Source organism: Schistocerca nitens, chromosome 2 (genome assembly GCF_023898315.1).
Source record: "Schistocerca nitens isolate TAMUIC-IGC-003100 chromosome 2, iqSchNite1.1, whole genome shotgun sequence".
NCBI lineage: Eukaryota > Metazoa > Arthropoda > Insecta > Orthoptera > Acrididae > Schistocerca > Schistocerca nitens.
In genome coordinates this window covers 60,417,522-60,994,237 of record NC_064615.1, presented here as the reverse complement: position 1 = coordinate 60,994,237, position 576,716 = coordinate 60,417,522, and positions in this window count along the sequence as shown.

Below are 576,716 nucleotides of genomic sequence, written 5' to 3'. Positions count from 1 at the left end.
TTTATTAAGCATCTGGAGTCTGTGGATCCCCACAAATACAAAAAAAAAAAAAAAATTATATCGAAAGGCTTTAATAAGAAGTAGTGATATACGATATTTTGGACATAATTTAGTGGAAATATGGCAATGTGATCGTCTCAAATCAGCAGGGTCTAAAAAACTAAAGAAATTAAATCATTTACCTGAAGCTCAGTATAAATGTTCAGCAGTGCTGCCGGTATAGCTGTCCGTAATTGAGAAAGTGTTGTCAGTTCTAGGTTTTGTGCACGAACATAACTCTCTATTGCGTACAGTACATGTTCGTTACGTCGGTAAACAGTTCGCACAAATAATCAAGAGTGTTTTTCAAACCAATCATTAACAATTTAAGTGCATTTTCATCCATTAAATTTCCATCATAGTTTAGGAACGTGAAATCCATGAAAGACAGCATTTGATCTCCAAGCAGCTGAACTTATCCATTTCCACTCAATTATGGATTCAATTGGACCAGACGACCCAATCCGTTTCATGTAAACCCAGCCTACACCATTATGCAGCCACCACCTGCTTGCATAGTGCCCTGTTGACAACTTGGGCTAATGGCTTCTTGGGGTCTGCACTGCACTTGAACCCCAGCATCAGCTCTTAGCAACTGAAATCAGTATTCATCTGAACAGGCGACGGTTTTCCAGTCGTGTAGCGTCCTGCCAATATTGTCATGTGCCCAGTAGAGGCGCTGCAAAACATAGCCCACTGACACCAGATTTGCGCGCATTGTTCTGATACGTTCATCGTATGCCCCACATTGATTTCTGGGGTTACCTCACGCAGTATTGCTTTGTCTGTTAGCACTGACAACGCTACGTAAACGAAGGCCGTCGACCACTGCGTTGTCTGTGCTGAGAGATAATGCCTGAAATTTGATATTCTCTGCACACTCTTGACACTTTGAATTTCGGAATATCGTAATCCTTAACGATTTCAGAAACGGAATGTCCCATGAGTCTAGGTCTAACTACCATTCCACATTAAAAGTCTGTTAATTCCCGTCTTGCGGCCACAATCACGTCGAAACTCTTTCACATGAATCACTTGAATACAAATGACAGCTGAAGTTGTTAAGCAGAGCTATGCTGCATGCTATGTGTTATTGGACTCATTTGTGAAGGTAGAAGTGGGTGTCGATTGGATTTGTAGAGCATAAAATATACACTCCTGGAAATGGAAAAAAGAACACATTGACACCGGTGTGTCAGACCCACCATACTTGCTCCGGACACTGCGAGAGGGCTGTACAAGCAATGATCACACGCACGGCACAGCGGACACACCAGGAACCGCGGTGTTGGCCGTCGAATGGCGCTAGCTGCGCAGCATTTGTGCACCGCCGCCGTCAGTGTTAGCCAGTTTGCCGTGGCATACGGAGCTCCATCGCAGTCTTTAACACTGGTAGCATGCCGCGACAGCGTGGACGTGCACCGTATGTGCAGTTGACGGACTTTGAGCGAGGGCGTATAGTGGGCATGCGGGAGGCCGGGTGCACGTACCGCCGAATTGCTCAACACGTGGGGCGTGAGGTCTCCACAGTACATCGATGTTGTCGCCAGTGGTCGGCGGAAGGTGCACGTGCCCGTCTACCTGGGACCGGACCGCAGCGACGCACGGATGCACGCCAAGACTGTAGGATCCTACGCAATGCCGTAGGGGACCGCACCGCCACTTCCCAGCAAATTAGGGACACTGTTGCTCCTGGGGTATCGGCGAGGACCATTCGCAACCGTCTCCATGAAGCTGGGCTACGGTTCCGCACACCGTTAGGCCGTCTTCCGCTCACGCCCCAACATCGTGCAGCCCGCCTCCAGTGGTGTCGCGACAGGCGTGAATGGAGGGACGAATGGAGACGTGTCGTCTTCAGCGATGAGAGTCGCTTCTGCCTTGGTGCCAATGATGGTCGTATGCGTGTTTGGCGCCGTGCAGGTGAGCGCCACAATCAGGACTGCATACGACCGAGGCACACAGGGCCAACACCCGGCATCATGGTGTGGGGAGCGATCTCCTACACTGGCCGTACACCACTGGTGATCGTCGAGGGGACACTGAATAGTGCACGGTACATCCAAACCGTCATCGAACCCATCGTTCTACCATTCCTAGACCGGCAAGGGAACTTGCTGTTCCAACAGGACAATGCACGTCCGCATGTATCCCGTGCCACCCAACGTGCTCTAGAAGGTGTAAGTCAACTACCCTGGCCAGCAAGATCTCCGGATCTGTCCCCCATTGAGCATGTTTGGGACTGGATGAAGCGTCGTCTCACGCGGTCTGCACGTCCAGCACGAACGCTGGTCCAACTGAGGCGCCAGGTGGAAATGGCATGGCAAGCCGTTCCACAGGACTACATCCAGCATCTCTACGATCGTCTCCATGGGAGAATAGCAGCCTGCATTGCTGCGAAAGGTGGATATACACTGTACTAGTGCCGACATTGTGCATACTCTGTTGCCTGTGTCTATGTGCCTGTGGTTCTGTCAGTGTGATCATGTGATGTATCTGACCCCAGGAATATGTCAATAAAGTTTCCCCTTCCTGGGACAATGAATTCACGGTGTTCTTATTTCAATTTCCAGGAGTGTATCTCGGGCCGCTTGTTTTCACAGGTCGCGGAATGCTCATGCACATTCACGACAGGTAAATAATTTCCATTGCACTTAAGAAGGAAAACACTCTGAAAAAAAAAGAAACCTGGATTAGTTTTGCAGGTATCAACCTAAAAATCTGAATTACAGAGAAAACAAGCATTACAGTTGAGGGAACCTATTCTACAGAAATTTTAATAGACCCCAGTGTGACATAGGTTTTGGCTAATGGTTAAGACTCAAAAACGTAACTTTTATATTTACGTTAAATATTGACCATGCCTTGTTATCAATATTCTACTTCGGAACAGATTACAGTTCATAGATCCGTTTCATTGTCAAATAATTGTTATTTGTCACTGAAAATTCAATAAATTGTCCGCCTGATATTAACGGTGCTACAATGGTATTCAGCACAATACCAAAGATTGTTTACTGTAACGTTTGTACCCTTCACGCACTACGCAGCTATTTTGTGGTAGTGTTCCACTGAAAGCCATGGAAGTAGCACGGTTATTTTTTGTTGCTCACGTCGGAAATGTTGGACTACGAGTTTCTGTAACACATTTTGAAGTGGTTGCACTTCAACCCCCGGCGGTAGGTACGGCACGTTGTTTTATCCTCTTCATGCAGCATCCACTTCAAATACTGAAACACTGGTTTGGTCGCTGATCCGACGAAGCTTGCACAAGGTCACACGCACGTCGCCAGTAAAGTAAAGAAAAATCCGAAATAGTGATGCACCAGTAGTGCAGTCATTTTGTTCTCCTGGTAAGCTACAGGTTCATGTTCAGAGCAGAGTTTTGAGCTGCTGGCTATGTAACAAGCAACAGATTTCGGGAAGCCCATCGTACGAAACACAAAGAATAGAAGTTGAAACAGACCAAAAAATTGCAGCAGCTTTTGTTTCAGATGTGAAGTAGAATATTTTCTTTTGGAACTTAGTGGTACTTTTAACTCTGTTACTGTATCTCTTTACAATAGAAATGCTGGTTTCTTATAATGCGTTAGATGAATTTCTACTGTTATTTCACTCTCAAATGCTGTGTTCGAGAATTTATTGATTTTAAATAATAATTAATAACATAGGATAATGACGTAATTGCCATTTTCTTCTGCTTCCAAATCGGTTCCCTCCATACATAGTTGAGGTGCAGTGACGTATATATTCTCTGACTTAGGAAATAAGTCATCGAACCAAGGTTAACATATCCCAACAGAAAGTTGTGCATTTGATTCTAAATTATATCTTTCCAAATCGTCCCATTTTACTGTTTCCTTTCAAGAGGAATTGTGTGTCTGATATTTTTGACATAGGTCGTTTAAGACAGCAGGTGTCGACCAGTAGTGCAGCAGTTAGTGTAGAACTAGAGCCATATTGTCGCTTCAGCTACTGATAGTAACGCACGTCATGGCGATAAAATTATGTATATGTGCCAGTCGCTTATTAACTGAAGTGACAAAAGTCGTGGAATAGGCACATGCACATATACAGATGAAGGTAGTATCGCGTACACAAAAATAAAAGGTCATTGCATTAAAGATATGCCATTTGTACTCGTCCTCATCGTCTATCTGTGCATGTCTTACTATCCCTCTATCTGTTCGCCTTCTCCACCCCCATAATGTCGCCCATCTTCTCCCGCTCCTCCCTCTCTTTCTCTTCTCCTCCTACCCTGGTGTTGAGGAATCTGTTGATATTAATTTGGGAGAGCTAACGTTATGAATAGAGATGATGGTTTTTGTTGAAATTCTGCATGGAATCCACCTCTCTCTCTCTTGTCAAAAAACGGAGGGCAGATTTTATGCTACCACACCCATTGATTATTAATCCCACTATCGATGAATTCTGAAGTCGCTCATTTTTGGTTTGTGATGGCGCTAGTGCTTACAGTGTGTGTGAGTGTTATCTTTCAGCAGTTTCTCTGACAATCGAGGTTTTAAATTCCCTTAGTGCTTACTTGCTGCAGTTTTGCCATGAAAATAACAAAGTTTGATCATGTCGAAATATCGGGATGTCACCTAGCTTCATTGCCGTAAGTTATTTGAACATTCTATACGCCAGGAGAAACTTAGGTGTCACATTTCAGAGTGTACATACATCACAACCAAAAGATTAAAGTTTTAATAGAATAAGACATATAAAAATACACTCTCAGTTACGCAACATCACTTAGTAGAAAATCTGTGTGATGTACTGAACCGAACACCAAGTGTTAGAAGTATTCGTTTTTATGTGATATTGTATATTTCGTGGTGAGAACGAGTGTACGAACTCGCTGTCATTTCGGTTGAAATACAAACATTGGCTATCGCTACTCATTTTGTTGGAGCTTTTAGCTTCCCACATTCGAAAATTCAGGGTGAAAAAGCCTGCTTTAACTGAATTTCAAAGCAACAATTTCGACAAATAGTTCATTTTATTTCTATTGTACACGAGAAATTACCGTGTGAGCTTTTTTCTAAAGTTTGTTTGTTCAATTACGTTCATAAATGAAGTGATTAAACAAAGAAGTCGGGCACTGTAATTGACTGTCGACCGAAACCAAACTGAAACACAATAAGCACCACGTGCCGGCAATTAGTTGTTTATATATGGAGGCAAGCAATGCTGTTCACGTGATAAATTCTGGGTATTTGTAACAAAATAAAACGCTTCAGTGCTGCAGGCATTTTCAGGGGACTAACAGACTCAGGAACACATCGAATGCTTTAACTTTTATGTAATTCTGTAAAAAGGCTTATGTTCTTGGTCTTTTCTGTGCACAATACTGTTATAGATTTGCTAATGTCCACCTATAGCACGCTGACATCCCTAATGAGTTTTGAAATCAAATGAAGAAGAAAATGGCGCATTGCTTTGTCGAAACAAACCACCTGACATTAATATGTTCTGAAATATATCGCTGAGACAAAATGAGAGATATCTTAATTAATATCTGAAGTTATCTATTCGCAGCGATAGAGGTAGGCATTATCTCTCAAAATGTTTCTTAAATCTATACAGTAACTCAGTGACTACAAGATTCCTTACATGTTGACTAGTCAATCTATTTTCATTCATTGTTTCCCATAATTGCGGTAAAATTTCGCTATAGAGAGAGATCATCAAACAGCAATGTACTGTTACCCAATAAGGTTGGTGAGGATGGTTACTGAAACAGAATATTTCAGTACACTTGTTTTGAGCTATTTATACACAAACAACTGTACAGTGTGTTAGACTGGACTCTACCATAGATCCTAAACTACCGCAGCCAGTGACATACTGGCTGAGTTATAACAGATTAATAGCCACATAGTCCACACCGGTTTCATGAGAGTATTTTCTTCTTGATATTCGGCTACTTGCAGAAACATTTCTCTATAGCTGAAGAGCTGTTCGCAGGAAATATAAACATCATCAACGATAACATTCCCTAATCGGCGATTATAATCTCCGTTGCTACTTGGCGGAAAACAGATTAAAATTTTAAATACACATTATTTATGTTCCTCAGTCACATTTACTTTATAATTCAATTCGAAACGGTTGTCAGCTTTATAGACCATCATCACGCAACTGAAGACTAAGCAGATAGCCCTCAAAACATAAACACTCCCGTCCGAACAGGCTTTGGAAGGCCCAACGGTACCGAACGACTGCCGTCTCATCCTCAGCCCACAGGCGTCACTGGATGTTGATATGAAGGGACATGTGGTCTGCACACCGCTCTCTCGGCCGTATGTTAGTTTAGGAGATGGGAGCCGCTACTTCTCAATAGAGTAGCTCCTCAGTTTGCCTCACAAGGGCTGGTTGGTCACCCATCCAAGTGCTACCCCAGTTCCCCAGACCGACACAGAACATAATCCAAAGCTTTTCTTTCTTTTGTCATCACTCTTCTGACTGGTTTGAGACGGCCCGCCACCAATTCATCTCCTGTACTAACCTCTTCATCTCAGAGTAGAATTTAGGACCTACACCCTCAATTATTTGCTGGCTGTATTCCAATCTCGGTCTACCTGTACAGTTTTTGCCTTCTACAGCTCCCTCTAATACTATGGAAGTCTGTTTGATAGGTTCCCCGGAATTACGCCGGATAATATTGTAGAAACCGCACAATATTTCAGCGAGACAACTGCCCGCCATGTTCAGGTGCTACTGTCGCGTCGCTGAGAAGCTCGCCAATTTATATGCTGGCTTTCTAGAACAGCGTAGGCGCCAGCGGGGCATAACGTCATCGAAGACCAATCGTAGACAGCGTCAAATACCAGAGCCCTCTGCTGGAGAAACGGGTCGCGGTCTGCGGAAGCGCGCCGCGGCGCGGGAAAATGCGGCCGGGAGCGACGGACCCCGTTCGAACGCATGAGCAGTTGGCACGCGATTTAAGCACCTGCGCTGAGGCTTACCATCTGCGTTGACTCGGTGCGTTTGCTAATCTGTGGCTTACGATTCCTTAATGCCGCCAAGGCTGGCTCCCAGGCTTTGCTCAGGTGAAACCCCGTGTCTCTGTTTCTTAGGTCACTGCTTATACGTATCTCGACCGCCTCTTTGATGATGGAGTCCCAGTATGTGGATGCATGCGAGAGGATCTTGGTTTCTTCATAATTCATGCCGTGTCTCGTGTCAAGGCAGTGTTCAGCAACTGCAGATTTCTCTGGCTGACCCAACCTCGTGTTACGTTTATGTTCGTCGCATCTGTCTTTGACCGTACGACACGTCTGGCCGATATAAGACTTCCCACATTGGCACGAGACTTTACAAATTCCTGGTCTCCTCAGGCCGAGGTTGTCTTTAACAGAGCCCAGCATTGATTGCACTCGTGCTGGAGGCCGGAAAACACATTTAATCCGGTATTTCTTGAAAATTCTGCCCATCTTAAAAGACACGCCACCGACGTACGGTAGAAAAACCAATCCCGTGGTGTTCTCTGCTTCTTCAGGCTGTTCTCGAGGTTTGGAGCGTGCTGGTCGAAATGCGTTCCGGATCTGCTTCTCGGAATACCCGTTCTGGGCAAACACAGGGCGGAGATGGCTAAGCTCTGCCGATAAGCTGTCCTGATCTGAGATGGCTCTAGCCCTATGCACTAGCGTCCGTAATACACCGCTGCGCTGTGAGGGATGATGACAGCTCGTAGCTTGTAAATACACTCCTGGAAATTGAAATAAGAACACCGTGAATTCATTGTCCCAGGAAGGGGAAACTTTATTGACACATTCCTGGGGTCAGATACATCACATGATCACACTGACAGAACCACAGGCACATAGACACAGGCAACAGAGCATGCACAATGTCGGCACTAGTACAGTGTATATCCACCTTTCGTAGCAATGCAGGCTGCTATTCTCCCATGGAGACGATCGTAGAGATGCTGGATGTAGTCCTGTGGAACGGCTTGCCATGCCATTTCCACCTGGCGCCTCAGTTGGACCAGCGTTCGTGCTGGACGTGCAGACCGCGTGAGACGACGCTTCATCCAGTCCCAAACATGCTCAATGGGGGACAGATCCGGAGATCTTGCTGGTCAGAGTAGTTGACTACACCTTCTAGAGCACGTTGGGTGGCACGGGATACATGCGGACGTGCATTGTCCTGTTGGAACAGCAAGTTCCCTTGCCGGTCTAGGAATGGTAGAACGATGGGTTCGATGACGGTTTGGATGTACCGTGCACTATTCAGTGTCCCCTCGACGATCACCAGTGGTGTACGGCCAGTGTAGGAGATCGCTCCCCACACCATGATGCCGGGTGTTGGCCCTGTGTGCCTCGGTCGTATGCAGTCCTGATTGTGGCGCTCACCTGCACGGCGCCAAACACGCATACGACCATCATTGGCACCAAGGCAGAAGCGACTCTCATCGCTGAAGACGACACGTCTCCATTCGTCCCTCCATTCACGCCTGTCGCGACACCACTGGAGGCGGGCTGCACGATGTTGGGGCGTGAGCGGAAGACGGCCTAACGGTGTGCGGGACCGTAGCCCAGCTTCATGGAGACGGTTGCGAATGGTCCTCGCCGATACCCCAGGAGCAACAGTGTCCCTAATTTGCTGGGAAGTGGCGGTGCGCTCCCCTACGGCACTGCGTAGGATCCTACGGTCTTGGCGTGCATCCGTGCGTCGCTGCGGTCCGGTCCCAGGTCGACGGGCACGTGCACCTTCCGCCGACCACTGGCGACAACATCGATGTACTGTGGAGACCTCACGCCCCACGTGTTGAGCAATTCGGCGGTACGTCCATGGCCCTCCCGCATGCCCACTATACGCCCTCGCTCAAAGTCCGTCAACTTCACTTACGGTTCACGCCCACGCTGTCGCGGCATGCTACCAGTGTTAAAGACTGCGATGGAGCTCCGTATGCCACGGCAAACTGGCTGACACTGACGGCGGCGGTGCACAAATGCTGCGCAGCTAGCGCCATTCGACGGCCAACACCGCGGTTCCTGGTGTGTCCACTGTGCCGTGCGTGTGATCATTGCTTGTACAGCCCTCTCGCAGTGTCCGGAGCAAGTATGGTGGGTCTGACACACCGGTGTCAATGTGTTCTTTTTTCCATTTCCAGGAGTGTACAAGTCTGAGTGCGTAGGCTTCCGGAACACACTGTGACCCAAAGAGCCGGCTCCTTTTCTACGAACCAAAACATCCAGAAACGGGAGCTCACCATCTTTTTCTATCTCCATGGTGAAACAGATGCTTGGATGGAGGGAGTTCAGATGTTCCAGGAAAGAAGGAAGCGTTGCTGTCCCATGCGGCCATACCACAAACGTATCATCTACATATCTCCAAAAACATTTGGGTTTCAAAACCGCCGTCTGAAGTGCTTTATCCTCGATATCTTCCATAAAAAGATTTGCTACTATGGGAGACAGAGGGCTACCCATAGCAACAGTCAGTCTGCTCAAAATACTGGTCGTTAAATAAAAAGTAAGTCGAGGTAAGCACGTGTTTGAAAAGGTGTAAGACGTCCTCTTCTAGCTTAGCTCCTATGAGTTGTAATGAGTCCATCAGAGGCACCCGTGTGAACAAAGAAACCACATCGAAACTCACTAGTAAGTCGGTAGATTCAAGGCGCAGTTTCTTCAGTCGCCGTATAAAATCTTCTGAGTTTCGAATATGGTATTCACATTTCTCCACCATGGGACAGAAGATAAGCCAGATGTTAAGCTAGGTGGTATGTTGGGGCACCTATATTACTGACGATAGGGCGAAGCGGAACATTCTCCTTATGTATCTTTGGCAGGCCATAAAGTCGTGGCGGAACTGGTGCTCGTTCTTTTAAACTCTTCTTCAGATGGTCAGGAAGTTGGCTGGATTTGAGGAGAGCGGATGTCTTCCGTTCTACGGCATCCGTCGGATCTTTCTGTAGACGACGATACGCTGTATCCTGTAGTAGGTCCATCATCTTGCCACAATAAGATGTAGCAGGCAAAAGAACAGTGGCGTTACCCTTGTCAGCTGGTAAAATTATTATATCATTGTCTTCTTTTAAGGAACGGAGCGCTCTTCTTTCTTCTATGGTGACTTCTGCTTGGGTGCAGTTATCCTGGTTATTGATCTGCAAACCCTCTCGCCGTATTTCTTCAGTAGCATCATTCGGAAGTCTTAAAACCCCTTGTTCAACGGCACTGATGAACTCCATGATGGGCAAGGTCTTGGGAGTAGGCGCAAAATTAAGTCCCTTTTCTAACACTGACATTGCAGCGTCACTCAGTGGTTTATCTGTGAGATTAAACACAGTCCGTCTGCTGAATTTCTCTTCTTGCAATGACCGGTGTGTAAGGCGTTGGAACTTAGAAGTTTGACGCGCCGTGATTTGCTGCCGCGCCCAGTCCGAAAGCGCCCACGTAGAGCTGTCCACCCACTCCCAGGAATCCGCTGACAGACACGACGAGATCTTCAGGTGAAGTGAGAGCAGGCTTCTGGAGACTTGGTCTAATACTCGTCTAGTATAACGGATTCTTTCTCTCACCAGTGCCCTGCTTGCTCGTTGTTTAATTCTCCTGGCCGCCGCAGAGTCCACATAATTGGTAAACTTGGCGAAAGTCGGTGTAGTTTGCTGGTCCCGACATCTCAGTAAGAACGCGAGAGAGCACAACAGTCTCTCCCTTTTGTTGCGGAGTTTATCGAACTCACGTACTGTGTTGACCATCTTCTCCCCGTAGAGGTACCAGGTGTGCTGTTTGAGGCTTTCCCAGTGCTGCATCTGCTTGATAGGTTCTCGGGAATTACGCCGGATAATATTGTAGAAACCGCACAATATTTCAGCGAGACAACTGCCCGCCATCTTCAGGTGCTACGGTCGCGTCGCTGAGAAGCTCGCCAATTTATATGCTGGCTTTCTGGAACAGTGCAGGCGTCAGCGGGGTATAACGTCATCGAATACCAATCGTAGACAGCGTCTAGGAAGCCAACATATAAATTGGCGAGCTTCTCAGCGACGTGACAGTAGCACCTGAAGATGGCGGGCAGTTGTCTCGCTGAAATATTGTGCGGTTTCTACAATATTGTCCGGCGTAATTCCTGGGAACCTATCAAGCAGATGCAGGGCCGGGAAATCCTCAAACAGGACACTATGGAAGTCATTCCCTCATGCCAACAGATGTCCTATCATCCGGCCCCTTCTCCTTATCAGCATATTCCACATAATCCTTTCCTGTCCAATTCTGTGCAGTATCACTTCATTCCTTACCTCATCATTCCACCCGATTTTCAACATTCGTCTATAGCACCACATCTCAAATGCTTCGATTTTGTTTTGTTCCGGTTTTCCCACAGTCCATGTTTCACTGCCATACAATACTGTGCTCCAAACGTATATTCTCAGAAATTTCTTTCTCAAATTATGACCTATGTTTGATATTTGTAAGCTTCTCATGCCCAGGAATGCCCTTTTTTCCAGTGCTAGTCTGCTTTTGTTGTCCTCCTTGCTCTGTCCTTCATTGGTTATTTTGCTGCCTAGGTAGTAGAGTTCCTTAACTTCATCTACTTCGTGACCATCAATGCAGATGTTCAGTTTCTCACTGTTCTCATTTCTCAAACTTCCCATTACTGTCGCCTTTCTTCGATTTATTCTCAATTATTTACGCATTAGACCGTTCATTCCATTCAGCAGAATATGTAACTCTTACTCACTCTTACTCAGGATAGCAAAGACATCAGCGAAGCGCATCGTTGTTATCCTTTCACTTATCTTTTATTTCGATCATTGCTTCTTCGGTGGACGGATTAAATAGCACGGACGAAAGAATACATTTCTGTCTTACACTCCTTTTTAATCCGAGCTCTTCATTCTTGGTCATCCATTCTTACTTTACCTCTTGGCTCTCGAACATATAGTGTATCACCTGTCTCTTCCAATAGGTTATCCCTCTTTTTCTCAGAATGCCGTACATCTTGCAAAATTTTACATTGTCGGACACTTTTTCCGTTCCGATAAATGATACGGACGTGTCCTGATTTTACTTTAGTCTTGCTTCCATGATCAACTGCCACGTGAGAATTGCCTCTCCGGTGCCCTTACCTTTACTAAAGCCAAACTGGTCGTCATCTAACACATCCTCAATTTTCTCTTCCACTCTTCTGTATGTTATTCCTCTAAGCAACTTGGATGCTGCGAGGTCTGGGCCGTCTTGTCAAGGTTCGCATGGCGCATAGCCTTCCGACCCCCCCCCCTCCCCAGTCACCGGACGGAGGTTTGAGTCCTCCCTCGGCCTCGGGCATAGGTGTGTGTGTGTGTCGTCCTTAGCATAAGTTAGGTTAAGTTAGATTAATTAGTGAGTAAGTCCAGGGACCGATGACCTCAGCAGTTTGTGCTCACAGTCCTTACCACGAATTGCCAATTTCCAACTTTGGTGCATGAGCTGTTAAGCTGATTGTGCAATAATTCTCGCACTTATAAGCTCTTTCCATCTTTGCAATTGTGTGGATAATGCTTTTCCGAAAGTCAGATGGTATGTCACCAGACTCATACGTTCTCCACCCTAACGTAAATAGTCGTTTAGTTGCCACTTCCCCCCAATGATTTTCGCAACTCTGATGGAATGTTATCTATCTCTTTTGCCTTATTTGATCTTAAGTCCTGTAATGCTCTTTTAAATTCTGATCTAATACTGTATCTCCTACCTCTTTGAAATCTACTCCTTTTTCTTCCTCTATCACATCAGACACATCTTCCCCCTCATAAAGGCTTTCAATGTATTCTTTCCACCTATCTGCTCTCTTCTCTGCATTTAACAGTGTAATTCCCGTTCCACTCTTAATGCTATCGCCCTTGCTTTTAATGTCACCGAAGGTTGTTTTGACTTTCCTGTATGCTTAGTCTGTCCTTCCGACAATCATTTCTTTTTCGATTTCTTCACATTTTTCCTGCAGCCATATCGTGTTATCTCCCCTGCACTTGCTATTTATTTCATTTCCCGGAGACTTGATTTTGATATTCCCTAGTTTCCTGGAACATTTTTGTATTGCCTACTTTCATCGATCAGTTGAAATATTTCTTCTGTTACCCATGGTTTCTTCGCAGTTACTTTCTTTCCACGTATGTTTTGCTTCTCAATTTCTCTGCTGGCCCTTGTTTAGAGATGTCCATTTCTATTCAACTGTATTGCGAGCTGAGCTACTCCTTATTGATGTATCTATAGCCTTTGAGAACTTCTATCGTATCTCGTCATTCCTCCGTATCCCACTTCTTTGCGCATTGATTTTTCCTGACTAATGTCTTAAACTTCAGCCTACTGTTCATCGCTACTATATTGTGAACTGAGTCTATATCTACTCCTGGGTACGCCTTACAATATAGTATCTGATTTCGGAATCTCTGTCTGACCATGATGTAATCTAACTTAAATCTTCCCGTATCACCCTGCCTTTTCCAAGTATACTTTCTCCTCTTGTGATTCTCGAACAGAGTATTTGATACTACTATGTGAAACTTGTTACAGAACTCAATTAGTTTTTCTCCTCTCTCATTCCATGTCCCAAGACCATATTCTCCTGTAAACTTTTCTTCTACTCCTTCCCCTACAACTGCACTCCAGTCTCCCTTGACTATTAGATTAACATATCATTTTACTTACTGTAATGCCATTTCAATATTCTCATACACTTTCTCTATCTCTTCATCTTCAGCTTGAGCCGTCGGAATGTATACTTGAACCATTACTGTCAGTGTTGCTTTGCTGTCGATTCTGATAACAACAACCCGGTCACTAAAATGTTCACAGTAACACACTCTTTGCCCTACCGTACTATTCATAACGAGACCTACTCCCGTTATAGCATTTTCTGTCGCTGTTGGTATTATCCTGTACTCATCTGACCAGTAATCTTTGTCTTCTTTCCACTACACTTCACCGACCGCTATTATATCTAAATTGAGCCTTTGCATTTCCCTTTTAAGATTTTCTAGTTCCCTACCACGTTCCAGCTTCTGGCATTCCACGCCCCAACTCGTAGAACGTTATCCTTCCGTTGATTGTTCAATCTTTTTCTCATGGTAACCTCCCCCTTGGCAGTCCCCTCCAGGGGATCCGAATGGGGGACTATTCCGGAAATATTTGCCAATGGAGAGCATTAGGACACTTCTTCAATTACAGGCCATATGTCCTGTGGATACACCGTACATGTCTTTAATGGAGTGTTTTCCATTGACTTCTGCCGGAGGATCGATTCCTCCGTCGGACTTGGGTGTGTGTGTTGTTCTTAGCATAGGTTAGTTTAAGTAGTGTGTAGTTCTTGGGACAGATGATCTCACCAGATTGGTCCTTTAGGAATTCACACACATTTGAACATTTTTTATACTTAAACATTAAAAGTATAAGAATGTATAAGCCAGAGCAGTGTACAAGTAGCTACGTCATTATATGGACCAAAAATTGTGAATGTGTTGAAATCCAAATTTTATATAAGGGAATAGGATATTCTCTAATACGCAATATTTCCGAAAAATAACTAGACATACTGAAAATGGATCTTGCAGTAGAAGAACTAAAAACTGCAAATAAACATATGTCCTATGGTAGTTGAAGTGAGTAACGATTTTCAACCGTATTAAAGAAAAAATGTCTTATCAAGATGCGATTGCCATCGAAGCTGACAATGGAATCAGTTTGGCCTTACTTATCAAATAAGAGTATACCTTAAAAGCATTGTCATTCCTCAGAGCTGTAGAATTACCCCTGAGGATTTCATAGTGAAATATGCTACGGAAACCTGCCTGTCCACATTTACTGTTAGTGACTAAATACGTCACAGACATGAGTGTAATAGAACCCAGAGTGTATGGGGTACCTAAGCTTCATGACGAATGTATTCCAATAAGACCTATAATGTATTCACTTTCAGAACATTACCATAAATTAGCCGGAGAGTAGTCACTAATTAAACAAACAATAAATTTCAAACAAAATATTGATTTCGTAATTTGCTTATGGTCTTGAAAACCTAAAAGCTGTACTCATTGCACCTTATTTTAATGTAGTCTCATGTGATGCCAGCGGCCAATTTACGAATATTCCTGTTGTAGAGGACATGCAAATCTTAGCATAATTACATAAAAGCATGACAAATGCAGTGGAGGCACAGGAGAAAAATATAAACCATGCGTAAGCGTAATTATTTCAAGTTTCCCGAGATTGTACTGTATGTCAGATGAATTAGCAGTGATATCAAATGGTTCAAATGGCTCTGAGCACTATGCGACTTAACTTCTGAGGTCATAAGTCTCCTATAACTTAGAACTAATTAAACCTAGCTAACCTAAGGACATCACACACATCCATGCCCGAGGCAGGATTCGAACCTGCGACCGAAGCAGTCGCTCGGCTCCAGACTGTAGCGCCCAGAACCGCACGGCCACCCAGGCCGGCAGCAGTGATATCGTCTGAGGCCTTTATTAGATGAAATATTTATAGATGCTTTTGAAGCCGGAAAACGAAAGATGTCTTTTTATTTTATTTTTTGTTTACATTCATATCACAGTAAATTAAGTTTAAACTAGTGTGTGAAGGAGACTCAACCATCGTTTTTGATCTTATCATTGGCATTAGCCAGCAAAAGCGTTTGTTTGACACATACAGAAAAATAACTTTTACAGACTGTACTACCTCCCGTACTGTATGATGTTATTGTCATTTATTCATGGTGTGTAGAATACGAGTCGAAGTACAACCAGCTACCAGCCCCTAACCGAACGGTCGCGGTCGCAAAACATTATTTAAAATTCTTACAAGTTCCCGAGATGGGATTCTATGTAACTTTGGAATGGTATCACGTAATCCACATTGGTAACAGGTTCCCCCCTGTGGTGCATGCCATATTTATTCACCCAAGGTGGATTTATTCACACTTACATTCAAGATATATTTACAAAGAACATAAAACAGTAATTGCAAAAAAAAAAAAACTCCTTAACTGAAATTGCAAAATATAAAGAAATAAATTTGACCTTCAAATGATGTTAGGTTCTTTTTCATCAAATATCTTAACTATATTTACCAGAGACTTCCTTCTTTTCATTATCAGTTAACTCTAACTCCATGAAAGTATTTCTTCCAGAATCAATTCTTTGACTTTGTAGTCAATGACATATACAAGTATGTACATTATGTACATCTTATGCTATCACTTGCATATATTTTCACATATATACAGTAACTATAAAAACACGAATGAGGTACACAGTAATTGTAAAAAAAAACACAAATCAAATACATTTCAATTCTATAAACACCAATGAAATTTTCATCCTTAATTACTCCGGCCAAGTAGCTCCCCCAGCACATCAAGCTGGTTCTCTACATTTCTTATAAATTGTTTTAAATCCTTGAGGACAGACTACTTTTATGTTTTTGGTTGTCGTTTGTTCCTAATAGATAACTTTCATGGTGTGATGTATCAACAACCTGTAACACTCCGTATTGATGTATCCCGCTCGATCGGGATCTGATAGCAGCCCAAATAATAATTAATTAATGTGACCGTGTACCTAATGGGGCTGGCAATCGGAATGGACTGCTACGGAGTTGTTACATTCCATTTTGTCCTTCTCAAATGCTGTAATAATGAAATGTCTGGTGACAAGAAGAACGCCAACACAGCTTCAGTAATCAAGACCTATATTCGTCTCAAAAGCACAAGGAAATGGAGACAGCCACTGCCTTTGTCATACATGTTTAACTACGGCTAATCTCAGCACAGGCTTCTTCGTTATTCATAATCGTCACACGCAAATTCAATCACTGTAATCCAACACTGCAATCCAACACTGCAATCCAAATGATGCCGGAGCGGTAGACGCGAAACCACAAATATCGACACAGAAATATCACTGATCACTCTCGTAATTATACTTTTTCACTTTCCCGTATTATTCTAACACAAAGGGGTTAACCCGCGGCGATGGCCACTCCCTTTGTCGGTAAGCCTTGTATCACAGCAACCGGCTCGGCTCGAAATCTAGGAACTGAACTGACTCAACTCTCACTCGCTCTCGCAACCCGACACTATCGATTGTTTGCCCTATCGACCTGTGCCGAGTGCAAACTTACAGTAAGGGCCTATGGACCCCTTACATCCCCACCCTCGAAAACTTCTTTGGAGCCACAGGCGTAAAAGAATCGGCAAGGGAATTAAACATTGCTACATTTGAACAAAACACACAGTGTAAATAATTAATGAAATTACAATTCACCAAAATAATGCCTTGACTCCGGTAGTGGGCTGCCTCCACAATAATTTCTACAAAAGGTTATTACATCTCATAAACATGGCATTGTCCAAATTACAATTTTTATATCAACCAGCAAAGTCCTCTATAGTCCAATATTGAATGAAACACACAACATACAATCAAAAATTACTACTTGAACACATGACATATGAATTACTATACTACAAATTAGTTGTTACAGGTTCTTACACCCATTCTCAGGTAATCGTCGATATGAAATATGAAGTTCTAATTATAATACATCAGAAAACACAATGTAAATAAACATTTCCGTTTTTCAAATGTCCGTTTTACAACTAAATGTCCTAAATATATCTTAGCAGGTTTATTCAGGTCCTTGTAGCCCTCACTTTCGACTGGACCTCACCTGGAGTGTCATTCAGTTTTCCGGTCCCTCCACCTCTTCCTCTATAATCAGACAAATGATTAAAATGATTCCTTGGGTCATTACCTCCCCCTCGGTTTTGATCATTAGCTTGATTGTGTTCCTGTGATCGAACAGATTCCAACTGTTCCAGCGTTTCCATCAAGGCCTCCCTATCTTTAATCAGGCTCCCGGATACAGTTTCTTGCATTCTCCGGCTCATTCTTCTTTTTATCGCTGATATCATTACGTCATCACTCAGGGGTTGTTCCAAGGTCTCGTTCAATTCCCACAAATGTTCGGCAAACTCTCTCAACGTTCCTCTCCATGTACTAAGTGACTTGCGGTGGAGTAGGTCCTCAATTGCTGCACACTGATGACTTTTGGACCAGTATTTCTTCAAGACTTCCTCTTCAAACTGATCATAACTAGTAGTCCCTTCCTTCTTCCTGACTCCCCAAGTGAAGGCCTCACCTTCCATTCTATCTATTGCAAATTGAATCTTGTCTGAGTCTTTAAGATGTGCTCGGAAAACTCCTTTTAACCATTTCATAAATATCATTGGATGCAACCCTCCTTTCGGTCTAAATTTCTGCCCTGTATTATTTTGGACGTACCGATTATCACTGCTCATCAAGGTAACGACTCTACCTTCCTCAACGGTTAAAGTGGCATTGCTAATTCGTTTATCAATTTCTTCTGTCTTGCTCTCCAATTGCTGCACTCCCTGTTGTAATTGCCTGACCTCCATTGCAACCCTCTTGTTATCCTCTTCTCGTTGCACGGCTATATTATTTCTCAAATTGACAGCCAGTTGGTTTTGCCTATCTCCTATCCCCTTAACTGCATCATTGCATTGTTTCTGCATCTGCGTCACCTTGGCGATCCTTTCTCTCAATTCGGCCTTAGTTTCTTCAACATTGTCTTCTATCTTTTTTGTCAACTTTCCTTCCATCTTCTCCACGTCTCCCTGGTCTTGGTCTATGCTCTTCTGTAGCTTCCACTCTCTCTCGTCGATGTCCATCTTCAGTCGTTCTTGCAACTCTTTCATTTCCTTCTTCAGATTACACTCCATCTTCATTTGCGATGTTTTGATCTCTTGTAAAACTTTCTCTAATGATGCATTAGTTTCTTGTAAACTCTTTAGTGATTCTCTTGTTTCTTGTGAACCCTTCTCTAATGATGTGTTACTTTCTTGTAAACCCTTTAGTGATTCGTTAGTCTTCTTTATCAAGTCTACCAACATCGACCACCTATCGGCATTCTCTGAAACTGGCCTAGCTCTCGTCGTTTGTCCCGGTGTCTCGGGATAACTAGTTGAATGTGCTGATGGGCTTCCTAATGACAATCCATAATCACTGATTCCCGAATCATCTCTGTCCTCCTGTCCTATCCCTTTCCTTTCATCTACTGCCTCACAAACCTGCTTATCTTCAGTAGACATGTTTGGTTTATTTTTAATGCACAGACAAGTAATACAGAATAACCTCTAGCAACCCAAAACACTCCTAATTACCATGAAACTAATCAAACAGTACCTGCAGTATTTTCAGCTAATCCCAAAATTGATACAATACGTATGAATACCGAACATAACAACTCTCAAAACCTAATAACTTCAAATGTCAATTCTCACATACACAGCTTATGTAAAATGTTCTAAACAAGATAAATCACACCACTCATAAAATCTATAAATGTAAAATCCCCAAAAACAATGATCATATCTGTATAATTAACATTAGGCAACTCAGTATGCATAAATAAGTATGCTATATTTCAGAGTATGTCTCGCAAACTTTTCGGAAATTACTGTAATTGGGCACTTTTCCTAATGTGAAATTCCGTTTACAAATGTTTATTTACTGCGAAGACTGCACACTACAATTAAATGTTATGTCAGCCAGTCGTCTTCACTCACCAACTGACGTTACCACGAGTCGCGATGTTTTGACGTTTGAAGTGGGCGTGGCGCTGTACTGCCGCCGAAGCCACGTGAAGTCGCACTGAAGATCTGCGGCGGCCGCTCCGTGGCGTTGCAGGCGGGCGTAGTTTGTAGTTCGGCCGCTAGATGCCAGGTCGGCGCTCGGTGTCTCGAAGTCGTGCTGAAGACTGTCGGTGTAGTGCGTCTGTGCTTGAACTACTCCTTGCACAGGTAGTTAGGATGACGTGTGAAACCACCTCGCAGATCGAAGGTCTTTGGCGCAGCCGCTACACGGGTCTGCGTGACGTCACTCAATAATTGCGTCGTCACAATACATTGTCGTCCGCATAACAGTTTATGGGTGCACATGAACCTGTCCGATTTTCACTATTTAAAAAGCAATTTCAGTCAAAATATTACTATTAAACACTTCTGTGCAGCTTTCGTGACGAATTCTTAGTTCGTTTTGCTATGTTAATGCTCACACGTGTCTTTCTTTAGTGTTCACTTTTCACAGTTTTTCGCGCGGATTTACGCATTTGCACATTATAACACAGCTTCAGTAATCAAGACCTATATTCGTCTCAAAAGCACAAGAAAAAGGAGACAGCCACTGCCTTTGTCATACATGTTTAATTACGGCTAATCTCAGCACAGGCTTCTTCATTATTCATAATCGTCACACGCAAATTCAATCACTGTAATCCAACACTGCAATCCAACACTGCAATCCAAATGATGCCGGAGCGGTAGACGCGAAACCACAAATATCGGCACAGAAATATCACTGATCACTCTCGTAATTATACTTTTTCACTTTCCCGTATTATTCTAACACAAAGGGGTTAAACCGCGGCGATGGCCACTCCCTTTGCCGGTAAGTCTTGTATCACAGCAACCGGCCTCCGCACAGCTCGGCTCGCAACCTGGGAACTGAACTGACTCAACTCTCACTCGCTCTCGCAACCCGACACTATCGATTGTTTGCCCTATCGACCTGTGCCGAGTGAAAACTTACAGTAAGGGCCTACGGACCCTTTACAAACCTTAAAGGGCCCTGTGTACAACAGTTGCCACTTTTTGTTCTCCTTTCTCAGAATTCACGACTTCGGGTGATGCCGTAATAGTACTAGATAGCCGACATTGTATTTTTGCGCATCGCAAAGTTTCTTCCTATGACGTTTTTTTTCTAAACTCTGCCGGTCTTTGCAGTTTGGTATGAGCTTCTATCAACCTATCTTCCCGATATAGTTGGTCATTAATTTTAGGCAAACGCCGTGCCCCTCATTTTCTTCTTCTTCGTCAAACGTTAGTTCAAAAGGAGTTGTTCCCGTGGAATCATGAGGGAAATTGTTATAGATATCCTAGAATACGTGGGCCAGGCACATTAATGTGACCACCACCTTTTTTCGATGTCAACGTGCAGTAAGTCCACATACAGCAGACGGCAGCAATAACAGTGGACAGTATATAAAGCATGTCGGAAAGACATGGAAAATAGTGCAGTTTCCAGAATGAGATTTTCACTCTGCAGCGGAGTGTGCGCTGATATGAAACTTCCTGGCAGATTAAAACTGTGTGCCCGACCGAGACTCGAACTCGAACTCGAGGTCCCGAGTTCGAGTCTCGGTCGGGCACACAGTTTTAATCTGCCAGGAAGTTTCATATCAGCGCACACTCCGCTGCAGAGTGAAAATCTCATTCTGGAAACATCCCCCAGGCTGTGGCTAAGCCATGTCTCCGCAATATCCTTTCTTTCAGGAGTGCTAGTTCTGCAAGGTTCGCAGGAGAGCTTCTGTAAAGTTTGGAAGGTAGGAGACGAGGTACTGGCAGAAGTAATGCTGTGGGTACCGGGCGTGAGTCGTGCTTCGGTAGCTCAGTTGGTAGAGAACTTGCCCGCGGAAGGCAAAGGTCCCGAGTTCGAGTCTCGGTCGGGCACACAGTTTTAATCTGCCAGGAAGTTTCAATAGTGCAGTTGTTTTCGTAATGCCCAATCAGAGCGATTTATCTGACGTCCAAAAGGGCATGATGCAAGGCCTGTTAGAAAAGTAAGGACCGATCACTGAAGACACAGAAACCAATATAAAAAAATACGTTTTATTTGCAAGAGGTAGCTACACCTCCCAGCTATATCTCAACATGGTTGCAGCTCCGACTTAGACATTTGTCGTAGCGTTCTACCAAATTTCCAACACCCTCGTCATAGAAGGCAACCACCTGTGCTTTCCGATAATTCTCTACGCTGGTCTATAGTGCGTTGTCAGTGTCCAAGTGTTGTCTACATATCCAGCGTTGCATGTGAGCAGAGGTGATAGAATGAGCCAATTAGGGCTGTGTTGTGGGTGACCGAACACTTCCCATTGAAAAGGCTGCAGGAGTGTCTTCACTGCCCTACAGAGTGTGGCTGAGAATTGCCATGAAGCAGGAAGTGCGTGGCAGTTGTGTTACATGGGTTGCATACATTTAGGCGAAACCTCTCAGTAGGCCTTCATATTTGGCGGGAGACACCTTTACTCGCTCACAGTGCGCTCAGAACTGAAAAGAGCGACTTGAAGCGATCGACGGGCATACTAGAGACACTGCCTAAAACTTCTATGCAAATCTTTGCTGGATTTTCACAGTGGTTTCAATTAAGCACGAGATTGGTCCTTAAGTTCAGAATAGCCCTCGTAATTTGCCTCTAGAAAGAGTGCTAGCATTTCTGAAACGGCTGAGTTTGTTAACAATTCACTGTTGTAAAAACTGACTGTGTGTTGCAAACTGGCGCTATCCAAAGGCAGAGACGAGGCAACTGTGGTGTACCACTGGGGCCAGCTGGGGTGGCCGAGCAGTTCCAGGCACTGCAGTATGGACCGCGCGACCACTATGGTCGCAGGTTCGAATCCTGCCCCGGACATGGATGTGTGTGATGTCCTTAGGTTAGTTAGGTTTAAGTAGATCTAAGTTCTAGGGTACTGATGACTTCATCAGTTAAGTCCCAAAGTGCTCAGAGCCATTTGAACCATTTTTTGTACCTCTGGGCATATACGACAGTGATGCAACTATTGAGCAACTGACGATCCACGTGACTACCAACAATGTTTATTCAGCTACCGTTCTTCGAACATTGCAGCGGATGGCCCTCGGCAGCAGGTACCTGGTTCGTGCACCCATGCTGACCGCTGTTCACCGGCGATGAAGACTGGAATTCGCACGTCAGTACCGCAACTGGAAGTCCACTGTGCGGCAAGAGGTGGCCTTTTCAGATGAATCACGTGTTATCATTCATCGAGCAGATGGCCGTTGGCGCGTACAGCGTGAAACGTCTGAAAGCAAACAAGGGGCAGCGTTGTGGTCTAGCGAATGTTTCCGTGGCATTTCGTTGGAAATCTAAGCATCACTAAAACACAGCAACTTACCATGGACCTTTGTTGCTCATTGTCCCAATTGAATTACCAAGCAATGTCCCTTCCTTTTCCGAAATGAACCCGAATGTCGTTGAAATTCAAACGCCCGCATTAAAGTAATATCATTCCATTTCATTGCTTTAATTTCAAAGTTCAGTTAAAGTATTCATAGCTGGCTACAGTAAGCAAACAGGACTACATTTAGATTACACACGCACAACTCATGGGTGCGAGTTTTGTTGCCATATTTTAGCTTACCTGTGACTGCAGCTCAGCAAGGTACATACTAAATTTTACTATTGTTAATTGTTCAAAATAATTTAATTCGATTTCAGAGTTAAATCTCTTATGTATAAATTGCGTAGATTCAAGTTGCTTTTGAGATGATTGTTGAGGTAGCCCAAGACTAACCTTATTTTATTTAATTTCTTAGTGCTTCAGAAACAAACTTCACTGTTAATTTCAGTCAATGAATTAACTTTCAATTTTCCGGTTTTATTAATTCTTTTGCTAAATTAAGTCAGAGTGTAGCGAAATTTATTACTTCTGACAAACATTCAGTTTTCACACAACACGTGTCAACCTTCAGTTGCCACGCTTTTAGTGCTAATTATATGTGCACTAACCTTTCTTTTTCAGATATTATAGTAGCTGTCCATAGGACTGGCGACTGTAATTTTCCCCAAATCTGAAATATCTAATTAACGCCAGTTAATTGATAACGTACCGAACGCACATTTACTTTCTTTATTATCTTTCCCCTTTTTGAAAATAGGTGGCTAGCATGTAAGACGCGACCGCTGAAACGCAACAAAGACCAGAAATGGAATTCCAGAGTTTAGAAAATATTTCGGAATCAGAAGTGAAAATCAAATCTGAACCCCTTGGTGGCGAATACGGGGGGACAATTAAAGAGGAACCCATTACGGAAGTAAAACCGGTAATTTCTGCGAATTTAACTGATTTATTGAATGTTTTGAGTAACGAAATCAAGGCTCAGTCGAGCAAAATTGAGGCTCAGTCTAGCAAGATAGAAACTCAATCGGCAGAAATTAAAGCTCAGGCTGCCAAGCAAGAAGCTCAGTCTGCCAAGCAAGAAGCTCAGTCTGAAAAAATTGACAGGAAGCTTGACAATCAGCACAAAGCTATTAATGTTGTTAACAACAATGTTGGAGTTGTTAATACAAAAGTTGATAAAATCAAAGAAGATATTGTGAATAATACCGAAATCGGGAATCTTAAACAGGAATCGATAGGAGTTCCGGCGGAAATTGCGACCATAAATACTCGTTTTGACTCTGTAATCAGCAGAATCTAGAAAAGTGTAGGAGAAGCAGTTGCTCCGATCATCGGTAATAAGGTGACGGAACAAATTCAATTAGTGAAAAAAGAGGATCAACAGAAGAGGGAAACTTTAAAGGTTTTAGTGTCTGAGGTAGACACTAATGTGAGGAAGCAGGCAAATACCTGTGAAGAGAAAAAGATGGAAGTGGAAACGCTTGCGACAACCACTTGCCAAGTAATTACGAGAGTGTCGGAATTAGAAAGGAAACTTGACGAAAAACAGAGCTATGTGCCAATCTGTTTACATAGTTCGGAACTGTTGACGAAATAGGAGCGGTTCGACCCCTTGAAATAAGGCGGTATACACGCGACAGATTTCATTAAAAATTGTGAAGGAGTTTTACCCAGATCATGGACTAATGAGAGAAAAATTAATGCGGTTATTGACGTGTTTGCTGGTGATGCCAAGCGTTGGGGCTTAAACCTCAACATCATAAACCTGACTTTGACGAGTTTAAAAATTTGTGTCTGGCTGAATACTTGTCAGAGCAAAAACAACAAAGTTTCTTGCTCGAATTTGGTCAGAGCAAATACTGGTCAGAGCAAAAACAACAAAGTTTCTTGCTCGAATTTGTCGTATCGAGGCCTTTCGATGCGAATTCGAGCAGCTCGAGGGCTGGATCCGCAAGTTGGAATATTTGCGTGCTCGCGCACGGAATCCGAAATAGTCTGGGAACTCTACAAGAAGCTTCCAGATGATACAAAACACTACGTAGGAAGCAATTACAGGACAATCAATGATTTCCTGGAAAGAGTTGAGGACGAGGACAATTGGCGCAATAATCGCGACAATGGTGGAAGCCGTGGTAACAACAACGGGTACCACAACAACCAGAACAACAATAACCAAGGGAATAATGCATACCGCAACCATGGCAGTAATAACTACACTCCTGGAAATTGAAATAAGAACACCGTGAATTCATTGTCCCAGGAAGGGGAAACTTTATTGACACATTCCTGGGGTCAGATACATCACATGATCACACTGACAGAACCACAGGCACATAGACACAGGCAACAGAGCATGCACAATGTCGGCACTAGTACAGTGTATATCCACCTTTCGCAGCAATGCAGGCTGCTATTCTCCCATGGAGACGATCGTAGAGATGCTGGATGTAGTCCTGTGAAACGGCTTGCCATGCCATTTCCACCTGGCACCTCAGTTGGACCAGCGTTCGTGCTGGACGTGCAGACCGCGTGAGACGACGCTTCATCCAGTCCCAAACATGCTCAATGGGGGACAGATCCGGAGATCTTGCTGGCCAGGGTAGTTGACTTACACCTTCTAGAGCTCGTTGGGTGGCACGGTATACATGCGGACGTGCATTGTCCTGTTGGAACAGCAAGTTCCCTTGCCGGTCTAGGAATGGTAGAACGATGGGTTCGATGACGGTTTGGATGTACCGTGCACTATTCAGTGTCCCCTCGACGATCACCAGTGGTGTACGGCCAGTGTAGGAGATCGCTCCCCACACCATGATGCCGGGTGTTGGCCCTGTGTGCCTCGGTCGTATGCAGTCCTGATTGTGGCGCTCACCTGCACGGCGCCAAACACGCATACGACCATCATTGGCACCAAGGCAGAAGCGACTCTCATCGCTGAAGACGACACGTCTCCATTCGTCCCTCCATTCACGCCTGTCGCGACACCACTGGAGGCGGGCTGCACGATGTTGGGGCGTGAGCGGAAGACGGCCTAACGGTGTGCGGGACCGTAGCCCAGCTTCATGGAGACGGTTGCGAATGGTCCTCGCCGATACCCCAGGAGCAACAGTGTCCCTAATTTGCTGGGAAGTGGCGGTGCGGTCCCCTACGGCACTGCGTAGGATCCTACGGTCTTGGCGTGCATCCGTGCGTCGCTGCGGTCCGGTCCCAGGTCGACGGGCACGTGCACCTTCCGCCGACCACTGGCGACAACATCGATGTACTGTGGAGACCTCACGCCCCACGTGTTGAGCAATTCGGCGGTACGTCCATGGCCCTCCCGCATGCCCACTATACGCCCTCGCTCAAAGTCCGTCAACTTCACTTACGGTTCACGCCCACGCTGTCGCGGCATGCTACCAGTGTTAAAGACTGCGATGGAGCTCCGTATGCCACGGCAAACTGGCTGACACTGACGGCGGCGGTGCACAAATGCTGCGCAGCTAGCGCCATTCGACGGCCAACACCGCGGTTCCTGGTGTGTCCACTGTGCCGTGCGTGTGATCATTGCTTGTACAGCCCTCTCGCAGTGTCCGGAGCAAGTATGGTGGGTCTGACACACCGGTGTCAATGTGTTCTTTTTTCCATTTCCAGGAGTGTATAATGGTTCGGACCGTAATGACAATCGGTACAGTGCAAATAATAACAGGAATGACGGAAACCAGTATCATACTGACGTGATACGGGCTTCTCAGAATAGTAAGAACGCCAGAGTGTCTGATCAGCCGCCTCAGCAGCATCCGGGGAGCGTATCTGCTGGGACGAGACAGGGAAACTATTAGCCGCACCGGTGAGGGGCCGACCGGGCGTGGAGAAATATTGGCGGCCCAATAACAGGAGAAAACCCAGGTGTCGTCGTTATGAAAATTCCGTATGTAATTATCAACGGCGGGAGAGTGTGCCAGTGTTAGGAGAAAGGGGTGCGCCCACAAGTAGTAGATCAGCTGTGGACACGGCAGTAGAAAATACATTCACTGTCAGTGAGAACAATTTTAGTGTTCCGGAAATCGATTATAAAGTGGTAGCTGTAACACCCACAGCGGAACCGGAGATTGAGTTTAATAATGATTCGCAATTGTGTTGAGAGCAGATTAGATGCAGAGAGGGATGAGCTGTGGTTAAGGCAGTTCGGTCGCTTATACGACGAACTAAGAGATTATAGGGGCCTGTATGGGACAAGTGTTTATGGGGAGCGCGGGCAGGATTTGCGCGTCTCGTGCCGCAGGAAGATGGTGTTTGTGAAGCGATAGAAAGTTCTGGCCCTAACCGGCAGACTTTGGGAGAAGTAGCCGACCCATCCGACGCAAAACTCCAGTTTAAACATTGCGAAAGTATTAAGGAAAAAGATTACGAGAATATTAGTGATAGCCAGACACGACTGATAGAAAAGCACGTAGATTACAGAGTGTATGAGGTTAGAGCTGACGTTATACGGTCGGACGGTAGCAGTGTAGGTTGCGCAGATCCAGAGGAAGTAATTGCAGATACTGCTGGGCACATTTCTCCAGGTAGATTGGCAGATGAGAGTAGATTGGCAGATGAGATCAATCTGGCCAAAGAGGAATCAAGGAAGGTGACAATTAGTGAAGTGATAGCAAAGCAACACTCACTAGTTGACGAGTTACAGGAAAAGATTTCGGTATTGGAGGCGAAGCTACAGACTACGCCTCAGGACAAACGTGTTGAAATCAAAACTGTATGTGAACAGAGGCTGAAAAAGCCGACAAATAAGCCGGATTTAGGATAAAAGCCGGATGGTTTTTTCTGGAATGACCTGGATATATACTAAGATTTATTGTGGGAAAATAAAGAAACAGTCGAGGACAAGTGTAGACAGATAGTAGTGTCTGTTAATATGCACGACCTACAACTAAACGTGTTGATTGACACCGGTGCAGAATTGAGTGCTGTATCTGGGAAAATATACCGAGTTACTGAAAGACAGACCTGGTATCGTAGTTATGCCAGTAACAGGAGTGAAAATTATCGGTGCTACTGAAAAGGCCAGTAAACCCGTTACAAAACAGATTTTTGCCAACTTCGAGATATGTGGGGCACGATATGAACAAGAGTTTGTCGTCGTGCCAAACTTAACTGCGGAAGTAATTATCGGGTTAGATTGGCTATTAATGTACCGTGCAGCGATTAATTGCGAAAGCAAACTTTGACATGTACGTCACAAGATAAAACAATAGTTGTTAGTTTTGACGAGGCAGGAGACTGTGTGGATAGTCATTACCAGCATATACACATTGTTAACTGGCTGGATGCCATTGACGTAGACATGAATTTGAACTACTGTGACGTGAGGAAATCCTGTTAGATGACACAAGTAAAAGGTTAGTGGAAGAGATAATCAATTCCCTCCACGGATTGACATTAGTATTGGTGTGAAAAAAGATCGTTTGCGAGAAATAATGAAGCTAAAAGCCGATGCTCGCATACGTCGTTATGACGCCAAAGCGCATTTTGCTAAGTTTGCAATCGGAGACTTAGTACTTGTAAAAGCTCATGAGAAATCGAGCGAGATAGACAATGAAATCTCTAAATTTTGGTTTGTTTATAATGGACCTTAGAAAGTCATTGGTATACCTCACACAAATGACTATTGCTTAGAGCATCCAATCTCTGGAAAACTATAAGGTATACGGAACATTGTAAACATGAAATTGTACCAACCAAGGATTGATTTATACCACAGAATGGGTAATTTGTACAGTATGTAAATATAACGAGTAAAATTTAAGGATTTGCCATGTTGCCATGCTTTTGTCTGACCAAGAGGTCATTAAAGAAGTTGTACTTAATAAGTAATTAACTTTGGTTAAATGATTTAAGAGTAGAATGAGATTTTCACTCTGCAGCGGAGTGTGCGATGATATGAAACTGTGTGCCCGACCGAGACTCGAACTCGGGTTCGCAGGAGAGCTTCTGTAAAGTTGGGAAGGTAGGAGACGAGGTACTGGCAGAAGTAAAGCTGTGAGTACCGGGCGTGAGTCGTGCTTCGGTAGCTCAGTTGGTAGAGCACTTGCCTGCGAAAGGCTAAGGTCCCGAGTTCGAGTCTCGGTCGGGCACACAGTTTTAATCTGCCAGGAAGTTTCGATTTATGAGTAACTGGTTACTAATCAATTGAAAAATCCAAGTTGTCAATATTTATGTTTTTTTTCGATCTGCTATATATTATTTTCTTGTTTGGCGTTAAGTGAACTCTCACGGCGAGAATATTAATTATGAAAAGGTTTTATAAAAATGTGTAGTCTATGTAATTAATTATTCATTTGCGTATTTTGATCTAGCTGTTTTTATGACCATGCAGTATGAGTAATATTGTAAATAGTATTCCATTTCTTGAGACTGTTAGGAATTTTCCTGATTTTAGAATAGCTAAAACATTTTCTACGTTTTCTATGAATTTTAATACGTTGTCAACCTGTTTTCTTTTGTGCAAGATGACAGAGTGGAATAAGATTAGGAATGTCTCCACTCAATTACTCTGGTATAAAAATTGATTTATGGTTAATTATCCTAATGCAAAATTTTGTTGTTGTTTTGAGCATATGCATTTCCGCCGGTTTTTTTTTTTTGGGGGGGGGGCATTTTCTGAGTTTGTTTAGGTTTCACGAACATCCTCAGACAACGTGGGACACGTGTAACGCCGGAAATGCATGTCCTCCTATTTCCATCTATTGTACCATTCATATTTTCCTTATTTTGTTACCTGAAGGAATGACATTTCTGTGATCTCTGTGTATTTATATATTGTAATTGTTTTACAATATATCGATGTATAATTGGAAGGGAAAACTATGCTATCGAACGAATACATTGATAAGTGGTGTGGAGAACCAAAGTGTTAAGGATCTTTGGCAGTGTTAACTGTACCGCGTGGAGCGCGGGCAGAGCAGATTCTGGCGGGAGTAGGGCTGTGGAAGACGTGTGTTGTGTGACGCTCCCGCGACTTGCCACGCTTTCGGGGTTTGGCAGCATGTAATTGCGCTCGACTTCCTATGATAGTTTTTGGCACGGTGTCGCGGGCCGGAAGAATTAGCTGGTGCACATCAAGAGCCCGTTTCGCATGGTGACGGTGTCGAGAAGAAGGCGCGCCAACATCCAGCTTCTGCAACAACGACGGCCGACAGCTTCACAAACTGTTCCATTTACATCACTAAAATACAGCAACTTACCATGAACCTTTGTTGCTCCTTGTCCCAATTGCATTACCAAGCTGGGTCCCTTTCTTTTCCGAAATGAACCCGAGTGTCGTTGAAATTAAAACGCCCATATTAAAGTAATATCATTTCATTTCACTGCTTTAATTTCAAAGGTCAGTTAATGTATTCATAGCTGGCTACAATAACTAAACAGAACTATACTTAGATTATACAAACACAAATCAAGAGTGCGAGTTTTGTTACCATATTTTAGCCATATTTTAGCTTACCTGTGACTGCAGATCAGCTTGGTACATACTAAATGTTACTATTGTTAATTGTTCAAAATCATTTAATTCAAGTTCAAAGTTAAATCTCTTATTTATAAATTGCGTGGATTCAAGATGCTTTTGAGATGATTGTTGAGGTAGCCCAAGACAAACCTTATTTTATTTTATTTCTTTGTGTTAATTTCAGTCACTAAATTAACTTTCATTTTTCCAGTTTTATTATTTCTTTTGCTAAATTAAGTCAGAGTGTAGCGAAATTTATTACTTCTGACAAATATTCAGTTTTCACACAACACGTGTCAACGTTCAGTTGCCACGCTTTTAGTGCTAATTATATGTGCATTGACCTTTCTTTCTCAGTTATTACAGTAGCTGTCCATAGGACTGGTGACTGTAATTTTCCCCAAATCTGAAATATCTAATTAACGCCAGTTAATTGTTAACGTAACGACCGCACATTTAGTTTCTTTATTAACTTCACCCTTTTTCAAAATTAATGTCCACCAATTTCATTTGCATTTTTCCTTTCATTGAGATGTAACTGTTCCTCCCTCTTTACCGAAAGATTAACTTCGGTGACGATTACTTCTCCCATATTTCCATTTGGTACACACGGTTTAATTTTTCACTGTCATTAAGGTCGATAAGTGACGAGGGCAGGTTACAACTCGATAAGCAGAGGTGTGAAAAGGCAACAAATACTACTGAAATACAACACAAAATACTGGCTATAATAATACTAACCTCGAAATCCATTGATCACTTTCAAAATTATCCTTACGAAACGCTTATGTTTCATCTGGTAAGTTAAAATGCCCTTACATTTTGAGACCAGGTTGTGCATTTCCGTTCTGCCAACGTTCTTATTTTGGAAGGTGGCTGTTTTCCTCACTTTCTGGCTGCATTTTCCGTGTTTCTTTACCTCAGAATCGGCAGGGCTTACACTTTAAGTGTCCGACACTGACAACAGTACCTTCTTCTTAGACTTGTCATAGTCCATCAATCCCTGAGTAGTTAGTTTGAAAGGCTTCTTAGATCATAGTGCTTTTAGTGCACTTGACTTCAGATTCTTTGCTTCCCAATCTTGGTTTAGTATCTTGACGATGCCATGTTGTCGCAGCCCGTTGTGGTATTCAATCTTCCTTTTTTTCAGTAGTCTTCATCCATCCAATCAAACACTCTGTCAGGATTATGATTGTGATCAGAAATAGGGGAATTATGCTTTCTTCCATGATGGCCGTTAGTGTACACATAACTGCTGTATTTTTATTGTGACTGGCGTAGGACCATTTTCTGCCAATGGAGTAGGGGCTACTTCTTAGCATCCTTTCGGTTCTATGAGAAGCAATTCTCTCCTTTACGCGTGTTCAGGAAGCAATAATGAAACACAAACTGTACAGCCAAACCTCTCTTGGATACAATACTTCATCTACAGAGAGCCATGCAATTCGCTGAATCTATTGCATATCGAAAGATACTTAACAGACATTTGGATCTTTCTCCTTCGTTATTGCTTGTGACATTTTAGCATCCTGTGGTTCGTTATTAATTGATTCTTTTTCTCCAGATCTGGTTCCTTTTCAGAGTTTGTCTGATGTTTGAGAATCTGAGGCAGGTACAGGTACTGTTTGGCCACCTGTTTCCTTATCCTTTCCTTATCTAAACATTATTCTTCCTTTTTACTTTTATCTTGATGTTGCTTCTCCCTGAAAACGTTGGCTCAAACCGAGCAATAATCAAAAGTAACATTGTTGTATAAACCATTAATTTACTTGTATTGTAGATTCCGACGTCAAGTACTGGTTGACAGTTTATGTTCTTTTTTCTGCCGAAAGTCCTCGCCCCTTATCACTGTCAATGAAGTCCGACATTGTTATTATCCCTTCAGGTCTCTCAGAAGCAAATCGCAGTTAGCATTTATAGCCTTTTACTTTAACTGGCTGAGAGCGAATACCGAGTTCTGCAAAACCTACTAGTTTTCAACGCCCTGTAACAAAATATCAGATACCGGATTTCGGCAAAACCGTGCAACATGTTACGCATGTCAACTAACTTAATTTGTAACTACAAAATTCTAAATTTTCAAAAACTGAGCATTTATAGAGTTTTGAAAAAAACGCTCTTCAAATTGGTCCCCATGCTATATGTAGGCAGGACTTCACTGGTAATTGCCAGCAAACGAAAATCCACGGTATACTACATATCTTTATGTCATAACACTACTGCACACAATCTGTTCAAAAGTAAGAACAAGATTCCATTTGCTAAACATACTTCGGATGAATATCATTCTTATGATATTAAATGTGATGTTCCCCATAGCAGAAGTAAAGTTACAAAGGTAACGCCACTCGATATTCTTGCTATCAATAAACACAGACCAAAGGATCTTGATCTAATGTTTAACGACAAACATGATGGAATTATTCACGCTTACTAAAGCAGGAGTGTCAGTTAATATTTTTCTCACAATTAGGTAATAGGCTATAAATAGTATTTCTGTTGACCTTCCGCATTCCACCGACTCCTTTCTCCCCTCTGCCTTACCTCTTTTGTGGTCTGTTCATCACATTAATCAGCTTTGGCCCATATAACTTTGTACCCTGTACAGCTTTTGTGCCGTTTTAGCTGATACTACTTTTACATTTAACTTTCATAAGGTAATAAAAGATGTTGTTCTTATGTTGTTTCTAAATTTCAGTATTTATGTGTTTTTGTATAGATATATAGTTGTAAATGGTCATGTATCTTGGAAAAGACAATATTTGTATAGATACAAACTGTCGGTGAATTTGTGCAGATTGTCTGTTTAGTCTTGAGTTATGTGAGGATGTGCTAGGAAGCCAAAAACCTGTTTATAACTAAATACTAGGTAAATATTACTGTGCAACAACAGTGATGTGTACAGTAAGTTCTTAACACTGAAGTAATGAGGATGTGCGTTCGAAGATCTCTGAGGTACTGGCTTTAATGAATACCATAGTAGATGTTTCAGTGGAGGGCTAACTGCGAAGAAATCCCAACAGAAGAAACTGTGCCACGAAGGAATGGTATACAGAAATGGCCACGAAAGATAGCCAATACGGAAATATTCGTTATGGACGGAACTGTATCAGAAAACTTGTGAAGTAATGGAACGCAGTATTGTCACCGAGATGGTACATCCGCCTCTACAGGCAATGTCGCCAAAGCAGGCGTGCGCTGAGGCACTCGAAGATAGCCGGTTCAAATTCAGTGGCGAGAGACGTTTTCACCACCATTATTCGACCAGTATTATAGGCCTACTCCTTGATGTAATAAACGACCACAGATCTGTGTAATTTGTTTACAAGAAAATAGCTTCGTCTGAAGTAATTGATGGTTTGCCTGTACAGATGTCGTGCAGATTCGATCTATGTATTTTTTACTCCAATCAGTTCATTATTTTCTACCTTAATTCTTTACTCATTTAAGTATTTTCTTACAAAACTTGACAATATCATTACGCCTGTATTGTGCTGTAGTAAATGTCGCATGATTGTAATTTATTTTTAATGAAATGGTTTGGTCTGACGTAATGAATAGTATGCCCACATAAAGGGATTGAATCTTCGGATATGACACAATGACAGGCTGTTGCAGTCTTGTAAGCAACCGTTTCCAGTTTCCTATATGACTTCGACCACATTGATTCCACTAGATGTATCTATTCTCATTATTGGTGCATCTATTTTTTACGCCAACTGTGGTCTACATTCGCTTGAACTTCATGTCAAAATGACCACATCAGGCGCTTTATGATACCTTGCCTCTTACATATATTTTGTATGGTTGTGTGACACTGGTTTCAAGCACAGTTACTTTACTTACTTTTTGTCCTTGTAATATTTTTGGCGCAGGTGATGACTATTCTATAGCTGAAATGAATTTGCAATAAAAATACGGTTGTTCTCGAGTGATCTCTCTTCTTCCTTCCTGTAGTTGACTGTGCTTAAGCGCTTGTTTTTATAGGCTCCTTAATTTTAAGTCTTTTGTTCTTCGTATGTGTGAGACGTTAACTGCAGATTCTGTATTATTCCTGTAGTCACGGCCTCAGTGCTTCGCAGCGGCTGCAGTCTGAGAGATATGTTGTTACGTGGAATGCGCACTGCAGCACTTGGTTTCCGAGCCGTCGCAGTTTCTCGATTTGAATTCGAAGTTGTGTCTCATATTCCATCACGTCTACAGACGTTAAAGTAACCTCTGGCGTGCCACAGGGGAGTGTTATGGAACCACTGCTTTACACAATATATATAAATGACCTAGTAAATAGTGTCGGAAGTTCCATGCGGCTTTTCGCGGATGATGCTGTAGTATATAGAGAAGTTACAGCATTAGAAAATTGCAGCGAAATGCAGGAAGATCTGCAGCGGATAGGCACTTGGTGTAGGGAGTGGCAACTGAGCCTTAACATAGACAAATGTAATGTACTGCGAATACATAGAAAGAAGGATCCTTTATTTTATGATTATATGATAGCGGAACAAACACTGGTAGCAGTTATTTCTGTAAAATATCTGGGAGTATACGTACCGATCGATGTGATGTGGAATGATCATATAAAATTAATTGTTGGTGAGGCAGGCGCCAGGTTGAGATTCATTGGGAGAGTCCTTAGAAAATGTAGTCCATCAACAAAGGAGTGGCTTACAAAACACTCCTTCGACCTATACTTGAGTATTGCTCATCAGTGTGGGATCTGTACCAGGTCGGGTTGACAGAGGAGATAGAGAAGATCCAAAGAAGAGCGGCGCGTTTCGTCACAGGGTTATTTGGTAAGAGTGATAGTGTTACGGATATGTTTAGCCAACTCAAGTGGCAGACTCTGCAAGAGAGGCGCTGTGCATCGCGGTGTAGCTTGCTGTCCAGGTTTCGAGAGGGTTCGTTCCTGGATGAGGTATCGAATATATTGCTTCCCTCTACTTTTACCTCCCGAGGAGATCACGAATGTAAAATTAGAGGGATTCGAGCGCGCACAGAGGCTTTCCGGCAGTCGTTCTTCCCGTGAGCAGGAACATGAAAGGGATGTAATGACAGTGACACGTAAAGTGCCCTCCGTCACACACCGTTGGGTGGCTTGCGAAGTATAAATGTAGATGTAGATGTAGATGCACCAACGATTTAGGGGATTTTCTTCCTCCTACATGCTGTTTCCACGTCAGCCACGGATCACGTTGCACTCCGAGGTACTCGAACGTTATAGTAAGATAGAATTACGGTGTTAAATTGAAGATTTTTGGAGGTCATATATTGGCAAGCAAGAGCAGCTTCGCTTGAGTCACTGATTCTCCGTCTTCAGATCGTCGTCTTCGCCAGATTCTCGAAGTGTATTGTAAAGTAAGCGTTTAATATCTTGTGAGCGTCTCGTAACAGAACTTCTCGTATAGGTAACAGCGCAGCTCATAAGCTTCCGATTCAGTGAGAGGAGCTAGGCCTGGATGGAACTGATGACCACTGGCTACTCCAGCCACTATGAGTGTGGTTTCTAGGGTGATAGATGTAGGGTGTACGCAAATTAACGTGATCGCCGCCTGATCAGACGGCTGCACGCACAGAACATCCTCCACTACCACCGTCTACCATGCCAACACGCCGTCCGGCAGGTGGAACTGAGAAGATGCAGCCCACTGACAAGCAGCTGGAGAGTCTGAAAAGGATTGTACAGGCATGTTACGCCGGTACCAGTAGTAATTAGATAATTCAGTTATCTGCTACTAAAGTGCCGAATAAGAAAATCAGCGCATAAGCAACTGAAACGGGTGCTTCTAACGGATGATGCGTACTGTAACGGAACCTATTAAAGGCTTTACTTTACCGAAGTATGCGATACCCTCCAAATTCAACCAGCTTAGCGAGTATTTATGATTATAGAAAAGTTATTGTGTAAGTTAACAATGATTGCATGACATGTCTCCATAAGCAGTCAACCCATTAAATTATACTGAATAACTGACCCACACAAAAGTTATTATCACTTGATCACTGATACAGCAAATGTCATCATGGAAAAACACTAAGTTCATCTTAAATAATTAATATGAAGTACGAAAAATAGTGGCCAACTTACGTATTTTGGATCTCCTTAAATGAAAATCACCCAGTAAAACCTGTTTGTTCACTATGATCGTTTTCACTCAGTATTCACGTAAACACTCCTATTTTAGACGAGAACCAATGTAATTCTTAATAATTCATGTTATTTACTTACTTATGCAAATTAGAGAAGTCAACTGACAAACTTCTAAAAAACGGCCTTTTTGTAACAGAGAATTATTCCGTCAAGTCAACAAATCTGTCTGTCATTTTAATAACCTGTTAAATTATGGCACTCGATATAAATTAATAACTTTTCCGCACAAATTACGATAACAGATGTACATGTGACTTATAAACTATATCTCTTTTTAGTAGTTCTTTGACAAGGTTATAAATACAAGCAGCAAGAAGGGTCGGGAGCGGAGTCTGAATGTCACTTTGGCAAAGTGTATGTGTGTTATTGTTCGAGGTGGATAAACATTGCAAAGAACATGTAAAACAAGTGCTACTTTGTGTTGTGTCATTGTCTTTGCGGACAGTGGAATTAAGATGGCCACCAGAGTAATAAATATTTGAAGTTTAAATATTTGTTGGTTTCACTCATTATTTATCATCAAAAGCACATCAAAAACACGGGACCTCATCTTTATACCCCTAGACAACCAGATTTAGAGCCAGCATTAGCATCGAGACACAGCAGCGATCCAGCAAGCAGCAGCGATTACCACAATGCATTTTAATGGCGCCAACCTAACATCAGGCGCTAACAAGCTCCGTAAATGGGAGTGAAATAGTGCGATTATAGGAATATCTACGACTAGGCGACCATTATAGTACGGGTCATCAGGCGACAGCTAACCAAGGCGGCCGCACTTCGAAACAACAGTCGATAATGTTATACTGTTGTTGATGTGGAGAACACGGTGTAATCAGATACTATCTTGTGAAGCGTTCAAAGAGGATACAAACGCTACAATACATGGAAGGCACAGAGTGCCCTGACAGGTGAAATGGCGCGTATGTTTCGCAAATCTACTACAACCAATGACGTAAAGTGTATAGTGCGGTTCTCTACGGCAGCTCCCCAGCGTTGCTGCAGCTCTTTACACTGTTGCTTTCAATCACGAAGCTTCGGTATCACCACCAGCCTACGTAACATCGTCGTTGACAATTGCAACAACTATGCCATCTGCTGGAACTCTTATTTCGTAGAACGATTAACTGATCACCGTTGCTGTTCACAATATACATAAATGACCTTTTGGATAACATGGGAAGTTCACTGAGGCTTTTTGCGGACGATGCTGTGGTATATCGAGAGGTTGTAACAATGGAAAATTGTACTGAAATGCAGGAGGATCTGCAACGAATTGACGCATGGTGCATGGAATGGCAATTGGATCTCAGTGTAGAAAAGTGTAATGTGCTGCGGATACATAGAAAGAAAGATCCTTTATCATTTAGCTACAATATAGCAGGTCAGCAACTGGAAGCAGTTAGTTCCATAAATTAGCTGGGAGTGGGCATTAGCAGTGATTTAAAATGGAATGACCATATAAAATTAATCGTCGGCAAAGCAGATGCCAAACTGAGATTCATTGGAAGAATCCTAAGGAAATGCAATCCCGAAACAAAGGAAGTAGGTTACAGTACACTGCTTGCATATTGCTCACCAGTGTGGGATCCGTACCAGATAGGGTTGATAGAAGAGATAGAGAAGATCCAACGGAGAGCAGCGCGCTTCGTTACAGGATCATTTAGTAATCGCGGAAGCGTTACGGAGATGATAGATGGACTCCATTCGAAGACTCTGCAAGAGAGATGCTCAGTAGCTCGGTAAGGGCTTTTGTTAAAGTTTGGAGGACATACCTTCACCGTGGAGTCAAGCAGTATATTACTCCATCCTACGTATATCTCGCGAAGAGTCCATGAGGATAAAATTAGAGAGATTAGAGCCCACACAGAGGCATACCGACAATCTTTCTTTCCACGAACAATAAGAGACTGGAATAGAAGGGATAACCAATAGAGGTACTAAAAGTACCCTCCGCCACCCACCGTCAGGTGGCTCGCGGAGTATGGATGTAGATGTGGATGTAGATCTGCCTGCTCCAGACCTAGTGAATAATAAAAACAAGTTGCTACAGTTATCCTACCTACCAATACTTTGGAGTATCTCGTGATACGGCTTATACCAGGGGCGTATAGATTTCACCTCCCCTGTTAATGGCGGCGACCGCCCCATCCACCATGTTTTGAGGGCGCCGCGCGCATTCGCCGGGCGCCTTTCAGAGGTTCCGGCGGCTGCACCCGCATCGCTTCTGAAAGCGTAGGGGGTCTGCGGCTGAAAGAGGCGGCAGAGAATTCTCACCGGTCCACTGGGCCGCTAATGAACGCCACTCGCCCCGCGGATTTCCGCGGCCGTTGCGCGCGATTCAGTCGCTCGCTCTGACGCACGTGAACGCTACATACGACCAGTGACTGTGGTGGGCAGACGAATAGCGAAGAGCGCTCGCGGCTAATACGGGTACAGCATAAACAGACGCTATGACTTCAGATCTTCTCATTCTGCTCGCTGTTCACATTTACACTGCACCAATAGCGTTAAATGGGTGAGTGAAATGAACTTTTCTCTTCAAACTACGTAACAAAACGAAAGGGTCGCATACACGAGCTATATATCGCTAGCAATTTCACCTGAAATCAGTCTCTCACATTCAAATCGAAACACAGGACTGATTTGATAAAGCGATTTCAACCTGTATATTGAACGTCGCTACACCTGGTTCTGCCATGGAGCATAAAAAGGTATTGTATTGTATTGTATGTTAACCGGGGACCTAGAAGGGACGGAGAGGCACCGTCCCCGCCGCAGCCGCAGTTGTCCACAACCCCACGACGACTACCGTAGTCCACTTCACTCCTCCACCATCCCACACTGAACCCAGGGTTATTGTGCGGTTCGGTCCCCGGTGGACCCCCCCAGGGAACGTCTCACACCAGACGAGTGTAACCACTATGTTTGCGTGGTAGAGTAATGGAGGTGCACGCTTCCGTGGAGAACTAGTTTGCGCAGCAATCGCCGACATAGTGTAACTGAGGCGAAATAAGGGTAATCAGACCGCATTCGCCGAGACAGATGAAAAACCGCCCAAAAACCATCCACAGACTGGCCGGTTCACCGGACCTCGACACAAGTCCGCCGGGCGGATTCGTGCGTTAGACCGCACGGCCAACCGTCGGGCCGCATAAAAAGGTACTAGTAGCAGCAATAGAAGCAACTAATTTCCGTATGCCATGTAACAATGCCGAGTGATAATTGGAAAAATATTCATTAAAGGAGCACCTCCCAGGGGACTGTACCAAGATACAAAAAATAATAATAATTTGCAATTTTCATAGAGCTACATCTTTCGTGTAAACCTTCCCAGTTTCTTTTTCAGAACTGTATCTTTAAATCTTTAGTCCCTATTTCATTGCTTTACAGTCACGATGAATCTATCGAATTACTGACAACAACAACGAAACTGGTTTCGATAACTTGCTAAAAAACATGGGAGAGATATCAAGGTAAATTACAATGTCCTCTTAATATTGCCTCATTCTGTTTTGAAGTTAAAAAGTGTAATAATGAGTCTAGTTGATTCATAAATAATTCAAAAGCACCTGATGGAGCCCAGCATATTAAAATCGCCGCTATAAACTCCTGCAGCAGAAGCCACAATATCTAGGAGTGTGAATGTATTTAGATTTGCATTGCTAATCATTAAAGAAATTGCCAACCAAACGGCTATTCAGGTTGCTGTGTGGATTCTATAAGACTGGAGATAGACAATAAGACTTTACGAAAAAAATCATCGATACTAACCTGTTGACAGCAATGACAGATGTGCGAGAACTACCGCAGTTTCGATCTAAAAGGTTCTGCATCCAGGGGAATGGAAAAGAGAACTGAAGATGTGTTGGTTGACGATCAGTGGGGATTTCAAAAATGGTAGAAACACCACAGAGGCAATTATGTGGTCGAGCTTGAAACTGGAATCAAGACTCAAGGAAAACTGGGAAACATTAATAGTACACTCCTGGAAATGGAAAAAAGAACACATTGACACCGGTGTGTCAGACCCACCATACTTGCTCCGGACACTGCGAGAGGGCTGTACAAGCAATGATCACACGCACGGCACAGCGGACACACCAGGAACCGCGGTGTTGGCCGTCGAATGGCTCTAGCTGCGCAGCATTTGTGCACCGCCGCCGTCAGTGTCAGCCAGTTTGCCGTGGCATACGGAGCTCCATCGCAGTCTTTAACACTGGTAGCATGCCGCGACAGCGTGGACGTGAACCGTATGTGCAGTTGACGGACTTTGAGCGAGGGCGTATAGTGGGCATGCGGGAGGCCGGGTGGACGTACCGCCGAATTGCTCAACACGTGGGGCGTGAGGTCTCCACAGTACATCGATGTTGTCGCCAGTGGTCGGCGGAAGGTGCACGTGCCCGTCGACCTGGGACCGGACCGCAGCGACGCACGGATGCACGCCAAGACCGTAGGATCCTACGCAGTGCCGTAGGGGACCGCACCGCCACTTCCCAGCAAATTAGGGACACTGTTTCTCCTGGGGTATCGGCGAGGACCATTCGCAACCGTCTCCATGAAGCTGGGCTACGGTCCCGCACACCGTTAGGCCGTCTTCCGCTCACGCCCCAACATCGTGCAGCCCGCCTCCAGTGGTGTCGCGACAGGCGTGAATGGAGGGACGAATGGAGACGTGTCGTCTTCAGCGATGAGAGTCGCTTTTGCCTTGGTGCCAATGATGGTCGTATGCGTGTTTGGCGCCGTGCAGGTGAGCGCCACAATCAGGACTGCATACGACCGAGGCACACAGGGCCAACACCCGGCATCATTGTGTGGGGAGCGATCTCCTACACTGGCCGTACACCACTGGTGATCGTCGAGGGGACACTGAATAGTGCACGGTACCGTCATCGAACTCATCATTCTACCATTCCTAGACCGGCAGGGGAACTTGCTGTTCCAACAGGACAATGCACGTCCGCATGTATCCCGTGCCACCCAACGTGCTCTAGAAGGTGTAAGTCAACTACCCTGGCCAGCAAGATCTCCGGATCTGTCCCCCATTGAGCATGTTTGGGACTGGATGAAGCGTCGTCTCACGCGGTCTGCACGTCCAGCACGAACGCTGGTCCAACTGAGGCGCCAGGTGGAAATGGCATGGCAAGCCGTTCCACAGGACTACATCCAGCATCTCTACGATCGTCTCCATGGGATAATAGCAGCCTGCATTGCTGCGAAAGGTGGATATACACTGTACTAGTGCCGACATTTTGCATGCTCTGTTGCCTGTGTCTATGTGCCTGTGATTCTGTCAGTGTGATCATGTGATGTATCTGACCCCAGGAATGTGTCAATAAAGTTTCCCCTTCCTGGGACAATGAATTCACGGTGTTCTTATTTCAATTTCCAGGAGTGTATTTTTGACAAACAAAAATCGTTCGACAACATAGGATTGTGCAGGATGTTTCAATTTATAAGAAAAATTTGGAATGAACTATAAGAAAAGACGGATAACAAGTAATTCGTACAAAAAGAGAGAACAATAAGAAAGGAAGTGCTCAGAGTGAAAAGAGTGTAACACATGATGAAACTATGTGAATGATAATTTTCGTTGACTGTAACAGTTATATCGATTAGTAGCAGGTTTATATTATGTAACTGTGTATGTACAATTATGAAGTGTTTATTGTTTGTTAGTTAAGGTCATTGATTTGTGACAGGAAATTTAATGTATTGTAATGTACTTATGGAAAAAGATAAATAATTGTTAAAATAATGCAATTTTACGATATATGTATGTTCATAAAGAAAACTGTTATTGGAAACTGGATCATGCGTAGGGCACTTGTACTGTAAAATGTAAAAGATGTAGGGTAGTCCCTCAGCAACTTAAGTGGCTTGACGTGATGTAAAAGGTGGTTTTGGCGGTCGAACTGGGCTGCTCCTTGGTGTCAACGGTACGCAGTTAGTGGCTAGTCGTTGCACGGTACACATCGACGGTGCCAAGGGAGGCAGTTGTGAGCCGCTCTGCAAGGAAGTTAGCCTCGGATTCGACTTGGCTGTTGCTTGGTACTCTCGGGAATATGGAATAGCTCTAACACATTAAAAATCCGTCGCCAAGATGAAATTTTGTAGAGCTTTCAAACATCAAGAGCCTTGAGTATAGTTAACCGCCATGTCGCTTGCCACCACAACTTCGCCACTGCTCCACGAACTTCATGCACACAGATATCTATCAGAGCATGGACCAGTTAATTTGTGTGAGTGATTTCAATAATAATCCAAATCTATACATCTGTGTTTGGAATCATATCTTCTATACTGGTCATGAACCTAAGCAGGGACCTCTCTTAAGTGTTCAGAAAACGGAATGTCCTGTCTAAAATGAACTAGTGATTTATTTGCGTTTGTCAAATGGACAACGATTAGCAACAGTTGAAGTTAGTTAGAATGTTGCTCAAGTGCCCTCAGTTTAATGCAAAGTATCGTTTTGCAGAAATTCAGTGCAAGACTGTGTAAATGTTGCTGTCTAAAACACCTGCTTCACAGGAGATGAGAAAGGCACATAAGTTAAACTTATTTCAAACATAATGTAGCTTTAACACTATCATGAACGATTTTTCTGAAGTTAATTGAGCTGTGTGTTAAACAATTTGCCTTGAAAAATAAAAACATAAACTATTTCAAGTGAAGCTAACAATTACCTTTAGTGGAATTAAATTTTGGTGCTGAAATAATCATAGGGTTTGATAAGTGATACTATACCAGTTTATGGGTCCCCATCATATACTTCTCATATTAGAAAGATAATTGGAATATTATTGCTATCAAAGAAATCTGATATATTTCTTTTAATAGGAGTATAAGCAGTGTACCTGGGATATTGTTTTTTTTTATTAGTGGTTGTTACATGTTAGTTAAGTCAGAGGCCCCTGCTGTCCAATTTTAGTTCTTCATTTCTTGCAGTAACTTTTCGGTACTGATCCAAGTAGTGATCTTGAGTGTAGCTATTATTATTATGTGTTTGGTACATTTTTGCTTTGTATGATTACTAGTTTCTGCATTATTGGTAATTACTGTTCCCCACAGTTTAGAGTGCCCTGTGTCAATTTTTATCCTACGTTCTATTCAAAGGGAAATCTTAATGAAACTCCCTTAAATAACTAATATTCAATTTAACATATATTTCTAAATTAATGTGCCTAATTGCGCTGGCAACAGTTCATTTTTTTTATCTATACATGAACTTTTCTACAATACTTTCATTAAATCCCAAAGTTAAAGCCTGTTTAGTGTTTTCTGTTACTTGCAATATATTCAAATTTATAGTCCGATACCTTCCTCCATTAGATACACGCATGGTAAAATTTCTCATATCTTCTTGGAGCGTAACGTTAGCTCGTGTGACGGCAGGCTAGTGTCATTTGATGGCTTTCATATCGTCAATCAAAGTGAAGAAAAATTACTCAGTCTTCAGTAAGGCAAATTCGAAAGTGATACGTGAACAACTACGACGAAAAAATATTAACTGCTGATGAATCTACAAGTGCATCAGGAGGGAGAAAGAAAAAGAGTGTCCGGGATGTGCAGAGCATCCTTTTATGGGATGTATATACCACACTTCACCAAACAGATGACATCGATATTCCAGAAGAGTTTAAAACAACTAACTTCCATTATGAAGACCAAATGAAAACTGGCATGCCTTAGTGATAACAAAAGATTGCACCATCAAGATGAAGATCGAAGGCGAATTCCTTAGGAGTCTCAAACGTTGTAAGTAGGCTGTTTATGTTTTCTTATTGGCAACGTTACGTAGCGCTCTGTATGAAAATCACTGGCTGTGCTGTGTGTAGTCTGTGGCTAGTTTGCATTGTTGTCTGCCATTGTAGTGTTGGGCAGCTGGATGTTAACATCGCGTAGCGTTGCACAAATGGAGGTGAGCCGCCAGCAGTGGTGGATGTGGGGAGAGAGATGGCGGAGTTTTGAAATTTGTAAGACTGGATGTCATGAACTGCTATATATATTATGACTATTAAGGTAAATACATTGTTTGTTCTCTATTAAAACCTTTCATTTGCTAACTATGCCTATCAGTAGTTAGTGCCTTTGGCAGTTTGAATCTTTTATTTAGCTGGCAGTAGTGGCGCTCGCTGTATTGCAGTAGTTTGAGTAAACAAGATTTTTGTGAGGTAAGTGATTTGTGAAACGTATAGGTTAATGTTAGTCAGGGCCATTTTTTTGTAGGGATTTTTGAAAGTCAGATAGCGTTGCGCTAAAAATATTGTGTGTCAGTTTAAGCACAGTCTTGTATACTTTTTCGAAATGGGACTTTCATATGGCGACCCTGCCAGGATACCTCACTGGAATCTTCTTATTTTTTTCTTGTAGTTTGTGTAATTAGTGTAGATTTTGTTTATTGCTAGTGCGTAATTGTAGAGAGAATCGCCTTTGTTGTTGCAGACTTTCATTGTTGTACAGTAAAACAGGTGTGCCACGCATGAAAATTTGCACCAAGTATTTCGCAGCTTGCAATTAACTAGATATTATTTTCAGCGCTATGTTAATGTGTTCTCTTATTTTCTGTGTTATCATGTGAAATATTGTGACAATAATGGCGTGTGAAAGACGTAACACTAGGCTCCAAAGTAAACAGAGAAATAATAGTGACGATGAGCGTAGCTTACAAGCACCGCTGTCTAATGAATTAACGGACATTCAAAGTAGTAATTTGGTAACTGTGCATTGGGAAATGGAGTGGGCGTCAAATAATGGTGTAGACAGTGAAACAGGTAGTGAACAGGGAAGCATTATCGATCGATCGGTCGGCAACAGCTCGCCTCAGGAATCGGGAATGACAGAACACAATATTGCAAATACTGTAGACTCAGGTTTTGGGTTCTCACCGTTTCCTCAAATGAGTCAAGACACATTTTCCACTTATCAAAATGTGAATGTTGCCGGTGCAAATTCACTGCCAAAAAGCACTGAGGAACATGTTTCAGACACCAGTGCATTGTTATTACAATTAATGCAACAAATGGGACAAAAGCTTCAAAAGTTAGACACAATGGAACAAAATCAGAGACAAACACAGCAAAAGCTTCAAAAGTTAGACACAATGGAACTAAATCTTCAAAAGTTAGACACAATGGAACAACACAGAGACAAACACAGCAACAGTTAGACGCAATGGAACAAAATCTTCACACCACGCTTGAACAAACACGTGAAGATTTAACTACTGAGTTACATAAAATCGAATCGAAATGTCAAAATGTCTGTAACGACGTAAAAACACAAATTTGTGAGCATTTTCAACCTATTTTTTCGCGGCATGAAAATGCATCACAGAATCACGAAGCAGCCATAAAAGAACTGCAAATTATTGTTCATGAAAATCATAAAACCTTGCAAGCTAAAATTGACTCAGTTCCATCTACCGATTCGGTTACGCAACTTGCAAAATCTCAGGAAAACTTAAAGGACACAGTAGAAAGACACATGGAGGAAATTAGTTCATTATCAGAGAAAGTAGTTGAACTTTCGGATCAGCTAAATAATTTATCTACGAAGGTAGATGATAATCTGAATAACACAAAACCGTTAGTCTTTATTGACACAGAAGAGTGCGAACAAATTAGGAAATTCAAACAAAATCAGAATCAAATTAATACGCAACACCAAAGAGAAATCCGGGAAGTACAAGATCAGCTGACACAAGTAATACAAAAATTACATATTTCAGAGGACACTCGCGCTCCAACACGGGAAGAGGGACTTAGAAATACGGAACAACCACAAAATAATAACACAGGACACTTCGGAAATTATGAAAGAAATTGGCAAGGTGCACCGAATTTTGAGATGGAACCGCCGAAACGACGTAACAATGACCGACATGTGACTCGCCGACATGATGATTTTGACTATAAGCTGTTCATTACTACACGTAAATTCAAACATTTAAGAATTCTGGCAACGACATTCATCCACAAGCGTGGCTCCATCAATTCTCTCATTGTTTTCCTCCCAACTGGTCATTAGAGCACAGATTAGAATTTATGTGTAGCTACTTAGAGAATGAACCAGCTGAAAGAATGCGATCGGTCATTCACGATTGTCACAGTAAAGGATAATTTTATCATTCCTGCCTCTCAGTATATTGGTCTCAAGCTACACAAGACTAAGTAAAACATAGCATCATAATGATGAATCATTTCGAACAATCTGAATTTTCCAGTCTTGTGAAATATTTTGAAGACATGTTGCACAAGAATCAGTACCTGTCAAACCCATACAGCCCCTCAGAACTCATCCGCATTTGCTTAATCAAATTACCTGAACATTTACGACATATTATTTTGGCAGGACGTTGCAAAGACGACATTGAAGCTTTTCAGGGACTCTTACAAGAATTAGAAATTGAGTCAGACAGTTGCGGGATGCGAAAACAGGAAAACAATCACTACAGGTCACATCCGTCACAATTCCGTGACGACAGAAACAGTAGCTGGACACGACAAGTCTATTCTTACAACGCAAATCGTGACCAAAACAGGCAGCACCCATATGACAACTACTGGCAGAGTAACAATAGTTACAGAGAAAGATCGCATTTCCGTAGTAATGAATATGACAGAGACACCATAGAAACAGACAATATGGGAACAAAAACAATTATTATCAAGAGAGACAGAATAACTTAAGACGCAACAGTTCAGAGCGCAGTTACGATTCTGGGAGAAATTCCCCACCACATGACCGACAAACAAGAAACTATGTAAACTACCGACAAAACGACAGACCTGAATTCCATCAGAACTGGCGGGATTCAAACAGAGCAGGGCACTCTCGACAAGGTGAATTTGTAGAAGTTAGGTCTCCAAATCCCAATAACGACGCGCGCCAACAAAGAGACAATAGGCAATAACTCATACCGCTGGCAGCCACGAAACGTACGTATGAAACTGACGACGCAGCTGCCGTAGCTAGTAATTACATAAAAATGGGAGACATTAGGGATATCTTACTCCAGGAACACGACGTAAAACGTAACAACATTGCATATCCTGTGATTCACATTACAGTAAATGACGTAAAATTTAAAGCAGTACTTGACTCTGGCAGTCCCATTTCAGTAATTAGTGAAACAGCCTTTAGCAAATGTAACAAATAGAACGATTGCCCCACACTTCTGTTACGTAAGATTAAATTGCAAGGTGCAATCTGTGTAAAAAGTGTAGATGTACGCCAACAAACCAACTTAGAATTCTTTTGTCAAAGCCACAGCTTCTCTATGAACTTTCTCATTGTTCCATTATTGTCGACGGAAATTATATTGGGAGTAGACTTTTTGAATGAATACAAAGCAATCTTAAACTTTCACGATGCTGAAATAAGTTTAGAGAAAGAAGGTAGGTCAATAGCTTTGAAATTTGAAGATTGACTCTCAAACCATGACGAGGAAATTAATCGGCTTTACCTTCTGTTAGACAACAGTTCGGAATGTTCTGCGGAACTAGACACTAACAATCACTCTGCAGGTACTGACAAAGATGATATCGACGACATATTTGATACTAATGAGTTAATTCAGAATAAAATTCGAACAATTGAGAATTGTAATGACACTGATAGGCAAGACCTTTTTGAGATATTACAAGCACATTCCACAGTTGTTACTCACAAAACAGGAACAATCAAGGGATTTCAATACCAATTTGGTGTTCGTGAGCATACTAAATTTTGTAGTAGACCATATGTAATTCTAGCACATTATAGGGACCGTGTTAGAACAGAAATACAATCTATGCTCAATGAGGGCATTATTGAGCCTGCAGTAAGCTCATACAACAATCCATTACATGTTGTTGAGAAGAAAAATGGATCGATCAGACTTGTCTTAGATTCGAGACAAATCAATACTATCATCATTCCTGAAACAGACAGGCCGCAAACGACGGAAGAACTTCTCCAAAATTTTAATGGCGTAAAAGTGTTGTCTTCTATTGATCTCAGATCCAGCTTTTATCAGATCGAACTTCATCCGGAATGTAGAAAATACACAGCTTTCCTTTGTTTCGGCGTTTGTTATCAGTTTCGGAAACTTCCTTTTGATTTGAACATTTCTTCGGCAGCATTCATTCGCGGGCTAAATTCCATATTACCTGAATTCTTAAAACGTCACATCACCTTATATGTGGACGATATTCTAATAGCAGAAGCTTCATGGGAACAACATAATCGCATCCTCAACAGTTTGTTACGTATTTTGGCAGAATCTGGAATTACAGTTAACTTGGAAAAGTCTGAGTTCGGTAGGTCAAAGGTGAGGTTTTTGGGACATATTATTTCTTCTGAAGGCATTCAGCCGGATCCTGAATAGTTAGAAGCAATCAGAGCCATTCCAGTTCCATCCACAAAAAAACAAGTCCACAGTTTTCTAGGTCTCGTAAATTTTTACCGTCGTTTTCAGAATATGCAAATTCTTGTTACACCAAAACTTTGTTCTCTCACTGGAAAAAATACATTTTGGAACTGTGACGAACAAGCACAGTTGGAATCCAATTCTTTGAAAGAAGCGTTACTTAACGTGCCAATACTAGCTCATCCAGATCTGTCACAAGATTTCTGCCTTAGCACGGATTTTTTTAAAGTCGGTCTTGGTGCCCATTTATTTCAAGAAGCCATAAAAATGACACTACTGTTCTGAAAACCATTGCTTTTGCTAGCCGAGTGCTAACAAAATCTGAAAAAAATTATTCCGTTACTGAATTAGAAGCTTTAGCTATTTTGGGCATTTAACAAATTCCGTTTCTTTCTTTCTGGTAAGCACGTAAAAGTATACAGTGATCATCGTGCATTACAATTTCTTATGTCTTAAAAATTAAATCATGACTGGTTAAAACGTTGGGCATTGTTTCTGCAAGAATTCCGCTTCACATTAGTCTACATTCCCGGCAAGGAGCACATTGTTGCGGACGCACTGTCACGCGCACCGGCTGGGCTTGAGAAAAGTAACACAGAAGGCAACCTCGAGAAAAATTTCAGTATTCTTTACATTCAGAAAGTCGCCTTTGAAAACTTCATCACCACATCTTTAAAGGACATTGCTCATGAACAAGATAAAGATCCGATTTGGAAAGACATCAAGAGCAACTGGCATGAAAAGACACACACACAGATTTGGCAGTATTACCTGATTAGAAACAACATACTCTTCAAACGCTGCACTGTTGATGACAAACTATGGGTACTTTGCGTTCCAGACGATTTTGTTAATAAGCTTATTTGGTACATTCATTTCAGCTACGCACATTTTAGTCCACGAAAATGTTATCATATTCTTCGAACGACTTGTTATTTTAACAATATGGAGAAAAGAATTCGAAGAGTCTTGCCTATTTGTAAACTTTGTCAAAAGGCGAAACCATCTACTGTCTGAAATCGTGCTCCGTTGTTTCCTATTATTCCTTCTAAATGAAAAGAATTTGCTACTGTTGATCTCTTGGGACCGCTTGTCAGAACATCTAATGGATTTTCGTACGTTCTAGTCGCTATTGAACTTACTTCAAAATTTGTTTCTTTCACTCCGTTACGTAAAGCTACTCGACGGTCTGTATCCAACGCCTTTGTTAAAAATTTCTTACGTGAAGTTTGACACGTTAGTAAAGTCATTTCAAATAAAGGACCGCAATTCAGATCTGCTGTTTGGTCACGCATGCTTCGGAATCATAAAATCAAACCTGTTTTTATTTCATTGTACTCACCACATTGTAACCCGTCTGAACGGATTATGAAAGAAATCAATAAGCTTTGCAGACTTTATTGTCACAGAAAGCATCAGCATTGGGACAGATATTTAACTTATTTCAAAACGTGCTGAATGAAATGCCTCATAACTCCACTGCTTTACCTCCTACCCTTGTACTAAAGAATGAAGAACCACCGAACAGAATCAGAGAGCTTGTACCTTTCCCGAATACACGTAAACTTCGACACAAATACATAATTGATTTGGCTATTATAAATATAAAATCTGCAGCAGACAAAAGGAGAAAACTACACGGTACAGCAAATGCAAAGAAATTATATATTGGTCAGAAAGTTCTCATTAAAGCTCATTCATTGTCACATAAGAAGAAACACTTGAGTCACAAATTCTTTCTAGTTTACAATGGACCTTACAGAATCCGGCGTATACCACATGATAATTGCGTTGAAGTTGAAACTCTGCGTACTAGGAAGAGTAAAGGTTTACACCACATTTCACATGTAAAACCGTTTATTGAAAGATAATATGCTTTTTAACTTTGTCTTTGCCATAAAACTTTCCACTTCACATTTCTAGTATGCTTTGTCAGACTTAAGAAACTGTTAACATGCAACAATGTTTGAAGTTAAATATCCAGTCTAGAACCTATGGAACATTTTTAAACAGAAATTACGAATGCATTGTTATAGTGAACAGACGACACAGTGTTGTATGTGTACATTCTTGCTTGTTAGTTGCACGATTACGTAACGACTATAAGGTTCACATACAAAGAACATTTACCAGTACTGCTAATGAGATTTTAATGCAACATTTTGGTTTACTTGAAAATACATTCTGGATTTAAAGTACTTTCAGTGAGATACCAGATGACACAGTGGTTAGTTTATGTGACAGCTACACGATTTTATCACGACGCTACTAATGAGTGTTAATTTACAATGTTGCTTTTGCAGTGTTTCTCTTTTATATCTGCACAGTTTTTCTGTATTATTCTGGAAAGTAAAACATGTTTTAGTAGTAACTTTTGTGGTATAGCTACAATGAGACTGCCTTTTCCGTAGCACAACAATACGTTACAGCACAGTACTTTCTTCATCACGGCAATAAGCGTAATAACTGAGATATCTATACGCAAAGCATTTCACTTTTGTTTATCATGAGGTAAGTACATTGACTTCTGCAGAACTTAGCTTTCGGAGGACGATAACTACGAGACTTCCACAGAGATTATCTTACAACATGACGCACAGTTTAGCGCTACAGTACACATATTTGAGTGATTAATTTTGTACTTAAAACATTTATTTTTAAAGATATTTGAAGTACAATGATACAAAGGTTTTCCGTGATACATTTCATTCCATTGCTGTAATCTGTAACACCTGAGGGTATAATTACATTAATCCTCAGGGGGGTACACGCCTACTTTGTGTACCATGTGTTTGGCAAGCACAAGGAGCCCTAGCTAATATGGTATTTGCTTATACAACTTTCACATCAGTACCATATTTCTCTAACACATAATTACACAGCTATCTGATCATTTAACTGAGAGAGACAAACATTTTTTTTTACTACATCAGATGTTTATGTAATTACACAGTTGGATAACTTCACACTTATGAAATTGTATTTTGTATGTACTTTGTGAACTCTTCATATTTTTTCAGAACCATTGTGATTCTATGAGAACTTTTAATGATGTATTTGGTATGACATTATGATTTTTAAGGTACGTTTGAGGTTGATAACACTATTGAAATGAGCAGAGAATATTTTTTAGGGTTTGAAATTATTACAGAAAGCTACGACGTTTTTGAGATTTGACTGAGGTGTTATGATGTTATTATTACAACGACGATGTGTATTATGTTGTTGAGGAATGTTTATTATGATATGTATTTATTATGATGAAATATTGAAGAAGTGTCGACGAATATGTATATGTGTAATAAGGTAATGAATAATGAGTAGTGGTTAGGGACTCTGACTTGTGAAAAAGGATGTTGGAAACCAAGAATCGTACTTTAAGAGTTATCAAATGTGTGTACATGCGTGAATGTACCACAATGCCGACGAAAATTTCCTGGACACTGTTATATTTACAGGATTTTGTTTATACAGGTTTGTAACGCAAATTCTTGACCTGTGAAATATTTTTATATGAGACTGTCACTGTAGCGGAAACTGCTGTCGTAAATAGTTCCGTAAGAAAGTTAAGTGACCACCTGCACGTAATGCGTCATGGGCACCCAGCTGTGTCAGACGCCTGGAGAAAAAGCCATTAGTGTGTGCCTTTTCAGTGGCACAGGTAGAAAAAAAAGGGGGGCCATTATCCTCGCTATTGACATTCCTTTGTAGAAAGCATCTCAAATACGACACGCTCAAACTTGAAAACATATGATTATACTGTGGAGTTCTTAATTTATGATATTTACTAAAATGCCTAATGAAACGATGAGAAACATTTCACGGCTATTGTCTTGCTAGTTGAGAGAAATGCCATATTGCTTGGTTTATGTATTTATTTACTCATTTTGTTTAATATCTAGTTTCTAGCTGCACTGAAGCATTGGTTAAAATAAAATTTAATAGATGTACTAATAAAAATATTTTATGCCTACAGATCCAGTAAATAATTGTATGATCTATTCAAAAAAAACGAAGGAGCATAAAAAGACATTTCCCTTCACAGGAATTGCATACAGAATTTTCTTTTCAGCTACTTGGTAATTTTTTTGGTAGAATAACTTCTTGTGGTGCACCACTTTAATTATATAGACATTAAGATGTGAATATACATTTCTCTTGTCTGCATTGTTGTCTTTAATGTAATATTTTTCCTGCTTGAGCTATGTCATGTTCAGATATAAGTTACTGCCTTTACTGCTGCTGTTTGCCAGGCATAGTGCTACTAAATTTCACTTTGTATTACTCTCTTAAGCTAGTTTTACTACTGATTTATTTTTCTTGTTGCTGCACATTGGCTCATATTAATTGTAATGTTGCATTGCTTGGTAATTTAGATTTACTGTAGCTTGCTTTGGAATTTCCCATTTTTTGTCATTGATGTTTGTGTTAATTGTTTTGTGCTGCTGCATTGCCTCGTCCCTTAGTTTAGCATCTGAGTTCAGTAGATTTAAGTTAGCATAAGATGGGGTAGGCCATAAAAGAAAACAAGTTGTGATGAATTAGAAGAAATGCATTGAGAAGCTATAAGAAAATGGTTTGGCCAAAAAAGTATTTTGAAAGAGGATATGAACCAAAAAAATAGGGTTTAGGGACAACAGGTTTAGGTAGGATTTTCTTGGAAATAAATGATGAGGTAAGATAATTGAAAATAAATAATGAGGTAAGAAATACGTGAACATATAAATACAGAAAGCACGCTTGGATAGGATTTTTTTGGTGGAAACAAATGTTGAAATAAGACGAAAGATCTATCGAATGAAGTTTTGGGTTGGACTGCAGTACCAAATGTTACACTGAAAACAAACCCTGCACTTTCCTCTTGTGTTATTCTGCTATATGTTTGTGTACCCTTGTTTATTTGTGTTTTTCCTGTCTTTATGTGTTTAGCTGATGAGAGTTATGTTGTAGAATTTTTCTAATCCTATGTTATTTACTTTTTAAAGATGTTTAGACATTATTTATCTGTTCTGTTTTGTTGCTCATGTGTGAAGTTGATGTTTCAAAAGTTATTCTGATCTTTTATGTATGTACTTATGTCATAATTCCTGTAGCACTGATGTATATGTTATTTCGATTCTTTTGTAAAGCCTGTACTACAAATGTCATCTGTATTGTTATGTTCTTTAATGATGTATTTTGTACCTTTGTAATTGTATTCTTACGTTACAAAATTGTAATTGACACCAGTTCATCATATTATTAACTTGTAAGTTCCATTTCACTGCACACATTTCTGTTGGTCCTGGTATATGGACGATATGTGAGAAGTAGGGATTCATAGTGTTTGCACGTGTGTTAATAATTCAGCAAGGGACTGGATAACAGCATTGCTGGTTCTAAGGACAATTAAAAAAAATTGTGAGTGCACAAGTGGTGGTTTATGGACTTCCTATATTGTCCGCAAGACTCTTCAATGGTGATTGTGCACCTGCACAGTAACAACAGATGGCTGCTGGCCATTTCTACAAAGACAACATTGGGTCTACACATTTGCTGACTCACCAGTACCATTATTTCTACAAGGACTGCAGTGGGTCTGCACCTCTGGTGGCCCACCAATACTGTAATCTCTACCAGGACTACAGTGGGTCTGCTCTGTGATGACCTACCTACCAATACTCTTCAAAATTTCGACTGACTCTGCTGTGGGTTTGATCTGTTGTGGGCCAATACCTGTCTGCATGTCAAGAGTCAGCACTGTCTTTCCGTTGGAAGGACAACACTACTTCTTCAAGATTGCATGGAAATCCACTACTTCCGTGTGCATTTTCTTTTACTGCACAGACTTTGAGAAAAACACTGCAATGTTACTGTGATGAATGATCAGGACTGTCTTTATGGACTGTGAGATAATTTTAGCTTTTGACCAACATTGTATCAAGAAGTGCGTGCATTTGATATCTTTCTTACTGTAATTATGAAAAATTTTATCAAATCATTATTGGGCACTGCCCAAAACAATATGTAAAATTTTTTGTGGGGAGCATGGGGGCTATGTAAGTAGGCTGTTTATGTTTTCTTGTTGGCAACGTTACATAGCGCTCTGTATGAAAATCACTGGCAGTGCTGTGTGCAGTCTGTGGCTAGTTTGCATTGTTGTCTGCCATTGTAGTGTTGGGCAGCAGCAGCTGGGTGTTAACAGCGCGTAGCGTTGCGCAGTTGGAGGTGAGCCGCCAGCAGTAGTGGATGTGGGGAGAGAGATGGCGGAGTTTTGAAGTTTGTAAGACTGGATGTCATGAACTGCTATATATATTATGACTATTAAGGTAAATACATTGTTTGTTCTGTATTAAAATCTTTCATTTGCTAACTATGCCTATCAGTAGTTAGTGCCTTCCGTAGTTTGAATCTTTTATTTAGCTGGCAGTAGTGGCGCTCGCTGTATTGCAGTAGTTCGAGTAACGAAGATTTTTGTGAGGTAAGTGATTTGTGAAAGGTATAGGTTAATGTTAGTCAGGGCCATTCTTTTGTAGGGATTTTTGAAAGTCAGATAGCGTTGCGCTAAAAAGTATTGTGTGTCAGTTTAAGCACAGTCTTGTATAATTTTTCTAAAGTGGTCGTTTCAACGTGTAGGACTTCAGCTAGGCGTCTACTCTTAAGGAATACACAGACACTTATATGTTTGTAATGAGGTAATGAGAAATGCGAAACAGTCTGTCGGGGAGCTTATTGTGAAACTAACTATCCTTTAACGAGTAATCAGTTATTCAAAACGACAGTCACAGTCACATTATTTATTTTGCATCTTCAGGGCAATTTACACTGTAAAGTTCTGATTTTAGTAAGTAATCATATACGCAATCTACAAGCAATTAGTCAAAGATACATAAATAAACAGATTTTTATTCCCATATGGTAGCTCGCTGGAGTCGTCACCCTACCTGTGCACGGCTGGTAAGTATGCATAGTTGGCTCTCTGCATGAGAGTAAATAACGGCCAACAACACGTCGGCAGACGGTAACGCCCTCCACAGTGACCAACAGTAGTTACATGCTTAAGCAAGAATCGTAAATTTTAAAATTTCTTCCAGTTGTAATATAAAACACAATAAATAATAAATACAACTAATTAAACCTCGAGACATTTACAATTATTTAAAATTCAGGTAACTGTTGTCCCATTCATGTTTCACATCATTTGTGGATAGAGCACAGCCCTCTATATTTTGTGGTAGGGACGCCGTTGCCATGTGCGATAGTACATATCAAGCGCCCCCTAACCTGTGTGGTTGGACGCTGTCGTCAAGGTAGCCAAAAGCATGGAGAATAATATGATGTATTGGAAACCTGTATAAAACCAACCTGTTCTCAGGAAAACATATCGATACCCTTCAAAAATGTTTCGCAACACGAACTACTTCTGGTGTAACGCAAAGAGGCGAAGTTATAGGATAACTGTTCCTGAGAGCCACCATTTCATCCTGATTGACAGAAGTAGTTTACAGTACGCTTGTTCGCCCACTGCTTTAATACTGCTTGGCTGTGTGGGAGCTGTACCAGATAGGGTTGTAACACCCCACCCGTCACTTATCTGGTTTTGGCGTGTGTTCACCCCAGCTAATTGAGTAACAAATCAACAGAGAGTGCAAAACCGCTGCAATATCGGATAACGCAAAGAAAGTAATAAGGCCCTGTTACTCCTGATTGAACTGTGGTGGCAGTGTTGACATAAATTGATTCAGAATTGATCACTTTTAATTAAAAAGGGGTGCACATTGATGTTATATGCAGCTATTGAACACCAAATGCAAATGTTGAACATAAAATTAATTAAGAAAGTGACTTAGGATTTCAACTACTTGACTGAAAACAGATGCAGTCATTTATCACAAATTTATTTTAACTCACAACTTTCAATTATCACATTACATGACTCTCCTACCAGGCAGTGGTAGTAAATTGCGTTTGCGTGGAGTAAAGCTCGATAACTCAAAGGTAATTCCTATCGACTGACCCAATCATAATGCGAAGTGCGAGAAGAATACTACAGTACATGGCCCATGAAACCCTCATGGAAACTTTGCCAACATGATCCAACAAATCAATCAGTGGCCGGAGCGGGCGCAATATCACCGAATACAGCGTGGCAGAGCGGCGTCGTTGTGTGGACGTCGGCCGACCTTGTGGTGCTGCAAGGCTGCACTCGTCTATTCACTCCTAGCTATCTTGCTCAGTACATAGCTGAACCAAAACTCCAAGCTCAATCGTTCCATTTGCTAATTCCTAAACTGCAGAGATGCTCACTCTTTCTCAGGCAAGCTGAGTAGAGAATGCCACGTCCACACTCCAGGCAAGCTGGGAACGAAAGACTACTGAGACTTCTGCCAGTCCGCTCTTCGCCTTGGTTTCCCCTGCAGCAAAATCACTTATGCCAATTGCACGCAAGTTGCATTAATTATGCGTCGCTTCCCAGCGCCGACCAATGCCTGCTCTGGGAAGTGAACAAATTCCCACAAAATTTCCCTTCCTCTTAACGTCTTCTATTTAGCTCCCCCCCAGGCCACCCATCAATGTCAGCGTCTGCACAAACACCAGTTTTTCTGGAATTCTGACTCCCAGGAGCGTACTTCAAATTCCTTGGTCCTACGTTCCCATCGGCGGCCGGCGTAAGCATGCTGTCTCTCTTCACCTGATTTACTTCAGGGTCTGTGGACCGTGAATTCAGTGTGGAGTTGCTATAGTCATGAACATGCATATTTTGACCGCTGTTGACCGTTCCACCGTAGCTTTGCGCAGCTTTGTGCGGCTTTGTCGCATGTTTCACAGAAAACGGGATGAGGGACATTTATCAATAGACGTACAAGTTCTCTGTCTGTTTCCCGGTACACCAGCATGGAGTCGGGGTCAACCACTCACTCACAGTCACTCATCTTAAGGCGCCTGGAGGCCACGCCACGTTACCGCTTTCTCATAGCTTGAGCCGCCCTAAGCTGCCTATTGTCGCTTCCCTTCGCCGTTCCCCAGCCGGCCACGGTCAACTCTAAATGCTTGCCTAGGGTAAACTAGCGTCCAGTAAATCGCCTCGTTTCCACAAAGTTTTCATATTGTGTGAATTACTTTAAAACCATCACCTGACATTAATTATTCCAATACGTCCATACTATACCCTCTACAAGATGCATTGTGCCTTGCCAGTCATTTTTTTGTTCAGCCCTACTGTTCGCTCAACATGAGCTAGGTGATCTTTAATGACTTCATGAAAGGGGCATAGTACTTGCCATCTTTCAGGGTTGAGAGAAGAGATAGAGAAGATCCAGTGGAGAGCAGGATCATTTAGTAATTGCGAAAGCGTTGCGGAGATGATATATAAACTCCAGCGGAAGACTCTGCAGGAGAGACGCTCACAAGCTCGGTAGAAGCTTTTGTTGAAGTTTCGAGAACATACCTTCACCGAAGAGTCAAGGAGTATATTGCTCCCTCCTACGTATATCTCGCGAAGAGACCATGAGGATAAAATCAGAGAGATTAGAGCCCACACAGGAGCATATCGACAATCCTTCTTTCCACTAACAATAAGGGAGAACCGATAGAGGTACTCAAGGTACCCTCCGCCACACACCGTCAGGTGGCTTGCGGAGTATGGATGTAGATGTAGATGTAGACATGAAGCTCGTCGTAGAGGCAAAACCAGTTACTTTAAAATAAACTGTAGAGGAATGTGCGCCCTGCGTGACACACACTGTTGGACTGAAACTACGTACTGCCTGGAATTCGCATCTGTAACCTGACCTTTCTCGGTCTACGTTCTTTCGGACTAAGTTATCCGGCTCGGCTTACGATCCGTTCTCACGACTATACTTCCATCAGGACTTCGATCCTATTTTACAAACTTCACGGAAGTTCTCCTGCACACCTAGCGGGACTAGCGATGCTGTAAGAAAGTATGGAAAGATCATTAAAGAGATATTACATATAATGATTCTATGAGGGCGGTAGAGGGCTCGTATGAGGGCAGGATCCCATATCTCTTCCGGATTAATTCAGACCGTAAGAGCGTGTTTTTGAAACACAAGGTTCAGGGTTCGAGTCCTGGTCGATCACACAGTTTTTATCGCCAGCATATTTCAGACAGTTGAGCATTGTCTACATTAACATAATACAGGGTGTTTATAAATTAGTTATACAAAAGTAACGTTTAATTGTGAAAAACGTAGATAACTTACAGAAATATTTCATATAGCACTGAATCCAGTTTATCTCCAAGTTGTATTTCCATCTAACACTGATAGTTCCCGACGTTGATGCTAGGTGGCACATGCAAATGAGTTATTCGAATCCCTGGACCTTTGTGATACACGGACAGTTTCGGTGAAACGATTATACCAATTAATAACAGTTTGTCTTCAAGGTGGTGGATTGCAACATCTAGTCTTGAATTGTCTCTAAACTGTAGTAGCGTATTTGGATTCAAGAAAGCATAAACAACACTGCTCCTGTTCTACATCGTCATTCGACTCCATGATGACGGTTGGAATGACACTCGTGTATGCCACGTAGCAGGAACCTCAGGACGGGAATAAAACTTGAATATATACAGCATTGAGTGTTGTACCACAAATTTCTGTAACTTATTTGCACTTTTTACAGTTAAAGATTACCTCCGTGTACCAATTTACGCTGAGCTGAAAAGGCCATGGAATAGGGATATGCACATATACACACAGCAGTAGTACCAAGTACATAAGGTATAAAAGGGCAGTCCATTGGCGCAGCTGCTATCTGAAATCAGATGATTCACGTGAAACAGTTCCGACGTGTTTATGGCCGCACGACGGGAAGTAACATACTTCGAACGCGGAATGATAGTTGGAGCCACACGCATGGGATATTGTACTTCGGAAATCGTTAAGCATTCAATATTCCGGGATCCACCATGTCAAGTGTGTGCCGAAAATACCAAATTTCAGGAATTACCTGTCACCACGGATAACGCAGTCGCCGACGGGCTTCACTTAAAGGACCGAAAGGAGCTACGTTAGCGTAGAGTTGTCAGTACCAACAGACAAGCAACACTGAATGAAGTAGCAGCATAAATCAATGTCGGACGTGCGATGAACGTATCCATTAGGAGTTGTTGTTGTTGTGGTCTTCAGTCCTGAGACTGGTTTGATGCAGCTCTCCATGCTACTCTATCCTGTGCAAGCTTTTTCATCTCCCAGTACCTAATGCAACCTACATCCTTCTGAATCTGCTTAGTGTATTCATCTCTTGGTCTCCCTCTACGATTTTTACCCTCCACGCTGCCCTCCAATACTAAATTGGTGATCCCTTGATGCCTCAGAACATGACCTACCAATCGATCCCTTCTTCTGGTCAAGTTGTGCCACAAACTTCTCCCCAATCCTACTCAATACCTCCTCATTAATTGTGTGATCTACCCATCTAATCTTCAGCATTCTTCTGTAGCACCACATTTCGAAAGCTTCTATTCTCTTCTTGTCCAAACTATTTATCGTCCATGTTTCACTTCCATACATGGCTACACTCCATAAAAATACTTTCAGAAATGACTTCCTGACACTTAAATCTATACTCGATGTTAACAAATTTCTCTTCTTCAAAAACGCTTTCCTTGCCATTGCCACTCTACATTTTGTATCCTCTCTACTTCGACCATCATCAGTTATTTTGCTCCCCAAATAGCAAAACTCCTTTACTACTTTAAGTGTCTCATTTCCTAATCTAATTCCCTCAGCATCACCCGACTTCATTAGACTACAGTCCATTATCCTTGTTTTGCCTTTGTTGATGTTCATCTTATATCCTCCTTTCAAGACACTGTCCATTCCATTCAACTGCTCTTCCAAGTCCTTTGCTGTCTCTGACAGAATTATAATGTCATCGGTGAACCTCAATGTTTTTATTTCTTCTCCATGAATTTTAATACCTACTCCGAATTTTTCTTTTGTTTCCTTTACTGCTTGCTCAATATACAGATTGAACAACATCGGGGAGAGGCTACAACCCTGTCTTACTCCCTTCCCAACCACTGCTTCCCTTTCATGTCCCTCGACTCTTATAACTGCCATCCATTAGGAGAGTGTGGCGAAATGTGGAGTTAATCAGCTACAGCAGCAGATGGCCGACGCCAATTCCTTTGCCAACGCAACGATATCGCCTGAGGCTCGTGACCATATCAGTCGGAACCTAGACGACTGGAAAACCGTGGCCTGATCAGATGAATCCCGATTTGTGTTGGAAAAGTTGTGTTAGGGTTCGACTGTGGCGCACAGCGCACGAAACCATAGAGCCAAGTTGTCAACAAGGTACTGTGGAAGCTGGTGGTGACTCCATAATGGGGTGGGCCGTGTTTGCATGGAATGGATTTTAATCCCTGGTTATGTTCGGCCACTTGGGGAACACCTGCAGCCATTCATGGGCTGTATGTTCCCAAAGAACGATGGAATATATGTGGATGACATGGTGCCATGAACACTGAGCCACAATAGTTAGTGACTGGTTTGAAGGACATTCTGGACACTTCAAGCCAATGATTTGGCCATCCCGATCGTCCGGCTTGATTCCATTCATGGGACATAACTGAGAGGTCAGTTCGTGCTCAAAATACTGCACTGACATCACTTTCGCAGTTATGGATGGATGTAGAGGCAGTACGGCTCAGTACTTCTGCAGGAGACTTCCAAAGACTTGCTGAGTAGATGCCACGTCGAGTTTCTGCAGTAAGTCAGGCAAAAGGTATCCCCAGGTCATGTATAAAACACTGTGCTGTAACAATACCGTAGCATTCCCGATTTAGATATGTTGTGTTTAATCTCTGACCTTACCAAAATGAAAAAGCATTTACGTAGCAACTATCTAAGCTGCAGCACAGTCGGTCCCGCAACACAGACATTTTAAATGAAAAATATCTTTGCTGTGACATTGTGGTGTGGGTCCCTTATAATCGAAAAAGACAAGTATTTATCTTTTTGGCACTTTTTCGTCTGTTTTCAGTTGACTGTTAATACCGATTCGTCATCACTCAACCTCGCTCTCCCTAGTGTTCTCAGTGGCCCTTCGTCACACTCGTGATGCTTCATCTGGCATAGCCGCTAATACTTCTTTAAAAAACTGGTAAACGAAATCTTGGAAATCTGAAATCAGTTTCATTTCCCGAATAGGTAATTTCTTCCACAACTGCTTCATCGAAACGACATTGTTTTCCACATATCAAATTCACTCTAGGAATCTGTCTTTTACTTGAGACCAGAAAAAAACGGTGGAGATAGATAAGTTTCTAAATTTGACTCGAACAAATCAAGTTTCTAAATCCATGTTATAAAACAGGCTCAAAATTTTGGATTTGCTTGATGTTGAAAGTGATATTTTTACCCAACCAGTACCAAATATTTTTATCTCTCTGAGTACCGTTGGTCATTTAGACGCCATGTAATTTACATCAAATAACTAGCAGTATTTAAGTGAAAAAAGCATAAAAACAGATATTACACTTGTTCATTGTAACAATAATGATTCTATTTCCATAAATATTATGTTCTATAAATAAATAAAAACTTAGACTGGGATCATATTGCCCTTAATGGTACCAGAAAGGATACAACAACAGCTGAAGCAAAAAAACACTAACAATGGATACAAAAATAATCGGAAAATAATATTTTTATCGTTGCAGTTGTATGGTATAATAGTTTCTAAACATACAATTCATCATTCTGTTTTCACAAATGTTACATTCAAGAAAGAAGCAAACGTTCTGAGTTGGGGTCATACTGACCATAGTGGTGTTTAGTGCAAAAACCATTAAGATATTTTAAAGTGCAGTAAATATAAAAATGAATGAAACATTATTGGGTGCATTTGGCACAGAGGGAAAATTTCATATATTTTGGTAGCGATACTTTTGTAAACATAGGCGATATATATTTATGGGGTCATATTAATCCCAGTAGTACTATGGAGGATTAAGACAGCTAAATTATTATGTAGTCATAAGCAGCTTCATCAGTAGGTTGAAATGGCTCTGAGCACCATGGGACTTAACATCTGAGGTGATCAGTCCCCTAGAACTTAGAACTACTTAAACCTAACAAACCTCAGGACATCACACACGTCCATGACCAAGGCAGGATTCGAACCTGCGACCGTAGCAGTCGCGCGGTTCCAGATCATCAGTAGGAGTTAGGGGACGAATTATTAGTGCTTTAAGTAGTCAAAGGTGCCAAACTTGGATGAAGTCTGTCGAGGACATGGAAATGACGAAACAGTAGTAGGGAATCATGGGACTTGTTAAAAAGCTGTCAAATGACTCCACCATAAGAACTCCGCACATAAATGTAACACCTAACCAAATAACCGGTCATATTTTATTAAATGTCAGAACTGTCCTGAAAGTAAAGAATGCAAAAAAAGTAACAGGTCAGATGTAGCTTTTTGCAGTGGAAGAACTAAGAAGGCCAAAAGCTAATTGAAAAACTGTGGGACTTGACGACATCACGAAAGAAATAATTAAAAATCTGTCCGAAAGTGCCAAAAAGGGGTTGTTGAGCCTTTCCAATTGCTGCTAGACGACTACGAAAATTCCCAGAATATTGTGGCGCACAAAAGTCATCGTAGTTCTTAAGCCTGTGAAGGACCCATAAAAACCCTGGAATTATCGACGATTATCATTGCTCTGTTCGCTTCTGAAACTTTTTGAAAGGTTAATAACGAACAGAATAGATGGATATATTGACAGCTGTCTAATTGAAGAACAGACGTCTTTCCGCCCAGGGAAACCCTGCGCAGGTCAGACTCTCAACCTGACTCAGTTTACTGAATATGGTTTGGAGAATGGGCTTCCGATAGAACTAGTGTTGAATTGACCTAACTGTAGCATGCAACAATGTAAATCTGAGAACTCTCATCTCTAAAGTACATCGGGCGCCAAACAGTGACAGACTGCTAGAAATTCGTAGGAAACTGCTGGTTAATAGGAGATTCTTCTCTCAACGCCAACGAAGGAGAAGCAGATGGAGAACTCAGAGGAATGGGTTGCCACAAAGAGTAGGCTGTAGCCAGCGCTGTTCAACGTATACACTAATGACCAACGTGTCGATGAAAAGACCAAATCTTTTATTTACGCAACGGTAGGGCAATTGCATACCAAGCAAAATCCTCAAATAAAATTGAAAATTGCCTGGACGAATATCCCAAAACGCTCACAAATTACTAAAGACGTAATCATTCAAAAACGAACAGCGGTAAAACGCAAGTGCGTCTTTTCTCTTTAAATAATACGGGTTCAGGAAAGGAGCTTAATGTAATCTAGAATGTAAACGCTTGAAAAACAGCCCCAACCAACCTATCCGTCATCAATACCGCCATAAATTTAAAATACAACAAGCACATCGAGAAAGCAAAAGCTAAACTACAAACACGTAACGGCTTACTGGACAAACTGAAACCTGCAAAGTGGGGTGTCAACGAGAACGTACTACGTTACTTAGGGCAAGCCCCCTGCTTTTCGGTTGCTGAGTATGGGTACCCATGTTGTTAAAGATGCTGTCACACATAAAAAATAGACTCGATCCTAAACGGTACCAGCAAGAAGGTAACTGGCTGCTTGAGATCTACTAGAGTGGACCATATACATTCACTATCGGGAATTGCCCCACCAACTACCACAAGATCATGCCTAAGCTTGAATGAAAGGAACAAACAGATCAATCATCAGCGTCACCCGCTATAGAACCATCAGACATATGCAGAAGGCTTAAGTACAGGCAAAGTTTCATGTACTCAGCACGAGCAACTGGAACTTCCACGAAATCGTTATGGAAAGAATATCGAGAATCTCTTTTTGTAGAGGAAGCTCTACTGGCGAGACTGGAAAACGCTGAACCAACTTCGCACAGGCAGGGGACGATTAAAACAACTTATGAAAATGTGGGGCTACACAGTCACTAACAAGTGTGAGTGTGGTTTAATGCAAAAATGGGACACCTTCTAAAATCCCCTTTATTGGATGCGACAGGAGAGCGCACTTAAGTGCACCTTCCGCCTACACCGATTACTGGATGAGCGAAATACGATATATCTTGTATTTTGATTATGCATTTCTATATTTAACTAGTATGTTTTTATGCCAATATAGCTATTTTGCATTTTAAATTAGACTATTGATCAAAACTATCCGGACACCTGGCTGAAAATGACTTACATGTTCGTGGCGCCCTTCATCGGTAATGCTGGAATTCAGTATGGTGTTGGCACACCCTTAGCCTTGACGACAGCTTCCACTCTCGCAGGCATACGTTAAGTCAGGTGATGGAAGGTTTCTTGAGGAATGGCAGCCCATTCTTCACGGAGTGGTGCACTGAGGAGAGGTATTGACGTCGGCTGATGAGGTGTGGCACGAAGTCGACGTTCCAAAACATCCCAAAGATCTTCTATAGGATTCAGGACAGGAGACTCTGTGCAGGCCAGTCCATTACATGGATGTTATTGTCATGTAGCCACTCCGCCGCAGGCCGTGCATTATGAACAGGAGCTCGATCATGTTGAAAGGTGCCATCGCCATCCCCGTATTGCTCTTCAACATTGGTAAGCAAGAGGGTGCTTAAAACATCAATGTATACCTACGCTATGATAGTACCACTCAAAACAACGAGGGGTGTAATCCCCCTGCATGAAACACACGACCACACCATAACACTAACGCCTCCGAATTTTACTATTGGCACTACACACGCTGGCAGTTGACGCTCACTGGGAATTAGCCATACCCACGCCATGCCCTCGGATCGCCACACTGTGTACCATACTTCGTCACTCCACACACCGATTTTCCACTGTTCAATCGTCCAATGTTTACACTTCTTATACCAAGCGAGGCCTCGTTTTGCATTTACCGGCGTGATGTGTGGCTTATGAGCAGCCGTTCGACTATGAAATCCAAGTTTTCTCACCTCCCGCATAACTGTCGTAGTACTAGCAGTGGATCCTGATGCAGTTTTGAATTCCTGTGTGATGGTCTGGATAAATTAGACCCTCTCCAGCTGTCGGCGGTCTCTGTCAGTCAACAGACGAAGGTCGGCCTGTACTCTTTTGTGCTGTACGTGTCCCTTCACGTTTCCGCTTCACTATCACATCGGAATGACTGAACCTAGGGATGCTGAGGAGTGTGGAAATCTCGCGTACAGACGTATGACTCAAGTGACACCCAATCACCTGACCACGTTCGATGTCAGCGGAGCGCCCCATTCTGCTCTCTCACGATGTCTAATGACTACTAAGGTCGCTGATATGGAGTACCTGGCAGTGGGTGGCAGCACAATGCACCTAATATGAAAAACGTATGTTTTTGTGGGTGTCTGGATACTTTGGATCACTTAATGTATGTACTTGGCTTCTTTTATGATGTAGGCTAGTTCGTACACAAATAAATAAAAGTAGGAAGTGTAGACGTAAATCAGGTCTTTTAAGGCTAATTATTTGGAAAGCGATGTATTTGTGTTACGAAACTGACTTTTTACATCAGTATGTTTTCCTCCCGCCATAGCAGACACAACAGCGCTGCTGTGGCACTCGGTGTATAGCCAGAGGGCTGGCGGCTGCGCTCTGAGCTCTCCTGGGACGGGGCGACACACCGGAAGTCAGTCTGTTGCACCGGCCCAGCCAGGTGACACCGATACGGACCAGCACCGCTGTATGCTGTGGCAGCTGCTGGCAAAAGATGGGGCACTTGGTGCTTGTTTACGCCCTGACCAACTTGTTCTTGTCGACGTGTCTCGCCGGACAAGAAGACTCCGCGGGAGGGAGGGCACCGTCTTGAGGCAGCGCCAGAGGCCGCTGTCATGGCGGTAGACAAGTCGTGGTGCAGCGTCAGGGGCCTGTTGGGGCACCGCTCGCACCAGTTGTGTCTCGGCGTGGTATGGTTTTGGCAGCCAGCAAGAGTGTCAGAGAGAGGCTTCAGGATTACAATTAGGCAGTGTGCTTGCAGAGTTGCAGTGGTCTACGCTGGGCTTCACCAAGCTGCGCGAGGACACTTTCTAAGTGGAAGGCAGACAGTGTTATTTTCCAGTGCGCAGAAGAAGACGGCAGTCCATAGCGTGACTCATGGGGTGGTGCAGAGTTTTGTTGCAGCATAATTGTGCAGAGTACCAAATGTTTTGCTTTTGCGCCCCATATATACTAGTGGCAGCATATAGGTATTCTCGGAATAAATTTCCAAATGTGGTGAAGCCGGACAGTATCTGGTGTGGAGAAGCAGATATAAACTGGGTTAAGTGAAATTCGGCACTGCACTGCGGCCGAGAGGTGTATAAGAGAGTGTGATGCGATCATTCTGCTGGGTGGTTTGAGTTAAACTGACAGTGTTTAGAGAGCTATAGTGAGGGGTGTATGACAGGAGGCTGAAACATCTTAGTTATGTATATTAATCAGTGCAGACGCTGCGTGTGCTGATAAAAATAATAGTTCCACTCTCTATCACGAGGGCAATAGATGACGCTGTAAGCAGCAGAGTGTCGTATGAATGCAGAAAAATGTTTCGGCGCATTTATTAGAATACGGTCACTAGTTAAAAAGTGTGTTCCGTATAGTTTCACGTCTCAGCAACACGCTGCATCTCATAAAACAGCGTGGTCGACAATTACTCGCTGAGCATCCGGTATAACCAGAGCGATATGTCATCGTTTTCTACCCTTCAGATCAGGAAGAGTTCGAATACATCCCTGACTGACACTATCTTTTGGATATCCGCACAAAGAGAAGTCTCGTCGGGGGAACTGGAAGTCCATAAATCATGAAATACCCTAGAGATGGTGCCGTTTCTGGAATCAAATATTTCAAGCGACATGTTGTTTCGTCCTATCTTGCATGGAAATAGTGGTGTGAACACAGTAGAATTCTTGCAAAGCTGGAGTCACGTTGAAACGTCCCCTTTTTGAACAATTATACAAGACTGTGCTTTAACTGACACACAATATTTTGTTAGCGCTACGCAATCTGACTTTCAAAAATCTCTACAAAAAAATGGCCCTGACTAACATTAAACTATACCTTTCACAAATCACTTACCTCACAAAAATCTTCGCTACTCAAGCTACTGCAATACAGCGAGCGCCACTACTGCCAGCTAAATAAATGATTCAAAGTACAGAAGGCACTAACTACTGATAGGCATAGTTAGCAAATGAAAGATTTTGATAGAGAACAACCAATGTATTTACCTCAATAGTCATAATATATATAGCAGTTCATGACAAATTTCAAAACTCCGCCATCTCTCTCCCCACATCCACCACTGCTGGCGGCTCACCTCCAACTGCGCAACGCTACGCGCTGTACAGAGCCAGCTGCCTAACACTACAATGACGAGTATTACAACAATGCAAAGCAGCCACAGACTGCACACAGCACAGACAGTGAATTTCATACAGAGGTTGCGTTACCAATAAAAAAACCTAAACAGCCTACTTACAACGTGGTGCCTTAGCAGGTGTTTATAACACGCACATCTAGCAGGCCCATGACGTGCTAGCTCCTCGAAGAAAAACGGACCAAGAAGCTTTAGAAACAAAACCAAATACTCTATAAGCTGTGTGCAGTGGATGTTCTTGCAAAACATGAAGCAGAGGAGAACCCCATATGCAACACTTCTATGCGTTCATGGCACCGTACAGAGTAAAAGGTATCTCGTCCATCCAAAGAATATTCCTCGGCCACATGTCATCCATTTCCATGCATGCCAAAAAATCAAGGCCAAAATCAAGGGGACTGGGAATTTTCAACATTTGTTGCTTCATTTGATGCAAATTCTGAATCATAGGGGTACCAGTGTAATATGCGCCAAAAGTTCTTTTGAACTGTTGACCAAGGGAGAGACAATTCCCGCGACACAGCTCGAGCGCTGGCTGTAGAGTTCGTGGCATGTGCTGCATAGTCTTTAACAACAGGCATGGGAATTAGTCACTTCTCTCTCCCTCGTGCACCGACTAATTGACTTCTTATTTCCAATTTCTTGATCATATTCTTTAGCCAATTTAGTGACAGGGGACCACTTTACGGCCGTTTCTGTTGGTGGTATTCCCTCAGTGGAGTGCTGCTATTTGCACTGTCTTCCTTCACAATAGCCATTGTGTTTCATACGGAAAGCTTCAACTTTTGTAGTGCGGCTCCCCCCGTCGGAGGTTCGATTCCTCCCTCGGGCATGGGTGTGTGTGGTGTCCATAACGTAAGTTAGTTTAAGTTAGATTAAGTACTGTGTAGGCTTAGGGACCGATGACCTCAGCAGTTCGATCCCGTAACACCTTACCACAAATATCCAAAAATTTTCAACATTTGAAACTCTTTACACTAACAGTCACCAACCGCCGATAAGCGACAAACACCATAGGAACGACAAAAAAGGAAACATTTCTCAGTTTGACTGCTTGCAGCGCCATATTTTCACTTGGTAGTAGAAAATGGAACTACTACTTTTGCACCATAATTAGCGATCGCATCGATTACTGAACATACCTATGATCTTTTAGGGTCCTGTAATGTGTACAGCCAGTGCTTGAGCAGTCCGTATGTATAATAGGTAGGTTTGTGTAGATGTGTTGTCCGTTATCATTGATGGGTAGCCGCTCGGTAGTATCATTCCCTGTAGCAGCAGTTATGCCTAGTGGTTCTGGTGAAAGGCACCTTCTAGTGCAGTATGAGCTCCATTGTTAGGTGTACACAGGTCTTCGGGTGAGGGAGGGACTCAAGTCGTGCCTAGTTACAAGGACGTGAAGGGTGGCGAAGGAGCTTCATGTACACAATGATTTTTGCGCTGTGCCATTATAAAAATATTGTTTTGCAGATAACGTAAGAGTACACCTGTTGCTGAAGGTAGTCTTTGGAAACTGTTTCGTTCCTGCCCAAAAACATGTAAAATAAAAGTCTCAGATTCACTATCTTTATCACTTGATCACTAAAAAGCATTTGGTTGAAACTTCGATTCTTTCGCATCTTATAGGCTCACCTCATAGCTTACGTTCAGTGGCTGTAATTACAATGATATTTTGAAATTAAGAAAGCTAAGCAGTCAATTCGGAGAGCTTTCAACGAGGAATACGGTCGTTATGTAGCCATAATATTGGTTGTTTTTAAGGGTGAAAGGAGAGCCGTATATCATTAAGATGTGAAATAAATATAATTTATAGACTCGTAACACGCCAGTGTGCGACAGAGTCAAAGCTGTCCGCGTGCATTACACTGAATTCATTTTTCGTGTTTCCGTTGTGTATGCAATTTATCACGTCAGTCATATCCGCAATCTACGTTGCCATTACGGTTACAGTGTACTGTAACAAGATTACATGAAACAAAATTGTCTGTTTGACACATTAGTGTAAAAGTGAAGAGCTAGTCTGTTGATGGAAATGTTGTGAGTTCAAATGAACACTCGACCGTTTCTAAAGCTTACTGTTCTTTTTCTATAAGACAACTGTGATCTCGTAGTAATTCAGTCATAAAATTAACATTTCTCATTTCAATTTGTGCAATACTGTATTTTATTTCTACATCCATCAGCTTAAAAATATGAGAACTTTTATTTAATTGTTAATCGACGTACTAAAAATGCAACGGAAAGGCATAAGAACTGAATGCTGCGAGTCGATCTGTAGCTCTAATTGGTATGTTTGAACAAACCTTCATTAATAGTTGCAGACATTGCTTCGTACCATTCTATCATCCTTGATAAGTTGCGTACACTAACTTCCTGAAAACTAGTCATTATGGCCTGGATATATATATATGGAAATGGAAAAAAGAACACATTGACACCGGTGTGTCAGACCCACCATACTTGCTCCGGACACTGCGAGAGGGCTGTACAAGCAATGATCACACGCACGGCACAGCGGACACACCAGGACCCGCGGTGTTGGCCGTCGAATGGCTCTAGCTGCGCAGCATTTGTGCACCGCCGCCGTCAGTGTCAGCCAGTTTGCCGTGGCATACGGAGCTCCATCGCAGTCTTTAACACTGGTAGCATGCCGCGACAGCGTGGACGTGAACCGTATGTGCAGTTGACGGACTTTGAGCGAGGGCGTATAGTGGGCATGCGGGAGGCCGGGTGGACGTACCGCCGAATTGCTCAACACGTGGGGCGTGAGGTCTCCACAGTACATCGATGTTGTCGCCAGTGGTCGGCGGAAGGTGCACGTGCCCGTCGACCTGGGACCGGACCACAGCGACGCACGGATGCACGCCAAGACCGTAGGATCCTACGCAGTGCGTAGGGGACCGCACCGCCACTTCCCAGCAAATTAGGGACACTGTTGCTCCTGGGGTATCGGCGAGGACCATTCGCAACCGTCTCCATGAAGCTGGGCTACGGTCCCGCACACCGTTAGGCCGTCTTCCGCTCACGCCCCAACATCGTGCAGCCCGCCTCCAGTGGTGTCGCGACAGGCGTGAATGGAGGGACGAATGGAGACGTGTCGTCTTCAGCGATGAGAGTCGCTTCTGCCTTGGTGCCAATGATGGTCGTATGCGTGTTTGGCGCCGTGCAGGTGAGCGCCACAATCAGGACTGCATACGACCGAGGCACACAGGGCCAACACCCGGCATCATGGTGTGGGGAGCGATCTCCTACACTGGCCGTACACCACTGGTGATCGTCGCGGGGACACTGAATAGTGCACGGTACATCCAAACCGTCATCGAACCCATCGTTCTACCATTCCTAGACCGGCAAGGGAACTTGCTGTTCCAACAGGACAATGCACGTCCGCATGTCCCGTGCCACCCAACGTGCTCTAGAAGGTGTAAGTCAACTACCCTGGCCAGCAAGATCTCCGGATCTGTCCCCCATTGAGCATGTTTGGGACTGGATGAAGCGTCGTCTCACGCGGTCTGCACGTCCAGCACGAACGCTGGTCCAACTGAGGCGCCAGGTGGAAATGGCATGGCAAGCCGTTCCACAGGACTACATCCAGCATCTCTACGATCGTCTCCATGGGAGAATAGCAGCCTGCATTGCTGCGAAAGGTGGATATACACTGTACTAGTGCCGACATTGTGCATGCTCTGTTGCCTATGTGCCTGTGGTTCTGTCAGTGTGATCATGTGATGTATCTGACTCCAGGAATGTGTCAATAAAGTTTCCCCTTCCTGGGACAATGAATTCACGGTGTTCTTATTTCAATTTCCAGGAGTGTATATATACCGAAATAAACCACTTTTAACTCTAGATGGCTGTTGAACTATCAGAAAGCAAGGACATGTGCTTCTCAGATTTACATCATACCACTGCCATCTCAGTTCCATTGAACGCATATCGGCTCAAGTTAACACAGAACGCTAAGAGGGGCTTAAATGACCTCCTTTGAAAACTGGTAGCTGTACTACGCGGGATGATTGGAGCAACATTTCCTTTTATTTGTACTATTCGTTTCGAAAGTACTTTCCTTATGTTGTTTGTTATCGGCCGTTATCCGGTCGACCGCACTTTCAAATACGTGCGCCAGCAGTTATGCCTCCGCGTTTCCTGCAGCCATCACTGCACGAGGGAGCTGCCGATGAGAGGCAAGCATCCCTTCCCCGGAGCTCCATCCGTCGGTGTAGTTACGTTCGAACATTCATGCACTGACCGCCTTTTGTGTGTTTGCCAGTTGAATAACATTCACAGATTATCATTCTGAGCAGGGCTCGAAGTCTACTATTGTATTGAAGATTGACTGACTTGTAACTCCGCGCTATGTTCCAATATTCAAAGCTACTGTTGGCAAAGCTACTGTTAGCAACTGACGTTGCATCTACAGCTACAAAGTTGTGTATTATTTATCTCAACCTTCTGTTCGTAGACAGCATCTGTTTCTAGCTGCTGCATTCACTTGAACCACACAACAAGCAAGGAAGCTAGAACGTATTGAAGAACGGTGCATTTCCCATAACGGATTACGATTTTTGCTGATTTCATCTTTAACGCCCAGGGCAGTCATAATGGTACATCTAAGACAATAATACAAGTTCGTTTATTGGTATGCCTTACGTTTATTTCATGTGCACTCTAACTCCATTATTTTACTATGTGAGACAATAATTAACTTTTGCTTGCAGTATTGAGGTATGGATGCACAATAATGAACTCTATACAGTTTAGCTTTGTTTGACATTCCCTTGCAAAAATCAGTGTTAGACAGGTGACGGTGACGCGAAGGTTGCGATGTACCGAGATTGCTGTTTATATGAAGATGATATATTTTCAGACTTATAAAGAGTTCTGGAAGATGAGTAGAAATTAATTCTGTCAAATTATGAGGTTCAACGAGAAGTCTACATTCTCTTTACATTTACAGACTGATAAATTTGCATTGGTTTCTGCTCTATGGAACAAATTCATAGAAAAATGTACTGTGTGTTAGGAATCCGGATCCGACGTAATAATACATGAGCAACTCTTCCTAAGTGAAACTAAGTGCCCATTCATACAATTCGTGGCTTCTAAGCCTGTCAAGTAGAGACAAAAGTACTGATTAACTACAGATGTTGTCAAGATTTAGTCTTCACTTCGAAAGGATATTGCACAGTCCCGAGATGGGAAGGTTCTATATAGTAGTAATTTGTTTTATGGAACTATTTTCAATCTAAAGGCAGGATTGTCACTGTACTTAAAGACTTCCCTCAAACTTGGTAAGAAAAGGAGAGAAAAGTTAACCTCCACAGAGGGAACAATAAGTGCAGCAAGAAGAGAAATACCACATAGTCTGAAGTCTTTAAAGGTCCCTCAGTGTTTGACACAAGTTTTAAATTTAACGATGTTTTATTGATAGTATATCAACAATCTATTGGTTATTAACTGTAGATTAAAACTGAAGAAATTGCAAAAAGGTGGGAATTTAAGGAGATGGGACCTGGATAAACTGACTAAACCAGAAATTGTACAGAGTTTCAGGCAGAGCATAAGGGAAACATTGACATGAATGGGGGAAAGAAATACAGTAGAAGACGAATGGGTAGCTCTGAGGGATGAAGTAGTCAAGGCAGCAGAGGATCATGTAGGTAAAAAGACGAGGGCTAGTAGAAATCCCTGGGTAACAGAAGAAATATTGAATTTAATTGATGAAAGGAGAAAATAAAAAAATGCAGTAAATGAAGCAGGCAAAAAGGAATACAAACGTCTCAAAAATGAGATCGACAGGAAGTGCAAAATGGCTAAGCAGGCATGGCCAGAGGACAAATGTAAGGATGCAGAGGCTTATCTCACTAGGGGTAAGATATATACAGCCTACAGGAAAATTAAAGAGACCTTTTGGAGAAAAGAGAGCCACTTGTATGAATATCAAGAGCTCAGATGGAAACCCAGTTCTAAGCAAAGAGGGGAAAGCAGAAAGGTGGAAGGAGTATATAGAGGGTCTATACAAGGGCGATGTACTTGAGGACAATATTATGGAAATGGAAGAGGATGTAGATTAAGATGAATTGAGAGATACGATACTGCGTGAAGAGTTTGACAGAGCACTGAAAGACCTGAGTCGAAACAAGGCCCCAGGAGTAGACAACATTCCATTAGAACTACTGACGGCCTTGGGAGAGCCAGTCTTGACAAAACTCTACCATCTGGTGAGCAAGATGTACCAGAAAGTCGAAATACCCTCAGACTTCAAGAAGAATATAATAATTCCAATCCCAAAGAAACCAGGTGTTGACAGATGTGAAAATTACCGAACTATCAGTTTAATAAGTCACAGCTGCAAAATACTAACGCGAATTCTTTACAGACGAACGGAAAAAGTGGTAGAACCTGACCTAGGGGACGATAACTTTGGATTCACTAGAAATGTTGCAACACGTGAGGCAATACTGACCTCACGACTTAACTTAGAAGGAAAGTAAAGGCAAACCTACGTTTCTAGCATTTGTAGACTTAGAGAAAGCTTTTGACAATGTTGACTGGAATACTCTCTTTCAAATTCTAATGGTGGCAGGGGTAAAATACAGGGAGCGAAAGGCTATTTACAATTTGTACAGAAACCAGATGGCAGTTATAAGAGTCGAGGGACATGAAAGGAAAGCAGTGGTTGGGAAGGGAGTGAGACAGGTTTGTAGCCCCTCCCCGACGTTATTCAATCTTTATATTGAGCAAGCAGTAAAGGAAACAAAAGAAAAATTTGGAGTAGGTATTAAAATCCATGGAGAAGAAGTAAAAACTTTGAGGTTCGCCGATGACATTGTAATTCTGTCAGAGACAGCAAAGGACTTGGAAGAGCAGTTGAATGGAATGGACAGTGTCTTGAAAGGAGGATATAAGATGAACATCAACAAAAGCAAAACGAGGATAATGGAATGTAGTCGAATTGCCAGATACTTAAAGTAGTAAAGGAGTTTTGCTATTTGGGGAGCAAAATAACTGATGATGGTCGAAGTAGAGAGGATATAATATGTAGACTGGCAATGGCAAGGAAAGCGTTTTTGAAGAAGAGAAATTTGTTAACATTGAATATAGATTTAAGTGTCAGGAAGTCGTTTCTGACTGTATTTGTATGGGGTGTAGTCATGTATGGAAGTGAAACATGGACAATAAATAGTTTGGACAAGAAGAGACTAGAAGCTTTTGAAATGTGGTGCTACAGAAGAATATTGCAGATTAGGTGGGTAGATCACGTAACTAATGAGGAGGTATTGAATAGGATTGAGGAGAAGAGAAGTTTGCGGCACAACTTGAGTAGAAGATGGGATCGGTTGGTAGGACATGTCCTGAGGCATCAAGGGATCACAAATTTAGCATTGGAGGGCAGTATGGAGGGTAAAAATCGTAGAGGGAGACCAAGAGATGAATACACTAAGCAGATTCAGAAGGATGTATTTAGCAGTAGGTACTGGGAGATGAAGGAGATTGCACAGGATAGATTAAAATGGAGAGCTGCATCAAACCAGTCTCAGGACTGAAGACCACAACAACAAAAACATATCAAGGAAATACAGAAAAAAATTTACTAGTGTTACTGTAAACAGAAAGAAGAAAAAGCTTCAGAAAATGTAAATTAGTATAACAAGATAAAGCTTAGGGTTGACATAATAGATACAATGTCCAGGCAGTATTCAGTAAAAGAATTCTCAAGAAGATGGCCAGTACTCTCCGTCTACAATATTCTTGATGTAGCAGAAATTCATTTAATTTGACACAGAACGTTTGAGTACACAGGCAATAGCGGAAGTCTCAGATATAGCTGTCATACATCCATTAGTGGTATAGTGGGTTACGGTAACAAAAATTCAGCTGTGTTCACCTGTTACAAATTATTCGTCTATTTAGACAGTCTGTTGCCTTGTGACTTTTTGCGTGACTGAACAATCGTCTTTCTTCCATTACTCGCCTATAACGTATGATTAAGGAATCTTACTCATCACTGTACCAACAGCAGAAGCGACCACCACTACTGTCCTCCAGACTATCTACCAAGACGTTGGAAACAGTCACTAAACAGCCAACTTGTTTTTCTTTCTTTCTTTTTTTGTGCATGTGAACTGCCAAATGCGTGATCACATTGTATGTTGTGTACAAGCTGGCAACTCTACTCCACAACACTGGTGTCTGTTAATCACAAAGTGATGTATGCCCAATTAATGGAAATGGCATAAATGAGCCAAATGAATTAATAAAGAAAATCGATTTAATTGTGTAACACAATGGATAATGAAATTAGTACTTAGTGAAACGTACCATATTAATAGAGGTTTAACAGGGAGATGACATCATGAGCAGAGCTAATAGCAGATCAGGAAATTAGGAAGCTGGGCTTTCTTTAAAGTTTTCAGAGGCCAAACTCATGTTGTTCTCTTCTTGGGGTCGTACAAAAATGGGTGGTAGAGAGATGTTGGTGAGACGCTGGGCGTGATTACTCTATTCAAAGTTAACTCGTTACAGGGTTCTTTTATTTTTACAAACAGGAACCATTCTGATAACCCACCATCATATAACACGAACTTCAGTACAAATCTACCATTCCACACAGTATACATGATCAGTTAATTAATACAACCCCATACAAGACAAAGAAATTGCAGAAATGAGATATAATTAGGTGTACCCTGTTTTATGAGGCTCTGTCCATCAAAAGTGGGCATCGTAGTCAGTGAAACATGTGACACGTTGTACAGGACGTATGTGACTATTTAGCTACTGTGATCGGACTGGCTAGTGCTGAACTAGGGAGTACCAGGAAGGTGCTGTTAGGTGGGGTACACGAATTAATCTCTACCACATACATAGGCAAGGCAGTGAAAAAATTGTGGGTTGTCAAAAATCTTTCTCAAACGTATGTGACGATCTTATTTATGTGAATGAGCATGATATGCCATTCGGATTCCAAAGCATAAGCTGTAACAAAACTGCACAGGGATGGTGGCTACAAAATCAGTCAGCTACATAAGATTGAATAACTGCGAAATGATGCATAAAAGGATGATATACACGTACTCCTTTAAATCAAGGAAGAATATTTATTCATTAAGCTTAATTACAGGGAGCTAGGACACAAGCTGTTAATGGCTATAAAATCAATCAGACAAACGAAACGCCTTGAAAAACTGTAGAAATGGAATAAATAATGTAGTTTTCAGATAGAAAGATCATAAAAACACTGTGCAAGTAATACCCCTTCTCTCGATACTGCAAATACCATTAAAAGATCACAGGTTTAATAGTCAGATTCCAGAACAAATGAAGTCCCACGAGTTTCATAATACACATGATACTGAATATGACGACTAGCAGCAGGAAAAAGGTTAAAACTAACGAACAAAAACTGTACAATACATGCAGGTCACACAAACACACACACACACACACACACACACACACACACAGTATACACAAGTCATGAATGCACAGGGTGCAGTTCAAGCACCAATGTGATACACACAAACACACACACAAACGTGTGTGTGTATGTGTGTGTGTGTGTGTGTGTGTGTGTGTGTGTGTGCGTATGTGTGTGTGTGTTTGTCAAATGGCTCTGAGCACTATGGGACTCAACTGCTGCGGTCATCAGTCCCCTAGAACTTAGAACTACTTAAACCTAACTAACCTAAGGACATCACACACATCCATGCCCGAGGCAGGATTCGAACCTGCGACCGTAGCAGTCGCACGGTTCCGGACTGCGCGCCCAGAACCGCGAGACCACCGCGGCCGGCGTGTGTGTTTGTCCTTGAGCTGCTTGAACAGGTGACTCTAATTAACACCATCCCCAAACTGAGGCATTGCTGAAGATTTCTAAAATGCAGTATGTATCACTTTTTTACTTCCCAATGTCATCCTGTGCTTGGAAACGGAAGTGTTCCGGTGATCTTGGTGCTCTGGAGACAGCGACATATCAGTGTACACATCGTGAAAACTATTAGGAATTTTGGACCTGCAAAATATAAATTTTATATACAATATATATGTATATACAATATATACATTTTACAATAAATAGGTCTCGTGTACTCCACTGGAACCTTAGCCATCTCCAGAGTGATTATTTCTTTGTTGAAGATTGTGGCCCATTTAAAATTTGACCTGGTGATATAATCTCTCGAGCTACGACGCCCAATCCACTATATTGTTAAGTGAATTTCCTAGTGGTTTCTAACATCCTTCATTTTACCTGAGAAGTGCATTATTCATGAGTTTGTAAAAATCTTTCTCAAAATCAGACATCACAGAAACACTATTAGGGGTGTGAAATGTGTTTCGTCAATTAACATAACTGGTTGAATTTAATAATGAAGGTGACTTTAACTGATACCATCCCCTAACCGAGGCATTGGTAGATGTTTCTGAATTGCAGTGCATATTTTATTTTATCCCATAGCAATTTCTTCAGCTTTGGGAAGAAAGTGTTTCATGGGTCCCACTTCTCTAGACACAGCGGCGTTTCACTCTGCGCATCTTGAAAACTATTAGGAAATGCCGACTGTCCTCCATTGTCACATCTGAGAAATTACGTAGTCCCACGAATTCATCTCAAAACAATCACTGAAGTCATCCAATAGGTGGTAATTGCTGCAGGACATATGAGTGTAAATAGTGTAAATTGAAGTACAGGATGTTCTGGTCAAGTATTCACCCATCTGTGGATTATTTTTCTTGTACACATTGTAAAAGTCTTCCACAAATTCCATGCTCAGAAAACAGCAGTATATTGACATTGGTTAAGAGTTCGATGTCGACCTCTGTTCTTCTTAGCATGGCACCCCACAAAAGCCATGGTTTATGTTGTAGAGCACAGGATCCAAAATGTATATTTCCATGAATTCACTCCTGAATTCCACGAAAATGTTTCCAACTAAGTATACATCTGTGTCCATTCAAAGTCTTGCATAAATCCACACATTAGAGATATTGAACTCAGTCGCTGCATGCCCATATTGTGCACAACTATACCAGTGCCTGTAAGACTACTGGAAAATGCAGTTCTGTCGGGAAATGTGGTTTTGTGGAGTTTCTTCATCAAATCCAAATATTGGTATGGGAAGACCGCTTTCTTTGTCACAATCTGAAAATTAGCATTATTGAGATATGCAGCTCAAGTGACACACATCACCTCCTGACACATTCTTTTACTAAGTTTATGGAGCAGTATATGCATAAATTGCAGTAATCTGAGCAACTTCAGGGCGTGGATATATTACTCGGAAACTGAATTGTATTTCTCTATGTACTCAGCTAGCATACTAACTGGATCATGAAACAAGCCAAACTCACCCATGTGTTCAATAAGGAAACGATATCTGCTCATATTGTGAAACGAAATGAATGTGTGTATTCGTAGTTCAGATTACATGCATTTTGTTCTACACTGCAGAACTTGCCGGTTAGATGACAATGATCACTATGTGGAGTTTCAGCTTTATTGGCTAATTCCAGAGGCAAACATATCAGTCAACTATCTACTTTCGTACGATATTTTTATAGCAACATTCATGCAATAGAACACAGCAACTTTATGTGCAAGTTGTTCAAGCTCAAAGAGCAACTATATCACCTGCTTTTCTGTGAAATATGATGCAATTTTATGCCTTTAGGTGGGACATATTTTTGACCCAGCAGTAGCGTTATTTATCCCCATGACAGAACAACAATAAATCTGCATGTTTCTGGAGTTGAATGGCGAAATTTGAGGGCTTGTTTCCTTCGTGATGCATATGTGAATTGATGTGATGGGATTCTGCCTCTCACATTTAACTATATTCGACTCACAAGCTCAGGATGTATTTTCATATTTAATTTGCAAGCCAGATGAATCCACACGAACCAAAACTCGTCGTTATTTTGGACGTTAACAATGCCTCTTTATGGCAACCATATCGTCTGTAAGATGGATGTAGGGGGACTCACACTATTGTATCAGTCACATGTCAATGGATGTCCCAATACTTAGAACTTTCCCATATCCTGTTTCTAGCATTTCGGAAATCTGTGTGAAATTCAAGATGAATCATACTTCCCTGTTTCAGTCAGTTTTCACCCTGTATATGCACAATTTATTCCCACTGAATCAAGATCGCATTTTGTTGGGTTCTTAATCTTCCATCATAGCACTTCATGCTGTACTAAATGGCAGGATACTACTGGTCGTTTATGAAAAAGAAGTTCCCTTTCGGAACATGAAGGACATGTACAGGAAAAAGACCGCATGTCCTCGATATCCAAACGTAGAACTGACGATGAGGGCACACAGTATCGTATCTTTAAACACATCTATAATCCCTGGATAAGAGAAACTGGCGACACAATATGCCTGATGTTCATTGACACTAACAGGATGAACCAATGCACTGTCACTTTTTTATGTTATCATTCTTCTGAATGGTTGGATGCCTCATGCCACGTATTCCTCTCATGTGCCAACCTCTTCATCTCAGAGTAGCACTTGCATCCTACGTCCTCAATTATTCGCTCGATGTATTTCAATCTCTGTTTTCGACTAGAGTTTTTGCCCTCTGCAGCTCCCTCTAGTACTATGGAAGTCATTCCCCGATGTCTTAATAGATGTCCTATCATCCTGCCCCTTGTACTTGTCAGTGTTTTCCACTTATACCTTTCCTCTGTGATTCTGCGCAGTACCTCCCCATTCCTAACCCTGTCAGTCAACTTAATTTTCAGCATTCGTCTGTAACACCACATCTCAAATGCTCCTATTCTCTTCTCTTCCGGCTTTCCCACAGTGCCTGTTTCACTATAATACAATGCTGTGCACCAGACGTACACTCTTAGCAACTTTTTCCTCAAATTAAGGCCTACGTTTAATACTAGTAGACTTTTGTGGGCTAGGAATGCCCTTTTCTGCCAGAGCTAGTCTGCTTTTAATGTCCCCATTCTCTGTCCGTCATTGATTATTTTGCTGCCTTAGTAGAAGAATTCCTTAACTTCATCTACTTCGTGACCATCAATCCTGATGTTAAGTTTCTCGCTGTTCTCATTTCTACTACTTCTCATTACTTTCGTCTTTCTTCGATTTTCTCTCAACCCATATTACGTACTCAGACTGTTCATTCCATTCAGCAGAGCATGTAATTCTTCTTCACTTTCATGTCATCAGCGAATCGTATCATTGATATCTTTTCGCCATGAATTGTAATTCCGCTCCTAGACATTTCTTTTATTTTCATCATTGTTTCTTCGATGTACAGATCGGACAGTAGGGGCGAAAGACTACATCCTTGTCTTACACCCTTTTTAATACGAGCACTTCGTTCTTGGTCGTCCACTCTTATTATTCCCTCTTGGCTTTAGTACATACTGCATAGTACCAGTCTCTCACTATAGCTTACCCCTATTTTTCCAAGACTTGAGAACATCTTGCACCATTTTACATTGTCGAACGCTTTTTCAGGCCCACAAATCCTAAGAACGCGTCTTGACTTTTCTTTAGTCTCGCTTCCATTATCAACAGCAACGTCTAAACTGCCTCTCTAGTGCCTTCACCTTCCCTAACGTCAAACAGATTGTCATTTAAAACATCCTAAATTTCCTTTTCCATACCTCTGTACACCATCCTTGTCAGAAACTTAGATGTATGAGCCGTTAAGCTGATTGTGGGATAATTCTCGCAACTGTCAGCTCTTGTTGTCTTTGAAACTGTCTGGCTCATATTTTGCCGAAAGTAAGATGGAATGTCGCCAGACGCATACATTCTACACACCTACTTGAATAATAGCTTTGTAGCCACTTCCCCCAATGACTCCTGAAGGAATCATTTCTATTCCTTCTGCCTTTTTTGTTCTTGTTGTGGCGTAACAAGCTAGCTACGCCACACTGAGAAGTAGCCGAAAGGGCACGCGTCAACTCACGCCGTCTTGCGTGAGGTCTGAAACAGGATACTTATGAATGCTATAAAGAAAAGGACGGAGCTTCTCGTATACTTAACTTTAATTCTTTGTGGTACATTTCTCTTGATAATACAAGTGAGACTCTCTTCAGATATGGTTAATGCGCCTTGCTAGGTCGTAGCCATGGACTTAGCTGAAGGCTATTCTAACGGTCTCTCGGCAAATGAGAGAAAGGCTTCGTACGTGTAGTCGCTAGCAATGTCGTCCGTACAACTGGGGCGAGTGCTAGTCAGTCTCTCGAGACCTGCCGTGTGGTGGGGCTCGGTCTGCGATCACTCAGTGGCGACACGCGGGTCCGACATGTACTAATGGACCGCGGCCGATTTAAGCTACCACCTAGCAAGTGTGGTGTCTGGCGGTGACACCACAGTTCTGAAGTCCTACAAAGCTGTATTAAATTCCCATTCCAATACTGAATCCTCTATATCCTCTAAATCGACCTGTTTCTTCTTCTATCACATCAGACAAATCCTCCCTCACACAAAGGCCTTCAAAGTACTGTTTCCACCCATTCACTCTCGCCTCTGCATTTAACAGAGGAATTCCTGTTACACTCTTAATGTTACCACGCCTGCTTTTCATTTCACCGAAGATTGCCTTGACTTTCATATATGCTGAGTCAGTCATCCGATGATAATTTTTTTTTCGATTTGTTCACATTTCTCATGCAGCCATTTCGTGTTAGCTTCCCTGTACTTCATATTTATTTCATTCCCCAATTTCGACGAAAATTTTTGTACTTTCTTCATTCATCGATCAACTGAAGTATTTGTTCCGTTATCCATGGTTTTCTTGCAGTTACCTTCTTTGTACCTATGTTTTTCTTTCCAACTTCTGTAGGTGCCCTTTTAAGAGATGTCCATTCCTCTTCAACTGTGCTGTGTATTGAGCTATTCCTTTTTGCTACATCTATGGCCTTAGAGAAGTTCAGGTATATCTCGTCCTTTCTTAATACTTCCGTGTACCACTTCTTTGCGTATTGATTATTCCTAACTAATCTCTAAAATTTCAGCCTACTCTTCATCACTACTACATTGTGAGACTGTATCTGCTCCTGCGTCCTCCTTACAATCCAGTATCTGATTTCGTAATCTTTGTCTGACCATAATGTAAAAATGGTTCAAATGGCTCTGAGCACTATGGGATTTAACATCTATGGTCATCAGTCCCCTAGAACTTAGAACCACTTAAACCTAACTAACCTAAGGACAGCACACAACACCCAGCCATCACGAGGCAGAGAAAATCCCTGACCCCGCCGGGAATCGAACCCGGGAACCCGGGCGGGGGAAGCGAGAACGCTACCGCACGACCACGAGATGCGGGCTGACCATAATGTAATCTAATTGAAATGTTCCCTTATCACCTGACCTTTTCGAAATATACTTCATCCCTCTTGTGATTCTTGAACAGAGTATTCGCTATTACAAGCTGAAATTTATTAAATAACTCAATCAGCCTTTCTCCTCCCTCAGTCCTTGTCCCAAGTCCATATTCTCGTGTAACCTTTTCTTGTACTCTATCCCCTAAAACTCCACTCCAGTCACCCGTGGATATTAGATTTTCATCTCCATTTACGTACTGTATTCCCCTTTCAGTACCCTTATTTATTTTCTCTATCTCTTCATCTTCAGCTTATGACGTCGCCATGTATGCCTGAACTATCGTTGCCGATGTTGGTTTGCTGTCGATTCTGACAGGAGCAACTGAATCACTGAACTGCTCACAGTAACACACTCTCTGTCCTACATTTCTGCTCACCAGGAATCCTACTCCCTGCTGCTGATATCACCATATTCTCATCAGATCAGGAGTCCTTATCATCTTTCCATTCCACCTCATTGACTCCAGCTATATCTAGATTCAGCCTTTACATTTCTGTTTCCAGATTCTGTAGCTTCCCTCCCAAGTTCAAGCTTCTGACATTCTACATCCTCACTCGTAGAACGTTATCCTTCCATTGGTTATACAGTCTGTTTCTCCTGTTATTTTTGTGTGAACTGGTTCTTTCTTGAACAGTCATCTGAATCTCTGTTGGACAAAACAGATTTCATCTTGTTATCAAGCATATTTTGAGGTTTTAATGCAGCTAAGACATTGAATGCTACCTCATTCCATTGTGACATATTTATATCACAAGGTTGCCGAGATTCAGATGCCTGATTGACATTTCCTGATATACTCGTCCACCTATTTTCCTAAGAATTTCGAACATCTATTATTACAGCACTATTATCCTAGATTAGTGGCACTGGTTCTACCACTCCCATCCACCTTCCTGTCTCTGGGGCCTGTCTAATCTCAATTAACATGGTTAGGGTGTCACCACCCATGAGTGGGGATGGTATGTTGTATACATCATTGTCATCTGTAAAATTTATTAGAGCACATCAGGAGGGGAAGGAAGCCAGTGAGCACTCCGTGTGAATACCGGGGGGAGTCATTCCGGATGTGGAGAGGCCGCTTCCGGATGCCATGAAGATTACAGGGTGCAGCCAGCTGCAGGTGGTGGCTGATGTCGGTACCAATGACGTATATCAGTTTGGATCGGAGGAGTTTCTCTCTGGTTTTGGGCTGCTAGCGGAAATGGTAAAGACTGCGAGATTAAGGCGGAGCTCACAATCTGCAACATCGTCGGTAGAACCGACTGTGGTCCTTTAGTGCAGAACCGAGTGGAGGGTCTCAATCAGTGGCTCAGGCGGTTCTGTGACCGTGTATGCTGCAGATTCCTTGACTTGCGCTATCGGGTGGTGGGTTTCCGGGTTCCGGTTAATAGGTCAGCAGCCCACTACACAAACGAAGCGGCTACAAGGGCAGTGGGGGACTGAGCGCTTATCGGCTTTTTAGGTTAGATTGCCTCAGGGAACCATAGGAAGGGCGTCCGTCTAAAAAGGAGCAGGTAAAACGCGCAGTTGAGTTGTAGAAACGATCGGTATTGTAAATTGTCGTAGCTGTGTTGGGAAAGAACCAGAGCTGCAAACCATAGTAGAAAGCATTGAAGCTCAAACGCTTATAGGCCGGAAACAAGCTAAGCATCAATTTCTTTCTAACGATCTAACAATGTTGAGAAAGGATAGATTAAACACAACTGGTGGTGAAGTATTTATTGCTGTCACAAGTAGTTTGCATATTAGTGAATCTGAAGTACAGAGTTCCAACGAAATAGTATGGGTAGAAGTTATACTTGACAATCGGACTATGCTATTAAGTGGGTCGTTTTACCGACCCCCCCCCCCCCTCCGGGTCAGAATATGTAGTTGCTGAACAGTTCAAAGAAAACTTGAGCCTCAATTCAAATCAAATAGGCAGCCCACTCATACAATTATAGTCAGTGGTGACTTCAATCTGTCCTCGATATGTGGAAAAAGGTTTAAAAGCGGCAGCAGGCATAAAACGACATCCGAAACTGTACTGAATGCTTCCTCAGAAAACTATTTTGAACAATTAGTTCTAGAGCCCACTCGAAGTGCAATTGTTTGCCAAAGCATACTTGACCTCTTAATAACAAAAAATCCTGGACAGATAGTGAGTATCATGACGAATACAGGGCTTAGCGACCACAAGGCAGTAGCTTGTTGTTGTGGTCCTCAGACCTGAAACTGGTTTGATGCAGCTCTCCATGCTACTCTATCCTGTGCAAGCTTCTTCATCTCACAGTACTTACTACAGCCTACATCCTTCTGAATCTGCTTAGTGTATTCATCTTTTGGTGTCCCTCTACGATTTTTACCCTCCACGATACCCTCCAATACCAAATTGGTGATACCTCGATGTCTCAGAACAAGTCCTACATACCGATCCCATCTTCTAGTCAAGTTGTGCCACAAGCTCCTCTTCTCCCCAATTCTATTCATTACCACCTCATTAGTTATGTGATCTACCAACCGAATCTTCAGCATTCTTCTGTAGCACCACATTTCGAAAGCATATATTCTCTTCTTGTCTAAACTATTTATCGTCCACGTTTCACTTCCTTAAATGGCTATACTCCATACAAATACATTCAGAGGCGACTTCCTGACATTTAAATCTATACTCGATGTTAACAAATTTTTCTTCTTCAGAAACGCTTTCCTTGCCATTGCCAGTCTACATTTTATATCCTCTCTACTTGGACCATCGTCAGTTATTTTGCTCCCCAAATAGCAAAACTCCTTTACTACTTTAAGTGTCTAATTTCCTAATCTAATTCCCTCGGCATCACCCGACTTGATTCGATTACATTCCATTATCCTCGTTTTGCTTTTCTTGATGTTCATCTTATACCCTCCTTTCAAGACACTGTCCATTCCGTTCAACTGCTCTTCCAAGTCCTTTGCTGTCTCTGACAGAATTACAATGTCATCGGCGAACCTCAAAGTTTTTATTTCTTCTCCATGGATTTTAATACCTACTCCGAACTTTTCTTTTGTTTCCTTCACTGCTTGCTCAATATACAGATTGAATAACATCGGGGAGAGGCTATAACCCTGTCTCACAAACTTCCCAACCACTGCTTCCCTTTCATGCCCCTCGACTCTTATAACTGCCATCTGCTTTCTGTACAAATTGTAAATAGCATTTCGCTCCCTGTGTTTTACCCCTGCCACCTTCAGAATTTGAAAGAGAGTATTCGAATCAACATTGTCAAAAGTTGGGTCAGTGTTGCCTCACGTGATCCAACATTTCTACGGAATCCAAACTGATCTTCCCCGAGGTCGGCTTCTATCAGTTTTTCCATTTGTCTGTAAAGAATTCGCGTTAGTATTTTGCAGCTGTGACTTATTAAACTGATAGTTCGGTAATTTTCACATCTGTCAACACCTGCTTTCTTTGGGATTTAAATTATTATATTCTTCTTGAAGTCTGAGGGTATTTCGACTGTCTCGTACATCTTGCTCACCAGATGGTAGAGTTTTGTCAGGACTGGCTCTCCCAAGGCCGTCAGTAGTTCTAATGGAATGTTGTCTACTCCAGGGGCCTTGTTTCGACTCAGGTCTTTCAGTGCTCTGTCAAACTCTTTACGCAGTATCATATCTCCCATTTCATCTTCATCTACATCCTCTTCCATTTCCATAATATTGTCCTCAAGTACGTCGCCCTTGTATAGACCCTGTATATACTCCTTCCACCTTTCTGATTTCCCTTCTTTGGTTAGAACTGGGTTTCCATCTAAGCTCTTGATATTCATGCAAGTGGTTCTCTTTTCTCCAAAGATCTCTTTAATTTTCCTGTAAGCAGTATCTATTTTACCCCTAGTGAGTTAAGCCTCTACATCCTTACATTTGTCCTCTAGCCATCGCTGCTTAGCCATTTTGCACTTCCTGTCGATCTCATTTTTGATACGTTTGTATTCCTTTTTGCCTGCTTCATTTACTGCATTTTTATATTTTCTCCTTTCATCAATGAAATTCAATATTTCTTCTGTTACCCAAGGGTTTCTACTATCCATCGTCTTTTTACCTATTTGTTCCTCAGCTGCCTCCACTATTTCATTCCTCAAAGCTGCCCATTCTTCTTCTACTGTATTTCTTTCCCCCATTCTTGTCAATTGTTCCCTTATGCTCTCTCTGAAACTCTGTACATCCTCTGGTTCTTTCAGTTTATCCAGGTCCCATCTCCTTAAATTCCCACCATTTTGCAGTATCTTCAGTTTTAATCTACAGTTCATAACCAATAGATTGTGGTCAGAGTGTGGTGTCACCGCTAGACACCACACTTACTAGGTGGTAACTTAAATCGGCCGCGGTCCTGTAGTACATGTCGGACCCGCGTGTCGCCACTGTGGGATCGCAAACCTAGCGCCACCACAAGGCAGGTCTCGAGAGACTGAGGAGACCTCGTCCCCAGTTGTACGGACAACATAGCTAGCGATTGGACGTGCTAAGCCTTGCTCTCATTTGCCGAGAGATAGACAGTAGAATAGCCCTCTGCTAAGTTAAATGGCGACCACCTAGCAAGGCGCCATTTGTATCAGTGCCTATAGCTTACTAATATTCAAGAGAGATGTATTCCAAGGACTAATTAAAAGTTAAGTAACAAGCATCTACGTACTTTTCTTCTTATTCATTTATAAGTTCTCATGTTCCAGACTTCACGCCCGTCTGCGTTAGCCTTGCGTGCCCTATCGGCTACAGCATTGTGTCTAGGCTGTATGGTCTAGACACAACATTATTGGCGACGAGAAAAAGAGTTTGTATTAATTCGTTTGTGTCATGGCTTCGCCACATTCTCCGGATGTACTGTCCGAATTTTATCGCTTGCAGAATCAGCAGACGCAGGCGTTATTGGATGCACTTGGACAGCTCGTCCAGGGTCAACGTGCGCTGCAACCCGATGCGGCAGCCGCCGCTTCTTCGCTGCCGCTGCCACAAAACGCTGTTGCACCTCCCTTTAGGCCATACGTGGCGGCCGAAGAAACATGGCAAGAATGGTCCCGCCAGTTCCAGTTTCATCTAACAGCCTACAGAATTCAAGGTAACGAGCGGCAGCCGTTTTTGCTTTCTTGTGTCGGTGTGTCCACCTACCGTGTGATAGTGAAATTGTTTCCCCGACGCGACGTAGCAACTCTGACCTACGAAGAAATTTTGTCTGCTTTAGATGCCTATTTCAAGGAAACAGTTAATGTAGTTGCAAAAAGGTATACGTTCTTTCGTACAAAACGTACGGCCGGTCAGACTAATAGGGAGTGGGTTGCAACTTTGCAAGGACTTACTAGGGACTGTGCCTTTGAATGTGACTGTGGCCTTCCTTATTCAGACACTATGGTGCGTGATGCAATAGCACAGAACGTTTCTGATGTTCGCATAAGGGAACAGATTTTGAAACTCGTAAATCCCTCCCTTCAACAAGTGATAGACATATTGGATAGGCAAGACACCCTTGACTTTGCTCAGGACTCATTTGAAACTTCGCCAGCAGTGTGTCACACTAACCGGCCCGCCGGGCCCGCTGCACGGGACGCTAAGCAGCCCTCGCGCCCGTTACCGCAGCGGCAGCCTACCTTGCAAACACGTGCGCCGCGCAAGCAAGCAACTGCAGTGAAATCATGCCCGCGGTGTGCAACTAGACATTCGCGTGACAATTGCCCGTCACGCCAAGCTATTTGCTTTTACTGTCAAAAGAAAGGACATGTTCAAAGTGTTTGCCAGAAAAAGCTTAGATCAGACAATCACAATAATTCCAGGCCCTTTGCTTCGCACCGGAATCGAACCCAGGATAATCAGGCTCGTGGACCTTCGCCCATGGACGTTCATGTAGTTCATTCCCACCCGTCCAGTGACACTTTAGCTAACAGTGACTGTGTTAGTCCCACAAACAGTGTGCGTCGACGTCGCCGAAAATCCCGTGAAGTCGCAAGTGCTTCTGTACCTGTATCAGTTCAAATTGCACGTGACAGTCGCTCTTGTCGTCAGCAGGACAATAAACTTTTTGTGGACTTAAACTTTGAAGGCAAAGTGATACCATTCCAGCTCGATACCGGAGCTGCAGTTTCATTGCTCAATCATGACACGTACAAACACCTGGGCAAACCGCCATTGCGTGCCGCAAATGTTAAGTTACATAGTTACTCTGGACAGCATATACCTGTGTTAGGACAGTGCAGCCTTCTTGCCACATACAAGGGACGGACAAAACTTGTATCATTTTACGTTCTTCGTTCTACTTCTGCAGTGAACTTGTTTGGTTTAGATTTATTTCAATTGTTTAATATGTCTATAGTAAATCAGGTCCTATCAGTGAATCAGACTGTGCCTTCCGCCAGTGTTTCTAGTCTTTGTGAAGAATTTGCAGACATTTTTGCACCGGGCCTTGGTTGCGCTAAGAACTATGAAGCGCATTTGGAACTGCACGCAAACGCGCAACCGAAATTTTTCAGAGCGCGCAATGTTCCCCACGCATTGCGTGATGAGGTCGCCAGAACATTAGCCGATTTAGAATCTCAAGGTGTAATTGAACGTGTGCAGGCTTCTCTCTGGGCCTCACCCTTAGTAATTTTGCCAAAACCTTCCGGTAAACTGAGACTTTGTGTGGACTTCAAGGCAACAGTGAATCCACAACTTGTGACTGCCACTTTTCCTTTGCCCCGCCCGGAAGATCTTTTTGACAAACTGTGCCCGGGAAAATATTTTTCAAAATTGGACCTAGCAGATGCGTACTTGCAAATACCTGTGGACGCAGAATCCCAGCGCGTCTTGGTGGTAAACACGCATCTTGGCTTGTATCGCTTCAAAAGACTGCCATTCGGGTGTGCATCCGCCCCTGCTTTGTTTCAGCAATATTTACAAACTGTTTGTGCGTCGGTCCCTACTGCTGCGAACTATCTGGACGATATTGTGATCTCAGGAAAGACAGAAGCCGAACATTTGCAAAATCTCCGAACATTATTTCAGGTCTTGCGTCAGAATGGTCTTCGCTTAAGGAAGGACAAATGTGTGTTTTTTGCTCGGGACTTACCCTACCTGGGGCATGTCATAAATGCCCAAGGTATACATCCGAGTCCAGAGCACCTCCGTGCCATACAGGAGTTGCCTTCGCCACGGGATGTTAAACAACTACAGAGTGTGCTGGGTAAAATTAATTATTATGCAAAGTTTGTGCGCAATGCTTCTTCCATTTCAGCTCCGCTTCATCGCTTACGCCGTAAAGGTGTTCCGTTCGTCTGGACGACGGAATGCGAACGCGCCTTTCGCCAGTTGAAATCGGCGTTACTTTCAAATACTTGCCTTACGCCATTCGATCCCCGAAAACCCCTTTTGTTGATGGTGGATGCATCGGATTTCGGGATCGGTGCTGTGCTTGCGCACAAGGATGGCTCGCATGATCGCCCTATTGCCTTTGCGTCCAAATTGCTCTCATCTGCGCAAAGAAATTATTCCCAGATAGAGAAAGAAGCTTTAGCTCTCGTGTTTGGTGTTACAAAGTTTCATGATTTCTTGTATGGTCGTCACTTTACAATCATCACATACCACAAACCTTTGACATCGCTTTTTCATCCGAACAAGCCTGTACCTCCACGTACAGCGCAGAAATTCATTCGCTGGTCACTTTTTCTCTCGCAGTACCGCTACGATATCTTGTATCGATCCACTGCTAAGCACGGAAACGCTGATGCGTTGTCCCGTTTGCCTGTTGCTGAGGATAAAGCATTCGATTCTTCCGAACTTGCTTGCATGTTCATTGATTCGGAAACCGATGACGTGGTCGAATCGTTTCTGATTGATTTTCGTCGTGTAGCTACAGCCACAGCTGCTGACCCTGTCCTTGCTACTGTTTTGCGTTTTGTTGCTACGCAATGGCCCTTGTCAAAGTCACGGATCGAGGATCCTTTGGTTCGTCGTTTTTTTGCTCACAAGGAGAGACTTTTTGTCCGACGTGGTGTTTTGTTGTTGCGTTCCGATAATGATCAGTCCAGAGTCGTGGTCCCACGTTCGTTACAGTCCTCTGTCTTAAAGCTTCTTCACCAAGGACATTGGGGTATAGTGCGTACGAAACAACTTGCTCGTCAGCACTGTACTTGGTTCGGAATCGATGCTGCGATTACAAATATGTGCTCCTCTTGCGTGGCGTGTGCCGAACAACAATCCGCACCGCCGCGGAAATTCTTTGCATGGCCGAAAGCCACTTCCCCTTGGCAACGCTTGCACATCGATTTTGCTGGTCCATTCTGGAATGCTCGATGGTTGGTTGTGGTCGATGCTTTCAGTAATTTTCCTTTTGTTGTCCGGATGTCTTCCACGACGTCTTCTGCCACAATCCAAGCCTTGTCTGCTATCTTTTGCATTGAAGGTCTTCCGCAGACTATTGTTTCCGACAATGGCCCACAATTCATGTCCGCAGAATTTCAGTCCTTCTGCGAGGCCAATGGTATTCAACATCTGACATCCGCGCCGTTTTCGCCTCAGTCAAACGGTGCCGCTGAACGATTGGTCCGGACTTTCAAGTCACAGATGTTGAAATTGAAAGAGTCTCATTCTCGGGAGGACGCTTTGTTGCTCTTTTTGTCTTCGTATCGCTCTCAGCCCCGCGATGGTCGCTCGCCGGCTGAATTGCTCCATGGTCGTTCTCATCGCACCTTGATGTCTTTGCTGCATCCGCCACATCAGGTTCCTGTGCAGTGGCAGACTCCTGCTTTTGCTCCTGGCGACGTTGTCTATTATCGCACCTATCGCGGTTCACGGCGTTGGCTCGCAGGGCGCATTCTTCGCTGCCTCGGCCGCGCGATGTATTTGGTTTTGGGGGCCTCTGGTGAGGTGCGACGGCATCTCAATCAGCTGCGCCTCTGTCGTCGCCTGGGTTCTGCCGCTCCCCGTCTGCTTTCAGCGACGGAGCCGTCCGGTCAGCGCCTTGGGGACCCATCTACTGGCTCGTCTCATCCCCAGGTGTTACCGACGCTGCCTTCCCTTTTGCCTCATGGCGTCGCGCCGCCGCCGCAGCCGCCGCCGGCGCCGCCCGCAGTGGACGCTTCGCTGCAACCGCCCGGCGCCTCCCAGGGTCACGCGCCGCCGCTCGCTTCCCGTGACCAGCCGTCCTCCGCCATGGACCTCTTGCCCGCTCCGGACCAGATGTCCTCATCGCGCGTCGGATTCCCCGACGCAATGGAGATCGACCCTTCGGCCCCTCCTGTCTCATTACGTGCGCATACACCGCATGTTGACGTGCACCCTGGACTAGGTTTTCAGGCGTTTCCTAGCTCCCCTCGGACCGAATGGCCGGGTGCAGGTGGCACAGCCTCGCCTGTTGTTAGGCTCCCCACCTCATCGCATACGTCAACATGCGGTCCTCCCCACGGCGGGCGGAAGCCTTATCTCACGACCGTTCGCCGATTTGCGGGGGAGGAATGTGGTGTCACCGCTAGACACCACACTTACTAGGTGGTAACTTAAATCGGCCGCGGTCCTGTAGTACATGTCGGACCCGCGTGTCGCCACTGTGGGATCGCAAACCTAGCGCCACCACAAGGCAGGTCTCGACAGACTGAGGAGACCTCGTCCCCAGTTGTACAGACAACATAGCTAGCGATTGGACGTGCTAAGCCTTGCTCTCATTTGCCGAGGGATAGACAGTAGAATAGCCCTCTGCTAAGTTAAATGGCGACCACCTAGCAAGGCGCCATTTGTATCAGTGCCTATAGCTTACTAATATTCAAGAGAGATGTATTCCAAGGACTAATTAAAAGTTAAGTAACAAGCATCTACGTACTTTTCTTCTTATTCATTTATAAGTTCTCATGTTCCAGACTTCACGCCCGTCTGCGTTAGCCTTGCGTGCCCTATCGGCTACAGCATTGTGTCTAGGCTGTATGGTCTAGACACAACACAGAGTCCACATCTGCCCCTGGAAATGTCTTACAATTTAAAACCTCATACCTTTTAGTATCTCCAGAGTTCTTCCATGTATACAACCTTCTTTCATGATTCTTGAACCAAGTGTTTGCTATGATTAAGTTATGCCCTGTGCAAAATTCTACCAGAGGGCTTCCTCTTTCATTTCTTAGCCCCAATCCATATTCATCTACTATGTTTCCTTCTCTCCCTTTTCCTACTGACGAATTCCAGTCACCCATGACTATTAAATTTTCGTCTCCCTTCACTATCTGAATAATTTTTTTTATCTCATCATACGTTTCTTCAATTTCTTCGTCATCTGCAGAGCTAGTTGGTATATAAACTTGTACTACTGTAGTAGGCGTGGGCTTTGTGTCTATCTTGGCCACAATAATGCGTTCACTATGCTGTTTGTAGTAGCTTACCCGCACTCCTATTTTTTATTCATTATTAAACCTACACCTGCATTACCCCCATTTGCTTTTGTATTTATAACCCTGTATTCACCTGACCAAAAGTCTTGTTCCTCCTGCCACCGAACGTCACTAATTCCCACTATATCTAACTTTAACCTATCCATTTCAGTTTTTTAAATTTTCTAACCTACCTGCCCGATTAAGGGATCTGACATTCGACGCTCCGATTCCTAGAACGCCAGTTTTCTTTCTCCAGATTACGACGTCCTTTTGAGTAGTCCCCTGTACCGTTGAGGCATGCAAGCCTCCCCACCAACGCCAAGGTCCATGGTTCACGGGGGGGGGGGGGGAGGCAGTAGCTGCTAGGCTGAATACCGTAACTCCCACAACCATCAAAAAGAAAATTGAAGTATATGTATTTAAAAAAGCTGATAAAAATGCTCTTAACGCCTTTTTAAGAGACAGACTGCACTCCTTCCAATCTGATCATGAAAGGGTAGAAGTGTGGTGGAATGATTTCAAAGAGATAGTATCGACCGCAATTCAGAGATATATACCACATAAATTAATAAGTGATGGTACTGATCCCCCATGGTACATAAAACGTATCATATCGCTGCTGCAGAGGCAGCGGAAAAAGCACGCCAAATTTAAAAGAAAGCAAAATCCCCAAAACTGGCAAAGTTTTTCAGAAGTTCAAAATATAGCGCGTTCTTCAATGCGAGATGCTTTCAATAATTTCCACAATGAAACTCTGTCTCGAAATCTGACAGAAAACCCAAACAGATTCTGGTCATACATAAAGCACACCAGTGGCAAGATGCCATCAATACCTTCACTGCGCGATAACAACGGTGGAGTCATTGATGACAGTGCCACTAAAGCAGAGTTATTAAACACTATTTTCCATAACTGCTTCACCAAAGAAGACGAAGTAAATATTCCTGAATTCCAATCAAGAACAATTGCCAAGATTAGAAACATAGAAATAGATATCCTCGGTGTCGCAAAGCAGCTTAAATCACTTAACAGAAGCAAGGTTGCGACGGGTTCATCTCATTAAATTTCAATCACCAGTTTTCTCCTCCGATTGCGAAAACCTTATGTAGGCACCCACGTACATAGGGGGAAATTATCATCACGATACAATAAGAGAAATCAGGGCTCGAACAGAAAAATTTAAGTGCTCGTTTTTCCCGCGCGCCGTTCGAGAGTTTAACGGTAGAGAGACAGCTTGAAGGTGGTTCATTGAACTCTCTGCTAGGCACTTTATTGTGAATAGAAGAGTAATCACGTAGACGTAGATGTAGATGAAGATGTCTGTACACAAGTACGCACACATATAAAATTCTTTTCATTAATTACTTGAAACTAGGATTTTTGCAGCTTTCATCAACCTTTCCCGATCTAGTGCCACTGCATGAACGTTTCATGCAAAATGGACAGATGAATACTGATGAGGGTTCCTCTTCTGAAGCTTATAGTCAACATGTCTCCAGCTACCTTTCAAGCCGAAAGATACATCATTTGTGTACCAGAAATACTGTAGACATCTGTGTGGGAGGGGTGAGGACTGGGAGACGTCTGGGGGAGGTATTCACAGTAATGGTCTGGTAGGTAAAGCATCAGGACCGGAAGGCATCTAAAGAAGACGGAGGCTGCAGCTGCATTTGGCACTAGTAAGTCACAAACACACTATCTGCGATTCCTGGTGACGAACGTCCATATGTGTTTAAATAAATTGACTGTGGCCTGCAGTGTGTTTGTGATGTCCCGATAATCAAACAATTTTTGCATATTTATATTTTCCATTCTTTTTGTCAACATGCAAAACGTACATGAATATTTTGTTTGATATATTGGTACTATAATTTTCTATTTTACACCGATGATTTAGAAAAAGAACCAGGAATGAGAGTTGTCACACAAATGGAAAGTGGAAAGGAAACCTTAATTTTTGAAGACACTCATTTATTTCGTACAACTAAATATTTAGCGGATATATTTATTACGTATATGCAATAAATACTTAAATCTTAGAATGATAATATGATAATCCTTGAAACAATGCTCATAAAGCGTTTATCGTATGCCTTTCTGCCTTTTTTTATTTTCTTACAAAGAGCACATGTTCCCGTCACGGCAGCATTGGAAATCCAGTTGCCAATGTCAGAAGAGTGCACGGTTTCGATACTCCAGTAATTCTTCTGGTGTCTTCAGTCTTCCTGTTGATATTGTTCGTTTAAAATATTCTTCGAAATACGTTTACTCAATGATTCTTCTCAATGAGAAGCCGTGAAAACTTTGATAATTATTATTTTTCCTGTAAAATCGCCAAGCGTTTTGCACGAACGCATGAATATAAAAAACAAATACAAACCTCCCCCATTTTCTTCTTGAGTAGAAGTCCGATAATAGGAAATATTTTTGTCCCTTCGTTATACATCTCCCACAGAACTGTTACGTGCATGGACTGTGTTTTTTTCTTTTCAGAGTGGGACTACCTACAGGTATCTCTGATGTGATGAACAGCGTCGCACGTAGATGTGACTGAATCGAACGATCCTCTTTCCAAATAACTTTCACTTATTCAGAATGGCTAAATGGTTCAAATGGCTCTGAGCACTATGGGACTAAACAGCTATGGTCATCAGTCCCCTAGAACTTAGAACTACTTAAACCTAACTAACCTAAGGACAGCACACAACACCCAGCCATCACGAGGCAGAGAAAATCCCTGACCCCGCCGGGAATCGAACCCGGGAACCCGGGCGTGGGAAGCGAGAACGCTACCGCACGACCACGAGATGCGGGCACTTATTCAGAATAATTGTCTCTTCTGTGGTCGTAGCTACCATGAGAGGGTGCACTAGTTTTTTGGACTATCGATAGGGTACCTTCGTTCCTATTGCTCATCATTGTGTCCGTGAATGGCATTCCATTATCTCTCAATATTTTGGTAAAATATAAATTGTAGGTAAATCGTGGGGAACATAGGTTCTATGTTGACCTAATTAATTAATTTCAGGACCAAATCATCACTTAATATATCTTTGTGCTGTAGAAATAACCTGTACGACGTACTGAAGTAGCTTGCAAAGGCACTATATCTTGAAACCAAATTTATAACTTCCCCTCAGCAACCGCTTTGTTCCACGCCTGCCATAATATGGTCCCATACTCTTGTCAGCTGAGAGCCGTTCCTTTTTAATTGGGCCTAAAGCAAAGGGAGAGCGTCCAGAAGCTTTATCAGGAGTGCTTATTTGCCAAATTTATTGCCTGGTGGTATTATACAGTTATCAGTTCACTGGCCACTTTCTTACAGTCACAAATCCGTTCCTCTGCGTTGCTGAACTGACTAGTGCACTGTATGTCTCTGTTGTGTCTTCCCACAGCATTGTGCTTCTAGTAATCCTTATGCATCCTGATAGAATACAAATTACCAAGAAACATATCAGAAGGGTTCCAATGGTTCAAATGGCACTAAGCACTATGGGAATCAACATCTGAGGTCATCAGTCCCCAAGACATAGAACTACTTAAACCTAACTAAGCTAAGGACATCACACACAGCCATGCCCGAGGCAGGATTCGAACCTGCGACCGTAGCAGCAGCGCGGTTCCGTACTGAAGCGCCTAGAACCGCTCGGCCACAGCGGCCAGCCTATCAGAAGGGAACGATCGCCTCTGAGTTGCCCAAACCTACCCTGAACTTTTTCCCGTAGAAAGAATGTGACACAAACAGGTCATTGTGAAAATTTTAGCTACTAAGGCACAATGAGGGCGTCCGAAAAAAATTTTAACGTTTCTCAGATTTTCGGCACAAGAAACACTTATAACTGCGGTTTGTACAGTCGTTAATGAACACCGCAAGGTCATGCATATAAGCTGTCACAATCGTGAGAAGAGAACGTAGCACCGCATAGCATGAAGTGCAAAATGCATATGTGCGAAGAACAAGCGTGTGAATCAAACCAGAAATGTCCCAAATCATAAATTTTTGAATAACTTGCAGTTCGTACTGTCAGCTAAACTGTTGCAGACGTAATCGTGGCACAAGTCTGTGGCCGAGGGATCCAAATCAAGGCACGAATGCATGCTCTCACGACGATATCCGTTGCCAAAACTTTCTCGGGTTTCAAGCCGTGTTAAGTGGTTAACTGCCCATGAGGTTTCGGTAGAGATGTCTTCCGCCACTGGAAAGTGGTTGACTGTGGTGTGGATTCTTTTGTCGTCCTTATATTGCCACGCCGTCGCCACAGACGTTAATGATGCTACGTCCCGCAACATATGTCGACATGTGTGGTAAAGCGACTGCCGTGACTGCTTCAACTCCTCAGTCAGAGGATTCCAAACCGTAATCAGCTGCTATCCATGGTCTTTATTGTCCAATATTTCGTCACTACTGCTTCGTTTATTACGCTATCCCAGAAATGGTTGGTCCTTTTGACAATAGAAGTATTGTCGAATGCCATTCGGTGGCCGGGCGGTGTGGCCGAGCGGTTCTAGACGCTTCAGTCTGCAAACGCGTAACCACTACGGTCGCAGTTTCGAATCCTGCCTCGGGCATTGATGTGTGTGATGTCCTTAGGTTAGTTAGGTTTAAGTAGTTCTTAGTTCTAGGGGACTAATGACGTCAGATGTTAAGTCCCATGGCTCAGAGCCATTTGAGCCAGTTTTTTGCAATTCAGTTTCCGTTTTTTACTGCATGTTCCCTACGGTTGATTATTCACGGTAGGTAAGCGGAAACACCTTTCATGTTCTATGCGGCGCTGATTCAACAGTACTGACAGACAGTCCAACATAAAACTGCCCACACGCACAATGTTTTTTGTAGATTCCAGTGTTCTGATGCCTTAGTTGCTGGATCTTGGCTGGGACCTGAAGACTCTGTTGATTTTATGTCTCTTTAAAAGCCGTCTAATCTTTCCTGTTAATCAGCTAAAAACAGTATAAACGCAATTCTTCCTGTTGCCCTCGGAGCCCATCTGCTTTCTTGGCTTTGACGGAACTGTTGCGGAACTTGTTCGTTATCGTATCCGTCTTCCTTGAAAACTTAACTTAACTGGCTCAGTTCCCTCGTAAGGTTTTCGGTGTCTGATATGGTTTCAGGTCGATGTGTCAAGGCCCTCGGAACTGACCGCTCCTGTTCTTGGGTCATGGTAGATGGCGGCGCGCAGATGCCGATCCGTGCGGGTGGACTTGCGATAAACGCTGACACCGAGGCACCCATTGAGTTTCAGGCGGACAGGGAGTCCAGTAACGGCAAAGAACGGTTATTCTCTACTTAGGTCTTGAGCTTTGTATGGTCGTGGATGTTGCTGATTTGTTTCAGGAACTCTTCCAGCATTTCGTCTCCATGTGGCCATATGACGAAGGTATCGTCGACGTAACGATAAAAAGAAATGGGCTTTGCTGAACCTGGGACCAAGCCGATGTCTTCGAAATGCTCCGTAAAGGGGTTGGCTTCAGTTGCAGCTAACAGGATCCCCTTCGCAATGTCCTCCATCTAACATTCTCCATCGGGTAAAAATAGGATGACTTTGGGGTATATTTAGACGAATCTGCGATGTTGCCCTTAAAGAAGTGGGACAGCAAATCTATAGAGTCTGTGTGGGCACACAGACGTTGTTCACCAGGCAATTCGTAAGATTCTCAGTAAAACGGCTGAAGAAATTAATAGAGAAATGAGCTTCATTCTTTTAAACTCCAAGCCGCCCGCACCAAGCATACTATAGCCGAACGCCATGGCATTCGTGCTCTCCACAACTATCCTCTCACCGTCAAACTGCCTGCTGACAAGGGCAATGCTGTCTTCCTAATATAATGAGCCGACTACGTCTCCAAAATCTTCCTCGCACCCAACATCCAGACTAGCGAGGATAACTTTAGAGCTCCTCAAACGATCATCTATAGAAAAGATTTTAACAATCTCTTTCTCAGGCGCCCAGAACACTCATGCCCTACGGCGTGCCAAAGGCCAATAAGAAGGATAAATTTTTAAATCCTGTAGTGAGCAACATCGGATCGCCAACCATTAGACTCGAAAAGCACTTGATCAGCCTCCTCTCGACGCTCGTTGGACACTGTGTACTCCATACAAGGAATACGGCTGATTTCATCGATCGAATTGTCTACGACTTGGTGAAGGAGGTATTATGGTTAGTTTTCATGTAGGTTGCTTATTCACATGTGAGCTTGTGACAGACTTTATAGACTTGCTGTCTCTTTAACGTACTCTTTAACATACGATAGGGGATTTGTGTTGCTTGAGGCTTTCCCGACGGACATGTTGCATGTATGGTTCTCGGGCGAGACGTCGGATGTTATAGTGAAAACTCCACAATATTTCGTCAGCACAACTGGCCGACATCTTCAGGTGCGACGAACACACTGCTAAGGCAGCACCAGGGCCCCCTCTTTATGCCAGTTTTAGGCAGGAAGTGCGCATGCGTGGAGGCGCCAAATTCGATGGCCAATAGCGACGACGTCAACTGATAGCTGGAAGGACAGTAACGCCACCTACAGGATGAAGGACCAAATACTTCGGCGCACGCGCGGAGGCTGCCGCACACGGACTTATACTTACAGGCCACCAGCTGTCCCCATCCTTCGCAACGAATTGGCGTACTGAGGACGTTGGTCCACAGAGCACGAGCCATATCAGAGTCAGACAGCTTATCCAATGAGCTACTCCATCTGCGTACCTTTTTCCAGCAAAATGGATATTCAGAACGGGAGATTGGCCGTGCTTTACAACCAAAGCGAGTTACCCAACGTGAGGAAGTGGAAGAAGGCGAAGAACAAAGGGGAATGGTCATCTTGCCATACATCGGCGGTGTCTCTTCAAAAATAGGAAGAGTATTGAAGAGGCATAAAGTTAAATGTGTTTTTCGTCCGCCAGCAAGACTCAGAGCTCTCTTGGGCTCATCTAAGGACAGCCTTGGCCTAAGAAGACCCGGTGTTTACGAGATTCCTTGTAGCTGCGGCATGTCGTACATCGGACAAACTTGTCGCACTGTGGAAGAGAGATGCACTGAACACCGACGCTACACTCGTCTGGAGCAACCAGAAAGGTCTACAGTGGCCGAGCATTGTCTCAGTACAGGACATTCTATGAATTATCAACATACAAAAATTCTCGCATCGACGAGTTCGTACTGGGACAGTGTTATTAAGGAAGCAGTGGAAATACGTAGCTCGACGAATCTTGTAAACAGAGACACTGGCTTTCAGCTTAGTTCAGGGATCCTGCACTGGCCATATTGAAGTCGCTTCGAGCAGAGAGGAATACTATTGGTCATAAGACGGACGACGATTCGCCAGCAACATAAATATTCTGTTGACAACGGGAGGATAATCAAGGCGCCTATGTGGACGCGCAGTTTTGCTTGCGGCTTCCGACAGAGGTCGCTGGGGCGGCCGATGGCAGCGCAGAGTAGCAGCGGCAGCCTCCGCCCTTGCGGCTTCCGACAGAGGTCGCTGGGGCTGCCGATGGCAGTGCAGAGCAGCGGCCGCAGCCTCCGCGCGTGCGCCGAAGTATATGGTCCTTCATCCTGTAGGTGGCGTTACTGTCCTTCTAGCTATCAGTTGATATCGTCGCTATTGGCCATCGAAATTGGCGCCTCCACGCATGCGCACTTCCTGCCTAAAACTGGCATAAATAGGGGGCCCTTGTGCTGCCTTAGCAGTGTGTTCGTCGCACCTGAAGATGTCGGCCAGTTGTGCTGACGAAATATTGTGGAGTTTTCACTATAACATCCGACGTCTCGCCCGAGAACCATACATGCGATCGGGGATTTATTTGAACATACCCTGACTTTTCGTATTGTTTACATCATGGAGAATATTCGAACCATACGGACAGCGTCCTGATGGGGAGCCCATTAATTCCAGTTGTAGCCATCCTTTTCGTGGAGCATTTCGAGGACATCGCCTTCGACATGGCTTCTGCAAGGCCTGCTTGTTTTTATCGCTAAGTTGACGATATGGCATAATGGACACGAAAAGCTGGAAGGGTTTCTGGAACACATCAATAACATCCACGATCGGTCACAGCGGTTACCGAAATCCCACTCACACGGATCTCTGTCTGAATGCCACCATCTACCATCAACCACCACAGGAACGGTCAGGTCTGAGGACCTTGATACATCGAGCTGAAATCGCAGCCGACACCGAAAACCTGCCGAGTGAACTCAGCCAGTCACGTTAAATTTTCAAGGAAAACGTAAGGCAAGAAACAAATTCCCCTAACAGTTTCATATATGCCACGGAAGCGGATGTGCTCCGAAAGAGACAGGAAGAATTACGTTTTTACCATTTTCTGGCTGAATAAGAGGGAAGATCAGCAGGTTTCTGAAGAGCGTTCTTCAGGCCCCAACAAAGATCCGGCAACTAATAAGGCCGATGAAAGACGTGTAGGCCTCAGAATGCCTGGAATATACAGAATGCCGTGTGCATTGGGGAAAGTTTTATGTTGGCTGGTCTGTCAGAACCATTGAACAGCGCCGCATAGAATATTAAAAGTGTTTCCACCTACACTATCCTGAATAATCAGCAGTAGCGGAACAAGCAGTGAAAAGCGGACACCGAATTGCATTCGACGAGATTGCTATTATCAAAGGGACCAATGTTTTCTGAGAAGTGTAATAAACGTAGCAATAGAGGTCAAAATATCGGATAACATCTTCAATAAAGACCGTGGATTGCGGCTGATTATGCCCTGGGATCCTGTGGTTGAGGAGTTGAAGCTAGCGCGGTGGTCGCGCCACCAAAACGTGTCCAAACATGTTACAGGACTGATCACTAGTGACTTCAGTGGCAACGATGTGGCTGTATAAGGAGGGCAGGGGAATTCACACGACAATCTACCATTGTACGTTGGTAGGTTAACACTTGACAACCGAGAATAATTTATTAAAAATGAAGGCAATGTATTATTTTGCATTACAAACGACTTCCATCATTCAGTAGTTTATTTTTATGACAAGAAATGTTTTATAAAAATTCCTGCATCACATTTCTCATGATAATTTTTGGATAAAATGTGTTTGACTAACAATGAACTAGTACCTTGTTATATTGCCTGCAGTCATCACAAAAACGCAAAGTGTGTACTGGTTGACGAAAACGAACATTTTTCTTACATAAGGCACACTTGATAAAATAAAAATTAATACATTCAGATACTTCACAGTAAGCCCCAGTTTTATTTGTTCAGAACTGGGGCTGAGTAAGAAATGGTCAGGATTGTTTTGCATACTGTGCTTCATATCACGTGTACTTTATCAAATTTTTACTGCTGCAAACTGACAATGCACAAATGACTGAAGTATAACAGTACATTTACGCCGATAAACTTGAAACATCAGAGAGCTGTCGGAAATTAGATTGTCCGACAATATTCTAACAAATGCTTTACACTGTCAAAAAATTTCGATATAGTGGCGGTTGAATTAGACTGTTAGTTCCTGGTGCAATCTGAAATATGTTAACAGTGCTTTCATCCTCCTCCTAAAGACAGAGTCCAACAAAAGCAATGAATTATTTCCTCCAACTGGTAAGAAGATGTTTCGAATGTAGTATTGAGCCGGCTAGAGTGGCCGAGCGGTTCTAGGCGCTTCAGTCTGGAACCGTGCGACCGCTACGGTTGCAGGTTCGAATCCTGCCTCGGGCATGGATGTGTGTGATGTCCTTAGGTTAAGTAGGTTTAAGTAGTTCTAAGATCTAGGAGACTGATGACCTTAGATGTTAAGTCCCATAGTGCTGAGAGCCATTTTTTTCTTCCATTTATACAATTAACATTCAGACTTTACGAAACTAAACCAGATTTTCAGACTGCTTAACTTAAAAGTGATTTCTCCCTCCCTAGTTTAACAATAAATTTGATAGCGTTTCTTCACTGAAAGCTGTTACTTTTCATGTTTTCTTTGTGCTAGGAAGGTACTGCATTTTTCCTCTTTAATTAGCGCAACAATTATTGATTCTCAATTCACATAGTTGTTAGAGTGACTTGCTCTTTGTTCTAATGTTTCCTCAATTTCTAACGAACTGTCGACGTCATTTTAATGAATGCCAAGATATTAGCAAATCGATAAGACATAGGTAGGTCTTCGGGGAAGTAGGTGGCTCGGCTGCATGCCATGTTCCTCTTATTTTATCTTTGCGAGGCTGGAAATATGAACTTTAATTCAGTTGTACCTCCATTGTTAACACTCTATTTACCGACGTGCCGTTAATCAAGGAGATGAGGCTGCTGTGCTGAGTATTCACTCTCTGCTACAGTTGTCCGACGAGCAACGGATATAGTAGTTTTTAACATTAAAAAATTTGCGGTGTGTGTCAGAACCTAAAATTTTGACATTGTGCTTCTTTTGGTGTATTCTACCCATACAAAAAATTTTAGGTCATATTTTGCCATGTGATGCTGCATCATTCTTTCGTCACTTCATGAGAACAAAACTACTACCTTTCAGTGGAGCATACAGGGTAAACATTTCTCGAAGGTGATTCAATGCGCCATCGTATTAAAATAGTTCAAAGCACTTAATGGGTTTAGAGCGGATGTCTTTCATCATTGTAACAGAGTAAGCTGATCGAATTTTGGAGTGACGTCAGCCCCCTCCCAGTCATAAAAAGGTAAGGAGCTCCTGAGCCTCCCTTACAACTACGTCCCCTCATGGTAATTACAATGAGCTTCTCGTTCAGCTGAGACAGTTCTATTTATGCAATCTGCCCCCCTCCCCCGCCCTCGACTGATATCCATTTTCTTCAGATCCTGCTGAAAACGGTCAATGCGACAAATTGTCAACGGTACTGAATGTTTCTTCATCTCCTCTGTCTCGTTCACTAATCCTCTGGAGGATCAACGTTTATACCTAATTATTATCTTCCTTCAAAAAGGCTAAAATTTCAGCAGCAATGAGAAAAATAATAAATTTATATTATAGAAGTCAGTTAATTTTTAACTAACAGAGGAGGGCGTTATATGCCTGGTGCTACCAGTCTGAAATAAGCAAATGTTAAAGGGACTTAGTAATAAACCAATACAATAAAGATATTACAATTAATTTTGTATGGGACACTTCCACACATCTCTAAGCTATTAAGAACACCAAAACAAATCAGAAAAAAATAGATGTTGCTGTAAAAAACTTACTGTATACTAAAATTACAGCCTGATGGCAAGAGATTCAAGCTAAGGAAATAAAATGAACTTAGACTGCAAACCACCAATCGCAAACAAATTCGCATTTCAAAAACCTTTACATGAGTTGAAATAAATAATTGAAAACTTAAAATATACTGTTCCCGTTTGGGAACACTGGTAAATATGTGTTAAATACTGGTACACAAATGACCGAGGGAGCTCAAAAAGTTCCTAAATGATTAAATAAATAGTCGGTGCAATGTGTAACTATCAGACAAGTTGTCTTCAAGGACTGCTTTAATTTCTCACTACTTCTCTGTTGGACTACGTCCACTATGATGTCACAGTTGCATCCAAGTTGACAGACATATACAGCTGAAGGCGAAAACTACCTTGGGTAGCAGTTTTGAACTATGAAGTCGCTGAGGTAGCAATTTTGACACCGAATGAATCAACAAGGTAGCTGCAACTGAACAGGGTAGAAATGTGGGGGAGGAAGAGGTTCTGCGTGAAGGCGGGTGCGGATGAAGGGGAGTGGGACATAAATCATTTGCAAAGGTGGAAGATGGTTAAGATAAGGAAGGGGAAATCATACATCACGGTCGCAGTAAGCCTAAAACCACCATACTGTCGTTCACTCAGAGAGTGGACGGTTTCTTATTGTGTCTTCTTTCGGTGTCCAGAAGAAGAAGGCAGCCCACAGCTAGAGATGAAAAACAGTTTAATTAATACATAATTGTGCAGAACGCCAAGTGTTGCGATATTTCGGCAGTCATCTATTAGTGGGGAACTCATAGGTACTGACAGAGAAAGGTATCGTGCGGCAGTTGGCAAACGTGCTGAGGTGTGTTGCTGCCTGGCGTGCTGTTTCCAGTCACTACGAATCTGTTATAAGTTGTGTGACACGAAATTCAGCACTGCACGACGCGGTCGTGTTACGTATTTTATTGCATTTTGATCATTGTACTCACTCAGAGAGTGTGAGTCATTTACTGTACGTAGCCATAAGTTTGTCTCTCTGTTGTGCTGCTTTTCTCTGTAGAATAGGTAGATCTGTAAATTGTGTTGTTCATCACCTATGTTGGGTAGTTGGTGGAGGTTGATTCAGGTACGGAATACCTATTTCCGTGGCTGTTGTTCTCTCTCTGTCTCTCTCTTTTAGTTTTCTCCTGGCAAACAACCATTTCATCTAAGAGCAGTAATTGAAATTTACATCCATCCTACTACCATGGAAGTTATTCTACGATGTTTTAACAGATCAACAGGTATCATTTCGTCCTGTCCCTTCCTCCTGTCAGTTTTGTTCATTAATGCTTTTCTCATCGATTAGGCGGAAGAACTTCTCTCTCCTTTCCTTATCAAATCTAGCTAACATTTTACATTCTTCTACAGCAAGACATAGCAAGTGCTTCGATTCTCTTCGGTTCCAGTTTTCCCATAGCCCTTACAATGCTGTGCTCTTCTTTAAATTCAGACCAATGTTTACAATCGTAGACATCTTTTAGGCAGGACTGCCCTTTTTACCAATGCTAGTCTCCTTTTTATATCGCCCTTACTCCGTCAATCATGGTTTGCGTCTTTCATTGTATTCAACGAGCTATGTACTATTTCTTCACTTTCGCTGAGGACCGCAGTGTCATCAATGCACCTTATCACTTGAATTTTCCGTCATTGCATCTTCAATATATAGAATGAACAGCAGGGAAGAATGACTGCATGCGTCTCTTACGCCCTTTTTAATCAGAGCGCTTCTCGGTCTTCCAACCTTATTGTCCTCTCTCGGTTCTTGTAGTTATGGTATAGTACCCGTCTTTCCCTATAACTTACCCCTATTTTTCTCAGAGTTTCGAGCATGATGCACCATTTTACATTGTCGAACACTTTTTTCAGATCTGCAAATCCCAAGAACGTATCTTCCTTTTTCTTCAGTCTTGCTTTCATCATCAATTGCAACGTCCGAACTGCCTCTGTGGTGCCTTTACCCTTCCTAAAGTCAAACTGATAGTCATCTAACAGATTCACAATTTTCTTCTCCATTCGTATGTATGTTATTCTTGTCAGCAACCTCGATGCACTCCATTTGTCGGCTCTTGCTATCTTCGGAATTTGGACGATTTTTCCCGAAATTATAGTGGTATATCGCCAGTCTCTTACGCTCTACACACCAACGTGAATAGTCGTTTCGTTACCACTTACACCAATGATTTTAGAAATTCCGGTTGAATGTTGTGTATCCCTTCTGCCTTATTTGACGTTAATCCGTCCAAAGCTTTTCTAAATTCTAATACCGGATCTGCTACCTCCTCTCTGTGGACTTCAGTTCCTTTTCCTATCGCGTCATCAGCCTAGTTAAGTGTACTCCTTCCACCCACCCGCCCTTTCTTCTCCATTTAACGATCGAATTCTCATTACACTCTTAATGCCATTGCCCTGAATTTAAATTTCACCGACGGCTGTTTTGAATTTTCTACATGCTGACTCAGTTCTTCCGACAATTATTTATTTTCCGATTTCTTCATATCTTTCATGCAGCCGTTTTGTCTTAGTTTTCTAGCACTTCCAGTTTATTTCATTTCTAAGTAATTTTTATTTCTGTATTCCTGAATTTTCCCGAACGTTTCTATACTTCCTTCTTTCGAGATGAAGTTTTTCTTCTGTTATGTATGGTTTCTTCGCAGTTACCTGTCTCTTACCTGTGATCCTCGGTCTGAATTCTGTGAATGACCGTTTTAGAGACCTCCAATCCTCTTCAACTGAACGGCCTACTGAGCTATTCATTATCACTCTATCTATACTTCAGAGGAATTCCACTGTGTGTCTTCATTCCTTAATACTTCCGTATACCACACCTTTGGGCATTGATTTTTACTGACTAGTCTTCAGGTTGCTCTTCATCATTACTGAACTGTAATTTGAGTCTATATCTGCTCCTGGGTTCGCCTTACAATCCAATATCAGATTTTTGAATTTCTAAGTGACCATAATGTAATATAACTGGAATCTTCCCGTAACTCACGACGTTTTCCAAGTATTCCGTCTCCTCTTGTGAACGTTGAACAGAATATTCGCTATTACTAGCTCAAATTTATTGCAGAACTCGATTAGTCTTTCTCCTCGCTCATTCCTACTATCCAGACCACATTACCCTATAACCTTTTCTTCTACTCCTTCTCCTACAACTGCGTTCCAATCCCTCATGGGTATTAGATTTTCTTAACAAACAAGTAATTTTATTGCTGCAACATGTTACATTAAAAACAGAAAAACTGATTTTCGCATGGACATAAATCTCACCGTCTTTAATATACTTAGTCATAGGAATGTCAAAACGAATCGTCACCCTTATTGATTACATTATATTTTAATATTTTAACCTCATGAATTCATTAAATTTTGGATTGTATAGCAAAACTTCAACGGGTTATGCAGTAAACCTGAAATAGTTCGTTGTCGGATTTTAATTCGGGAATTATTTTTTGTATATTGGTAGCATTCGCTCCACAGATTCGCTCTAGTGCGTTATAGCGTAAATACTGTGTTCCTGGTAGGGACATGCACAGTTCCGCAGTAATTATTACTTTATATTTTAATTGAAATTGTTACTTTTCAGAAAGAGCTTCGATGGAGAGAGCTGTCGATAACGTTGAAAAATGTTTCGAAACCGCGCACAAGACAGGGAAGGGTGCCCTGTAACGTATGAATAACGTACGGATTTTACGTAAATGCGTCATGTGATGTTTGAGTGCGGAGGTGTCGAAAAGCGCAGATAAAGCGGTCGCCGGCGCAATCGCCGCCTCCCACCAGGACACACACACACACACACACACACACACACACAGGTGAGCGGGCCCACCCGCGCCCGGCTCGGTGATAGCCGCTATCAGCGCGAGATATCGGCCTCCGACACGCCGACGCACATGTCCTGCTGGTGGCGAAGCGGCCAGCGCCGAATCACCGCCGTGGCGCTGCTCGGCCGATCTCGCCGTTAACAGGGAAAATAGAGGCTACGCTGGCTGCGGCTTGGTGCTACCACTAGTAATTCAGATACTGTCTGAAATGAAGGTGAAATACGGATTAAACTGAAAAACAGTGGCAGATTCAGAACGTGTACCAATATCGGCACTTGCTTTCGTGAACCATGACCTTAACGACGTAGCTGTCGAGGCACAACGCACAACTCACAGCTTAGCTTCGGAAACCGCTTACCTGCTTTCCAAAATTCACTAATCGGAACTCCACTGATGAGTGAAAAATTCATTCTGTTATCGATTTATATGCCTGTACATTGGTTCACTTTACTTGTACAGTGCTAGATATTGCTCACTCTAACTACTTTTTTTTTTTAAGGTTTCAGCTGAATTGGGGTTGCCACACTTTTAAACTCATAAATATCGAAACTACCGTTTTTAAGCTCATAAATATCCAAACTACATCAAATACGCTCTGCCTTGTTTTCATACAGCTCACATAACGTAGTTTCCGTATCGGATCTCCTTTTCGTAGAGTCGTTTGACTGTAAGGAATGGTAACCACAGGAGACCCATAGAGAACAATACACCCGTGCGGCAATCAGTCCAGATAAAACTTAATAGCACGATACTGCAAACACCAGGACACACATTATTAGATGTCAGACAGTCATCAACACTTGCTAACTCGCATTGGTATCAAAAAATGACTCGTCAAAAATGTAGCACTCTCATACTACACTCCTGGAAATGGAAAAAAGAACACATTGACACCGGTGTGTCAGACACACCATACTTGCTCCGGACACTGCGAGAGGGCTGTACAAGCAATGATCACACGCACGGCACAGCGGACACACCAGGAACCGCGGTGTTGGCCGTCGAATGGCGCTACCTGCGCAGCATTTGTGCACCGCCGCCGTCAGTGTCAGCCAGTTTGCCGTGGCATACGGAGCTCCATCGCAGTCTTTAACACTGGTAGCATGCCGCGACAGCGTGGACGTGAACCGTATGTGCAGTTGACGGACTTTGAGCGAGGGCGTATAGTGGGCATGCGGGAGGCCGGGTGGACGTACCGCCGAATTGCTCAACACGTGGGGCGTGAGGTCTCCACAGTACATCGATGTTGTCGCCAGTGGTCGGCAGAAGGTGCACGTGCCCGTCGACCTGGGACCGGACCGCAGCTACGCACGGATGCACGCCAAGACCGTAGGATCCTACGCAGTGCCGTAGGGGACCGCACCGCCACTTCCCAGCAAATTAGGGACACTGTTGCTCCTGGGGTATCGGCGAGGACCATTCGCAACCGTCTCCATGAAGCTGGGCTACGGTCCCGCACACCGTTAGGCCGTCTTCCGCTCACGCCCCAACATCGTGCAGCCCGCCTCCAGTGGTGTCGCGACAGGCGTGAATGGAGGAACGAATGGAGACGTGTCGTCTTTAGCGATGAGAGTCGCTTCTGCCTTGGTGCCAATGATGTTCGTATGCGTGTTTGGCGCCGTGCAGGTGAGCGCCACAATCAGGACTGCATACGACCGAGGCACACAGGGTCAACACCCGGCATCATGGTGTGGGGAGCGATCTCCTACACTGGCCGTACACCACTGATGATCGTCGAGGGGACACTGAATAGTGCACGGTACATCCAAATCGTCATCGAACCCATCGTTCTACCATTCCTAGACCGGCAAGGGAACTTGCTGTTCCAACAGGACAATGCACGTCCGCATGTATCCCGTGCCACCCAACGTGCCCTAGAAGGTGTAAGTCAACTACCCTGGCCAGCAAGATCTCCGGATCTGTCCCCCATTGAGCATGTTTGGGACTGGATGAAGCGTCGTCTCACGCGGTCTGCACGTCCAGCACGAACGCTGGTCCAACTGAGGCGCCAGGTGGAAATGGCATGGCAAGCCGTTCCACAGGACTACATCCAGCATCTCTACGATCGTCTCCATGGGAGAATAGCAGCGTGCATTGCTGCGAAAGGTGGATATACACTGTACTAGTGCCGACATTGTGCATGCTCTGTTGCCTGTGTCTATGTGCCTGTGGTTCTGTCAGTGTGATCATGTGATGTATCTGACCCCAGGAATGTGTCAATAAAGTTTCCACTTCCTGGGACAATGAATTCACGGTGTTCTTATTTCAATTTCCCGGAGTGTATAATACCTGTAACTCTGTCACGTAAGTCACTTGATTAACATTACTCAAAACTAAGTAGTTTCTTTGTTGTCTGGCATTCTCCCGATATGCCCATAAAATTTCAGTCGACTGTTCTTCATCCCATGCGCTATGGTAGATAGCTATTTGGTCTACCTCCAATCGATATGGTTCTCCTGTCTTACTGGACTCGAGGACTGTTTTTGATGACTTCTCTATCTAGTTCTTTCATGTTTTCTGGTGCACATTTCCCGTACATAAAGGATGTCTCTCCTAAGAGACGTCGGGCTCATTTTCTCTGGTCTTTCGGCAAGTACTTTCATTTTGGTGTTTGCAATGGGTATATGTAATCGGCCCAAATAAACCTACTCGTCATATGTTTCATGCGACGCGCAGTGTGTACGGAAACCGTCACTTTATTTCCAGCTACAACTAAAATGCTTTTGCTTGGCGATTCGATATGGTGGTCCTAAGTCGGTCTAGTGCGATATTTTGTTTATCGATACGTATTAACACTGACCACGCAGAATGACCAGTACTCCAGGAGCCACTGAGTACGTTGATGCCGTGTTCCTGAGTGGATTGATGCCGCGTTCATTGACTTCAGGATGTGATCTGACTCCGTCCCGCAGTATCGGTGAGTGAAAAAAATACGATTTCACGGAGTATCGTACCGGATATGGGGCTGGATTCAAGTCTTCCTTGCAGACAGAACTAAACACGTAGCTCTACACGGAACAGAATCGACAGATATGAAGGAAGTTTCGGGAGTATCTCAAGGCACTGTGGCAGTATCGATGTTTACAGTGTATGAAAACATTCTACTAGAAACAATCGGAAGCTCTTGTAAGTCTGTCTTTAGGTAACGATGTTGTCTGCAAGACAGTAACAACGCCAGAAGACCGTGCCGATTTACAAAATGGCCAACAGAGTATTGATGAATGGTGCACTCTCTGGCAGTTAACACTGAACATCAACAAATGCGTCATTGTTGCACATATGTAGCGAAAAGAAGTCCACTAATGTACAACTGCACTGTGATGATAAATTGCTGGAAACAGAAACTACCTACCTTAAAATACACTGCTGGCCACCGTAAATGCAACACCAAGAAAGACGAGAGGTAGCACAACAAAATTTATTTTGTAGATAACATGTTGACCAAGTATCAAATGATTACGTTTACAGACGTCTGTGACATGTGGTTCCTGCCAGAATCAGTAGCCAGAGTAGCCGCCATTGTAGGAGATCACCGCTGCCACACGGCATTGAGTCAAAGAGACGTTGGATGTGTTCCTGGGGTACAGCAGCCCAAGAAGCTTCCACACGTTGCCAAAGATCATCTGGTGTGGCAGCTGGAGATGTAATCTGGGTCACTCGTTGAGCAACCATGGACCTCATGTTTTCTATCGGCGAAAGATCCGGAGAGCGAGCCGGCCAGGGAAGCAATTCAATCTGGTTATTGACGAAGAACCTTTGGACAATGCGTGCCACGTGTGGTCGCGCATTATACTGTTGAAATATGGCTGTGGCCGAGCCCTGAAGGTAAGGAAGGACAACTGGCTCCAGCACCTCAGATATGTAGCGCCGGCTATTTAAAGTACCGGCAATGCGTACTAGAGGCGTGCGAGAGTAATATCCAATATCGCCCCATACCATAATACCCGGTGCAAGACCAGTGTGGCGGTGCATAATGCAGCTGTCCAGCATCCTCTCTCCACGGTGTCTCCACACTCGAATCCGACCATCGTGGTGCTGCAGACAGAAGCGTGCCTCGTCAGTAAGGACAACGTCATTCCATTCTGCCGTCCACATCCGTCTGTCATCACACCATTGGCGACGGAGACGTCTGTGGTTCTGCGTCAATGGTAGACGAAGCAATGGACGCCTTGCAGACCACTCTGCTGTAAACGGCGTCGAATGGTACGCGCAGACACTGGATGATGCGTTACAGACGCAATGTGCTGTGCTATGGTTCGGGATGTCACTGAGCGATCCGTCACTGCCATGCGCACAATTTGCCTATCAGCACGTGCAGTGGTGCACCGAGGTGAATGCGATCGACCACGTCGGTCCGTCGTACCCTCCTGCATCCAACGGTCACATATCCGCATTACAGTTGTTTGGTTTCGTCCAACACGACTAGCGATTTCTCTGTATGATAATCTACAATCTCGGTAAGCCACTATCCTTCCTCTGTCGAACTCGGATACTTGATCAAACAATGTTCGCTGTTGTCTACGAGGCATAACTGATCGTCTTGTGAAACAACCACAAGGTAAACACACGTGCCGAACGTACACTCGTCGAAATCGCCAAGCCTTAAATGGCGCTATGAGGTGGCGCCACAGGCGCGTTTGATGTGCGTCTGCGCTGAAATTCTAATCAGTTGCATATCTCATCGCTGCAAACCCATGGTGTAAATTTCACTTGATTCGGATGCTTCCTTCAGGGTGTTGCATTTACGGTCGCCAGCAGTGTATCTAGGAGTAACTATACTGGACGACCTAATTGGAATGACCACAAACAACACTCAGCAGGAAAAGTAGCTGCCTCACTGATTCATAGGAAGAATCTTGAGGAAATGTATCTCGTGCACGACGGAAGTGGCAAACAAGGCTCCTCTATGACCTGTTTTTTGAGTACTGTTCAAGAATCTGGGAGCCTGGAATGATAGAAGAGATTTGGCGGGGCGTATCGTCACAGGATCGTTTGCTCGGAATGAGAGTGCTACAGAGATGCTCAATAAACTCCAGTGAAGACGATACAAAAGAGACGTTGTGAATCATGTGCGCATTTGCTATTGAAATTTCGCTAGAGCACTTTTCGGGAACTGTCGGATAATATATATTACTTCGTACCACACACATACTGCCAAATCTACATCTACATCTACAGCTACGTGGGTACTCTGCAAATCACATTCAAGTGCCTGGCAGAGAGTTCATCGAACCACCTTCATAATTCCCTATTATTCCAATCTCGTATAGCGCGCGGAAAGAATGAACACCTATATCTTTCCGTACGAGCTCTGATTTCCCTTGCTCGGTGTCAACAAAATATTTTTGCATTCAGAGGAGAAAAACCGGCTTGTGTGGCCGAGCGGTTCTAGGCACTACAGTCTGGAACCGCGCGACCGCTACGGTCGCAGGTTCGATCCTGCATCGGGCATGGATGTGTGTGATGTCCTTAGATTAGTTAGGTTTAAGTATTTCTAAGTTCTAGGGCACTGATGACCTCAGATGTTGTCCCATAGTGCTCAGAGCCATTTAAACCATTTGAGGAGAAAGTTGTTGATTGGATTTTCGTGAGAAGATTCCGTCGCAACGAGAAACGCGTCTCTTTTAATGATTCCCAGTCCATTTACTGTATCATTTCTGTGACGCTCTCTCCAGTATTTCGCGAGAATACAAAACGTGCTGCTTTTTTTTTAACTTTTTGGATGTACTCCGTCAGTCCTATCTGGCAAGGATCCCTCACCGAGGGCAGTTTTCTAAAAAAGGAAGGACAAGAGTAGTGTAGGCATACTCCTTAGCAGGTCTGTTACCGAAGTTTAACGAGTTACTTTTAGCACTCATGTGGATGACCTCAAACTTCTCGTTATTTAGAGTCAACTGCCACTTTTCGCGCCATTCAGATATTCTTTCTAAATGGTTTTGCAGTTTGTTTTGATATTCTGATTATTAGTCGATAAACGACAGCATCATCTGCAAACAATCAAGGACGGCTGCTCAGATTGTCTCCAAAATCGTTTATGTAGATAAGGAACATCAAAGGGCCTATATCACTACCTTGGAGAACGCCAGAAATCACTTCTGTTTTACTCGATGACTTTCCGTCAATTACTACGAACTGTGACCTCTCCGACAGGAAATCACAAATCCAGTCATATAACTGAGTCGATATTCCATAAGCACGCAATTTCTCTACGAGCCGCTTGTGTGGTTCCGTGTCAAAAGCCTTCCGGAAATCCAGAAATATGGAAAGATCTGAAATCCCTTGTCAGTAGCACTCAGCACTTATTGTGAATAAAGAGCTAGTTGTGTTTCACAGGAACGATGTTTGCTAAACCTGTGTTGACTGTGTGTCAATAGACCAAGACGGGAAAGTTCGGGGCGTTAGAGCTAATAATGAGGTTTATCAACAATCAGTTTTCCCGCGCTCCATTCGCTAGTAGGACAAGAACAAGGATTGGGGGATGAGTTAGTGAACCTGAAGTACCCTCCGCCACACTCTGTTGGTTGATGTGTGGTGTATAAATGTAGATGTAGTTGTAGCGCTGCTGCCTTCCGGTAGTAGGCAGAGCGGCTCTCGAGACGGTCGAAGTCGGCCAACATAAACTTGATGAACTAAGATTTTCCTCCGTTTTACTCTCCCTGTTAATACATGTCTCTAAACTGAACACTGAACTACACTAATTTAGAACTGCTCCATCGAATGGACACCTGAAACTGCGCTGTAAACACCATTTCCTTAGCAGCTGGAAACAAACCAACACTTTTGATTTATACTGAGTGTTGCATGAAAGTTATCAGAAATATTTATATGGGCTGACTCCAGGAACTAAACTGCAAGTACCTGCAGAAACAGCAAAGAAAATGCGTTTGACGAATCTCAGGAGGAATACCCCGTGTGTGCATTTTGACGTTGCACGTCATTTCAGCTTATGAGGAGTTTAAATCTTTGAATTCCTGAAAAATTAATTAGATTCCCCATTGTACAAAAGTGGAGGTTATTAAGTTTTCTCTTCATGAAAATTCCTAGCAGATTAGTGTCTGCTACATCTGGTCATGAACCTTGATGTTTGCCTTTCACTGTCCGCGCCCTGAAGGAGGACGGCTCAGGATATGCCTTTACAGCTTCATATCCGCTAGTTCTCCTCACCTAATTTCTAAACGTACGGAAGGTCTCTGGGGTTCTTTGCGAGACAATCAATTCTGGAAGAAAGAATACCGCTGTGTGCTCAGTCAAAGTCCATGGGATTATCACCAGATGCTTCTTCCAGTGTACTGCAGAGTATGTGCTGTAGGGAACTTTTAATCATTCTTATTATTATCGTTATTAGATGTGTCCCATACAAAAACATTGAATGTGAAGGTAGTAATCTAAACGATAGGACATTAATGAACCATTTTATACCGCTGTGCATTGTTTTATCTGATGCTTGAGATTTCTTTTGTTACTGGTGGGAATGAAATCTATCCACGTTTTTCCTGAATCTGTCAGTGGCATCCGTTCTTTAGCCGACTCGCATATTAAAAGTTAATTACTGAAGTTGTATTGCGTTTATAATTTTTTTTTGCGTTAATCGCCCACACACTATTTTGGTGGGTATATTTCTGAGTGCGGTATAGGATGGATCCTGTTTATGTTTCATCGTCTGATTACCAGAATCTAATAGTACTGACATCTCATTGTAAATACTGTAGGGTATTAGTATATGTCATGTTTCATGTTTACCCTGAAGAGCCAAAGAAACTGGTACACCTTCATAATATCGTGTAGGGCCCTGGCGAGCACGCACAAGTGCCGCAACACGACGTGGAATGGGCTCATCTAATGTCTGAAATAGTGCCGGAGGAAATTGTCACCATGGATCCTGTAGAGCTGTCCAGAAATCAGTAGGAGTACAGGGGGTGGAGATCTTTTCTGAACGGCACTTTGTAAGGCTTCCCAGACATGTTGAATAATGTGCATGTCCGGGGATTTTGCTGGACAGCGGAAGTGTTTAAACTCAGAAGAGTGTTGCTGGAACCACTCTGTAGCAATTCTGGACGAGTGGGGTGTCGCGTTGTCCTGCTGAAATTGCCCAAGTACTTCAGAATGCACAATGGACATTAATGGATGCAGATGGCCAGACAGGCTGCTTAGGTACGTATCACCTGTCAGAGTGGTATCTACAAGTATCAGGGGTCCATATCACTCGAACTACACGCCCCCCCCCCCCCCTGAACACCAATTCAGAGTCTCCACCGTCTTGCACAGTCCGCTACTGACATGCAGGGTCCATGGATTCATGACTTTTGTCCATACCCGCACACTTCCTTCCGCTCGATACGATTTGAAACGAGTCTCGTCCGATAAGGCAACATGTTTCGTGCCATCAACAGTCCAATATCGTTACTGACGCGCTTAGGAGAAGCGTAAAGCCTTGTGTCCTGTAGTCATCAAGGGTACACGACTTGGTCCTCTGCACAGAAAGCCGATATCGATGATATTTCGTTGAATGGTTTGCACACTGACACTTGCTGTTGGCCCAGCATTGAAATCTGCAGAAATTTGGGATGGGTTGCACTTCTGTCACGTTGAACGAGTTTCTTCAGTCGTCGTTGGTCCCATTCTTTTAGGATCTTTTCGGCCTCAGCGATGACGGAGATTTGAAGTTTTGCCGATTCCTGATATTCACCATACATTTGTGAATTGGTCGCACGGGAAAATCTTCACTTTATCGCTACCTTGGACATGCTGTGACCCATCGCTCTTGCGCCGACTATAACACCAGGTTCAAATTCACTTAATTCTTGATTGTAACAGCAGTAACCGATCTAACAACTGTGCCAAACACTTGTTGTCTTATGTAGGCGTTGCCGACCGCAGCGTCGTATTCTGCCTGTTTACATATGTCTGCATTTGAATATGCAAGCCTATACCAATTTCTTTGGCGCTTCAGTGTAGATGAAAGACATGTTATTTAAAATAATTCTCATTGGGAAAGCCCTATTTTTTAAAGGGACAGGAAGGTGAGCCGTCTCCGGATCTAATCCGCCCTATGAATTAACGACGAAAGTCGGTGTGCCGGCCAGCAGGGGTGTGGTCTTTCGGTAGTTTCCCCCATCGACCACGCTGTTACTCACTACACGCTTTGCAAACGTTTAAATAACTATCGGCATTTTCACACGGATCGCACTATACACAAATCCGGTAATAACCATACAGACCCTTCGCATATGCAGGACATGACATAAAAAGAAGATACGTTGAATAACGCATCGCGCACGAAGACTGCTGAAACTTTATGTTTTCACAACATTTGAACGCAAAAAAAAATGGTTCAAATGGCTCTGAGCACTATGGGACTCAACTGCTGTGGTCATTAGTCTCCTAGAACTTAGAACAACTTAAACCTAACTAACCTAAGGACATCACACACACCCATGCCCGAGGCAGGATTCGAACCTACGACCGTAGCAGTCGCACGGTTCCGGACTGCGCGCCTAGAACCCCGAGACCACAGCGGACGGCGAACGCAAGAATTCGTAAATTTCGTGACACGGGTGTAAACTATTTTCATGAATACAGTGTTACCGCGCCACAGTCTCAGCTTTTTCAGTGCTGTGCAACTTGGTCCGTAGTGTCAGATGCGAACTAATCATTTCAAAAGTAATTGTCCAAAATGTGGTTTTTACTGAACGTTTTCAGAGTTATACAATATTCTGCACCTAGTTTAAGATATTGCAGCTACTGCAGGAGTAGAGTATGAGTGTTTAGCTATAAACTAGATAAGCTGCTTGATACACTCCTGGAAATTGAAATAAGAACACCGTGAATTTATTGTCCCAGGAAGGGGAAACTTTATTGACACATTCCTGGGGTCAGATACATCACATGATCACACTGACAGAACCACAGGCACATAGACACAGGCAACAGAGCATGCACAATGTCGGCACTAGTACAGTGTATATCCACCTTTCGCAGCAATGCAGGCTGCTATTCTCCCATGGAGACGATCGTAGAGATGCTGGATGTAGTCCTGTGGAACGGCTTGCCATGCCATTTCCACCTGGCGCCTCAGTTGGACCAGCGTTCGTGCTGGACGTGCAGACCGCGTGAGACGACGCTTCATCCAGTCCCAAACATGCTCAATGGGGGACAGATCCGGAGATCGTGCTGGCCAGGGTAGTTGACTTACACTTTCTAGAGCACGTTGGGTGGCACGGGATACATGCGGACGTGCATTGTCCTGTTGGAACAGCAAGTTCCCTTGCCGGTCTAGGAACGGTAGAACGATGGGTTCGATGACGGTTTGGATGTACCGTGCACTATTCAGTGTCCCCTCGACGATCACCAGTGGTGTACGGCCAGTGTAGGAGATCGCTCCCCACACCATGATGCCGGGTGTTGGCCCTGTGTGCCTCGGTCGTATGCAGTCCTGATTGTGGCGCTCACCTGCACGGCGCCAAACACGCATACGACCATCATTGGCACCAAGGCAGAAGCGACTCTCATCGCTGAAGACGACACGTCTCCATTCGTCCCTCCATTCACGCCTGTCGCGACCCCACTGGAGGCGGGCTGCACGATGTTGGGGCGTGAGCGGAAGACGGCCTAACGGTGTGCGGGACCGTAGCCCAGCTTCATGGAGACGGTTGCGAATGGTCCTCGCCGATACCCCAGGAGCAACAGTGTCCCTAATTTGCTGGGAAGTGGCGGTGCGGTCCCCTACGGCACTGCGTAGGATCCTACGGTCTTGGCGTGCATCCGTGCGTCGCTGCGGTCCGGTCCCAGGTCTACGGGCACGTGCACCTTCCGCCGACCACTGGCGACAACATCGATGTACTGTGGAGACCTCACGCCCCACGTGTTGAGCAATTCGGGGGTACGTCCACCCGGCCTCCCACATGCCCACTATACGCCCTCGCTCAAAGTCCGTCAACTGCACATACGGTTCACGTCCACGCTGTCGCGGCATGCTACCAGTGTTAAAGACTGCGATGGAGCTCCGTATGCTACGGCAAACTGGCTGACACTGACGGCGGCGGTGCACAAATGCTGCGCAGCTAGCGCCATTCGACGGCCAACACCGCGGTTCCTGGTGTGTCCGCTGTGCCGTGCGTGTGATCATTGCTTGTACAGCCCTCTCGCAGTGGCTCAAATATGGTTCAAATGGCTCTGAGCACTATGGGACTCAACTGCTGAGGTCATTAGTCCCCTAGAACTTAGAACTAGTTAAACCTAACTAACCTAAGGACATCACAAACATCCATGCCCGAGGCAGGATTCGAACCTGCGACCGTAGCGGTCTTGCGGTTCCAGACTGCAGCGCCTTTAACCGCACGGCCACTTCGGACGGCCCTCTCGCAGTGTCCGGAGCAAGTATGGTGGGTCTGACACACCGGTGTCAATGTGTTCTTATTTCCATTTCCAGGAGTGTATTACGTACATAGTAAGAATGAGTCGGTCACATGTCATTATTATTAAGATGAATAAACATTAATGTCGAAAAATTTAACCCTAGTACTAGTGAACCGCTGAAGCGCTCGGTGTAAGATCCAAGAGTTGCTGTCACTTATCACAGTAGCAATTACTACATAATTCTTGGAACGTAAGGTTTAGTCCATACGTAACTCTGTAATATTAAATTAAATTAAAAAAAAAAGATTCAGCTAGTAAATATTCGTGAAAATAAGCAAAATTTTTCTGAGCCCTTAATCCTCTGACTGGTTTGATAGCGTCCTGCACAAAATCCCCTATTGTACCAACCTCTTCATCTCCGAGTAGCATTTGCACCATAGCTTCTTAAAATCTGTTGAATTCATTCAAATCTTCATCTTCACTCAGGGTTTTACCCGCTGCAGTGGTGTCCAGTGTTGCTGAAGATTCTCTCTGATGTGTTAACGTATGTACTATCATTCTTGTCCGCGTTTGCCATATTCCCCTGACTTATGCAGAGAATCTCCTCATTCCCTACCTTTTCATCTAATTTCCAACATACTTGTAAAGCTCGACATTTCAGAGACTTAGGTATTCTTTTCCGGTTTTCCCACACACACCACGAAGCATTACCATACAATTATTTTGGGCTGGCATGACCACTTTACCTGCTCAAGGCTGCCTCTGATATTCTTGTTATTTGCTCCGTCATCTACTTGCTTCCTGTGTAGCACCACTCCTTTATTTAGTCTACAACATGGTTACAATTTTTATCCTCATTTCATTGCTAATTTCATATCTGCTCATTCACATTACTTTCGTCTTTCTTCCGTTTACCTTCAGTCCATATTCTGCAGTAATTATTCATTCCATTCACGAGGATTTGTAATTACTATACAGATATGCTTCCGCCTTTCAGGGACCGTTTCCTGGCCAAGGACAAGGGAGTGCCCTGATCCTCTGCCCACACCTCCACCCCATTTGACAAGACGGTTGGGAAACTGAGGGTGACTCTCTGTGCCGGATGCCTTCGTCCGCCATTTCTGATTATTCATGCTCATAATTTAAGCAGTGGCTGGTTTCGGACCCGGGACAGATGGAATTTTGATTACCTGACAAAGCCACAGCCTCTAGACCATGAGTGAATCATCTTGCAATAGCTCAATAAACCAAATATGATAGTGGTGAGAGGTAGCGTCCTAAGTTATCACGCAGTAACTTGTTCATCAAGATCACACGAAGCGTTCAAAAGTTAGTAATTTTTAATTTGTGTTTCAAGAATATCCATTTACAGTTTGTTGCAGTAGTCTATTAACCTTTCTACACTCTCAGTACTACAAACAAGCTCATATTTCCTTTTCTTTAATTATTGGTCATAAGTCATCTGACGGGTTTGTTACAGCCCGCCACGAATCACACTCTTGTACCAACTTCTTTGTTTCAGAATAGTACTTGCGCCTCATATACCCAATTTTCGGTTGGATATATTCTAACCTCTTCTTCCCCTACAGCTTTACCCTGAAGAGTACCATGGAGGTTATGTCTTGATAGCTTAATACACATCCCGCCATCATGCCCTCCCTCCACGTCATTGTTTCCCATAAGCTCATTTCTTTGCCGATCCTGCAGAGAACGTCCTCGTTCCCTGTCTCATCAGTCCACCTGACTTAAGCACTCTCAGCTACATCTCACATTTCAAACGGTTCGATTCCCTTTGTTCCGGCTTTCCCACTGAACCTGATTCACTGTGATACAATGATGGGTTCCAAACGTACATCCTCAAAAATTTCCTCCCCAGATACTGGATACCAATAAACTTCTCTTGGTCAAAAATACCGTCACTTCTTGTGCTACTCTGCTTATTTTGTCGTCTTTGCTTCGACGATCGTGGATTATTTTGTTTCCAACATTGCGAAATTCCTTAACTTCGTCTATTTCGTGTCCACCTATTTAGACGTTAAATGTCTCACTATTGTCATTTCTGCTATTTCTCAATACTTTTCTCTATTTTCTGTTTACTCTTAAACTACCTTCTGTACACTCTAGCCTGTTCACCTCATTCAACAATTCCTATAGTTGTTCTTTACTTTCTCTCATTTTACAACGTCATCAGTGGATGATCATTGTCGCCATTTCACCCTGAATTTTAATCCTACTCTTGAACCTTTCTTTTATTTCCTCGTATTACACCGTTAATAAAACGTTTTTACAGTTCCGTGACTCAAACGGTAAAAACGGAACCCTTAGACGATCACTTACGAGAAGAAAAACTTCTTAGCCTACATTGCTGTAAAGAACTTTATTCTAAGAATCGGTTTCGGTAAATGCCATGATGCCATTCTGAAAATAATGCGTACATACTCACATAAACGTAAAAACTGACGTTATCATTGAAATTTTGCTGTTTTCGAAGTACTCTAAGACTTCAGTCACGTAGAACACTAATATTGAAAAACAACTTATGTTAACACTCTGGTGGGGTATTCTGACACCTCTTTCTCTTTATCTCACAAAATATTACCGAAAACACCGCATCCAACGCTCCGCTTAAACTACATCACTTCACTGAGAACTACCAAGCGCCATCTGTTATTCCGTTCACATACTAAGCATAGTATTCATATCGCCTGGTGTTCTCCAGGACCCCAGTACAGCAGTTAAGAGTTATACCTTTGTCATATTCAACAAATGGACATTTCATCCAATGAAAGTATACATAGTTTTCCTTGCACATCTGCAGACTGCAGGTTCACACCTGATCACTGAACAATATCATGCTGAATGCCAGGTGCAACTTTGCAGGCTTCAGTCGTCCTCCTCAGGGTCCTTGCTGATGGCAGTGGGTAGCTGGTGCTCCTCAGATCTTCATAACCCTTTGTACCACCACCACATTTCACTCTTAGAGCAAATGTTATAGTTTTGTTTGACGATTGGTAAGAGTTTGACTCAGAAACACTTTACAAGTGATGCGGTCTCGGTTTTGCAGAAAGGTCTCAACTTCGCTCCCACCCCCAAGTTCACTCCGGTCGCAGAAATTGTTAGTGCTGTTGAACAGGATGCAGCTCGACTTCCGCCTGAATCAGCTGAGGAAATACGTCGTGAAACTTGTCGTGCGTTGACGAAATCCAAGTCGATGAAGTCAAATATCACTAGTAAAGAGAGGGCGGCCATTCGTGATCTGAGGGAACGCTCTGAAATTGTTGTCTTACCGGCTGACAAAGGCAATGCTACAGTTGTTGTCTCCCATAAGGACTACACTGATAAGATGCAGAGCCTGCTAAATGACGATTCCTACCGGAAGATCAGCGTTGACCCTACAAAGAAGGTGGAGAACAAGACGAAGGCGCTTCTCAAGGACGCAGATTTACCGGAGGGTGACGCTAAGAAATTGTTACCCGAAGTTCCGGTACCGCCTAGACTATATGGACTCCCGAAGGTTCAGAAAGAGGGGGTACCATTACGCCCCATTGTCAGCAACATCAGGGCACCTACATATTTGTTGGCCAAATACCTGACGGGAATATTAAGTCCTTATGTGGGTTAATGCCCTCATCACATCCGTAATTCCGTGGATTTTGTTAAACGCCTTGATAGCTTCAGGTTGTGTGAGTCAGATATCATGAAGAGTTTTGACGTCGTTTCCTTGTTTACGAGGGTACCCCTGCGAGAGTCACTAGAATTGATTAGTCAGAAGTTTGACGAGAAGACCACTGAACTTTTTAGGCATGTCTTGACTTCCACGTATTTTCTTTTTAATGGAGAATACTACGAACAAACGGAGGGAGTCGCCATGGGTAGCCCACTCTCACTGGTGGTAGCGAATTTGTACATGGAGAACTTCGAGGAGGAAGCCCTGTCTTAATCCGAATGGAAACCTACTTGCTTTTTCCGTTACGTGGACGACACGTTCGTCATCTGGCCACATGGTATGGATAAACTCCTTGACTTCCTTACACATCTAAACTCCATGCACCCCAACATCAAATTCACTATGGAGACTGAAACGGAGGGTAAATTACCTTTCCTTGACGTCTGGGTCAAGAGAAGGGCTGACGGCACCCTAGGTCATGGGGTGTATCGGAAGACAACGCACACTGATCTGTATTTGCACGCAGACAGCTGCCACCACCCTTAACAGAGGAATGGGGTACTTAAAACTCTAGTACATAGGGCTGCACTATCTCTGACGCAGAGAGTCTACCCCAGGAATTGGAACATCTGAGATCTGTATTTCGAAAAAATGGGTACTCAGAGTGGCAGATTCAACGTGCTCTCCGCCCAACCACTGCAGCACAACCTGTTGAGATGGATGAAGTCACGAGGGAGGAGGTAGGCACTGCATTTATTCCATACACAGGCGCACTCTCGGGGAAAATCGCCCGCATTCTGAAGAAACACCGGGTCGGAACTGTGTTTTGTCCTGCGAATAATACCCGTGCACTGGTGGGGAGCGCCAAAGATGACCTCGGTTTGAGGAAGGCCAGCGTGTACCAGATTCCGTGTCAATGTGGGAAGTCGTGTATTGGTCAGATGATGCGTACCGTCGTGGATCGATGCCGTGAACACCAGAGGCACACTCGAGTGAGGTATCCGAGCAAGTCGGCGGTCGCTGAACATTGTTTGTCGGAAAATCACGCTATGGAGTATGACCGCACGAGGATTCTGGTACAGACGTCGAGATACTGGGACAGCGTTGTTAGAGAGGCCATCGAAATTCGCACCAATGACGACCTCATAAACCGTGACTGTGGCTATAATCTTAGCAAGGCTTGGGAACCAGCGATTGGGTTAATCAAGAGTAAATCGAGTAAACGTATAGTTGTGACGACCACGGCGGACAGAGCCATCACACCGACGTCATCTCAGACGCCGTCACAATCTGTTACACCGCGCGACCGTGGCGCGGGGCGCGGATGGCGGAGGGAGCGCGCCGCGGGCGAAGGGTATTTAAATCGGCCGCCGCCGCGACCGAACCCAGTTCCCTCTGAGCAGCCATAGCGTACGGATCTCCGTGCCGGCACGTTCACAGGAGCTCAGTCCGTCAGTTCACCTGATGATGGCGACATGTATGATCGCCGAAATATTGTGCCCGTTGGACACTATAGACCGGCAGCACACCCGTGGATATTTTGATTACTTTACAAGTACTGGTCTGAGTGTAAAAATGTGCTAAGCTTGCTCTCCACTGTAGCCATCTTCTCTTTCATTTTCTTCGTCTGTGAAGAGAGAAGAAAATTTTATATGGACCTGCCATTAAAACATATGTGAATGCTAATTATTAGAGCACATTTCTCACTAATGAATTTCCTTAATGATAAAAGTGACATCACTATAAAAAGACACATCTGATTTTAGTCTCTTGTTTTGCAACTGCAACCTTGCAACAGTATCTCATCTGTAATGCATGCTTCTTGTTTCTATTCATGTGTTTCTTCCTCAAACGCTTCACTGGCTGGAAATATAATTACGGAACTCCTTCATTTCATAGCTAAAAATGGTCAAAAAGACAAAAGTTGAAAGAGCCTTTTCAGTGACCATCTTACCAGCATTGCGCGTCGAAACAAACACTGTCATGTCCCAGCTACGAAACCAAATTCTCTAATCCCAACATTGCATTTGCAGTTACAGTACTAGCATAACACAATTAGTGTGTCAATTGAGACAATTGCTATCTTCCGATTTACCATTTATTCCTAATATGAAAGATTTCACCGACCACGTTACAAAATGGCTCTGAGCACTATGGGACTTAACATCTGAGGTCATCAGTCCCCTAGAATTTAGAACTACTTAAACCTAACTAACCTAAGGGCATCACACACAGCCATGCCCGAGGCAGGATTCGAACCTGCGACCGTAGCAGTCGCGCGCTTCCAGACTGAAGCGCCTAGAACCGCTCGGCCACACTGGCCGGCGGACCACATTACACAGCAACAAACTGTACAAACCGATGTCGTTGACAGAATGCATTCCAGTAGAGTACTGGGAGTCAACAGAAACTGTAGTAGGCCCAAAGCAGAGTTTTAAACAGAAATGCTTCATATAAGTTTATGTGCGTCTACAGTTTAATTCCGGGCACAATTTTCTCGCTACTAATTTGGTCCCCTCATAAACTAGCATCATTTAAGGTTTCACAAGTGATGGTAACTGATCATTGGTTGGAAGGTTACGTTAATATATATATGAATATATTTGTCTTATAAGTACTTTGCTTGTACTCTGTCTCACCAGAATATTGCCATATATGGGGTCGACATTAATGTATCTGTTAGGAATAGTTGTTGAAAGAGAATGAAGCAGTGCACTCAGTTTTAAAAATATTTTAGCATTTATGAGACTGTGGTGACACTATAAGTGACTCGTAACCAAGTATAAGGCTAGCATGTGTTGATATGGACAATGGACTAGTGCACCAACAGAAACCTCTTAAAGAATTTTTCACTTACCTGAATCGAGATCAACAAAATGTTTTCGCGCTTTCGTGCTGTATGGAAGATTACAATCCTCTCCGATTGTGGTGAGAAGGTTTCATCTTCACTAGCGCTCACTAAATAAAAATGGTGAATTCGTAGCGACAACTGTGTTTCGTGGTGAAGTAGCCGCAGTCGTGTGTGCTCCCAGCAAAATTTGATTGTCGACGTGATGCACTGTGTGAGTTGTTATTATTGACTTGAACTAAACAGTAAATACAGAGTAAAACTTGACCGAAAGAGACACTTTGCCCGCACATGATGTGGAAATTAACTTTGCAAGATTGATATTGATCTCAGCCACTGCTTCAAAGTGATAAATGATGATTTAAGTCGAAGTGCAATGGACGCACAGCAATGCTCTAAAGATGAATTACAAATGGTACCCTCTCAAAGCAAAGACGAATCGATTTTTTAAAATTTTGTTTACATGTCAAGTTCCGTAGGACCAAATTGAGGAGCAAATCTCAAAGGTCATGGAACATCTCAGTACGTGAAATTACAATATAAAAGGAAAGATAAGAATGAAATGTTTATGTACCCGAAAAAAGTCAGTCGATAAGTTTAAGTAAATGTAATCAACAATACAACAAGAATCAACTTAATTTTTCAAGGAAAACCCCTTAAAATTTCTTTTATTTAAGTCAGTATCTGTTATTCCTATATTAATGTGAAAGAGTGTTTGTGTGTTAACGAAGTTCTTCCCTTCAGCAAAACTTATGTAAGTCGTGTATTACATGTTCCGGAAGCCTTCATACAGTTGTTGCGTGTAAGCTGGTTACTACCTGATGCCTTTCTGAGACAGAACCAAACTACACTGAGGCATCCTACTTGGCCTTCTGGCTGGTTCAAATGGCTCTGAGCACTATGGGACTCAACATCTTAGGTCATCAGTCCCCTAGAACTTAGAACTACGTAAACCTGACTAACGTAAGGACATCACACACACCCATGCCCGAGGCAGGATTCGAACCTGCGACCGTAGCAGCCCCGCGGTTCCGGACTGCAGCGCCAGAACCGCCCGGCCACCGCGGCCGGCTGGCCTTCTGGTTCTCAACCTCACTGTCCTGATTCTGACCATCACGATTGGTCTCCGTGAGCCGACAACCGTCGCTTACATCCTATACTTTGGCCCATCTTACCTCGTCTTCATCAGCTGAACCATCTGGCAATCACTACAGACCGGCATCTCCTAACTTCTGATATCCATTGCCCTAAAATATGAATAGAAAACATTTTCTCACTAGTACTGTGTGTTAAATTTCACCTAGACCAAGCTACCTGTGTCAAAAACAAAGACAATATCTAAATATTTATGTATCTATATTGTTCAAATGAGTATAAACTTCACGCGCAGAGTTTTAAAAGATATACTAAGTACCACTTTCCTGAGCAATGTGTTTTGTTAACGTAACTCGCCAAAAACGGTGACTAAAGGAATCTTCAGTTATACTATATTTCATCCCATATTTAGAGTTAATATGGGGATTCCTCTGCAGTGAGTTGTGACGTCCTTAACCATGCAATGTGCAAATGTCTGAGGGCTCTGTCATAGGATTTTCTTAGTTTTCCTACTGACTGCGCACATAAGGTGGAGCGAAATTTCCAGATTTTAGCCCTAAATCATGACACATAGTGTTTTATTGAAAAACTTTAGCCGGCCGCGGTGGTCTCGCGGTTCTAGGCGCGCAGTCCGGAACCGTGCGACTGCTACGGTCGCAGGTTCGAATGCTGCCTCGGGCATGGATGTGTGTGATGTCCTTAGGTTAGTTAGGTTTAAGTAGTTCTAAGTTCTAGGGGACTGATAACCACAGCAGTTGAGTCCCATAGTGCTCAGAGCCATTTGAACCATTTTTGAAAACCTTTATCATATCTGTAGTTCTGAAAGCAGTTGCATGAATGTCATGACAAAGGGATTATTCGATACCATATTGATTTACAGAATTATTTACAAGAAAGCAATAGTATTGTGCGAAAAGACAATTGTTTTAACGGAAGTATTGCATGTTCTTATAAGAATAACTACTCATTTACGTTCTTGTACGTCGAATGTTCAAACTCCAGAGTGAATTTGGAGAAAAGACGTTGAATATTTCAGCCATGTCGTGTGATACACATTGTCTTCACCATTATAGGTGGCTCTGTGTAGCAAAACGTTTTATTTCAAGCTGCCAGCCAGACGCAAAATGACATTTCGATATTACAGACAAAATTACGTCTCTGATAACCAAGTTATTTTTCTATAAATTCGCTATCTATGAACAAATTCCATATCTTTTCTTCTTTTTTACACCAACTGAACTGAAACTCCTTCTTATAGCATCGCTTCTATAAATCTGTATCATACCCGTAACTTCATGTCAAATAAAAATGGTATCTAAACGTTTTTCTCTTTATATTGGTTGAATAGTACAAAACACTGTGTTCCTGTGCTAATAAACTTTATTTTGTTTAATTCTTTGCCTGTAAATTGGTTGGAAATTGTCAGTTCGGTGACGCAGCGCAGGCGCGCTATAAGCGCGCTGCTGTCTTCTCCTTTCAGTATTTATATGTCGAACCTGCAGATATTGTTATTATTGTTAGCATGCAAAAGTATCTCCTTGCACTAATGATTAACAATAATACGGCTTTGTCTCACGAAGCTCGCCGTTTTCCAACGACGACTGCTGGGCTCGAAGCTAAAGTAAAATAAAAATGTAAATGTTGTCTTTCGATTTGACACCACTTCGGCAACTTACCCGGCGATGGGGATGAAATGATGATGATTAGGACTTCACAACACACAGTCCTTGAGCGAAGAAAATCTCCGACCCAGCCGGGAATCGAACCCGGGCCGTTAGCAGTGACATTCTGTCGCGCTGATCACTCAGCTACCGGGGGCGGACAGCTAAAGTCATTTCATGTCAAAAGAGAAGACTCAAGAACTTCTATACCCGTGGTCTAGGGGTAGCGTCTTTGATTCATAATCAAAACGTCTTCGGTCCCGGGTTCGATCCCCGCCACTGCCTAAACTTTGACAAATAATCAGCATTGGCGGGCGAAGACTTCCGGCATAAGAAGTCAGCCTCATTCTGCCAACGGCATTGTCAAAGAGGGCGGAGGAGCGGATAGAGGTTCAGGGCACTCTCTTGTCCTAGGGGTGGGAAATTGCCCCCAAAGGCGGAAGAATCAGCAATGATCAACGACATGAGGATGCAGAAGGCAATGGAAACCACTGCATTAAAGACACGTAACGTGTATCCACAGGACATGTGGCCTGTAATTGAAGAAGTGTCATGATGATCTTTCCATTGGCAAAAGATTCCGGAATAGTCCCCCATTCGGATCTCCGGGAGGGGACTGCCAAGTGGGAGGTTACCATGGGAAAAAGAGTGAATAATCAAGGAAACGATACCGTTTCACGAGTCGGGGCGTGGAATGTCAGAAGCTTGAACGTGGTAGGGAAACTAGAAAATCTGAAAAGGGAAATGCAAAGGCTCAATCTACATATAGTAGGGGTCAGTGAAGTGAAGTGGAAGGAAGACAAGGACTTCTGGTCAGATGAGTATCGGGTAATATCAACAGCAGAAGAAAATGGTATAACAGGTGTAGGAATCGTTATGAATAGGAAGGTAGGGCAGAGGGTGTGATACTGTGAACAGTTCAGTGACCGGGTTGTTCTAATCAAAATCGACATCAGACCAACACCGGCAACGATAGTTCAGGTATACGTGCAGACGTCGCAAGCTGAAGATGAACAGATAGAGAAAGTGTATGAGGATATTGAAAGGGTAATGCAGTATGTAAAAGGGGACGAAAATCTAATAGTCATGGGCGACTGGAATGCAGTTGTAGGGGAAGGAATAGAAGAGAAGGTTGCAGGAGAATATGGGCTTGGGACAAGGAATGAAAGAGGAGAAAGACTAATTGAGTTCTGTAACAAGTTTCAGCTAGTAATAGCGAATACCCTGTTCAAGAATCACAAGAGGGGGAGGTATACCTGGAAAAGGCCGGGAGATACGCGAAGATTTCAATTAGATTGCATCATGGTCAGACAGAGATTCCGTAATCAGATACTGGATTGTAAGGCGTACCCAGGAGCAGATATAGACTCAGATCACGATATAGTAGTGATGAAGAGTAGGCTGAAGTTCAAGACATTAGTCAGGAAGAATCAATACACAAAGAAGTGGGATACGGAAGTACTAAGGAATGACGAGATACGTTTGAAGTTCTCTAACGCTATAGATACAACAATAAGGAATAACGCAGTAGGCAGTACAGTTGAAGAGGAATCGACGTCTCTAGAAAGGGCCATCACAGAAGCTGGGAAGGAAAACATAGGTACAAAGAAGGTAACTGCGAAGAAACCATGGGTAACATAAGAAGTACTTCGGTTGATTGATGAAAGGAGGAAGTACAAACATGTTCCGGGAAAATCAGGAATACAGAAATACAAGTCGCTGAGGAATGAAATAAATAGGAAGTGCAGGGAAGCTAAGACGAAATGGCGGCAGGAAAAATGTGAAGACATCGAAAAAGATATGATTGTCGGAAGGACAGACTCAGCATACAGGAAATTCAAAACAACCTTTGGTGACATTAAAAGCAACGGTGGTAACACTAAGAGTGCAACGGGAATTCCACTGTTACGTGCAGAGGACAGAGCAGATAGGTGGAAAGAATACATTGAAAGCCTCTATGAGGGTGAAGATTTGTCTGATGTGATAGAAGAAGAAACAGGAGTCGATTTAGAAGAGAGAGGGGATCCAGTATTAGAATCGGAATTTAAAAGAGCTTTGGAGGACTTTCGGTCAAATAAGGCAGAAGGGATGGATAACATTCCATCAGAATTTCTAAAATCATTGGGGGAAGTGGCAACAAAACGACTATTCACGTTGGTGTGTAGAATATATGAGTCTGGCGACATACCATCTGACTTTAGGAAAAGCATCATCCACACAATTCCGAAGACGGCAAGAGCTGACAAGTGCGAGAATTATCGCACAATCAGCTTAACAGCTCATGCATCGAAGCTGCTTACAAGAATAATATACAGAAGAATGGAAAAGAAAATTGAGAATGCGCTAGGTGACGATCAGTTTGGCTTTAGGAAAAGTAAAGGGACGAGAGAGGCAATTCTGAAGTTACGGCTAATAATGGAAGCAAGGCTAAGGAAAAATCAAGACACTTTGATAGGATTTGTCGACCTGGAAAAAGCGTTCGACAATATAAAATGGTGCAAGCTGTTCGAGATTCTGAAAAAAGTAGGGGTAAGCTATAGGGGGAGACGGGTCATATACAATATGTACAACAACCAAGAGGGAATAATAAGAGTGGACGATCAAGAACGAAGTTATCATAGTAAGAGGGGTGTAAGACAGGGCTGTAGCCTTTCGCCCCTACTCTTCAATCTGTACATCGAGGAAGCAATGATGGAAATAAAAGAAAGGTTCAGGAGTGGAATTAAAATACAAGGTGAAAGGATATCAATGATACGTTTCGCTGATGACATTGCTATCCTGAGTGAAAGTGAAGAAGAATTAAATGATCTGCTGAACGTAATGAACAGTCTAATGGGTACACAATATGGTTTGAGAGTAAATCGGAGAAAGACGAAGGTAATGAGCTGTAGTAGAAATGAGAACAGCGAGAAACTAAACATCAGGATTGATGGTCACGAAGTCAATGAAGTTAAGGAATTCTGCTACCTAGGCAGTAAAATAACCAATGACGGACGGAGCAAGGAGGACATCAAAAGCAGACTCGCTATGGCAAAAAAGGCATTTCTGGCCAAGAGAAGTCTACTAATATCAAATACCCGCCTTAATTTGAGGAAGAAATTTCTGAGGATGTACGTCTGGAGCACAGCATTGTATGGTAGTGAAACATGGACTGTGGGAAAACCGGAACAGAAGAGAATCGAAGCATTTGAGATGTGGTGCTATAGACGAATGTTGTAAATTAGGTGGACTGTTAAGGTAAGGAATGAGAAGGTTCTATGCAGAATCGGAGAGGAAAGGAACATGTGGAAAACACTGATAAGGAGAAGGGACAGGATGATAGGACATCTGCTAAGACATGAGGGAATGACTTCCATGGTACTAGAGGGAGCTGTAGAGGGCAAAAACTGTAGAGAAAGACAGAGATTGGAATACGTCAAGCAAATAATTGAGGACGTAGGTTACAAGTGCTACTCTGAGATGAAGAGGTTAGAGGTTAGCACAGAAAAGGAAATCGTGGCGGGCCGCATCAAACCAGTCAGTAGACTGATGACCAAAAAAAAAAAAAAAAAAAAAAAAAAAAAAAAAAAAAATGGAATATAGGGGAAAATATGCAAAATGTAGTAATTATACAAAAAGGTGCCACCAGCTATGCTTATTTTGCCCCCAAATGAATATATTGACGTGTCGTTGTGGAAATAGCTACATTTTTGGGATGGTGCTGCACCTTAAAATCTCTTTTTTACTGATAATATAACAAATGAGCTGGTCGTCCGTAGAATGGACGAGAAAGCAATATGTGAACAGGAATGGCCAGAAGAGGATAGGGCAGAGAATGTGCTATAACATCAGGGTAAGTACCATGGTTCAAACAGGAGCTGTATCGCGCTGGAAGGGGGGGGGGGGGGGCTGGAAAACTGTATAACAGGGAGAGACAGAGAGAGGATAATATGTGTAAGTACTACTTTCAGAAAGGAAGTCGTGGAGGGCCACTCAATCTAGTGTGAAGGCTGATGACCGAAAAAGGAATAAAAAAAGAAATTCGACCACTTATAATATCCTGTACATTTTAAAAAATCAGAAAATGTACTTATGTTCCCTCTGTCGATCACTGTTTATATTATGTCAAACTGACTAGTTTAGGCTGTATCAACCATCTTCAGTTCATTTCTTGCAGTTACAGAGTAACCAGTCTGAACGGTACACTTGTTGTCATGATACAAACAGCATACGACAAGAAAAAGCCGCGTATTTTGCTACAAATGAGGACAGTGGATATCTTACTGCCGAAAAGTGTGTCCAGTTTCTAAAGAAAAAATTATTTCGTTAAAATTGTTGACCACTTTCCTGAGGAAGACCGTATCCCAAAAAGTGTGGCGACTAGAGGTCATACAGTCGCAGGAACCTGTCCAGTAGTGTACATTTCTGGACGAGTGCGGTTGCCCGCCGGCCACACGGAGTTGTAGTGACTGAACGGCTGTGTGGCGGCCTGGCGTAGGGCCGTACCAGTCACGCACGCTACCCCACCACCGGCCCCCTACTACAGTAATGCCACCTCTGCAGGCAAATGGCCCGCTCGCTATCGATTCGACCTGCCGGTGCTCTATCGTCAACACTATGACAAGACAATCTGCAGCTCACACGCCGCTTGCCACGTTATCGACGGCTTTAAGCAATCCTACAACCACGTGTAGACGTTTAGAGGGTACCCTTAAATTATATTTACAACTGAAGACTTAAATACGTTTAAAACTATATGAGATATTAACAAATGGTCATCAACGTGTGCCAGAGCAACTCATAAAATTTTCTTTTCCTCATTCATACACATGAGTGTGTGCGCCCTTAATAGCACAGATAATGTCTAGTCGGTATTGCACGTATCTTCACGTATGATTCTAGATCTCGACGGTGACATGTTCAGCTTCATTGTGAATGAGTGACTTGAAGTCCTGTAAGTTTCTAACCTTGGCTTGGTACACCAGATCGTTTACACAACTACACAGGAAGAATAGTGGTGTGAGGTTGGGAGATCTTGGTGGTCATCAAATTTTACCATCTCGTCCAATCCACCTATCCGAAAACATTTCATCTAGAAATTGACCTCAGAGACCAGTAGGGCGCTGCTCCGTCCTGCTGGAATATGACATCAGGTTCGAAGTGTTCCATTTGTGTGCACAGCAGACTCATCTAACGTGTCCAGGTAAAGAATGCATAATGCGTTTGACAGCAGACTCGATGAAAAATAATGGACCAATGATACAACCGTGCTTCAGTCTGTACGAGACATCAGACATAAAAAGAATTCACTTTGTTGAATACATCAGACGTTGCTTCTTCGGAGAAGCAAATCCTTTCAAAAAAGTCATTGTTTGTGTCAGTATTGTCTAGCATATACACTGAAAGTTGTTCGCGCTGAGATTTGTCCGTAGGCTTTGATGCGTGAATCAGCTGCACCTTGTAGTGATATAGCGGTAACCGCTTAAGCAAGACATTGTGCACTGTTGATCGTTTCCTTTCCAATTTTGTAAGACACCTTCCAAACGCCTACCGAACCTTGTCGAAGTTAGCGTCTGAAACGGATGGACGACCCGCCCCCTTTCTATGGAGGACACCACCTGTTTCCATGAATGACATATTCCAAGCCCGAATAGCTGGTCGTAATGGTGGTTGCCTTACATATAGTGTTGAAAGTGTCGTTCCAATTCGATCGGACGTCGTATGACACTGAGCTATTTTCTGTGGCGTCCGAATTTTAGCAGGTTTTCAACTTCAATGTTGCGTCAAAAGTGCCTCACCTGGAAGGTAAAAAAAAAGCCTTTGTGACTTTTCACATGATGAAAATCATTTCTAAAAACGTATGAAGTATGGTTTTAAAGTTATTTAAGTCTTAAACTGTAAAGATAACTTAGAACAGCCTGTACTCTTCGCCTGTCAAAGTGATTTTTATGTACATTGGTGTGTAAAATGTAAGGACGAAATTCACTTTCGGATGATTTATTAGTGACAAGTAGCATACGATGATGAAACTTGGACCGTACATACGCCGGCCAGTGTGGCCGGGCGGTTCTCGGCGCTTCTGTCTGGAACCGCGCGACCGCTACGGCCGCAGGTTCGAATTCCGCCTCGGGCATGGATGTGTGTGATGTCCTTAGGTTAGTTAGGTTTAAGTAGTTCTAATTTCTGGGGGGACTGATGACCTCAGACGTTAAGTCCCATAGTGCTCAGAGCCATTTGAAAAAATTTTTTTGACCGTACATACAACGAACTGAAACAGCACAGTGCAGAAGACTGCTGATAGGAATACGCAATGAGACAAAGTGAAATGACACTTTTGTTCAAAGAAAATAATTACACTGAAGTCAGCGTCAATTATGATGGTTGCCTTGACACAACAACAAAATTAAAAGAAATACGCAATGAGACGAACAGAAATGCCCCTTATATTCAAAAGAAATATGAGGGTCGTTAAATTAGTAATTTTCTTAAAAAGCCATTAATATACATAGACAAACGTCTTCGTTTGTGAAACTTCCTGTCAGATTAAAACTGTGTGCCCGACCGAGACTCGAATTCGGGACCTTTGCCTTTCGCGGGTAAGTGCTCTACCAACTTACCGAAGCACGACTCACGCCCGGTACTCACAGCTTTACTTCTGCCAGTACCTCGTCTCCTACCTTCCAAACTTCACAGAAGCTCTCCTGGCAGAAGTAAAGCTGTGAGTACCGGGCGTGAGTCGTGCTTCGGTAGCTCAGTTGGTAGAGCACTTGCCCGCGAAAGGCAAAGGTCCCGAGTTCGAGTCTCGGTCGGGCACACAGTTTTAATCTGCCACGAAGTTTCATGTCAGCGCACACTCCGCTGCAGAGTGAAAATCTCATTCTGGTCCTTGTTGGTGCTTCACATTTGTTCTTTGTTCGCGGGTGAAGTTTGTAACCGTTCTGGCAGATAGCAGAGCCGCAGTACAGCATCAAAATGACGCCCACATACGACTCACGTTACAAGCAGCGTACTGTTACTGAATTTTTGCGTGCAGGAAAGAAACTGTGGTGAACATCCATAAACCTTTGTGTGCAGTGTATGGCGATGCTGCCGTTGATAGGCGTACAGTTGGGCGATGGGTAAAGGAAGTTACAACCTCAGGAAATGCAGAAGCAGAGCTCAGTGGTCAGCCACCCTCGGGACGTCCTGTCACATCATTGCCTTATACACCTTACAGTGCAGAACTGGTACATTCGGTCTTCCATCTCTTCGGGCCGCTTGAAGATGACGAGAGTGTCAGTCATGGAGTGAAAAAATGGCTACGCCTACAGGACAAGAGCTTTTACCACAAGGGAATCGATGCTCTTTCACGACGTTGGCCTATGTCCATAGATCGTGATGGAGACTACGTAGAAAAGTAGGACATGGAGAAAACATGTTGATATATATTGTCACCAAATTCTGACTTTTAACAATAAATATGTACTGCGAAAAAAAAGGGCTTAACCCTCGTAACTGTATCGAAGTCAGCGGCATTTGTGATGGTCCCCTTGATACAACAAGAGGTAGGACGTGATTCTTAAGAAGTTATGTGGTCACCACGGAAGAGAATATGTGCTTTGCGAAGAGCTTTCATGCTGGCCACAGGAAAGGTAAGTTCTTGTGGTGGAGAGTTCCATTCGTCCAACCAGTGCGGTGCATGTGGTCGTTCTGCAGTGCATCTGTCCATTGCCTTCCACAGGTGCTTGACGTGATTTAAGTCGGGGGAAAGGTCAGGCTCGTCCATTCGCCATTCATCCCATTTCAGCAGCGAGCTCTTCAACCTGCGCAATTTCATGCTATCCCGTTTAGTCATCCATAAAAATGAAGCCATGGCGGAATGCACGCCTGAAACGATGCCTATGAAGTATAACGGTGACCAGTGAGTGTACAGTGTTCAGAAATTTACAGGTCAGTATGCCCAAGCAACAAGATGCCTTCACACACCATAACACTTGGACCACCAAATGATTATGTTCAACATCACTGGACTCTCTCTCATATGGCGAGAGATGTGAGTAGGTAATAAAACCAAGAATATTGTCGATCACGGTCATAGGAAACGCAATGTACACACACATAGCATTAATTACAGTGCGATAAGTTCCAGTAGCTAATCCATTTCGCGATGGATGCTATTTGATGCTTTTTCTTGGCTGCAGATATAATCCTCTCATTCGTTACACCATGTTAACGTACTGTCCAAGTCCTTCAACAATTCGCTCCCGCATACGAAAGCATCGTCAGTGACCTATCAGAGTCTTGTTGACGTGAAACTTGCTGGCAGATTAAAACTGTGTGCCGGACCGAGACTCGAACTCGGGACCTTTGCCTTCCGCGGGCAAGTGCTCTACCACTGAGCTACCCAAGCACAACTCACGCCCCGTCGTCACAGCTTTACTTCTGCGAGTACCTCGTCTCCTACCTTCCAAACTTAACAGAAACTCTCCTGCGAACCTTGCAGAACTAGCACTCCTGAAAGAAAGGATATTGCGGAGAGATGGCTTAGCCACAGCCTGGGGGGTGTTTCCAGAATGAGATTTTCACTCTGCAGCGGAGTGTGCGCTGATATGAAACTTCTTGGCAGATTAACACTGTGTGCCAGACCGAGACTCGAACTCGGGACCTTCGCCTTTTGCGGGCATGTGCTCTAGCACTGAGCTACCAAAGCACGACTTGCGCCCCGTCTTCACAGCTTTACTGCTGCCAGTACCTCGTCTCCTACCTTCCAAACTTTACAGAAGCTCTTCCGCGAACATTGCAATACTAGCAGTCCTGAAAGAAAGGATATTTTGGAGAGATGGCTTAGCCACAGCCTGGGGGATGTTTCCAGAATGAGATATTCACTATGCAGCGGAGTGTGTGCTGATATGTAAAGTTTGGAAGGTAGGAGACGAGGTACTGGCAGAAGTAAAGCTATGAGAACGGGCCGTGAGTCGTGCTTGGGTAGCTGCGGGGTATGCCGGCACGGTAGCTCAGCTTGTTCGGTCAGAGGGTTTAGCTACCCTCTGTAATAAAAAACTGAGTAAACGGATCAACGAACAACCTGAACGAATCTCATCGGACGTCCACCACGAACAAATTCAACGAACAATGTAGAACAAAATCAGATTTTAAAAAAAGTGGTAGAGCACTTGCCCGCGAAAGGCAAAGGTCCCGAGTTCGAGCCTCGGTCTGGCACACAGTTTTAATCTGCCAGGAAGTTTCATATCAGCGCACACTGCACTACAGAGTGAAAAGCTAATTCTTGTTGACCTATTCTAATAAATTATTTGTATAGTTTGATAACGTTAGGTATCTTATCATGATTCCTAAAGGCACAACAAAATGTCTATAAAAAATGAATACAATAAAATAATAAACAATACCGGTACAATAGTATATTTTTGAAGATAATATACGTGTGACCATATCATGGTGAAGTATCGAAAATATCTTGCCCTGTCGAATAGCTTTCAGTATCCTAGTATGTGGAATCTACATGTCCACTTGCATGTCCTGCTTGAAGCGGGGCTGATGTAGAAACCCCCTTGCCTGCTACGTGCCCAGTATTGCGAGATGCCGCTCATTGTATCTCGTGGTAATGTCTGTTGCCTGAGAGCCTGTCGGCTGCTCGTTGTTTTCAGCCTTAACATAGTTGCTGTTTCCGTGTTAGTGCGCAGAATATAGCGGAGGCACTACATACTCATTCTTGAGGACTTCTTTTATTACAAAAGCTTGAAGTGTTTGGATTCATAATACGCTTTAGGATCTTGAGAGAGTGGACGTTAGAACGTTGGGCTGTATATGTATATGCCCGCATCTCGTGGTCGTGCGGTAGCGTTCTCGCTTCCCACGCCCGGGTTCCCGTGTTCGATTCCCGGCGGGGTCAGGGATTTTCTCTGCCTCGTGATGGCTGGGTGTTGTGTGCTGTCCTTAGGTTAGTTAGGTTTAAGTAGTTCTAAATTCTAGGGGACTTATGACCACAGCAGTTGAGTCCCATAGTGCTCAGAGCCATTTGAACCATTTTTTTTGTATATGTATGCATGGCTTCTCAGTCTTTCTAATATTTTTGTTTTAACGCTCACGGAGAACTTCATTTTATTAAGGATTTCCGCTGCACCTGGGCTAGAACATGGCTCTTAGTGTTGCTATTTCAACACTGCACATATTTGGGTTTGCTCAGGAATTAAACGCTGGTGTAGTAATGGATTGCTCACGTAGGAGGCTAAGAATGACTCAAAAGGACGTTAACATTTGAAAATGCACTAATTCTCGGAATAATATACGCAGAGAGGTAAAAATTTTCAGACTGATGTGAAACGACCTGGAGTTTTATTGAAACCAAAAGCGACTGTGAAAAGTAGCGAGCAGATGGCGATTAATAGCAACATGCCAGTGTCGCCGCATCAGAATCATGTACCAATGAGCTATAGCGAGACAGGGAGTCAGATCATTTCTGTTGGAAGGTACGACATTTCCATATGATGGCGCTCCCTATATTGCTAAAAGCGTAAAAGATCTCTTACGCACATGGTTTGAATCTTGATAACCTGCCATTGTAGCAGCACTAATCGATGTAACAACTGCGACAGACACTTGTTGTCTTATAGAGGCGTTGCCGATCGCTGCGTCGTCTTCTGCCTATTTACATATCTCTGTATCTGAATACGCATGCCTATGCCAGTTCATTTGGCGTTTCAGTGTAAAATAAAATGTGGCGCCACGGTATGAGGACGCTGTGGTCGGTAGACAAGAGGGAGAGGCACTCGACTGTTTCATGAGTTTAAATACATTGACTATAATGTTTCACAGAGATCTAGGAAATATTAACTTGTTATAAATCTTCTTAGATCTTACAAAAATTCATTAACTATGTGATTAATTTCGGTTAACGGCAACGATCTTCAGACCTAAATAGGTAGAATGATGTACAGTATTTCCAAAGCACATAAAATACAGACTCCGAAGGCATTATTAGAAAAATTGACGACATTTACGTACCTAAGTAAACTCAGTATACTACGCAATTCGTGTCATTGCCTGTGTAAATGGTACCGTCACATTAAGTGGCGTCCGCCCCCATAGCTGAGTGATCAGTGTGACAGATTGCCGTCCCACGGTCCCGGGTTCGATTCCCGGCTGGGTCAGTCATTTTCTCCGCTCAGTGAGTGGGTGTTGTGTTGTCTTCATCATCATTTCATCCCGATCCGGCGCGCAGGTCGCCCAATGTGGCGTCGAATGTAATAAGACCTGCACCAAGCCGGCCGGCCTGCCCCGCAAGGGGCCTCCCGGCTAATGACGCCAAACGTTCGTTTCCATTTACATTAATCGGCCATATCAGCACACACCAATTGCTATGGTGAAAAATTGTCGTCGAATATTATATTTCAGCTTCCATAAGAAGTCAGACGATCGTGGTAGATGCGTGACTTCAGGAAACCCCACAACCGATAATCACACGGATTGAGGTTCGAGGACGCAGAAGGCGAAGCATGAGGGACGTGGTGGCTTAGCAAGAGAAAAGACCTGATGGTCCAGAGCTATGTAGGCCCTCTCCACCAACATCAATGGATTCATTCGAATTCAAATGGTTCAAATGGCTCTGAGCTCTATGGGACTTAACTGATGAGGTCATCAGTCCCCTAAAACTTAGAACTACTTAAACCTAACTAACCTAAGGACATCACGCACATCCATGTCCGAGGCAGGATTCGAACCTGAGACCGTAGCAGTCGCGCCGTTCCAGACTGTAGTGCCTAGAACTGCTCGGCAACACCGGCCGGCCAAACAGAAGTGGTGAAGTATTTGTTACTCTCAAAAGACTCAACTCAACTTCTTGGTTCACGTCTAAGTGAGAATTATTTACTTTCACACATTTCATCATATTCAGTGTACAGAAATCGTGATAAAGTTAGGAAATTTTTTGTTGAAGGTGGTTCAGTGGAGTTTTGCAAAGAAATTGACGGATCAATTAGATTATTTATAAATTATTCTAAAGCTGTATTCCTACATATTGGAAATTAGATAGAATAGTAATTACATATTCAGTACATTTAAATGATACGTACAGTACCTTTGAAGCACTCCAGCAAAATATCTGTAATTATTGTTTTTTTTTGTATATATTTTTGTCATACGTACGATCAAAATCAAATTTCTTGTAAACAGTTCTTAAATGTTTTTGTACATTCACATCTTTCAATGTAAGAGTATTTTGCCATATAATATAGTTCAATAAATTATCAATCATTAACAAGTAAATAAGTAGGTAAACAATATCCAGCTTTTATTATCCGTGGTATGTGCTACTTCTTTGTATCCCAGATTCTCCTTACACTTTCTGTCACTGTGGACAGTGACTGTAAGTTTTATTTTTATGTGGTAATATTCACTTGCATTAAGAGCTTCATTTAGATAACATATGTTTTTTAGCTGGTCATACTGCCCCTTCAGCTCACTATCCAAACCACCAATGTTGTTAAGTATTGTGACTAGTTTATATTCCCCTCCAGTGTCAATCTCTTCATCCAGGAATATCACTTACAATCAACGTCCTCTATTTACTGCATGTATTCCAGTTTCTGTCTTTCTCTACACTTTTTACCCTCTGCCGTTCCCTGTAGCAACATGGATGTTATTCCGTGATTGCTTAACAGACGTTTTATCATCCTGTCCGTTCTTGTTGTCAGTATTTTCCATATTTTCCTTTCCTCGCCGATTCTGGGGAGTATCTCCACATTTCTTACGTTACAGTCCACCTAATTTTCAACAATTTTCAGTACTATCACATCTCAAATGCTTCTTCGAGTCTCTTTTTCTTCTCTTTTCTCATAATCTGTGTTCCGTTATCATACAATGCTGTGCTCCAAACGTACGTTCTCAGAAATTTCTTTCTCAAATTAAAAAAATCAAATGGTTCAAATGGCTCTGAGCACTATGGGACTTAACATCTGAGGTCATCAGTCCCCTAGAACTTAGAACTACTTAAACCTAACTAACCTAAGGACATCACACACATCCATGCCCGAGGTAGGATTCGAACCTGTGACCGTAGCGGTCGCGTGGTTCCAGACTGAGGCGCCTAGAACCGCTCGGCCACACCGGCCGCCTTCCTCAAATTAAAGCCTATATTTGATACTGGTACAGTTCTCTTAACCAGGAACTCCCTTTTCGCTAGATTTGGTCTACTTTTTATGTCCTCCTTCCTCTGTCAGTAATTGGTTATTTTGCTGCCAAGGTTGTAGAATTCCTTAACTTCATCTGCTTTGTGATCACCAATCTTGATGTTATGTTTCTCGCTGCTCCCATTTCGGCTACTTCTCATTATTTTCATCTTTTTCGCTTTTATTCTCAGTCCATATCCTACGCTGATTAGACTATTGAATCCATTCAACACATTATTTAACTCTTCTTCATGTTTACTGAGGATAGAAATTTCATCGAATTTCTTCATAGATATTCTTTCCCCTTGGATTTTAATTTCACTCTTGACCATTTCTTTCATTTCCGTCATTGCTTCTTCGATGTATAGACTAAACAATAGGGGTGAAAAACTACAGCTCTGCCTTACACCTTTCTTAGTCAGACCACATCGTTCTTAGTCTTCTACTCATACTATTGCCTCTAAGGTTTTGTATATATTGTATACGTAGTATACGGTGCCCGTTTTCACCCTAGCTTACGCCTATTTTTCTAACAAATTCGAATACCTTGTACCATTTTAATCTGTCGAACGCTTTTTCAACTCAGTAAATCCTATGAACGAGTCTTGCATAAGTTATCAACCGCAATGTCAGAACTGACTTCCTGATGCCTTTACGTTTCCTAACGCCAAACTAATCTTCGTGTAACAGATTCTCAATTTTCTATTCCATTCTCGTGTATATTATTCTTTTCAGCAACTAGGATGCATCAACCGCTAAGCTGATTATGCGATGTTTCTCGGACGTGTCGGCTTTTGTAATCTTTGGAATTGTGGGGAATTATATTTTGTGAAGGTCTGATGGTATATTGCCAATCTCAGAGATTCTGTTCACAGATATGAATATCTTTTTGGTACCACTTGCCCCAATCATTTTAGACATTACGTTTGACGTATTTGGTCTTGTTTTTGTTATTGTGATCTTCAGTTTGGTTTGATGCAGCTCTCCATGCTACTCTATCCTGTGCAAGCTTCTTCATCTCCCAGTACCTACTGCAACCTACATCCTACTGAATCTGCTTAGTGTATTCATCTCTTTGTCTCCCTCTACGATCTTTACCGTCCACGCTGCCCTCCAATACTAAATTGGCGATCCCTTGATGCCTCAGAACATGTCCTACCAACCGATCCCTTCTTCTAGCCAAGTTGTGCCACAAACTCCTCTTCTCCCCAATTCTGTTCAATACCTCCTCATTAGTTATTTGATCTACCCATCTAATCTTCAGCATTATTTTGTAGCATCACATTTCGAAAGCTTCTGTTCTCTTCGTGTGCAAACTATTTATCGCCCATGTTTCACTTCCACATATGGCTACACTCCATACAAATACTTTCAGAAATGACTTCCTGACACTTAAATCTATACACGATGTTAACAAATTTCTGTTCTTCAGAAACGCTTTCCTTGCCGTTGCCAGTCTACATTTTATATCCTCTCTACTTCGACCATAATCAGTTATTTTGCTCCCCAAATAGCAAAACTCTTTTACTACTATAAGTGTCTCATTTCCTAATCTAATTTCCTCGGCATCACCCGACTTAATTCGACTACATTCCATTATCCTCGTTTTACTTTAGTTGATCTTAAGTGGTCCGAATCTCCTTTTAATTCTGATTCTAACAATGGGTCCCCAACTTATTCCCTATCGGCTCCAGTTTCTTTGATTGGGTGGTTGGTTGGTTTGCGGGGTTGCGGGGGTGGAAGGGACCAGACTACAAAGGCCATAGGTCCCCCAGTTTCTTCTTCTGTCATATCATGAAACAAGTCCTTCCCCTTAAAATTTACTCTTTACACCTATCCACTCCCCTCTCTGCATTTAACAGCAGAATTTCCTCTGCACCCTTAATGTTACCGCTCTTCCTTTTAATTTTTTTAAATTTTTCTATATGCTGAGTCAGTCCTTTCAACTATTACTTCTTTTTCGATTTATTCAGATATTTCGTGCAGCTATATCACCTTAGCTGCCCTGCAGTTGCGACTATTAGAAAAATAAAACTGTTCACAAACTGAACCAGCATCGTAACCCATCTACACATCAATTCAGCATCAGTCTGAAGAAAACTAAACAAGTGATAGATTGTAACAAGAGGCAGTGTACCGAGATCTACTTACGGTCTCATAACTGTGTCGATGTTCACTTCGAAACTAACTTAGGCTACAGTGTCCTACCCCACTACCATGCCACCCCTTCGCTCCCATAGTCCCCTCCCCCCTCAAGCCCTAGCTCACTCTGTGCGCCATTATGTCCTTTACAGTGGACGTTATGGCGTCTGCGGCTGGCTCGCATTCCACAGAAAATCCGGCGAGGCGACGGTGGGGAGGAGTGGTTCCGCGCGGCGGTTGGCACGCCTGCCGGGCAGTCACGCACGTGGCCGGGCCCCGCTAGTCTGCCAGCCGGAGGCGTCGGCGCCGAACGGCATGCCGGGAGCTGCCGCGAGCCGCAGCCAACCGGCGTCTGCTCGCGTCGCGACGCCGCCGTCCGCGCTACACGCGCCTAGGCCGGCTCTGTGTCTGCACAGTGTGGCGTCGCGGCCTTGAAGGCTTTATCGAACTCGGGCTTTCTCGCGGCCAGGCTGCGCCATGAGTCAGCAGCGATGGAAGTACGAGTACCACGCGCTGCAGATCAACACTGGTGAGACAAGTACTTTCCGACTGTAGCTCTGTAAAAGACTGACGAAGATCAAAGACAGGCTGCACTCCACTCAAGAGCACTCTGTAATCAATCAGGTCCGAACACAGCTGATGCACTCATCACAGAGCACCACAGCACAATAAAAAATTGTTATCGTTTAACGTCACTGATTTCCTAAGATGGAGTTGCGGAGTGTCTGAACAGTGCACTACGAGAATATACACACACTGAAATACACTCCCACGAATTTTCCATTCTCAGGTGTTGCACAGGTAGTCCTAAGGATTCATGAAAATTCGATATTGGTCAGTGACAACACCCAAGTGGCATAGATAATCAACTCCCAGCCATTTCTTAACGATATCTGAAATAGACCGACAGTGAGAAAACTGTTGGAAGTGAAAGATGTTAGTGAAACGCTTTCGGCATCTGACAGGAAGTAGTAATATATACATTTACGTTTGCGAACTCTCAAAAAACTTGACTGCAGTGATAGAATATCAACAGTTTCAGTGGAATGTTTACTAAAACTTCCGACAAGTGTACCTCAGAGAAGAATAAAGAAAGCTAACAAAGAGTAGCGTCAGCTCCATTACGCTTCGATGCAGTCGACTATATTCTGCAAATTTCGACGTCGAATATAGCACTAGACACAAATTTGGATTGCAGGCATCCAAACAGGAGGTCCGTAATAATAGTATCCAACTCGCATAACGTGAAACAGTTGTTCAGATCCCCGTTCGGCCAATTACATTCAGCGCAATACGTTGCATCCGCACTCATAACCCACTAAACCACGGTACAGGCCACAAGTGTCCTTAGATGACTATAAATACTGCGGAGTTCTATGTATATCAGTGATCCACGGCCTACAACTTTCTAGACTTTCTTTCTAGAATTTCCATACTCGGTAGAACAGGTTTACGGCCGACCAAAGTGATTTACGTTTCCTGTGTTTTTTACTCTCATTACAAGAGCGATGTGCTTCATTCACTGAAGGCAATAATAATGAAGAGCACAGACAGGCGTATAGTTTAGTATCTCGTCATCGTCAGTGTGTGTAGAAAGCAATGAGGCAGCATACGTACCTTGGCCTTCAGTGAATGAAGCACATCGCTCTTGTAATGAGAGCAAAAAACACAGGAAACGTAAATCACTTTGGTCGGCCGTAAACCTGTTCTACCGAGTTCGGAAATTCTAGAAAGAAAGTCTAAAAAGTTGTAGGCCGTGGATCAGTGAGTATTCATAGTCATCTAAGGACAATTGTTGCCTGTACCGTGGTTGAGTGTGTGTTAAGTGCAGATGCAATGTATTGCGCTGAATGTAATTCGAAGTAGACCGTCAACAGTACCAAAATACCATGTAGGCTTGCACGGTTAGTGTCTCTAAACAAAAATAGTCGGCAGACTATGAGACAGTAGCGAATGTTTCGATTGTCTACGTAGAGTTCCACGTCGGAGTAAAGACGACCGCTGCACACATTATCAATACGTCAGTTAAATTGTTGGTTGTAGTGTTTCATAATACCGCGGAGTAATTTCAAAAAGGATTTCATTCGAAATGATCTGACAGCAGTAGAACGTTGCCATACACGTTAACATTATGATTGCTGGATTTCTAGACTTGTCCTACAATACGTTTGAGGCACTACATCGCTTTACTTCACTTTTGAGGATGCACGAGAGGAAGGTGAAAAACTCAAAATTTTTAAAGATACAGCGTTTTTATCGACACTGGGGATACTGCCTTAGGTGACTGCTGTGACTGTTTTGTAAATGAATCTTTTTGCTTAATACTTCAGCCTCAGGACACACGAAATCGCATGTCGCGAGGCTGAGATGTATAGTAAAAAATGTTGACAGTTTCTTCAATTTCCTAGGAATTAATAATAAAAAGGTAATCCTCCCGCCTTCCATCACGCCTGGCCCATCTGTGCCCATACACATAACAAGCTACCACACTATAATTCCTGATGGACATTTAAACTGATAACGAAATACCCCACCGGAAAATCTCTAGGCCATGCAGAGTATAATGTGTGCATAACTGTTCGAATTTCTCGAGCTAAAACATTCCTGTTCTGTGGCAACAAAATCGAAGAACCTTGTCTTTGATTCCTTTGCGTATACTTGACGTGACGTTAATTCTAAGTATCTCATTTAGTGGCAACTTACAAAACTACTCACAATTTCTAGGGCTAAGGGACAAAAAAAGATAGGCTGCATTCATGAGCCATGTTACAAACGTGGTCGCTGTTTTACAGTCTTCATTTTCAACGAATTACACCACTGCTACAGACAGTGTTATTGTTCGGCATAGTCAACAAATTGGCTAATTCTTCACAAGACATTTGTAGTATAGATCTGGTGGTCACATGTAAACTTGCACTCAATGACTACGAAATTACTCGTAACAGTTTCTGCCACTCAGTTGTACGAGAAGTTAAGAATGATTTTTTTTTTGGCTCAAGTATCTAGGTTCGATACAATTTGCGCAGTGCCACCCGTTATCACATCACTCCGTATCAGTGTGCATGGCGGCTGCCAAATTAAGCAGGTGTGGCGCAGGAAAGAAGTAAGTATCGCCTCATTCAGCTCTGATATTCCTCTTTCATTCTTACTGAAAAATGTGAAATTTACATTAACCGAATTTGTGGATTTACATAATGCATTTACAGTGTTCAATGGAATATGAAAGCAAGTCATATGTAAGGATCACCCAGAGGTATTGGTACATGAATCCTTATTAACTACCGATTTTGACCATCTTCTGCATTCACAACATTATTTTCACTGTTTGGTACAGCAAGGTTCTTACTGTGACGTGTAATAAAACTGAAATTATCCAGTGCCACTGCTGTTATTAATAAAACTTAATGCATTAGGTAGTCAACAGTAAAGTGAATTAACACACTCAACCACGAAACAGCTAGATTTGCGCGTGCGAAGGACCAAAGGAGTGTTCTACGAATAGTGCATTCCAACTCATAAAACAAAATAAGATTCTTACAATGAAGCTCTATGACTTTCGAAGACAAGAAATACCGTCTAATATAGTCCTGTGCTGGAAAAATTCCATATTAGAATCAGCGTGCTTTATTGTATCCCCAGAATTGCCATTTAATGTGTATCAATGCTCACGGTCAAAAAATTTTCTAAATAATAATCATAATAATAAACAGACGAACCACATGTGAGTTACGCATTTGTTTTCATTTTAGGACAGAAGTTTTTGACGGACAGACGCTAGTACGCGACGCTGCCTTCTTTTCCTTTATCGTTTTAAACACTTTTCCTGCTTTGCTATTGCAAAATGCCCTCTAAGCGGACTTCATTGACGTTAACATGCGGGGAACTTGATTAAATAGTAACAAGATAACCAAATCGATTCCATAATTTGACTGCCGCAAACCATAAAACGTACTTGTGGCCGGGACAAAATTCAATATGGGTGTCTGTTTTTGCTGCCTAACCCTGTGTGGAGAAAATGTAATAGTTTTAAGTATACAGGAGACTACAGTGTAAATATACTGGTGAACCGTAGTACAGCCAATCACATTACTAATATTTTGTCAGATATCACATTGACTGTCGATGTAATAAATCACTCTACCTCGAAGGCCATGCACTTACTATGTTTTCCAAGAGTCGCCATGTCAATTACGACCTTGGGTGCTGCTATCAGCTGCCACCAAAGTCGGCAGATACGCGCAACAACATGTTGATGACTCGTCATTAGTGAAGCTACCACAAGAACACACAGACACAAATCTGGAATCCTGTCGGAACAGAGGCTCGGTTGAAGTTACCGTGGACACCAGTTTTCTGCATACGATACACATATATAGTACATTATCTATTTGGTTCGCTTGCGCTCTATCCACTTTATGAGTGATTGCTAAATGTTGCTCATCGACAGGCTTATGAAGTTCGTTATAAATTTACACTAGAGTAACGATCGAATTATGTACATTTTAGTTTATAAACGTGTAGATAGATGATTATTAGAATTCAGTGTTGTAAGTATTTGTCTCCGAAGTGCGTATAATACAGCAATATAGTAAGATTAACGTGGTTTTCTCATTCCTTAAAAAAACACGTCATATAAGTCCACGCATCGGTGAGTTACAAACGGTTCTGTCAGTGAGGATGTAACCAGTAGCAGACTGAACTTTATGAATTATGAATAACCGGATTAGCAACAAATTTTCTGAGGAGGCCAAAGAGAAAACTAAAACATTCTTCTTTAAGAAATATGTGTTAAGGAACACATTCTGTAGATCAAACATTTACTTACATAAGACTCTAACAACCCTACCACAACAAAGGTCAAAATTTAATTTTGATTGTGGTGTTGCTCACGCTGCTAAATACTGCATTTTCGGGCATCAACAAAGTTATATTATGTGGCAGGTGTCATTAGAGCACAGTTAATAAAGTCATTTCATGAAATAATGGATAAACTAGACACTCATCTTTTTGTGTTTCCCACGCTGGTCTCGTTGTCAATTCATGGCTCTATCGTCGAAAATCTAGGTAGTGATGATTCCAAGCTAGGTTGCAAGGAGGCCTAGGTGTTATTCTGCGATATTCCAAAGTTTTATAGATTTGTTTCACAAACCATTCTTGAAGATTAAACTTTTGCAAGTTAGGACAATGGTGAAGTAAAAAAGTAATCACCACTCCGAATTTAAGTTACACTTCTTTATTACTTTTGTTGCAATATCACTTCACTTCACAAAATAAAACATACTTGAAAATATCTTCCTCACCGTTAAGGTTCACATTTTATAAACTGACTACAATTTGCGTCTTTTCAACATGACGTCCAAGACTTGACTTTTTAATAACCGCTTACGCGCCCAAAAATCAGAGTTACAAGTACGACAAAGATCATAGTGACAAAAGAAAGAATTCACATAATAATAATATCATTGCAATATAAACATATCGACAGAGCAAGAGTTTGGCTAAGCATATACTACAAGTAAATAATAGTAAAACAATTCTGCCATATCTCATGAAACCCTTGCACTACAACTTTTCTTCTGAATAACCTAACTCCAAACCTCTACAATGCGTAATGTTGATATATTATCCTTTTCATGTGTTGAACGTGTCACTAATTGTGGAGGAATCTGAGCGTAACTTTTCGGGAAAATAGATAGGTAGTTGCACTACGCAAAATAGTAACCATGCATCATATTCATACTACTGATGTTAGCTGAATGTGTCCGTATTTTGTGTCTAGTTTGTATCGCAAGTTGCCACGGATATGATTTTTCAAACATGCCAAAAAGTAAACCAGAGTTGCGGGCCTTACGACGAGGAGCAGACGCAGCATTGTGCACTGACCCAGGTAAGCAGCCACCGCGGCCCTCTCCCTTCCAGCAGCCCCTGATGCCGCGAGACCCTGAGAGCCGCACACCTGGCCACACCGCTCATGGGTTTCCCCGCCGGTGACGACTGACGCCCGCCTCATCGTTCACGTGGCGCGATCGATAGGCGCATATTTTTATCGTGCACCTATGGCGCCGTCGATTACGTCAGATCCTCTGGTGAACGTTACTGGAAAGTTACTGCGTAAACATTGCACTTTGAAGCCTGCTTTTCAAACATCTACTCAGAACGTTATGAAGCGGAGCTGAGACTATGCGGGTAAATAATGAGGAAAGTTACTGTAGCGGAATAAATGCCTAAAACGCAATTCCAGTAACGGACGTTGTAGTCCATTCAAACGTACGAAAACTTCATTCATAGGATGCGATTTTTCCCCTGAGTCTTCTTGTTTGTTGCTTCCCACCACAACTTTGTATCTCACAGCAGCACTTAAAGCCAACGCACTCGATTGTTTGTTGGATATATTCTAATCTTGAACTTTCCCTACAATTCTTTTTCCGTCTATAGTTCCTAGTTCAAAATGGTTCAAATGGCTCTGAGCACTATAGGACTTTAATTCTGAGGTCATCAGTCCCCTAGACTTAGAACTACTTAAACCTAACTAACCTAAGGACAAAATACACATACATGCCCGGAGCAGGATTCGAAACCCCGGCCGTAGTGGTCGCGCGGTTCCAGACCGTAGCGCCTAGAACCGCTCGGCCACCAAGGCCGGCGGTTCTTAGTACCATGGAAGTTAATCCAATATGTTTTGAAACTTCCCTTATGTTTTGATATCCTTTTCAGTATTTTCAACTTATTCCTTTCATCGTCTCCTCTGGGGAAGCTATCCTCCGTTCCCATCATCTCTCTTCACCTAATCCTTTTAATAAACAATAAATCGTAGAAGGTAGACGACGCATTAATCGAAATCCTCCTTACTCCCACTAAATCGACGTATACTGGTAAAGTGCATGAGGAATGGACTATAGGAACGGGATCAAATAACTGTGGAGGAATGGCAAACGTGGTACTTTCTTTGCTGACAGCACGTCTTTGGTTGTTGATTGTAACGATGTCTGGACTGAAAATAATAAAACTCGCATCAAATGATTACAACCATTCTTTCTCTCATGTTCTATTAATGTCCATTTTTATGTATAACACGTATGTCTATACTGGTGAAAATAATCAACAGAGAGGAAGTAAAGTGACCCAGAGCATGAAGAAAACTGGAGCGGTGTAGCAGATAGATCCCATTATTTGACACACTTCAAACTGCTGAAGTCTATAGCGTAATATAGTTACAAAGTTTCATGTTATAATTTCAAAAAGTGTGTCTAATATAGTGAGCAAAATTAATTTGGAAATGTAACACACGACGTTTTATGTTGCCTCTATCACACGAGATAGTACACTATTGGCCATTAAAATTGCTACACCACGAAGACGACGTGCTATAGACGCGAAATTTAACCGACAGGAAGAAGATGCTCTTATATGCAAATGATTAGCTTTTCAGAGCACTCACACAAGGTTGGCGCCGGTGGCGACACCTACAACGCACTGACATGAGGAAAGTTTCCAACCTATTTCTCATACACAAACAGCAGTTGACCGGCGTTGCCCGGTGAAACGTTGTGATGCTTCGTGTAAGAACATTGATGAAAGTCGGATTGTAGCCTATCGCGATTGCGGTTTATCGTATCGCGACATTGCTGCTCGCGTTGGTCGAGATCTAATGACTGTTAGCAGAATATGGAATCGGTGGGTCCAGGACGGTAATACGGAACGCCGTGCTGGATCCCAACGGCCTCGTATCACTAGCAGTCGAGATGACAGTCATCTTATCCGCATGGCTGTAACGGATCGTGCAGCCACGTCTAGATCCCTGAGTCAACATATGGGGACGTTTGCAAGACAACAACCATCTGCACGAAGAGTTCGACGACATTTACAGCAGCATGCACTATCACCTCGGAGACCATGGCTGCGGTTACTCTTGACGCTGCATCATAGACAGGAGCGCCTGCGATGGTGTACTCAATGACGAAACTGGGTGCACGAATGGCGAAACAACATTTTTTCGGATGAATCCAGGTTCTGTTTACAGCATCATGAGGGACGCATCCGTGTTTGGTGACATCGCAGTGAACGCACATTGGATGCGTGTATTTGTCATCGCCATACTGGGGTATCACCTGGCGTGATGGTATGGGGTGCCATTGGTTACACGTCTCGGTCACCTCTTGTTCGCACTGACGGCACTTTGAACAGTGAACGTTACATTTCAGATGTGTTACGACCCGTGGCTCTACCCTTCATTCGATCCCTGCAAAACCCTACATTTCAGCAGGATAACGCACGACCGCATGTTGCAGCTCCTGTGCGGGCCCTTTCTGGATACAGAAAATGTTCGACTGCTGCCCTGGCTAGCCCATTCTCCAGATCTCTCACCAACTGAAAACGTCTGGTCAATGGTGGCCTAGCAACTGTCTCGCCACGATACACCAGTCACTACTCTTGATTAACTGTGGTATCGTGTTGAAGCTGCATGGGCAGCTGTACCTATACACACCATCCAAGCTCTGTTTGACTCAATGCCCAGGCGTATCAAGGCTGTTGTTACGGCTAGATGTTGCTGTTCTGGGTACTGACTTCTCAGGATCTATGCACCCAAACTGCGTGAAAATATAATTACATGTCAGTTCTAGTATAATATATTTGTCCAATGAATACCCGTTTATCATCTGCATTTCTTCTTGGTGTAGCAATTTTAATGGGCAGTACTGTAGATACACTAAAACAGTGGGTGATTTAAAGTATGGATGCTTCAGTTATATTTGGAGTTAGTTTATTCGGAAGGGAGAGAAAGATAGAGAAATTCATCAACAATATATATTAACCATGGTATATACTCAAACTTCATTAACTGAAGTATTCAACCACGCCTCGTAGTCCAACATCTGGATTCACTAATTTGCATTCTCTTGTTCCTCCATACTCTGCAGATTCTACTATATATGCTCAGGATGTGAAGTGCAACGATCAAGGACAAAGCACTGTTTTAATCAGACGGGTAATTCAATTTCTGTAGACTTTGCTCTGCAATGTTTCATATTAGGATCATCTGTAGAATGTAGATAGGCATTACTCTGACATACCGCAGCTCGGATTAGTATTAATTCAGAAAGAGATGCAGGCCAAGTAGTGTTGGAAAGTAGAACAGTGATGAGATCAGGCTGACTGAATGCTTCAGTTTGCCTTAAAAAAAAAAAAAAAAAAAAAAAAAGGAAATACACGAAATAGAGTTCTTGTGGTGGGCGAAGATATAGATTCAAAACGGAGTTCCTCATTTGGGGTAAAAAATTTCTCTCCCTTATCTACATAAATAATACATTTCCCTTTCCAGATGTATTCCTTTCCGCAACATTTACTGAAACATGCAGTGGCACAGCTTGGCAGCTAGCTACAGAGAAATCCGTTAGTGGAGTTGTCTGGCAATATTGCCGTCTAGGTATTTTGATGAGAGATCGTTAGTAACTGTCGGTACTTGTAGACATAAGTCGTCCTGTTGGCCATTGCATGGTACACCCTGCTGTGAAGCTGTGTCTGGAAGTAGGGGCAGAAGTAGGAAGATTTGGCTTAAACGTCCTGTCAACGAAGAGAACGTTAAGGATATGCTAAGACTGGACGGAGAAAGAAATGAACTGGTCATTTCATTAACCCATTCAGAGAATCATTGAAAACCTAAACCTGTTTGACCTGGTGGAGATTATAACACTGTCCTCCGGCATGTTTGTCCATTGCCTTACCACTGTTCAACCTCGCGTGTTCCAGCGGTGACCAAGTTACAGGCTTGGCAGCAATGTCACCGGATGATATTGCACATGCGCTGAATCCAAGTCATTAGTGATATTCCAGTAGAAGAGGATCTGCTGAAAATCAGGCACAGTAACAAAGTGTTCTCTGTGTGACTATCTATCTCCTCCCTTTTCTTGTGTTTTGCCAAAATTCGCCATATGTGTACCCATAAATTTTCTTAGCCAACAAAGATTCAAATGGCTTCCAATCAAATCATTTGTTGGCATCTGTTACTACTTTTGTTATGTTCTGTCTTGTCTCAACCTAAAAGAAACATACCGTCAGTTCTAAATGCATTGGAATACTTAATAGTGAATTATGTGTAGTTCTCTAAAATCTACAAACTCAGTGTCCTGTTGGGCTGAATATTTTATTTTTGGGCCACAAAGGGATTATCATAATTGGATGGAAATCGATAGATGTGCTGTATATGTATAGACAAAGAAATGAGTACCATTCTACAAAAACTGGATGCTTTATTCGAGGGAAAGAGCTTTACAAATGGAACAAGTCAGTAACATGTTGGTCCGTCTCTGCCCCTTAAGAAAACAGTTATTCGGCAAGGAATTGATTGATAGAGTTGTTGGATGTCCTTCTGTGGGATATTGTGCCAAATTCTGTCCAACTGGTGCCTTAGATCGACAAAATCCCTAAATGCTCCAATTGTTCACAAATGGAAACAGAACCGGCGACCTTGTTGGCCAAGGACGAATATAAATCGTAAAAACTCTCGCTGTGTACAGGCGGTCATCATCTTCTTGAAATGTAAGCACATGATGGCTTGCTATGAACGCCAACAAATAGGTGCGTACAATATCGTCGGCGCACCGCAATGCTGTAAGGGAGCCGCGGATGACAACCAAAGAGGTACTCAAAATTTTAGAAGCCATTCTGTAATTGGAGGAGAGTGCTCGGTATAGTGATGTGTCGTTACTTTCAACAGTGGTCAGAGGAACTTTCCCACACCTGTAGAACAGGTTCTGAACGTCTGTTTAGTACAGATGTATGTCAGTATTGACTCCCTGTGCGAGCAGCACCATCCAGGGGCTATATATAGACACATGTTGCACCTACTGTGATACCAGGGACCATTGGCAACCGCCTGTTCGCAGCAGGAATAAGGTGTGTGAATAGTCCAAGCTACCACTGCCACCAGGACACCACCCATCGGAGCAATGCTGAGGGCGTGAGAGAGTTGACCGGAGAATGCAATGGAAATCGGTTGTCATCAGTGGTGAGAGTAGGTTCTGTCTGAATGCGAGTGATGTACGTACGCGAGTATGGCATAGTTCTGGTGAGCTGCGTACCCCAGAGAGCATTCGCCCATGAAATGTAATTGTCTTCGCTTACAACTCGCGGTCGCACTTGCTTTTTCTGCAGTTCAAAATGACCTGTGCCTACTACTTTGCACAGTCTGTTATCCCTGTGCTACTGCAACTTTTCTGAAATGCAGGTAATGCGCTTGTTCAGCAGGATAATGCACGTCCGCATACAGCTGCTACCACGCATCGTGCTCTTAGTGGTGTACGACTACCGTGGACAGCAACATCACCAGATCTCTCGCCATTTGATGTAAGCGAAAACATACCCGTTGACTCGATCTGAATTTCTTATTACATATATATATATATATATATATATATATATATATATATATATATATATATATATATATATATACACTACGTGATCAAAAGTATCCGGACAACCCCAAGAACATACGTTTTTCATATTAGATGCATTGTGCTGCTACCTACTGCCAAGTACCCTATACCAGCGACCTCAGTAATCATTACACATCTTGAGAGAGCAGAATGCTACGCTCCGTGGCACTCACAGACTTTGAACATGGTCAGGTGATCGGGTGTCACTTGTGTCATACGTTTTTACGCGAGATTTCCACACTCCTAAACATCACTATGTCCACTGTTTTCGATGTGATAGTGAAGGGGGAACGTGAAGGGATACACGTGCAGCACAAAAGTGTACAGGCCACCTCGTCCGTTGACTCACAGAAACTGCCGACAATTGAAGAGGGCCATAATGTGTAATGGGCAGACATATGAAGGGGTGAGACTGACATAATCCAAAGCCAAAAAATGTAAATTTTTCAGGGGAGCATTTTAAAACTTCGGATAAATCCATAAATCAGATTTCAACTTTTCCGGCTTTTTGACAAAACTAGTTTATTTCTCTAATGTGTTAAGATACATCTTTGCATAGTTATATTGTGAAAAAAGTTAAACATTATTAATAAAAAAATATTTTACCCCTGGGTGACAGAACATTGGGCTTTGGCCTGTCTCATACTAACTTCACACAAGGTTTAGAAAAATTTGTACATCAATATACATTACTTACAATTATAGTCACTACAGTGTTTCACACAATATAGCCAATATCTATCACCTGTGTTTCACATTCATCACTTTGTTCCTTTGATTCACTCATTCTGTTGAAGTATCCCTTCAAAACATCTGGTATGTATGGCATTAATGACGTAACATCTTTGAATTTTTTGTTACAAATTGTAAGGGGCTTTAAGTATTTCCTTGAGAGATGGAACGGATTACTCTCCTGATGTGCTCGTCCTTTTTAGTGATATTTATAGTTCTGAATTCTTCAAAATCAGTGTACTGATACTTCACTTTTAAATGTGATGGCACTCCTTCATCAAAAAGAAAATCTGTCGCTTCAGAAAATCGGAACTGAGATCCATCATCATGTTTGTCCTTTTTTGCAATATTTATCTGCAGGTGTGTCAGATCTATAAAGTCTGCTTGCTTCATTTTAACGACTGAAAATGACTTATTCTTGAACGATTATTTAATGATTGTAACCCAACCATGAGGGGTGTACACAGTGCGGTTTCTGTTCTTAATGTGCTTCTCAATTCGAAAAGGTTTGTTGTAAATCAAAGGCTATTGTAAGATAAGGATTTTCCCTAGCTAATGTGGAAAGCTGTGTAATCATATTTTGTCCAGCAGATGCTTTGGCATGATGTAGGTCCCTTTCAATTTTTAATCTTCTAATAATATCTTCAGAGTTGGTCAACTGTGCATTTTTTATTTGAATTTGAAATTCGTCACATACATGACATGTGTCTGAAAGAGGCAATTTAAAACCAATATTAAAATCTTGGTTAAATATATCTCGAAATTACGAAACTTTCACTTATGGTTCATTATTTTCTTCACAATATTTCAAATAATGTTCATGATATAATGAAGAAATTGACATGTCATAGTCGAAGTACGCTTTATTGGGGTTCTGTGAGCGGCTGTAATGACTGGCATACTTAGGTATATTATTTATGAAATTGTGAACTGTCTGAACTGACATTTTCCTTGATGGGTTCCTTTTTTTTCCTGGAAACAAAGAAAAAGAAAATGTGATTTTAAAGGTAAATGCCCAGGTCAGAGAAATTTAGTGAATTTGTGACTGAATATGATATGTAGAGAAAAACAATGGATATATAAGCACAACAGAACAAAATTATGGTTTTTCTTGGAAACAACATTAATTTAATCGTTAAATACCTCTTCCGTCTTTTGGAGAAGTGGAGTGACCATCACGCAAGTATTTTTGTAAGTTGTTAAGACATCTTTGATTGTTTTGAAGCCCATGCACACTTAAAAATGCCTCTCTGCATACCAAAATATTACAGGCATTAACCTTAACCTGCTATGAAAAAGTTACCATTCGCCGTGAAATTGTGCTTTTCCTTTTCTTTGGGCACTTTAAAAAGCGAAATATATTAATCAAAATAATACATTTTATTTATTAAAAGTACATGATACAAAAATCAATTTCAAATTATCATTAATCGTTGTTACCTCCTTTGCACTTGTTGCATCTTAATATTGCTCAGAAGATAATTATTTTGGCAATTGAAATCACCCATATCTCAAAATGAACTGAATATCTGCTCTACACATTCATTAATTTTGCGCCAACACTTGTTTTTACATTTGCATCCAGGACCAAGAATTTTAGCACCAACAATTTGTCCTGTTTTATCAGATATGTACTCTCTGCCATAATTTCTATGATGTTTACATTTTTCCCTTTTCCAGTTGCTCATATCTCTATTATTTCTGCCTTTAAGTTCTTTAGCAGGTGATACTTCAGAAGACCTTTCACATTCATCAGCATCCTAAGCCAAATAAAGTATTCAGGATGAGAAAGACCGAAGCCACTTTAACACATATACCGAACGCTAATATATTATACAAATAGGCTTATAATATTCAAATTATTACCAATAATGCAGTAATTAATAGGAGAAGTAAAATTTGTTCATGATTCACATGTACATATTTTAATTAGCGAGTATATAATAGTTATAATTACGCAATAATATTTCATTGTGATACAGACCTAAGCCTCAATGTTTTAAATGTTTAAAAAAGTAAGTATTTTAGACTTACCATGTCATTTTAAGATGAAAATTCATCAGAGGGACAATAACTGCTGCCACTGGGCGAAAAATCGTCTTCAGAACTAGTGATTTCTGTATCTGAATCTTCTTTTTAGCTTATGTATGGAAGTAGCCTCTTCTTTGGAAGCGCCATTGTACTGTCGCTTTGGGTTCTTTCAGACGCGAAAAAGACTGCTTCCTCACAGTATGAGAACAAGTGTGAACTGCTCTGCCATCTAGTGAGGGAAAGTTAAAATATTTACGCAGTAGCTTCCTCTGTTGACTGGAAGTTGAACTAACACAAAAACGTATTTTGAGAAAAGTGTGGCTTTGGGATATATCATTCTCGCCCTTCATATATCCAGACCATCACACAGGAATTCCAAACTGCATCAGGATCAACTGCAACTACTATGACAGTTAGGTGAGAGACGAGGAAACTTCGATTTCAATGTGGAGCGGCTGCTCATAAGTCCGACATCACACCGGTAAAAGCCAGTCGACCCCTCGCTTGGTGTAAGGATCGTAGACATTAACCGATTGAACAGTGTGGAGTGACGAATCACGGTATACCATGTGGCGATCCGATTGCAGGGTGTGGGTATGGCGAATGTCCCGTGAACGTCATCTGCCAACGTGAATAGCGCCAACAGTAAAATTCGGAGGCGATGGTGTCGTGGTGTGGTGTTTTTCATGAAGAGACTTGCACCCTTTGTTGTTTTGCGTGGCAATATCACAGCACAGGTCTACATTGATGTTTCAAGCACCTTTTTGCTTCCCAATGTTGAAGAGAAATTCGGGGATGGCAATATCATCTTTCAACACGATCGAGCACCTGTCCATAATGCACTGCCTATGGCGTAGTGGTTATACGACAATTACATCCCCGTAATGGACTAGCCCGCACAGAGTACAAACCTGAATCCTATAGAACGCGTTTGGGATGATTTGGAACGCCGACTTCGTGCCTGGCTTCACGACCGGCATCGATACCACTCCTCAGTGCAGCACCCCGTGAAGATTGGGCTACCATTCCCCAAGAAACCTCCCAGCACATGATTGAAAGTATGCCTGAGGAGTGAAAACTGTCATCAAGGCTAAAGATCGGCCAACATCATATTGAATTTCAGCATTACCGATGAAGGGCACCACGAACTTCGGAGTCATTTTCAGCCAGGTGTCTGGACACTTTTGATCACATAGTGTACAATGATGAACTACCTGTTACTTCATTTGTCAATAAAATAATCTTCTCCGCCGCTCTCGCCCAACCCCTCGGTGTATTATTTTCACCTTCTCATTCTCTACTCTGCAGTTTTTACCGGAATCCTCTCGGCACTTTTAGTACTGCCGATACTTTTTTTTTTGTTTTACCGACAGTTCTTTTGACTTTTTTGTACTTTGAGTCAGTGTTTCCGATGATCATTTCTTATTCAACTTATTCAGATTTTTCCTGCGTCCATTTTGTCTTGGCCTCCCAGTGTTCTTCTTCTTCCCGAAATCTTTCTGCTTATGCAGGTCGTTTACAGAGCCTCTTACATGATTCTCTTTTCTCCCACAGTCTATCATTTAGCATCCCCTCCCATTGCAGCCATCTTTGGATCACATCATACATTACCTGGTGTCTTCATCCTGTTCATGGTCTCCCAATTGGTCTTCGTCCGGATTCTGTCCATTCTAGAACTCTTCTCGGGACTCTCTCTGGCCCCATTCTTTTGATGTGGCCAAACCTCTGGAGCCGATTACTGTCCAGAGTTTCATTTAGGCGCATGATCTCTAGGATATGTCGTACTGTTTCATTCCTTATCCTGTTGCTTCTCGGCCCTTCATAGAAAGCGCATCACTGAAGCTTGTATTCTTCTCACATCTTTCTTAGTCAAAGTGCACCATTCTGATCCATAGGTCCAAATTGGCGTTTAATATGATTTATAAACTGTCATGGTTGGCATTTTTTGTAAATGTTTCTGATTATCAGTTGCAGTCCTTTCGACATTTCCAAAGTATTCAGGCCTTGCCGTATCTCTTACTTTCTGACAGTGTCATAAGCCTTTTTCATATTTATCAATGCAACTACTGTGTCTTCTCCAAACTCCCATTTCTCTTCTAGAATCTGTATGGCTGTAAATTTGGATCTGTAACTAATCTTCCAAGTTACTCTCTTAATTGTGGTTACGTCTTATACTTGCTTGTGAGTAAAATTATCTTTTCCTAAATCTTTATGCAGTGGCACGAAGTTCCTTGTTACCCATCTTAAAGGGAGGTATAACAACTGAGTTTTTCCAGTTATCAAGAATCTTTCCATATGCCCATATTATCCTCAATATTCTATACAAACACTGAGCTCCCATAATTCTGTGGCTTTCATCATTCCGTTGTGATGTCATCCATTGCAAGAGCGTTGTCATTTTTCGTTTCTAATACAGCTTTCTCTATTTCCAACATCTACAGATGTTCTGTTTCTATTTGCTCTGTGACATTGATATCTCTTTCGTCTCCCTCTATCTGATCAAGTATATTTCTTTCATTCTGTCCTTCATGCAGTGTAGCATCTTTTTGTCATCGTTAACATTCGCTTGTAATAATTTTGTTAATTTTAGCAAGTCATTTTCTTAGCCAATTATATCATTTTCCTTTCTGCTCTTCTTCGCCGTTTTCATTGGTCTCTGGTACGTTCCGTTCTGTATTTGAACCACTGTCTCCATGTGCTGTTCTTCTTCTTGGCAGCTTCTGCAAGTCTCTCATTCTACCATAGAGCTACTTTGTTTATGACTTCGTTGATGTCTTTCCACATGTTTCTTCTGCTTTCTTGACTAGGGACGGTTTTAACCACGCCCATTCTTCTTCTGCGTCGTTCCTCACATCATTAGAAAGCTGTGTTTTGATGGATGGGTTTCTCTGTCTTTCGTTTTCCACTACTTGATATTTGACTGAGTTTTCCTCCTGTACGTACATTTTCTGAATTTCTTCAGCATCAATATCAACAGTCTGTGTTCATCGTCGAGATTAATGCTTAGCACAAGGAATGAGAGAGGGGAAAGACTAATTGAATTCTGCAGTAAATTTCAGTTAGTAAAAGCGAATAATCCATTAAAAAATTACAAGAGGAAGAATTATACTTGGAAAAGACCGGGTTTTGCTGAAATATTTGAATTGGGTTACATGATAGTCAGGCAGAAATTCCGAAATCAGATATTGGATTGTAAGGCGTACACAGGGGCAGATATAGATACGAATCGCAATGTAGAAGTGATAAAAAGTAGTTTGAAGTTTAAAAGATCACTTAGGAAGAATCAACAGGCAAAGACGTGGGATGCAGAAGTGCTAGGGAATGACGAGATATGCTTGAAGCCCTCTCAGGCTATAAACACAGCAATAAGGAATAGCTCAGTAAGCATTATAGTTGAAGAGGAATGGACATCTCTGACAATAGCTATCACAGAATTTGGAAAGACATAGGTACACAGAGGGTAACTGGGAAGAAACTATGGGTAACACAAGAAATACTTCAGCTGATCGATTAAAGAAGCAAGTACAAAAATTTTTGAGGAAATTGATGAATACAGAAATACCAGTCACTGAGAAATGAAATATACAGGAAGTGCTGGGACACTAAGACGAAATGGCAGCACTAAATATGTGAAGAAATCGGAAAATAAATGATTGCCGGAAAGACTTACTCATCTTATAGGACAGTCAAAACTACCTTAGGTGAATTGAAAACCAGGGTGGTAACATTAAGAGTGTAACTGGAAATCGACTGTTAAATGCAGAGGTGGGAGCGGATGGTTGGAAAGAGTACATTGAAGGCCTCTATGAGAGAGAAGATTTCTCCGATGTGATAAAAGAAAAAAACAGGACTCTATTTAGTAGAGTGAGGGTATCCAGTATCAGAATCAGAATGTAAAAGAGCTTTGGAGAATTAAAGATCAAATAAGGGAGAAGGAGAAGACAACATTCCATCAGAATTTCTGATATCATTGGGGAAACTGTCAACAAAACGACTATTCGCGCTGGTGTGCGGAATGTATGAGCGTGGTGACATTAGATTAGAGCCCGCATCTCGTGGTCGTGCGGTAGCGTTCGCGCTTCCCACGCCCGGGTTCCCGGGTTCGATTCCCGGCGGGGTCAGGGATTTTCTCTGCCTCGTGATGGCTAGGTGTTGTGTGATGTCCTTAGGTTAGTTAGGTTTAAGTAGTTCTAAGTTCTAGGGGACTGATGACCATAGATGTTAAGTCCCATAGTGCTCAGAGCCATTTGAACCATTTTGAACCATTAGATTAGATTAGATTAGATTTCGTTCCATAGATCCGTGCTGAGGAGATCCTCATGGATGTGGAACATGTGAATTTTTTTTTAATAAACAAGCTGAAATAACAATACTAATGTTATGAATATATATACAATACATCATTTTTTTCTCTTAAAAAATTCGTCAATGGAGTGGAATAGTATGATTATATATACAATACATCATACCATCTGACTTTCGGAAGAATATCATCTATACAGTTCCGAAGACTGCAAGAGTTGACAAGTGCCAGAATTATCGCACAATCAGCTTAACAGCTCACCTATCCAAATTTCTGACAAGAATATCATACAGAAGAATGGAAAACAAATTTTAGGACGTGTTAGATGACGATCAATTAGGTTTTAGTAAAGGTAAAGGCACCAAAGAGGCAATTCTAACGTTGCAGTTGATCATGGAAGCAAGACTAAATAAAAATCAGGACAAGTCCGTAGCATTAGTCGACACGGGAAAAGCGTCCGACAATGTAAAATGGTGCTAGATGTTCGAAATTCTGAGAAAAAAATGTTCAAGAGCCAAGAAGGAATAATAAGAATGGATGATGTAGAAATGCAGTCTTTCGCCCCTAGTATTTAATCCGTACATCGAAAAAGCAATGATGGAAATAAAAGATAGGTTCAGGTGTGGAATTAAAATTCGAGGTGAAAGGATATCAATGACACGCTTCACTAATGTCATTGATATCCTGAGTAAAAGTGAGTATGAATTATATATTCTGCTGAATGGAATGAACGGTCTAAGAATATGGACTGACAATAAATCGAAGAAAGGCGAAGAGGAAACCGGAACAGAAGAGAATCGAAGCATTTGTGATGTGGTGTTATTGACGAATGTTGAAAATTATGTGGACTCATAAGGTAAGGAATGAGGATGTTCTGCACAGAATCTAAGAGGAGAGAAATATGTGGAAAACACTGATAAGGAGAAGGGACAGGATACTGGGAGATCTGCTAAGACGTCAGGGAGTGACTTCCATGGTACTAGAGGGAGCTGTATAGGACAAAAACTGTAGAGGGATACAGTGATTGGAATGTGTCCAGCAAATAACTGAAGACATAAGTTGCAAGTGCTACTCTGTGATGAAGATGTTGACACAGGAGAGGAATTTCCGTCGGGCCGCATCATTTTGGTCAGAAGACTGATGAGTCAAAATTCAATTTCAGTTAAGTCGGGCATCTTCTCATCCTTCGGTCTATTAGGGATTCCTGTTCAAAATTCTAACTACACTCCTGGAAATGGAAAAAAGAACACATTGACACCGGTGTGCGAGACCGCTACGGTCGCAGGTTCGAATCCTGCCTCGGGCATGGATGTGTGTGATGTCCTTAGGTTAGTTAGGTTTAACTAGTTCTAAGGTCTAGGGGACTAATGACCTCAGCAGTTGAGTCCCATAGTGCTCCGAGCCACACCGGTGTGTCAGATCCACCATACTTGCTCCGGACACTGCGAGAGGGCTGTACAAGCAATGATCACACTCACGGCACAGCGGACACACCACGAACCGCGGGGTTGGCCGTCGAATGGCGCCAGCTGCGCAGCATTTGTGCACCGCCGCCGTCAGTGTCAGCCAGTTTGCCGTGGCATACGGAGCTCCATCGCAGTCTTTAACACTGGTAGCATGCCGCGACAGCGTGGACGTGAACCGTATGTGCAGTTGAGGGATTTTGAGCGAGGGCGTATAGTGGGCATGCGGGAGGCCGGGTGGACGTACCGCCGAATTGCTCAACACGTGGGACGTGAGGTCTCCACAGTACATCGATGTTGTCGCCAGTGGTCGGCGGAAGGTGCACGTGCCCGTCGACCTGGGACCGGACCGCAGCGACGCACGGATGCACGCCAAGACCGTAGGATCCTACGCAGTGCCGTAGGGGACCGCACCGCCACTTCCCAGCAAATTAGGGACACTGTTGCTCCTGGGGTATCGGCGAGGACCATTCGCAAGCGTCTCCATGAAGCTGGGCTACGGTCCCGCACACCGTTAGGCCGTCTTCCGCTCACGCCCCAACATCGTGCAGCCCGCCTCCAGTGGTGTCGCGACAGGCGTGAATGGAGGGACGAATGGAGACGTGTCGTCTTCAGCGATGAGAGTCGCTTCTGCCTTGGTGCCAATGATGGTCGTATGCGTGTTTGGCGCCGTGCAGGTGAGCGCCACAATCAGGACTGCATACGACCGAGGCACACAGGGCCAACACCCGGCATCATGGTGTGGGGAGCGATCTCCTACACTGGCCGTACACCACTGGTGATCGTCGAGGGGACACTGAATAGTGCACGGTACATCCAAACCGTCATCGAACCCATCGTTCTACCATTCCTAGACCGGCAAGGGAACTTGCTGTTCCAACAGGACAATGCACGTCCGCATGTATCCCGTGCCACCCAACGTGCTCTAGAAGGTGTAAGTCAATTACCCTGGCCAGCAAGATCTCCGGATCTGTCCCCATTGAGCATGTTTGGGACTGGATGAAGCGTCGTCTCACGCGGTCTGCACGTCCAGCACGAACGCTGGTCCAACTGAGGCGCCAGGTGGAAATGGCATGGCAAGCCGTTCCACAGGACTACATCCAGCATCTCTACGATCGTCTCCTTGGGAGAATAGCAGCCTGCATTGCTGCGAAAGGTGGATATACACTGTACTAGTGCCGACATTGTGCATGCTCTGTTGCCTGTGTCTATGTGCCTGTGGTTCTGTCAGTGTGATCATGTGATGTATCTGACCCCAGGAATGTGTCAATAAAGTTTCCCCTTCCTGGGACAATGAATTCACGGTGTTCTTATTTCAATTTCCAGGAGTGTATATCTCGTAGCCTTGTGATTATCTCTTGTCTTATATCACCCATTACCAATAATCCATTCATTTCTCGGACATGTATGTAGGTGTACTTAAACTTCCTCATTTCTGTAATTTTCTTCGTGGCTTCCTATTAATGTTTGATGTTTTGTTCTATCAGCCCAACTGTAGCGTTGCAGTCTAGTATAATCAGAGTCTTGTTAGGTACAGATATCCGGGACCGAGGTACAACCACAACAGAGTTGTATCTGCTGAGATACAGGACAAACGTGTGGTTTTTGAAAGGGAGCAGCACACTTGTCAGTAGTTGCAGGGCAACTGTCTGGATGATTTACTGATCTGGCCTTATAACATCAAACAAAGCAGCCTTGGTGTGCTGGTACTGCGAACGGCTGAAAGCAAGAGGAAACTACTGTCGTAATGTTTTCCTAAACCATGAAGCTCTACTGTATGATGATGGCATACTACTAGATAATATATTTCGGAGGTAAAAATAGTCCGCCATTCAGATCCCTGGCGGGGACTACTCAGAAGGACGTAGTTATCAGGAAAAACAAAACTGGCATTCTAATGGTGGGAGCGTGGATTCAGAGCCCTTATTTGGGCACGTAGATGAGAAAATTTAAAAAGAGAAATGAATAGGTTAAAGTTGGTTATAGTGGGCGTTACTGAAGTTCGGTGGCAGAAGAAAAGAGGTAATTCAGGCGTTGGTGTAATGATGAATAAAAATTAGGAACACATATAAGTTTTTATTCTATAGTTATTGGATTTGAGTACTCCTCATCATCCCTCATCACCACAATATCACTGAAAAGTTGTACAACAAATAGAAAAAAAACTTTACAGTAGGTAAGTGCATTACTCACACACATAGAGGGCAATAGAGAGGAAAAACGGGTACTTATGTTCACAAGATTCACCAGTTGGCCATGCACGATCCTCTGGAGGTTCATCAGATGTTCCAGTGTACTGTTATTTGTTAGGGGTAACAGCACACTCCCATATGACACAGAAGAAGGAGGAGGAGAAGGAAAAGGAAAGAAATAATTATCAGATTGCAAGTAAGATACGCAAGACGATAACAGAATCGCTGGAGTCCAAGCTGGGACGTTTATTAGTAGAATGATTATGTCGGCACAGCTCTTTCTGTTTGAAGTACACACGCAGAGCGCTGAGAAGGTACAGGAAATGGGAGAGAAAGAAAAGGAACAAGAAGGGCAGGTCCACTGAGAAGCACTGGACGGTATTCTAGCAAATCTAGGAAGTGGACTATTGAGAAGCAACAAACAGTACTCCAGCAATTTAATCAGCATAGACATGATGGGAATGGTAGGATACCTGCTGGGAAGCAACAGTTTCACTCGCGCCAGTCTACTGAGAAGCCAGAAAGGGAAGTGACTCCAATTAGTACTCAGACCGGAATAAGCTGCCGCACAGAAGCAGCTATTTATTATAGGCCAGAGATGCATTCCATTGCTTATTTCAGCCAATAAGAATCGAGTACGCTTATCTTCGTATAGTCATGATCAACAGGTTTGCATAGGCACAGGGAAATAGCTGCCTGTTCCTACAACATCGGTGGTTTTGTATTTCGTTGCGCGCTAGTCTGTCACGTGAGCGGTAGTAGAATAGAGTTTATCTGTCACCGATCAAAGGAAAGATTTTTTTCTGGCGCTTTGTAGTCCCTCCCCCCCTCCCTCCCCGTTAACGGCAGCGCTATCACATTGGCCTTCATATACTTCATTACATGTGTGTGAGCTGGTCTGTCACGTGGGCTGTGGTGAAATGCTCCATATCTGTCGACCAGAGAAATAGAACACTTTCCCCGACGCTTTGCAACTGCACGAATCGACCGACGTACGAGAGAGACGGGCACAGCTGACCAGCGTTCCGCGGCTATTAGCTGCAGAACTCCGCGCACGCCTTGGCTGTGCTTGCTTCTGGCCTAGCGCCGCTGTTGTAGCGACTCAGTGTTGGCGTCTGCCGCTGTGAGCTGCAGCCAAGACGGTGATGGCGCTGGCCGTGGTATGCCTGTATACCAAAGAGATTCGTACAAAGACGTCGCAGTGATGAAGAAGAAAGGTCTCTTTCCAGATGAGGTGTGTACCTCAATTAACGTGTTAAATAATTGGCCGTGTAATGTATACAGAAAGGTCTGCTTGGAGCCTTGGATATAGGCAGACACGGACAGATGACGCCTCCTGAAAAGGGATGGTCTGAAGTGTTAAATAAGGACATGTGTGGGTCATTTAACTGTTATCTCTGTGCCGGCCGGTGTGGCCGAGCGGTTCTAGGCACTTCAGCCTAGAACCGCGCTACCGCTTGGGTCGTAGGTTCGAATCCTGCCTCGGACATCGATGTGTGTGATGTCCTCAGGTTAGTTAGGTTTAAGTAGTTCTGAGTTCTAGGGGACTGATGACCTCAGATGTTAAGTCCCACAATGTTCAGAGCCATTTGAACCATTTGTTCTCTCTGTCGTCAGTTCTTCGTCACTGCAAGATATGGCGTCGAGGCTCCTACATGAGAACAACAATGTGACAGCATGACGAATGTTGCTGAAGGCCTGGTGCCCGAAGCGATGTTATTCTAAAAGTCTTATGAAACGGAAACAATATGTTGAAGAAGCTCGAACTATTCGCTATTAAAATAATGTTTTATGTGTGCAAGAAAGAAAATTGGTAATGGCGGGCATCAAGGCAAGAAACAAAAACTGGAGGGCATGCTGTGACGGTACAAACCCCCGTTACTAGATGAATAGGTCTAGCATGCAAGGATTGCTTTGAGGAGAGCTAGCACGCGATATGGTGCGCCATTCCCGGAAGCGCGTGGCGCGCCCGCGAAGAATTTCCAACGGTCGGTGGGATGTCTCCGCCGCCGGGCGGCCACATGGCCCGCAGCTTGGGGCATTCAAAAACTGGTTCAAATGGCTCTGAGCACTATAGAACTCAACTTCTGACGTCATCAGTCCCCTAGAACTTAGAACTACTTAAACCTAACTAACGACAACACCGACAACGATAGTTCAGGTATACATGCCGACATCGCAAGCTGAAGATGAACAGATAGAGAAAGTGTATGAGGATGTTGAAAGGGTAATGCAGTATGTAAAGGGGGACGAAAATTTAATAGTCATCGGCCACTGGAATGCAGTTGTAGAGGAAGGAGTAGAAGAAAAGGTTACAGGAGAATATGGGCTTGGGACGAGGAATGAAAGAGGAGAAAGACTAATTGAGTTCTGTAACAAGTTTCAGCTAGTAATAGCGAATACCCTGTTCAAGAATCACAAGAGGAAGAGGTATACCTGGAAAAGGCCGGGAGATACGGGAAGATTTCAATTAGATTACATCATGGCCAGACAGAGATTCCGAAATCAGATACTGGATTGTAAGGCGTACCCAGGAGCAGATATAGACTCAGATCACGATATAGTAGTGATGAAGAGTAGGCTGAAGTTCAAGACATTAGTCAGGAAGAATCAATACGCAAAGAAGTGGGATACGGAAGTACTAAGGAATGACGAGATACGTTTGAAGTTCTCTAACGCTATAGATACAGCAATAAGGAATAGCGCAGTAGGCAGTACAGTTGAATCGGAATGGACATCTCTAAAAAGGGCCATCACAGAAGTTGGGAAGGAAAACATAGGTACAAAGAAGGTAGCTGCGAAGAAACCATGGGTAACAGAACAAATACTTCAGTTGATTGATGAAAGGAGGAAGTACAAACTTGTTCCGGGAAAATCAGGAATACAGAAATACAAATCGCTGAGAAATGAAATAAATAGGAAGTGCGGGGAAGCTAAGACGAAATGGCTGCAGGAAAAATGTGAAGACATCGAAAAAGATATGATTGTCGGAAGGACCTACTCAGCATACAGGAAATTCAAAACAACCATTGGTGACATTAAAAGTAACGGTGGTAACATTAGGAGTGCAACGGGAATTCCACTGTTACATTCCGAAGAGAGAGCAGATAGGTGGAAAGAAGACATTGAAAGCCTCTATGAGGGTGAAGATTTGTCTGATGTGATAGAAGAAGAAACAGAAGTCCATTTAGAAGAGATAGGGGATCCAGTATTAAAATCGGAATTTAAAAGAGCTTTGGAGGACTTACGGTCAAATAAGGCAGAAGGGATAGATAACATTCCATCAGAATTTCTAAAATCATTGGGGGAAGTGGCAACAAAACGACTATTCACGTTGGTGTGTAGAATATATGAGTCTGGCGACATACCATCTGACTTTCGGAAAAGCATCATCCACACAATTCCGAAGACGGCAAGAGCTGACAAGTGTGAGAATTATCGCACAATCACCTTAACAGCTCATGCATCGAAGCTGCTTACAAGAATAATATACAGAAGAATGGAAAAGAAAATTGAGAATGCGCTAGGTGACGATCAGTTTCGCTTTAGGAAAAGTAAAGGGACGAGAGAGGCAATTCTGACGTTACGGCTAATAATGGAAGCAAGGCTAAAGAAAAATCAAGACACTTTCATAGGATTTGTCGACCTGGAAAAAGCGTTCGACAATATAAAATGGTGCAAGCTGTTCGAGATTCTGCAAAAAGTTGGGGTAAGCTATAGGGAGAGATGGGTCATATACAATATGTACAACAACCAAGAGGGAATAATAAGAGTGGACGATCAAGAACGAAGTGCTCGTATTAAGAAGGGTGTAAGACAAGGCTGTAGCCTTACGCCCCTACTCTTCAATCTGTAGATAGAGAAAGCAATGATGGAAATAAAAGAAAGGTTCAGGAGCGGAATTAAAATTCAAGGTGAAAGGATATCAATGATACGATTCGCTGATGACATCCTGAGTGAAAGTGAAGAAGAATTAAATGATCTGCTGAACGGAATGAACAGTCTAATGAGTACACAGTATGGTTTGAGAGTAAATCGGAGAAAGACGAAGGTAATGAGAAGTAGTAGAAATGAGAACAGCGAGAAACTTAACATCAGGATTGATGGTCACGAAGTCAATGAAGTGAAGGAATTCTGCTACCTAGGCAGTAAAATAACCAATGACGGACGGAGCAAGGAGGACATAAAAAGCAGACTCGCTATGGCAAAAAAAGGCATTTCTGGCCAAGAGAAGTCTACTAATATCAAATACCGGCCTTAATTTCAGGAAGAAGTTTCTGAGGATGTACGTCTGGAGCACAGCATTGTATGGTAGTGAAACATAGACTGTGGGACAACCGGAACAGAAGAGAATCGAAGCATTTGAGATGTGGTGCTATAGACGAATGTTGAAAATTAGGTGGACTGATAAGGTAAGGAATGAGGAGGTTCTACGCAGAATCGGAGAGGAGAGGAATATGTGGAAAACACTGATAAGGAGAAGGGACAGGATGATAGGACATCTGCTAAGACATGAGGGAATGACTCCCATGGTACTAGAGGGAGCTGTAGAGGGCAAAAACTGTAGAGGAAGACAGAGATTGGAATACGTCAAGCAAATAATTGAGGACGTAGGTTGCAAGTGCTACTCTGAGATGAAGAGGTCGGCACAGGAAAGGAATTGGTGGCGGGCCGCATCAAACAAGTCAGTAGACTGATGACCAAAAAAAAAAAAAAAAAAAAAAAAAAAGAAAAAAGGACATCACAAACAGCCATGCCCGAGGCAGGATTCGAAACTGCGACGTTAGCGGTCGCGCGGTATCAGACTGTAGCGCCTAGAACCGCTCGGCCACCCCGGCCGGCGCTTCAGGCATTGTTTGGTTTTTCGCACATTACGCCAAAACCATGCAACTTACGATGAAGAGCAATTCGGAAGTGGATTGTGGTCAGTAATATGTACCTTCTGAAAGACTGATCTTTATTTTTAGTCACGAGACGCAAATGTTATAGTAACCTCAAAATCGGTTAATACCGCGAATACTGAAAGACTAATAAAAATAATAAATAGCAACTTACAGGGATGAGCGAGCACTCATTAAAAACGTTTGGTCATAGCGGATCGAGTGCCGTAGTCATATGTTAAGATTCACAAATAATTAAGCCCGTAAAGAGCAATAAATAAAATTTGATGGAAACATGTTTATAAAATTCTATAGAAATTTCATGACGTTAAGAACGACAATATATAATATTTTGGGTAAGATCACACGTATTTTAAACTAGTAAAGTTACACTATACACTTAACTTGCAATAGTTTTCATTCTTTGCAAATTATTATTAACATTTATCGCCATAATTAATTAATTATTGTAGATATGAAGATTTTGAGCAGCGCAATGCGTAGATCGCTATAGGTTACGTCTAAAAACAGTGCTATATGCAGTTTTATGTTAAAACTTTGCAGCGCAGATGCAAACAAACAAATATGCGCTAAGTGGCGAAATTTTGCAATACCTAAAACTTGATTTGCGGGTGATAGAATAATCCTAGAAGTACGAGAAGATGAGATGTACTTTTTAGCACTGTTCCGATAGTGTTCTTATTTCTGTTGAGGGATGAATGTGTCAAAATTTGTAACCTTAACTGTTGTGATTGGTACTTAAATAACCAGGGGGGAGTGGACTTCCTAGCCTATATAAGCGAGCGGTCATCTTGGGCAGGGGTCAGTCGTTGGCCAGTCAGTCGTTTTGGAGGGTGGGTGGCGTAGCCCCATTTGTGGGTGGCCCATGTGGTCGTTTGAGTAAGAATTTTTCGCGCCAATTTATTTCGACAAAGAGTATTGTTTAATAGTGCAGGTGTGCAAGCATATCTATCGGGAAGTGGAACTGCTACTATTATTTGTGTGAGTACGAATTACGAGGTATACTTAGGCTTAAGTGAACATGTGGCGTAAAGACTGTTAGAACAAAGAGGACAGTGGGACTTGTGGTTCTGTTCGAACTGATTGAGTAATTTTCGATTATAACAGCCTATATTACTGCTGTTGGGGGCTCGGAGTCAAATTATTATTAAAGCAAAACTGTAAACCGTCTCACCAGTGCTAATTTCATTGTGTGAAAAAAAGGACGACGCCAATAAATAGTGGTTGAACTGTGTCATGAAAAATTAATTTTCCTATAATAATCGCCTAAGTTTTGTTCCCTAGCATAAACTGTACTCATGAATATTAATTCAAAAACTATAACTAATGCGCGGGTGTGGAACAGTGTACTAATTCACCAAGTGTGAAAAATTATCCCCTGAGACTTACATGAGAGCCAAAATTTGCACTAACATTTTATAACTAACAGTTGTACATGCACATTCGTATGAACGCTTCAACCGCACTTTATTTACCGTACCGTCGCAAATATAACTGCCAGAAAAGAAGAATATGAACTGCAATTCGATGATGGTGCCCAATTACATACCGCCTTAAAAACAGTATCGAGACATCTGGCTGTGACCGGAGCATATTACGTGTCTGCATTTACAGCAAGGAAAGTGCCGGAGTATTAGCCAAAATCAATGGAATCTAGGGCAGTGACTGTGTTAAATCATACACGAAATATTTTATTATTGGCCTTCATTCCCGTTTCGATTGGCTTAAAAGAATTCTTATACTGAATCAAAATTCGCCGGATGAACGTTGGGCAGCTAGCAACAGGTCAACTATTTACAGAATTTAAAAATGATACAATAACTACATTTAATGGACACTCATTTACAATGTTTATACACTTTCGGTTGTATGCAGAAATTCCAGAAGAGGACAAGACCTGTTAGTGTATACACGGGAGATGTGGAACGCCTTACCAATAGTGCCGTGGAGGCACAGGCAAAATTAATGTCTCTGAATGCTCCAACCTACATGATCTGCAGGAAGGAACAGAGCTAACTGTTAAGGCAGGAAGGAGTAGAGATAATTTTTAATTATCAGATACGTTATAGGAAGAATATTGGACGTGTATTGGAATTCGAGAATATATCCTCTCCATATGCTTCAAATTACTGGCTGGAGAAAGAAGTACAGTAGCTGACTCAGCTGTAGATCTCAGTTTTAAGATAAAAATTAAGCTGGATGTTATTGATACCACACAAAATAACATTAAGAAAGACTTCTTTTCTGTGTGTAAATGCATACTCAGAATTAATAGTAGATTTTGTACAGAATGCACAATTATTCGCTACCCTGCCAGAAATCGTATGCATTTTCCTATATATGTTCTACCTCTTTCTGATGGGGAAAGTGAGTAGTTGCATGACCTCTAAAAGTAGTTGGAACTTGGCACTGCCAGCCGCTGTGGCTGAGTGGTTCTAGGCACTTCAGTCCTGAACCACATTGCCGCTACTATCGCAGGTTCGAATCCTGCCTCGGGCATGGATGTGTGTAATGTCCTTAGGTTAGTTAGGCTTAAGTAGTTCTACGTCTAGGGCATTGATGACCTCAAGTCCCGTAGTGCTTAGAGCCATTTGAACCATTTTGAGCTGGCCGGAGTGTCCGGGCGGTTCTAGGCGCTGCAGTCTGGAACCGCGCGACCTCTACGGTCGCAGGTTCGAATCTGCATCGGGTGTGGTTGTGTGTGGTGTCCTTGGGTTGGTTGGGTTTAAGTAGTTCTAAGTTCTAGGGGACTGATGACCTTAGAAGGTAAGTCCCATAGTGCTCAGAGCCATTTGAACCATTTCGAACTTGGTACTGAAGTCGAAAAATTAGTCTCTGACCTAGATGAGGGTCAATCCAGTGCCTCTCATAGTACATTCGCAGAACAGTAAGGGCACGAACTGCATACGGTTGCATACAAAGTTTTATCGTTGTATGACTCAAACTGAAACAACTTCGATTCATACATCTGGGATAATCCTGTGAGAGGGATGATATCATAGCTCAAAAAACGTGTGTGGGATATTTATGGGATTTATTGCAACAACATTCCCATGACTGCTTATCAGGAGAATGTTGCCTTACGCGAGCAGGCCATATTCGCGGGCTGCCGTTGCATAGAAAAGCATGAAATCCACATAGAGACCACTGTCGTTTTATTGGGAAGATATGCAGTGAAGCTGCCGCAAGACATACTCATCTGCTTCCGCAATCTAAATGGATGTGATGCTCACTTCCTTGCTGAGCATGAGTTGATGTCAACTTGAAATACTGTAAGGTAGTCTCATTTCTCACATATCTGAAAACTACATTTCAGTTTCCAGCTGAATCAAATAAAAAATAACGCTCGACTTCCTCGATTCTCTACGATTCAAGCAAGCACCTTATCAAAATCTTGCCGAGACAATGTGTCAGAAGGGCATGCACATCACCAGAGCCACATATCACACCGATGTAAAGTTTCTTCTTGTGACAGAGAAGGGGGTCTTTCCACAACAATACTTAGATTCGGTGGAGAGACTCTATGAAACCACACTGTCCGACATAATTTCAGTCTCCAATAAACTAACAGCCACTGCCGTAGTGGATGCAGAGTATAAGCTTGCATTGAATGTTTAGCGGGAGTTTGGCGTCCCTGATTCAGGTCAATGTGCTAGACTGTGCATGAACTCTGATGTACTCCTGCTTGCAGACATTTTCGAGAAACTACAGTGTGTGCGCCTGGGCGCATAATCGCTGAAAAGTGCCTGCTGTTAGGCCGCACCAGGGATTTCTTGAGATGTAGTGTTAAGAAGAGGATGTAGTGTAAGTAGCGATCTGTTGACCTATGTTCACTTGTTGCTCTTCTTCGAATATGGGACTTCCGGACTACTTTGCCAGTGTGTGCATGGATATTCCAAATTGAATAACTCACAAATGAGTGAACAGGAGTACAAGTCATCTGGTGATTCGAACTATATCATTTAATTTGAAGTAAAGAACCTTTGACAAAAACAAACAAGAAGTAACTGGTGGTTTAGTGGTAGTATCATTGACCATTAATCAAAACATCAGTCCAAATTTTGAACCCCAGCATTGCTTAAATTCTCAATAAAATTCATCAGCAATCGCGGCCAAAAGCTTCCAGGGCAAGAGGTCAACCTCAATCTGCCTACGACCTTGAGAAAGGGGATGGGGGAAAGGACTGAGGCTCACGGCACTCTCTTACCCTTGGGATAGGAAAGTACCCCTAAAAGGTGAAAGAATCAGCAATGATCAACGGTATGCGGAAGATGAAGGCTATTGAAAACACAGCAATGAAGACACATGTGTATCCACTGGATATGTAGTCCGTAATTGGAAAAGTTTCATGATGATTTCTTCTGGCACAAGGTTCCAGACTAGCCCTCATTCAGATTTCCAGGAAGGAACTGCCAATGGGGAGGTGATCACGAGAAAAACATTGAGGATAATGTTTCGTGGGTCAGGAAGAATCAATGCTCCAAGAAGTGGGACTTGGAAGTATTAAGGAATGAAGAGACATGTTTGAAGTTCTCTCGCGCTATAGATACTACGATACGAATAGCACAGTGGGCTGTTCAGTTAAAGTGAAATCAACCTAAAAAAGGACACTCACAAAAATTGGAATGAAAATCATAGGTAAAAAATTGGAAACTGCAAGGAAACTATGGGTAACAGAAGAAATACTTCAGCTGATCGATAAATGAGGTAAACACAAAAACGTTCAGAGAATTTCAGGAGTGCAGAAATACAAGTCTCTTAGGAACGAAACAAATAGGAAGTGCAGGGAAGCTAAGGCAAAATGGTTGCATGGAATATGTGAAGAAATCGAAAAGGGAATGATTATCGGACAGTCTGTCATAGCATACAAAAAAGTGAAAACAACATGTGAAAATAAAAGAAAGGGTGGTAACATTAAGAGTGCAATAGGAATTCCACTATTTAACGCAAAGGAGAGAGCGTATGCATTCAAAGAGTACATTGTAGGCCTATACGAGGGGAATCACTAGTCTAACGACGTGATAGAAGACGAAACCCGAATAGATATAGAAGACATTAAGGATGCAGTATTAGAACTAGAATTTAAAATAGCCTCGGACTAGTTCAGATCAAATATGGTAGAAGGAATTGATAAAATTCCTTCGGAATGTCCAGATTCAGTGGGGAATGTGGCAACAATATGACCATTCACGGCGGAGTGTAGAACGTATGAGACTGTCGGTTTACCATCAGACTTCTGCGAAAGTGCTGACAAATTTGCTATTATCAGTGAACGTGAGGAAGCATTACAGGATATGTTGAACGGAATGAACAGTCTAATGAATAATGAATACAGATTGAGAGTAAATCGAAGAAAGGCGAAAGTAATAGGAAGTAGCCTAAATGAGAATACCAATAAACTTAACATCGGGCTTTGGATTCACGAAGTGGACGAAGATAAGAGACTCTACTACCTACAGGGCAGAATAACCCATCATGGACGGAGCAAGGAGGACATGAGAAGCAGACTAGCGCTGGCAACCGGGGCATTCCCGTCCAAAAAAAAATGTAGTAATACCAAACGTAGTCCGTAATTTGAGGAAGAAATTTCTGATAATGTACGTTTGGAGCACAGCATTGAATGCAAGTGTATCATGGACTGTGAGAAAAATGGGACCGAAGAGAATTGGAGCATTTTTGACGTGGTGTTACAGAATAATATTGAAAATTAGGTGGACTGATAAAAGGAATGCGGAGGTTCTCCGCAGAATCGGCGAGGAAAGAAATCCATGGAAAACACTGAGAAAAAGAAGGAACAGGATGATAGGACATCTATTAAGACATCAGGAAATAACTTGCATGGTACTAGAGGGGGCTGTAGATGGTAAAAACTGTAGAGGAAAACAGAGAATGGAATTCATCCAGCGAATAATTGAGGATTTAGTTTTCGAGGCCTACTCTTTGATGATAAGATTGGCATAGGAGAGGAATTCGTAGCGGACCACATCAAAGTATGGAAAGAGAGCGTAAATGTGGCTACTGATGCTGATGAGGCATGTGTGTTGCAGGCAGAATTTTCATATCACTCTCACTAGCATGACACACAGACGCTCAGCGACTTGCTGCTGTAACCGGAGAGCGTAGTACCTAGAACTGCACTACAGAAACCTTCAGCAATGTCTGTTTGTGGCCGTAACTTGTTAATCGCATACGGTATCTCCTTGATACGTCATATATTTACGTAAACAATGAACACAGCAATATCGTGACATGCAACTTTCAAAAAGATTCTCATAAATAAATTAACAATACAGTATTCAGAAAAACAATGTCAAATGGTTGAGAAAACCGCGAAATCCATTTAGTTTACCAGGGAGAGGTGAGGTTGTTTTGGCGGAAAAGACTGCTTAACTTAGCCCAGTTTTAAGCGGGCCCCCACCTTCAGTCAAGGACTAGCTGCTGTGGAGGTGGCTAAGATTTCACTGTAGTTCACATGGCCTGTCTGTAGCGGCATGTGTATTCAGGACCTCTCCAAGCTCCACATGTACCGAAACCGCCATGAGTTTGTGAAGCGAAACTTCACTGATCCCACTTTATTTTGCATGGATTCAGACAGATTTGTCTACTGGGTGAAGGCTTGTGGTGAGTCTGAAGCAATTAGGTACAAACATCTAACGAAATAAGCGTCAAACGAAAAAACTATAAAGACGAAACTTGTCTAGCTTGAAGGGGAAAACCAGATGGCGCTTTGGTTGGCCCGCTAGATGGCGCTGCCATAGGTCAAACGGATATCAACTGCTTTTTTTAAAAAAATAGGAACCCCCATTTTTTATTACATATTCGTGTAGTACGTAAAGAAATATGAACGTTTTATTTGGACCTCTTTTTTCCCTGTGTGATAGATGGCGCTGTAATAGTCACAAACATATGGCTCACAATTTTAGATGAACAGTTGGTAACAGGTAGATCTTTTAAAATTAAAATACAGAACGTAGGTACGTTTGAACATTTTATTTCGGTTGTTCCGATGTGAACTTTTCATTCTGAGAACGCATGCTATTACAGCGTGATTACCTGTAAATACCACATTAATGCAATAAATGCTCAAAATGATGTCCGTCAACCTCAGTCCATTTGGCAATACGTGTAACGACATTCCTCTCAACAGCGAGTAGTCCGCCTTCCGTAATGTTCGCTCATGCATTGACAATGCACTGACGCATGTTGTCAGGCGTTGTCGGTGGATCACGATAGCAATTCCTTCAACTTTCGCCACAGAAAGAAATCCGGGGACGTCAGATCCGGTGAACGTGCGGGCCATGGTATGGTTTTTCGACGACCAATCCACCTGTCATGAAATATGCTATTCAATACCGCTTCAACCTCACGCGAGCTATGTGCCGGACATCCATCATGTTGGAAGTACATCGCCATTCTGTCATACAGTGAAACATCTTGTAGTAACTTTGGTAGAACGTTAAATAGGAAATCAGCATACATTGCACCATTTAGAATGCCATCGATAAAATGGGGGCCAATTATCCCTCCTCCAATAATGCCTCACCATACATTAACCCGCGAAGGTCGCTGATGTTCCACTTGTCGCAGCCATCGTGGATTTTCCGTTGCCCAATGGTGCATACTATGCCGGTTTACGTCACCGTTGTTGGTGAATGACGCTTCGTCGCTAAATAGAATCTGTTGTGCATTTTGATCACAATAGCCATACATCGACACGATTTTGACCTTTTCCGCAATTGGTAAACGGTCCATTTTAGGACGGGTAATGTATTAGGTGGAAGCTTTAGGCACATCTGTACTTTTTTATCTTCATCAATCTTCCGATTGGTTTGATGTGGCCTGCCACAATTCCTATCCCGTGCCAAGAGCAGCACTTGCAAATTACGTCCTCAATTATTTGCTGTATGTATTCCAATCTCTGTCTTCCTCTACAGTTTATGGAATCTACAGCTAGCTCTAGTATCATGGAAGTCATTCCCTGATCTCTTAACAGATGTCCTATTATCCTGTCCCTTCTCCTTGTCAATGTTTTCCATATATTCCTCTCCTCTCAGATTCTGCACAGTCCTCCTCATTCCTTACCGTATCAGGCCACCTAATCTTTAACATTCGTCTGTTGCACCACATCTCAAATGCTTCGATTTTCTTCCGTTCCTGTTTCCCCACACTACATGTTTCACTACCATACAATGTTGTGCTCCAGACGTACATGCTCAGAAATTTCTTCCTCAAATAAAGATCTATGTTTGATACCAGTAGGTTACTCTTGGCCGGCAATGCCCTCCTAGCCAGTGCTTCACATGAAAAAAATAAAAATAAAAAAAAAAGAAATTGAAATTTGGGGTAAGCCTTATGGGACCAAACTGCTGAGGTCATGAGTCGCTGAGCTTAGACACTACTTAACCTAACTTAAACCAACTTACCGGTAAGGACAACACACACACCCATGCCCGAGGGAGGACTCGAACCTCAGACGGATGCAGCAGCGCGGACCGTGACAAGACGCCCAAGGCCACGCGGCTAGCCCGCGCGGCGCTTCACTTTCACTCAGGATAGCAATGTCATAAGCGGATCGTATGATTGGTATCCTTCCTCATTGAATTTTAGTTCTGAGCCTTTCTTTTATTTCCATCACTGCTTCTTCAAGGTACTCATTGAAGAGTAGGGGATAAAGACTACATATCTGTCTTACGCCATTTTTAATCCTAGCATCTTGGTCGTCTACTCTTATTATTCCCTCTTGGCTCTTGTATATATTGTATATCTCACGTCCCTCCCTATCTATTTTTCTTTTATTTCCACCATCTTGAAATATTTTACATTATCGAACGCTTTTTCCAGGTCGACAAATCCTGTGAACGTGACTTGATTTTTCTTTCGTCTGTCTTCTATTATCAATGACAACGTCAGAATTACCTCTTTGGTGCCTTTGCCTTTTATAAAGCCAGACTGATCGTCGTCTAACACATCCTCAATTCCAGAATGAAATTTTCAATCCGCAGCGGAGAGTGCGCTGATTTTGAAACTTCCTGGCAGATTAAAACTGTGTGCCGTACCGAGACTCGAACTCGAGACCTTTGCCTTTCGCGGCCAAGTGCTCTACTAACTGAGCTACCCGTCCTCACAATTTTACTTCCGCCAGTACCTCGTCTCCTACCTTTCAAACTTTACAGGAGTTCTCCTGAGAAACTTGCAGGAGTAGTACTACTGAAGAAAGAGTGTTGCGGAGACATGGCTTAGCCACAGCCTGAGGTGGTTTCAAATAGTTCAAATGGCTCAGAGCACTATGGGACTTAACATCTGAAGTTATCAGTCCCCTAGAGCTTAGAACTACTTAAACCTAACTAACGTAAGGACATGACACACATCCATGCCCGAGACAGGATTCGAACCTGCGACCGTAGCGGTCACGCGGTTCCAGACTGACGTGCCTAGAACCGCACGGCCACAACGGCCGGCCTCGTACCACTGCCTCTGCAGGTAGTCTCCCGGTGACAACGCTTGTACCTTCTTCAAAAGTTGTGCTAACGGCTTTTGTGCAGTACTCGCTTAACAGTAGATTGTCACATTTCGACCGTGGTGGCGAGAGACCTGGTGCTTATTCTTCCGTCCTCCGCAACAAACTGTAACAAATTCTCTCCTTAATCCGCATTGTACGTCGACGGTCGGCCCCTGGCATTTAGTATTGGAGGTGCTACCCTTGCACCATACTCCCTCAAGCGCCTATACCGAGACTAAAATGTTTTTGCGTATGGAAGGTGCCAATCGGGAAACATTCCGTGATGTAGTTCTCTTGCAATGTCAGCCCTTCCTTTGGCGAGCCCATAGCTGGGATAGGTGTCAGCGCGTTCCTCGTTTGCGAAACTTGCCATGATAGCAACACTGCGACGCGTCTGTTAGCAGCTGTCGGCGTGGTGAGTATCGGCTATAGCGAACAGCTCAGTCCTGTTGTAAACACGTCATGCGCGCCGCGGCTTTCCTTCCGTCAATGACAGCTCTTTCCGTTTACAGGATAAACATATCCTGACGTGAGACTGTACACACTGTCACCGCCGACAACACTGTCACAAGCTCTGATACAATTCAACACATATTGCGACGGGATTTATACTTTTTCGCATCTTTCAAAAGCTGGCAGATACAAATCCGCTCATTGGTTTGTCACGTGATGCACCTGTGCGCGAACAACATGTCGTGATCGTGGGGTTTGTCGGTTGAATGATGATTCTTTTCTTTTGCTTTATGTACACAATACATCGAGAGGAACAAAATTAACAACTGTCCGTCACTAGTAGCCCATAGCAGCATACGTTCCTCTCAATATTTCTCCTGATTTACAACTTCTTCTCTATCTGTCATCAGAAAAATACATATTTTTACAAATTAATATTCATAAAAATAGTTTTGTAAATATACAAACAAAGGCATTAAATTTTTTGCAAAAAATTATCATAGCAAATTATTGTTCGCCAGAAAAGAATATGTTTCTAAATAAACCAATAAAAGGATTTAAAAAATAGTGAAAAGTATGTATGCAAAGTGGTGTGCATCAGAACCAGTCGGCTTTGTAAATAAACCAACAAAATTATTTTAAATAGAACGCGTTAGTAAAAAAATCTAACAACAAGTTCAACAAAATACGTTGCCGTCAACATTGTTATTAATAAACTGTTAATTACTTAGTTGACGGGGTCAAGGACTTTCTCTGCCTCGTGATGACTGGGTTTTGTGCGCTGTCTTTAGGTTAGTTAAGTTTAAGTAGTTCTAAGTTCTAGGGGACTGATGACCGTACATGTTAAGTCCCATAGTGCTCAGAGCCATTTGAACCATTTAATTAGTTGAATCACGGTTATTATTTTCATACCCTTTCGCTATAATTATTGTTAATAATAATTCCTTTACAACAAACCTGAACACTTCGTTATGGTGCTCAGAGCTGAATAACAAAATGTACTCAATTTCTTTAGTTATAAAGGATGATAATGTGGTGATCGAAGGGTTCGCTGTGTCAAAAATCCACGCATACCAATCATTCATTGAATGCTGGTCCCTGTTTTGACTGGATCGGAGATGAGTACCTTCCTACAAGTCGCTCAGGAGGTCCTAGAGGTGCGTCATGAAGTGCCAAACTTGGTTGCTCGATTAAAATAGCAATTGGGAATTAAAGACGGCTGAAGGATGTTTTGATTCGACATTCTGTATTGAACACCAAGATTCTGCAACCATCTGTATAAAGACGGACTTACAGAGGCCTGAATGAAATTCGTCGCTACGCGTATGTACTAGCTCATAACGTTACCGTTGCATGCTATTATTCCTTTTGTCCACCAAATTAAAGAGGGAAGCATAAGGAATTATGTCTCACGTTAATCATTCCGGACTAAGTACAACCATTCATGTGTGGTAAACAGTCCAGCCTTCCATGAGACTAGACAGGTGGGATCTTGCTTTGGCGGCCAAGCAAAACTGGATTTCCTCTACTGTAAGTAACCACCGACGCTGCGAGCATTGTGCAGTCATATTGGTCTACATAACAACAGTACCCGCTTTGCAATATCTTCAAGCGAAATGTTAAGATTGCATTTTGACATGGAAACATAGTGACTGTAAAAAGAACGTTGGCCTCACTATTGAATTAATGGAAGATTATAGAAAAATAAGAGGTGGTAGACGTAAATTGTAACCAAAGGGTCGGTTGGAATATGCACCTGTTGTACAGACTCAGTTTGCTTATACGGGGTGGTCTATTGATAGTGACCGGGCCAAATGTCTCACGAAATAAGCATCAAACGAAAAAACTACAAAGACGAAACTCGTCTTGCTTGAAGGGGGAAACTAGATGGCGCTATAGTTGTCCCGCTAGATGGCGCTGCTATAGGTCAAACGGATATCAACTGCGTTTTTTTATTACATATTCGTGTAGTACGTAAAGAAATATGAATGTTTTAGTTGGACCACATTTCTCGCTTTGTGATAGATGGTGCTGTAATAGTCAAAAACCTATAAGTACGTGGTATCACGTAACATTCCCCCAGTGCGGACGGTATTTGCCTCGTGATACATTACCCGTCCTAAAATGGACCGTTTACCAATTGCGGAAAAAGTCAAAATCGTGTCGATGTGTGGCTATTCTGATCAAAATGCACAACAGATTCTATTTAGCGACGAAGCGTCATTCACCAACAACGGTGACGTAAACCGCCATAGTATGCACCATTGGGCAACGGAAAATCCACGATGGCTGCGACAAGTGGAACTTCAGCGACCTTCGCGGGTTAATGTATTGTGAGGCATTATGGGATGAGGGATAATTGGCCCCATTTTATCGATGGCAATCTAAATGGTGCAATGTATGCTGATTTCCTACTTAACGTTCTACCAAAGTTACTACAAGATGTTTCACTATATGACAGAATGGCGATGTACTTCCAACATGATGGATGTCCGGCACATAGCTCGCGTGCGGTTGAAGCGGTATTGAATAGCATATTTCATGACAGGTGGATTGGTCGTCGAAAAACCGTACCATGGCCCGCACGTTCACCGGATCTGACGTCCCCGGATTTCTTTCTGTGGGGAAAGTTGAAGGAATTGCTATCGTGATCCACCGACAACGCCTGACAACATGCGTCAGTGCATTGTCAATGCATGTGCGAACATTACGGAAGGCGGAATACTCGCTGTTGAGAGGAATGTCGTTACACGTATTGCCAAATGGACTGAGGTTGACGGACATCATTTTGAGCATTTATTGCATTAATGTGGTATTTACAGGTAATCACGCTGTAATAGCATGCGTTCTCAGAAATGAAAAGTTCACATTGGAACAACCGAAATAAATTGTTCAAACGTACCTACGTTCTGTATTTTAATTTTAAAAAAATCTACCTGTTACCAACTGTTCATCTAAAATTGTGACTATTACAGCGCCATCTATCACACCGCGAAAAAAGTGGTCCAAATAAAACGTTCATATTTCTTTACGTACTACACGAATATGTAATAAAAAATGGGGGTTCCTATTTTTTTAAAAAAAGCAGTTGATATCCGTTTGACCTATGGCAGCGCCATCTAGCAGGCCAACCAAAGCGCCATCTGGTTTTCCCTTTCAAGCTAGACAAGTTTCGTCTTTATAGTTTTTTCGTTTGACGCTTATTTCGTTAGATGTTTGGCCCGGTTGCGATCAATGGACCACCCTGTATACTAGTACCATGTTGCATAAATTCAGACTACGAATCAATCAGTTTTAATTAAAAGACAATTAATGCATGTCTGTTGTCCGGCGTAACAAGCTTTCTAATTAAGTGCATCGTCTGTTATGTTCATTAATTTAAATGTCAATACTGAAGGTAGGCCATTGCTAAGTATTGCGTAGAAAATGTTTACATGCTTGCTGACTTTAGAGAATTTTATACAAAATATCTCCGAACAGCCACGGTTAATCTCTCACATGAGTGAAACACAAAGTCATAATGACGATGAATAACATTGAACTTAAAATAGTACATCTGGAACATTTTTCAACAGGTGTGATCACGGTAGGAATTGGATAGCACCAGGTTGCAAACGCTGCCCATTCAAAGAGAGCATGTAATTGATGATTTCTAATTATAACGTTATTTTTCCCCTTAGAGACAGACATTTATTAATCTATAACAGGAGAAAATGGGCAGTTACATTGTTCTATTTCCCTAGATATCGAAATGATTTCATTTCAGATATATTTGTTGTGACTAGAAAAATATTTAGTACAGACATAGAACCAGCTGACGTGTTATTTTATTTAGAATAGTTGTTGACAATGACCCGATGGGTAGGACAAAAAATAAATAGTTGAAATAAATCACCTGGAGTGTTTTAAGCGAACTCAACAGAGAAATAAGCTGTAAGATTTCTACGCCCCTGAAAAGTAATGACCTATGGCAAGGAGAAACTATTACCACGAAAACTGTTAAAACTGTGTTGCTTGGTGAGGGTGACGGGGAGGGGGGAGGGGAGGGGAGAGTAGATGAATGTTAGTATTTAGTAGAAGAACCGGGAAAACAAGCAAACTGATCATGCCTGGAGATAAATGGGCGATGAAAATTAATTTGAGGTGTCATGGATGTAGAAGGAACACAATAGGTCTTTCCTGGATAGCACGAGATAAGAAATGCCATACCTATCTAACGGACGGTGAAGAAAGGTACATGTTCCTTCTGAACACCTAATCATGTGATCAACAAATGGCTGTTTTAGAGCATGTTTTAACAAATTGGTAATTACTGAATCCTTGTGAAAATAAACTGGCCGCCACTAAAGCGGAACGTCAATCGGCGGAAGCGAGACCGTGTGCTCATCCATTTATCTAGATAAGTGTTAGAGCCTTCACGCAAATGTCGACTTCTGACGTTTCCGTTACCCTGGAAGCGAGGATTGTGGTACAAGCCACTGGAAAACAGTAGCAGTAATGTGTGTATGCAACAGGTTTGGCGAACAAGTCTGAGAATCACCACTAAGCCAGAAACAAAACGAGCGATTGAACGCTATTGACTGTTTGGCTGACTGAACGACCAGACTGAACGACCGAGCGACTGATCCACAGCTGAGTACGCTCCTGCTTAGTGTCCTATGTTCGGCAAATCAAGAAGACAAATGAGACCGGTAATATTTTTCGGTGTCAGATGAACAGGATACATCAAAATTATCGATAGCTTGAGAGCAGTAGGTCTAACAAAAATCGAAGAACTTTCAGATTACTTCTCGGTGACAGTGTTGTAACCACCAAATGTAGCTGCCTTGTGTTCTCTAACTGAAGGGAGCTTGACCATTGACAAAGCCGTTCGTTCCTTAACAGTTGTAGACATGTCTTTAGTTTGTAGGGTTGTAAATTAAGTGCTTAATTTAAATCCTAACAACCATATACCTATTTCTCATGGATCCGTAAAACAGTACTAACACATCGTATATGCTTGACTTTATGCCACTTTGTGGTCGATCTGCCGGCCGTTGTGGCCGAGTGGTTCCAGGCGCTTCAGTCCGGAACCGCGCTGCTGCTACGGTCGCAGGTTCGAATCCTGTCTTGGTCATGGGTGTGTATGATGTCCTTACGTTAGTTAGGTTTAAATAATTCTAAGTCTAGGGGACTGATGACCTCAGATCTTAAGTCTCTTAGTGCTCAGAGCCATTTTAACCATTTTGGGATCGATCTAGACTGATATGAAAACAGAAGTAACGAACTTCAAAATGCCATGATCGCTACAGTAAAGTGATTTATTCAGTTTACCAGTTTCGCTAATGTTGCTACCTTAGGGTATTATGCACTACACTTCAAATAATTTCGTTCATGTGCACACTAATTTGTGTCACATAATAAACAGACAGTCCAAGAACATGCATGGCGTAGTGTATCAGCATGTAAAAGGAAAAATGCCCATTGTATAAAATATTGTACACAGGGTACCGAATATACTGTATATGCTCGTGCTCGTTTAAAAGCCGATTGTTTACCTTCTGTCCTGCCGCTGTACTATGCCATTATTGTTCTTGGAATGCCTACTTATTACGTACACAAATTATTTTGAACTTGGGGGACATTCTTTCAAAGCCTGAAGATGGCAACGTAGTTTGCCGGAAACGGTAATTTGGATAAATGCTCTACTAAAGCGATCGTAGCATTCTGAATTTTGTTACTTCTATTTTCAGCTCTAAAAGAATTATACCAATAAAATTTGCTGCTACAAAACTTTTCTATATTCTCAGTTGAAACAAAACTGTATCAAGTAGTAGAAATGCACCACACAAAAGTAGGTCTTGCGATATTCTTGCAGAAGGCTTGAAGACATGGCCATGGCACGTCAGCAAATAACGAGTAACACGAATAGTGGCTGAAGCTATTCCTGCAACCCGAAAAACTTTCCCGCGACCGAATTAAACTGCGCAGCAGCAAGCGGCAGCTGCCGCTGTTTGAACAGAGTGCCTCTAGAGGCAAGTGCTAATTTATACCCGCCGCGTGATCCGACACCCGCGCGCAACTTGGCCTGAACGCTTCCGTGACTAGCAGTAATTTCGCCCCGGGCGGACGTCGTACAAAGGGAACAATAATATCGCCGTCGCCATCTTGCCGATTGCGAGTTCTAGCGAGCATAGTCATTATCCATTCCCTTTAACCGGTGCCCCAAGTTAATCAACAAAAACTGTAATCTTCGACATTGCGCTCAAGTTGCAAATACTTCCTCCGCGTGAGAGAATTACTAATGAGTGAACTGCTTTCACGGACGGTCTAGTCAGGCTAGAGGTCTCGATATTCAGAGGAACCTTTGAAATACTGCGAACAGCCTCCGGTGCGGATTATAAAACTGTTGACATGAAATTAACCAAGTTACTAAAAGGACAGCATTGAGTGGAAGAGATGCAGAATCACGGTAGATTCAGAGATGAACAAACTGGAAACCTATATGATTTATGACGCTACAGATGAGTCATAAGAAGAAATTGTTCTGAAATGGAGAGTTACCACCAAAATGAATTGAGGTGCCATTGCCGCAAACTTCCGTTACTGAGAGTCTGATAAAATATCGGTGAGAGTAGAATATGAGAAAACTATGGGGACAGATGCTGATTAGGATCGGGAAGACAAGGAAGTATTTAATGTAGGACGTATGCTGAGGTTTGATTGTCTGGTAATTTTTCCTAGATTCGGTATCTCTAATCTCGGTGTCTCTAATCACTACCTGCTTCCTTTTCTGCACAATGTAAATCAAATAAAATATGAGATTGTTGTTTCAATGATTCGTTTTGAGACATTATTTTTGTTCTGAAAACTATCTCCGTAATGACATCCAATACCTCAACAATATTTGATGACTAAAAATAAAAAGAATGAAGTACAACTTTCCTCATCCTGGTGGTTGGGTTGGGAATTGCAGGTCTTAATTAATCATGTTCCTGTTGCCATCGTCCGAGATTTGAACTGCCCGACCTAACATAGTATAGGGGAACGTGACGTTTAATACAGCCTGTGATTCCTGTTACCTCTTGGTATCTAAAGTATTAAGCTTATTGCAGATGGAGACAGAAGCAGTAAGTTTCAAGAACGACTTCAGGGCTACTGATAATTTAACCTTTGTACTTTTGCACAATTCTCGTGTGCAGAAGGCAAGATTCCACAGAACAGACGAAGCGAGGAACAATCAGAAGGAAACTGAGACTGGCTAAGAATGATTTCTAAAATGAAAGACTTCTGCTCACTTCATATACTGATATTAAAATGAAAAGACATTCCTGGAGGTATATTTATGGAGCGTGGAATCGAACGTGAACAATCGGATATCCGGAGAAGAAAACTGAAAGCATTTATAATACGTCATTTAACAGCCGTAAACATTTAATGGACAGATAAACTGTGAAATACTAAAGGAGCTGAGGAAAGAAATCAGTGGGGGTTTCATACCAGAAGAAGGACTGGATTAGTGGCTCATCTGCTGGAACATCCATTGGCTGGAAGGAGCTGCAGAGGAAAAACAGTAGGAACAGATAAAAGAATAGAATAAATGAAACTAATTATGGAGTGTTTCAGATGCAGTAGCATATATTGAAAAGTTAGTATAAGATAGGAAAAGATGGAGAACAGCATCAGCGAAAGATTACACAAAAATGCAAATGCAATATAGTGATCCCGTTCGACATTTTAATATGCAGGACGTTTATGTCTGCTGTACACATTCAGGCGACTGTCGCATAACCTTGAGGATGTATTGGAGTGGTATTACCCGTAAGGGCTTTAGCGCTGCAATTGTTGTACGAGTTACACTAATACCATTGCATTTTCGACAGTTTACATAAATATATAGTAGTAGATGAAATTTTAACTTACTGTTTACGACACGCGTTTCATTAAGTTTTTATGTATTCAAACTAATGATAAAAACATGCATCTCCTAAAAAGGTATCGAGCGGTTAAAAATATCATTCAACACGTTTTTATGGCAGCAAATAAAGGATATCGCATTAACACTCACAATACCAAAAGGGGGGGGGGGGGTTGAGCGGTAGCTTTCTACTCACCTTTTGAAGATGTTATAGTAAGTAAAATTATTTTTTAAGGTTTAAAAAAAAACATATTTTTTAATGCATTATTCTACCAGATTCCATGTATGTTTTAAATTTTTCAGTTCAACTTCACCCTAAAATTTAAATCTCAGTATTAGAAGTCACGTTCCCTAGTATCTGTAGTATTCAATATTTCCAGGTTCAGGGCCATACTTATTACACATTAACAGGCTTTTTAGAAAGGATATTGAAAGTAAAAGTGAGGAACAATAACCAAATCTGTTTATATAAATTTTTTGGTGTTCGTCATAAAATCGATAGTACATGTTATTGAAAGTTACTTGAAATTGCTAAGTGTAATATGAGGCATTTTTAGGACCATACTTACACATGAGTACCTCTTTAAAAGGTATGTTGCTAATGTAACTCAGCATTCAGAAACAGTTAAAGAACTTTTTTTTTTATCTTTTTCAGGTGGGTATCGTTATAGAAAATGCCTTGATATTATGGTTTTAATATCATAGAGAAGTGCCATAACATGTTTTTATGCTGCAAGAAAATACGAACGATACCATTGCGGCAGCATTGTACTTCACCATAACACAGAGAGTATGTGTGTACGCTATCTTTATAAGCTAACTCCAGTTATTTTGGGCCGTGGAAATAACTTACGTTTCAGGTTCGGTATTTTGGATCAAAATCTGGAAAGTTATTACACTTTGAGCAACATGATTTAATGTTCTACAATTCCATATAAGTAGCTAGTATTATCACGGTGATCTGCGATATAAAGTTGTCACGCTATTGTGCCATATCGTTCTTGCTTATTTGAAAAGTTGAATAAAGAAAAAAGAACACAATTAAAATATGGCATACAGGTGCCGCATCTACTGTCACAACAGACTATGAATTCACCTTGTAGATTTATCGTGGATAAAATCACTTTCCTTTGTATGGTGGTCTGTCACTAAGCTGAAATTAAAATTAAGTGATCCTCGTAAGAAAGTAAACGAAAGAAAGATGGTACTGCAACGTTAAATGAAACATACTGTCAATTTCTTTTTCAGAACAACGTTTTCATTAGCTACAAGTGAATTGGATGCATATACAGCAGATTTCACAGTTACTGCTACAGGTTTCTGGGGGATTAGAGGTTACTTAGTAGATAAAGTTGTCATAAGGAAATCATTTCCGAAAATTTCCGGTTTTGATGTAAAGCAATTCTGAAGATAGGCTTACTTTCATATCTTTCATCTGACGGTACCTCACAACAGAGACAATCAACTCTGACTGTATGCTCTGCAAGAGCCCATAGTCATAGCATGAGCAAAGTTTCTACTACTCGTCGTCGGATTCTCTTCTAGATGTCGAAGGACCTTTTTTTCCTTCCCAAAATCGGGAGTGCAGCGCACCCATGGAGAATTATAGCCAAACCTTCCCGCTGTGAACGTACCAGTTTCTGGCAGCCGTTGTTGTGGTCGCACGAAAATGGTACACTATGTGATCAAAACTACCCGGACACCCCTAAAAATATACGTTTTTCATATTAGGTGCATTGCGCTGCTACCTACTTCCAGGTACTCCATATCAGCGACCTCAGTAGTCAGTGGACATCGTGAGAGACCAGAATGGGGCGCTCCGCGGAACCCACGGACTTCGAACGTGGTAAGGTGACTGGGTGTCACTTGTGTCACACGTCTATAGTCGAGATTTCCACACTCATAAACATCCTTGGGGCACCTGTTTCCGATGTGATGGTGATGCGGAAACGTGAAGTGATGCGTACGGCACAAAAGCGTACAGGTCGAACTTGTCTGTTGACTGTTGACTGCAAGTACTATGACAGTTAAGTGGGAGGTGAGAAAAATTGGATTTCATGGTTGGGCGACTGTTCATAAGTCACATGTCACGCTGGTAAATTCCAAACGAGGCCCCGCTTTGTATAAGGAACGTAAACATTGGACCGACCGACATCGATATCTCTTCTCAATGTAGCACTCCGTGAAAAATGGGCTGCCATTTCCCAAGAAACCTTTCAGCACGAACGTATGCCTGTGAAAGTGGAAGATTTCATCAAGGCTAAGGGTGGGCCAAAACCATATTGAATTCCAGCATTATTGATGGAGGGCGCCTTGAACTTGCAAGTCATTTTCAGCCAGGTGTCCGAATACTTTTGATCACATCGAGTATATGATGTCATAAATTCAACAGAGGAAGACGACGGCGAGCTGCTCTCAGTTTCTGGGTGTATCACGAGTCGGGAGATTCGAAAGTAATACGATTATCAAACTTATATTCACACAGTACATTTCTGGACATGGGTTTCTCATCATACTCTATTTACAACCTCTAGAAACGTGTAAAAGGAATTGTGGAGCACCGTATACACATGGTCAATGTTTACTAATGATAATGTAGAAATTCTCTAACATGTCTCTGAGAGGGCTAATGTTTCCTAGAAAATTTGTAGAAATATCCATAGTGAATGGAAATGAAAAATGTAACAGACAACTTCTATACGAAGTTATATGCGGGTAGAGGTAACATGGTTCACAGAAACTCACTTCTCATAAAACTCAAATTTCTTCTGTAGCAACGTGATACCCTGGCGACAGTAGCGTGATACAAAAGTGTTAATGACGGGGAGTTTCTCATTTAACCTTACATTCATCGTATCTACTTTCAATAACCAACATAAACCAACATGACTAATATATAAAATTATGAGGCAGCACTGGTGAGAAGATTCTCGTGTTGTACTCTGAAGAAAGTTTGTGGTCTTTCGATCGTGCTTTTAAACTTGCTGCATCCCTGCGGTGCAGTTGTCCTCTGCAACGGACAGCTGTTAATGTCACTTCTTTGTAGTTTTCAATGAGTCCTTAGGATGCAAATGCACGCAGGACGTAGCATCAGTAAGAAGTATTCACTAGGGTGGGCTACGTGCATTTGCAGCCTCAGAACGTATTAAAACAAAGAAGCGACATTAACAGCTGTCCACTACAGTGTCAATTGTATTTAGAAGGACGAAACGTTTGATCTCTCACCCGCATGACTGCTTGTGGCAATGGCACCGCAATGCTTTCATTGCGAACGTCAGCTTGCAACCAAAACATTACAACCAAAGCCATTGACACACGACGTGATCTCGATCTCCAACGGAAATTTTTCGAAGATTGTTCAGGGATGTTTTCTGAGTACTTGGGATACGACACACGTGTTCTGGTATATCGTTGCAGAGTCGCTGATGCACTTTGGGTGTTGACTGGAAGCAAATTGATTCCATTCACTCGTTTTACGCACACTGACGACAGTAATGCATGGTTTACTCTTCACTATCAAACTTCCATGCAGCAGCGCTCTTTTCGATCTCTTGCCTCTATTTCTGGCACTGTTAGTTGTACATTGAACAGTGACACACAGCAGTATGGTTAGATTTACTGGTGAAGGGATGCAAAAGCTGCAGGTACGAATGTAATAAACATTTCGGTACTGCTTTTTATCACTGTTAATGTACGTACAAAACTACTGGGAAACAAATCGAAGACAGAACCGAGCTGGATGCAAGCCTGGGAGCGAAGATTATTGCTATTGCCAACAGCAAGAACCGTGTGTATATGGAACAAGATTTTTCGAAACATGTACAGGACTTACAGGGTGTTTCAAAAATGACAGGTATATTTGAAACGGCAATAAAAACTAAACGAGCAGCGATAGAAATACACCGTTTGTTGCAATATGCTTGGGACAACAGTACATTTTCAGGCGGACAAACTTTCGAAATTACAGTAGTTACAATTTTCAACAACAGATGGCGCTGCAAGTGATGTGAACGATATAGAAGACAACGCAGTCTGTGGGTGCGCCATTCTGTACGTCGTCTTTCTGCTGTAAGCGTGTGCTGTTCACAACGTGCAAGTGTGCTGTAGACAACATGATTTATTCCTTAGAACAGAGGATTTTTCTGGTGTTGGAATTCCACCGCCTAGAACACAGTGTTGTTGCAACACGACGAAGTTTTCAACGGAGGTTTAACGTAACCAAAGGACCGAAAACCGACACAATAAAGGATCTGTTTGAAAAATTTCAACGGACTGGGAACGTGACGGATGAACGTGCTGGAAAGGTAGGGCGACCGCGTACGGCAACCACAGAGGGCAACGCGCAGCTAGTGCAGCAGGTGATACAACAGCGGCCTCGGGTTTCCGTTCGCCGTGTTGCAGCTGCGGTCCAAATGACGCCAACGTCCACGTATCGTCTCATGCGCCAGAGTTTACACCTCTGTCCATACAAAATTCAAACGCGGCAACCCCTCAGCGCCGCTACCATTGCTGCACGTGAGACATTCGCTAACGATATAGTGCACAGGATTGATGACGGCGATATCCATGTGGGCAGCATTTGGTTTACTGACGAAGCTTATTTTTACCTGGACGGCTTCGTCAATAAACAGAACTGGCGCATATGGGGAACCGAAAAGCCCCATGTTGCAGTCCCATCGTCCCTGCATCCTCAAAAAGTACTGGTCTGGGCCGCCATTTCTTCCAAAGGAATCATTGGCCCATTCTTCAGATCCGAAACGATTACTACATCACGCTATCTGGACATTCTTCGTGAATTTGTGGCGGTACAAACTGCCTTAGACGACACTGCGAACACATCGTGGTTTATGCAAGGTGGTGCCCGGCCACATCGCACGGCCGACGTCTTTAATATCCTGAATGAATATTTCGATGATCGTGTGATTGCTTTGGGCTATCCGAAACATACAGGAGGCGGCGTGGATTGGCCTCCCTATTCGCCAGACATGAACCCCTGTGACTTCTGTCTGTGGGGACACTTGAAAGACCAGGTGTACCGCCAGAATCCAGAAACAACTGAACAGCTGAAGCAGTACATCTCATCTGCATGTGAAGCCATTCCGCCAGACACGTTGTCAAAGGTTTCGGGTACTTTCATTCAGAGACTACGCCATATTATTGCTACGCATGGTGGATATGTGGAAAATATCGTACTATAGAGTTTCCCAGACCGCAGCGCCATCTGTTGTTGAAAATTGTAACTACTGTAATTTCGGAAGTTTGTCTGCCTGAAAATATACTGTTGTCCCAAGCATATTGCAACAAACGGTGTATTTCTGTCGCTGCTCGTTTAGTTTTTATTGCCGTTTCAAATATACCGGTCGTTTTTGAAACACCCTGTATTATCGACGTTTGTTCTCTTGTGCAGCTATTTTCAGTGCAATACCGATAAATAAATGGAGTCATAAAATCAAAGTGAGAGCAGTTACTCTGTAACGAGGCATCGGAGAACACGAACACTACACAACAAAAATACTCAGAAAGTTCGAGTTCACTCTGGACACAGACTTCAACATAGTGCTCTTAGTGGTTGCATTAAGAGACCGATAGTTACTGCCAATGTAAGTAATGGCCTAGGAATTCACTGAGAACAGCGCATGATGGCTGTAATGACTCAACAGGCATGCCGTGTAACACCATTCAGTAGTTGCGAAATTATTACAGAAGTTTGTGACAGTAGTGTAATTAGTGGTAGACCGCCAACATCCATGAGGGTAGGGATGGGCACTCATCATTGTCGCCCTGCATGGAGGATAAAAGTGTAATGGTGTAGTTAAAGCCTATGCACATCAGTTGCCTTATAGTTAGGAAATATAGCTATTATTTTAGTTTGATACAGCCATTTTTGCAAATAAAGCAAGGGTACTGCTTGTATAGTTAGTCAGGATGTGGTTGCGTTTCATTGTTTGTTTTTCTTCTTTTCTAGGAGGTATGTCAGTGGGTTTCATCCAGTCCTCTATTTCTCCTACTTTGTGCAAATCTAATCTCTGCGTGCATCTTCAATCAACAACACATTTGAATAATATGATAGGTTTGTTTACAAATAACTTTTCTGCTATCAGGCACGCTTTTCTATTATTTATGTTTTACACGACGCTTTTCGCGAAATGAGTCACTCCCTCAAGTGGGGGTTTCTCTTTGTACTGTGCCATCTTTTGGTAATGTTTTTAATTCGTGTTGTGTTTAGTGCAATATATTAAAATGGGCAACTTTTATTTTACTTTTATCTTTATATGTAGTTAGCGGTGAAATTTGGAAGAAGTTTGTGTTGCAATTTTCATGTGGTCTATTTAAGTAGAGTCTCACACTTACCTAACAGACACAAAAACGTATTTACTTAACTAAACAGTTACAAAGACGTTTTTAGGTGTAGTCAACAGAGTTAATCCTATACGTCTTCCACAAAGTACTATAAACGTCTGTACTGAGGGTATTATAAACTTCTGTGCAGAGGGTATTTTTCTTGACAAACTGGATTGTAATTTCCTTGTACCTATTTACAATACAGTTTATTCCTTTGTGTTACTATTTTTATTTAAGTATACTGTCGAGACAGCTGAATAAATTCACTGATTCAATTCAAAGTTTTCAGTTTAATATTTTATGTAAATACTTTTTGCAAAATTTTTTCTAATAGAACTACGTTATGCCTTTTATATAGTTGGTGGAGTACTCTGACATTTAGCTCTACTTTTCCGTATGGGTGTCTTGTATTGTGTACGCATGTGGCTGTTGTTGATATTGTGTGTCTGTTGTGTGTATAGGCTGTAATGTGCTCTGTATACCTGGTGTGGAAGTATCGGCTTGTTTATCCTAGAAAGAACATGGAGCATTCCTGGAATGTTACATTGTGTATTCCAGAGCCTGAGTGTGGGATATGATTACACTTTGTTATGTATTAGTATTTATGTATTAGATGCAAAGCAGCTCATTTTTGCTATGAGTTTTTGAATATGTTTGCAAGTTTCTGTGATATATTGCCAGCGTATGAGATGGTAGATATACATTTCTTTTTGTCTTTTTCTTCTGTGATGTAGTTTGTTCCTGGGTCTTTCTTCACTTTTTGTAGTACCGTGTCAACTGAGGAAACAGTTTTGTCATTGGCAACTGCAATGGAAATAATTTCCCGAAACGGTCATGATAATATAAATAAAAGAAAGTCGTGACTGGTAGCAGAAAAGTTATCTGTAAACACTCTCACTGTTTTCACAGTGCCAGACTTCCACAAACCATTTCTAATGGATGTAAATTTATAATATTCTTTACACGTTTCAGTCTTTATCTAGTTCTACAATACTTGACTCATCATTTCAGTCCAGTTTTACATACACTTGATTCCTCAGTAGCATTTTTGACGTCCTCTTCCTTTTTTTCAACTTTTTTCATGAATCCTTTATATCTTTTCCTTCTAATACCTCTTCGTAACACCTTTGGAGTCATGTTTACTATTCGTTTCTATCACGTCTTTTCAATTGCTTCTAGTTTGGTATTTGGGATGTTTTCTTACAGCGCTCCTTTATCTTCCACACAGTACTGTATTCCAGAATTACAGTTACAGGCAAATCATCAAATTCAAGAAGTTCATGTGTTCCCTTACTGCAGCATAATCTTTATTTGCTAGCGTCTCATTCCATTACTTCCTTCTTTTAACTGTCTTGTGTAATCTTGATTCGTAGCAATTAGTAACCGTTTAATTTCAGGTCAACCAAATACCCTGTTACCTCATTTCCACTATGTACTCTAGTGAACGTATATGAGCATATAAAGGAGGGGTCTTACTGCCAGTAAAGTACATTGCAGTCTTCCACATCGTGTAAAATATGTGACGAAATGGTGTCAGATATTTAGGTTTCGATACGTTGTATTACGAAACTGAGTGTGCGGGAAAAATGAGATATAGTATTCGTCCTGCCTTCTAGCGTGCTGTTCCATCCTTTATTGGTGATTGCAATGTCTGTGTTTACACAGTGTCTGTATCCTCACATTAGAACGTGTGCACGTCTGGATAAAAGAAACTTTTCTGAAGAATATAGATGTGGTAAATATTACGAAATGGATAAATATTTGGCGAATCTGGACTGACGTCAGCTGCTTGTCATGCATGAAAATTTCTATCTGAGCGAGATTCAAATCCATCTTTTATGTTTCCACAATTTTCACAGGTAAGTTGCGTGCGTTTGGATCTGAAGTTTGACTTCTTTAATTGTAATGAGATGATAAGGCTTTCGTATGGCGTGAGACAGATGTTTTGGCTATTATTACAGTATAATAAAAGTCAAACAAATCTGTGGTCTCTAGAGCTGCCTAACTTTTTAATCGTTACGTGTTCTCTTTTAGGTTGTTATTTTGTGAATTCTCTTCTCCAACTGCCAATTGTGTCATTGAAATATACTAACTGCACTGGGTGGAATACAATACGAGGTACTGCCAAAAAGTAATGGTGATTTTTGAAGAAGAACGTCTTATTATGAAACCAATATATCAAGCAAAATAATTTCTCTACATAACCTCCCTCAGCCTCTACGCACCTGGTCCATTCCCTGACAAGCTTCCTGAATCCATCCTGGAAAAAGCTACGAAACATCGTGTGCATGCACAAAAATCTTCTTATCCCTCGAAAATCTGGATTCTTCGAAGGTAATAGGCGATAGACACTTCGAAAAGGGTAAGGTCTGTGAACCATGCTGCGGCTCAAGTTGGTGCTGTTTGTAGGTTTCCGCCCTCTGTTGGAGGCCAGACGGTATCATTTAGTTGGCATGGTTGCGGTTGTTTGCCTTCTTCTCGTGTTGACTGGCACCACTCCGTTTCGAAAGCGATGTCTGTCCGCTAGTGGCAGCAGCGGCGGTTATCGATATGTAGTAGCTGTTGCCCTATCTTTGGGGTGACGTCGTTGTTTTGCCAGGTCGTTTGAGTGTGTGAATTCGGTTGTGGACTGCCGCATGGAAGGTCTGTGGTCACGAGGGTGCGCGACCTCGTTGTAAACCGGTCCAGCAAGCCTTACGATGAGTACATTTCAATCCAAGTAGAGAAATCTCCACCATTGTGATATCTTGCGATTCTGCAGTGACTTAGGTTCGTGTTGCTGCTCGTAGTGCTGCCGAGGCGAAGAGCAGTGAGTGGAATGCTTTCTAGTGTGGTGGTAGTGGTTCCTTTCTCTTTCTGGGCGCAATAAACACAGGATTTATAGGAACGTAGTGCAGACCGCCGGTTCCGGCTTTGGCGTATTGTTCCATCGTTGCATTTGGTTTATCAGACGGCAGGTAGCTTCAATAAGATTATCATTAGTCATTCGTTAGACTACCGCTAGTCTGAGTTACCATCTTGTGAAGTGAATGCAACTCTTGCCTGCCTATCTCATCGCTCGAGAAAGAGTCTGTTGCCGGACCTTTTCAGAGGTCGATTCGTGTAGCATCATCTGTGGCCCCTTGTGTTACAAAGCTTACCATCATCTTATTTCACCCGTTTGGTGTTCAGTTGCTTGTTTTTTCTAATTAACCTTTGCTATTATATTTGCTGTTTTACAGAAGGTTTCTAAATTTTTTAGATTATTTCCATTCCTGGCGAGTAAGTCCTTCACCCGTGATTGTGGCCATTTGCCTCAAAATTCTAATTTGGTATTTGTATTTCAGCAGTAAGCTTCCAGAATGAGATTTTCACTCTGCAGCGGAGTGTGCGCTGATATGAAACTTCCTGGCAGATTAAAACTGTGTGCCCGACCGAGACTCGAACTCGGGGCCTTTGCCTTTCGCGGGCAATTGCTCTACCATCTGAGCTACCGAAGCACGACTCACCCCCGGTCTCACAGCTTTACTTCTGCCAGTATCTCGTCTCCTTGGAAGGTAGGAGACCAGATACTGGCAGAAGTAAAGCTGTGAGACCGGGCGTGAGTCGTGCTTCGGTAGCTCAGATGGTAGAGCACTTGCTCGCGAAAGACAAAGGCCCCGAGTTCGAGTCTCGCTCGGCTACACAGATTTAATCTGCCAGGAAGTTTCTTAAAATCTTATTTACTGCCTTTCCTAGCGTCCGATGGCTTCTGCTGTGATTGTGGCGACTTGCCTTTAATATTTTAATACCTGTAATTTGTAAGTTGCACTGAGTTTTAAACAATTCTTAATTTATTGCCATTGCTGGCTTGTAAGGCCTTCTGCCCAGATCACAGTGGCTTGTTTTTAAAACGTTATCTGTTGTATCTGTATTTAATGGTGATTTGCTAAATTGTAGCTTACTGAAAACACTATTATTTGCACAGTTGTTTATTCCTTCATTAATAACATGTGGTATTTTATTTATTGTTGAGTCTGGAATTACTGGTTTAAAATAAATTGTGTGTAACTGTAAAAGGCAATCAATAGTAACTGATTACGGCCCCGTCCACAATCGTAACCGAATCCAACCTCCCCTTGACAACCAGGTTTCAGGCTGCACAGTGGATGCTCCAGCAGCTGTAAACCTGTTTTTGTATACTGTGTTAAGCGGTCATTATCTTGCAGCAAATTCAAGCTTTTCGAAAACTTGTCACTCATTTTGATTTCGTGTGTAACAACTCACAGTGGGTGATAAATGCTGTAACAATTCAGGCTTCGAATCCGAAGTTACTGACATCATCAAGTTTCCTGCGGAAGCTTGGCTTTTGAATTTTTTCTGCTGAAGGCCAAGAGGGATGTTTCCACACCTTCGGCTTACTCTGTGGACCACCGTCTCACCCATGGTTATAGTGCGACCCAGAATTCTTTCCTCTTGGAAACGCATTAGATGTGTTTCGAAATTTCTATACATTCCTGTTTGTATTTCTTTGTCAATGGGTGTGGTATCAAAAGAGCATAGACTTTGTGGTAGTATGGAGATTCATAGACGACTGCAGATGCTCAGCCGTGGCATTTGCTCACATGCCTTTATGTTCCTGGGCACTTTAAAGTCGATGGCCTAACCGAAGGCTCTTCGTTGCAAACAGATTCATGTACATTATTAAAGTAACGTTTCCAATAGTGAATTTTTCGGCCACAAGTCAGCTGTCAACATAATGAAATTTCATTCAACGAATAAAATCCGCAGGTTTTTTACCCTCGTATAACAGGAAAAAATTCGCTTACCTCATTCTCCCTTGGCGAATGTGGACAACGGGGCACTCAATATAATGTGAAATCACTCCTGAATCAACTCTACTAACTCACAAGACGAATAGTGAGATTTTACTTATTTATTTATAGTATAGCGACAACAGCAAATATTGAGAAATACATAGAGTTGGCAACTACACACTTGCGGGCCTCGAAACTAGGCTCATATAGTTAATAGTTCAACAATACTAAACGGAGGACATTCAAACTGTTAATTAAAACAGATATATTTAGTCTGAGTTCAAATTCTGCTGCATGAAGCAAGTTGACAGCAGAGAGACCAACATTAACAAAATCACTGAATGGTCTTGGGTACTTTATCAGAGAGCAATCTATGAAAGTACGCTGAACGGTTTGCTCTTGGAACTCACAATCACAGGCTAGAGGGTCCCGGAATTTTAACTTCTGTATCAGAGCATTGAACCTGGCCTGACTGGTTCTTGTCACACTCAATCGTGTCCGCTCAATTCAGATCAAATCCTGGTAGACTGGTAGGTCTATCTTTAAAACCGTGATGTTTTGTTTTTGTAGCATTCCACTTCCCGCACCACTGTTTCTTAAGGACATACTTCTTGTAGTTTTTTCCATTATGCCACAGCGTAATGTATGTTATTAAGCGGCCTGGAGGAGGGTCATCTAAACTGTATGAAGTGAAAGGTCTTGGGGTTAGTTGGCGTGATAGGCTTCCTCCATTCTCCATCGGCTGCTTCTTAGCGTGCATTTCGGACGGTGGACTGCTACTGACGGTGTGCAGCCAAGCGATCAGTGAGTTTTAGCGTACCCGTAGTAATTCTCATTGATGCATTCAGATAGATGTTTAGTTTCCTTGTATGAGCACTTTGGTGCAATACTGGGGCACAGTGTTCAGCTGCTGGATATACTCGTGTCAGAGCTGCAGTCCATAGAGTGGAAGCTTCAGCCCCCAGATTGTGGCAGCTAGTTTCTTTATGATGTTATTTCGAGTCTTTAGCTTTGGGGTGGTGTTTCTTAGGTGTGGTTTACATGTTAACGACCGATCAAGGATGTCGCCAAGGTATTTAGGCTGCAAATTGTGTCTAATCCTCTGTTGACAGAAATTAGCATTGAGAGCTGGTCATCGAATCTGTTCTTTATCTAGAATGCGCAGACTTCTGTCTCGGTTGCAATTCGTCGAAGTCTCCCTGCTTAGTAATATGTGTTGAAATTTTCTAAGTCTGTACACAATATAATTTCTCCTTCTTCGAGTGTGTTGGTTTGTATGGCTATGACAAGGTCATCGGCCTAGCAAAACTTTAACTATGGTAAATGACTTTTTTGTCCAACGCTATCCTTGAAGTAACGGTTGATTAACATACTTCCCACAAGAGTTGTCAGTTTCTTACTTCGGACATGCTTCGTTAGATTCAGCAGTAGTCCATCTAGGAACACAGTGAGGTTATACCAAGTCACTGTTTAGTGAGTGCAGTCAACCAATGAGCAGAAAAAAATGCCCTTTCTCACTCACTTCACAACATATCCCTTACAATCAAACAACAATGAGCAGACGGCAGTTCTAGTACAAGTGGTGAAAGCACCTGTTCACGCGACTAACTACTCTCCTTCTCTATGAAGCCACAAAATATGTCACTCTATACACAGTTAGAAGAGGCAGTCATCAACTCATCGAAGATCTACGTGAAATGTAACGATTCCCGTACAGTAGGCCTGCATGGAGATATTTCAGTCGACGAATAGGAGTGTCTAAGAGCTGAACGAAATTGTTGAGTGGGGTGTCTAATTTGACAACACGTCTTAAAATAGACAACATAGCATTTTCACACTGCCCACAAAAGTAAAGTAAATTAAATATATAGAGTTATGGAAAATAAAATAATCTTCTGTTTCAATAACTGAAAATACCGAAAATGCGAAATTAATTTCTTTGAGTGTCTTGACGATGGAATTTCTGCAGAATAAATTTAAATCAATGTAAAAGAGACGACCGTTACGTAATCATTATCTCCTCGACGTAATAATAATATAGTTAAATATTTCTTTGTTTGCGGAAATATGTCTGCGGGAGCTGACCAAGAGAAAATTATTGAATAACGAATGGAAGGACGACGTTCGATGAGTCGGGGTCTGGAAAGTCCGAAAAGGAAAATGTTAAATTCAATAATGATTATGTGTGCGCCAGTGAAGTGAAATGGAAAGAAGACGAGGATTTCTGGTCACATAACTGCAGGGTAACATCAACAGCAGCAGCAGAATTGGTATAAAGGGAGCTGGACTCGTTATGAATAGGAAGCTAGGGCACAGAGTGAGTTACTGAGAACAGTTCAGTGATAGGGATGTTCTTATCAGAATAAACTGCAAACCAAATTCAGTGCGTAAAATGAGATAAACATTTAATAGTGGTGGGGGGATAATAAGAACTAGAAGAAAGGATTACGTGACAATATGGACTTCATACTAGGAATGACAGAGGAGAGAGACGAGTTCTGCAATGAATTTCAGCTAATATAAGTGAATATTCTGTTAGAGAATCACGAGAAGACGAGGTATCCTTTGAAAAAGGCCGGGATGTACTAAAAGATTTAAATTAGATTACATCACAGTCAGGCAGAGATTCCGAAATCAGATACTCGATTGTAAGGCGTACCGAGGAGCAGATTTAGATTCAGATCATATTTTACGAATATTAGGCTTAAGAGACCACACAGTGAGAATTAATGTACAAAGAAGTTGGATACGGATGCACTAAGGAATGAAGAGATTCGATTGAAGTTATCGTAGGCTATGGATAGTGCGACAAGGAACAGATCATTAGACAGTTCAGCTGAAGAGGAATGGACATCTTGAAAAGGGGCAATAACCGATTTTGGAAAGAAAGACATAGGTAGAAAGAAGATGAATGCGAAGAAAGCGTGGGTAACAGAAGAAGTACTTCAGTTGATTGATGAAAGAAGGAAGCAGAAAAATGTTCAGGGATCTTCAGGAATACAGAAATTCAAATCACTTAGGAATTAAATACATATTATATGCAGGGAAGCTAAGGCGAAACGGCTGCATGAAAATGCAAATACACTCCTGGAAATGGAAAAAAGAACACATTGACACCAGTGTGTCAGACCCACCATACTTGCTCCGGACACTGCGAGAGGGCTGTACAAGCAATGATCACACGCACGGCACAGCGGACACACCAGGAACCGCGGTGCTGGTCGTCGAATGGCGCTAGCTGCGCAGCATTTGTACACCGCCGCCGTCAGTGTCAGCCAGTTTGCCGTGGCATACGGAGCTCCATCGCAGTCTTTAACACTGGTAGCATGCCGCGACAGCGTGGACGTGAACCGTATGTGCAGTTGACGGACTTTGAGCGAGGGCGTATAGTGGGCATGCGGAAGGCCGGGTGGACGTACCGCCCAATTGCTCAACACGTGGAGCGTGAGGTCTCCACAGTACATCGATGTTGTCGCCAGTGGTCGGCGGAAGGTGCACGTGCCCGTCGACCTGGAACCGGACCGCAGCGACGCACGGATGCACGCCAAGACCGTAGGATCCTACGCAGTGCCGTAGGGGACCGCACCGCCACTTCCCAGCAAATTAGGGACACTGTTGCTCCTGGGGTATCGGCGAGGACCATTCGCAACCGTCTCCATGAAGCTGGGCTACGGTCCCGCACACCGTTAGGCCGTCTTCCGCTCACGCCCCAACATCGTGCAGCCCGCCTCCAGTGGTGTCGCGACAGGCGTGAATGGAGGGACGAATGGAGACGTGTCGTCTTCAGCGATGAGAGTCGCTTCTGCCTTGGTGCCAATGATGGTCGTATGCGTGTTTGGCGCCGTGCAGGTGAGCGCCACAATCAGGACTGCATACGACCGAGGCACACAGGGCCAACACCCGGCATCATGGTGTGGGGAGCGATCTCCTACACTGGCCGTACACCACTGGTGATCGTCGAGGGGACACTGAATAGTGCACGGTACATCCAAACCGTCATCGAACCCATCGTTCTACCATTCCTAGACCGGCAAGGGAACTTGCTGTTCCAACAGGACAATGCACGTCCGCATGTATCCCGTGCCACCCAACGTGCTCTAGAAGGTGTAAGTCAACTACCCTGGCCAGCAAGATCTCCGGATCTGTCCCCCATTGAGCATGTTTGGGACTGGATGAAGTGTCGTCTCACGCGGTTTGCACGTCCAGCACGAACGCTGGTCCAACTGAGGCGCCAGGTGGAAATGGCATGGCAAGCCGTTCCACAGGACTACATCCAGCATCTCTACGATCGTCTCCATGGGAGAATAGCAGCCTGTATTGCTGCGAAAGGTGGATATACACTGTACTAGTGCCGACATTGTGCATGCTCTGTTGCCTGTGTCTATGTGCCTGTGGTTCTGTCAGTGTGATCATGTGATGTATCTGACCCCAGGAATGTGTCAATAAAGTTTCCCCTTCCTGGGACAATGAATTCACGGTGTTCTTATTTCAATTTCCAGGAGTGTACATCGAAAAACAGATTATTATCGAAAGGTTTGAATCAGCATATTGAAAATTCAAAACAACAACTGGTGAAGTTAAAAGCAATAGTGGTGATCTTAAGATGCAATGGGAATGTCAGTGTTAAATGCAGAGGGGAGAGCTGATAGGTGGAAAGAGCACACTGAAGACCTCTACCGAGCGGGGGAGTTGTCTGACGACGTGGCAGAAGGAGGACCAGGAATCGATATAAAAGAGTTACGCGATCCAGTATTCGAGTCTAAATTTAAAAGACGTTTGGAAGAGTTAAGACTGAATAAGGTAGAAGGCATGGACAACACTCCATCACGAATCCTAAATCAGTGGGGAAGTGGCAACAGAACGACTATTCACGTTGGTGTGTAGAACGTATGAGTCTTGCAATATACCACCTGACTACGGAAAAACATCATCTACACAATTATGAAGCTTGCAATAGCCGACAAGTGATAGAATCATGGCACAATCAGCTTAACAGCTCATACATCCGAGTTTCTGGCAAGGGTAATATACAGAGGAATGGAAAATAAAATTCAGAAAGTTTTAGATGACGATTAGTTAGCCTTTACGAAAGTTAAAGACACCAGAGAGGCAGTTCTGTCCTTGCGGTTGATTATGAAAACAGAATTAAAGAATAATCAAGGCACATTTCTAGGATATCTCGATGTGGAAAATGAGTTCGACACTGTAAAGTGATGCCAGGTTTTCAAAATTCTGAGAAAAAGGGGTACTTTATAGTGGAAAACGGGTAGTATACAATACATACAAGAGCAAAGAGGTAACAATAACATTGGAAGACCAAGTAAGAAGTTCTCGGGTTGAGAAGCGTATAAGACGGGGAAGTAGTCTTTCGCCCCTACTGTTCAATCTACTGTATACAACGAAGGAGCAACGTTGGAAATAAAAGAAAGGTTCAAGATTGGAATTAAAATTCAAGGTGAAAAAATATCAATGATAAGATGACATTGCTGTACCTAGTGAAAGTGACGAAGAAGTACAAGATCTGCTGAATAGAATGAACAGTCTAATGAGTACAGAACATGGACTGAGAGTAAATCGCAGAAACTTAAAACCAATGAGAAGGAGCAGCAATGAGAAGAGCGAGATACTCAACATAAGAATTGGTGTCCTCGAAGTAGATAAATGTAAGGAATTTTGCTACCTAGGTAGCAAAATAACCCATGACGGACGGAGCAAGGACATCGAAAGCAGACTAGCGCTGGCAGAAAGGGTATTCCTGGCCTAGAGTAGTGTAATAGTATCAAACATAGACCTTAATATGAGGAAGAAATTTCTGAGAATGTACGTTTGGATCACAGCATTGTATGGTAGTGAAACATGGACTGTGGGAAAATCTGTAAAGAAGAGAATCAAAGCATTTGAGATGTTGGGCTGCAGAAGAATTTTGGAAATTAGGAGCACTGGTAAGGAAGGGAATGACGAGGTTCTCTGCAGGAAGGTCGACGAAAAGGTTATATGGAAAAGACTGAAAATAAGAACAGACACGATGGTAGGGCATCTGTCAAGACACCGGAGATGACTTGTATGGTAATAGGGGGAGTTGTGGAGGCTAACATTTATAGAGGATGACAGAGAGTGGAATAAATCCAGAAAATAATTGTGGACGTTGGTTGCAATTGCTACTATGAGAGAAAAATGATTGCACAGGAGAGGAATTCGTGGTTGGCCGCATGAAACCGTCAGAAGACTGCTGGCCCAAAAAAAGTCAGGTACACATTGAAATCCGCGTGCCTCTATAGGTATCCTGACTAAATGACAAAATGACGCGGCGAGCGGAATTTGGGTGCTGCTGGGTAAATCGTTGTCTGCAACAACAGGAAAGTTGCAGCTGTGTCAGCTCGATTCTGGAAACTAAAGAAACGATGCAATCAAATTGTGCAATAAATTAAAGGAAACAGGCCAAGTTTTAATACCTTGAAACTAGACACGAAGTAACAACGAAAAGTAATATTGCAACATTGATGGTCCTTTGTACTTTATTGCATAATTTGTTAAACCTTACAGTCTCTGACTTCATGCCTTCCCGAATCCTGGATATTAGAAACCAAGTGAAACCGTCCGACACAGTCGGCCGTTGTGGCCGCGTGGTTCTAGGCGCTTCAGTCTGGAACCGCGTGACCACTACGGTCGCAGGTTCGAATACTGCCTCGCGCATGAATGTGTGTGGTGTCCTTAGGTTAGTTAGGTTTGTAGTTCTACGTTCTAGGGGACTGATGACCACAGATATTAAGTCCAATAGTGCTCAGAGCCATTTGAACCATTTGTCCGACACAATACCACTCTTTATCAGTGGACTGCGTCAGTCTGTTTCGCCCTCTCCAGCGACATGTTGAGGATGTGCGACGCTGGTATTGCAATGTGTACCACGATTTCAGACATTTACCTGTAAACACATAAGAAAGTCATTGTGTAACTTTTTATGTATACCTCATACGTTCGTATCGATATCCTGTAAAATAACGTCGATATCTCCACCTGTAGTGCCCGGAGTTCCCTCGACACGTCGCGAGAACGCGGGAGTTCCGCATGCGCCGGTTTCAGCATGGTGCGCAAGCTTGGGGCAGAGTCAGGTGTTCGGTAGGACACTGATCACGGAGCGTGTTAACATTGCCCATGCTTACTAACAGTCGCCAACTTGGAAAAGCGCAATACGTTCTCACATATAAGCCCTTCGGATCCTTCGCGGCCTTCTATTCCCTGTCTGAAACGTTTCTATGTGGTGGATCCATGTTCTGGACTGGTCACAATGTTAGCTCGCTGAGGTGCACCTACTGTGAGATTGCAACAGTTATTACGAGCCTTTCACAAAAGTTGATGTTGAGCCTCCTTTGGTCGAGGTACATCGTAACTGTGCTTGGTTGTACCTAAGCGAGTGAGCATTACACTTTCGTGGATAAAATTTGAGAGTGCTGCTGCGTTATCGGCTGTCCCGCCATTGAAGGGACACTGTAGGTTAGTTCTGTGTTTGACGTTTAGAACTCAGCTGTCAAGCGCTATCGTATAGTGTAGTGGACTGTTAAGGCAGCCAGTCCACAGTGACGGGTAGCCGAAAGGGCACGCGTCAACTCACGCCGTCTGGCGTTAAGTCTGGAACAGGATACGTGATGAATGTGATAAAGAAAAGAACGTAGCTACTAGAACACTTAACTTTTATATCGTCCTTTGGTATACAGCATTCTTGATGATACAAGTGAGACTCTTTAGATTCATGAAGTAACTAATGGCGCCTTGCTAGGTCGTAGCCATGGACTTAGCTGAAGGCTATTCTAACTGTCTCTCGGCAATTGAGAGGAAGGCTTCGTACGTGTAGTCGCTAGCAATGTCGTCCGTACAACTGGGCCGAGTGCTAGTACGTCTCTCGAGACCTGCCTTGTGGTGGCGCTCGGTCTGCGATCCTGACAGTGGCGACACACGGGTCCGACATGTACTAATGGACCGCGGCCGATTTAAGCTACCACCTAGCAAGTGTGGTGTCTGGCGGTGACACCACATATAGTATGTAAGTTTTATAGTGCAAATAATAATCTGTGTGGTCCTCGCAGTTAATTTACCTTGTAGGTACGGCACTCGTGGGTGGCATCTTGCTGTTGAGTTGTGGAACTCTGGTACGTTCTCTTCAGTTATATGCGATTGTTTTAAATGTAATGGCATATGGAATAATGCGGCTTTTTTCCTGTTTTAGAATTGCATTATTGTATCTGTTTACATCTGCAGAACAGCCCCTTGGTACTTGTGACATATGTAAATATGCCAGTAAGAAGTTTTTCAGGCTGAATCCTTGACGTTCCTCTTCGGTAATGTGGTATGTCCAGAGATCGCAGTGCCAAATTCGGCAACTCGTATCGATTTCACACACATTAGTGAGTTCTCGGTGCAATCCGTAAGAGTGTATGGGAAGCGATCCTGAAAACCACGCCTTCCTCGCAGCAAAGCAACCTCGCACTATAGGTCAATATCGAGCCGGACACGGAAGCGCTCAGCCCACTTGGTCTCCTCATCTTATGAAGGAGTCGACCATCCAGTGTAGAGCCAACGAGTTGGCGTTACAGATGAACTCGTACTGTTGTTAACGCCGGATGTTGGGCCTCCAGAGCCGGCCGGAGTGGCCCTGCGGTTATAGGCGCTACAGTCTGGAACCACGCGACCGATACGGTCGCCGGTTCGAATCCTGCCTCGGGCATGGATGTGTGTGGTGTCCTTAGGTTACTTAGGTTTGACTAGTTTGAAGTTATAGGGGACTGATGACCTCAGAAGTTAAGTCCCATAGTGATCAGAGCCATTTGAACCATTTTAGGCCTCAAGAGATTAGTTTGTTTGTGCGTCAAGTGATGCTTTCGTAGTAAATGACAGTTGTAAATTATCCAGTACTCCTATGTCACTGAAGTGTGTCAAAGTTAAGTAAATATTTTAATCATTCATGTAATAAAGTTAACTAATATTCGTTGTGTTATAGTTTGATGGGCCTCCTCCTAGAGAAGTCGAAGAACTCACGGTTATGGCTGGACGAAACCAGTTTCATCTCGTCGCAAAATCTTATTGGTCTGCTTTTGGAATTCTAAATAAGCTGTGGGTTGTAATTTAATTCCTGTTGCTGGAATTATGACACAAGGATAGCTTTAACTGTTTATTTTTTTGTATTGTATTGACTGTTTTACTTATTGACCCCTTTGAAATTATTTGAGGTTCACAGAGTCTAATTTACTTATCTACGCTTCTAGAGAAGAGCCTTTAAACTATTTTGATATTGATAGTATATGATTTATTCATTGGTGGTTTCAAAAAGTTCAGTAATTATCTAACAAGTGCCTCACTTCAAGTTGGTTGGTTGGTTGGTTTGGGGAAGGAGACCAGACAGCGTGGACATCGGTCTCATCGGATTAGGGAAGGAAGTCGGCCATGCCCTTTCAGAGGAACCATCCCGGCAAATAATCAAGTATCTCAGGTTATCAGAGTGTGCTGTAATGTCGCCCTCCCACACATCACTATTAAATTTTTCTTAGTGTCATAATTATTTTCAAAAGCTTCGAGAGCTGTTCGATATACAAAAGAAAAACTGTTAACTCCATTTTCTCTTCTAGTTGTTGACTCCATTTCTTGCGTCTAGGGGTACATTCTTGCGGCTGAAATTTTGACTTACTGGATTCCACATAACTAAATAACTGATGAGTGATAACTGTTGCTATGATTTTATTTTATTTTACTCCATTGTTCTATATCACACTGACTCCACAATCTTCATTTTCATACAACCATCAAGAACAATGTTGTAGACAAAATTAAAAGAACACGTGCGATTCCATCGGAGATATGCCCACTAGTCGTTAGATACTGCGGTACTCAGAATATTCCAAAGACTTTACAAAGCAACAGTGTTTTATATTTTCTTAAGAAAAGAAAAATCTTTACTAAGGCTGATCATTATTTTATAAATGGATCCAGAAATAAATCTGGTGTTAGATTGTGCAATTAATAACATGAATTTTAAGTATGCCAGAATTTCTAATACTTCTAAACCAAGAAAATGTTCCACTGGTGCCCTGGCCAGCACATTCTCCAGATCTCTCACCAAGTGAAAACGTCTGGTCAATGGTGGCCGAGCAACTGGCTCGTCACAATACACCAGTCACTACTCTTGATGAACTGTGGTATCGTGTTGAAGCTGCATGGGCAGCTGTACCTGTACACGCCATTCAAGCTCTGTTTGACTCAATGCCCAGGCGTATCAAGGCTGTTATTACGGCCAGCGGTGGTTGTTCTGGGTACTGATTTCTCAGGATGTATGCACCCAAATTGCGTGAAAATGTAATCACATGTCTGGTCTAGTATAATATATTTGTCCAATGAATACCCGTTTATCATGTGCATTTCTTCTTAGGGTAGGAATTTTAATGGCCAGTAGTGTACATATAGATTGTAACAAATTAATTTCTTTTTATATATTTTTGCCTGGAATACAATACATCGTGAACAAAATAATATGAAATTATTTTAGTTAAACAACTGAGATGATGTTCACCTATACAAGAATTGAAAGTACAAATGGTAGCCGGCCGGTGTGGCCGAGCGGTTCTAGGCGCTTCAGTTAGGTACCACGCGACTGCTACGGTCGCAGGTTCGAATCCTGCCTCGGGCATGGATGTGTGTGATGTCTTTAGGTTAGTTAGGTTTAAGTAGTTCTGAGTTCTAGGAGACTGATGACCTCAGATGTTAAGTCCCATAGTACTCAGAGCCATTTGAACCATTTTTTATAAATGGTATCGGTTATTTCTATTAAAAAAACGTAATGTTAGAGGAGTGTGTCCCATTACACTGTGTTATGTAATTTGTTTGGGGTAACTACATTGAAAAAGTTTTCTGTGTAGTGTGGGCTCTATCGCTTACCACTCCTATTTCCCCATTTCCCTATTATTTTAGTGCTCCAGGTAATACTGTCGAAGATATGATTTCTTCACAGTAAACGTCAATGATTTTGTGAGAAGGGACGCAAAAGTGCCAGTAGTGATACAAGAAGATTGATGTCTGACAGTTGGAAGGTAGTGACTTGAGTGCTACAAGGTTGTGGCTACCGGTACCTCGTTTTAGGGAAGAGATTGGCCAGTTACACTGTGCGTGGCGGAGCAGGCCGTGTAGCAGGTCGCGTCGGCCAGTGGTTGCTGTCGTAAAGGAGCGCGCGCCCGTCGCGCTGGCGGCGGTCGATGCGGCAGTGGAAATTCCTGGCGAAGCACGAGCGCGCCCTGCCACTTTGGCGACGCTGCGCCCGGACGTGTTACGGCCGCAGGAACGCCGCCGCCGCCACTGCAATACGTGTCCCGCGTAGCCGCCGCGCCAGTGAAAGCCGGCGAGGTTGCAGCGCCGCGACTGGCGCCAGCACAACAGCGGCAGTCACACGCCGCCGGCGGCGCCAGCACAATGCCGGCGCGCTCGCACTTCGCCGCAGAAAGCAATGAACCGCCCTAGGCGCAAGCAATGGAAACCACCCGCGTCCCGTCCCAAAATTGTCGTGTTCATCTTCAATAGCTTCAGCCTTGCACGTGCTGCCGCCGCTTCTGTCTGTATGGAGTTTCAAAAGGCCTTGCTGTGCCTGTGTTCGAAGGAAGCACCTGTAGCGCATTCGACAGCGACTAATTTAGCCTATCCGCAGGTAAGGAGTAGGCAAAACGTGTACCCTGTGCTTCATTGGTCCAATCATATGATCGGACGAGGTGGCGCAGTGGTTTAGCACACTGGACTTGGGTTCGGGAAAACGACGGTTCAAACCCACGTCCGGCCATCCTGATTGAGATTTTCTGTGATTTACCTAAATCGCATCAGCCAGATGCAGGGGTCGTTCATTTTAAAGGGCACGGCCAGCGTCCTTCTGTAATCCAACATAACCGGTGACCTCGCTGTTTGGTCCGCTCGACCAAATCAACCAACCAACCAATGACGTGGATTTTGTTGCAGTGTCCACGTTGATAAGATGCCATCAGCAGCATATTAGACTACATTACTGGCCGTTAAAATTGCTACACCAACAAGAAATGCAGATGATAAACGGGTATTCATTGGACAGATATATTATACTAGAACTGACATGTGATTACATTTTCCGGCAATTTGGGTGCATAGATACTGAGAAATCAGTACCCAGAACAACCACCTCTGGCCGTAATAACGGCCTTGATATACCTGCGCATTGAGTCAAACAGAGCTTGGATGGCGTGTACGGGTACAGCTGCCCATGCAGCTTCAACACGATGTCACAGTTCATCAAGAGTAGTGACTGGCGTATTGTGAGGAGCCAGTTGTTCGGCCACCATTGACCGGACGCTTTCAATTGGTGAGAGATATGGAGAATGTGCTGGCCAGGGCAGAAGTCGAACATTTTCTGTATGCAGAAAAGACTGTACAGGACCTGCAACATGCGGTCGTGCATTGTCCTGCTTAAATGTAGGGTTTCGCAGGGATCGAATGAAGGGTAGTGCCACGTGTCGTTAAGTCATCTGAAATGTAACTTCCGCCGACCGCGGTGGCCGTGCGGTTCTGGCGCTGCAGTCTGGAACCGCGGGACTGTTACGGTCGCAGGTTCGAATCCTGCCTCAGGCATGGGTGTGTGTGATGTCCTTAGGTTAGTTAGGTTTAAGTAGTTCTAAGTTCTAGGGGACTTATGACCTAAGAAGTTGAGTCCCATAGTGCTCAGAGCCATTTTTTGAAATGTAAGGTCCACTGTTCAAAGTGCCGTCAACGCGGACAAGAGATTACCGAGACGTGTAACCAATGGCACCCCATACCATCACGCGGATGATACGCCAGTATGGCGATGACCAAAACACGCATCCAATGTGTGTTCACGGCGATGTCGCCAAACACGGATGCGACCATCATGATGCTGTAAACACAACCTGGGTTAATCCGAAAAATATTATGTTTTGCCATTCGTGCACTGAGGTTCGTAGTTGAGTATACCATCGCACGCGCTCCTGTCTGTGATGTAGCGTCAAGGGTAAGCGCAGCCATGTTCTCCGAGCTGACAGTCCATGCTGCTGCAAATGTCGTCGAACTGTTCGTGCAGATGGTTGTTGTCTTGCAAACGTCCCCATCTGTTGACTCAGGGATCGAGACGTGGCTTCACGATCCGTTACAGCCACGCGGATAAGATGCCTGTCATCTCGACTGCTAGTGATACGAGGCCGTTGGGATCCAGCACGGCGTTCCGTATTACCCCCCTGAACTCACCGATTCCATATTCTGCTATTAGTCATTGGATTTCGACCAACGCGAGTAGCAGTGTCGCGATACGATAAACCGCAATCGCGATAGGCTACAATGCGACCTTTATCAACCTCTGAAACGTGATGGTACGCATTTCTCCTCCTTACATGAGGCATCACAACAACGTTTCACCACGAAAACTGCTGTTTGTGTATGAGAAATCCGTTGGATACTTTCCTCATGTCAGCACGTTGTATGTGTCGCCACCGGCGGCAGCCTTGTTTGAATGTTCTGAAAAGCTTATCATTTGCATATCACAGCATCTTCTTCCTGTCAGTTAAATTTCGCGTCTGTAGCACGTCATCTTCGTGGTGTAGCAATTTTAATGGCCAGTAGTGTAATTGTAACGTAGGAAGCGGGGATGAGGGGTACACTTAGAATGGGAGGTCAAGGGCCCAGGAATGTCACTCCTTATACAACAATTACCAAATTCTTTGTTTATTCAAAGCAGGTAAGAGACAGTCAACGTGGGCATCTTTTACAAAATGTTACAGATATCTTGCTTGACAAGCAAGACAGTAGATAACAATTAATAACAGACTTAAAGAGATAAACCACAGAGATTTCAAATAAATTACAGTCTGAAGCAGATTTAAAGAAATGACGCAAAATTTTTCTTTTTTTAAAAATAATTTACACAGTAAAGGTGATTTACGAAAAGAATCAGTTCGTTATAGCGCCCAAAAACCCAACCAGTACAAGACGTGACTATAATTGCCATTCATACTCAACAAATTTAAAACCTTTTTCTGTTTTAAAAACACTACATGAAATAGGTTACGTTTATCAAACGGGCAGTGAACCTAGGCTGTCCTGTGCAAAGGTGACTTAACTTAAATGCCGGAAGCAGCGGACCAGCCGTCCAAACAACACCTAATCGCCGGGGCCCAACCGGGAGTCACTTCCCATCAGACGGCACGTCACAGCTTCTGTGCACCGAATCAGGACGTGGTGCCGCACCCACGCACCCCAACTCGCAGAAACTGGAACACAAACAGACCGCAGAAGACACGGAAAACACCAACCAAACATCAATCAATATACGTTAAGAAATTGATGAACAATAAAATACACAAACCAATTACTCTTTAGTGAGTGCATTCAATAATTCATAAACAGTCATCCAACCAGCGGATTTTAATGCAAAGAGTAACTGCTGGTCTGCATACAGTCAAACAGACTCTGCGGCTGCTCTTACTTCGACAACACGTACATTAGGATCAACCGACCAACAAGTACACTCGCTGCAACGCAAATCGAAGGCAGCAAAACCAGTTACACGTACGATGGAGAGCGAAGTTCGAGATGGTCTCGAGGGATGTGTCTCTCCGAGAAAACAGGCACCCAAGCAATGCGACGAGCAGCTGCCGAAGTTGACATCAGACACGTCCACCGCAAACTCGCGACTCCTTCCGAGCCCGCGTGTTTGCTCCGTCATCCCCTCAAGCACGCCCTAGCGCCTCGTAGCGATTTCGACGACCAGCTCTCCTACTGCAAATACCCACCGCCAGATCACAACAGGGGTAAAGATCGTAGTACAGCCGGGTAATCGATAGTACTGCCAAAGAGCTGGTGTGCCAGAAAAGGAGCACCAATAATTAATCAGGGTTCACAAGTTGGCTATAATCACACTTACCTACTCACGGAGATTCAGTGTGGTCCATAATGATCGTATGGTAGCGAAGCTTGGTAGATATTCGAATGCGTTAATGGGGAACTTGTTTACGGTGCAAAAAGTATTAATTCCAGTTTCGGCCACTAGGTACACATCTGGCTCTATGAATGCATTAAAGACGTATAGAAATATCTGCATATCTAATGTATTGGCAAGGAACGTGAGGAGAAAAAGTCAAACAAGTGATAAATGCATAAATTTTATTATTAACAGCCGCTAACACCATTTTTTTCACTTTGAGAAATCGACGAGATGCTGCATTCATAAAACGTCGTGATCAACAGTCGTGCCGGTGGAATCTGAGCAACGTGTTCCTGTATACTGACTTTCAGACCAGGTAGAGACCGAGCGTGTCCCTGGTAAACGCATTCTTTTCGATATTTCAAGATCAGGTGATCTAGCAGGACATGTATCTATACAACCCCCGGAGATAACACGTTCGTGCAAGGTTGCATTATGCAGATCCGTAACTTGGCGAGCGCCTTGGGGTGTTCCCCCATCTTGCGTGAAAACAATGGTTTCCAAAGAGTTGCGCTGTTCCAAAGCAGGAATCACACGATGTACAAGGAAACCTTGACAACGAGCAGACGTCACAGTACACCTGGCAGTACTTCTGCGTGTATTCTCTTCAAAGAAGAAGGAGCCGACAGTAAAAGTGCTTGTCAGTCCGCACCAAACAATTGCACATGGCGAGTGTAATGCCTCTTCCTGCACAACACGCGGTTTAACAGTACCCCAAATCAGGCAGTTCTGTGTCTACACTGCATCCTTTAGTGTAATATGTCCCTCTTCACTTCACAGAAAATTGCTCGGTCACAAATCATCAATTTCGATACACGCGAGAAACCGAACTCAGAACATTGCTGCGGATCATGACGTTTGTGTTGCTGCACTGCCGGTGTAAAATAGATCATAAAACTTTCCGCATTGTTGACCATGGGATGGATAACTCTCGTGTGACTGCTCGAAGGCCAGCGCTACCTTGGACACGTGCTGCATGGTCACTTAACAGCAACAACACCTTGTCAGTAAGTCCCACCTGGATAGGACGCCTTGCTCTTTCAGGTGACACACCAAGCTCACCCGTGTTTTCTGATTTCATTGTCGTTTTTTGTAAACCAATTAATAACAGCGGGACTCTCTTCAGAAATTTCAGTCGACCATACTGTCTCAGTCTAGCTGTGTGATTACTGCCGTTCACATAAAGCAATTTTACTGATAGTGCGTGGTGTCTCTTCTCGATGCCTTTACTGGTCACTCACGTTATGGCTTGTCATATGACAGCATGGAAGCGTGGACGTCATACCGTTACACAAACAACGTACACTGCCAGATTTTCACCTGGTTTCCGAAATTGGAACTAATCTTTATTCGATTGTATGTCAGTCCCACATTAAATTATTAGCATATCAACCAAGTTTCGCTGCCATCCGATAATAACAGTCGACAGTGGCCAATCTCGAGTAGCAGCAATGTAATTATAACCAACCTGTACATCAAGATAGTACCTCTATAAGAATACTACTAGCGCTTCACTACTCCGCTTGTTTCAAAGCAGTTAGTCAGTAATGATTTATAGGAATATAAGTTCGAACACTATGATCTTATTGAGCTCAACGAACGTTAATTTCATGTGGTGAAAGCAATAAATCGTTTATACATATCATGCAGAAAGACGCTGTCGATTAACAAGCGGCAGAACATCATGAGAAACCAAAAATCTGCAACCAATGGTGCTCCCGTTAAGATAGAATGACGAAGAATTTTAATGTAGCCGGCCGCTGGTGGCCGAGCGGTTCTAGGCGCTTCAGTCTGGAGCCGCGCGACCGCTACGATCGCAGGTTCGAATCCTGCCTCGGGCATGGATGAGTGTGATGTCCTTAGGTTAGTTAGGTATAAGTAGTTCTAAGTTCTAGGGGACTGATGACTTCAGATGTCAAGTCCCATAGTGCTCAGAGCCATTTGAATTATTTTGAACCAATTCTACTGTAAATTATTACCTAAAGAAAGACGCGTGTCATGAAACGGAAAAATCTGTGGAAACAAAACGTAAGTACCTCAAAAGTGCATGTACGAAACAGATGATGGTTGATAGACAAGCTCCTCATGTGGAGCATGAACGATTAAAGTATCAAAGTAAATATGCTTAAAATGTGTTACTCTTCATGTGATAAGATCGACATTGTACATCCATTAGAGTATTGTCAAGAGTATTGTAAAAGTCACGAATGCTGGCTGCACAGACTTCAATGGAAAAAAATTGTGTTGGGCTTCTTTGAGGAAGTACATTGGATTTGAGTTGTATTAATTTTCATCCCAGTAATCGTTTCATTAAGAAGTATAAATATTTCATTAATACGTTATAATTTGTAATATTAAGAATGTTTTCATCTTCTATCTGTACTGTCATCTTGCCTCGTGTACAAAGTCATCTAGACCCAGTAATGGAGAAGGATAACACATTGAATTTATTTCATATTAAGTTAAATGTATACTTACATTAAAATAAATATTTATACAAGTACGTAGAATACAATAAAATTTGATTCCATTAGATAAAAAAATTATTTAAAACGGCTAGTCTTTAACAAAGTAAATCCTGAAACTTTTCAAATGTGTGTGTTAAAAACCGACGGTAATGAAGTATATTCGGCCAATTCATTGTTATACCCACTGCTCCACTTGTTAGTCGAATACTGTTGGCAGTATAATATACAGCAATAATTTATCAGTTGTGAAAGAGCGTAAGTTACATGTTTCACATATAATTTTCAGAACAAATCGTATATCTGGCAAAGAATAATCGGAGCAATAGTAATACATAACAGTATATGTAAACGGTCCAGAACAAAAAACTGACGAAGGACCAAGTAGGTAGCGGGCGTCGAACCGAGAAAAATTTGCTACGTAACTTAGGTCGGAAATTCACATTTGTGAAACGACAGCCATAAAGTGCCAGCCAATAAGCGATGTGCTTGCAGAAGAGAGTCCGACAAGCGGATCAATGTGTGTGACCGGTGGTGCGGTTTTGTCACCTGTTCAGCTGCTTAGTTGTGCTGTGGTTTTCCGGCTGCACTAGCCAGATGATACTAGACGCACACGTTACCCAAAAACGGAAAAAAACCTCTCTGTTGTAATTAACCTTCGACGTGAATCTAGTTTTGAATATTATATTTTGCGCATAAGGTGCCTGACGCATCGTAAATGTTCGAAGAAAGTCACATTTACAGGGTGTTTCAAAAATGACCGGTATATTTGAAACGGCAATAAAAACTAAACGAGCAGCGATAGAAATACACCGTTTGTTGCAATATGCTCGGGACAATAGTACATTTTCAGGCGGACAAACTTTCGAAATTACAGTAGTTACAATTTTCAACAACAGATGGCGCTGCAAGTGATGTGAAAGATATAGAAGACAACGCAGTCTGTGGGTGCGCCATTCTGTACGTCGTCTTTCTGCTGTAAGCGTGTGCTGTTCACAACGTGCAAGTGTGCTGTAGACAACATGGTTTATTCCTTAGAACAGAGGATTTTTCTGGTGTTGGAATTCCACCGCCTAGAACACAGTGTTGTTGCAACAAGACGAAGTTTTCAACGGAGGTTTAATGTAACCAAAGGACCGAAAAGCGATACAACAAAGGATCTGTTTGAAAAATTTCAACGGACTGGGAACGTGACGGATGAACGTGCTGGAAAGGTAGGGCGACCGCGTACGGCAACCACAGAGGGCAACGCGCAGTTAGTGCAGCAGGTGATCCAACAGCGGCCTCGGGTTTCCGTTCGCCGTTTTGCAGCTGCGGTCCAAATGACGCCAACGTCCACGTATCGTCTCATGCGCCAGAGTTTACACCTCTATCCATACAAAATTAAAACGCGGCAACCCCTCAGCGCCGCTACCATTGCTGCACGTGAGACATTCGCTAACGATATAGTGCACAGGATTGATGAGGGCGATATCCATGTGGGCAGCATTTGGTTTACTGACGAAGCTTATTTTTACCTGGACGGCTTCGTCAATAAACAGAACTGGCGCATATGGGGAACCGAAAAGCCCCATGTTGCAGTCCCATCGTCCCTGCATCCTCAAAAAGTACTGGTCTGGGCCGGCATTTCTTCGAAAGGAATCATTGGCCCATTTTTCAGATCCGAAACTATTACTGCATCACGCTATCTGGACATTCTTCGTGAATTTGTGGCGGTACAAACTGCCTTAGACGACACTGCGAACACCTCGTGGTTTATGCAAGATGGTGCCCGGCCACATCGAACGGCCGACGTCTTTAATTTCCTGAATGAATATTTCGATGATCGTGTGATTGCTTTGGGCTATCCGAAACATACAGGAGGCGGCGTGGATTGGCCTCCCTATTCGCCAGACATGAACCCCTGTGACTTCTTTCTGTGGGGACACTTGAAAGACCAGGTGTACCGCCAGAATCCAGAAACAATTGAACAGCTGAAGCAGTACATCTCATCTGCATGTGAAGCCATTCCGCCAGACACGTTGTCAAAGGTTTCGGGTAATTTCATTCAGAGACTACGCCATATTATTGCTACGCATGGTAGATATGTGGAAAATATCGTACTATAGAGTTTCCCACACCGCAGCGCCATCTGTTGTTGAAAATTGTAACTACTGTAATTTCGAAAGCTTGTCTGCCTGAAAATGTACTGTTGCCCCAAGCGTATTGCAACAAACGGTGTATTTCTATCGCTGCTCGTTTAGTTTTTATTGCCGTTTCAAATATACCGGTCATTTTTGAAACACCCTGTAAGAACCTGATGAAGTAAATCTCGTTTTGATCAACCGATTACCATCACGTATGTGAAAATCATTTACATCTGCCTGCACGGCAACGTTTTTGCAGTGGCGACAGGAAATAACATAAAAAATTACCCTGTTCCATATAAACTGCTGCCCACAATCAACTGCGTTAATACAGTCAACAGTAATGTACATTAAAGTAGTTAAATACTATTATTACCCTGTCTACATTCAGGTTCCATCTTTCTGTGTATAATGCACCGTGCAAGCTCTTACGCATTCGCCGCAGGTGATTAACGGAAAACACGGCAAATCCGAATGGTCGAACATGATTCGAGTCCAGAGTCTTACCACTCGCCGCTGCCCTGGGAAGTGCGAAAAGAGCTGAGTAAGTTTTACTCCGGTTAACAGAACGGTATTGTATGCCGAAGTAAAAGTATTTATTGATGGAAGCATGTGTTCTTGGCAGACTTTCTACAGCTTACGGAGTTATGAGTACTGTGACAGAGCGCGTTCCATTGTTACCAGAAAACGTAATGTAAAAAATGGAATATAAGAAAATTGGGTTTTGGAACAACAAAGCATCAGTTTTTCGGTTTCTACTTTGGTAGTCAGGATTAAACTGTACCGCTGGAGAAAGCTTCTGTCACAAAACTTTTCCTCCCTATTTTTACGGATAATTATGCAGAGAAAATGAATGAAGTCAATTAGAGTCAATTACCCACATATGTTTCAAGAGCTCTATCCACATGTATTCAACAGGACTGTGGTCGGGTGCCTGTGGAAAGGAATGCCCTAGCACCTCCTCCTCATGAAGGTGACATATTGCTTTTCGGAAGGTATGCTCCGCCTTCGGAATACTGAAAGTAGACAAATGTGTACAAACGGTGAAAGTAAGTCTGTAACTTCTCTGAAATATAATATGTTAATCTGATGTGCTAGACGGATTTCCTATCTTTAACTTCGTGTATCCGTGTTGTTGTCCTGAACAATGCTAGTGGTGGAATTACGAAAACACTGTGGGGTGAAATAATATGCCAGATTATCTGAACTTGTACAACTGTATACTCCGTTCGAACAGCTAGGAAGACCCAACGGTACCGGATGACAGCCGTGTCATCCTCAGGTGACAGGCGTTACTGAATGGGTATACGGAGGGGCATGTGGCCAGCAAACCGCTCTCCACTACAGGTCCGTTGGCAGTTTTTGTGACAGGAGCCACTACTTCTCAACCAAGTAGCTCCTCAATTGACCTCACAAGGGCTGAGTGCATTTCGCCTGCCAGGAGCGCTCGGCAGACCCAGAAGGTCACTCATCCAAATGCTAGTCAAGCAATTAGCAATTATCTTCTATCAAATTAATTAGAAAACTGAAACTATAAACTTAAGTATCTATCCAAGAATCTATCCTGTGTAATTGTGTCTTATGTAGTTCAATGAGCGCTGCTACAGTGTGTGACGTCACAGTACGTGACTTGCAATTTTAACATAAAAAATAAAACAACGAAAATGCTGCAAAAAATTATAAAACTTATTTCGAAAGAGCAAATAGACAAAGTATGGTTGTGAAAAAACCTGTAAATTTACGTGTGCAAATAGATTAAATAAATTTCCAACAATTAATGACACACACACAAAAGTAACACTGTGCTAAACAAGTAACTATCTGCATGTGGAACGCGCTTTACCTGATATGAACCCGTTAATTTTGAAATGGGAATCTTAACTGTGAATGATCTTATTGTGTTGACTGTAATGTGAAACTGGCAATAACAAGTAACTCGGTAATGCTCGATGTGATGAACATACATACGTAGCGCAGCAGCGTATTAGCTAAATAAAAGAATAGCCTTCGGCAGTAAAATGCAAGGATGTGGAAGTATTCTGAACAGATCATGTTTCCTTTTTAAGTAGCTGTGTTCCACTCAGTGCTATACGGCGACACACATAAACAGACAAACAAAATTTGTGAGGAGATGGTGGAAGAATTTAAGTTTGCTGAATGACTGAAAGGGTACTGACCTTCTACTAAGGAGCTATAATTTGGATAACGAAACTCATTCTTAAGTTATTATAACCGTGAACTTGCGAGGTGACTTTTCTGTAACGTATACCACGGGATGGGGTCTCTGGTACCCCTATGTTTAAACCGAGATTTAAGGCACAAATCGTATGAAATTTTCTATTTAGCTATATAACACTTATTTCTACAATTATTTAAGAGTTTTTTTTTAATGTTCCTAGTTTATTTTTTTGCAATAACCAAAGCCTGCAGCATTTTACTATTTATCACACAAAAGCACATAATTTCGTGTGATTCTTTTAAATAGCACTCATAAGTGGACTGTCAGTCTGAAAAATTATACAATGCCTATAGACAATAAATTTCTAAATAACTTTAAATTCCAGGGTTTAAATTTGCGCATAAGAATTCCAGCCGATGGGTACAAAAAGAAAGTCTGTCAAACTGACATTCATAGCTGGGAACTACATTTTTTATCACCACTCAAAACACATTCGATTTTAATAAGCAGATCCCCATCACAACATTCCTGAAGTTCTTCCTCTGAATGATACTCTTGTTCGATAGTACAACTCTGATCACTGGCTAATGTAAAATCGTCGTATTTTCGTTTATTTCTTCATCCATATCACTGACACCTTCGTCAACAGACCGACTAACAATTTCATCAAACTCGGGAAAATTAACACAGACACATTCGTGCGAACACATTTTGAGCTATAGGGTACCGTACTGAAGAAAACACGTACGTAGTTTACGAGGCGCGGTCTAGGAGACTGAAGCACCTATCAATAACACGTGTCAACATTGAACACAGAGGCGATAATGCAACCGACAACAAAACATTTTAGGCTTGGCAATTTAAGGAAGGTACGGGGAGTATAGAAGCATTCCACCACAACTTTCCTGAAGGAACGAGTTCGAAAATTTTCGCGCGGTATGAAAGACCACACCTCCTGAGTTAAGGGATAATAATCTTTACAAAAATTACTTCTTATTAAAAACATGACTCTTCGACGAAATTAATTACTGAACTGGTAAAGGAGTGGTAAGGCCACAACTTCCGAGTGCGAGCCATGTGAAGTGATAATTTCACTCATTCATGTCTGAGCAATGAAGCTAACCTCAACCGATAAAGAAAAGTCCCACTAACTTTCCGTTTTCCAAACGCATCATATATTAAGCAATTCGGCAACAACATTGCCTGAAAATCTCCACTTCTCAAATTTATATTTACCAAATCACATTTTCAAAATTCAACATCCTCTGCACATTCATCTCTGTTCTCTCCAAACCATTTCCAGGCCGCTGAGTTGCATAACCATAACCAGACTAATTCATTTGCTTCTCTTAAAATGCTACAGCAACGACACTGCTACTGGCAATCAAAGATTACCTTGCTTGTACTAAGAACCTCTGTGCCATAACGGATCGTCTATTGGAAAAAAACTGTTTGAAAAATATCCAGTATACAGATATAAATTATGACACATCGAGTGAAAACTGAGCTCAAACCACTTTTCCTGAAAACTAAAAATAAGCTAAACTCCTTACAATTCAGAGTATCTATTGCTGGAGAAAGAGGGTGTTCAACATACACTCCTGGAAATGGAAAAAAGAACACATTGACACCGGTGTGTCAGACCCACCATACTTGCTCCGGACACTGCGAGAGGGCTGTACAAGCAATGATCACACGCACGGCACAGCGGACACACCAGGACCAGCGCTGTTGGCCGTCGAATGGCGCTAGCTGCGCAGCATTTGTGCACCGCCGCCGTCAGTGTCAGCCAGTTTGCCGTGGCATACGGAGCTCCATCGCAGTCTTTAACACTGGTAGCATGCCGCGACAGCGTGGACGTGAACCGTATGTGCAGTTGACGGACTTTGAGCGAGGGCGTATAGTGGGCATGCGGGAGGCCGGGTGGACGTACCGCCGAATTGCTCAACACGTGGGGCGTAAGGTCTCCACAGTACATCGATGTTGTCGCCAGTGGTCGGCGGAAGGTGCACGTGCCCGTCGACCTGGGACCGGACCGCAGCGACGCACGGATGCACGCCAAGACCGTAGGATCCTACGCAGTGCCGTAGGGGACCGCACCGCCACTTCCCAGCAAATTAGGGACACTGTTGCTCCTGGGGTATCGGCGAGGACCATTCGCAACCGTCTCCATGAAGCTGGGCTACGGTCCCGCACACCGTTAGGCCGTCTTCCGCTCACGCCCCAACATCGTGCAGCCCGCCTCCAGTGGTGTCGCGACAGGCGTGAATGGAGGGACGAATGGAGACGTGTCGTCTTCAGCGATGAGAGTCGCTTCTGCCTTGGTGCCAATGATGGTCGTATGCGTGTTTGGCGCCGTGCAGGTGAGCGCCACAATCAGGACTGCATACGACCGAGGCACACAGGGCCAACACCCGGCATCATGGTGTGGGGAGCGATCTCCTACACTGGCCGTACACCACTGGTGATCGTCGAGGGGACACTGAATAGTGCACGGTGCATCCAAACCGTCATCGAACCCATCGTTCTACCATTCCTAGACCGGCAAGGGAACTTGCTGTTCCAACAGGACAATGCACGTCCGCATGTATCCCGTGCCACCCAACGTGCTCTAGAAGGTGTAAGTCAACTACCCTGGCCAGCAAGATCCCCGGATCTGTCCCACATTGAGCATGTTTGGGACTGGATGAAGCGTCGTCTCACGCGGTCTGCACGTCCAGCACGAACGCTGGTCCAACTGAGGCGCCAGGTGGAAATGGCATGGCAAGCCGTTCCACAGGACTACATCCAGCATCTCTACGATCGTGTCCATGGGAGAATAGCAGCCTGCATTGCTGCGAAAGGTGGATATACACTGTACTAGTGCCGACATTGTGCATGCTCTGTTACCTGTGTCTATGTGCCTGTGGTTCTGTCAGTGTGATCATGTGATGTATCTGACCCCAGGAATGTGTCAATAAAGTTTCCCCTTCCTGGGACAATGAATTCACGGTGTTCTTATTTCAATTTCCAGGAGTGTAATATGCCCCCAGATTCATCCCATGTAAACAATTCCCACGACTGGCTACTTCTATTCCCTTTACTAGAAAGAGATTATCATCCTGTATCATAAAATCGTTTACATGAAACTTCCAACGAGGGTGATTTCTTTATCTCATACTACGGAGGTGTTAATTGGTATTACGTCTGCATACCAGTTATTGTGTAGCTCCTAATCTGCAAGTAATATGCGCTGTGTCTGGTCCGTCTACCAGTACGATCAGTGATACTCGTAGACCCTTTACGTCTACACGTGAATCCCGCGGCGTTGACCTTGGCAGCAATAGTTGCCCTGAATCGACGTTCTTACGGTACAGCCTCGACGTGGTGCGATGTGCAAATTCCCAGTGACCGCACGACCTCGGAGATGTGATGGGATACCACAAGGTGCTGGTATCATGCATCATTCCCTTCCTGTGAGACACGTACGAACATTACTTAAGATAGTGGACTAATAACCTATCAGGCGATAAAGTCCGCAATTGAAGTTTACAACTAAATTATGAAACATATTTCCTACAGGTATATCAGAATTAAGTTAGCTAACAGGCCTAAGAATAGTAATAGTGCATGACGTAATGTCATGAGAGATGCCGTAACTGCATAATTAAAACAAATATTTATTGCAACCATCTCAGTTGCAGTTAGTCACACTTTGAAACTAATGTCTGATACATTTATTAATAATCTTGAGCTCAACAAGTAAAATAAAAATTTACTGATTACTCTTTCAGTAGACAACATAGATTGAAAATACACTCCTGGAAGAATAATAAGTACACCCATTTAGAGGCTCCCAATGCACTCAAGGTTTGTTGTAGCGACAGTGCATCTTCATCTACATCTACATCTATACTCCGCAAGTCACCGGACGGTGTGTGGCGGAGGGTACCTTGAGTACCTCTATCGGTTCTCCCTTCTATTCCAGTCTCGTATTGTTCGTGGAAAGAAAGATTGTCGGTATACCTCTGTGTGGGCTCTAATTTCTCTGATTTTATCCTCATACGTAAGAGGGAGCAATATACTGCTTAACTCCTCGGTGAAGGTATGTTCTCGAAACTTTAACAAAAGCCCGTACAGATCTACTGAGCGTGTGTCTTGCAGAGTCATCCACTGGAGTTTATCTATCATCTCCGTAACGCTTCCGCGCTTACTAAATGATCCTGTAACGAAGCGCGCTGCTCTCCGTTGGACCTTCTCTATCTCTTCTATCAACCCTGTCTGGTACGGATCCCACACCGGTGAGCAGTATTAAAGCAGTGGGCGAACAAGTGTACTGTAACCTACTTCCTTTGTTTTTGGACTGCATTTCCTTAGGATTCTTCCAGTGAATCTCAGTCTGGTATCTGCTTTTGTATGGTCATTCCATTTTAAATCACTCCTAATGCCTATTCCCAGATAATTTATGGCATTAACTGCTTCCAATTGCTGACCTGCTATATTGTAGCCAGATGATAAAGGATCTTTCTTTCTATGTATTCGCAGCACATTAGACTTGTCTACATTGAGATTCAATTACCATTCCCTGCGCCTTGCTTCAATTCGGTAAAAATCCTCCTGCATTTCAGTACAATTTTCCCTTGTTACAACCTCTCGATATACTACAGCATCATCCGCAAAAATATGGTGTAAATGAAATGATTTCATTTACAGATCAATAATACATGCGTTTCTGAGGTACCAGTATCGTTCCTTGCTGAAACACCTATGTCAGTACGTGGTGTAGCCTCCATGGGCTGCAATGCAGGCGCTGACTGGCATCCGGTCGGTCGTACAGATGGCGAATACTGCACTGGGATACGTTATGCTATGCACTCGACCTGTTCCCGGAGTTCTGTAAGAGTTGTCGATTGACGAGTCGTACGAGTTACTTCTCGTCCCATCGTATACCACAAGTGCTCGATTGCGAAGAAGTCCGGGTATCGAGCTGCCCACGGAAGTTGCCGCACGTTTTGCAGAGCTAGTTGAATTTCACTGGCAGCGTGTGGGCGAGCATTATTCTGTTGGAACAAAATATCACCTTTCTGTTGTAAGAATGGCAAAAGGACGGGTCTGACAATGGAGCGCTGGCTGGCGTCCCATTCAGAAAGGTGAACGACAATTGCAGCTTACAGCAACCCAGATAATAGGGTCAGGTTAAGGCGAGTGCGTCTTGTGCGAATGCACTCTACGAGCCAGCGCTCAACAGGTCTCCACCTTACGTGCAAGCTACTGTCACTTTCCTGCAGGCCGAATCAGTTTTCAGCACTGAAGCGCCTAATTCCATCTTCCAAGTATCCCCTGATGGCACCAGTCGAGCCCTGCCTGTCGGCGTTGTGGGGTGAGTGGAAGACGGTCAAGAGGTGTGCGTGCCCGTAGTCTCATTTCTAATAAGCAGTTCGCAACAATTGGCGTTGACAGTTCTTGGGTGTCCGCCTCCGGTAGCTGAGTGGTCAACGTGGCAGAATGTCAATCCTAAGGGCCCAGGTACGATTCCGGACTGGGTCGGAGATTTTCTCCGCTCAGAGACTGGGTGTTGTGTTGTCCTAATCATCGTCATATCATCCCCATCGACGTGCAAGTCGCCGAAGTGGCGTCAAATCGAAAGACTTGCACCCAGCGGACGGTCTACCCGACGGGAGGTCCTAGTCACACGACATTCATTCATTCACTTCTTGGCTCACATACACTCTTATTTGTGCTGTGGTAATTGTAGGACCTGCCACTACTGCCCTTATAATACCTTGGACCTGGCGGGTGGCTACGCTGTGTGGACATACACAAATGCATCTATGGCAGTTATACTGTTCACGTAGCCACCGGTACCAGAACCGTTGTGCAACTGAAGCAGCATGCCAAAGTTGTGCGGCAGTTCTCCGAAAGGACCATCCCGCCACTCGGAAGGCCACAATTTGGCCCATTGAAAACTCGCTTACTTGATGTAGGAAGAACGAGCGCGTCTTCTTGGCATGGCTGCCTGGTCGCTTCACACGTTTGCACCACACCGAACCTTCTGGACGTGAGCGTTTCCTATTACACGGTAGACACGGATGACTCTATTGTAGCTATGCCAGTGCGCTATCTGTTGGCGGACGACTTGGGAACCGATACCAGTTCATCTGCTGTCCCACAGGTGGCATTCGCCGTCGTCAAATCAAAACCGACGACGTCTTTCAGTTTTTCTTCAGTGAATTTAAAATTTAAAATGCCTAAAACTGTAACCGAATGAGTAGATAACATTGTTGTTGTTGTGGTCTTCAGAGACTGGTTTGATGCAGCTCTCCTTACTACTCTATACTGTCAAAGCTTCTTCATCTCCCTGCAACCTATATCCTTCTGATTCTGCTTAGTGTATTCATCTCTTGGTCTCCCCCTACAATTTTTACCCTCAACGCTGCCCTCCAGTACTAAAGTGGTGACCCCTTGATGCCTCAGAATATGCCCTACCAACCGATCCCTTCTTCTAGTCAAGTTGTGCCACAAATTTCTCTATTCAATACCTCCTCATTAGTTACACTGTCAATATTTAAAATTTAGTTTTCTTAAAATTGTACATGGTTAATCACGAGATGTGAAACGTCAAATTTCTTTAAAACGTCATAAGCTAAAAAATAAATACAACTATAGTACACTTTTGACAACATTCCTTGTTTCATTCAGACGTGTGTGTCATGTATTATTGGTAGAGGATGGAGGGACGCAGAGATGGAAAACACTGATACATAGCGTTATTGAAGATACTGCGTAAAAGACGTAATGCAATTAACTTTAAACTAAGAAGCCATTTGGATAGTGCCCTAATACCGAGATATAACTAATATGTTGAAACTGGTAATTAAATTAACACATTGATCTGAAACACTGACTGTACGTAGTTTTCAGCAGAGGGCACCTAAGTTGGGTGTTTTCGATTGTGTACAGTGGGTTCAGTCTGCCCACGGTCACGCTACCAATGAATTTGAATAAACAACAGTAAACAGAAACGACTACTTTCAGATATTAACAATCATTTCAGAGTAACAAATTTGTTTCTACAGAGATCTAACTTCTAGAAATTGCTGTGCCAAATACGCTGTCGCATGGCAACAAAAATCCGAAATGTCCCTTAAAGGCCGGAAATTTGTTTCTACAGAGATCTAACTTCTAGAAATTGCTGTGGCAAATACGCTGTCGCATGGCAACAAAAATCCGAAATGTCCCTTAAAGGCCGGCCGGTGTGGCCGTGCGGTTCTAGGCGCTTCAGTCTGGAACCGCGTGACCGCTACGGTCGCAGGTTCGAATCCTGCCCCGGGCATGGATGTCTGTGATCTCCTTAGGTTAGTTAGGTTTAAGCAGCTCTAAGTTCTAGAGGACTGATGACCACAGATGTTAAGTCCCATAGTGCTCAAAGCCATTTGAACCGTTTTTTTTCTGTCCCTTAAAGGCTTCAGAAAGCAAAAAACATTTTCACGTAGGACACATCTTACACAGTGAAGTACTCCGGGTGTTGTTCCTAAACCTGTGTTACACCATACCTCGCATAATCTACAAATTCGTTTCATTACTGACCATTGGGTCCGAGAAACGAGGCACCCACGGCTACTTTGTAGTAATCTCTGCCATTGACCTCGTAGTTCGATGGTATAAGGACATACAAGTGACGGTTAGTGGTGGAATTTTCTACGTCTGTTGCGATTCCAATGTCATCAAAACCTGTTAACAAGCTTATCAAGTAGAGACTTCGGTTCAATAACAGTTCCTTTCTCTACAAAAATCAGAAACAGTTTGACCGTTAAGGTAGGTACAAAGTAAATAAGATTTTATCGTGACAGGATGAAACGCCAGAAAGGTTCACTTGGTGGCATAATGTAAATTTCCTGTAAAGTTTTGTGGTATTTGTCTATGAACTGTGGAGGGGGGATGGGGTGAAGATAGATATCAAGCAGAGATATTTGTTGATCCAATAACAATTATTACTGCTGCAAAAACCGAAGGAGTTTTCAGCTTTCGGCTGGGCCCATCATGAGAGCATGAAATTCCTGGAGAGCTCACTTTATATCACACTGTGGAATTCCTGTAACCTTTAACGGTATTTGTCTATGATTAAAAAAGACCATGTCATTGCCATAGGCTACTTTCTAAAATTTATTAGCACTTATTAAAATTGCTGACATTAATAAAGTAACATACACGTAAAACATATGCTTTTGTAAGCCATCTCGATACGAAGGTCACTAGTAACTTCCATGGGTCCAGGTGGCCGTATCTCGCTGGTCAGTCTGTAAACTCGTGGAGAACAGTGTCAAGCCAAAATATTTCATTACAACATTATACAATGAGCGACTGGTAATCAATTACTTTTCACGTGATTGTTCTATGTCTACGTAAGTACCAAACAACACACATTACGTGGTGGAGGCTACTTCAAGTACGACTATGAAATCTCCCATTCCTTGAAAGGAGCACAGGGAGAAGGAGTGTCGGTAAAGCCCCATATGATTAAAAATTTCTCTGATATATCGATCTGATGTCACTCTCCATGGGGTCTTCTACCTCTCTTCTAATAATCTAACACTGTAACGGTTCCCTCACTATTGGACTTACACGTAATTTTTAAGTGACTTCTTTTGCGGATAATCTACACTTTCTTAAGGTTCTTGCAATGATTTCAGCCTGTCCTCTACTTTTCCTGCATTTTGTTTTTATGTGCTCCGGGCAGTTTGTACGATAATTTTTGCACTTTTTGTTATTTTCAGTGGTTTGCTTACTAAACGCTGATCGCAGTAACTGAGGGACTAATTGGAGACTACCAATGCACTTTCCTTAGCAACAGACCCACGTTAGGTCATTTACTCACTCAAAGCCAAATAACTAAGAAGGCGTAGGAATCCAATGTAGATGTTCACATATAATTTCTAATCTCCAAAAGGGTAGGACAGTATAGACCAGCACACACTCCTAAATACAATGTGTGAACTTGAAATAACTTCATAATTAATCAGATGGGTAGAAATTTACATAGACGAAACGTTAGTTGTATCAAAATACCTGTAGCAGAAACCGCAGATTTTTAGCTGAATGTTTGATTGAGAGAAGGGGACTGTTTCACCTATGTTATTTGTCCTCGGCTTACAGATGATCGATAAAGAATTTGCTGAAACTATTTTTCGAGGAATCCACCAAGTGTGGTTGAACATTAGTGGTCTTGCTTATGCAGACGATGTATGTTGATAAGTAGTTCTAAAAATTGTTAATCAGTATGTTGTGGAATTATTACAAAATGAAAAGAGTAGGAAAACCTGGGCATAATTAAGAAAACATGAAGTGGTGTGGCCTCGGCTGTAAGTGGATTCATTTAGGGAGTCTTTTTAGCAACAAGGATAGAACAGATGTCCGTATAAATATATCTCTGGCTATCAATCAGGCGCTGCAGTCATGGACTGTGCGGCTAGACCCGTCGGAGGTTCGAGTCCTCCCTCGGGCATGAGTGTGTGTGTGTGTTTGCACTTAGGATAATTTAGGTTAAGTAGTGTGTAAGCTTAGGGACTGATGACGTTAGCAGTTAAGTCCCATAAGATTTCACACACATTTGAACATTTTTTGCTATCAATCGGGACTCATTTGACCAGACCACAGCTTTACAGTAGTGTAGGGTTGAACGTATATGGTCAAGCGCTCAGGAGTGGCACTGCAAGCGATATTATGTTAGCAAAGGCACTCGCGTAGGTCGTCTGTCTGCTGCAAAAGCGCATTAACACCAAATTTCACAGCACTGTCCTAGAGGATACGTTCATCGTACGTCTCACATCCGCTGCTCTTGGACGTTAAGTGAAGGTCGCCGGCCACTGCATTGTCCGTGGTGAAAGATAATGCCTGAAATTTGGTTCAAAACGGTTCAAATGGCACTGAGCACTATGGGACTTAACAGCTGAGGTCATCAGTCGCCTAGAACTTAGAACTACTTAAACCTAACTAACCTAAGGATATCACACACATCCATGCCCGAGCCAGGATTCGAACCTGCGACCGTAGTGGTTGAACGGTTCCAGGCGGAAGCGTCTAGAACCGCTCGGCCACTATGGCCGGCCCTGAAATTTGGCATTGGTTCAAATGGCTCTGACCACTATAGGACTTAACATCTGAGGTCATCAGTCCCCTAGAACTACTTAAACCTAACTAACCTAAGGACATCACTCACATCCATGCCCGAGGCAGGATTCGAACCTGCGACCGTAGCAGTCGCGCGATGCCGGACTGAAGCGCCTAGAACCGATCGGCCACCGAGGCCGGCAAATTTGGCATTTTTGGCAAACTCTTGTCCCTGTGGATCTCGGAATACTGCATCTACTACCGATTTCCAAAATGTAACGTCCCATGTGTCTAGCTCCAATTACCATTACGCGTTCAGTGTCTGTTAATTCCAGTCGTGCAGTCATAATCAGGTCTGAAACCTTTTCACACGAATCAGCTGAGTGCAAATGACAGCCTCGCAAAGTACTGTCGTCTTATACCTTGTGTACGCGATACTACCGCCATCTGTCTATGTGCATTTCGCTATCCCATGATTTTCGTCACCCCAGTGTATGACACAGCCATCTCAGCTACTGCGCCTGTGACAGGTGTATTGCCGAATTTTCTGACAGAGAGCCTGTACGGCTGGCCGCCGTGACGTGGTCAGGTAAGCCCCTCGACTCCTCCCTTGGTGCAGAGATGAGGAACACAAAGGGGAGCAGCGGCCGCCGTCGCCCGCGGCCTACGCTGAATAGAGGCCTAATCCTGTGGCGCGGGCGGTCTGCCTGCCCCTGCGCAGAGCCTACAGCCCACTACACTACCTGCGTCGTTGGCCTGGCGCCGGTTCTCTTCCTCGTGTAACATCTACACTCGGATGAAGACGTAGTCAATCATATTCCCATGTGTATCTCTAGAAGTAGGGAATTTCGATAGTTTTGCAAACTGCAGTGAAGATACTTATTTGACGATGCAGTAAAACCAAATTTAAAACCTACCGAGATAACTGAGGGCTCCAACGGTCTCGTTTCTGGGACACTGGAGGTCACTCAGCCCAAAATCGAATCCGGCTTGCGGGATAACGACGAGATCGGGTTTGTCTGCCAGACTGGATACAGTTTTTAGGCGGATTTTCACACCCAGCTTGATGAATACCTGGCTGGTACCCATGTTCTGCCTCACATTACCCTTACACAAACAATTTTTAAACCCCTCAAATGCCACTAATAGTGACAAAACCAAAGTATAACATTTTCGACCACTTAAGGAACCGGATAAAAGCAATAGGAGAAGAATAAAAGTAAATCAAATTAAAGAACTACATTCAGAAATATATCATTCAGGAAGGTTTTGTAATTGCATACACCTATAATCTACATTTCCAGCTCCATTGTGGTTGTACCAGGACAAAGCCACACTCGTTCTTCCCAACAGCTAGACAGATTTCACACACCTCTGCCAACGAAATCTTGAGAGAACTATACTGTTTTGGCATGACATACTATCTACAGTGCAGATCCTTACAGGTTGTTCTTTTCCTCTACAGTATGAGGAAATCTACTCCATATTTAACACCCTGTGGATTCCCAGTCTTCTGCGTCATTTCGTGTTAGACTGCCTACTCTTTTTAATTTCGAAAGGGCTGCGTGGCTCTGTTTCTCTAAGCAATCGATCGGCTATACAGCGTGCCTTTGCACTTCTGCCAACGCAGCATTCACCACTGCCGATTCTATACTATGAAACTTTGTGACTATCTACCGCTGGAATTATGTAAACGATCAAGACATTAATAACTGGATAACCTGAGATGCTGGATGTTTAACACCACATACGAGTCATGTGGAACTGAGGGACGCTACAAATGTGATGCACATCATCCCCACAGATATTACCGATTGCAACATGATCCTAAAACGTCCAGTAGGAATGTGGTACTCAAAGAAATAAGAATAGTGGAACTCACCATCTCTGACGGAATCACGGGTCCACACTAAAGTCGTACGGCATGATGTCTTTTGAAGATGGTGCCCACAGCTCATAACTATTGGAAAAACGTCATGATTACCGCTTCAAGCTGCTAAAAAAATGGTTTATGGAACAACAAGTTTCAGGAGACAGATCATCGTCAGATTCTTAAAAGCAATCACAGCGGCGTGTTATGCTTGGCTCGGAGAGCCCGAGAGCAGGTTTCAGCCGCCTAATGTGGAAAGCTTCCTTTATTCCTATTCCTTGCGCGCAATGGCATTTTTCCTTCGCCAAGTATGCTCGCCGCCAGAGGACTTCAGTGAACTTGCACTCATCAATGCGAATTCGGAAGAGTGCACTGAGGGTAGCGAGTTTCTGCGTTCATGCACTACGTAACATATCACACCAGACTTCGTTAACTAGAGAGGAAGCAGCTGAGAACCGTGCGCCGTGTTAATGCCGTTGCCTGTTGAGACGGCTGTCCCGAGATAGTGGACTGGGCTCGCTGCGAGCGTTGCTACAACAGGCACATGAAAATGAGGTTCAGCAAAGTCTAGCACTTCCAGAATTTGCGTAACTTTCAGCACATCGTTGAGACCAGGGTTGCGATGGCTTAGAACCTCAGGCCATGCTCTGTTTCCAGCTGGGTTTGGAATAACGACATCATGAAGTATTTCGTCTTGAAATGACGCTGCACAAGACCAGCTGAATCTGCATTTCCGAGTTATTTCATTAAGTTTAGTGATCCATTCCTTTTAAGATTATTATGATGACGCAGTTGAACGGAATGGACAGTGACTTGAAAAGAGGATATAACATGAACATCAACAAAAGCAAAGCGAGGGTAATGGAATGTAGTCGAATTAAGTCGGGTGATGCTGAGGGAATTAGATTAGGAAATGAGACACTTGAAGTAGTAAAGGAGTTTTGATATTTGGGGAGCAAAATAACCGATGATGGTCGAAGTAGAGAGGATATAAAATGTAGACTGGCAATGGCAAGGAAATCGTTTCTGAAGAAGAGAAATTTGTTAACATCGAGTATAGTTTTAAGTGTCAGGAAGTCGTTTCTGAAAGTATTTGTATGGAGTGTAGCCATGTATGGAAGTGAAACATGGACGATAACCAGTTTGGACAAGAAGAGAATAGAAGCCTTCGAAATGTGGTGCTACAGAAGAATGCTGAAGATAAGGTGGGTAGATCACGTAACTAATGAGGAGGTATTGAATAGGATTGGGGAGAAGAGAAGTTTGTGACACAACTTGAATAGAAGAAGGGATCGGTTGGTAGGACATGTTTTGAGGCATCAAGGGATCACAAATTTAGCATTGAAGGGCAGCGTGGAGGGTAAAAATCGTAGAGGGAGACCAAGAGATCAATACACTAAGCAGATTCAGAAGGATGTAGGTTGCAGTAGGTACTGGGAGATGAAGAAGCTTGCACAGGATAGAGTAGCATGGAGAGCTGCATCAAGCCAGTCTCAGCACTGAAGACCACAACAACAACAACATGATGACGCAAACGAAAAAATATGAAACCAGCAGCAGGTTCATGAAACCGACCCATGGAAAAGTTAATCTCCTGTCAGTGTCTTTATAGCGTAGGGTTTGGGACTCTAACCGAGGGAACAACTTGCGACACAATCGGAAATTATGCACTCTTACCCATTAAAAAATTAAAAAAGCGCCGTGATTCACCTGTGACGTTGTATGCTGCAAAATGATGTCCTAGTTTCATGCAGTATTAAGGGCGACATATAGCCGCTGACATTTTGAGTTTCAGTCGTCGTTGTTCGTTGTTTTTTTGGGCTGAAATCAGTCCGCCAATAGCTGGTCGCGAAGAAGTGATTTGTTGGCTCTGAAGTTGAAGAAATGCAGTGAATGATGGCTCTCCACAAGTTCTTATTGCGTTCACAATTTAAAGACACTTGAAATAAATAAAGCTTCCACACAAAATTTAAAAAAAAAAAATACCGACACCGATCACTGGGCTCGTCACAAATGGGCATAGTCTCGTGGCTAGTGAGCAGAGAAAACGAAACTCATCGCCAGTGTGGAGGAAAAACCACTCTCTTCGCCAGAGATGTCCGGTTTACGGGTAGTGGAGGTGTCAGACATTTACAAAAAAAGGTAACCCATTAATAGGTCTGAGGCGTGGTACTTAAGTTACCGTTGGTTGCTCAGCTTTTTGTTTGTTTTCCTTTTTAATCACGTACACTGTATTTGGTTCAAATGGTTCAAATGGCTCTGAGCACTATGGGACTCAACTGCTGTGGTCATAAGTCCCCTAGAACTTAGAACTACTTAAACCTAACTAACCTAAGGACATCACACACATCCATGCCCGAGGCAGGATTCGAACCTGCGACCGTAGCAGTCGCACGGTTCCGGACTGCGCGCCTAGAACCGCGAGACCACCGCGGCCGGCACACTGTATTTGGAACCAATTGCACATAAGGTTGTCAATAAGGAACAACTATCAAATTTGACTGTTGAGACAATATCTAATTAAAAATTCTTTAGACAAATTGCAGTAACGGCTGAAGGCCTTATTGACCAGAAATTCAAAATTATTTGTCGGCTGAAGACCCCAATAGTAATTACTCAAAAACAATTTGATAGCTGAAGGCCTATATAGAAAATACTTACTAAAATATTATAAAAAAGGGACAATCATATTAAGAGAAAATATCTAATTAAAATTTCGTAAGACAAACTAAATTCACGGCTGAAGGCCTTATTGACAATCACCACAATCTGACCAAATCACGAGTGAAGTTGGCGTCAGACAGTGCTCCAAGGATCAGCTTGGGAAAGTCGCTCAACTCCGTAACCGGTAAGACAGGCAGCCAAGAGTTGTATTCAGTTAACCAGGTGTCAACTCAAGCTAGTGACAGTTCAAACGCAGAAAAACACTCTTGCGAAATCTACCTAACCTCTGATAACCAATACAATGATGGAATAACGCAGGCAAGGCAGAACCGGCGGACAGCACTGCATCTTCATAATCAGGTGTTTACACCATCCAGAAGCAGAAGGAACCACAATGACCAAAATAGTCCAAACGAAACAACATATCTGGACCACAATCAACGAGGCTGTCGAACTTCACGCCTTACCGGATAGCAGTGGCAAGGCGAGGAAAGGCACACTCTGCAAGAATACGCTAACCTGCAGGGCAGGTAACTGGTGCGCTAGCGGCCACTAGGCAGAAAAATACGACTGGTTAAACTTCACCAACAAACACAAGGAATTCAATTATTAATAATAAGGAATGGAGGACGGCGTGATCTCAAAGTAGTGGAGGTTTGACTTCTGGGTTACTGATCATTCAATTCAAACGTCCTGGGTCCGGTGAACAACGAGGTAGTGGCCGTCGCAGCTACAGCCCCTCGACCCGGCAATGCCTGCATGCTGGCAGAGGCCCTGGCATGTCCTCGCGCTGCCGGTCCTCATTGCTGCTCCATCCCAGCCAAACTGCCGACACACGCGACCCGGAAAACACTTTACGTCCTTCCAAAGATATTACCATGGTACTAGATATCGATAAACGCTGCCGCTGCCACTCGTGTACAGACAACGCTAGCAAGATAGTGGTGCCAATAAAGACAAAAAGAAAACGAGACACCACTACCCCTGTTACACGATACCAACCTACCAATGGGACCAATGAGAACCGCACACTGCTCAACCTCGTCCCCTCAAACACCAATCCGTGCGTAACCCAACAAGTAGCCTGACCAAACATAATTTGATTAAGATGGACCCGGTATTGCTTACCGATGCGGTTGTCCTTAACCAGAAGATTAACTGAGCCTAAAATATGCATAATAGAACACGGACCCAGAAAATGTGGAGTGAACTTACCAAGGTTTCCAACACGCACCTCCTTCCCGTGAAAATTACGGTCATACACCTGGTCTCCTGGGTTAATCCTAAAGAATTGTCGATTACGGTTGTAGCGGTCAGATTGTTTGTTGTGGGCCATTAGTATATTGCGCCTGGCACGATTACAGTTTTCCTTGACGATCTGAGGGGTAATATCTGCAGGAATTAGATCCTGAATTCCCTGTAAGTTCCAAAGGGGAGGGGGGATTAACAGGATAAGCAAAGATCAAGGAAACCGTTGTAGCCTTGAAAACCTCATGGTTGGCGGTATTGGAGGCAAAGCTAAGCCAAGGGAGACTAGAATCCCACTTACTGGGCGTCTTCCGATGGAAGATAATCAGTGCGGATTTGAGATTACGATTGCACTCTTTGCGAAAGAGCCCTGCAGGTAATACGGAGTGATAGTCACGTGCTTCACACCGCCTTAAAAACAGAAAGCCTTGAAAGGGAGCCGAAAGAAAGGCTAGCGCATTATCATTAACGGTTTGATTAGGGGGCCCAAAAACACTAAATACGTTAGTTAAATGCGCAATGGTAGTAGCAGCAGTCACGTTGCGACTCGGAAGAAGCCAAGTAAACCTAGAAAAAGCGTCAATAATAACCAATACGTACCGATGGCCTCTTTTGGTGTGAGGTATGGGCCCCACATAATAGATATATACACTCCTGGAAATTGAAATAAGAACACCGTGAATTCATTGTCCCAGGAAGGGGAAACTTTATTGACACATTCCTGGGGTCAGATAAATCACATGATCACAATGACAGAACCACAGGCACATAGACACAGGCAACAGAGCATGCACAATGTCGGCACTAGTACAGTGTATATCCACCTTTCGCAGCAATGCAGGCTGCTATTCTCCCATGGAGACGATCGTAGAGATGCTGGATGTAGTCCTGTGGAACGGCTTGCCATGCCATTTCCACCTGGCGCCTCAGTTGGACCAGCGTTCGTGCTGGACGTGCAGACCGCGTGAGACGACGCTTCATCCAGTCCCAAACATGCTCAATGGGGGACAGATCCGGAGATCTTGCTGGCCAGGGTAGTTGACTTACACCTTCTAGAGCACGTTGGGTGGCACGGGATACATGCGGACGTGCATTGTCCTGTTGGAACAGCAAGTTCCCTTGCCGGTCTAGGAATGGTAGAACGATGGGTTCGATGACGGTTTGGATGTACCGTGCACTATTCAGTGTCCCCTCGACGATCACCAGTGGTGTACGGCCAGTGTAGGAGATCGCTCCCCACACCATGATGCCGGGTGTTGGCCCTGTGTGCCTCGGTCGTATGCAGTCCTGATTGTGGCGCTCACCTGCACGGCGCCAAACACGCATACGACCATCATTGGCACCAAGGCAGAAGCGACTCTCATCGCTGAAGACGACACGTCTCCATTCGTCCCTCCATTCACGCCTGTCGCGACACCACTGGAGGCGGGCTGCACGATGTTGGGGCGTGAGCGGAAGACGGCCTAACGGTGTGCGGGACCGTAGCTCAGCTCCATGGAGACGGTTGCGAATGGTCCTCGCCGATACCCCAGGAGCAACAGTGTCCCTAATTTGCTGGGAAGTGGCGGTGCGGTCCCCTACGGCACTGCGTAGCATCCTACGGTCTTGGCGAGCATCCGTGCGTCACTGCGGTCCGGTCCAAGGTCGACGGGCACGTGCACCTTCCGCCGACCACTGGCGACAACATCGATGTACTGTGGAGACCTCACGCCCCACGTGTTGAGCAATTCGGCGGTACGTCCACCCGGCCTCCCGCATGCCCACTATACGCCCTCGCTCAAAGTCCGTCAACTGCACATACGGTTCACGTCCACGCTGTCGCGGCATGCTACCAGTGTTGAAGACTGCGATGGAGCTGCGTATGCCACGGCAAACTGGCTGACACTGACGGCGGTGGTGCACAAATGCTGCGCAGCTAGCGCCATTCGACGGCCAACACCGCGGTTCCTGGTGTGTCCGCTCTGCCGTGCGTGTGATCATTGCTTGTACAGCCCTCTCGCAGTGTCCGGAGCAAGTATGGTGGGTCTGACACACCGGTGTCAATGTGTTCTTTTTTCCATTTCCAGGAGTGTAGTTTGTCCATGGGGCAGTATTCGCCCTCAGAACTCAAGAAGCCCTGTTGAAGATCGTTCTTAGGCTTGGCCACACGACACAACCGACACCGAGAACTCATTTCTCTAACGTCTCTGTCCATAACGGCCAAGTCAAATCCTCTTTAATTTTCTGAAAGGTCTTATAGGTTCCTAAATGCCTGCCAATCAATTTGTTGTGAAAGTAATTTAAAATGGGGCGTACCAGGGTGGCTGGTAGACTACGAGCTCTTTAACTCCTTGGCACGTCCTACCCTTTTGCACAAAATGTCTTTCCTGAGGACATATCCATCTAAAGGTTTCCCCGCCGTTCCTTAACCGGTCCCCAAGTGGCGTCCTGATCCTGATGGTCGGCAGCGTCACTAAACAAATGAGGAATACGGCCTGACACGACACAACGAAAATTGCCTTCCTCCGTTTCTTGCGTGCGCTCACTGGATGGATTTTCGGTGAACATATGGCTGAGGACGTCCACGAGCACATTGTCAGTCCTCTTAATGTGTTTAACCCCGAATTGGAACGCTGAAATGCGTACTGCTCACCTGGATGATAGGGCCAGTTTTACGCGGCCTTGCTAGCACCGAGCTTAATGCTTGATTGTCGGTTTCTAGCTGAAATACTCTATGCTCGAGATCAACGCGATACTTCTTCAGCGCGAACAAGGCGGCCAATGCCTCACATTCGTAAACGGAATATTTAAGTTCGGCACTGGTTAACCGACGAGATGCGTACGCTAATGGCTGCCTTTGACCCTCGAACTCCTGTAGCAGGACGGCCGAAATTCCTGCATTAGATGCGTCAGTATCTACAATAAAATTATAATTAAAATCAGGCACTCCGAGAACCTGTGGGTTGGCTACAGCTGCTTTAATGTGCTCAAGCGCGGCCTCCTCGGCAGGTACCCACTCAAAACGCACCCCTCTTCGACGCAATTCATTTAAAGGAGCCACCAACTGAGAAAAATTAGGGACAAAACGCCTATAATAATTCGCCATGGCTATAAACCTGGCAGTCCCACGTTTATCAGCAGGTGGCGGGAGAGCTCGCAATGCCTTAGTCCGCTCCTGGTCAATGCGAATGCTCTCGCCTGACACTAGGTGACCTATGAAAGATACTTGCTGCATGGCTAATGTCAACTTACTGGGTTTAACAGTCAAACCGGCCCCCTGCAACCTAGCAAAAACTTGCTGGATATGTTCCAGATGCTCCTGAAGCGAACGGCTATGTATCACCAAGCCGTCCAAGTAATTATAAACAGAGACTATTTTCAAGTCTCCAAAAAATATTATCCAGCAAACGAGTAAGAACGGCTGCGTCCGCCCCTCATCTATACCAACAAGGAATATGAGGGACGCATAAGCACATGTAGAAGGCCTGACAAGTCCTTGCTCGAGCATTTCCCTTAGTGTCTTCATCTTAGGACATGAGACACGATATGGGGACTGCCTGATGGGAACATGGTCAGATGGACGAATATGGAAGTCAAGAACATTTGCAATTCCCAGTCTGTCACAGAGAAGCTCGGGGAACCTCTGCAACAAATCCCCTAGTTCAAGGCCTACTGTGAAGACAGGTGGGTGAGATGAAACTCACTGACCTTAGCATCAACAGCCAGCATGCCAGCATTTCGACGCACCTTACGCTTACCACATTCACAGAACCCAAAAGCGAACCTAAAGAAGAAGGCGTACCCCGAATAATCCAAGACAAGACGAGTTTTACTGATAAAATCACATCCCAAAATCAAATCAGCCGGCAACTTCTCAACCAAGGCCAAAGACAAGGGGCAGGAGAAATCCCTAACCGAGATACTCCTTCGGACCCAACCATGCAGAGGCAACACCTGCCCATTGGGAACCCGACATCTCTGCACTGAAGAAGGGACAGACCTAAGTCTCGCAAGATAACCAAATTCAAGAAACCATTCCAAGCTGATCAATGAAAAGGACCTAACAGAATCCAAAAGGTCATAAATAGGTTCGCCACCACTCGAGAAAAAATATAAGGCAGTGGGGGTGATCATGGAGCAGCGGCACGGGCACACCAGGGTTTAAAGGCTCTATCCCAGGGTCCCCCCCCCCCCCCCCTGAAACATGGACCTTACTGTTGGTGGGGAGGCTTGCGTGCCTCAGCGATACAGATAGCCGTACCGTAGGTGCAACCACAATGGAGGGGCATCTGTTGAGAGGCCAGACAAACGTGTGGTTCCTGAAGAGGGGCACCAGCGTTTTCAGTAGTTGCAAGGGCAACAGTCTGGATGATTGACTGATCTGGCCTTGTGACAATAATCAAAACGGCCTTGCTGTGCTGGTACTGCGAACGGCTGAAAGCAAGGGGAAACTACGGCCATAATTTTTCCCGAGGGTATGCAGCTTTACTGTATGATTAAATGATGATGGCGTCCTCTTGGGTAAATTATTCCGGAGGTAAAATAGTCCCCCATTCGGATCTCCGGGCGGGGACTACTCAAGATGATGTCGTTATGAGGAGAAAGAAAACTGGCGTTCTACGGATCGGAGCGTGGAATGTCAGACCACTTAATCGGGCAGGTAGGTTAAAAAATTTAAAAACGGAAATGGATAGGTTAAAGTTAGATATAGTGGGAATTAGTGAAGTTCGGTGGCAGGAGGAACAAGACTTCTGGTCAGGTGACTACAGGGTTATAATCACAAAATCAAATAGGTGTAATGCAGGAGTAGGTTTAATTATGAATAGGAAAATAGGAATGCGGGTAAGCTACTACAAACAGCATAGTGAACGCATTATTGTGGCCAAGATAGATACGAAGCCCACACCTACTACAGCAGTACAAGTTTATATGCCAACTAGCTCTGCAGATGACGAAGAAATTGAAGAAATGTATAATGAAATAAAAGAAATTATTCAGATAGTGAAAGGTGACGAAAATTTAATAGTGATGGGTGACTGGAATTCGGTAGTAGGAAAAGGGAGAGAGGAAACGTAGTAGGTGAATATGGATTGGGGCTAAGAAATGAAAGAGGAAACCGCCTGGTAGAATTTTGCACAGAGGACAACTTAATCATAGCTAGCACTTGGTTTAAGAATCATAAAAGAAGGTTGTATACATGGAAAAACCCTGGAGATACTAAAAGGTATCAGATAGATTATATAATGGTAAGACAGAGATTTAGGAACCAGATTTTTAATTGTAAGACATTTCCAGGGGCAGATGTGGACTCTGACCACAATCTATTGGTTATGACCTGTAGATTAAAACCGTAGAAACTGCAAAAAGGTGAGAATTTAAGGAGATGGGACCTGGATAAACTGAAAGAGCCAGAGGTTGTACAGAGTATCAGGGAGAGCATAAGGGAAAAATTGACGGGAATGGGGGAAAGAAATACAGTAGAAGAAGAATGGGTAGCTTTGAGGGATGAAGTAGTGAAGGCAGCAGAGGATCAAGTAGGTAAAAAGACGATGGCTACTAGAAATCCTTGAGTAACAGAAGAAATATCGAATTTAATTGATGAAGGGAGAAAATATAAAAGTGCAGTAAATAATGGAGGCAAAAAGGAATACAAACGTCTAAAAAATGAGATCGACAGGAAGTGCAAAATGGCTAAGCAGGGATGGCTAGAGGACAAATGTAAGGATGTAGAGGCTTATCTCACCAGGGGTAAGATAGATACTGCCTACAGGAAAATTAAAGAGACCTTTGGAGATAAGAGAACCACTTGTATGAACATCAAGAGCTCAGATGGAAACCCAATTCTAAGCAAAGAAGGGAAAGCAGGAAGGTGGAAGGAGTATAAAGAGGGTCTATACAAGGGTGATGTACTTGACGACAATATTATGGAAATGGAAGAGGATGTAGATGAAGATGAAATGGGAGATACGATACTGCGTGAAGAGTTTGACAGAGCACTGAAAGACCTGAGTCGAAACAAGACCTCCGGAGTAGACAACATTCCATTGGAACTACTGACGGCCTTGGGAGAGCCAGTCCTGACAAAACTCTACCATCTGGTGAGCAAGGTGTATGAAGCAGGCGAAATACCCTCAGACTTCAAGAAGAATATAGTAATTCCAATCCCAAAGAAAGCAGGTGTTGACAGATGTGAAAATTACCGAACAATCAGTTTAATAAGCCACAGCTGCAAAATACTAAGACGAATTCTTTGCAGACGAATGGAAAAACTAGTAGAAGCCGACCTCGGGGAAGATCAGTTTGGATTCCGTAGAAATACTGGAACACGTGAGGCAATACTGACCTTACGACTTATAATAGAACAAAGATTAAGGAAAGGCAAACCTACGTTTCTAGCATTTGTAGACTTAGAGAAAGCTTTTGACAATGTTGACTGGAATACTCTTTTTCAAATTCTAAAGGTGGCAGGGGTAAAATATAGGGAGCGAAAGGCTATTTACAATTTGTACAGAACCTGATTGCAGTTATAAGAGTCGAGGGACATGAAAGGGAAGCAGTTGTTGGGAAGGGAGTAAGACAAGGTTGTAGCCTCTCCCCGATGTTATTCAATCTGTATATTGAGCAAGCAGTGAAGGAAACAAAAGAAAATTTCGGAGTAGGTATTAAAATCCATGGAGAAGAAATAAAAACATTGAGGTTCGCCGATGACATTGTAATTCTCTCAGAGACAGCAAAGGACTTGGAAGAGCATTTGAATGGAATGGATAGTGTCTTGAAAGGAGGATATAAGATGAACATCAACAAAAGCAAAGCGAGGATAATGGAATGTAGTCGAATTAAGTCGGGTGATGCTGAGGGAATTGGATTAGGAAATGAGACACTTGAAGTAGTAAAGGAGTTTTGATATTTGGGGAGCAAAATAACCGATGATGGTCGAAGTAGAGAGGATATCAAATGTAGACTGGCAATGGGAAGGAAAGCGTTTCTGAAGAAGAGAAATTTGTTAACATCGAGTTTAGATTTAAGTGTCAGGAAGTCGTTTCTGAAAGTATTTGTATGGAGTGTAGCCATGTATGGAAGTGAAACATGGACGATAAATAGTTTGGACAAGAAGAGAATAGAAGCTTTCGAAATGTGGTGCTACAGAAGAATGCTGAAAATTAGATGGGTCGATCACATAACTAATGAGGAAGTATTGAATAGAATTGGTGAGAAGAGAAGTTTGTGGCACAACCTGACGAGAAGAAGGGACCGGTTGGTAGGACATATTTTGAGGCTTCAAGGGATGACCAGTTTAGTATTGGAGGGCAGCGTGGAGGGTAAAAATCGTAGAGGGAGACCAAGAGATGAATAAAATAAGCAGATTCAGAAGGATGTAGATTGCAGTAGGTACTGGGAGATGAAGAAGCTTGCACAGGATAGAGTAGCATGGAGAGCTGCTTCAAAGCAGTCTCAGGACTGAAGACCACAACAACAACAACAACAACAACATCCCGGTGTCGCTGCCCAGCCAGGCTAGATTTATTAACTCTTGTTGTGGCTACAACGGCGGCACCAAGTTCTTTCCATGTGGAGGGACGACCACGAAAAACAAAATGTAACTTACCGCCGCTCGCACTCCCCTCAGGACAATTGAAACTAACTCGCGTCTGGCAAGTCGACTGACAAGGCCGAACATGTCGTCTTTAGTCTTTCCACATATTGATGCAAGTCCTCCCTCTCTTGATGCATCTGCCAAACATAGCAACCCTCGAGTTGTTTACGAACTCCCGTGGTCACTCTTTCGCTAATCACAAGTTCCCTCAAATGCTACAAGGACAACCCTCCTCCCACGGCCCTGGATACCAGACTCCTCAATTCGCCTCTGGTGAACGGATGTAATAGAGACAAATTTACCTTATGCGAAACACCAAAGGCATCAGCGTGTTGCTCAAAGCGAACCAGAAACCATAGCACCTTTTCAATTTGCTCGAGTCGGTCTATAGCTAATTCTGTGACGTCTCGAAACAGATGGACGAGAGGATTTAGCAAACACCCCGGATAACCTCTCGTAGCACGTAAGAGCGTTATTCCCGTGCCCGCTAGCGTACCACCCGCAAGATAAATAATCCTGTTCGCCAGTACTCTTCCCATTGAGCTCTAAACATGTAATCTTAAACTGCAATTCATTATTGAAGGAGCTCAATTCAGCGGTTGATTCCTTATAACGATTCTCTAACTTTAGTATCCTTAAATCTGCTACCCGGTTGGTTAAATGTATTAACTGTGCCTGCACCCTGTCTAACTGACTGCCACTCGGTTGAGTGCCCTCCAAAGAGCCGATGGTGTCCTCAGTACCACTAATAGCCTTACACAGAATCTCAATGGCTGCTTCTGTCTCACCCACAACATCCGGCGTGACGTCAACCGGCCGAGGAACGGTAGCACGTAAACGGGCGGCTAGGTCCGGGACACTACCGTCAGCTCATGAATGAAGTGGTCCTTCCTCAACAGGCCGATCCCAGGGCGCTTCCTGACCGCAATTAGAATTGGCCACCTCAGACAACCAAATACCAAAGACAAATATTGTGTAACAATGACAGAGTTACAGTTTGAACCAAAGGTAACTATAATGGCAACATTACAATCGTAACCACGCTCTGCTACCACTGAGACATGGTGCTTAGGGAAGGCAGACTTCGGTGTGGATGGGGCCTTACTCAGTTACTGCTGGTTGCTCAGCTTTCTTTTTTTTTAATCACGTACACTTTATTTGGAACAAAGTGAATATAAGGTCAAAAATAAGGAATAGTTTCAAATTGACTGTTAAGACAATATCTAATTAAAAATTCTGTAGACAAATTACATTCACAGCTGAAGGCCTTATTGACCTCAAATTCAAATTATTTGCAGGCTGAAGGCTCAAATAGTAATTTTTCAAAAACAATCTGTCGGCTGAACGTTTAGATAGCAAATTCTTAGTAAAATATTACAAAAAACGGACAATCATATTAAGAGAAAATATCTAATTAAAAATTCTTAAGACACATTCCATTCAAGGCTGAAGGCCTTATTGACAATCATCACAATCTGACCAAATCAAGGGAGAAGCGAGCCTCAGACAGTGATCCAAGGATTGGCCTGCGAAAGTTGGTCAACTCCATAACCGATGAGACAGGCAGCCAAGAGTTGTATTCACTTAACTGGATGGTAACTCAAACTAGTAACAGTTTAAATGCAGGCAAATACTCTTGCTAAATGTACCTAACGTCTGATAACCAATAGACGATGGAAAAACCCAGGCAAGGTGGAAGCGGCGAACAGTACTGCATCTTCAAAATCCGGTGTTTATAACATCCAGAAGCAGAAGGAACCGCTATGATGAAAGTAGTCCAAAAGAAACAACATATCTGGACCACAATAACGGAGGGTGTAGAATTACACAGCTTACCAGACAGCAGCAGCAAGGCGAGGAAAGGTACACTCCGCGAAAATACGCTAACCTCCAGGGCAGGTAATTGGGGCGCTAGCGGCCACTAGGCAGAAGAATACCACTGGTTGAACTTCACCAATAAACTCAACGAAATCAATGATCAATAATAAGAAGAGGAGGATGGATAACTAATCTCGCCTACTCCAAACACTCCACTCGTTCCTCATCATCTCAGCGATCCTGCAAGCAGCAATGCACGAACAAATTGCGTGATCTCAAAATAGTGGATGTTTCACTACTAGGTTAATGTCCACTCAAATCAAACGTCCTGGGTATGGTGGAGAACGAGGTTGTGGCCCTCACAACTACAGCCCCTCGATCCCGCAGTGGCTGCATGCCACTAGCAGTCACAGCATGTCCCCGGACTTCCAGACCTCAATGCTGTTCCTTCCCAACCCACTACTGGGTTAATGTTCACTCAACTCAAACGTCCTGGGTCTGGTGGAGAACGAGGTTGTGGCCCTCACAACTACAGCCCCTCGATCCCGCAGTGGCTGCATGCCACTAGCAGTCACAGCATGTCCCCGCACTTCGAGACCTCAATGCTGTTGCATCCCAACCCACTACTGGGTTAATGTTCACTCAACTCAAACGTCCTGGGTCTGGTGGAGAACGAGGTTGTGGCCCTCACAACTACAGCCCCTCGATCCCGCAGTGGCTGCATGCCACTAGCAGTCACAGCATGTCCCCGGACTTCCAGACCTCAATGCTGTTCCTTCCCAACCCACTACTGGGTTAATGTTCACTCAACTCAAACGTCCTGGGTCTGGTGGAGAACGAGGTTGTGGCCCTCACAACTACAGCCCCTCGATCCCGCAGTGGCTGCATGCCACTAGCAGTCACAGCATGTCCCCGCACTTCGAGACCTCAATGCTGTTGCATCCCAACCCACTACTGGGTTAATGTTCACTCAACTCAAACGTCCTGGGTATGGTGGAGAACGAGGTTGTGGCCCTCACAACTACAGCCCCTCGATCCCGCAGTGGCTGCATGCCACTAGCAGTCACAGCATGTCCCCGGACTTCCAGACCTCAATGCTGTTCCTTCCCAACCCACTACTGGGTTAATGTTCACTCAAACGTCCTGGGTCTGGTGGAGAACGAGGTTGTGGCCCTCACAACTACAGCCCCTCGATCCCGCAGTGGCTGCATGCCACTAGCAGTCACAGCATGTCCCCGCACTTCGAGACCTCAATGCTGTTGCATCCCAACCCACTACTGGGTTAATGTTCACTCAACTCAAACGTCCTGGGTCTGGTGGAGAACGAGGTTGTGGCCCTCACAACTACAGTCCCTCGATCCCGCAGTGGCTGCATGCCACTAGCAGTCACAGCATGTCCCCGCACTTCGAGACCTCAATGCTGTTCCATCCCAACCCACTACTGGGTTAATGTTCACTCAACTCAAACGTCCTGGGTCTGGTGGAGAACGAGGTTGTGGCCCTCACAACTACAGTCCCTCGATCCGGCAATGCCCACGTGACGCCAGTGGTCCCAGCATGTCCTCGCGCTTCCGTAGCTCACTGCTGCTCCTTCGCAACCGAAGTGCCGACACACCCGACCTGGAAAACACTTGACATCCTCCCAAAGATAGTACCACAGTACCAGATATCGATAAATGCTGCTGTTGCCACTCACAGACAGACAATGCTAGCAACATAGTGACGCCAGTAAACATAAAAAGATAACGGGACGCCACTATGCCTATTACACAATGCCAACCTACCAAAGGCACCAGCGCGAGCGTCACACGCCTCAATGTCTACTTTCAATGTGTGCACCTAATGCCTGAGATAAGCATAACTTTGTACTGCCGTATTTCCTTCTGTGGTGCTAAGTTATGTACAGTGACAATGATCTTGACAGAAGCAAATAGTTTTGACTGCTGATACACTCTGACACGATAGCTGTATGTAGTAATAGTTATCAGCGTCACCATTCATAGATGCTGCTATAAATCAAGGCGCACGCTGCATGCAATAGGAATGCAAAGTAAGTTCTGTTCCAAACAAATCTCCACTGGCGATAATAGAAATACATGTGATCCCTCATTCTCACAGTTTCCCCACTCCTCCTGGCAGTGTACACATTAGGTGTGAACGAAAGCAATGGAATCTCACAGAAAGGAATCAGTGCAAACTTGCCACAATCTAACCAGATCTTCCCTACTAGACATACAGTTAAATGCTTCGTCATTCACAACTCATCCAAGGAAATTCTGCCGCAAGTGAGAACAGACAGTCACATTCAAAGGACATACCGCAATCTTAAATATCTTCAAAATTTCGCGGCCCTGTCAGCAACTGGGTGAATATTAATTTCAATTTTAATAATTAACAGCCTCAGTTGCACCACTTGCCAAGAATTGACCCGGATTTCAGTAGGGATAACCCAAACTTCTTCAGAATAACAGGAACTACCGTCTTTCCGTAGTGGACGTCGTCAAGCTAAAACTACAAATCCATTAATTATCGTCTGAGTAAACGTATCTGGAACTGCCTCGGGCCCACTTCGCGACAGCGATGCGGCAGCCAAGACTGCTTTACTGCAACTTAGTTGAGTTGAGATCCAGTACAGCACTCGTGGCTGCCGCATCGCCTGAACCACTCACCTGAGAAAAATGTGTCAGAAAACGTTTCCACAAGGGTTTTCGTTTGAGTGATTCAGTATCTGATTGCCATGTCGTTAACGTTACGAGCTATGCAACGATACAATATAGACCCCATTAACCTATTTTTTCTAGGTCGCTAGTATCACAGTTCGAGGTCGATGGATCAAATCCCCGTCTGGCCATTTATATTTAAGTATTCAATATTATCCCTAAATCACTCCAGACAAATGTCTGGGCCGGCCGGTGCGGCCGTGCGGTTAAAGGCGCTTCAGTTTGGAACCACGTGACCGCTACGGTCGCTGGTTCGAATCCTGCCTCGGGCATGGATGTGTGTGATGTCCTTAGGTTAGTTAGGTTTAATTAGTTCTAAGTTCTAGGCGACTGATGACCTCAGAAGTTAAGTCGCATAGTGCTCAGAGCCATTTGAACCTTTTTTGAACAAATGTCGGGATGCTCCATTCGAAGAGGGCACTGCAGATTTCCTTTCTCATCTGTTCATAATCCTACCTCGTGCTCCGGCTCTATAGACCGCTATATTGTCGGATGTTAAACACTAGTCTTCCTTCCTGATATATTCCCGTATTCTATCCCTTCATGAAGACCTTCCATTCCTGATGAGTTCTATCAAGCCGCCGCATAACCTCATGCTACTGGTGGTGTGAGGAACATTTTTTATTCTTATAGATGGTACGTAAGTCATAGGGTTTTTTAACTGAAAAGAAAGGAGTGAAATAAAATATTGTAAAAGTGAAAAACAAGAGGACCTCTTAGAGCATAAATGGGTAAACTACAAAGAACTGCTTAAGTGAGCCAGAGTTATTACTGGAACTGAACTGCAAGACGCATCTTCATATGCAGATACAGCAAAACACATTTTGTTATCATGATGACGAACGAGTCGTCGCCAATGTTGACTGGTGGCCAATTCTGAATAGAAATACATAAATCGGAGCAGATTTGTCAGTCGATAAGGTGCTGGCTGCATGGTTTGGACCTGCAACGACTATATATTGTACGTGACTGGTTGTACAGGATTCTTCTTGGATGCATTCATATAATTATAAAGCTATTGAGGCCTCACTTAGACCATACGTTTGTAAGTGCCTTGTTAGAGGCTGATTCCTATCAGCTGAAGGCTATACTACCTTCCTACTTGATGTCCCCAGCAACAGAGGAAGAGAGCTCGCTAGAAATTTGGTACAAGCCGCGGATCGACGCTACCGGCTATCGAACGTTGATACCACACATTTGTATCTGCAATCATTAACAATGGCGATTCCTTGTTGGAATGAAGGTCTTTCAGCGGATATTTTCGTGTTGTACTATTAGTTTTTGCAGAAGTGTAACAATCACACTGTCGATAAACTTAACAGCTGCAATGAAACACGTTAATTTTAGCTTTTTGAATATTATGGTACAGAATCAACGGACATTAAATACTCACGTTACACTGTAACTCAAATAAAGTTTTTCTGCCATGGGTCTTTAATTATATAGCGAAAAGCTGTTGTTTAGTAGTCTTCACAGTTGCTGCAGTGTCACTGAATACAGAGCTTCCAAAGCAATCCGTGATGTGTTCAGTCTTCTTCTACTTCTCTTTGTACTGGTTATGTGTTACCTATACTACTTTCTTTTCCATGGCGGTTTATCAACTACTTTCCTGCTTACTACCAAGCTATTAACACGTTCCCTGTTATAATATACTCCTTAAGTCGCTTAGACTAAAGATAAATTTATTTTCTACACACTCCTTTTGTCTAGTGTGGCTATTAACAGGTCGGAGGTTTAGGTATACGTATTTTCACATATTTTATTATTGCTATTTCTAAATTCTGAGGTCATGTAGGAGAAGAAAATTCTAAAACAGTTGCAAAAGTACTTAAAATATTTGAATTTCGATATGTTCTAGGAAACCAGTGGCAAAAATAAATTTTATAACAGATATGTTCAGAATATGAAAATTCAGAGTCTACTGTCGCATTTTTTGTGGCAGGCATATTTGATTTTGTATATGTCTCTATGTGATGTAATTCCCATACGTTTTTCAATCTGTAATGGGTCTTCACGATGGAACAGAGACGTAGCTCAGTATTGGAATCCAACACAAGTTTGCAAGAAGCAGCTGTCATAGGCAACGAATTGCGTGTGAATTACTTTCGTGCCACCATCGTATTAACCAACCTCTTTCCAACTCAACTCTCCACCCTTTTGATGACATTATCCTGATGCACTCTTTTGTTCTACTGCTTACACTGACAGCAATAAAACTGTGCACTGAGAGAAACGACGCTAGACAGGAAATCATGCTGAAAGCGACTTCAGATCGAATGAGAAAGCGATTTTTAATTCCATTCCGATATTTCTTGTAATCAGAATCTTTTTCGATAACCCTAATTCTAAAAAAAAAGATCACTTTTGGCTTGGAGCTTGAAAACAAAGAATATTAATTTTTGTTCCTGTTCTAAAGTTACAAGCAGCTGGTTCAACTGCAGCAGGGGCGGACTGGATCCGACAAGTCGACTGTGGGCAGGCGTAGATATTTGTTAAGGTGACGGGCTGCCCGATGGAATGTGATAGGCGATCTGAGCCCAAGTAAAGGAGGCTAACATGCCACGAGGTCCAACGATCATTGGGGATTTCCTGGGTGGTATTACGGCAGCATCGTCGTGGTATGAGCTAAAATGGACAGGCCTGTGACTTGGAATACCGTCACTAATACGGGACGGGGAAATAAAAGTGGTCCGGAGAGCAGAGTTCCAGGATAAGAAGATATTCCAGGGGACACAGAAACACAACAGAGGGAAGGAAATACAGTATTAACCTGACTACAGCAGATGTTGGCTGCCACTCATCTGTAGGCACTTCTGGGCCCTGGTCACCAAGTTGCTGAAGGTGGATCTAAGCTGGACTGCTGGAATTGCTTCAATCTCACCCCCTCCCCCCCTCGGCCACGGTGGTCTCGCGGTTATAGGCGCTCAGTCCGCGCAACTGCTACGGTCGCAGGTCGCAGGTTCGAATCCTGCCTCGGGCATGGATGTGTGTGATGTCCTTAGGTTAGTTAGGTTTAAGTAGTTCTAAGTTCCAGGGGACTGATGACCACGGATGTTAAGTCCCATAGTGCTCAGAGCCATTTGAACCATTTGAATCTCACCCGATTTATTAAAGATTATGAGGGTTGTGGCGATACACATCAGACTTGAGGGCTCCCCACACAAAGTAATCGCACACTTACGGATGAGGTGACCTGGATGGCCCGCAATGGCCCCGACCATACTGACCTCCGCTGACCACTCTGTCAGGCGTGAAGATCGTGTAAATATGCTCTAAGGTTCGGCCGGCTGTATGGGCAGTTGCTCCATCCTGTTGGAACTAACTGTAGGTCTTTTCCTCCTCAGTTAATGCTGCCACAAATGGTTTTAAAATGTTGTCGATGCCATACGCCGATATGAGCGTCTGATGATAGAAGATGCGACCAGTAACACGGCGTGCAGACACTACACACCAGACCTCAAACTTATGATCATGAAATGGTGTATAGTGGAAGTAATGAGTGTTCTCTGCTGCCCAGAACCTGTGGTTCCATGAGCTGACATAACCACTCAGGTGAAACTATACTTCATCAGACATAATGAACAGACCCATGTCCAAGCCACTCATTGTTATCTGAGTGACCAGGTACTCACGAAACTGGAAGCGGTGAGGAGTACCCATTTGTTTCGAAACCATACTTCATCAGACATAATGAACAGACCCATGTCCAAGCCACTCATTGTTATCTGAGTGATCAGGTACTCACGAAACTGGAAGCGGTGAGGAGTACCCATTTGTTTCGAAACCATACTTCATCAGACATAATGAACAGACCCATGTCCAAGCCACTCATTGTTATCTGAGTGACCAGGTACTCACGAAACTGGAAGCGGTGAGGAGTACCCATTTGTTTCGAAACCATACTTCATCAGACATAATGATCAGACCCATGTCCAAGCCACCCACTGTTATCTGAGTGACCAGGTACTCACGAAACTGGAGGCGCTGAGAAGTACTCACTTGTTTCGATCCACGAACATGAGACACCCGGTAGGGATACATGTGCATATGCAGGTGGAGTATTCGTCCGCATGATCGAGATACGTCAGTCTCCTGCGACGGGCATCGAATCGCTTGGTCCGGACTCAGAAGTGTTTTCTGGTGAACTGCAGCCACATTTTCTGGTGTACGGGCACGTATCGGAAAGTTTTTGAATTGTTCAAAACAGATCCTGTCTGACACCATTTTCGGACTAGGTGTTGCATGACACTCTTTGCTAGCATTTTGACACCATTAAACTCCTCAGCAAACGACTGACTGCACCGTTTCCACGACTTTGTTGTCATGCAACTCTCCACAACGAACACCCGCTGCTCTACTGTGAGTACTGTCGACCCCCTTGCACAGCCCCACTCACACTGACACAGCCCGCATTATGCTCTGAAATGGTGCCGATTACGTGGCGGGCGCAGAAGTGATATGCATGTCACTGGGTATGGTTATATTCAAACATTCATGTCCAAACGTATCCACTCGTTTGGGCCACTTTCATTTCCCCCACCCTGTACAATTTCAAAGAAAATTCGTAAAATGCTTTACAAGCTTTCTAGAAAGAATCCGATAACAGATTAGGAATTTTGCGAATGGGACGAGCCAATAAACATAAATTCGTGGTTGAGTCTTTAATACTTAAATAATTATTAATATTACTATCACTATTGTCAGTATTAAATTTTAACAGTTGAACCCCCCACGAAAGTCACACTAATGATACACCAAATGAAAAAGCATAATACCAGCAATATAACGAACAGATTACTTTTCTAAATAAACAGACGTACAGAAGTGTTATAAAAATTTAGTTTATTTACGTAAATAGTGCCATAACTATGAGATCCTCCACAGAGAGACAAATGATATTATCAGCATGAGTTCGCTTTTTTAATATTCCGTTTTTGATTACATTTGTGATGGATAAAAGAGGTAATGGGAACGTTCTGAATCGAGTGACCATTTATATGTTCGACTTGACATAACGCATAAATGATGTGGTTAAGAGGTCGCCAACGACCGCAGAGATGTTATGTGTGTTTTATTACAAGTATTTACGTGAAATTATTGTGAAAATTATGAATTGGGACGAATTTTAAACTATTTGCAATGAATCGATGTGTGCACATGCGACAGAATCTTTAAATAAGCGTGCAGGACGGAACTCGTGGTCTTTCATCTGCTCTCTTGCGTCAAGAGTTTTGGTGAGGTATTTTCCTCTTTATATTGTCTGGACCGGGTAAGAGTATGGTCGTCGTGAATGCCGCGAATGTTATTTTTGCGTAGTGGGACTCAGAATACTCTTGGGCGCGTGTAGTAGCTTGTAAATCTAGGGACTGTGATTTTAATTTTTAGAGGCGGTTTAATTAGTTACGATGTCTCTCCTGAGCAACTTAGATTCTGTTGTGTGTCTTTGCAGTTGTGAACTTGTAGAGACTTCCGATATACCGAATTTGTGCTATGACGAACTTCAAAAAATATAGATGGAATAGCAGTGATGGATATACAAGTCAGATTCGCTGGGAAATGATAAAGCTCATTCTAGCGAACATTGTGAGACTGTGTTTTCGAGAGTTTATTGCACTGACGTACTTTATTATTTAGGGAATGCTGCTGGGTGTAAAGGCTATGTCTGCACAAAGTAATTCCAAATTTTCCACTCCTGGTAGATACCGAACAGTTATTCGATGAATTATTTGTATGTGGACAACCATTCGCATACATTGTGCATCTCTGAAAATAAAACAGATTAGTATCAAAACTAAAATTAATCTGATTTGAACAATGTTATTACTCTTCACTATTTCAAGTAACAGATCCAGCCTCACTTCATATTTTGTTAAATTATTCGCTAATATGTTTCACTGCTACTATATGATTGAGATATAACACTATTATGCTGGGTTGTTGGGCTATACATCGACGGTGTACGGTCACCCACAATTGATGATGGCGAGCCACGCTCGAAGTGAACACTAGAGTGCTATACCAGTTTATAAAGCCCTTCCGTACCTATAACGTCGTCGATTCGACTACCACACTTACGTTTGGCCAATAAGGTAGTTAAAAGCGATGCAACGGTAGAATTATAAACCCTGTATTGAAGGAAATTTAAGTAAAAATACGAGGTTTACACAGTCCTTTCGTTGCAATAAACAACACAAACTTGCACCGCACGGGTTCAAAAACTAAAGGGCGTTGGTACATATTTTTTACTCGGCGTGAACACTATGGAATAAGTACCCGAAAGGAAACTGCATTAACTCTTGCCAGATAGTCTGAGTGATGGCGTGCCAAGAGAACTGAATACAAACAATCGTTACACAGACAACAGAAGAAGAAAAATACCTGATCAGTTTATCTAATCAATCAAAAGCAACTTGGTAAAAAAGGTGGAAACACAGAAGGTATGTGTACCCAACAAAATAACCGATATCAAAACGAATACAACATCCGATAAAGATACAAAAAAGAAATCAGTGGAGCTCTTGACTAAAGAATATGGCTACATATCGCAAATGACCTGTTGCCTACAAATGTTGCAGTACAAAATCGACTTCAAAGGAAAAACACTCTGAGAGATAGGTAACATCCCAACGGTGTGAATTTTTTCAGGCGTCATGAGCGTTGCTGATGACACATATTGCACACAACCTTGTTATGTTCCACACACATTGGTGCGCTCACATGTTACACAGTTGCTTTTAAACATTCTTCTCAGCTTATAGGTGCAGCGTGCTAATGCAGCGTGCGGCGTTCAAACGCGGCGTGCCGCGTTTTTTGTCTGAGAGGGCTAGTTTGGGACACGACTCTTTGACCTGCGTTAGTAATTGCTGGAGCAGGGGTGGAGTTCCTCTGCCTTTAGTTTCGAGCACCGTTCAAAGATATTTGTAACCTCAACGCGTTTTCTGTTCTCTGCTTCACGTGCCGGTGCTTCCCTATAATACCCTTTCCTTCAATGCGCCATTCTTACGACAAAGCATCGCAAAGGGAGAACAATAAGTCCAACCGAGACAGGCCATTCTGGACCGTTTCTGTTTTAGACATTAGCTCGCGTTTGGATGGCACCAAGACAGTTGTCTCCAGAGGACGAAATTGTGGCTACTGTCTGGGAAGCAGCCGAAGAACTTTTCTTTCTTGAAACGTTCTCGTTACTTGTGTTATGCACATTTTTCAGGCCAGTATTTTTAGGGCGAATAGTTCACTGTTTGGCCTTCTCCTGGTATTGCCGGCCGGAGTGGCCGCGCGGTTCTAAGCGCTACAGTCTGGAACCGCGAGACCGCTACGGTCGCAGGTTCGAATCCTGCCTCGGGCATGGATGTGTGTGTTGTCCTTAGGTCAGTTAGGTTTAAGTAGTTCTAAGTTCTAGGGGACTGATGGCCTCAGAAGTTGAGTCCCATAGTGCTCAGAGCCATTTGAACAATTTGAACCTTCTCCTTGTTTTTCCCATCAGATACTTCCTTCTCAGTATCGGTCAGGGTTGCGATGAGTGTTTCTTCATCCCAATCTGACGCAGAGTGGATAGGGCCATCGGAGACGATGTCTCCTTCTTCGACGTTGTAGTCTTCGTCAGAAACATCAGATGATGATATGTCAAGACATGATTCCATTCCAGTCATAACTTCCAGTTTTGGGTAACTCGCCAGCACCTAAAAAGAAAATGAAAGTTGTGGAATAGGTACCACAGCCCACTTAAAACCAAAATGTTCTTTTCAATAAACATCTAATGAGACACCTACTGTCAATCTGGTCTCTCATTACTAAACATTTGTCGAATAGCGAGTCCATTTTTTTCATGAATGCTACCTGTTAGTCGTTTCGCTGAATCAACATTTACGTGCACCCCTATGCGTTCGTCGATTCGACGCTGTAACTTCGGGACTAAAATGGTTTACTTGATCGAAGAGCGGCGTAGGTGACTTCCGCCGGCGGAATCAGAGAGCTTACTAGACTCCCCAGGCATTGATGCGAGGACGGCGTGCCCCACCCGCCCGCTTGTTTAACGGAACTGTGTTCGTCGAATCGACCAGCAATAGTATTCCAGGGTTAATTATCGTTCATTGCCCAGACTCTTACTCAACTTACTACAGTGTGTAATTATTTGTACTGAAAGGGATACACGACCTGCGGAGTAAGTGCTAGATCCTAGCGAGTAACGTCGTACCGTGCGGTTTCGCCTTACGTCAAGTCTCCCTCTACGTCACTTCATGTTTTCTGATAGCGATGACCTACCCTGTAAGCACCATAGTAATGCCAAAAATCGGGAACCATATCGTGAAAGAATCAAGGTGTATTTTGTTTCGTAACTAAAACAAAAACTGCATTTGAAGTCGGTACCACAATTTAATACTTGTTACTAAAATTTTACTGAAATAATCGAAAGATAAAGAAATGATAGTTCAGTAAGATTCGAAGTCCTTTAAGGGCGTCTGAAAACGTTTCCTTCGTCTGAAGTGTATAGTAACTTACATCACTCTATGGTATAATTTCGTTAGCTGTTTCACACTGCTATCAGTCTGTGTGGTAGGGTTGCAAACAGTATGTCTGTAATGACGCACGGAGTATTATCGCCAGTGAAACCCAATATCCCATTAATTCCGTTAAAATACTTTCTGAAAAGCGTTATTTTGTTTTTAATTTGGGAGTAACCAGCCGTATGCTGCTTATCGTAAATCGACATCAGTTTCAGCACATCCTGTTTAAGCGCATTGAATTCCAGTGGGAAAGAGAGAGCACGATGTACGTCATGGTTGACGTTCTCGAAATCCATTAAGATTTTTACACGACCGTTTTTAATTGCCTTTCTACATGAACGGACAAAAAATATTGCTTCTATCTTTCATGTTCTGTCACGCAGACCAATACGTAACAGCAGATGATCAATACATTCATATTTCATCGTGAAAAATGCAGTGTTATTTAGTATCACACGGCCCAACGTTCTGTTGACGAAGATGGAGTAGAAACATTATCGTTACAGATGGACCAGTCCGCAGACAAGGGCTGCCACAGTAGAACTGAGGCACTTACAAAAATTTTATCAGCTGTCAGATAAATGAACCGCTGGGTCCCCTCAGTGCAACAACACCTCTCGAAGGAAACATAAAGGACGATTAAGTTTTAACGTCCAATCCATGACGAGTCATTTGTAACAGCAATCAAGCTCGCATATGATGATGCTTGACCTTTCCAATAACATCACCTTGGGATTTTGTGACATTTACTACCCCCCCCCCCTCCCAATTTAGAACCTTGCAGTTGGTAGGGACGCTTGCGTGCTTTACCGATACAGATAGCCGTACTGTAGGTGCAACCACAACGGAGGGGTATCCGTTGAGAGACCAGACAAACGTGTGGCTACTGAAAATGGGCAGCAGCCTTCTCAGTAGTTGCAGGGGCAACAGTCTTGATGATCTGGCCTTGTAACACTAGCAAAAACGGCCTTGCTGTGCTGGTACTGCGAACGTCTGAAAGCAAGGGGAAACTACAGCCGTAACTTTTCCCAGCTTTACTGTATTGTTAAATAAAGATGAAATTCTCATGGGTAAAATATTCCATACGTAAAATAGTCCCACATTCGGATCTCCATACGTAAAATAGTCCCACATTCGGATCTCCGGCCGGGGACTACTCAGGAGGACGCCGTTATCAGGAGAAAGACAACTGGCATTCTACGGATCGGAGCGTGGAATGTCTGATTCCTTAATCGGGCAGGTAGGTTAGAAAATATGAAAAGGGAAATGGATCGGTAAAAGTTAGATATAGTGGGAATTAGTGAAGTTCGGTGGCAGAAGGAACAAGACCTTTGGTCAGGCGAATACAGGGTTATAAACACAAAATCAAATAGGGGTAATACAGGAGTCGGTTTAATAATGAAGAAGAAAACAGGAGTGCGGGAAGCTACTAGAAACAGCATAGTGACCGCATTATTGTGGCCAAGATAGACACGAAGCCCACGCCTACCACAGTATTACAAGTTTATAGTCATGGGTGACTGGAATTCGACAGTAGGAAAAGGAAGAGAAGGAAACGTAGTAGGTGATTATGGAATGGGAGTTTGAAATGAAAGAGGAAGCCGCCAGGTAGAATTTTGCACAGAGAATAACTTTACCATCGCGAATACTTGGTTCAAGAATCATGAAAGCAGGTTGTATACATGGAACAGGCTTGGAGACATTGGAAGATTTCATATAGATTATACAATTTTAAGACAGAGATTTAGGAACCAGGTTTTAAACTGTAAGACATTTCCATGGGCAGATGTGGACTATGACCACAATCTATTGGTTATGAACTGTAGATTAAAACTGAAGAAACTGCAAAAAGGTGGATATTTTAGGAGATGTAACCTGGATAAACTGACAGAACCAGAGGTTGTAGAGATTTTGAGGGAGAGCATTAGGGAACGATTGACAGGAAAGGGGGAAAGAAATAAAGAAGAAGAAGAATGGGTAGCTTTGAGGGATGAAACAGTGAAGGCAGCAGAGGATCAGGTAGATAAAAAGACGAGGGCTAGTAGATATCCTTGGGTAACAGAAGAAATATTGAATTTAATTGATGAAAGGAGAAAATATAAAAATGCAGTAAATGAAGGACGCAAAAAGGAATACAAACGTCTCAAAAATGAGATCGACAGGAAGTGCAAAATGGCTAAGCAGGGATGGCTAGAGGACAAATGTAAGGGTGTAGAGGCTTATCTCTCTAGGGGTAAGATAGATACTGCCTACAAGAAAATTAAAGAGACCTTTGGGGGAAAGAGAACCACTTGTATGAACATCAAGACCTCAGGTGGAAACCCATTTCTTACCAAAGGAGGGAAAGCAGAAAGGTAGAAGGAGTATATAGAGGATGTATACAAGGGCGATGTACTTGTGGACAATATTATGGAAATGGAAGAGGATGTGGATGATGGTGAAATGGGAGAGTGAAGAGTTTGACAGAGCACTGAAAGACCGAAGTCGAAACGAGGCCCCTGGAGTAGACAACATGCCATTAGAGCTACTGACAGCTTTGGGAGAGCCAGGCATAATTAAACTCTACCACCTAGTGAGCAAGATGTATGAGACAGGCGAAATACTCTCAGACATCAAGAAGAATATAATAATTCCAATACCAAAAAAAGCAGGGGTGACAGATGTGAAAATTACCGAACTACCAGTTTAATAAATCACGGCTGCAAAATACTAACACGAATTCTTTACAGACGAATGGAAAAACTGTAGAAGCCGACCTCGGGGAAGATCAGTTTTGATTCCGTAGAAATGTTGGAACACGTGAGGCAATACTGACCCTACGACTTATCTTAGAAAATGGATTAAGGAAAGACAAACCTACGTTTCTAGCATTTGTAGATTGAGAGAGAGCTTTTGACAATTTTGACTGGAATACACTCTTTCAAATTCTGAAGGTGGCAGGGATAATATACAGGGAGCGAAAGGCTATTTACAATTTGTACAAAATGGTTCAAATGGCTCTGAGCACTATGGGACCCAACTTCTGAGGTCATTAGTCCCATAGAACTTAGAACTAGTTAAACCTGACTAACCTAAGGACATCACACACATCCATGCCCGAGGCAGGATTCGAACCTGCGACCGTGGCGGTCTCGCGGTTCCAGACTGCAGCGCCTAGAACCGCACACAATTTGTACAGGAACCAGATGGCACTTATAACATTCGAGGCAGTGAAAGGGAAGTTCACAGGTGTTAAGGGTCCAACAGGACGACTCATCAGGTGGGCACTACGTCTTCACATTACCCTATGGTATAAAAGTGAAAGAAAACACCAAGATGACTACTGTCACTCAAGAAACCCTGTGCAAGACCATCAAGACTTTGATGAAAGTAGTGACTGTCTCGCTGCACTCCAGGATATCTCTGCTGAGCAGAAGAAGGACGTGAGGATATATCAAATTATGCTTTGCTTAAATCGGCCAGAGGATGTGAAAGGATAATTTAAGGTTGTTAATGGCTTACTTTGCAAGAAAATCTTTGAACAGTTTGGAAAGAGGTGGCTACCAGTGATTCCCAAACACATGCGCTTAGATGTTCTACAGAAATTCCATGACACACCTGAGACCGGACATTTCGGATTTATTAAGACTTTCGACAGAGTCCGCAAGAGATTTTTCTGGCCAGGTTTATTTAGGAGTGTCCGTCACTATGTGTCACATTAAACCAGTCTCTGGACTGAAGACCGCAGCCGGCCGGGTTGGCCGAGCGTTTCTAGGCGCTACTATCTGGAACCACTAGATCGCTACGGTCGCAGGTTGGAATCCTGCCTCGGGCATGGGTGTGTGTGATGTTAGGTTAGTTAGGTTTAAGTAGATGTAAGTTCTAGGGGACTGATGACCTCAGAAGTTAAGTCCCATAGTGATCATAGCCATTTGAACTATTGTGAAGACCACAACAACAACTACTGCAATGCATGGAAAAGTTTGGAGAAATGATTACCACAACAGCCAAGGGTTCATTAAAAAAAACTGACACCATCTTAAATGATCACATAAAATTTTGAAGTTAGTAAATATATTCCTTTTTATAAAGTCCACCACATAAAATTTTTAAGCAGGCTGCAAGCAGTTAGTGGTGGAGTAACTCTTTAAGCAACTGACTGCACAAAATTTTGAAAATAAGCAAAACAACAAATCATGAAATTAGTGTTTGAAAATAAACGGACACACTTCTACTTTTATTTATTTATTTAAAACCTTACATATAGTTAACGGTGGTAGTCACAGTCCCAAAAATATTTTTTGTTTAAAGAGACAAATTTTCAAATTGTGGTATTAATCCTAACAGCTCCACCATATTACTTGGCCTTCACTAAGACTATTTGCATGAAAAAATCGTTCCAGTCGCACGTGATAAAATGAGAAACCGTTAACCTTCACCTGAAAGAATACCCCTTGTAGTACTACGGCGCCAAAATGAAATTTCCGCACATTTTAGTATCCAAGGAACTATAAAAAGTAGTAGAACAAGAAAATAACACTTATGCTTCATGACAAAAAGACAGCAGTGTGTCTAACTCAGGCTTAGCAAAGCAGACAAATGAAAGGCAGTTGAGCAAAGGCGATTAAGTTTGAATCAACAGTGGCTGGAATTAACGGCAATAACCATTCATTAGATAAAATAACTCATATTCAATGAACTTATTAACAACTAGACCGAATCTCGATAAAAAAGATGTGGGAATAGACACACAGAAGACACGACAGATTTTCTGAGTTGAAACAAGTGCTAGATGTAACAAGTAATTGAAAGCAAGAACGATCACGTTTCATCTGTAAATGAACTAATGTCAGAACGCAGTGGATGTAAGTACTACCTTCTAGCTTACCAATACAGATGAATTTTAATGTTTATAGTTTCAAAGGCCAAGTGCAAATGTCTATTTCACGTTAATGTTCAAAGGCCACACTTCATTACACTTTCCTTTACACAGCAGAACTGAGCTTAGTGACGATCGGAAATTCACAAACTGATAATTAAATAATTCGTACATCAAATAACACGTCCTTATTGGTTATAAAGAGCTTGATGAGTCAATACAGAAGGTCACTCAAAAGAAGGCAGGTCGCGTGATCCAACAGTTAATTCAAATGGTTCAAATGGCTCTGAGCACTATGGGACTTAACATCTGTGGTCATCAGTCCCCTAGAACTTAGAACTACTTACACCTAACCAACCTAAGGACATCACACACATCCATGCCCGAGGCAGGATTCGAACCTGCGACCGTAGCGGTCACGCGGTTCCAGACTGAAGCGCCTAGAACCGCACGGCCACACGGGCCGGCTCCAACAGTTGAATCATACATCAAGAAACTAAATTTTCGGTCACTTGGCGATCAGCCTTGAACATAAATATTAATAACAGTCACAAACGCAGAGTAATAGTACAAGATGGTAGCTGCAGTTAAAAATTTAGTCGCTGTCCCATACATAGGCACTAGGTAACCGGAGTTTTGAGTTACAGTTCGCACAAGCGCTTGATGTTCACCAAGACAGCTACTCACCGCTAATTTCAAGCACCACATCATGGACACCAAAAGTCGTCTGGTTATATCGCGCAGCACGTCCCATTCAGTGCAGAACCACAACTTCCTCCTCATACTGGTCGACTGCCCCTATATTGTCGCAGAAGAAGCTAACACCGTGGTGTAGTGAGTGTGATACTAAACTGTTGCATGGAGGGTCCTGAATTCAAAACTCACCTGGACTGTACAATTTTAATTTCTATATTCGGTTCAAGTACATTCTAGAAGAATGCACAAATATCAAGAATCATTGTACTGGAATGTCTGTAACTGTATATAAACCGTATGTGCTTTGGCCGGAGGCAGTTCACTCCGTGCTCTCGTATGTGCCAGTGCTGAATAAACCTTCGTTAAGTGAAGTTAGTGTTCGTCATTCATCTTATTACACCTTCTTCTATGTGACATTATTCTGGTGGAGACGCTGGGCATTAGAACTTGTGATAGCGCACATTATCGACGACACAGTGGCTCCCATCAGGCCACGACAGAGACGCCATTTGCGTGGCGAGAAACCCGAGTTCGAGCCATATTCAGCAGATCGCAATCTATCGGAGACAGAAGAAGATGAGGACGTCGTGATGACAGCAACTGTGTGCCACCACAAGGACATCCTTCCGGGTTCTCTAGTGACGTTGGCAAAAAATGTTCGAATGTGTGTGAAATCTTGTGGGACTTAACTGATAAGGTCATCAGTCCCTAAGCTTACATTATTCTTAACCTACATTACCCCAAGGACAAACACACACACCCATGGCCGAGGGAGGACTCAAACCGCCGCCGGGACCAGCCGCACAGTCCATGGCTGCAGCGCCATAGACCGCTCGGCTAATTCCGAGCGGCGAGACAGAGCGAGGTGGCGCAGTGGTTAGCACACTGGACTCGCATTCGGGAGGACGACGGTTCAATCCAGTTTCGGGCCATCCTGATTTTGCTTTTCCGTGATTTTCCTAAATCGCTTCAGGCAAATGCCGGGATGGTTCCTTTGAAAGGGCACGGCCGATTTCCTTCCCCATCCTTCCCTCACCCGAGCATGCGCTCCGTCTCTAATGACCTCGTTGTCGACGGGACGTTAAACACTCATCTCCTCCTCCTCCTCCTCCTCCTCCTCCGAGCGGCGACGTTGGCCAAGATCCAAATAACTGACGGAAGGTATATGAGCGTACAGTCAAATTTAACAAATGGGATGACACCGTTTGGCTAACGCATTTTTCTACTTGGAGGACATTGCCAAGCAATGGTATGAGAACAACGAGGAAAAGTTCACAAGCTGGGAAGTATTCCAGGCGGAACTGCGCAAATACTTTGGCGACACACAACGACAAAACTGCAAGGCTGAAGATAAACTAAAGTGTAGGGAACATGCGTCCTGGAGAAACTACAGCATCCTACATTCAAGACGTCTTGGGGCTGTACTAAATAGTGGATCCTAGAATGGAAGAGGAAGATAGGGTTGTTTATCTCATGAAAGGTGTTGATGAGGACTTGTATCGAGCCCTACTCGTGAAGGAGGTTTTGACAGCAGAGGACTTCATAAAATGGTGGCAGTATATCGAGACAATGCATCAAAAAATAATTACACGCAAGAAGTTTGAACGGCTTCCAAATGTCGTATCAGTGTCTGTAATGGAGGAAGCAACTGATTTCACAAGTGTTCTTCGTCGGATAGTGAGAGAGGAGGTTCGGAAGGCACTTGGATTGCACGGCGAGCAAAAAACCGAGGCGCTTCAAGAGTTCATAAGGAAGGAAGTGGAACAGACATTGAACCCAATGTCTCGTCCTTCATTTCCCTCTAAAACGGTGAAAACGTTGAGATCCAGGCGGAGTTACGTCCCTACAGGGCCGCATGAGGAACCTGTTCGGGCACCAAGGAAGACTAACATCTGGAGGACCCAGGATAACAAACAAGTATGTTTCCACTACGGACGACCGAGACATGTGGTGCGCTGTTGTCGGATATTTTATGACGCCCGATCCAGAAGACAGCAGACCGACTATAGCCGACGTCAACTGTGGGACGACGAAGATGAAGAAGAAGGTGTGGGTGCAGGTCGAGGTAGGTCACCATCGATGCAAGCTAGCCGCTGGAGAGGACGCTCCCCAGCACACCGTTCAAGGTCTCCATCATCACTTATAAGCTCTAGCCGATCACCTAGCCGCCGCAACCCGGAAAACTAAAGGATGCGACCTTCCTTGGAGGTGAAGCCGCCGAAGAGAAAAATCCTCCAACATCGATCTGTACAAAAATGACAGGTAACTACGTCGGTATCTTTATGGATGGCCAACCAACCCAAGCTCTTGCGGACTCTGGAGCATCATGTTCAGTCATTTCGGAGAAGTACCATCGCCAGTAGCAGAAAACCGTATTCGTCAGCAACAAAAAATCTCCGCTGAAGGTAGCAAGCGGGAAATATGTAAAACCTACAGGAAGATGTACCATTCGTGTAGGTATAAGTGTCCATTCACAGCCCTTAGAATTCATGGTCTTACAAGAGTGTAGCCATGACTTTATTCTCGGATGGGACTTTTTGAAAGCTTCTCAGGCAAATATAGATTGTGGTCGCTCGAAGAATACGCTGGACGAGATGAGATACTGTGGACAGGAAGATGCACATCCGAGTTTGTGGAGACTATGTGTGGTGGCTGAAGTGATCATTCCTGCAGTAAGTGCTAGAAAGGTAACTGTCAAGTGGCACGCCATGCATCAACCCATGGATCTTGCAGCGGTATGTAAGAAAGCATACCACTGAAGAATAACTTGGTCTTCCCAGCCTCTGTCGTCTCGTTTAAGAACGGATTCGGTGAATTGTGGATTAACTGTCTCCGAGAACCGCAGAGCCTTCCAAGACGCATGTTCGTAGCTAACGCTGAGCCGTTAATTGAAGAACAGCTGAGCGTCATAGAAACCTCCCATACCGTGTCCGTGGGCGACATTAGCGCTACCACTACCACTGCGAGACAAGATCTTCTAGCTCGACTATCACCAGATCTCACTAAGGAACAACAGAGGAAGCTACTTGCCATTCTTCAAGAGTTCTATGAATGTTTCAATCCACAGGTGAAGGGCAAATTATACAAATCGACGGTGAAGTATCGGATTAGCACTGTAGATCATCAACCAATAAGCCAGAGAGCATACCGTGTGTCAGCAACGGAACGTTTAATTATTCGCGACGAGGTAGAGATAAAGAAGAAGAATGACATCATTCAGCCTTCGCAGAGCCCATGGTCGTCACCAGCGGTCCTCGTCAGGAAGAAGGATGGCAGTTGGCGCTTTTGTGTTGATTACAGGAAGCTTAATAAGATAACTAACAGGGACGTTTACCCCATTCATCACCCTGAGGGCCTGTATGCGTGTAAAGCAATGCAGTTTTGTTTGCGTAATGCACCAGCAACTTTTGAACGGATGATGGAAGGCACCTGAATTGAGCGATGTGTCTTAGTCATTTAGATGACATTATAGAGTTCTCAGAGACATTTGATGAATATATAAAGAGACTAAGGGCCGTTCTTAAATGTTATAAACAAGGCGGACTGAAACTTGATCCAAGAAAGTGTCTTTTTGGAGTAAAAGAAATCCAAATACTTACACATCTTGTGTCAAACGAAGGTGTTTGGCCAGACCCAGAAAAGGTGAGACCTATAACGGAATTTCCTATTCCTAAAACTATTAGAGATGTGAGAAGCTTCCTCGGATTATGTTCTTATTACCATCGTTTTATCAAAGACTTTTGTCTCAAAGCCAGGCCACTCCAAGAGTTTTTAAAAGCTGATGCTAAATTTATCTGGGGTGGTGCTAAACAAGATTCTTTCGATGTGTTGCAAAAAGCTCTGACGACTGAACCTGTACTTGGTGTGTATGATGAGAGACCACCTACATAACTACACACAGATGCTAGCGTGTGTGGGACCGGTGCTGTTTTGGTGCAAATTTCGGACAGAAAAGAAGAGGTTATAGCTTATGCTTCTAGGACACTTACAAAAGCCTAGAGAAACTACTCAACTACAGAAAGAGAATGTCTTGCTCTGATCTAGGCCATGTGCAGATTTCTACAGTATCTCTATGGAAGGCCATTCACAGTTGTTACAGACCATGATTTACTTTGTTGGTTGACAGGAATTAAGGATCCAACAGGACGACTCGCCAGATGTGCACTACGTTTTCAAGAGTATAACATTACCCTATTGTATAAAAATGGAAGAAAACGCCAAGATGCCGACTGTCTGTCAAGAAACCCTGTGCAAGAACATCAAGACTCTGATGAAGATAGCGACTGTCTCGCTGCACTCCAGGATCTCTCTGCTGAGCAGAAGAAGGATTCAAAGATATATCAAAATATGCTTGCCTTAAATCGGTCAGAGGATGTGAAAGGATAATTTAAGGTAGTTAATGGATTACTTTGCAAGAAAATCTTTGAACCGTTTGGAAAGAGGTGGCTACCATTGGTTCCTAAACACATGAGCTTAGATGTTCCACAGAAATTCCATGACATATCTGAGGCCGGACATTTAGGATTTATTAAGACCTACGATAGAGTCAACAAGAGATTTTTCTGGCCAGGTTTATTTAGGAGTGTCCGTCACTATGTGTCGCACTGTCGAGAGTGCCAGAGGAGAAAGGCAGTTCCTCAGAAACCACCTGGCCGACTCATACCAATTCGACCAGCCGAAATGCCTTTCCAGCGTGTTGGGATTGACGTCCTCGGACGATTTCCAACGTCTGCTACTGGCAATAGGTGGATTATTGTTTTCACAAGTTATCTGACACGCCATGCCGTTAGAAAAGCCGTGAAAAGAGCCGAAGCACCCGAGGTAGGCAAATTTATAGTGGACGACATCGTATTAAAACACGGTGCCCCAAGGTCGTTAATTACGGATCGAGGGAAAGTTTTTCAATCGAAACTTGTGTCAGAGATAAACCGTCGGTGCAACATTACTCATCACATGACGACTGCCTACCATCCGCAAACTAACGAGCTTACTGAACGCCTTAATAAGACCTTGGCCGACGTGCTATCAATGTTCGTCAATGTTGAGCAGAGCAACTGGGATGAGGCGCTACCTTTCGTGACGTTTGCCTACAACACCGCCAAACAAGGCACCATAGGATTTACGCCATTTTTCCTGGTTCATGTGCGTGAGACGACTACGATTGTGTTTTCGTTACATCCTGACGACGTGGACGATGACTACATCGGCCACGAGTTAACCAGAGTTGAGGAAGCTCGTCAGCTAGCTCGACTCCGCACACTCCTGTTCGGAAGGTTGGTCTCTCTGAGAAGCTCCTCAGACACTACTTTGGACATTATAAGGCTGTAAGACAGTAGTCTGATGTTACTTGTGAAATTGAAGGTTTCAACCCCGGACTACGAGGACGCTGTTCCTTAAACAGGGAGCAATGTGGCAGAAGAAGCTGAGTAGCACCGTGGTGTAGTGGGTATAATACTGAACTGTTGCATGGAGGGTCGTGAGTTTAGCACTCACCTGGATTGTACAATTTTAATTGCTATATGCGGTTTTTTTTCTTTATTGAATTTCAATTCCCCCCGAAGGGGGCGGGCTGGCAGCAGCTTAGTATGCCGCTCTTCAGCCTACAGACTTTGTGAGAAAGATGAAGAGAATAGATAATAAAAACAGGCGATAAAATCGGTGACTTAAAGAGTAACATGGCGAAAAGAAATCGTGGAACTTAAAACAAAGAACAGAGGGATGATGATGCTAATAAAATACATACGAAGCAGACAGGTAAAACAATAGACAGACAATTAAAAAACACGGCGACAGTCTGGACTCTGTTCGCAAAAGACATAAAATTCACACCTAGCGACAGCATGGTTTCTGTTCGCAACACGAGAAAGACGAACAACACTGAATAGTCACTGGAACACTGCACTAAAAAGTTGGCAAATGTGACATACCACAGCCGAGAGCAGGTGGGGGGAAACTGGACAGATGATGGGAAAACAAAAAAGGGGGGAAAGGAGAGTAAAAGCGAAGGGGGGAACCGGGAAAGGAGCTGATGGAGGGGTGGGGGGCAGACGCGACAGGGAGTGACGTAGGCAGAGGAGGGGAATACAAAAGGACTTGGGGGGGGAGAAGGGATGTAGGGAGAGGTTTAGTGGGGAGAAAACAGGACGGAAGGGTGGAAGAGGGAGCCCAGGGAAAGGACAGAGGAAAGGAGGGGGAGTGACGATCAGAGTTGATAGGAGGGATAAATGGAGGGAGAGAGGGCATCGTCCGGGAGGGGGAGTTGATGGAAGCCAACTTGGGAAAGGAGATGTAGGGTGTAGAGATGGAGGATAGGAAGGACACAACGGTGAAGACGTGGCAGGTGGCGGGTATGGGAGAGGAGGAGAAGCAACCAGGGGGTGAGGGGGTGCAAGACGGCGGGAGGTGTAGAGGATGCGGATATGTTCGAGGAATAGGAGCAGATGGGGGACAGGAATGAGATCATAAAGGATCTGCGTGGGGGACGGGAGGCGGATACAGAAGGCGAGGCGGAGTGCATGATGCTCAAGGATCTGGAGGGACTTATAGAATTTGGGGGGGGGGGCAGAGATCCAGGCAGGACTGGCATAACAGAGGATGGGACGGATTAAGGATTTCTAGGTGTGGAGGATGGTAGAGGGGTGCAACCCCCACGTCCGGCCAGAGAGGAGTCGGAGGCGGTTGTGGGCTTTGGATTGGATGGAGCGGAGATGAGGGATCCAGGTGACGTGACGGTCAATGGTGAGGCCAAGGTAGGTGAGAGTGGGCTATATGCGGTTCGAGGACATTCTAGAAGTATCCACAAATGTCAAGAATCATTACGGGAATGTTCTGTAACTGTATATATACTGTATGTCTTCTGGCCAGAGGCAGTTCACTCCGCGCTCCTGTATGTGCAAGTGCTCAGTAAACCTTCGTTAAGTGAAGTTAGTGTTCGTCATTCATCTAATCACACTTTCTTCTATGCAACAGTATCAGTGCTCCGAGCTCTATTGTCTTCAGCTGGTGGGAGCGTCTCCGAGAATTGCCAGAAGACCCCGTACGGAAGTTCCAGTCAAGAGGACTATATCGACAGTAAAGCATGTCACACCTGTAACCTGTGCATAGCACGTAAACAGAAAAAAGAAAAAAAATGTCCGACCCAGTATATGGTGACTATGGTGGCACCGTTTTGGAAATTCTTTATTCTAACTCTACTACAGTTACTGGGTTGATCCATAAATTCGTAGCCGTTTAGTTTTTCTTATTTTTATTTCGTTTGCTATGTGTTAATTTATGGATTGTTATTTTTTATTTGTAGATCATTGTTGCTATTTGAGTTTACATAGTGTAATTTTGTCATTTAGAGATAGCGATTGATGTGCGGACGCTAGAAAATTCAGTGCCAAGTGGAGAAAACAGAACGTTTCCGACATATTCTTCTGTTTGATTTCAATAGAGGGGTGACAGCAGCAGAGGCAGCCAGATACCTTTGCACCGTGTATCAGGATGATGGCATTGGACAGAGCACGGCAAGAAAATGGTTTTGTAGTTTTCAGGAGGACCCGTTTGATGTTAGTGAATCCCCAGGTTCAAGAATAACTTCGGATTTGGTGAAGAGCGTTTAAATGAATTACTCCAGAATGGTCCTCGTCAGTGTACTCGAGAAATGACAGATGTGATGAACTGTGACCATTCCACCATTATGCGACATTTACATGCAATGCGGAAGGTTAAAAAATCGAGTGTATGGGTAACGTATACTGTAAGAAATCAGCAGGTGGCCATATGTGCATCTCTGCTTGATCAGTATCGATAGGCTCGAGAACAACAGCGACCATCCCTATCCTGTATCGTTACTGGTGACGAGAGATGGTGCCTTAATGCTAACATAAGGAAAAGAAAGGAATGAATGTGCCGAAATAAAGCAAAGCAGCAACTCCCCTACAAAGCACTGCGCGCATGTACAAAAGACAGTGTTATGAATCTGGTGGAACGGTGACGCTACGATGTAGTATGAGCTGCCATGAAGAATGCGCGATGTGATGTTATTCCACGATAACGCCTGCCCGCATTCTGTCAGACTGACAAAACACACTGCAATGGAGTTGGGTTGGGAAACCATTCTGCACACGCCTTTTTCATCTGACTTTGCACTCTCATATTTTCAACTTTACTTTCAAGGAACTTCCTTTCCAGCTGAAAATGTGCTCCGAACATGGCTCGAAGAGTTCCTTGCTTCAAAGATACATGATTTCAACACTCATGGATTGTTAAAGTTACCCCATTGTTGGCAGACTGTGCTAAATAATGAAGGAGACTATATTACTGATGACTGAAATCTCTGTTATGTGTAGCTATTTTGTTTATTAAAATTATGGGAAAACATAACAGAATTATGTACTAATCCAGTATCTGATTGACAGTCAGAAGATGTTCTATCTCTCTCAGTTCCATATCTTTGGCATAAACTGAACAAGAATGAAGCAAAAATATATGAAAAGAGGTAGACTCCTGACACCAAATGTAATGGTGACTTCTGCCACCGAATGTATCAGGATTACCAACTGAAGTGGGAAGACACCAAGTGTAGTGAATGGGTGCTAGGAGGTGCCATATTAAAACTCGGTGAGAACTTTCGAAATGATTTATTTGTTTCCACTACAGTGCTTTGCTCACCTCAGTCTGCATCACAGTGCCCCGCAATGCTGAGGAAGCACCCCAGCGGCCTGTGCAACGCAACTCTGTGTCGCGCCGGCCTTGGTCAGCCCACTGAGTTCCGATGATGTGAGGATGGCTGCGCCCGCAGCGCTATTCAGCGTGAGCTGCGGGCGGCCAGCTGTGTCCTTCTCCTCGCTGGCATGTGTGAGATTGTGGTGATGAACAAGTGCCCGCTATCCGGCGTCCGAATCTGTAGCCCTCGCCTCGAGAAGACTCTGGCGTGTGTCAGGAGCCAAGACGACTGCCCGCGGTACTGAGCCGAAGAGTGGCCCACTGCTGGCTGGCTGCACACCCCACATCAGCCTTAGAGAGTCGAACCAACGACCCGCCGTGGACTGGGACGCTGGCGCCCTATCTGTTGCTGTGGTAGCCCAGTGGTGTGATACTCCCCGAAGTCCGGGAGAGCTGCCACACTTAAATGAATCTCGTTAGTAAATGGCACCTATTTATACTCAGCTATACGCCTCTGTTTTGCCAAGTGCGCCGCTTTGCATCACATATGCATAACACTTAGGTTGGCCAGTGGCCCTCTTCTGCCTGGGACTCGCGCCATGGAAACCGCTGTGTTTGCCTGCCCTCTCCAGCAGTTCTATGCCCCTGTGACCTCTGTTTGCCTTCGCAACTGCTGGTATGAGTAACTCATTGCAATCCGACCCGGACCTGGCTGTGACCTGCGCCCGGAATGTCGCACAAAACTAACTTCCCTATCCAAAGCGGTGGTGCCGCTACATTATGAAATGATTCATCCCTGAATGGGGAATGAAAATGTGCAATAGACAGGGCAAACAGTAAGGATAATAGATACTTGTGTCACAATATTATAGTATTAATATCGAAGAAAACTGCTGAAAGTCTTCATATAAATTGACTGATTGTTAATGAAGTGAAGAATAAATTGTAAGATAAGAAAATTATCATTTAATTCTAAAAAAAATTACGTTTAACGAAGAGCTGCCAAAGCAACATATACAAATTATGTTATTCATGTAACTGATTTGGACAAATAAACTTAACTTACAGGGGGTATAGAAAAATATGGAAATAACGAAAGCGCAAAATATTACCATACTTAACGTGGTGTAGGAAAACAGTTGGTGGTCAAAACAGCTCCCAGTAGTTTCAGAATGGATAAATACAGGTCCTGTGTGGTTTCCGAAATACTGTTCTTCCTGCAAAATAGTGGCAATTTCAGGTTACGATTATTGAAGTGGACAGCGGTCACGTAACTTTCTCTGCAAAGTATGCCACTGTGGTGTCCAGGAGAGATGCCACATTCCATCCTCATGCTCAAAACACCAGTCCTAGAGACCTCTGTGAAAAGGCGCCGTGTCTTCTTCAAACTCGTTGGGAAGCAAGTATGGTACCACGAGCTGAATCTCTTGAGCCGAAATGGTCACATAATCCTTGGTAGTAAAGCTACCTGCCACAGTAACCAAAGGCCCCACAGAATATCACAATATGGCTGTCAACACCATCACCGAAAGCCCGCCATCTTTCATTCTTGTTTCGTACACTCGGCCAGAAACTGGACGCAGTATGGAACAAGACTCCTCTGACTAAATAATTTTATTCGGTTGCTCCATAGTACAGCTTTTATGGAAGCACGTTATCCTGATACGAGCGTCTGTATCATTGATGAGAGGTTTTGGAACTGCCTACATCTTGATGTCCCTTCCTGTTGTTTTGATGCAGACAGGGTCCGTGATTGCGACATCCAAGTCTTCAGTGACTTTTGGAGCTATCATCCTCTTATTTTTCGCCACAATCCGTTTCAATGATCGACCAACAGGATGATTCAACATGTTACTTACTGGATGATGTTTTTCCGCTTTCCCTGTATTTCGTATAAATCTTCGGTGGCATCTCTAGAAATACAAAACACTTCGCCTACCATGGTTACGAAAGCACCCACCATAAGAGCACCAACTATTTGCACACATTCAATCTACATAGCACCAACGTAATGTATTCACAACTGACACTTGTAACGTACTGAGGACGTTCCCCAGGCGCCGTTCGCTGGCAAATACAACAGCACTTTCTGTAGTTTTAGCTGGCATCTTAATTTATGTTGAATCACACATTTTCCTCTCGGTACTTCCATATTTTCCTCCAGCCCTTGCATTATTTACATAAATTATAGCGAGACTGAGGGGTAACAGTAACTGATGTGCCGTGTGTGCCACTGTCAGGCAAGGTTGAAACTAGCCACCAAGATTGGCCATACTTCGTCCCGACTGTGCTTGAGAGCTATCGGGCTAGGCTCCGTTTATCTGCCCGTGCGCGGCTTGGGAAGTGAAAGGAGGACGGGGAGTGTGGCGGCCACGTGTGCTAGGAAGCGGAAGTTGTTGCTGGCCGTCGGGGTGTTGTTCGGCGCTGCGAGTTGGCACTCTGATCTTCTGTTGTGTGAGGAGAAGGTTGGCTGTCACACGCCGCGTGGAGGAGGATAGTTGCAGCCCGAGTGAACTGTGGATGGAAATACACTGAAGCGCCAAAGAAACTAGTGTATTCAAAAGCAACGAAATTCAAATAGGCAGAATACGGCGTTGCGGTCCGCAACGCCTATATAAGACAAGTGTCTGCCGCAGTTGTTAGATAGATTACTGCTGCTACATTGGCAGGTTATCAAGATTTAAGTGAGATTGAACGTGGTATTATAGTCGGCGTAGCGACGAAGTGGGGATTTTCTCGTACTACCATTTCACGAAGGGACCATGATTATCAGGATTCGGTAAAACATCAAATCTCTGACATTGCTTCGGCCGGAAAAAGGTCCTGCAAGAACAGGACCAACGACGAATCAAGAGAATTGTTCCACCTGACAGAAGTGCAACCCTTCCGCAAATTACTGCAGTTTTCAATGCTGGGTCATCAACAAGTGTCAGCGTGCGCACCATTCAAGGAAAGATCATCGAATTGGGCTTTCGGAGCCGAAGGCCCACTCGTGTACCCTTGATGACCGCACGACACAAGCCTTTACAACCCACCTGGGCCCGTCAACACCGACATTGGAGTGTTGATGTCTGGAAAGATGTTGCCTGGTCGGACGAGTCTCGTACCTAATTGTATCGAATGGATGGATGCGTACGGGTGTGGAGACAATCTCATGAATCCATGCAACTTGCATGATTAGCAAGGGAATGTTGAAGCTGGTGTAGGCTCTGTAATGGTGTGGAGCGTGTACAGGTGGAGTGATATGGCACCCCTGATACGTCTAAATAGGACTCTGACACGTGACATCCAGTCTGATAACCTGCATCCTTTAATTTCCATAGTGCGTTCCGACGACTTCGGCAGTTCGATCAGAAAAATGCTACACCTAACATGTGTAGAACTGCTACAGAGTGGCTCTAGGAACACTCTTGTGAGTTTGAACACTTCCGCTGGCCACCAAACTCTCCGGAGATGGTCATTATTGAGCATATCTGTGATGCTTTGCAATGTGCTCTTCAGAACAGTTCGTCACCCCATCATACTCCTACGGATTTATGGACAGTCCTAAAGGATTCATGGTGTCATTTCCTTCCAGCACTACTTCAGATATTGGTCGAGTCCACACCATGTCGTGTTGCGGCACTTCTCCTTGCCCTACACGATATTAGGCAAGTGCAGCATTTTCTCCAGGCCTTCAGTGTATATTTATGTGAAATATCCCACCGGACAGCAAATCCGGCTTCGTTATCACATCTGAATTTTGATGTGGTTTTTAGGTATTGGGTAGGGGTGGCCACGTTGCAACAACTCCTGTCTTTCTTTCACCTACAACGCAGCGCTGCATTGATGACTCGCCCGTTTTTGTCCTTTCATTTCATACAAATTCAGTGAGTGTACGCCACATCTGTGGCCTGAGTTGTAGAGTAGAATGTGCATCTTTCATTACTATGACCCAAACGTGATAGGCTCTCGGTTTTCGGGATGCGTTTTGACGCCGATGTACTCTGTGCTGACTGATTTGGTTTTAAGGCTCGTTGTTGTTGTTGTTGGAAGTGCCTGTGCCAGTTTACTGTGGGTTGCTCGTGTCTAACACTGCCATATTTCAGGTGCAGTCAGTGATGTTGATATATTCAGTATTTAGAACGGAGCTCAGAGGTGGATGCCGAAAGACTGGATGTAAAGGCGCACCACCAGGACTCCAAACCGTCTGACAAATAAGGGAAGGAACCGCTTCTTATAGCCTTTGATATTTGATAATATGTTATGAGGCATTAGGTGTAGCCTTTCTATTAAATATTGCTCATTGAAAAATATCTGAATATGTGTTAGCCTAAAATTGATTTACACCTATTCCCCCTCTGGTTAAAAGTAATAATTGCCACAATTGCTTTTAAGAAGAGGGTGAATGTTCACTCTAGGAGAATATCACTTATTGTCTGTTTTTCTTCAAAAGTCTATAGCCTTGCCCAGCGAGAGAGATAATGCTTACGATTAGGTTCTTTATTATTTTAAATTCGGTATTGTAGCCGACTGGCCAATACTAAGTGCTTTAACTAAAGCAGATATAAGAATTGTTAAGATGAAATAACTTGCAGGTAAGACTTTGGTGTGAGTGTGTGAGGCAGCTAGTCTTCGTTTTTGATTAAGCGACTATTCACCTTTTCCTTTTTCTTTTAAGTTAGTCTCAGTGGTTGTGTTTGTATTTATTTTTTACGTTATTTCCATATCTGGTGCCCATTTCCTATGGATGGGATAAGAGGCATGTGTTATACAAGCTTAAATTAATTTTGCTGTTATGCTGATTTGTGACTGTGGACCATTGTTTTCTGTAAAATGATTGTCTTGTATTGATTCTCTGTCTGTATGACACTGCTTAAAAAACCTGTTGATATGTGAAATGATATGCATTAAAAGTGAATTCTATAAAAGTCACTGAATTCATTCGCACCAGCCTTTGTCTATACTACGGTACCGTATCACGCTTCTCTGAAATGAACAACCAGTATTTTACAATACTGAAAACAGAATATACCCAAGACATGGATTCTCTAACGTCATCTCATGGTGCCTCCTTTCTCTGCCCAAATGTCGTACTTTTGCTGTCGTGGTCTTCAGTCCTGAGACTGGTTTGATGCAGCTCTCCATGCTACCCTATCCTGTGCAAGTTTCTTCATCTCCGAGTACCTACTACAACCTACATCCTTCTGAATCTGCTTAGTGTATTCATCTCTTGGTCTCCCTCTACAATTTTTACCCTCCACGCTGCCCTCCAATGCTAAATTTGTGATCCCTTGATGCCTCAGAACATGTCCTACCAACCGGTCCCTTCTTCTCGACAAGTTGTGCCACAAATTCGTCTTCTCCCCAATTCTATTCAATACCTCCTCATTAGTTATGTGATCTACTCATCTAATCTTCAGCATTCTTCTGTAGCACCACATTTCGAAAGCTTCTATTCTCTTCTTGTCCAAACTATTTATCGTCCATGTTTCACTTCCATACATGGCTACACTCCATACAAATACTTTCAGAAACGACTTGCTGACACTTAAATCTATACTCGATGTTAACAAATTTCTCTTCTTCAGAAACGCTTTCCTTGCCATTGCTAGTCTACATGTTATATCTTCTCTACTTCGATCATCATCAGTTATTTTGCTCCCCAAATAGCAAAACGCCTTTACTACTTTAAGTGTCTCATTTCCTAATCTAATTCCCTCAGCATCACCCGATTTAATTCGACGTTTTGCTTTTGTTGATGTTCATCTTATATCCTCCTTTCAAGACACTGTCCATTCCATTCAACTGCCTTTCAAAGTCCTTTACTGTTTCTGACAGAATTACAATGTCATCGGCGAACCTCAAAGTTTTTATTTCTTCTCCATGGATTTTAATACTTACTCCGAATTTTTCTTTTGTTTCCTTTACTGCTTGCTCAATATACAGATTGAATAACATTGGGGAGAGGCTACAACACTGTCTCACTCCCTTCTCAACCACTGCTTCCCTTTCATGCCCCTCGACTCTTATAACTGCCATCTGGTTTCTGTACAAATTGTAAATAGCCTTTCGCTCCCTGTATTTTACCCCTGCCACCTTTAGAATTTGAAAGAGAGTATTCCAGTCAACATTGTCAAAAGCTTTCTCTAAGAGTACAAATGCTAGAAACGTAGGTTTGCCTTTCCTTATTCTTTCTTCTAAGATAAATCGTAATGTCAGTATTGCCTCACGTGTTCCAATATTTCTGCGGAATCCTAACTGATCTTCCCCAAGGTTAGTTTCTACTAGTTTTTCCATTCGTCTGTAAAGAATTCGCGTTACTATTTTGCAGCTGTGGCTTCTTAAACTGATTATTCGGTAATTTTCACATCTGTCAACACCTGCTTCCTTTGGGATTGGAATTATTGTATTCTTCTTGACGTCTGAGGGTATTTCGACTGTCTCATACATCTTGCTCACCAGATGGTAGAGGTTTGTCAGGACTGGCTCTCCCAAGACCGTCAGTAGTTCTAATGGAATGTTGTCTACTCCTGGGGCCTTGTTTCGGCTCAGGTCTTTCAGTGCTCTGTCAAACTCTTCACGCAGTATCGTATCTCCCATTTCATCTTCATCTACATTCTCTTCCATTTCTATAATATTGTCCTCAAGTACATCGCCCTTGTATAGACCCTCTATATACTCCTTCCATCTTTCTGCTTTCCCTTCTTTGGTTAGATCCTGGGTTTCCATCTGAGCTCTTGATATTCATACAAGTGGTTCTCTTTTCTCCAAAGGTCTCTTTAATTTACCTGTAGGCAGTATCCATCTTATCCCAATTAGATAAGCCTCTACATCCTTACATTTGTCCTCTAGCCATCCCTGCTTAGCCATTATGCACTTCCTGTCGATCTCATTTTTGAGACGTTTGTATTCCTTTTTGCCTGCTTCATTTACTGCATTTTTATATTTTCTCCTTTCATCAATTAAATACAATATATCTTCTGTTACCCAAGGATTTCTACTAGCCCTCGTCTTTTTACCTACTTGATCCCATGCTGCCTTCACTATTTCATCCCTCACAGCTACCCATTCTTCTTCTACGGTATTTCTTTCCCCCACTGCTGTCAATTGTTCCCTTATGCTCTCCCTGAAACTCTGTACACCCTCTGGTTCTGTCAGTTTATCCAGGTCCCATCTCCATAAATTCCCGCCTTTTTGCAGTTTCTTCAATTTTAATCTGCTGTTGATAACCAATAGATTGTGGTCAGAGTCCACATCTGCCCCTGAAAATGTCTTACAATTTAAAACCTGGTTCCTAAATATCTGTCTTACCATTATATAATCTATCTGATACCTTTTAGTATCTCCGGGATTCTTCCATGTATGCAACCTTCTTTTATGATTCTTGAACCAATTGTTAGCTATGATTATCGGATATAAACCATTTTTCCCTTCGAATAGCCGAATCTGTTCAGGTGGTGGTTATCCAGATGGCGAAGCGTAGACGTCTCTACGAATTCGAGCATTGGATGCTACCCGTCTAAATGTTGTAGCGAGTATGAAAAGTGAATTAAACTGTTGTAAGTTAGACGAGGTGGGATATTAGCGAAGTAAAATGGAAAGCAAATGGACATTTCCTGTCTGTTGGGTTTTAGATGACAACACCACGAGGTAAATGAGTAACACATGTTGGCATCGTTATAAATATGTATGTGGGCTCGTAACTAGTAATAGGATGAATCACGATAAGAAACGTATTCCGTAATAATTTTGTTACGGTCTGAAACCGACATGTACAAGTTTATCTGCTTGTTTCACTAACTGCTGGCCGTGAAGGGCATATAATATGCGAAGAAGTAACGTAATGTAGGTTGACTTTTACACAGAATATTACAGCAGCCAGCCACTTTTTACAATGCTATTTATTTATTTAAACAGCGTCGTTATCGGTTTCGAACTGACAGGTTCATCTTCAGACGGCTAAATTTCCTTGAGGTGATGGTGGCCTACAACCAAAACAAGATACTGTCTTTTTAGCTGTAATTGTGCCTCACAACGATTTTAGATTATATAAATTTATTCATATCATTTAAGGTCATTGTGAGGCATCACTACAGTTAAAAATAGCATATTTTGTTTTGGTTGTATGGAACCACCACACCAAGAAAATTTCTTCATTTGGGGAAACAAAAGGCGAAAGCTAACGTAAAACGTGAACTAGCCGTCTGAAGACGAATCTGTTCGCTGGAAATCGGTATCGCTTTTCCTGGGTCACCTAATCTTATGAAAATGTTTCGCTTTTTCTTTAGTCTTGCTGGCATTATCAACCATAACCTCAGAACTGCTTCACTGGTGCCTCTACCTTTCGTTAAGCCAAATTCATAGCCCTCTCACAGATCCTCAATTTTCTTTCCCTTTCATATGTATATTCCTCTTATCAGTAACTAGGATGCATGAGCTGCTGAGCTGATGGTGAATGCTTGGGTATGAAATTAAGAAGAAATACAAATTGGCTCTTTCGGAATCGATGAGAACATTTAAGGGGAGCCAGAGGTGCCTATGCTGCCCATGTTAATATCACTAAGTTTGAGGAACATTTATGAATAAACTACCAAATAGAAAAATTTGAATTTTTTTTAAATATAGAGTGGTTTGGTATCGCAGTTATGACAGAGGGATTTTGGAGTATCTTTTCTAGTTTCCTTCCCATTATTTTTTTTATTAATGACCCAAATTTTTTTACAAAAAATTGCTTTATAATTAAACGGAAATGTAACTACTGAACATATTGTCAAATGGCTGTGTTACAATGTAAGTTTGACCACTAGGAGTGCTGTATAAAAATTTCATCTCTCTAGCTTGAGTGGATGTTCCTTATATTCGAAAAATTCTAATTTACAGGAAATGGCTATCAAAGTTTCTCAATACATTCCTGCACTATAGGATGGATTATCAGGGTCTTCTTCTTCATCCTCCAAAAGCTTCCTCTTCTGTCTTCTTTTCTGGCCTGTTGTTCGATCATACTTCATAAGCCTTTCTCTTCTTTCTGCTCCTCTTAGCCTTTCTCTGTCAATATTTCTTAATGCTCGTACAGTGTTCACCCCAGCTGTAAATCCTAATGTCTTCAGAACTTCACACTTCACACTGTTCCCTTGGTTGTAGGTTGCTGTTGCATCATAAATGCCAAAGTGCAGTGTTTTTATGCTTACAAACAGCCTTTTAGGAATCACGTTCCAAATCAAATTGTTTATGCTCTCATTAGGATTCTGCGTCTTTCCGTGTAGACATTTGTGTAACAATTCTGGCTGTGCTAAGTCATGAAAAATTGGTTTTATTGCATTTATTACAGCTGCTGGCAAACCATGTTTGTGATCATAGCCCTTTTTTGCATTATATTTGCACCAGGAATCTTTTGGGCACAGGCTGTGTTGAGGGTATTCATTGGAAGAGGCAGTATGAAGGAACAATGCTCACACTGCTTTTCGCATGTCACTAACATTACTACTATTTTGCCTTATATCATACCCATAGTGTCTCTGTAGACGTTCAATCACCTCATCAGTAAGCCTGCCTCTCCCTCCTATTGTCTTTCCATCACTGAGCTTACTTGAACCCAAAGTTTGTTTGAGCCTTCGAAGCCATGCACCCATACGCTTTTGCACATGCCCAATGCATTCCAACTTTTCCACCACAAATTCATTTCCATATGGTTTCAGTTCCTCTATAGTATTGAAAACATTGGAGTCACCATCCCCATGGTAGTATTTGTACCTAATGTTGTATCTGGGAACTGAACAATCAAAAATTTGTTTCACTTCATCCACTTCCATTGCTCCACTTGATCCACTAAAATTTGCCTCACAGGTTCCACCGTCCTCTCCTTTGATTTTATTTTTGCACCTACTATGTTTTGATAATATTGCAACATCTAGCACTTTTGCACTATCACCACAAGTAGCAGTTACAACCCAATTCAGGGATTTATGACCCCTCTTTTGCCAGGAACCACCTAATGCCACTACCAAACCCGTAGAACCACTGTTCATTTCTACAGATTCCTCCACTGCTTCCTTCATGGTTTTCAAAGCCACATCTTCAACAGAGGATCCTACCAGTTCACAGTAGTACCCAAATTTGCTTGGAGGCGATGGCAAGTTCATAATACCACAAAACAGTTTACCAGCAGCAGACCCTTTTCCAATGGATCGAAGACGATACACAAGTCGAACATTCGCATCAAACACTCTAGATCGTCCATTTTCACCAAAGAGACTGGCATGTGAATTGTAGAAAGTCACTTGATACCTGCAACATGCACAGATTATCTTCATCTCACAAGCTAAACCAAAGTGCTTTGTTATCTCTAGTCCCGCTCCTACACTTGACCACATTTTGCACAGAACACTTTCTTTCAGCACAGAAGATAATAATCCAATATCAAGTACTTCGTTAATATCATCACTGTCACTAACATATTCACGAAATCTGTCACTTCCACTAGTCAGCTTCTTGCTAGAAGATGTCACAGGGCTATGGCTGGCCATGTGTTGCTTAGCAGAAGAACACACTGTTTCAGTAATTGTAGTATTGCAACTTGGTATTAGTGTTAATTTTCTTTTCCCTACCTTCTTCCTCTTCTTATATACACGGTTTCTAAAACGTGGCATCATAACCAGAACAACGCTCTACACAAGAAGTATAATGCTACCAACAACAGGCGCAACACTGAACTAATTCGAAACGGTAAACAGCAAAGAGACGATGTTCCGCGCTCTTAGCACTTCATTTGTCACAGAAAACAATGTAGCCAACCCTTGCACACTCGCTGTATGCGTAACATAAGGCGCTGTATGCGTAACAGGCCGAGAAAATCCCAAGTAGTTCGCCAGGAAGTCACGAGAGGGTGTTAGATGCATTCAGCGGCCGCCCATTTCCTCTGCAGGCGTGGGGCAAAATGGTAATAACCCCACTTATAACGCGAGTAGAACAATAATTCAAAGTTTACATTAAAGAGGAATGTTTCAATTAATTTTCAAAAGCAAAAAAAAAAATCGTAATTTTTTGGATTTGACCACCTCCGGCTCCCCTTAAAGATATTGTGAAAGATATATTTGCAGAAGAAAATCGATCTGGCATCCGCATAGGAAAACGTAAATTCCAAGAAGTAAAATGTACAGATAGAAACTTTGGATGAGCAGCTGGAAAACCTGTATTAAATCCAGAAATAAGGTCGAACAATTGGTAGGAGGTCCTCGAAGACGTGTACGATGTAGAGGAACTGAATGCGTATCGCTTTAATCTTTTAATATCAACCTAACAACTAAACCAGACTTCCTCTATACGCTGTTTCCCACAAGTCATACGCCTAACCCGAAATTAACTCTTTCTGGACAGCTTAGAAGATTTACCACTAACTTCTCCAGTCTTCTAGTAAAGGTTTTCCATGTGGCTTCTCGCCTGTTCTTTGCAGTAATGTTTCATTTCGTACTTTATCTTCCTATACAGGCTTCATCATTTTCTCCCTGTAGCGCCACATTTGAAATGCTATCACAATCGTTCCCTTTCGGATTTCAATAACCTACGTCTTACTGCCGCACAGAGCTGCACTCCAGATGAACACGTTCACGTGCTTTTCTTAGGTTATATATCAGTATCTGGTACTATTTTTTGTTGAATAAATCCTTCTTCACGAGCCTAAGTCAACTTAAGATACCTTCCTTGCTTCAGTCAAACTGTTTAGTATTGCATCCTACGTAAGAGAATTCTTATTCCTCACTAACTATAGTCGATGTTACACAAGTCGTTGCTGTTTCTGCAGGTTGACCATAATAAAAATGACCCGAAAAATATTTCCAAGAGTTGAGTTGAATTTGCCCTTATTGATGAGCAGGAGAACTAGTCTCCACAAAGAATGTTGGGAATCAAGGTCTCCAGTGGCAGCTGTCTCTTGTCTTCGCATGAGTATCTCTCGCACCTCCTCTCCCTAGTACTCCACTGTGTCTCTGTGTTTTAGTCACGAAAACAAAGAAAGAAAAACGTGTGTTCATTGTCAAGTGTTGTGAGGTGCACAGTTCACGAAAAAATGTGGAAAAGTTTGCGCAAAAGTTAAGGCTGGGAGTGTTTTACTGAACCTCTAACAATGTCAGCAGTGCAAAACCGTCATATTCCTTCACATGTTGTGAAACGGGTGACTTTAGCAGTCCGGAAAGGAGTTGAAAAGATAATTAAATCAAGACCCAAAGCTGCTGACAGGCGCTAATATACATCAACGGTGACAGTTGAAAAAGTGTGCCCTGACCGGGACTCGAACTCTGGAATTTGCGCTTACGTGGCAGACGCTCTATCCATCTGAGCCACTGAGGGCACAGAGGATAGTGCGACTGCATGGATTTATCCCGTGCCGTAACTCTGTACTCTAACTCCAATCAACTATGGGTTGGAAACCTATGGTTCTTCACTACAATGTCAAAGATTTCCTCTAAATCCACAAATGGTAGTGAGATATTCTATCATCCATATTTTCCCATCATGTACAACGCCATAATTGAACCTCTTGTGCCATTTTTTCTCTGAAACGTAGTTTTTTCATTCAGTAGGTCTTTAACTTTTCTTGCTATTCTTTTATTTATTAATGTAATAACCATTTTACAGTTACGACATGGCGGACTAATAGTCCAATAATTTTCCTATTTACTCACGAGTGCAAATACTGGAAATGTAATGATGAAAAACTATGGTAAGTTTCACAAAATATTGAATCCAACAAAAATAACCTTATATATTCCTTCACCTCCCACGGATTTCAAGAGCATTCAATGTACAGGTATGTCGTCTACTCTTGCTGACTTCTTCACGCTCATATTATTTACAACCCTGAACACATTACTGCAAATCCTGTTTCTCTCAATTTCCTCATCTTCCGCCACACTTCGGTTCAATTCCTCATCATACACGCTTCTATTCAGTCTCATTTGTTTGCACATTCTTCCGCCGCTAGTAGACGTTTTTCGTCTGAATTCCGTAAGTTAATATGTTTATATTTTACTTCTCAAAGGTTACGTGTAATCTTCCTGTACATCATGTTCGTTTTTCCTATAGTAAATCTTTCACTATGAAGCTATATGTTTCATCCATTCAGTTTCATCCTGTTTTCACTTCTTATTAATTTCATTCTCAGTCAACCTAAAATGTTTTCATACCTTAATAACGCAATTTTAATATATTCTGCTTATAACTATGCATATTTATTTAATCATCTTTGGATTATCTGATCTTCGTTTGCTATACCTATCCTTCCCTAATTAATTCCATTTTTACTATAGTTCCCTTTTCTGCTTCTAGAGATATTATGAATCCTTTCCTTGGGCTACTATTCATTGCCTACAAGAATCTGTTTGGTCTTCCTTCTGCCTCTAGTAGACGTTTCCCATCTGCAGCCGGTAAGTTAATATCCTCATATATTACTTCTCTTAAGTTACGCGTAATCTTTCTGTACACTTTGCTGGACTTTCCTAAAATCGCCTTTCTTCTACAGAGCTATATGTTGCTCTCAATAAATCAGTTTTATCCTGTTTTCACATCCTATTAATTTCATTTCCAATCAATCTAACCTGCTGTCTTCGTAGCTCATTAACGCAATTGTAATATATTCTGCTCATAACTGTAAGTATCCATATCTATTTAATCATCCAAGGATTTGCTGCATCTTCGTATAATGTACCTAATCTCCCTTAGTTGATTGCTTTCTTACTATATTCCACTTTTCTGCTACTACACTCTTCTCGATGCCATTCCTTAGGCCACTGTTCATTGGCTCTAAGAATTTTCACATTCTCTCTTTGTTCTAATTTTTAAAAATCCCATTTTATCGTATTCTCCTTTTTCTTTACCGCCGAAGAGCAATCTGCTGTTTGTTAGTGTCTGATTACGGACTAAGACTAAGTCATTATCTGCGTGCTGTCTGTAATCTGGGATTCTATTTCTAAATCCTTGTCTAGCTGTGCAATTCTACTCATGTCTCCCATTGCCTCCTCGTACTGTCCAAGTATACTTTCTTCTTTCGACAATTTGGAAGAGGTTTCTAGCTGCAACTAGTTGAAACCTAAGGAGAAAGTAGAACACTCTCCTCTCATTCATCTCCCGTAACCCAAGTCGTCTAATAACCCTACCTTCCATTCCTACTCCAGTAAAAGGCTTTAGCTCCTTAATACTACTAAATTTTAAACGCTGTAAATACATTATATCAGTTTGTTTTCTTATCCCCTTAATGTATTTCTTAACTTTTCTTTTATAAAAAAGTAAATGAAAAGAAAACAGTGCAAGTTGCAGGTTGCCTACCCACCTAACGGCTTTCATGGCACAAAGACTTGATTTTCAGTAATTCATATAATACATTATTGGCCAAATTTAAAAATTTAGAACAATGTCATAAGCTTCTCATTAAGAGGTATGAATTCAAATTAAACTTTTAATACAATAACTCATGCATTAAAGATAGATTCTGTTTATATGTCTTTAGGCAGTGTAATAGAAGTAGAACAAATTAGCCAGACTATATTTATATGATTTTGCATAATGATGGCACTTACTTACTGCCACCAAAATTTGAATATAATTTCAAATCTTTCTCGCTGACACCTCCACAAAAACTTAAAAAAGTTCCTCTCGTTCTATATTTTGGCTGTTCTTACAGTAAAATTTAAGCATCAGGCGAGATGTTTTAATGTGCTATTTCATTTCCACTAGATGTAGTCGCAACATGTTTCTTAGACACTATCCACAGACACTACTGACTGTATATCCAAAACTATATCATTTTACAATTTGTAGTTCAGGAGGTATGATACCAAAGACCCGAGATATGGGCAAAATTAGCTTATCGTAAAACAAAGAGCAAATTACCGTAACTAACCTCGTCCAGTGTTTGATAATGACCAAATGACAGTTTGCAGCTTACTTTACACATAATTTAAACTTTTATAAACTTTTTAACTTATTCTTTAATCTATGGGTAAGCAATCCGAAACTAATAAAACCAATATCATAAGGGTTTTTCGTAGTCAACCATAAAGTTTCTAAATGTTTAACATGAAATATTTGACAGATTAACTCGCTTGTAAAGCAGTCAAAAGTCTGAAGTTATTTTATACACTGGTGTTCCGGTGTCTCCGAGCGGTTCTAGGCGCTTCAGTTTGAAACCTGACCGCTACGGTCTCAGGTTCGAATCCTGCCTCGGGCATGGATGTGTGAGGTGTCCTTAGGTTAGTTAGGTCTAAGTAGTTCTAAGCTCTAGAGGACTGAAGAGCTCAGATGTTAAGTCCCATAGTGCTCAGAGCCATTTGAACCACTCATGATCAATTCTTTCAATGGCGTTCCTGGTTTATCTCTGTTTCCTCATCATCGTTATATGGACATCTAAATCAGAGCAAAGGTGTTTGGTTTTGGCTTAGCTAAAAGCCTCAGATCAATGTTCAGTCACTGCTTTCATCACAGTGAGTCACCCTGTTACTTGCCTTCTGATTCATAAGAGTACCGACACCTGTCTTCTTGATCACGTGGGCTGTTGTAATAATACGCTCTTGTGACCAGAAATTTCTGTCCTCTTTTGTTGTATCAAATTATTCAACAGGAAGAATATAAATTTAAGAAGTACTGTTTCCACCAAGCGGTTTTCTCTTCAGCATTGATATTACTGTCGTCACAGCTTTCAGTCTTACCCGATATAGACATATGTGAGAAGTTGCGGATTACACAAGACTTCATTTAAGTTCGCCCTATGTGATGTAGAAATATGCAGAGGAGCTAAGTGTACTACGGGTATTTCGTTATCCAGTATCAGCACTACTTACGAACCTTCACTTATGTAATGGCTCAATACTACCTGAAATTTGAATATGTTAATCAGCTGTTCACAACTACCTCGCTATCGTCAATGGGAAAACGCCACCTACATTCTCTTTTCTTTCTTGAATTATTACCTGAGATAGTTTTATGTGAAACTACCGCCTTACAGTAATAACCGAGGCTTTAAAGCGAGTTAGTTTCGTAGCACCTGATAAAGACACTAACGACGATCGAGTAGACAATGCCCCTGCAAACAGGAACCTAACGCTTTCAGGAGCGTAGACACAAACGGCTGGAAGCCGAAACCACTTCTGTGGCGTGATTAATGGTGGCGACTCCCACGCCATGATTAATGGGCTACGTCCGTCTCGCGCTGCCTCATGCCGCTATGCTGACGGGCTCTAAGGCCTACAGCCTTCGTTTCGGTCGGAACGGGTAATAAATCCATCGGCCCAAATAAGAAGAAAACGAAATGGGTTAAATGTGAGAGAGACAGGAAATATATTGCTACTTATTGCCCGTAACTGATATGGGTCTTCAGTATGAAAATAGAACATTAACAAAGAAAACGAAAGAGGAGCAGCAAATAATATTATTTGTAAACAATGTATAACGTTTTCTGCAAGAAATTCACGTTTTACAACAGTGTGCCAATGCTAGCGTAACTTTTCCGTTCTGCGATTCAACATATCACTGGAGTTTGAGGCGAAGTCATGTTCGGAGAGCATTTTTATCCGTAGAGGAAGTTCTTTAACAGTTGTTCGATGGAACGTGGAAAAGGTGAAAATCTGAAGGTGCAAGATCCGTTTAATAAGGTTGGTGCGATATGACTTCCCACCGTGTTTCTTCAGGCTAGCAGAATGCTCGCAGTTTATGGTGGAGTAGCTTCACTTCACGTAATCTTCTTGGTCATAGTTCCTGGACTGTGTCTGCAAGACATCTCTGTTGCTGACAATAAATGTCACCAATTATGATTATACCTCGAGGAAGCAATACGAAGCACGTCACACCATCAGCGTTCCACCAGGAGCATAAATTAATTATCTTTTATGGATGTGCCTAGGTCTTTATACTAGGATTTGCTGCATTGTTTGGGCTCAGCCATTCCATTCTTTTCCTTACGTTAGCGTAAAGACACCATTTCCGTCACCAGTAACGATGATGGAAAGGAAACGTAGGTCTTGTTCACAAGTCAACTGATGACGAGAAAGCAGAGATACACATACACACCTTCTGATTGTTATGATCTTGGGTTACAGCATGCGATACCTGTAACCCTATTTTTGAACCTTCACTTGCAAATGTCGTATGAAGATGGAACTATCATAGAACGTCACATTTACCTGTCCTCGAGACACTGATGCCTTACAGCTTTGACCAATGCGTTTACACGATCTTCATCAAACCATGAAGGTGTTCCAGTACATGAAGAGTCCCTAATGTCAAAACAGTCCTCGTTAAAAGGAGAGAACCAATTTCTTGCCGCACTCTGTGGCCGCCCCCAGTACTGCTTGCACTGAGATTGACCTCTCACCCGTGGTCGAGTGGAAGATTATTCCAAAGGCTGGCAGGCGGCGAAAAACTTTCCGAGGGGCCGAACGTAGGGCCTCCCCGGTTCGTTTGACTTTCGGGCATTCTCTGTCTCTGACGAAGTCTCTAGGCTGGATGCAGTCGTCCAGCCTATTCCAGAGGAAGTTTCCCAGGCTGCAAGGTCAGGCCATTCAAAGAGCGTGGGTTTGCGAGTAGTTCGGAGCTCCAACTTTAGGCGCGTAATGGGCCCCCTTTGGAACACGTCTGCCAAGAAGGGGAAGGAAGCCAGTGTGCACTCCGTGTGCATACCGGGAGGAGCCATTCCGTATTTGGAAAGCGTGTTTCAGGATGCCCCATGAAGAGTACAGGATGCAGCCAACTGCAGGTGGTGGCGCATGTAGGTACCAATGACGCGTGTCAGTAGGAATCGGATGAGATTCCCTCTGGTCTCGGGTGGCTAGAGGAAATGGTAAACACTGCCAGGCTTGCTGGCGATACTAAGGCGGAGCTCACCATCGACAGCATCGTCGATAGAACCGACTTTGGTCCTCTGGTGCAGAGCCTAGTGGATGGTCTTAATCAGAGGCTCAGGCGGTTCTGTGACCGTGTAGGCTGCAGATTCCTTGACTTGCGCCATCGGGTGGTGGGTTTCCTGGTTCCACTTAATAGGTCAGGAGTTTACTACACACAGGAAGCGGCTACACGGGTAGGGGGGGGGGGGCTGTGTGGAAGGCACTGGGCGGTTTTTTAAGTTAGAGGGTCTCAGGAACCACAGTAAGGGGTTCCGACTAAAAGAGGGCAGGTAAAACACAGTAAGACAGTTGTAGAAATGATCGGTATTGTAGTTGTAATTTGTAATAGCCGTGTCGGGAAAGCACGAGAGTTCCAAGCCCTAATAGAAAGCACCGAAGCTCAAATGGTTATAGGCACAGAAAGTTAGCTAAAGCTGAAAATAATTTCATCCGAATTTTTTTCAAACGAACTAACAGTGTTCAGATTATAATTGACAAATGGACTAAACTATTAATTGGATCGTTCTACCGACCAACGACTCAGAAGATATAGTTGCTGAATAGTTCAAAGAAAACTTAAGTCTCATTTCAAATACGAATGCCACACATACAACTATAGTCAGTAGTGACTTCAATCTACCCTCTATATGCTGCAAAAATTACGTTTAAAGCCGGCGGCCGGCATAAAACGTCATCCAAAATTGTACTAAATGCTTTCTCAGAATATTATTTTGAACAATTAGTCCATGAAGCGTAAATGGTTGTGAAACCATACCTGACCTATTAGCAACAAATGATTCTGGACAAAGAGGGAGTTGTTGTTGTTATTGTGGTCTTCAGTCCTGAGACTGCTTTGAAGCAGCTCTCCATGCTACTCTTTCCTGTGCAAGATTCTTCATCTCCCAGTACCTACTGCAACGTACATCCTTCTGAATCTGCTTAGTGTATTCATCTCTTGGTCTCCCTCTACGATTTTTACCCTCCACGCTGCCCTACAATACTAAATTTGTGATCCCTTGATGCCTCAGAACATGTCCTACCAACCGATCCTTTCTTCTGGTCAGGTTGTGCCACAAACTTCTCTTCTCCCCAATCCTATTCAATACTTCCTCATTAGTTACGTGATCTACCCATCTAATCTTCAGCATTCTTCTGTAGCACCACATTTCGAAAGCTTCTATTCTCTTCTTGTCCAAACTGCTTACCGTCCATGTTTCACTTCCATACATGGCTACACTCCATATAAATACTTTCAGAAATGACTTTCTGACACTTAAATCTATACTCGATGTTAACAAATTTCTCTTCTTCAGAAACGCTTTCCTTCCCATTGCCGTTCTACATTTTATATCCCCTCTACTTCAACCACCATCAGTTATTTTGCTCCCCAAATAGCAAACCTCCTTTACTACTTTAAGTGTCTCATTTCCTAATCTAATTCCCTCAGCATCACCCGACTTAATCCGACTTCATTTTTGAGACGTTTGTATTCCTTTTTGCCTGCTTCATTTATTGCATTTTTATATTTTCTTCTTTCTTCAATTAAATTCAATATTTCTTCTGTTACCCAAGGATTTCTACTAGCCCTCATCTTTTTACCTACTTGATCCTCTGCTGCCTTCACTACTTCATCCCTCAAAGCTACCCATTCTTCTTCTACTCTATTTCTGTCCCCCATTCCTGTCAATTGTTCCCTTATGCTCTCCCTGAAACTCTGTACAACCTCTGGTTATTTCAGTTTATCCAGGTCCCATCTCCTTAAATTCCCACATTCTTGCAGTTTCTTCAGTTTTAATCTACAGGTCATAACCAATAGATTGTGGTCAGAGTCCACATCCGCCCCTGGAAATGTCTTACAATTTAAAACCTGGTTCCTAAATCTCTGTCTCACCATTATATAATCTATCTGATACCTTTTAGTATCTCCAGGGTTCTTCCATGTATACAACCTTCTTTCGTGGTTCTGAAACCAAGTGTTAACTATGATTAAGTTGTGCTCTGTGCAAAATTCTACCAGGCGGTTTCCTCTTTCATTTCTTAGCCCCAATCCATATTCACTTACTACGTTTCCTTCTCTCCCTATTCCTACTACCGAATTCCAGTCACCCATGACTATTAAATTTTCTTCACGCTTCACTATCTCAATAATTTCTTTTATTTCATCACACATTTCTTGAATTTCTTCGTCATCTGCAGAGCTAGTTGGCATATAAACTTGTACTACAGTAGTAGGTGTGGGCTTCGTATCTATCTTGGCCACAACAAAGCGTTCACTATACTGTTTGTAGTAGCTTACCCGCATTCCTATTTTCCTATTCATTATTAAACCTACTCCTGCATTACACCTATATGATTTTGTGTTTATAACCCTCTAGTCCCCTGACCAGAAGTCTTGTTCCTCCTGCCACCGAACTTCACTAATTCCCACTATATCTAACTTTAAACTATCCATTTCCCTTTTTAAATTTTCTAACCTACCTGCCCGACTAGGTGATCTGACATTCCACGCTCTGATCCGTAGAACGCCAGTTTTCTTTCTCCTGATAACGACATCCTTTTGAGTAGTCCCCGCCCGGACATCCGAATGGGGGACTATTTTACCTCCGGAATATTTTACCCAAGAGGACGCCATTATCATTTAATCATACAGTAAAGCTGCATGCCCTCGGGAAAAAATATGGCCGTACTTTCCCCTTGCTTTCAGCCGTTCGCAGTACCAGCACAGCAAGGCCGTTTTGGTTATTGTTACAACACCAGATCAGTCAATCATCTAGACTGTTGCCCTTGCAACTACTGAAAAGGCTGGTGCCCCTTTTCAGGATCCACATGTTTGTCTGGCCTCTCAACAGATACCCCTCCATTGTGGTTGCACCTACGGTACGGCTATCTGTATCGCTGAGGCACGCAAGCCTCCCCACCAACAGTAAGGTCCATGGTTCATGGGGGTGGGGGGGAAAGTGGAAGTATAGTGACTAATACTGGGATTACCAACCACAAGGTAGTTGCTGCTAGGTTGAATACTTTATCATCTACAATCAACCGAAAAGAAACGAAAAGTATATCTATTTAAAAAATGGTTCAAATGGCTCTGAGCACTATAAGACTAATCTTCTGAGCTCATTACTCCCCTAGAACTTAGAAGTAGTTAAACCTAACTAACCTACGGACATCACAAACATCCATGCCCGAGGCAGGATGCGAACCTGCGACCGTAGCGGTCTTGCGGTTCCAGACTGCAGCACCTTTAACCGCACGGCCACTTCGGCCGGCATATCTATTTAAAAAAGCTGATAAAAATACTCTCAACGCCTTTTAAGAGACGGTCCACATTACTTCCGTTCTGATTATATAGGCGTAGAAAAGATGAGAAATGATTTAAATGAGGCAGTATCGTTCGCAATTGACAGATATATACCACATAAATCAATAAGTGATTGGCAATTCAGAGATATATACTACATAAATCAATAAGTGATCGTACTGATCCCCCATGGTACACAAAACGGATCAGATCGCTGTTGCAGAAGCAACGAGAAAAGCATGCCAAATTTAAGAGAACGCGAAATCCCCAAGAGTGGCAAAGTTTTGCAGAAGTTCGAAATATAGCGCTTACTTCAATTCGAAATTGTTTTAATAATACCCTCAACGAAACTCTGTCTCTCAATCTGGCAGAAAACCCAAAGAGATTCTCGTCATAAATAAAGCACAACAGTGTCACTGCGCGATAGCAACGATGAAGTCACTGATGACAGTGCCACAAAATCAGAGTTGTTAAACACGCTTATCCGAAACTCCTTCATCAAAGAAGAAGAAGTAAATATTCCTTATTTCCAATCAAGAACAACTACCAAGATGAGAAACGTAGAAGTAGATATACTCAGTGTAGCAAAACAATTGAAAACATTCGGTAAAGGCAAAGACTCAGGTCCAGATTGTATACCAGTCAGATTCCTTTCAGAGCTTGTTGATACAATAGCTCCATGTTTAGCAATTATATACAACCGCTCGTTCAAAGAAGGATCCGTACCTACAGACTGGAAAATTGCTCAAGTCACAGCAATGCCCAAAAAGGAAGTAGGGTAATCCACTTAATTACAGTCCTGTATCACCACCGTCGATATCCAGTAGGGTTTAGGAACATATACTGTCTTCGAACATTACGAAGTACCTCAAAGGAAACGATTTACAAATAGTCAGCACGGAATCAGAAAATATCGTTCTTGTAAAACACGACTAGCTATTTATACTTACGAGGTAATGAGTAATATCGACAAGGGATGTGAGATTGATTCCATTTTTTAGATTTCCAGAAGGCTTTCGACACCATTCCTCGCAAGCGTCTTCTAAGCAAACTGCGTGCCTCTGGAATATCGCCTCGGTTGTGCGACTGAATTCGTTATTTCCTATCAGAAAGGTCACAGTTCGTAATATTAGACGGAAAGTGACCGAGTAAAACATATATAATATCAGGCCCTCCATTGTTCCTGATCTATATTAGCGACATAGGAGACAATCTGAGTAGCCATCTTAGATTGTTTGCGGATGATGCTTCCATTTATTGTCTTGTAAAGTCATCAGATGACCAAAACCAATTGCTAAATGATTTACATAAGTTATCTGTATGTTGCGAAAAGGGGCAATTTACCCTGAAGTAAGAAAAATGTGAAGTTGTTCACATGAGTACTAAAAAAATTCGTTAAATTTTGATTTCGCTATTAGTCACACAGATCTGAATTCTGTAAACTTAACTAAATAGTTACGGATTACAATTGTAAATTACCTACATTGTACAGATCAGATAGATAATATTGTGGGTAGAGCAAATCAAAAACTGTGATACATTGGCAGAACACTTAGAAGGTGCAACAGGACTACTAAACAGACTGGTTACACCACACTTGTCCGCCTTATTCTGGAGTATTGCTATGTCGTGTGAGATCCGCATTAGGTGGGACTCACGGACGACATTGTAAAAGTGCAAAGAAAGGCAGCTCGTTTTGTATTATCACGAAGTAGGGGAGTTAGTGCCACAGACAATTGGAGTGGCAATCCTTCAAACAAAGGCACTTTTCGTTGCGATGGGATATTCTCATGAAATTTCAATCACCGGTTTTCCCCTGCGATTGCGGAAATATTCTGTTGGCACCCACCTAGCTTACACAGAATAGTTTAACTGCTCGTTTTTCCTGCTCGCCTTTCGAAAGTGGAACAGTAGAGAGACAGCTTGAAAGTTGTTCATTGAACCTTCTGCCAGGCACTTTATTGAGAAAAGCACAGTAATCATGTAGGTGTAGATATAGTTGTCTGTCCAATTATGTTATCACCATACAAGGCTGAAATGTTTCTGGCTACCTCCACTGCAGTCAGTAGTTAAGTGGGTATGTTGAGTACAGTAGACATATTTTTAATCACCATTTTGTCTGATGTGTTAATTAAGTTAATTATATAATATATTTAATTTATAAAAACTGTTGTGCTTAAAAACACGCCTAGTGCACTCAATGTAACCACATGCTTCCATTCACAATTACTCAAATCTGTATTGAGCGTATTAAAAAAATGAAATTGATATAGAATGAAATAAAATTTTATTTGAAAATTATGAGCATTTCGAGTGCACTAGAATTAATTTAAAAACTCAGTTTAGTTTATCATGATTTAAAAGAAGATTTTGAAAGAAAATTAAATAATAAAAAAATTTATGTAAAACAGTGAAACATTAATTGTAAAAATAAATAATTTAATGTACTTGCTGAAATAGAGGTTATAGTTACCATTAATATTCTAAGTTTTGATCAATCTAGTTCAGTGTTTGATGTCCATTCAACACTGAAATATCACAATATAAAATGATTAATCCACGTCTTATTTTTAAATTGTATGTATGAAAAAATGAAATATAAAGTATTAATTTTCATAATCATATAAGCACTTCTTTAATTTTATTAAGTTACTGTTAACATTTTAAATTGTATCCATTATGATTTATCAAATGATGTGGCGGATTTTGAGGATGTGTGCCAGTAAACCTTTTTTTCATTTTAGACACCAAATATGATTCTCTGAAATATTATTAATTTACTTAAGATTACATTCCAGCAAATAAAATTATTTCTTTATCTACTGGAGTCATTTTAATTTTATCTTCTGATTTTACAGTTAGATAATTTGATTTATGCAGTATTTTTATTGGCTGAATAGCAGTAATTATTTCATACAGATTATCAAACACACATAATGAGATACCAAACCATTAAATAATAAATCTTTTTGTTTGTTATAACCGTTAACAACAATTGTTGAACGTTATATACATATTCAAATTTTTGTGTTTTTTTTTCTCTCCACCATTCATAAAATTAAATTCAGTTATTTGTTTATCATATTTTTTCCCAGTACACCTCATCAATGTAACACATAAAGAAGAGTAATGTTGGTGTTATATACCTTTTTATGACAACTTTCTACAACTCTGTTGTGAATTATATTCATTTTAGTGAACTGTACTATAATATTTTCGTATTCAGCTTTAGCAGCAAGGTTCTTTAGTCACAGACTGAATTGCTGACTAGAATCAGTGATAGCTGATGCTAAGTCTGCTTTTAACTGATGCAAACTCATTTTCTAAAATTGTTTTTGGTAGCTGCATCGTAAGCATTTATAGGATCTTCTATATCTACCAGTCTTGTACCTTTCAACAACAATATAACTTTTAGATGCTTTAAAATTTTACTTAACCCACTTTAAAACTGCTTAATTACACTCTCTATTTTACCATCTACCAATGATTTTAGTTCTGCATACATATTAGAAACATCAATTAGATTGTTGTTGAAGTGTTTAATTAAATTTTTCTTTCTAAATAAATTTTTTTAATATTTGATTGAAAGTATTCAGTTTTTGTTCCAATTTTTCTGATGTTTTTCTAATTTTATTTGCTCATTGATCTTGTAGCTGCCTTTAGGCAGCACCTTATCTCTAAAAATGTCCATTTATTTGATTCAGAATATCTCTAAACTTATAAGTATTTGACTATTGTTTTGAAACAAATAGACACAGACAGTCACAAATTACTACATTAAAATATTGCACTTGCAGCCTATTATAGTACAACTCACTTGAATGAAGATATTTAACCACTTTTTTAGGAATATTTTCTCCAAATTGATTAACAACATTTTTATGTGTATTCTTGTAACAACAGATCCAATGTGTACCAACATGATGAGATGTTCCTAAATTAACTATTTCAGATTTATATTCTGTGTAATGATTAGTTAATCCATCAATAATATAAAAACCATAAAAACATTTCATTTTCATTTTTCTATATCAAAACTTACAATTTGCAATTTTTTTATTCCCATGTCAGATTTCTTATCCATACCTATATTTTTGTCTTTGTTGTTCTTCTAACTCTGCATCACCTTCTTTCTTGTTCATTACTGCTATTGCAATACCAGCTTCTCCACGTACTAGTAAACAATGGCTAGATATGGTAATGTTGCCAGTAATAAAAGAAGAGATGCTGCTTCATGTTTTGTTAGTCCTGAGCCTTCTTCCTGTTTTATTAGGTATTGAATAATTTTTTACATCAGTACTACATACTGTGGTGAATAAGTTGTGATCAGTTACCTCTTCTCCCTTCCTGTTTCATGCATCAGTTAAAGAACTGTCAGTACTACGTATCTTCTATTTATTGACTTTAATTTTAACTGATTTTGGTTTAGTTTTGCCACTGGATATTAAAGTATAATCATTGCTAAGGTTATTAATTTATATTGATAAAATTTTTCATTAAGATGAATACTCCTTATAGTGCCCAAACACTATCATCAACATCTAAATCCATTCTCAATTTCCTCTTCCCATATATTGTTGCTCTAACAGCTGCAGTGGTTAATTTTTCTCCAGCTCTCACATCAGAAGCATATGTTCTTTCTTTTGCAGATAGTTGACGTTCTTCTTGTCTTTTATTAAATTTGTAATTTCTCCGTAAGCCATAACATGTTTTTCCCAAGTGTCATGTAGGGGAGTTGTTCATTGATCTCCTCTAGATAGCCATTCTTCAAGTTTAGTGAAACAGCCACAGTGTGCATACCCTGGTAGATGCACCTCTGGCATTTGTAAATTATTAAAGGCCAGTTTACTAATAGTTTCCCATACTTTTCACTTTTCAAAAATATATGTGGCAACTTAGTCAGCAGTTTAATCAAATATGGAATTCGTTTTGGATTATTAATAATAAAATAGTTAAATTCATTTGTTAACATTTGTGTTGTTCCAAATTTTACATTATGATAAATTTTAATTTCCACTTAATTCTTCTCCTTGAATTACATCTATCGATTAAATCTCTAGTGTCATTAATCCAAATTTATTCAGTTGCTTTTTCTGTATATATTTATGAAGCCTTCACCTTATTTTGCATCTAAACAATGTGAACTTCAAAGGGGTTGTCTTAATTTTGAAAAATAATCTTTGCAAAATTCTTTTATCAGACTTTCACATGCTTTACCTTTACTGTATCTTGTTTTATTTGGATTATTTTCAGAATATAATGCTCCTGAATTGAATAACATATATGCATAATTTGATAAATCAACAACATATAAATTTTTCACCCACATCATCTGTATTGATGTGTCTTTTAGTTAACAGATTTATTGAGCTATCTATACCTTCATATTCTTTTCCACCAACTGTTAATTTATCTCCCTAGAATTTTGCTGGTTAATTGCTGACATATTTAAGCATATCAACAGATTTCAATCCAAAAATCTTTACCTTCGCTATGATTGTCTGCAGCTCATGGTATTGCAATCGCATACTTACTTCCCACGCATGGGGACCCAGATTCGATTCCTGGTGGGCTCAGAGATTTTTCCAGCCTCAAGATGACTGGGTGTTGTTGTGTCGTCTTCATCACCATCATTCATCCACTTATGGTTGGAGGAAGCAATGGCAAACCATCTCTGCTAGGACCTTGCCTAGTACGGCCGTGCTGGTCTCCTGCAACATCCCCTACACTGCTTGGGGTATGGGACCTCATCATCATCACTATGATTAAAATACTTTAACATTCTTTCACTAATATTTACTTCTCTACTTTCACCTTCCGTATGAGCTATCTTTTATTCTATATTTAATCTCCTCATCATAATTAATTGACTCATTCTCTATTTCTTATTCTCTTAAAGTGTAGTTGTACTTAGTAGAATGATCACCAGATCATTCATGCTTTGGACTTATGTATCTTGATGCATCTCCAAATTGTTCTAAATGACTATCACAATATGGAACCATTTGGTTTTCTAACTCCCTATTTCTTTTTATAGCTTTTAGTGTATTAATACCTGAACCTTTGAGCCCTTCTTTAACTTTCTTGTTTGCATTATTAACACATTTATCTTTTTTATATTCTTCCTATTCTGTTTTTGGTTGTTGGTTTCAAAACTTTAATCCTCATTTCAGTTCCTCAGGTTTCCTGGTTTCATTCAGCTTTTCAACAATCTGTGGGTTATATTCCAAAATCATTTACTGAGGAAAGAAAAACATTAATAAATCCTATTTTTATGTACAGATTTACAAAAAATGAATAAAATAATGCATTCTGCGTTCACACTTACAAAATAATGGCAACCACTTGTATCTGCCACACATTTAGCTTCTTCACTAGTCCCTGATCAATTGGTACAATGTTGACCATTCATTTCTAATTTTTCATATTCTATTATATATCCATAATCTTCTTTAAATTTACTCATGTTTTGTTGTGAAACACCATCACCATGGTTTTAACAGATATTTATATCATCTTTTAAAAGACTCATTTAGTAATGAAATCTACTATACACTATCTGTATTGCCCTCATTAGGAATTCTAGTGGTATTGATTATCAAAAATCCAAACTGATCATTCCAATATTTACTACACAATTCTTTAGAAATGAAAAATTTTAAATCACCACTACAAACTCACGATAATTTAATTTAAATTTGTATCACCTTCTGCAAGAGTATTTAAAAAAATAAGTATCTATTACAAACGGTTTTCGTATTTTTGAGTATGTCTGACCAAAAAGCAACAATCTGTTCCTTTAAGTTATCCTCTAGTAAAATATTATGTAACTACATCTTGATTTTCTAGAATGAAATCATCAAATGCTACAAATAAATTATCTTGGAATTGATATAGTGGTGTAATTTCATTATTGTTTAAAATAAATGTAGTAATATTCTCATTAATTATATCCTGAACCTATTTACTCATTTTTATAAATAGTTTATATTTTAGATTATGTAAGCATTTTCAATAAACATTCACATGATTTATCTTATTCCAGTTTAAGTATCCTGGAGATATAATATAATTGCCAATCATTTATGCTGTTTTTCCACATTTACCTGACCCTATTATTGCACATCGAATAGAATTTGGTGAAAGCTTGGTGTGTTTATTTTTTGTTTCGTTCTCAGGAATTCATACTTTTTGTTCCCAACTTGTTTACATTTAATTAAATAAAATTGTAGTAATATTAAATGGGTTCTTCTATTTCAATTGAGTGGTAAGTTATGTGTACTGAAAAAAAGATTGACTTACCCACATATGAGAATGTTTTAATCACATTTTCGTTTTTAAGCACTATTTCTAACTCCAAATATTACACAAAACATAATAAATTATATTGTGATGGAGCATCGATGGAAATTCTTGTTGATGAATACAGTCTGAATGATTGGAAACGTTTATTCATTCAGAAAGCCAAATATTCACATTAAAGCAGATGAAATTATCAATGGTATTATTATTGAGTGTGATTTTGAATTATATGTGGATAGAAAAGATAGTATTGGAAGTGTGCTAGGGTTTAGTAACCAAATAATTGAACCTGATAAAAATACTGTTGCTAACCATGTTCCTAATATTAGTCTATTAGAATTAATCAATATAAATTTTAACCTAGCTGATGGAATATTTGTGAAAGATACTGATTATTTTCATTAGGCAACTAGCATCATTGCTTCATTAAAGCCTAATGCATCATTTGGTAGAGCACAACTCGGGAGTCACATTATCCTGAATATATTCCAATGTTTGATACTATACAAGAATTGTAAATAACTGTAACAGATAAAAATAATTTGACTGACTTCACTGGTGTTACTGTAACAGTTACTTTACAAGCAGTTGAATAAGTTTTTATCTTTGATAAATAACAAACAGAAGAAGAGCTATCTGTTCTATTCATTCCTTGTGAATGAGAAACATAAAAATAATCTAAAAGTTCCTAACAAAGACACAGAAACTAATTTAAATATAGAAGATGGATGGTTTCATCCTGATTGTGGTCAGTTGTTAATAAGATTAAGTATTATTGGAGCTGACAGTAGAGATTATCGAACCTGTGAGGAAATATCTAATAAAAAAGTAACTGATAATTATGTGGAAATGCTATTCGATTTTATAGCCATAAAGACAAGAAATAATATGTGTAGAACAGAGCATCCTTTTATTTCATCATCGCTTTTCTTTTATTTGACTTCATGACTCAATGATAAATAAAATACTGACGACATTTACTTAATAATGGTACGGTCAAGAGTAAGAAAAATGAAGTGCTTCACCCACTGAACATGGTTGGGGGTATCTTTAGAGACTATACAGAAATTTTATGGAAAGGCGACCTTCAAGTTCAAATGCAGGAGATTTTCTTCTCACATGGGCTGACTGCAATGATGCTGGAGTTCAAATAAAAGATACTCTTCCAAAAGAAGGTAAAACTGTAGTAGTATCTTTGGAAATTCGTTTACCTATTGTTAAATAAATGACAAAACAATTAAGTCCTAACAGATGCCCAAAAAACTAGATCTCGTAATAATCAAAAAGTGGGCAGGACTCAAACCCAGCACTAGCACTCCCTGTACTGCAGGATCTGGTGAGGAAGTGTTGAACACTTAAACAAAGAGTTCTGACAGACATTATAGGAGAATTACATAGCTAACTTGAAACTTGCAGCAGCACTGCAAATGCGGTGAACGTAATCAAATAAAATTAAGCAAGGCAGAGCGTGCAACAAGACAAGTTACCATTATCACAGCACGAAAATTAGGGTCAAACACATTCACTAAGGATGGTCAGACTACCTGCTTCAGCCTACTCTCTATTTGCCCCCGTACACCAACTGATTAATACCTATTTAAACATCAGCACAAATCATTTAAATCCTACCCGCAATGAGGAAAAGAGCTAAATGGCAGAAACCAATAACACAAGAAGTGTTCCACTGCATTCGAGATGAGGAGAAATAAATGGCAGAAACCAATAACACAAAAGTGTTCCACTGCTTTCGAGTCTGTATACCAGTTATAACCAGGAAATAAGAGGCGACTTATTACAAACAAGGTATCGTAAACTGAGCTGATCAGATTATACCGTATTTTAAAGTCAGCTTCAATGTCCAAACTCACGGCGACAGCAAAATTTCTGAAACGTAGTCATCGAGTTTAGTTCTTTCTATTAAACAGGGGCTCTCCTAACGGGTCACTTTCATTTTTCCGATCGTAAGTAGCTGTCCATCTATGATATCACATTCCATATAGCTGTAATTGAAACCATTATTCATTTCGCCACCAGAGTTCTTGCATTATTGATCGAAGGTTGGGATTTTAACGAGACTGGCGGAAATATACAACTTCCAATGACGAACTGCGTGAGGATGCAGAAGGCAATGGAAACCACTGCATTTAAGACACGTAACGTGTATACACAGGACATGTGGCCTGTAATTGATGAAGTGTCGTGATGATCTCTCCATTGGCAGAAGATTCCGGAATAGTCCCCATTTGGATCTCTGAGAGGGGACTGCTGAGGGGGAGGCTACCATGAGAAAAATATTGAATAATCAACGAAAGGATAACGTTCTACGAGTCGGGGCGTCGAATGTCAGATGCTTGAACGTGAAAGGGAAATTAGAAATCGGAAATGCAAAGGCTCAATCAAGATGAAGTAGGGGTCAGTGAAGTGAAGATGACAAGGATTTCTGGTCGGATGAGTATAGTGTAATATCAACAGCAGCAGGAAATGGTATAATGGGGGTAGGATTCGTTATGAATAGGAAGGTAGGCAGAGAGTGTGTTACTGTGAACTGTTCAGTGACAGGGTTGTTTTTATCAGAATCGACAAATCAAACCAAAACCGATAACGATAGTTCAGTTATACATGCCGACGCCGCAAGCTGAAGATGACGTGATAGAGAAAGTGTATGAAGATATTGAAAGGGTAATACAGTATTTAAAGTGGGATGAAAATCTAATAGTCCTGGGGGACTAGAATGCAGTTCTAGGGGAAGGTGTAGAAAAAAAAAGGTTACAAGAGAATATGGGCTTGGGACAAGGAATGAGAGAGGAGAGAAACTAATTGAGCTCTGTAGTGAATACTCTGCTCAAGAATGACAAGACGAGGAGGTACATTTGGAAAAGGCCGCGTGATACGGGAATATTTCAGTTAGATTACATCATGGTCAGACACAGATTGCGAAATCAGATGGTGGATTATAATGCTTATTCAGTAGCAGATATAGATTCAGATCACAATGTAGCAGTGATGAAGAGTTGGCTCAAGTTTAAGAATTTAGCCAGGAAGAATCAATATGCAAAGAAGTCGGATACGGAAGTAGTAAACAATAACGAGATACGGTTGAAGTTCTCTAACGCTATAGATACAGCAAAAAGGAATAGCTCAGTAGGCAGTACAGTTGAAGAGGAATAGACATCTCTAAAAAGGGCCATCACGGAAGTTGGGAAAGAAAACATAGGTACAAAGAGGGTAACTGCGAAGAAACCATGGGTAACAGAAAAAATACAACTGATCGATGAAGAGAGGAATTACAAAAATGTTCCGGGAAACTCAGGAATACAGAAATACAAGTAGCTGAGGAATGAAATAAATGGGAAGTGCAGGGAACTTAAAAAGAAATGGCTGCAGGAAAAATGTAAAGACATCGAAAAAGAAATGATTGTGTGAAGGACAGAGCATACAGGGAAGTCAAAACAACCTTCGGTGACATTAAAAGCAGGGATGATAACATTAAGAGTGCAACGGGAATTACACTGCTAAATACAGAGGAGAGAGCGGATAGGTGGAAAGAATACATTGAAAGCCTCTATGAGGGGGAAGATTTGTTTTGTGTGATAGAACACGGAACAGGAGGTGATTTAGAAGAGATAGGGGATCCAGTATAAGAATCAGAATTTAAAAGAGGACTTAAGATCACATAAGGCAGAAGGGATGGATAACATTCCATTACAATTTCTGTAATCAGTGGGTGGCAAAAAAACGAATATTCACAGGTTGGTTTGTATAATGTACGAGACTGGCGACGTACAATGTGACTTTTGCAAAAGCATCATCCACACTATTACGAAGACGGGAAAAGCTGACTAGTGCGAGAATTATCACAAATCAGCTTAACAGCTCATGCATCCAAGTTTCTCACAAGAATAATATACAGAAGAATGGAAAAGAAAATTGAGGATGCGCTGGATGACAATCAGTTTAGCTTTAGGTAAGGTGAAGCCACGAGAGAGGCAATTCTGACGTTGACGTTAATAATGGAAACAAGACTAAAGAAATATCAAGACATATTCACACTATTTGTCGACCTGGAAAAATCGTCAGAGAATGTAAAATGGTGTAAGATGTTCGACATTCTGAAAAAAGTTGGGATAAGCTATATGGAGGGACATGTCACGTACAACATGTACAACAGCCAAGGGGGAATAATAAGAGTGGACGATCAGGATGAAGTGCTCGTATTAAAATGGGTGTAAGACAAGGACGTAGCCTTTCGCCCCTATTGTTCAATCTGTACATGGAGGAAGCAATGATGGAAATAAAAGGAAGGTTCAGGAGTGGAATTAAAATTCAAGGGGAAAGGATATCAATGATATGATTCGCTGATGTCATTGGTATCCTGAGTGAAAGTGAAGAAGAATTAGATGTTCTGCTGAACGGAATTAACAGTCTAATGAGTACAAAGTATGGATTGAGATTAATTCGAAGAAAGATGAAGGTAATCAGAAGTAGCAGAAATGAGATCAGCGAGAAACATAACATCTGGATTGATGGTCACGAAGTATGTGAGGTTAAGGAATTCTGCTACCTGAGCAGTAAAATATCCAATGACGGACGGAGCAAGGAGGACATCAAAAGCAGTCCAAGACAAGTGAACTGAGATCAAATATAGGCCTTAATTTGAGGAAGAAATTTCTGATAATGTACGCCTGGAGTTCAGCGATGTATGGTAATGAAACTTGGATTGTTGGAAAACCGCCCGCATCTCGTGGTCGTGCGGTAGCGTTCTCGCTTCCTACGCCCGGGTTCCCGGGTTCGATTCCCGGCGGGGTCAGGGATTTTCTCTGCCTCGTGATGGCTGGGTGTTGTGTGCTGTCCTTAGGTTAGTTAGGTTTAAGTAGTTCTAAGTTCTAGGGGACTTATGACCACAGCAGTTGAGTCCCATAGTGCTCAGAGCCGTTGGAAAACCGGAACAGAAGAGATTCGAAGAATTGAGATGTGGTGCTACAGACGTGTGTTGAAAATAACGTCGACTGCTACGGTAAGGAATGAGGAAGCTCCTCGCAGAATCGGAGAGGAAAGGGATGTGTGGAAAACACTGATAAGGAGAAATGACAGGGTGATAGGGCATCTGTTAAGACATGACGGAATGACTTCCATGGTACTAGAGGGAGCTGTAGAGGGCAGAAACTGTAGAGGAAGACAGAGATTGGAGTACATCCAGCAAATAATTGACGACGTAGGTTGCAAGCGCTACTCTGAGATGAAGAGGTTGGCACAGGAGAGGAATTCGTGGAGGGCTGCATCAAACCAGTCAGAAGACTGATGACGAAATAAAAGTCTTTCGAATTCCACATAATCCTTAATTCATGGATACTTCCTAAGATAAATATGGGTTTGTAGATTCTTGCAAAGGGATAGACATTAATCACTCATCTTTTACTACGTAAATGAGAAATGATTATACTATGGACAACCGTTCAGGCGGATGTCTGAGACTGTAAATGCCTTTTGATGGCCCCATTTTTACTACATCAGCGGCTTTTTGCATATAGATGGGCTTATTTCTTTTCCTCTTAGCAGAAGCTCCAACACTTTACTAGAAACAATGTGTTGGCATATTGCATCAGCGAGTGCGCTGAAAATTCACTCTATAAGGAAAGTAATAGATATGAATCAAAGTGCATAGGAAACACTAGTGTCAATAATTTCATATTCTAACAGTACTAAGGTCTCAAGCTAAAATTCAAAATTCGTAAATACACAGTGTGACCCAAAACTCCGTTAACTTCTGGAAATGTGCTAATTCATGCTGTGATGATGGTAGAGAGGGAAACATTGAAAAACGTGTCTGAAATGAGATGTTTTTTATCATGTTATGTTTTCTTATTGCAACCAAAAACGAATGCAAAAACTGTCTAACGTGTAGGACCTGGACAGCAACACATCAGTTATGTCGCAAGATAATCGTGTATACAATGACCTGTACTGAGAGAGGGAGTCAGATGTGCCAGTGGCATGTAGACTTTACAGAAAAGGTGCTGGCAGTGAAGCCATACATTACTGTCTGGAGAGCACTAATGCATATCCATCAATACTATCCGTACAAAGTCGAGCGTCATCATGAAGAGTTAGCCACCAATTTTGTTTCACAGACTGTATTTGTGATGTGGGCTCTGAGCACTGTGGGACTTAACTTCTCAGGTCATCAGTCCACTAGAACTTAGAACTACTTAAACCTAACTTACCTAAGGACATCACACATATCCATGCCCGAGGCAGGATTCGAACCTGCAACCGTAGCGGTCGCGCGGTTCCAGACTTGTGATGTGGGCATTACAACAAAACAAAAAAAACAAAAACAAAAGGTGGTGGGGGGGGGGGGGGGGAAGCATCACCGGTTGTGTGACGTTTGTGGACCGACGAAGCACATTTCACACACCAATGGTCTTTCAGCACCCACAGTTGCAGAATTTGGGCTACCGAAAATCCTACAATTATAGTGGTAACCATATTGCATGACGAGAAAGTCACAGTGTGATCTGGATTTACTACGTCAAACGTGATCGAACCCTTTCCCTGAGAGGAAATGCGAGGTGCTCCTTTTAAACTGCCAGTGTGATGTGTGAGGGGTAAGCTGATGAGATGCAGAATAACATCATCTCTAGCCTATCTGATAAACACCTGCTGGAATGTACGACTTTAATGCGGTATGCGCTCCACCCCACATTTTTACACGCGTGAAAGATCTCTTGCGCACATCGTTCGGTGAAGATCGTGTGCTAAGCCGTCACTTCCGACATGCTCATCCCAGGTCCCACACCTCAACCTGTGTGCTTATTTATATAGACGATATAAGTTCCTTTGGACAAGCATGTAGATCCAAAGGAACATGCACTGCGGCGACTACAGCCGTAATGAAGTAGATTAAAGGAATTCAAAATTGGGATTAAGAACAACCATCAGCTACAGAATGGAATGACGACAATGAAAATTTGTGCCGGATAGGGGATCGAACCCGGATTTCCTGCATATCGCGAGAGATCACCTTATAGTTTGAATATCTGTGCACGACTCGCGACCACACCCAAACTTCTACATGTTGTGAATCATGGGTATACGACCTGCATGGTTGACGACATGTCGAAGTTTGGGAGTGGCCGTGAGTCGTGCACGGATAGCTAAATGGCAAGGCGACCGCTCGCGGTGAGCTGGAAATCCGGGCTCGAATACTAAGCTGGCACAACCTTTCATTTTCGTCATTCCATTCTACAGCTGATGGTTGTCTTTATTCCCAATTGCGAATTCATTTAATGTGTGATTATTGGTTGTGGAGTTACGTGAAGTCCAAGTCAACCGTGGGGACCTGTCCACATTATGGATTCTGGAAGACAATATACGACGCCAATCTCCCATCATATCTATTGGCATGCTGTACAGTGCCGCTCACAACATTGTCTCTCGACAACAACAGGTGTTGTTGATGAATGACGGCCGACATGTTCAGCATTTGCTATAAAAATGACTATCTTTACTGACAAACCAATTGTTATGCTAATTATTCCTCTTATTTCGTATGAAGCCCCGTCTGTTGGTCGCTTCAAGCACTTTTTTGGGTTTGAATAAAAAGCCGTGTAATTTCAGGCATGTGTACATAGTTTTGATCTGCCTACTTACATTATTACGAATTTTCAATTGTTAATGGACTCTTGGGCCTGTACATTGCTTATGTCCGCATCAGTAGCTGAGTAGTCAGCAATGCTGACTGCAGTGTGGGGGATCCGTGTTCGATTCCCAGTACCGCCAGCGATTTTTCCTTGATGGGAGAGCTGGAACGGGTTGAGGCCAGCTGAGGAGCAACGTGACCGATTAGTCCGTTCCAAAGTCAAGAAACTCGATAACGGCCGAGAGAGAAGGGTGCCAGCCACATGTTTCTCCATACCGCATCCCACGACAGCAATGGCAGAAGATGTCACGGCTGTCCGTCCGAAATTGGAAATCGGAAATTTGTGGTAAGTTCTATAGGACCATACTGCTGAGGTCATCAGTGCCTAATCTTACACATTACTTAATCTAACTTAAACTAACTGACGGTAAGGACAACACACACACACACACACACCCTTGCCCAAGGGAAGACTCGAATCTATGACGAGGAGAGCCACGCGAACCGTGACAAGGCGCCTTGACCGCACGGCTACCATGTGCGGCGTCCGTCCGACCTGACTGTCCTTCTTGGGGGCCAGAACTCGGAAATCCAGTTCTCCAGAGCCCTGAAACATACACCTTTATATGAAATGAAGGGCTTATTTCAATAGTTGTACAAGTCCATTTTTGTTCATTCTGAGATACAGAGTCCTGAAGTTAAAAGAGCGCTGAAAAATCTGCAGTTGACATACCAGAAATATTCAAGTATATCACTATTGAAATAAGCTCTTCAAGTATGGCCTGTAAGTGAACAAACTCGATATGACTGAATTCGCTTAAGTTTCCAGAGTGCCGAGGAATGATTGAAACAGGGTTTAACGTAAGCTAAACCGAGATAAAGCTGAAAACATAGTCCTTACAGCAGATATCATGTGGCAACCCACTGTTTTTCTTTATGAATTACGCCGTGTAGGTCTAAGTCGTGCTTGCAAATGTATTTACACACTACATCCTACAAAGGAGTTGAAATGATCTGAGCTTCAGTGAGAGCGTAATATCATAATGTCCGTCGCTGAAACTACAGTCTTGAACCTCCACTGCAACACAAATTACAAGGATAGCTTAAAATTTATTTAAAAACGTCAATGTGCTATCACTGCTGAGGGCACGTCACTCCATCTCTGTTTGAAATGTAACGAAATCTGAAAGTAATTGCTTCCAAAATGTAGTTTTTAAGTGAATACATGTAAGGATTTGCATATCGGCCGTACAGGGAGTTCATAATTAAAGTTCCAGATTCAGTCACTGTAGAAAGAGAATGACGTCTTATTTGAACAGCATATTATTGATGCCTCCTCCCCCCCCCCCCCATTAACCACGGACCTTGCCGTTGGTGAAGAGGCTTGCGTGCCTCAGCGATACAGAAGGCCGTACCGTAGGTGCAACCACAACGGAGGGGTATCTGTTGAGAGGCCAGACAAACATGTGGTTCCTGAAGAGGGGCAGCAGCCTTTTCAGTAGTTGCAATGGCAACAGTCTGGATGATTGACAGATCTGGCCTTGTAACAATAAACAAAACGGCCTTGCTGTGCTGGTACTGCGAATGGCTGAAAGCAAGGGGAGACTACAGCCGTAATCTTTCCCGAGGGCATGCAGCTTTACTGTATGCATGAAGAGCTGCATCAAACCAGTCTCAGGACTGAAGACCACATCAACAAACAATTATTGATGGAAGGGGAAACGTCATGGAACGAAGGAAAATTTAGCGAAAATTTTACCAATCGATGGCGCTTGTAAACGTCTTAACATAAATGGAGCGGCTACAAGTGGCAGATGAATCACAATACTATGGCAATAGTTTGAGTTGTACATTTCACCGTTCGTACAGTTCTATCTGAATGACTGTGCAAGTTCATCAGTCAACAGTTATAGCACTGTTACTTAGGCAAGCACATCCTCCACTAAAAGGTCGCACCACATGGGAAAAATTAGTGTTTAATTGTCCAGAGGACAAAAACCGCACTAAAAGCAAAATGAAAACGGTTTAAAGAATTACTTCGGTTTCTAATAATTGTCATGAGATGGCACCAGACATATTCAATACGTTGTCTTCCGTTTTCTGTCACAAGTTGAAATCGACAAACTGCATGTTCCAAAACAGACTGTAATTTCACAGGGGTCAAGTTTAGAATGCTTTGCGCAATGCCTGCCTTCTACATCTACATCTACATCCATACTCCGAAAGCCACCTGACGGTGTGTGGCGGACGGTACCTTGAGTACCTCTACCAGTTCTCCCTTCTATTCCAGTCTCGTATTGTTCGTGGAACGAAAGATTGTCGGTATGCCTCTGCATGGGCTCTAATCTCTCTAATTTTATCCTCATGGTCTCTTCGCGAATTATACGTATGAGGGAGCAATATACTGCTTGACTCCTCGGTGAAGGTATGTTCTCGAAACTCCAACAAAAGCCCGTACCGAGCTACTGAGCATCTCTCCTGCAGAGTCTTCCACTGGAGTTTAGGTATCGTCTCCGTAACGCTTTCGCGATTACTAAATGATCCTGTAACGAAGGGCGCTGCTCTCCGTTGGATCTTCTCTATCTGTTCTATCAACCCTATCTGGTACGGATCCCACAATGGTGAGCAATATTCAAGCAGTGGGCGGACAAGTGTACTGTAACCTTCTTCCTTTGTTTTCGGATTGAATTTCCATAGGATTCTTCCAATGAATTTCAGTCTGGTATATGATTTACCGACGGTCAACTTTATATGATCATTCCATTTTAAATCACTCCTAATGCCTACTCCCGGATAATTTATGGAATTAACTGCTTCCAGTTGTTGACCTGCTAATTGTAGCTAAATGATAAAGGATTTTTCTTTCTATGTATTCGAAGCACATTACACTTGTCTACATTGAGATTCAATAGCCTTTCCCTGCACCATGCGTCAATTCGTTGCAGATCCTCCTGCATTTCAGTACAAATTTCCATTCTGACAACCTCTCGATATACTACAGCATCATCCGCAAACAGCCTCAGTGAACTTCCGATGTTATCCACAAGGTCATTTATGTATATCGTGAATAGCAACGGTCCTACGACACTCCCCTGCGGCACACCTGAAATCACTCTTACTTCGGAAGACTTCTCTCCATTGAGAATGACATGCTGCGTTCTGTTATCTAGGAACTCTTCAATCCAATCACACAATTGGTCTGATAGTGCATATCCTCTTACTTTGTTCATTAAACGACTGTGGGGAACTGTATCGGACGCCTTGCGAAAGTCAAGAAAAACGGCATCTACCTGGGAACCCGTGCCTATGGCCCTCTGAGTCTCGTGGACGAATAGCACGACCTGAGTTTCACACGATCGTCTTTTTCGAAACCCATGCTGATTTCTACAGAGTAGATTTCTAGTCTCATCAATTCAGATACGTCCATAAGTGGATCACTGAACACAACTTACTTCAGGGAACCCCACAGCCAGAAGTCATAGGGTTAAGGTCAGGTGATATGGACCAGCAGGCTGTAGGAAAGTAATGGCTGATAATTTTAGTATTTCCGAAATGCCCCTCCAGCAGCCACTCCACTGGCTGTGTAATGTGCGGAGGAGTGCCATCTTACATAAAAGTAACCCCGGACACATATCCATGCTGTTGAAGGATTGGAATGAAATTGGTGCGCAAAAGACTCTCACAGCTTTTACCAGTGACGTTACAGATAATAGGAACAGCAGGGCTCATCGCCTCGAATAAATGCGGCCCTACGATGAACGATGCCGTCAAAAGAAATGCCTCTGAGCACTATGGGACTTAACATCTATGGTCATCAGTCCCCTAGAACTACTTAAACCTAACTAACCTAAGGACATCACACAGCACCCAGTCATCACGAGGGAGAGAAAATCCTTGAACTCGCCGGGAATCGAACCCGGGAACCCGGGCGCGGGATGCGAGAACGCTACCGCACGACCACAAGCTGCACGATGCCGTCAACCAGCACCACACAGTCACCTTTGCAGAATCAGTTGAAGTGAGTGCGGGTTTTCCTTTGCCAATATTCAGCAGTCTGTACACAGAACGTTTCATAACGATTTATTGTCCACTTCCATGCTACCAGGAAATTTCAGAGCGAATGTTTGTCTTTCTGGCAGGTCAGCGGGGAGCAGTTATGAACATATGTAGTTTTATATGGATAACGATGAGGGATGTTTCGTATGATTTCATGCCCTGTGCTCGCAGCCATGTCCAACGTTCGGAGAATTTCTCGAGCATTGTATCTTTGCACATCACTGCTCGACCTCTCCTGCAGTGCTGTGGTCACATCTTCGACTGATGTCGGATCAGCTGTTTTCGTCCCCCGCTGCCACATTACACTTTAGACAAGCAGTTTTTTCAAAAATTTTCTAATCGTTTTCTCCAGACCCTTAACAGACACCCATCAGAATACTGCTTTCTTCCCTACCCAGAGTATCCGGAACTTCTGGAGTGTTACTGGCGCACAACCACCACCATAAAAGAGCTTCATCACCAGCGCGGGATCTTTCATGGACATTTTGTAAAGTGAAGGTGGAGGACGGAGGAAGAAAAGGAACTGTAGATTTCAGCCGCACCGGGACTTCAAGCGGATTCAGCAGCGACGATTTAAAATGTGTGTTGGTCAGAGCTGGGATCGACGGCTTACTAGGCGGTTCCATTAATCACTGCACAATGTGGACGCAGTACATATCGCAATCGAGCGGACTGTCTCGGCACGCCTCCCTGCAAGCGTCACCGATCTGCAATCCCCGGCCATGTTCTACACTCCTGGAAATGGAAAAAAGAACACATTGACACCGGTGTGTCAGACCCACCATACTTGCTCCGGGCACTGCGAGAGGGCTGTACAAGCAATGATCACACGCACGGCACAGCGGACACACCAGGAACCGTCGAATGGCGCTAGCTGCGCAGCATTTGTGCACCGCCGCCGTCAGTGTCAGCCAGTTTGCCGTGGCATACGGAGCTCCATCGCAGTCTTTAACACTGGTAGCATGCCGCGACAGCGTGGACGTGAACCGTATCTGCAGTTGACGGACTTTGAGCGAGGGCGTATTGTAGGCATGCGGGAGGCCGGGTGGACGTACCGCCGAATTGCTCAACACGTGGGGCGTGAGGTCTCCACAGTACATCGATGTTGTCGCCAGTGGTCGGCGGAAGGTGCACGTGCCCGTCGACCTGGGACCGGACCGCAGCGACGCACGGATGCACGCCAAGACCGTAGGATCCTATGCAGTGCCGTAGGGGACCGCACCGCCACTTCCCAGCAAATTAGGGACACTGTTGCTCCTGGGGTATCGGCGTGGACCATTCGCAACCGTCTCCATGAAGCTGGGCTACGGTCCCGCACACCGTTAGGCCGTCTTCCGCTCACGCCCCAACATCGTGCAGCCCGCCTCCAGTGGTGTCGCGACAGGCGTGAATGGAGGGACGAATGGAGACGTGTCGTCTTCAGCGATGAGAGTCGCTTCTGCCTTGGTGCCAATGATGGTCGTATGCGTGTTTGGCGCCGTGCAGGTGAGCGCCACAATCAGGACTGCATACGACCGAGGCACACAGGGCCAACACCCGGCATCATGGTGTGGGGAGCGATCTCCTACACTGGCCGTACACCACTGGTGATCGTCGAGGGGACACTGAATAGTGCACGGTACATCCAAACCGTCATCGAACCCATCGTTCTACCATTCCTAGACCGGCAAGGGAACTTGCTGTTCCAACAGGACAATGCACGTCCGCATGTATCCCGTGCCACGCAACGTGCTCTAGAAGGTGTAAGTCAACTACCCTGGCCAGCAAGATCTCCGGATCTGTCCCCCATTGAGCATGTTTGGGACTGGATGAAGCGTCGTCTCACGCGGTCTGCACGTCCAGCACGAACGCTGGTCCAACTGAGGCGCCAGGTGGAAATGGCATGGCAAGCCGTTCCACAGGACTACATCCAGCATCTCTACGATCGTCTCCATGGGAGAATAGCAGCCTGCATTGCTGCGAAAGGTGGATATACACTGTACTAGTGCCGACAATGTGCATGCTCTGTAGCCTGTGTCTATGTGCCTGTGGTTCTGTCAGTGTGATCATGTGATGTATCTGACCCCAGGAATGTGTCAATAAAGTTTCCCCTTCCTGGGACAATGAATTCACGGTGTTCTTATTTCAATTTCCAGGAGTGTATATGCTCTCTACATTGGGATTCACACAGGAGGTAGAACGTAACTGCGCATCCGCACTGAAGGCGGTGAATTCAAAGCTCATCGAGGTGAGTCAGCTGCATGAATGAGTTGTGTTCGTTCTTCCGCCTAGGACTGAGCCGTGGAAAGAGAGTCCTCGCAACAGCGACAAACATTGGGTCCGGACGGTGCAGTTGTTAACGCAACTGGGCTCCTATATTCGAGTCCTGGTCCGGCACACGTTTTTCGCTCGTCGCTGCTGATTTCACATAAAGACCAGACACAGCTGACGTCAATTCCTTTCCTTTCCTTTCTCGCCTATCCATTTCTAGTTTACGTAATATGTATCGCAGCGGCGTATTCCGTGTGATGTCAGTGTCTTTCGGACATGTCCGAAAGAATAGACAGCACGCATTCATATAATCCTTCTTTGAGACAGTCGTATTAGGCGCCTCGTTCGCAAACTGAGGAAGAGACGTGTGCCGCGCATCTGTTGTTGGTGTGCATATTCTGACTCTTACAGCTCTATACAGGGTGAAGTGAAATTCGCTCACTCGGGCTTCGCAGCGCGAATCCTCACATGCCAGCAATAAAAAAAAAATGTCTCTCCAAAAATTTGGTCCGTCGAGTGCATCCGGCAGAAAATGGACGTTGAAGACTGGCAATCTGGCAACATTGTAAAAACATGTACGGAAACTACCTTTGTCAGCATCTATTTGTTGAGCAGCACAGTTGGTGCAGTGCATAGAGTTTCGGGTTAGCATGCAGGAGGTCGTGGGTTCTATCCTGGGTTAAAGCACATTCTCTTTATTTGCTAATTGCATTCTGACATTTCATAATGTAATATATGCCGTTTCTTAGGTCACATGTATCCTAAATTAACAACTTTTGGTAACTCTGAACATAACATATACGTGGTTTGACAAATAAGAAATAGACAGTTGAAGAAAATGACCTGTCATTCGACAGAATAACTACAAAAACAATATCAAATTCGAGATGCTAAAGATGTGTCTGTCCCATGTATTGCGCATTACCCCTCTGACAGATATTGTTCTGCATGATTCATACCGAAATCGCTAATTGTGAAATGTTCTGTTTCGAATACACTGTGTCCCTAACGGTAAAAGACGTGATGTTTCAACAATCCCATCGATAGAATAATAATAATGATCTGAAATACGTACTAAACAGCATATAGTTACCAGACTCAATGTTGAAAGGCATAACTAGGGGGCCATGGTGATAACCCACACAAATAGTAACCGAGTCTGGACATTATTCGCAAAGCACATTGGTAATCATATTGGTAACGTAAGGCCCTAACGAAATGTATGGAAATGAACGAGGCGAGAATAATAATTGCTACTAATCTCTGGGACCATTGGAGGAGGATACAAAGGAAACAAGTTTCGCATCTAGTGGATGAGGTAACTGTGAAATTCCATGACATGAAAAGAGTTTCTTTCAAAGCTGACCTACCTTCCGTTTCTACGATTGTAGTATGTTAGTGCAAGCGTTTTCTACAGGACCGGCTGCAGTCGCTGTTGACGATTAAGATGCCAGATACTGTACCACCTGCACTACATTTACCAAATAAAAAACATACGCCTCACCCCAGGATCGAACCATCGACCTGCTGCATGCTAGCCCAAAACTCTATGCACTGCACCAACTGTACAGCAAAGAGAATGTTTTCTGACAGGTAGTTACCATACATGTGATCACAGTTTGCAGATTGTCACTCTTTAACGTTCTTTTACTGCCGGATATACTTCCAGACGAAATTTTGTGACAGACTTTTTTATCATTGGCATGTGAGGAGTTGCGCTGAGAAGCTAGATTGCGTGAATTTCGCTTCACCCTGTATACTGGTCAAATACTGGTTAATTTTTTATATTTTTGACGTTTCCCATTGTGCCAATAATATGCTGTTGAAATTTTACGTCGTTCTTGCAGTGTTTCTCTTCATGCAGTGTCTTCAAACTGTAATTTTAATTGCGGACTCCCTGTAGCTCTGAGAAGTGGAAAGTAAGGTCGTAAGAATCCCAAAGTATATGAGTACTTAATATATACTGTTCAGAAAACTAATATAAAATCTCATGTTTCACATACAAGTGTTCTTTAACCGACCACTAGTCACATGGCTTGACACAACGATGCGTACAAAAAAGAAAAAAAATAACAAATATTCATGTCAACGATTATTATACTACACACTTAGTTATGAAGCAATGACCTAATCAACATGCAAACTCAAATGACTGAATAATAACTGAATATTTATTTCCATGTGTTCCAACATAACTGACAACTCGAACAAGGAGCTACTTTTGCCCTCGCTGAGTAGAGCTGCTAACTACATCTGATGTTCCACAAAGCAGCACTTCGCAAATGCAGCGCAAACAGGCTACCGTCTCATCATAATCCACGACGTTGATGCTTCGGCGTGCTCGTTTCTTTATCACAAGACAAACAGATCGGCACGTCCTCGCGGCAACAGGTGGATGAACAGTGTTCGCTTTGTCTACTGACCATGCAGCCGTTGCTAATCGATTCTGCCTCCCGATTCTATTGACTGGCTAATTTCAGAGTACGTGCGAATTAATGAAGAGGTGTCCTTCAGTGCCCATCCACACATAAGCTCTTCTACTAGACGGAGAAGTGACTAGGGGTCTTTGAGAGAAAAACATGCAATGAAACAAGTGTAGCAACAGACGACCTTCACATTTTTTAAAGTCAACACAGTATGGTAATAAAACGCATAAGTTTCACAATTACGTATAATCAGAGACTGAAATTCAGTCTCACAGTAAAACCTCTGCTTATAATGCGTCCATTCTCTGTTCGTAAAATTGTTCAGCTAGTGTTTTACCTGTTTGCTTCTTCTTCTTGTGTACCACCTCATGCGGCATAGATAAAAATTCCGATAGAAGTTGTACTACCTTATATGAAATGTAAATAACCATTTTACAGAAACCCTATGTTATCCACATGGCCGTTGCTCGATTCATGACTGACATTCAGTTTGAGGCCTTGATTTAAGAGCAAGAAAATCACATTTTTCTTGAATAATTCGAAAGCCGCAGCCTCTCCTACATAAAGGTCCTGCTCATTTTTTCTGTAGACTAATAGTGTGTACGTGGCGAGCGAGGTAATACGAAAATCTTGTGCGTGGTATTTGAAGGGTTTGCTCGACGCATAGGTATGGTCAGGTGAATCACCCTTTGTACGTTCTCAAGTTGTCTCACATTTCATGTGTCAACACCCTCTTTGACTGTGGCCCTCACAATTGGACTTGCGTTATTCCAAGTCTCCTAGTTCTGAGGAGTGAGTTTTCGTACCATCAGCACAAGTCATTTCCCTTTTGATCTACTGTATTTAACATCAGTGTTGTGTTCAATGTAGTGTTTTTATGTAACCCAGCTCACATCGGCATATTATCCGCATGCATATTCACAAACATTGCAATCAAGCCCAGAAATGGCGCAACAGAAGAAGGAACAAAAATGAAATTCTCTCAGTTTATACATATCCGCACAAGGCAAATTACGTTATGATCAGTTATGACAAAGCACAGAAGAAAAATGTGAAAAGGTACAAAATTCTTAGATATCCTTATTGATCAGAAACTGATCTTTAAATCATTTGTTATAGTCACGTATGTTTTGTTATCCTATCTGTCTCAGCCGAGTCTAATACGGTGTTACGTTAATAATTTTCAGGTCATGTCAGTCTTTGTGCATCTGATTAAAACTGATTCTATCATACCTTACATGTGTAACCTTTAAGTTCTGAAAGTGGTCGTCAGTAACCTCAAATATATACATATTTTTGTGTATAACATTATGTTTCATAAGCTTTACACGGTTCTTTCAGGTTAGAAACAGTTCTGCAACTACATGATATTCTTTAACATAATAATGGTCCAAATTTGTGCTTGACAGGTTTGTTAATGCTGCTCTATGTGTGTGCTGGCATTGCTGGTTTTAAAGCTATTGTTCTACTTGTAGTCTTTCGAAATTTCCTAGCACAATCATATTTAATTTCATTTTTCTTTTCGAACGTTGTTACCAACTACTGAATGTTGTTGTCAACTGTCCACTGTCTATTTACGACTCGCGGAGTTTGTGAAAGCACATATTCTTAACAATGACTATTTAAAAAATTATACATCTTATCATAGTTTTATTTCCATTGAATGCATTATTAGGGTAGAGCATTCGGTTATTAAGTGACATTTAGGCATAGGCATCCGCATTTTCCACAAAAACATTGAATCTTTTAGGATATGAATCCACAGCTTTTCTCAGCATCTCAACTTGGACATTTGCAAAAATTTCACGCTTATTTTGTTCGAGACTGTTAATATTCTTTGGTTTAAACTTGTACACGTGTTCCTTAGCCCAATCCCAAAGGAAGAAGTGGCGTGGGATTAGATCAGTGTTACGTGCAGGCAATTCTGTCGGTCTCTGGCGGCCAAACCTTCTGCCAGGGAAATTGTCATCAAGCTGTTCTCTCACTGGAAATATGGCGCATGCATAAACAGCAGTTCCCTTCCGTTTTCCCATTCATGAATCACAGGCCATACATAAGTTCGAAGCACCTCGCAAGTTTCGTGTACCATTCATTGCGTCGCACAGTACGTATGGACCAATAAATCAGCTTGACGTCATCCCAAGTGAGAGGTTTACCATTGGTCTTGATTGCATTTTTTTCAACCGTTACATTTGGATCCAAATTTGGCAAACAATCATTATTGTGACGGCTCATAAAACGCTGAACGTTAAATACCGCTTCCCCAAATCACAGGATATTTTCATAGAGATCGGCGTTATCATTCCCTAACCAAGCATAATCTCGTAAAATTACTTTCTCCTGTTGCAGCCCTCATTGAACAGCTGGCGTCTAAGGTCTTAACGATAGCTCACTTTTTAAAATGGTCATAACCGTGTAAATTGACCATCACGTATCCCGAGCAGCTTGTGCTGCTGACTTTGAAGGGCTCTGTTCAAAGATGTGCTGAACCACATTCACATTGTCCTCCGATTTCTGTGTTGAGGGTCTTCCAGATAGACTTGCATCTTACTTGTCATCAATTTCTCACGACTTGCACCACGTCGTGTTAGTTACCGTTATTACACTCCAGCAAGAGCTGGTACTACATTCTAGGAGAAATAGGCATTGACTACACAACAAATCTATTGGTGTGCATGGGAATGTGTGTATGTGTGGGGGGGGGGGGGGGATGTTTACGTTTGTTTACAAATGTTTAGCCGGCCGCTATGGCCGAGAGGTTATAGGTGCTTCAGTCCGGAACTACGCTGCTACTACGGTCGCCGGTTCGAATCCTGCCTCGGGCGTGGACGTGTGTGATGTCCTTAGGTTAGTTAGGTTTAAGTAGTTCTAAGTCTAGGGGACTGAAAACGTCAGATGTGAAGTCCCATTGTGGTTAGATCCATTTGAACCTTATACAGATGTTTATCTTGGTGTGTATATGTTTACCTGTTATTATTATAAGTGTTATGTAAATTATTTCTATTTTTTATACAGTTCTTCTGAGGGTGAGGCACTTTTCTGCATTTGGTTAAGATACTTCTTGTGGTTATTTATTTTCTGTCTTGTTTTGCTTTGCCAGGACAATGGCTGTTGTGTTGTAAGCGCTCTTTGAACGTGGAGTGGTTCATGTGCCGTGTTCTTCATAACACGTTTTAATATTTCTGCCTGTAATCACCATCTGTACTGCGTCACTACCTTCAAATTCATGTTTATATATTCCTGCTCCTTAGAATTTTTCCGTTTTGATTATGTGTAAGCTCAAGTGTGTTCGCTGAGTTTACACTGTATTACATACTACATGATGGTCCTGATTCTCTAGGACGTTTACCAGACTGTGTGTAGTTGATTCGTAGCACAGCATGTGTCTTATTTCTTGAGTCATTAAGTTTGTATGTTTGGTGTATTATTGGGTAGGTCCATTGTGAGCGTTCCTGCATTCTGGATATATTGTGTTTTGTTGTAGCTATGTTTTAATTTTTTGATTAAGTCTGTGTACTCTACGTGAGTCGTGGCTGTTGTCCGCAGCCTATTTTCATAATTTCGTTTTCATAATTTATCTTATTGAGTAGAGACTCATTTGTTCGTCTAGAATGTGGCATAATGCACCTAGCTTCTGATCGTGTTGATGGCTGTATGTGAGATTTTTTATTGTGCCGATCTGTTGGCCTTCAGTATATTTTGGTAGAGTCTTCGTAACTACTATTTCATAAAAAAATATATTTCATTATATGTTTCCTCTTTAAGTGTGGACTCGATTTTTATGTGCTTTTTTGGTCTCTGCTTTTCTTTTGGCTTCCCTGCAAGGCAAATACTGTTGCAAGTAAACTGCGTAGTTTGATTAACGATCACTGTAATAAAACCGGGTAACGAGAGCCATTTACACATGTTGCTTGTATTATTTTATGTATCAAAGAAACTCGGAGATGTCCTGACAGACAGAGATGGTATGCAAGCTGCTGTATTCTTTTCACATGCAGTTCTGTTGATAGATCCTTCATAACTCATCTTATCAGTCTGTCTAATTTTCTACTCTCTTCCGTAACACCATTTTTCAAACGATTGTGCTCTGTTCATTTCCGGGTTTCCCGCAGTCCATGACTCACTATCGTACAATGCTTTGCTGCAAACGTACAGTCTCAAAAATTACGCCTATTTTTGCTAGTAGTAGATTTCTTATGGTAGGAATGCGCTCTCTTCCTCTTGGAATCTGCTTCTGATGTACTCCTTGCTCCTTCCGTCATACATTATCTTGTTTCGTACATAGTGGAATTCTTTTAATTCATCTACTTCGTATCCACAAATTTTGATGTTAAGTTTCTCGCTAAGCTCATATCTTCTACGTGTCGTTACTGTCGCCATTCCACAGCTTACTCTTTGCCCACATTGTGTACTCATAGGACTGTTCATTCCATTATACAGATAGAGTATTTTCCTTCACTTTTACAAAGGAATATTTTCCTCCACGTCTCCTAAGTGTCTTCCAGCTGAACACGAGGTGAACGAGGATTTACAAAATATGAAAACAAAAATACATTTGTGTAAGTGAAGTGCTGAGTGCTATAAACAGAATACCTGTGTGTAGAAGCATGTTAGGAAATGACGTACAGGATAAAAGAACTGTCAACTGAAGATGCCTTACAGTAAAACGATAATCATCTGATCTAAATGAGGCCATTGTTATAGTTGCAAATATAAAATTAATCCAGTTTTACTTTGAAACTTCGACTGCCGAAGGGAAGCGTAAGAAACAATTCGCAAAATGTGTGATTATTGCATGGTGTGTGCTATTTGCACACTTTTAATATTTCCACTCATTACCTCCAAATAAAATATTTGAGTGGCCATTCTGCACATAGACATTCAGTATTTATTGAGCAGCTGTGGTGCTTTAAGGAGTTATGTAGTGTCCATCCTCGAACTTCATGGGGGTAGATATTTAAAGAACTAGACATAAAAAGTAAGAAATTCTTAAAACAATCACCTTGTTATGAAGTCTGTTGAGCATAGATAACAACAATTTGCAGACGGTAGTAACATTCACAAACAAAAACAAGGACTAACGTGTACACTTAGTAACAGAACCTATCCTTACACTTCTACAGGAAAGGCACAAGCATAGGATCATAAAAATATTGGACCACGTCTCTTGGGAGTTAATGGAGCATACTGCAAGTTATGAAAATGAAGGAACTTTTTGCTTAGATAAATTTTTGCATAGATTGAAACCGTATGTGATTGAGTTATATTTATTACATATGTAGATACAGGTTCTATATATAACGCACTCGGCCTTGCGAATACGAACAACCATCAGCCGTCTAGAGGAATGCCGACAATGAAAATTTGTGCCGGATCGAGACCCGAAATGAGATTAACCGCTTTACGCCAGTGTTCGCCTCAGCCGCTTTGGTTACCTGAGCACGACTTGAGGGCGCACCCGAACTTCTGTATGTCGTCGTCACTGCGTGACAACAAGTATGGTACACACGTTATGCAATTCCCTTAGAAGGGAGGACATTTTTAGTTGAAAGTCGCTTCCTGGTATTGGCGGATGAATGAGACATTACAGTACCTTTGTTTTAAGAATAATGGTGCAGCGTTCCTTCAGACACGCCTCCCTGGCTAGCGCTTGTGAGAAATTTGTCCTCACGGGCATCTGTTGCTGGCACAGACAACTTCCTGTTCTCTGGGCATTTCCACTACTCTGAAAGCCAGTGTCTTTGCAGTGAGCTTCTTTTTCACACATCGTGCACCTATGCACCATACGTAAGTCCTTGACTCAGAGGTGGTCAGCCATCAGCCATCCCAGTCTACACTAGATCTACATCCTTTAAAGCAGCAGCTATCTCTTGCAGCAACCGCAGAGCAGAAGGCAATGGATATCACTGAGTTGGCGTTACACAATGTATATCCGCAGGACATGTGGCCTGTAATCGGGTTCGGGATAAGTATCCCTTCGGATTTCCATGAGGAGACTGACAAGGAGAAGGTGACTAAGGGAAAGACATGGAATAACCAACGAAGAGATAGTATCCTACGAATGCGAGCATGGATGCCAGAAGTTTGAACGTAGTAGAAAAACTACAAAATCTGGACAGGGAAATGTAAATGCTCAGTCTGGATTTAGTTGAGCGTTAGTGAAGTATAGCAAAAAGAACGTAAGGCTTTCTGGTCAGAGGAAAATTGGGTAATATCAACAATAGCAGAAAATGGTATATCGCGAGTAGGATTCTCAATGAGTAGGAGGCTAGGGCAGAAAATGAGTTACTATGAACAGTTTCAGCGATAGAGTTGCTCACATCACTTTCGAACAACGCCGAAAACGATAGTCCAGGTGTACGTACCAATGTCTCAAGAAGGAAGATGAAAACATAGAGAAAGTATATGAGTGCATCGAACAGTGAATTCAATAAGTAAAGGGAGGGTCACGGAGGACTGGAATGCTGTTGTAGGGGAAGGAATGGAAGAAAAAGCTACAAGAGAATGTGAGGTTGGCGGGATGAATGCGAGAGAAGCAATAATAAATTTTAGATGATAATAGCGAATACTCTGTTCAGCAAGCACAGAAGGAAAAGGTACACTTTGAAAAGATCCGGAGAAAAGAATATATTCCAGCTGGATTACATCATGATCGGACAGAAATTCCGCAATCAGGCATTCGATTTTAAGCTACACCCAGGACATTCAGATCACAGTTTCTGATGACGAAGAGTTGACTAAAGTTGTATATAGAGACTCTTGGTTTTACACTGGCTCATAGGATGTAAACATTCGATGTTTTTACAAAGAATAGGGATATGACAGATACTGCACTTATCTTTGGCATGAGATTCATTGTATTATGATACAAATATTACCGGTACAGGCTTTAAATTCCAGTAAATGTTGCTAGCTGCATACAAAAGGTAAATCGCTAGAGGTGAATATTTAATACACAGTGAAAAACTTTTTGTAAGTTACAGAATAACATAATCGTTACACATGAGTAAGAACAAGATTTATGCAGGAAGATGAATTATTGTCGCTTTTGTTCTTTTGGTGCCAGGATATGCTGGAAATTTTGGAAGAAAAGGTTTTGTGTTGACTCAGTCTGTTCATTCAGGATTGTTTGGGTTGATCTTAGTTTGTGGATGAAAATTTCTAATTGTTCAAAAAGGTCCATTAGTAGCCTTTTCTCAGCAGTGTGTGGCACAGGAAGATTGTAATTGATATTTTCAACAGAGTGTTCATTATGAGCAACATGTGATGCAAAACTGGACTTATTTTTGTTTTTGAGTCGAAGGGCATCCATACGTTCTTTGTAGCGGTTGCAAAATTTCTCCCCGTTTGGCCTATGTGGGAGGATTAACAGGAGCATGCGAGTTTGTATATGCCAGAATTTTTATGCCAATCTCCAATGGATTTATTGTTGTGAACAGATTTATTTGGTAGTTTATTGTCATTGTGGAAGGATATTTTTATGTTGTGTGGTCTGAAAAGATTTGCAAGTTTATGTGACACTTTGCCAAAGAATGGAAGACAGACAAATTCTGACATTTCTTTCTTAGTTTTTAATGGTGATTATGGTTGCTTGAGATTACTTTGGATTTTTTCAACTACGGAGTTTATCAAAGAAGTATTATAATCATTATTTTGGGCTACAGATTTAAGTATGTTCATTTCTTTACATGCCTCTTCTTCACTGATAGGGGTGCGGGGCATACAGTCTAGAGATGACCTGAACAAAGCAGTTTTGCGTTGGTTTGGGGGGCGTCAGTTACTGTTAACGACAACATCACTAGTGGTGGGTTTTCTGTATATTTTAAGGTATGTTAGACAGTCATGTCAAGGGAGTTAATTCCTTCAGTGGTCTGGTGTTCAACTGTGAACTTAATATTTCGGGCATTTTATTCATTTTCATCTGCTAGTTTATTTATTCCTTCTTTTGGACCACTGAAAAGTATTATTGTGTCATCCACATATCTTTTATAATACAGAATTTTGTCAGTAAATTGTGGGTGTGTTAAGAAGTCTTATTCCAGATTATGTATAAATTGAGGGTCCGTTAGATGCCAGATAGTCTGAGACTGTTATTTCTCAACCCACTTATGTAACCTTATTCAGTTTTAATTAAATATTCACATGACATGACGCTTAACTGTGTTCTCCAGCACGACCGTACTTATGCCTCTTAGATATGTACATCTCAGGACCATCTGCGTCCCTTGATGCCCGCCCTATCTCTTTTTCTACCCAAACGATGACCTTTGAGAAAGTTTGGACCGTGAGATAACTTACTGGGCACAGAACAATCAGACTGGGATTCGTTTGCTAAACACTCCAGTAGAGCATAACCACCAGTAAACAGGTGGGTCAGGAACAGACGTTCTCCCAGCACAAAAGCAAATTATAAAATTACGTATTAAAATCTGTCGCCAGCCTAATTAGGCACTCTAGTGTCAAGCAATATAATAAAGCCGGAGGCAGTGCAAAGGCTAACCTAACCTTCCTTGACACACACGCTAAACTCTTTCTTTATATCTGTTGACACTACAACACAGTAACCTAACCTTGCAGATAAATGTACTATTGACTTGGAAGTCAGACAAACATATGTTCAACGAGAAAACAAACAGTAACATATGCCTCTCAACAACACGTACCTTAAAAGAACTAGATGCAGCAGTTTATAGAACCAATCACTAACACACATGCAACTAATAGCAACACTAAACAGGGAAGAGCATGAAATGATTCTGTTTTAAATCAAGGGGTCTATTAATGACCATACTATGTAACATGCGTCCCTTGATGCTCCCCCTATCTCTTTTTCTACACAAACGATGACCTTCGAGAAAGTTAGGACCGTGAGATAACCTACAGGGTACTTTCGAAATGTGGTGCTACAGAAGAATGCTGAAGATTACAAGGGTAGATCACATAACTAATGAGGAGGTATTGAACAGAATTGGGGAGAAGAGGAGCTTATGGCACAACTTGACTAGAAGAAGGGACCGGTTGGTAGGACATGTTCTGAGACATCGAGGGATCACCAATTTAGTATTGGAGGCCAGCGTGGAGGGTAAAAATCGTAGAGGGAGACCAAGAGATGAATACACTAAGCAGATTCAGAAGGATGTAGGCTGCAGTAGGTACTGGGAGATGAAGAAGCTTGCACACGATAGAGTAGCATGGAAAGCTGCATCAAACCAGTCTCAGGACTGAAGACCACAACAACAACAACAACAACAACAATACATAACATCTTTGGTTAGTACAATGTCTGTATGCCTGTGCATTAACCAACTTGCAATAGGATAGCTAACACAGTAAATATTTCTTTCTTAAGCTCAGTTTCATCCATTTAATTAGAATGCATATCTAGCTACACAGGCTCTGAAGGAGCCTTTCGTTAACTAATTATCCTAGCACATGAGGTCTCTTAAACTATCATGGTTTGAAGAACAATGCTCAGTAACAAAACGACACAAGTATGTATGTGAAATGGTAATCAATAATTATTAATTAAGTATAGCACAACAAATGCGCTTTGATAAGCACTCTTTTAACCTACTCAAAATATAGTTGGCTGTGCAAATGCCAACACAACATTACGTTCAAGTTCAAACACTTTCTCATGAAATGAACACTAATAAATCTTTGTAATTCTGATCAAAGTGCATAATGCAACAATTAATAACCTTCTTCATTTCAGATCAACATTATTGTTCTTTGAACTAACAACTTCACTACTTCCAGGCAACTTTTCAAGTAAGGCAAATTAGTTAAGGAAATGACTGCAGATTGATTTAAAAATGCATTGGAAGTGAAGTATTTCTCAAACTATAGAACTGAACTTGTAACACTACAATTCCACACATTAGAAAGCAGTCACATCTATTTTTACAGCTGCCGAAAAAGTATTTCCATAATAAATTAGGACACTCGGAATTAAATTCACTGGGATAGGGTCCCTGTCGAGGTTTGTGATTTGGGGTAATCACGGGTGAAAGATAAAGTTTCTAGCAACACCATGATTATTATTAAAGTCACCTAAATTTCACAAATACCTGCTCCATTTACAGAGGGCCAAATATAAACAATTTAGTGGAAGGCTGGTGGGACTGTTGGAGTAATTTGCAGTGACTGCTAACATAAAGGCGATGCAATCGTGGCAGTACTGTTGGCGTCGCCCTGTTACAGATATTCCTGGCGTCGGAATTGCATTTTTACAGGACCAAAAACCATACCATGGTAATAGTATCACCAAATGCAGCATCCGAGACCCATAAATGCTCTTAAGCTCCTCCGGGCTCAAAACTTCAGGAACATGAGCCAAAATGATCCGCTACTGCTAGCGAGATGTTAACTGCAGTCCACACTCCTTTTCCCTCACAAAGAACGAGTTGCTACTCACACCTTTCCACTCCGGCAGGCTGCTTCCGTGGCTGCGGGGCTTCCTCACATCTTTTACTTTAAGCCCTACGTTCCCTAATTATGGACCTAGTCATTTACAGTACATCATATACAAAAATCATTCCTGTAGTTGCATAAATACACAAGCACAGTTTAAACAACATCGTCCAAAATGTTGACGTAACTGAAATATGTATATGTAGTCAAAGAATTTCCATGACAGAGACAACACTCTACATAAGCAAAATTATCAACTGGCATAGAAATATCGATACAGATACAAAAAGGGTCGAAAATAGATGTTAGAACCTCTTCCTCCTTTTGCCTCTCATAAGTGTAACAAAGATCGAAAAGAGTTTTCTCTTCTCCTCGTTTTCTGTACACCTAATTTTTTGCTTATGCCAAGTGCTTGATATGCCACATCTGCTTTTTCAAGATATATTACTCTTTATTTCATGTTTTCGCATATTCTCATCTGCTGAACGGTGCAGTGGTGTTTGTCGAGAGATTAAAAATAAAAAGAATACTCTGTTTCGTCTTGTGTATTGGTCTCTCAGATGTTGACACAGCAATTTGGAATTGAGCTGCTGAATTTATCTGCACGCAAGTGAAGCACATGGCGTGTGTCTGGACTGATCGCATGCCCACAAGGCAACCACCAGTTCTCACGGCATTGGCTAAGTGGTCCTGGGAGAGCCAGACAAACTGCGTTCCTTGTGAATTGGTGAACCTGTCCGTACGAATAATCCTGCTTGAGAAATACCGGCGCTTTAGAAGACGGCTTACAACCGATGGTCAGCGCTCAGCACTTACGAATGGCTCTGTCTGCAAAAACCCCAAGTATTACGTTCCAAAGGCTGAACATTTTTTAAGTCGTAAATGCTGCGAAGAACAATTGCTTATTCAGTAACTTTTCATCCGGAAGTTAATGAACTTAACTCATTTATGGAGAATAATTAATAACGCATAAAATGAAGGAGGCTGCAATGTATACAGCCTCTTAAAAAATAAGATTTACAAAATGTTGAAAATGGATAGTCAGGATTGCTACAGTATGAGTGTCAGCCTGTACAAACATGCATGGCTAGAAGAAAACTAGATGTCACCTGTATAGTCTTTGGACAAAACAATGGCAGGTGTAAGAGTCTCATCAGATAAAAAAAGAAACAGGGAAACCTGAAAGGTGGAAGGAAAATATAGAAGGGCTAACACGATAAAAAACCTTCAAGGCAATATTATAAACAAAGAAGAAGAGGTAGATGAAAATGAGATGAGAGGTGTGATTCTGAGATGTGAATTTGAGACTGGCACTGAAAGACGTAAGTGAAAAGGAAGCCAATGGAGTAAACGATATTCCCAAATTTAGTCATAGATAAATATGACGAGAACCTCAGAATTTTGAAGTTCTGTGTGTAGTGAGCCATGACTAAATTGTCATACCTGGTGTCCAAGTTAAATGAGTCAGGCGGAATATTCACAGACTTCAAGAAGAGACTCATAAAATCGAGCAAGGCAGTTGTTGACAGGTGTGAATATTACCAAACCACCAGTTTAATAAATCATGGTTCTGAGACCTGAATTACGTACGGGAACACTAGTTTGGATTCAGGACATGTGAAGCAGAATTGATCCTACGACTCATCCTAGAAGATAGGTTGAGGACAGAAAAACCTCAGTTTACAACATTTTTAGATTTAGAGAAACGTTTTGACGATGTCAACTGGTATACACTGTTTTAAATACTTGCGGAAGCGGGAATAAAATGCAAGGAGCGAAAAGTTATTACAACTTGCTCCTTAAAGAGATTGTAGTCGTAATAGTCGAAGAACCTGAGAGAAGCAGTAGTGGAAAAAGGCACGAGACACGTTTGTAGCCTATCTCCGATGCTATTCAATCTGAATACTGAGCAAGTAGCAGAGGAAACGAAGAAAACATTTGGAAAGGGAATTGAAGGCCTTAAATAAAGACATTGAGATTTGCTGATGACATTGTAATTCTCGCAGAGTAGGGAAAGGACTTGGAAGACCAATTCAGTGGAATGGATAGAGTATTGCGCAGAAGCAAAACATCATTAATGGAGTATGTTCTAATGAAATCGAATGACTCTGATGAAGTTAGATTAGGAAACGAGACACTAAAGGTAATAGGTGAGGTTTTTTATATGGACAGCAAAACAAGTGTTGATATCCAAAGTACAGAGAGTGTAAAATGCAACCTGACAACAGCAAAAAGACATCCGGAAAAGAGGAATTTGTCAGCATGTAACATAAATTAAAGTGTCTGAAAATGTTTTTGGGAGGCGTTTGTTTGGAGTGTAGTTCTGTATGGAAATGAAACACGGACGCTAAGAACTCACATTACAAGAGGATAATAGCTGTTGAAGTGTAGGGATACAGAAGAATCCTGAAGATTGGTCTCGTAGATTGGATAACATATCGGGAGGAATTCAGCCGAAAGCAGAGAAATATTATCGAAGAGTTTGAATAAAAGAACGGGACGATTCACGTGACGTATCCTTAGGCCTCAAGAAATCGTTAACTTAGTGATAGGTTATGTGCAGTGCTGGGGAATGTGTGGGACACAGAAATAGTAGCCATAAGCTATGGGTTCAAATGGATTTAGGTTGCAGTATTTATGGAGACATTCAGATGCTTGCATAATGTATACTAGCGTGCAGAGCTACATGAAATTAGTCTTCAGACTGAGCAGCATTACATTAAATTTCTAGGTTTGGGAATGACATCGCACCAACTCAGAAGTAAGAGAAGGACAAGTAGTCTGCCCCATGTCACCAAAATAACAATCTAAGCAGTGAATTACTCAAGGGAAAAAATCTCAACAGCAATAAGGAGCTGTGAAACATAAATGAATGTTGGCACGTGTGTTTCCTCATATGAAAGATGATGTCTATTCCAACTTCGCACCAGTCGCGTAAGAGTAGGGCTAGTATCGCCACCATGAGGCTACAAATAATGTTTGCTTTAAATACACGATGTAATGGTCGTGAGCGTTGGTTATCGTTGGCAACCGAAATGGCGAGTTGCTGCAAGTCAAGAACGCCTTTAAGGTGACAAAGACGCCATTATCAGCACCTCCCTGCGTTTGAACGAAGTCTTGTAAACGTTTACAAGAAGCTAGATGCTCCTTCTGCGATACTTGGCAGGAATGTAGCCACTGTACATGGCTGCTGGCGATGGTGGTCACGAGAATGTACGGTCTCAAGAAGGTCAGGCTCCCGACGACCACGTGCCACTACCGAGAAGGAGGATCATCGTGTTTGCTGTGTTGTACTGGCGCATCGTATTGCATCTGCAAGAGCAATCTGAGCAGCAGTTGGCACCAAAGTGGTACAACTATCTGCTGCAAATCAGATACTTGAAGGACAGCTCCAAGCCAGACAAGCTGTAGCGTGCATTCCACTGACCCCATACCACCGCCATCTGGGACAACGGTGTTGCCAAACGAGAGTTTACTGGAGGGCATGGAGGAAGTCTGTTAAGCTATTTGCCGGCCGAAGTGGCCGTGCGGTTAAAGGCGCTGCAGTCTGGAACCGCAAGACCGCTACGGTCGCAGGTTCGAATCCTGCCTCGGGCATGGATGTTTGTGATGTCCTTAGGTTAGTTAGGTTTAAGTAGTTCTAAGCTCTAGGGGACTAATGACCTCAGAAGTTGAGTCCCATAGTGCTCAGAGCCATTTGTTAAGCTATTTGATGAAAGCTGGTTCTCCCTCGGTTGCAGTGATGGCCATGTGTTGGTTAGGATCCCATTTAAGGGCCTGCAACCAACCTGCCTGCGTGCTAAACACAATGGATCTACACCTGGTGTAGATCTGGGATGCGATGTCGTACGACAGCAGGAGCAGTATTGTGGTTATCCCACGCACCCTGACTGCAAATCTGTACCTCTGTCTGATGATTCGACCTGCTATGCAGTCATTTATTAACAGCATTCCAGAAGGTGTTTTCCAACAGGATAATGGTCTCCCACATAATGCAGTTGTAATCCAATATGCCTACGGAGTGCCAACATGTAGCTTTGGCCTGACCATCCGCATCCAATCGAGCACGTACGTAGGAAATGACTGGACAAGAACTCCAGCGTCATCCGTGCACTGACCGACCATGTGCCGCAGACATGAAACTCCATTCCACAAATTAACGTTCGGCACCTATACGACACAATGCATGCACATATGCATGCTTGCATTGAACATTCTTATGGTTACACTGGTTTCTAATGTACCATGATATAACATTTGCAATGGCTTCCCTCGATCTTAAATTAACCTGTGATCTTGAAATGTTAATCATTTAAATATATTACCTAGACAAATGCATTCACGCAATATCATTACTCTTTATTAATTATATTAATAAGCATGTTACTTACTGAAGGGCGCTACTGCTTTTTCTTTTTGTAACTAATTTAATTTCATTGCAACCTTAACTCATTCGAGATTGTCAGGTGGATACCATTGTTTTAAAAGAATCGTGTTAAGTAAAGTATGCTTTTCTATGACACAAAAAAAAACATCTTGTTACAGCGACCTGAGTGTTAGTTTGCACGTTCTGTCGAATAGTGATCTTGTTTATTTTTTCAGTACCCGAGATTTCGTTTTCGAGGGTAGAAATTGTTTGAAAATTCTGTCTCAGTAATTCGAATATTTTCCTCTCTTTATGGTTATGGTTCAAATGGCTCTGAGCACTATGGGACTTAACATCTGAGGTCCTCAGTCCCCTAGAACTTAGAACTACCTAAACCTAACTAACCTAAGGACATCACACACATCCATGCCCGAGGCAGGATTCGAACCTGTGACCGTAGCAGTCGCGCGGTTCCAGACTGAAGCGCCGAGAACCGCTCGGCCACACCGGCCGGCCTTTGCAATATGTTACCAATATAATTTGTCCTGTTCACCACTGTCCTAGGAATTTGATTATGGCAACGAATACTTGACTTTTCTCTTGCCACATTAGCCTGTCATTTACGATAAACCGCTTAAAAAAGTTTCTCGTCACATAGTACAGGGTGATTCAAAAAGAATACCACAACTTTAAAAATGTGTATTTAATGAAAGAAACATAATATAACCTTCAGTTATACATCATTACAAAGAGTATTTAAAAAGGTTTTTTTTCACTCAAAAACAAGTTCAGAGATGTTCAATATGGCCCCCTCCAGACACACAAGCAATATCAACCTGATACTCCAACTCGTTCCACACTCTCTGTAGCATATCAGGCGTAACAGTTTGGATAGCTGCTGTTATTTCTCGTTTCAAATCATCAATGGTGCCTGGGAGAGGTGGCCGAAACACCATATCCTTAACATACCCCCATAAGAAAAAATCGCCGGGGTAAGATCAGGGCTTCTTGGAGGCCAGTGATGAAGTGCTCTGTCACGGGCTGCCTGGCGGCCGATCCATCGCCTCGGGTAGTTGACGTTCAGGTAGTTACGGACAGATAAGTGGCAATGTGGTGGCGCTCCAGCCTGCTGAAATATGAATTGTTGTGCTTCTTGTTCAAGCTGAGGGAACAGCCAATTCTCTAACATCTCCAGATACTGTAGTCCAGTTACAGTAGCACCTTCGAAGAAAAAGGGACCAAAAACTTTATTGGCTGAAATGGCACAGAAAACGTTCACCTTAGGCGAGTCACGTTCATACTGAGTTGTTTCCCGCGGATTCTCAGTTCCCCATATACAGACATTGTGACGGTTGACTTTCCCGTTAGTGTGGAAAGTTGCTTCATCACTGAACACAATCTTTGAAACGAAAGATTCATCTGTTTCCATTTGAGCAAGGATAAAATCACAGAAATCGATTCTTTTAATCTTATCAGCTGCAGACAGTGCTTGAACCAATTTCAGACGATAAGGTTTCATAACTAACCTTTTTCGTAGGACTCTCCATACAGTTGATTGTAGAATTTGCAGCTCTCTGCTAGCTCTGCGAGTCGATTTTCCTGGGCTGCGAACAAATGCTTGCTGGATGCGTGCTACATTTTCATCACTCGTTCTCGGCCGTCCAGAACTTTTCCCTTTGCACAAACACCCATTCTCTGTAAACTGTTTATACCAACGTTTAATACAACACCTATCAGGAGGTTTAACACCATACTTCGTTCGAAATGCACGCTGAACAACTGTCGTCGATTCACTTCTGCCGTACTCAATAACACAAAAAGCTTTCTGTTGAGCGGTCGCCATCTTAGCATCAACTGACGCTGACGCCTAGTCAACAGCGCCTCAAGCGAACAAATGTACAACTAAATGAAACTTTATAGCTCCCTTAATTCGCCGACAGATAGTGCTTAGCTCTGCCTTTAGTCGTTGCAGAGTTTTAAATTCCTTAAGTTGTGGTATTCTTTTTGAATCGCCCTGTATTATCAATCGTTTGGAGTTACTAACTTTTCTATGCTTGGCGCGTAACAAACGACATCTGAATATATTTGTGAGGTGTACATGATGTCTGAACACTGACGAATGAGGTTGGCGTAACATTTGCAGGAGGGGTCTGATTATCTGTTAGTGGATGTATGTACGCTAATAGTGCCACTTGAGAAATTCGATCTTGGTGAAGAGCCTGATGTTAGTTTCGGAATGAGTCCCAAAAATTCTACATTACCCATTGTCGATATTACTGCATATTAACTCCCAAGGGCTGATTTTGAGCATCTTTTAGGAGAGCTTCTGACACCATCAGCGTGTGTCCATCAGTCTCTTCATGTATCCCAGGTGGCTCACTACTGTACATGTCTCAGTTTCTCTCTACAGGAAAATTTTAGCTTCTCTTGATTCCTATTCTTTATGTTGTGTGTACTTGTATTCCTTTGATTTCATTTACAAAATTTTGTAACCTGATGACAGTTCCCTTGCTTCCTTTTCATTACCATTTCCGTTATCCACTGTATTACTTTTCACAGAAGAAGATGATTCGTATACGGGGTGATATACGTGCAAAATGCGACTCAGTTGTACCTATTTTTAAGTGGTCAGGCTGTCTTCTGGTTTGCTGTTATTACCTATCTGCTCTCATCTTTTTATGAAAACTTTATTTTTGAAATTATTACACAACTCTCACTGTAACATGTTTTAATTCCTGAATAAAAGCTGATTCGTTTGCATTGCATGATATTAGCAAGACAACGGTAAGCATCTCCCCACAATTACTGCCAAATATCACTACATTCAGGAATCAAGATCAATGTACCGCGTTCTGTGTCTTCTACGAACAGCTATTAGTATGCGTAGATAACACGGCATCAGGCGTTGTCGTGTTCCGGTAAGACCCAGACATGGACAAATCCTTTTTTCGTTGTACAAGAAGATGTTTAATTATTACCACGAATATTAACATTCGACGTTATACTGTCGAAGGCATTATTTTGATCACAAGTACTGGAAAGGTGGTCTCAGTTATTGCGAATAAGAGAACTATCACAGTTCCAACTGTTGAAACCGAATAAAAGTTATTATGAAACTCAGAGATGTATCTATTTACCTCAACTTAGGGATATTTATACGTAAAACTCTGTATAGAGGGGAAATTTGAAGGCTATGAACTCTAAAGAGCATTGAGGCACATGTCGATGATGAAACACTACAATGTAAGAGGAAGGTTTGACCAGAACATGCACAAGAGTCATAAGGAAGATATTATTTGGCATAGAGGACGCTCCGAATACAAATCATCGACTTCTGTCCACTTCTTTGCGCTCATATTCAGAGGTTTTAAAACAGCTATTATTGTGCCTAGAAACGTTTCCAAATGCCTAACTGTAATTACCAATTACATTTGGAGTAACTGTTTGGACACTACCTGCCATATCGTCAGAACAAATCACAAGCAAACAAATGCCTATTCAAATGGTTCAAATGGCTCTGAGCACTATGGGACTCAACTGCTGTGGTCATAAGTCCCCTAGAACTTAGAACTACTTAAACCTAACTAACCTAAGGACAACACACAACACCCAGCCATCACGAGGCAGAGAAAATCCCCGACCCCGCCGGGAATCGAACCCGGGAACCCGGGCGTGGGAAGCGAGAACGCTACCGCACGACCACGAGATGCGGGCCAAATGCCTATTCAATAGTAACTGAAAAGTCTCACGTCATCACAAATAAATAAAAGTAAACAAAGTGCTCACACACAACGAACCATTCATAAAATGCAGATGAATATGCAGATAGAAGGATGCAATACAAAAATACCATGTTGTTTAGTATTTATGGACTGTGTTTCCACTCATATACAGCCCCTGAACATCAGTGCACTATTGTAAATTTTCCTAAGGTGAAATTATAAATGCTGCACCAGAAAGGATCTATTGAAAAGTTAGAAAAAAATATCTGTGCATTAATAACCGTATGTGAGCTGTGTGCGTAATAAATGTGAGAGTAATCTATCGCTATGTCCACAATTGCGTCAAGTGCAGTGCTTCATTTGTATCGTAGTATCAGTACGAGGAAGTTAGTAAGAGCAAATAAACCGAACTAAAATTCATTTAATGCATTTATCTCACTATAATTTAGTTCAACTATACCAGTTTTTATAGGAATATAACTGGCTGCGAGCAATAACCTGCCTTTCACTATAATCAATTTGTTCACTGGTTTTAATGCTTTTCCTACTGACATAAAAGTGTTTAGCTTTTGTTACTAAAATTCAGAGTGACTGATGCAGTTCTTCAGTGTTTTACTATTAACTGCATCGAAATAGTGTCAGCTGTTTGTAATTAATATTACTTATATACACACACTCGTCTTTTTTGTAATGATATTGCTGCTCCACTGATGTCTTTCCTCTTACCTGATGTTGTAGCAGTGGCGGTGGAAGATGTGACTCTTTAAACTGCTCTGGCAGTGACCCCATTAAAGGATGAAATCACACTATGGGACCAGGGGGTGGGGATTATCTATGTTATTTCATAAAACATACTCTTTTAATAGCAACAATGGACAATGAGCCATATAATATATTTGCGTGGTGTCTGTTTGCTGAATATTTTCACTCTCAGAACTAACGAGGAGTTGGCCTTCAAAATGAATGACTTTGATAATCACCGAATTGTTCAATGTTCGTGTTCTGTTGCACCAAAGTTTCTATTTTTTCTTTACACAATTCACTAGTTTCTGTAGTTCACTGCCTCTTTCCTTGTCTGAGGCAACTAAATAGCCACTAGTGTCTTCTTCATGTACAGTCACTGCTATTGTCCAGTTCATTTCGACTTCTTTGACGGAAACCCACACGACTGAATACCTTCCTATGTCTCGATATCGTTGCCCTTGATGATCATCTCGGTCCATTTTGTTGTATATATATATATATATATATATATATATATATATATATATATATATATATATATATATATATATATATATACTGCTGGCCACCGTAAATGCAACACCAAGAAAGACAAGAGGTAGCACAACAAAATTTATTTTGTAGTTAACATGTTGACCAAGTATCAAATGGTTACGTTTACAGACGTCTGTATATATATATATATATATATATATATATATATATATATACTGCTGGCCACCGTAAATGCAACACCAAGAAAGACAAGAGGTAGCACAACAAAATTTATTTTGTAGTTAACATGTTGACCAAGTATCAAATGGTTACGTTTACAGACGTCTGTGACATGTGGTTCCTGCCAGAATCGGTAGCCAGAGTAGCCGCCATTGTTGGAGATCACCGCTGCCACACGTCTCGACATTGAGTCAAAGAGACGTTTGATGTGTTCCTGGGGTACAGCCAGGCCAAGCAGCTTCCACACGTTGCCAAAGATCATCTGGTGTGGCAGCTGGGGATGTAATCTGGGTCACTCGTTGAGCAACCATGCACCGCATGTTTTCTATCGGCGAAAGATCCGGAGAGCGAGCCGGCCAGGGAAGCAATTCAATCTGGTTATTGACGAAGAACCTTTGGACAATGCGTGCCACGTGTGGTCGCGCATTATCCTGTTGAAATATGGCTGTGGACGAGCCCTGGAGGTAAGGAAGGACAACTGGCTCCAGCACCTCGGATATGTAGCGCCGGCTATTTAAAGTACCGGCAATGCGTACTAGAGGCGTGCGAGAGTAATATCCAATACCGCCCCATACCATAATACCCGGTGCAAGACCAGTGTGGCGGTGCATAATGCAGCTGTCCAGTATCCTCTCTCCACGGTGTCTCCACACTCGAATCCGACCATCGTGGTGCTGCAGACAGAAGCGTGCCTCGTCAGTAAAGACAACGTCATTCCATTCTGCCGTCCACATCCGTCTGTCATCACACCATTGGCGACGGAGACGTCTGTGGTTCTGCGTCAATGGTAGACGAAGCAATGGACGTCTTGCGGACAGACCACTCTGCTGTAAACGGCGTCGAATGGTACGCGCAGACACTGGATAATGCGTTACAGACGCAATGTGCTGTGCTACGGTTCGGGATGTCACTGAGCGATCCGTCACTGCCATGCGCACAATTTGCCTATCAGCACGTGCAGTGGTGCACCGAGGTGAATGCGATCGACCACGTCGGTCCGTCGTACCCTCCTGCATCCAACGGTCACATATCCGCATTACAGTTGTTTGGTTTCGTCCAACACGACTAGCGATTTCTCTGTATGATAATCCACAATCTCGGTAAGCCACTATCCTTCCTCTGTCGAACTCGGATACTTGATCAAACGATGTTCGCTGTTGTCTACGAGGCATAACTGATCGTCTTGTGAAACAACCACAAGGTAAACACACGTGCCGAACGTACACTCGTCGAAATCGCCAAGCCTTAAATGGCGCTATGAGGTGGCGCCACAGGCGCGCGTGATGTGTGTCTGCGCTGAAATTCTAATCAGTTGCATATCTCATCGCTGCAAACCCATGGTGTAAATTTCACTTGATTAGGATGCTTTCTTCAGGGTGTTGCATTTACGGTGGCCAGCAGTGTATTTTTTGTCTTCGCTTTTTCTCTCGGATTCTGTACTGTCTCTTCAGGATTCTGAACGGTTTATATTCGTAAAACACATACTAGAATAGCAATTACTCGTCTAACAGTGAGGTCACGATGAGTCTCGGGCAAATTCTTCATTTGCCATCAGGATGATCTTCGATTTGCTCTAGTTGAATTGCTTCTGTTTATAATCCTTGTTTCTGTTTTCAGTCCACTATGCCAGAAACTGCCAAATACGAATTCTTGTGATTGCAACTCCTACCTAAAGCGCACCTCCCACTTCCAATTTCCAGATTCACAAACTTTCCCGCCCATTAATCACAAAAAGAAGTCACTTTCTCTTCCATAAAAACTCAATACGTTTCTCTACTATCAAAATTCCGCGTGTCTCTCCATCTTCTACTACCTCTCACTATCAGTTGCGTCCCACCTTCAACTTTTAATCTGCAGAGGTACACAACTTCCCCCTCACATTTATATTATATAGAATTTACGTTTCAATTTCATGATACACAAAAAACGTATATTTTAGTATAATATTCTTTTCGTTTTACATTTCAGGCTTTGTGTACACGAAAAACTCAGTGACACACATATTTTATTGCATCTGCATTAAAGTTATTGCCCACGAATGAAAATATATTATGCTGATTTAAGACTGAGAAAAGACTCCGTCTCAGTCTGAGAAATTCTGTCCGCAATAATGAAATATCTATGTTTTTCCTTTAGTGTAAGAAGCCTGCAACGTTGAGCGGTAGGTTATGGATACAGCTTGTACTTGAAATTCGGTGGCCACTTCATACGTTTTTGAAGTTTGTAAATGTAGAACGCGGTTCAGTTGGACCCGTGGGCCCAATTTAGACACGCAAAGCCACTGCAAGGTCCGAAAAGTGAGTTACCTTGTTGTAGTTACTTATATTAAGTTCCCTTGTGGTTGCACAGACGGATGGAGTGGGAGAAATATTAATTTATACCTGCATGAACTGTTGTTAGTCTAATTTTGTTGGCATCGTCCCTATATATATTGTGTATGTAAGGTAACGGAAAAAGTTAATGATATCTTCTTGTCTGATAACAGGTTGTTGTAGTTTACTAAACACATTTTTGTGAGCTGTAGTTGCAATTAGGTAACTGTCATATGATTTGAATCTGTATTTTTTCTGAGCCGTTCATTATAGTTGTGATTCCTTCATGTACTTGTGACAGATGTTTCCCGCAAATCGGAACTGATGAGAAGAACATAACTAAGATCCGATGACACTGGTGTGATATTCGAGGGACGAGTTGTTCAGCTGTCTCACAAACTTAACAACCCGTATTTCAACGGATTACTTGAAAAGTATACTTGGAAAAATATTCTACTGCTTTGCTGTGGGATTTAATTATCTAAATTTTAATTTGGTACTAGTTACATCACTGTAGCATTAACGCTAACAGTGTAGGTTTTGGAGTTCATTTTAAAAAAATTGTGTGTTAAGTTGAACGGCCAGCATCGTGATGTGTATCACTACACTGCTAAGGAAAGCACTCTAGACATTCTGCAACAGCTGTAAACTTTCAAGGGTAAATAAATGTTGTTTCTTACGATGTTACTTCGATCAGTTCCTCCGCAGCTACTTTTAGGTGTTTCATTTTATTTTTATTTTTGATAATTTTCGCCAGTACACTTTTATTTGGTAATAGATTAACTTAGAAGGCGTTTAATACTGGCTGTATGGTGTAGATACGCAACAACAGGCGTCCATAGACTGTTCCATCTAAGCCACTTCTGATTAAATGATTGAAAAACATTTGCATGCCAGCAGTTATGTGATTTTATCCAGTTCTCAGTTTTTAATTTGTATCTGACAATCAACTTTACATAGAGCACATTTTTATTTTTATATTTGTGAGCTAAGTGTGACGAGTTTTATACTACTATGCACTTAGCTACAGCTTTCAGCTCCGCCAATCAAAGAGCAGGAATGTTTGCACGGTGAACACGTCTTCAGAGATGTTCACTTGTACATCTACCAGTTACTACGTACAGTATTAACGGGTGGGTAGCATCAAAATGGCTCTCATACGATTTGAATTAAAAATCACCGGATTGTATCTGATAATTTCATCTGCCTTTATAGCATTCGTTCTGTTGAGGTAACAGTCTATTTTGTGGGAAGGGTGAAACTTAGAGCAATGCGCTTTGTCAAAAAGACAATAAGAGATAGCGGCTCAGTGATGACAAATGATCGATATTTATTCTCTGATCACATACTACGGCCAACAATCCAGTGAAAGCAGCTTGAGCCAATGAAATATGGAAAACTATTAAGTTTATATAACAAGAAGGCCCTCTAAGAAAACTGATAATTCACATACACCATCAACGTGTATGCTACCGCAGACATAGCTAGTTTTACAATGGGGTGTGAGATACTTCCTAATATCGCGTCAGACCTCCTTTTTCCCGTTACAATGCAGCATCATGAGTCAACACGGACTCAACAAGTCGGGAGTCCTCTGGCTCTCGAGCAACCCATAATTGCCAAAGTGTTATCGTTGCAAGACTTTGTGCACTAAATCTCCTCTATTATGTTAGTTGGGGATTCATATCGGGCGATGTGGGTATCCTAATTATTTGCTCGAATCGTCCAGAATATTCAGACCAATCGCTGAAAACTGTGACCCTGTGAAATGACATCGTTGTTTGGTAACATCAAGTCCATGAATGGCTGCAAATAGCCTCAAAGTAGTGAAACATTAATGTTACTAGTCAGTGATGGGTTCAGTTCAACCAGAAGAACCTGTCCATTGCATGTGACACAGCCCACACCATTATGGAGGCACCCTAAGTTTGCACAGTGCCTTGTTGACTATTTGAATCCAGGACTTCATGAGTTTCGCGCCACACATGAAACCCACCATCAGCTCTTACCAACTGAAACCAGAACTCATGCCGGCCGCGGTGGTCTAGCGGTTCTAAGCGCTCAGTCCGGAACCGCGCGACTGCTACGGTCGCAGGTTCGAATCCTGCCTCGGGCATGGATGTATGTGATGTCCTTAGGTTAGTTAGGTTTAACTAGTTCTAAGTTCTAGGTGACTAATGACCTCAGAAGTTGAGTCCCATAGTGCTCAGAGCTATTTGAACCAGAACTCATCTGACCAGGCCACGAAATCTTGGCCTGGTCAGATCTGATTTGAAGTGGTAAGAGCTGGTGGTAGTCGTTAGGGTCCAACCGATGTGGTCACGAGCCCAGGAGAGGCGCCGTAGACGGTGTTGTGCTGTTAGAAAAGGCATTAGCGCCAATCGTCTGCAGCCGTAGCCTGTTAAAGTTACATTCGCCGCACTGTGCTGCCGGATACGTTCGTCGTACGTCTCACATTTATTTCTGCTCTTATTTCACGCAGTGTTGCTTGCTAGTCCTGGCGGCTCTACGCACACGCCGCTGTTCTCGGTCGTTAAGTGAAGGCCGTCAGCCACTGCGCTGCCTATGGTGAGAGAGGTAACGCCTGAAATTTGGTATTATCGCCTCACTCTTTACACTGTGGATCTCGGTACACTGAATTCCCTAACGATTTCCGAAATGGTAAGTGCCATTCTCCAACTACCCTTCCGCGTTCCAACTTTGTTAATTTCCGTCGTGCTGCCACAATCAGGTCACAAACCGTTACGCATGATTCATCTGAGAACAAATGACAGCTTCGGTAATGCTCTGCCCTTTTACTCGTTGTGCACGCGGTACTACCACCATCTGTATATTTCCAGATCTTAGTCTATATGCACGAGCGATAGAAAGAGTGGTCAAAATTAGGATTGAGAAACTGATTTACCGATACTAAAATTAAACCGTACAGTGTAAATGCAACTACAGATCATTGCGCAGTTACCGAGCTGGTGAAGAAAGCTTTCAATTAAATGAGCGTTGAAAGGGATAATTTTCGTTGCGGTTCGCGGTACTTGCTCGGTTTGTAATTTTATGTACTATAAAATGTAGCATAGTATGGCATGTTGGGTGCAAACTGAAGAAGACGTGGCAGATTTGGCCTATGATTGCTGCGATCAACATCCGACGAAATGCAGAAATGGCAATGCAGTCGCTGAATGAGATGATACATTCATTTACGCAGGTCAGGATGAGCTTCGATTGAGTACAGCCCTACGTGTCGTGGCCACCATCAAACCATCAAGACTAAAGCATGAACGAGCACATTAAAACCACACGAATCCATATACAATACAAAAACGGGTGTACGTTTGTATGCATGTTCCACGTCTCCTCCTAAAACAGTGGATCGATTTCAACCAAACCTGGTACACATATCGCTTACTGTCTGGGAATCACCGCTGTGAAAGTAAGAACCACCTATCAACCAAAGGGGTAGGGACGGAGGCGAAAGTGTAACCGACAACGTGTGGATAGCTATACTTCAGTCATGCAGTAGTTGACAATGAGAGCACTTAGTGACTTGGAAAAACTTTATACGTAGTTTCAAATCTTTACGAAACCTTGACAATGCCCAGAAAACACTGAAAAGAAAAAAGTAATAGCTTACTACATTTTCTCAATTCATACAATAAAACTGTTGTATGAAGAACGACCTTTTAATTTATAACTTCTTTAGTACTATCTTTATTTGCGACACATTTTCCAGACAGTATTCAAATATACCAGTGAATGTACCACCGAAGTTATACCATTGTACGACATAGTTCAGAAGATATGATGTCATCAACACTGAGATGAGTGAAAAAGTGCAGCATTTTGCCTGATGTTTTGATTTATTACTTATATTTCGACCAGTTCCATTCACAAAACATTTCAGTCACAGTAGCAACATATACCACTGGAGACATAATCACCAGCCGCCCATTAGAATGAGCGTCATATTCACAACACAGTTCATTCACAGTAGCCACATATACCACTGGAGACATAATCACCAGCCTCTTATTAGAATGAGCGTGATAACATGGAGAGAGAAGGGAGCAGAAGGACAGCCAGCGAGGAGAAAGGAGAAGACGCTCAGAGATAGGTGATGGAGGAGATGGTCAGGGAGAGGGAGAGGGGAAAGACAGAAGAGAGGAGATGAGGAAATTTGCGAAGAAAGATAAGAAGAAGATATGGAGAGAGACAAGGGGAAGAAGAGATGGACAGAGAGAGGGGAGAGGAGGAAATTTAAGAGAGATGGAAGCGGTGCAACGGATCTGGAAAACAACTGCCTAACTCAAAACCATGTTGACAAAAAAACTGCGAATATTCTAAAACCAAACACAAAAACACATATAATACATTGAAAAATAAGGAATTTTTCCGGGCAATAACAATTTCAAGTCCAGTCTTTTTTATCTAACACCGTCCTTTTCAAAAATAATGTTCTTGTGGCGTGATTTTGCTTTTCCTGGATTTTTGATACTAAACATAAATAAATAAAAATACTTACTTCATTACCCACCTTCCTCTTTATTCTTTGGAATGTTGCCGCTACTTTCGTCTCTTTAAATTTATTTATTACCAAAAACACAGTTTCTCTCAGTCGAATCCCATATTCCGACCTCTCGTTCAAAAACGGTACATATTGTGCTAAATCGGCTATGATTGTTCGATGCAGCTCTGCTAGCCGAATCCATAAGCACTTTGTTTATATTAATCAACCAAACCATTTCCGAGGTATTAGCTTTCGAATTTTCATAAATTTAAAATTTTTAAGACAACAATAACTTTTAAACTATTTTGTGGCGTGTCTATACAGTTTAGCTTTACATATTTTTCTGCCCTTGAGTGCCAACTCGTACCACTGTGTCACTCATTGTTCTGTTTTTATCAATTTTTCTGTGGCTTATAAATTCCTCCAAGCGCGCAAACACAGCCATACGCTCCCCTGCCAAGCTTCCGCTCGGGTTTTTCAAAGGCCGCGTAATTGCTAGCCACTCGCCATGGCCCCTTAGCGACCGCCAGCCACGTGATCTGTGTCGGAGAACTGCCGCTCTGATACCCCCCCCCCCCCCCCCCACCAGAGCTTGTACGCTCACAGCGGACAGAGAGAAGAAGAGGGAGGAGATGATCAAGGAGGATAAGATGGACAACGAGGGGGAGAGGAGGAAATGGACAGAGAGAGATGAAGGATGAGCTGGATAGAGAGAGGGGGCACGAAGGCATGGACTAATAGAAAATTGAAGTAATATACACCCCAACAACGCCTGGTACACACGTCGTTACGATATAAGAGTGTTTAAAATCTTCCTGAATAAACACGCTCTTGAGTTTACAAATAAATTGAATCATGAAGCACTCAGCTCATTGATCTTTAAATATACATGAAAGCATATCCTCAAGGTCCAAGGCTATCTTCTACACTGCGAATTGATTAAATACAACCCAAAATATAACCACGAAAATAACTAGCGCATTTTAACACAAAGAGAAAACAGGTTAATACTTATTACATGTAGAAATAACGATTTGATGCCTAACTCCAAATTAAATCAGTAAACTCAGTGAAGTTCGGTGTCACAGTCACCAGGCACCCACGAGGAATGTGGCAGTGTGTCCGCAAATTTCAGCGGACCCATCCTCGTAGCGAAGGGGAAAGCAAGTAACCTCAGCTGTCTTGCAGACTGCTGAACAGCGTTGCAGCATTGCTCCAGGCGGTGGGCTATCGCTGACCCAACCTGTCTTTACCGTCTTTACTACCGAAATACTTTAAGGATACAGCTGATACACGTTGGAGTTGAGTCTCTAGCCCCCATGCAACTTTTAAGAGGCGATGATTCATCTCTCCACTCATTCAGGAAGCTTACAGGATGGAACGTGGATTAATAGGTGCCATTGAGACGTAAATAAATACATTACCTGCTCGTACTTACTCCAGAGGCTTTTCGTAGCAGCAGAAGAGTGTGAGATTCAGTTTTACTCTCGTATTTATAAGTCGCCTGGATATTTCAAACTACACACCCTATGAAACTGCCGGCCGAAGTGGCCGTGCGGTTAAAGGCGCTGCAGTCTGGAACCGCAAGACCGCTACGGTCGCAGGTTCGAATCCTGCCTCGGGCATGGATGTTTGTGATGTCCTTAGGTTAGTTAGGTTTAACTAGTTCTAAGTTCTAGGGGACTAATGACCTCAGCAGTTGAGTCCCATAGTGCTCAGAGCCATTTGAACCATTTGAACCCTATGAAACTGAACGGACAGAACCGTTTCAGAGTGTAACATCCGATAACATCTTTAGTATACTTTATACGTGCTATTTTCCTCAGTTAATTCAGAACAGCCTCGTTTTCTGTTGCTGAAACGAAAGAATAAATGTGTTCTCAAAAGGAAAGGTAAACGGAACTGTGGGAAGAACTTATTATTTCGCCGTAACATTATCGTTTCCTGTGTCTTCAAAGGAATAATGTTCGTAGAGCAGTTCCTGGAAATATTCGCTGTCGACCCACATTTGGGAACAAATAGAGGCGTTTGGCGCGCGGCCAGAGAATCCACCCTGTCGACGAAAATTCTCCAATTGGAAGGCCCTCTCATTACGCTCTTCATGCTGCCAGCGTTGCTGGACGTACGACAACTCCGCTTGAGCTGTCACACTTGGGGGTGTAAATGACGGCAGGAAAATGGTCAGTCACGCCGCCTCGTTGTCGGCATATGCGTAACAGAAACAGCTAACAGTTGCCACTTACGCAAACTAGATTCAAAATCACATAATGTAGCAATACAACTGCTTTGAGGTATTATGATCGCTCCAAAGAACACTTTTTTTCATTTAAAGAGAGAGAGCCCTAATTTACCTTTACTGTGACTGATGTCATGCTTTATCGCCTGCGTCTAAATATTTAAGGTGAAGTGCGAAAATTTTGGAAGTAGTTTGGCAATTCTTGATTGCAATCAGTTGCAGGATATTTTGTGCCAAACCCGTGGTATGTATGATAACACATTGACGATGTAGATGAAGGGAAAGTAATTGTGATTCATCTGGGTCGAATTATAAGGTAATTTCCAAAACTTAACATGAGACATATCCTTGTACGTAAAGGTTATTTATAAATGTAAATGTTAGCTCGAATGCAAAGAAAAGAAGAAAAGAACTTCCTGATTAAGTATTTAGAATTGTCTTATACGACTTTCCTCTTAAAGGAAGTGACTGTTACTTGGGAGAGAGCCACTCTTTCTCATTTTTATTACTCTCTGAGAGTAAGACATTGCGTGTTATCCGTGCCTTACGTCCACCTGTTACTACGCATTCAAAAAATAGGATGTCACATTTAAGATGCAAAAATGATGAAAGATAGCGATTGAAAAACCTAACCAATTTAAAATTATGATTGTGGAACTGTTACTTAAAAGAGTTCTGAACGTCCCAAAAGATGGTGTCGATGGGAAAAAGCTGAAGATGTTTGCTAATACCTATGAGCGACAACCTCCGTCGTAGGGTTTGGTAGACGGAAGCATTTATAGATGTTTGTTTACTGTCAATGAAGGGCACTTCGGTACTTGCAGGTACTTGTTTCAAAATAACTTCCTTTATAGACTGAAAGAAGAGGCCTTCAGAAAGCAAAAAACAAGTTAAAACGCCTAGTTAACGGAAATATGACGATACAGGCATTAAATAAAGGGGAAAGATTCGTTTCTGGTGAAATGACAGAATTTCGTGGCGTATTATAACGGGCTTTTAAAAAGACCTTGGAAATTAATTTCAGTGATAAAAAATTTGGTTGTTCATTCGAGAAGCTGTTGTGATGCACATTATCATTTCACAGTTATGAATGATTTAGCAGTAATTTAAATGGATAAGTTACTGCATACTGATAAATAATTACATTTACATGAAAGTGATATGTATCCGTCAATGCTGGTAGTATGTGAATGGAACGAAAGTAAGTAATACATGATGAATTGCCCAACACAGAACAAAAGATAATTATGTTGAAATTTGCTGAAGATGGGTACGGAGATCTAATCAACACTTCCACGTAATAGACATTGCCTAGTTTGACTTTCGCAGACTTTTATACACTCACTCTAAGCTATATATGACATACAAAGGGCAATGTTTCCGAGAGCTATTGACTATAGGTCTTTGGTTTGATGTGACCTGCCTGAGATCACACCAACCTCTGAATCGTCAAAATGATACCAGCACCCAACATCTTAAATTAATTATTCAGTAGATTCCAGTCACTTTCTTTCCCTGCACTTTTGACCCTAAACAGCTGCCTCAATTCCCATGGGAGTTATTCCTTCACGTCTTCGCCCCAATGCTTTTCGGATGTTCTTCTCCTCGCCCATTCTACACAGGACCTCTACATAGCTTCCTTTCAACATCTTTCTATAGCATCACATTTAAAACGCTTCGATTCCCTTCTTTTCTGTATCTCCTACATTCCATGGTACACTTTCATGCACTTCCGTACTTCAAACATACGCCCTGAATCATTACTACACCAAACTAAGGCGGTTGTTTGATACTAACAAACATCCCTGCCTGTCTGCGTTTAATATTCTCCTTGTTTCGTCCGTCAAGCTTTTTTTTATTTCTAAGGAAGCATATTTCGCTATTTCGTGTAATTTGTGATCCAATTTAGAAATTTAAGTTCATCGCTAATTTTGTTTCAGTTGCTCCTGATTACTTTCGTCGTTCTTTGGTTTTCTCTAAATCCTTATTTTGTACTCATGTTCAATCCGTTGAAAAATTTCTGCTATTCTTCCTTACTTCCACTTGCGGTATCAACGTCATCAGTTGATTTTATCATTAATAGCCTTTTACCCAGAATGCTGAAGCTGTTACTGAATCCTTCTTTTACATCCGTCGTTGCCTCTCCGACGTATAGATTAAACATAATGACAGAACACTACATTCATGTCTTATACCGTTTCTAATACGAGCACAATGTTCTTCGTCTATAATTCTTATTTTTACCTCTTGGTTTTTTGTACCTTTGTTTTACTACTCTTCTTGCTCCATGTTTCCACCTAATTTCCTGAGACGACTGAAAATCGTGCAGCATTTTTCATGGTCGAACACTTTTTCAAGTTGAAGAAATGTGTAACATGCCTTGATTTTTCCTCAGCCCTGTTTCCATTATGAAGCGCAACATCAGAAATGCTTCTCTGGTGCATTTATCTTTCCTAAACTCAAACTGCTCGTCACCTAACAGATCCTCAACAAAAATATTGGTATTTTCCGATGACACTGTAATACTCTCAGGAACGGCAAAAGCTTGGAAGAGCAGCTGAATGGAATGGGTTGCATAATGAAAAGGTATTATCAGAGTAATATCAGCAAATGTAAAACAAACGTAAGGGAATATATTTGAACTGAATCAGGCGACGCTGTGGGGTGCAGGATAAACTAAATGTTTTGGGCGATTTAAGCTATATGAGGAGTACAATTGACGAAAGAAGAAGTAGAAGTGTCATAAAACGAAGGCTAACAAGAAAAAAAAACTAAAAACGTAAAACTGCTAATATTGAATATACATTTATGCCTCAGAAAGTAATTTCCGGAGGTATGTGAATTTTAGCCTTCTACGTGGCTCACGAACAGTTCAGAGTAAAAGAGCAAGTCGTATGAATACACGCTGTTTCAAAACACCAGCTAGTTGAGGATCTCCCGAAAACGCATTGCTAATGGCGTAATTTGTTGTACAAAACGACCAAAAGCGTTGCATTGATGGTTAAAGAAATTTCGTATTTGTTTGTTTTCATATTACTGTGTAACATGCATCTTAGGAAAAAATGCCACTTCAGGGAACGGCACACTGAACATTTATCAATAACATATCGTTCTCGATACAAATTTTTTAGAATTAAATGTTGTGTAGCAACATATCAGCACTAAAACTTTCAGGATCTGTAAGATAAATGACACAATCACTAGTTGTGCGAGCTCACCATCAACTAAAACTATGAAAAAAAATCACTGATATCATCATTGGTTTCCTAAGGAAATGCAATCCGAAAACAAAGGAAGTAGGTTACAGCACACTTGTTCACCCACTGCTTGAATATTGCTCAGCAGTGTGGGATCCGTACCAGATAGGGTTGATAGAAGAGATAGAGAGGATCCAACGGAGAGCAGCGCGCTTCGTTACAGGATCATTTAGTAATCGCGAAAGCGTTACGGAGATGATAAACTCCAGTGGAAGACTTTGTAGGAGAGACGCTCAGTAGCTCGGTACGGGCTTTTATTGAAGTTTCGAGAACATGCCTTCACCGAAGAGTCAAGCAGTATATTGCTCCCTCCTACGTATATCACGCGAAGAGAGGATAAAATCAGAGAGATTGGAGCCCACATAGAGGTATACCGACATCTTTCTTTCCACAAACAATACGAGACTGGAATAGAAGGGAGAACCGATAGAGGTACTTAAAGTACCCTCCGCCACGCATCGTTGGGTGGCTTGCGGAGTGTGGATGTAGATGTAGATGTAGAACACAAATGTAACTAGTTTATCGTCGTGTAATACCTCGTACATGTGAAATTTCTATTTTATGAAAAATATTAAGAGGTTAGTAAAGATATTTTGCTGTTTAATTTCTTCAATTTACGTATAAAGCAGCTGAAACAATATAAAATATAGCATAAATAAAATGTTCTGCAGAGGAACTAAAGACAATATATCCATGTACGACCATGGATTCAAATGTTCACTGCTATAATCGTCATTTTTATGATCAACTTTGGACGTGTGCTGCTAAAGAAGAATGCCAGAGATGGGCGGCGTAGCACGCGAAACTAACGAGAAATGTAATGAATCGTTTTGAGGAGAAAAGATATTTATCCTACAACTACACTAAAAGAAAGAATCAGTTGACAAGACACATCCCGAGCAATTATGGAAGCGTCAATCTGGAATGAAGGAAGACCACAGCGACACTAGAGTATGCAGTTTAAAATACGTGTTCGATGCAGCAGCAAAGAAATGACCAAGATAATCGCACAGGATAGCCTATCATTGACACCGGCATTCTTAACAGATGTCATTCGTGTACACGGATGTCAAGATACGTTGTTGTTTGTGAGCAACTGTGATATTTCTGCGTTTTCTACATATCTACGTTTTGCCGATTCACTGGTCTCTGCGGAGACCGGCTTCCAGAGATTTTTCGCTACCCGACTGTTTGTGTTTAAACTCGAGGGTAAGCCTGTATCCTCCTTCAGGCCGCAACTGACGTGAGCTCGTGCATATCGAAGCGCCCCTTTCCCATCTCGCCGTCGGCTATCAGGCGACTGGTGTGTTGACACAGCTAGGCCGGAGCAGACGTGTTTTCGCAATATCCCGGGTCGCGCGGCAGCCGTCCATCCGCTGCCAATATCCGCCGGCCGGCCGACGTGGCCTCACCGATATCCACAGAGGCGCCTGACACGCCGACTGGCGCCAGCGCGAACCGTAAACGCCTGATGCGGGATCGTGTGGCGGCCGTCGCACCGCGTTTGATGTGAAAAAAGTCTTTTGTCGCCTTATGACAACTGCTGAGGACAGCTGCTGCTGCAGCAGTACAGAAACATGCTACAGAACACAGAAAAGAAAAGATGAAACTGGTAATTCTGGGTACTACACTGGTGTGCAAAACATATGAAACTTAGACGATACCTAGAAGTAACTGCTAAAGTGAATGAAATATGTAAAGATAGGATCTGAACGTCACTTTCGTTTAAAGACGGTAATTACACTGAAGTCACCGCGATTTGTGATTGTCCACTGAACATCACAAAGGGCAGGACATTGCGGCGGCGCGGTTCTTTCCGTCCCTTTACGACGGACCTGCACCTACCTGTGAACATTGTCTCAGCAATTCTTGAGTTTCTCCCGGCGTGTTTGATAATCAAAATATCCACGGGTGTGCTGCCGGTCTATAGTGTCCAACGGGCACAATATTTCGGCGATCGTACATGTCGCCATCATCAGGTGATCTGACGGACTGAGCTCCTGTGAACGTGCCGGCACTGAGATCCGTACGCTAAGGCTGCTCAGTTCCCTCTGAGCGCCGGCACGGTAGCTCAGCGTGTTCGGTCAGAGGGTTAGTTGCCCTCTGTAATAAAAAACTGAGTTAATCGATCAACAACGAACTTAAATGGATGTCTTACGACGTCCGCCCCGATCAGACGCAACGACCAAAAAAAAAAAAAAAAAAAAAAGAGCAGCCTTAGCATACGGATCTCCGTGCCGGCACGTTCACAGGAGCTCAGTCCGTCAGTTCACGTGATGATGGCGACATGTACGATCGCCGAAATATTGTTCCCGTTGGACACTATAGACCGGCAGCACACCCGTGGATATTTTGATTATTGTCTCAGCAGATCATCAGTAGGGAAGCCTAGTGTAACCTACTGTACTTCGACGTGAACCAGGCTGCAATTAAAGTCACTAATCTCCGTTTCGGGAGAAAATTTTCATACGGAATGAAAGGTTGCAAATTTTGTCCTCAATTAATATATTCTGAAACTTAGGTGAACAAGTATCACTGCCAAGCCCGTGCTAGTCTTAACACAGTCACTCACAATCCCTTTCACTCACGTTAGCAAGTTTATGGTGTTGCATTTCCCGAAAACGTAATAGTTACAAAAATACTTATTGTTTTTGACTGAGAATGCTCGACAAATATTAAGTCTGTCGGTACCAAATGCAGTCACAGTTTTTAGCCACCGACCTGCTCAATACGCCACGCGGAATTTATGTCTTTTCTCGTCACAAAATTCACTTAAATATTCCGAAATTTCTACACACACATCGGAATAATTATGCCGTCACTTTCCAACACTTTTTATGTATGAAACACTGCTAGATCCGGCAACTTATCATTTCCATCGGAACTACTACTGCACACGTCCGATCTGTTTCATGGCTAGGCTTCGACTCTTCTCTAGAATACTCTAACATTTCTCTACCAGCAGAGAAAAGCGCGCGAAGAATATTGATTTACCATTGGTCAGTTTACTCAACAGCCAATAGCCAAACAACATTCTCCCTCGTCAGTCCGCGCTTTTCATCAATAACCAATGGCAAAATAGTAAACCTAATGACTTCACGTTTTACCGACGTAATTATCTAATATGCTGAAGTTTAGTTTATGCATAAAGTGATTTACTGTTATTATTTATACCTGAATTAACTTTCCCATTACCATAAACTTACTTTACAAATCTATTCTACAAAAATGCCCTTTGTCCATATCCATACTTCTTAATAATGTTCCCACACTATATCCTACTACATAACTCGTTAAACAATTATCTTCAAATTAACATTAATCCACAGTCACGCTTCATTCATACTGCTAAAACACATTTATAACATTTTACATACACAAAAAAACACGCATTCTGGAGGACGACGGTTCAATCCCGCGTCCGGCCATCCTGATTTAGGTTTTCCGTGATTTCCCTAAATCACTCCAGGCAAATGCCGGGATGGTTCCTCTGAAAGGGCACGGCCGACTTCCTTCCCAATCCTTCCCTAATCTGATGAGACCGATGACCACGCTGTCTGGTCTCCTTCCCCAAACCAACCAACCAACCACAAAAAAACATAACAACACTTTATGAAAATACCAGAACAGTTTATGACAAACATTCTATTACTTTAGTGCACTCTAGTGGGCACAATCGAAACTTAAATAACAGTCCCCTATCCAATACTGTTCTCTATCGGCTGATACGTAAACTACGTATGCGTCCAGTCTCGCGACACCATCTGTCACTCTCCAGCTCTGAGACACATCTCCCACTTAACCGCCTCCAAGGCAGGATCGTTATACGGCGCTACGCCTCAACATGGGTCTTATTGGGGTGTGTCATCAGCACAGGCAGCAATGGATGACCCGCATCGCGCTCCCATGCTGGATTACTGGCCACAAGATTGGTTAGCAGTTCTTGTGGTAGGCCTTTTCAGTCTTCCACTAGCGGCTCTGGCAATTGTTGAATAGTCTTTGGAGCATGTCGGCAGCACGTCTGCCTAGCGCATCCCACATCAGCTCGTTGAGATTAATAACTCGGCCAACCCAGCGGTGCAGTCCACTCGTCGAATATTCTCTCATCCCAACAGCTCCTCCAGCGGCGCTGTTCGATGTGGTCGCGCATACTCATACATAAAAGTGAAGTCAGGGCTGAATGCATCCGTGAAGTGAAGGAGTACAGTGTCACAACAACGTTCACCGGCGACTGTACCAGGTTTACATACACTACTCGCCATTAAAACTGCTACACCACTACGATGACGTGCTACAGACGTGAAATTTAACTGACAGGAAGAAGATGCTGTGATATGCAAATGATTAGCTTTTCAGAGCATTCACGCAAGGTTGGTGCCGATAGCGACACGTACAACGTGCTGACATGAGGAAAGTTTCCAACCGATTTCTCATACACAAAAAGCAGTTGACCGGCGTTGCCTGGTGAAACGTTGTTGTGATGCCTCGTGTAGGGACGAGAAATGCGTACCATCAAGTTTCCGGGACGGTTTGTAGCCGATTTCGATTGCGGTATATTGTAACGCGACATTGCTGCTCGCAATGGTCGAGATCCAATGAATGTTAGCAGAAAATGGAATCGGTGGGTTCAGGAGGGTAATACGGAACGCCGTGCTGGATCCCAACGGCCTCGTATCACTAGCAGCCGAGATGACAGGCATCTTATCCGCGTGGCTGTAACGGATCGTGCACCAACGTCTCGATCCCTGAGTCAACAGATGGGGACGTTTGCAAGACAACAACCATCTGCACGAACAGTTCGACGACGTGTCAGCAGCATGGAATATCAGCTCGGAGACAATGGCTGCGGTTAGCCTTGACGCTGCATCACAGACAGGAGCGCCTGCGATGGTGTACTCAACGACGAACCTGGGTGCACGAATGGCAAAACGTCATTTTTTCGGATGAATCCAGGTCCTGTTTACAGCATCGTGATGGTTGCATTCGTGTTTCGCGACATCGCGGTGAACGCACGTTGGAGGCGTTTATTCGTCATCGTCATACTGGCGTATCAAATGGTTCAAATGGCTATGAGCACTATGCGACTTAACTTCTGAGGTCATCAGTCGCCTATAACTTAGAACTAATTAAACCTAACTAACCTAAGGACATCACACACATCCATGTCCGAGGCAGGATTCGAACCTGCGACCGTTCGCATTCACGGCATTTTGAACAGTGGACGTTACATTTCAGATGTGTTACGACCCATGGCTCTACCCTTCATTCGGTCCCTGCGAAACCCTAAATTTCAGCAGGATAATGCCTGTTGCAGGTTCTGTACCGGCCTTTCAGGATACAGAAAATATTCGACTGCTGCCCTGGTCAGCACATTCTCCAGATCTCTCACCAACTGAAAACGTCTGGTCAATGGTGGCCGAGCAACTGGCTCGTCACAATACGCCAGTCACTACTCTTGATGAACTGTGGTATCGTGCTGAAGATGCATGGGCAGCTGTACCTGTACACGCCATCCCAGCTCTGTTTGATTCAATGCCCAGGCGTATGAAGACCGTTATTACGGCCAGAGGTGGTTGTTCTGGGTACTGATTTCTCAAGATCTATGCACCCAAATTGCGTGAAAATGTAATCACATGTCAGTTCTAGTATAATATATTTGTGTAATGAATACCCGTTTATCATCTGCATTTCTTCTTGGTGTAACAATTTTAAATGGCCAGTAGTGTATTTGGAGGTCAGTAGACCCATGCAACATTGTGCCAGCCCACTCCATAACACCTAAACCACCAAACCGATCATCTTTGAGAGCTTTCCTGACAGCATTAGGTGCTCCCCAACCTCTCTATGTGAAGTCACGTCCAGAATCACTACTCAGGATCTACACTCATCCAAGAACAGCACAGACCAACTCCTCGTTGATCTAGTCCCTACGATGATAGCACCATAGCAGACGTCCTCAGGATCTGCACTCATCCAAGAACAGCACGCGACGAACTTCTTGTTGGTGTAGTACCTACGATGATGGCACCGTAGCAGACGGTCCACAGAAGAGCGGGTGTCTACCAGCAAAAGTACCACCTCCATGTCGTTGCCGTGCCGCTTTGAAGCGTGAGATTGGGTGCCTTGGAGCCCCGCACAATGCTGTTCGCAATGGCACCTGCTGTTTCACTTGATCTCTTTTTTGCCTGTTGCACCCTGCATGGGCCACTAAACAGCCTCGCTTTCTTTAGGCAGCAGTGCCTGTGGTTCCGAACGATCCCCATGCATGTGAAACAACGCTGCGAGCAGTATCAGTCTCCTGGGCTAAGCTCGTCACAATTCGTTTCCGGTTCCGTAATGTTCTTCCCCGTATGAAGTCATCCAAAGGTTGTCTGCAGGACATGTTGTAATGAAGGAAACCTCCGCATTACACCGTAACCACTCGCCCATAACACACCCTGTCTTTTCCCATTGCTTGAACTTCCTCGTATTGATGTACAGGCTCCTTTTGGCGCTGTAGTCACACTGGTCTGGCGCCATGTGACGTGCAGCTTTCTGCGAACAACGCTGAGACCTCTGGCTACAGGCTTCATCACTTTCATTTATTTCCTCCAAGTAGATTATATGGTATTATATAGCTCGTCCTGATGCTTTGAATAGGGGTGTAGCTACTTCGAGAGCGTGCTTAAAAGTGATTTGTAACTGATAACTCTTAAAGCTTTATAAATAAGACAAACGTTATTAACATTCTACAGGGTGGTCCAAAAGTCCGGAAACACCCTGATAATATCCAAATGGAGTAGCAAACAAGGAAACAGAGTCCCTACACACGAGGAACGGGAAGGAGGAAACTTTATAGGCTATTCCACCAACATGGCGGCCATATTGAAAGCCGAAATCTTGGATTCAACTCCAAAATTTCAAATGGGAATGTGGTCATGTGACACATCAAACAGAAAGAGAATATCACCAGAAAAACAATTCCGTTGTTATTTTAAACATAGCTTTATTCATTCTCGGGTTATAGCCAATTACTTGCGGCAGCAGTGGGACACTCGGCAGCGTGAGTATTACATACCGAGAAGTCATAAAATAGAGTCTGAAACCGTGCAAAGTGACTTTCCCATACCTGATATGTTACATGTGTTTAACTGTTAGGTATCATTTACTCATGGTAACGTTTTAATCATTGCTTCCTTATTTACAGGTTACAAAATGTCCTTAACACATGAAGAACACATTGAAATCATCTTGATATCAGGAGAAAGAAGCATATAGGTCATTGCTGAGGATTTCAACAGTCGTCACCCAACCAGACAGCCCATCACTCACAGCGCAGTTGCCAAGCTTTTGGCCAAATTCCGAGCAACAGGTTCTGTCGCAGATAAACGTAAGGCTGGAAGACCAAAATCCGCCACCGATGAAGCAACAACAGTGAGCGTGTTGGCATTATTTAGCAAGACTCCACAACGGAGTACTCGTTGCCTGACACAAGAATGTGGGGTTAGCCGTACCTCCATACTGCGAATTTTATCGCAGCACAAATGGCACCCGTACAAAATTCAGCTGCTCCAAGACCTGAACGAGTATGACCCAGACTGTCAGGTACATTTCGCAGAATGGGTGACACAGCAGCTGCAGATAAACCCACGTTTCCCCTCTTCAGTGATGAAGCCAATTTCTTTATCAATGGTGAAGTGAACAAGCAGAATCACAGATACTGGTCCAACACAAAACCGCACTGGGTCGATGCTTCCAAAACAGTCGACTCAGAAAAAGTGATGGTCTGGTGTGGTGTGTGGGATACTAAAGATGATGGACCTTTTTTATTGATGGTACATTAACAGCCAACGGTTATCTGAGGTTATTGGATGAAGAAGTGTGTCCGTCGTTGTTAATGGAGGACGGGACATTTCCGGAATTCTTCCAGCATGATGGAGCCCCACCACATTATGGGCACAATGTGCGAGCATACCTGGATGTGCAGTTCCCTCAAAAGTGGATTGGTCATAGGGGTGCTGTGGATTGGCCACCACGTTCACCAGATTTGACTCCTTTGGATTTTTATCTTTGGGGTCATGTCAAAGCACTGGTTTATTCTGTGGAAATACGGGGAATTTCCATCATCTAAAGCAGCGCATTGTTGATGCCTGTGGTCAAATTCAGCCAGATGTGTTGGTCAAAGCACATCAGCACTGGGTTCGGAGGATAGCATCAACAATCCAACATAATGGACAACTTATTGAGCCATTCCTATGACTGTTGGTGGTCTCTCAGGACTGTGTAACATCAGCGTAATGTCTCTTCGACACATAACACACATGCTGCTGAGTGTCCCACCGCTGCCACATGTAACTGGCTATAACCCGAGAATGAATAATGCTATGTTTAAAATAACAACGGCATTGTTTTTCTGGTGAAATTCTCTATCTGTTTGATATGTCACATGACCACATTCCCATTTGAAATTTTGGAGTTGAATCCAAGATGGCGGCTTTCTAGATGGCCGCCATGTTGGTGGCATAGCCTATAAGGTTTCCCCCTTCCCGTTCCTCGTGTGTAGGGACTCTGTTTCCTTGTTTCTTGTTTGCTACTCCATTTGAATTTTATGAGGGTGTTTCCGGACTTTTGGACCTCCCTGTATATCTTTCTTCTTCATGTCTACATATATATTTCTCAATATAGTCACACTGATAACGAACACATTTCTGCCATGGAAAGAGCAGTTTGTTGATAGCGCCTCTGTAAGAATGCATGTTGACGAAGCCACAACCGCACCTCTTGATACACACTTCATCAGTATCCAAGTAATGTCCTTGAAGATGTTTAAGTTTTGGAAACAGATGAAAATCGGATGGGGCCAGGTCTAGACTGTATGGGGGATGAAAGTGAACCCATGGTGTTGCATTGTTGTAGATGTTGCAACGCTCGTGTGTGATCTGGCATTGTTATGCAGGAGGAGAAGGTGTTGTGTGTGGACGAATTCTTCGACTTCGAAACTCGATTACAGCAAGATGTTTCGTACAAACCGACGTAGTTACGTCACACACTGCCATGTTACGTGCTACAATTTGTAACCCCATAGCGGCAAACGCCTGCAAATATGTATACGTGAAGAATAAAGGCGTAGAACGTTAATAGCTTCCCTTTTATTTACAATGCCTCAAGAATTTTCTCATAAATAATCCTGGGGCCTTATTTTCAGCACACCGTTGTATTTACACCCTAATATTAATAGTTCGTGAATAATGTCGAACACGAAATTCATGGAAGGCTGTCAACGGCCTACGAAGTAATGAGCTATCTTAACAAACCATAAAAGAACACAGCAGATATGTAAAAATCAAATCGGTAAAGGGATAGGAAGCACATTACAAAAATTTCCCTTAAGGCGAAAGTGCCGAGGAACTACATGAGGCCAATGCTGTCAACATAACAGAAATGGTGTGTAGAGAAGACTTTCTTACAGCTCATGAACTCAATGATGCGCTCGTGAAAATGAAATTAAAAAAAAAAAAACAGCGTAAGTAGTTGTTGAAAACAGAATTTGTACCGAATTTCAAATGAATGGTGTTACATATCAGAAGCTTAGGGCGCTGCATTTCTAGAATATGTGCTATATGGAGAGGAAAATGTTAGAAGATTGGAGGAAAGTCGTTATTATATTTTTCTTCGAAAAATGAAATCAGAATGAATATGGAAACTGTAGAACTATCAATTTGGTAGTTACGGAAAACTGGACGTACACCACACTGACCTGTAAAAGAGTACAAATAAGAAAATAACTTCTTTTTTCAGAGGAGTAGAATGGTAATGGAAAGGGAGGATGGAGCATCGACAAAGTGTTCATTATAAAACACTTGAACAGTGGAATGTGGTTAGAAATCATACCGATATAGCACTGATAAATAACACGACTGCATTTGGGGAAGTAGATAGACAGTTTCTCAAGGATAAATGCATATATATTGCTACGGTTTGTCCACGAGCTAGGCTTATTGTGCCGAGAATATAATAAACAGTGCTTTGCTGATAACAAAATAACTCCCATCTTTTACAATATGAAGAGTAATTGAAAAGTTGTAAACATGTCTGAAATGTAGCAGTTTGTGCAAAAAATGAAAGCCAGGAAAATTCTCATACTTTCTAAGAAGCAACTTGTAAAATAACTTGACGGCAGCAACCCAACTCAAAATTTATACAGCTATGTCAATTAATGTATTTCTCTATGGCAGTGAGACATAAAATTCTGTCGCCTGAAATAAGCTTCCTGGGAGCTGTGAAAGGATGAACAGGATCAGATAAAATAAATTATGAAGATGTTAGACCAGAGCTAAAGGCTGAAAAAATAAGTTATTTGGTAGATAAATATAAAAATAAATGAATGAGCATGTGGAAAGAACGTAAAAGTGGCGATTACTGCCACAAAGCATGAAATAGTTACACGGAAAAGGAGTCTAGATCGACACCATACGAGATGGTGCGAATAAATCCTTCATCCAAAATAAAGGTATGAATAAATCCTTCATCGAAGATATCGGAACAAGCGTTCCACTTAATCTGTGAGAGTGAGTATGTTGATGACTATTGATATGACATTTATTGGTGGTTGCATACAAGTAAAAAGAGTTGACTGTCGAACTGCTGTCTTTAGTAAACACCGTGACAGAAAAAACTGTCGAACTGCTGTCTTTAGTAAACACCGTGACAGAAAAAAGTTCACACAACGTTTTTAGTCTGCTGCCGCCGTAGACATAACAACAACTCTAATTTGAATAGAGAATGATTCGGGTGATGGCGGTTGCCACACGCGGATATTGTCTTGGGCAGTTTCTTCTTCAATCGAGTAGCTTCCAAGATTTAGCCGGCTTACAGTCAAACGGAAAACTTTACAAAACCATTGTTTCGTATAAAATGCGCAAACTTTCACCAAATTTGTCGCGCTCGTCAGAATGATAACGGCCCGCTGTCTCGGTTGCCTCCAGACATTTCTTAGTTAGTCACCAGAGGTGAGTCAGACGTGGATTCATCACTGATGACAGTTCAACCACTAAATGAGACTCCAGACTGAAGACATGTCTGGAGGCGTCCCGGGCAGCGGTGGGATACCAACTGCACTGTCCCCCGCCACACGGCGCAGCAACCAGGACTGATGGTCCGGGATGCTGTTTCTTTTGGTAGCAGGTTCCCTTTGGTTATCATCCACGGCATCCTTACGCCACAATGGTAAATCAATGATTTTCTTCCCTCTGCTTTGTTACTCTCCTTGGCAGGCCACCTTGATCTTACATTTCAGCAAGATAATGTTCACTCGCCTAAGGCGAGGGTTTCTACTGCTTATCTTCATATCTGCCAAACCGGAGCTTGGCCAGCAAGGTCGGCGGATCTGTCCCCAGCTGGTAACGTTTGGAGCACCATGGGCAGGGCCCTCTACCCATCTCGGGGTTTCGACGATCTACCACTCCAGTCGGACACAATTAAGCACGGTACCCCTCATGAGGCCATCCGACAACTCTGCCAATCAATGCATAAGGGCCAGAGTTGGATCGACGCGTTATTGACTTCCTTAATTTGTAAAGCTCTTTCTTCTGAATAAGTCAACAAATTTTTCTGAAATGATAATCATTTCTTTGTCCACGCATGTACATCACATCTACTTATTCACGTCCCATTCGAATAATTCTTTAGTGGTGCGTTTTTTCTCCTTCAGAGTCTATTTTCACAAGATGGTAAGTATAATTTGAATAACATCATCGCCTCTTGTTGACTCACCAAGCCGATAGTCGGAGACCGCTTATACGTTTCAAGATGTGTGTAGCTCTAAATTCATTTTCTTTAAGCGAATTACTGGTCAATTCAAGAAGGAGAATTTGTATTGAAGTCTACCTGGATATTATTTTAGGGGGTAGAAATTCATCACAGGTAAACTCGTCATCTGCAGTATGTCTGAAGCCGCAACTAATACTACCGGCTAAGCCATTAACGTAGAATGTGAAGAGCAAAGGCCACATCTTACTCCGCTAGGTAGCATCAGGTTTTGGATCAGACCTTGTCAAAAACCGAAAAACACTGCAACCAAGATAATGGCTTGTGTCGTGTCTATCAAGGTATTTTCATTACAGTTACGAACTAGTTGGGCCGTCTTTCTAAGATATACTGATTAACGCAGCCACATAATCAACCCAAGTTCTTCTTCTAACGATACTTAGGACAGCACGTGTGAAGAGCTCAAGTATAGTCTCACATGGTCTTCGCTTCAGAAACCCATCCAGAATTGCATGGAGAAGGTAATTTTGTTGTAGATAGGTCATTAATTTTCAATTCGGGATACGTTTTACGATTCTGCTACAGACAGACGTGATTCAGGACGGTTCTTCTTCCGACCAGTTTTTCCCTTTTTTTTTTCTTGTGTGATCAAAATACTTTTTGTATCGCCAGACACATATGCCTCTCAACAGATGAGCAAAAAGTTTTCGTCAACAGCTGATCTAATTAACTCGAATATTCAGTCCAGAACTTCACAGGGAGTAACAGATTTCTTTAGTAGTGACAACATTCCCTTTATCTTTCTAATAAGAAAAGAACATAGCGGGGACCCATAAACTGACACTGTCTCATTAGCAAACTATATGATTATTTCACATGTAAAGTTCAATTCAACTAAAATTAATGTTTAACCCCACTTGTAATAATTTATGTTTCCATCCTTTAAAGCAATTTACTCAACTATGAGCTCAATTTACTTCAAAAAATTGTTCATGATAGTAATCAAGACTAAATAACATTTCAGATAAGTTTAATTTGTGTGCCTTTTTCGTCACCTGAGAAGCAGGTATTTAAGACAGTATTATTTACACATTCCGGTACTGTGTTTTTGCACATTTAATACAGAAACAAATCATTTTCTTGTTAGAAATGATACTCGGTTTTCCTTACGCTTAGGAGTGGATCATGAACCAGCTTCCAACAGACAAATTTTTCTTTATGAACATACATATATCATAAAATTTCATTATTTTAAACATCATTTAGTTTTTACCATACATACATTGCATACTTTAAATTTCTTGTCACAATTCAATGACCTTAATTAACAAAGAATAAATACTTCATAATCACAGACACATAGTTACATAGTACAAACCTACAACTAATCGATATTGGTTTTACAATTATCTATAGCCTCAGAAAACCTCACGAATTTCTCTCCATTCCTTATTACACAGATCAAAAAAAGTTTTGCACGATCCCAGTTCCCAGAACTCATGAAGATAGACGTTGACAGTGGTTAATGTATCACAGACACAGTCCCTTTGACTGCTCAGAGATGTCACTAAATCCGCCCAAAGAGGTAAACAACCGCATGAGCTACGCCTATTAGACGGCCGATCAGTTCCAGTCATTCTACCAGGTAGGAGGTACACGGCTCGTGTTGTCTGTAATTGAACCATGCCTAGACGGTCAATACCGCGGTTCTATCGCGTTCTATGGCCGTGTTACCACTGAAACTGTGCGCAGTAGGCTGCAAGATACGCAATTTCACTCCCGACGTCCACGACGAGGTCCATCTTTAAAACCACGACACCATGCAGCGCGGTATAGATTGGTCCAACAACATGCCAGATGGACCGCTCAGGATTGGCATCACGTTCTCTTCACCAATGGGAGTCGCATATTCCTTCAAGCAGACAATCGTCGCAATCGTGTTTGGAGGCAACCCGGTCAGGCTGAACGCCTTACACACACTGTCCAACGAGTGCAGCAAGGTGGAGGTTCCCTGATGTTTTGGGGTGCCATTCTGTGGGTTCGACGTACGCCGCTGGTGGTCATGGAAAGCGCCGTAACGGCTGTGCTATACGTGAATGCCATCTTCCGACCGATAGTGCCACTACATCGGCAGCATACTGGCGAGGCATTCGTCTTCATGGACGGCGATTCGCGCCCCCATCGTGAGCATTTTGTGAATCTTGTGAATGACTTCCTTCAGGATAACGACATCAAATGGTTCAAATGGCTCTGAGCACTATGGGACTTAACATCTATGGTCATCAGTCCCCTAGAACTTAGAACTACTTAAACCTAACTAACCTAAGGACTTATCACAACACCCAGTCATCACGAGGCAGAGAATATCCCTGACCCCGCCGGGAATCAAACCCGGGAACCCGGGCGTGGGAAGCGAGAACGCTACCGCACGACCACGAGCTGCGGACGAAAGGATATTTACAATTTTTAAAGAAACCAGGTGGCAGATATAAGAGTCGAGGGGCATGAAAGGGAAGCAGCGGTTGGGAAGGGAGTGAGACAGGGTTGCAGCCTGTCCCCGATGTTATTCAATCTGTATATTGAGCACGCAGTAAAGGAAACAAAAGAAAAGTTCGGAGTAGGTAATAAAAAACCACGGAGAAGAAATAAAAACGTTGAGGTTCGCCGATGACATTGTAATTCTGTCAGGGACAGCGAAGGACTTGGAAGAGCAGTTGAACGGAAGGGACAGTGTCTTGAAAGGAGGATATAAGATGAACATCAACAAAAGCAAAACGAGGATAATGGAATGTAGTCGAATTAAGTAGGGTGATGCTGAGGGAATTAGATTAGGAAATGAGACAAAGTAGTAAAGGAGTTTTGCTGTTTGGGGAGCAAAATAACTGATGATGGTCGAAGTAGAGAGGGTATAAAATATAGACTGGCAATGGCAAGGAAAGCGTTTCTGAAGAAGAGAAATTTGTTAACATCGAGTATAGATTTAAGTGTCAGGAAGTCGTTTCTGAAAGTATTTTTATGGAGTGTAGCCATGTATGGAAGTGAAACATGGACGATAAATAGTTTGGACAAGAAGAGAATGGAAGCTTTTGAAATGTGGCGCTAGAGAAGAATGCTGAAGATTAGATGGGTAGATCACATAACTAATGAGGAGGTATTGAATGGAATTGGGGAGAAGAGTAGTTTGTGGCGCTACTTGACAAGAAGAAGGGACCGGTTGGTAGGACACGTTCTGAGGCATGAAGGCATCACAAATTTAGCATTGGAGGGCAGCGTGGAGGGTAAAAATCGTAGAGGGAGACCAAGAGATGAATACACTAAGCAGATTCAGAAGGATGTAGGTTGCAGTAAGTACTGGGAGATGAAGAAGCTTGCACAGGATAGAGTAGCATGGAGAGCTGCATCAAAGCAGTCTCAGGACTGAAGACAACAACAACAACAACAACATTTCCTTACATCACGTTTTTGTGCATTTATTCTTCTTAACTTGTCTCTTAAACTTCAGCCCGCTATTCGTCATTACTAGATGGTAATCTGAATCTATTGCTGCTCGTAAGTTCAGCTTACAAACCGTAATCTGTATTCGAAATCTCTGCATGGAAATGATGTATTATAACTGTAATCTTCCCGCATTTCCCAACTTGTTCTAATTATACGTCTTCCTCGTCTGATTCATGAATACAGTATTAATATTTTGAAGAATCAGCCTCTGTTGTGCAAATTTTCTGGTCTTTACAAGGTTTCAGCTAAATTAATCTAGCCTTCTTCAGAAGGACAAAATTACTATAACATGCAAGAGTAAGGCACACTCAACATTAAAATTAGGACCTATAGTACCGTGGTACCATGTCGAATTAAAACTACTTAACTGACGTGCAGCCCCGGCATTTCTTGGCCACGCGGTCGGTTGACAGCGGCATCTTTCCTGAGTGCTATGCTCGCTGCAAACATAAAATCTTTTCTGAACAATCACTGCAGAGTTAATATTAGTTACAATGTAGCGCTGGAAGAAGTCAGTGAATTTACAGTTGGTTTCACGAGACATGGTTGATCCCTTCCTCTATATTGTGCCGCAAATGTCAGTCACATTTACGTTTGATACTTGTACGCTGGCAGTTTAGACGTTACAAGCCGACCTAGCCGCGTTGTCGGTCGCTGAGCAACGTCGAACGCTACACAACTGACACACACACACACACACGCACACTCACACACAGTCGAGCTTCCGCGTCAGGCTACCTTCCATGTGCCTCTGTGTCAAAATTAACCGCTGTCACGTCCTTTGCATCAGTCCTGACCCACCCAAGAAATGTTCTACTTCGTTACTTTTTTCTCTGCTTTTTACTTAATATTTCTACAGCCTTCCGTTGCTCAGAACATAACAGAAACTTAGCTTGACCTTTCTATGTTTGGAATAGAACATTGAACTCTTAATTGATCATAAATTTAATAGTTTATAATTCGATAAATTAACGTTGTGAGGTGCTTTTCGAATCCAGCTCTCTGATCATCGAGATACTCACGCTCTGGGTCTACGGTTGTTACATAAAAGACATGAATGCGTCCATCTTCAGCCCCTGACTATAGTATTGCACCACATTAATAAACGTTGAGAAAAACCGTTAAATCAATATGCACTTGTGGAAAAAGAACCAACACCCAGAAACAATTACTGTGGAGTAATGAGATTTCGGGAATACATTTGTCTAGACAAGTGATGAACGTAATAGCGAGAAAATCCATTGCAAATGTGAACTGCAAGTACATTAATTACCGCTATAGCTACCAGATTGTTGGATACAAGCATCCAAACGTGCATATTGTGTCGTACTGCTGCACGATGTTATTTTCTGGGATGGAGTTCGTACCTGTTGAGCCTGGTCGGTCAATGCAAGGATGGCGCTGGATTGTCGCTCTGTGCAGCACGTTGCGCTATAGCACTGCCTTGTGGACGAGCGATATCGTGCTGGAAAACACTCCCTGGAATGCTGTTTGTATTTGGCAGCACAACAGGTCGAATAACCAGAGTGAGGTAAAAAATTTTTAGTCAGGGTGCATGGTATAACCACGAGAGTGCTCTTGTTGTTATCGCACCGCAAACCATAACTACCGGTGGAGATTCAATGTGTCTAGGGTGCAAACAGGTGGCTATCACACCCTCTACCGTCATCCTTGTAACCAACACACGAATATCAGTGAAACTGGGGCAGTAAAAGTTTGTTGTGTCACTGTGGTGTCAACTACTACTCGATTTGTCGCTTCCGGCGCAGTACTGCGCGACACTTCTACACTATTTCCCATTAAAATTGCTACACCAAGAAGAAATGTAGATGATAAACGGGTATTCATTGGACAAATACAATATACTAGAACTGATATGTGATTAGATTGTCACGCAATTTGGGTGCATAGATCCTGAGAAATCAGTACCCAGAATAACCACCTCTGGCCGTAATAACGGGCTTGATACGCCCTGGGCATTGAGTCAAACAGAGCTTGGATGGCATGTACAGGTACAGCTGCCGATGCAGCTTCAACACGATACCACAGTTCATCAAGAGTAGTGACTGGCGTATTGTGACGAGCCAGTTGCTCGGCCACCATTGACCAGACGTTTTCAATTGGTGAGAGATCTGGAAAATGTGCGAGCCATGGCAGCAGTCTAACATTTTCTGTATCCAGAAAGGCCCGTACAGGACCTGCAACACGCGGTAGTGCATTATCCCGCTGAAATGTAGGGTTTCGCAGGGATGGAAAGAAGGGTAGAGCCACGGGTCGTAACACATCTGAAATGTAACGTCCACTGTTCAAAAGTGCCGTCAATGCGAAAAAGAGGTGACCGAGACGGGTAACCAATGGCACCCAATACCATCACGCCGGGAGGTACGCCAGTTTGGCGATAACGAATACACGCTTCCAATGTGCGTTCACCGCGATGTCGCCAAACACGGATGCGAACATCATGATGCTCTAAACAGACCCTGGATTCATCCGAGAAAATGACGTTTTGCCATTCGTGCACCCAGGATTTGTTGTTGAGTACACCATCGCAGGCGCTCCTGTCTGTGATGCAACATCAAAGGTAACCGCAGCCATGGTCTCCGAGCTGATAGTACATGCTGCTGCAAACGTCGTCGAACTGTTCGTGCAGATGGTTGTTGTCTTGCAAACGACCGCATCTGTTGACTCAGGGAACTAGAAGTGGCTACACGATCCGTTACAGCCATGCGGATAAGATGCTGTCATCTCGACTGCTAGTGTTACGAGACCGTTGGGATCCAGCACGGCGTTCCGTATTACCCTCCTGACCCCCCGATTTCATATTCTGTTAACAGTCATTGGATATCGACCAAAGCGAGCAGCAATGTCGCGATACGATAAACCGCAATCGCGATAGGCTACAATCCGACCTTTATCAAAGTCGGAAACGTGATGGTACGCATTCCTTCTCCTTACAAGAGGCATCACAACAACGTTTCACCAGGCAACGCCAATCAACTGCTGTTTGTGTATGAGAAATCGGTTGGAAACTTTCCTCATATCAGCACGTTGTAGGTCTCGCCACCGGCACCAACCTTGTGTGAATGCTCTGAAAAGCTACTCATTTGCATATCACAGCATCTTCTTCCTGTCGGTTAAATCTCGTGTCTGTAGCACGTCATCTTCGTGGTGTAGCAATTTTAATGGCCAGTAGTGTATATGCCTAACACGATGGTCTTCTCTCTCGTTAGTGTCACGTGGTCGTCCGGCGACCATCGCTGCCAACATTCATATACAGTGGCTACATTCCTGCCAAGAATTTCGTCAATATTGCTGAAAGAACATCTTATTTCTCGCAGCCCAATTACACGACCTATTCTTACTCTGTGAGTTGTTGATAACGGTGCCTTCGTCGTCTTCAAGGCATGGTTGACTAATATTAGCTCACTACGACCAATTCTAAGGGCAATTAGCCCTTACCATCTTTTCGGTGCGTATTTAAAATGAACCTAATTTGCAATCTCATAGTGGCCCTACTAGCGACTGGAGAGAAATTAAAATAGACGTCATCTTTCAGATGTAGAAATACGATTGCTAACGTTGGTTTATCTCGCATAACTCCTTCTTGGTGTTGGGGTTCGTTTTCCGTCAGTGTATCACTTCCGTTGCATTATGACGAGAAATACCTAAGTGTACCTGACACGTCTTTCGCCAGGATCTGACTGAAAATTATTGAGGTTAGTCTAATTTTTACACATGTTTTCTCCAATAATTTGTCACCAATCTCTTACGTATGACCGGCCGAGGTTGCCGAGAGGTTCTAGGCGCTACAGTCTGGGATCGCGTGACCGCTACGGTCACAGGTTCGAATCCTGCCTCGGGCTAGGATGTGTGTGATGTCCTTAGGTTAGTTAGGTTTAAGTAGTTTTAAGTTCTAGGGGACCGATGACCTCATAAGTTAAGTCCCATAGTGCTCAGAGCCATTTCAACCATTTTTATTTCTTGCGTATGAAGAGTGAACTGGTGTGTTTCCGTAACATTCTCCGACGGTAAGCCAAGCTGGGTGTTGCCATGTTTCATTACTTGGAATTTATCTATGCAGAGAGTTGTTTATTACGTCTTTCAGCTTTATCCTAGATTATTCTCCGTTTCCCAGATCTGTACTAAAGGTGTAGCAGACAGTATATAAGATCGCCCAAACAAAGATACTCTCCAAACTTCAGTTGCCCGGACGTGAGTTATCTTTAGAACACAATAGGTGCTGCGTAAGGCAATTCAAAGATAATGTAAGCCACATTGCTCGTACGTACGTGGAGAGGTTGCTCGGAGGAGAGGAAACATTTTCTTGCCCGCTACGGTGCTCAAGCAAAGTGTCAAACAGTTACATACAGAATGAAACGAGGAAAACAATCAAAGGCTATGAAAGTCAATCCAACACCTGTACCGCAACAAAAAATGCAATACCATATCAATTCGAATCGAATTTCTAGCAGCGAGTACGTGCGGCGTGCCGCTGATGGGATGAATACCACGATAAAGCGCAGGGGACCTCTCTGGAATAAAACGTCGGGCGGACGTGTGACGGGCCAAACATATTTATGGGACCGCGTTCATTGGCAGCAAACACACGCGCGTTATGGACTCTGACACCGCAAAATCGAATACGCGTTGCCACTTTGAGCACGCCGTAATGTATTCCGGGAGCAGCGAGAGAGCGAGGGACCGCGAGAATCAAAGCCCGCGCAGCGAAGGGGGGGGGGGGGCGGGAAGAGCCGTGCGCAGCTCGGTTCCCACATTAGCACGCCGGCCCGCTAAACAGAACGCAACTCCGCGCCGACACGTCCCAGTCCTGCGAGTTGCCAGCAACAGGCGTACTTCCGGCTTCCGGTGGCAGTCGCTCTGTCTGTGTCTCGTAACCTAGCTGCTGTAACGCGCCTACTGGCGGTATCCAAGATCGAACTTAACAACGACAATGGATCGTATTGTACCAACGTCGCTTTGCCGTTAATGTATGGCTTCCTGCCGCGCAAAATACTTCGGCGAACCAATCGACAACTACAGCATTAATTCGGTACAGTTTTTAATTTCACAGTCGATGTTATGACTGCGGATCGCTATCTGATTTTTGAAGATTCCAGTCGTTGTGGAGTGCCAGGCGTACCTTAATCGCACTCTCAAGCAACAAACTGAGGACAGACCACCCTTAGTATAATTACGTCTGCTGCAACCTCAACCACTGACTATGTAGCCGGCTCGAATATCGAATAATGAAAGACAGCACGCTTACTTTACACAATGTCGAGATCGAACAATGACACGATTACACTACGAATAGACACATCCAAACATTCTAATAACAGTGATCACCAGAATCAAGCAGTAATTACGAGATGGGCCAATTTATATAACAACTCTCGTTATCTAAGTTACTGGTCGAATCCAAGCATCAAATCTCTTTACGTAGAGTACCTGTTTGTATTACGTAGAAATAAATGCCCATCTACCTTGCGATTGTTGTCCCACACAACGAAATTCTCACAACGCAGCACATTATCTCTGGAAAGGACTCGTTACTTTTTAATCACTTACAAAATTCCTATTCCATATACCGTTGTGTAATGACCAGTTTTTATTAAGATGCTTCCACAAATGTCGATAAGAATTGAAATAGTTTATGCTACCACTAAATCTCTTTCCACTTAGCCCAGCGCCGGCCGGAGTGGCCGTGCGGTTCTAGGCGCTACAGTCTGGATCCGAGCGACCGCTAAGTTCGCAGGTACGAATCCTGCCTCGGGCTTGGATGTGCGTGATGTCCTTAGGTTAGTTAGGTTTAAGTTCAAAATGGCTCTGAGCACTATGGGACTCAACTGCTGTGGTCATACGTCCCCTAGAACTTAGAACTACTTAAACCTAACTAACCTAAGGACAGCACACAACACCCAGCCATCACGAGGCAGAGAAAATCCCTGACCCCGCCGGGAATCGAACCCGGGAACCCGGACGTGGGAAGCGAGAACGCTACCGCACGACCACGAGATGCGGGCTAGGTTTAAGTAGTTCTAAGTTCTAGGGGACTGATGACCTCAGACGTTCAGTCGAATAGTGCTCAGAGCCATTTTTTAACTTAGCCCAGCGTTACTATGTAAATAATACGACCTCATGTACTTTACAGATTTACTAATCTTTGTCCTTGGTATAATCCTTGACCTTTCAGTAATAAATTACGACAAATTCAATTCTACTTGCATTTACTTAGACACTCTATCCATCAATAAATCGTTTTAACTTTTTAGAATATCTACTAGGTTTATCGTGGTTCCACTCAATCAATGAACTGTTGATTAGGCAAACTTACAAATACCAGCGTATACTTGTGTCCTGCAACGTGGTATTAAGATCTCTGGAATTCACCCTTTTCTTCTCCCGTAAAATATATACACACACATCAGATAATAATTAAAAACACATAAGGTTTATGTTAACCCAATAAAACTGGAATTTATTTTCTCTGGGTATTTCACTACAATTTCATTCACGTAAGTGAGCGAGAGCTATCAAAGACTAGACCCCACAACACGGAAATTCAGTAATTTAAAAAAAAAAAATTAAACGAAAAGCCTGAGTGCCACCGCCACTTGAAATCTAATCTTAAGTGACAATTTTAAATAATTCTAAACCTCTTCAGGTGTTGACTATACGCTACCCGCTAAGGTCCCTACTTGAATTCGGCCACTCGTCACTTTGGCTAATCAAGTTTTTGTTTAGCTGCGTTGTAGGGAAGCAGCGTACTCACATCAGTCTTTCCATTGTGTGCCAGCCTAGTCCGCTGTAACCAGCTCTGACGTCATAAATATTGCGCAATACTTTAAAATGAAGTAAATAACCTGAAACGTTTCTAGCATGTCAGGAGTAATACAAAATCAATGTGTGTTGGATATCAGTTCAATAACTTTAACCATTTTCGAAATTTGGATGCTTTTCTGTAAAAATCATTGGCGCAACAGAAAAGAGCTATAAACTTAAAAATTTATATTTAGATTCCTTTTGCATAATAATTTAGTAGAAACAGTATTCTGGATCTCACAAATTAAAATTTTAGTTGAAATTCATGATTTTCTGGTTTTTGTCTTAAAAATTAAGGAAGCAAGATAGATTAAGTAGGCGAATAAATAAAGCTAGGATCTTTACATTTAAGTAGAAGGGAGATCCGCTATAAACAATAAGATGTGAGAAGTTTCAACTGAATAACTGTAAAACTATAGCGATAGCGTATCTCCATAGGGCAAGTTCAGAGCTCGTCTACTGCGTGTAGTGTAATTAAATTAATTCTCTCGCCCAAAATATTTGACTTACCCACGTCAGACTTTTATTATGATTACTCACCTGTGTGCTGATTGCACATTTGAATTGAGAGCTTCATCGGCCAGCAGCAAAGAAAGCAATGATTTATTCGATAACTTAAAGTGATGCATTACTAGCCTAGCGGCTAGTCGGGGGAGCAGATTTGTTTGATCAGGCGTTCCCTTAGCCGTCCGCACCGCGGCTTTATATGTAAGAGAAGGCTGCACGAGAAGTAAGGCCCCAGTCCTCTCCAGACGCTGATTAGCGTACCACATGTGCCGGAAGTCGCGTAGCGTCGGTATCATTGCTATAAACAGCCTCGGATGCCGTACTAAGTTACTCGGGATACGCGTAACCATAAAATCGTTTTCGAGTGAAGTGTTAATTTTGGGATGGCGTTAACGATCTATCTTTAGTTTGTGTATGTCGTATTTTCACGTGCGCCTGCAGGACAGACATTCTACCATTATTAGTGTGGCGTTCGATGAACATTATCATCAAATTATGGCGAGCATCCACTTAAACATTTAATTTGAACAGTTATGGTTGCATCAGCGCAATAGACTCTGAACTGCTCTGGTAGTTGGATTGTGTGAATACTTTTTGGTCTGTGACTTTCAGAATATAGTGAACATTTTAGTGAGAATGGTTTTTGATTATGAATCCCAGACAATCTCCTAATTCCTCAGAGCTATAAGCTGTAGCTATAAATGAATTTCTCAGATGAAGTGGGCAGTAGGAATTCTAATTACAGCCTTCACGTTTTGCTAATCACTTTCTGGTTGCCAATATTGTAGTTAGATAGCCAGTGTTGAGAACGGCAAACAACAGCATTAAATAAATAATGGGAACAATTTACAATTATTCCACCCGCCGCCCCACAGCGTACTGCTTGTAAAATGTTTCCTTTATTTTATCGTGGCTTATCCACTCTACTACAGGTTCACTCTATCACAATGTAGTGAAACAGTTCATACTTCTTCGAGCCAATTCTCAGTCCGCTGTAAGACAGTGGTATTTAAACAACTACTACGAACCTGTGTTCGAGGACTTCTCTTCTCGAGACACACACACCAATCACTACCAAACCACTTAAACAAACGGCTAACAACCCAATTACCTCTGGGTGAGCCGCGACCACTAATCGTATAACACAGGCAGGATATCGCTTCCACCGATTCCCAAAATCTCAGCACCTACAAATCTGCTTCTCTCTCTAACCAGGCTCACGCTGGATTTACCACAGCAAACTTTACGACCGAAACTGCCCACAAGGCGACAATCAATTCATAGCTCGTGCACCTAAATTCATCAGAACTGATGAAAATCCCACAGAATATCTGTATATTCCGTTTCTCAACTTTCGGAGGAAAGAACCCTCACAGCCACGTATATGAGCAGGGGCCTAACAGACTGTATAGCCACGCTGCCTCCGCGAAGTATACCCAAATTAAAGTATTGGTACTACCAATCTTAAGTTCTTTCTCTCTCCCAAGCCTTAACCGCCAGCTGTGAAGCCTCAGTACACCACACAGTGGGTCGCTGTACTATCGGACCTAGACGCACAGCGATAAATCCACCTAGTCGGTGAGAGGTCCAAATGCGAACTAACTAACTCCTTATGTCATACCATAGGAACCATTTAAAAGGAACACACACGCAGTGCCGCGCCAACTTGTGACAATTAATTATTCGTTGCCGTTGTCGGTTCTCTACGACATATTTCTTTTTCTTAATACATCGTACACGTATATTTACTGTAACCACCAGGAGTTATTATTAAGTTATCGGGTAGGATGCTCAGCACTAGTAAGGGCGTACATAACACGTGCGTTTTTGACACAGCACACTGCCTCGTGGTAGTCCAGTCGGCACTTGACTGACAGAAACTACTCGTAATATTTCGCAGCTCACGGTACCAGACAAACCTGTTCCGTGTCCAGTTCAAATGGCGAGACCATGCTGAACCGCATGTTTTGTTCATACGCATCTGAAACTGAAAACCTTGTCTTTGAATACTAGTGCCACAAGCGTGTATTTTTCATTCGTGCTCCTCTGCCTCTGTGGGTAATTACGCCTAACGCTGGAGAGGTGCTCGTCCAACACGTGATAAGTGATAACCTTTGTTATGCAGAGGACATGGTCGACTGTTTACCGAGACTTATCACGAATTTCACTCTACTTTCTTTTCAACAACATTTTTGTTAAGTCTGCTCGCAGCCATCTGATTACTTTGCAACTGGGTGTCGCCGTATCCACGCCTCCCATAATCTTGTTGCTATCCATGGGAACATTTGACTTTTGCGTGATGCAGTTCATTCAATTCACATCTTGAAATTTATTGTCTTGAAACTTGCTGACCCTCCTGCCCTTGCATTTTATCTACAACTGTTTCTCTCTGTAGACCGCCGGGTATTCGCCTTTCTACGATTTGTTATTTTTCATGAGGTCAGGGAGGTTCCCTCTTTGTTACTGTATTATGTCAACAATTTCGGTGGGTTCCTACACCTTAGTTTGTCAGCCAAATCAGAGTCAGTGTACCTACGGTCGAAATAAATACAACCAGAGGGAAAATATTCCTATCAGAGCACAAAACGTGCAAATAAAAATACGTTCCTATATATTTAAAAGACTCTGTCTGGAAAGTAGGCTACCAAGGACCTCATTTTACCTTCTTCGTTCCCCCCTTTTTTTTCTTAACATTCAACTCGCCTCAAACTACCACAAGCTCTCCTAACTGTCACTCGAACCCACCGCAAGTCGTTCATACCCATACACCCCAACTGCCCTTCTCACTCACACATTCAGCCCAACTCATTGTCATTATCTCTTTTTGTCCCCCTGTCTTCGTCTCCTTGTGTCACTGCCACAGTCGTCTTCGTTCTTTCCTAGTACTAAAGTCTCTTCTCGTTGTCATTGTCTCCCACATTCTCTCTCCTACTGTTAATATGCCGGCCGCGGTGGTCTCGCGGTTCTAGGCGCGCAGTCCGGAACCGTGCGACTGCTATGGTCGCAGGTTCGAATCCTGCCTCGGGCATGGATGTGTGTGATGTCCTTAGGTTAGTTAGGTTTAAGTAGTTCTAAGTTCTAGGGGACTGATGACCACAGCAGTTGAGTCCCATAGTGCTCAGAGTCATTTGAACCGTTTTGAACTGTTAATATCTCATTCTTTCCTTCCTATTGCTACCGCCTCTTCTCACTGTCACTGTCTCTTTATTCCTCTTTGTCATTGTCTTATGATCCCTCTCCTTCACTTTTTTCCTAGCAGTGCCTGTCGCAGCACTAACACAACAAGGCCACGGAGGCCGATGTCACAATGCCGTATCACCAACTCATCCAGAGTATTGTCTTTGCAATTACTGAAAATGCTGTTGCCCTCTTCTGGAACCACACATTTTTCTGTCCTCTATAAAGTCACCCCTCTGATGTGGTTGCACGTAAGGCTCAGTTATCTGTATCACTGAGACGAGGAAGCCACCCCACCACGGTGAGGTCCATGGCTTATGGTAAAGTAGCAGAAATATGGAAGTAGCAGAAATGAGATTAGCGATAAATGTGACATCAGAATTAAGGGCAACGTAGTAGACAAGATGCAACAAAATAATAAGTGACCGAAGAAACAGGGAGTATATAAAATGCAGACCAACACAGAGAAGAGAATATTCCTTACTAAAAGAAGTCTACCTGTATGAGGCAGAAGATGTAATGCAGTCAGAAATTTTCGAGAACGCGTATCTTGCGGAGAGCACCACTTAGAAATGAATTAGAGGCTGTAGGGAAGTCTGTCGAATAGAATTTGATAGGTAGTGCTACAAATGGATGCTGACAATTAAATCGACCAAGACAAGAAATGAGGAGATTTTCCGTAGCATCGGGGAGACATCATGGAGTAATGTATGTGGTAGTAGACCAGACTTGCCCACGGCGTACAGAACTGCGAGTAAGCACTTGTGCATGGAGCTTATGGACCAAGGCTCGGTCTCGCCTTTTCGCGGTTCCTCTCGGAAATATTGGGTACAGCGCGATGTTCGATGGACCACTGCGTTACGGCATTTCACGGTTTGTAAAAATCTCTTCAGTTCAGCAGAAAAATGGTGTCAGTGCTATTTACCTTTCACTAATAGTTCCTGATATAAAAGACGTTCACATGCTTAGTGGCTGTTTACACAAATAAAGGAATCTAGTCTTCTATTGTCACAAGCCTTTAAACAAGAATGGGAATGACAGAAGACTGCTATGAGATATACAGTCTCGAAATCGACTGGTACTACGTACTTGCTATGGAACGACACTTCAACAACAAGCAAGGAGAATTTAAAGATTTATACTGACGATGGAGGAGCAAAAAATTACAACTATCGACAGACATTATTTATTGTGCTGTACATCAAGGAACACTTTGTTCCAAATTTTCAGCTATGAGCATGTAATAAAAATAGGAATAATAACATTTCTGAAGTCGGATGCATTATTCCACTGTCGATTGAAACCGTTTTCGATCGAACTGAACTAAGAGTATGGACAGTTTATTACTGAAAAGTACTTTGTTAAGTGAAAGATCCAAGCGTCACGCCTGGAACGATTTTTTGGATTTAAAGCCCACACTCTGGACTGCACACTGTCCACAATAAGACATTCCAAGATGAGAAACAGTTTATTTCAGATTCTATGGGGATCCATTTAGAAAGAAAATTCCCTTGTGGGAGAGACAAATTCTGGCATAAGCATTGTCCATTTCCCTAAGCTCACTGGCGTTAAAGATAGCGCGAGATCTGAAGAATTAAATCTGACGGCAAAGGAGTTACTGTACAATGACAGTAGTTTCTAAACGTTTTCAGAGCACTACTAATACCAAAACTCTTTTGGAAATGTTTTCTAGACCGTTTGTAGTTTAAGTTGAAAGCACCTCTGTACATGAGCATAAGGACCTCACTGATGTACAGTGTAACTCCCGCTTAAAATATAAATTCCTTTACGCCAAAACTAAAGCTGTCCAGGAGATGAAAATGATTTTCTTGGGAAGAGCTTCCTTGTCTCCCTAATGAAGCTGCAAACACAATGAAGTATTTCACTCAACGCATTTGTGTGAAAGGGTTTTTTGGACTGTGAAACTATCTCGATTACGTGGCAACATCAGTGCGAAAATCCGTGAAATTGTCTTTGCTTCTCTATATGCCGCCAGTTTGCACCATATTGAAACGTCCCATTTGAACAATTATATAGGACTGTGCTTAACCTGACACACAACATTTTTAGCGCAACGCAATCTGACTCAAAAATCCCTACAAAAGAATGGCCCTGACTACGATTAACCTATACGTTTCACAAATCACTTACCTCACAAAAATCTTGGTTACTCGAACTACTGCAGTACAGCAAGTGCCACTACTACCAGCTAAATAAAAGATTCAAACTACGGAAGGCACTAACTACTGATAGACATAGTTAGCAAATGAAAGATTTTGGTTGGTTGGTTCTGAGCACTATGGGACTCAACTGCTGAGGTCATAAGTCCCCTAGAACTTAGAACTACTTAAACCTAACTAACCTAAGGACAACACAAACATCCATGCCCGAGGCAGGATTCGAACCTGCGACCGTAGCGGTCGCGCGGTTCCAGACTGTAGCGCCAGAACCGCTCGGCCACCAGCGGCCGGCTGAAAGATTTTGATAGAGAACAAACAATGTATTTACCTTAATAGTCATCAAAAGTCATAATATATATAGGAGTTCATAACATCCATTCTTACAAATATCAAAACTCCGCCATTTCTCTCCCCACATCCACCACTGCTGGCGGCTCACCTCCAACTGCGCAACGCTACGCGCTGTTAACATCCAGCTGCCGCTGCACATACTACAATGGCAGACAACAATGCAAACTAGCCACAGACTGCGCACAGCACAGCCAGTGATTTTCATACAGAGCGCTACGTGGCGTTACCAATAAGAAAACCTAAACAGCCTACTTACAATATTAAAGCTGTATTATGCGTTATGCATACCAAATAAATAAATAAATATATAAAACGGAAAATTTATTTTGTCTGTGGTATACCCTGTAGAGAAATATGATATCAAGTCGCACGCAGTATGACCACATTGCAAATAAATGCGGCACTCCCTCTCTCTCCCGCCTCTTCGCACTCAGACAGCGTGTGGTGCCGGGGGCGAGGGGGTCAAATACGCAGACAGGTATACGGCACTACACATATGGCGAATTATTGGCCGTCCCTGTACTAGATCGAGCTAGATCAAGCCATAGAAGGAGGAAAGATGAGGAAGAAGCGGGAGATTTAAAACTGATCTTATCTACATCTACCTTTATACTCCGCAAGCCATCCAACGGTGTGTGGCGGAGGGCACTTTACGTGCCACTGTCATTACCTCCCTTTCCTGTTCCAGTCGCGTATGGTTCGCGGGAAGAACGACTGCCGGAAAGCCTCCGTCTGCGCTCTAATCTCTCTAATTTTACATTCGTGATCTCCTCGGGAGGTATAAGTAGAGGGAAGCAATATATTCGATACCTCATCCAGAAGCGCAACCTCTCGAAACCTGGACAGCAAGCTGCACCGAGATGCAGAGCGCCTCTCTTGCAGAGTCTGCCACTTGAGTTTGCTAAACATCTCCGTAACGCTATCACGCTTACCAAATAACCCTGTGACGAAACGCGCCGCTCTTCTTTGGATCTTCTACATCTCCTCTGTCAACCCGACCAGGTACGGATCCCACACTGATGAGCAATACTCAAGTATAGGTCGAACGAGTGTTTTGTAAGCCACCTCCTTTGTTGATGGACTACATTTTCTAAGGACTCTCCCAATGAATCTCAACCTGGCACTCGCCTTACCAACAATTAACTTTATATGATTATTCCACCTCAAATCGTTCCGCACGCATACTCCCAGATATTTTACAGAAGTAACTGCTACCAGTGTTTGTTCCGCTATCGTATAATCATACAATAAAGGATTCTTCTTTCTATGTATTCGCAATACATTACATTTGTCTATGTTAAGGGTCAGTTGCTACTCCCTGCACCAGGTGCCTATCCGCTGCAGATCTTTCTGCATTTCGCTGCAATTTTCTAATGCTGCAACTTCTCTGTATACTACAGCATCATCCGCGGAAAGCTGCATGGAACTTCCGACGCTATCTACTAGGTCTTCATACTTAAAATAAATAAAATTTCAAATGTGTGTGAAATCTTACGGGACTTAACTGCTAAGCTCATCAGTCCATAAGCTTACACACTACTTAACCTAAATTATCCTAAGAAACACATACACCGATGCCCGAGGGAGGATTCGAACCTCCGCCGGGACCAGCCGCACAGTCCATGACTGACTTTTCTTTTCCATATCCATACGGTATACTTCTGGACATGGTTTCCTTATCAGAAGTTTATCTACTAAGCCTCTTTTGCAACGCGTATATTCCTGAAATACGTATTGTGGAACATCCTATTGCGGCGGCGCGGTTCTTTCCGTCCCTTTACGACGAACCTGCACCTGCCTGTGAACATTGTCTCAGCATATCATCAGTAGGGAAGCCGAGTTAAACCTACTGTACTTCGACGTGAACCAGGCTGCAATTAAAGTCACTAATCTACGTTTCGGGAGAAAGTTTTCACACGAAATGAAAACTTGGAAATTTGGTCCTCAATTAATATATTCTGAAACTTAGGTGAACAAGCTTCACTGCCAAGCCAGTGCTAGTCTTAACACAGTCACTCACAATCCCTTTCACTCGCGTTAGCAAGTTTATGGTGTTGCATTTCCCGAAAACGTAATAGTTACAAAAATACTTATTGTTTTTGACTGAGAATGCTCGCCAAATATTAAGTCTGTCAGTACCAAATGCAGTCACAGTTTTTAGCCACCGACCTGCTCAATACGCCACGCGGAATATACGTCTTTTTTCGTCACAAAATTCACTTAAATATTCCGAAATTTCTACACACACATCGGTATAATTATGCCGTCACTTTCCAACACTTTTTATGTATGAAACACTGCTAGATCCGGCAACTTATCATTTCCATTGGAACTACTACTACACACGTCCGATCTGTTTCATGACTAGGCTTCGACTCTTCTCTAGAATACTCTAAGATTTCTCTACCAGCAGAGAAAAGCGCACGAAGAATATTGATTTACCATTGGTCAGTTTACTCAACAGCCAATAGCCAAACAACATTCTCCCTCGTCAGTCCGCGCTTTTCATCAATAACCAATGGCAAAATAGTAAACCTAATGATTTCACGTTTTACCGACGTAATTATCTAATATGCTGAAGTTTAGTTTACGCATAAAGTGATTTACTATTGTTATTTATACCTGAATTAACTTCCCCATTACCATAAACTTACTTTACAAATCTATTCTACAAAAATGCCCTTTGCCCATATCCATACTTCTTAATAATGTTCCCACACTATATCCTACTACATAACTCGTTAAACAATTATCTTCAAATTAACATTAATCCACAGTCACGCATCATTCATACTGCTAAAACACATTTATAACATTTTACATACACAAAAAGACATAATAACACTTTATGAAAATACCAGAACAGTTTATGAAAAACATTCTATTACTTTTGTGCACTCTAGTGGGCACAATCGAAACTAAAATCACAGTCCCCCTGTCCAATACTGCCCTCTATCGGCTGATGCATAAACTACGTTCGCGTCCAGTCTCGCGTCACCATCTGTCACTATCCAGCTCTGAGACACATCTCCCATTTAACCGCCTCCAAGGCAGGATTGGTATACGGCGCTACGCCTCACTATACACAAGAAATGACTGCGGCGACGCCTGTAAATGCTAGTCGGAGATGAAGATATTGGCACAAACTAGATCTCTGTGACAGATCGCTCGAAATCAGTGAGAAGACCGCCGTCCCCGAGAAGAGAAAAACACGAGAGTAAAGCAGAAGAAAGAGAGGAAAGTTAGAGAGAGTAGAGAGAGTAAAGAGAGAGAGAGAGAGACGGAGTGCTGAGAAAAGTAGCCAACGGTGGAACCAAGCCCGGGCTGCCCAGAGCGACGTTCCAGAGGGCAGAGAGAGGTCAGAGGGCGGGAGGGTCGGCTCACAGACGTCGTCTGGAACGCAGAGGCATTCTCCAGGGAGCCGGCTTACGGCTGCGCGATCGTAAAAATTATATTAGCCGTAAAGCCTGGAGGAGCGCGACGCTGTCATCCGCGGGTGGCGGTGGGGGTTCGGGGGCTGCAGTGCGCAAATTGATAAAGATGATTCCGCGAAACGTGAGAGGCGGCCACACGGCGGTAGGTCGCCATGTCTAAATATCAACACCACGTATCACGGCCGGGGCGAATATTCGGAAGGCTGAGGCGATGCGGCGAGCGGAGGAAGAGCTCCGATGAAAACATTGCCCGCTCCCCACCCCCAACAACTGCGACTCGTTCGCTTTACTGGCGCCTGCCAGGGGCTGTTTGTCCAGCGCTCTTCTGAGCACTTAACTCTGGAGGGGACTGCTGTCTACGAGTGACAGTCCGTGAGATTGTGTAACTTGCTGTTCCGTTACGGTTGCAGTACAAATACTGCTTCAGTTCCACCAGCTCAGTGAATGTATCGGTTTTAAACCCAGCCCATTATCGAGGATCTGTGTGAAAGCACCGCCTTGTGACGGCAGAGATCAGCTGGAACCAGACCACACAAATGTTGAATGTCATTCTGACTACATGTTTAGCAAGTAACCAGAGCCAAAAAAAAAAAAAAAAAAAAAAAAAAGTTCAAATATGTGTGAAATCTTATCGGACTTAACAGCTAAGATCATCAGTCCCTAAGGACAAACACACGCACCCATGCCCGAGGGAGGACTCGAACCTCCGCCGGGACCAGCAGCACAGTCCATGACTGCAGCGCCTCAGACCGCTTTTTTTTCTCGCTTTTTTACCACTTTTTTTCCATCTTTTTTGTTTTTTTTCTCTATCCATTTTTATCCATTCTTTTTTCCCAGCAATCCAATTTTTATTAGCCACTTTTATTTTATTTTTTTATTTTATTTTTTTATTTTATTTTTAATTTTTTTATTTTTTATTTTTTTTTGTATTTTTAGGATGGTCAGGGCGTGGTACACGCCGCACTAGCAGTGGGGTCTGTTCACGGCACTGTCAGTGCGTCGAGGCCCAAACCCCTCCCACCCCTTTTTCATGTTCCCTGTTGGGTCATAGCACTAAGTGTGCAGAAATCTTAACACAATATTTCCATTCTCCGATGTAAGAAAGACAGACAAACCTCTTCTCTAAGTAGAATCTGAACACTGAAAAAAAAAAAAAAAATTCTTCTCGAATCACTCGGCTATAATCAGAGCCCTCGGACAGCGTTAAGTGAGAATCCTTTGATTGCAATAGTTAATTATCATGCATACTTTTGAGGTTTCGGAAATAGCCACAACTTGCACTGTGTATTTTTTATTACGACCGGTTTTGCTCTTCAAGTGAACAAGAGCAGCATCAGTGTATACAGTTCAGAGCTGGCTGACAGCATTAAAGGTTGCGTTTACAGACAGCTTTACAGCCGTCATTTACTACTGTGCTTTAAACGTGCTATAAGAAATCCAAATTAATCCTTAGATCTGTCAGCCAATTGTAAAGTCAATCTTTAATGCTCCCAGCCAACTTTAAACTGTACATTCTGAAGATGCTCCTGTTCATTTGAAGAGCAAATCCGGACATAATAAAAAATATAAAATGCGACCTGTGGCTGTTTTCGAAAACTTAACAGACGCTCCCAGCTGCAGACAATGTCTGCTCTTGGTATACAGACTTTTGTTTTCTCTTTGTAAAGAAAAAGAAGGCGGAAGTGGGCTGTGTCAAATTTTGGTTTAGCTGCGATCTACGTACTGTATCATGGACATTGCAGTAATTAGCTGGTCTGCAGTCATCTTCCAGCAAACAAGGAAACATTTCTGCGGTCAGCCACCGTAGCTGAGTGGTCGGCGTAGGTGAACTGCCATGGGAAGCATACGGGTTCGATTCGCAGTACTCCTAACGTTTTTTCTTGGTGCGGGTACTGGTACACCTGCACTCCGCTTCGTGTTGACAATTAAGAAGTTTCTTTAAGTGAGAAGTAGCGGCGGCATGGTCTGCAAAGTCGGCAAATCGGCCGGGAGAGTGGTGCACTGACCACATGTCGGCCTGCCGCTGTGGCCGAGTTGTTCTAGTCGCTTCAGTCTGGAACCGCGCTGCTTCTACGGTCGCAGGTTCGAATCCTGCCTTGGGCATGGATGTGTGTGATGCCCTTAGGTTGGTTAGGTTTAAGTAGTTATAACTATTGGGGATTGATGACCTCAGTTGTTAAGTTCCATTTTGTATTCCGCCTGGAAGGCGGCGCGTGGGTCTGCTCCTGTAAACTGAAGGGTAGGCCGAATGTAGGATGCTAGGAGGAGCAGGTGAGGTAGAACACTTGGTACCGCAATTAAAAGTGATTTTACTATATCACCACACAATAACTGGAATACATCAATTGTACTTACCTTTGGCTGAGGTGAGCACTTAGGTGCGAAGCTGTACAAGTTACGAAGGCAATCTCTGTAGTGGTGCACCTACTACGAAATAGAAACAGTGTTGCTTGGTCGTCTACTCGGAATCAAATGGGCAGAATCTGGAGTGGTGCTCCACGAACTTGCACCTACGCCGACGCCGTGGCATCGTCGCTGTCGATACCACATCCCACAGTGCTCAGAGCCATTTGAACCATTTGATTTTGACCGCATGCCCCTCCATACAGCATCAGCATGACGCCGCTTCATTTACAGTATTTACGTTGTTAAAAGCACATTGTTCGAACAAATAGCTAAAGCTAGTGGCAAAAGAATAACAGTACACCACAAAAAGGTCAAACACTGTGAATAGTATGAAAAATTTCGGAATACAAAATTCTGCTTATTATTCTGAAATAAAGGGTTAAAGCGATCTCCAGACCAGATGAGAGGAAACGTAGAGCACAGCAAACGATCCCGCTGAAGATGCCTTAGAGCGAGAAAAAGGCGGAACGCGTGTGGAAAAAAATAAATTAAGTTTCAGCAAGAAAAGCCGGTTTTATTAAAAAAAAAAAAAAAGAAATCTTCAGACTGTCTGACCACCCTGTACACAGGGTATTAAAAACAGATGGGCGCCTCACACGTTATATGCCTTACATCTTCTTTTATTGGGCCATAGTGATTGTGCAGTCTGTGAACTCGAACCATAATTCCGCAATTTAGAATGCTGCACCGGAAACGAAACGTCTTCAAAGATACTAGAATATAAGGAATAATCGAAGGTTCAGTAACTAATATCAGTAAATTATTTCGTTTTAGAGAAACAGCTTTTCTTATAAGTGAGCTTTGTTCGCAACTGTCTAAAAATTGAATCGATGACCCGAAAAGATATTCGCTCTGATATAAAACTACAAGGTCATCAGCAAACCGGAATTTGCGGAGGGTCAATTTCCGCGGGTATGCTGTGTACAGACTAAGTAACACCGGAGCAAGAAAATAGCCATGATGCAAACCACCACTGGGTTTCCGTTAGATTAACTCTCACAGGATGCGTATCAGAAGTAATTTCAATATCGAACATGAGATATATACCAACATGATTTTGTATATAAACTTTTCATAGTGAACCTGAAAATGTGCTAATAATTTGGCAACAAAAGTAGAGGTATTATCCAGCAATAAGAATTAAATTTCGTCATATGATCACGACGAAAAAATTAGATAAATTAGTGCTGATACGGAGATTTACCGTCATTCTTTCCGCTCGCAATTCGTGAATGGAACAGGAATTGGGGAGAAGTTTGTGATACCAGAGGTAACCTCCACCACTCACTTTAAGGTGCCTTGTGGAGTACTGATGTTGATGTAGATGTGTCAATAGCGTCTGTACAATAGTGCGTAGGGGGGCCAAGACCTATGTGTATAGAGTATTTTTAATATTTTGAAAGACGAATGGTGACGTCTACGTAGCCATATAAAAGTTCCAGGTCCGACCCTGTTAAAAGCCTACGTAATACCGACTTTTAAATCTTTTTTTTTATGTAGGAACATACCTTACTACAGTATTTTTTTTCCTTTCCTTGACTGCTGGGGGGGGGGGGGGGGAGGGTGGTCGGCCTCCCCTTGTCTCCGGGTATGGTTGCCCTTGAGATGTATACGGAACAGGCAGGACGTCGCCAAACTTCGAAAGTTTGATAATCGGTGCAAGACTTATGTATAGTAGCACATCGGTGACAACACAGGAATTCGAGTTCCTGAGGACGATAGCGCCTAGGGTAGATCTCCAATACTGTAGACACAGGGTTTCCAAGCACACAAATCGACGCGGGTGTCGACACGTGTCTGACGAACGGACGTCACGTCACCTCCGCTAGCGTGAAGGTACGATCGGTGTTCTACACTGAGTCAGATCGCCGCCGATGTGAGGTGTGGAGTCTCAGGAGCGCATTTCTGCGACAGTTCACACGCATTTGTTTCAGCGGACTACCCACGACGAATATCTCTCTGCCTCCCTGTGACTAGTGACCACTTCGTGTATGTTACCAGCAGCAACTGAATTCATCATTGATTATGCGTATCACACTAGTACTGTATGTGAAAAGTTTATACGATTGTGTGTTGTTTATTCGTTACGCTGTAGACGGCAGCTGTAATGACAACGCAATAAGCTCACCAGACTATGTGAGTCATCCCTTAAAGGTCACGGCGGTCGCTTTAGCACGGTGCAGTCGGTGTGGTAGTGCTACCAGACACTCATGTGACCCTTCACCTTGTGTGCACCAGTCTACTGAGCCAATTCGCACAGTAAGATGGGCCGATGTAGGTGTCAGTTGTATTCACAAGCTTTCGGTTTGGACGTCCTGCCAACACCGTGATGATTTATTGGTGTATCAACGTGGACTGACGAACCTCTCTACAAGGAACGCTGTACCTCTCACTGTTATGTAGTACGGCACAGTAAAATTGGCCGCAGCCACAATCTTACTTACAGGGACTGAAAATGTGTGTCTCTCTTTGTGAAAGACAATCGGTTTAAAACGGGACAGAAATTACTGCTGACAACGAATAAACGCCCAAGTCAACTTGCTTCCAAGAGTGTGAAAGGAACTGCATTCAATGGACATTTGCTGTTGGTGTCCCTTCAAAAGGATGTTGCTCACAGTGGCATGTTAAGCTATAGGTGGTCAGTGGGCCAAATATTACAGGAACGCTACAGTATCCGATAAAAGCTTGTATAGTGGTCCGACGAAGCACTACTTCCCAAATAATGCAAGGCACTGAGTGCGAAGACGGAAATGAAACTTTTATTTTTTTAGTGTGTGTAGAGTGTGGTTCAAGGCCTACTTGGTTCTGCTATGTTTCGGCGGTCTTTTCCGCACCATGACTTGAGCTCACTCTTTCTGTTTATTGTGTTCTTAAAAGAAGACATTTACTTCAACATACTCGGCCATAAGGTCTTCTACTTTCTACTACATTCTGGTGATGGTTATACTGTCTTCTAAATGGTTCAAATGCCTCTGAGCGCTATGGGACTTAACATCTGAGTCTTCAGTCTCCTAGAACTTAGAACTACCTAAACCTAACTAACGTAAGGACATCACACACGTCCATGCCCGAGGCAGGATTCGAACGTGCAACCGTAGTTGTCGCGCGGTTACAGACTGAAGCGCCTAGAACCGCTAGGCCACAACGGCCGGCGCTGCTGTCTTCTAATATGACAACAGTCGCGGTCAGGGAACTGCACACATAAATTGCTGGATCGACGAAAACATACACATCTTTTACAGCTAAATTGGTCTGCGGGGTAATGTGACCTTAATCCCACAGAAATCGTCTGGGTCTGTTTGTAATAGCGGGTGAATCGTCAGTGAGAGCCTTCAGCTGGATACGACACACTTTAAGACACTTGTAGATTCTTTCTTTTCGAATTGTGGCCGTTATTGAGGGCTGGGGTGGCTATCGAAAGAGGGTGTGCATCAAGTGCGTGCATGCAGAACAGCAAGTACTACCAATAGGCAATTGCTTATCTGCAGTTATGTTGCAGTAACTGCGTCTTTAAAGTTGTCGGTTGTACTTAGAACTTTTAGTACTGATTTTTTCTTTCGCGTATTGTTCATTCCCAAAGATAGGTTCTGTAATGGGGAACCTATCTCTGAAAGCATGACTGTTTTCTTATCTGTTCAGTAGAATGCCACGAGGGATCTCTTCCGGTTATCAGCTTTAGGCGGGACAGTCAGAGACGAATGCGGCGGGTGACACAGTGGGAAAGATTTGATTTTAATCTGCAAAGAATGGTCTAGTTGAATGCTGATGGTCAGCAGGCGCAGGTACGATAAGGAGCTATTATGGTTGAGTGAGATTTATGTAGAACTGAGGACAAATATTGTTGTACGTTCGTAGACAATGTGCTACACATGGGTGATTATTTCATGGTTGGTATTGCGAGGCCTGGAGTAGTGATGTTCCCAGTATTTTCAAAACATTAGCGAGCACTTAGTACGGTGGGGTGAGGTAGATAACCTACGAAGCACGGTAGACAATATACACTCCTGGAAATTGAAATAAGAACACCGTGAATTCATTGTCCCAGGAAGGGGAAACTTTATTGACACATTCCTGGGGTCAGATACATCACATGATCACACTGACAGAACCACAGGCACATAGACACAGGCAACAGAGCATGCACAATGTCGGCACTAGTACAGTGTATATCCACATTTCGCAGCAATGCAGGCTGCTATTCTCCCATGGAGACGATCGTAGAGATGCTGGATGTAGTCCTGTGGAACGGCTTGCCATGCCATTTCCACCTGGCGCCTCAGTTGGACCAGCGTTCGTGCTGGACGTGCAGACCGCGTGAGACGACGCTTCATCCAGTCCCAAACATGCTCAATGGGGGACAGATCCGGAGATCTTGCTGGCCAGGGTAGTTGACTTACACCTTCTAGAGCACGTTGGGTGGCACGGGATACATGCGGACGTGCATTGTCCTGTTGGAACAGCAAGTTCCCTTGCCGGTCTAGGAATGGTAGAACGATGGGTTCGATGACGGTTTGGATGTACCGTGCACTATTCAGTGTCCCCTCGACGATCACCAGTGGTGTACGGCCAGTGTAGGAGATCGCTCCCCACACCATGATGCCGGGTGTTGGCCCTGTGTGCCTCGGTCGTATGCAGTCCTGATTGTGGCGCTCACCTGCACGGCGCCAAACACGCATACGACCATCATTGGCACCAAGGCAGAAGCTACTCTCATCGCTGAAGACGACACGTCTCCATTCGTCCCTCCATTCACGCCTGTCGCGACACCACTGGAGGCGGGCTGCACGATGTTGGGGCGTGAGCGGAAGACGGCCTAACGGTGTGCGGGACCGTAGCCCAGCTTCATGGAGACGGTTGCGAATGTTTCCTCGCCGATACCCCAGGAGCAACAGTGTCCCTAATTTGCTGGGAAGTGGCGGTGCGGTCCCCTACGGCACTGCGTAGGATCCTACGGTCTCGGCGTGCATCCGTGCGTCGCTGCGGTCCGGTGCCAGGTCGACGGGCACGTGCACCTTCCGCCGACCACTGGCGACAACATCGATGTACTGTGGAGACCTCACGCCTCACGTGTTGAGCAATTCGGCGGTACGTCCACCCGGCCTCCCGCATGCTCACTATACGCCCTCGCTCAAAGTCCGTCAACTGCACATACGGTTCACGTCCACGCTGTCGCGGCATGCTACCAGTGTTAAAGCCTGCGATGGAGCTCCGTATGCCACGGCAAACTGGCAGACACTGACGGCGGCGGTGCACAAATGCTGCGCAGCTAGCGCCATTCGACGGCCAACACCGCGGTTCCTGGTGTGTCCGCTGTGCCGTGCGTGTGATCATTGCTTGTACAGCCCTCTCGCAGTGTCCGGAGCAAGTAAGGTGGGTCTGACACACCGGTGTCAATGTGTTCTTTTTTCCATTTCCAGGAGTGTATTTTATATTAAGCCAACCGAATATTAGGGGGCGTCATTTCATCACTTTCTCGTTTAATAAGTTTCTTTCAATACTTTCTAAAGCGTGTAGATTTTTTTGTGCTTAAGTATTTCACTTGCAATGTTTCTTTCCTGGACAGGTGTACGACGTGGTGGAGTAATTATGCAGTTACATATTTTCTAACTATAAAGATTCTGAAGTTCATTAATCAGCCTTTGTATCTAATTTCAAATTTTTGTATCTTTGTGGTTGAGCCGCATCGGGCTACCACATGAAATGTTCATTCTGCCTTCAGTAGAGACAGCAACATTCCGGAACTATCAATGCGATCAGTATGTACGAGGGTCATTTCATAAAGCATGGCAACTATAGTATATCTTGCGATAAGGCAGCAACATCAGAATTCCACGATGCGACCGGTACGGCAGTGTGTATCTCAATGCCAACATGTGCTATGTGATCAAAAGTATCCGGACACCCCCAAAAACATACGTTTTTTTATACTAGGTTCATTGCGTTGCCTCGTACTGCCAGGTACTCCGTATTAGCGACCTCAGTAGTCATCAGACGTCGTGAGAGAGCAGAATGGGGCGCTCCGCGGAACTCACCGACTTCGAACGTGGTCAGGTGACTGGGTGTCACTTGAGTCATACGTCTGTACCTGAGATTTCCACATTGCTAAACATCGCTAGGTCCACTGTTTCCGCCGTGATAGTGAAGTGGAAACGTACAACACAAAAGGGCACAGGCCGAACTCGTCTGCTGACTGACAGAGACCGCCGACAGTTGAAGAGGCTGGTAGTGTGTAATAGGCAGACATCTATAGAGACCATCACACAGGAATTGCAAACTGCATCAGGATCCATGCAAGTTCTATGACAGTTAGGCGAGAAGTTAGAAAACTTGGATTTCATGGTCGAGCGGCTGCTCATAAGCCACGCACCACACCGGTAAATGTCAAACGACGCCTCGCTTTGTGTAAGGAGCGTAAACATTGGACGATTCAACAATGGAAGTGGAGTGACTAATCACGGTACACAACGCGGTGTTCCGATGGTAGGGTGTGGCTATGGCGAATGTCCGGTGAACGTCATCGACCAGCGTGTGTAGTGCCAACAGTAAAATTCGGAGGCGGTGGTGTTTATGGTCTGGTCGTGTTTTCCATGGAGGGGGTTTGCACCCCTTGTTCTTTAGCGTGGCAGTATCACAGCACAGGCCTACACTGATGTTTTAAGCAACTTCTTGCTTCGCATTGTTGAAGAGCAATTCGGGGATGTCGGTTGCATATTTCTACACAATCGAGCACATGTTCATAAATCACGGCCTTTAGTGGAGTGGTTACACGACAATAACATCCCTGTAATGGACTGACCTGCACAGAGTCCTGACCTGAATCCTATAGAACACCTTTCTGATGTTTCGAAACGCCGACTTCGTGCCAGGCCCCACTGACCGACATCGGTACCTCTCCTGAGTGCAGCACTCCGTGAAGAATGAGCTGCCATTCCCCAAGAAACCTTCCAGCACGTGACTGAGCGTATGCCTGCGAGAGTGAAGCTGTCATCAACAACAATGGCGAGCCAACATTATACTAAATTCCGCATTACAGATGGAGGGCGCCACGAGCTTGTAAGACATTTTCAGCGAGGTATCCGGATACATTAGACCACATTGTGTAATATATGGCTACAGTGCAGGAGGTCACGGTAAAGGTTGAATTGAAACACACGCATTGGAATTATGTGTAGTGCACGAGTACAAATGGAACGAAAAGGAATCAAAATCAATTAATGTACATCAAAATAGTCACCCAATGCATGCACACAGTGCTGTCAACGATGGTAAAGGCCACTGCCACTGGCATTGCCATCAGTGTGTGCCACCTGTATCCGAAATGCCGTGAGACATTGCCCTGGTTGCGAAGGACCTCTCACGCAATAGTTTTGTGGAATAAGTTCGAAATCGCATGGACTGACTTGTGGTGAATAGGGTGGGTGTGGGAGCATCCCCCCTGTTGCACGGCCAACCTCACACAGAATGTTTCAGTCGCTGGTACCGAGCCATCCTCGCATGCAGTCGTAATCTGTTGATTGTTTCGGTAATGTTTGCCATGGGCTTTGGAATGCATTTGCTACAGTTACGGTGCTGCCACATGTACGCACGTCATACCATAATTTTACTACTATCCTCGTACGAATTTCAAAAACTGCAGTGAGCACTGTGATTCGACAATTTTCTTTGCATGATACTACAGAACGTAAGGTAGGTACACAGTTAGAGTTGTAGAAGCCGCTGGCACTTCATCCTTTGTATATAACGTGATTGTGTCTTTGAGTATTGAGATTTCTAAATAGAAAGTCAAGGCTAATAGACTATGATGTGTGGAACCTTTCGACACATCGAAATTAAAACATAACCAGTCTGTAGTTGCTACACACTATTACAATCATATTGCTCTTATCAAATTAACAAAAAAAAATGTTCAAATGTGTGTGAAATCTTTTGGGACTTACCTGCTAAGGTCATTAGTCCCTAAGCTTACACACTACTTAACCCAAATTATCCTAAGGACAAACTCACACATCCATACCCGAGGGAGGACTCGAACCTCCGCTGGGACCAGCCGCACATTCCATGACTGTAGCTCCTTTAGACCGCTCGGCTAATCCCGCTCGGCTCAAATTAACAGTAGCAACGATTATAGAAAGGGACTTGCCTTGTATAACCACATATTTTTCAAAATTTCCTCAATCAACTTTCATTAAATAAAACAGTAATCATAAAACCAATATTGATAAAATATAACTGCCATAACTAAACCTCACAAGCTTCATAACTTACATTGAAAATGTTTTCATGTAATTCACACCAAACTCTAAAACTACTTCCACAACTAAGGAGGTGCATTAAGTTCAACAAATACAAATCTTTCAAAATTGCTTAGCCAACTTTCATTAATTAAAACAATATTCATAAAACCACAATTAATCAAATCTCAAACATGCTTCAACTAACATAGAAACTGGTTTGCATGTAACTCAGGACCCGGCTAAGAACATCAATCCACTTAAGTGCAATAAGCTCAGATCTTTCCACAATTGGCTTTAAAATTTCTGACAAACTAACAGGATTGTAATACATTCAACATAATAATTACATATGAAATCATCTTAACATGGGACCCCGTCAACTTCACGATAAATTGGTGATGGGCGTCAGCAAACCGAAAGTTTCTAACAGATACGGGAGATGAATGGAGCAGAAGGTGAAATAAAAACATACTCAACTTTGATCTACAAGTAAGCTGGCGGAAAACCACAACACTCCACCGGCAAGATGGAATTACCGCACGTTAACAACGTAACCATAGACACGGATCCAGGTCCTTAATTTTCACTCTTCCACCGTGATACCGCGATCGGAGCTTTCTCGCGTCGACCACCGTCAGTTATCTAAAACATAAACACATCAGCGGCAGACAACATTCTGACGCAACAGATACACAAGGATACTAACCCAACCAGTTATCAATAAACCTTTAATTCTACACGGCACAAATGAAGCTTAAGCAAACTTAACATAAGTGACAGTGGGTCTTCAGATTTGATTAGACAACCTTTAAAACAACAGATAAAATAATGAAATAGAAAAGGAACTAGGGAAAATATTTGGGCCCGCTTCTGAACGCCAGGCAGAAATTTACGGACTACTGCCGGCCTCGGTGGCCGAGCGGTTCTAGGCGCTTCAGTCCGGAACGCGCGACTGCTACGGTCGCAGGTTCGAATCCTGCCTCGGGCATGGATGTGTATGATGTCCTTAGGTTAGTTAGGTTTAAGTAGTTCTAGGTTCTAGGGGACTGATGACCATAGATGTTCAGTCCCATAGTGCTCAGAACCATTTGAACTTTTTTTTACGGACTACTTGGTGTGCATTAGACATGGCCTCATGTCTATTGATTGTGAGTCACTAGCACTCCTTTAAATGCCGTCGACTAATCATGCAGTAAGGTGAAAGGTGACTGAAACAGTCAAGATAGATTTCAGAGGGGTATTCAGTTATCATGAACAGAACCCACCGATGACCACTTCGACGACTCCGGTTCATTAACTTTGAATCACATGCAAGAGACACGATGGAAATCTGTCCTTCACATATCCAAGAAACCCCAATCACTGTCGGCAGCGGATCTGCACTACAACGGCTAAACACGCCGCAGCAGCGGCCCACGCTCCTTCGTCGAACCGACTCGGCCGCTCGCCACGCTACATACAGGCACAACGGCAGACGTGACTGTCGGTGACACAGCCTAACACTACCGTCCGCTACTGTTATACGATAACCTCAAAGCTGGAGGCAGTTCGTATGATGAAATTATTTTTATTCAAGCAATTATAGTATAAAGAAGCAGAGCAGTGTTACCATCTGAAAGGATTTTAGTTGTGTTGACTGTGAAATACCTAACGGAGGTAGCTTATTGGAAGTGAAAGTCAGAATTACGTAAACATTTAAGCAGTAACAAACAATATTTGAGCTATCCACAGTGTCCAAATGATGATAACAACGGTCGCCAGCCTAATGAGGCGTAAGAATGAGTAACATTCTTGTTCAAGGAACTGAAAATGAGTACCTTCAATGGGCAATCACAGCCTATACTTTGTCACACGAGAGTGCAATGAACTCTGGCATCTGCATATGTTCACGTTAAAGGAAGTGCTAACAGTTATAAGAGAACATGGCTATTAGCATAATGGTAAAAGAAAGTGACATACACTTTTGCCTTCAAGTCTTGGTCAAACTGAATGGTCTGAATAATATTACTAACAATATTCACTGCAGAATCATAAGATGGGCATAGGTTCAATATTACTTTTCAAACATTATCCTATCTGACAAACAACTGTAAATGTAGTTCACTGCAAAATTATGAACTGGTCACAGGTTAAGTCTCTTTCAGCTAAATACTTTTCTATTTAGAATGAAAGTTAAATGTATTTCACTAACAAACAATTTCTCACTGGATCTTGAATAAAAGAAGTTACTTTCTATTAATTGTTATTTATCATGAGCATAAAGGATAAGCTGTGGTTCCTATTACACTATTAATATGCACTTTCAATACACAAGAGAAACAAGTACTTAGCAAGCATGAGTATATAACTCTCCACAATTGCAGTTTTCAACTTTTACTACAGTGAGACACAAAATTGACATATTTGTAAGATACTGACTCACCTTTTGCGATTTACAACGGGCTGCACTGTGATCATTTGATTTGCAAAACTCTATAAGCCTCAGTTTTGAGAAAATTCACTTTAGAAGTTGGCAAGAAAATACTGATAAGCAGTTATAACAGAAAAATTATTTTCAACAAGTATCATTTACTATATTACTCAGTTCTGCTACATAAACTTTAACTTTCTTTTTACTATGTTCAAGTGGCATTAATTAGTGAAACACTGGGCTTTCCTATTTTCACAATATGAACACTCGGTAAGCATTTTTGACATGGGAAGGACCCTATGTGGTTGTGTGACTAGGCATAAAAAAATCAAGCTAGGTATAAGAGTTCGAGTATAAGTTACCTTATATTTGCGTACACTAAACCATCCAATGAGCTGATCCTTCACCATACATTTCTACTATTCCTTGGTTCCTTTTCAGTCATAGCGCAACGTGGTGGCGATTGCGTGTTGGTAGGTGGATTTGCAGGTAGAATTCCTGGACTCTGTCATTTCTTGGTGGCGATGATAGTCATCAATTCCAGAATAGCTCCAGCTCTTTATCCATCCATCCGAGGCATTGGAAAGCGGCACGGAAAGCCTCTCTCGGCACCAGCACAATATACAACTTTTACATGAGCAGTTGACAGTTTGATAGCTCGTCCCCGACTGACTCTTAATCCACCTCTTCCACCTATGCCAATCAAAATTTGCGCGCGCTGCTCAGTTCCGTTCCCGAGGGGAACCACATCACCTTTTACATACAAAATAACTGTTGTTGTTGTGGTCTTCAATCCTGAGACTGGTTTGATGCAGCTCTCCATGCTACTCTATCCTGTGCAAGCTTCTTCATCTCCAAGTACCTACTGCAACCTACATCCTTCTGAATCTGCTTAGTGTATTCATCTCTTGGTCTCCCCCTACGATTTTTACCCTCCACGCTGCCCTCCAATACTAAATTGGTGATCCCTTGATGCCTCAGAACATGCCCTACCAACCGATCCCTTCTTCTGGTCAAGTTGTGCCACAAACTCCTCTTCTCCCCAATCCTACTCGGTACCTCCTCATTAGTTATGTGATCTACCCATCTAATCTTCAGCATTCTTCTGTAGCGCCACATTTCGAAAGCTTCTATTCTCTTCTTGTCCAAACTATTTACCGTCCATGTTTCACTTCCATACATGGCTACACTCCATACAAATACTTTCAGAAACGACTTCCTGACACTTAAATCTATACTCGATGTTAAGAAATTTATCTTCTTCATAAACGCTTTCCTTGCCATTGCCAGTCTACATTTTATATCCTCTCTACTTCGACCATCATCAGTTATTTTGCTTCCCAAATAGCAAAACTCATTTACTACTTTAAGTGTCTCATTTCCTAATCTAATACCCTCAACATCACCTGACTTAATTCGACTACATTCCATTATCCTCGTTTTGCTTTTGTTGATGTTCATCTTATATCCTCCCTTCAAGACACCATCCATTCCGTTCAACTGCTCTTCCAAGTCCTTTGCCATTGCAAATTGCCATTGCAAATTACAATGTAATCGGCGAACCTCAAAGTTTTTATTTCTTCTCCATGGATTTTAATAGCTACTCCGAATTTTTCTTTTGTTTCCTTTACTGCTTGCTCAATATACAGATTGAATAACATCGAGGAGAGGCTACAACCCTGTCTCACTCCCTTCCCAACCACTGCTTCCCTTTCATGTCCCTCGACTCTTATAACTGCCATCTGGTTTCTGTACAAATTGCAAATAGCCGTTCGCTCCCTGTATTTTACCCCTGCCACCTTTAGAATTTGAAAGAGAATATTCCAGTCAACATTGTCAAAAGCTTTCTCTAAGTCTACAAATGCTAGAAACGTAGGTTTGCCTTTCCTTAATCTTTCTTCTAAGATAAGTCGTAAGGTCAGTATTGCCTCACGTGTACCAGTATTTCTACGGAATCCAAACTGATCTTCCCCGAGGTCGGCTTCTACTAGCTTTTCCATTCGTCTGTAAAGAATTCGTTTTAGTATTTTGCAGCTGTGGCTTATTAAACTGATTGTTCGGTAATTCTCACATCTGTCAACACCTGCTTTCTTTGGGATTGGAATTATTATATTCTTCTTGAAGTCTGTGGGTATTTCGCCTGTTTCATACATCTTGCTCACCAGATGGTAGAGTTTTGTCAGGACTGGCTCTCCCAAGGCCGTCAGTAGTTCCAATGGAATGTTGTCTACTCCTGGGGCCTTGTTTCGACTCAGGTCTTTCAGTGCTCTGTCAAACTCTTCACGCAGTATCTTATCTCCCATTTCGTCTTCATCTACATCCTCTTCCACTTCCATAATATTGTCCTCAAGTACATCGCCCTTGTATAGACCCTCTTTATACTCCTTCCACCTTTCTGCTTTCCCTTCTTTGCTTAGTACTGGGTTTCCATCTGAGCTCTTGATGTTCATACAAGTGGTTCTCTTATCACCAAAGGTCTCTTTAATTTTCCTGTAGGCAGTATCTATCTTACCCCTAGTGAGATAAGCCTCTACATCCTTACATTTGTCCTCTAGCCATCCCTGCTTAGCCATTTTGCACTTCCTGTCGATTTCATTTTTGAGACGAGAACCCTAATTGAAGGTCAGTAGTTTACATAACAGCAAACAAACATGTTAAATAAAACAGAATATTTTCACATATTGACATTTCTACAAAAACTTATTTAAACAAAATTACAATTATATACTTTAAGATTTGTTCCCTCTAAATGAGGCAAGGAATTCAAATGATAGATACACTACATTGCATAGAATCAAACCATGACATCAAAGTTTTTACACAGAAAAGAATACACACTCTCATGGTATCGATTCAATCCAACAACATTTACAGAAACTTAACGATATAACACTAAACAAAACAAAGGGCAAAATAAATCGTACAGCATTATAGCTGTGGTGTTACAAGCTGACCACCAAGACGCAGAGAGCGCGCGCGCCGCAGTTAAATAGCCACCCGCCAAAGATACGAAGCCCAGCAGGCATCGAAAATCGACTCAGACGATCGTGATGAGAATGGTTGGAAACTGGCGCTAGCCGCGCACCAGTTCACACTAACAAGGGGAGGCCGCCAATTGTGAAATTCAGGTTCGATTCATACTGCGCATAATAAAAGCTCATGGCCAGAGGTGTAATGTGGCAAAGCACCAAGATGCACTTCTCAGCCGTTGTCGAGAAAATCGACAGTTAAAAGAAACCGTTGTGGTGAAATACTCTCTACGATTAATAATTTTCTACAGCGTCTTGGTGCAGCGGTAAGCGCTCGGTTTCGTAATCCGAAGGTCGCCGGATCGAATCTAGCGCCATGCAACAATTTTTTTTAGTATTTGTTTTTTGTAATTCAAATGTACACACACACATATATATATATAAGTTGAATCGTGTTCGGTCAGAGGGTTAGCTGCCTTCTGTAATAAAAAAACTGAGTTCACCGATCAACAACGAACTGAAACGGATGTCTTATGCCGTCCGCCCCGAGCCAATGCAACGAACGAAAGCGAACAAAATGAGATTAAAAAAAAATCTCGCGCCATGCAACATTTTTTTAGTATTTGTTTCTTGTAATTCAAATATATACACACACACACACACATACACTCCTGGAAATTGAAATAAGAACACCGTGAATTCATTGTCCCAGGAAGGGGAAACTTTATTGACACATTCCTGGGGTCACATACATCACATGATCACACTGACAGAACCACAGGCACATAGACACAGGCAACAGAGCATGCACAATGTCGGCACTAGTACAGTGTATATCCACCTTTCGCAGCAATGCAGGCTGCTATTCTCCCATGGAGACGATCGTAGAGATGCTGGATGTAGTCCTATGGAACGGCTTGCCATGCCATTTCCACCTGGCGCCTCAGTTGGACCAGCGTTCGTGCTGGACGTGCAGACCGCGTGAGACGACGCTTCATCCAGTCCCAAACATGCTCAATGGGGGACAGATCTGGAGATCTTGCTGGCCAGGGTAGTTGACTTACACCTTCTAGAGCACGTTGGGTGGCACGGAATACATGCGGACGTGCATTGTCCTGTTGGAACAGCAAGTTCCCTTGCCGGTCTAGGAATGGTAGAACGATGGGTTCGATGACGGTTTGGATGTACCGTGCACTATTCAGTGTCCCCTCGACGATCACCAGTGGTGTACGGCCAGTGTAGGAGATCGCTCCCCACACCATGATGCCGGGTGTTGGCCCTGTGTGCCTCGGTCGTATGCAGTCCTGACTGTGACGCTCACCTGCACGGCGCCAAACACGCATACGACCATCATTGGCACCAAGGCAGAAGCGACTCTCATCGCTGAAGACGACACGTCTCCATTCGTCCCTCCATTCACGCCTGTCGCGACACCACTGAAGGCGGGCTGCACGATGTTGGGGCGTGAGCGGAAGACGGCCTAACGGTGTGCGGGACCGTAGCCCAGCTTCATGGAGACGGTTGCGAATGGGCCTCGCCGATACCCCAGGAGCAACAGTGTCCCTAATTTGCTGGGAAATGGCGGTGCGGTCCCCTACGGCACTGCGTAGGATCCTACGTTCTTGGCGTGCATCCGTGCGTCGCTGCGGTCCGGTCCCAGGTCGACGGGCACGTGCACCTTCCGCCGACCACTGGCGACAACATCGATGTACTGTGGAGACCTCCCGCCCCACGTGTTGAGCAATTCGGCGGTACGTCCACCCGGCCTCCCGCATGCCCACTATACGCCCTCGCTCAAAGTCCGTCAACTGCACATACGGTTCACGTCCACGCTGTCGCGGCATGCGACCAGTGTTAAAGACTGCGATGGAGCTCCGTATGCCACGGCAAACTGGCTGACACTGACGGCGGCGGTGCACAAATGCTGCGCAGCTAGCGCCATTCGACGGCCAACACCGCGGTTGCTGGTGTGTCCGCTGTGCCGTGCGTGTGATCATTGCTTGTACAGCCCTCTCGCAGTGTCCGGAGCAAGTATGGTGGGTCTGACACACCGGTGTCAATGTGTTCTTTTTTCCATTCCCAGGAGTGTATATATGATCACACTGACAGAACCACAGGCACATAGACACAGGCAACAGAGCATGCACAATGTCGGCACTAGTACAGTGTATATCCACCGTTCGCAGCAATGCAGGCTGCTATTCTCCCATGGAGACGATCGTAGAGATGCTGGATGTAGTCCTGTGGAACGGCTTGCCATGTCATTTCCACCTGGCGCCTCAGTTGGACCAGCGTTCGTGCTGGACGTGCAGACCGCGTGAGACGACGCTTCATCCAGTCCCAAACATGCTCAATGGGGGACAGATACGGAGATCTTGCTGGCCAGGGTAGTTGACTTACACCTTCTAGAGCACGTTGGGTGGCACGGGATACATGCGGACGTGCATTGTCCTGTTGGAACAGCAAGTTCCCTTGCTGGTCTAGGAATGGTAGAACGATGGGTTCGATGACGGTTTGGATGTACCGTGCACTATTCAGTGTCCCCTCGACGTTCACCAGTGGTGTACGGCCAGTGTAGGAGATCGCTCCCCACACCATGATGCCGGGTGTTGGCCCTGTGTGCCTCGGTCGTATGCAGTCCTGATTGTGGCGCTCACCTGCACGGCGCCAAACACGCATACGACCATCATTGGCACCAAGGCAGAAGCGACTCTCATCGCTGAAGACGACACGTCTCCATTCGTCCCTCCATTCACGCCTGTCGCGACACCACTGGAGGCGGGCTGCACGATGTTGGGGCGTGAGCGGAAGACGGCCTAACGGTGTGCGGGACCGTAGCCCAGCTTCATGGAGACGGTTGCGAATGGTCCTCGCCGATACCCCAGGAGCAACAGTGTCCCTAATTTGCTGGGAAGTGGCGCTGCGGTCCCCTACGGTACTGCGTAGGATCCTACGGTCTTGGCGTGCATCCGTGCGTCGCTGCGGTCCGGTCCCAGGACGACGGGCACGTGCACCTTCCGCCGACCACTGGCGACAACATCGATATATATATTTTATGCATATAATAAGTTGTTGAAAGTCGTTTCTCGTGGGAAAACTGGCGACTTCGAACATTAGTATGTTTTCCGCAAACAAAGTTGTATTTCACAAATGTTATTAGTTGTCTTCATAATGTTAACCACGTATAGTTAACGGAAGACGTAAAAACGATATTCCGAAACGAATACGTATAGTGTAAGTCAAACGTTCGAATTAGAACAGAGACCCCACGAACACAAATTTTCTGTGGCAGGTATGAAATATAAACCCCGTTACTCGCTCGTTACACATGAAGGACAGATGTTGAATTGGCCGAAACGAGCAGCCGCATAACAGCGTAGTCGCCTGCTAACTTCGAAAGAAGGTAGATGCGGTCCCTAGCGCAACTTATAACATCGTTGAAAATCAGCGCGGAAGGGAGAGCTTTGGTACACCCTGTTAAACAAACGGAAAAATGGAGGCGGTACAATTGGAGAGCGATCCGCCTTCATCAACATGCATAAGCAATTCATTAATAGTTTATACACTCCTGGAAATGGAATAAAAAACACATTGACACCGGTGTGTCAGACCCACCATACTTGCTCCGGACACTGCGAGAGGGCTGTACAAGCAATGATCACACGCACGGCACAGCGGACACACCAGGAACCGCGGTGTTGGCCGTCGAATGGCGCTAGCTGCGCAGCATTTGTGCACCGCCGCCGCCAGTGTCAGCCAGTTTGCCGTGGCATACGGAGCTCCATCGCAGTCTTTAACACTGGTCGCATGCCGCGACAGCGTGGACGTGAACCGTATGTGCAGTTGACGGACTTTGAGCGAGGGCGTATAGTGGGCATGCGGGAGGCCGGGTGGACGTACCGCCGAATTGCTCAACACGCGGGGCGTGAGGTCTCCACAGTACATCGATGTTGTCGCCAGTGGTCGGCGGAAGGTGCACGTGCCCGTCGACCTGGGACCGGACCGCAGCGACGCACGGATGCACGCCAAGACCGTAGGATCCTACGCAGTGCCGTAGGGGACCGCACCGCCACTTCCCAGCAAATTAGGGACACTGTTGCTCCTGGGGTATCGGCGAGGACCATTCGCAACCGTCTCCATGAAGCTGGGCTACGGTCCCGCACACCGTTAGGTCGTCTTCCGCTCACGCCCCAACATCGTGCAGCCCGCCTCCAGTGGTGTCGCGACAGGTGTGAATGGAGGGACGAATGGAGACGTGTCGTCTTCAGCGATGAGAGTCGCTTCTGCCTTAGTGCCAATGATGGTCGTATGCGTGTTTGGCGCCTTGCAGGTGAGCGCCACAATCAGGACTGCATACGACCGAGGCACACAGGGCCAACACCCGGCATCATGGTGTGGGGAGCGATCTCCTACACTGGCCGTACACCACTGGTGATCGTCGAGGGGACACTCTCCATGGGAGAATAGCAGCCTGCATTGCTGCGAAAGGTGGATATACACTGTACTAGTGCCCAAATTGTGCATGCTCTGTTGCCTGTGTCTATGTGCCTGTGGTTCTGTCAGTGTGATCATGTGATGTATCTGACCCCAGGAATGTGTCAATAAAGTTTCCCCTTCCTGGGACAATGAATTCACGGTGTTCTTATTTCAATTTCCAGGAGTGTATATATATTTGAATTAAAAATCTAATTAAAAAATTGCATGGCGCGAGATTCGATCCGGCGACCTTCGGATTACGAGCCCGAGAGCTTACCACTGCGCCACGACGCTGTAGAAAGTTGTTAATCGTAGAGAGTATTTCACCGCAACGGTTTCTTTTAACTGTCGATTTTGTCGACAACGGCTGAGAAGTGCATCTTGGTGCTTTGCACATTACACCTCTGGCCATGAGCTTTTATTATGCGCAGTATGAATCGAATCTGAATTTCACAATTGGCGGCCTCCCCTTGTGAGTGAGACGTGCAGTAGGTAATTCAAACACTAGGTGACTTCCACACACGTTGCTAGTGTTGGGCCATGTTCTTATGAGAACATACTACATTCATGTAATTCGTTCAAGTGTCTATTTTATGTGGATTACTATCTTGTTACTCGAATAAGCTACTCCTACTCTTTATTTATTATGCTTCTCTAGTACAATCGTAGCCAGATAATGTTATATTGTTCAAGGATCTAAACTTTACATAAATGTTTTATTGAAGGAGATTCTGTGCTATCGTCCACAGACAGCGGTGCCACATCAAACTGGGCAAAACACTTACCGCTGTAATTTGCAGCTATGAATGGGAGCCGCTCTCTCTTTCTCTCAGTAACACAGCGCCATCACCCGGAGGTCATTATAGAGCCGAGCATGGAATCGCTGTGTCCCAGTGTGTGATCTCAGCTGAACAGTATCCAGCAGTACTAAACAGTTACTCAGATCTCAGATGAATAAGTAATTTTGTAAATATTGAATACTATACTTTAAAGGAAGAGGTTGTTAATTACTGCATCAAGTGATGCTTTAATATTCAGTGTTGTGGTCTTCAGTCCGACGATTGGTTTGATGCAGCTCTTCATGCTGCTTTATCCTGTGCAAGCTTCTTTGTTGCTGTCTTCAGGCCTGAGACTGGTTTGATGCAGCTCTCTATCTGCTGTATCCTGTGCAAGCTTCTTCATCTCTCAGTACCTACTGCAACCTACATCCTTCTGAATCTGTTTAGTGTACTCATCCCTTGGTCTCCCTCTACGATTTTTAACCTCCACGCTGTCCTCAAATACTAAATTGCTGATCCCTTGATGCCTAAGAATATGCCCTACCAACCGATCCCTTTTTCTAGTCAAGTTGTGCCACAAATTTCTCTCTTCTCCAATTCTATTCAATACCTCCTCATTAGTTATGTGATTTACCCATCTAATCTTCAGCATTCTTCTGTAGCACCACATTTCGAAAGCTTCTATTCTCTTCTTGTCTAAACTATTTATCGTCAACGTTTCACTTCCATACATGGCTACACTCCTTACAAATACTTTCAGAAACGACCTCCTGACATTTAAATCTAAACTCGATGTTAACAAATTTTTCTTCTTCAGAAACGCTTTCCTTGCCATTGCCAATCTACATTTTATATCCTCTCTACTTCGACCATCATCATTTATTTTGTTCGCCAAATAGCAAAACTCCTTTACTACTTTAAGTGTCTCATTTCCGTATCTAATTCCGGCAGCATCACCCGATTTAATTCGACTGCATTCCATTATCCTCGTTTTCCTTTTGTTGATGTTCATCTTATATCCTCCTTTCAAGACAGGTCCTTTGATGTCTCTGACATAATTACAATGCCATCGGCTTCTTTATCTTGAAATAAGTACTGAAAACTGCATCCTCTAGGATCTGCTTACTTTAATTATCTATTGGTCTCCCTGTGTGATTTTTACCTCCCACATTTCCCTCTAATACTAAATTGGCGCACCTTTCTTCTAGGTAGATTGTGACACAAATTTCTTTTCTCATGTTCCCTTCAATACCTCCTCATTAGTTACGTGATCTACTCTTCTATTCTTCAACATTCTTCTGTAGCAGCAGATTTAAAAAAAAAATCTATACTCTTCTCTTCTAGACTGTTCATTTTCCATGTTTCCATTCGATACAAATACTTTCAGATGGGACTCCCCGATGATAACATGATTCTCTTCTTCAGAAACGGTTTTCTTGCCATTCCCTGTTGATATTACATATCCTCTCTGCTTCGGCCATCATCAGTTATTTTACTGCCCAAATAGAAACTACTACTTTAAATTTCGTTTCCTAATCTAATTCCATCAGCATCACATGGTTTAATGCGACTCGATCCATTTTCTTTTTCTTGCTTTTGTCGATTTCACCTTGTATCTTCCTTTTAAGATGCCGTCCATTCCGTTTAACTGCTCTTCCTAGTCTTTTGCAGTCTCTGACAGAATTACAGTGTCATCGGAAAACCTCAAAGGTTTTATTTCTTCTCACTGAACTTTGATTCCTACTCGAAGTTCTTCGTTGGTTTCCTTTACTGCTTGCTCAGTGTATAGATTGAATAACATCGGGGATACACTACAACCCTGTCTCCCTTCTCAGCCAGTTTTTCCTTTGATCCTGCTCGACTCATAACTACCATCTGGTTTCTGTACAATTGTAAATAGCCTTTCACTCCCCGTATTTTACCCCTGTTACCACACTACTATGGCTACTATTGCTTGAAGGTAGCAATAGTCAACGGCAGTTGTAAATTATCATACACTCCAGTGGCAAAGGAACTTATCAAGTTAAGTAAATATTTTTATTCTTTTATGTAATAAAGTGAACTAATATTTCTTACGTTGTAGCTCCCACGAGTCATCTCCCAAAGCAATCAAAGAAGCCGGAGTTATGGCTGACCGACTGAAGTTTCGTCTGTTCCTAACACATTCTGTTGTACTTGAAAAGCAAGTGCAGCCAAAGAATGTAAGTAAACGTTTAAAGCGCACAGTTTCGCCAGATTTGTCTGCTGATGTGCTGCAATTGAAAGTTTTGGTCTTTGGCAATATGCAGTTGCACATCTTAGCCGAACTGTGCTCATTGTCAATGCCAGAAGCGGTATTAGCGTAACGTCACCCGTGATTGTTATTTATTGCCCAGTGTACGTATAATTTCCACAATGAAGCAAAGGGCATGCCAGATTCTACATCTACATCTATCTACTTCTGCGTGATTACTCTGATATTCACAATAAAGTGCCTGTCAGGGGTTCAATGAACCACCTTCATGCTGTCCCTCTACCGTTCCACTCTCGAAAGGCACGCGGGAAAAACGAGCACTTAAATTTTTCTGTACGAGCCCTGTTTCTCTTATTTTATCGTGATGATCATTTCTCCCTATGTAGGTGGGTGCCAACAGAATGTTTTTGCAAACGGAGGAGAAAACTGGTGATTGAAATTTCATGCGAAGATCCCGTCGCAACGAAAAACGCCTTTGTTTTAATGACTGCCACTCCAATTCACGTATCATGTCTCTGACACTATCTCCCCTATTTCACGATAATACAAAACGAGCTGCCCTTCGTTATGTTTTTTCGATGTCATCCGTCAGTTCCACCTGATGCGGATCCCACACCGCTCAGCAATACTCCAGAATAGGGCAGACAAGCGAAGCGTAAGCAGTCTCTTTGGTAGTCCTGTTGCACCTTCTAAGTGCCCTGTCAGTGAAAGGCAACTTTGGTTTGCTCTACCCACAATATTGTCTATGTTATGGTTCCAATTTAAATATTTGTAATTCTAATCCCTTTAAGTATTTAGTTGAACTTACAGACTTCAGATTTGTGTGACTTATCGCGCAATCGAAATTTAGCGGATTTCTTTTAGTACTCATGTGAATAACTTCACACTTTCATTTATTCAGGGTCAACTGCCACTTTACGCACCGTTCAGATATGTTACGTAAATAATTTTGCAAGTAGTTTTGATCATCTGATGACTTTACATGACGGTAAATAATGGCATAATCAGCAAATAATCTAAGACGGCTACTCAGATTGTCTACTATGTCCTTAATATAGATCAGGAACAATAGAGGGCCTATAACACTTCCTTGGGGAACGCCGGATATTACTTCTGATTTACTCGATGACTTTCCGTCTATTACTACGAACTGTGTCATTTCTCACAGGAAATCACGGATCCAGTTACACAACTGAGGCGATACTCCGTAGGCAGGCAGTTTGGTTAGAAGATGCTTGTGAGAAACGGTGTCGAAACCTTCTGGAAATCTAAAAATATGGAATCAATTTGACATCCCCTGTCGAAAGCACTCATTACTTCATGAGTATATAGAGCTATTTGTGCTTCAGAAGAACGATATTTTCTAAATTCGTGCTGACTATACGTCAATAAATCGTTTTCTTCGAGGTACTTTATAATGTTCGAATAGAGCATATGTTCTAAAACCGTACTGCAAATCGACGTTAGTGATATAGGCATGTAATTCAGTGGATTACTCCTACTTCCCTTCTTGGGTATTGGTGTGACTTGAGCATTTTCCAGTCTTTAGGTACGGATGTTTCTGTGGGCGAGTGTTTGTATATAATTGCTAAATATGGAGCTATTTTATAAGCATACTCTGATAGGAACCTGACGGGTATACAATCTGGACCGGAGGCCTTGCCTTTATTAAGTGATTAAAGCTACTTTGTTACTCCGAGGATGCCTACTTCTATGTTTCTCATCTTGTCAGTTGTTCTTGACTGGAATTCAGTAAAAGAACGTGCATGATTTAATTGATAGGTACATTTGTATATAGCAGATTGTGGGAATTGAGAGAGAAATAAGGAAGTCCGAACGGAGGTTTCAGGAAACATTGTTCTTGTGCAACGCAGCTAGCTCTTTATTCGCACGTAGTAATGGCCGCGCCGGCCGAAGTGGCCGTGCGGTTAAAGGCGCTGCAGTCTGGAACCGCAAGACCGCTACGGTCGCAGGTTCGAATCCTGCCTCGGGCATGAATGTTTGTGCTGTCCTTAGGTTAGTTAGGTTTAAGTAGTTCTAAGTTCTAGGGGACTAATGACCTCAGCAGTTGAGTCCCATAGTGCTCAGAGCCATTTGAACCATTTTTTTAGTAATGGCCGCTATCTACAGGGGATCTCAAGTTGATTCCGTATTTCTAGATTTCCGGAAAGCTTTTGACACCGTTCCTCACATGCGACTTCTAATCAAGCTGCAGGCCTATGGGGTATCGTCTCAGTTGTGCGACTGGATTCGTGATTTCCTGTCAGGAAGGTCGCAGTTCGTAGTAATAGACGGCAAATCATCGAGTAAAACTGAAGTGATGTCAGGGGACAGGGAAGCGTCCTGGGACCACTGCTGTTCCTGATCTATATAAGTGACCTGGGTGACAATCTGAGCAGTTCTCTTAGTTTGTTCGCAAAAGTACCTGGGTGTTAAAATTACGAACAACTTCAGTTGGAAAGACCACATAGATAATGTTGTGGGGAAGGCGAGCCGAAGGTTGCGTTTCATTGGCAGGACACTTAGAAGATGCAACAAGTCCACTAAAGAGACAGCTTAAACTACACTCGTTCGTCCTCTGTTAGAATATTGCTGCGCGGTGTGGGATCCTTACCAGATGGGATTGACGAAGGACATCGAAAGGGTGCAAAAAAGGGCAGCTCGTTTTGTATTATCACGTAATAGGGGAGAGAGTGTGGCAGATATGATACGCGAGTTGGGATGGAAGGCATTAAAGCAAGGACGTTTTTCGTCGCGGCGAGATCTATTTACGAAATTTCAGTCACCAACATTCTTTTCCGAATGCGAAAATATTTTGTTGAGCCCAACCTACACAGATAGGAACGATCATCAAAATAAAATAAGAGAAATCAGAGCTGGAACAGAAAGGTTTAGGTGTTCGTTTTTCCCGCGCGCTGTTCGGGAGTGGAATGGTAGGCAGATAGTATCATTGTGGTTCAATGAACCCTCTGCCAAGCACTTAAATGTGAATTGCAGAGTAATCATGTAGATGTAGATACAATCTGGACCAGGGGCCTTGCCTTTATTAAGTGATTTAGGCTGCTTTGTTACACCGAGGATACCTACTTCTATGTTTCTCATCTTGTCAGTTGTTCTTGACTGTAATTCAGAAAAAGAGCGTGCATGATTTAATTGATAAGTACATTTGCATATAGCAAATTGTGGGAATTGAGAGAGAAATAAGGAAGTCCGTACGGAGGTAGAAGCCAGCATGAGCGCTGCTGTAGGCCACCCACGCACCGCGCTCCGGAGGGGCGACGCGTGACAACCTGGAAGCGCCCCCAGATGCGCCGGATGGAAGTCCCTTCCGGCAGCTCCGGAGACGGCAGCCCCTCGGCCCGGCGTCGCGGCGCGTCGCTATCGATGAAACGCCGCGCGTGATAGATTGATTTAGTCGCACCGTTATTGATTGTCGGGGGCAGCGGCCCGCCGTTCCATTCCGGGGATTTCCTTCCATTCCGCCGGCCGCCCCAGCCTCCCTGCTGGACGACAGCCGTTCTCTCGCCCCTGCAGCGGGCATTACGGCGCAATCTTGGGCATAATCCCGGCAGGGCAGCCCCGGCCCGCCCTCTCTGCAGTCGCTCCGCCGGACACAGCGTGTCTCAGCAACACCGACTCAAAGGAAGGCGTCGGCGCTTGTTCGTGACGTCACGTCAGCTAGGCACGGCGAACGCCAGGTCTGTTGCAGGCATACTCATAATGGTGGTGTCTCCCTCTCTGACACATGTGAAACTATTGGCGGTAGTTGACCGACACACATTGTCCTGAGAGATTTCTGCAATCAACTAATTGTGCAATTCATTAGACTTCTTAACTAAAAGCGTACTCCTGAACTTAAATTTCCACCTGTTTTAAGGATTGACATACAAAAACAACTTCATGGTCCAGCAACAACAGAATTCGTGCTTCTTTAACTTATTTGTAAATCTGAGGAAGATACGTTTGTACTGGGTTGCTTTTACAAGAAATTGTGAACATATTGGTGCTCTTCTTTAGGTATCTTGGTTGACTATGGGGTGAGGAGCACTGAATGTTAATGAAATATCTTGCGATTGTACACATTGGGGGAGGGGGTGGGGGAATAAAATAAAAAAAAATTTATCTTATAAAGTTTCTCCTTTCAGTTGCAAGAGGGGAATATTTATCTTTTCTAATGTGCATGTTTAAAAAATTTAAGCTCAGCAGTATTTTCGATGTATGAAGCTGTTTAGAAATCCTTTCGTTGAAAACGACGGTAATCTAATGACTGGCATCAGTTGGACATTTACACATGTAAATTAGTTCACATTTCCAGTGACGATGTCAAACCAAAATAAATAAATAAATAAAAGAAAAGATTTCATTGTAAGGGGGTTGGGGTAAGTTTCGATAACAAAATGGACCACGTAAATATAGTTACTTTAATGTAAAATTTCCGAAGCTTGCAATGGGGCAAAGCGTCTTCTCATATTGATCTATGTTTGTTTCGACAGGATTCAGTAATACAGAACTATGATCTTCATTTGTAGCTTTATGATAGTAAGAAAATCTTTCATCTAAATAAAACTACAGAATCCAAAACAATATCAAACATTTTGTCCAAAAATAAGAGATTTATAGTGGCAAGCACGCCCAGGCGTTTCTGCCTTCAACAGACCTGGCGTTCGCCGTGCCTACCTGACGTGACGTCACCAACAAGCGCCGAGGCCTTCCTTTGAGTCGGTGTTGGTCTCTGGCATTCGCTTCTGAGCGTCAGCGACGCTACCTGCGCTATTCTTAAATACTTTACACGAGTGGGTGGTGTCTGTTCTTCCGGATATGTCCGAAAGCTGGTATCGTTACTTCCTTCCCTTTCATTTCCTTTCCCTCCCCTTCACGTTCCATTTACGTAGTACCTATCTAAGTTGCCAATTCCTGTTCATACTTTCTGCGTGCTCGAAGGAACAGACGATCCACCTCGATGGACAATAAAACCACAACGTTCAGTGCAGATAGACAACCCTCGACCTCCGAGGGGAATCTAAACGTTAGCGAGCATAGAGGGCATGGCCGGGGACTGGGGATCGGCGACAGTAAGTGGGAACGTGAGTCTTCTGAGAAGCGTGCCGCGTTATTCCACGCATTTGTAAACCACTACTGGCCATTAAAATTGCTACACCAAGAACAATTGCAGATGATAAACGGGTATTCATTGGACAAATATATTATACTAGAACTGACATGTGATTACATTTTCACGCAATTTGGGTGCATAGATCCTGAGAAATCAGTACCCAGAACAACCACCTCTGGCCGTAATAACGGCCTTGATTAAGCCAGGGCATTGAGTCAAACAGAGCTTGGATGGCGTGTACAGGTACAGCTGCCCATGCAGCTTCAACACGATACCACAGTTCATCAAGAGTAGTGACTGGCGTATTGTGACGAGCCAGTTGCAAAGCCACAATTGACAAGACGTTTTCAATTGGTGAGAGATCTAGAGAATGAGCTGGCCAGGGCAGCAGTCGAACTTTTTCTGTATCCAGAAAGACATGTACAGGACCTGCAACATCCGGTCGTGTATTATACTGCTGAAATGTAGGGTTTCGAAGGGACCGAATGAAGGGTAGAGCCACGGGCCGTAACACATCTGAAATGTAACATGCACTGTTCAAAGTGCCATCAATGCGAACAAGACGTGACCGAGACGTGTAACCATTGGCACCCCATACCATCACGCCGCGCCAGTGTCCCGATGACAAATACACGGTTCCAATGTGCGTTCACCGCGATGTCGCCAAACACGGATGCGACCATCATGATGCTGTAAACAGAACCTGGATTCATCCGAAAAAATTACGTTTTGCCATTCGCTGCTGGAAACGTCGTGGAACTATTCGTGCAGATTGTTGTTGTCTAAAAAACGTCCCCATCTATTGACTCAGGGATAGAGACGTGGTTCCACGATCCGTTACAGCCATGTGGATAAGATACCAGTCATCTCGACTGCTAGTCATACGAGGCCGTTGGGATGCAGCACGGCGTTCCGTATTACCCTCCTGTACATACTGATTCCCCCCCATGAACCATGGACCTTGCCGTTGGTGGGGAGGCTTGCGTGCCTCAGCGATACAGATAGCCGTACCGTAGGTGCAACCGCAATGGAGGGGTATCTGTTGAGAGGCCAGACAAACGTGTGGTTCCTGATGAGGGGCAGCAGCCTTTTCAGTAGTTGCAAGGGCAACAGTCTGGATGATTGACTGATTTGGCCTTGTAACAATAACCAAAACCCCCTTGCTGTGCTGGTACTGCGAACGGCTGAAAGCAAGGGGAAACTACAGCCGTAGTTTTTCCCGAGGGCATGCAGCTTTACTGTATGATTAAATGATGATGGCATCCTCTGGGGGAAAATATTCCGGAGGTAAAATAGTCCCCCATTAGGATCTCCGGGCGGGGATTACTCAAGAGAATGTCGTTATCAGGAGAAAGAAAACTGGCGTTCTACGGATCGGAGCGTGGAATGTCAGATCCCTTAATCGGGCAGGTAGGTTAGAAAATTTAAAAAGGGAAATGGATAGGTTGAAGTTAGATATAGTGGGAATTAGTGAAGTTATGTGGCAGGAGGAACAAGACTTGCGGTCAGGTGACTACAGGGTTATAAACACAAAATCAAATATGGGTTATGCAGGAGTAGGTTTAATAATGAATAGGAAAATAGGAATGCGGGTAAGCTACTACAAACAGCATAGTGAACGAATTATTGTGGCCAAGGTAGATACGAAGCCCACACATACTACAGTATTACTAATTTATATGCCAGCTAGCTCTGCAGACGACGAAGAATTTGAAGAAATGTATGATGAAATAAAAGAAATTATTCAGATTGTGAATGGAGACGAAAATTTAATAGTCATGGGTGACTGGAATTCGAGTGTAGGAAAAGGGAGAGAAGGAAACATAGTAGGTGAATATGGATTGGGGCTAAGAAATGAAAGAGGAAGCCGCCTGGTAGAATTTTGCACAGAGCACAACATAATCATAGCTAACACTGGGTTTAAGAATCATGAAAGAAGGTTGTATACATGGAAGAACCCTGGAGATACTAAAAGGTATCAGATAGATTATATAATGGTAAGACAGAGATTTAGGAACCAGGTTTTAAATTTTAAGACATTTCCAGGGGCAGATGTGGACTCTGACCACAATCTATTGGTTATGACCTGTAGATTAAAACTGAAGAAACTGCAAAAAGGTGGGAATTCAAGGAGATGGGACCTGGATAAACTGAAAGAACCAGAGGTTGTACAGAGTTTCAGGGAGAGCATAAGGGAACAATTGATAGGAATGGGGGAAAGAACTACAGTAGAAGAAGAATGGGTAGCTTTGAGGGATGAAGTAGCGAAGGCAGCAGAGGATCAAGTAGGTAAAAAGACGAGGGCTAGTAGAAATCCTTGGGTAACAGAAGAAATATTGAATTTAATTGAAGAAAGGAGAAAATATAAAAAGGCAGTAAATGAAGCAGGCAAAAAGGAATACAAACGTTTCAAAAATGAGACCGACAGGAAGTGCAAAATGGCTAAGCAGGGATGGCTAGAGGACAAATGTGAGGATGTAGAGGACTATCTCACTAGGGGTAAGATAGATCTACAGGAAAATTAAAGAGACCTTTGGAGATAACAGAATGACTTGTATGAATATCAAGAGCTCAGATGAAAACCCAGTTCTAAGCAAAGAAGGGAAAGCAGAAAGGTGGAAGGAGTATATAGAGGGTCTATACAAGGGCGATGTACTTGAGGACAATATTATGGAAGTGGAAGAGGATGTAGATGAAGACGAAATGGGAGATAAGATACTGCGTGAAGAGTTTGACAGAGCACTGAAAGACCTGAGTCGAAACAAGGCCCCAGGAGTAGACAACATTCCATTAGAACTACTGACGGCCTTGGGAGAGCCAGTCCTGACAAAACTCTACCATCTGGTGAGCAAGATGTATGAAACAGGCGAAATACCCTCAGACTTCAAGAAGAATATAATAATTACAATCCCAAAGAAAGCAGGTGTTGACAGATGTGAAAATTACCGAACTATCAGTTTAATAAGTCACAGCTGCAAAATACTAACACGAATGTGAAAATTACAGAACTATCAGTTTAATAAGTCACAGCTGCAAAATACTAACACGAATTCTTTACAGACGAATGGAAAAACTATTTGAAGCCAACCTCGGGGAAGATCAGTTTGGATTCCGTAGCAATACTGGAACACGTGAGGCAATACTGACCTTACGACTTATCTTAGAAGAAAGATTAAGGAAAGGCAAACCTACGTTTCTAGCATTTGTAGACTTAGAGAAAGCTTTTGACAATGTTGACTGGAATACTCTCTTTCAAATTCTAAAGGTGGCAGGGGTAAAATACAGGGAGCGGAAGGCTATTTACAATTTGTACAGAAACCAGATGGCAGTTATAAGAGTCGAGGGACATGAAAGGGAAGCAGTGGTTGGGAAGGGCGTAAGACAGGGTTGTAGCCTCTCCCCGATGTTGTTCAATCCGTATATTGAGCAAGCAGTAAAGGAAACAAAAGAAAAATTCGGAGTAGGTATTAAAAGTCATGGAGAAGAAATAAAAACTTTGAGGTTCGCCGATGACATTGTAATTCTGTCAGAGACAGCAAAGGACTTGGAAGAGCAGTTAAATGGATTGGACAGTGTCTTGAAAGGAGGATATAAAATGAACATCAACAAAAGCAAAACGAGGATAATGGAATGTAGTCTAATGAAGTCGGGTGATGCTGAGGGAATTAGATTAGGTAATGAGACACTTAAAGTAGTAAAGGAGTTTTGCTATTTGGGGAGCAAAATACCTGATGATGGTCGAAGTAGAGAGGATATAAAATGTAGACTGGCAATGGCAAGGAAAGCGTTTCTGAAGAAGAGAAATTTGTTAACATCGAGTATAGATTTAAGTGTCAGGAAGTCATTTCTGAAAGTATTTGTATGGAGTGTAGCCATGTATGGAAGTGAAACATGGACGATAAATAGTTTGGACAAGAAGAGAATAGAAGCTTTCGAAATGTGGTGCTACAGAAGAATGCTGAAGATTAGATGGGTAGATCACATAACTAATGAGGAAGTATTGAATAGGGTTGGGGAGAAGAGAAGTTTGTGGCACAACTTGACCAGAAGAAGGGATCGGTTGGTAGGACATGTTCTGAGGTATCAAGGGATCACCAATTTAGTACTGGAGGGCAGCGTGGAGGGTAAAAATCGTAGACGGAGACCAAGAGATGAATACACTAAGCAGATTCAGAAAGATGTAGGTTGCAGTAGGTACTGGGAGATGAAAAAGCTTGCACAGGATAGAGTACCATGGAGAGCTGCATCAAACCATTCTCAGGACTGAAGACCACAACAACAACAACACCCACTGATTTCATATTCTGCTAACAGTCATTGCATCTCGACCAACTCGAGCAGCAATGTCGCGATACGATAAACTGCAATCGCGGTAGGCTACAATCCGACCTTTGTTAAAGTCGGAAACGTGATGGTACGCATTTCTCCTCGTTATACGAGGCATCGCGACAACGTTTCATCAGGCAACGCCGGTCAACTGCTGTTTGTGTATGAGAAATCGGTTGGAAACTTTCCTGATGTCAGCACGTTGTAGGTGTCACCACCGGCGCCAACCTTGTGTGAATGCTCTGAAAAGCTAATCATTTGCATATCACAGCATCTTCTTCCAATCGGTTAAATTTCCCGTCTGTAGCACGTCATCTTCCTGGTGTAGCAATTTTAATGGCCAGTAGTGTATACGCTGTGTCTGGATGGCGCAATTGCCTGGTAAGCAGGAGATTCCGCTTTCGAGTCCTGGACTGGCACACATTTTCACTTGTCGCCGCTGGTTCCTTATTTAGTGTCGATGCGCCTGATAGCGTTAACTTCTTTCCTTTCCTTTCTCCTCCCTCCATCTTCACTTCATATATTACTTCTTAAATATTTTTTACCAGCACAGACAGCAACTCTATAACACTGAGTACTCCGAGACTGCTCGGAACCTATTTGTAAATATCTTTCTCCTTCTTGTCTCTGACCATCACTTTCTATCCCCCTCTCTCTCTCTCTCTGCAAACTCCTTCTGCCCCTCTCTGTGTCCATCTCCTCCTCACACCTCTAATTCCATCTCCTCTTCCTCGTATCTTCTCCCTCTCCCTGCCCAACTCTTCCTCCCCCATGTTCATTTCCTCCCTTTTCGCTTTCTGTGTCAATCACCTCCTCTCGCCTGTCCCTATTCATCTCTTCCTATTTCCCTTCTCTCTCCAGTTCCTTCCCTCCTGTGTCTCTGGCCATTTATCCCTCTCCTATCTCTGCTCACCTCCTCTTCCTCCTGTCTGTGCCCATGAGCTCCTTAATCCTCGCTGTCTATCTTCTCGTCCTCTCTTCTCACATTCACCTCAATAAAAGGCTGGTGGTTCTTACCCCCACAGTATTTCTTTCCGTATTGTAATAAAATTTAAATCGTTCCAAAGGTTTAAGATGGGGTTTTACCCGTGCCTTTGCTCGTATACGAAAATGTCAAATATATTTCAGATGTATTTAACATATTTCACGGGTATTTATACACGTATTTCACCTAGATGTGAAGCTAGTTTCGTCCTAATGTTACATTTTCACGCCGCTTCATGTTTATGACGTCGTATCTCCTGAAGTAAGTGTTGTACAATGTTGTAATCTTGCAAGTTAATCCTTTGGTGTGCGAAGTATGTTATCAATTTAGTTAGTAGCAAAGAAGTAATAAATTAAAACATCATGTATGACGTGGCAGTTTATCACTCATCTCAGTATTCTACGTCACATCTCCGTAACTATGGGACGTACAATGGTTTATTTCTGTAGGTACACTTAGCGGCAAATTTGAATACTGTTTGCATAAAGTGTTGAATATAGAGGTAGTAGCTACGAAGTAATAAATTTAATCATCTAGTTTGATGCGATACTTTTTCAGTCATTCGGTGTTTCTGACGTGATATCTCCTGAACTGACAATGGGTAGCCACGACATTGGGATTATGGATTTACTTCAGATTATGTGCAACATTAGGAAGCCACTATAAAAACGTAATGTGAAAATAGTAAGGCGCGCTATTCTGGCAGTGCTGAGGAAATCGGAAGAGAAGTTTTACGCGTCTATTACGTGGTTTCCAACTGTGCGTAGGTACCGGACCTTAGCGCTAATAGCGGTCAAGTAGTTAGCGTTTGAGCTTCGTAAAACGAACGTGTTCGACTCCCGGTCAAACCATAGTTTTTGTAGTACAAGTGTTAATTCTGTGATATTAAAGAAATTTTCACCTACACTATTCATTCCTGCTACTTAGCAATATCTCACCGGTATGCAGGTTAACTGCCAAATAGGGCCTGCGTCTGTGTCTGCAGCTCGAAGCGCCCAGGTGCAAAGTAATTCCGGGTACCTTAACCATATTGCATGTAGGCTATAAAGGACTTCGCAAATCACCACAGGCATACATTTTCATGAAAACTCTATGCTTTTCTTCATTTACTAGTCGATAGTTGTAAATATGTTTGTTCTAATAATTAAATTTAACTTAAATTAGTAAGTTATTAAATAATATGAAATTCACTAAAACTTAATACAAATATACGTGCTTTTTAATTACATTACCTCTCAGATGCCATATATATTAAATAACACGACTAGAGCTGAAAAAATATAGATTGAAAATTAAGTTTGAGCGGGAGTCTATCCTTCGCCACATAGACGTTGGTCTCACGGAGTTCAAACGCTAAACACTTGACCATAACGAACTGTAACACAAAGTTACTTGCACAGAAACATCCGGTACATAATAGACGCGTAAAACTTCTCTTGTGATTTTCTCGGAACTGCCAGATTAGCGCACGTTACTACTTGCACGTTATGTTGCTTAAATGGCCCACTAAAGATGTACAAAGTTAGAAGTTTATCTGTGATCCCAAATTCGTGACCTCCCCTTGTAAGTATCGTACATTGGTGTACTTTTTCTCGTTTATTCGGTTGTATATGTAAATATTGCCTGTAAATTTGACACTAATGTCTGTAGTGGAACAGAAGTAATAAACTGTAACGTCATGCTTCACGCGGCAGTTTCACTGCATCAGTTGCGAAAGTGTAGTGAGCGACAAACTTCTCGTGTTTTCCTTCCATCATTTTACGGGGGTCGTCAGCGAGAAAAAGTACCGTCATGTTCGTTGCAATACTGTAAGTGCTTTCATCCTCAAGTACTGGGTAACTAAGTTATTGGTATCTCGCGTCGTGATCTTTTCACCCCCACCCATTTGGTATATGGGTGATTCCTGTCCCCACACGAGTCTTTCCTGACAGTAAACTGACATCTATACCAAGATGGGTTGTAACTGGTCAAGTAGTTTAGAGGCAGGTATGCAACATACATAAGTACACTACTGGTCATTAAAACTGCTACACCACGAAGATGACGTGCTACAAACGCGAAATTTAACAGACAGGAAGAAGATGCCGCGATATGCAAATGATTAGCTTTTCGGAGCATGCACACAAAATTGGCGCCGGTGGCGACACCTACAACGTGCTGACATCAGGAAAGTTTGCAACCGATTTCTCATACACAAATAACAGTTGACCGGCGTTGCCTGGTGAAACGTTGTTTTGATGCCTCGTGTAAGGAGGAGAAATGCGTACCATCACGTTTCCGACTTTGATAAAGGTCGGATTGTAGCCTATCGCGATTGCGGTTTATCGTATCGCGACATTGCTGCTCGCGTAGGTCGAGATCTAATGACTGTTAGCAGGACATGGAATCGGTGGGTTCAGGAGGGTAATACGGAACGCCGTGCTAGATCCCAACGGCCTCGTATCACTAGCAGTCGAGATGACAGGCATCTTATCCGCATGGCTGAAACGGATCGTGCAACCTCGTCTCGATCCCTGGGACGTTCGCAAGACAACAACTATCTGCACTACCAGTTCGACGACGTTTGCAGCAGCATGTACTATCAGCTCGGAAACCATGGCTGGGGTTACCCTTGATGCTGCATCACAGACAGGAGTGCCTGCGATGGTGTACTCAACGACGAAACTGGGTGCACGAATGGCAAAACGTAATTTTTTCGGATGAATCCAGGTTCTGTTTACAGCATCATGATGGTCGTATCCGTGTTTGGTGATATCGCGGTGAACGCACATTGGAAGCGTGTATTCGTCATCGCCATACTGGCGTATCACCCGGCGTGATGGCATGGGGTGCCATTGGTTAAACGTCTCGGTCACCTCTTGTTCGTATTGACGGTACTTTGAACAGTGCACGTTACATTTCAGATGTGTTACGACCCGTGGCTCTACCATTCATTTGATCCCTGCGAACCTCTACATTTCAGCAGGATAATGCACGACGGCAGGTCCTGTACGGGCCTTTCTGGATACTGAAAATGTTCGACTGCTGCCGTTGCCAGAACATTCTCCAGACCTCTCACCAATTAAAAACGTCTGGTCAATGGTGGCCAAGCAACTGGCTCGTCACAATACGCCAGTCACTACTCTTGATGAACTGTGGTATCGTTTTGAAGCTGCATGGGCAGCTGTACCTGTACACGCCATCCAAGCTCTGTTTGACTAAATGCCAGAGGTGGTTTTTCTAGGTACTGATTTCTCTGGATCCATGCACCCAAATTGCGTGAAAATGTAATCACATAATTACGTACATCCATTTTCATATATGTGTTAGGGCTCTGAAAACTTCGGTGTTGATTGCGCGTAAGCTCTAACCACACACACACACACACACACACACACACCAGACGCACACACACACAACCACACAACTTAAGTCATGTAATTTGTTGGATATCAGTTCCTAATAAGTGGAGCCGTCTCCGTATTTCTTAAAAATACTTTAAAAATCAACTTATACCTTAAACAGTTAAATTTTAAAGGCGTCTCTACGAAAATCTGTTTCATCAATATTGTCAGGTGTAGGCAAACAGTAAATGAAGTAAGTTACAAAGGAAACATGCAGCGAGCACGTGGAATTGCTCGAACGTTGGATGTACCTGCAAGCACGATGCATAAAATGCTACGAAACATCCTGCATTGCCACCCATACAAAATCATCCAGCCTTCCTACTGACTTGCCAGCTAGATGAACGTTCGGTCTGGAATTTCTTACTCCCATGGAAGTGGACAATAAATGACTACGGAACACGTGGAACATTTGTGAACAGATGAAGTCCGTTTCTGTCTCCAAGGACATGTCGATATGCTCCGTGATGCCACTCCAGGCAGGTGTAAAATGAATGTGCGCAACGGAAAATAATAAACGCTAAAATTATGATTTGGCCCTGTCTGACTACCCCATGAAGCAGATGTTAGGATCTTTTAATTCTATAAATTACAATCTAAACATAAATTAATAATGAAGGCAACAAATTCCACTAAATGATAAACGTTGTTCCAGCTTATACATTTGTTATAGATTAAAAAAAACATTTAGAGTACAAAGTTTACATTTCCTAAATAAAATTACTAATCAGTTGCCCAACTCTGTCCCTTATTGTGACGGTGCGGTCTAATATCAATAAAGCGAAATGTCTGACATCATCTACATACCAAACAATAGAAGACACTACTTTCACAGATGACCTACGGTGGTGTGGAAACTCAGTGGAAATAAACTAACGTGATCACAGCTGTTCAGCTTTTATAGCCCTAAAAAGCTGAAGCAATTTGCGATATCACCGTAAGTACCGCGTCCGGTGCGTCGAAGTGATGGTTCTCGTACTCGTCTGCGACGATGGAAGAACTCCAACCACAATTAAACTCTTTCAAACACTAGGACGTCAGAAGGCGGTCCTCTGACTAATATACTCTAGTACTGTCTCCTCCTCTCTGTGTTCTACAGACGAGAAACGCTAACTCTCAACCACAAGGACGGAGTTCACATAACGTCTCAACGTAAGTGTAGGTAGAGGAAATGCTCTCAATTACTGAACGCTGCGTACTCAACGACGACTTCCAACCCGTAGGCGAAGTCCAACATCGTATAGGTTCGCAACAGTACAGATCCTAACTGTTCTAACTGTAAACTCTACTGAGAGCAAAGAGAGCAAGTCCCTCTATAGTCCCTCTATACCATCAAAGCTGATAATGCGCGACCGTCACACAAGGGCGCTCACAACGGAAGTCCTCGTATCTCCACTGCTGGCCTCCCAGCACAGCTCTGCTCCCCACCATCGTAATTCCGAAAACGAATCATCTTCCCGAAACCACAGAATATTCTCTCTCTCTACAGATTCTTCCGAACGGCGACAAACCACATTTTAGTCTTTTGTTGTCCAGCGCGGAAAGTTTGCGAGGAAATACCTATACTCACAAAATGGTACGCTTCTGAGTGAAAATCCTTGTAAATAATCCATCCTGCGTGGTTTCCGAGGTGCCGCTTCTTCGTCCCTCTCACCTGAGTCCAAGGATTGCAGAGTTCGGAAATATTGTCCGGTTATCCTTCCGGCCCTACTACAATAGCGGCCGATAGCGGCTGGTCGCCCCTGTGTTGTGTCTTCGCACTCAGGTGTCCAGACTGCCGTCTTGACACTTGCTGTGTGGAGCTGAACCACTGCACCAGTGTGGGCCTTCCATCCAGGGCTTGAGTGTCGCCTCCCGTTTCATTTCCACTGTCGTTCCAACCTCTACTGGTATAGGCAATCATTCGTTATGCCGTTCTGATAATAAAGACACTCCGTCACCTTTCATGCAATAAGCGTTAACAATTATTTGCAAGCCATAAGTGACAATGTCAGTCTTCTTTATATATTCATATATACGATGTACAACCTATCACATGATACCTAATTGTGTTTGTAGGTCACGATAAAGTATGTTGATGGGTGCTTGTAAAGTCCGAAATTATAAACATCTTACAAGTCTTCTAACTTTATTGAACAGGCTTTCTTCTGATGACTCTAGCTTATGTTCCTTAACGATGCTTGTCACATATTGCAAGTTTCAGTACGATTACACCTTATGACCCTCATAACATGTCTCTGAACTGCTTTTTGCTCTTCATAATTACAGCATAAGTGTTTCAAACACTGGTATATTCCTCTGGTTTGCGTAGCGTCTAATAATCTATTTTCTCACGAGATGGCCTTCCCTGCAATTCTCGCAACAGTTCTGAGTCACCCATTCATTCGATCCGTCTGATATCTCTTCTCGGTATTTCAGAATGTATTCAAAGAATGTGAGACATGCCAGATGTATTCCACAGTCCTAAATGATTAAATTAACAAAAGACAAATATCTCTACGGTAATAAACATGCCATGAAATTTTATACTCATGTCAGCAACCAAGGTACTATGATAGTATTCACGAAGGCCGGGATTGATTTTTTCCTGCATTTTCACTTACCGTGTATACTTTCTTCCAGTTACGAAGACAAAATTTTAGCTGTTTGCTTTTATCGCTAGTTTCAGCTCGTTATAGGCAGATATGCTGAAGAATAGAAATTAATATATGAATTTCAGTCTAGCACTTGCAGCATTCTTCAAATAGCACCATTCAGAAAGACCAAATGAAAGTCGTTTGTCATTAAACGTTCAACGGACACACTGCTGCGAAAAGGAGAAAGCTAGACTGTAGGTTAATTTCACTTATGTGTTCCTCCTTCAGTAACTGGATTCAACTCAAACACCATAAATTGATTTAAAAAGTAGCCGTATACACACAGAAATGTAGGAACTTCATATTCTGACCATATAACGCAAGGCAATAGATGAGACAAGAAACGATCATTTCTGTGATCCATTAAACAATCCAGAAAGATACCTTTGCCGGAGTACAATTTAACTGGATGATTACGGACAGTTACAATGGGAAAACCGTTGCAGATACGTAGCTATAAATCTCCATATTCTGGATCAAACTATGTATAAAGTACTACTGACTTACTTGAGGTGTCGACTTTCATCTAAAGAGTCAAAGTTTGCTTTTGTAGACAAAAGCTTTCGAATAATTGGCGCCATGAGGCTGTGTGTCTTTCTTTTTGTAGCTCAATTGAGATCAGATATTATTAACTGATAAAAGAAGTTACCTATACAATTACTAGCGGTATACATACAGATATACTCAGGTGTACGCTTATTTGGTCAAACAGTACACGTCAGACCTTAAGGATCTTCGTTAACCCAAACGTAATTACTGAAGGAAAGTGTCTCTGGGACCTAAATCAGAAGGAAATGTTGAACTGGTTAGTGGAACCATCATCAACTTCCAGGAGGTACAGGCACCACTAGACGCTCACCTGGTAGTCAAACAAATTTGTAGTGAACTTAGAACGGAAGTCCCGGAAGAAAACCCATCCTTTGGCGATTTCCCCGCAACGTTTAAGGTGGGCATGGACATTCTAACATATCAAGTCCACGTACATGAGCAAATTATTGTACTGTTACTGCATAGTGGTTTCCTTTTGTAAAATTTTCTCGACTTTAGGAAAGACAGACGCTCAAGCAAATTCAAATTCAGGATAAATGATTATTTAGCTATGCATCTGTGGTCTCGCATTGTTATGTGTGTTTTTATAACCACGCAAAAATTTTTGTACATCGTCAGAAACGACTATGCTTTTTGGTTTTTTTTTTTTCATGAATCTGAGAGATGATCAGTGTGAAGTATTCCTCGGGGTATGGAGGCCTGAGGGATGTTTTGTTCAAAATAGCCCTGGTATACTATGATGTATCATGCAGCGTAACATGCTGTGACAGTGCGAGAGAGAGAGACAAAGATGTTGTTTATTACTCTGTGGCGGTCAGTGCTCACATAATTATTCTTAGGATTTAGAGCTTTTGTTCTTCTTAAGATTAATTTTTACAAGAAGAGAGCCATTCTTGTGATGTAAAAATCGACGCCATTGCGAGTTTATGAGTGACATTGTAAAATATATGTGAATATGGAAGGAAATCAGTTAACAGAACAATAAAATATTGTTCATTTCAAGAAGTTACGTGATATTCTACACCCAGCGTATGCTTCTATTGTGATTTAATAATAAATACCAGCTTGAGAACAGTTCCGACTGGAGCGTTCAGTTCTAGTGAAATAGTTCGATGTTTTCTTCGGAAAAGAAGTCACTTCATGGATCATTCAAATCCACAACAGTACCTGGACATTTCTCAGAACTGAAAGCAATCTGATTGCTATGCAACAGAGCCCCGAAGAATATTTCTCCGTACTTTGGTTACCACTTTCAGCTCAACACGGTATCTGCAGCATCTGGAGCATATTTCTGCAACAGCGGCAGCGTGTAATCGCTATCAGTTTCACACACCGCCCTGTGTACGCTGTATGTATTCCACAACAGTGAACATGCAGTTACTCACACACATAGAAAGGCAATAAAAGGTGGTGTGGGAAACGTTTCAGTATAAAGGTCCTGTAGAGATAAACAGTAATTAGCCTAGTAGTAGTAGTAAACAAAATTTAATTTTTTTTTCAAAGGAGCCTTTATAATACATATCTAAGAGACACATCTAACACAGTTATAGTTAGTTTGCCCCAAATATTGCGAAACTGATAGACTTGCGAGACGTGGTCGTAATCATTTCAAATAAAACCAGTCATGTGTGCATGGTGCCATCAGTTGTCATGCCCATTTTATGAGCATTTAGCTAACGTTAATGTTAATCAGGTAATTAACGAAGCCTGTCATGCGCATCTGTACCATAGCGCATCTGAAAATCTGCCAAATAAGCCATACAATGTTTCCGTTTTACATATATAATCAGTGTTGATGAGACATCGCAAGGAGGCATAATATTATCTTTCCAGTCCGTCGAAGAGTACTAAACTGTGAACCTCAACAGCAGTGAAGTACGGTATACTGAAATGTATGTTAGCACACTTCATATTTCCTGCGACACACATCACTAGGATAATAAATGGCTCTGAGCACTATGCGACTTGACTGCTGAGGTCATCAGTCGCCTACGAACTTAGAACTAATTAAACCTAACTAACCTAAGGACATCACACACATCCATGCCCGAGGCAGGATTCGAACCTGCGACCGTAGTGGTCGCTCGGCTCCAGACTGTAGCGCCTAGAATTGCACTGCCACTCCGGCCGGCCCAGGATAAAACACAAGGCATTGTATATGACACTGTTTCACCACTCAGGTACAGAAGTGTGTGGACGAACTGTAACGTCGAATTCTAGATGTGCAATGCTTTATCTTTCTACTAAAATCTTGCAGCATATTACTGAAACAAGTCCAGATACAAGAAAAAAATAACTATTACTGTCACTGCGAAGTTTGTCTATGTGTAAAATAGGCATGGTAGCAGTGTGGTAGACATAATATGTTTCAACTTACATTAAATATCCGGTCAGCCCAAAAACACAATATGTATGATGGATGTGGGTGCCATGAAAGTTTTTATTTTCCTTCGGATGTGTGGCTAATTAATAAAACAGGTCGGCGTAATAATTTAGTGATGTGGATACGTGAGCGCCGACGCACCGCTGATCTCCGGCTTGTAATATAGGCGGCTGGATATTGACAGCAGGGCTCAGCGCCCATATCGCCACCAGAGCAGCCGCCGACACATAGCTCCACCCACGTGTGACCGCCGCACACTGTAATGCGATATTTTCCGTACCTTTGCCACACTGACACGTCGGGCTTTAGAGTAACGAAATATCTTCCTCCACATTAAATGGACAGATGTACGCGTGAAATTATATTTGTGGTTGTTTCAGCTCCTCTAGTCGAAAAATAATAAATAAAAGTTTTGGTCTGTGTTACGTGTTTCATCCCGTTCATACTTTTGTGTTCACAGTTGGTTTACGAAGCTGTAAGACTACCATGGTACACGAGATTTAAGTGGAAAACCTGGTTCCGGAGTTGAAATAAACAAACCCAGGCGTGCCTGTATAATACAACACGTATTAGGTGTACTTACTGCAGCAACTGGTATTCATATTCTTTTAAAACATAACGGTAAGCTGGCCGGTGTGGCCGAGCGGTTCTAGGCGCTTCAGTCGGGCACCGCGCGACCGCTACGGTCGCCGGTTCGAATCCTGCCTCCGGCATGATGTCCTTAGGTTAGTTGGGTTTAAGTAGTTCTAAGATCTAGTGGACTGATGACCTCAGATGTTAAGTCCCATAGTGCTCAGACCCATTTGAACCATAACGGTAAAACTTTAAAATCGAATACAGCAAAAAGGTGCTAAAGCTTACGAATTTTTTAGTTTCGAAAAGGTAACATGAGCTAGGTGCTACTAAAGTCTACAAGGGATGTTTTAATGGGAAACCTGTACAGGTAACAGTGCAGCAAAAAAGAAAATATGGAACATAGCAACGCTATAATTACAATCTATAACAGAAGAAAAAAGAGAAAGGGTTAAAAATATAAGCAATTTGGTATCAAATAGTAAACTACTACTAGCGAGTAGCCTATATTGATAACATTTGTAGCGAACTTCTCAGAGGAGCCCAGTATCCTGAAAAGAAAAATATTTGGAGTACACTAGAAAATAAGACCATGTACCGCTCCGAAAGAGGAGATGTAGTACAACATTAAAATTGTGTGTTACAATAAGGAAATTATGCGAAACAATTAGAAACGCTCTTTAATATGTTAACACGTTCAGTACCATGTGAAATGTCACCATAGCAGCTCTTAGTTCAAATGGCTCTGACAAGGGAACCTCCCCATCGCACCCCCTCAGATTTAGTTATAAGTTGGCACAGTGGATAGGCCTTGAAAAATTGAACACAGATCAATTGAGAAAACAGGAAGAAGTTGTGTGGAACTGTGAAAAAATAAGCAAAATATACAAACTGAGTAGTTCATGGGAAGATAGGCGACACCAAGGACTCTAAGAACACAGGAGCGCCGTGGTCTCGTGGTAACGTGAGCAGCTGCGGAACGAGAGGTCCTTGGTTCAAATCCTCCATCGAGTGAAAGTTTAATTTTTTTATTTTCAGTTTATGTGACAAACTATTGTGTTTTCATCACTTTTTTGGGAGTGATTATCACATCCACAAGAAAACCTAAATCGGGCAAGGTAGGAAAATCTTTTTACCCATTCGCCAAGTGTACAAGTTAGGTGGGTCGACAACATATTCCTGTCACGTGACGCACATGCCGTTACCAGTGTCGTATAGAATATATCAGATGTGTTTCCCTGTGGAGGAATCGGTTGACCTATGACCTTGCGATCAAATGTTTTCGGTTCCCATTGGAGAGGCACGTCCTTTCGTCTACTAATCGCACGGTTTTGCGATGCGGTCGCAAGACACAGACACTAAACTTATTACAGTGAACAGAGACGTCAATGCACGAACGGACAGATAACGATGTAAAAATAAAGAAAGTAAAATTCTCACTGGAGGGAAGACTTGAACCAAGGACCTTTCGTTCTGCAGCTGCTCACGCTACCACGAGACCACGGCGCTCCTGAGCTCACATTGTCGATGATGTTGCCTATGTGGCCCATGGACTACTCAGTTTGTATATTTTGCTTATTTTTTCACAGTTCCACGCAACTTCTTCCTGTTTTCTCAATTGATCTGTGTTCAGTTTATCAAAGCCTATCCACTGTGCCAACTTATAACTAAATCTGAGGGGGGTGCGATGGGGAGGTTCCCTTGTGAGCACTATGGGACTTAACATCTATGGTCATCAGTCCCCTAGAACTTAGAACTACTTAAACCTAACTAACCTAAGGACAGCAAACAACACCCAGTCATCACGAAGCAGAGAAAATCCCTGACCCCGCCGGGAATCGAACCCGGGAACCCGCGCATAGGAAGCGAGAACGCTACCGCACGACCACGAGCTACGGACATACCAGCTATTAACAGGGGGTACGTCCAAATATTATAGTAAATGAACTAATTCAGTTATCATTGTATGAAGATACCGATAGAATTAAATAAAATAGCGGTCACATTGGAAACACTGGATAAAGAAGGTAAAACAGGGAAATTAAATACGACCAGAGAAAACGGCCCATCAACTATGGTTCAAATGGCTCTGAGCACTATGGGACTTAACTTCTGAGGTCATCAGTGCCCTAGAACTTAGAGCAATTTAAACCTAACTAACCTAAGGGCATCACACACTTCCGTGCCCGAGGCAGGATTCGAGCCTGCGACCGTAGCGGTCGCGCGGTTCCAGAACCGCTCGGCCACCCCGGCCTGCATCAAGTATGCATTTCGTGACTTATTTCTGATAAAATCCGAAAGTAAATCGTCATAGATGGATACCAAAATTGTATGAGAGGTACTAAAGAGGATACTTCACACTAATGCAATGGAGGTTGCACATCTAAGGTGCACAATCTCAAAAGGTATGTCAGATGTGGTCATAATTACGATAATAAAAACACAAAAAGAAACAGTTGTTTCTGTTGAAAAAAAAATTGTTTTTATTGCTCTAGTAAAACTAAATATGTCACCATAGTGTTAAGATAAATTCTATTTGTTTCGATACATACTCGATTTGAAATTGATATCAACAACAGAACTGGTCATGTGAAACAATTATCACCTGCAACTTTAAAAGTGTACTGTATGCTGCAGTACTTCAGAGAGTGTGACATAGAAGCACACAGTAATGGAACCAAAGTGTTGCGAGTCAATAGGCACATTTAACTTACTGTAACGTATCGAGGATGTGTATAAAGGTACTCTGTCGCAAGAGAGAAGGAGCGTGGCACAAGGTAGAGACAGGTGACGTCACGCCAGCTGTTTAGGTGGTGAGACGAATCACATGAGATTACTGAAATAACTTGTATCAAGAAACAGTATTACAATATGAAGTCATATCGCAGTGAATAACGATTAAACTGATGAATGTTAAAATAAATTTTCGAAAAACAGTTCATAAAATGTGTGTCTCAAAAAAGAAAGACATTACTAAGACTGTGTCTAAACTAGCACTCTGTCAGCACAAAAGGCACAATGTCCAGAGGCTGAAATGATTATGGAGGTCAACTGTCATGACCGAAATCAACATAGTCAGCTGGCAATCACCATGTAGCGCTAGTGCACGGGGTCATCAGGTTTTTACTTTGTCTTCTGAAAGCACAGTGACAGAGAAACAAGGTCATTAATCTTCTAAAAGAAATCTGAGTAGCACTGGTATCATACTGCGACACAATGAATCGGTCATCTTGTGGCACAAACAGACAGTATGTTGACATGAACGAATACTTCTGCCGTATGATGGGCGCCACTCTCAGATAAAAGAATTTCAAGCACTGAAGCAATCTGTACTTTCATTTTCTGAAAGTATAACGGCAGCACACCAGATACTACACTCCTGGAAATTGAAATAAGAACACCGTGAATTCATTGTCCCAGGAAGGGGAAACTTTATTGACACATTCCTGGGGTCAGATACATCACATGATCACACTGACAGAACCACAGGCACATAGACACAGGCAACAGAGCATGCACAATGTCAGCACTAGTACAGTGTATATCCACCTTTCGCAGCAATGTAGGCTGCTATTCTCCCATGGAGACGATCGTAGAGATGCTGGATGTAGTCCTGTGGAACGGCTTGCCATGCCATTTCCACCTGGCGCCTCAGTTGGACCAGCGTTCGTGCTGGACGTGCAGACCGCGTGAGACGACGCTTCATCCAGTCCCAAACATGCTCAATGGGGGACAGATCCGGAGATCTTGCTGGCCAGGGTAGTTGACTTACACCTTCTAGAGCACGTTGGGTGGCACGGGATACATGCGGACGTGCATTGTCCTGTTGGAACAGCAAGTTCCCTTGCCGGTCTAGGAATGGTAGAACGATGGGTTCGATGACGGTTTGGATGTACCGTGCACTATTCTGTGTCCCCTCGACGATCACCAGTGGTGTACGGCTAGTGTAGGAGATCGCTCTTCACACCATGATGCCGGGTGTTGGCCCTGTGTGCCTCGGTCGTATGCAGTCCTGATTGTGGCGCTCACCTGCACGGCGCCAAACACGCATACGACCATCATTGGCACCAAGGCAGAAGCGACTCTCATGGCTGAAGACGACACGTCTCCATTCGTCCCTCCATTCACGCCTGTCGCGACACCACTGGAGGCGGGCTGCACGATGTTGGGGCGTGAGCGGAAGACGGCCTAACGGTGTGCGGGACCGTAGCCCAGCTTCATGGAGACGGTTGCGAATGGTCCTCGCCGATACCCCAGGAGCAACAGTGTCCCTAATTTGCTGGGAAGTGGCGGTGCGGTCCCCTACGGCACTGCGTAGGATCCTACGGTCTTGGCGTGCATCTGTGCGTCGCTGCGGTCCGGTCCCAGGTCGACGGGCACGTGCACCTTCCGCCGACCACTGGCGACAACATCGATGTACTGTGGAGACCCCACGCCCCACGTGTTGAGCAATTCGGCGGTACGTCCACCCGGCCTCCCGCATGCCCACTATACGCCCTCGCTCAAAGTCCGTCAACTGCACATACGGTTCACGTCCACGCTGTCGCGGCATGCTACCAGTGTTAAAGACTGCGATGGAGCTCCGTATGCCACGGCAAACTGGCTGACACTGACGGCGGCGGTGCACAAATGCTGCGCAGCTAGCGCCATTCGACGGCCAACACCGCGGTTCCTGGTGTGTCCGCTGTGCCGTGCGTGTGATCATTGCTTGTACAGCCCTCTCGCAGTGTCGGGAGCTAGTATGGTGGGTCTGACACACCGGTGTCAATGTGTTCTTTTTTCCATTTCCACGAGTGTAGATTATGATATACAGATGGAACGTGGCTACCTGTTTTGCACACCTCTTTCTTTCGATTAAAGAATGAGTAATATATACCAGTGTAGATTACATGGGCAATATTTCTTAAAATAAATCGAATCCCAGGGACCTGACATACTGCACTGTAACTAGACTCATTTCTTTTCATTTTGAGGTGGTGCCGGATAAATTGGCGAGCGAAGGGATGCAAAGCACCATGGATTTGGGAGACGACAAACAGATTAATACGAAAAAAGAGTGGCTCCTTGCTGTGAGTGGTAACTGCGGCCTCAGTTGTCTGTATTCAGTGCGCAGCGGTGGGGCCCAGCAGCTATTGTATATTTTACAGCCTTGGCCTGCATGGCAGAGAACTGTGGTCAAGTTACCACACAAACAGCAGGAGAGTGCCCCTTTCCTGTGTTTCGAAACAAGCTTTCGTAGATAATTATCGATCACATCCCCAAATAACCACGGAGTGCTTAAATGATAGCCCTAGCAGTATGTACAGCCTTTGTGACTTCAGATGACCTCTGAGGTGAGGCTAGTGCTGGGTGCAAAAACATGCCTCTGGTACAGGGTGACAATAACTGAACTACATAAAAAAAAAACGGAAGTTCAAACAACGGATTGCGCAAACTTTATTCCACATGTAAACGTCACTACGGATATTATTCGGATTTAGTTTATGACATGTTCTGTATGCCTGCCATCTTTGGCGATGGTGTGGCTAAGACTACTAGCGAAATTCTGTATGACCCGATGAAGTGTCGGAACATCGATGCTGTCGATGACCTCCTGAATGGCTGTGTTCAGCTCAGCAACGGTTTGGGGGCTACTGCTGCACACCTTGTCTTTAATAATGCCCCAAAGAAGGAGCCGCATGTGTTCAGATCCGGAGAATATGGCTGCCAATCGAGGCCCATGCCAATGGTCTGCGGGTACCCCAGAGCCAGAATGCGTTCCTCAAGGTGCCCTTCCAGGACATCAGACACTCTCCTTCTTCGATGCTTGTACCTCATGTTGTGGAAATCAGTGTCATTTTGGATAAGGGGGATGAAATCATCTTCCAAAACCTTCAGGTACCGTTCGTTAGTCACTGAGTCATCAAGGAATATCGCACCGATTATTCCGTGACTGTACACTGCACATCAAACTGTGACCAGTTGAGGGTGAAGAGATTTATTGATCGAGAAATCTCGATTCTCAGTCCCACAAACGCGCCTGGTTTGCTTATTGATGAACCTTTTCAAATGAAAGTGGTCTAAGCCAAACCATACCCATACTAATTCCGATCATGCACCCCTGCCAACCGTGCAGTTTGATAGTCCTTGTGGTGTCACCGCCGGACACCACACTTGCTAGGTGGTAGCCTTTAAATTGGCCGCGGTCCGGTAGTATACGTCGGACCCGCGTGTCGCCACTGTCAGTGATTGCAGACCGAGCGCCGCCACACGGCAGGTCCAGAGAGACGTCCTAGCACTCTCCCCAGTTGTACAGCAGACTTTGCCAGAGATGGATCAATGACAAATACGCTCTCATTTGCCGAGACGATAGTTAGCATAGCCTTCAGCTACGTCATTTGCTACGACCTAGCAAGGCGCCATTACCAGTTTATATTGAGCTTATAATTCATGTATCAACAAGAGCGATGTTCTCCAATTGTGGATTAAAGTTAAGTATTCCAAGAGTTTCGTACATTATTTATTAGACTCAACTCCTTTAATTGTTCCAGACCTCACGCCAGTCTGCGTGAGCTTAAACGCTTGCATTTCGGCCTCCTCTAGCAAGAGGGTGTTGGCTCTGCTGCCAACACATCAGTCCTAACGCAAACTGTTCAGAAGTCATTACGATTTTATTGCATACAGTTCAATAATTGTCATAGTTCAATACTTGTCACACTTTAAATTAGTGATGTCACAGTGACAGAGCTGTATCACCTGTTTTCTATTGGTCGGAAGGCGATATGCGATAATATTGCGTTATTACCATGACACACAGTCTTGGTGGAATTCTGTGCGCTGGAGGGAATGCACCCTATTGGGCCATCGTGTATGCACTTTTCGTTTCTGGCGGACGTGTAAGTCTTGTCGCGGAAATATTGCTGGACGTACGAAGATGCCAGAAAATAAAGAGACAGGTGAGAGTTCATAGTGGGTTGAGGTTGGAGAGCAGAGCAGGGACACTGAAGTCGTGATCCGGACAGCACACCTCAGCAGGCGAGTAGGGTTCGGAGTTGCAGCAGCAGGGCGATGTCCACGTCACATGCAGCAGTGCCATTCGCATGTTAGTGGCGTCCAGCACAGCAGTCTGGGAATAATTACGGTGTGCCTAAGTGGCAGCACCAGGATGATAGGGCATTCTTGGTCTGCATTTGCGGATTTCTGTACAACAACCTATCTCAAGATCACAGGTGCTGTACTGAGTGCATAAACATTTTTATTAACCAGCAGATATGCAGTCACTGTTCTCATTTGGGGTTAAAGAATTTTCAGACAAAATTACTGCTTAGTTAACTAATTGAAGAAAGTGACTTTGCCAACCATCAAAATTCCATTAGTTGAAGTTGAAACGTCCCCTTAGAAAAATTATATATGACTGTGCTTAAACTGACAAACAATATTTTTAGCGCAACGCAATCTGACTTTCAAAATCCCTACAAAAGAATGGCCCTGACTAACGTTAACCTATACGTTTCACAAATCACTTACCTCACAAAAATCTTGGTTTCTCGAACTACTGCAATACAGCGAGCGCCACTACTGCCAGCTAAATAAAAGATTCAAACTACGGAAGGCACTAAATACTGATAGGCATAGATAGCAAATGAAAGATTTTAATAGAGAACAAACAATGTAGCCGGCCGCGCGTGGCCGAGCGGTTCTGGCGCTACAGTCTGGAACCGCACGACCGCTACGGTCGCAGGTTCGAATCCTGCCTCGGGCATGGATGTGTGTGTTGTCCTTAGGTTAGTTAGCTTTAAGTAGTTCTAAGTGCTAGGGGACTTATGACCTCAGCCGTTGAGTCCCATAGTGCTCAGAGCCATTTGAACCAAACAATGTATTTACCTTAATAGTCATAATATATATAGCAGTTCATGACATCCATTGTTACAAATGTACTGTTTCTGATGGACACACCTCTAGATTATCCGCTCTCAAAAATCCGCCATCTCAATTGCCCACATCCACCACTGCTGGCGGCTTACCTCCAACTGCACAACGCTACGCGCTGTTAACAGCCAACTGCCCAATACTACAATAGCCAACAACAATGCAAACCAGCCACAGACTGCACGCAGCACAGCCAATGATTTTCATACTGAGTGCTACGTGGCGGTGGCGTTACCAATATAAGAACCTAAACAGCCTACTTACAAAGTTACATGCAATGCGTTTATAAATCACTCAGTAATCTTGAAAATTTTGTTCATTTTTCACTATGTTTTTTGAATAAATTGTTGTGTTTACTGCAAAAGCGTTTCTGTTAGACACCTTCCGTGAACATTAAAATAACATTTTTTGTGAATATCCACTTTAGAATCTATGGTCATGGCGTAAGATCCCATAAAATTCGGTACGTTAAGGGGCTCCGGACGCCCTATACTTGCAGTGTTAAAATAACGCTTATAAATTACATCTTTCCTCACAAAGTATTTGAGGTAGGAAGTTGAACTTTTTACAGATTATTTATTGGAATATGGGCTACAACTTAACACAGGGATTTTACAAAATTTTAGTTCAGTTATTAAAGATGATTTTTTTGCAATTGTAATGAAAATTCACAACATTTTTTGCAATTTTTTATTTATATATTCAAAAATATACAGTTTTTTGGAAAAAGGCTGTGTTAAATTATGCAGAAGGTACTGTGTAATATTTACTGAAAGTTTGAAACAAATATGTTTGGAAGATCATTAGAAAACATGTAATTAGTATGAGAAAATAAAAGTTTTGGGAATCGAGCGACAAAGATTGGATTAACTTTTTAGTGCATTGCAGGTCCATAGGATGGATTATCTTCATCCTCTGCAAGCTCCTCCTCCAGCTTCCTCTTGTTCCTCCTCCTGTTTACTCTTGCTTGTATTTCTAGACTCTTAACAGCCCTGTCTGCAGCCCGAAGGCGTTCCTTGTCTAAAGCAAGCATCGCTCGTATCATGTTAGAACCTATCTTCATTCCCATATTTCTAAATACCTTGCACCTTACAATGTTGCCATCATTGAAAGTCGCAACAGCATCATACACACCAAAGTGAAGTGTTTCTATTCCAACAAATACAGGCGTTCCTTGTCTAAAGCAAGCATCGCTCGTATCATGTTAGAACCTATCTTCATTCCCATATTTCTAAATACCTTGCACCTTACAATGTTGCCATCATTGAAAGTCGCAACAGCATCATACACACCAAAGTGAAGTGTTTCTATTCCAACAAATACAGTCTTGGGGATTCTCGACCATATAACACTATTTACACTTTCATTGGGGTTTTGAGTTTTTCCGTGAATACACTTTTTCAACAGTTCAGGTGCTGCTAAGTCTCTGAAAATAGGTTTTATCACCTCCATTATTGCATGAGGCAGACTATGCTTATGAGTGTACACTTCACCAGTTAGCAATCCTTTGTTATATTTACACCAACTGTCTTCTTCTTTGGGACACAAACTATGTTGGGGATTTTCATCGTCTTTATTGTTTACAGTAATAACACATACCTTTGGCTTTCCAACATTTCTCCTTTTCTTAAAAGCCTTCAGAGGATTTCTAATAACTTTACTTTTACTCATTATTATACTTCAACAAAACAGAGACTCAAGAAACAGAATTAATTACGAATATTTTCGAGATAACGACAGAGTAAATAAACATGAAACAATCGACAGTCACACCAGCGATATATGTTGAACCATCACAGGTTAGCCACAACACATACTTTATCTCACATCACTAAAATGTGGCCGTGCGGTTAACGGCGCTGCAGTCTGGAACTGCAAGACCGCTACGGTCGCAGGTTCGAATCCTGCCTCGGGCATGGATGTTTGTGATGTCCTTAGGTTAGTTAGGTTTAACTAGTTCTAAGTTCTAGGGGACTAATAACCTCAGCAGTTGAGTCCCATAGTGCTCAGAGCCACTTGAACCATTTGAACCACTAAAATGTACCTGATGAATACGGACATTAATAATAACACCATTTGACAGCAGTTTAACAGCGCCACAGTTGGTCACGCACATGTAGAACACATTTCAAAAAAAATTTAAAAATAGTTGTAGTCTTCGGAATTGAATAAATTATATATCTATTAAAAGGTAATAGTCTGCAGATTCAGAAAACGCAAAAAAGTAAAACTTGAACTTTTCATGATTTTGAGCCTTTCCGGAGCCCGTTAAAGTTGTTAACTTATGTCTTACAGGCTTGCCCAGCTCACAGTTAGTTTTCAGGAACCGGAGGGTTTTTTGTACGCAGGAGGTCTCGCACAGATAAAAACTTGTATCTCTCTCTACGTGTTCTTATTTGTGTTATGAAAAATTTTTATTGTTTTATCTGTTTCAGTACTTTTCAACATTCCTCTGTAGCACCACTTCTCAAATACTTTGATTCTCTTCCGTTCCTTGATCCACTAGCATGCAATGCTGTGTTCTAATCGTAACTTCTTAGAATTTATTCTTCAAATTAGAGCCTATGTTTGACACCAATTGACTTCTCGTGGCCAAGAATGTCCTCTTTACCAGAAGTAAATGTCCTCTTTGCTTATGATATTCTGCTTTTCATGTCCTCCTTGTTTCCCCCGTCATCGACTATTTTGCTTCCAAGGTAACAGAATTCCTTCGCCTACTTCGACAACTACAACAAACAATTTTTAAGTTTCTCGCTATTCTGATTTCTTCCACTTTTCATTACTTTCGTATTTCCTCCATTTAGTCTCAGTATACATTTTAGAGTGTTCATTCAATTCAACAGGTCCTGTAGTTCTTCTACACTTCCACTGAGGACAGCAATAAAATCAACTAATCCTATCATCGATATCCTTTCACCATGCATTTCAAACCCACTCTTGAACCATTCTTTTCTCTCCGTTACTGCTTCTTCGATTGAATAGTAGGGGCGAAAGGTTTCAACCATCTCTTCAACTTTTAATCGGATCACTAAGTTCTTCACTTTGCTATTTTATTTTTCCTTCTTGGTTGTCCGTCCTCTATGTCACCCGTCTTTACATGTAGTTTACTCCCATATTTTCAGGATTTCGAACACTTTGAGACATATCACATAACCGCATGCTTTTTCTAGATCGACGAATCCCATGAGGGTGTCTTGGGGTTTCTTCTGTCTTGCTTCCATTGTCAAGAGCCGTCAGAATTCCCTCTCCGGTGTCTTTATCTTTCCTAATACCAGACAGATCGCCATTTAAGAGACTCTTAGTTTTATCCGTTCTCCCATGTATTACACTTTTCAGCTGCTTGGGGCATGAGATGTCAAGGTTATTGTGCAATACTATTCCTACGTATCTACAATTGCCGTATTAGCAATTGTGTGGTTGATATTTTTCCGGAAGTCTGGTGGTATATAGCCAGTCTCATACATTCTACACACCAAATTGAACAGTCATTTTGTTTCCATTTTCCCAAATAATTTTAAAAATACCGGTGCAATGTTTTATATCTCTTCTGCTTTCTTTGATTTCAGGTCTTCAAAGGCTCTTTTAAACTCTAATATTTTGTCCCGTATGTTTTCCATATCGGCTCCAGTCTCCTGTCAAATCATCAAACAAATTCTATCCCCCCTCCTCCTCTCTTACAGACCTTAAATGTCCTCTTTTCCATGTACCTGCTCTCTCATTTGTGTTTAATAGTGCTATTACCATTTAACACTTATTGTTAGCACCCTTGCGTAAGTTCTTTTTTACTTTTCTGTGTGCCGAATCAGTCCTGTATCTGCTCCTGGGTACGTCTTACAATCCAGTATCTGATTTCTAACTCACTGTATGGTCATGATGCAATCCATCTGGGATCTTCCCATATCTCCGAAACGTTTGTACGTGTACCTCCTTCGATTCTTGAGCAGGATATTCCCTATTATCATCTTAAATTTATTGCCAAACTGAATTAGTCTTTCTCCTCTTTCATTCCTACTGCCTAGCCAGCAGTCTCTACTTATATTTTCTTCTGTTCCTTCCCTTAAGGCCGCGTACTAGTCCCCCATGTTTATTAGAATTTCATCTCCCTCTACATTCTGAATTTCACATTCAGTATCGTCGTACACTTTTTCTTTCTCTTCACATTCTCTTTCCGAAGTCGTCATGTATGCATGAACTTTTTCTCATGCTCACCTTTCCAGTAGCAGTCTCCCGGAGATCCGAATGGCGGACTTGCCCGGAATCATTTGCCAATGGAAAGATCGTCATGACATTTTTTCAGTTACAGGCCATATGTACTATGCATTCACATTACGTTTATTCAGTGCAGGGATTTCCTTTTCTTTTTGCATCATCACTTCTGATTATTCCGCCTTTTTTGGCGTTTCTCCACACCCTAAGGGCAAGAGAGTACCTGAACCTCGGATCGCTCCTTCACCCTCTTTGGCAAGGCTGTTGGCAAAATTAGGGTGATTTCTAGTACCAGTATGTTTGACCGCCATTTCTGATGGTCTTTATTCGAAATTTAAGAAGTGCCTGGGAAGATCTTTGGATTTACGTCATTAGACGCTACCCTTACACCACGCGTTCGTGTCTAAAGAAGTAATTGAATGATACTATTATGTGTTTGCTGGTCAACATTCGGTGGTGAATGATTCATTTTAAGGTAAAAACACTGCTGTGTGTAGGATCCTCCCGTTAGAAAGCTACCCCGATAGTGTCCTAAATGGTTGTCTACAGTTTCTTCAACTTCGTTCGGGGCACTTTTTATAATAAAATAAATGCCGTCAGCAGATGTGAAACTGTTGACAGTTTGACATTTTGTTTCCCTTTTTACTCAGCGCGTGTTTTAATTCTGTTTTCTAGTCGTCTCGAACCATTTCTGGTCTCCAGATGTTCTAATAAAGCAGGCGTAGATCACTACTAATCTTTGGTTCTGACCTTTAAAATAAATCTGTTTTGATGGAGTCGTTAACACAAGCTCTTTTATGCTTTAGTGTTTATGTCATTTACATGGGAGACGTCGATTTCATTGCTAGCCCGCTGATACATTCAACGCAAGTATTACCACTCGCAGGGTTCATGTGTACCACCCGTCTGTCAATGTGGACCGTGTAAAAAAAATTATTGCTTACTTTCAGCAATGTCACGGCAATGAACACAGCTCTGCATGAAATAAAACGATGGCCTGGAATGCACACAAACCCCAAAACAAAACATAAATTGTATTACGTAATACAGCAGACGAGGTGTGACATCTAATTCCGTGTGGACAGTGGATTTTTTTAGATCGTTAGTTAATTATGATTTTTATGTTGTGGCATGAAAATTTCCACGTAATACAGAAAACCTTAATTGCGGCAACCGATACTAATGCTTGTCACTGTTTTTTCACCTTATAATTGGTGTTTTTATTTCATTTTCGTTTTTTAATCCGTAACATTACCAAAGGATTTAGAAAGATCTGATGTAATTTTGGAGCGTTCATCTCGACCAACTGAACTATGTATCAGTACCCGGGTGGAAATACTGGCAAAATGTAAGTGAATGTGAGGCTTACATCCACGCCTACAGATATAATTTGCAAGCCACCATACGATCTGTAGCAGAGGCCTCCTCTACAACTACTAGATATTCCCTTTTCTTTTCGACTTCCAGATGGAATAGGGGAAAATCACTGTCTATTTGCTTCTGTACGAACCTTGATTTCTCTTATTTTGACCTTGCGATCCTTACGCGACATTTACATTGGCGGCAATATAATTGTTCTGTGTTCCAAATGCGGGTTCTCCGAACTTTTTCAAGTATTCGCCTCCAGGGATTTCCATCTGCGTTCACGGAATATTTCCGAAATACTCGCCTATTGATCGAACCTACCGGTAGAAATTTTAGCAGCAGTTCTTTCCAATGCTTCGATGTCCTTCTTTACTCCGACTTGGGTGGCAGAAAATGGTTCAAATGGTTCTGAACACTATGGGACTTAACTTCTGAGATCATCAGTCCCCTAGAACTTAGAACTACTGAAACCTAACTAACTAACACATCCATGCCCAAGGCAGGATTCGAACCTGCGACCGTAGCGGTCGCGCGGTTCCAGACTGTAGCGCCTAGGACCGCTCGGTCACCCCAGCTGGCTGAGTGGGAGAGCAGTGGAGCGATCAGACCTGAAACAGTCGAACATTAGTCAAGAATATAAGGCACCAGGGTTCTGTACAGATGAGTTACACTGTCGTAGAATTTTCCCAATAAACCTCTTTCCCCGCAAGCGGCCTTACTTGCTCGTCCCATTTTGTGCTGCTTTCCAATGTTATGCCTAGTCGTTTCTGTCACTTAGCCACAACTAATATTGAATTTCATTATTTTCTACTTACGTGAAATGGGTTACCTTTCCCACAATTAGAACAAGCTGACAGTCATCAGACCAAATAGGAATTCTGTACTAGTATAAAGCATCCTCCTCCAACCACTCAACGACGGCATTTTGCCATAAACTATGGCTTCATTAGCAGACAGTCCTTGATTGTTACCATCATATCCACACACATTGTTTATGTACATAGAGAACAAGAGTGGTCCTGTCGCACCTCCTTGGGGCAGCGCTAATAATACCTTTGATGAACAGTGTTGACGTGTACATACTGGGTTGTATTATTTAAAAAGTGTTCGAGCAGCGCATACCTGAGAACCTACTCCGTTCGCTTCGACTTTTGTTAATAGTCTGCAGTCTGGCACTGTGTTAAACACTTTCGGAAGGTCAAGGAATATGTAATTCACCCACCATCAACGTTTCGCTGGATACGGTGACAGGAAAGAGTAAGCAGATACCACCGAATATTTCTAAATCCGTGCAAAATTGTGAAAAAGACTTCTTCTGTCATGGAAATTTATTATATTCTAACTCAGAATATTATTTTGAATGCAGCAGCGAATCGACGTTAAGGATATTGATCTCTAATTTTTCGTGTCTGTTCTATCCTTCGTACATACTACAGTTACCCGCACTTTTTACCAGTCGCTTTCGACTTTGCGAAAGACAAGAGATTCACGGTAAGTGCAGGCTAAGTGCGTGGCCAGTACCGAAGAGTACTCGCTGAAAAGACGAAATGGGTTCCATTCAGACGTGGCGACATATTAGGACTCCTCTAGTTGCTCTCCAACGTCAGAGATGTCTTCATCCACGTACTCCGTAAGGTGAAAACGGTGACGTATCTGCAAAATCCTCGTGCGAGAACTATTTTCTAAACCGTAAATTTGAAGTACAACTTTCCTTTTGCTGTCTTCTGTCACAGTTTCAGACTGGGTGATTCAATATAAACCTGCCACCCACTTAGTGATTTTTCGCGGGGCCAGAACTTTCTAGGATTTCGACAAATTTTTCCGTTAACATACGAAAATTCTTATAAATTAGCTCTGGCCTGTCAACATTTCTGTATTCCCTACTTAACCGACAGTAAAACAATCTATGCTTTTTCAGCATTCTCCGGATTAGGTTATTAAACCACGATGTGTCTTTTCCGTCTCTAATCCACTTACTCGCTAGACATTTCTGCGAAGTGAGACTTAAAGTTTAAATTGCGCCAATAGTTCCTCTACATTCATCATATTGGCACTTAATAACTTTCCAGGATCTCGACAAAATTTTCCGTTAACATACTAAAATTCTTATAAATTACCTCTGGCCTGTCAACATTTCTGCATTCCCTACTTAACCGATAGTAAAACAATCTATGCTTTTTCAGTATTCTCCGGATTAGGTTATTAAACCACGATGTGTCTTTTCCGTCTCTAATCCACTTACTCGATAGACGTTTCTGCGAAGTGAGACTTAAAGTTTAAACTGCGCCAATAGTTCCTCTACATTCATCATATTGCCACCTAATATTATCTGCTCACTGTCTACATTTTAGCAATTACTCATTTACTCTTTCCTGCATAACGAGCTACGAGCCTTCTTGATGGATTTATTAACTGAAGTAAACGCCGTGGCTATATAACACCGTGGTCGCTGATCTCCCTCTCTCTCTCTCTCTCTCTTTCTTCTCTCTCTCTCTCCTCTCTCTCTCTCTCTCTCTCTCTCTGTTCATCTGTTCATACAGGCCTGCTTGTAGCTAGGAGCTCTAAAATGTATCCGTTACTTGTGGATTGCAGAAGTAATTGCTGAATATTGTTCTCCGAGAAAGCAAGACTGCATATCCTTGTAACGTGTTATGAATCCACAGACGTCTCAGACTGTACTCAGTATATTAAAGTCACCTCCATCTAATATTACGCGATCGAGATACTTCTGGGCTACTGAGCGTAAACTTTGTTTGTATTATTCCGCAACTGTTACAGCGGTGTCGGGTAGCAGGTAAAAACATCCGTTGATTGAGTTCACCTGAGGCGATTACTCGCGTCCAGGTAACTTCGTAGGCAGAGATTAATAGACGTATGTTTATGCACTGCAATGAACATTCCCAGTCCTATGACATCTAACGTGTCATTTAGATATACTCCCCATGCTTCGTTAAATATTTCGGAGCTTTCTGGTTAGGGTATCAGCCAACAGTGTCTTCTGCGTACACGGCAGCCTTCCTGCAGGCGATAAACTCATGGGACTTTGTTACGAATGACTCAGCAGTTTGCTGATGAAACCCAGATATCCGAAAAGTGTTTAGTTTCTACGAAATTTCATTTCGCTCTCTGCGTAGTGATCAGCGAGTGTTCATGAGACAGATTCAAATTACTGCCTAGCTTAAAGAAACCGTGTGCATTCCACATGTACTCAGCTACCTGAGTAGCGAGTTACGTGACCTGTGCGTAAACGGCTTCCAGAAACTTGCAAAGTAGTTTTAGAAGCCAACCGACGCCGAGTCTTTGCTATATCTGCGGTATTGAGTTCTAAAGGTGGTCCAAGGAGCAATTAAGCATGTGGCACAACTTTTTTTGCTCGTCAGTGAATAATGGCTCTGAGCACTATGGGACTCAACTGCTGAGGTCATTAGTCCCCTAGAACTTAGAACTAGTTAAACCTAACTAACCTAAGGACATCACAAACATCCATTCCCGAGGCAGGATTCGAACCTGCGACCGTAGCGGTCTTGCGGTTCCAGACTGCAGCGCCTTTAACCGCACGGCCACTTCGGCCGGCGTCAGTGAATAACTATTGACGATAGGAGTCCATTACTTCATCCATATTTTGTCACGTAAACTATGTAGCGGGCCTTTTGACTGAAGGAGAAAATGACAGAATTTTTTCTAAACCTGCTGTCATATTCCTCGTATACTTTAATCGAATCATTTTAATATCTGTTATGAACGGTGAGCTAAGGAAGGGGCAGTAACTCTTAATAGAACGCTCACGACTAAGAAAATAAATTTGAAATTGTCACTTCATTTAGTAACTCGCGATATATCTTTAGTAATTTCGTTCTCTTACCACTTTAACCCTCGCACACAATTCTCATAGTTATATCTTTGTTTGTGTTACTATAGAATAAAAAATCTTTATCTTCTTGTTTTATATTCCACTAAATCTTTTACTAAATGCCACGAACAATACTAGCTTATACTCCTTCGTCTTGGATCTATTGTTCTTGATTATTCGTAGTCCCTCCACAATGTTGGAGTTCACTTCTACCGGCTACTCCTTAGTAAGACCAAGCAACCTGCTATAAAACTGTGTTATGTCTCCTCTGTGATCCCATTGTCGCTCAAGTTACTGATTCCACATTCTATTACTTGAGAAAATGCAAAATATTCCGCTATCCTAACATTACATATACTATCTCCTAAACACTACTTATACTATCTCCCAAGGGCTTGAATTCGTGCGACGCAGAATCTCTACTTTATTGTGTTTAAAAAGTTTATCAACACATAGTAAAGTAGGTGGTCATATTGTTTTGTTTCAAGAATCGTGATAAACCAATACCGTTTAGAGTAACAGAGCATACTTCGCGTGCATCTGATATTCCTCTTTGTTGATGTCATGATGGCCGAAATAAAACATTTTCTGTGACTTCGTCGAAGAAAAGATGTGTACAAAGAAAAGGGCCAGTCTCTATCTCGGGGACAATATGTTCATTATTCCTAATAGCAGTTGTTGGGGCAGTGCACAAATGGTTTAATTCATACTTAACTGGAAGAATGCAGAAAGTTGAACTAAGTGGTTCATTAATGTTAAAACAACAGCTGATTCCTCAAACTGGGGGGGCTATCAAGTACGGGGTCCCACAGGGTTCGGTCTTAGGTCCTTTACTGTTCTTGATATACATTAATGACTTACCATTCCACATTGATGAAGATGCAAAGTTAGTTCTTTTTGCTGATGATACAAATATAGTAATAACATCCAAAAACCAAGAACTAAGTGATGTAATTGTAAATGATGTTTTTCACAAAATTATTCAGGGGTTCTCAGCAAACGGACTCCTTTAAATTTTGATAAAACACAGTATATACAGTTCCGTACAGTAAATGGCACAACTCAAGTAATAAATATATACTTTGAACAGAAGTCTGTAGCTAAGGCAGAATTTTCAAAATTTTTAGGTGTGTCCATTGATGAGACGTTAAACTGGATGAAAACATTGATGGTCTGCTGAAACGTCTGAGTTGAGCTACGTATGCTATTAGGGTTATTGCAAATTTTGGTGATAAGAATCTCAGTAAATTAGCTTACTATGCCTACTTTCATTCACTGCTTTCGTATGGCATCATATTCTGGGCTAATTCATCGTGGAGTATAAAAGTATTCATTGCTCAAAAACGTGTAATCAGAATAATTGCTGGAGCCCACCCACGGTCATCCTGCAGACATCTATTTAAGGATCTAGGGATCCTCACAGTAACCTCACAGTATATATATTAACTTATGAAATTTGTTGTTAATAATCCAGCCCAGTTCAAAAGTAATAGCAGTTTGCATAGCTATAACACCAGGAGAAAGGATGATCTTTACTATGCAGGGTTAAATCTGACTTTGGCACAGAAAGGGGTAAATTATGCTGCCACAAAAGTCTTTGGTCACCTACCAAACAGCATCAAAAGCCTGATAGATAGCCAACTAACATTTAAAAATAAGTTAAAAGAATTTCTAGATGACAACTCCTTCTACTCATTGGCTGAATTTTTAGATATAAATTAAGGGGGCAAAAAAAAACATGCAATATTTTGTGTAATGTAATATCTTGTACAGACATCTTTTATTAACCGACACGTTCCACATCATTACGAAGTGTCGTATTCATGACCTATGGAACATGTATTAATCTAATCTAATCTAATCTTACAGAGCGGCGAAATGAGAGTGCCAAGCTACTGAAGTATTACGGGCTCAAGAGTGTATCTGATTCAGATCATGTTTAAATGCTCGTCTGTTCTATTCAGATCTGCAAAAGACATGCAGGGACGATAATACTGAGAGCTGTGATCCCTCAATGAGCAACGACAACAAGTGTAGAGCGTTCAGGTAAGCAGATGGGACTATGGCCGAGTCTCCAAAATATGCCCTATAAATGTTCTAGACGAAGTTTGCGTATGAGATGATACCAATCGAACATTCATTACTGTAGCGAGAATTAATTGCATAAGCGAAATTTTTTCTGTGATGGCAGATGAGGATTACTTTTCTGTATAACATCCAGACTCATTGTGAACGCTATTTTAACGCTCGTTCTTCTGCACTCCTGCCTCTACACCTTTATTGTTTTTGCGATTAGAATAAATCATTCCATAAGCTCCTTCCCGGGTCAATCCAGACTCCGACAGTGCAGCACCTCAAACTCTGAGCCGGCCGAAGTGGCCGTGCGGTTAAAGGCGCTGCAGTCTGGGACCGCAAGACCGCTACGGTCGCAGGTTCGAATCCTGCCTCGGGCATGGATGTTTGTGATGTCCTTAGGTTAGTTAGGTTTAACTAGTTCTAAGTTCTAGGGGACTAATAACCTCAGCAGTTGCGTCCCATAGTGCTCAGAGCCATTTGAACCATTTTTCAAACTCTGACGTCATCATCTCGTGGTCTAGTGGCTACCGTTGATGCCACTGGATCACGGGCTCCCGGGTTCGATTCCCGGCCGGGAATCATCATTCATGAAAGTGGCGAGATTCGACTGAGAAAAGGTTGGAAATTCGTGCGGGGACTGATAACCGCGCACTTGAGCCACCCACAAACCAAACGTCATCATCATCATCATCATCAAACTGTGACGCCCAAGTGTGTCAAGTGAGTTGAAACAGCGTCCTCCAGTACACAGTGGACAACGGCAGGTTACGTGCTGCCAGATCTCCCTGCTCTCGCAAGCTTCAGTTAAGATGGTGTTAATGGTTCACACAAAAGTAGAAGAAAGTTTTACCCAAAGATAGTGATGTTAAGGTGAAAATTTCTTACAATTCGTATTCCACTAAGACATTCTTGTCAGCCCAGTTATAAGATTACTGATAGTTGAACGAAATCTTTTTTTACCAGATATTGTTGCTATACGGAGATTATGGACGCAGGAGAATGTGGCGTATACCCATGGAGCTATGTCGTCTCCGTCACAACAAGGTTGCATCCACGTGTGAAGTGGCTCTGATATTGTCTGGGTCTCACGTTCACAATTAGGCCCCATTGTCCGAATGCAAGAACCAGTGATGGTGAATTTCATGGGGTCCTCCTTGCAGTCCACGTTTCTGGCATCAGTGTCATGCTAGATATGTCAATTTCAACAGGACAATGCGACGTAGGGCCACTCTTCGGTTGCATGCAAGTGGCTTGATTAACACTCTAGTGAATTCACGACGCTGGCTTCGCCCTACATATCACACGATCTTCATCCAGGCGAACGCTTATGGCATTCTGTCGATACCTGTGTGCACCCGATTAACACGTCACCAACTGAACGGTGGCTACAGGGAATTTCGGGGAGGACTGGATAAGGGGTTTACAAACATTCATTCACCTTTTTACTACACGGTTTTACTGACAATAAAATTTAACATTTTATTCAGTGATTCAGTCTTTGACAAAATGGTCACAACATAGTTTTACAGTATTAAACAGAAGAGAGATCATGCGTGCCGTAAATTAAGAAGCGATCAAATAACGTCCAAATGATAGCAAATCCAATTAGTTAACTATAATTATAACATTGATTTCACCATCGGTAATAACCTCGAACATAAATTCATCATAAAAAACATACCTGAAGGCTACAGCCCCATTACAGAACTAAACAAGGTCGTTGTAGCGTGAGCAGCAAGGCGCAGCAATTTACCTTATACAAACACTCCGCCTTACATGTACATTTTCGTTAATGAGGATTATAATAAGATCGCCAATACAGCTCTCACAAAGGGAATTTGAATATACAGGAAGAACAAGGTAAAAAGTGGCACGAATAAGGGTTTAAAAACTAATGGCCAAGTTATTCATCGATCTATTGATACGTAAGGACTAATGGACTCTTGCGGTGCTTGGACTCCAGGGGCTGACGTCAAAATATCTGGAGAACATCCAGTAAGTAATTTAACTTCCATCCCGGAGCTGCAAAGTTTCGCGATCGAGCAAAGGACCACGAAATCCCTAGCAAGGGCACAACCCGTGCGCGTCGTAGTCAAATACGGTTCGGCCGGCCACGAAAGATCAAACGGAAAAGGAAATGAGCAAAGAGGGTTGGTTAGACGATGCGGAAAAACCAGCCAGGCCTAGGACTAAAGTGATCGTCAGGTCGCTACCTGGCATACAAATCTACAGATCAGTACATTGAAATAACAAGGTAAGGGATAGCATAGAAAGATCAGATGTAACAAACAAGAACCCGATAGACAGTTTATTATAGGTTTCATCACTTTCGGCCACTTTGACCCACTGACGTATAACCGAACGCAAATTCAAACGGAACCTGAGAAGCAATACATGCTTACACACGATTATAGAAGAACCATATTATAATTCAAGCTTACTTCTGCGCTAAGGTGAACAGAATAAAACATAAATATAGCCCCAGATGAGATTAACTGATCTATTAAAGTACAAATTAGCACTCGTTTAAAAATACAAATATAAATTTAAAACCAAACTTTAAAAACACTTATTTAAGTGTTTATTATCCTGGATTAATGCAGAGCCGCAAGAATGCCATGATTTATGAACTTGTAGTAGCTGAATGCATACAGTGCAGAATCTTTTATATCAAATGCTACATACTTTTATTGGAAGAGGTCATAGTCAAATATTATAAGCTAATGAGGAGGAGGAACAGATTAAGAAATATAGCACCTGCTTCCTTGTGCACAAAATAGCCTGCAACAGATTATAGCACTATTTAAGAAAAAACATTTTAACAAACAAATTCGTAAATATAACACAAATGATGGCATATGACAAGCAGAAATTTAGTAACGTGACATATCACTTGACGCCACTGCTCGGGGACGGGCTAACGGAACAATCACTTCCTTACCTGTCCGAACGTACAACTAACGGTCCAATCAAAATACTGCGACTACGTTAGAGGCAAGTCTACAGCGGTTGTAAGGTTAGAACACATGTCACTAGAAATAGAAGCATTCACCTTTACTTAAACGTGTGACTTCAGCTAGACATGTGGCAGTCTTATTGAAATTAACAGCACTCCTTCAGTGCCGTAAGGTGCCAACTGCACAAGCTACCCTGCTGGACACGCGAAAATAAGCAGATCTCTCTCTCTCTCTCTCTCTCTCCCTCTCTCTCTCTCTCAACCACGGAGCGCTCCGCTCCAGCTCCGTGCCGTTTACCATCTCTCGTCTTCATTGTGGTGGGGTCTTACTTTTAGCTCCCTAGTCGCCGCCAGAGCGTGCCAACAGCGTCTCCGAGGACAAACTATGCACTTAGGTGAAGAATCGCCAACCAAAGAGCCGTATTGGCTCACTAACAACGCAAGGAGACACGTGCAAGATGCAATATCTCTCCAGAGAAATCACAACATCTCGTATCGACCACGTTTTTTAGTGTTACTGCAGTTGTCAGAGCTCTCGGATAAGCGAATCTTTTACGTACAGTGCCTTTCCAATACCTTTGGCGATTCCGTTTAGTATTAGGGTATGGAACATTCCGGGAAAAAGTATTGCCTGCTGTGGTAGACTCAACATATCATTTAAACTGACCATTTTGTGTTTGTCATTGACTCTTCAATAACATGCGGTGACGTAGTGAACCAGAAATATGCATTGGACCCCTAAACACATTCCAGGCCGCATACGAGCATTAATGACGTACACATTTACACTAAAGTAATTTTTAGGAAAAATTAAGGATAATTTTTCACACCTTAAAGCAATTTTCGATACATCGACGAGTCACGATCTGTAGGTATTGTTCATTCTGTTCTTTGGCTATCTTCACGAAGTTCTGAACTATCAGGATGTGGCTGAAAAAATGTGAGTCAGTTTTTAATATTATTTGTTTCAGTCAAACAACAGGCCACACTAAAACTTATAAAATGACAGTAATTCCCGTCATGCATCCGAGGACGGACTGTGAGTTTGGTGTTGTATTAGAATCATTCACACAGCAACGAAACGGAGGCCGTGAAATGAAAACCTTTGACAGAATGGTAATGCTATTTTCTACGAAAGAAGATGCGGCCCTCTTAGAGACACATGGTTGAAAACTCGTCGCTAGAGCGACATGGCCGCACACCCATGTGAGCACGTGCTCGCATTGCCCGCCATTGTAGTCAGCTGTGCTGAAAAAAAGACAAATTGAAGCTTGAAGAGATGGGAAAAGGGGTGTATTGCGCTGTTGGCGGATGACGGGGGATCTGGAATGCCACAATCCATTGTCGATACCATTTTCCAGCAGGTGGGTGCCCTCATTATTGAGGAGGGGACAGTTACAAATGCAGCCATTGCCCCAGAGATCGGATTGAGCGCTGACTTACTACGTATACTCTGTGCTCTGTGTACGCTTGTGCCATTTTTTGATAACATTCTGTTTCCCACATTCCATCCGCTCGAAAGAGAGCACACAAAATCCCTTTGCTCCTGCTCTGAAGCCCCCTTGTCTACGTATTAAGGACGACCGTGTGCTGTGGACGACCACTACGGGCACCTTCTCGCCCTGTCACCTCCTGCTTGTGCACCAACGGCCCTCTCGCGGAGAATTTGAGGCCTCAGCACTGTTCTAGTGACGACACAATTCTTCCCTGTCAACGGCGTGATGGTCCATTCAATATTTTTTTTTTTTTTTTGGAACGTTGAAATACACTAGTGGCCGTTAAAATTGCTACACCACGAAGATGACGTGCTACAGACGCGAAATTTAACCGACAGGAAGAAGATGCCGCGATATGCAAATGATTAGCTTTTCAGAGCATTCACACAAGGTTGGCGCCGGTGGCGACACCTACAACGTGCTGACATGAGGAAAGTTTCCAACGGATTTCTCATTCACAAACAGCAGTTGACAGCGTTGCCTGGTGAAACAGTTGTTGTGATGCATCGTGTAAGCAGGAGAAATGCGTACCATCACGTTTCCTACTTTGATAAAGGTCGGATTGTAGCCTATCGCGATTGCTGTTTATCGTATTGCGACACTGCTGATCATGTTGGTCGAGATCCAATGACTGTTAGCGGAATATGGAATCGGTGGGTTCAGGAGGGTAACACGGAACGCCGTGCTGGATCGCAACGACTTCGTATTTCTAGCAGTCGAGATGACAGGCATCTTATCCTCTTGGGTGTAACGGATCGTGCAGCCACGTCTCGATCCCTGGGTCAACTGATGGGGACGTTTGCAAGACAACAACCATCTGCAAGAACAGTTCGACGACGTTTGCAGCGGCGTGGACTGTCAGCTGGGAGACCAATACTGCGGTTACCTTTGACGCTCCATCACCGACAGGAGCTCCTGCGATGGTGTGCTCAACGACGAACCTGGGTGCAAGAATGGCAAAACATCATATTTTCGGATGAATCCAGGTTCTGTTTACAGCATCATGATGGTCGCATCCGTGTTAGGCGACATCGCAGTGAACGCATATTGGAAGCGTGTATTCGTCATCCCCATACTGGCGTATCACCCGGCGTGATAGTATGGGGTGCCGATGGTTACACGTCTCGGTCTCGTCTTGTTCGCATTGATGGCAGTTTGAACAATGGATGTTACATTTCACATGTGTTACAATCCGTGGCTCTACCCTTCATTCGGTCCCTGCGAAACCCTACATTTCAGGAGGATAATGCACGACCGCATGTTCAGGTGCTGTACGGGCCTTTCTGGATACAGAAAATGTTCGACTGCTGCCCTGGCCAGCAGATTCTCCAGATCAGTCACTAATAGAAAACGTCTGGTCGATGGTGGCCGAACAACTGGCTCGTCACAATACGCCAGTCACTACTCTTGATGAACTGTGGTATCGTGCTGAAGCTGCATGGGCAGCTGTACCTGTACACGCCATCCAAGCTGTGATTGACTCAATGCCCAAGCGTCTCAAGGCCGTTATTACCGCCAGAGGTGGTTTTTCTGGGTACTGATTTCTCAGGATCTTTTTACCCAAACTGCGTGAAAATGTAATCACATGTCAGTTAGACTGTAATATATTTGTCCAATGAATACCCGTTTATCATCTGCATTTCTTCTTGGTGTAGCAATTTTAATGGCCAGTAGTATAGATACAAATGATCATATCTGTAATTAGCGTAATTTTTATGTCTGATGAAGATCTATTGTTGACAGAAACAGTCAGTTTTAATAAAGGGACATACGGCTGTTGCGCTACATGATGATTTTTCAAAAATGTTTAAAAGCAGCGAATCATTGCCTTCTTAAAATCACATGTACCTTTAAGAAGGTTTGATAGGCTCTGAGCACTATGGGACTCAACTTCTGACGTCAACAGTCCCCTAGAACGTAGAACTACTTAAACCTAACTAACCTAAGGACATCACACACATCCATACCCGAGGCAGGATTCGAACCTGCGACCGTAGCGGTCTCGCGGTTCCAGACTGTAGCGCCTAGAACCGCCCGGCCGGTTTGATAGGGTCCAGTGCGTCAGTAAATTTTGTTCAAATTACCACCGTCTGACATTTGTTACAATTTAGTTTTATTGTTTATACATCTTATCAACCTGAAAGCAGTTGCGGGGCCATTGGTTTCTTCTATTCTTGTTCATAAGCTGTTTCATTGCATATCACAACTGGAGGTTTGAAGATCGGGGTAATTTTTGTTCCACAGTCACCATCAGGAATATTAGCAGCAACCTGTTCATTTCTTTCTGTATTGCGAGCTTCAGATTTACTAGTGGAAATATTTGTTTATAGTTCTTACAGGTCGTTCCTTATACAAACGGTCCAGGTGGCGCAGTGGTTAGCACACTGGACTCGCATTAGGACGATGCTTCGACCCCGCGTCCGGCCAACCAGATTCAGGTTCTCGCGATTTCGCTAAATCGCTCCAGAGAAATGCTGTGACGGTTCCTTCGAAAACGCACTGGCGGTTTGCTTCCCCACCCTTGACACAATTCGAGCTTATGCTCCGTCTCTAATAATCACGATGTTGACGCGACGTTCAACCCAATTTTCCTTCTTCCTTCCTCATACGGAAGGTTTAGCAGTGATCCTTGTAAAATCTCCCATTTGTAGTCTACTCAGATTTCGCCATCATTGTCAAAACAGTCAATGTTACACTCATCACTCCTAGTGATATCTGTTTGTTTAGTTGCACCTACACGTCAATTTCCGCCTGCTTCCGTGGATGGCCCTCTGGACTGAGGTCAAGTTTTCGATGTCACTAGACAAGCTTTAATGCTTTACCCTTTTGAGCATACAGAACAATTCAGTGCGGAATGTCCATGTTTTCGTCGCTTTCTGCTGCTTTATATTGTCACTCTTAGCAAGGTTTCTTTTGAGTCTGTATATCACCTTAGTGTCTATGTAGTTTCCCTATTAAAATCATCTCTTGCTTGTTGAATTTAGTGCATAGAAACAGACATCATACGATCACAGACACGAATATAATATCTGTCGGTATTCATGATAAACGTGTCTCCCTAAATATTTCAGAAGCCGTAAATTGCCCTAATGCTAACTGCACTAAAGATGCCTGCAGGACTCATGACACACACGGCTCCCGGGTTCGATTCCCGGCTGGGTCAGGGATTTTCTCTGCCTCGTGATGACTGGGTGTTGTGTGCTGTCCTTAGTTTAGTTAGGTTTAAGTAGTTCTAAGTTCTAGGGGACTGATGACCATAGATGTTAAGTCCCATAGTGCTCAGAGCCATTTGAACCATTTTGAGCCATGACACACATAAATTTCACGTAACAGCCAAATAACAAATCAGCTTCGAGGAGCTTTGCAGAAGCCGTACCAATTCTTTCTCACCATGTGATGCTCTAGTATTGCCAGCAACATAATATTTGCACAATACTTTCCATTTGTATACATTTTTCGCAACAGCAGATCTTCGAACGCTAGAAAAAAAGTAGGCAAATTTTGTTTCTTGTAAAAAAGTTTTCGATGGAACAAAGTGAATAATAAAATTATTTTCCACAGTGACAGATAGCAGCTGTTACAGCGAAGATATTCCGTTCCAGTGGAGCAGTAAACTTCCAAATCCTCCCAATGCATTAAACTACAGAGTCATATGTAGAGGAGTAAGACTGCGGCATAATGACGTATACAAATGGCAATTACGTAAAACGAAAGCGTCACGTAGATATCAGCTCCTGCGTAATGTAAGTGGAAAAGTGATGCGGAGACACTGTTATGGATTTTAACAGAGGCCGGCAGACAAGCACCATCATTCATGGCCTCTTTATCTCGACTGATAGATGGCTCCCTAGGCGACCCCCAGTGCAACCGCCTTAACCATCTGAGGGGGCACAAGCCACAAACTGCAGTGCCTAATGAATTAAGGGAGAAGAGGAAACCAAACATCACACAGAAGAAATAACTGAATATATTCCCAACGATTTCTTATTGATATCTGGTAACTACAGAAAAAGAAAATTATACAACATTATGAGCCACGGTACTTGTGAGCAGAAACTAATTTACAATACATTCATTTTTGGCTATGACGGTAAAGAAGAAAAAGAAAAATCTTGTCAACACAATAGTTAAAAAATTTATTTGTACAATAAATCATATTTTTAAGGTTCCTATTGAAAGAAACTATATATATAGCATGAAAATTGAGTAAAATGAACTGCCAACAACAGCATTTTTTTCTCAGAAAGGAAAGACACAAAAATTGTTACAGATCTAACTTAACGACGGTTGCCCAGAAAGTAATGCACCGCATTTTTCATCTCAGTCAAAAACAATACTACGAATGGGAATTCCCGGGTTCGATTCCCGGCGGGGTCAGGGATTTTCTCTGCCTCGTGATGTGTTGTGTGCTGTCCTTAGTTTAGTTAGGTTTAAGTAGTTCTAAGTTCTAGGGGACTGATGACCATAGATGTTAAGTCCCACAGCGCTCAGAGCCATTTGAACCATTTTTGAACGAATGGGAAACGTGACGTCTCCTGAGTGAACTCGCCAAGTTTCCGTCATTTCCGACAGATAGCGTTGCTCATGACAGTTTCAAAATGGCGTCTGTAGGTGATGTACGTTACAAGCAACATGCCGTCATTGAATTTCTCTTTGCAGAGAAAGAAACTGTGGGGAATATTCACAACCGCTTGTGTAATGTCTATGGAGCCTCTGCTGTCGACAGAGATAATCGCTGGGCACGGAGGGTGGGATCATCAGAAGGCAGTTCCGCGGAGCTCCACGATTTGTAGCGGTCGGGGAGACATTCACGGCTGTCACATCTGACCTGTTGCAGCGAGCTGATGCTGTCATTCGTGAGGACAGAAGCAGTGCGACTCGGCAGTTGGCACTGCATCTGTCAATGAGGAAAGGGTGTGTGGATGCTGTTATCCGCACTCTTGAATACTCAACAGTGTGTGCAAGATGGGTCCCGCGGTGTCCAACGGTGGATCACAAATCGCACAGAAAAACATCTGTCTTGATTTGTTGCAACGCTTTGAAGCTGAGATGGAGGCCCTCTTGTCCCGGATTGTGACAGGTGATAAAACATGAGTTCACCATTTTCAGCCCGAAACGAAACGACAGTTGATGGAATGGGGATTCCCACTCCCCACAGAAGAAAAAGTTTAGGCAACTGCTTCCGCCGATAAGGTAATGATCCCCGTGTTCTGAGATTGTGTAGGTGTGATCCTCATTGATGTGACACCACGAGGTCGTACCATTAATTCAAAAGCAAATGTGAACACGCCGGCCGCGGTGGTCTAGCGGTTCTAGGCGCTCAGTCCGGAACTGCGCGACTGCTACGGTCGCAGGTTCGAATCCTGCCTCGGGCATGGATGTGTGTGATGTCCTTAGGTTAGTTAGGTTTAAGTAGTTCTAAGTTCTAGGGGCCTGATGACCACAGATGTTAAGTCCCATAGTGCTCAGAGCCATTTTAGCCAAATGTGAACACATCAACAAAACTCAAGAAGCGCTTCCGGCGACTTTGGCGCCACGGCAACCCAGGAGATGTTTTGCTGTAACACGATAACGCTCGCCCGCACACAAGTCTGAGGACTGCTGAACACATCGGAAAACGGGGTTGGACAGTGTTACCCCATACAGCCTACAGTCCTGACCTGGCCACCTCGGACTTCCACTGGTTTGGGCCATTAAATGTTGCAAATCGGGGTAAATATTTTGAGGACGATGAGGAAGCGATTCACATAGTGAAGCACTGGCTCCGCCACAGGACAAGGACTGGTAGTGACAGGGTATACACGCCCTGTTTCGCCCATAGAACGGGATGGAAATGGCATGGAAAAATAGGTGTGTAGATAAAACATCATTCTTTCGTGTGTGTAATTGTCATTATGTTCAATAAGGAATTGTTAAAGATAAAAATGCATTGCATTACCTTATGGGTGACCCTCGTATATCATTGAAGTGATGAAACGCAACTAAAATGTGAAACGGGCTGTACAGCATGGAACGCACTATACAGCTTAGATAAGATACGACACCATTCCACACGTTTCAATTTTCTCCCATCAGAATCATATTTGAAATACGTAAAGGTTACGTATCGATTTGAATCTTCACATGTAATGTCATTATGTGTTCTGTTTGCCCTAGCTAAGATACAGCAAAGGAAAAGACGGATGTTGATATCGTGGTGACGTACAGATAGAGGGAAAAGTCATTTTAATTATCCTTCCATTGCTCCTCATGGGGTGTATGAAGGGAAAGATTCCTGCTACAGGCACATAACAACTGCCGATCGACCGTTCGTCTAGGAGGAAGAAATCATCTTTTATTGCTCATCGTTAAATGCAGACCAATGTTGTCGTCTCCAAAGGCTGTAACAATACGAATTCACGTGCGGTTGCCTAGTAGCCAACCGTTTCACGTTCAGGAAAAAGAAATTTGGAAATTTGTGGTAAGGCCTGTAACGTGGTAGTCTAACTTAACGGGTGATCAAAAAGTCAGTATAAATTTGAAAACTGAATAAATCACGGAATAATGTAGATAGAGACATATTGACACACATGATTGGAATGACATGGGGTTTTTTTAGAACAAAAAAAAATACAAAAATTCAAAAAATGTCTGACAGATGGCGCTTCATCTGATCAGAATGGAAATGATTAGTATAACAAAGTAAGACAAAGCAAAGATGATGTTCTTTACAGGAAATGCTCAATATGTCCACCATCATTCCTCAACTATAGCTGTAGTAGAGGTATAATGTGGTGAACACCACTGTAAAGCATGTCCTGAGTTATGGTGAGGCATTGGCGTCGGATGTTGTTTTTCAGCTTCCCTAGAGATACCGGTCGATCACGATACACTTGCGACTTCAGGTAACCCCAAAGCCAATAATCGCACGGACTAAGGTCTGGGGACCCAGGAGACCAAGCATGACGAAAGTGGCTGCTGAACACACGATCATCACCAAACGACGCGCGCAAGAAGTCTTTCACGCGTCTAGCAATACGGGGTGGAGGGCCATCCTGCCTAAACATTGTACGTTCCAGCAGGTGTTTATTAGCCAGGCTGGGGATGATGCGATTCTGTAACATATCGGCGTACCTCTTACCCATCACGGTAGCAGTTACAAAACCAGAATCACGCATTTCCTCGAAGAACAAAGGCCCAATAACGGTAGATGTGGTAAATCCAAACCATACCGTGACTTTCTCGTCGTGCAATAATTATGTGCGTAAGCGCTTGTTAACAAAATAATTTGATGTGAGCGTGATAATGAAGGCTAATTTATCTTTGGGCTTGAACTTGTAATTGATGCTATCTCATACCCACTGGATGCAGCGTTCTTCTACGGACGATGCGTACGCAAAATTTGACCATTGCATGAACCTTGAATCCGTCGTTTAAGTAATGACAGTGTAGTTCTGATGGTGTGAACCGAACATGATGTATCAGTGACTGTTAATGTACACAACAAAGTGCCACAATTCAGTTATTTCACTTGAACTGACTTAGACAGACAGGTCGGCTAAGAAATTTAGTAATTCGTTCACCATATCAGATAGTAATTTCTTACGCTTGTTATTGACTTGGATATAAGCAGAATTTAGCACGTTGTGCCTGAAGATTCACAACAGTTGAAGAGAACACGAAGTAATGGAGTAATTGATTGGCCCATTATAATCAGCAATACTGTGACAAGATTAACTGAAAAATGAAAAACCACTGAAAATGTTAGTCATCTGTGCTTCCATTACAAAATGAGGGGCGGCCGCCAAACTATATAAAAATACACAGCGAGTTGAGGCAGTGGTCCAAACACTGAGTTCTAGTTTGCGAACACTACAGTTGATTCCTTCTCCGATCATCTCCTTCACTAAATCTCTTAAGGCAATTGTTGGGATGGTTAATCTGGAATGAAGATAGCTGCTTGCCCTTATCACCCTGGTCATTTCTGCGCTACAGATACGTTTCCAATTAACTAGTGGTTGACAGCATCGTATACCCTAATAATCCTTCCTTCGTATTAGACAGATATCTATACATATTTTCGGTAACTTTATTGCCGTTGGAATGAGAAATTATCAAAGGCACTGTCTTCAGACTATACTGCTAGCACAAACTAATGCACGATAGGTGTATCCTGAACCTTTAAGAAATGTGCAGTTGCCTTCTACAAAATGTAGGCAATCATCTTTGGGCGGTGTTAACTTTCTGGAGCTTCCTCGTATTAGATTCAGCTGTTGCTGTTTCCGAATGTAGTATGTCCAAAACGAGTTGGGTATTGGTAAAGATTTCTGCAACCGGTACAGCGTTGTAAATCCGAATCATTATCCACACAGTATAATTTATTAGGCTAAACGTACGCTTAGCAAGCAGAATAACCATTATGTCTCTTCACAATGAGTGTCACTCAGCGAGATGGTGCAATGGTTAGCCCATTGGATTCGCATTCGTGAGGACGAGCGTGCAAACCCTTATACGGCCATTCAGACTAGGTTTTACTTGCTTTCCCTAATCTCTTCAGGCAAATTCCGGGGTGGTTCCTTTGAAAGGGCATGGCCGATTTCCTTTCCCATCCTTGACTTCATATGAGCTTGCGTTCCGTCTATAATGACCTCAGTGTTGACAGGATGTTAAACCCAGTCTTTCTTCCTTCTTCCGTAATGAATGTAACCGCTGAATTGACCAATCACATTTTAATGCAATTGTCCGATTAAGAATTGCAGTCTGTAAGAGATAGTGCCAACTCTAGTAGAACAGCGAGTGGGGCTGGTGGAGGTATTTTCACGTAGGTAGGAACGATTGACAAACTTCTCTTTGACGGTAAGTTAAATCCTAGTATTTGTATTCAACGATTTCGTAAAAAAGAATAGTTAATTTTCACATTCCCTCTTTAACAACTACACGTCAAACTCATAATTACCTTTTTACACAGCGCTTCTCGTCCACATGAGTCACTTCCATACAATATTGTGCTCCAGACGTACATTCTCACGTTCTAACGGTTCATCCTATGTTTAAAAGCAGCTATTATAGGGGAGTACCCTCTTTACGTTTTCTATATCGTTCCTTATATCTTCCTTGCATCACCCACCACATATTATCTTGTTTTCGAGGGAGCAGATTTGCTTACTTTTACTGATCACCAGACCCTCAGTTACTACGTTAATTTGTCACTAATATTTTTTTCTGCTGCTCCTCAGTAGTTTTGTCTCTCTGTGGTTTGCTGGTCGGCAGACTTCCTTTAAAATGTTAAGAAAATTTCTTTTGAAGTGGATGCTGCTTATAAGGACCTATCATCCTAATTAGCACTCTAGTCGTCGTATGTTACACTCTTCAGTCCCACAGGTCACGTTTAGGAACGTTATGTGGCACGTATCATTCTTTCCAACTGAATGGTATGGTGAGGTAATGAGTAGCGAGCGTGTTTTGCCCGAACTGATCGTCGTACAATTCTTGGAGTTAGCTATAGTTCAACATCTACGCTTTGCGAATGACAACATTTAGCTAATGTTTGTAGCACATACTTGAAAAACATTAGAGTTCTATTTAATATAATATCTCTTACTAAGCGCCCTGAAGACTAATAAAGTATTTGAGACTAAAGAATTACGTTACAAAAAAATAATTTGTTCTGTCTCTCTGCGCAGACAGTTTTAAGTCTCTGCTAGGCTGTCAAATTATACGTGATGGCATCAGTTATAACATGAGTGCGCTGGCCGAAATGCTTTCGCTAAACCGCTAAAAGTAAATGCCAGGCTGGTTCGTGCTAAAGTGGTAAGGATATGGCCTATTTATTTCCTCACTCTTCGTCAGTCAGAGTATGTTCTCCATCTTTAATTACCTCCTCGACGACGGTAAGTTAAATCCTAATATTTGTAGCCGACGATTTCGTAAAAAAAAAGTTATTTTCGGTCACAAGATGACTTCTATTGTTTCAAATTACATTCACAATCCATTCTGTGCTGTTTACAGTCACTAAATCGTTGTGGATCATATTTTGACAATTGTTCCGTCCATTACCTAAAGACAAGAAACTTACATTTTCTTACATGTGTTTGAAAGGAAGGTGTGGAGAGATATTTAACCTACAATTTAAAATATACTTATTATACATAGCTTCAATTGCGTAAATCTGAAATTAACACTAAGTGTACATGAAGCCCGACATTCAAAATAAATCTTTGATTGATGTACTAAATGTAATAATTTCGGAGGAGCTTCCTTCCAGATTCAGAAATACTGAATGACTGACGCAACATGTTGTTTGAATTATAGGCAGCACGTGACGAGCAGCGCAACTGTATGTCTTGCAGGATCACGTGAGTGGGGTTCCTTATGTTCTGCCTTTACGCGTAGGTACAATCGAGGCCAGATTGAGCTGTTTAAAGGCCCAGTTACAGCCACTTTTAGTGGCAGTCTTCGTCGTAGCTTGTGTCAAAATGAGATCATTTCTTGGGGCGCAAACGAGGTCGTTCGGATATTATTAAGGCTTTCGTGGGCGTAATGAAAGAAGTTCGGTGGCAGTTGTGCTGTTTTTCCTCATAATGTGGGACGGGCAGTCCACCGCAAACGAGGCCGCTATTCAGCGACCACGGCCGCCTACGCAGCTCCCACTGATCCAGTGTAAGGGTTGTGACTTGGGGTGAGAGCTGCAAGTAATGAGGCATCGGCCACGCGTGGGCTGTTATTATTGCTCCAAAAAGACGCTAGGTCAAGTGGACGTCACCACCAAATGCATGTGCCTCGTTTGGTGCTGTACCACGCTTTCACGGTTCCTGGATTTACGACTTGGTGACTGGAATAACCACAAAGAAGGAAGCGAATGAATCTAAACCAGGTAGATACTGGGGACAGGCAAAATGATGCGAACACTTGAACTTACTTGGGAATGGTTTATTAATAAGCGGTTGCACCGCCATTTGCTCGTAACACAGCTGCGATTCTTCGAGGAATACAGGCATATAATGATTGTATAGTCTCCAGTGGAATGTTATGCCATTCTTCGATCAGAACCTCGTTTAACCCTTGAAGTGACGAGGGAGGCGGAAATCTGCCCTGGAGTCTGCCCTCCGATACCGCCCACTGCGCTGGCCAGGGAAGATGCTGCAGTTCAGTTGCATGCTCCTCAAACCGCGATTGTAATCCTAGTTGTGTGCATGGGTGCATTGTCATCCTGAAATATGGCATCAATATTGGGGAACAACATTTGAATCATGGGGTGCACCTGATCACCTAAAATGTTAACATAATCATTGGCTGTAACTCGGCCTTTGAGAGTGATGATGAGACCAGCAGAATACCATGACACGGCAGCCCACACCTTCACGCTTAACAGATCAAGAAATCAGGATTCTAGGCTTCTTTTGGCATTCTCCAGACGTACGCCCGGTTCAGTGTGGGAAATAACGAAAACTTTGGCTCGTCTGACCGTATGAAGGGTTTCCACCGATCAGCCGTCCACGATTTACGCTCCTGACATCATGTTTTAAGCTTATTTGCGTTGGTTGTCATCACTATTGGTTTCGGTATAGCAGCTGGTCCATGAATACTCGCTTTATGGAGTTCTCAGCGCACAGTGTCGATAGATACAGGGTCTCGAAGTTGGCTATTCAGCTCTGCAGTCACTTTAGCCACCACAGTTTTGTGTTGTTTTGACACGATTCGTGTTATGGTACGACGATCTCTGTCACGATTACGTTCACACGATGATGTCTTCCCAAGCTTTGTGTAAACTGTCATGACTGTTGAAACAGTTTCTCTTGATATATTCAATAAGTTGGTTGTCTTGGTTACTAATCGGACCCCCAAAATCTGCCCTCTTTGGAACTCTGTTTGGTGTTTCATTGTAAGGCGTCCTCGGCCTCTGAATGCAAATAATAAGTGTGCACTACTCGTAAACAACGTGCCCTGATGCCTATTCCGTACTGAACACGGACAGTCCAGCGCCACATGTGCATTACCTGCGCTGTTGACAGTCAAACACAACCATCCCATTACTACCACTGTTCACATTGTTGTGCATATCCCATGTATGTAGAATAGAATAACTCTCGTACGAAAGGAAGCGCACACTCTGACCCAGCAGCGTCATGCATGTAACCGAAAAGGTTAATATTACGGCAGTATTACGACAGTACCAATGAATGAGGCAGTCGGACAAAGTGTAGACGTTAAATAGAAATCAAGTGCCAGAAAGAACTGTCGACATTGCCGTAATATGATCATTAACCAAGCGACGTCATCTGTCTACAAGACATGCTTCTTTTTCCGTCCTCTGTGGGAATTCTCTGCGAGTTAATGTGAATCAGTAGCCACTATTAGCCTTCCCTTTCACCATACACCACAAGTACAAACCCTTAATCCAGCCAAACTCGTATGAATATAGCTTAGATTTCCACGCCACTAAACGTATTCCATTCTCTCCACATCCTCGAATTCCATGCATTCCTCAACATCATCTGCGTAACTATATCGTCCTTCACCAAGGTCCTGTATGAATTTATAAAGATTCCCTCTCCTCTCACACCACGAACACTTTACGACACCTTATATCTGCTACGAACTTAATAACAGGCATGTCATTGCTTCATCAGATCCTTGATTACCAATTCTCAAACGTTGCTACATTTGTACGTATTCATCATCCAGCCCCTAGCTTATGCTTAAATACTACACACATTAAATGCTAACGGAACTTGTCTGTGACCCACAATGAAATTCACCTCGAGTTCTACACGTATTTCCAGCTTTTCCACAATTCTTCCTCCTCACATCGTTCCTCTTCCACTCCTCTCTTTCCTCTTTCCCAAGGTTGTCCTCACCATCTTTTTCACCCCATATAGTAAGCGTGTGAGGCAAGTAATAAGACTGGCAACACTGCCAGCGATCTGGCAACACTGTGTTGTTCTGCTTCTGTAGACCGGTGTGTTTCTACCATAGGCTCAGTCCGAGTTTCAGCTCCATATACACGCCATGTGATTTCTGAAAGCGCCATTCGTTAAGTTCTGATTTTGTTGTGTGTTGCGAAAATGGAACAGCGGGAATTAGAGCAACGTTATGCAATCAAATTTTGCGTTAAACTTGCTGAATATGCGAGTGTCACCCCTGAAGTTGAAACAAGCCTATGGGGAACACTCCATATCAAGAGTACAAGATTTTCAAGGGCACAAATTTCTTTTGGTAGTCCAACAACACGTCGAAGATGAAGCTCTCTGAGGGAGACCTCCAACTTGAAAAACAGGAGAAAACTTCAAACGAGTGCGTACTCTTGTGTGAACAGACAAATGTTTATCAATAAGGATTATGTGTGTCCAGTTAAATGCTTTCACAGCACATCAAGTACTGACTGATGTTTTGGACATGCGGGAGGTTTGTACCGAAATGGTGCTGAAAAACCTCGCAAATGAGTAGAAGGGCAATCGAAGATACTGGTACGTTAACTCTTTGAGAGGACTGCGAGATCACGAATGATTCAGTCGTGTGTTCACAGGTGACGAATCCTTTGAGTACTATTCTGAAATACAGAGGCAAAGTGAGAAGTGGCACACAGAGACATCTCGTCGAGCGAGAAAACCCCAATGAGCAAATCAAATATCAAAACACTGCTAATATGCTTTTATGACAGTAGAGATATCGTGCATGAAGAATTTGTTACTCCACGACAAATTGTCAATCAACTCTGAAAAAGTTTCCAAATTCCGCTACGAGACACAAAATTTGTTGATTACTATATTATTAATTTAGCGACATATTGCGTGGTGAGACCTCATCATCAGCTATAATAGCATTAAAAAAATTAACGTAAATGTATACAGATATTAAAGTTTTCTTACATGCCTGCTATGGTCGTCCAGTGGAGAGAGAGAGAGAGAGAGAGAGAGAGAGAGAGAGAGAGAGAGAGAGAGAGCCGGCCGGAGTAGCCGTGCGGTTCTAGGCGCTGCAGTCTGGAGCCGAGCGACCGCTACGGTCGCAGGTTCGAAACCTGCCTCGGGCATGGATGTGTGTGATGTCCTTAGGTTAGTTAGGTTTAATTAGTTCTAAGTTCTAGGCGACTGATGACCTCAGAAGTTAAGTCGCATAATGCTCAGAGCCATTTGAACCATTTTTTTGACAGAGAGAGAGAAGGCTGACCTAGTAACAGATGATGTCACTTTCTATCGCCTGTTACTAGGTTATCCTTCTCTCTCTCCACAGGATGATAACAGCAGTCATGCACAGAAACTTTAATATCTGTACAAACTTACGTTAAATGTTTCTGCAATGCCACTATAGCCTGATGATCAGGTATCAAATCGAAAAAAGTAGCTAAATAAATAATGTAGTGGTCAACAAATGATGTGACTTGTAACGATATTCGAAAACTATTTCATATTTCTGAAACAGTGGTAGTCGATCTATCAACCAAGTGTTTTACAAAGTTGGCCTTGAAAGTCTCAGAAAAAAGATGACTCGAGTGAGACTGGACATATCAGACAAATGGTTGTTGCTGCTTCATGACAACGCCCCCTGTCACACGGCGAATTCCATCACGGAATTTTTGAAACAGAAGGCATTCCTGTTATTTCACGGCCCCTTCATCTGATCTGAATCCTTGCGTCTTTCTTATTTTCCCTAAATTCCAAAATGTCTTAGAAGTATATTTTGGGACTTTTGAGAACATTCAAAAGAATTTGACTGACATGTTAAAGCGCCTTCCATCTGAAGCCTTCCAGCACTGCTACCAAGACCGGAAACAACGACTTCGCCTATGTGTACCTGCCGAAGACAACTACTTGGAATGGGGCAGTACTGTTGTTTGAAGAAAACGCAACTCGTGTTATCCTAAACACCATCTCCAGCAGCATTGTTCGCCTACTGTTAGTTACTGCACTCAGTCGCAGAAAGTCAGGCGATTAAAATGAGCCGCTACAATACCTTAAACACCGTCTATCGTAATGAGTACCTATTTTATTGCAATTACTCATGCACAGCCGTTCATTTTAATATAGGGCGAGTTAGGGGGAAAGGTACATGGTTTGAGGGGTGATAGTATTATTGATTCTGAACGAAAAACTTCATATGGACTTTTGCCCTATTCCGCATGGTTTCCAAGATAGAACGCATTTAATATAACTTTTGTACGTTTTTCTTGAATAACTTGAAAACCGCACCCTCCAGCGGAAACGTGTCGCAGTACAAAATTACACTACTTTACATTTCCTACAAAAAAGGCTCTATTCATTTTTTTTCTCTAGAACCAGTGGTTTGTGCGAAGAGAGCGTGCGAATGTTGAAAAAATCGTTCGACGTGCATGCGCGGTAGCTTACGTAGATTTTGTAGGCCAGTTTGGGATAGTTTCCCGAACTGTTAGTCTCACCTTGTTACCTCAATGAGCTACTTGAAATTGGCCTACAAAAACTACGAAAGCTACAGGGTGTGCGCGTCGAGCGAGTTTTTCAACATTCTCGCGCTCTCTTCAAACAAACCATTAGTTCTAGAGAAAAAAATGAATAGGACCTTTTTTGTAGAAAATTTAATATAATGTAATTCTGTACTGCAATACGTTTTCGCCAAAGGGTGCGGTATTTTAGTGATTCAAGAAAATCGTACAAAAGTGATATGAAATGTATTCTATCTCCTAACCCATTCGGAATAGGGCATAAGTCCATATGAAGGTTTTAGTTCGGAATCACTATCACCTCTCAAACCATGAACCTCTCCTCCTGACTCACCCTGTATATACCGCATGTCTCTCCTATGGGTCACCTGGGGCATTTTCTCCGTTGTGTCGGCAGATATCTGCAATGTGCTTTTTGCAACGTACAGTTGGAATCTGTCCACAAAAAAAAAATCTAGCTTTTCATGTCTCACATACGACGCTCAGCATCGGTTTATTTCTATTATACTTCCGGCAATTAATTGGAACTTTGACCTGACAGGAAATCACGAATCCGATCGCAAAGCTGAGACGATACTCCATAGTCTCGTAATTTGATAAGAAGACGTTTGTGAGGATCGGTGCGAAAAGCCTTCTGGAAACCAGAAATATGTAATCTATTTGAGATCCCTTGTGGATATCACTCTTTACATGAGACTAAGGAGCAAAGCGTGTTGCTGACAGTGCCTCAATAGGTTTTTTGCTTCGAGATAATTCATAATATTCGAACAAAGTGTATGTTGCATAACGCTACTGTAAATCGACGTCGATGATATGGGTCTTTAAATAAGCGGTCCACTCTTATTTCCTTTACTGCGTGTTGGTGTGATCTGTACAACTTTCCTGTCTATAGACACGGATAATTCGTCGAGCGATCGGTTGTAACTGAATGCGAGTTATGGGGCTACTAGAACACAGTCTGTATCGGAACGCTTGCTTTTATTGATTTATGTTGCTTCGCTGCACCGAGGATATGTATTTCTAAGTTACTCTTGTCGGCAGCAGTTCTTGATTCGAATCCTGGAATGCTTAGTTCGTCTACTTTGCTGAAGGAATTTCGAGAAACCGCAATTAGTGGCTTCGCTTTAGAGGCACTGCGTTTCTAGCATTAACATCGCAGTAGTGGAGTGAAGATATTGATTGCGTCTTACCGCTTATGTACATATGACGAGAATTACCTTGGATTTTCTGTCCGATTTATTTACATATTTTCGCTGTGGGAACTTAAAACTTTCCGCATTAAAAACTAGCTTTCGAGCTTCTGTATAACTTCACCAATCTTGAGAATTTGGCATTCTCTTAGATTTTGTATCCTTTTCTCGTTGCTTCTGCAACAGCTGCCTTAGTACCAGAGTAGATCAGTTCCATCCCTTATTAAAAAGGGAATCGGAGGTACTTTTCCAATGGGTTCGACAGTTGTTGTTGTTGTGGTCTTCAGTCCTGAGACTGGTTTGATGCAGCTCTCCAAGCTACTCTATCCTGTGCAAGCTTCTTCATCTCCCAGTACCTACTGCAACCTACATCCTTCTGAATCTGCTTAGTGTATTCATCTCTTGGTCTCCCCCTACGATTTTTATCCTCCACGATGTCCTCCAATACTAAATTGGTGATCCCTTGATGCCTCAGAACATGTCCTACCAACCGATCCCTTCTTCTGGTCAAGTTGTGCCACAAACTCCTCTTCTCCCCAATCCTATTCAGTACCTCCTCATTAGTTATGTGATCTACCCATCTAATCTTCAGCATTCTTCTGTAGCACCACATTTCGAAAGCTTCTATTCTCTTCTTGTCCAAACTATTTACCGTCCATGTTTCACTTCCATACATGGCTACACTCCATACAAATACTTCCAGAAATGACTTCCTGACACTTAAATCTATACTCGATGTTAACAAATTTCTCTTCTTCAGAAACGCTTTCCTTGCCATTGCCAGTCTACATTTTATATCCTCTCTACTTCGACCATCATCGGTTATTTTGCTCCCCAAATAACAAAACTACTTTACTACTTTAAGTGTCTCATTTCCTAATCTAATACCCTCAACATCACCCGACTTAATTCGACTACATTCCATTATCCTCGTTTTGCTTTTGTAGATGTTCATCTTATATCCTCCCTTCAAGACACCATCCATTCCGTTCAACTGCTCTTCCAAGTCCTTTGCTGTCTCTGACAGAATTACAATGTCATCGGCGAACCTCAAAGTTCTTATTTCTTCTCCATGGATTTTAATACCTACTCCGAATTTTTCTTATGTTTCCTTTACTGCTTGCTCAATATACAGATTGAATAACATCGGGGAGAGGCTACAACCCTGTCTTACTTCCTTCCCAACCGCTGCTTCCCTTTCATGTCCCTCGACTCTTATAACTGCCATCTGGTTTCTGTACAAATTGTAAATAGCCTTTCGCTCCCTGTATTTTACCCCTGCCACCTTTAGAATTTGAAAGAGAGTATTCCAGTCAACATTGTCAAAAGCTTTCTCTAACTCTACAAATGCTAGAAACGTAGGTTTGCCTTCCCTTAATCTTTCTTCTAAGGTAAGTCGTAAGGTCAGTATTGCCTCACGTGTTCCAGTATTTCTACGGAATCCAAACTGATCTTCCCCGAGGCCGGCTTCTACTAGTTTTTCCATTCGCCTGTAAAGAATTCATGTTAGTATTTTGCAGCTGTGGCTTATTAAACTGATAGTTCGATAATTTTCACATCTGTCAACACCTGCTTTCTTTGGGATTGGAATTATTATATTCTTCTTGAAGTCTGAGGGTATTTCACCTGTTTCATACATCTTGCTCACCAGATGGTAGAGTTTTGTCAGGACTGGCTATCCCAAGGCTATCAGTAGTTCTAATGGAATGTTGTCTACTCCCGGGGCTTTGTTTCGACTCAGGTCTTTCAGTGCTCTGTCAAACTCTTCACGCAGTATCGTATCTCCCATTTCATCTTCATCTACATCCTCCTCCATTTCCATAATATTGTCCTCAAGTACATCGCCCTTGTATAGACCCTCTATATACTCCTTCCACCTTTCTGCTTTCCCTTCTTTGCTTAGAACTGGGTTTCCATCTGAGCACTTGATGTTCATACAAGTGGTTCGACAGGTAATTGTTATAAATGGTTCAAATGGCTCTAAGCACTATGGGTCCTAACATCTGAGATTATCATTCCCCTAGACTTAGAACTACTTAAACCTAACTAACCTAAGGACATCGCGAAGGTGGCACCCGACAGCGTACCAGATATGTCACATCGGGTTCAGATCTGGCGTATTTAGGGGCCAAGTTTGGAACTTGAGTTCACTCGAATGTTGCTCTAACCACTGTAGCATGCTTGGAGCCTAATAAAAACGACAGTTATCCTGCTGCGAATTGCCATGGCTTCGCGGAAGATATAAGACATGAGTGAATGCAAGTGGTTTGCAATAATATTCACCTGATTAACAGCTGCCATAGTGCCTTCGATTATTACGAAACGACGCCTGGAACCCCAGGTGATTTCTACCTATAGGGTTGTAGAGCTCTCACCAACATGTACGAGTCGTGCGGTGCATGCTTCGACCAGCTTTTCACCCAGATGATATCTACATCTACATTTATACTCCGCAAGCCACCCAACGGTGTGTGGCGTAGGGCACTTTACGTGCCACTGTCATTACCTCCCTTTCCTATTCCACTATCGATAATTTTTGAAAGGTGCATATGGGGCCTAAAAATGGCATATAGTTCGTGTGAAGAACGACCGCCGGAAAGCCTCCGTGCACGCACGAATCTCTCTCATTTTACATTCGTGTTCTCCTCGGGAGGTATAAGTAGGGGGAAGCAATATATTCGATACCTCATCCAGAAACGCACCCTTTCGAAACCTGGACAGCAAGCTACACCGCGATGCAGAGCGCCTTTCTTGCAGAGTCTGCCGCTTGAGTTTGCTAAACATCTCCGTAACGCTATCACGCTTACCAAATAACCGTGTGACGAAACGCGCCGCTCTTCTTTGGATCTTCTCTACCTCCTCCGTCTACCCGATCTGGTTCGGATCCCACACTGATGAGCAACACGCATGTATAGGTCGAACGAGTGTTTTGAAAGCCACCTCCTTTGTTGATGGGCTACATTTTCTAAGGACTCTCCCAATGAATCTCAGCATGGTACCCGCCTTACCAACAATTAATTTTATATGATTATTCCAATTCAAATCGTTCCGCACGCATACTCCCAGATATTTTACAGAAGTAACTGCTACCAGTGTTTGTTCCGCTATCATATAATCATACAATAAAGGATCCTTCCTTCTATGTATTCGCAATACATTACATTTGTCTATGTTAAGGTTCAGTTGCCACTCCCTGCACCAAGTGCCTATCCGCTGCAGATCTTCCTGCATTTCGCTACAATTTTCTAATGCTGCAACTTCTCTGTATACTACAGCATCATCCGCGAAAAGCCGCATGGAACTTCCGACCCTATCTACTAGGTCATTTATATATATATTGTGAAAAGCAATGGTCCCATAACACTCCCCTGTGGCACGCCAGAGGTTACTTTAACGTCTGTAGACGTCTCTCCATTGATACCAACATTCTGTGTTCTGTTTGCTAAAAACACTTCAATCCAGCTACACAGCTGGGGTGATATTCCGTAGGCGACAGTGCGGAACTGTATCGAACGCCTTCCGGAAGTCAAGGAAGATAGCGTCTACCTGGGAGCCTGTATCTAATATTTTCTGGGTCTCATGAACAAATAAAGCGAGTTGGGTCTCACACGATCGCTGTTTCCGGAATCCTTGTTGATTCCTACAGAGTAGATTCTGGGTTTCCAGAAATGACATTATACGCGAGAAAAAAAACATGTTCTAAAATTCTACAACAGATCGAAGTCAGAGATATAGGTCTATAGTTTTGTGCATCTGCCAAATAACCCTGCGAATCTATATCCGACTGTCGATCTGGCATAAGGCTGTGAATAGCGTCAGACATTGCATGAAGAACACGAGTATGACGCATTATCAGCACCTGACGGAATATCAAGGGGTCATCAAAATGGGCCTCTGTTTGACCAGCTGGTCGAATTGTCCAATCAATATCCATATTCGGAGTAGGTATTAAAATCCATGGAGAAGAAATAAAAACTTTGAGGTTCGCCGATGACATTGTAATTCTGTCAGAGACAGCAAAGGACTTGGAAGAGCAGTTGAATGGAATGGACAGTGTCTTGAAAGGAGGATATAAGATGAACATCAACAAAAGCAAAACGAGGATAATGGAATGTAGTCGAATTAAGTCGGGTGATGCTGAGGGAATTAGATTAGGAAATGAGACACTTAAAGTAGTAAAGGAGTTTTGCTATTTGGGGAGCAAAATAACCGATGATGGTCGAAGTAGAGAGGATATAAAATGTAGACTGGCAATGGCAAGGAAAGCGTTTCTGAAGAAGAGAAATTTGTTAACATCGAGTATAGATTTAAGTGTCAGGAAGTCATTTCTGAAAGTATTTAGCCGGCCGAAGTGGCCGTGCGGTTAAAGGCGCTGCAGTCTGGAACCGCGAGACCGCTACGGTCGCAGGTTCGAATCCTGCCTCGGGCATGGATGTTTGTGATGTCCTTAGGTTAGTTAGGTTTAACTAGTTCTAAGTTCTAGGGGACTAATGACTCAGCAGTTGAGTCCCATAGTGCTCAGAGCCATTTGAACCATTTTTGAAAGTATTTGTATGGAGTGTAGCCATGTATGGAAGTGAAACATGGACGGTAAATAGTTTGGACAAGAAGAGAATAGAAGCTTTCGAAATGTGGTGCTACAGAAGAATGCTGAAGATTAGATGGGTAGATCACATAACTAATGAGGAAGTACTGAATAGGATTGGGGAGAAGAGTTGTGGCACAACTTGACAAGAAGACGGGATCGGTTGGTAGGACATGTTCTGAGGCATCAAGGGATCACCAATTTAGTATTGGAGGGCAGCGTGGAGGGTAAAAATCGTAGAGGGAGACCAAGAGATGAATACACTAAGCAGATTCAGAAGGATGTAGGTTGCAGTAGGTACTGGGAGATGAAGAAGCTTGCACAGGATAGAGTAGCATGGAGAGCTGCATCAAACCAGTCTCAGGACTGAAGACCACAACATCAAACATATCCATATTTGTGGGTCACTCGGATGTGACAGTTTCCCGATGTTGAACTGCATAGGATAATGAGGCTAGGTATACTCGTCGTCAAGGGTCAACAACAAAGAAGTACCTCCCTAAAGTGCATATCGCGACCACGTCTACGCGTCATTCGAGAACACGTAGAGGACTCCCTGTAAACCTGTGCGTAATACCGCACCACTGGACCAAGACTACCAGCACCCAGACTACCGAATTACCATTCCTTGGGTAAACTGTCGTTAGCACTGTAACACAAACGACTGCATTTGGAGTGCTGCCCAAACAGGGAAACAGAGGACTGCTTATGATTGGGATCGCATTGTGTTCAACAGAATGACTGTACCACAGATAATCATCGCCGGTGAGTATCGCTGCAGCCTAGGGTGAGGTACTATACCGTCAATGTTTTGGAGAGAAACAGCGATATTACTTTTGGCGTCTTAATGTGGGGAAACCATAGGGTATTACTTCAGGACACAACTGGTAGCGGTTGAGGGATCTCTGATGCCACAACAGTACGTTACGGTTGTCCTGCGTCCTCAAACATTACCTCTCATGCAACAGTATCGAGGTGCACAATTTTTCATCATGACAATGCTCGTCTACAATGACACTTGTCTCTATGAATTTCCGTTGTGATGTTGAGGGATTCCGGTGGCCAGCAAAATTTCCTGATCTGTCCCCGAACATAGGAGGGGCCTAGCTGAACCTCAACTCAATCGTAGTGCCAGAATTCAGGAATTCAGGATATCAGTTCATAATAATTGTGGGAGAGCTTGCCTCACAATCGGATGCAACTGCTTTCTGATACCCTTCTGAGCCAAATCACTGTGTACATCCAAGCCAGAGCGGGCCGCAAAGTCATGCTGATAAGTAGTCCCACATTGTCAAGTTATATGTAAAATTTACTCGATTTTGATATCACTGAAATGAGTCCGCAGTGTGTCACAAAGGCTTTGTGAAAAAGTTCTGTGGAGGACAGATCACGTCATTTGTAGTGACAAAACCTTCAGTTGCATTCACTGGCGACGCTAGGCGTCTTCAATTAAGTGATTATAATTTTGAGAGGCAGAAGTGCTTAGGCACTTTGCAGAGCTCGTGTGCATGCCTCTCATCAGACCCAAATTCTCAACTGATCCACACACTGCTGATGTTGTGCCTCTTGCCATTACCGTCATTAATCGCAATATTTCACCAATTCCCGTGAGAGATCAAGCTTGATGTACATCCGCACTTAAGGTATCACTGGCCGGCCTCACCCTAGTTATAAATCTGGTGTCTATTCTTTCGGACATGTCCATCACATATATATCTGAGGATGCTGTTGTCGGAAACATCTCTTGCGTTCTGTATGGTACTATTCAAAGTTTCGCACGGTCTGTCTGACATCAAATTGTACAAACCTGCTCGATATTTTATGTACCGCGGCGTTCTTAGGCATACACCTTTTTTCACAGGCATCGTGACTTGTCTTTTTGCTGGAGCCTGAAGACTGAAGCTGATTTATACTTCTTTCCGTGACGTCTAATTCTTCCTGCCGTTAAGCTACAGAACGGCGAAAACACAAGATTCTTCGTATCCTCCTCGGGGATCTTTTGATTACGAGCCTTCGGTGAGATGGCTTGCGTAATTTGTTGTAGCCGTTTCCTTCGAACATTTCCGGTAAGTGGCTCAGTACCTTCGGTAGGATTTCAGTGTTTGACATGGTTTCCGTTCGGTGCACGAAGGTACTAAGTACTGAACATTTCTGTGATGGGTGGTGGTAGCTGGCAGCACAGAAATATCCGTCACTGTGAGTAGGATTTCGGTAACATTAAGGCTGACACACCAATTTGTTTTCGATAGAGAAGGATGTGAAGGAATGGAATGTCTCCACTATGTACTTGGCCATGGGTGTTACTGAGGTAATCCAAAAACCATTCTTATCAGGCTAAACCGCGAATGTCTCTGTTGATCCGTTGTGGACGTGGGACAGCGGTTGGCCAAATATTTAACAAAGAAATTCGCCAAACAGTCGTGCAGATTGAATAGTTATTTTATTTTATTTCCGCTACCAATTCGGAAATCCAATATGCCATTTTTAGGCCCCATATGCACCTTTCAAAAATTATCGATAGTGGCATACTGGGACAATCTGTTCCTGGATGTCGTGAATTCTCAAGTGCTTCTTTCGAAGTCTTGACTGCAGCTGAAAATAGTTGCAGTCAAGTCTTCAAAGGAAGCACATGAGAATTCAAGACGTACAGTAACAGATGACCGCAGTATGCCAATATCGATCATTTTTTAGATGTGCATATGGGGTCTGAAGATGGCATATTGAATTGCCGAAACCGGTAACAAAAATAAAATGAAATAACTTCTCAATCTGTGCGGCTGTTCGGAGAATTTCTTTGGTAAACAATGAATCTGTCGTTGACGTAACGATAAAAGCAAGCAGACTTGGCAGGAGTTGTTTTCACGGCTTCCCATCGTTACGACGTCCACCACATTAAAATAACATACAGCACTCAAAAAATAGCATGACGTCGTCTGGTAGCAGGACTTTGTGGTGATGGAAGCAGCAGTCACACGACAGTGATCAAGGAGCAGTTGGCCGAAATCTCGTGGGTTCTTACCCACTTGGCACGGCTGGTAGCTCGACAAAATTTCATCGGTATATATCATCGTGAAAACACGCATTCGTAAATAAAGAATATTGTAACAGACAGTACAGTTAGGAAATGTGCTGTAGAATGAGCAGCAAAAATATGCTACAGCAGTCCTCTCTGCTCCAGCATAGCAAATATGAACTGTGAGATCGAGGTGAAAGTGTTTACCAACTGCACAACAAATTTTCCCGGAGGGAGGAATACAGCTGGTAGGTCAATGCTTGCAGCTGAGTGCAGCAATTGGAATTGAATTACAAAATTGCTATGTTTGCCTGAATTCGCTTAAAACAGAAAATGTGCTTTGTAAATTGATGTCCGTATAGCTACACCATGCATGCTCTCAAATTAGTATCGACTGCAATGAGCGTAATTAGTATAGCGTTCCACACACGTTGCTTCATGATTCTCTCACCTGAAATTAATAAAATAACAGGTATTCACACCCACCCTCCTATGTTCACGCACACTCACGCACGCACACACAGATCATTGCTTGCTTCCTGCCTCCGGTACACAAGCCTCATGCTCCCTGCACGAAATCTGATCGCGTGCCGCACACTAATTTCTGTTTTAATTAATAGCAGCACGATTTTCCGATAAACCCCGCCGCGTCGCGAATTCCACGCTTGCTAATTACGCACCGGGTCTCATCCGGGGAGGGAAGATACCGGAAACCTGACAAACGACGAGGTGCCCGCCGCAGGGTCACCCGTGCAGTCTTCAATTTCCTGTGATAAACGTACAATAAATGCAGTATTTCTGCAGTTCGAATGTTAATAGATTATGAATTCCCTTCAGAGTGTAATTTTCCACAGTATATGCAAGTTTTAGAGTTTGGTTAAGGGTACTTCTCAACTGACAGGTTATGGTCATCAGTAACCGTGTCTGTGGAAATCATGATAGAAGCGAAGCCCCCGGCTCATATAAATTACTGATTCACTAGGGAGTAAATGCATTTCAGAACACATAATTTTGACAAATAAAGACTTGGTTGGAGACTGTGCCTTTTACATGAAATAAACTGTTGACGGCATAGAGCAACCTGCCACAAATTGATTTTAGGTTACTTTTTGAATAACGTAACCTAAAACCAATTTTCTGAATAAAGTAACCTAAAATCAGTTTGTGGTTGGCTGCTGTACACCGTCAACAGTTCACTTCAGTACACATTGAAGCGCCAAAGACACTGGTATAGGATTGCGTATTCAAATACAGAGGTATGTAAACAGGTAGAATACGGCCCTGTTGTGGGCTACGACTATATATGACAACAAGTGTCTTGGGCAGTTGATAGATAGGTTAGTACAGCTACAATGCCAGGTTATCAAGAACTAAGTGAGGTTGAACGTGGAGTTATAATCGCACGAGCTATGAGATACATCATCCCCGAGGTAGGGATGAAGTGAGAATTTTCCCATACGACTACTTCACGAGTGTACCGTGAATATCAGGAATCTGATAAAACATCAAATCTCCGACTTCCTGCGGCCGTAAAAGATCCTGCAAGAACGTGACCAACGACCACTGGAGAGAATCGTTGAACTTGTCAGAAGTGCAACCCCTCCGTAAATTGCTGCAGATTTCAGTGCTGGGCGATCAACAAGTGTCAGCGTGCGAACCATTCAACGAAGCATCATCGATACCGGCTTCCGGAGCCAAAGGCCAAATGGTGACTGCACGACACGAAGCTTTACGCTTCGCCTGGGTCTGTCAGCAGTGACACTGGGCTGTTGGTGACTGGAAACATGTTGCCTGGTCGGACGAGTTTCGTTTCAAATTGTATCGAGCGGATGGACGTGTACGGGTATGGAGACAACCCCATGACTCCATGGACATTGCATGTCAGTAGGGGACTGTTCAAGCTGGTGGAGGCTCCGCAATGTGTGGGGCGTGTGCAGTTGGAGTGATATTGGACCCCTGATACGTCTAGATACGACTCTGATGGGTGACACGTACGTAAGCATCCTGTCTGATCACCTGCGTCCATTCATGTCCATTGGGCTTTCCGATGGACATGGGCAATTCCAGAAGGACAATGCGACACTCCACCCATCCAGAATTGCTAAAGAGTGGCTCCAGGAACACTTGTCTGAGTCCAGAAACACTACCACTGACCAACAAACTCCCCTGACACGAACATGTTGAGCGTATCTGGGCTGCCTTGCAACGTGCTGTTCACAAGAGGTCTCTACCCCCTCATATACTTACTGATTTAATGACAGCCCTGCAGGATTCATGCTGTCAGTTCCCTCCAGAACGATTACAGACATTAGTCTAGTCCATGCCACGTCGTTTAGCGGCACATCTACTTGCTTGTGGGTGCCCTTCATGATATTAGGCACATGTACCACTTTCTTTGGCTCTTTAGTGTAAAGGTGCCTTTTTCGATAGGTCTTTCTTCCTATCTGCAAATGAAAGATACATGACTGAATTATAATAGTATGATAAAGTATGTAGCCTACATGTTCCGTTGTTATTTTTGTGGCTTTAATTTCTTTCTGGGCACGTAGTGATCGACTTATCGGCTTATAACAAGACTTCCTTGCCGACGCAGTTCACGTGAAACTAATTATCGATATAAGAATGGAAAAGTCAAATAAAAGATCTTGGATTAAGATGGGTGTAAGAAGGATCCTCGAATTTTACATAGAAGAAATAACGAGAGGACTCGGAAACAAACTTAAGCAGTGACATAAAATTCACAGTGAAAGGATATTGGTGACATCATTCACTGATGACATTTACAGGGTGTTTCAAAAATGACCGGTATATTTGAAACGGCAATAAAAACTAAACGAGCAGCGATAGAAATACACCGTTTGTTGCAATATGCTTGGGACAACAGTACATTTTCAGGCAGACAAACTTTCGAAATTACAGTAGTTACAATTTTCAACAACAGATGGCGCTGCGGGCTGGGAAACTCTACAGTACGATATTTTCCACATATCCACCATGCGTAGCAATAATATGGCGTAGTCTCTGAATGAAAGTACCCGAAACCTTTGACGTGTCTGGCGGAATGGCTTCACATGCAGATGAGATGTACTGCTTCAGCTGTTCAATTGTTTCTGGATTCTGGCGGTACACCTGGTCTTTCAAGTGTCCCCACAGAAAGAAGTCACAGGGGTTCATGTCTGGCGAATAGGGAGGCCAATCCACGCCGCCTCCTGTATGTTTCGGATAGCCCAAAGCAATCACACGATCATCGAAATATTAATTCAGGAAATTAAAGACGTCGGCCGTGCGATGTGGCCGGGCACCATCTTGCATAAACCTCGAGGTGTTCGCAGTGTCGTCTAAGGCAGTTTGTACCGCCACAAATTCACGAAGAATGTCCAGATAGCGTGATGCAGTAATCATTTCGGATCTGAAAAATGGGCCAATGATTCCTTTGGAAGAAATGGCGGCCCAGACCAGTACTTTTTGAGGATGCAGGGACGATGGGACTGCAACATGGGGCTTTTCGGTTCCCCATATGCGCCAATTCTGTTTATTGACGAAGCCGTCCAGGTAAAAATAAGCTTCGTCAGTAAACCAAATGCTGCCCACATGCATATCGCCGTCATCAATCCTGTGCACTATATCGTTAGCGAATGTCTCTCGTGCAGCAATGGTAGCGGCGCCGAGGGGTTGCCGCGTTTGAATTTTGTATGGATAGAGGTGTAAACTCTGGCGCATGAGACGATACGTGGACGTTGGCGTCATTTGGACCGCAGCTGCAACACGGCGAACGGAAACCCGAGGCCGCTGTTGGATCACCTGCTGCACTAGCTGCGCGTTGCCCTCTGTGGTTGCCGTACGCGGTCGCCCTACCTTTCCAGCACGTTCATCCGTCACGTTCCCAGTCCGTTGAAATTTTTCAAACAGATCCTTTATTGTATCGCTTTTCGGTCCTTTGGTTACATTAAACCTCCGTTGAAAACTTTGTCTTGTTGCAACAACACTGTGTTCTAGGCGGTGGAATTCCAACACCAGAAAAATCCTCTGTTCTAAGGAATAAACCATGTTGTCTATAGCACACTTGGACGTTGTGAACAGCACACGCTTACAGCAGAAAGACGACGTACAGAATGGCGCACCCACAGACTGCGTTGTCTTCTATATCTTTCACATCACTTGCAGCGCCATCTGTTGTTGAAAATTGTAACTACCGTAATTTCGAAAGTTTGTCCGCCTGAAAATGTACTGTTGTCCCAAGCATATTGCAACAAACGGTGTATTTCTATCGCTGCTCCTTTAGTTTTTATTGCCGTTTCAAATATACCGGTCATTTTTGAAACACCCTGTATATACTCTTTGAAAGTGACGAAGTATTATAGGACTCTTTGAATGGAATGAGCAGTCTAATGGTCAAAGATAACGGACTGGGAGAAAACTAAAAAAAGTGACAAAAATATGGAGTAACAGATTTGCAGTCAGCTTAATATCTGAAATGAAATGTGCGGATGGCATCGTTGTCCGGGGGACCCTATCCGGTGAAGTTCGGCCGCCCAGTGCAAGTGTTACTTCAGTTAACGCCACATTGAGTGACTTGCGTGCCGGTGATGAAGATAAAATGTTGACGAGGACAACACAACCCCCAGTCTCCGAGCGGAGAAAATATCCAATCCGAAAGGGAATCGAACCGTGGCCCGTTTGCGTAGGAGGCGTGCACGTTACTACCCAGCTAAGCAGGCGGATTTAATATCTGAATTTCGAACAATGTTGCAGAGAAATTGAAGACATTCTGCTACACGAAATGTATTCGCAGTTGCGAATATGAACAGTCATGAACTGTACAGGGAAATGACGACAATGAAAATCTGTGCCGGACAAGGGACTCTAACCCGAATTTTCCGATTTACGATAGACCATCGCCTTAAGCGTTACGCTCTCTGTTCACTCCTCACGGTGAGACCCAGAGTGCCGTATGTCGCTGATCCTATGTCACAACCTGTACTCGTACATGCATTATGTTACCCCCGTACGGCAAAGGATAGTTAACTGAAAATCGTGACCCGGTGTTGGATGATAAATACAGTATTGCAGTGGCCATGTCGTTAAGAAAAACGATGGAATATGGCTTCGGACATGCATGCAAGAATACGTCAGTACTATTCGAGAGTGTGATAGTAGTATTCCAGGGTTATTTTGGGAGTTACTCTACCAAACCAGACAATCCAACGTAAATTACAGTAGAATTTGTGTCGAGCAGCTGTTAAATAACGTCTTAATTAAGGTACAAAATTGGGTAACACGAAGAAATATAATTAAAATCTAAGAACGATTTGAATACAGATATTGAAAACGGTGGGAGATACGACAGTTGAGCAGGAGAACTACGTTTAGTGGACCCACAGTAAATTTATTTAGAGCAGTGCTTCCCAGTCTGGGTGTATTTACCCCCTGGGATGAAGATGTGACATTCTGAATGGTAAAAACTAAATGTTTGAACTGCACTTCATAAGGCTGTAATACTGATTACATAAATTGTAAATACAAGTTTTTTCAGATGCTAGCGCTAACACAAGTCAAAGTGGTGAAAGCTGTAGCTTGCAAAGTGAATGTATGAACATTTCCATAAATCCTCACAGAGTTCACCTGTAACACAAATTCTTTGTGCCATTCATTTATGACACTAAAATCGAGACATATAAATCATATATGCGTAAATGTCCCGTGGAAATACTTTTTCTGAGTGTAAGTAGTTCCCACAATACTCTAAAAATTTCTTTAGTATTTATTTCACAACAATAAACGTTCTAACTGACAGTAAAAGAGGAACTATTTAATGACTACCACAGTGCTATAAGGCCTGCACTGTATTGTCATTATCATCATTATTATTGTAGAGGTCAGACACGAAACATTTGAAGCCTGAAGTTCTTCAGCTTCTGCCAGATCAGAAGTACGGAGTCCAGCACTCAAGTAATATACATAGTGTAGGTCTCAATACCCGTATTTTAGTTTCATTGATTTTAAACAGTGATATAGGATGCAGATGAAGAATGCGTCTCTAGGGAGGGGAGTGTGGCAGTGGGAATGCGTTACGTAATGAGTGCCATCTCTCAATCTCATCTCTTAATATTTCCCTCATTTCCTATTTAGCGTTGCATCCAGGTATGTTTATGTGTGCTAATGTACAGTTAGTATGTACAATAAGTGGGCTGGAATAATAAAAGAGAAAATGCAAACAGAATTTGTATTTAAGGTGGACCTAGGGCAAAATTTTTGTTTATTTCTGTAGTTGTTTAACACTTCGGTCGAGAAACCAATGAAATTCAAATTTCAAAACAGGAGCAGAACTGAGATCAGCAGTGACCAAACTGTTAAACTTTGCTTATAACATAGCTACTCATCCGTGAAATGGAGGAAAAGTTTGAAGACATTTCGAAGTGACAGCATAGTCAATACAGTGCACATCTTAAGGTTGAACAAAGCCAAGAATTAGGTTGTCAAAGAAGATATTACATGAAATAAAACACCTACTTCCATAAATCAGATATGCACCGGAAGCTTCTGTTTGCTATATTACGTGCCTGTGTATTCAGTTCTGTCTCCACACTCAGAGAACGAAAAATGACAATATGTATGCATCTGTACGTTACATGAAATAACATGTTCTGTATTCCATATATCCGGTAGACTCTTTAATTGAGACAAAATCGAAGAAGTAAATTTTGTTTGAAGGATCAGTTTGATGTGATGACTTTTACTTTGAGGTGTCTTTTCTTATAATTTCATAAAACAATTATACTGTGTATCTTGAAAATATTTTGCATCTGCGTGAAGTTTTCCAAACACATGTTTCGTTGGTCAAAAGTGAATGAAAATATGAATACTACATTAATTTATTAATATCTGAATAAACCGAACACCGATATACCTATTGGTTTTATACTATCGCGAAGTGTAGCATGAGACTAGTACAGCTCTTCTTCAGTCTAAGTACAGATTCAATTTCTTTATCTGATGTAAACGGTTCTACTTAAATTAAAGTCATTCCCATATAAGCTCTCTTTTGTCACATTTTACCACCACTGTCGCATAAGCGTGCATCTGAATAATTTCGATGTCACATTGTTTTAGATTGTTTCTTTATGGGATTTCATCGAAATCTATTTCCATTTCCTGCAGCATATACAACAAAATAATTCCATTTTGTATCGTTTCGTGTAACTACGAGGGCAGTTCAATAAGTAATGCAACACATTTTTTTTCTGAAACAGGGGTTGTTTTATTCAGCATTGAAATACACCAGGTTATTCCCCAATCTTTTAGCTACACAACACTATTTTTCAACGTAATCTCCATTCAATGCTACGGCCTTACGCCACCTTGAAATGAGGGCCTGTATGCCTGCACGGTACCATTCCACTGGTCGATGTCGGAGCCAACGTCGTACTGCATCAATAACTTCTTCATCATCCGCGTAGTGCCTTCCACGGATTGCGTCCTTCATTGGTCCAAACATATGGAAATCCGACGGTGCGAGATCGGGGCTGTAGGGTGCATGAGGAAGAACAGTCCACTGAAGTTTTGTGAGCTCCTCTCAGGTGCGAAGACTTGTGTGAGGTCTTGCGTTGTCATGAAGAAGGAGAAGTTCGTTCAGATTTTTGTGCCTACGAACACGCTGAAGTCGTTTCTTCAATTTCTGAAGAGTAGCACAATACGCTTCAGAGTTGATCGTTTGACCATGGGGAAGGACATCGAACAGAATAACCCCTTCAGCGTCCCAGAAGACTGTAACCATGACTTTACCGGCTGAGGGTATGGCTTTAAACTTTTTCTTGGTAGTGGAGTGGGTGTGGCGCCACTCCATTGATTGCCGTTTTGTTTCATCGCCTGTAACAATCTTTGACAAGAAATTGTCACCCTCAGCCACATGACGAGCAAGCAATTCCGCACAGATGGTTCTCCTTTGCTCTTTATGGTGTTCGGTTAGACAACGAGGGACCCAGCAAGAACAAACCTTTGAATATCCCAACTGGTGAAAAATTGTGACAGCACTACCAACAGAGATGTCAAGTTGAGCACTGATTTGTTTGATGGTGATCCGTCGATCATCTCGAACGAGTGTGTTCGCACGCTCCGCCATTGCAGGAGTCACAGCTGTGCACAGCCGGCCCGCACGCGGGAGATCAGACAGTCTTGCTTGACCTTGCGGCGATGATGACACACGCTTTGCCCAACGACTCACCTTGCTTTTGTCCACTGCCAGATCACCGTAGACATTCTGCAAGCGCCTATGAATATCTGAGATGCCCTGGTTTTCCGCCAAAAGAAACTCGATCACTGCCCGTTGTTTGCAACGCACATCCGTTACAGACGCCATTTTAACAGCTCCGTACAGCGCTTCCACCTGTCGGAAGTCAATGAAACTATACGAGACGAAGCGGGAATGTTTGAAAATATTCCACAAGAAATTTCCGGTTTTTTCAACCAAAATTGGCCGAGAAAAAAATGTGTTGCATTACTTATTGAACTGCCCTCGTACTTTAAAACAAATAGGTTGGTTTATTCCACAGGCTTGCACACCTAGTGCTACAATCTGATAATACAGTGACTTTTGGCGTGTTTGTTAGAATTATTTTGAACCTTCCATATTCGAAGAAAGATGTCGTTTAGTGCACCACAGTAACATCTTCTGATTTCCTTACACTCACAGTTTTCTGAGAACAACAGTATCATCAGAGAGCAATTTGAGAGTGTGTCAAAGACTAGTTGGAGACTCGTTTATGTGTTATGGAAACATTTGCGGTCTTTTTATGTATCCATGAACACGAGATATTACACTAATTTCTGTTTGCGATCTATAGCCTTGTAGAGTGTAATAGGTTCTGTTGCAGAATAATTCTTCTAGACAGGCACATACCGGAACGAACAGAAGAACGAAAATTGGGCAACTCACCAGAAAAAAAGTTTTAATGACAACTGAAGCTAAATTATTTTGAGAAGGTGAAGAAAAGAAGCAGTGAAACAGATTATGCAAAATAGTAGATATAGCATATAGGCTGAAACTGTAATCACCAGGTAGTGTGGTAAGAGTTCATTTGACGTAGCTGCAGTGTCAGAGGAATGTCAGCAGCCCATATTGCTGTCCACTATAAATTTGTCGCAGTGTGAAGTTGAAGGTAAGTTTAATTCCCATACGGTACAAAATTAAAGTCTCTATACGTCGCTAACAAGCAAACAAATATTCCAATTGCAGAAAGTATTCACATTACATATAGCAATCAGAAAGTTTGCTTTCGAACGCTGTACAGCCGTGAATAGGTATGATCGGCAAAAGCCTACGTGAGCACTGATGTAAACACACCAGTGAGGCAGCAGGCTAAAGATACCTATTCGGTAAAACACAGTGTCCTGCAACCATAACTACCTGTTGCGCGTTCTCGTCCAATAGCAGCCGTCAACCTTTCAATGCCTTTTCTAAGGGATTTGAGGTGTGATGTTCCCATGGGGAGAGATCAGGACTATAGGGCAGCTGCTCGAGCGTCTCTCATTTGAGTCTCCCAGTTGAGGCTGGTTTCCCAGATCGACCAGCGTCTTTATGTCGAATGACGGCCAGTATGGAACTTAACGCACCATTCCGCAACAGCGTTTATACGCAGACATGCTGCCCCACACCTTCATTCTCAATTCAGAGACAAACGAGTGACAGACTTATTTGGTGCTTGTTTACACTCACTGGAGTCGCGCTGCGTTCCGTACACCTCGCAGCAATTCCATCAAACAGGAACTTTTTGATCACATCCTATAAAAAGATATACTCTCGTTATCAGAAAAATTTCAAGACAGTTTCTTTTATTTCTGACTTTTGCAGTACTAAAACGGAAAGATCGTAGTTTTTCTGTTACAGGGTATGTTTGAATCCTTGAAATGACCTTGTTCATGTTTCCGCGCCAGCTCATTATGTGGCAGGGCTGTGCTTAGAAACACATGCTTGGGTTCTTGGCGCGTTAGTTACGGTGGCTCAATGGATGTTGATGGTGAGCAAAGGATGAACATTAAGTTATGTATTAAACTTGGGAATACCCTCAGTGAAGCTTGTACAATGATTAACTAAGCATATGCAGGCGAGGCTCTTTGAAGAAGTCGATTCTCTGAGTGCCACAAAAGGTTTCGTGAAGACAGAAATTAAGAGCAAGACGATCTGAGAGCCGGCCCCCCGTCTGCAGCACATATCGATGCAATCGTGAAAGATGTAATGCAGTTATTTCAAGAAGACAGTCATGTAACTATAGGTGTGATACCAGAAGAACTGAGTTTTGAATTATGGTGTGTGTCCCATAAGGTTTTACGCGAAGATTTAGGGTAATGGAAACTTAAGGGGTCATTTTCGTGAAATTGAATAAAAATTTGAAACAAATTTTCTTGGTCTATAGAAAAGAGCATTTGATGCTGATTTCAAAAATGTGTAGTTTATGGGCATTATCATTTTTCGTTCGTTCTAAAATTGAGGTTGAACGTAATGTTGCACTGGGGCCACGCCCATCTGTCAGTTTGAACTGCGTCAGAATACGTGACGCATTATTTTGTTCTTCCGTTTTTTTCCGTCGTTAGTTACAAATCGTTAACATAGGTGTCTTCCTCCATGAACCATGGACCTTGCCGTTGGTGGGGAGGCTTGCGTGCCTCAGCGATACACATGGCCGTACCGTAGGTGCAACCACAACGGAGGGGTATCTGTTGAGAGGCCAGACAAACATGTCGTTCCTGAAGAGGGGCAGCAGCCTTTTTAGTAGTTGCAGGGGCAACAGTCTGGATGATTGACTGATCTAGCCTTGTAACATTAACCAAAACGGCCTTGCTGTGCTGGTACTGCGAACGGCTGAAAGCAATGGGAAACTACAGCCGTAATTTTTCCCGATGGCATGCAGCTTTACTGTATGGTTAAATGATGATGGCGTCCTCTTGAGTAAAATATTACGGAGGTAAAATAGTCCCCCATTCGGATCTCCGGGCGTGGACTACTCAAGAGGACGTCGTTATCAGGAGAAAGAAAACTGGCATTCTACGGATCGGAGCGTGGAATGTCAGATCCCTTAATCGGGCAGGTAGGTTAGAAAATTTAAAAAGGGAAATGGATAGGTTAAAAATAGATATAGTGGGAATTAGTGAAGTTCGGTGGCAGGAGGAACAAGACTTTTGGTCAGGTGATTACAGGGTTATAAATACAAAATCAAATAGGGGTAATGCAGGAGTAGGTTTAATAATGAATAAAAAAATAGGAATGCGGGTTAGCTACTACAAACAGCATAGTGAACGCATTATTTTGGCCAAGATAGACACAAAGCCCATGCCTACTACAGTAGTACAAGTTTATATGCCAACTAGCTCTGCAGATGATGAAGAAATTGATGAAATGTATGACGATATAAAAGAAATTATTCAGGTAGTGAAGGGAGACGAAAATTTAATAGTCATGGGTGACTGGAATTCGTCAGTAGGAAAAGGGAGAGAGGGAAACATAGTAGGTGAATATGGATTGGGGGGAAGAAATGAAAGAGGAAGCCGCCTTGTAGAATTTTGCACAGAGCATAACTTAATCATAGCTAACACTTGGTTCAAGAATCATAAAAGAAGGTTGTATACCTGGAAGAATCCTGGAGATACTAAAAGATATCAGATAGATTATATAATGGTAAGACAGAGATTTAGGAACCAGGTTTTAAATTGTAAGACATTTCCAGAGGCAGATGTGAATTCTGACCACAATCTATTGGTTATGAACTGCAGATTGAAACTGAAGAAACTGCAAAAAGGTGGGAATTTAAGGAAATGGGACCTGGATAAACTGAAATAACCAGAGGTTGTAGAGAGTTTCAGGGAGAGAATAAGGGAACAATTGACAGGAATGGGGGAAAGAAATACAGTAGAAGAAGAATGGGTAGCTCTGAGGGATGAAGTAATGAAGGCAGCAGAGGATCAAGTACGTAAAAAGACGAGGGCTAATAGAAATCCTTGGGTAACAGAAGAAATATTGAATTTAATTGATGAAAGGAGAAAATATAAAAATGCAGTAAATGAAGCAGGCAAAAAGGAATACAAACGTCTCAAAAATGAGATCGACAGGAAGTGCAAAATGGCTAAGCAGGGATGGCTAGAGGACAAATGTAAGGATGTAGAGTCTTGTCTCACTAGGGGTAAGATAGATACTGCCTACAGGAAAATTAAAGAGACCTTTGGAGAGAAGAGAACCACTTGTATGAATATCAAGAGCTCAGATGGCAACCCAGTTCTAAGCAAAGAAGGGAAGGCAGAAAGGTGGAAGGAGTATATAGAGGGTTTATACAAGGGCGATGTACTTGAGGACAATATTATGGAAATGGAAGAGGATGTAGATGAAGGTGAAATGGGAGGTAAGGTACTGGGTGAAGAGTTTGACAGAGCACTGAAAGACCTGAGTCGAAACAAGGCCCCGGGAGTAGACAACATTCCATTAGAACTACTGATGGCCTTGGGAGAGCCAGTCATGACAAAACCCTACCATCTGGTGATCAAGATGTATGAGACAGGCGAAATACCCACAAACTTCAAGAAGAATATAATAATTCCAATCCCAAAGAAAGCAGGTGTTGACAGATGTGAAAATTACCGAACTATCAGTTTAATAAGTCACAGCTACAAAATACTAACGCAAATTCTTTACAGACGAATGGAAAAACTGGTAGAAGCGGACCTCGGGGAAGATCAGTTTGGATTCCGTAGAAATGTTGGAACACGTGAGGCAATACTAACCTTACGACTCATCTTAGAAGAAAGATTAAGAAAAGGCAAACCTATGTTTCTAGCATTTGTAGACTTAGAGAAAGCTTTTGACAATGTTAACTGGAATACTCTCTTTCAAATTCTGAAGGTGGCAGGGGTAAAACACAAGGAGCGAAAGGTTATTTACAATTTGTACAGAAACCAGATGGCAGTTATAAGAGTCGAGGGGCATGAAAGGGAAGCAGTGGTTGGGAAAGGAGTGAGACAGGGTTGTAGCCTCTCCCCGATGTTATTCAATCTGTATATTGAGCAAGCAGTAAAGGAAACAAAAGAAAAATTCGGAGTAGGTATTAAAATTCATGGAGGAGAAGTAAAAACTTTGAGGTTCGCCGATGACATTGTAATTCTGTCAGAGACAGCAAAGGAATTGGAAGAGCAGTTGAACGGAATGGACAGTGTCTTGAAAGGGGGATATAAGATGAACATCAACAAAAGCAAAACGAGGATAATGGAATGTAGTCAAATTAAATCGGGTGATGCTGAGGGGATTAGATTAGGAAATGAGACACTTAAAGTAGTAAAGGAGTTTTGCTATTTAGGGAGCAAAATAACTGATGATGGTCGAAGTAGAGAGGATATAAAATGTAGACTGGCAATGGCAAGGAAATCGTTTCTGAAGAAGAGAAATTTGTTAACATCGAGTATAGATTTAAGTGTCAGGAAGTCGTTTCTGAAAGTATTTGCATGGAGTGTAGCCATGTATGGAAGTGAAACATGGACGATAACCAGTTTGGACAAGAAGAGAATAGAAGCTTTCGAAATGTGGTGCTACAGAAGAATGCTGAAGATAAGGTGGGTAGATCACGTAACTAATGAGGAGGTATTGAATAGGATTGGGGAGAAGAGAAGTTTGTGGCACAACTTGACTAGAAGAAGGGATCGGTTGGTAGGACATGTTCTGAGGCATCAAGGGATCACAAATTTAGCAATGGAGTGCAGCGTGGAGGGTAAAAATCGTAGAGGGAGACCAAAAGATGAATACACTAAGCAGATTCAGAAGGATGTAGGTTGCAGTAGGTACTGGGACATGAAGAAGCTTGCACAGGATAGAGTAGCATGGAGAGCTGCATCAAACCAGTCTCAGGACTGAAGACCACAACAACAACAACAACATAGGTGTATTGCAGAAGGCACTGACACCCGTAACCAAAGTACAGGCATGTCTAGAAATTTATAGTTCAATGCAAACAAAGATCTGAGAAAATATGATTTCGGAATTTCATACACGTGTGGTTTTGTAGTACTGCGTGTTGTTTTGTTTTTTTGTGTTACTTTCCTGTGCTACAAATGCCGAGAGTAAAGAAATTTAGCCCCAAACTAAAATTTCGCGGCAACCAGTTCGAAACACAACCGACTAATACCCATCAATTGCTTCATAAGTCGCCAGCGGAAAGTGTGTCTACAGGCAGTGCTTCTAGACGGTAACTTTCGCTTTCTGAATGGAATAACAAAAAGCCTATTAGTATTGTAGCAGCAATAACGACGAAAATGTTATTGTGAACCTAAATATGCCGCCAAGATTTCTGAAGAGTGCTGTAAAATGTAAGTATTGGAAATGTGAAGAACGTATTGACGTTTCTGAGGACATTTGAGCAAGGAATAAATGTAGGAGATTTGGAGAATATTAGATGAGCTTTTTGGGTTCAAAAATGGTTCAAATGGCTCTGAGCACTATGCGACTCAACTTCTAAGGTCATCAGTCGCCTGGAACGTAGAACTAATCAAACCTAACTAACCTAAGAACCTCACACACATCCATGCCCTAGGCAGGATTCGAACCTGCGACCGTAGCGGTCGCTCGGCTCCAGACTGCAGCGCCTAGAAATGCACGGCCAGTCCGGCCGGCAGCTTTTTGGCCAACATGGTTTCACAGAGTGTCAGCAGATGAAACCCCATGGCATTTTTTGCTTCCAAAATGGAATATTCGTAGTGCAAGTACTGGTTGAGCAATGCTACAGACATACAATATACCCACGAGCATTCCTTACCACTTGCTGTAATGGAGGAAATTAGGCCTATATATAGGGATCTGGCAAATGAAAATCTACTTAGGAAATGTATGCATGGTCTCTCTCAGAATGCAAATGAAAGTTTCAACAGCTGTATATGAGAGAGAATACATGAAACTGTATTTGTTGGGCTAATAGTGCTGAAGATTGGTGTAATGGATACAATAATAACAATCAATGACGGTGCAGATTCAAGGATCAATTTCATGAAGAAATTGAACATCCAGACAGGCAGGAATATGGCTTCAGCTCTAACTGCTATTGATAAGCGGCGGGTAACCGAAGCAGAGACAGCTGCAGAAGCAAGGAGTCAAGGATAAAGAAAAGAATGAAGAGATGAAGAGACAGAGTATGGAGGATAAGGAAACAGGAGGACAACTGGAGTATGCAGCTGGAATGTTCTAAACGATCATAGTGGTAAGTTAATAAATCTGTAAATCTTCTTTTGTGATTTATCGATAACTTGAATTTTCATTATTCACGTACACTTTTCTCCGTAATGACTGAAGCTAAACTCACAAAAATTGGTACTGATATTGAGAATGACCTCCCCTACATTCCTTGCCTACTGTTTCCTGAAGACGTAATAACATGATGATAATGTCAGTGATCTCTGAGCTACATTTTTAAATATTTTTGTGGTAGTAAAATAAATTGCTAGTCTTTTTCACAGATCAGCATCAGGGAAGTAAATTTGAGGCATAAAACATTTATGTGAATGTTGTCTGTTCTCGGACTCTTTTTACAAGCTGTGCAGTCAGTGGTTCCAAAGAAAATGGTGCTGCAGTGAAATAGTGTTCCGTTTTTTATACAATTATGAATATTGTTGTCAGTACCAAAAATATAATAAATATCTCAATGAGTTTCTGGGAAATGCTTTGACTAATGACCCTAATTGTGTATAAGTATTTTGAGCTATCTCTCATTTATAGATCAGTTGCACTATGAGGGTGAAGATAATGCTAAAAATGCAACCCTTTGAGGGGCGTGTCCCCTTAACGCAAAAACCATCTCTCACACTAAGAGACGAACAGAAACAGGAAAGATGAATATTTGCTAAGCTACTAGACAGAGCCAGACGTGATCCCACACTTTTGTCAAAAGTTATTGCGGAGGGTTGAATGTTGATGCTACCAGTATGACCCTTACACGAAGCGCGAAAGTGCTGAATGGCGTAATCCTGGATCACCAGTCTCGAAAACAAGCAAAACGACAACCTTGTTGATCGCATTCTTCAATAGTAAAGGACTAGTTCACCATGTGTATATTCCTCCAAGTCAAACAGTGAACCAACCTCTTTATATCGAAGTCTTGAAACGTTTACGACAAGCAGTTTCACTTGGCTCTGCTGATTTGTGACTGGTCCCTAATGCACGACATTGCGAGAACCCATATTGTTTTACGAATTACCGAATATCTGGCCAGACATTCTGCTATTGCCGTACTACATCAGCCATATTCGCCCGGCCTCTCGTCTTGCGATTTTTTCTTGTTTCCGCTAGTGAAAGGATGACTGAAAGGAAAGCTTCATCAAGAAATCACAGATATTCAAAGAGCTGTGACAAACGAGCTTACGACCATCGCAGATGAAAATTTCCCTGCTTGCTTCCAAGGCCACCAGTTCCTTGGCAGCTGTGTATAGATAGCCAACGGAATACTTCGATAGGAACTAGGGTAAATGCTATTTCCTGCTTTTTTTTAAGGGCCTGGAACTTTTATGACAGAGTATTAACTGTTGCATACGAAAATCACTATAGGCAACATCTTTGAGTTAAGTGAACTGCTAAGGGTGCCGTTGTAGCATAAGTCGCTTGCTTTCAATGGGATAAATTATCAGCAAACATACAGGCACACTATGGTCAGCAATCTTGCTTGGATGCTAACCGATAATTTTAAATTAAAGAAGTCCATTTTTTGCTAAGGACAAACGATGAGGGACGATGTCACCATCATTTGTGAAGCCAATGAGTCTGACCTTCCTAGGAAAGCAGTCTGACACTAAAGATTTTGCAAATTTATTGAATACTGTGGACATCACTACAGAATTTTCACTTGACACATCACAACTTCATTATTAATTATCTTGATTTCGTCATTTCCAGAAGAGGTGGTATTTATGTATCGGGATTACACAGAAAGCCAGTATGTCTGGGTACGTAATAACCGAGAGTGATGGAACTGTTTTGTTAGTACCAGGAGCCAATGACTCACCATCCTGCGGAGTGTTACAGTGGAGCAGTGGGTGGATGTCTGTTAACTACCGAACATATATGAAAACATCACTAATGAAAGATACACTTTATGTTCAATAAGAACACACTGCAAAAATCGTAATGACGTTGTGTGAGAATCACATCCAGTAATGAACCTTCTCTCGCTGGTATATAAAAGTGAGAGATAGATTTAAATTAATAAGAAAATATGCTGTGCATGAGTATGAGTTTGCCTCGGGAAGGACACATTACAAATGGAAGGGTTAGAAATTTTACACACGCCTATATATGACCAGTTTTTTTAGAATGTTGTATCATTATTACAATATTGAACGATTATTACTTTTAACGCTTTACGTCATCTGTGTTATATCTATTCGATGAATCAGGCCACGGTGGTTATTGAACACCATCACTCTTTAAAGGCCCTTCCAAGTTTACATGTTTCTATATAAAAATGAACATAGTTTACTTGCAGGTGTGTCCTTTTTCCTTTTCATGCATACAGTGTTTTAAATTTTCATTAGGATCTGTTTGTTAATCATTGACATTATGCACTGAAACGCCAAAGAAACTGGTACAGCTATGCGTGTTGCAATACAGATATATGTAAACAGGCAGAATACGTCTCTGCTGTCGGCAACTCCTGTGTAACACAACAAGTGTCTAGCGCAGTTGTTAGATCGATCAGTTACTGCTGTTACAATGGCAGGTTATCAAAGACTTCAGTGAGTTTGAACTTGGTGTTATAGTAGGCGCACGAGCGATGGGACACATCTCAGAGGTAGCTATGAAGTGGAGATTTTTCCGTACGACCATTTCACGAATGTACCGTCAATATCATTAATCGTGTAAAATATCCAATCTCCGACATCGCTGCGGCCGGAAAAAGATCCTGTAAGAACGGGACCAACGGCGACTGAAGAGGATTGTTCAACGTGACAGAAATGCAACCCTTCCTCAAATTACTGCATATTTTAATGCTGGGCCATCAACAAGTGTCAGCCTTAAGCCATTCAACGAAAAATAATCGATATGGGCATTTGGAGCCGAAGGCCCACTAGCATATCTAGTTTCTTAAAAAAAATAATTTTTTAAAGTTGATTGTTTTTACGTAATTTTGTAAATATAAGTATTAACTTATATATTCTTTAAGGTGTACCCTTTATGATACAAAGCTTTACGCGTCACCTGGGCCCGTCAACACCGACACTGGACTGTTGATGACTGGAAATACGATGCCTGGTCGGACGAGTCTCGTTCCAAATTCTATCGAGCCGATGGACGTGTACAGGTATGGAGACAACCTCATGAATCTATGGACCATGCACGACAGCAAGGGACTGTTCAAGCTGGTGGAGATTCCGTAATGGTGTGGGGCGTGTGCAGTTGGAGTGATATGGGACGCCTGATACGTCTAGATACGACACCGACAGGTGACACATACATAAGCATCCTTTGTGATCACCTGCATGCATTCATGTCCATTGGGCTTTCCGATGGACTCGGGCAATTTCAGCAGGACAATGGGACACCCCAAACGTCCAGAACTGCAACACAGTGGTTCTAGGAACACTCTTCTGGCTTTTCACTCTACCACTGGTAACCAAACTCCCCAGACATGAACATTATTGAGCATATCTAGGATGCCTTTCAACGTCCTATTGAGAAATCTCCATCCCCTCGTACTCTTACGGATTTGTGGACAGCGCTGCAGGATTCATAGTGTCAGTTCCCTCGAACATTACTTCAAACATTAGTCGAATCCATGGCATGTCGTGTTGGGGCACTTCTGCATGCTTGCATGTGCCCTACACGATATGAGGCAGGTATACCAGTTTCTTTGGCTCTTTAGTGTACATATTACTCGTTACAGTATCAAAGATTTCTTGTAAGATGTGCTAAAGAATAAAACTTCTTTTTATACGATACGCTTTAACACTCTAGAGCATCTGCTGAAGACAGCAGGTATGGAGGCTCTGATGTAAGCAAGTTGCCTACAGTCGCCAGCACCTGCGGGTGTTGTTAGCCTAGAGAAACAGTGGCGCCGGTGACTCAGCGTGTACACTGACTGACACTGACTGGTCCCTGTGGCGGCCTGGGTTGCGTGTGCGCTGACTGTATGCAGCTTCACAGTTCACGTCAAGAGACACTGGAAGGTGCAGAGTACTACGGTGGATGGCCTACAGGAAGAAGCTTTATTGCCTGCCCTTGCAAGTGGAAACTGACAGCTACAATATACCCGCACAGGCGGGGGTGGTTGGGCAGCAGCAACCTTTTGGTTTCTGGGTCCAGAAGAAGGCCACTGTAACCGTGGCCGAAGCAGTGGTTTTCCAGTATGACGCGGTACGACACTCGGGAAGCTTTTATGACAATTTTATTATATGATAAAAGATCTATGACACCTTGCTTTCACCGAACGAGGTGGCGCAGTGGTTAGCACACTGGACTCGCATTCGGGAGGACGACGGTTCAATCCCTCACCCGACCATCCTTATTAAGGTTCTCCGTGATTTCCCAACATCGCTGCAGGCAAATGCCGAGATGGTTCCTTTGAAAGGGCACGGCCGACTTCCTTCCCCATCCTTACCTCATCTGATAAGACCGATGACCTAACCGTTTGGTCTCTTCCTCCAAACAACCCAACCCAACACCTTGCTTTTGTCAACAAACGCCTCAGTATATACCTGTTTTGCCAAGGCATCATTCCCCATGACGTAGCCCGAAAAAGCCTACGCCATTGACGTGAAGTAATCAGGCCACCGTTAAACAGTGACTCCGTCTTTCTGCTGTATCATTGTTATTTCGACAGTCGTCTCTCGCCTCGCCCGGCGATTTGGTGACTGCCCGGAATCGCAGTAGCAGTTCTTGTTGTATCAGCAGACTTCACCTCATGTGACAACATCTGGTCGGCTCCATTCCCACCTACTTCCACAGACTCTTGCTTTAGCCATGTCAGCGTCGTTAAATGATTCATTATCTCCAAGAGAAGAAGTAGTGCTACACGTGTAAAAATTAACGTGCATTCACACCACATGCAGCAGTGTAAGAGAGCAACTTCTGAATTCCGTATTTCACCATTTATCATGATTACCCTTAGGTGAAATTAATAAGGAAATAGAAACTATAAGAAGTTTAAAAATTCACAAAACAGGAAACTTTAACGACAGAAGTAAAGGAAACCTCATAACTTTTTATGACATCATAATTTACAAAAGAAAATTGAACAGTGTTTTCCAAAAAAAAATCTATGGAGAACATAGGCCTCCAAACCAAAAAAAAAAGAAACACCCTTCACTTACTACTGTAGCAGACAATCGGACCCAGTCTGATAAGCTTCTCAGTTCTGCAGATTATAAGGTGAATTGCAGTGATTGTTACCCTTATAATAAGCGATGCCTATCTGAGATGCAGTATACCCAGTTGCCTCTTGAAAATATAACGATTGTGCAGTCAGAACTTCTGACTTGATGGTTTACTCTGAACACGGGGGTTAATGAATTTCTAGAAGGAACTACCAAGTTTGATTCTACTTTGAGCGAACTACGGAGAGATTGGTTCCCCTATGGCCCATCGACATCCTTGGGTCGGCAGGCCGTGGCTACCGAAACTAAATATCTGCTGTCCTGTATTATCTTTAGCCGCTGAAGACAGTTTACTTTTAGATGCCTAAAGAGCATTCATATTTTGTAATCTTACTTCCCCCTGTATAGGTTTCGTCCTCACTTACGTTCTATTTAAATTGTGAATGTGTTTTGCAATTTACGACGTATGACGTCTGCAATTTAATTTATTTTTAGGTTTATAATAGCGCCAATGGCTCTATGTTTTAGACCCTCACCTACGGACCTATCAACTTCCTATGTTTACGCTCTTTTAAAGCTCTAACCATGCTTTCACTTAACGAAATTATATACCAACTGTGCGCCCCTTATTTGCTGAGTTTGAAAACTCTTGCAGGTGGTTCACAGGGATGAGACACGGCAGTCTATCTAGTGGCACCCGCGTATGTCTCCGTAGAGCTTTGGGCATATTTTAAGCCATCCATATGACATGGATATAATTAAACAGATTTCAAGCGCCTTGAAGATTTGCCGTGCGCAAGACACCCTTCCCAGCTGCGTCTCACAACATGCTTTGTGTACCAGTTGCATTACGAATTACGCTACGTTAACTCACCTGAATTTTTAAAAAATTGAAAAAAATATTTAAAGTGTTACTAACTGGAGCCTGCCCTTTGAAGTACCAAAAGAATATAAAATTATTTATTCAATAACTAAGACACATTGCAGCCACTAGCACACAGTGGTGTGGATAAAATCACTTGCAGGAAATGTGAAAAAGTATAGGTTGTTTATTCAGGCAGAGCTACGGCAGTTATGATGTGGAATATGTTCATATTCTGTCAAGAGAAGGGGAAGCGTTGCCCTACTGGAAATAAACAAACACATCGTGCAGAATCCTAGCCTAGTATAAAATGATATGACTAAATTTCCTTTTTCCCAAATGTTAAATTAAATTATCGTTATAAATACTAGGTTCCCATTTCTCATCAGTTGTTAAATGTATCTTCACATAAAAGCCGCCCGGAGTGGCCGTGCGGTTCTAGGCGCTTCAGTCCGGAACCCTGCGACTGCTACGGTCGCAGGTTCGAATCTTGCCTCGGGCATGGGTGTGTGTGATGTCTTTAGGTTAGTTAGGTTTAATTAGTTCTAAGTTCTAGGCGACTGATGACCTCAGAAGTTAAGTCGCATAGTGCTCAGAGCCATTTGAACCATTTTATTTCACATAAAAACTTTGTTTACCTCTGTATTAGTGACGTAATTATTTGTATGTGACGCAAAAGTAATGTTTTCCTACGTAAACATCATAGTCTAACATACACAGTCGCAACAGTCAGTGATATGAAAATGGTGGTCGTATGACAGTTGGAACCACATTAGCAGCACTACTGGCGAGAAAGCCAGCCGTAAGGTTTATGTTTGTTTTTAATTACCTTCTACTTAATTAAAAAACTAGTCATATTATTGCGATCCAAGCATTAGTAAATTATCTAGAAACATGAACGATCGTGAAGAAAATGCAAAAACAGACGAATCTCATTGATTCAGTGACATAAGCTACAGCGTGGCGACATACTTTCAAATATCTGTAATGGTAGCTTGCTTCGCTGAAAGCAAGAGAATACAAATAAATATTTTATGCGAGAGAAGCATATATATGTCATGATTGTTTTTATAATGACAGGCAGTTACCTTGACAGGTAACAATTTTGTGTGGAGTAATGATTCGCTATTCTTACTTTTAACTCGACTTTCTAATACACGGATATTTTTGTAAATGTAATCAGTTTTGCTTCAATAGCGAATATGTCGAAGGTTCTTCCCGTTCGCGGCTATGACGCTGCAACAATTGTGAACCTGGTTTCTTCTGTGCTGTGGAATAGTTTTATTGCTTTGACGTTTTCCCTTCAGCTACAGTTGTGATGGCTTATTTGGTATGTCAAATAATGTAGGTATACCGTTCCGCAGTCAGTGAACTGACTGACAGAGCATTGAAGAAAACCTCACGTTGCCGGGTGATATACGACGTCATTCTGCAAAATTTCAAGTCTTCTTCTGGTTATTATCAATTTTTTCCCTTAAAATAAAATGTCATTCTTCAGTAAACATCGATACATTGCAAAAGAATAGTAAATAATCTGTCCTGTTACGTACCTCTTCATACCTTCCAAGATCCTTTGGAAATTAAAAAAAGACAAATCATGTGTAAACTTTTTTAGTAAGTTCCGTTTCTATGACACTACATACTCTCCCGTTTGTAAAAACTGTAAACGGTGCTACGTCACTGTACATTTCAGGCTATGGTAAACACTCGGTAATTTTTGTCTCTTCAGTACAAATAATATTTATTTAAGTCTTACATCATGTTTATTTGCGTTTGCGAGATTCAGTTGTCGCGTGGTTTCAAAAGCCGAAAGACGATTCGTGACCAAATTTACATAATTTTGCATAACGTTAGTATGTACTTTTTCTTTTTAAGATTAAAGTATTATGAGTTGAGTTTTTCACCATTTTGACTTTACTTACTGGTAACTTTCCCTTTACTTTTCGTGTGTTTAAATATGGTTTTCAACAACTAGAACCGAACTGCTTCTTTGTATTACGATCAAGACAAACAAGTTTATTACGGACGGCATGTCGCCTTAAGTGACTATGTGAGACCTCACAAACATTCCATTGCCCGATGACGAACAACGGTCGCGTTTTCTGTAAGCTGATGATGGAGGTAGTTCCCAATGTAAGTTACACTTTATACATTGTTATTGAATCCCAATGAACGTTTATTGAATGCCGCACCTCGCTTCAAAGTGACACAGGTACGTGGCACAGTTTTTCATCATAGTTTCCAATTATCCGTACACATATGTCGAAATGTTCCACCAGTCGTTCATTTCCTCTACAATGGAAATCCGTCCTTGGTACGGAGCCATTCGAGAATCGCAATCTCAGCGTTTTTATCGTAGGTAAATCTGTGACTGCTGCGAATCAGTTCCTCGATTACCAGGACACTGTGGTCGATTCGATATCCTTCCTTAGCGATCAGCATCACCAGTTTCTGTGTGGCCTTGGTTACACTATAGGTAGACATCTTCATTACACACTGGACGCGACGCTGCGTTAGGTCCATATATCGCCACAATTTCACATTGAAACTGGGAGAAATTTAAACGTCTCGTCCTCAAGAATCTCAGTATCATGTGTTCTTCCAGTACGTTTCCAATTGGCATGCAATTTGACTCCCGCACTGTAATGTACCTGTTATCCACACTTCACCAGAACTCTGTCTGCAGGGAACAGAAACTATGTACTGTAGTCTCTTCTGACAATGCGCCACACTTGTTGCGCAATGAAATTAGCGCTGGACAGCATGCATACAATTTCTGAAGTCCCTCCGCAGTCTGCATGGACGAAATGGGCAGTTTTCTTATCGTGTCTAAGGGGCTGGAGTCTGCTGGTGAATAGCAAGCAGCCGGTAGGGTGCCGCGCTGCCAGGTCTCTTCTGCACAAGAGCGACGTAGCACGCAGCGCGACCAAACAATCCATTAGGCGTCGCGTCCTGGCGTGTCGCGGCGCTAAGTAATTGCGTTTGGACGGGACCTGGGTCTGTCGGGGACTTGTTAGCGGCCCCTTCTTCCGCCTGTCGTCGCGGGGCCAGCGCTCCTTATCCCATGACTCGCCTGTCGTTGGCATTGCAAGGTAGGCGCCCACTCTGTTGTCTGACGCTTTCCAGGTATGATATTCTCAAAAAAGCACACTAGCAGACACTAATAAGGATCCGAACGAAATTCATTTACTCATACTCCAACTGGCAACGTAGAATATGTGTGTCTGTATGTAGATCTTAAATGTAAAATCCAGTTCGTAGTATATTTTCTGCAGTATTCATTACACAATGGGTATTTTCGGTATTAAGACGTCAGTGGGAGGTGAACATGGTCGACTAAGAATGATGTTAGAGCAGCAAACGAACATAAAGTGAGAGCGGGTAATGTGTGAGCACAGGACTCCCAATCAGGTCAGGGCTTGAAACGATTGTCCACTGGCTCCTCTCTTGTTTAAAATTTATCTAGTATCATCTCAAAGGATTTTGAAGAAAATTGAAGAGGCTCGTAACAGTTCACTGCACCAGCTCTGCCTGCCTGGCTTAACTTATAACATACGAACTCCTGGCCGCACACATGGGCACATCGCAGAATGTACTATGCAACTAACGGAGGAGATCTTTCCGTATATACACGATGGGGTTGACAGAAACTGATTTCTTCAATTACTATGACAGAAATTGAGTTCAAAGTGATATTATAGAGCCGCGTGCTTCAATAAATATTATTCAGCTAAAGAACACATACGTATCGAAAGACACACTTGGCTTTTTTTATGAGGAAAGTGTACCTTCATTCACAGGAATTAGGAGAACTTGAAGGCGATTTTCCGAGATAAAGGACAAACCTTTTTATATTTCCACTCAGAATGATATTGTCATTACTGGACTAGAATGGGTGGTTTGTGAGTTATGGAATAGAAAGAGAAACGGTTGTATACTGCCAAATGTTAGCGCATACATGTGCCTTTCTTTTCTCAAACTGTGATCGGGAGAAGATCCTTGGCCACTTCGTGTATAACAGGTTTCGGCAAGAATGGAAACAGCCTACAAAGTTGAAACACGCTGTTCTCTGAGAATTCGTTAACTTAATGTATCTTGTCATTAGCTACACAATACGTTTGTTCTGAAATAAACCTTTCTTTTCACTTGAAATAATACCATCCCACATTGTGCGTGCGAAGTTCTCCGTCATCTTAGTGTGCCAGCCAGAGTGGCCGTGCGGTTCTAGGCGCTACAGTCTGGAGCCGAGCGACCGCTACGGTCGCAGGTTCGAATCCTGCCTCGGGCATGGATGTATGTGACGTCCTTAGGTTAGTTAGGTTTAATTAGTTCTAAGTTCTAAGTGACTGATAGCTCAGAAGTTAATCCGTTTAGTGCTCAGAGCCATTTGAGCCATCTTAGTGTACTCACTCTTCAGTTTATAACAGTTTGCTTGCATGTTGAATAATACGTTTTCCATCTTTTCTAGGAGGCGATGTCTACCAGTCATATCACATAGCGCATCCAGGTGAGTGTCAAGTTCGTCAAATGAATTTTTTTTTTTTGAATCATTGACCCCTACATGTATCACAAGTCGTATCTTCACGTCTCTTACAGTACTTCAGCGAGTGGTGTGGAGAAATAATGAGACACTGGACTCCTATTCCCGAGGGCAGCGGTTCAGATCCCGAGACGGCCGTCCTGTCTTACGATTTCCGTGGTTTCCCTAATCGGTTAAGATGAATTCCCGGATGGCTCCCTTGAAAAGACACAGCCAATATTCCACCCCCCCCCCCCCCCTTCTTCATAAACCCGACAATGTGCTCCGCTGCTAATGGCGAGACGGGACGTTTGTTATGTATGAGGCGGAACTATGGTCTTAATGGAAAAAGAGTGACCCGGCTGAGTCACGCAATTTGACTCTTAGTCTGATCACAAGGGGTGGCCATTATTGCACTCGTTGGTCACGTAGGCTGACGTGAGGACCAATGAACTATACTTGACGGGATGTATCTGGAACATCTTAGGTGGTTAGAAAGTTAGTACACAGCAATACAATTAAATACGTAGCTTTAATTCAGCATCAGCGGTGAACGATCTTGACGTTGTACAATCATATTTACAAGTGCAGTTATAGACTGAACTGCGAACACTTCTTTAAAATTATGATTGCTTCACACATACAGATCAGTTGTCAATGCATAAACTGTAGGTGGCGCCTGGCTAGGACGTAGCTACTGACTTAGCTGAAGGCTATGCTAACTAGCGTCTCCGCAGATGAGATCTCTGAAGCTATAACGAGGGAACCATTCCTATACAAGTCGGCTGTAGAGCTGGGCAGTGCGCTAGCTTGTCTCGTAAGACCAGCCGAGTGGCGGCGCTCGGTCTGCTGGCGTCGTCAGTGGCGACTCGCGGGTCCGATGTGTACTGACGGACCGCGGCCGATTTGAAGCCTACAACCTAGCAAGTGTGGTGCCTTGTGGTGACACCACAACGTTAATCGCTGTTCATCTTTGGTTCAGCACATCTTTGTGGAGTAGAAAACTGTTGACGAATTATCATGTAGAAAAACTGCTAAGATGCAGCGATAACAAACAAGCAGCGTCATGGAAACGATCTTCTACGTGCAGCGGTTTAGGAACTATTTTATGACACTGTTAGTTTCTTTTACCTTTTCCAGTAATGTATTTTCCTTTATTTTTATATTCCATTATTCAGCCAGATTTCAGGGCGTGGCTTAAGTAATATTTCACGGATTTGCACCTCTAAGATGGTGCACCTAGGAAGAAGTGTTGTATATTGCTCGGTGTTACAAAGTAATGACCAATTTTAGAATCACACGTAGCAAAGATTAGAGACAGCCATAAGCCATTTCCCACATTCTCTACTGCTTTAGTTGTTGTGAGACTTCATTTTGGGTTTTGTGCATTATTTGAAAATATTTTTAGTTCTACACATTTAAGTGCTGCATAACACAGGGTATCGGAAATTCCCGTTACAAACTTTTAGGACTTGTAGATGGGAGTGAGTGAGTAACATTTTGAATGCGAACACATGTACGGAAACGTAACGATTCCGTTATAATACGGTTTCAATTCAGATGTTTGACTCATCCACCTCTCCTTGTAGAACTAAATTGGGCATGACGGAGTACAGTTATTAGACAACAGTTCGAAACGAAACCTGACAAAACATCCATTTATCACGTAAACTCATTTGCTGGTAATAACACTTAAAGATTACGCGTATACATTATTAAAAAAAATGGTTCAAATGGCTCTGAGCACTATGGGACTCAACATCTTAGGTCATAAGTCCCCTAGAACTTAGAACTACTTAAACCTAACTAAACTAAGGACATCGCACACACCCATGCTCGAGGCAGGATTCGAACCTGCGACCGTAGCAGTCCCGCGGTTCCGGACTGCAGCGCCAGAACCGCTAGACCACCGCGGCCGGCCATTATTAAAAAAACAAAAACAGAATCCAGCATTCTGTACGTATAGAACGTAATATTTAAGTGTTCATACAAACAAATGTAGTTAAATGGATGTTTTCATATGTTTCCTTTCGAATTTTAATCTGAAAATTGGACTGCGTCACGCCTAGTTCAGTTCGTCATGCAGAAGTGGATGAGTTAAGCATCTGAAGTGAAACCATCGTAGATGATGATTGATGATGATTTATGGCGGAGGGCGCTAAAGAGCTAGGTCATCAGCGCCACCAACGTAGAACGAAAACGGTAAGTTTCCGGACATGGGTTCCTCATCAAAATGTTATGTACTCACTCCCCTCTACATATCCTAGAAGTTTATAACGGGAATTTCTGGACACTTTGCATATTAAAGCAATTTGGAAGATATTATTAATTGTTCAGTAACAAAATTTCATTACGAGTAAAGTTGTATATATTTTAAAAACTAGTAATGTCACGTGTGGATAGTTACCACATACTACTTCAGTCGTACAACACCTTGTACTATGAGACGAAACATGGTCTTCTACCATGGATTTCCTGTTGTTGCAAATGAACTGATTTCTTTAGTGTCTTAACATTGTTACTTGTTCCGAAATTGAAAGTTAGTGTTACTTTGAAATGAACCCTATTTCATAATGTATTACCTTTTAACTGGTTTCTGACAATATTTCTACTTAACTTGATTTCACTTACTGATTATTGGAATTTAGTGGACTGGTAGTGTAAGAGACAGGTTCTTAAATAAAGTACTGAAAAGATTTTTTTGACTGGGATACTTCTGTTTTCAATAGAAAATTTGTTTCTAGGTATATAACAATGCTGTAACTTAGAAAATTTTGTCACATTTTGAAAAACCTTAGTTTTCCATAGTAATTTTTGTAATTTGAGAAAAAGGCTGTAGCATATAAATTGGAATGTTATTACTTGAAAATGGAATGAGGAAATATATTAAACTTTTATTGCAGGGCTGTCTAGAGGCGAAAGTTCAAAAGTATTCCGAGGTACAACAAAATCCCTAAGATTTAACACACTACCACAACAATTAAAGATATCCCATTTACTCATTCGAACCCTGTGTGCCATAAGATATTGTCCTGTGACATATTTATAAACATTTTAAATAATTTGCGTCACCATTAGCACAGCTTCTGACACAGAAAGGTCTATGTCTAAATTATATTTTAGTGGCAATGTCGAAATAGTAATGACAGCTATAACAAATTATGCAAACAGCTACCACGTTTCATACATCATGAAAATGTGACGTGCATAAATTTGCGAACGTAATTACTCATTCATGTTGTTCAAATATTTAAGCATTTCCACAACGAATTTTATTGTACTACTGACTGCGCACGGTCAACTGCCTAAATTATTCCTAACATGTTAAAAGTTCACAGTTAATTTTCCTTACTAACGCATTCCATTTCCGTAGATCAATCCAAAAATTAGACGAATCCTTCCATAATTGTGCGAATATATGTACCTTAGGGTTGAACTTCTAGAAAGTATTGCTTCATCTAGGAACAGAAACTTAGTTGCACGATAAATAAATCAGAATCCCTTTGATGCATATCGTGTATGTTTCGCAATAGTAAATTCCTGGCACCTAATACCTCGTTACTGAGTTACTGAAAGTTATTGTGCAATTCATATCATATTGTAAGGATCGGCTGAGATTTTTTTTTTATCTACTGTATTTCCTGCCGTTACGATAAACATCTTGTAGGTGGACAGTTGCCTGTTTAGAAACAATAGCACGAGCGTCGTTGTGAGTAAATCTAACATCCCAGTTGACACAGCATCCTGAATTTTTAGTGAAACCAGTTCTACCCTAGAACCTTCTTAAAATCTGATCATATGGTGAGCTGATAAATTCGTGAGTTCTAGGAAAGTACATGGGATGGTATTTCAAACTTGGATTTTTATTCTCTGTAGGCAAGACGTTTCCCATATTTGATGGAATCCATATGTTGGAATTTTGCAGGACTTTCTGTAAACTTGTGAATTGTGCACATAAATGCATTAGCCTGTTTAAACAACTAAACACAGCTCCGCTGCAGGACATACTTGAAAAAGACCAAGTGAAACAGTAAGTGGAATGAACAGCTGTTTCATAGCCTAGAGTAGCTGTACAATATGAAGCGGCTTTTTTAACCAAAAATATCAAAAGCTGCAATGTAGATTCAAATTAATAATTACTTTATACTTCACGTATAAATATAGTAAGAAACAATTAGACCACTAAAGACATTACGAAAACAAAAGAAGTAAATCAAGCCTGGCAACCAAGTTATCGCCTTTCATTTAGTTATAGTGTCGGAATTTACCCTAAAGAAGGTACCATGTAGTACATGAATTTGCAGTGGAATAATTATAACAAGTGGACTACATCTAGGAGAGCAGCTTCTTTTCATCTTGAAGGTGTATAGAGACGACACAAATCAAATTTCATTTGAATAACATTTTTGAGGTAACTGCATCCAAATGCAAGCAGTTTGTTTCGGTCAAAAAGTAAATTCAGTGTTGACACATGAAAAGTCTTGGATTCAGAATTTTTTGAAAAGATAGGTTAGCCATTTTGACTTTATCTCCCAACATTTTATTACTTTTAATACATCTAGTGATCTTACTGGTGCTTCAAGGAATTATTTCTTAAGGGTCTCAGTTCACAGTTTCCTGCTTACCGAGACGGATGTGAACGTTGTAGGCGTGCAGGAACAGCCAACCCCGTGTTTTCCGTGACCGTTACTACGGTTATCATCAGTTAATGCCAGGATGTGCATCAGTAATAACGTCCGTTACTGCGGGCGAACGGATTGCCGTTCACTGAACTCTGTCAGCTTACACACGATTCTGCCTCCGTACTTCATTGTTATTCTGATGAGAAATGTCGCACTCAAACTCGGGCAGAATTTCGCATAATGATATGCATTAATTTAAATACCAAGAGCAGGATGGCAGCATAACGTTTCCATAATTTATGAGGAACTTAAATGCTCCCAGGGTCGGAGTAGCATTTAATGTGCATCCAGAATTAAAGTATCACTTCGACTGTAGCGCCCGGACGAGATTGCTTCTGCCTCTTTTCAGATCTGTGGCTGTGTACGTAATGAAGAGGAGCTGCAAATATAAATCAGTTTTGCATACTCGTGAAATAAGAAACTGTTTGTACGGAGTCTTATAAACAACTTTTATAAGCACAAAATCCTACTGTAACGCAATTTAATAATGCCACCAGTCTTAAAATCAGCTGTTTTCACAGCTTACGATATCCAGTGTCAAGTATTTTACATACTTTTGTTTTTATTGTAGTTCGTTAGAAGTCGGCCATGGCATTCCCCAAAAGCAATATGTGTAATCTGCGTGTGTTTCATACATACCTGGGATTAATCTGATGACCTCTGCACATTTCAACTAGTGTTCCGCAAGGCAGATTTCTGTCATCTAGAAATCATACTTTGGTTCATCCTCACTTACTAAATTAATCGAGAGTTACGGTATGGCACACTGTATCCATATGATTTAACGAAACTCCTTGCATTAATTAGAAATCATTTACCGTAGCATTTTCTGTGGCAACTGGTTTTCCGATTTGATCCGCGCCCCTACCCTCTGATAAGTTTTAATAAACTCTATCGACTCATAGGCAATGGTGGGGCAGTTCCCTACGGACATCTTGCTGAGCTCCAGTGAGAGGTTCTGTATACGTGCTTTGAATGGAAGCAACCAGACTGATGCTACAGATATGTTGAATTAGCGGTGGTCGCCTTCAAAGTAGACCACCCTGAATTCACACATATCTCAACACGACGTTTCCATTGCTCAGAATATTTAAGCCTGTCTGGTCCCGCTATAATGTACAGGAGCTCCAACACCCCTTCCATCAGCCAAAGCGCAACAAGAAATAAGGTGGACTTCTCATTCGCTGGCGCTGAGTTTATGGACTTTGGTGATAAGTGTAAAAGCGTAAGAACACAATATTAAATGCAAGCATTCGCCATTAACTATAAAGAACAAATTTTTGGTAATGCGAGCAGTCTCTCTTGCTTTGTATCAAAGTAGTACGTGGCGTGATTGTGTATCTCCATCCGGTAAATGCCGACGACACACTCGTTATTTGGCGATACGGACATGAACAGAGTTGGAACACCTAAGTACCATCCATGACCACATCAAATCCTCCAAGGAAGCACTGAAAAAAGGACTGCCTTCTAGTCCTTGATCTCAACCTCAACCTTAACCATCAAATGATGTCCCAGTAACTGTGTACACAAGAAAACAAATGGTTCAAATGGCTCTGAGAACTATGGGACTTAACATCTGAGGTCATCAGTCCTCTAGAAATTAGATCTGTTATTGTTGTGGTCTTCAGTCTTGAGACTGGTTTGATGCAGCTCTCCATGCTACTCAAAATTAGAACTACTTAAACCTAACTTACCTAAGAACACCACACACATCCATTCCTGAGGCAGGATTCGATCCTGCGACCGTAGCGGTGGGGCGGTTCCAGACTGAAACGCCAAGATCCGCGCGGCCACAACGGCCAGCAGAAAACAACTCAAAAGGAGGAGCATGTGCACGCTTGCAGTCACCACCGACCAGATGAAAAGAGCTCTGTTCTAAGGGGTTGGGATGATTTGGGGGAAGAGACCAAACAGCGAGTCTCCTCGGATTAGGGAAGGATAGAGAAGGCAGTCGGCCGTGCCCTGTCAAAGGAACCTGCCCTGTCAAAGGAACCATCCCGGCATTTGCCTGAAGCGATTTAGAGAAATCATTGAAAGCCTAAATCAGGATGGCCGGACGCGGGATTGAACGGTCGTCCTCCGCAATGCGAGTTCAGTGTCACTGTTCTAAGGACCTTGGATATTCGAGCGTCAGCCATTACTGTTGCAATGAAACGTGCCAGAAGAACTGAACCACTTAAGGATAGCCGATCGTGATAATGCTTACAACAACAAGCAAATATCACAAGAGAGTTTAGGAGGTATGTGCAAGCAGAACACAGCCGAGGAGGACAGTAAAAAGCCTACATCTCAGGTACATTAACTGAGACTTTTATCACAATGCCTGCTGTTATTCTTCGCCGTTTTGTGGGTTACATAAGCACTTCAGAATATGCTGTGACATTAAGGCAATTTCGAGTTGTTTTTGTTTAGGTATTTTTCTTCATGAAGACAGCGAAGAGACAGACGGGACACGATTTCAATACGAGACACGTTGGCTACTTCCTACAAATTCATTGATGGAACTGGTCGTTGGATGTAGGCTTTGGAAGTTATTCGAGAGAAAATTGATACTTTACAATGTTAACGATTACAAAAGCATAATGTTAAGTGGTGCATAAACTATGGAAACATCCGAAACAAAAAAAGCTACCATACCTAAGACGGTGCACGAAACACGTTGTCATTCAAAATCCATTTTCTCGGAATGGATCAATTCAAGTTCTATATGCACTTCAAACTAACGCGACTTCTTTATAGACGAATGGAAAAACTGGTAGAAGCCGACCTCGGGGAAGATCAGTTAGGATTCCGTAGAAATATGGGAACACGTGAGGCAATACTGACCCTACGACTTATTTTACAAGCCAGATGAAGAAAAGGAAAACCTACGTTTCTAGCATTTGTAGACTTACAGAAAGCTTTTGACAAAGTTGGCTGGAATACTCTCTTTCAAATTCTGAAGGTGGCAGGGGTAAAATACAGGGAGCGAAAGGCTATTTACAATTTGTACAGAAACCAGATGGCAGTTATAAAAGTCGAGGGACATGAAAGGGAAGCAGTGGTTGGGAAGGGAGTGAGAGAGGCTTGTAGCCTCTCCCCGATGTTATTCAATCTGTATATTGAGCAAGCAGTGAAGGAAGCAAAAGAAAAATTCGGAGTAGGTATTAAAATCCATGGAGAAGAAATAAAAATTTTGAGGTTCGCCGATGAAATTGTAATTCTGTCAGAGACAGCAAAGAACTTGGAAGAGCAGTTGAACGGAATAGATAGTGTCTTGAAAGGAGGATATAATATGAACATCAACAAAAGCAAAACGAGGATAATGGAATGTAGTCGAATTAGGTCGGGTCATGCTGAGGGAATTAGATTAGGAAATGAGACACTTAAAGTAGTAAAGGAGTTTTGCTATTTGGGGAGCAAGATAACTGATGATGGTCGAAGTAGAGCGGATATAAAATGTAGACTGGCAATGGCAAGGAAAGAGATTCTGAAGAAGAGAAATTTGTTAACATCGAGTATAGATTTAAGTGTCAGGAAGTCATTTCTGAAAGTATTTGTATGGTGTGTAACCATGTATGGAAGTGAAACATGGACGATAAATAGTTTGTACAAGAAGAGAATAGAAGCTTTCGAAATATGGTGCTACAGAAGAATGCTGAAGATTAGATGCGTAGATCACATAACTAATGAGGAGATACTCAATAGGATTGGGGAGGAGTTCGTGGCACGACTAGAAGAAGGGATCGGTTGGTAGGACATGTTCTGAGGCATCAAGGGATCACCAATTTAGTATTGGAGGGCAGCGTGGAGGGTAAAAACCGTAGTGGGAGACCAAGAGATGAATACACTAAGCAGATTCAGAAGTATGTAGGCTGCAGTACGTACTGGGTGATGAAGAAGCTTGCACAGGATACGATAGCATGGAGAGCTGCATCAAACCAGTCTCAGGACTGAAGACCACAACAACATGCACTTCAAGGGAATTTTTTCATTATTCCTGTAAAATAGTAGGGAGTTCAGGTAATGGTGGGGGAGGATCGCCATCACGTATCCTTCTCTCCAAAGTATACCACACAGTCTCAGTAATATTGAGATATGGTGAGAGGTAGACAGGGAAGATACGCGGACGATTCGACCTGTGTGAACAGTGGACCTGTCATCTAGGGAGCAAACATTGTACCATCGGATGGACCTGCCCATGGGATGGATCTGCTCGGCTAAAATGGCCACATACTCTGCGTAGTGTCACAACCTTGCAGAGAACGTATGGTGCCCAAGGAATATCACTATATGGCTGCCAAACCATCACTGAGCTCGTGACATGTTTCATTCTAGGGACGTAAACACGGCCAGAAGATGGAGAAAGTGTGAAAGAAGACTCGTTCGTCCAAACAACTTTCTTTCATTGCCGGAAGTCAAGGTTTCATGTCTTTTGCCACCACATTTTCCTGTTATGATCATTTTCGTTTCTGATGAGTGGCTTTAGAATTGCAGCTCGCCCTACAATTTCCTGCTTATGGAGCTCCCCATCTGCTGTTTTGGTGCCGAAGGGATTGTCGAGTGCGGCATGCAGCTATTGTCTCCTTCTTTTTCGTCAGCATTTGTGTCAGTAATCTTCTGTCACAATCACTCAACGCACAATTTCATCCATGTTGTGTCTTAGTGTATGATGCTTCTCTGCTTTCCTTGTATGTGGTCTAATTATTCGATACGGTGACCCTTGAAACAAACACATATGAACACGAACGACTTGTCCACGTTCTGATTCAGTTAGATCCGACGTAATGCCCTCATATCTATACAAAACACTCTTCTGACAGCGACTGGCACTTTCAACATATTGAGAACGTACACAGGTGCCGTTTGTCGTCAAATACTAAAGCTTGACTAGCATTTGCATTTATGTTGAATTGTACATTTCTTGCAGTGTTACTATATTTTTATCCAACCCCTTTATGTAATTATGGTTTGAAGACGGGGGAAAACAAGAAGGTCTTCACTTTTCCACTAATCGTCTTGAGAAACTGTAACTATGCCGTAAGTCTAACTCGATTCGTACTAGAATAAACGCCTACTGTGACTCTGACTCTCTGTATTAAACTAAGCTGTGAGATACCTCATTGATAGCAGCGGCTTCCTCAGTGGTAATGAGAAACTTGCGTTGTAATTGGAATGTTCTGTTTAGAATTGAATTAGACTACTAGCCCAAGTGAACCCTAACCCAATCGCACTTTTGAAAACTATTCCTTATTACATACAAAAGTAACGACCCACGTCATTAATTAACGATTACAACCTGACTACAGCATAAGAAAAAGACTTAGCTGAGCACTTCATACATACGTTAATATCACAACAGTAATTACCGCCCATAGCAATAGAAAATTATAGGCAAGTGAACACGGAAAATCATCTCTGAGATTCCAGCAATTGTGAATGTATTTATCAAATCGAGTTAGAGTCGATCACGTCGCCATAGGTATATAAACCCCGATTTTTGATTATTGCCGTGAAATATTAAATCACCCTTGTAGAAGCACGTAGACTTGTCTGCAATTTTTACCAGCGCCACACTCACATTACATGCTATAAACGCATTGCGGGCTAAGAAGATGCGATCTTAGATGTAAAGATAGCATGCGATAATCACTAAATGAGTCGACTGATGAAGCCAAAGGTTACGTATTACATTATATGATCGTGGAATCATTCTCTTGAATGCAGAAACGTAACAAACGACTTACAGGGGAAAGTAAAATAAAGCAATGTCCACGCACCACTGCATGTAACTGAATGAAATGAACAGAATCATATAGAACCTCTACTGAAGAATGAAACGTGTTAAATAATGCGCAAATACGCAAATTACCAGCTGAACGAAGTTTCTAGACACGAAATCAAGCATTTGATGAGCTAAACTAAGGAGGAGAGTGACTGAATCGACTTTATCCTTCGGATTCAGTGATAAAAGTCGGATTATGTACCAAGCCTCGTTCTTTCTCCCTCATAAACACACTGAATTAGTAACGACTCGTGGAATACGAACTCGCTCGCGGTATTCGTGCATAGTTCAGTGTATGAAACCGTGTAAATTTACCATGCAGTGCTAACACCACACGAATGATTAACGAAACAACTTTCCAATGCGCAATGCCTTTGTATAGCCCCAACAGCAGATGTTATCTCACCAAACATCATCCTTGTGACACGCTGCATACATCACAGAGCTCACATCGTTACCGTCCACAATATACTGGCAAACAGCGAAACACAGAACAGAAGAGAAGGGCAGAGTAGAACAAAGTACGATGAAACCCAGGCTTGCCGTGTTTTGTCAACGGTCAGTGATCTTAACCGGCCCGCAGTACCGGAAAGGCTCAGAGAATGATTCCAGTCTAACCTAAGAGACTAAATCTCCAACGATAGCTTGTTTGTAGCCGAGACAGGTTATACGATCGTGTTTGCAGTGATACTGCGGTAAATATTTTAGGAAGTACTTAAAACATACAAAATGTAAAACTGAACAGTTAACAGTTTTAAACATGGCTCTTGTTCAGCAACCGTATGCAATTTTCAAACATAGCAATTATACAGCCAGCCTGTTGCAAATAACTGTTTGGTACCATTGACCTCGGTTTCAACGCATACTAAGGGTGTCTTCATCAAAATGAAATTTTGAGAACCCTAAAATTGCACTGAGTGAAGGCAGCAGTCAGAATTTAGAGCAGCTATGCTCAAGTCAGAAATAAAATAAAACATGCTGCAGCACACGTGACAAGGATGGAACATATCTTATTTGATTTTTGAATTGATCATAGCTGCTCTAAACTCTGATCATTGCTTTCTTGCAATGTAATTTTACGGTTTCTCAAAATTACTTTCTGATGAAGACACCCATGTAGGAGTCGAAACCAAGATCAGTTTTACCAAACAGTTATTTGCAGCTGATTGGTTGTGTAATACCTGTGTTTGAAAACTGAGCATCTAAATTGGAGATTTAACACGTAGGTTTCGACATCTAGTGGAGGACATTACGAAAATTGCTAACTCACCAGAACATTTGTTGTGCAGCGTGCAGTTTGTTTCTCGGGAAGTAGCGAGGCCGGCTGTGAGATCATTCACCCCCCCCCCCCCCCCTTATGCTTCGGCCAAGGAAAAGCTGTCTGTTTTATGTTAGGCACCGTTTATTTGGTGATGCACGTCCTTTCACTCCCTCCCAGATCCTGAATAAATGTCTTTAGTTCCTTCCGAATATTTATCGTTAACATGAACTGGTAGCTAAGACTGCATATTGAAACAGCATTTCCTTAATATTCAAACTAATAATATCGGACTTACATTCCCTATATACCGAAGCTCTTTCATACTGACAAGCACTTTCACACAGGCTTTCTATTTACTTCGAAGAGCCAATCATTGCCGCTATAATCCGCGTATTTAGGCCCTCGCTCCGCCGATGCATCTATCACTTCGCTCGCTGCCGCCAGACTGCCTTCCCGCGTAACGGCCGGCGCCAAAATTCTCACTGCTTTTAGAGTGAGGGGTGTTTCGTGAATCAGCGGCGCCATATCCAAAGGACAGTGGCGCGTGAGGCTAAAGTTGATAGTGCAGCAGCATCATCTGTGCCCTTTCATGGAGACCTCTAATTATTCATATTGCAGTAGAGGAGACGCAGCCAAATAAGAGCTGCACTCCTCTTACTTAATGTCACTGGACGCAAAGCTATTCATTAGTCAGTAGAATGGATTCCTATGGGAAAAACGCACATTTTGAAAGGGCCTGTTTACCCAGTTCACGATATTTTGCCTTTTTGTGAACCGTGATGGTTATATTTGCTATACTGTGTGAGAACTTGCTGTAACCAGTTTCGATCTATCGATACATGGTCTTTAGCAACCTGTTTGCTTCATCATTGTGACAAACATTAGTCTTTTGGGAGTCGGCGTGGTCTCTACCAATAATATTCGTTCGCGAAATTTGGGACACACGGTCCTTTTTCATCTGGAAGTAGTATGCCATTATTAATGGGCACCTGCTGTTCGGACTTGGAAAGTCAAAGAGGCTTTATTCAGATGTTGAGAAGGAAGCAGCCTTCGTCTCTTGGAGGTGCATGTTGTTGAGCAGACATTACAATGCTTGAGGAATCGGATGAGTGTGACGTAGGCGTAGTTTTGGGTAGCGAGGTTGGTCTGCTAATGTTCACTTGTTTTACTCCGCGAGCAGGTACCACTATCAGATAGCGTGCGTCTGCGAAGTATTATGCGCTTATTGATTGCTATTGCGTACTGTTTGGAATATGGTTCTGCAACACATGCCGGCCGCTGTGGCCGAGCGGTGCTAGGAGCTTCAGTCCGGAACCGCGTGATTGCTACTGTCGCAGGTTCGAATCCTACCTTGGGCATGGATGTGTGTGATGTCCTTAGGTTAGTTAGGTTTAAGTAGTTCTAAGTTCTAGAGGACTGATGACCTCAAGATGTTAAGTGCCATAGTACTCAGAGCGATTTGAACCGTTGTTTTTTTTTCTTCAACACATACTGCCTTATTTCACTCCGTACCATAGTAAATTATAGAGTGTTAACCTTTTCTGAACTGCGAAATTAGTTTCTTAAATTCGTGTTTTGGAGGGCGTTGCTTTAGTATGCAAAGTTAAATCTTGAAAGTGTTGGTGGAAATATCTCCTCTAGGTTATGAAGGTTTCTTTTGGTGTTCATTGATAGTACACTCTAAGACAAACTAACGATGCGTCATGAATGAATTATGCGAATACTACAGAAATCGGTAGGTGTGATGTACATATACAGACAAACAAATGATTACAATTTCAGAACAATTGGGTGATTTGTTCCAGTGATAGACCTTCACGAACTGAGCACATCAATAACGAGTTGATCCACTCCTGGCACTTATGCAAGCAGTTCTTGGCATTTATTCAAAATGGCTCTGAGCACTATGGGACTTAACATCTATGGTCATCAGTCCCCTAGAACTTAGAACTACTTAAACCTAACTAACCTAAGGACATCACACACATCAATGCCCGAGTTAGGATTCGAACCTGCGACCGTAGCAGTGGCGCGGCTCCGGACTGAGCGCCTAGATCTTGGCATTTATTGACAGAATTGTTGATAGAATGAAATTTTCACTCTACAGTTGAGTGTGCGCTGATATGGAACTTCCTGGTAGATTAAAACTGTGTGCCGGACCCAGACTCGAGGTCGGGACCTTCGCCTTGCGAGGGGAAGTACTCTACCAACTAAGCTACCCAAGCACGACTCACGCCCCGTCCTCACAGCTTTAATTCCGCCGGTACCTTTCAAACTTCACAGAAGCTCTCCTGCGAACCTTGCAGACCTAGCACTCCCGGAAGAAAGGATATTAAGGAGACATGGCTTAGCGACAGAATTGTTGATGTCCTCCAGATGGATACAGTGACAAATTCTGCCCAATTGGAGCGTTAGACCGAGATGGTTGGATGATACTGCCCATAATGCTCCAAACGTTCTCAGCTGGGGAGGGGGGTGGGGATATGGCGACCTTGATGACCAAAGAAGGATTTGGCAAGCACGATGACAAGCCGTAGAAACTCTCGCCGTGTGCGGGTGGACATTATCTTGCTGAAATGTAAACCCGGAATGGCCAGCCATGAAGGGCAACAAAACGGTGTGTAGAATATCCTAGACATACCGCTGTCCTGTAATACTACCTCGGATGACGAGCAAAGGTATCCTGCCATGACATGAATGGCAGTCCAGACCATCACACCTGGTTGTCAGGCAGTATGGCGGGCGACAACACGTTCGTATCCCACCACTGTACTTGGCGGCTCCAGATACGTGCTCGCTGGTCGGATCAACGGGCCTCACTAACAAACGGGACTAATTAATGAAGACAATTCTACAGTCAGTGACATTTCAGGCCGATGACGTGTCTGGAGGCACTCTGGGACAGTGGGTGGGGTACTAAACTGACTGCCGCCAGCCATACGGACCGACAACCAGGAGTGATGGTCAGTGGCGTCACTTTTTTTCATAGATGGACCCCTTCGGTTCTCATCAGCGGCACCTTTACAGCACAATAGTACGTCGATGATATTCTACGCCTAGTTTTGTTGCCCTTTATGTCAAGCCACCCTGGGCTTACATCTCAGCAAGACAACGTCCAACTTCACACGACTTGCAAGCCGCTCACTGCTTACTCCCACTGATAATATTCGTGATTGCCAGACCGTACACTGGCCAGCAAGATCGTCGCGTATCTCCCAAGCTGAGAACGTTTGGAGCAGTATGGGAAGGGCCCTCAAACCATCTTGGGGGTTTTCACGATCTGTTGCTTCAGTTGGACAGAATTTGGCACGGTATCCCTCAGAAGAACATGCAATACATCTATCAAACAATCCAAGCCGAATAACAGCTTCCACAAGCACCAGAGTTGAGCCAACGCGTTGTTGAATTGCTTAGATTGTGAATCTCTTTAACAAATCATCCAATTTTTATGACAGTCTAATTACTTGTTTGTCTGTACATATGTATCACATTTACCAACTTCTGCCCCTTTCCGATAATTCATTCGTGGTGCATTTTTTTTTTCTTCGAATGTATACTACTTGTTAAATTCACTTCACTGGATTTCGTTTTACGTAGAACAATATCACTGCTTGTCTTTATGTAGTTGAATGTACGACACTGGTTGACCGCCGTCTTATTGTCTTACATAAACTGACCACATAAGCCAAAGCAATTTTGATAAATAGACATTCGGCTGCTGAGCTAGGACTGACAACAGAACAGAAATTCTCAGGAACAGAAATTCTCAGCATTCTAATTAAGTTTCATATTATGAGAAAAAGTTAAGTTGTCGTTTTATGGATATCTAATTGCTGCCATGAGACATTTTATGGCGTAGCCTCTCTTATCTGGTGCATTGTTACGTACGAAGGGAATTAGGATTTATAAATGCTCTGCCTGCTAGTTATTCTCGGCTCACTAACGAGGGGACTGCCTCATCGCACAGTTGGGTGCTACTAGTGGAAGGATAACACATGTTCAAAGTGAAATATTACATTCACAAACCAGTACCCTCATACGCTGTTTACAAATAGTAGATACACAGACACTCATTCCTTTCCTTTGGGCTGAATTAATGAGAAATGTGTATGTGATATCTGACGCCACATGTATAATTCAGGCGAGGACGGCCAATGATCCCTTCAGTACGGTGGCACACCAGACTCGAGCTCTAACAAGACTCGGCGAAATGCCGTGAGTAATAAGGATAATGGGCAAGCGGTACTACAAGAGTAATGGGTTACTAATTTGAGAATTTGGGCTTGAGGGGAGATACGCTGAGTTAGGCCGTGAAAATGCGACGACCACTGTGTGATCAACGCATCTGCCTGGTAATAAGGAGAGCAGGTATCAAATTCCAGTCCAGCATAAATTTTTAACTTACGGCATTGATTTAAATACACTACTGGCCATTAAAATTGCTACACCACGAAGATGACGTGCTACAGACGCTAAATATAACCGACAGGAAGAAGATGCTGCGATGTGCAAATGACTAGCTTTTTAGAGCATTCACACAAGGTTGGCGACGGTGGCGACACCGACAACGTGCTGACATGAGGAAAATTTCCAACCGATTTCTCATACACAAACAACAGTTGTCCGGCGTTGCCTGGTGAAACGTTGTTCTGATGCCTCGTGTAAGGAGGAGAAATGCATACCATCACGTATCCGACTTTGATAAAGGTCGGATTGCAGCCTACCACGATTGCGATTTATCGTATCGCGACATTGCTGCTCGCGTTCGTCGAGATCCAATGACTATTAGCAGAATATGGAATCGGTGGGTTCAGGAGGGTAGCACGCAACGCCGTGCTGGATCCCAACGGCAGCCACGTCTCGATCCCTGAGTCAACAGGTGGGGACGTTTCCAAGACAACAACCATCTGCACGAACAGATCGACGACGTTTGCAGCAGCATAGACTATCAGCTCGGAGACCATGGCTGCGGTTACCCTTGACACTGCATCCCAGACAGGAGCGCCTGCGATGGTGTACTCAACGACGAACCTGGGTGCACGAATGGCAAAACGTCATTTTTTCGGATGAATCTGGGTTCTGTTTACAGCATCATGATGGTCGCATCCGTGTTTGGCGACATCCCGGTGAACGCACATTGGAACCGTGTGTTTGTCATCACCATAATGGCGTATAACCCGGCGTGATGGTATGGATGCCATTGGTTACACGTCTCCGTCACCTCTTGTTCGCATTGACGGCACTTTGAACAGTGGACGTTACATTTCAGATGTGTTACGACCCGTGGCTCTACCCTTTATTCGATCCCTGCGAACCCTTACATTTCAGCAGGATAATGCACGACCGCATGTTGCAGGTCCTGTTCGGGCCTTTCTAGATACAGAAAATGTCCGACTGCTGCCCTGGCCAGCACATTCTCCAGATCTCTCACCAACCGAAAAACGCCTGGTCAATGGTGGCTGAGCAACTGGCTCGTCACAATACGCCAGTCACTACTCTTGGTGAACTGTGGTATCGTGTTGAAGCTGCATGGGCAGCTGTACCTGGGCACGCCATCCAAGCTCTGTTTGACTCAATGCCAAGGCGTATCAAGGCCGTTATTACGGCCAGAGGTTGTTGTTCTGGGTACTGATTTCTCAGCATCGATGCACCTAAACTGCCTGAAGAAGGAATTACATGTCAGTTCTAGTATAATATATCTGTCCAATGAATACCCTTTTATCATCTGCATTTCTTCTTGGTGTAGCAATTTTAATGGCCAGTACTGTAATTTATTCCACCCGACTTACTTGATGTCAAGAATTTAAGAGGGGTTGTAATTTTCTCTCCACATTTCTGTAAGAATACCTTTGCTAAAATCTTTTCAAGCGTTAGGCTGCGTCATGTTGAAGCTAAAATCGCTATTAAAATCGACGATTCGACCGTCTTAGCAACGGTCGTCTTGATTTACGGGGGTGTGGGGAATACAGAATGTTATATTTGTTCTTAGTTTTATCCCAATTCATTTATCAATAACCATTAATTTTATGATATTAAAACGCTGTTTTTAAAAACCTGCGACTCTTTTATCCCCTGCAACGCAGAAAATATTTATCCCAGAGGGAAAAAATAAATTAGACAGCTATCGTATGAAACTTAATGCCGTTTAATTTTCCAAATTACTGAATTTGTGCTACAAAAGTTTATTCTAACCTAAAAAGCAAGAGCAAAACACGAAAAATGTACCATGTAGAACACTGTATCTATCACATAAGTTTATTGTGTGAATAAAAAGAAACATGATAGGTTTGTTTATAAATTAATAAATCTTCTGCTAACAATCACGATTTTTCTTTATTTTACTATTCGGACGACGCGTTTCGAGAAATAATTCCCATTTTCGAGTGCGTTTTTTGTGTGTATTAAGCCATTTCTTTTGATGTTGTCAGTGTGTGTGAGTCTGCTTCATTTTTTTGACATATACTGTAATACATAGGAGACACGCGATTTTTTTTTAATTGGGTGTCAGTTCTTTTTGTGAGGTTAGTGGCTAAAATATAGAAGAATTTGTACTTACACTTTTGTAATGGTCCATTTGTGTGGAGCCTCACACAGACTTAACATCACACACAACTTGTACACTTTGCACATGGAAAATATATTACAGGTAGTCCACAGAGGTAACATTATAGGTCTTCCACAGATTATGATATGCTTTTGTACAGAGGTTATTTATGAGCCAAATTGTTAAGATAAATAACCTCTGTACAAAAGCATATCATAATCTGTGGAAGACCTATAATGTTACCTCTGTGGACTACCTGTAAGAAGATCTTTGAAACTGTTTTGTTTATATAAGAGATTTTCGATGTGTTAAGTGTACAACAAGTTGTGTGTGATGTTGAGTGTGTGTGAGACTCTACACAAATGGACCATTGCAAAACTGTAAGTACAAATTCTTCTACATTTTAGCTACTAACCTCACAAGAAGAACTGACACCCAACTAAAAAAATCGCGTGTCTCCTATGTATTACAGTAAATGTCAACAAAATGAAGCAGACTCACAGACATTGACAACATCAAAAGAAATGGCTTAATACACACAAAAAACGCACTCGAAAATGGGAATTATTTCTCGAAACGCTTCGTGCGAATAGTAAAATAAAGAAAAATCGTGATTGGTAGCAGAAGATTTATTTATTTAGAAACAAACCTATTGTTTCTCCAGTCGCACGCTTTCTAAAACCATTAATAATGTATCAAATCAGATCAAAATAAACATGGATTACAGTCCACTGAAGATGCTTCACAATTAAAAGAGGCGAAACGCATATTGCAGTAAACAAACTGCTTTCCATTACCTGCATAGACGGAATATACCTCCACAGATTTAAAGCAGCTTTAGAAAGACGGAAAAGGAAAGAAAAAGGGGAGAGTTTAGTTTTGTTTTGGGAAACATTTAAGTCACAAGGCATGATTTTCGAGTTACTGAAAGCTACCTTTAACGCCCCCGCCCCCGCGGCCACAATCACTGTGCTGAAATCCTACCAATATGGATTTTCAATATGTTGTTCACTGCCGTCGCTCCTACCACTCTACAAAAGTTTGTGACTACACGAATTTTTCCACTTCTGATCCTCCGCTGACTGGGCCGGTAGGCCGGCAGCCGCGCCCCTTCGCGCCGCTCGCCGACTCAACCACCGCTGCCGCCGTGACGCTGCCAGTCACCGATTCGGCACTTAGTAAACAAAAGAGTCTCTCGAGACGCGGCGGCCGCTGTTCATTACGCGGTGTCGGCCCCCGGCGCGGCACAAAGCGGCAGCCGCCAGCCTTCAGGCGCCCCCGCCTCCCACCGCTCGCGGCTTATCGCCTTCGTCGCGTGACGTCAGCCGGTGTGGGAAAGCCAATACGTGGCGCGGCTCACGGCCGCGCGGACGCCGCTTTGCCGGTGTCCTGTGTGGCATTCTCTTTAACTCTCGGTCGACAGGAAGTCGTTTATTTCTCTCATCAGAAGTACCGCGGTATATTCGAAACAACAATCGGCAAGAATCAGTGGCGTAACCGTAGACTCCCGCAAAGAGGGCCTCCCCTCCCCCTCCGTCCCCCCTCCCTAACACAGAGAGCGAAGTTTTTATACATTACACAACTTCTTAAGCTTTTATTAGCGAGTCTGTCAACAGTAGCAGTATTATATTAGGAGATTAGTTTCGAATTTTACAAGTTTATTTTCAGGCCTGTCCAACTGAGGCTGCTCTTACTGTGCCTGATCTTAATAATAATGCACTGTCAGTGCAGCCTCACTATTCGAAACTAATTGGCTAATATAATAGTGTACCCGTGGTCTAGGGGTAGCGTCTTTGATTCGGTCCAGGGTTCGATCCCCGCCACTGCCTAAATTTTGATAAATAATCAGCATTGGCGGCCGAAGACTTCCGGCATAAGAAGTCAGCCTCATTCTGCCAACGGCCTTGTCAAAGAGGGCGGAGGAGCGGATAGAGGTTCAGGGCACTCTCTTATTTCATTCCTCAGCGACTTGTATTTCTGTATTCCTGATTTTCCCGGAACATGTTTGTACTTCCTCCTTTCATCAATCAACTGAAGTATTTCTTCTGTTACCCATGGTTTCTTCGCAGCTACCTTCTTTGTACCTATGTTTTCCTTCCAAACTTCTGTGATGGCCCTTTTTAGAGATGTCCATTCCTCTTCAACTATACTGCCTACTGCGCTATTCCTTATTGCTGTATCTATAGCGTTAGAGAACTTCAAACGTATCTCGTCATTCCTTAGTACTTCCGTATCCCACTTCTTTGCGTATTGATTCTTCCTGAGTAATGTCTTGAACTTCAGCCTACTCTTCATCACTACTATATTGTGATCTGACACTCTATCTGCTCCTGGGTACGCCTTACAATCCAGTATCTGATTTCGGAATCTCTGTCTGACCATGATGTAATCTAATTGAAATCTTCCCGTACCTCCCGGCCTTTTCCAAGTATACCTCCTCCTCTTGTGATTCTTGAACAGGTTATTCGCTATTACTAGCTGAAACTTGTTACAGAACTCTATTAGTCTTTCTCCTCTTTCATTCCTTGTCCCAAGCAAATATTCTCCTGTAACCTTTTCTTCTACTCCTTCCCCTACAACTGCAATCCAGTCGCCCATGACTATTAGATGCTCGTCCCCCTTTACATACTGCATTACCCTTTCAATATCCTCATACACATTCTCTATCTGTTCATCTTCAGCTTCGTCGGCATGTATACCTGAACTATCGTTGTCGGTGTTGGTCTGCTGTCGATTCTGATTAGAACAACCCGGTCACTGAACTGTTCACAGTAACACACCCTCTGCCCTACCTTCCTATTCATAACGAATCCTACACCTGTTATACGATTTTCTCATCTGACCAGAAATCCTTGTCTCCCTTCCACTTCACTTCACTGACCCCTACTATATCTAGATTGAGCCTTTGCATTTCCCTTTTGAGATTTTGTAGTTTCCCTACCACGTTCAAGCTTCTGACATTCCACGCCCCGACTCGTAGAACGTTATCCTTTCGTTGATTATTCAATCTTTTTCTCATGGTAACCTCCCCCTTGACAGTCCCCTCCCGGAGATCCGAATGGGGGACTATTCCGGAATCTTTTGCCAATGGAGAGATCTTCATGATACTTCTTCAATTACAGGCCACATGTCCTGTGGATACACGTTACGTGTCTTTAATGCAGTGGTTTCCATTGCCTTCTGCATCCTCATGTCGTTGATCATTGCTGATTCTTCCGCCTTTAGGGGCAATTTCCCACCCCTAGGACAAGAGAGTGTTCTGAACCTCTATCCGCTCCTCCGCCCTCTTTGACAAGGCCGTTGGAAGAATGAGGCTGACTTCTTATGCCGGAAGTCTTCGGCCGCCAATGCTGATTATTTATCAAAATTTAGGCAGTGGCGGGGATCGAGCCCGGGACCGAAGACGTTTTGATTATGAATCAAAGACGCTACCCCCTTTTTTCTTTTTTTCTTTTTTTTCTTTTTTTTTTAAAGTCGTCGTGCGACTTGTAGTTAAAGTCCAGTTCTTACAAGAGCTCCTGAAGTGTATCCGCCTACAGCATGCCAGCTCGTCCAAACGTGTCTTCTCATGGCGTAGGCGTGGGTTCTGGGTAGCAGATCTATTCAGTTCGGTTCGGTTTATACAGTTTTCAGCTTCTCAGGGCTTGGACGTTCCAGCTACTAGGTGGGTCATCGAAAGTGCTCCGTAAGAAATTGGAAAAATATTGATTATAGCATGGGTTGCGTGTCAGGACGCAGTGTCGTTCGTTGAAATAAGTCCAATATCCTAGCGTAGACTTGTCGCCAGAAGTAAAAAGATAGCGGATCGTATGGCCACAGATCCAATTCACAGAGTGAGTTTTGGCGGAGGGTTAGAAACTGTTATCTGGGTACAAAAGCATGTGGAAGTCGATCTGAGCTGGTGTCTGGCGAGTAAGAAACGCCAAAATTCGCCGCGCAAGTGTCCAGACGTCGAGCGCTGTGCCAAAGTGGAACCGGTGGACATCCGTGTCATCCATCATCCACTCCACAGTGGGTGCAGAGGGATGAATCGGCGAGGTGGATGCGGTGCAGACGTTCTCGGTTAACTTGTTTGCCATTCACGGTGATGTACCACGCTGACTGAACGTCTGATTCGAGAAAACGCGCATGGATCGCCTTCCATATGTGTCGCCACACGTACTGTGGATACTTACGTTCGATGGGGTTGGACGGGCGGCACTGTTGTAACAATTCGGAGACTGTTTTCGTGAGGTACAAACGTGTAAGTGGTAAGGACCGGTAGATATAACTGAACTCCAGGAAAAATCGTTGGATGTACTAAAAGGGGGTTGGAATGGTCGATACCAGTACTGGGGCGGACAAGGAGGCCGGTGCAAAGTTGTGAAGCAGGAGGCTAGTAAGGCTCTGCGGTAACGATGCCAAAGTTTTAGTTGGGAGCTGGCGTATAGTGCCTTGACACGAGTCGGCACGTGGATGAGTCCCACCCCGCCAGATCTCGTGGCAGTGCAAGGGATTCATATTGCACCTTGAATAACATCCCCGAGCTGACGAAGGAGCCGAAAGCCATCAACAGTCGTCGCGCCAGGAGATTTGGGACTGGTAGTACTTGAGCCCCGTGTGGTATACGGGAAGCATGATACATGTTCACGTATTGCGCACGTTGGATAACGTCGAGAGCTCGTAGCCGGTGATCTGCGAGATTTGCTCTGATTGTCTGTAGCAAGCGTCTACCATTGATAGTCGCAGAGCGGCGCAGGTCTGCTGTGAAATCAAGTCCATGACACCGTATGGTGGCTGCGACACTAGGGGGGGGGGGGGGGGGGGGCAGCGCATCTCTCCGGCAGGCCTTCACCAATGAGTAGGACCTTGGATTTTGACACGTTGTGGCAGCTCCCCGACGCTTCGCCGTAAGTCGCCACCCATATCAGTGCAGCTCGTACTTCATCTTCACTGCGCAGATATAGAACTATGTCGTCTGCGTAGGCTGTACAACAAAAACAGTGGCCGTGCACAGCCATGCCTTCCAAACGTTGACGCATGCCCTGGAGCAGGGGTTCCAAGGCGAAAGCATACAAAATCGTGGAAAGAGGGTATCCTTGTCGTACAGATCGTGCGATGACCAGGGACGGTGTAAGGCGACCATTGTACATGATTTTAGAGGTTGCACTACTCAACAGGCGCGTAACCACTGTGACAATACCGCCAGGAAAACCCATATGCTGAAGAACTGTCCGTAAATAGAAGTGGTCAACACGGTCGAAAGCCTGGCTAAACTCCAGTGAAGCCAAGGCGCCAGGGAGACGCTGATAATGCGCTAATGCTATCATGTCTCTGTAACGGCAAAGGACCGTACGGATGTTGTTGTCGCCTCCTAGGGAAGTCTGGTCGCAGGATGTGGCGTAACGTGCGACCTTCTTGAGGCGCGATGCCAGTAGCCGTGTGAATATTTTCATGTCGCTGTTGAGCAAATTAATTGGTCGATAGTCCTGGACCCTCGATAACCCGCGCGGTTTATGTCCGGGGATAATAAGGCCTTCTAGAAAGGCGCTCGGGACCACTGTCATCGGTGACATCAGCTCTTGTGCGATTGCCGTCCACGTGGAAGCCAACAAATAGTGAAAATTTTTATAAAATTCGATGGGTATACCGTCAGGTCCAGGAGATCTGTTATCGGAACCCGCCTTGATAGCGTCTACCACTTCATCTGTGGTTACGTCCTCTTGGAGGTCATGCACTGCATCCTCCGGAAGAGTGTTCGTAGTAAGCTGAGCGACTTCTGTGATCAGTGCTGCAGAATGCGGTACGGCTGCGTATAGCCCGGCAAAATGAGTATGGAGAGTATGACAGATGCTTTGTTAGGTGTCGTGCCGGCGCCCTTCCACATCAGTGAGGACTTGGATCAGAGCTCGTCGTCGACGTTGTCTTTCCTGAAGGAGGTGGTACATCGACGGACGTTCTTGAGGGATTCCATTAGAAGCTCGAGAACGGACTACAGTGCCTTCCAAGTTACGCCGCATGATCAAGGAGATCTGCGCCTTCGTGCGATGGACCATCGACTGCCGGGCTGGCGAGAAAGGCATCGTCGTACTGTCACGTAGAATGGTGTTGTAGAAGTGCAGGGTATTAGTTTGCCATGCCTTTAATTCCTTCCCATAACTCATCAGAGTCTTCCTGAGGGTCGGCTTTGCACAGGAGAGCCACCATGATAAGGTGGAGTCTTAGGCTTCTCGACGATGGTGGTAGCGTGCCCACGCTTCTTCGACCATATGGCGACAGTCTGAGGAGGTCAGGTGAGCGACATTGAGTTTCCAGAGACCACGACTATGCCACACTTGCTGTCGGGCGAGAGTGACGTCACAGAGGTACGCATCATGGTCTGAAAAGGCCAAGGGCCAGACTTCCGCATGACGTGTGCCATCAGCAAGGGAGCGGGTAACGTAGATGCGATCTATGCGGCTTGACGAGTGAGAGGTGAAGAATGTATAGCCCGGTTGAATTCCGTGGAGCTTCTTCCATGTGCCAACAAGTCGTAGACGGTCGATGACCACTGAGAGAGATGCACATGGGGAATGTCGCGGGAGTTGGTCCGCGGGCTCTTGTGTCGAGTTAAAATCCCCACCGAGTACCAAATCGTCCTGCGGACCGGTGAAGAGGGGTGTGACGCTTTCGGCAAAAAAAGTTTGCCGGACATGACGGCGGCCAGTGCCGGACGGAGCGTAGATATTAATAATACGCACGCCGAACAGTGTGAGGGTCATACCTCGCGCAGTGGGGAGGTAGATGACGTCCTCTGCAGGGAGTCTAGCAGGATGGCGACGCCGCTACCGGTATCGGATGCGGGGGAAACATGGGCGCTGTATCCGGTGGGAACTAGGAAGTCAGCCACAAACACCTCTTATAAGAATGCTATATCCACATCTGCAGAGTAAATAGTGTCTCTGAACATGGCCAGTTTATGGCGGGCACGAATGGTGGCAAGATTCATCGTGGCGATACGATATTGCTGTGTACGGCCATCCTCAGTATTTGCAGAACGTGCGGTGGAAGTAGCCGGCAGGTGGAGACCCGCCGGTGGTGCCGCAGTGGTGATAATTACTGGCGGGGCGCCAGCCCCAGTGTCGCCGAGGTGGACTCCTGTGCAGACACGCTGGCAGTCTGTTCCACTTCATCTTCAACGTCATCGGCCCAGGAAGCTGACCACGTGGACATGTGACGGTCACGTACTTCCGGAAGGGGTGTTGAGGATTCCGCAACATGAGTGGCAGGGGGACCGCCCTCATCATTCGTTGACAACGGCGAGGACACATCCCTGGCTGGGAGAGTAGACGTCACAGGAGGGGCGCCTGTTGCTACCACATCGCGTGGCTGGACGCAATGTGGGAGATCACCGTCAGACATCAGGTCGACATCTCGCGGGGCCGTCTGAGAAAGGGCGTCATCGGAAGGCGTTCGTCGTCGTTTCCTGTGTTTGCGAGGCGACCGCTGTTTTCTGATGTGGCCTTCTGAATCAGAATGTGGTCGCCCGTCGTCTGACGCCGAACCCGTCTGGACAAAGGCAGACGTCGGCGCGACACCGAGGTCGACGTCCATGGTTCCAACAGGAACATCGGTTTAGGTCTGCAACCCGGACGGTCCTGAAGCGAGCACTGGAGGCGACGCCGTGCTTGTGTCGTCGGCGCGTTGTGCTGCGGCGGGTGGCGTTGACGATGCTGCTGGCGCAATCGAGATTGGTACGACGGGGTCCTGTGCAACTTTGGCGTAGGTGATGGGTAAGGACGTGACCGTCAAAACCTGGGTCTCTTCACGTAACGGCGTCTGTATTAAACGGCGGTGTAAGCATTCGCAACGTACATGTCCCTCCTGGCCACATCCTGCGCACGTTCGTGGCTGTCCATCGTCCATGACGATGGCTCTCACACCGCCAACCAGCAGGTACGATGGGACATGTTTCGTCAGCTCAATTTTTATTTGCCGGACGCCATTTAATAAGGGGTAAGTCGTAAATGTTTGCCACTTCTCAGCGACGTGACCCAAGACGGTGCCATATGGTTGGAAAGCGGCAATGACCACATCCTGAGGCACCTCGAACGGGAGCTCAAACACCCGCAATGTCCGGAAACCGAATCCAGCATGGGCGACTGTCACAGCATTCATATGTCCATCAGAGTGTTTAAATTTCAGTCCGGTGGCATGACGGTGAATGATGTCATTGCAAATTTCCTCTGTTGACATCTTGATATAGACAACACTTCCAGTGATGGAAAAATGTATGCCGATTACGTTCTGGGGGTTCAAACGTAGATCCTCACGTAGGAACTGTTCGACTTCGAAAGCTCTGGGTCGTGGATGTTCGGCCTGAAACGCTACTTTGATCGTTGCACGGCGGTACGAGTGCGCCATGGTGTACGTTAGTACTGGACTCGATAGACACAAACACCGCGACGCGGAAGCAAACACCTCCGAGAGCGGAGCGTCGGACGGCACGTGGAGCAGCTCCGCACGCTAGCACGGTTGTGAGCCGACTGCCCTAAGACCACGGGAATACGTCAAGCAAATAATTGAGGACGTACGTTGCCAGTGCTACTCTGAGATGAAGAGGTTAGCACAGGAAAGGAATTCGTGGCGGGCCGCGTCAAACCAGTCAGTAGACTGATGACAAAAAAAAAAAAAACTGCAACTGTGGACAGGATAGTTAATAAACTCTTTGTTATTGTTGTTGTTGTGGTCTTCAGTCTTGAGACTGGTTTGATGCAGCTCTCCGTGCTACTCTATCCTGTGCAAGCTGCTTCATCCGATCCTTATTCTACTCAAGTTGTGCCACAAATTTCTCTTCTCCCCAATTCTATTCAATACCTCCTCATTAGTTATGTGATCTACCCATCTAATCTTCAGCATTCTTCTGTAACACCACATTTCGAAATCTTCTATTCTCTTCTTGTCCAAACTATTTATCGTCCACGTTCCACTTCCATACATGGCTACAATCCATACAAATACTTTCAGAAACGACTTTCTGACATTTGTAAGTAGGCTGTTTAGGTTTTTATATTGGTAACATATTGCTTTTGCGGTGTATCTGTTTTATATCTGCACAGTTTTTCTGAATTCTTCTGGAAAGTAAAACATGTTTTACTAGTAACTTTTGTGGTATAGCTACAATGAGACAGCCTTTTCCGTAGCACAACAATACGTTACAGTACAGCACTTTCTTCATCACGGCAATAAGCATAATAACTACGATATCTATACGCAAAGCATTACACGTTTGTTTATGATGAGGTGAGTACATTGACTTCTGCAGAACTTAGCTTACAGAGGACGATAACTACGACACTCCCACAGAATTATCTTACAGCAAGACGGACATTCAGTGATTAATTTTGTACTTAAAACACTTATTTTTAAAGATTTTTGAATTACAATGATACAAAGGTTTTCTGTGATACATTTCATTCGATTGCTGTAATCTGTAACACCTGAGGGTATAATTACATTAATCCTCAGGGGGGTACACGCCTACTTTGTGTACCATGTGTGTGGCAAGCACAAGGAGCCCTAGCTAATATGGTATTTGCTTATACAACTTTACACATCGGTACCATATTTCTCTAACACAGAATTACACAGCTATGTGATCATTTAACTGAGAGAGACAAATATTTATTTTACTACATCAGTGACAGATGTTTGCGTAATTACACAGTTTGGTAACTTCACATTTATGAAATTGTATTTTGTCTGTACTTTGTGAAATGTTCATATTTTTTCGGAACAATTGCGATACTATGAGAGCTTTGAATGATGTATTTGGTAAGGGATCATGATTTTTAAAGTACGTTTGAGGTAGATGACATTACTGAAGGTCTTGAAATTATTGGAGGAAGCTACGACGTTTTTGAGATTTGACTGAGGTGTCATGATATTATTACGACGAAGATGTGTATTATGCTGTTGAGGTATGTTTATGATCAATAAGCTGATGCTATATGAGGAATCTGATTACGCTAAGTATTTATTATGATGAAATATTGAAGTGTCAACGCAAGATTGATGTGTCGACGAATATGTATATGTGTAATAAGGTAAGGAATAATGAGTAGTGGTTAGGGACACTGATTTGTGAAAAAGGATGTTGGAAACCAAGAATCGTACTTTAAAAGTTATGAAATGTGTGTAAATGCGTGACTGCATCACAATGCCGGCGAAAATTTTTTGGACACTGTTGTATTTATAGAATTTCTTTTCTACAGATTTGTAACGCAAATATTTCGAGTTGTGAAATTTTATTTGTATCAAACTGTCACTGTAGCGGAAACTGATGTAAATATTTCGGTAAGGAAGGTAGGTCACTGTAAGCACCCGGCTGCACGACAGTCGCCTGGAAAAAAGCCATTTGTGTTTGCCTTTCAGATGCACAACAAAAAAAAAAAAAAGACAGAGGCCACAAACCTCGCTATTGACATTCCTTTCTAGAAAGCATCGCAAATACGACACGCTCATTACTTGGAAACATATCGTACTTTGTTCTATTTATTGAAATGCTTATGAATTGATGGGAAACATTCTTACATTTGCCCACCTGATTATGACAAGCGTCTTTCTACGAGAGTTGAGAGAATTTCTACTAACTTATGAAATGCCACATGACTATTGAATGATATTTTTATGCTTTACTTTGTACATAGTTGCTTATTTCATTTGATGTCTGGTTTCGAGCTGTCTTGCAGCATTGGTTTTATAAAATAAAATTAAATGCATTTGCTAATGTGAAAACTTTCTGTCAACAGATCTATTAAATAATAATTTTATGATCCACATTCTTCGAAAAAGGAGCACTTGGAAAGGAAAGAACAATAAGAAGGGACTAATAACAGTAACTGCATACACAATTTTCTTTTCAAGTACTTCGTACTTTTTTGTAGAATAAGTTTTTGTGGTGCACCACTTTAGTTACATAGACATTAAGATGTGAATAGACATTTCCCTTATATGCATTGTTGTCTTTAGTGTACTATTTTTTCTGCTTGTGGGTTTGTAATGTTTAGATATAAGTTATTACATTTACTGCTGCTTGTTTTGCCAATTTGAATTTTTTTGTCATTGCTGTTTGTGTTAATTGTTTTGTGCTGCTGCATTGCCTCGTCCCTTAGTTTAGCATCTGAGCTCAGTAGATTTAAGTTAGCTTAAGATGGGGTACGCTATATAAGAAAACGAGTAGTGGTGAATTGGAAGAAATGCATTGAGAAGCTATAAGAAAATGGTTTGGCCAAAAAAAAAGTATTTTGAAAGAGGATATGAACAAAAAAGTAGGGTATAGGGACAACAGATTTAGGTAGGATTTCCTTGGAAATAAATGATGAGGTAAGATAATGGAAAATAAATAATGAGGTAAGAAATATGTGAACATATAAATACAGAAAGCATGCTTGGAGAGGATTTTTTTGGTGGAAACAAATGTTGAAATAAGACGAAAGATCTATGGAATGAAGTTTTGGATTGGACTGCAGTACCAAATGTTACACTGAAAACAAACCCTGTCCTTTCCTCCTGTGTTATTCTGCTATGTGTTTGTGTTCTCTTGTGTGTTTGTGTTCTTCCTGTCTTTATGTGTTTAGTTAATAAGATTTATGTTGTAGAATTTTTCTAGTACTAAGCTACATTCACTATGATGAGGAATACTGTTATCCTCAAATATAATTTTCATTTATAATATGTTATTTTCTTTGTAAAGATGTTTAGACATTATTTATTATGTTCTGTTTTAATTCTCATGTGTGAAATTAATGTTTCGAAAACTATTCTCATTATTTCATATATTTACTTATGTCATAATTCCTGTAACACTGATGTACATGTTTATTTCTATTCTTCTGTAAAGCCCGTTTTACTACAAATGTTATCTGTATTGTTATGTTCTTTAATGATGTATTTTGCACCTTTGTTATTGTATTCTCATGTTATAAAATTGTAATTGACACCAGTTTATCAAATAAGTAACTTGTAAGCATTCTTTTCACTGCACATATTTCTGTTGGTCATATTATATGCACAATATGTGAAAAAAAAAGAGGACTGTTAGTGTTTGCACGTGTGTTAATACTTCAGCAAGGGACTGGATAACAGCATTGCTGGTTCTAAGGACATTTCAAAAAAATTTTGTGAGTGTACAAGTGGTGGTTCGTGGACTTGCTATATTGTCCACAAGGCACTTCGATGGTGATTGTGCACCTGCACAGTCGCAACAGATGGCTGCTGGCCGTCTCTACAAGGACTACAGTGGGTCTACACCTGTGATGACTCACCAATACCATTATTTCTACAAGGACTGAAGTGGGTCTGCACATTTGATGATCCACCAATACCATTATTTCTACAAGGACTGCAGTGGGTCTGCACTTCTGGTGGCCCACCAATACCGTAATCTCTACCAGAACTACAGTGGGTCTACTCTGTGATGACCTACCTAGCAATACTCTTCAAAACTTCGACTGAGTCTGCGGTGGGTTTGCTCTGTTGTTGCCCATTACCTGTCTGCATCTCAAGTGTCAGCACTGTCTTTCCGTTGGAAGGACAACACTACTTCTTGAAGACTGCATGGAAATCCACTACTTCCGTGTGCATTTTCTTTTACTGCTCAGACTTAGAGAAAAACACTGCTATTTTATTGTGATGAACGATCAGGACTGTCTTTATGGACTGTGAGAAATTTTAGCTTTTGACCAACATTGTATCAATAAGTGTGTGCATTTGATTTCTTTGTTATTGTAATTATGAAAAAATTTTTCAAATCTGTATTGGCCACTGCCCAAAACAATTTGTAAAATTTTTTGTGGGTAGCATGGGGGCTATGTAAGTAGGCTGTTTAGGCTTTTATATTGGTAACGCCACGTAGCGCATTGTATGAAAATCACTGGCTGTGCTGTGTGCAGTCTGTGGCTAGTTTGCATTGTTGTCTGCCATTGTAGTGTGTGGGCAGCTGGATGTTAACAGCGCGTAGCGTTGCGCAGTTGGAGGTGAGGCGCCAGCAGTGGTGGATGTGGGGAGAGAGATGGCGGAGTTGTGAGATCGGATGATCTGGACAGAGACAGTAAATTTGTAAGACTGGATGTCATGAACTGATTGATATATATAATATGACTTGTGAACAATGTTAAGGTAAATACATTGTTTTTTCTCTATCAAAATCTTTCATTTGCTAACTATGCCTATCAGTTGTTAGTGCCTTCAGTACTTTGAATCTTTTATTTAGCCGGCAGTAGTGGCGCTCGCTGTATAGCAGTAGCTTGAGTAACGAAGATTTTTGTGAGGTAAGTGATTTGTGAAAGGTATAGTTTAATGTTAGTCAGGGCCATTCTTTTGTAGATTCCGTTGCGCTAAAAATATTGTGTGTCAGTTTAAGCACAGTCGTGTACAATTTTTCTAAGGGGGCGTTTCACACTTAAATCTGCACTTGATGTTAACAAATTTCTCTTCTCCAGGAACATTTTCCTTGCCATTGCCAGTCTTCATTTCATATCCTCTCTATTTCGACCATCATCAGTTATTTTGCTTTTGCTCCCCAATAGCAAATCTCCTTTACTACTTTAAGTGTTTCATTTCCTAATCTAAGTCCCTCAGAGTCACCCGACTTAATTCGATTACATCCCACTATTCTCATTTTGCTTTTGTTGATGTTCATCTTATATTTTCCTTTCAAGACAGTGTCCATTCCATTCAACTGCTCTTCCAAGTCCTTTGCTGTCTCTGACAGAATTACAATGTCATCGGCGAACCTCAAAGTTTTCATTTCTTCTCCATGGATTTTAACACCTACTCCGAATTTTTCTTTTGTTTCCTTTACTGCTTGCTCAATATACACATTGAATAACTTTGGGGAGAGGCTACAACACTGTTGCGGCGCGGCACGTTACTTTTTACCCCCCTGCCAGTGTCCAGCAATGTTCATTTGTCTAGCTAAAAGCTGTAGTGGAAAATACTATACCACTACTGTCTACTGCAGGTCGCAACACACATAGAATTGTTCGGTAAACGGGATGTGGCCAGCTACTGAAATAAAAGTTTTAACTTGGCATTGTAAATTTTCAGATGTATTTTTAGGATAAAGATCACAGTTAATACTGCCAAGTCCGTACTAAGTAGCTACACAATGTAAATTCCCACGCACACCACAATCACACACGTAGCCAGTTTATGGTATTTACACCCGCTACCGAAGTTAATAGAGTTCACTGAATCGTTTGGTTATGAAAATGCTCGCGCATATGTCGTGCACTCTGCTCTACACTTAATACCTGTTCCAGTCTTAGATCGCACAACACGCCACGCGGTTTTAACTAACAGTCAAAAGCAAATAATTTTGATATTCCGTCCGAAATTCCCCACGACTTCCACTCTACCGTTCACTTAAATACACGTTGTACTATTTCACGAACTCGTAATTAGCATTTTTCCGCGATTTTACAGTACTTTCGTCAGTGCTGCTTTCAATGAGATGTTACTAGTTCGAACCCACAGTCCCGACTTACCTAGATCACCCCAAAGGCTTTGTTCCCAGCATAGATTGGCGCGAGCCTGCATTTTTCTGATTGGCTGATATCACAAACAGCAAATCAGGTTACAGTACTATCCCGCGCTAACCCGCGATTTACTTCAATGACCGATCATATTAAAACATTTCTTTCTATGGCAATCACTAAATCAATAAATTTAGAAAAGTATCAAATATAAAATTACTCCTTTTGAAATTACCGATTAATTTGTGTTTTACTCACGATTTATTAGTGCCATAAACTGACTGCACATTTAATTATAGTAAATCCCCTATATAGTTTAACTGGTATTTCGTGAATAAACCAAAACAATTTTCATTTACTTCTGTTCTTCTTCACTCATACAACACTCACACTGCTAATTACTACACATATAAAACAATTACAATTATGCAGATATATTAAATATTAGTCAAACACAACTTTACAACATTGTTTTGACTACGACTGCTAGCACTGTCCGTCCACTGCTGACCTCTGCCGCCTACTAGTACAACTACATGCAGCTCTGTAACTCAGGTCCATGTTAGCTGGTGACATCTGTCGATGACTCATGCCTATAACGATACCGTCCTAACAAGTGACAGCAGCTATGCGAAGGTGCTACACCTCACTGTCTCACTCCCTTCCCACTTACTGCTTCCCTTTCATGCCACTCGACTCTTATAACTGCATCTGGTGTCTGTAAAAATTGTAAATAGCCTTTCGCTCCCAGTATTTTACCCCTGCCACCTCCAGAATTTGAAAGAGACTATTCCAGTCAACATTGTCAAAAGCTTTCTCTAAGTCTACAAATGCTAGAAACGTAGGTTTGCCTTTCCTTAATCTTTTTTGTAAGATAAGTCGTAGGGTCAGTATTGCCTCACGTGTTCCTATATTTCTACGGAATCCAACCTTATTTTGCCCGAGGTCGACTTCAACCAGTTTTTCGATTCGTCTGTAAAGAATTCGCGTTAGTATTTTGCAGCTGTGACTTATTAAACTGGTAGTTCTGTAATTTTCACATCTCTCAGCACCTGATTTCTTTGGGATTTGAATTATTATATTCTTCTTGAAGTCTGAGGGTTTAAGGAATTTAATAAAGTTGCTCGTTTCCTGTCAACAAAGTACTGAAACTGAAGCATTACAGGATTTTTATACACTACTAGAAAGATCTCCTATGATTCTGCTAAATTTCTCGTTTAGCGAAGTTTAGCGAACGACGACTGATCGTAGTGCAAAAATACTATTATTCTAGCAGTTGCTATGTATCTTACATCCATTTGGTTGACACGACATTAATTTACATAAAAAATGACAACTTCGGAGTTTCGCCTAGTCCCGCGCGACCTCTACATCTACATCTACATCTACATGACTACTCTGCAATTCACATTTAAGTGCTTGGCAGAGGGTTCATCGAACCACAATCATACTATCTCTCTACCATTCCACTCCCGAACAGCGCGCGGGAAAAACGAACACCTAAACCTTTCTGTTCGAGCTCTGATTTCTCTTATTTTATTTTGATGATCATTGCTACCTATGTAGGTTGGGCTCAACAAAATATTTTCGTATTCGGAAGAGAAAGTTAGTGACTGAAATTTCGTAAATAGATCTCGCCGCGACGAAAAACGTCTTTGCTGTAATGACTTCCATCCCAATTCGCGTATCATATCTGCCACACTCTCTCCCCTACTACGTGATAATACAAAACGAGCTGCCCTTTTTTGCACCCTTTCGATGTCCTCCGTCAGTCCCATCTGGTAAGGATCCCACACCGCGCAGCAATATTCTAACAGAGGACGAACGAGTGTAGTGTAAGCTGTCTCTTTAGTGGACTTGTTGCATCTTCAAAGTGTCCTGCCAATGAAACTCAACCTTTGGCTCTCCTTCCCCACAATATTATCTATGTGGTCTTTCCAACTGAAGTTGTTCGTAATTTTAACACCCAGGTACTTAGTTGAATTGACAGCCTTGAGAATTGTACTATTTATCGAGTAATCGAATTCCAACGGATTTCTTTTGGAACTCATGTGGATCACCTCACACTTTTCGTTATTTAGCGTCAACTGCCACCTGCCACACCATACAGCAATCTTTTCTAAATCGCTTTGCAACTGATACTGGTCTTCGGATGACCTAACTGGATGGTAAATTACTGCATCATCTGCGAACAACCTAAGAGAACTGCTCAGATTGTCATCCAGGTCATTTATATAGAACAGGAACAGCAGAGGTCCCAGGACGCTTCCCTGGGGAACACCTGATATCACTTTAGTTTTACTCGATGATTTGCCGTCTATTACTACGAACTGCGACCTTCCTGACAGAAAATCACGAATCCAGTCGCACAACTGAGACGATACCCCATAGGCCCGCAGCTTGATAAGAAGTCGCTTGTGAGGAACGGTGTCAAAAGCTTTCCGGAAATCTAGAAATACGGAATCAACTTGAGATCTCCTGTCGATAGCGGCCATTACTTCGTGCGAATAAAGAGCTAGCTGCGTTGCACAAGAACAATGTTTTCTGAAACCATGCTGATTACGTGTCAATAGATCCTTCCCTTCGAGGTGATTCATAATGTTTGAATACAGTATATGCTCCAAAACCCTACTGCAAACCGACGTCATTGATATAGGTCTGTAGTTAGATGGATTACTCCTACTACCCTTCGTAAACACTGGTGCGACCTGCGCAATTTTCCAGTCTGTAGGTACAGATCTATCGGTGAGCGAGCGGTTGTATATGAGTGCTAAGTAGGGAGATATTGTATCAGCGTAATCTGAAAGGAACCTAATCGTTATACAATCTGGACCTGAAGACTTGCCCGTATCAAGCGATTTGAGTTGCTTCGCAACCCCTTAGGTATCTACTTCTAAGAAACTCATGCTAGCAGCTGTTCGTGTTTCTAATTCTGGAATATTCCATTCATCTTCCCTGGTGAAGGAATTTCGGAAAACTGCGTTCAGTAACTCCGCTTTAGTGGCACAGTCGTCGGTAACAGTACCATCGGCACTGCGCAGCGAAGGTATTGACTGCGTCTTGCCGCTTGTGCACTTTACATACGACCAGAATTTCTTCGGATTTTCTACCAAATTTCGAGACAATGTTTCGTTGTGGAACCTATTAAAGGCATCTCGCATTGAAGTCCGTGCCAAATTTCGAGCGTCTGTAAATTTTAGCCATCTTCAGGATTTCGCGTTCTTCTGAACTTCGAATGCTTTTTCCGTTGCCTCAGCAACAGAGTTCGGACCTGTTTTGTGTACCACGGGCTTCACTGGAGTAACTGCCATTGGCAACAATAAGAAAGCTTAGGGTTTTCGACATCATCACCCCCCCCCCACTTCGTCGACATCTCCCATTTATTTATTAATCCACATCGCTAATTAACCTGTGTGTTCTTTATTAACATCAACATGCCTTTCAGATCAATAGAACGTAAACGTCTCAACAATTCTTTAAATAGTTCTTATCATCCGCCGTTGTATTCCGTAAATGAAAATAAATAAAAGGCTGTTTTTCTTCCATACGCGTTTCGCCCCATTTTATTCACGTAGCATCTTCAGTGACATGTAATACATGTTCGGTGTATGTATGTAGTAACTGCGTTGTATATGCTTTCCAGAGACCTTACTATTTTACAGTTTTAGTATTATTCTCTTATTATTAGGTAAGATACTACCTTTTGGAGGCAGATTCCTAAGGTTACATTACAGATTCGTTCTACTTCTGACTTTGGAATATACGTTTTCCACATGTGCCGTCCTGGACTTAACCTCATTGTCCTGTATACATCTGGATTCAGATTTTCGGGATTTGCAACCATACTTTACTTAACCCGCCCGGCGAGCCCAGGGGTCGGCAACCATTTGAGTCTGAAGAGTTAGAAATTACAATTTATAAAACTTCAAAATTTTTAAAGAGCAACAAAAAATTTTCTTGCCAACAATAAGTAGTACTTGCATAAATAAAGGTTTTTGACGAAAACACGCATCTATTCATTGATAACAAAAACATATATTTATTCATATACTATTAGTTGTGTTTCTTCACAACAGCTTAGATAATATACATATGGTATTATTACATAATCACTTATTATTCAATTAAAATGTTAAAACAATTGAACATTCAGTTAAAACACTAATTTGTATTTCAATAACAAACAGTTGAGCAAACAAATTCAATGGGAGCCATGGCTTTGCATGGTTATTCAAGTGGAAAATTTGAACTTTACTAAATAATGTAACATGTACTTAAAAATGAAAACAAAACGACAATATACATTCGAGCGAACGAATTCAATGGGAGCGTTGGCTTTGCATGGTTTTAGAAAGTTTGGATAAATTTGGCCCATAACTTGTTGTTTTAAGTTTCAAACACGACTCTAAATTTTCATTCGTTAGTTGGCTCCTTACTTTACTTTGAATTATATTCATGCAAGAGAACGCTTGCTCGCACGAATATGTTGATCCGAAGATAGTCAGCACTCCAAATGCCAACTTCTTCACCTCACTGTAGCAAACTGGAAGACTATTCCATGCGTCGAATATAAGTGCCTCAACTCGCGTCATTTCTTTTAAAGCTGTCCACTTTTGTGGAAAGCCTTCGCACTTTATTGTGAAGGAGGAGGTCTGAATGCTGAGTCTCCATTTCGTTTACGAAATTTTTGAACTGACGTTGGTAGAGTGCTTTTGACAAGATACATACATTTCTGGACATCCAACTCTTCCAATTTGCTTTTCAGCTCTGTGAGTTTTCCACTCCACAAAGCTTTACTTTTTAAGTCGATGAATTGTATTTCTAGAGATCCACTATCAACTCCAAATGGCTCAATGTGGATTTCGTTAGTATTTGTGTTGAGAGGATTTACTATGAGAGCTAGAGTGGATTTGTTGGCTTTGAATTACTGAAATCTGTCAGCAAATTCATCTTTCAGTTTTTGTAATAACTGTGCTGAAGTAACTCGAGTCAACAGTTGCACTGGTCTTATCGCGATATTGCTTCAGAAATTGAAGTAATTTACCGCTCTGAATACCTTCTGCAAAAATAATTAATTTTCTTTCGCAACAAACCAATTCTCCTACGGAAACATAGGTTGGGTTTCCCTTTCCTTGCAGTTTTAGATTCAGCTCATTTAATTTCACCGTCATTTACACCATAAAGTAAAATTTTTGCAGCCATTCGCTGTTCTCTAATACAGGGTGATTAATGCCTCTTCCATTGGGGAATGTACTTACTACATTCAAGCACAAAGCAAAACGTTTCCACACCTTACCCTTGGAAAGGCATCGCACTTTATTGTGAAGGAGGAGGTCTGAATGCTGAGTCTCCATTTCGTATAAGAAATTTTTAAACTGACGTTGGTAGAGTGCTTTTGACAAGATGCTGTTAACAATCTTGATTACCAAATTTGTGACCTCAACTATTTCGGCCGGAAATGTTTGAGCACAAAGCGCTTCTTGGTGTATTATGCAGTGAAACGTAAGAATTTCGTGGTTTTTTTTGCTCTGAAGAATCGTTGTTGTCCCTTTATTTTTTCCTGTCATACTTCTGGCTCTATCAGCTGCTATTGAAACAATTTTATTTGAATCGATCTTATTATCGTCGAGGCGTTTCTGCACTGCACTCGCTATGTCTTCCCCTCTAGTTTGTCCCAAGAGCGGTAGCAATCCTATAAGTTCTTCTTTAGGACCTTGGGAACACATATACCTCACAAAAAGGGCAGCTTGTGCAGTGTCTTTTATATCGCAAGACTCATCGATAGCAAGCGATAAAGCAGAAGCCAGTTGAATGTCTTCCACCTGCAAATGTGTTACATTCGAAGAAATTTTACTTATTCTATCTTGTACTGTTTTAGCGGACAGTGGCAGATCTTAGATTTTTTTCAAGATTTCTGGTTTGTTTTTGAAATCACGAAATAGTTTCTCAGATGCACGTATACGTATGAAGAAATCTTTGACATACACGCCATCTGTGAATGGTTTGCCATCTTTTTTTTTTTTTTTTTTTTTTTTTTTTTTTTTTTTTTTGGTACGTGCAATGTTTGCGGTGAAGTTGACAAGTTTTGCAATTATTTACTATGTCAACGTATACCTACGTAAACGCATACGAAAAGCTGGGCTGTAAAATGTAATCTATGAAACAACATTTTAGATCGATGTTACCCGATTAAAAATACTTACCTTGGTAGCATAAACAATTCTCTAATAACTGAATTATTACAATGAATAATTCAGACACGAAACACTGTTTGTCTCACTGTTTGGTCGTCTCCCGTGTGCGGTGATCGCCGACTGGCATGAACGAACTAGTCAGAAATCAGAGCGTGCTTATCACGGTGCGACAGTGACGAGTGTCTCGGCGGAGGGGTGAGTTGAAAAGCGAGAACAATGGGCTGATTGTGAAGGATACAAATGGTGCATAATCATCGTTAATCGATTCAGAATGATAAAAAATATTTTCTTATAAAATAAATAATATCTGCGTATGGAACTAAAGAGCCGCAACTTCACATTCAAAGAGCCGAATGTGGCTATCGAGCCGCACGTTGCCGACCTCAGGGCTAGCCGCACGGACTAACGCGCTGCTTCCCGAGTGGGAAGGCGTGGCGGTCCCCGGCACGAATCAGACCGGCGGATTAGAGTTCCGGTGTGCCGGCCAGCCTGTGGATGGTTTTTAAGCCGGTTTTCCATCTGCCTCGGGTAATGCGAGCTGGTTCCCCTCATTCCGCCTCAGCTACATTATGTATGCGACTGCTGGGTAAACACTGTCTCCACGTACGCGTACACATTAATTACTCTACCACGCGAACATTTGGGGTTACACTCGTCTGGTACGAGGGGTTCCAGGTGGGGGGGGGGGGGGGCGTCCACTGGGGGCCGAACCGCACAATAACCCTGCTGGGTTTGGTGTGGGACGGCGGTGGGTTGGGTGGACTGCTGTGGCCTGTTGTGGGGTTGTCAACCACTGAGGGCTACGGCTGGACGACGTCTCTCCGTCGTTTCTAGGTCCCTGGTTTAATACATACATACATACATACAAACTTCACTTGAATAGTGGGCTTTCACCGTGTGTTCGTTGTGTCTGATTACTGTGTTTTTAGGTCGTCTTTTGTTTGTCTTGTGCTGCCTGTATGCAGTTTCATATTCGTTTGTTTGTTACGTCGATTGCCTATATTCATACTTCCAGCTTCTTACGTGTTTCTTGTATCCAGTTTTGAAATTTCTGCCTTTCATCTCTGGCTCTTTTTTGCATGAAAAAATTCTCTAAATGGACCAGCACACAATCTAAAATCGCGTTGTTTTCTACTCTAATGATGTTACTGTTTCATTGTTTTATTGATAATGAAAGTATAGTAGTAACAAATTAAACAACAAAAACAACATACACTTTGCATACTTTCGTAGCGCTGACTCACTTGGTACAAAGAGACGGGCTTCGTCCAAGAGCCGAAATAAACACTTTTGTGCGGAAAGCATGAAGGCAATAACATTATCACGATGCGTCACTGCCAAGCAACATAGTTCGATGAAACTTCCACCATATATAGAAAGAACTCCTACGGTACAGTACAATACAGTACAGTACATTACATAAGATAACTGAAAGAGATACGCAATGAAATGAATACATATGACACGTTTGCTGAAAGACAATAATTACGTTCACATCACCACGATTGATGATGGTCCCCTGGACATTTGAAACGGGGCGACATGGATGTTAATAGGATGTGTGGTCACCCACCCGTGCCCTGCAGAGTGTTCCGATACTGGTCACGAGGTTGGTAAGGATTTCCTGAGGTAGGATACGTGATCGGTGGGATTTCAGTCGGGGGAACGGGCAGGCCCGTTCATTCGACGATAATCCTCTCGTTCCGACAGCTCCTCCATCTGTGCTTTTCGATATGGTCTCACAATGCCATCCGTAAAAATGGAGTCAGAACTGGTTGCTCACCAGGAAACATGCGCATGTGAAAGAAGTACATTGTCACAATAGTGTTTACCGGTGCGTTTACAGTGTTCAAGGATTTTGAGGCCAGTATAACCTTGCAGTATTAATCCTCCCCACACCATAACACTTGCATCACCAAAACGACCACGTTCGACAAAGTTCCTGGGTCCACTGCTTGTTCGTCTGTCTTCCGATATGAGAGCACGTCCAACATTCAACCTAACGACAGGTGAAAGCGCAACGCATTTACAGTTGAGAGACTGTGTTATCGCGCGGAGTGGCCGCGCGGTTTGAGGCGCCATGTCACGAACTGCGCGGTCCTTCCCGCCGGAGGCTCGAGTCCCCCTCGAGCATGGGCGTGTGTGTTGTTCTTAGCGTAAGTTAGTTTGAGTAGTGTGTAAGTCATCTTAGATTAAGTTAGTTCAAGTAGTGTGTAAGTCTAGGGTCCGATGACCTCAGCAAGCAGTTTGGCCCCTTAGGAATTCCCACACATTTAACAAGAGACTGTCACATCGGCGACCACTCGTACTAGCTGAAAAGGCGAGAATAACTGATGAAGCTTGTTTTTACGTGTCTGGAAAGGTAGACTGAAATACTCTGTTAGGCAGTAGTATGACAGAACCGAAAGTGGAGTATTTTTTATCTAAAATTAAACGTATAATTAATTAAATTGATCAATTAATCCATCTTCCCCATTCCCTACCCACTCCTCCAATTTTTGGAGGGAGATCCATATTTTCGCGATATCTTCAACTGTCAGTTACATTGCAGAGGACATAATAATAATAATTTCTTTATTTGTAAAGAAATTCAATTTGCATTCCGTAGAGCATACCCTGTTATTTACTGACGAAAGTTGGACGAAATTCCAATTCTGAAGGGGAATTCAAACCGTGCATGTGTGCTTGCAATGCAGCAATGCTGTCTGACAATTTCTTGTTCTCCCCTCTACAAGACGTGGTCGTGCGGTAGCGTTCTCGCTTCCCACGCCCGGGTTCCCGGGTTCGATTCCCGGCGGGGTCAGGGATCTTCTCTGCCTCGTGATGGCTGGGTGTTGTGTGCTGTCCTTAGGTTAGTTATGTTTAAGTAGTTCTAAGTTCTAGGGGACTTATGACCACAGCAGTTGAGTCCCATAGTGCTCAGAGCCATTTGAACCATTTTGAACCCTCTACAAGATACAGTGTACGGCCACTGTACACCAAGTCCACTTGCGCAACAAACACAGAAAGGCGTATCAGGAATTCATAATACACACTCGCACATATATTCTGTATGGAAATTGAAAAGAAAAAAATATTAAGGCAGAACACTTATGAACTGGCTTCGCAATACGTTCAAGGTAATATGCTTGTAAAATGCGCCACAAATAATTAATGTGTTGCATAAATAGCGGCTATTTCAGGTAGCCATACAGTACTAAACTCTTCGTCAATATACGTTGCTCGTAGGTGCCAATAGCATTTGAGAAAGAAACACACTTAACACTTATTTACAACTTGCATTCGCGTCGTAGTCAACAGAAACTCGGGAAGTAAATCTGACAGGAAAGTTTTCTGTGAGGATGGTTAGTGGCATCCGACTCGAAAACCAGATACCTTCTAAGACCTGTATATTTCTATTGTCTGTTGTCAAACCACAATTTATGAAAGATGTTTATATTTTATTAATAGGATTAAGTGGGGATCATTAATATTTGTCATTTTGGAAATAATTGTGGTAGCAGGGAATTTCTGCACCGAAGTATTGTTGGCGGGAGAGACCGCACATTGATATAATTTTAAAAAGGGCGGGACAGACCGCGTATGGATAGATTTTAAGAAAAGAGCGGGAAAGACCGCGCATTGATACATTTTGTAATAGTAGCAGAGATTGTCTGCACCAGAATGCATTGTTGGCGGGAGAGATCGCACTTTAGCGTTCGTAGGAAGTCAGTAGTAAGCGAGATGTGAAGCGAGTCGGTAGCAGGTCTGAAGCGAGAGGCTGAGAGGAGCGGTGTGCCTGCCAGCCATCAGCTATGATTTACAAGAGATTATAAACGAATGTACAGAGACATCAGTTAACTATTATCAAAAAATTGTTCAAGTGTTTGTGAAATCTTATGGGAATCAACTGCTAATGTCATCAGTCCCTAAGCTTACACACTACTTAACCTAAATTATCCTAAGGAAAAACACACACACCCATGCCCGAGGGAGGACTCGAACCTCCGCCGGGACCAGCCACACAGTCCACGACTGCAGTCCCAAGACCGCACGGCTAATCCCGCGCGGCAACTATTATCATAAGAGGAACTAATATTATTGAATTATTTTTTGAGAAACTCAAGACAACTGAAGGTATGTTTGCGCAATGCTACTTGTAAGATTATTGTAGCAAGTAAGTCCCATTTGAACGTTTTTAAAATCATTTCATTACCAACAGTCAATATTTGAAGAACCGTTTTCATAATATAATTAATTTTTGTCAGGAATATTGCATTACTGATTATAATCCATCACAAAAACCATCAACGTAAAACTTTGCAACCATGAATTACGTAACTTCAGACAAATTAATTAAAGAATGACGTCAGCTTTGCTATTAAAGATAACGTCAGCTTTGGTAATAAATACAGCCATTTATTATGACAGCCCACCAGCTGCTAATACAGCATAGTAAACCAGAGTAGGTATACTCGTGTAGCAGTTCGATGTAGCAGTCAGATGGCGATCCAGTAACAGCAAAAAAGGTAAGGAACAGTTTTGGGTTGTTGCAGGTAACGACTGAGGGCCATGACGACGACATATTCTATGTTTAGTCGAAATAATCAGCAAATCACATTTAATAAGCAGCATTGAAATTTGTATGCGAAGATTGCACTTATTATTATTGAGAGAGAGAATTAATTTCAAAGGGAAAACTTCATTTGTTATTATTAAGCAAGAGATAGAAATCCTAAAGGAAGGTTTCATAGGTTTTTGTAGAAGGGTAGGTGGCGTAACAAAAGAGATATAGAGGAGACGGGAAGGTTTCAACCTGGACGGAGAAACTGAATGCACTGCCTCTGAAATGCTGCGCACGTCCTACGCTGTGGCTTGGCGAGCTAGTGCTTCGCACGATGGGATTCAAGATGGTTGCTGTAGAAGTGAGTCTGTTGTTCTAAAATATAATATCGAAGATGCTGCAATGTCATGTTTGAAGTCAAGATTTCTGACGTGGTCTCTTGTTCTTCTCAGTGCATGCGTAGTTCCACCATCTCTTCTTTTCTCCTACAGTGAAACGACAGTGTGACACCAAAAGTAATACTTGAAAAATTTGGCAAGGGATCTGTGGCTACGCCATACAAAATGGAATTAGCTACGGTTAAACTGAACGTTCTAATGGAAGAGCTGAATACAAAACTGCAACAGCGATGTGTAGACGACTATTACCTTTTGGATTTGGACATAACACAGGACTTTGTCCGAATTTTTAATAACATTGAGATTTGCGACTACTTAATATCAAACCACAAATTCTGTATGGAAAGAGACCGCCAGGGCAGTAGCAATGTGATTCTGACCAACTATAGCACACTTGGAATAGACCTCTTGACATGTATGATCTCTAATTTTGAAGATATATAATAAGTTTAAATGCCAAGTCACAAACCCAGGCATGAACAAAGGTATCAGTAACCATCTTACAGATGTTATAAAATGCCCTGACATGTAACTACAAGCAATCCTTATGTCCTCTTTTGCTAAAGAACATAGTATGTCAGAGAAGAAGCTGAGGAGCACGGTGGTGTAGTGGTTATGACACTGAACTATTAAATCTGGGGTCGTGAGTTCAAAATCCAACTGAAATGTACAGTTTTAATTCCTATATTCAGTTTGAGTACATTCTAGAAGTATCCAAAAATGTCAAGAGTCATTGTACTGTAATGTTACACTCCTGGAAATTGAAATAAGAACACCGTGAATTCATTGTCCCAGGAAGGGGAAACTTTATTGACACATTCCTGGGGTCAGATACATCACATGATCACACTGACAGAACCACAGGCACATAGACACAGGCAACAGAGCATGCACAGTGTCGGCACTAGTACAGTGTATATCCACCTTTCGCAGCAATGCAGGCTGCTATTCTCCCATGGAGACGATCGTAGAGATGCTGGATGTAGTCCTGTGGAAAGGCTTGCCATGCCATTTCCACCTGGCGCCTCAGTTGGACCAGCGTTCGTGCTGGACGTGCAGACCGCGTGAGACGACGCTTCATCCAGTCCCAAACATGCTCAATGGAGGACAGATCCGGAGATCTTGCTCTCCAGGGTAGTTGACTTACACCTTCTAGAGCACGTTGGGTGGCACGGGATACATGCGGACGTGCATTGTCCTGTTGGAACAGCAAGTTCCCTTGCCGGTCTAGGAATGGTAGAACGATGGGTTCGATGACGGTTTGCATGTACCGTGCACTATTCAGTGTCCCCTCGATGATCACCAGTGGTGTACGGCCAGTGTAGGAGATCGCTCCCCACACCATGATGCCGGGTGTTGGCCCTGTGTGCCTCGGTCGTATGCAGTCCTGATTGTGGCGCTCACCTGCACGGCGCCAAACACGCATACGACCATCATTGGCACCAAGGCAGAAGCGACTCTCATCGCTGAAGACGACACGTCTCCATTCGTCCCTCCATTCACGCCTGTGGCGACACCACTGGAGGCGGGCTGCACGATGTTGGGGCGTGAGCGGAAGACGGCCTAACGGTGTGCGGGACCGTAGCCCAGCTTCATGGAGACGGTTGCGAATGGTCCTCGCCGATACCCCAGGAGCAACAGTGTCCCTAATTTGCTGGGAAGTGGCGGTGCGGTCCCCTACGGCACTGCGTAGGATCCTACGGTCTCGGCGTGCATCCGTGCGTCGCTGCGGTCCGGTCCCAGGTCGACGGGCACGTGCACCTTCCGCCGACCACTGGCGACAACATCGATGTACTGTGGAGACCTCACGCCCCACGTGTTGAGCAATTCGGCGGTACGTCCACCCGGCCTCCCGCATGCCCACTATACGCCCTCGCTCAAAGTCCGTCAACTGCACATACGGTTCACGTCCACGCTGTCGCGGCATGCTACCAGTGTTAAAGACTGCGATGGAGCTCCGTATGCCACGGCAAACTGGCTGACACTGACGGCGGCGGTGCACAAATGCTGCGCAGCTAGCGCCATTCGACGGCCAACACCGCGGTTCCTGGTGTGTCCGCTGTGCCGTGCGTGTGATCATTGCTTGTACAGCCCTCTCGCAGTGTCCGGAGCAAGTATGGTGGGTCTGACACACCGGTGTCAATGTGTTCTTTTTTTCCATTTCCAGGAGTGTATTTAGCTGTATATATACTGTATGTGTTCTGGCCGGAGGCAATTCGCTCCGCGCTCTTGTAAGTGCAAATGCTGAATAAACCTTCGTTGAGTGAAGTTATTGTTCGTCATTCATCTAATTACACCTTCTTCTACTTGACAATATGCAGCTACAGATCGAATCATGTGTTTGTCCCGTGAAAGATTGTTCAAGTGTTTCAAACTTTAACAGACAGTATTTACAATATACTTTAACGTACACTGAGCCGGACACATCCAGGTGGTGCGAGGTAACTGATAACTTAGAGAACAGCTGCTGTGTAGCTTTTGACAAAATTCTGCAGTTTTTCTACTGGAGTAATAAGAATACCCGAAAACTGAGTAGTGTGCAAATAAACCTCTCACATATTGTAGAGAGCGGAAAGCAATTATGTTCTATCTGCATTCAGTTTTAATTATATACCAGTGAACTATGAAGAGATTGTTAACACTGACTGCAACAAAGACGGCATAAGTATTATACAGAAATGCTTTATTAAAGCCGCGTGGTCTTGACCGCCTAGACATGGTTCGCGCGGCTTCCCCCCCTCGGAGATTCGATTCTCCTTCGGGCATGGGATGTGTGTACTGTCTTTAGCGTAAGTTTAAGTTACCTTCCTTCAATTGGGTCAACTGGCGGTGAATCGAGGAAGTACAGTACATACTGACGAAACTAAAATGAGCGTGTCCGGACACATGTCCACATAACATATTTTCTTTCTTTGTGTGTGAGGAATGTTTCCTGAAAGTTTGGCCGTACCTTTTTGTAACACCCTGTATTTCGGATGTGATTAGTTGGATGAGTTTGAAACGTAGGCAAAACCAGGTAGGCGAAGGCAAGACAACTGTTGCTTCATACTCGTATTAATATTTGTACAGAGGGATGCTGGCTCAATTAGAGGTATAGACAGTTTTAAAATTAGGACAAGCAGTCTATAGTTCTAACAACCAGTGGGCTCCCCATCATTTACACTTAGCGTACATAGATTTTGAGTTTCTCATCAATTTTCCGTGAATTTCCCCCTGTCGTGTTTATATGCATATGCAGAAGATGTGAGACCTTGGATTGACGCGCGGTCTAGGGCGTCTTGTCACGGTCCGCATCGTCCCCCCCCCCCCCCTCCCCGTCAGAGGTTCCAGTCCTCCCTCGGGCATGGTTGTGTTAGCGAAGTTTAAGTTAGTTTAAGTGGTGTGTAACCTTAGGGCCCGATGACCTCAGCAGTTTGGTCCCAATTTCTTAAAGCAGTTTGAGGGGATGGATTGTTTAAGCCGGGATGTAGGATGGGTAGTTGTACCTGACAAATTACTGTCTGGAGAAAGAATTAGCATATTTCCAAAATAGATTTAAATTATAAGTTGAAAATTTAACTGAATGTTATTAAACCTGTACCAAACAAATGTAAAGATTTTGAGTTTCTCATCAATTTTCCGTGAATTTCCCCCTGTCGTGTTTATATGCACATGCAGGAGATGTGAGACCTTGGATTGACGCGCGGTCTACGTCGTCTTGTCACGGTCTGCATCGTCCCCCCCCCCCCCCCTCCCCGTCAGAGGTTCGAGTCCTCCCTCGGTCATGGTTGTGTTAGCGGAGTTTAAGTTAGTTTAAGTGGTGTGTAACTTTAGGGACCGATGACCTCAGCAGTTTGGTCCCAATTTCTTAAAGCGGTTTGAGGGGATGGATTGTTTGAGCTGGGATGTAGGATGGGTATTTGTACCTGACAAATTACTGTCTGGAGAAAGAATTAGCACATTTCCAAAATAGATTTAAATTATAAGTAGAAAATTTAACTGAATGTTATTAAACCTATACCAAACAAATGTAAAGAAAGGGCGGCATTCTCTGTGTAAATGTATGTGCAGAACTTAATAAAGTTTTTTTTGAGAATACTTGCTTGCATTATTCACTAACCTAATAAGAATCCCAAAAATTTCCCTACTTATGATTATCTACTCACATGTAGTCTAGATGCGGATAGTGGTGATTGGAAGACTCTGAAAAGTAGCCGAAAATAGGTAGCCGAAGGCAAGGCTACCCTCGTTTTGTATCTTTGTGATGGAGAACACTTGTGTACTGGCTGTGGAGTAGGTTGCGGTACTGTGCTTGTAAAATTCTCCACAAAAAATTAATGTGCGGGTTTGATAGCGGCTATTTCACCGAGTCAAACACCGCCCAACTCTTTGTCCACATTTGCTGCTCGCAGTTGGCAAAAGCACTTGAGAATGGAACACACTTATTTACCATCTCAACAAACGTATACGTGGGAAATATATCTGATAGCAAAATACTATATTTTTCATGAGGGTGGTGTCCGATTCGAAAACTAGATTTGTAGACGAGAAAACTCAAAGCACTGCCTTGGATTAGCCATGCTCACCCAGCGTGGTGGCCACGCGAACTAGCACATCACGTGATGGAATTCAGGGTTGCTGCTGTAGAGACGAGTATCTTATGCTAATATGTTGTGTTAGTATACAGAATCAAAGATGTTGCGTTGTCGTGCTACAATTCAATATTTTTGACTGGGTTAACTGTTCTTCTACGTGTGTGTATAATTTCACCCTGTCTTTCCCAGTTACCTCCTCCTCTAATGTAACAACGTTAGCTTGCCCAGCACACACGTCGTGCAGCATAATAAGCCTCCCCTTGCACTAAGGTCAACTGCTTGCTGTGCAGTAGTAATAATTTAAACAAACACTGTGGGATGGGAAGGCCCTCAGGCCCTTCCCCGCTGGCGCCCCCCCCCCCCTGAGCCACCGACGCCTTCGCCCTCTACAGGCCTCGAACATTTCCCCTGCAATCTCTCAACGCCCCCATGCACTGCTGTGATACTGAAGGATCGCTCCCAACCCCAGCCTAGATCGAAGTGAGCAGTTCGAAAAGAAAAAACATTTCCTCTTAAACACCGAGGACGGATGGGAGAAGGTCCTCCCTGCTACCTTACACATCTCCCCTGCGAACTGTAGGTCTGCAAGCCTCCATGCTTACAGGCCCCGCCCGGTAAGCTATTGGTCACTGTAGCCTGCAGAGCCAAAGAGCCACTGTGAGACAGCGTATGCCACCTGTTGGGATGCGCGCCTAGGTCTAACTGAGCTCATAGGTGAAACTGTTTACTCTGTAACTTCCTGGCAGATTAAAACCGTGTGCCCGACCGAGACTCGAACTCGGGACCTTTGCCTTTCGCGGGCAAGTGCTCTACCAACTGAGCTACCGAAGCACGACTCACGCCCGGTACCCACAGCTTTACTTCTGCCAGTACCTCGTCTCCTACCTTCCAAACTTTACAGAAGCTCTCCTGCGAACCTTGCAGAACTAGCACTCCTGAAAGAAAGGATATTGCGGAGACATGGCTTAGCCACAGCCTGGGGGATGTTTCCAGAATGAGATTTTCACTCTGCAGCGGAGTGTGCGCTGATATGAAACTTCCTGGCAGATTAAAACCGTGTGCCCGACCGAGACTCGAACTCGGGACCTTTGCCTTTCGCGGGCAAGTGCTCTACCAACTGAGCTACCGAAGCACGACTCACGCCCGGTACCCACAACTTTACTTCTGCCAGTACCTCGTCTCCTACCTTCCAGGAGAGCTTCTGTAAAGTTTGGAAGGTAGGAGACGAGGTTCTGGCAGAAGTAAAGCTGTGGGTACCGGGCGTGAGTCGTGCTTCGGTAGCTCAGTTGGTAGAACACTTGCCCGCGAAAGGCAAAGGTCCCGAGTTCGAGTCTCGGTCGGGCACACGGTTTTAATCTGCCAGGAAGTTTCATATCAGCGCACACTCCGCTGCAGAGTGAAAATCTCATTCTGTTTATTCTGTAGTCTGAAACACTGGGAAGATGTCAAAGGACTTTCCCTTGACGTCAGCAGCACTTAAACGGTTGTCACCCCAAGTTCGGCGGTAAATAACACACGCTACTGTTAACTAGCTTTCCCTACCTAATTGTAAACAACTACTCTTATTACGACACGGTTTCAATAATTCACCCATTCACACCACTCTGAAATCATAGTTTAACTCCTACATCATCTCCCTTCAGTTGTAAACCCGAGAACTCAATCTTCCTAGGTTTAAAACGACAGGGGATATTCACAGAAAAACGATGACAAATTCAAAATTTACGTTAGCTAAGTGTACATGATGGGGCGCCCACTAATTGTCAGAACTGTGGTGTGGCTGTCCTTACTATAAAACTGAATACACCATTGCTGCAGTCTGTCTCCCAATGTGCTACTGTTCACTTCAACATAAAATGTAATTGCGAATGGGTCAAAGCATCTGAATGTGGTGATGGAGATTGAGAATGTGATGAAGGGTGTTAAAGTGGGGTTTACTAAGTTGGAATGGGGGTAGGTATGTCTGCAATGCCAGACATTAATGCTCAGATGACTAAAGAGTGTAACCCATCTCTTTTCCCCGGGACATTTACTGTTCTGGTCTGACGCTATCTATCTCCACCATGTACCATGACGCAGCACTCAGGATGAGATCTGGAGACCTATCCATTTATTTACAGCACTCTATTGTTGCGAAATTATTTGGAATGAGGAGTGCAATATCTTCTCTGTCAGAAAGGGTGAACCTCTGGCTACCATGTTTCCAAGCTACATGCAATGAGGTTGTGAATTATCTTCGTGTGTATAGTATACATCTGGGCGATTTACAGCAGTCCTTCAGTTCATGCATCAATACAGTGCCAAAGTCTGCTACTAAAACTCCAAAAGGTATCGAGTCCATACATGTCAAATTTCCAGGTGGAATAATCGAGTTCTGAGATGCTCCTGTGATTTTGGGGGCAATATTAGCAAAATGTAATGCATGCAAGAAACTATACTGTGAGGCTGTGAAAAATGAAGCAGTGGTTTTGCTCACGTACTGTAACCAGTGTACCATTGCCGAACTCTAAATAAAAAAAAAATTATATTTTACCACAAATCCTTTGTTTTGTAATTTCACTATGCTCTCATTTTAATGAACGTATGTGCAGCCATTGGAGCTCAGCAGATAAATGTCAGTGCAGCAGCATAGTTTGCTGCGTCTGATAGAGGGAGAAAGAGTGACACATAAAAACATGTTTCCTTATAGCAGGCAAATACATATTTAATCTATTGTTAGTAATTCTTACACAACTGTATATCATCGTCATCCATCGGTGATGCTGGGCCTATTTTACACCATATTTTAGTTCTACGTGAAGATGCTTTGCTGAGTGTATTTATATGTCTTGACGATGCCTTTACGGCTTTATCACATTAGGACATGGTGTAGAACAGATCTGAAGATGGTCATTACTGGCTGAAACCGGTCAGGTTCAAATGGTTCAAATGGCTCTGAGCACTATAGGACTCAACTGCTGGGGTCATCAGTCCCCTAGAACTTAGAACTACTTAAACCTAACTAACCTAAGGACATCACACACATCCATGCCCGAGGCAGGATTCGAACCTGCGACCGTAGCATTCGCACGGTTCCGGACTGCGCGCCTAGAACCGCGAGACCACCGCCGCCGGCGCAAACCGGTCAGCGTCGAAGGACTTAATATTGTGATCAAAGAATGGAATGAAAACATTTGACAGTACCTGGATCACTGTTTATATTCGTGACTATGTCGCAGCTTGTGAAATCTGTTTCATGAGCAAGATTGGTGCAAAGACGTATGTTTGTTTAGGGAACAAAATGGAAAATGCAGACCAAGGATGTAACAGCTAATAAGACGTTAAAATCCCTTCAACATAATTCTCGATTCTAACACCTCTGCTAAAACATGTACGGAACCTTGTTATCGGTTCCCGATTTAAAAGGCATCGCCTCACAGCTTACTGCTTCTTGACTCTTGGACTGTAGAAACACTGGAGCTATATTTCAACAACCTGAATTTCATAAGTCTATAAATGGAAGACGTATTCTCTCAGAAATAATCCCTCCACTAACCGCTTAATACACTCTTCGCTTAGATGTCTACTTTTTCAGCCAAGACAAATACTTTGTTCACAAGCTTCAAGACTGCCTCTGAAATAAATGTATGTTGGAGGCATCGCAAGATATATTACGTGACCAAGTATAAGCTTCATTCATTTGGAACCGCGCGACCGCTACGGTCGCAGGTTTGAATCTTGCCTCGGGCATGGATGTGTGTGATGTCCTTAGGTTAGTTAGGTTTAAATAGTTCTAAGTTCTAGGGGCTGATGACCTCCGCTGTTAAGTCCCATAGTGCTCAGAGCCATTTGAACCATTTCATTCATTTGTTTATTTTCAATTGTCTCACAAGTTTTCATTCATGCCTGGCAGACATGTGTATATGTGACAAAGGGAGCTGTAAAAAATTTCGGTAGCGTACTAGAATCAAAGTTAGGTGTAGAAAATAATTGTGACATCGGACTTTGTCAAGATATTGCTGTTATTAATTGTTTGTACTGTTCTCAGAAGTTCTGTACGGAACTATTTGTAATGAGACCTCATTATTATATATGTACGGTATCGTATGATATAGCAAAATGCACCTATGGAAACACCATTTAATAATAGAAATACGTCTTCCATTTACAAATTCCTGAATAGGAAGCAATAGGAAAGTACGTCAGTATTTTTTTTGTACTGACTGTAAACAAATATAACTTTTGTACATGTATAACCACTGTATGTACTTATTTATGTACATATTTACGTATGAATTATAAACGATGAAAATAAAAGTGTCCATTAGCGTCTAAACAGTCTCTTCCGATAGGTACTGCACAGTGTATTTCAGAATTTACTGTTGTTAGGGAACAACAGTGCCGTTTTCCTGCAAGACGGACACATCGCTCATAATGCCTGGCCTTATTGCTTTAAAACTAGACAAGTCCTGAACACGGTATCTCGACCACTGCGTTGACGGACCCGAAATGAACCCGATACATGAGTTTCACGCCAGCACGACGCATCCAGTTGAAACACCTACCAGTCAGTAGGTACAGCATTGCCCGCGAAAGCAAACGCCCAAGGATCGAGCCATGTCCAGTAAACAGTTTAATCTGCCGGGACGGTTCAGAAGCAGACGGTTATGTGCCGTTGGTCAGAAGTATCATGCTTTTTCACCAGTGCTTCATGTAATTACTGGTAGCTGAAGACTCTTATTTCCTTCCAATGTGTCGATGACCTGTTTTCCCGTATTCATCATTTTCCACCTCGGTTTTTAAAGCACCACACTGCAATTTCTGTTATCTTCCTGATGTAAGCCATCGTACCGTACAAAACGCTGGCTCCGTCCAGCACCGTCTTGCGTAATGAAAGACTGTATGGGTGATACATTACGGACGAAGACGCTAGCGGCGATTTAATTGTTCAACCGGCTACTGTCAGTACACTGCAGCATCGTGTATTCTGGCATCTGAGTAGGTGAAAGCTCTCGTGGTATGCACTGATTGCAGCCGGTGTCACACCTCGTATCGTCTCCAGCGAACCTTTCAATTTGGCGTTTATTAGTGTGGTATCGATAGCATAAGCAGACGTCAAATTTATGGCTGCTTTACGAAAGGCAACTCCTTCGTAATTCTCCATGAGCAACTGATGTAACGTCGTTCTGTAAATTAACTGAATTACGAAAACAGCTTTCTGGTTTATCCCCTTGTGGAATAAAAAAGCGCGTGCTTCAAGTTGTATTCAACATAAAAATGCCCAGAAGGAGATCGCAGTTGATGTAACTCAACATTTTCTTATGTTCACAAACTATTAACATCTGTGTAAAACCGTTGAAAATTATGGTTAAGTCTTTCGTTGTTTCGCTGTTCTGGATCTATTAACTACCAGATAGTTCTTCCTTTAGAGAGTTGTAGCATTTTATTACAACAGCTGTTTTAAATTGCTCAACTAAGTTGTATTATTCGTCTTTACCTGCGATTCTTACTTGTGTAATCGTTCTGTTAGTAGCTTTGGAACTAATCAGTGCATATGGGTGGTATACCAGGACTCTGGTATAAAGGCTTCGTTCCTGATAAACTTAGTTGATTAACTAAACTGAGTCCGATCAGGACTCGGAAGCCCCAACGCTACTAATCGACCGCTGTGTCATCCTAAGCTGTTAGGCGTCACCGGATGCGGATATGGAAGGGCACGCGGTCAGTACACCACTCCACCGGCTGTTGTCATTTTACGTGACCAGAGCCGTTACTTCTCAGTCAAGTAGCTCCTCAATTGGCCTCACAAGGGCCGTGAGTACCCAACACCGACTCAAAGGAAGGCCTCGGCGCTTGTTGGTGACGTCACGTCAGCTAGGCACGGCGAACGCCAGGTCTGTTGCAGGCAGAAGCGCCTGGGCGTACTTATCACTATAAATCTCTTATTTTTGCACAAAATGTTTGGTATTGTTTTGGAGTCTGCAGTTTTATGTAGATGAAAGATGTTCTTACTATCGTAAAGCTACAAATGAAGATCATAGTTATGTATTACTGAATCCTGTCGAAACAAACGCAGATCAATATGAGAAGATGCTTTGCTCCATTGCAAGATTCGGAAATTTTACATTCAAGTAACTATATTTACTTGATCCCTAACCCCCTTACAATTACTCGTTTCTTTTATTTATTTATTTATTTTCATTTGACATCGTCACTGGAAATGTGAACTAATTTACATGTGTAAATGTCGAACTATTGCCAGTCATTCGATTACAGTCGTTTTCAACGAAAGGAATTCTAAACAGGAAACAAAATAGCTTCATACATCGAAAATACTGCTGAGATTAAATTTTTTTAATCATGAAACTAGAAAAGATAAATATTCCCCTCTTGCAACTGAAAGGAGAAACTTTATAAGATAAAAAAAATTATTTGATAAAATAAGTATCTCTCGTTTGCCTCTTCTTCTGTCCCCCACCCCCTCCCCCAACGTGTACAATCGCAAGATATTTCATTAACATTCAGTGCTCCTCACCCCATAGTCAACCAAGATACCTAATGAAGAGCACCAATATGTTCACAGTTTCTTGTAAAAGCATCCCAGTACAAACGTAACTTCCTCAGATTTACAAAGAAGGTAAAGAAGCACGAATTCTGTTGCTGCTGGACCATGGAGTTGTTTTTGTATGTCAATCCTTAAAACAAATGGAAATTTAGGTTCAGGAGTACACTATTTGTTAAGAAGTGTAATGAATTGGACAATTAATTGATTGCAGAAATCTCTCAGAACAATGTCTGTTGGTCAACTACCGCCAATAGTTTCACATTTTCCTGTGTCAGAGAAGGAGAAACAGCCATTATGAGTATGCCTGCAACAGAACTGGCGTTCGCTGTGCCTAGCCGACGTGACGTCACGAACAAGCACCGAGGCCTTCCTTTGAGTCGGTGTTGATGTACCCCGCACGCCAACACTGCTCGGCAGATCCGGATGGTTCGACTGTCTGTCATAATCAGTCTTAGGCTCGTTCTTTCCTAATGCTTTAACAACATTCTTGTTATATGTGTGCTTTAAAACAGTAGCTTCGTTTAAAAAGCATTTAAACAAAACAGTACGTCGAAAAAGTAAGATTTACATATCCCAGCACATAAAAGGAGCGGACAAGAACTGTTTGGAAGAAACGTGTCTGAAACGCAGCTCACGCTGTTCATAATGGAAATATCTTTCACGTTCCTTGTAGTGGCCATTTTCGCAGCAGCTGTATATAAATTGCAGTTTTTTGAATGAAAATGCCTTTTGCATCCTGCTCATAAAATTTGTATTTTAATTTATTCACCCAGACGCGTTTCGCCTTTTTTACAAGGCATCTTCAGTGGGTGTCCTGCAATATTGCATGATTTGTCCTTTTTACACATAGGTTATGGTTTCACATCTAGGTTATAGATTTAAAAACAGTTCCTTAACGTTTTTTTACGGAATGTAAAGGTACTTACAGGTAACTTTTAATTCACTGCAACTAACCAAACTGCTTGATTTTTCTGACCTAGCAACCAGGTGGACATCTTACAGTTCTCTGTTTTCATTACACATCACTATAACTGCCATCTTTTTAATACAGAGATTCGTTTGTTTTTCTAAGTGTTACCAACTGTTTTGTGATATATATATATATATATATATATATATATATATATATATATATATATATATATATATATATATTTGTGTGTGTGTGTGTGTGTGTGTATTAGAGAGGGAGAGAGACTTTTTTTTATTTCTTTAAAATTATTATTATTATATTTTCCTGTATATACTTATGAGAGGAATCAGACGTGTAATCATTTGTTGCTATTTCTGTCTATTATATGATCAATCAGTGTAAACAGTGAGGTGTTGTTCATATTTACTTGATCATTTAGTAGTTGTTTCTTTTCAGCTTTTGTTTTGTACATATGATAATTGTTCTTTCCTTAATGAGTCTGTGATCATTACGAATATTTTGAGAATACAGCCGTCTAGACTGCTGAAAGGAGGGTGATTATAATTAAACTTTCAAAACGCTGTAGAAATAATACCACTGGTCAGAACGACGTCAGTTTGCAACGGAATATTATCGGAGAAGGGGAAAACGTCTGGCAGAAGAAAAATTACTGTGAAATACGCATATAAATGCAGAATACGCATATACTGTAAATGCATAGTCCTTGATGTATGCTCTCAGAGCTTTGTTAAATAGAATGGAAACGCCTGCTTTTGCTCGTTTACGTTTATCAACTCCGGACCAAATATTGATGAAATTTCCAAATTTCTCGTTCCCTTGTCTCTTCATTTTTGTTTCTGACAGAATAATTATATCCACCTTCAGTCGACTAATTTCATTCTCTATTTCGGTGTGTATATTTGTCAGGCTTTGAACGTTCCATGTACCAACTCTTAATGTCCTTTTCCTTGCCAATAATTGTCGTAAAGAGTTTCTATCTGATTTCCGATGCTCCGCTTTAGATTCTAGAGCTTGTAGATGTTATTTATGGTTAATGGGGTGCTGGCTCATTGACCCAACCCCCAACATGAGGACCACGATTTGATAACAGGGTTTACTCCCCTAGGAGGGTTAGCTTCACCACGCCTTTACAGAACCCCCCCCCCCCTCCCCCTTTCCCTAGGTGGGACACATTTCTACTGGCTCCTCCGTTGACTCCTGTCCGGATCGGGTGACCCTGCCAGTAGCTACGCTACAGCATAGCCCTCAACTTCGCTGGAGCAGGCAAACCCTCCCGCCCGGTACTGAAATTACCTTCGATGAGGCAGTGTCCATTGGGAGGGCCACAGGTATTTTGGGATGAAAAATTTGCGGTTTCACACTTACAGAACCCTCACACCTAGCCTACCATGTCCTGGCGACAGCATACAGTCATAAATACGCGTAGCTTTCACAGGGCCTGGTATGTTGCTCTCCCATCGGCAGACTGACGCCGTGTTCTCAGCATTCTCCGCCCGAGGCTTATTGCTGCCCATGTTCTGGGACCTGCACTGTACTTTAGACAAAGTAAAAATTAGCTGTAAACTGCTTGCGTATTTCCATACGATAAATAAATAACTGTACTTCACAACACCTTCACCACAGGAAAAACTCTTTAGGAATGTGAGAGCGGCACGCCTCACGCAGAATCCCAGCGACTCCACTTTGGCCATCCGGACGGCTGCGGCTTTGTCTGTTGTCCACGTTGTGTCGGCTCGCTACGAGCGACACCTCGTACTGTCCAGTACACACAACAGCATTCCGCGACCCCTGTCTCACTGGCGTCAGTGTCAGCTTCGACAACCTCCGTTAAGTTTGTGGTGATCTACTGTCTGTCTGTGAAACTGTCAGCCCAGCCTAACGTAGATTTCAAGGAATAAAACGCCTACAAGTACTTCATGTATTGGCAGTCACTGTCGGATAATCTTCAATAAAAATAATTAAATACATATTTTCATAGGGAAACTTGTTTGTTACACTTATGTATCATTCGTCCGGTGTTACACTGCTTTCAAACAAAATTCTACCTAAATTCCGCTGTATATAATTGCATATTAAACATCGATAATGTGAAAGTCGAGGAAACCTATTTCAATGATTTTCAGATTCGTGAACGACCATCTTTCTCCTGAAACTATCGACTCCCACCACGTGTAGTCGCTTCCAGAAACGTATTTTCATAGGGAAACGTGTTTGTTACGCTTATGTTGCATTCGTCCGGGGTTACACTGCACCTGCATGACCCACTAGTGTTACTGTTTTGCAAAAGATATTTGCTGTTCCAGGTAACTTAACGCTAATGCAAGTCTCCGAGGTAGCCTGCCAAGGAGACGATGTAGCAGGCTATTTTCCTATGTTAAAAATATGGTTTGGATTGTTGATATTCTGAGTAATTACAACGTTAAAATAGAATTTACGGTCAGTATTCTCACAAAATATCTGTTATTTTTATTTAATTGACGCTTGAAAATCATTAAATATTACGATTTCGCTACGTGATCTAAAACGCTCTGTTATCGGCTGAAGCGCTGGTGACGTCACAGATTAGAAGTAAGACGAAGCTATACGTGTTTTTCAGAAGTGACAACAAAGTTACTAGGTTTTTACGTACTTGTTCTGCAAATACTTTAGCTACTTACTGATAGAAAGCATTAATAACTTTCAAGTAACAATAGAAAGACATTTTGTGAACGCTGATAATGCAAACCTTCCGAAAGTTGATGCGTGTTTGCTCCACCCAATTAGAGCATCGATATTTGCAACGACGGACATTCTTTTCAATGCTCCCTACAACATCACTACACCCGCTCGAAACTAAGGAATTGTAGAACTTTTGCAAATGAGTGACTATCTTACATCTAGACTGGTGTCTATGAGTCATGAACTACAATCCAAAGTACAATAAAATTACTCTTGGCAAATATTAGTGCTGATCTCCTTACAACACACTCTGCAAGACACGCTGTGGCGCAATGAATACCATACCCGACTGCGGGTAAAGAAAACAAACATTCGAATTCTGCAAGAGGCATATATATATCTGTAAAAGATCTGCACGAAATAAAAAAAAAACTGCAGCGGTTTTTTTCATTGTGGGATGTATTAAACATAGCTTCATATTAATCTTTCAGAAATAGACAACTGAGGGTAAATACATTTACTTTGGGTACAAACAACACACCTTTTTTTGGAAAGCATTGGATGCAGTGGAGATACCACCTTACTCTCACATACAACGACGTGTGGGACGCTATGGCCTTGTATACGGAGAGATATAGCGCGTGTACAACGTGCAGGTAACACAAACTTAAAGGCTCCGATGTTTTGCGATCTCACACGTACAGAATCCTCACACCTCACACCATGTTCTGGCGACAGCATACAGTCATAAATGTCTGTAGCTTTCACAGGTAACACAAACTTAAAGGCTCCGATGTGTATGAGTGGGAGTCTCTGGAGGAAAGGAGGCGTTCTTTTCGGAAAGGAGGCGTTCTTTTCGTGAATCGCTACTGAGGAAATTTAGAGAACCAGCATTTGAGGCTGACTGCAGTACAATTTTACTGTCGCCAACTTATATTTCGCGGAAAGACCACAAAGATAAGACAAGAGAGATTAGGGCTCGTACAGAGGCATATAGGAAGTCATTTTTCCCACGCTCTGTTTGGGAGTGGAACAGGGAGAGGAGATGCTAGTTGTGGTACGAGGTACCCTCCGCCACGCACCGTATGGTGGATTCCGGAGTATGTATGTAGGTGTAGATGCTGAACTAACGTCAGTGTCTGAAGCAAACTTACTTTATCGTTATGTGAGATGGTGAAACTTAAGTTTAAACAGTAAGAATTCTAGCTGAACAGTACGAAGATTTTCAAACAAATTGTTCCTGATAAAATAAAAAGTGTGTGGCCACATTAACTACAAAACATCTCTTTGAACCTGGCGTTCGTGAACAGCGATTGCAAATATGAGTGCCTATAGAAGGCAAGGAAAACAAAATAATACCCTGTTTCTCATCGGTGTGGTGAAATTTTGTAATTGTGATTTAGTTTTCATACTACAGGACTGTCGAGTCGTCTTACAATTAATTTGAAGTATTCTTTCAGCGACCTCTGGATATAATCGTATAAAATTCTAGGGTCTACCGATCTCCCAACTGAGCAACCACATGATACACAATTTTCACTAAGAGTTTAATTTCGTTGAATGAAGCTATCTTTATTGTAGCAGTGAGAAAGCATATCTCGGAGGTAAATTAATGTTAACTTCAAAGTGCAAGACATTTTTAATGAAGTACGGGAACTTGTGTATCGACGTGTAGCATTTTGGCGGTACAGTGGAAACACATTTTACGCATCTACTCATTTTTTGGAACACTCAAAAACAATTAATCAGCAGTTTTTATAGATGTATTTGGACACGCTATTTGTAACCCATCTTCTGAAACGTAAATTGCCAGTAGAAGCAACGAACTAGCCAGTGATGCACCGGGCATCACATGACTCGAAAGGATCGTTTTAGCAGTTGAATTTCATTTCTGTTTATGCAAAAGAATACCGAAATTTTAGAGGAAAATATCAAGTTATGAGCATAAAATGACATAATTAACCATTCAAGACGATTTTTAGAAAACACTCAATATGCTGTTGCAGTTCACTGCATACGCCACACAAACTCAATGTTTCAGGTGATTAGGCGAAGTAAGTAACAGGACACAAAATCATTTTTGCTTTCACAAATTGTATCAATAAGGTGCAATTTACTGTGCATTGTTGCCGTGTAGTATGTTTTTTGCAGTTTCTCTTTGGTGTTTATTTTTCAGTAGTGTCACTTCTGAGTAGCGCCCCACTTCCTTCGTTGCTGTCCGCCCCGGTAGCTGAGTGGTCAGCGTGACAGACTGTCAATCCTAAGGGCCCGGGTTCGATTCCCAGCTGGTTCGGAAATTTTCTCCGCTCAGGGACTGGGTGTTGTGTTGTCCTAATCATCATCATTTCATCCCCATCGACACGCAGGTCGCCGAAGTGGCGTGAAATCGAAAGACCTGCACCAGGCGAACGGTTTACCCGACGGGAGGCCCTAGCCACACGACATTTCCATTTCCTTCGTTGCTCTTTGTGTATATTGTCATCTCCATTTGCTGGTTAAAAGTCAGATAGTATTATCATCCTGTTCACACTAAGTGTAGAGGGGAGTATTTCACGGCACAAACTATGTTTGTAATCGTGTATGAACACATGTGTGTAGTTTCGAAAAGAAACGGAACCACAAACTGTGTGTAAGTGGGGCGTCAACTGTCAGTTCCAACTTTCACAGTTGGTGAGACACACTTAGGAATTTTTTTTATTGATACTGATCTTGGAAGTTGTTTTACAGTCCTAAGTTTTCATATGATTCTGGCTATAATCAAAAGGACGTTGTAAACAAGGAAATGTATTAAGTGAGCTAGACGGCTTTATTTACAAAATACTGAGATCAAATGACACGAGACAGGCTCAGGGTAAGAACAAACGTTAGTCACGGTTTTCGTGAGTCTGAACTGCGGCTTTATTCTCGTCTCAAAAACGCACAGCATGATGCAATTTCTCTTACGAACGGCTCTAGATATTTCTACGAGCAATAAATCACTTATGGTAAGCGCAACATATTGCAACCTTTCTTTTATTCATTCACATATAGATTACAAATGAATGCATCATCACTGAGTTTTGTGCATTTAGCGTTGAGTGAATTATCGTGTCATTACAATATTGACGATCTATAATCACGGGAAATTAATGTACGTCCTCATCTACATTATTCTAAATTGAATCCACAGGTCACTAGCCATCGCAGTGGCATCAACTCTTCCCCTTCGTATGTATAATTGAATTTATTTGCAGCATTAATATGCATGTCCTCTGAAATTTATTTACTCGTTACTCAGTGCATACACCACTTTCCAATAATAATTTTGCAGTTACCATATATCTGAAAAGTGTGTAATCGTAGCCAAAATCTCGTTGCTGTTATAATGAAAGGCACTGAAACAGTTGTAATGGGACACATACAGACACTGCATGCGAGGAGAAAAAAATCTGCTTTTCTGTAAGGCAAGGAAATGTGGAAAATCCTCACAGGAAAATCGGCAGGTAACAGATAATAAACCAGTGACTGAAGTCACTTGCAGAAATATTCACGTCATTCAGGTTTTTTTTTCTTCCTTGCCGCTTCATCGAAGATTAGCCGAAAACTAATGTTTCATTGCCTTTGTAATACTTTGTAGCTAATGTCATAAACATTCATTTCGTACTTACATGGAAACAGCTAAACGTGAATGCTTTGTAGGAATTAGTTTGTTAATTTACAGATATCACAGGTACATTCATGCATTTATTTTGAGAACCTCTAGTGAAAGCTTTACTCGTGCTGTGTTTTAATACATTATTCGTTTCTTATCGCCAAGGTTCTGTTCCAGCAATGAGTTTAAAACTACTATAACTTTCTGTTTTCTTGTTTGTGATTTGTTCTTAAGCAAACTAACCACACAGTATCTTCAAAAGTACCTGCAGACCCAGTACCTTCTTGCTTTCCCAGAAAACGGCGCAGTTATTAATTTTTTTATGTATTAATGGTCAATTGTGACAGTGAAATGTTTCCTTACGATTTTCTCCGTTGATTTAAGCGGATCTTGGTAAACAGTCGCTGTCTGTACCGTGTAGCTTCTTCCCATGGAGAGATTTAAGGTTATCGGAAATCAAGTAGGAGTATCAGGCGACAGTTTTGACAATGAGTCAGAAGAGGACTCAGTAGAGGAAATGACTGAATAAATTACAAAAAGCAAGACACAGCGAAGACTGAAATCCGAGATGTAAGACCTCCATCATATTTTACTTGTGTCTGCCCTTTTAACGTAAACTCGAGAGAAATAGGACACAGTGAATAACCAGCAAAATTTTAATTAATAAATACTTTAAATTCCGTTAAGGCGTTTGTGACGTTCCAGGATATTTTACATTAAGCGAGTACGCCAGGGAAATACTATTCACGTTGTATAGAAATTACTCGCAGAAAAAAGATTGTAATGCCCTGAGGATATTTGCAAAAGCCATTGTTGTTTACAAGAAAAACTGTATACTAATTGGATTCCTTTCAGAGTATGCTGATATAATACCTTTGTATTTAAGAGTCACATAAAATCATTCGATCGATGAAACATCCATGCCTAAAGACTGGAGAGTTCCACAGGTCCAGCAGTACTCAAGAGAGGAAGCAGGAACACTAAGTTGAATTATAGACCAATTTCCAGTAGGATTTTGGAACGTATACTCTGTTCAAATATTCTGAAAGACGTTGAGGAAAACTTTCTGTTGAAACATGGATTCAGCAAATATCGGTCTTGTGAAACGTAAATAGCTTTTTATTCTCACGAACTAGTGAGTGATATCGACAGGAGATCTCTAATTCATCCCCTGTTTCTAGATTTCCAAAAGGCTTTTGATGCTGTTCCTCACAAATGACTATAATCAATTTGTGTGCTTATGGAGTACCGTCTCATTTGTGCGACAGGATTCGTCATTTCCTGTCGGATAAATCACAGTTACCAGTAATTGACGGTAAGTCATCGAGTAAAACAGAAGTGATATCTGGCTTCCTCCAAGGAATTTCAGTAAGCTCTTCTTGCTCCTAATCGATATAAACAATTTAGGGGACTATCTGAGCAGCCATCTTAGATTGTTTGCAGATGATGTTGAATTTACGATCTAGTAAAGTCATCAGATGATCAAAACCAACTGCACATTGCAATAGCTGTTAGCAAAAGCACCCTGGGAAAGGCCATTTGCAACAGCTGCCGAAACGTCGGAGGATTTTATTGGTTGACAATGCGGTTACATACATACAAAGAGGAATTTTACTGAAAATTGCTAAATAATGTAGACAAGACATCTGTATGGTCAGAAAATGTGCAACTGACCTTAAATAATGAAAAGTGTGAGGTCATCCTCTTAACACCAGAAGGAATCTTAATATTTCAGTTACGTGATAAGCCACACAAATCTAATGGCTGTTAATTCAATTAAATGACTAAGAATTACAATTGCGAATAAGTTAAATAGGAACGATCACACGGACAGTGCTGTGGAGAAGGCAATCCGGACACTGCTTCATTTTGCCAGAACACTTAGAAGATGCTACAGGTCTACTAAAAAAGAGACACTACATTACGCTTTCCCGTCCTCTGCTAGAGTACTACTGTGCAGTGTAGAATCCTTACCAGATACGACTGACGTAGAACAGCGATAAAGTATAAAGAAGGCAACCAGTTTCCTATTTTCGCAAAACAGGATAGAGTGTCTCACGGACATGATACAGTCTTACGGTGGTAATCGTTACAACAAATGCATTCTTTGCTGCAGCGAGGTCCTTTCACGAATCTTGCCTCGGCCATGGATGTGTGTGATGTCCTTAGGTTAGTTGGGTTTAACTAGTTCTACGTTCTAGGGGACTAATGACCTCAGAAGTTGAGTCCCATAGTGCTCAGAGCCATTTGAACCATTTTTTCCTTTCACGAAATTTCGAACACCAACGTTCTCCTCCGAATGCGAAAATATTTTTTATACCCACCTACATAGGAAGAATTGATCGTTGTGATAAAATAAGGGAAATTAGAGCTCGCACGGAACGTGTTCGCTCTTCTGCGCATTGTTAGATAATAGAACAGTTGGGAAAGTGGTTCGATGAACCCTCTGCCAGGCACTTAAGTATGAAATGCAAAGTAATCATGTGGATGTAGATGCAGATGAAAGATACATTGAAACACAGTTGTTATGCAACGAGCCAAGACTTCCACCTTGTGTGAACCGCTTCATCTTGAAGCAGCAGCTCCACCCAACATACACCCTCGATTATTTATTGCGTATATTCCACTCTCTGTCTCCCCTCGGTTCTGCTGCTGCTTTAGGACGATGGTGGTCATTTTCTGACACGCATCCTTTCGTCTTGTACTCCCTCTAACGCTTTTCCAAGTATTAAATTCCTGGAAGATTCTGCAAAGTGTCTTATCATCCCACCCTGTTATCAGCAACCTTCCACATTACAGTTGAAATGCCACTGTTGTCTTCCTTTCTGGTATTTCCACAGGGCGTGGTTCACTTCCGTACAACACTGTTCTCTGGCTGCAGGGCCACGCGGGGTAGCCGTGCGGTCTGAGGCGTCTTGGCACGGTGCGCGCGGCTCCCCCCGTCGGAGGTTCGAGTCCTCCCTCGGGCATGGGTGTGTGTGTGTTGTCCTTAGCGTAAGTTAGTTTAAGTTAGGTTAAGTAATGCGTTAGCCTACGGATCGATGGCCTCAGCAGTTTGGTCCCATACTCCTTATCACAAATATTCAAATTTTTAGATGCAGGTCTACGTCTCCTGAAATGTCTTCTTCTAATTAAGGCCTATGTTTGGTACTGATAGGTTTCTGTTAACGAAGAATTTGCTGTTTGCTTGTAGTAGTCTGCTTCTTGCACGCACTTTGCTTCGTCTGTCATCTGCTATTTTTCTTCCAGTCTCGTGTGCTAAGTGAACCACAGTTTTTGTTTTAAATTTAAGTTAAATTACAGCCACCAGCAGTTAAAAGTTTCTTCGACTGTACATCTTCCTGTGTTAAAATGACCACTGCTCGAAAAATGCTGTGAGGAATCTTTTTATTATTCATGAAACGTTTCTGCTGAAGCAGGTCGTTGACAAAGCCATTTCTCCCACAGTCTAACACTCAATATTCCCTCCCATTGCAGTCCTCTCCGATTCACGTCATCCTGACTAAGGTATGAAGCTAGCTTTATACTGATGATATATACAGACTCTAAACTCAAAATAAATTCAGGTTACAACGATTTTGTCGAAATTTGTGGTTTATGTAGGGCTTGGCCAGAAATGAAAGTGACGTAAGTGGTAGCTCCAGATGACAAAGCGTTTAGAAAATACACCCGCGGTATACACGTTGGTTAGGAGTGGAGGGTTTGATAGTAATCAGAACGCCCCCGCTTCCGGGTTCAAACCCCGCCACTGCCTAAATTTTCACTAAAAACGTCAGAAATGGTGTCCAAAGACTTACATCATAACAGGTCACCCTCATTCTATCAAAAGTCTTGTTAAAGAGGGCCGAGGAACGGACACAGGTTAAGGCCACTCTCTTTCCCTTGTGGTAAACTGCCCCTAAAGGCGAAGAAATCAGCAATGACCAGCGACATGAGGATATAGAGGACAATAGCAACCACTTCAGTTAGGACACGTGTTGTGTATCACAGGGCATGTGGCCAGTAATCGAAAAAGTGTATGATGAGTTCTCCTTTGCCAAAGCTTACGGTCCGTCTTTAATGACGTCGTTGTAGACGGGACGTTAAACTCTAATCTCCTCCCCCTCCAGAAGCTTACGGTCTACTCCCCATTCGTATCTCCTGAAAGGGATTGCGAAGCGGAAGTTGACTATGAGAAAAAAGCTAAATAATCAACGAAAGGATAATGTTCCCCGGGTAGCGGCGTGGAATGTGAGGTGTTTCGAGTAGGGGCGTGGAATCTCGGGTGTTTTATCGTGGTATGGAAGCTAGAAAATCTGAAAAGGGCAATGAATGCTAAAGCTGAATCTAAATATAGTAGGTGTAAGTGACATGATTTCTGGTCAGCTTAGTGTAAGGTAATATCAGCAGCAGCAGAAAATTTAGCAACAGGGGTAGGATTCGTTATGAATGGGAAGGTATGGCAGAGAGTGAGTTACTGTGAACTGTTAGATGATAGGGTTTTTCAAATCATTATCGACAAAAAGTCATCACCGACAACGATAGTTCAGTTATACATCCCAACGTTGCAAACCAAAGATGGAGAGATAGGGAAAATATATGAGGATACAGAACGAGAAGTTCAGTATGTAAAGTGAAATGAAAATCTAATAGTCATGGGCGATTGGATTGCGGTTGTAGCGGAAGAAGAAAGAGTTAAGGAAGAACAAGGGACAGGTATTAGCAGTGAGAGAGAAAAGACTAATTGAGTTTGCCAATAATTTTGTTCTATTAATAACGAATACTACGTTCAGGAATCACAATAGGATGAACTATACTTGCAAAAGGCCGGGAGACAAGGAAAAATTTCAGTTACATTATATCATGGCCAGGCAAGGATTGTGAAATCAGATACTGCATTTCTAGGCGTATTCAGGAGCAGATATAGACTCAGATACAATTTACTATTAAAGAGGAGTAGGCTGAAGTTTCAGTTACTAGTTAGGAAGACTCAGTGCGCTAAGTAGGAGGTACAGAGCTACTAAAGAACGGAGAGACACGCTGGACGTTCTCTGAGGCGACTGACACTGCGAAAAAAAATATTTCAGCAGGTAGTTAAGTTAAAGAGGAATGGACATCTCTAGAAAGGGAAATCACAAGTACTGAAAAGAAAAACATAGATACAAGGAACGTAACTGCCAAGAAACCATGAGTAATAGAAGAAATACTTCAGTTGCTCCACGAAAGAAGGAAGTACATAAATATTTAGGGAGATTCGTGAATATACAATTACAAGTCACTTAGGTATGAAACGAAAGGGAAGTGCAGGTAAGTTAAGATTGAATGGTTGCAAGAAAAATGTAAAGACAACGAAAAAGAAATTCTTGTCTGAAGTACTGGCTCAGCATAAAGTTAAGTCAAAAGGACCTCCGCTGAAATTAAAACAGGGGTTGTAACTTTAACAGTGCAATGCGAATTCCAGTGTTAAATGCAGAGGAGAGAGCGGATAAATGGATGTAGTAATTTAAAGTCTGTATGAGCGTTAAGATTTGTCTGATTACATGATAGAAGAAGAAAGAGGCGTCTATAGAGAAAGACAGGGAATGTAGTCTCAGAATCAGAATTTAGAAGTGCTTTGGACGACTTAGGATCAAATAACTGCTTGTAACAAGCTGGGATGAAGGCACTGTGTGGACAGGTAAATGATTAACATTTCAACAGAACCTTACACAGTCATTTGGAGTAACTCTTCCTGTATTCTTTATACACTGTCCCGTAACATTAATGTGACTAATTTTCGAAATCCTGAACAAAGATCGATTTTAGTACGAGATGTGCAGGAAGAAAATTAGTTACGTTCTGAAAGATATCGACTGCGCAAGGTTTCTTGATAGGAGGTCCATGGCACGAATAGCCAAATCGAGGTAGTTCCACAGGTTCTCGATTTGGTTTAAACCCAGGGAGTGTGGTAACCACATGAGTGCTCTTCAAACCACGAACGTTCACTGCGACCAATGCGACACTTTGCATTGTCCTGCTGGTAGATGCCATCGGGACGAGGATAAACAAACTGCATGTAGAAGTGGACATCGTCCCCGAGGACAGATGCATACTTGTGTTGATTCATTGTCCCTCCAGAATGGCGAAATCACTCAGGGAATGCGCGAGAACATTCCCCAGACCGTAAAGTTACTTCCTCCGGCCTCGATCGTTTGCTCTCAGACGTTTCACGACGAGCACGCTATCAGTTACCCGTCCGCCCCTGGTAGCTGAGTTGTCAGCGCGACGGAATGTCATACCTAACGGTCCGGGCTCGATTCCCGGCTGGATCTGAGATTTTCTCCTCTCAGGGACTGGTTGTTGTGTTGTCCTTATCATCATCATTCCATCCCCATCGAAACGCAAGTCGCCGAAGTGGCGTCAACTAGAAAGACTTGCACCAGGCGAACGGTCTTCCGACGGGAGACCCTAGCCACACGGCGGCGGCATCAGTTACATGTCCGATGGAGAGTAAAGGCTATAACACTGCAACTGGATTTACGTAGCTTGTGCAATCAAATACCAAATTTGGTTTATTACGTACTATGCCCCAACAGAGAAAATAGTCTTGTCACGGAAAAGCCACGTATAACACTTCTATCCGCTACTGCTATACTACAACCTCAAAGCTGGAGGCAGTTTGTGTAATGAAATTATTTTTATTGAAGCAATTATAGTATAAAGAAGCAGAGCAGTGTTACCCTCTGAGAGGAATTTTGTTATGTTGACCGTGTTGTACCTAATGGAGGTGGCTTATCGGAGGTGAAAGTCGAAATTACGTAAACATTTAAACAGTAACAAACAATGTTTTACCTATCTACACTGTTCAAAGAATAAAGAAAACGGTCGCCAGCCTAAGTAGGCCAGAGAATGATTGACATTCTTATTCAAGAACTGAAAATAAGTAACTTCAATTGGCAAACACAGCCTATACTTTTGTCACTCGAGAGTGCGATGAACCCTGACACCTGCATATGTTCACGGAATGGTTGGATCTGACAGACCGGAAGAAACTCTTTGCATTGATATAACAGATAACCATACACAGTATTACTTTCAGGGCTTATTCAGACTGAATGGTCTTTATAACACTACTATTAATATTCACTATGTAATCATAAATTGGACATAGGTTCAGTATTACTTTTCAAACATTTTCTTATCTGACCAAAATCGTAAGTGTAGTTCAATGCATTATTATGAACTGGCCGTAGGTTAAGTCTCTTTCAGCTAAATACTTTTTCTATGTAGAATGAAAGTTAAATGTATTTCACTAACAAACAATTTCTCACTGAATTTTGAATAAAAAGTTTATGTTAATTGTTATTTATCATGAGCATAAAGGATAAACTGTGGAACCTATTACACTATTAATATGCACTTTCAATACACAAGAGCAACCCAATATTGTACAGGATTTGACTTAAAGAGCAAGAGTGATTAAAAATTTCTGTAATTAAGTAACTTTGTGCCTTTGAACTATTTTCAGTGGAGGAGGGATCTTAATCCAAACCACTGTAGCAGAACAAATTAAACACACTTTCATTACATCAGTGAAACACTTAGCAGGCATGAACATATAATTATCAACAGTTGCAGTTCTGAAATTTTACTGCAGTGGAACACAAATTTGAGATATATGTAAGATCCTTTCAACAAACAATATTAATTTTACCACACTCTAATGCCATATTAATTTTAATATGTCTTCAATGAAGAACACTACATGAGTAGTTGATAGTTTGGTAGCTCGTCCCCGACGGACTCTTGGATGCACCTTTTCTACCTAGGCGAACCATAATTTGCGCGCGCTACACAGTTCCGTTCCAGAGGGGAACCACAACACCTTTTACATACAAAATAACTAAGAACCCTAAGTGAAGGTCAGCAGTTTACATAACAGCAACCAAACACATTAAATAAAACTGAATATTAGCACATATTGACATTTCTACAAAAAATTATTTAGGTAAAATTATTCAATTTTAAAGATAACCAAAGAGATTATATGAGAAATACAAAACATATCATTAGCTCATATTGTGCATATTACAGAGATTATACTTCATTACAGTATCGAATTAATCAATCACTAATTACAGAAATTCAACGATGGGATATTGAACAAAACAGAAAGCTAAGTGAATCAACAAGAGGTATTTAGTGACTCAGCTATGGTGTTACAAGGCCACCTATCGCCACTCAGTGGTCGTCCATTTGCGTTACTGGCGTGCAGACTGCAGTGCTCGTCGCCTATGAACAGCAGTCAGCATGGGTACATGAACCAGCCGGCTGCAGCGCAGATCCACACGCTGCATGTTTGGATGAACGGTCGCTGAGGAGACACCGCTGGCAGCCCTTCGGTTTACCCGGACGGTCGGTTACTAAACAGTAGTGCGACCATTCGTCCGCTCACATCTCTGCAGCTGTCGCTCACCCCTATCATTTATGGCCCGTGATCTAACGCAGTTGCCTCGTCGCTAGTTTTGGATGGCGCCCTTTTGCCAATCACGGTATACTTTTACCACGATATCACAAGAACAACTTCAGCCGTTTCGGAAAGGCTTCCACCGTTGGCCCGAAAGAGAATGATCATTACGCTCTGTTTCCACGTATTCCGACTGCTTTATACAGGGTGATCCATTGATAGTGACCGGGCCAAATATCTCACGAAATAAGCATCAAACGAAAAAACTACAAACAACGAAAGGGGGAAACCAGATGGCGCTTTGGTTGGCTCGCTAGATGGCGCTGCCATAGGTCAAACATATATCAACTGCGTTTTTTTAAATAGGAGCCCTATGGCAGCACCATCTAGCGAGCCAACCATAGCGCCATCTGGTTTCTACCTTCAAGCTAGACAAGTTTCGTCCTTTGCAGGTTTTTCGTTTGACGCTTATTTCGTGAGATATTTGGCCCGGTCACGGTCAATGGACCACCCTGTATATATTCCAAGCTAGTGCTGCTATATGCCATCTACGAGTGGTTATTTCATACTGACATCGAACGTAGGTGATTATCACATCACCGTTACTGGATCAACTACACGTACAGGAAGCCATATTCAGATACATTACGACTGTTGGCGAGAGCATCATGTAAGAAAGAGGTCTACTGGCAAGTGTCGGAATTCGACAGTGGCAGGATCGTGACCTATGAAGACTGCAATTTATCGTTCCTCGACATTATTGTACGCATTTGTTGGAATTACACAACTGCCATGGCAATATGAAAACAATGTGCTGAGGAGAACCCTAATGTCATTAGGATCACAACAGTCTTGTGGTATTAATGCCCGAGAAGAGAGAAATATGGTCCGCTCGGCACTCCAGCATTTCAGCCACTTATTTTACCGAGAGTCAGCAAATGGCATTCTTTGCAACAAACCAATATCCACACGGCCAACGCCACCACGCTTGGAGCACTACGGGGAGACATCACCACTCCACTGTCGTAGCACCACGATAGGGTGCTGCTGACTTCAACCTTAGAAAAATGGGTGTCACCACGTTGCACTTTTTTATACGAGTCGTCCTTCTACCTACAGCATCACGGCGGACGTACCAGTATGCAGTGGCGCCAAGCAGATTGAATGATGCCAGATTGCATTTGTCATTGTCATACGGTCCAAGTATCTGTAGTGATGTTAAGAGTGTCATCGGGTACACAACGCTATCACCTCTGGTTCGGATAGCTGGTAATTTGGACAGCAGCCGTTACATAGAGGCTGTTCGGAATTTCACGTGACTAACTTCTAGGACTTGGGAGTGAGTCGACAGTATGGGATCTCATGTCCGAAAATGCACCGTTTCCGTGCTAAAGCCATTTGAACACACGTTGGAAACTTGACCACTTTTAAAGTATTTGATTAGGCGTGACCCAGTACATCACTTCTTTCCCAGTTCCATTCATTAATAGCCAAAGAAATTGCTCTTAAGTCGTTGAAGGGTTCTCTTCCACGTGCTATGTGATTACTCTGCTGTTCACAATAAAGTGCCTGGCAGAGGGTTGAATGAACCACTTTCAAGATGTCTCTCTACCGTTCCACTCTCGAACGGCAATCGGGAAAAACGAGCAGTTAAATTTTTCTGTGCAAGCCCTAATTTCTCTTATTTTATCGTGATGATCATTTCTCACTATGCAGGTGGGTGCTAACGGAATGTTTTCGCAATCGGAGGAGAAAACTGGTGCTTGAAATTTAATGAGAAGCTCCCGTCGCAACGAGAAACGCCTTTGATTTAATGATTGCCATTCCAACACACGTATCATGTCTGTGACACTATTTCCCCTATTTCGCCATTATACAAACGAGCTGCCATTCTTTGTACTTTTTCGATGTCATCCGTCAGTCCCACATGACGCCTATCTCACACCGCACAGCAATACTCCAGAACAGGGCAGACAAGCGTGGTGTAAGCAGTGTCTTTAGTAGACCTGTTGTACCTTCTAAATGTTCTGCCAATGAATCGCAATCTTAGGTTTGCTCTACCCACAATATTACCTATGTGATCGTTCTAATTTAGGTTATTTGTAATTGTAATCCGTAAGTATTTAGTTCACTTTACAGCCTTCAGATTTGTGTGACTTATCGCGTAATCGAAATTTGGTTGATTCCTTTTAGTAATCTTGTGAATTACTTCACACTTTTCTTTATTCAGGGTCAACTGCCACTTTTCGCACCATACAGATATCTTCAATGTGATGCCCTACGGCCTCTTCCAATACGGGATTGCGGTGTCTCCATGGAGCAACACAGTCTCGCTCATTGATGGTGAAGGCACCATTTCTCGACTCCGTTACGTAACTGTGTCGAAAAAGGTGTGCAATCGAGTCGGGTATTTTGGAGAACGTTTTGATGAAGGCGACGAACAGCTCTTCCTTTACGGTGAGTTCCACCATACACGTGGATCATGTCAGGGTACTATGCGAATGTGTAATCAACCACATGTAACACACACACATGTGGATGAGTCTCGAACCAGGTCAGCGAGACATGGTAGATGTCACTACCTTTTTGGATCACTACATGGCAAACATGTTTTCAAACGGCTGTAGGACGGAAACGGTACGTTTCGAAAATGGGTTTCAATACTAAACTTCATGTACTCACACCCCTCTACAAGTCCTAAAAGCTTGTAACGGGAATTTCCGAACACACTGTATCTGGTCAGATTAACCTGACTATTAAAACCGCTCAAAATAACCGATTTCTGAATAATCAGTTTTCGGCCTTTTATTTCTATTATTTCCTGCAATAACCGTGGAAGTGATACAAAGATTGAAAAATTTTGACTCTCTCAATTTCAAGATACATAAAATCAAAATATTAAATTAATCAGTGAAATAAAGGAAAACTTACCTTCGTCCACCGTTCGCTGCTTTACTTTTGATGCTTTTCTCCAAAAGTGGTAAGTCGTTCAGTACTACAAAAACTATACTACAAAAAATTCACAAGTATTCTTATATTCTAATTTTTCGAAACCCTGCTCAAAAACCAACTTGTAATCAGAGATCACACCACTATTGGGGTATTACGGATGTCTGTCGTAAAGTATGAAACCTGAGGTTAAAGAAACATTCATTTTTCTGATTTCAAGCGCTACAAGCAGATAATCACGTATTGTGTAGACACAGGCAGTAGATCAGGTACTTTCTATTTTGTAGTATACTAAGATTTAACTATTGTTAAGTTCTTAATTCATTGCTGTTACCGTAATTACTATCCTCTTTTATTACTTGATAGAAATGACAGAGAAATCTTTAATCCTTCAAAGTAAATGAAGTTTTTCATTTAATTGATACCTCACTTCGTACAAATACTTTCAAACTAAGGTCGGTGCCATTCTTCATTGCAACGGATTTCCGGCGACAACAGCGAGAAACTACTGCATAGCCCGGGTGGGGGGGATGTCTTACACAGTGCATATACACGCGTTCCATCTAAGATGCCACGTCACTTGATAACAGACACATTAGTTTCCTGGCAATGCTGTACCAGTTCTTATCCCATGTGTGTGTTGTCCGTTTATGTCGGCATCAGTATTAAAATAGGACTGGCCGCTTTTCTCATTCTCTGCAATGAGGCAATGTTCCAAAACTATGCAAATTATACGAACAAAAATTAATCCTTTTTTAAAATAATTATTTAGCAACGAACAGTTTTAGCACTGCTGCTTTGGATAGTTAATGTTTCGGTTTCTTTTACTTGGTTACTATTAAAAACAAGAAAACATCTGTCACAACCGAAGTCATTCAGATACTAAAAAATACCAGTTATTCAGTAATAATGATCAGTATCGGTTTTAACCGCTCCGTTCAAAATGCATCAAATGGCTCTGAGCACTATGGGACTTAACATCTGTGGTCATCGGTCCCCTAGAGCGTAGAACTACTTAAACCTAACTAACCTAAGGACATCACACACATCCATGCCCGAGGCAGGATTCGAACCTGCTACCGTAGCGGTCACGCGGTTCCAGACTGAAGCGCCTAGAACCGCACGGCTACACCGGCCGGCTTAACCGTTCCGTTTTACCCATTCCTAGACTGAACAGGGCAGAGTAATATGCAGTCTTGGTAATTTGCTTCGGTGTTGAAAATCGTTTCTCTCCGCAACGCGTAACGTAGATTTATGCTTCTGTTACGAAAGTGAGATGTTGTGGATAGAATTATTATGAATCATATGTTAAATTACGGTTAGACCTGCCGATACTTGCAGTTCTGTACTAATGCTTTTCAAAGTGGCCCGGCTGGGGTGGTCGAGCGGTTCTAGGCGCTACAGTCTGGCACCGCGCGACCGCTACGGTCGCAGGTTCGAATCCTGCCTCGGGAATGGATGTGTGTGATGTCCTTAGGTTCGTTAGTTTTAACTAGTTCTAAGTTATAGGGGACTGATGACCTTGTAAGTTAAGTCCCATAGGGCTCAGAGCCATTTGAACCATTTTTCAAAGTGTGTTAACGATGTGGCTGTAATAAACGTAGATAAACACATTGTTTTATTGGAGTGACTTTGGCGACATGGTCAGAATATTACTATCAGTGTAAACATCATAATTTCAGCCAACTTCCTTCCGTTGGATGAAGGCCTTTGCTTACCGTGACCAACCGAGAAGTATGCAGATGAATAAGGCTTTCCTCACTCAAACTACGTGTGTTTATAACAGTTTCTCTGCTATAAGATTTGCTGAGAGGGTCCAGGCTTCCCAATGTTTCAAAATAAAACCTTCTATTTTCTCGTATTATAGTATGGTCCTAAAAAAATATTGTCTATGGCTGCTAAAGATGGCCCCACTACTTAAAGACTGAACACATCATTCAATGTTCAGTAGCGAAAAAAAGAATATAAATGTGAGAAAGGGCCGGGGAGACTATATAAACCAGCACCCAGCCTGGCAGAGAGTGGAACGAATTGAAGTGTATAAAACCGTTCAACAGCCAGGGTTACATAAAATATTTCGCTATTCAAGACAACCGATTTCAACGAACTATGCTCTCATCTTCAGGTCTTAAAACCTTTTTGCTGAAAAACATGTTCATTTTCCACAGGATGTAAAGTGGATACAAAGCAGCACATTAAAAATGTTTTGTCATCGCTAAAATATGCCTTATAATGTGCTGATTTATATCCACTTGAAGTCTGGTGCCTGAGGTTCAGCGTAAAATTAACATATTTTACAACAAAAAATGTTAAGACCTGAAGATGAGAGCAAATTCTGTTGAAACCGTTCGTTTTAAATAAAGAAATATTTTCAGCGATCTTGGCTGTTGAATGGTTTTTCAAAAAACAAATCACGCTTCAATACTCTCAAAATGAGAAAATTCAATCAAATTTGAGGATCGATAAAGGAGGGCTCGTGCCACCTCTCCCTTAATCGTCGTCCCAGGCTCCTAAAACAACCGCACAGCAAGCAGCCACAGACGCCGTTGTTACCTGCTGAGGAAACTCCTTTTGCGTTCGTTCTCCGTAACGATTCGTCATTCCATTACGTACTGACGAGAATAGCCCTCAGTTAGCGGTGTAATCTAGACAAGCTTGCAATTTTCAACATTTTCTGTCTTCTGGCGGAATTATCCAAATCGATATGGCAAGAAATAAGTAAGAAGCATTCTCTGTTTTTATTCATGGAGTTCTGTGCTCTCAATTCGATAACCTGTACATCAATGCTTGATGGCTCACTAGTCACTTTCATGTCTCCGCTTTGTTACCGTACTCGAAAGGCGTAAGCACTTTTAATAATTCGTCTGATATAAAATATCTAAGTATCTCTTCTCTTTGAACTACCTGCTTCAGATAATTTTATGTGTTAGGAGACGTGAACGCCACTGAGCTCGTCCGCCGGAAACTGGTTAGTCCAGAAGAGTAAACCGACAGTGCAATCGATACGCCAATATTTCATTTCTTCCAGGAACCGACTTACGCAGTAACAATCTCACACGTACTCAAAGCTTGCCAGAGGTCGGTAAGGGGTCGACAACAACGCACACTCCAATCAGCTTAAATAATTAACTGGAATATTTACTTGACTCGGATTCAGCTCTAGACACAAACACGAACAAATAACGCATCACGAGTTTCTGCTGGGACCGTGAAGATATTCTGTTGCATGTATTGTGTTAGATACACACACAGGGTTAGATACGCTGTTCGCATTATAATTATTAATTTGTTTGTCTTCAAAATGGACAGCTTTGCTGAGTATTTACAACTTCTATCCAAATCTACCCATTGACTGACGGTGCTACCATCGTAATCACTCGTTGTCTCATGCATAGTAAACGCCGTTTTCACTGATGTTTGGCGTCGCTGCACAGTGTTAATGTGACAACTTTAATTACACTGCAGACCATTTGTTAGCCTTCTCACGCAAGCGTGCGTGGTGCAGAATATAGCACATACATAACCACGAATTCCACACATATTATTTATTCCCTTAATATTATTGAAACAGCGCCCATGCTGGAAAGACTCCTTTAATTGGAGACTGGTAAAGGAAAATATTTTAAGTGG